General features: G+C 47.8%; 187 protein-coding genes across 187 annotated transcripts in view, besides 4 other annotated features; 92 read left to right on the top strand and 95 right to left on the bottom strand.

Moving 5' to 3' along the window:
• Positions 1–3,031: 3,031 nt before the first annotated feature.
• On the bottom strand, positions 3,032–5,142 carry N7518_003493 (uncharacterized protein; the record flags this gene model as incomplete). The annotated part of the gene is made up of 4 exons (XM_057184420.1): positions 3,032–3,177; positions 3,232–3,499; positions 3,556–5,053; positions 5,138–5,142. The coding sequence occupies 4 exons, from the start codon at positions 5,140–5,142 to the stop codon at positions 3,032–3,034; spliced, it is 1,917 nt and encodes a 638-aa protein (XP_057045870.1).
• Positions 5,143–5,852: 710 nt separating this feature from the next.
• Positions 5,853–6,961, bottom strand: N7518_003494 (uncharacterized protein; the record flags this gene model as incomplete). The annotated part of the gene is made up of 4 exons (XM_057184421.1): positions 5,853–6,047; positions 6,106–6,249; positions 6,324–6,530; positions 6,593–6,961. 4 exons carry the CDS (start codon positions 6,959–6,961, stop codon positions 5,853–5,855), a joined length of 915 nt encoding a protein of 304 aa, XP_057045871.1.
• A 396-nt stretch (positions 6,962–7,357) lies between these two features.
• On the top strand, positions 7,358–10,471 carry N7518_003495 (putative AP-3 complex subunit delta; the record flags this gene model as incomplete). Its single annotated transcript, XM_057184422.1, has 5 exons — positions 7,358–7,483; positions 7,535–7,731; positions 7,785–8,168; positions 8,235–8,463; positions 8,517–10,471. The coding sequence occupies exons 1-5, from the start codon at positions 7,480–7,482 to the stop codon at positions 10,469–10,471; spliced, it is 2,769 nt and encodes a 922-aa protein (XP_057045872.1). The 5' UTR covers positions 7,358–7,479.
• A 295-nt stretch (positions 10,472–10,766) lies between these two features.
• On the bottom strand, positions 10,767–11,110 carry N7518_003496 (RAMP4 family protein; the record flags this gene model as incomplete). The annotated part of the gene is made up of 3 exons (XM_057184423.1): positions 10,767–10,873; positions 10,926–11,055; positions 11,108–11,110. 3 exons carry the CDS (start codon positions 11,108–11,110, stop codon positions 10,767–10,769), a joined length of 240 nt encoding a protein of 79 aa, XP_057045873.1.
• Positions 11,111–12,187: 1,077 nt separating this feature from the next.
• On the bottom strand, positions 12,188–15,818 carry N7518_003497 (SacI domain and endonuclease/exonuclease/phosphatase family protein; the record flags this gene model as incomplete). The annotated part of the gene is made up of 7 exons (XM_057184424.1): positions 12,188–12,615; positions 12,664–12,995; positions 13,042–13,151; positions 13,200–13,499; positions 13,562–15,200; positions 15,261–15,456; positions 15,506–15,818. 7 exons carry the CDS (start codon positions 15,816–15,818, stop codon positions 12,188–12,190), a joined length of 3,318 nt encoding a protein of 1,105 aa, XP_057045874.1.
• Positions 15,819–16,205: 387 nt separating this feature from the next.
• Positions 16,206–17,148, top strand: pxr1 (telomerase inhibitor/ribosome biogenesis protein PXR1; the record flags this gene model as incomplete). Its single annotated transcript, XM_057184425.1, has 3 exons — positions 16,206–16,228; positions 16,281–17,076; positions 17,128–17,148. The coding sequence occupies 3 exons, from the start codon at positions 16,206–16,208 to the stop codon at positions 17,146–17,148; spliced, it is 840 nt and encodes a 279-aa protein (XP_057045875.1).
• A 518-nt stretch (positions 17,149–17,666) lies between these two features.
• N7518_003499 (uncharacterized protein) lies at positions 17,667–18,815 on the top strand (the record flags this gene model as incomplete). The annotated part of the gene is made up of 2 exons (XM_057184426.1): positions 17,667–17,737; positions 17,789–18,815. The coding sequence occupies 2 exons, from the start codon at positions 17,667–17,669 to the stop codon at positions 18,813–18,815; spliced, it is 1,098 nt and encodes a 365-aa protein (XP_057045876.1).
• A 273-nt stretch (positions 18,816–19,088) lies between these two features.
• Positions 19,089–21,977, bottom strand: N7518_003500 (putative kinesin family protein (KipA); the record flags this gene model as incomplete). Its single annotated transcript, XM_057184427.1, has 2 exons — positions 19,089–21,172; positions 21,230–21,977. 2 exons carry the CDS (start codon positions 21,975–21,977, stop codon positions 19,089–19,091), a joined length of 2,832 nt encoding a protein of 943 aa, XP_057045877.1.
• A 1,573-nt stretch (positions 21,978–23,550) lies between these two features.
• On the bottom strand, positions 23,551–24,822 carry kin28 (TFIIH complex serine/threonine-protein kinase subunit KIN28; the record flags this gene model as incomplete). The annotated part of the gene is made up of 2 exons (XM_057184428.1): positions 23,551–24,566; positions 24,624–24,822. 2 exons carry the CDS (start codon positions 24,820–24,822, stop codon positions 23,551–23,553), a joined length of 1,215 nt encoding a protein of 404 aa, XP_057045878.1.
• Positions 24,823–25,233: 411 nt separating this feature from the next.
• On the top strand, positions 25,234–25,977 carry N7518_003502 (mitochondrial 37S ribosomal protein mS41; the record flags this gene model as incomplete). Its single annotated transcript, XM_057184429.1, has 1 exon — positions 25,234–25,977. The coding sequence occupies one exon, from the start codon at positions 25,234–25,236 to the stop codon at positions 25,975–25,977; it is 744 nt and encodes a 247-aa protein (XP_057045879.1).
• A 421-nt stretch (positions 25,978–26,398) lies between these two features.
• On the bottom strand, positions 26,399–28,144 carry N7518_003503 (cytochrome P450; the record flags this gene model as incomplete). The annotated part of the gene is made up of 4 exons (XM_057184430.1): positions 26,399–26,464; positions 26,517–27,581; positions 27,633–27,830; positions 27,899–28,144. 4 exons carry the CDS (start codon positions 28,142–28,144, stop codon positions 26,399–26,401), a joined length of 1,575 nt encoding a protein of 524 aa, XP_057045880.1.
• A 680-nt stretch (positions 28,145–28,824) lies between these two features.
• N7518_003504 (uncharacterized protein) lies at positions 28,825–30,985 on the bottom strand (the record flags this gene model as incomplete). The annotated part of the gene is made up of 6 exons (XM_057184431.1): positions 28,825–29,435; positions 29,490–29,506; positions 29,561–29,691; positions 29,747–30,342; positions 30,392–30,893; positions 30,947–30,985. 6 exons carry the CDS (start codon positions 30,983–30,985, stop codon positions 28,825–28,827), a joined length of 1,896 nt encoding a protein of 631 aa, XP_057045881.1.
• Positions 30,986–31,435: 450 nt separating this feature from the next.
• stt4 (1-phosphatidylinositol 4-kinase STT4) lies at positions 31,436–37,494 on the top strand (the record flags this gene model as incomplete). Its single annotated transcript, XM_057184432.1, has 4 exons — positions 31,436–31,443; positions 31,495–31,672; positions 31,736–36,163; positions 36,217–37,494. 4 exons carry the CDS (start codon positions 31,436–31,438, stop codon positions 37,492–37,494), a joined length of 5,892 nt encoding a protein of 1,963 aa, XP_057045882.1.
• Positions 37,495–37,960: 466 nt separating this feature from the next.
• On the top strand, positions 37,961–39,869 carry N7518_003506 (sugar porter family MFS transporter; the record flags this gene model as incomplete). The annotated part of the gene is made up of 4 exons (XM_057184433.1): positions 37,961–38,284; positions 38,347–38,603; positions 38,665–39,088; positions 39,144–39,869. 4 exons carry the CDS (start codon positions 37,961–37,963, stop codon positions 39,867–39,869), a joined length of 1,731 nt encoding a protein of 576 aa, XP_057045883.1.
• Positions 39,870–40,368: 499 nt separating this feature from the next.
• On the bottom strand, positions 40,369–41,073 carry N7518_003507 (uncharacterized protein; the record flags this gene model as incomplete). The annotated part of the gene is made up of 1 exon (XM_057184434.1): positions 40,369–41,073. One exon carries the CDS (start codon positions 41,071–41,073, stop codon positions 40,369–40,371), a length of 705 nt encoding a protein of 234 aa, XP_057045884.1.
• Positions 41,074–41,900: 827 nt separating this feature from the next.
• Positions 41,901–43,856, bottom strand: N7518_003508 (putative YT521-B-like splicing factor; the record flags this gene model as incomplete). Its single annotated transcript, XM_057184435.1, has 4 exons — positions 41,901–42,389; positions 42,442–43,070; positions 43,130–43,741; positions 43,799–43,856. 4 exons carry the CDS (start codon positions 43,854–43,856, stop codon positions 41,901–41,903), a joined length of 1,788 nt encoding a protein of 595 aa, XP_057045885.1.
• Positions 43,857–47,581: 3,725 nt separating this feature from the next.
• On the bottom strand, positions 47,582–51,177 carry N7518_003509 (putative ARF GTPase activator (Csx2); the record flags this gene model as incomplete). Its single annotated transcript, XM_057184436.1, has 4 exons — positions 47,582–48,965; positions 49,012–50,861; positions 50,926–51,056; positions 51,114–51,177. The coding sequence occupies 4 exons, from the start codon at positions 51,175–51,177 to the stop codon at positions 47,582–47,584; spliced, it is 3,429 nt and encodes a 1,142-aa protein (XP_057045886.1).
• A 602-nt stretch (positions 51,178–51,779) lies between these two features.
• On the bottom strand, positions 51,780–53,719 carry N7518_003510 (C2 domain protein; the record flags this gene model as incomplete). The annotated part of the gene is made up of 2 exons (XM_057184437.1): positions 51,780–52,896; positions 52,950–53,719. The coding sequence occupies 2 exons, from the start codon at positions 53,717–53,719 to the stop codon at positions 51,780–51,782; spliced, it is 1,887 nt and encodes a 628-aa protein (XP_057045887.1).
• A 554-nt stretch (positions 53,720–54,273) lies between these two features.
• N7518_003511 (DNA repair protein RAD16) lies at positions 54,274–57,175 on the bottom strand (the record flags this gene model as incomplete). The annotated part of the gene is made up of 2 exons (XM_057184438.1): positions 54,274–56,229; positions 56,282–57,175. The coding sequence occupies 2 exons, from the start codon at positions 57,173–57,175 to the stop codon at positions 54,274–54,276; spliced, it is 2,850 nt and encodes a 949-aa protein (XP_057045888.1).
• Positions 57,176–57,474: 299 nt separating this feature from the next.
• rad7 (uncharacterized protein) lies at positions 57,475–59,880 on the top strand (the record flags this gene model as incomplete). The annotated part of the gene is made up of 6 exons (XM_057184439.1): positions 57,475–57,494; positions 57,829–57,891; positions 57,948–57,975; positions 58,030–58,572; positions 58,632–58,797; positions 58,853–59,880. The coding sequence occupies 6 exons, from the start codon at positions 57,475–57,477 to the stop codon at positions 59,878–59,880; spliced, it is 1,848 nt and encodes a 615-aa protein (XP_057045889.1).
• Positions 59,881–60,337: 457 nt separating this feature from the next.
• N7518_003513 (pirin family protein) lies at positions 60,338–61,465 on the bottom strand (the record flags this gene model as incomplete). The annotated part of the gene is made up of 1 exon (XM_057184440.1): positions 60,338–61,465. One exon carries the CDS (start codon positions 61,463–61,465, stop codon positions 60,338–60,340), a length of 1,128 nt encoding a protein of 375 aa, XP_057045890.1.
• A 799-nt stretch (positions 61,466–62,264) lies between these two features.
• N7518_003514 (PRKCSH domain-containing protein) lies at positions 62,265–63,837 on the top strand (the record flags this gene model as incomplete). Its single annotated transcript, XM_057184441.1, has 2 exons — positions 62,265–62,378; positions 62,443–63,837. The coding sequence occupies 2 exons, from the start codon at positions 62,265–62,267 to the stop codon at positions 63,835–63,837; spliced, it is 1,509 nt and encodes a 502-aa protein (XP_057045891.1).
• Positions 63,838–64,771: 934 nt separating this feature from the next.
• On the top strand, positions 64,772–68,231 carry N7518_003515 (cytoskeletal protein-binding protein SLA1; the record flags this gene model as incomplete). The annotated part of the gene is made up of 4 exons (XM_057184442.1): positions 64,772–64,969; positions 65,039–65,346; positions 65,388–68,146; positions 68,206–68,231. 4 exons carry the CDS (start codon positions 64,772–64,774, stop codon positions 68,229–68,231), a joined length of 3,291 nt encoding a protein of 1,096 aa, XP_057045892.1.
• Positions 68,232–69,099: 868 nt separating this feature from the next.
• On the bottom strand, positions 69,100–71,349 carry N7518_003516 (putative C6 transcription factor; the record flags this gene model as incomplete). The annotated part of the gene is made up of 1 exon (XM_057184443.1): positions 69,100–71,349. One exon carries the CDS (start codon positions 71,347–71,349, stop codon positions 69,100–69,102), a length of 2,250 nt encoding a protein of 749 aa, XP_057045893.1.
• A 338-nt stretch (positions 71,350–71,687) lies between these two features.
• Positions 71,688–72,922, bottom strand: N7518_003517 (phosphosulfolactate synthase; the record flags this gene model as incomplete). The annotated part of the gene is made up of 6 exons (XM_057184444.1): positions 71,688–72,180; positions 72,244–72,326; positions 72,376–72,455; positions 72,520–72,557; positions 72,617–72,654; positions 72,707–72,922. 6 exons carry the CDS (start codon positions 72,920–72,922, stop codon positions 71,688–71,690), a joined length of 948 nt encoding a protein of 315 aa, XP_057045894.1.
• Positions 72,923–73,742: 820 nt separating this feature from the next.
• Positions 73,743–75,171, top strand: N7518_003518 (phosphatase PAP2 family protein; the record flags this gene model as incomplete). Its single annotated transcript, XM_057184445.1, has 3 exons — positions 73,743–74,123; positions 74,188–74,710; positions 74,774–75,171. The coding sequence occupies 3 exons, from the start codon at positions 73,743–73,745 to the stop codon at positions 75,169–75,171; spliced, it is 1,302 nt and encodes a 433-aa protein (XP_057045895.1).
• Positions 75,172–76,871: 1,700 nt separating this feature from the next.
• N7518_003519 (uncharacterized protein) lies at positions 76,872–78,874 on the top strand (the record flags this gene model as incomplete). The annotated part of the gene is made up of 4 exons (XM_057184446.1): positions 76,872–76,992; positions 77,109–77,583; positions 77,652–78,018; positions 78,071–78,874. The coding sequence occupies 4 exons, from the start codon at positions 76,872–76,874 to the stop codon at positions 78,872–78,874; spliced, it is 1,767 nt and encodes a 588-aa protein (XP_057045896.1).
• A 747-nt stretch (positions 78,875–79,621) lies between these two features.
• ppmA (type 2C protein phosphatase PTC7) lies at positions 79,622–80,989 on the bottom strand (the record flags this gene model as incomplete). The annotated part of the gene is made up of 1 exon (XM_057184447.1): positions 79,622–80,989. The coding sequence occupies one exon, from the start codon at positions 80,987–80,989 to the stop codon at positions 79,622–79,624; it is 1,368 nt and encodes a 455-aa protein (XP_057045897.1).
• A 494-nt stretch (positions 80,990–81,483) lies between these two features.
• N7518_003521 (putative pre-mRNA splicing factor) lies at positions 81,484–83,099 on the top strand (the record flags this gene model as incomplete). The annotated part of the gene is made up of 2 exons (XM_057184448.1): positions 81,484–81,562; positions 81,613–83,099. 2 exons carry the CDS (start codon positions 81,484–81,486, stop codon positions 83,097–83,099), a joined length of 1,566 nt encoding a protein of 521 aa, XP_057045898.1.
• A 250-nt stretch (positions 83,100–83,349) lies between these two features.
• On the top strand, positions 83,350–84,183 carry N7518_003522 (J-type chaperone JAC1; the record flags this gene model as incomplete). Its single annotated transcript, XM_057184449.1, has 1 exon — positions 83,350–84,183. One exon carries the CDS (start codon positions 83,350–83,352, stop codon positions 84,181–84,183), a length of 834 nt encoding a protein of 277 aa, XP_057045899.1.
• A 983-nt stretch (positions 84,184–85,166) lies between these two features.
• N7518_003523 (uncharacterized protein) lies at positions 85,167–86,922 on the top strand (the record flags this gene model as incomplete). Its single annotated transcript, XM_057184450.1, has 2 exons — positions 85,167–85,192; positions 85,263–86,922. The coding sequence occupies 2 exons, from the start codon at positions 85,167–85,169 to the stop codon at positions 86,920–86,922; spliced, it is 1,686 nt and encodes a 561-aa protein (XP_057045900.1).
• Positions 86,923–88,678: 1,756 nt separating this feature from the next.
• N7518_003524 (tellurite-resistance/dicarboxylate transporter family protein) lies at positions 88,679–89,917 on the top strand (the record flags this gene model as incomplete). Its single annotated transcript, XM_057184451.1, has 1 exon — positions 88,679–89,917. One exon carries the CDS (start codon positions 88,679–88,681, stop codon positions 89,915–89,917), a length of 1,239 nt encoding a protein of 412 aa, XP_057045901.1.
• Positions 89,918–91,838: 1,921 nt separating this feature from the next.
• On the bottom strand, positions 91,839–93,047 carry N7518_003525 (RNA 3'-terminal phosphate cyclase-like protein; the record flags this gene model as incomplete). Its single annotated transcript, XM_057184452.1, has 1 exon — positions 91,839–93,047. The coding sequence occupies one exon, from the start codon at positions 93,045–93,047 to the stop codon at positions 91,839–91,841; it is 1,209 nt and encodes a 402-aa protein (XP_057045902.1).
• Positions 93,048–93,296: 249 nt separating this feature from the next.
• On the top strand, positions 93,297–94,000 carry N7518_003526 (3-hydroxyanthranilate 3,4-dioxygenase; the record flags this gene model as incomplete). The annotated part of the gene is made up of 2 exons (XM_057184453.1): positions 93,297–93,328; positions 93,460–94,000. 2 exons carry the CDS (start codon positions 93,297–93,299, stop codon positions 93,998–94,000), a joined length of 573 nt encoding a protein of 190 aa, XP_057045903.1.
• Positions 94,001–94,443: 443 nt separating this feature from the next.
• N7518_003527 (CAP-Gly domain containing linker protein BIK1) lies at positions 94,444–96,426 on the bottom strand (the record flags this gene model as incomplete). The annotated part of the gene is made up of 1 exon (XM_057184454.1): positions 94,444–96,426. The coding sequence occupies one exon, from the start codon at positions 96,424–96,426 to the stop codon at positions 94,444–94,446; it is 1,983 nt and encodes a 660-aa protein (XP_057045904.1).
• A 528-nt stretch (positions 96,427–96,954) lies between these two features.
• On the top strand, positions 96,955–98,349 carry N7518_003528 (putative serine/threonine protein kinase ENV7; the record flags this gene model as incomplete). The annotated part of the gene is made up of 3 exons (XM_057184455.1): positions 96,955–97,074; positions 97,130–97,745; positions 97,808–98,349. 3 exons carry the CDS (start codon positions 96,955–96,957, stop codon positions 98,347–98,349), a joined length of 1,278 nt encoding a protein of 425 aa, XP_057045905.1.
• A 343-nt stretch (positions 98,350–98,692) lies between these two features.
• N7518_003529 (putative oxidoreductase, short-chain dehydrogenase/reductase family) lies at positions 98,693–99,919 on the top strand (the record flags this gene model as incomplete). Its single annotated transcript, XM_057184456.1, has 6 exons — positions 98,693–98,771; positions 98,821–99,272; positions 99,340–99,463; positions 99,518–99,589; positions 99,653–99,777; positions 99,809–99,919. The coding sequence occupies 6 exons, from the start codon at positions 98,693–98,695 to the stop codon at positions 99,917–99,919; spliced, it is 963 nt and encodes a 320-aa protein (XP_057045906.1).
• Positions 99,920–100,416: 497 nt separating this feature from the next.
• On the top strand, positions 100,417–102,444 carry N7518_003530 (putative MFS transporter; the record flags this gene model as incomplete). Its single annotated transcript, XM_057184457.1, has 9 exons — positions 100,417–100,610; positions 100,659–100,866; positions 100,924–100,940; positions 100,989–101,091; positions 101,139–101,470; positions 101,639–101,725; positions 101,778–101,831; positions 101,882–102,211; positions 102,261–102,444. The coding sequence occupies 9 exons, from the start codon at positions 100,417–100,419 to the stop codon at positions 102,442–102,444; spliced, it is 1,509 nt and encodes a 502-aa protein (XP_057045907.1).
• Positions 102,445–102,495: 51 nt separating this feature from the next.
• N7518_003531 (glycoside hydrolase family 43 protein) lies at positions 102,496–103,554 on the bottom strand (the record flags this gene model as incomplete). Its single annotated transcript, XM_057184458.1, has 1 exon — positions 102,496–103,554. The coding sequence occupies one exon, from the start codon at positions 103,552–103,554 to the stop codon at positions 102,496–102,498; it is 1,059 nt and encodes a 352-aa protein (XP_057045908.1).
• A 304-nt stretch (positions 103,555–103,858) lies between these two features.
• N7518_003532 (uncharacterized protein) lies at positions 103,859–104,551 on the bottom strand (the record flags this gene model as incomplete). Its single annotated transcript, XM_057184459.1, has 1 exon — positions 103,859–104,551. The coding sequence occupies one exon, from the start codon at positions 104,549–104,551 to the stop codon at positions 103,859–103,861; it is 693 nt and encodes a 230-aa protein (XP_057045909.1).
• Positions 104,552–104,916: 365 nt separating this feature from the next.
• N7518_003533 (oligopeptidase family protein) lies at positions 104,917–107,158 on the bottom strand (the record flags this gene model as incomplete). Its single annotated transcript, XM_057184460.1, has 2 exons — positions 104,917–107,041; positions 107,127–107,158. 2 exons carry the CDS (start codon positions 107,156–107,158, stop codon positions 104,917–104,919), a joined length of 2,157 nt encoding a protein of 718 aa, XP_057045910.1.
• A 368-nt stretch (positions 107,159–107,526) lies between these two features.
• Positions 107,527–114,189, bottom strand: N7518_003534 (ATP-dependent RNA helicase BRR2; the record flags this gene model as incomplete). The annotated part of the gene is made up of 1 exon (XM_057184461.1): positions 107,527–114,189. The coding sequence occupies one exon, from the start codon at positions 114,187–114,189 to the stop codon at positions 107,527–107,529; it is 6,663 nt and encodes a 2,220-aa protein (XP_057045911.1).
• Positions 114,190–114,616: 427 nt separating this feature from the next.
• On the top strand, positions 114,617–117,637 carry N7518_003535 (mismatch repair ATPase MSH1; the record flags this gene model as incomplete). Its single annotated transcript, XM_057184462.1, has 4 exons — positions 114,617–114,647; positions 114,701–114,861; positions 114,919–115,849; positions 115,908–117,637. The coding sequence occupies 4 exons, from the start codon at positions 114,617–114,619 to the stop codon at positions 117,635–117,637; spliced, it is 2,853 nt and encodes a 950-aa protein (XP_057045912.1).
• Positions 117,638–118,038: 401 nt separating this feature from the next.
• Positions 118,039–118,827, bottom strand: N7518_003536 (ureidoglycolate hydrolase; the record flags this gene model as incomplete). Its single annotated transcript, XM_057184463.1, has 1 exon — positions 118,039–118,827. The coding sequence occupies one exon, from the start codon at positions 118,825–118,827 to the stop codon at positions 118,039–118,041; it is 789 nt and encodes a 262-aa protein (XP_057045913.1).
• Positions 118,828–121,787: 2,960 nt separating this feature from the next.
• N7518_003537 (uncharacterized protein) lies at positions 121,788–122,492 on the bottom strand (the record flags this gene model as incomplete). The annotated part of the gene is made up of 1 exon (XM_057184464.1): positions 121,788–122,492. One exon carries the CDS (start codon positions 122,490–122,492, stop codon positions 121,788–121,790), a length of 705 nt encoding a protein of 234 aa, XP_057045914.1.
• Positions 122,493–123,449: 957 nt separating this feature from the next.
• Positions 123,450–124,447, bottom strand: N7518_003538 (ribonuclease P subunit p30 family protein; the record flags this gene model as incomplete). Its single annotated transcript, XM_057184465.1, has 2 exons — positions 123,450–124,297; positions 124,372–124,447. The coding sequence occupies 2 exons, from the start codon at positions 124,445–124,447 to the stop codon at positions 123,450–123,452; spliced, it is 924 nt and encodes a 307-aa protein (XP_057045915.1).
• A 334-nt stretch (positions 124,448–124,781) lies between these two features.
• N7518_003539 (casein kinase II subunit alpha/alpha') lies at positions 124,782–126,087 on the top strand (the record flags this gene model as incomplete). Its single annotated transcript, XM_057184466.1, has 4 exons — positions 124,782–124,986; positions 125,090–125,463; positions 125,519–125,938; positions 125,989–126,087. Exons 1-4 carry the CDS (start codon positions 124,872–124,874, stop codon positions 126,085–126,087), a joined length of 1,008 nt encoding a protein of 335 aa, XP_057045916.1. The 5' UTR covers positions 124,782–124,871.
• Positions 126,088–127,037: 950 nt separating this feature from the next.
• N7518_003540 (valine--tRNA ligase) lies at positions 127,038–130,659 on the top strand (the record flags this gene model as incomplete). The annotated part of the gene is made up of 4 exons (XM_057184467.1): positions 127,038–127,295; positions 127,346–127,492; positions 127,583–129,598; positions 129,653–130,659. The coding sequence occupies exons 1-4, from the start codon at positions 127,265–127,267 to the stop codon at positions 130,657–130,659; spliced, it is 3,201 nt and encodes a 1,066-aa protein (XP_057045917.1). The 5' UTR covers positions 127,038–127,264.
• Positions 130,660–132,222: 1,563 nt separating this feature from the next.
• Positions 132,223–132,924, top strand: N7518_003541 (F-box protein; the record flags this gene model as incomplete). The annotated part of the gene is made up of 1 exon (XM_057184468.1): positions 132,223–132,924. One exon carries the CDS (start codon positions 132,223–132,225, stop codon positions 132,922–132,924), a length of 702 nt encoding a protein of 233 aa, XP_057045918.1.
• A 3,913-nt stretch (positions 132,925–136,837) lies between these two features.
• N7518_003542 (uncharacterized protein) lies at positions 136,838–137,333 on the top strand (the record flags this gene model as incomplete). Its single annotated transcript, XM_057184469.1, has 2 exons — positions 136,838–136,891; positions 136,947–137,333. 2 exons carry the CDS (start codon positions 136,838–136,840, stop codon positions 137,331–137,333), a joined length of 441 nt encoding a protein of 146 aa, XP_057045919.1.
• Positions 137,334–138,550: 1,217 nt separating this feature from the next.
• Positions 138,551–138,712: a sequence feature (Protein overlapping with rRNA (N7518_003543, KAJ5801475.1) was converted to a misc_feature.).
• A 105-nt stretch (positions 138,713–138,817) lies between these two features.
• Positions 138,818–138,862: a sequence feature (Protein overlapping with rRNA (N7518_003543, KAJ5801475.1) was converted to a misc_feature.).
• Positions 138,863–139,395: 533 nt separating this feature from the next.
• On the bottom strand, positions 139,396–140,622 carry N7518_003544 (esterase/lipase family protein; the record flags this gene model as incomplete). The annotated part of the gene is made up of 4 exons (XM_057184471.1): positions 139,396–140,064; positions 140,136–140,204; positions 140,255–140,489; positions 140,540–140,622. The coding sequence occupies 4 exons, from the start codon at positions 140,620–140,622 to the stop codon at positions 139,396–139,398; spliced, it is 1,056 nt and encodes a 351-aa protein (XP_057045921.1).
• Positions 140,623–141,694: 1,072 nt separating this feature from the next.
• N7518_003545 (uncharacterized protein) lies at positions 141,695–145,370 on the top strand (the record flags this gene model as incomplete). The annotated part of the gene is made up of 3 exons (XM_057184472.1): positions 141,695–141,774; positions 141,839–142,966; positions 143,024–145,370. 3 exons carry the CDS (start codon positions 141,695–141,697, stop codon positions 145,368–145,370), a joined length of 3,555 nt encoding a protein of 1,184 aa, XP_057045922.1.
• A 1,840-nt stretch (positions 145,371–147,210) lies between these two features.
• On the bottom strand, positions 147,211–148,909 carry N7518_003546 (uncharacterized protein; the record flags this gene model as incomplete). Its single annotated transcript, XM_057184473.1, has 4 exons — positions 147,211–147,393; positions 147,448–147,556; positions 147,616–148,724; positions 148,790–148,909. The coding sequence occupies 4 exons, from the start codon at positions 148,907–148,909 to the stop codon at positions 147,211–147,213; spliced, it is 1,521 nt and encodes a 506-aa protein (XP_057045923.1).
• Positions 148,910–149,397: 488 nt separating this feature from the next.
• N7518_003547 (transcriptional regulator family TF) lies at positions 149,398–150,207 on the bottom strand (the record flags this gene model as incomplete). The annotated part of the gene is made up of 1 exon (XM_057184474.1): positions 149,398–150,207. The coding sequence occupies one exon, from the start codon at positions 150,205–150,207 to the stop codon at positions 149,398–149,400; it is 810 nt and encodes a 269-aa protein (XP_057045924.1).
• A 1,454-nt stretch (positions 150,208–151,661) lies between these two features.
• Positions 151,662–164,319, bottom strand: N7518_003548 (uncharacterized protein; the record flags this gene model as incomplete). Its single annotated transcript, XM_057184475.1, has 2 exons — positions 151,662–158,369; positions 158,440–164,319. 2 exons carry the CDS (start codon positions 164,317–164,319, stop codon positions 151,662–151,664), a joined length of 12,588 nt encoding a protein of 4,195 aa, XP_057045925.1.
• A 1,018-nt stretch (positions 164,320–165,337) lies between these two features.
• N7518_003549 (ABC transporter ATP-binding protein) lies at positions 165,338–169,611 on the top strand (the record flags this gene model as incomplete). Its single annotated transcript, XM_057184476.1, has 9 exons — positions 165,338–165,403; positions 165,459–165,539; positions 165,590–165,705; positions 165,885–166,466; positions 166,523–167,117; positions 167,181–167,754; positions 167,814–167,986; positions 168,033–169,538; positions 169,585–169,611. 9 exons carry the CDS (start codon positions 165,338–165,340, stop codon positions 169,609–169,611), a joined length of 3,720 nt encoding a protein of 1,239 aa, XP_057045926.1.
• Positions 169,612–170,403: 792 nt separating this feature from the next.
• N7518_003550 (rRNA-binding ribosome biosynthesis protein RPF2) lies at positions 170,404–171,476 on the top strand (the record flags this gene model as incomplete). The annotated part of the gene is made up of 2 exons (XM_057184477.1): positions 170,404–170,417; positions 170,474–171,476. The coding sequence occupies 2 exons, from the start codon at positions 170,404–170,406 to the stop codon at positions 171,474–171,476; spliced, it is 1,017 nt and encodes a 338-aa protein (XP_057045927.1).
• A 426-nt stretch (positions 171,477–171,902) lies between these two features.
• Positions 171,903–172,925, top strand: N7518_003551 (Tim17/Tim22/Tim23/Pmp24 family protein; the record flags this gene model as incomplete). The annotated part of the gene is made up of 6 exons (XM_057184478.1): positions 171,903–171,917; positions 171,974–172,089; positions 172,159–172,185; positions 172,244–172,454; positions 172,549–172,772; positions 172,868–172,925. 6 exons carry the CDS (start codon positions 171,903–171,905, stop codon positions 172,923–172,925), a joined length of 651 nt encoding a protein of 216 aa, XP_057045928.1.
• A 1,308-nt stretch (positions 172,926–174,233) lies between these two features.
• Positions 174,234–176,343, bottom strand: N7518_003552 (uncharacterized protein; the record flags this gene model as incomplete). The annotated part of the gene is made up of 2 exons (XM_057184479.1): positions 174,234–174,750; positions 174,806–176,343. 2 exons carry the CDS (start codon positions 176,341–176,343, stop codon positions 174,234–174,236), a joined length of 2,055 nt encoding a protein of 684 aa, XP_057045929.1.
• Positions 176,344–177,203: 860 nt separating this feature from the next.
• Positions 177,204–178,403, bottom strand: N7518_003553 (DUF3431 domain-containing protein; the record flags this gene model as incomplete). Its single annotated transcript, XM_057184480.1, has 1 exon — positions 177,204–178,403. One exon carries the CDS (start codon positions 178,401–178,403, stop codon positions 177,204–177,206), a length of 1,200 nt encoding a protein of 399 aa, XP_057045930.1.
• An 816-nt stretch (positions 178,404–179,219) lies between these two features.
• Positions 179,220–181,677, bottom strand: hrdA (E3 ubiquitin-protein ligase HRD1; the record flags this gene model as incomplete). Its single annotated transcript, XM_057184481.1, has 3 exons — positions 179,220–181,427; positions 181,492–181,596; positions 181,654–181,677. The coding sequence occupies 3 exons, from the start codon at positions 181,675–181,677 to the stop codon at positions 179,220–179,222; spliced, it is 2,337 nt and encodes a 778-aa protein (XP_057045931.1).
• A 509-nt stretch (positions 181,678–182,186) lies between these two features.
• On the top strand, positions 182,187–183,924 carry N7518_003555 (putative MFS transporter; the record flags this gene model as incomplete). Its single annotated transcript, XM_057184482.1, has 2 exons — positions 182,187–182,438; positions 182,494–183,924. 2 exons carry the CDS (start codon positions 182,187–182,189, stop codon positions 183,922–183,924), a joined length of 1,683 nt encoding a protein of 560 aa, XP_057045932.1.
• Positions 183,925–184,988: 1,064 nt separating this feature from the next.
• On the top strand, positions 184,989–185,891 carry N7518_003556 (putative GPI anchored glycoprotein; the record flags this gene model as incomplete). Its single annotated transcript, XM_057184483.1, has 3 exons — positions 184,989–185,108; positions 185,176–185,306; positions 185,363–185,891. 3 exons carry the CDS (start codon positions 184,989–184,991, stop codon positions 185,889–185,891), a joined length of 780 nt encoding a protein of 259 aa, XP_057045933.1.
• A 572-nt stretch (positions 185,892–186,463) lies between these two features.
• On the bottom strand, positions 186,464–187,258 carry N7518_003557 (uncharacterized protein; the record flags this gene model as incomplete). Its single annotated transcript, XM_057184484.1, has 1 exon — positions 186,464–187,258. The coding sequence occupies one exon, from the start codon at positions 187,256–187,258 to the stop codon at positions 186,464–186,466; it is 795 nt and encodes a 264-aa protein (XP_057045934.1).
• Positions 187,259–187,716: 458 nt separating this feature from the next.
• N7518_003558 (glyoxalase family protein) lies at positions 187,717–188,172 on the bottom strand (the record flags this gene model as incomplete). The annotated part of the gene is made up of 1 exon (XM_057184485.1): positions 187,717–188,172. The coding sequence occupies one exon, from the start codon at positions 188,170–188,172 to the stop codon at positions 187,717–187,719; it is 456 nt and encodes a 151-aa protein (XP_057045935.1).
• An 868-nt stretch (positions 188,173–189,040) lies between these two features.
• On the bottom strand, positions 189,041–191,035 carry N7518_003559 (inorganic phosphate transporter; the record flags this gene model as incomplete). The annotated part of the gene is made up of 6 exons (XM_057184486.1): positions 189,041–189,246; positions 189,302–189,456; positions 189,512–189,598; positions 189,652–190,324; positions 190,378–190,805; positions 190,860–191,035. 6 exons carry the CDS (start codon positions 191,033–191,035, stop codon positions 189,041–189,043), a joined length of 1,725 nt encoding a protein of 574 aa, XP_057045936.1.
• A 563-nt stretch (positions 191,036–191,598) lies between these two features.
• Positions 191,599–192,153, bottom strand: N7518_003560 (uncharacterized protein; the record flags this gene model as incomplete). Its single annotated transcript, XM_057184487.1, has 3 exons — positions 191,599–191,733; positions 191,807–191,961; positions 192,045–192,153. The coding sequence occupies 3 exons, from the start codon at positions 192,151–192,153 to the stop codon at positions 191,599–191,601; spliced, it is 399 nt and encodes a 132-aa protein (XP_057045937.1).
• Positions 192,154–192,641: 488 nt separating this feature from the next.
• N7518_003561 (M20 family metallopeptidase) lies at positions 192,642–194,436 on the bottom strand (the record flags this gene model as incomplete). Its single annotated transcript, XM_057184488.1, has 3 exons — positions 192,642–192,796; positions 192,846–194,047; positions 194,099–194,436. 3 exons carry the CDS (start codon positions 194,434–194,436, stop codon positions 192,642–192,644), a joined length of 1,695 nt encoding a protein of 564 aa, XP_057045938.1.
• A 1,069-nt stretch (positions 194,437–195,505) lies between these two features.
• Positions 195,506–198,394, top strand: N7518_003562 (OPT family oligopeptide transporter; the record flags this gene model as incomplete). Its single annotated transcript, XM_057184489.1, has 13 exons — positions 195,506–195,774; positions 195,830–196,035; positions 196,086–196,159; positions 196,209–196,245; positions 196,295–196,419; positions 196,479–196,727; positions 196,776–196,893; positions 196,943–197,043; positions 197,090–197,205; positions 197,261–197,296; positions 197,346–197,542; positions 197,602–197,711; positions 197,768–198,394. 13 exons carry the CDS (start codon positions 195,506–195,508, stop codon positions 198,392–198,394), a joined length of 2,265 nt encoding a protein of 754 aa, XP_057045939.1.
• Positions 198,395–199,543: 1,149 nt separating this feature from the next.
• Positions 199,544–200,134: a sequence feature (Protein overlapping with rRNA (N7518_003563, KAJ5801495.1) was converted to a misc_feature.).
• Positions 200,135–200,545: 411 nt separating this feature from the next.
• Positions 200,546–200,629: a sequence feature (Protein overlapping with rRNA (N7518_003563, KAJ5801495.1) was converted to a misc_feature.).
• Positions 200,630–202,808: 2,179 nt separating this feature from the next.
• Positions 202,809–204,676, bottom strand: N7518_003564 (cytochrome P450; the record flags this gene model as incomplete). The annotated part of the gene is made up of 4 exons (XM_057184491.1): positions 202,809–203,013; positions 203,082–203,251; positions 203,311–203,587; positions 203,664–204,676. The coding sequence occupies 4 exons, from the start codon at positions 204,674–204,676 to the stop codon at positions 202,809–202,811; spliced, it is 1,665 nt and encodes a 554-aa protein (XP_057045941.1).
• A 704-nt stretch (positions 204,677–205,380) lies between these two features.
• On the bottom strand, positions 205,381–206,796 carry N7518_003565 (class I SAM-dependent methyltransferase; the record flags this gene model as incomplete). The annotated part of the gene is made up of 1 exon (XM_057184492.1): positions 205,381–206,796. One exon carries the CDS (start codon positions 206,794–206,796, stop codon positions 205,381–205,383), a length of 1,416 nt encoding a protein of 471 aa, XP_057045942.1.
• Positions 206,797–208,383: 1,587 nt separating this feature from the next.
• N7518_003566 (COP9 signalosome complex subunit 1) lies at positions 208,384–209,983 on the bottom strand (the record flags this gene model as incomplete). Its single annotated transcript, XM_057184493.1, has 4 exons — positions 208,384–209,364; positions 209,415–209,695; positions 209,746–209,790; positions 209,869–209,983. 4 exons carry the CDS (start codon positions 209,981–209,983, stop codon positions 208,384–208,386), a joined length of 1,422 nt encoding a protein of 473 aa, XP_057045943.1.
• Positions 209,984–210,806: 823 nt separating this feature from the next.
• N7518_003567 (uncharacterized protein) lies at positions 210,807–211,999 on the top strand (the record flags this gene model as incomplete). The annotated part of the gene is made up of 5 exons (XM_057184494.1): positions 210,807–210,900; positions 210,954–211,382; positions 211,452–211,549; positions 211,620–211,691; positions 211,754–211,999. 5 exons carry the CDS (start codon positions 210,807–210,809, stop codon positions 211,997–211,999), a joined length of 939 nt encoding a protein of 312 aa, XP_057045944.1.
• A 374-nt stretch (positions 212,000–212,373) lies between these two features.
• On the bottom strand, positions 212,374–213,086 carry N7518_003568 (uncharacterized protein; the record flags this gene model as incomplete). Its single annotated transcript, XM_057184495.1, has 3 exons — positions 212,374–212,766; positions 212,831–212,925; positions 212,996–213,086. The coding sequence occupies 3 exons, from the start codon at positions 213,084–213,086 to the stop codon at positions 212,374–212,376; spliced, it is 579 nt and encodes a 192-aa protein (XP_057045945.1).
• Positions 213,087–214,517: 1,431 nt separating this feature from the next.
• On the top strand, positions 214,518–215,437 carry N7518_003569 (PX domain-containing protein YPT35; the record flags this gene model as incomplete). Its single annotated transcript, XM_057184496.1, has 5 exons — positions 214,518–214,940; positions 215,005–215,030; positions 215,090–215,184; positions 215,246–215,303; positions 215,365–215,437. The coding sequence occupies 5 exons, from the start codon at positions 214,518–214,520 to the stop codon at positions 215,435–215,437; spliced, it is 675 nt and encodes a 224-aa protein (XP_057045946.1).
• Positions 215,438–215,838: 401 nt separating this feature from the next.
• ergS lies at positions 215,839–217,425 on the bottom strand (the record flags this gene model as incomplete). The annotated part of the gene is made up of 1 exon (XM_057184497.1): positions 215,839–217,425. One exon carries the CDS (start codon positions 217,423–217,425, stop codon positions 215,839–215,841), a length of 1,587 nt encoding a protein of 528 aa, XP_057045947.1.
• A 792-nt stretch (positions 217,426–218,217) lies between these two features.
• On the bottom strand, positions 218,218–218,938 carry N7518_003571 (uncharacterized protein; the record flags this gene model as incomplete). The annotated part of the gene is made up of 2 exons (XM_057184498.1): positions 218,218–218,517; positions 218,579–218,938. The coding sequence occupies 2 exons, from the start codon at positions 218,936–218,938 to the stop codon at positions 218,218–218,220; spliced, it is 660 nt and encodes a 219-aa protein (XP_057045948.1).
• A 417-nt stretch (positions 218,939–219,355) lies between these two features.
• N7518_003572 (GNAT family N-acetyltransferase) lies at positions 219,356–219,946 on the top strand (the record flags this gene model as incomplete). Its single annotated transcript, XM_057184499.1, has 1 exon — positions 219,356–219,946. One exon carries the CDS (start codon positions 219,356–219,358, stop codon positions 219,944–219,946), a length of 591 nt encoding a protein of 196 aa, XP_057045949.1.
• A 1,114-nt stretch (positions 219,947–221,060) lies between these two features.
• Positions 221,061–221,706, bottom strand: N7518_003573 (uncharacterized protein; the record flags this gene model as incomplete). Its single annotated transcript, XM_057184500.1, is given in 3 exon segments — positions 221,061–221,420; positions 221,472–221,569; positions 221,589–221,706. The coding sequence occupies 3 exon segments, from the start codon at positions 221,704–221,706 to the stop codon at positions 221,061–221,063; spliced, it is 576 nt and encodes a 191-aa protein (XP_057045950.1).
• A 186-nt stretch (positions 221,707–221,892) lies between these two features.
• On the bottom strand, positions 221,893–224,081 carry N7518_003574 (uncharacterized protein; the record flags this gene model as incomplete). Its single annotated transcript, XM_057184501.1, has 12 exons — positions 221,893–222,053; positions 222,120–222,304; positions 222,362–222,551; positions 222,599–222,811; positions 222,869–222,896; positions 222,956–222,979; positions 223,035–223,222; positions 223,270–223,458; positions 223,507–223,683; positions 223,738–223,788; positions 223,837–223,917; positions 223,967–224,081. The coding sequence occupies 12 exons, from the start codon at positions 224,079–224,081 to the stop codon at positions 221,893–221,895; spliced, it is 1,602 nt and encodes a 533-aa protein (XP_057045951.1).
• Positions 224,082–226,636: 2,555 nt separating this feature from the next.
• N7518_003575 (uncharacterized protein) lies at positions 226,637–228,884 on the top strand (the record flags this gene model as incomplete). Its single annotated transcript, XM_057184502.1, has 5 exons — positions 226,637–227,082; positions 227,129–227,814; positions 227,868–228,018; positions 228,065–228,491; positions 228,552–228,884. 5 exons carry the CDS (start codon positions 226,637–226,639, stop codon positions 228,882–228,884), a joined length of 2,043 nt encoding a protein of 680 aa, XP_057045952.1.
• Positions 228,885–229,421: 537 nt separating this feature from the next.
• Positions 229,422–230,368, bottom strand: N7518_003576 (SDR family NAD(P)-dependent oxidoreductase; the record flags this gene model as incomplete). Its single annotated transcript, XM_057184503.1, has 2 exons — positions 229,422–230,245; positions 230,305–230,368. 2 exons carry the CDS (start codon positions 230,366–230,368, stop codon positions 229,422–229,424), a joined length of 888 nt encoding a protein of 295 aa, XP_057045953.1.
• Positions 230,369–230,938: 570 nt separating this feature from the next.
• On the top strand, positions 230,939–232,623 carry N7518_003577 (trehalose-6-phosphate synthase; the record flags this gene model as incomplete). The annotated part of the gene is made up of 5 exons (XM_057184504.1): positions 230,939–231,224; positions 231,280–231,649; positions 231,702–232,072; positions 232,141–232,483; positions 232,572–232,623. 5 exons carry the CDS (start codon positions 230,939–230,941, stop codon positions 232,621–232,623), a joined length of 1,422 nt encoding a protein of 473 aa, XP_057045954.1.
• A 593-nt stretch (positions 232,624–233,216) lies between these two features.
• N7518_003578 (uncharacterized protein) lies at positions 233,217–233,915 on the top strand (the record flags this gene model as incomplete). Its single annotated transcript, XM_057184505.1, has 2 exons — positions 233,217–233,285; positions 233,340–233,915. The coding sequence occupies 2 exons, from the start codon at positions 233,217–233,219 to the stop codon at positions 233,913–233,915; spliced, it is 645 nt and encodes a 214-aa protein (XP_057045955.1).
• Positions 233,916–234,736: 821 nt separating this feature from the next.
• Positions 234,737–237,566, top strand: N7518_003579 (uncharacterized protein; the record flags this gene model as incomplete). Its single annotated transcript, XM_057184506.1, has 11 exons — positions 234,737–235,285; positions 235,339–235,569; positions 236,090–236,142; positions 236,197–236,253; positions 236,302–236,331; positions 236,384–236,425; positions 236,483–236,558; positions 236,609–236,630; positions 236,778–236,964; positions 237,016–237,444; positions 237,494–237,566. The coding sequence occupies 11 exons, from the start codon at positions 234,737–234,739 to the stop codon at positions 237,564–237,566; spliced, it is 1,749 nt and encodes a 582-aa protein (XP_057045956.1).
• A 166-nt stretch (positions 237,567–237,732) lies between these two features.
• Positions 237,733–239,276, bottom strand: N7518_003580 (succinate--CoA ligase subunit beta; the record flags this gene model as incomplete). The annotated part of the gene is made up of 7 exons (XM_057184507.1): positions 237,733–237,828; positions 237,875–237,996; positions 238,041–238,795; positions 238,844–238,940; positions 238,993–239,065; positions 239,116–239,190; positions 239,238–239,276. 7 exons carry the CDS (start codon positions 239,274–239,276, stop codon positions 237,733–237,735), a joined length of 1,257 nt encoding a protein of 418 aa, XP_057045957.1.
• Positions 239,277–241,526: 2,250 nt separating this feature from the next.
• On the top strand, positions 241,527–242,613 carry N7518_003581 (SGNH/GDSL hydrolase family protein; the record flags this gene model as incomplete). Its single annotated transcript, XM_057184508.1, has 4 exons — positions 241,527–241,817; positions 241,865–241,956; positions 242,008–242,540; positions 242,588–242,613. The coding sequence occupies 4 exons, from the start codon at positions 241,527–241,529 to the stop codon at positions 242,611–242,613; spliced, it is 942 nt and encodes a 313-aa protein (XP_057045958.1).
• A 929-nt stretch (positions 242,614–243,542) lies between these two features.
• On the top strand, positions 243,543–244,196 carry N7518_003582 (uncharacterized protein; the record flags this gene model as incomplete). Its single annotated transcript, XM_057184509.1, has 3 exons — positions 243,543–243,819; positions 243,879–243,983; positions 244,039–244,196. 3 exons carry the CDS (start codon positions 243,543–243,545, stop codon positions 244,194–244,196), a joined length of 540 nt encoding a protein of 179 aa, XP_057045959.1.
• Positions 244,197–244,291: 95 nt separating this feature from the next.
• Positions 244,292–245,464, bottom strand: N7518_003583 (gelsolin family protein; the record flags this gene model as incomplete). Its single annotated transcript, XM_057184510.1, has 1 exon — positions 244,292–245,464. One exon carries the CDS (start codon positions 245,462–245,464, stop codon positions 244,292–244,294), a length of 1,173 nt encoding a protein of 390 aa, XP_057045960.1.
• An 878-nt stretch (positions 245,465–246,342) lies between these two features.
• On the bottom strand, positions 246,343–246,948 carry N7518_003584 (RNA recognition motif domain-containing protein; the record flags this gene model as incomplete). Its single annotated transcript, XM_057184511.1, has 4 exons — positions 246,796–246,948; positions 246,665–246,737; positions 246,492–246,598; positions 246,343–246,445 (listed from the first exon to the last, which is right to left on the bottom strand). Coding segments are annotated over exons 1-4 (303 nt in total), but the record flags the coding sequence as incomplete, so codon positions are not given.
• Positions 246,949–252,075: 5,127 nt separating this feature from the next.
• N7518_003585 (beta-glucosidase) lies at positions 252,076–254,457 on the top strand (the record flags this gene model as incomplete). The annotated part of the gene is made up of 4 exons (XM_057184512.1): positions 252,076–252,597; positions 252,650–253,366; positions 253,428–253,582; positions 253,641–254,457. The coding sequence occupies 4 exons, from the start codon at positions 252,076–252,078 to the stop codon at positions 254,455–254,457; spliced, it is 2,211 nt and encodes a 736-aa protein (XP_057045962.1).
• Positions 254,458–254,878: 421 nt separating this feature from the next.
• Positions 254,879–255,268, top strand: N7518_003586 (uncharacterized protein; the record flags this gene model as incomplete). Its single annotated transcript, XM_057184513.1, has 1 exon — positions 254,879–255,268. One exon carries the CDS (start codon positions 254,879–254,881, stop codon positions 255,266–255,268), a length of 390 nt encoding a protein of 129 aa, XP_057045963.1.
• Positions 255,269–255,938: 670 nt separating this feature from the next.
• N7518_003587 (uncharacterized protein) lies at positions 255,939–256,907 on the top strand (the record flags this gene model as incomplete). The annotated part of the gene is made up of 2 exons (XM_057184514.1): positions 255,939–256,151; positions 256,200–256,907. The coding sequence occupies 2 exons, from the start codon at positions 255,939–255,941 to the stop codon at positions 256,905–256,907; spliced, it is 921 nt and encodes a 306-aa protein (XP_057045964.1).
• Positions 256,908–257,855: 948 nt separating this feature from the next.
• Positions 257,856–259,291, top strand: N7518_003588 (uncharacterized protein; the record flags this gene model as incomplete). Its single annotated transcript, XM_057184515.1, has 3 exons — positions 257,856–258,039; positions 258,093–258,190; positions 258,239–259,291. The coding sequence occupies 3 exons, from the start codon at positions 257,856–257,858 to the stop codon at positions 259,289–259,291; spliced, it is 1,335 nt and encodes a 444-aa protein (XP_057045965.1).
• Positions 259,292–260,185: 894 nt separating this feature from the next.
• On the top strand, positions 260,186–260,923 carry N7518_003589 (uncharacterized protein; the record flags this gene model as incomplete). The annotated part of the gene is made up of 1 exon (XM_057184516.1): positions 260,186–260,923. The coding sequence occupies one exon, from the start codon at positions 260,186–260,188 to the stop codon at positions 260,921–260,923; it is 738 nt and encodes a 245-aa protein (XP_057045966.1).
• Positions 260,924–261,256: 333 nt separating this feature from the next.
• On the bottom strand, positions 261,257–262,967 carry cpdS (uncharacterized protein; the record flags this gene model as incomplete). The annotated part of the gene is made up of 4 exons (XM_057184517.1): positions 261,257–262,080; positions 262,131–262,551; positions 262,599–262,744; positions 262,805–262,967. 4 exons carry the CDS (start codon positions 262,965–262,967, stop codon positions 261,257–261,259), a joined length of 1,554 nt encoding a protein of 517 aa, XP_057045967.1.
• Positions 262,968–264,581: 1,614 nt separating this feature from the next.
• Positions 264,582–265,364, bottom strand: N7518_003591 (uncharacterized protein; the record flags this gene model as incomplete). The annotated part of the gene is made up of 2 exons (XM_057184518.1): positions 264,582–264,701; positions 264,753–265,364. 2 exons carry the CDS (start codon positions 265,362–265,364, stop codon positions 264,582–264,584), a joined length of 732 nt encoding a protein of 243 aa, XP_057045968.1.
• A 2,716-nt stretch (positions 265,365–268,080) lies between these two features.
• N7518_003592 (uncharacterized protein) lies at positions 268,081–268,881 on the top strand (the record flags this gene model as incomplete). The annotated part of the gene is made up of 1 exon (XM_057184519.1): positions 268,081–268,881. The coding sequence occupies one exon, from the start codon at positions 268,081–268,083 to the stop codon at positions 268,879–268,881; it is 801 nt and encodes a 266-aa protein (XP_057045969.1).
• A 579-nt stretch (positions 268,882–269,460) lies between these two features.
• Positions 269,461–272,879, top strand: N7518_003593 (uncharacterized protein; the record flags this gene model as incomplete). Its single annotated transcript, XM_057184520.1, has 2 exons — positions 269,461–269,764; positions 269,815–272,879. 2 exons carry the CDS (start codon positions 269,461–269,463, stop codon positions 272,877–272,879), a joined length of 3,369 nt encoding a protein of 1,122 aa, XP_057045970.1.
• Positions 272,880–272,962: 83 nt separating this feature from the next.
• Positions 272,963–278,886, top strand: N7518_003594 (DUF3638 and DUF3645 domain-containing protein; the record flags this gene model as incomplete). Its single annotated transcript, XM_057184521.1, has 2 exons — positions 272,963–272,992; positions 273,049–278,886. The coding sequence occupies 2 exons, from the start codon at positions 272,963–272,965 to the stop codon at positions 278,884–278,886; spliced, it is 5,868 nt and encodes a 1,955-aa protein (XP_057045971.1).
• A 2,094-nt stretch (positions 278,887–280,980) lies between these two features.
• Positions 280,981–282,773, top strand: N7518_003595 (uncharacterized protein; the record flags this gene model as incomplete). Its single annotated transcript, XM_057184522.1, has 4 exons — positions 280,981–281,227; positions 281,282–281,507; positions 281,557–281,938; positions 282,294–282,773. 4 exons carry the CDS (start codon positions 280,981–280,983, stop codon positions 282,771–282,773), a joined length of 1,335 nt encoding a protein of 444 aa, XP_057045972.1.
• Positions 282,774–284,458: 1,685 nt separating this feature from the next.
• Positions 284,459–286,029, bottom strand: N7518_003596 (neutral amino acid permease; the record flags this gene model as incomplete). Its single annotated transcript, XM_057184523.1, has 5 exons — positions 284,459–285,240; positions 285,286–285,617; positions 285,669–285,741; positions 285,793–285,806; positions 285,860–286,029. 5 exons carry the CDS (start codon positions 286,027–286,029, stop codon positions 284,459–284,461), a joined length of 1,371 nt encoding a protein of 456 aa, XP_057045973.1.
• Positions 286,030–288,780: 2,751 nt separating this feature from the next.
• On the bottom strand, positions 288,781–290,664 carry N7518_003597 (acetyltransferase SAS4-like domain-containing protein; the record flags this gene model as incomplete). Its single annotated transcript, XM_057184524.1, has 2 exons — positions 288,781–289,907; positions 289,962–290,664. 2 exons carry the CDS (start codon positions 290,662–290,664, stop codon positions 288,781–288,783), a joined length of 1,830 nt encoding a protein of 609 aa, XP_057045974.1.
• Positions 290,665–291,527: 863 nt separating this feature from the next.
• Positions 291,528–292,463, top strand: N7518_003598 (dihydrodipicolinate synthase family protein; the record flags this gene model as incomplete). Its single annotated transcript, XM_057184525.1, has 1 exon — positions 291,528–292,463. The coding sequence occupies one exon, from the start codon at positions 291,528–291,530 to the stop codon at positions 292,461–292,463; it is 936 nt and encodes a 311-aa protein (XP_057045975.1).
• A 343-nt stretch (positions 292,464–292,806) lies between these two features.
• N7518_003599 (beta-N-acetylhexosaminidase) lies at positions 292,807–294,576 on the top strand (the record flags this gene model as incomplete). The annotated part of the gene is made up of 1 exon (XM_057184526.1): positions 292,807–294,576. One exon carries the CDS (start codon positions 292,807–292,809, stop codon positions 294,574–294,576), a length of 1,770 nt encoding a protein of 589 aa, XP_057045976.1.
• Positions 294,577–304,683: 10,107 nt separating this feature from the next.
• Positions 304,684–306,718, top strand: zfpA (uncharacterized protein; the record flags this gene model as incomplete). Its single annotated transcript, XM_057184527.1, has 2 exons — positions 304,684–305,221; positions 305,274–306,718. The coding sequence occupies 2 exons, from the start codon at positions 304,684–304,686 to the stop codon at positions 306,716–306,718; spliced, it is 1,983 nt and encodes a 660-aa protein (XP_057045977.1).
• A 448-nt stretch (positions 306,719–307,166) lies between these two features.
• N7518_003601 (uncharacterized protein) lies at positions 307,167–308,290 on the top strand (the record flags this gene model as incomplete). The annotated part of the gene is made up of 2 exons (XM_057184528.1): positions 307,167–307,292; positions 307,340–308,290. 2 exons carry the CDS (start codon positions 307,167–307,169, stop codon positions 308,288–308,290), a joined length of 1,077 nt encoding a protein of 358 aa, XP_057045978.1.
• Positions 308,291–309,764: 1,474 nt separating this feature from the next.
• On the top strand, positions 309,765–310,485 carry N7518_003602 (LITAF-like zinc ribbon domain-containing protein; the record flags this gene model as incomplete). Its single annotated transcript, XM_057184529.1, has 3 exons — positions 309,765–309,934; positions 309,981–310,190; positions 310,254–310,485. 3 exons carry the CDS (start codon positions 309,765–309,767, stop codon positions 310,483–310,485), a joined length of 612 nt encoding a protein of 203 aa, XP_057045979.1.
• A 342-nt stretch (positions 310,486–310,827) lies between these two features.
• Positions 310,828–311,121, bottom strand: N7518_003603 (uncharacterized protein; the record flags this gene model as incomplete). The annotated part of the gene is made up of 1 exon (XM_057184530.1): positions 310,828–311,121. One exon carries the CDS (start codon positions 311,119–311,121, stop codon positions 310,828–310,830), a length of 294 nt encoding a protein of 97 aa, XP_057045980.1.
• Positions 311,122–311,542: 421 nt separating this feature from the next.
• N7518_003604 (D-mandelate dehydrogenase-like dehydrogenase) lies at positions 311,543–312,657 on the bottom strand (the record flags this gene model as incomplete). The annotated part of the gene is made up of 2 exons (XM_057184531.1): positions 311,543–312,282; positions 312,351–312,657. 2 exons carry the CDS (start codon positions 312,655–312,657, stop codon positions 311,543–311,545), a joined length of 1,047 nt encoding a protein of 348 aa, XP_057045981.1.
• A 2,024-nt stretch (positions 312,658–314,681) lies between these two features.
• N7518_003605 (uncharacterized protein) lies at positions 314,682–315,068 on the top strand (the record flags this gene model as incomplete). The annotated part of the gene is made up of 1 exon (XM_057184532.1): positions 314,682–315,068. One exon carries the CDS (start codon positions 314,682–314,684, stop codon positions 315,066–315,068), a length of 387 nt encoding a protein of 128 aa, XP_057045982.1.
• A 909-nt stretch (positions 315,069–315,977) lies between these two features.
• Positions 315,978–317,632, bottom strand: N7518_003606 (uncharacterized protein; the record flags this gene model as incomplete). Its single annotated transcript, XM_057184533.1, has 2 exons — positions 315,978–316,187; positions 316,253–317,632. 2 exons carry the CDS (start codon positions 317,630–317,632, stop codon positions 315,978–315,980), a joined length of 1,590 nt encoding a protein of 529 aa, XP_057045983.1.
• A 6,154-nt stretch (positions 317,633–323,786) lies between these two features.
• Positions 323,787–325,095, bottom strand: N7518_003607 (uncharacterized protein; the record flags this gene model as incomplete). Its single annotated transcript, XM_057184534.1, has 2 exons — positions 323,787–324,979; positions 325,014–325,095. The coding sequence occupies 2 exons, from the start codon at positions 325,093–325,095 to the stop codon at positions 323,787–323,789; spliced, it is 1,275 nt and encodes a 424-aa protein (XP_057045984.1).
• Positions 325,096–325,298: 203 nt separating this feature from the next.
• N7518_003608 (putative small nuclear ribonucleoprotein SmG) lies at positions 325,299–325,780 on the top strand (the record flags this gene model as incomplete). Its single annotated transcript, XM_057184535.1, has 4 exons — positions 325,299–325,328; positions 325,400–325,471; positions 325,589–325,663; positions 325,721–325,780. The coding sequence occupies 4 exons, from the start codon at positions 325,299–325,301 to the stop codon at positions 325,778–325,780; spliced, it is 237 nt and encodes a 78-aa protein (XP_057045985.1).
• Positions 325,781–326,213: 433 nt separating this feature from the next.
• On the bottom strand, positions 326,214–329,997 carry N7518_003609 (transcription initiation factor TFIID subunit TAF2; the record flags this gene model as incomplete). The annotated part of the gene is made up of 2 exons (XM_057184536.1): positions 326,214–327,641; positions 327,694–329,997. 2 exons carry the CDS (start codon positions 329,995–329,997, stop codon positions 326,214–326,216), a joined length of 3,732 nt encoding a protein of 1,243 aa, XP_057045986.1.
• Positions 329,998–330,648: 651 nt separating this feature from the next.
• Positions 330,649–332,232, top strand: N7518_003610 (uncharacterized protein; the record flags this gene model as incomplete). The annotated part of the gene is made up of 6 exons (XM_057184537.1): positions 330,649–330,676; positions 330,751–330,854; positions 330,916–331,041; positions 331,105–331,148; positions 331,201–331,278; positions 331,329–332,232. The coding sequence occupies 6 exons, from the start codon at positions 330,649–330,651 to the stop codon at positions 332,230–332,232; spliced, it is 1,284 nt and encodes a 427-aa protein (XP_057045987.1).
• Positions 332,233–332,684: 452 nt separating this feature from the next.
• N7518_003611 (LEA domain protein) lies at positions 332,685–337,417 on the bottom strand (the record flags this gene model as incomplete). The annotated part of the gene is made up of 3 exons (XM_057184538.1): positions 332,685–333,209; positions 333,266–336,386; positions 337,365–337,417. The coding sequence occupies 3 exons, from the start codon at positions 337,415–337,417 to the stop codon at positions 332,685–332,687; spliced, it is 3,699 nt and encodes a 1,232-aa protein (XP_057045988.1).
• A 2,110-nt stretch (positions 337,418–339,527) lies between these two features.
• On the top strand, positions 339,528–340,974 carry N7518_003612 (uncharacterized protein; the record flags this gene model as incomplete). The annotated part of the gene is made up of 2 exons (XM_057184539.1): positions 339,528–339,704; positions 339,757–340,974. 2 exons carry the CDS (start codon positions 339,528–339,530, stop codon positions 340,972–340,974), a joined length of 1,395 nt encoding a protein of 464 aa, XP_057045989.1.
• A 654-nt stretch (positions 340,975–341,628) lies between these two features.
• N7518_003613 (uncharacterized protein) lies at positions 341,629–342,299 on the bottom strand (the record flags this gene model as incomplete). Its single annotated transcript, XM_057184540.1, has 2 exons — positions 341,629–341,979; positions 342,033–342,299. 2 exons carry the CDS (start codon positions 342,297–342,299, stop codon positions 341,629–341,631), a joined length of 618 nt encoding a protein of 205 aa, XP_057045990.1.
• A 4,369-nt stretch (positions 342,300–346,668) lies between these two features.
• Positions 346,669–347,130, bottom strand: N7518_003614 (uncharacterized protein; the record flags this gene model as incomplete). Its single annotated transcript, XM_057184541.1, has 1 exon — positions 346,669–347,130. One exon carries the CDS (start codon positions 347,128–347,130, stop codon positions 346,669–346,671), a length of 462 nt encoding a protein of 153 aa, XP_057045991.1.
• An 839-nt stretch (positions 347,131–347,969) lies between these two features.
• On the bottom strand, positions 347,970–349,805 carry N7518_003615 (uncharacterized protein; the record flags this gene model as incomplete). The annotated part of the gene is made up of 1 exon (XM_057184542.1): positions 347,970–349,805. One exon carries the CDS (start codon positions 349,803–349,805, stop codon positions 347,970–347,972), a length of 1,836 nt encoding a protein of 611 aa, XP_057045992.1.
• A 472-nt stretch (positions 349,806–350,277) lies between these two features.
• N7518_003616 (uncharacterized protein) lies at positions 350,278–351,157 on the bottom strand (the record flags this gene model as incomplete). Its single annotated transcript, XM_057184543.1, has 4 exons — positions 350,278–350,496; positions 350,538–350,619; positions 350,693–350,859; positions 350,954–351,157. Coding segments are annotated over 4 exons (672 nt in total), but the record flags the coding sequence as incomplete, so codon positions are not given.
• A 36,188-nt stretch (positions 351,158–387,345) lies between these two features.
• Positions 387,346–388,596, bottom strand: N7518_003617 (terpene synthase family protein; the record flags this gene model as incomplete). Its single annotated transcript, XM_057184544.1, has 3 exons — positions 387,346–387,974; positions 388,035–388,356; positions 388,411–388,596. 3 exons carry the CDS (start codon positions 388,594–388,596, stop codon positions 387,346–387,348), a joined length of 1,137 nt encoding a protein of 378 aa, XP_057045994.1.
• Positions 388,597–391,515: 2,919 nt separating this feature from the next.
• On the top strand, positions 391,516–391,739 carry N7518_003618 (uncharacterized protein; the record flags this gene model as incomplete). The annotated part of the gene is given in 2 exon segments (XM_057184545.1): positions 391,516–391,535; positions 391,550–391,739. The coding sequence occupies 2 exon segments, from the start codon at positions 391,516–391,518 to the stop codon at positions 391,737–391,739; spliced, it is 210 nt and encodes a 69-aa protein (XP_057045995.1).
• Positions 391,740–392,951: 1,212 nt separating this feature from the next.
• N7518_003619 (nucleotidyl transferase AbiEii/AbiGii toxin family protein) lies at positions 392,952–393,611 on the top strand (the record flags this gene model as incomplete). Its single annotated transcript, XM_057184546.1, has 1 exon — positions 392,952–393,611. The coding sequence occupies one exon, from the start codon at positions 392,952–392,954 to the stop codon at positions 393,609–393,611; it is 660 nt and encodes a 219-aa protein (XP_057045996.1).
• A 364-nt stretch (positions 393,612–393,975) lies between these two features.
• N7518_003620 (uncharacterized protein) lies at positions 393,976–394,802 on the bottom strand (the record flags this gene model as incomplete). The annotated part of the gene is made up of 2 exons (XM_057184547.1): positions 393,976–394,614; positions 394,671–394,802. 2 exons carry the CDS (start codon positions 394,800–394,802, stop codon positions 393,976–393,978), a joined length of 771 nt encoding a protein of 256 aa, XP_057045997.1.
• Positions 394,803–396,593: 1,791 nt separating this feature from the next.
• Positions 396,594–397,763, bottom strand: N7518_003621 (DUF3632 domain-containing protein; the record flags this gene model as incomplete). Its single annotated transcript, XM_057184548.1, has 1 exon — positions 396,594–397,763. One exon carries the CDS (start codon positions 397,761–397,763, stop codon positions 396,594–396,596), a length of 1,170 nt encoding a protein of 389 aa, XP_057045998.1.
• A 906-nt stretch (positions 397,764–398,669) lies between these two features.
• N7518_003622 (uncharacterized protein) lies at positions 398,670–399,005 on the bottom strand (the record flags this gene model as incomplete). Its single annotated transcript, XM_057184549.1, has 3 exons — positions 398,670–398,684; positions 398,711–398,803; positions 398,880–399,005. 3 exons carry the CDS (start codon positions 399,003–399,005, stop codon positions 398,670–398,672), a joined length of 234 nt encoding a protein of 77 aa, XP_057045999.1.
• Positions 399,006–400,804: 1,799 nt separating this feature from the next.
• On the bottom strand, positions 400,805–401,404 carry N7518_003623 (uncharacterized protein; the record flags this gene model as incomplete). Its single annotated transcript, XM_057184550.1, has 2 exons — positions 400,805–400,860; positions 400,990–401,404. 2 exons carry the CDS (start codon positions 401,402–401,404, stop codon positions 400,805–400,807), a joined length of 471 nt encoding a protein of 156 aa, XP_057046000.1.
• Positions 401,405–402,465: 1,061 nt separating this feature from the next.
• On the top strand, positions 402,466–402,678 carry N7518_003624 (uncharacterized protein; the record flags this gene model as incomplete). Its single annotated transcript, XM_057184551.1, has 1 exon — positions 402,466–402,678. One exon carries the CDS (start codon positions 402,466–402,468, stop codon positions 402,676–402,678), a length of 213 nt encoding a protein of 70 aa, XP_057046001.1.
• A 679-nt stretch (positions 402,679–403,357) lies between these two features.
• N7518_003625 (uncharacterized protein) lies at positions 403,358–403,621 on the top strand (the record flags this gene model as incomplete). The annotated part of the gene is made up of 1 exon (XM_057184552.1): positions 403,358–403,621. One exon carries the CDS (start codon positions 403,358–403,360, stop codon positions 403,619–403,621), a length of 264 nt encoding a protein of 87 aa, XP_057046002.1.
• A 3,204-nt stretch (positions 403,622–406,825) lies between these two features.
• Positions 406,826–408,082, top strand: N7518_003626 (uncharacterized protein; the record flags this gene model as incomplete). Its single annotated transcript, XM_057184553.1, has 1 exon — positions 406,826–408,082. One exon carries the CDS (start codon positions 406,826–406,828, stop codon positions 408,080–408,082), a length of 1,257 nt encoding a protein of 418 aa, XP_057046003.1.
• A 260-nt stretch (positions 408,083–408,342) lies between these two features.
• N7518_003627 (uncharacterized protein) lies at positions 408,343–410,790 on the top strand (the record flags this gene model as incomplete). Its single annotated transcript, XM_057184554.1, has 1 exon — positions 408,343–410,790. The coding sequence occupies one exon, from the start codon at positions 408,343–408,345 to the stop codon at positions 410,788–410,790; it is 2,448 nt and encodes an 815-aa protein (XP_057046004.1).
• Positions 410,791–410,983: 193 nt separating this feature from the next.
• On the bottom strand, positions 410,984–412,464 carry N7518_003628 (uncharacterized protein; the record flags this gene model as incomplete). Its single annotated transcript, XM_057184555.1, has 8 exons — positions 410,984–411,300; positions 411,370–411,447; positions 411,501–411,691; positions 411,742–411,838; positions 411,904–411,994; positions 412,047–412,151; positions 412,214–412,279; positions 412,351–412,464. The coding sequence occupies 8 exons, from the start codon at positions 412,462–412,464 to the stop codon at positions 410,984–410,986; spliced, it is 1,059 nt and encodes a 352-aa protein (XP_057046005.1).
• Positions 412,465–413,587: 1,123 nt separating this feature from the next.
• On the top strand, positions 413,588–415,263 carry N7518_003629 (FAD-dependent oxidoreductase; the record flags this gene model as incomplete). The annotated part of the gene is made up of 3 exons (XM_057184556.1): positions 413,588–413,895; positions 413,990–414,258; positions 414,323–415,263. The coding sequence occupies 3 exons, from the start codon at positions 413,588–413,590 to the stop codon at positions 415,261–415,263; spliced, it is 1,518 nt and encodes a 505-aa protein (XP_057046006.1).
• A 1,558-nt stretch (positions 415,264–416,821) lies between these two features.
• Positions 416,822–417,552, top strand: N7518_003630 (uncharacterized protein; the record flags this gene model as incomplete). Its single annotated transcript, XM_057184557.1, has 2 exons — positions 416,822–417,445; positions 417,505–417,552. The coding sequence occupies 2 exons, from the start codon at positions 416,822–416,824 to the stop codon at positions 417,550–417,552; spliced, it is 672 nt and encodes a 223-aa protein (XP_057046007.1).
• Positions 417,553–420,439: 2,887 nt separating this feature from the next.
• N7518_003631 (uncharacterized protein) lies at positions 420,440–421,347 on the top strand (the record flags this gene model as incomplete). The annotated part of the gene is made up of 3 exons (XM_057184558.1): positions 420,440–420,448; positions 420,498–421,281; positions 421,340–421,347. 3 exons carry the CDS (start codon positions 420,440–420,442, stop codon positions 421,345–421,347), a joined length of 801 nt encoding a protein of 266 aa, XP_057046008.1.
• Positions 421,348–423,165: 1,818 nt separating this feature from the next.
• On the bottom strand, positions 423,166–427,109 carry N7518_003632 (uncharacterized protein; the record flags this gene model as incomplete). The annotated part of the gene is made up of 5 exons (XM_057184559.1): positions 423,166–423,182; positions 424,143–424,408; positions 424,466–426,354; positions 426,424–426,727; positions 426,781–427,109. The coding sequence occupies 5 exons, from the start codon at positions 427,107–427,109 to the stop codon at positions 423,166–423,168; spliced, it is 2,805 nt and encodes a 934-aa protein (XP_057046009.1).
• A 1,460-nt stretch (positions 427,110–428,569) lies between these two features.
• On the top strand, positions 428,570–429,426 carry N7518_003633 (ankyrin repeat domain-containing protein; the record flags this gene model as incomplete). The annotated part of the gene is made up of 2 exons (XM_057184560.1): positions 428,570–428,880; positions 428,949–429,426. 2 exons carry the CDS (start codon positions 428,570–428,572, stop codon positions 429,424–429,426), a joined length of 789 nt encoding a protein of 262 aa, XP_057046010.1.
• A 743-nt stretch (positions 429,427–430,169) lies between these two features.
• On the top strand, positions 430,170–430,991 carry N7518_003634 (alpha/beta hydrolase; the record flags this gene model as incomplete). The annotated part of the gene is made up of 2 exons (XM_057184561.1): positions 430,170–430,580; positions 430,641–430,991. 2 exons carry the CDS (start codon positions 430,170–430,172, stop codon positions 430,989–430,991), a joined length of 762 nt encoding a protein of 253 aa, XP_057046011.1.
• A 317-nt stretch (positions 430,992–431,308) lies between these two features.
• Positions 431,309–434,080, bottom strand: N7518_003635 (bifunctional terpene synthase/polyprenyl synthetase family protein; the record flags this gene model as incomplete). Its single annotated transcript, XM_057184562.1, has 10 exons — positions 431,309–431,770; positions 431,833–431,917; positions 431,971–432,031; positions 432,084–432,185; positions 432,239–432,399; positions 432,454–432,618; positions 432,674–433,342; positions 433,391–433,656; positions 433,709–433,740; positions 433,789–434,080. Coding segments are annotated over 10 exons (2,295 nt in total), but the record flags the coding sequence as incomplete, so codon positions are not given.
• Positions 434,081–435,202: 1,122 nt separating this feature from the next.
• Positions 435,203–437,164, bottom strand: N7518_003636 (uncharacterized protein; the record flags this gene model as incomplete). The annotated part of the gene is made up of 1 exon (XM_057184563.1): positions 435,203–437,164. One exon carries the CDS (start codon positions 437,162–437,164, stop codon positions 435,203–435,205), a length of 1,962 nt encoding a protein of 653 aa, XP_057046013.1.
• Positions 437,165–437,499: 335 nt separating this feature from the next.
• On the top strand, positions 437,500–439,331 carry N7518_003637 (uncharacterized protein; the record flags this gene model as incomplete). Its single annotated transcript, XM_057184564.1, has 4 exons — positions 437,500–437,575; positions 437,624–438,178; positions 438,226–438,947; positions 439,005–439,331. The coding sequence occupies 4 exons, from the start codon at positions 437,500–437,502 to the stop codon at positions 439,329–439,331; spliced, it is 1,680 nt and encodes a 559-aa protein (XP_057046014.1).
• Positions 439,332–439,532: 201 nt separating this feature from the next.
• On the top strand, positions 439,533–441,749 carry N7518_003638 (Zn(II)2Cys6 transcription factor; the record flags this gene model as incomplete). Its single annotated transcript, XM_057184565.1, has 4 exons — positions 439,533–439,756; positions 439,803–439,992; positions 440,043–440,674; positions 440,726–441,749. The coding sequence occupies 4 exons, from the start codon at positions 439,533–439,535 to the stop codon at positions 441,747–441,749; spliced, it is 2,070 nt and encodes a 689-aa protein (XP_057046015.1).
• Positions 441,750–442,706: 957 nt separating this feature from the next.
• On the top strand, positions 442,707–444,162 carry N7518_003639 (cytochrome P450; the record flags this gene model as incomplete). The annotated part of the gene is made up of 3 exons (XM_057184566.1): positions 442,707–443,780; positions 443,836–443,943; positions 443,992–444,162. The coding sequence occupies 3 exons, from the start codon at positions 442,707–442,709 to the stop codon at positions 444,160–444,162; spliced, it is 1,353 nt and encodes a 450-aa protein (XP_057046016.1).
• A 590-nt stretch (positions 444,163–444,752) lies between these two features.
• N7518_003640 (uncharacterized protein) lies at positions 444,753–445,697 on the top strand (the record flags this gene model as incomplete). Its single annotated transcript, XM_057184567.1, has 1 exon — positions 444,753–445,697. One exon carries the CDS (start codon positions 444,753–444,755, stop codon positions 445,695–445,697), a length of 945 nt encoding a protein of 314 aa, XP_057046017.1.
• A 1,197-nt stretch (positions 445,698–446,894) lies between these two features.
• Positions 446,895–448,849, top strand: N7518_003641 (ER oxidoreductin; the record flags this gene model as incomplete). Its single annotated transcript, XM_057184568.1, has 3 exons — positions 446,895–446,996; positions 447,053–448,644; positions 448,705–448,849. The coding sequence occupies 3 exons, from the start codon at positions 446,895–446,897 to the stop codon at positions 448,847–448,849; spliced, it is 1,839 nt and encodes a 612-aa protein (XP_057046018.1).
• Positions 448,850–449,530: 681 nt separating this feature from the next.
• On the top strand, positions 449,531–451,004 carry pex13 (peroxin PEX13; the record flags this gene model as incomplete). Its single annotated transcript, XM_057184569.1, has 3 exons — positions 449,531–449,579; positions 449,663–450,190; positions 450,238–451,004. 3 exons carry the CDS (start codon positions 449,531–449,533, stop codon positions 451,002–451,004), a joined length of 1,344 nt encoding a protein of 447 aa, XP_057046019.1.
• A 2,401-nt stretch (positions 451,005–453,405) lies between these two features.
• N7518_003643 (Clr5 domain-containing protein) lies at positions 453,406–454,634 on the bottom strand (the record flags this gene model as incomplete). The annotated part of the gene is made up of 3 exons (XM_057184570.1): positions 453,406–454,112; positions 454,164–454,405; positions 454,459–454,634. The coding sequence occupies 3 exons, from the start codon at positions 454,632–454,634 to the stop codon at positions 453,406–453,408; spliced, it is 1,125 nt and encodes a 374-aa protein (XP_057046020.1).
• Positions 454,635–457,024: 2,390 nt separating this feature from the next.
• N7518_003644 (beclin 1) lies at positions 457,025–458,618 on the bottom strand (the record flags this gene model as incomplete). Its single annotated transcript, XM_057184571.1, has 2 exons — positions 457,025–458,487; positions 458,534–458,618. 2 exons carry the CDS (start codon positions 458,616–458,618, stop codon positions 457,025–457,027), a joined length of 1,548 nt encoding a protein of 515 aa, XP_057046021.1.
• Positions 458,619–458,835: 217 nt separating this feature from the next.
• On the top strand, positions 458,836–459,873 carry N7518_003645 (uncharacterized protein; the record flags this gene model as incomplete). Its single annotated transcript, XM_057184572.1, has 1 exon — positions 458,836–459,873. One exon carries the CDS (start codon positions 458,836–458,838, stop codon positions 459,871–459,873), a length of 1,038 nt encoding a protein of 345 aa, XP_057046022.1.
• Positions 459,874–460,202: 329 nt separating this feature from the next.
• On the top strand, positions 460,203–461,201 carry N7518_003646 (uncharacterized protein; the record flags this gene model as incomplete). Its single annotated transcript, XM_057184573.1, has 1 exon — positions 460,203–461,201. The coding sequence occupies one exon, from the start codon at positions 460,203–460,205 to the stop codon at positions 461,199–461,201; it is 999 nt and encodes a 332-aa protein (XP_057046023.1).
• Positions 461,202–461,260: 59 nt separating this feature from the next.
• Positions 461,261–462,811, bottom strand: N7518_003647 (putative cysteine synthase; the record flags this gene model as incomplete). The annotated part of the gene is made up of 5 exons (XM_057184574.1): positions 461,261–461,439; positions 461,497–462,182; positions 462,246–462,388; positions 462,431–462,490; positions 462,560–462,811. The coding sequence occupies 5 exons, from the start codon at positions 462,809–462,811 to the stop codon at positions 461,261–461,263; spliced, it is 1,320 nt and encodes a 439-aa protein (XP_057046024.1).
• A 296-nt stretch (positions 462,812–463,107) lies between these two features.
• N7518_003648 (class I SAM-dependent methyltransferase) lies at positions 463,108–464,689 on the top strand (the record flags this gene model as incomplete). Its single annotated transcript, XM_057184575.1, has 3 exons — positions 463,108–463,411; positions 463,461–464,431; positions 464,480–464,689. The coding sequence occupies 3 exons, from the start codon at positions 463,108–463,110 to the stop codon at positions 464,687–464,689; spliced, it is 1,485 nt and encodes a 494-aa protein (XP_057046025.1).
• A 428-nt stretch (positions 464,690–465,117) lies between these two features.
• N7518_003649 (uncharacterized protein) lies at positions 465,118–465,663 on the bottom strand (the record flags this gene model as incomplete). The annotated part of the gene is made up of 1 exon (XM_057184576.1): positions 465,118–465,663. The coding sequence occupies one exon, from the start codon at positions 465,661–465,663 to the stop codon at positions 465,118–465,120; it is 546 nt and encodes a 181-aa protein (XP_057046026.1).
• A 426-nt stretch (positions 465,664–466,089) lies between these two features.
• On the bottom strand, positions 466,090–466,810 carry N7518_003650 (uncharacterized protein; the record flags this gene model as incomplete). The annotated part of the gene is made up of 2 exons (XM_057184577.1): positions 466,090–466,741; positions 466,800–466,810. 2 exons carry the CDS (start codon positions 466,808–466,810, stop codon positions 466,090–466,092), a joined length of 663 nt encoding a protein of 220 aa, XP_057046027.1.
• Positions 466,811–467,191: 381 nt separating this feature from the next.
• On the bottom strand, positions 467,192–468,490 carry N7518_003651 (zinc finger protein; the record flags this gene model as incomplete). Its single annotated transcript, XM_057184578.1, has 1 exon — positions 467,192–468,490. The coding sequence occupies one exon, from the start codon at positions 468,488–468,490 to the stop codon at positions 467,192–467,194; it is 1,299 nt and encodes a 432-aa protein (XP_057046028.1).
• Positions 468,491–469,333: 843 nt separating this feature from the next.
• Positions 469,334–471,384, bottom strand: N7518_003652 (tetratricopeptide repeat protein; the record flags this gene model as incomplete). The annotated part of the gene is made up of 2 exons (XM_057184579.1): positions 469,334–471,136; positions 471,217–471,384. 2 exons carry the CDS (start codon positions 471,382–471,384, stop codon positions 469,334–469,336), a joined length of 1,971 nt encoding a protein of 656 aa, XP_057046029.1.
• Positions 471,385–472,219: 835 nt separating this feature from the next.
• Positions 472,220–472,764, top strand: N7518_003653 (uncharacterized protein; the record flags this gene model as incomplete). Its single annotated transcript, XM_057184580.1, has 2 exons — positions 472,220–472,409; positions 472,700–472,764. 2 exons carry the CDS (start codon positions 472,220–472,222, stop codon positions 472,762–472,764), a joined length of 255 nt encoding a protein of 84 aa, XP_057046030.1.
• A 221-nt stretch (positions 472,765–472,985) lies between these two features.
• N7518_003654 (transcriptional regulator family TF) lies at positions 472,986–477,577 on the bottom strand (the record flags this gene model as incomplete). Its single annotated transcript, XM_057184581.1, has 10 exons — positions 472,986–473,631; positions 473,694–474,107; positions 474,163–474,244; positions 474,732–475,008; positions 475,063–475,773; positions 475,827–476,600; positions 476,651–476,682; positions 476,735–476,957; positions 477,009–477,408; positions 477,462–477,577. The coding sequence occupies 10 exons, from the start codon at positions 477,575–477,577 to the stop codon at positions 472,986–472,988; spliced, it is 3,675 nt and encodes a 1,224-aa protein (XP_057046031.1).
• A 2,078-nt stretch (positions 477,578–479,655) lies between these two features.
• Positions 479,656–481,233, top strand: N7518_003655 (cytochrome P450; the record flags this gene model as incomplete). The annotated part of the gene is made up of 2 exons (XM_057184582.1): positions 479,656–479,967; positions 480,025–481,233. 2 exons carry the CDS (start codon positions 479,656–479,658, stop codon positions 481,231–481,233), a joined length of 1,521 nt encoding a protein of 506 aa, XP_057046032.1.
• Positions 481,234–482,371: 1,138 nt separating this feature from the next.
• N7518_003656 (putative RNA interference and gene silencing protein (Qde2)) lies at positions 482,372–485,730 on the top strand (the record flags this gene model as incomplete). Its single annotated transcript, XM_057184583.1, has 4 exons — positions 482,372–482,688; positions 482,745–483,874; positions 483,948–484,198; positions 484,255–485,730. The coding sequence occupies 4 exons, from the start codon at positions 482,372–482,374 to the stop codon at positions 485,728–485,730; spliced, it is 3,174 nt and encodes a 1,057-aa protein (XP_057046033.1).
• A 766-nt stretch (positions 485,731–486,496) lies between these two features.
• On the bottom strand, positions 486,497–488,302 carry N7518_003657 (uncharacterized protein; the record flags this gene model as incomplete). The annotated part of the gene is made up of 2 exons (XM_057184584.1): positions 486,497–487,939; positions 487,991–488,302. The coding sequence occupies 2 exons, from the start codon at positions 488,300–488,302 to the stop codon at positions 486,497–486,499; spliced, it is 1,755 nt and encodes a 584-aa protein (XP_057046034.1).
• Positions 488,303–489,144: 842 nt separating this feature from the next.
• Positions 489,145–489,827, bottom strand: N7518_003658 (DNA-directed RNA polymerase II subunit RPB7; the record flags this gene model as incomplete). The annotated part of the gene is made up of 4 exons (XM_057184585.1): positions 489,145–489,154; positions 489,215–489,384; positions 489,443–489,523; positions 489,579–489,827. The coding sequence occupies 4 exons, from the start codon at positions 489,825–489,827 to the stop codon at positions 489,145–489,147; spliced, it is 510 nt and encodes a 169-aa protein (XP_057046035.1).
• A 1,181-nt stretch (positions 489,828–491,008) lies between these two features.
• N7518_003659 (2-hydroxy-palmitic acid dioxygenase MPO1) lies at positions 491,009–491,766 on the top strand (the record flags this gene model as incomplete). The annotated part of the gene is made up of 4 exons (XM_057184586.1): positions 491,009–491,041; positions 491,093–491,116; positions 491,171–491,230; positions 491,305–491,766. 4 exons carry the CDS (start codon positions 491,009–491,011, stop codon positions 491,764–491,766), a joined length of 579 nt encoding a protein of 192 aa, XP_057046036.1.
• Positions 491,767–492,397: 631 nt separating this feature from the next.
• N7518_003660 (F1F0 ATP synthase subunit alpha) lies at positions 492,398–494,709 on the top strand (the record flags this gene model as incomplete). The annotated part of the gene is made up of 5 exons (XM_057184587.1): positions 492,398–492,659; positions 492,837–492,994; positions 493,128–493,184; positions 493,243–493,363; positions 493,453–494,709. Exons 1-5 carry the CDS (start codon positions 492,588–492,590, stop codon positions 494,707–494,709), a joined length of 1,665 nt encoding a protein of 554 aa, XP_057046037.1. The 5' UTR covers positions 492,398–492,587.
• Positions 494,710–495,443: 734 nt separating this feature from the next.
• Positions 495,444–496,793, top strand: N7518_003661 (methylenetetrahydrofolate dehydrogenase (NAD(+)); the record flags this gene model as incomplete). Its single annotated transcript, XM_057184588.1, has 4 exons — positions 495,444–495,640; positions 495,858–496,491; positions 496,548–496,637; positions 496,710–496,793. The coding sequence occupies 4 exons, from the start codon at positions 495,444–495,446 to the stop codon at positions 496,791–496,793; spliced, it is 1,005 nt and encodes a 334-aa protein (XP_057046038.1).
• Positions 496,794–497,199: 406 nt separating this feature from the next.
• N7518_003662 (uncharacterized protein) lies at positions 497,200–497,921 on the bottom strand (the record flags this gene model as incomplete). The annotated part of the gene is made up of 2 exons (XM_057184589.1): positions 497,200–497,816; positions 497,885–497,921. The coding sequence occupies 2 exons, from the start codon at positions 497,919–497,921 to the stop codon at positions 497,200–497,202; spliced, it is 654 nt and encodes a 217-aa protein (XP_057046039.1).
• A 565-nt stretch (positions 497,922–498,486) lies between these two features.
• Positions 498,487–499,172, bottom strand: N7518_003663 (signal peptidase complex subunit 2; the record flags this gene model as incomplete). Its single annotated transcript, XM_057184590.1, has 3 exons — positions 498,487–498,714; positions 498,782–499,080; positions 499,136–499,172. 3 exons carry the CDS (start codon positions 499,170–499,172, stop codon positions 498,487–498,489), a joined length of 564 nt encoding a protein of 187 aa, XP_057046040.1.
• A 260-nt stretch (positions 499,173–499,432) lies between these two features.
• Positions 499,433–500,469, top strand: N7518_003664 (ER membrane complex subunit EMC3; the record flags this gene model as incomplete). The annotated part of the gene is made up of 5 exons (XM_057184591.1): positions 499,433–499,482; positions 499,536–499,569; positions 499,648–500,014; positions 500,067–500,228; positions 500,279–500,469. 5 exons carry the CDS (start codon positions 499,433–499,435, stop codon positions 500,467–500,469), a joined length of 804 nt encoding a protein of 267 aa, XP_057046041.1.
• A 204-nt stretch (positions 500,470–500,673) lies between these two features.
• N7518_003665 (uncharacterized protein) lies at positions 500,674–501,422 on the bottom strand (the record flags this gene model as incomplete). Its single annotated transcript, XM_057184592.1, has 2 exons — positions 500,674–500,772; positions 500,823–501,422. The coding sequence occupies 2 exons, from the start codon at positions 501,420–501,422 to the stop codon at positions 500,674–500,676; spliced, it is 699 nt and encodes a 232-aa protein (XP_057046042.1).
• A 197-nt stretch (positions 501,423–501,619) lies between these two features.
• Positions 501,620–505,043, top strand: N7518_003666 (MET18/MMS19 family protein; the record flags this gene model as incomplete). Its single annotated transcript, XM_057184593.1, has 5 exons — positions 501,620–501,701; positions 501,766–502,039; positions 502,123–502,360; positions 502,407–502,595; positions 502,647–505,043. 5 exons carry the CDS (start codon positions 501,620–501,622, stop codon positions 505,041–505,043), a joined length of 3,180 nt encoding a protein of 1,059 aa, XP_057046043.1.
• Positions 505,044–506,800: 1,757 nt separating this feature from the next.
• Positions 506,801–507,316, top strand: N7518_003667 (uncharacterized protein; the record flags this gene model as incomplete). The annotated part of the gene is made up of 2 exons (XM_057184594.1): positions 506,801–506,876; positions 506,937–507,316. The coding sequence occupies 2 exons, from the start codon at positions 506,801–506,803 to the stop codon at positions 507,314–507,316; spliced, it is 456 nt and encodes a 151-aa protein (XP_057046044.1).
• A 1,144-nt stretch (positions 507,317–508,460) lies between these two features.
• On the bottom strand, positions 508,461–512,884 carry N7518_003668 (uncharacterized protein; the record flags this gene model as incomplete). The annotated part of the gene is made up of 6 exons (XM_057184595.1): positions 508,461–512,018; positions 512,069–512,404; positions 512,466–512,567; positions 512,624–512,675; positions 512,727–512,752; positions 512,828–512,884. The coding sequence occupies 6 exons, from the start codon at positions 512,882–512,884 to the stop codon at positions 508,461–508,463; spliced, it is 4,131 nt and encodes a 1,376-aa protein (XP_057046045.1).
• A 1,097-nt stretch (positions 512,885–513,981) lies between these two features.
• On the bottom strand, positions 513,982–515,089 carry N7518_003669 (uncharacterized protein; the record flags this gene model as incomplete). The annotated part of the gene is made up of 2 exons (XM_057184596.1): positions 513,982–514,847; positions 514,906–515,089. 2 exons carry the CDS (start codon positions 515,087–515,089, stop codon positions 513,982–513,984), a joined length of 1,050 nt encoding a protein of 349 aa, XP_057046046.1.
• Positions 515,090–515,676: 587 nt separating this feature from the next.
• N7518_003670 (GPI anchored serine-threonine rich family protein) lies at positions 515,677–516,541 on the bottom strand (the record flags this gene model as incomplete). Its single annotated transcript, XM_057184597.1, has 2 exons — positions 515,677–516,339; positions 516,389–516,541. The coding sequence occupies 2 exons, from the start codon at positions 516,539–516,541 to the stop codon at positions 515,677–515,679; spliced, it is 816 nt and encodes a 271-aa protein (XP_057046047.1).
• Positions 516,542–517,818: 1,277 nt separating this feature from the next.
• Positions 517,819–519,560, bottom strand: noc4 (ribosome biosynthesis protein NOC4; the record flags this gene model as incomplete). The annotated part of the gene is made up of 3 exons (XM_057184598.1): positions 517,819–518,851; positions 518,899–519,110; positions 519,156–519,560. The coding sequence occupies 3 exons, from the start codon at positions 519,558–519,560 to the stop codon at positions 517,819–517,821; spliced, it is 1,650 nt and encodes a 549-aa protein (XP_057046048.1).
• Positions 519,561–519,763: 203 nt separating this feature from the next.
• atp4 (F1F0 ATP synthase subunit 4) lies at positions 519,764–520,671 on the top strand (the record flags this gene model as incomplete). The annotated part of the gene is made up of 4 exons (XM_057184599.1): positions 519,764–519,794; positions 519,860–520,314; positions 520,374–520,596; positions 520,646–520,671. The coding sequence occupies 4 exons, from the start codon at positions 519,764–519,766 to the stop codon at positions 520,669–520,671; spliced, it is 735 nt and encodes a 244-aa protein (XP_057046049.1).
• A 704-nt stretch (positions 520,672–521,375) lies between these two features.
• Positions 521,376–522,784, top strand: N7518_003673 (tetratricopeptide repeat protein; the record flags this gene model as incomplete). The annotated part of the gene is made up of 6 exons (XM_057184600.1): positions 521,376–521,966; positions 522,039–522,078; positions 522,131–522,224; positions 522,272–522,578; positions 522,639–522,703; positions 522,754–522,784. 6 exons carry the CDS (start codon positions 521,376–521,378, stop codon positions 522,782–522,784), a joined length of 1,128 nt encoding a protein of 375 aa, XP_057046050.1.
• A 1,724-nt stretch (positions 522,785–524,508) lies between these two features.
• On the top strand, positions 524,509–524,745 carry N7518_003674 (uncharacterized protein; the record flags this gene model as incomplete). Its single annotated transcript, XM_057184601.1, has 1 exon — positions 524,509–524,745. One exon carries the CDS (start codon positions 524,509–524,511, stop codon positions 524,743–524,745), a length of 237 nt encoding a protein of 78 aa, XP_057046051.1.
• Positions 524,746–527,572: 2,827 nt separating this feature from the next.
• On the top strand, positions 527,573–527,869 carry N7518_003675 (uncharacterized protein; the record flags this gene model as incomplete). Its single annotated transcript, XM_057184602.1, has 3 exons — positions 527,573–527,665; positions 527,717–527,794; positions 527,852–527,869. 3 exons carry the CDS (start codon positions 527,573–527,575, stop codon positions 527,867–527,869), a joined length of 189 nt encoding a protein of 62 aa, XP_057046052.1.
• Positions 527,870–528,258: 389 nt separating this feature from the next.
• N7518_003676 (uncharacterized protein) lies at positions 528,259–528,564 on the bottom strand (the record flags this gene model as incomplete). Its single annotated transcript, XM_057184603.1, has 1 exon — positions 528,259–528,564. One exon carries the CDS (start codon positions 528,562–528,564, stop codon positions 528,259–528,261), a length of 306 nt encoding a protein of 101 aa, XP_057046053.1.
• Positions 528,565–528,810: 246 nt separating this feature from the next.
• On the bottom strand, positions 528,811–529,287 carry N7518_003677 (uncharacterized protein; the record flags this gene model as incomplete). Its single annotated transcript, XM_057184604.1, has 1 exon — positions 528,811–529,287. One exon carries the CDS (start codon positions 529,285–529,287, stop codon positions 528,811–528,813), a length of 477 nt encoding a protein of 158 aa, XP_057046054.1.
• A 578-nt stretch (positions 529,288–529,865) lies between these two features.
• Positions 529,866–531,779, bottom strand: btgE (putative cell wall glucanase (Scw11); the record flags this gene model as incomplete). The annotated part of the gene is made up of 1 exon (XM_057184605.1): positions 529,866–531,779. The coding sequence occupies one exon, from the start codon at positions 531,777–531,779 to the stop codon at positions 529,866–529,868; it is 1,914 nt and encodes a 637-aa protein (XP_057046055.1).
• A 3,680-nt stretch (positions 531,780–535,459) lies between these two features.
• N7518_003679 (uncharacterized protein) lies at positions 535,460–535,864 on the top strand (the record flags this gene model as incomplete). Its single annotated transcript, XM_057184606.1, has 3 exons — positions 535,460–535,594; positions 535,653–535,780; positions 535,849–535,864. 3 exons carry the CDS (start codon positions 535,460–535,462, stop codon positions 535,862–535,864), a joined length of 279 nt encoding a protein of 92 aa, XP_057046056.1.
• Positions 535,865–536,401: 537 nt separating this feature from the next.
• coaT (acetyl-CoA hydrolase ACH1) lies at positions 536,402–538,081 on the bottom strand (the record flags this gene model as incomplete). The annotated part of the gene is made up of 3 exons (XM_057184607.1): positions 536,402–537,595; positions 537,645–537,885; positions 537,939–538,081. 3 exons carry the CDS (start codon positions 538,079–538,081, stop codon positions 536,402–536,404), a joined length of 1,578 nt encoding a protein of 525 aa, XP_057046057.1.
• A 1,357-nt stretch (positions 538,082–539,438) lies between these two features.
• N7518_003681 (transcriptional regulator SIN3) overlaps positions 539,439–542,341 on the bottom strand; it is a gene marked incomplete at both ends in the record, with an annotated part of 4,917 nt that continues 2,014 nt past the window's right edge. The window contains 2 exons of the mRNA XM_057184608.1: positions 539,439–540,095; positions 540,143–542,341. The exon at positions 540,143–542,341 is cut by the window's right edge and continues 1,709 nt beyond it. Of these exons, the coding sequence (XP_057046058.1) occupies positions 539,439–540,095; positions 540,143–542,341 (2,856 nt within the window). The remainder of the gene's footprint in view (positions 540,096–540,142) is intronic.

Below are 542,341 nucleotides of genomic sequence, written 5' to 3' on the forward strand. Positions count from 1 at the left end.
ATACTTATAGTCTAGCTTATAGGTATATAATCTAAATTTCTTATTAAATAGTATAACTAGTTCTATATTAATAAATATTAAGCTATCTACTCTAGTATCTACTAGTACTAAGATTATAAAGGAATATCTATTATAAGTTAATCTTATATTAAATACTAAACTATCTTATAGACCTCCTAAAAGCTTATATAGATCTAGTATATATAATAATACTTATTTCCTACTTAGGATTAAGACTTCTTTTAGGTTATTACTTTTCCTAGGTCTATATTATCCTTTAATTCTTTAAGTTTAGTTATATATAATTAGCTATAAGTCTAGTTAGTTATAGTAATAGTACTTATAGCTATATTTACCTTTTTCTTTAGGTATTTAAATATTATATATCCTTTCTCCTTATAGTAGAAGTATCGATCTTCCTTTATAAGAGTCTCTTACTCTATAGCTAATAAGCTAGATAATAAGGTAGCCCCTTTATACTTTATATATAGGATAAAACTAGACTAATTAGTAGTAGTCCTAGCTCTACTTCTAAATATAATTATTATATAAGTATATATAGTACCCTTTATTTCTTATTAGAGACTAATCTTATAAGATATACTCTAATAACTCTAGGTAAAGGTATTAAAAGGAACTATTTCCTAATTAATAGCTTATATAACTTAGCTTTATAATAGATATAAAAGTTTCGAATATAGGTTATACTTATAGTTTTCTTTAATAACTATAGCTTCCTTTATAAGTTATATAAATTTAGCTAAGAAGTTAGTAAAATCTTCCTTAGGTTTTATCTTAAGTTTATAGTAGGCTATATATACTTTTTATTAGAATATATATATTCCTGTTTTAATGATATAATTGATGATATCATTGATTACTTACTTTATTATATCTGAAGAAAGTCATGATTTATCTAAAGAAAAGTCATGAATCATCTAATCTTTAATTTACCGAGTTATCCACAATATTTGATTACTATAAGAAAGCCCTAAATTATACTAAATGTTAGTTAGATAAATTGACTATTTCATCCCATGATATATACTTTGATCTTATCTTTGACCTGACACTTGACTGCCTAGCTATTTATCTGTTTAAATACTATACATTTGACCCCTTAAGAGTATATTATAAAGCATTGTGCCTAGTTCTGCCATACTCTAACACTTTTATATAATAATTTAGGTTTATAAAGATAGTATAAAGGTAGATAATAATATCCTCTATATTAATATATAGGTTATTTAAGGTTATATTTATTTATAAGGTAATATATAGCTATACTTTACCTTTATATTAGCTTTATATATATAGTTTCTAGTAAACTAGTAGTAGGTAGTAGTTAGTATTTACTTTAAGTTTCTATCTAATAACTATTTCCTATATTTTAAAATAGACTTCTTTTCTATCCTTTAGTTAATATATATTAGGTATTTTTATAGATTTCTAACTAATAACTCTTATAATTAGTATATTACTTTAGGCCTAGTTTATTTTATTCTAAGTAAGAATAAGGTAGTAAGTAAGGTTATTATACTTATATATAGTAATATCTTTATAAGTAGTAGCCTTATTATATTCTTTTATAGCTTAGTTATATTCTATTATAAGATAATCTCTTTCTATATAGAATTAATTATATTCCTCTATAATTTATTTAATAGCTTCCTTAGACTTTCTATTCTTTATAATTAAGATTTAGATTTTATCTTATATTATCTAGTTATTATCTTTAATTATTTAGAACTAATTAGCTAGCTTAATAAATTATTCCTTATTAGGAATTATATATATAATCTCTTAAATAGAAGGAGTTAAAGGACCTTCCTTAGGGCTATTATATTTAATACTTTTAATTAGATCCTATATTCTAGTAGAAATTAGGGTTTTAAGGTTTATAGCTTCTTTTATAAGGTAATCTAGTACTATAGGTTATTTTCCCTTACTAATTATAGTAATCTATTATAGTAGAACTATAGCTAGTCCTATTCTAATTAGTTTTAGGATAGGTAGGATAAAACTAGACTAAGACTAATTATAATAATTATCTATATAGTTATATAGCTTCAAAAGTTTAGGTTTAGGGTAATACTTAATATTATATTATATACTAGGTTCTCTTTAATAGAAGAAGTATATTACTAAACGAATATTAAGTATAGAGAAAGAAAAGAAAATAAAATAAAATGTAAAATAATAAATAGGTCTTTATACCCCTTCGGGGGTAAAGCCCTATCCTTACTTAACCTAGGAGGAAGGTACAATTGCCTATATAAATAAGAAGGAACAACCAACGGTACAATCCTAAATAGGAAGGTACGAGTTCTTTAAGTGCCAATCGTGACAACTACTAATATACTACCAGATGTAAGGAATATACGGAAGTGCGTCATTTCTGGTCGACATTATATTAACTAAGCCGTTTACTATATTATCTAAAGGCTTAAGGAAAGGAAATAAAGTTTATAGGAAGAAATAGGAATAAAAAGGGGTAAGCAAAGGTCATATACTTATTATATGATCCTATATAGGCCCTAGCCTATTATATATATATATCATTTCTAGTCGACAATAATACAGTAAAATATCATCGGCTAACTTTGGCAGAATAATCCAACCGACAGAAAAAGATTGACTAGGCCTAACGGGCATGTCCCGACGGTCCCTAGAGAATGAACCATCATTTTCTTCCCCAGAGCTTCTATAGTCATACTTTACGTAGCATTAGAAGATTAGTCATTTTGCTCTGCAACTGCGGCCGCCCAGATCCCTCGTACTATTCGATCTATAAAGAACTAGCATACAACACAAAGTAGTTTTAATAGGGGTGCGTAAATAGTATTTCTCTTGATGTATTATAACATATTAGGTACCGGCACTGATCATATTCGTCATCATGTTCCAATGTTCATGCCTCTCATTGCCCAGAAAGTCTATCGGGTATTATGGCCAAAAGCGACCTGAAACCTATCCAATTATCGCCTCAGACTAAGCAGGGTGAGCGACGAAAACAAGTTCTCATTCGCAGTCATGGTGCGGGTGCCGGGGGAGGGACTTCTGGCTTTTTTTCCACTTTAGGACCCCCTTTGCCCCCTCGGCGATTGGTGCCACCTAACATCCACATCGCGAAACTCCCGGGGACATCTGGTCCTCTGGCCTTGGCTTTTTTAGGAGCTAGAGAAAAGGTAAGCGCGTGTCTTTGGGAGTGCTTGAAAGTGACATTCTTACCATCTGCTTTCTTCTTCGGCTCCGCAGGTGGATCAGGGGGTTTTACAGGGGCCGGTTCCGGTGCAGGGGGAGGAGGGTCTTCCTTTGGCTTTTCGGGAATTGGCCACATGTGCATAGTGATAGCCCAGTCAGGCTCGACCACAGTTTCCCAAACCTGTGGGAGGATAATGTCGCCATTCGGGCCGATAAGATCATAATGACCCTCGGCGACATGAGGTCCAATGACTTCAATATGGAGGAAAGCCTGCCGGATGAGCTCTTCCATCCCCTATAACTAAAATTAGGACGAGAGAACTATATGACCGGAGTGAGGGGTTGACGTACCTGCCAGGTAGCACATAGTTCAAATGGAAAACTGAATTTTCTCCCAACAGCATCCTTGAATTTGATAGGCTGCTTCTTCTCTGGGGGTGGTGGTGGCGGCGGTGGTGGGGGCGGTTCGGCAGCCTTAGCAGCTGCCTCAGCAGCTTCTGCGGCCGCTTTGGCAGCTGCTTCATTAGCTGCGGCCGTTGCTGCTGCTGCTGCCTCGGCAGCGGCCGCGGCGGTGGCTTTCTCTGCTGCCTCCTTGGCCTTTGCGGCATCCTCCGCTGCCTTTTTTTCGGCATCCGCTCGAGCAAGCGCCGCAGCTTCCTGGGTAATCTTCCGATCATGCGCAGTCTGCGCATCCTGGGCTGCTTTCTCGGCGGCCGCGCGTTCAATAGCCTGCTGTTTGGCAAGCTCTTTCGCTTCGCGATCTAGACGGTCGTCCAAAATCAACTTCTCTAGCCTCGCAATTTGCTCATCCTTGGCAGTGTCAACCGGTGGAGGCGGTGGTGGAGGGGGAGCAGGTTCAGGGGCTGGAGCCGGAGCCGGAGCAGGAGCTGGGGCTGGGGCTGGAGCCGGAGCAGGTTCGGGAGCAGGCGTTGCAGGGGGCGGAGATTTAGGTTTGGGTTGCACTGGAGGAGAAGGCACTGGGGGATAGGGTGGCCAATAATGAGAAGGCATCATGCCCGGGATCGGTCCCCCGAAATAGCTGGGTTGATCTCGATAGAAACCAGTCTGACCGTAGGCCATTAACTCGTGGGGATATCCAGGGTAAGGGGAATGGATACCATGGGGACCCATCGCGTGCGGCATTGGCGGCATTGGCGGCATTGACTGCATTGGATTGTGCAATTGAGGCGGCTGGCGAGGCGCATGTCGTGGATGAAGTTGCGGTTGATCGGGAAGAAAATGAGGCCCAGGTTGAAAGTGAGGTGGGTATCCATAAGGCGGAGGAGCACCATAGGGGTTAGGTTGGCCCGGGTGAGGAATTCTCATGAGTTCCGATGTGATCGGAGGAGGATTGTGGTGGGCATACGGGCCATGGCCCGGGGGTGGGGGAGGAGGGTAGGGAGTATAAGATGGACCAGAGGACTGGCTAGGGGCATATCCAGGGGCGGGTGGCATAGGTTGCTGCCACCCCCTCCGATCATTTCGACCAAAATTGAGAGGGTACTCATCGGCGGAATCGGCACTATCGGGAGAATCTGGTGATTGTTGTCTTCGGCCTCGAGGGGCGAACGACTGGTGTTCCTGAACCATACGTCGCGATGTTGGGCGACGGCCCGAAGCGGAGCGTGAACCGTGGGGCGGACGACTGCGGTGCGAAGTTCTTGGTCGGGAGGCTGAATCAGATGGTTTCAATTCATCCGGATATGGCAAATGCGCCCACTCATCATAATCCTGGTACTCATGACTTTCTAACTCGGAAGATGTAGGGACATGGACACCAGACGAGCCCTCGTCGTCGGAATAAGAGCGATCCGAGCCGTGGGGATCTGGATCAATCGAGATACTGAGCCTGTAGAGAAAAGAATTAAGGGTGAGAAAGTGCGTTTCTTAAAGAAGGGGGAGGGGGATATAGGAAAACAAAACCCAAACATACGTCATAGAGACAATGAGAAGCCTTTCAGAGGTTTAAAAAATGTATATATCAAGGACAAGGACTTGTCCTCCCACTTTCTCGCATGCGCGAAGTGAGGAGGGAATACCCAAGTAGGGTTTGACCAGACGTGTAAAGTTGAGGGAGAAAGGAAGAAAAAAAAAAGTCAGGTGAAAATGATCGCGGGGGATTTGCGCATGGACGAATTATCTCTCTTTGCTTTTTCTGTCTTTGTCCCTTTTTTCTCTTCTTTTGATCGGATCTCTTTGGATAGAGTAGAATAGAAAGAACAGAAGAAATATAAAACAAAAACAAACACCCTTTTTAAATGGGATAGGGGGTATAAGAAGGACAGCGTAGGAGTATATGGAGTACAAAGTATGTAGGACAACAAGTTCAGGGGTATATAGATGTCCATCAAAGAAAAGAAACAGAACAGAACGAAGAAGCCCTTTTTTAGTTCTCGAATCTGATATTTCATCAGGCCCATTGGGCATTTTCCTTTGTGTGTTTCTTAAACCATCTTTTTCTCGTTTCAATCTGCTGCCCAAACGAAAATGCCCAATATCTCTATACTCCGATCCACTCCCCGTACAATGCCCCATACCCTACTCCATACATATGTACAACAATCGAACACTCTAGATTTCAACAGATCTGTTTTATTAGGGTATGCTCGAATCAGAAGGCTTAGTTTTAAGCCGCCTGAATAATTACTTCACTGGCGATTCAGTAGTTCTTTGGCTGCAATCAGCTCGCTTCGACTCGATGCCCAATGTTGGTCATCGATCGACCGTGACTCAACAATCTCGCCTAACTTTAGGAGCGCAAAGGCCTTCAATCGTTCTAGGGTCTTCTTGGGAAATTGACCTGATACGCCAGCGTAATCATTGTCAAGCATCCGAGTTGAGGCCTACGGGGGAAACCCAGGTTAGAATGGAATGAGTCAATACCATTATTTGCCGACTTACCAAAGTTAACCCATAGAATCCTCGCAGGTAGTCGTCACAAAGCTCAATGCTTCGACTGAAATGTTGCACCGACCTCCCAAGGAGCCGGGATGCGTCCCCATCGGAGGCGCATATGTATAGCAGTTCACCGAGGCGGGAATGAATCTTACATTTTAATGTTAGCGACCATTTGATTTGAAAAAGAAAAGAAAAGAAAAAAAAGGTGCCTGCATGCATACATTCCAAGAGTTAGGAGCAATGAGTAAAGCCTCCTCGAGGCTAAAAATGGCTTGGGAACCCAACCCTTGTGACTGATACAAGTCGGCCAGTTCACACCAAGCTTCAGCATCAGTAGGGATGGCATCGAGGAGTTGAATAAGACCGGAGATTGCATCAGATGGTCGGTTGAGCGAGCGTAATAACGCCACCCGGCGCTTCAGGATGGGCTGTGTGTATGGTTAGTCTTGCATAGCCCGTAACTACCCCAGGACCTGTAACCAATACTGACCACATTCACCGGACTCTGTGACAGGGTATTGTCGTATTCCTGCAGGCATTTCTCTAGCGCTGACTGATCCTTGGCGGTTGCCTCCTCGTACAGGCCTCGAAGCCCCATGATCCTTTCATTAGACGGTCCAAACCGGAGACTGAGGCGATTCAGGCAGGTATGTGCTGACTGATCATCTCCCGTCCGAAGACAGGCTAATAGAAGCTGTTCTAATCGTGCATAGTAATCTGCAGTTTCTGAAGATTTAGATGAGGTAACCCCAGACCCGGATACCTGGCCAAGGATCGCTGGTGCTTGTTGAGCAAGATGAAGAGCAGAGATCAGATCCGATCCGTTCATCTCACGGATATCAGCGACGGGCCCAGCCATAATAGACTGTCAAAAAAGACAACACAGCTTCAAATGACCTTGAGAAAAATGGTGCTAAGCCGAGAGCAGGGGTGATCCTATTAGGACAGATGTTAAGAGAACAGAGTGCACCAGAGCTTAACTGGCCAGAGTCCCGTGATCCGGTCTCTTATCGGGGATCCCCCCAAACGCCAACTTCTCCACCCCGCGGAGCTTGGGTTGCTTTACACTCAACATCTTTCATTTTTGTTTTGAACTATGGCTGATCTGACAGCCCAATTTACAATGCACCTCCAGTCTTACTAGGGGAATTCGTTATTATTCTTCTCTTGACTCGACCTTGTGACCATTGATAGCTCTGACACGATGTGGGCCCCTCCATGTTTCTGCCCTAGATTGGCCACCACTAATTCCAGTACCCTAGGTTCGAAAAATCACTTTATGACCTTATCAAAGGTCTCCGGGGTCACAAGGGAGGCGAAAATGAATACATCCAGAGTTCATTGCGTGAATGCAAGGCCGAGATCAAAACACAAGACATGGGTACTAACTACCTATTTACCCGGCAATGGATTTGATGCTGATGTCGAGTAGACAAAAAAGCTACAGCCCTCTTGAAGCTTATCTATCTTGAAATGTTTGGGTATGACATGTCATGGGCATCTTTTCACGTCCTCGAAGTCATGTCATCCGCCAAATACCTCCAGAAAAGAGTCGGGTATCTCGGAGCAGTACAGAGCTTCCGACCAGATACTGAAGTTCTGATGCTGGCAACCAACTTGCTGAAGAAGGTTTGTACCCTGCATAGCTTCAAATTCCCCTTAGTCGCTAATGCTCTTGACAGGATATTGTCACCTCCAGTATTCCCAACATGTCACTCCCTTTGGTCACTTTGCCGCACATTATCACACCTTCCCTAGCAATGTCCTTGCTTTCTGATTTACTCTCCCGGCTTTCACACTCAAGCCCTGTGGTGCGTAAGAAGACGATTGTCTGTCTCTATAGGCTTGCTTTGGTGTATCCTGAAGCTCTGAAGTTGGCATGGCCTAAGATAAAAGATCATTTGATGGACGACCAAGAGGATGGAAGTGTTACTACTGCAGCGATCAACGTCGTTTGTGAGCTTGGTTGGCGACGACCTCATGACTTCCTCCCTCTGGCACCTCGATTCTTTGAGCTTCTGGTTGATAGCGGCAATAATTGGATGGCTATCAAAATCATCAAACTTGTTAGTCCCCTATGCCCCCAACCCTATGGAATGACTTTCTTCTGAGCACCATCTGACTTCTGCTAGTTTGCAACATTAACCCCGCTAGAGCCAAGGCTGACTCGCAAACTCCTGCGTCCATTGACGAATATCATTCAAACCACATCTGCAATGTCTTTGCTCTATGAATGTATAAATGGTATCATTCAAGGGGGAATTCTGGACGGAGAAGAGAATCTCCAGGAAAGGGACGAAGTTGCCACTCTTTGTGTTGGTAAATTGCGGGGTATGATAGTTATGGATAGTGACCCTAATCGTGAGTATCCTTTTATCGCATTTCAAATATATGATCGCTGACCATCGAGGCAGTCAAATATGTCGCACTTCTTGCGCTGAACCGCATTGTTGCTACGCATCCAACGTTGGTTTCCATGCAGCAGGATGTCATTATGGATTGTCTGGATGATGCGGACGTCTCTATTCGATTGCAGGCTTTGGAGCTTGCCGTTGGAATGGTCAACAGTGATTCTCTCCAGCAAGTCGTGAACCGTCTACTAGATCAGCTGCAACAAACCTCTGTGCCTGCAGTTGAATTGGTTGATACGCCCGAAAGCCCGAAAACCCCGACCTTATGGCCCAACGACTACCAGACTGAGGTTGTTCACCGGATCTTGGATCTTTGTTCTCAAAAGAACTACTCTGACATTGTTGATTTTGAGTGGTATGTCGCTGTGTTAGTACAGCTAGTCGGACTTCTCCCACCGTCGGAGAGTGAAGACGATTGGAGTCATCCGAAAGAGCAAGAGGCTATACCAAATTCGAGGATGAACGCTGCGCTTCGAATAGGGACAGAGCTTCGCAATGTTGCCGTAAGGGTAAAGGGTGTCCGTATGGAGGCCACAAGGGCAGCTGAGTCTCTCATGTTTATCGACAACAGATCAACTTTTTTCCCCTCCGGTTCAACTATCGGCGATGGTGTCTTAGGCCCCGTCGCCTGGGTTGTCGGTGAATATGCTGAATATCTACTGTCGCCTAATCGGACACTACTGTCGTTGATCGACGTCTCTAATGCATCCCTCCCCCCCAGAACTCTTTCCCTCTTTTTGCAAGCCATTCCAAAGGTGTTTGTTCAGGTTAGCCAGACCAGTGAACCAGGAGATCTTTGGAGAAGTGAGATGTCGCTTTTACTTACTCGAGTCGTTGACTTCCTCGAGGGTTTGGCAGCCCATCCTGATCTGGATGTGCAAGAGCGAGCCATCGAGTTCCTAGAAGTCCTCCGCCTAGCAGCTGAGGCATTGACTTCCGATACACAAAAAATACCATTTCTTCTCGCTTCCGTCATACCAAACCTATTCACAGGGCTCGAACTCAACCCTGTTGCGACCACTGCGCAGAGGAAGGTTGTCTTACCAGATAGCCTTCGCCTAGAGGAGCCATTCAGTCACGATCTGCCAGGACTTTTTCGCAACCTGGACAGCCCATCATCGCACGGGTCAAAGTCTTGGGAAATAACAGACTTCTATCATCTTCCTGAACTCTCGTATACGAACAAGCAGACTCGTGACCTCGCACCGGTTGATTTGCAGCCCCATGCGTCATATCAAAACTTTACCGGTCCTCCGGTGGAATCCTCTACTACAGTACAAAGAAGAATGCTTGAGCGTAGAGAACGCTTCAAGGATGACCCCTTCTATATTGCTCCTTCCGGAGAATTGTCTGGCACATCTACGCCATTCCACGAAGCTCTGAGCACATCCAATGGCGAGGTCTTGGACATTGATTCCATCCCCATAGTTAACTTGAAGTTGGGAGATGAACAGCTCAGCCATGCTGATCTCGATCGCCAAAGAAGTCGTCGACCACCTGTGAACAAATTGGTAGTTGCTGGCGATGAGACCTTTGAAACTCCGAACTCTTTGACAGAAACCCCCAGGACTAAGGGTGCGAGTGATGACCATCCTATGTATAAGCGCTCTCTGCTCCAAGTTGACTCGAGCAGCCTAGGGAATTTGTCCTTGGCAAAAGGCCCATCCCCCCAAGTTTCCGCAGATGAAGGGGACACAGAAATGGCCCGAGCATTGCGACAAGTGGAGGAAGTACGATTGCAGATGCAGCGAGCATCGGAGCGAATCCAATTAGAGGGCACTCCGGCAGAAGGAACCCTAGTCAAGAAGAAGAAGAAGAAGAAGAAGAAGACGAAAAAGCACGTTGCTTCAGACCGAGATATCGGCACGGTGGTTGAAGACCCTACGGAGCCTGCGACAGGGAAGAAGAAGAGAAAGAAGAAGACCAAGGAATCCGAAAAGCTACCAGGCGAAAATTGAATATCTTCCAGGCCGGCGGAGTGAATCTTGCAACACGTGTGGTATTTGGCTCAAGCAGCAACAGTGAGATACAATCAAATAATACATATTTTAAAAAAAAAAGGCTCTCTGACATGCAAACCATCTTGATTTTGACATTCATTTGTCCCCAAATTCATCCCTTGTTCGTGGTCCATTGACCCCTCGACGTGAGTGTAGAGTATGAGGGATGGTCGGTCATGCTGACTCGAGACATATCGGAAGGATATAAGCTAGGGTATTGGCACAGTAGGTAAATCGTCACTTGAAGTCCATTTTATCCTGTGATCCGTGTGAACCATGAAACCACAGTGGACCAGAGGTCAGGGACAATCCGTAGGAGCTCTAGAAGAAGACCGCCGCAAACAACAAAAGCGAGTAGCACTAGAGACTCTTCAGCACGGCTTCAATTTAACAGTGGAGTTCAGACACATACCAACCCAGCTTGCTGAAAGGGGCGACTTTGTGTTCTTCTTCGGTTTAATTGTGGTTGGCGCCTTTCCTCTCTTTGCGGCTTCGGTCTTCGCGAAGCGGTCATTTGCTCTACGTTGCTGTGGTGTTTGTGCCTGGTGTGTGTTAATCATCATACACAACAAATTTATAGCCTCTGGACCTTACCATGATGGTTTGCGTATGAGAGAGATTTGAGGGAGACAGATGGATGGGGAAGGGATAATTCAAGACGTGAATGTGCCGGCAAAAAAAAGGCCACGTTGTTTTTTGAGGAGACACGTTACTATATACACTTTGACCCCCTGAAATTAAGTGGTTTCAATCTCTAGACTAATTGCGCTATGGACGAGTAGAGTATGTTTGGACGTAGTTTTCAAAATAGATTCAACATTATGCCTTCGTTGTCCTAATATTCTTATAAAAAGAACAAGAGGCTATAGACAAAGATAGGTATAGGGAAAAAGCTTGGTTTGAGATGGTGTAGTCTCTGCCACAAATTACGTACATTACTGTAATCTGTCAAATGGAGAATCCTGTTCTTTCACTGTCTAGAGAGAATAAATATACGTCGATGTCCAATACATACTATTATACTAGTATGGATATACGACATGGAGTATACGGGGAATCAGACATTCTAAAGGCGGTGTAAACCATCGGAGAACAAGGCGGTCAGGGATGACATCAGTGGACTTAGTCATCTTAGTCAAGCTCAGACATCGACCTCGGTACAACCTAGACGTACCGACCGACAGCTGGTCGAATGTTAGAATGGGACCGTAAATTTAGCGTGAAGGAAAATATATTAATCCGTGTTAATCCGCGTTTCGACCATCTATCTGCTCAGAGGGGTCTTAGCGAATGTCGAGATCTCTCTTTACACTAGGATGTCTTCATAGCTTATAATAGACGTTCATAAAGACCCCGTGGTCATTATTTACAGTATTATCTTTACCACTAAATCCTATCTTCTTCTGTACTAGGGTATTATAACCCCTAAAAAAATCCCGACATTCGCTGATGTCTAACGTTCACTGAGCTCTCGGAACTCGGATTAATACATGTTCCTCTGGGCTAAGAGGCGCTAAAAATTAGCGGTCCAGACATACCCTAGTTAGGTAGTTAAAACCAGCCCGGGCACAAAGTAATCTTATTATCCACTTGAAAGTCTGGCATTGTAATATCGCTACACTAAATATTCAGAATCTAAGATTGATTATTGTCTATACATCAATGGGCCGTTTATCATTGAAGAAGCGGCTTCCACCCGATCTGCTCACTGGCCGAGTCACTGAGAAGATCGGTAGAGCCCGTATCAGCAGTCACACCACTCCCTGGACTATCCTGCGATGATGTGTGTTGACCAGAAGGTGATACTGTCCCGGCCTTCGTCTGAGAACTTAGTGATAGCGGTTTACGAGGAACAGCCGGTCGAACTTTCGCCTTTTCAACTGCATGGGGCGATAAAGACCCCGTGGGGGACTCGAAAGTATCGCGTCGCGGAGGGAGCATGGGCTTCTCCCTCGTATCTTGAACCGGGTCGGTGTTTCTGTTCTTTAGGGAGCCTGGACTTGGTACCCAATCGACATCTGCAGAAAATGGATTGGATTTTCGTTGAGGATTTGGAATATACCCTTGCTTCGGTGGTTGTACTGTTGCTTTTACGGATGCGCCTGTCATGCGTTAGAAAACCCGCCATATCCGCAGACCAAGACACTCACCATTGTCTAGCCACCACCGGCTTCTGTCAGAGCTTGCCGGTGGCAGCCCCGGTGCGATAGAAACATGTGTTGTCATTTCGTCGTCGTCCAAGTCCAGAAGAGAGACAGAGTCTGCGAAAGAATTGTGACCGTGGCCCTGTTTCTCCTCGTATATCGATTGTCTGAGGCTTTCTTTCAGTGCATGGTCGACGATATCAATGACACAATCAAAAGTTGCCCAGACGGGACGATGGTCAGACACTTTCAAATCCGCAGTTTGGTAGTTCGTTTGCCGCAGATTGCTTCCTCTCCATAAAATTCGGTCACACCATGCAGGGATTCGTGATTTTTCACTGCCATATGTTAGTTGCCTCTTGGTTAGATTCACAGTGTACTTACGACGTATCATAGATGTCTCCCCCAACGTCGTACTTATAAGTCGGCGGAAACTCGATTGGGCCTTCTGAATAGAATTGAAACACCCTGCCCGCTACCATCTGTAAATTCAACTATTGTTGTTAGCCCAACGTCGGGTGCCAAAAGGTTATTTACCTTACTTGATCATTGTCGTATAGCCTTTGGTAGTCTCGCTGTAAGATGAGCTCTCTTACGCTTGGGTTGCCCAACCCAATTCGATAGTTGAAATCACCTAACCAGATCACTGCGTCATGATCAGCGATTGACCGGTTCTTTTGAAACCTCAGCGCTCGGTCGATGATCTCATAGTCTCTATTTCTTTCATCGTAGTTTGCAAACCCGGCAGCAAGATGAGCGGTAACGAAGCAAATACTCGTGTTGGAGAAGTCGAAGCGAACAGCACAACCGCCCTTGTTACCAGCAATCCCAGAAAGGCCGGTCTGTGAATACCAGTTAGTTGAAACAGTACCTTGGAAAATGTAGAATGACTTGCCTTCTTCACACTGCCTTCAACATTCTTGATATACTTCAGCGAACTCTCTTTTACGTAAAGCAGAACAGCAGCGCCGACTAGCTGGCCACTTCTCAGGTGCACGTATTTTCCAGTCCCTTTCATCTTCGAATGGGTATTTAAACAATCGTGGACCGCTCTTTCCCAGACCTTGCGGGTGCTGGGATCGGTGGACATAATTTGCTGAGGGCTCAGGGCGACGATTTCCTGGAATCCGACAACAAATATTGTTGGATCTTCGTCGGACTCATCCGACTCTGGGAAAAGCCACGGAGTGAGATCAGTACCTGGGCCTTCATTACGTCCATTCACATTGAAAGTGCCAACCCAGAACCGAACTTGTTTTCGCGAAGAATATTCTGGAGTTCGGTGGTTCAACTCCTCTATAACCAAATCATTGATTGGATCGTAGAGGTATACAGGGAGTTGATTTGTGAGCCTCCCTAAGAGAAGATCAATCGTCCTCTGTCTAGCCTTGTCCGTGAAATTGTTGACATAAAGTCGAGTAGCACTCTTCCGCGCATCTGCAAGTGCCCCCGCAAGTGACATCTTTCCGTGTCGGGTGAAAGAGGATTTGAGGGCGCCGGTCCCGGCATATATCTTCGAAAGAGCATCACCATTGTCCGCCCAGATGGTGGAATGCCGAACCTGCATGTCCGAACTGAGCCTGCCGCCTTGCTGCGATAAAAAGTACTCCAATGCCATCAAACTGATGATGGTCTGGACGAGGTTTGTTCTATCCAGGCAGTCCAGGCAATTGGTCCGAAACACACCCTCTTGCTGTAAAATGACCGAAGAGTTGTTCACTGCATCATCTCTGTCGTAGGGAGTTTTGTTGGGACGATGTGAATCTTCCGACAAAAAATAGGAAAACTCATCTAATGAGTTGACAAGCTCATGTTTGATCTGGGAGCTAGCCTCATATCCCGAAGGACCTCGGGTCTCAGCAAGAAAATCATATTCGGTAAGTCGCAAGAGACTCCGATGTGGGGACGTCCCGTCACCTTCTTTCTGTCGGGTTGAGCTCTTGCTGATGTGCTTTCGAAACTTCGACGACAACTCTGCTTCTCCAGGCTTCAGCTCACTTAGCAGATTTACCACATGTACTGCGCCATATTCCAACTCCAGAGCTTCAAAGTGTTTGTTAAATGCGTGCTGCGTTGCGTCGCTCGACCGCGTGACCTCAATCTTTTGCTGGCCCGGAATGAGCCCTGGGGCTTGTTCCCAGAAAATAGGTACCGAGCCTCGGACTTGGGCATATGAAAATGCAATGCCCGGTGAAACCCATAGAATGGTTTCGGTTTGCACGAAATTGGCGACATTCCCATCATCGTCAATGCCTCTCGAGTTAAACCTCGTACCAGCACGGCGAGAAGCTTGCCGGGATATGATTGTCAACATCGAAGGGAAGTTTGTCCGCACATGAGGAAGGATTGAAACCGTCGCTGGCACTTTGAGTGTACTGGCAAATCCACGGATAACACAGGTTAACATCTGCGATGCATCTAATTTGGCCTTATCGGATGGTGGCAAGTGGCTCCGAAACAAGAGAAGCGGACTGATCATGTAAGAGTTCCACAGCATATCTTCATCTAGAGTATCGATGTCGAATGCCACGGGTTTGTTGGCCCTTGCAATATTGTTAGTTGAAAAAGATCGGCTAGTGAAGAACAAGGAGCGGATAGCTTACCGGTCTTGTAGGCGATCCGTAAGGTTAAAATCGAGACTGTAATAGAAACTCCCATCTCCAAGGAGCTTCTTCAACGCCAGGAACGGATGGTCAGTTACCACATCTTTCCCGTCCGTGCCGAGTCCCTCCTCGGCGGCGAATTGAGACCCGGTCTCATGGTCTAAACCGTACTCGTATTCTGAACGATTGAGACAATCTTATATTGTTAGCAATGAGTCGGCCAGAAAGGTGCATAGGAAACATACAGAAGCCTACATTGTCAATTCTTGACACGGTTTCTCCGGGTCTCACGGTGGCAGCTTGCGAGGAGCCGGTGACGACGCAGACAAACACATCTTCGTTGAGAGTAACAAGGCCGAGAGTACCATATCCATATCCCAACGGCCTGTAGCCTTCCAGGTCCACTTCCTCTAAGTCCGAGAACTCGACTTGACAGCGTGGGCTGTCCTTCGCACTGGTATCGGTTGATGTGTAGTGGAACACTAGGGCATGTTCGGAAGAGACCAGCGCAATTGTACGTTGAGGTTGATCTCGACAGAGAACCCGGAGATTCGACATGACGCGAGAGAAATCAGAGTGTGGGGAGAAGCAGTGGCATTGCTTACTTCCACACCAATAAGTCTTATCCTATTTCGGCGATTTCTATATCCTAGAAAAGGACCACTTCACCACAAGAGCCCGAACAAAGCGAAGAAATAGCTTCGATCCTCAATATTATTAAAGAAGTCCTCAATAATAATAATATAAGAATTATTGTCGAGCTGAGGTGGAGTTGTCAAGAGCTCTCTCGGTCTATTCTCCCCGCGACGTCGGGAGCCCTGGAACACCGGCCTTATCGGTTGCTTACTCATCCCGCGTCTCTCCACTTTTTTTTCTTTTTCTTTTTTTCGATTCTTCGTCGATCTCCAACAAACACATTTCTCTGATTGATTCGATATCGTCGTCATGGGCTTAGCAGGGCCGAGGAAGTATGCGACCCAACCTCATCCTTTCACGCATGATTTTCTAACGCCCGAGTAGGAGTACCAAGATCGGCAATGATCCCAATAACACCAACTGGACCCGGTCCACAACCGGATTCGGACATCGGATCATGAGCTCTCAAGGCTGGACTCCTGGAAGTCTTTTGGGAGCAAAGGACGCCACGCACGCCGATTTGTTGACCGCCGCCAGTGCTTCCCATATCAAAGTCACCCTCAAGGACGATAATCTCGGATTGGGTGCTCGTATTGGACGAGAGAGTGAGCCGACTGGACTTGATGCCTTCAAAGGATTGCTTGGTCGTCTCAATGGCAAGAGCGAAGTGGAACTAAAGAAAGATGAACAAAAGCGTGATGACGTTCGATTGGCTCGATATGCCGCCCTGAAATTTCCGGAAGTCAGGTTCGTCCGCGGTGGACTGTTAGCACAGGAGAAGGAAACCGAGATTCCTCGGCCGACCCCTAAGGATGAAACAGCCAAGAGATCGAAATCGGACAAGAAAGAACACACAAAGACCAAGGACGACGGAACCTCTTCAAGCGAATCTGATGCCCCAGCCCGCAAATCCAAGTCCAAATCCAAATCCAAGAAATCGCGCTCTCGAGATGAAACAGATGGCAACGAATCAAGCTCGGAATCAAAGAAGAAAAAGAAGTCGAAGAAGAGGAAGGCAGATTCCGAGCAGAGTGAATCTACAGACAAGGCATCTGAAGCGGAAGTCAAGGTAGCTGCACCAATATCTAGGGAGCGGCGGCCTATGGGACGGAATGTCACTCGTTCACGCCATATCGCACAGAAGAAGAGAGCTATTATGGACGAGAAGTCTCTGAACGAGGTAAGCTGTGCAGTAACTATTTTCCATTATATCTTTGCTGACCTGAACCAGATCTTCATGATCAAAGCATAGAGTTTATGCAAGTCTGCATCTGAAGCGCATTGGATATAAAACTTGGAGTTATTTGGTGTTCTCACTTTTTAAGATTTCCCGTCTTGAACTAGATATATCCTGTTATGAATCAAAAGAATTCCAATATCAACTATTGTTGCATCATGTACTCCGAATATATTATTGTACTGATAGTTATAGTTTTGCCGAGATATAGATTACCTAAGCTAAACCGTTCCCGGGTGCCTTGCGGTATCCACAATCAACGTCATATCAAAACTTAGCGTGTTTGTCCCTAATCGCGGATTGCTCGGCATTGAGGGTGCACAGTCCCGACTCACGCCTTAGGAGAATTTGTACAGGTCACTTGCATCGAATCCCCGACGGAGAACTCGTTTCGGGATCCACCACAACTCCTATAATCTCTGGCAATCTACATGAACTTTTAGCACCTCTCGCCCTGCCACGACCCGAGCGGAGACTGGGAGCTGTGCAGAAATTGTGCCACCACAGAGGGTTGTCCCTCCTCCCATCCAACAATGAACGGGGAGACGTTGTCAGCTGGACAGGCCTCGGCGTCCACATCTCAGTCGAGTCGCGGAAGAAGACAGTAAGACAGGTCCAACACCTCTTGAATATATCCGTAACTGACTCCATATAGCATCCACTGGGCACCTTTGAATATTGGTCTTGAGAGACGCCTACAAACATTCGTCGTGCTATGCCACACTTTGACTATCGCTATCTTCCTGACTATCTTCTTTTTTACATGCGCCATCCCGTTGTTCTGGCCACTTTTGGTCCCATATCTCGTTTACATATCTCTTTTCTCTACCGCTGCTACATCGGGCAATCTCAAGGGACGTAGCCCATTCATGCGCTCACTTCCTATCTGGAAACTGTATGCATCTTACTTCCCTGCTCGTCTTCACCGCGAGGAGTCACTTCCGTCTACAAAGAAGTATATCTTTGGATACCATCCACATGGTATTATCTCCCATGGTGCGTTCGCCGCATTTGGGACGGAAGCTTTGGGCTTCTCCAAACTTTTCCCAGGAATCACCAACACTCTGCTGACGCTGGATGCGAACTTCCGCATTCCTTTCTACCGAGAATACGCACTTGCCATGGGACTTGCCAGTGTTTCCCGGGAATCCTGTGAGAATATTCTCACTAAAGGAGGTGCAGACGGAGAAGGCATGGGACGAGCAATCACGATTGTCGTGGGAGGTGCCCGGGAATCTCTCAATGCCCAGCCTAATTCCTTACGTCTTGTGTTGAAGCGACGAAAAGGGTTCGTCAAGCTCGCTATTCGAACGGGAGCTGATCTGGTGCCTGTCTTGGCCTTTGGTGAAAACAACCTCTATGATCAAGTAGACTCGGATCAGCACCCGATAATTCACAAGCTTCAGATGCTTGTAAAACAGACTTTAGGATTCACCATTCCCCTGTTTCATGCACGTGGGGTTTTCAATTACGACGTCGGACTGATGCCCTATCGAACTCCTCTAAATATCGTCGTCGGACGACCAATTCCGGTCATGCAGCAGCAGAACCGCGACAAGATCAACGATCTATACATCGATGAACTTCATTCTCGATATGTGAAGGAGCTGGAGCGCTTGTGGGATCAATGGAAGGATGTCTATGCCAAAGACAGAGAAGGCGAATTAGAGATTATCTCATGATACTACATCTTTATGTACGGGTTGACCGGTCTACTATGACAACATGTGGACCTTATGGGGCATATTACACAGCAATACTTATAGAGAAATAAGCCAGAAATGAATCCGTACACTCGATCTCCAATGTAGTTCGGATTAAATAACACGCGCGAAAAAGTAAACCTATGAATTGGGTATCAGATCAGACAAAATCAAAGAGCTTGCGCAAAAGCATAAAAAAATAGATAAAAAAGAAGAGAGAAAAAAAAAAAAAAGAAAAACACATCAAGGATTTCATCCTCGGAATGGCGAGCTGAGGTTCGGATCGCATGAGGTAGCAGTTGGGTTTAGACCTGGCACTTCCGCTGATGAGGATACTCGTCGGCTTTCACTAGCAATGCTCCTATTCTTAGCATTGTGCCCACTTTCTGCTCGAACCTGAATCATTTCCTCCAGCATGCGTGAGACCTCGTCCATATTCTTTCCCGGGTCCTCTTTTTCACTCCTATCAGACAAGGGACGCTTGCCTGGACTCGCAGACAGTGCACCGAAGCCATTGGTCCCTGCAAAATTGTCTACATCTCCAGTAGTAGAGCCATTCTTGCTCTTCAACTCTGGTGACTGCGAGTCATTGGTCACAGCAGCCAAGTCTCGATGCCTAGCTGCGGACCGAAGCGCAGCAAGCATACGATCCTTATCATCGAGCTGCAACCGAAGCTCATTGATCTCCATATCTTTCTCACGAACCACAGCGGAGACATCTGGATGCTCGGCAATTGTAGCATTTACGGGCTTAATGCCCCCTGACATTCGGGAATGACTGGACCGTCTTGCCTGAAGCAGCCGGCGCTCTAGGGTAGAGATGTAACGGTTCTTATCACCGAGATCAGCCTGCAGCGCAGTGATCTGTCGTTGCAAGCTGGCTTTGCCATCACCAAATTCACCAAGGTCGTACTCGTCCTCGTTGCCAAACGAACCTCCCGTGTATATCATAGCCGACGACGGATCGTTGCTACTGACAGACATGAATGAGATGGGCCGAATCGATGAATGACCGGCACCCAGTGTAGATTGGCTGGCGGACGAACGTAGTGAACGTGAACCCGAATCCGTTGCAGACATGCGGGAAAAACGCCCAAACGCAGAGAGGCTATTATGGTTGTTGACACCGGTGGACTTGGAGCTCAAAATCAGGCGATTGAGATGTTCGATCCGCTCTTTGAGCGCAGTCCGAGCCAACTGCATTTCCAACACCTGTTCCTCGTGTCGGACCTGTGCTTCCTTTTCATATTGTTGTTCGTCCCATTTGAGTTCCTTCTCCGCTTGGGATTTGGCCTGAGTATCAAGCTGACCACGAAGAGCCTGGATCTCCATACGGTACCGTTCAAGCAGTACCCGACTTCCGGAATCACCGCCACCGCCGCCGTATGCCTCCTCGGCCTTTTTAGCATGACTGACAATATTATTCTTCGCTCGCGCAGCGAATTTCATGGTATTCAGAGTTTCACCGGTATGCGAATTGATCGCACTCGAAAACTGAATGGTGCAGAGAATACTCACAAGCGAACCACCGGACAAGGCTGGTTGTAGGAGTCTGGTCAACTTGCTATCCCGGTAAGGCAAATGCCTCCCGTCACGGTCCATGGGGTTGCCTTGCTTATCCTTATTTTCCGAGAGCCGAGAGATGATGGTTCCCAGAGTGAGCAGACTTTTGTTAATATGAGAACCTTCTGTGCGACGTTCCTTATCATCGGCCGCACGCTCAGAGCCAGCCAGATCAATCAGACTCAAGGTCGACACTCGCACACCACCCGGGGGAATCCCGGCGCGCTTATCTTGAGAGCTGCCGGATGGCACTCGCTCTCGACTCTCGACCACGATCTGAACCACCGCGTGACTTCGAGAACTGCGCGCATTGAACTGTGTGCTGCTCGTTCGTCGTGCATGGTCACCCCGGGCGATAACACGGAGGAGTTGTGTCGGGCTCTGGACAATCTCTTCCTTAAGCGGCGTTGCATATACTCCTCGTTTGCTGTCCTCTCTCAATTTGATTTCCTCCTGCTGGGCTCCTGCGGGGGCGTTGGCAGCGGAAGCGGAAAGGAGGTCGTTAATCTTCTCGTTGTAGATTTCTAGATAGCTGACCCGCAGCAAGAATTCCCGATGTGGGGTCTCTCTGATGAAGGAAAAGATGTCGGTGATTGCGAGCGGGATTACACCGGGGGAAGTGGCTGTTCCCTGCATAGAGAAGGTCTTTCCGGTTCCCGTCATACCATATGCAAACACCGTTCCGTGATAGCCCTCCATAACACGCCGGACCAGACGTTTGGCAGCCGAATCATAAACCTTGGCGTTGTTTTCTTGTGGATTAAAGACATTATCTGTTCAACGGTTAGTTACGAGGGGTGGGCAAGTGAGTTAAGGAGTATCATTCTCACCATAAAAGTAATCGCCTCCTTCTTTCCCACGGTATGAGATGAGGCTTTGCCGGCTATCGACGGACCATTCGCCATGATTGCGGGGAGTTTCCCCTCCGCTGTTGTTGTCCGGACGAACGCGCACGCTGACCAGCACATTGCCCTTGAACTCCTTTGGCTTAGAGCTTGATTTTCCCATCGCATCATCTGCATCTTCAAAGGTTGTCGCACTCGTTGAGCAAGATCCTTGGGCAGAAGAACTTCTGCTGTGGGTTGGAGACGCCTCTTGATCTCGCGCGTCCCCACTTGATATGTATTTCCCCTCGCCACTGCCGTTGAGTAATGATAGGGTTTTGGAGCTCCGATAACTGCTCGTAGTGCCTGTGCTCAGTCGCGAGCTTCTTTGGGGTCGCCCGTTGGAAGTAGCACCTTGGATTCCAGAGATCGATGATGCAGTGGATGGACGACTGCTGGCCTTTGGTGGTTGCGGGAACGAGGCGATACTAATTGTTCGTCGCAAAGATTTGTCGGGGCTACCAGGAGTGCGCCCACCGGAAGCTGACCGAGCCGCGTTTAGGTTGGAGGTTGAGTTTGAACTTGATAGAGGTGACTTGAGCGATGGTTTGGGGCTCGATGGGGTCCGCAATTTGGAGGTCTGGTAGGGGGATGCAGCCTGTAGCGCGTCGGAACCCGTCGACCTTCTGGGTTTCGAGTTGGGGAGGGGCTGCGACAGCTGCGAGGGCTGTGGCAATGTTGACATTGAGGCCATGGCGAATTTGTATCTCCTAATGCGAAATGGGGATGTATTTAATGGGAATCAGTGAACGCGATGGCCATGCGGGCAGATTGACGAGGTCGAGGTTGAGCCTATGCCATTTTTCAGAGTTAGCCAAATGAATAAGACATGAGGATTGGGCCCAGTCAAGGCCCATGAGATAAACGGGGATTCTACTGCAGTTTTTTCGCCAAATGCAGTCTTGGGGGGATCGTCAAAAAATACATCGCACACGGATGTTATGATGTTATGATTTTGGTCTCGGGTACTCACGGATTCAAAACGTGTGATGTTGCAATCGCGACGGGGTAAGAAAGAAGTGGAGATGGAGATCAAAGAAAGTAACGAAAGGTAATAAAAGTAATGAAAAGTAAAGATGAAGAGAGACGCGAAGACGCGAAGACGCAAAAACGCAAAGACGCAGAGAGATCAGAGAGAAATGCAAATCGAGTCCCCGCAGAAGGTCGGGGCCAGACTGCGTGTAAGACTATATTTATGGATGTCTGGGTGTTTTATATTACATCGTCTTCTCTAAATCCTTATTTCAATCCTTATATCTATCTATCATTCTCTGCTCTGCTCCTCTCTCCTTCTCTCCTTCTATCAGTCCCCCTAGACTCACTATCATAGCTGAGAAAGCACTCCCCTTCTCTTATATCTCCCATAAGAGTCAAGTATATGAAAAAGGGGGCCGCTAAACCATCACACCTTTTTCGACGTTAAACCGAAGGGGGAATTCCCTGCGAAGCTCGGGGCATCTCATGTCCAATGATAGACAGTGGAGGTTTCAGGTTCGGGTCAGGGAAAAAGGGGGCGAATGAGATGTCTAAGTCTGCAGTTCTTTTTTTTTGGTGGGACCAATCTCATTATTTCGACTTCAAGGTAGGATTGGGAGATCGGGAGCTGGTCCTGTTGTCCTGTTGTCCTGTTGTCCTGTTGTCCTGTTGTCCTGCCACATTGCCGCTTGCCCTTAAGGGTTGAAGGAGTAGACTCCAGGTACTCTCCCTCTAAAGGTGAAGCTTGGGATGAACTCCTGTTCGAGACAGAACCAAAAAGATAACGGCTATTCGAATCAAGCAAAGATTGACGTCTAAGCCAAAATTAAAATTAATCTGACGTTGATCCTCATTTGCGTCCCGTTGTCCCGTGATCTGTATATCTGTATAACTATGTACATCTGCATCTACTGTATACACATATATGACTGCAACATACAAAGTACAGAGTAGGTAACTAACTAGCTAGTTATATATTGGATCTATTTGTCATTCGGATAACCTCTTTTTCTTTCAAACTCAATCTGGAAGCGAGGAATACATCTATGCAAGGGAGCCTATACTCATAGATCGCAGCCCTAACTTGAACAGTGCGAACAGTGCAACGTGATAGATTGGTGATCGTGGGGAAAATCCATAAAATCCCTGACTAGAGGACAATCCAATAGTTGCCGCACATGTCAATGTCATGCATATCTAGTGTCTCGTAATACACAATGCTGTTATTAGCGTGCTTTTGCTTTTCTTTGTCTATACTGTACATCGAATATTGTATTTTGTCTATGGTGTCATTATTTCATACCGAAATCCAGTTGCCGGGCAGCACTCTTGAACATGCCCTCATCCAGCTCGCCGACACGTCGGGTCAAATCATCGCCCATCTTTTTAGTCCCACCCGATTTCCGCGGGAGATCTTCATTCTTGGTCGGACGGGGTTCAATGGTCCACCAGTTGTGTCGCAGGCACTGGACAGCCGTACTGCGCTTGCGGGGATCAAGCGCACACATCGACATCAGCAAATCGGCACCCACCGGGCCTGCAGTGGGGAACTGTCGCATGAAGAAATCGCGCCCTTGCAACGGCACCAAATGGGCCTTGTCGGTGGGAATGTAGTAGGGCAACTTGCTGACCCCTGGCCAGTTCTCCTCTGTTGGTGTGCCGAACGCTTCGCAGATTTTGGAGGTTTGGTCCAGGTCGGTGTTACCTGCTACGAAGGGAACCCGTAGCAGGAGCTCGGCAAAGACCATCCCCATGGACCAAACATCGACTGCGCCGGAGTACTGTCGCGCACCGTAAAGAAGCTCGGGTGGCCGATACCACCGAGTGATGACCTGATGGGTCATGTTGAACAAGGGATCGGCGAAGGATCGGGCGAGACCGAAATCGGCCAATTTGACCTCCCCATCTGACGCGATCAACAAGTTGTTGGGCTTGATATCCCGGTGGAGAACAAAGTTCTCGTGACACCACCATACACCCCGGGCAAGCATCCCCATCCAAGCTTTGATATCAGCCACACCGTAGTGAATGTCACTATCTTTGATGAGCATCTCAAGGTCTCCACCGGGAAGAAACTCAAGAACCAGGCTTAGATTTTGATCCTTGGAAGAGAAAACATCGTGGAGGGCAATGACATTGGGATGTTTCAGCTCTTGAAGGTACTTCACTTCACGAACCGCATCCATAGCAAGTCCATCCTTGTATTCGGCATTAACTTTGATCTTCTTGATCGCGACGAGGGATGACGGATCGTGTCGGAGGTGGCCAACATATACCACGGCATATGTACCTTCTCCTACTTTTTTGTCTAGTTTTAAGTTAGCAAATTGATCCTTAGAAAGTAATACAGCACATATTCAGCTACCTTTGACGTATCGTTCCCGAATATCAATATTTAATTGTTCGGTAAGTTCGCGATCCCCATTCTGCACAGGCTTTGCCACAGCTGCAGCTGCAGGCCCAGTAATTGAGTTCTGTGCAGCAGTGGCTCTGAGTCTGATTGCTGTATTTGGGGAATGCACAGTCATGGATGGCGAACGAGAGCCGAAGGGTGAGAGTGCCATGATTAGAATGATTTGAAGCAAAAGGTCAAACTCCTGGGATAGACAGTATTAAAAAAAACAGCCACAGATACTTAGTGGCTATTCTTAATATTAAGAGATCATCTTTAGCAAATATCTTCTGAAGTCAAGGCAGTAGTGTCAAGACATGAGGGCCGATGTCATTCCCAAGATAGGCTGGTTCGGAGTATTGTTGATCCTGGACTTTGTTGGCGACTCCCGAAATTTCTCCAAGTCCGTCAACAGCGACCCCAGCCAATTCCTCGGCAACTGCTGGAAACCAGTCAATCTCAAAGGCCTCGCTCAGCAGTTCTCCTCATCCACACCACTACGAATCCAATCTTCCGGAGAAGAAAAAAGTACAGTTACGAGCAAAGTCGGGGCTTGCGGCATCCTTCCCGCAACACCTTCACTATGAGCGTCATGGCAATGCGCAATTCGCCGCTAGGCAGCTTGACAGCGCGCCTATTCAAGCCGGTGTCGATTTCCAACCAATACATTCGATCACTCCACAAAAACGCGCCGCCGCCTGTGCCATCTCCGACCCCTTTCGTTCCCGACGTCCAGACCTTCCTCACGCTGATTGGCCGCGAAATGTCTAAGCAAGCGAGCAAGATCCCCTCATGGGAAGAGCTTTTTACCTTAAACTCGAACCAGCTCCGCCAAGCCGGCATTGAGCCAGCCCGCCAGAGACGGTACCTGATCCGAAAGCGCGAGAAGTTCAGGAACGGACTGTACGGCCCTGGAGGCGATCTGGAGACTGTGGTTGATGGTGTTGCCCAATTGCGGGTTGTTGAAGTGCCTATTAATGCCAGAGGCCTGACACATGAAGGCGCACAAATGGCCGTTCAAACTTCTTCTGCTACACTGTCACCCGGCATGGTGAAAGCCATTGTTAACCTAGCGCCTGATGTCACTACGTATTACTATGGCAAAAAAAACCTGATCAAGAAATTTGCGCATATGAAGATTCACCGTGGCTGTCAGCCGATGGGCCCGTTCCTTCAGCCTTTGAAGGGTTCTAATGGTACTGCTGCTACCATTTCGGTCCAGGAGGGTATGTGGGAGGACAAGCGGGGACATAAGGTTGATGGTGGTGAGCGACGGCGCCGGGAGGTCCGGAACAAGAAGAGGTTGGATGAGAGAAAGAAGGCGTGAATGTGAACGGTGAAATACCACTTTGTGTATCTTGCATATTTCCTGTTGAGCCTGGATGTTCAAATTCGAACTGTACAATACTATTGCTATACTATTGCAATCATGATTCTTTTTCCATATTCTTTATATCCTTTAGGGGTTTTCTAGGGAAAGAAGCGAGATGTTGTTATGTGCCTGATTAAAATAATATGACTGAGCTATGTAAACGTTTAGAGAAACATGCGATTCAAAGTCGCGAAAGGTGGATGGATATTCATACAGCAAAATCGTTTCGGAGTGAAGAAAGAAAACCATGATGCGAGAGCTGTCAATTCCAGGCGGACTTGGCTCAAGGTCAGTCTGAACCTTTGATGCATCAATGCAGGGCATTAAAAATGTGATCAAAATTTGAATGAGAATCTTTTCTAAACCGTAACTCCGATCATGCTTTGACTCCACGTCTCTCATACTGAACAAATGATGTACCCAGAGGCTTGGAGAAGAGGGACTAGAATATGGTTAGTCAAATTCCAGGTCGATCGCAATAGAGCATCACTTACCGAATAGTCCGTCTCGGGGAAGGGTGTACCGGCGATAGGCGTGGAGAACTTGAAGTGTCTCACCAGCGCAGCCAGGATTGTGCCCAGTTGCACATAGGCGAACTGTTCACCAATACAGCGATGGCGACCAGCACCGAAAGGCAGATAAGGACTGTTGGTGCCCTTGGTTACCAATCCATAACCATAGTCGATCTGCTCCTCATCTTCATCCTTGGTATTCTCAGTTGAAGCCTCATCCCAGCGGTGGGGGTTCCACTTCAGAGGCTCGGGGAAGAACTCTGGAGAGCGAGCAGTAACACCGGGAGAAGAGAGGACATTGTGAGTGGTGGGAATGACATAAGAAGTGCCCTCCACGGGCATGGGGTTCTTGACGGCGCGAATGATCGAGTGGATAGGAGCGTGTATACGGAGGGTTTCCTTGATCACCTTAGCGTGCAAGTCGAGCTTCTGGAGTGCTTCGTGGGTAAGAGGAGGCAGGTCAGAGCCCAGAACCTGGAGTTGTTCTTGGTAAAGCTCCTCAACAATCTCAGGGCAGCTGGCCAGGCGCAAAACAATCCAGGCAGCAGTAGAGGACGAAGAGTGCTGGCCCGCCATAAGCAGCGCAATCATCATGTGGGCAATTTCCTCATCAGGAATCGGATTTCCATTCTTGTAGGTGCACGACATCAAGTTCCAGACCATATCCTCGGAGTCCTTCTTATCACCAGCTGCGCGGCGCGCCTTGATGATGTCCATGTATGTCTCGGTCATCTTCTTCTGCGCAGCATCGCGCTTGCGGTTGTGAGGGAGCGGGGCCCATGGCAGCATGAAGTTGATAGGAGCGAAACCCTTATCGAGGTCGTGGTACATTTCAGCAAAAGTCGAGTCGAATCGATCGCGGACTTCCTGTCCTTGCAACGAGCGGGAGGCTGTGTAAATTGTGATTTCCGCAATGACCTTGGAAACATTGAAAGTACCCTTAGGGTCCTTGAACGCGGAGGAATTCTTCACAAAGTCATCGACCTCATTGGTGATCAAGTGAACATAAGACCGAAGTGCCTCGGAGGTAAGCCCGAATTTGACAAACTAGGCAACAATCAGCAGCCGGACTTTTTGGTGTAATCCATTCCTGCATACCTTCTTCTGCTCCATGAGCTTAGCATTGGGGCAATCGTAGACGACGTGACGACCGAAGACGGGGGTGGTGAGGGGGGAGTAAACCTCTTCGGCGTTCACATCACGAAGCTTGCCATTGAGGATAAACTCATTTCCCTTGGTGCCTAGGTAGACGGTGGTTTTCTTGCCCAGGAGGACAAAGGTGAAGATGTCGCCATACTGCGTTTGACCTCAGATTAGCAATTAAATTGATCCATGGGCCAGCCAGACATCTGCGATCGACATACCTTTGCGCGAGCTTGGTCGAAGAAGTTGTATGGGTTCATGCCATAGCTGATGGTGCTTCCAATAAAGGGGACCCAGTGGAAGACCACGGGGGGCTCATGGGATTTCTTGAAGAAGAGCTGGCGCAGCACATTGATCACAATCGATAGCGCAACGAATGACAGTGCCCCGACACTGGCCAAAGTGTAGATTGACTGGGTCGAGCAGTGCTCGCAGAAAGTGGCGAGGAAAGTTGCGAAGAGGCCCATGTTGTCAGGAGATCAAAGGAGAGAGAGAAGAAAAACAGCGGGAAAGGGAAAGAAAACGGGCTCACAATGACCCTACGACCCTGTTTGTTCGTCCAATTGAATAATAGAGAAAGAGAGAAGAAGTTGAGTGAAGGTTAAACAGGAGGCGAAGGGGAAAATAATTAAGTTCGATATCATTCGGCGAGAGAGACCCGCCCCTTTAGGGAGTACGAAGTACGGAGTATGGAGTATGTGTCTAGAGGAGACGCCAAGCGATATAATTTGCATCGTAAGTTATATTTTATTTCTTAGTTGGTGTTAGTGAGCCTATTTTGTGTCTATTTTGTGTCTGCTTGTGTCTATTTTATGAATTATCTTCCTTTTATGTGATAGCATTGGCTATATAGCCACATCATGCCACTCCGGTCAAGGGGTTCCCGCTAGATGGGACGTATATTGACTATTGGGAGTATTTAAACACACAGGACGGAGTACATATCGAATTATTAGCGTATGGAGTACCTAGGGAGTACATAGCATACTATTACCTCTTGTAAATGTATCATTTCACCGGATTTTGACCTAATAATACATGAACCCTTTCCTTTTGACACGCCCCTAGCCCTGATAATGATATCCCCAAGTACACGCAAAAGTCAATAAGAATAAATCAAAAGTTGTACAAAGCCACACAGTACCCCTTAATTGTCGTACAAGGTGGGATCGCCACGCTCTCCAATGTTGATGAAATCTTTCGGGGCCCGGTTGCCACTTGGTGAGACTTCACGTTGGGACGCCTTGGCTGGTCGGTTATGGACACGCTTCCTGGCTTCATTTCGGAATACTTTGACCGGTTCCTCGCTGCCTTCGGCGTGCTCGCTGAAGTTGGCATTGTTGATGCTGCTCAACAAGGTCCGCTCCCGTTGCAATTTGCGCTTCGAGAAGTCCAGTTTACCAAGAGCCCCCGTCAGGCCATCTGTGCTGTCAGTGAGACTCGGGTACTTTCCGGTCATCCAAGGATGCTCAAGACACTCATCCACCGTGATTCTCTTGTCGACGTCCACGGTAAGCATTCTGTCGATTAGGTCCAGAGCGGGATCGCCAACGGAGTCCCAGTACGGTGACGGATAGTCAAACTTGCCCATCTTGATCTGCTGGGCGAGAGTGAATGGGTTCTCTGGAGTGTTCAGTTCATCCGAGAACGGCGGGAAGCCACAGAGACAGATGTAGAGAACAACGCCAAGGGACCATACATCCACAGCCTTGGTGTATTTCCGGTGGCGGGTATCTTGCAAAATCTCCGGCGCAACGTCTGCGAAATTAGTATTAAGACTGCGGTTCCAAGGTCATATGCTTTGTGACTTACAGCTTGGTGTACCGCAGCTGGAAGCGAATTGTTAGCCATCATTCACATTGACACGGACAGACATCACCTACAGGGTTGTCGTGAAAGATTCCTCCCCAATAATTTTAGCCAGCCCGAAGTCACCCAATTTAACGTTCAAATTCCTGTCTGCAACCAGGATATTTTCTGGCTTGATGTCTCGATGCACAATACCTCGTTCGTGCTGATGACACGTTAGCTGACCCAGTACTGTATATGTGGACTTTTGGTATGCATACCAGATATTTCAATCCGTCAAACAGCTGGCGGAACACACCACGAGTTTCATCTTCGGCCATTTTATTATTGTTCACAATCCAGTTGAACAGTTCTCCCTCGGGTGCCAATTCAAGTACCAGATAAGCGCCGCCACTTTCATCGAAGGATTCCTTGAGACATAGTAGATTCGGGTGATGAACGCCCATCAACAACGCAATCTCTTGCTGCAGAGCATTGTCGTTCTGTGACTTTTGCGGGTCACTGAGGCGTCTTTCAAAGACTTTGACTGCATACTTGTCTCCAGTAGATCGTTCAGCACACAGATAGACGGTTGCAAAGTGACCTTTGCCGAGCTGGCTGAGAATCCGGTATTGCTGACGGAAACCATTCGTTTCCCGAGTACGGGGGTAGCGGAAGACAAAACGGGCTTCATTCAGAATTGAAACTTCATCGCCGTCCTCCAGTTCCCGGTGCTTGTTACGCCCAACAATGGCATCATTAACAAATGTGCCATTGCTAGAGAGATCCTCCAGCACAGCAACCACATCGCCTTTCTTCTTTTCGGCAAAAATAAGGAAGTGCCGGTTTGAAATTGTGGGAATCTCAAGGACGCGATCTGACTATAGTTAGAACAGACACTCGACAACCATCAAGCTATTACTTACCGCACTCAGGATGACGGCCTACCAAAAATCCACCTGGCGACTTAGCGCTCTTGGAGGGTTGGGACTTTTTCTCCTTGGCTTTGGTAGTACCATCATCATTACCGCAACCATCGCGCGTCCTCAGCACAAGTGGGCCATTCCCCTTCTCATCCAGTGGTAGCAGGTAGCCCCAGACCCCTTCAGCGTCCTCATCCTTCACATCGTCCGCGAATGCTCTGGGTGGATACACGAACTGTGAAAGCGCCTGAGTATCCTCTAATCCTGGCGGCGAGGAAGTCGCGTGTTCGGGTTGGGATGAGATTTGTTGATGGCTGTTGCGCGGACTTTCGGGGGGTGTAACAGTCACCTCATTATGAGTTTCTGTGGTGACAGATTGGGGACCGGTGACTGGGGTTGGCAAGTAGTTCAAGTCGACTGGCGTGTCTCGCGGTTGGACCTGACTCGAGATTCTTTGAGAGCGTCGAGGTTTCTTTTGGTCTTGTGAATCTGCATCGACAGTAGCCTATAGTAACCCCTGTAAGAAAATGAGTTGCGCCAATAGGAAAAAGAACGTACCCTTCCTCGCTTGAGCGAGCTTTTCTCGCGGGGGGGCATAATACAGGCTATTATCACCCTGACTGGAGAGGGCTCCAGACCAATTAGCGATAGTTGTCAATTCAACGGTAGGAACGTCAATAAAGACCTTTTTCGATGCCGTAAAGAAAATACACAATTGTAGAGGGAGAAAAGAAGAAGTAACGAAGAAAGATATGATAGTCTATAGCATGTTTGGGGGAAAGAGACCCCCTGGTGACTCTCCGCCCCAAAATTGACGAGCGCGAATATGAGAAGAAGTAAAGATATGTTTATATATGGTATTGAAGCTCTAAAACCATTGAATCTGTAAACAATACTGTATATAATATAATACAGTATAGTATACTATAGTCCAACTAGTATACTTCATGTCAATAAATAATTATGTTGTTCGGACCTAACACGTGCTGTCCCCTGACCTCATTCTTCGGCTTTCCACCCAACCTTTAGGCCCTTAAGTCCTTCACAATGGACGGGTATGTGAGATTCTTCAATGCTGAGAGGATCATGCTAATGGACAATCAAAGCCTTTCAGGTGGAATTAGACGTTTCGCTTTTGAAAAGCTCGCTGCCTTGGCAGTTGAGGCGCCTGCCAATGGATCGGAGCTTGCTCGCCTCGCGGAGCAGTCTCAGGCGACCTCCGAGTCTGATGGCGCTCTGAATGAAGTCTTGAGACAACAGGCCCCGACATCGCAGGTTCCAATGGTTTGTCCCTCTATTGCTGCCGACCCCCGGTAGTGCAGTGGGTGCAGGCTAACGTTCGGACAGGGAATCCGTGAACTAGATGTCCTCCTGGCCCTATGCAAGGCGGCCTCCTCCGTGAACGATCCAGAAAATGCTGCTCAATTGGCATTCCAACTCTCCCGGTACCTGCCAGAATCTCACAGCCAGCTATTCCGGTCCTCGCCCTTCCTCCATGGCGTAAAGCCGTCGCCTTGGGAGACTCTCACGAATAACCTGGCTCTTGCGCTTTTGTCGTTGGGAACTAAATATCCAGACCTGCGACAGACAGCTCTCGAAGCTGTGCACGGATATTTGAACAACTGCGCCGAGGCTATCGCTGCGGTCACGCCTTTTCAATATTCTAGATCTGACGCGGGGCGACAGGGTGTTATACATGAATCTGTTACCGTTTTGTCAATCGCCGTTTCCCTTGTTGGATTTATGGAAGCATCCGCGGAATACACTTCTATCTGGCATGCGAGCGAAAAGTTACAGGTGGTCGATCATCTGCGAGCGATGCTGTCCGAGCCTTTCCTAATCGCGGTTGAGACGGCTTCGTCCACTCTCCGCAATGCAAACGTCGCGGAGCATGCTTTCAGAGACTGGAGAAAATATACCCGTCGATATGCTGCTCATGCTCGCCCATTAGGTGCTATGCTTGTACAAGAAGGCTATATGCGCTTTGTGAAATCATGCGCATCCTCTCTGATCGGGTTCCAGCACCTGACTGATGAGCAACTCTTGGATGACTACATGACTGGCGTTGGAATTGCCAAGAGTTATGACGAGGCGGATATCTCTCTAGTCGAGCGCGTCACGGATATCATTAGTGAGGAAATTCACTTGCTAGAGGATGGCTCCGACTACCTGCAAGTCGGGTCTCCTTGGCAGCAGCACCTTGCCTTCTCTGTTAAGGGGCATGCCCTAGTAGGCTTCCTTAACTGCGTGATTCTTGGAGAAGATGCAAACAACAACGAAATACTGCTATCCTGGCTCGAAGATACATTGCTTGACCCCCAGCAAATGTCGAACGAGGAACTATCTGTGACGGTTCTGAAGTGTACCGCTATCCTTGCAAGAATGTCTCCAAATGGTGCGTCTATTGGAAGACGCTGCCTTTTGAGGTTTCTGGCCCAGGGGGGTGTGTCGGCTCGCTCCACCGTTGCCGTCGCTTCTCGGTGCCTTGCTCAGATATTGACTATTCTTTCCGAGGATGCTGTAATCACTACACTTTATTCACTTGGTAATGCGATAAGCCCGAGCACGAACGTGGACCAATCTAGCCAAGACCAACTCGTTGGGGATCATACCGGGCCCGGGATGAACCTCGAGGCATACCCAAAAAATGCAAGCCAGACTTCGCTCTCGGCAAATGGCGAAGATGACACTATCACCTACAGGAATGTCATTCATGCCATTGTGACAGTTGCGACTAATTGCAACGATGACAAAATCAGTGCATTAGCCCAGTCTATGCTGCTCCAAAAGATTGGCAAGCTCAATGTCGCAGTTGATGCCTTTATCATCCAGGAAACTGCTGTTCTTGCTTTGAGTGGCGGACAAGCCGAGTTCCAGCTTCTGTTGAAGTTCTATGCACGTATCTACCTAGATGGTGTCAACAAAGGACTGAGCACCATCTCTGATGCTGTTCAATGTGCCATGGTTTACCTGTCGATCACTTTGGATCAAAAGTCACCACTCCACAGGATTTATCTGGTCCATTTATTGGAAAGCATTATCAACAAGGGTGATGTGCCAGACTTTGAGTATGAGCGGCACAAGGAAATTGTTTTTGCCGCGGATGATATCACCCCCCTCTTGAAACCACTGGCTCTGCTCGTGTCTTCCAATGGCAGTTCTACCGGGTCTGCCCGGTCAGCCTTTGAGTACGATGAAGCCATTCTAACTCTGTTCCGAGATGCTTGGTTCAATATCGCCATCCATGGAATATCTCTCAGCTCTAGTGTTGCCCAGCGGCATCACAAGGAACTCCGCCTTCTCGCACATCATTCTCCACCTTTGGTGGCTGAAAACCACATGGACTCTCTGGAGAGCGATGTGGAATTGAACACGGTGCTTAGACGCGGGATGGGACCGCAGCGAGGCACGGAACAGAAGAGAGCTTTGATTTCTGAACTCCCTGGCCGAGAATCTGATATCAAGAAATTGGACTATTCAGGAGCAGTGTTTCTTAACGCTGTCGTCTTGATCGAGAGCCTCCGCGCCTCCTCAGGGGACTCTACCAAGACGCTTAGTTATTTCCTTGACCCAGCCTTGGCCACCCCGGAGATAGTTGTGTGCATGAATGCGGTTGCAGACAAAGCGGTTACTTGTTATCTGTCTCTTACACTTTCCGGGGAGCACGATGACTTTTCGACCCCTTATCTGTCTAAGCAGCTTGCCGGATTCCTGGTGGCTTGCTGTCATCGTATTGAGAGGGTTCAGAGTATTGCAACGCAATGTGCCGACAGAATCATTCGTGAATGCCCTTCTGCATTGTGCGAAAAGCATTCGCTCTTTGCTTTGCTTGAGATTTTGACCGTCATGTGGTCTTCCTGTCTTCAAGGAGAACTCGATGAGTTTGACTGGAAGCCGTCCTTGGTATCTCCCATGGGCATTGTCAAGGTCGAATTGCCCGACAACTATGCGTTGAGAAGGGCGACTCTGAATCGGTTTCATGAACGAGCCAGAACCTGGGTGACAACCGTCCTAAACATTGCCCCATTAGATGTCAAAGGGTTACTCCAGACCTATCTTTCCGAATATGACGACGACGGCGGCTATGGACACATTTCGATGGGACGTTCATTCGCTCTCGAGATGGGTTCCCTTATCCCACAAAGTGACCCACGGCTTGGGTCGATCGATGGCTACGGAAGCAGCGACTTCAATGTCGCATCTGACTTCATGGCACTATATACGACACGCCAGAAGTACCGACGTGCGGACATGCCTTCTCTCGGCGGCCTAGGAGGGAATCTTGATAGCGGCTATGTTGAACAGCCCCGCGTTAATGTTTTGTCTGAGTCTGCCGATTCTTTGGAAGAAACCCTCTCTCGTCTATATGGACGGAGCATTGCTGGTGAGGATATTCCCCTTGTGGAAGTTAGAGATGTCCTTCGGCAGGCTGCGGGACTTATTTGCAGCAGCAGCAAGCCACGCCTCTCTGTGGTTCACTACTTGGTTGCTTTGCCTTTCCAGATTTTCACCAAGGAGATAGTCAAGCTTGGTGTGTCTCTCTGGCTTGGGGTCATTCACGAGAACCCAAGCACCGAGCCACGGATCCTTTGTGAGGTGATAGAGGCTTGGGAGAGAAGCATGAAGCGCCGTAAAGGATTGTTCGATCCTACCTTTGAATACATTGACCCAATGTATACTAAGATTGAACTTTTGCCAACTGACAAGGATGTTATGCTTCGTACGCAGAACAAAGCTCAAGACACTCTCTCGCCGCACCTGCGAGTTCTACATTTCTTCGAGAGCCATTTCAACGCCATCCGCCTAGGAAACCTGCAAGATCAACAGCTATTGTGTCGCTTGATTGGTAGTACGGCTGTTGGACTTTCAAAGACCGGGGCCCATCCATTGGCAAGAGAAATTCATTTCCGCATTGTGCTCCTTGGTCTCACGGTCCTGAGGCATTTCAGCCCCCGAAATAGTGGCGCATCTTGGAAACTAAAGGATCGGATTCTGTCTGCTGCTTTGAGTTGGTTTAGGCACCCTCCAAGGTGGTCATTCGGAGGCAATCGGCTGCAGATTAAGGCAGAGGACAAAATTCTCAGCGAGGTGACCGCAGCTTTACGAGCCGTGGCAGGTATCGCTGCCAATGCGCAAGGGTCATGCAAATCTTTGCAAGCCAAACAAGACCTGCTTCAAATCCTCGTGGAGAATGAACGATCACGCCTTCGAGTTTGGCTCTTCCCCCTGGAACCGGAACGAAAGCACCATATGCCTTCGATTGGTGGCAAGAATCTCGATGACGGCCCCGTATCTTTACTTCGGCTTGCCTGGGCGGAAAATGCAGGGTTGGCTATTCAGATGGCTGCCCGGTTCCCGTCACCCAAAATGCAGGCTGATGTTAGGTCACTGATACTCAATTTCCCCGAGAAGGTCATTGAGGAGCCAAGCGCTCTGGAGCTTATGTTTGACAACTGTCTGCCTGCTGACGTCGGTTCTCAGTTGAAATACATGCTATACTGGGCTCCTGTTACTCCTACGGAGGCGATCACATACTTCATGCCCGCTTACGGCAACCATCCTTATATCTTGCAGTATGCCATGCGGGCGCTGGAAAGCTATTCGATGGATGTTCGGTTCTACTTTGTGCCACAACTTATTCAGGCCCTGCGCTACGATGCTCTGGGTTATGTGGACCGCTATATCCTCGAAACAGCCAAGTTGTCTCAGCTGTTTGCCCACCAAGTTATTTGGAACATGAAGGCCAACTCCTACAAGGACGAGGATTCTCAGATTGTAAGTATTGATATTGTCAACTTGGTCACCGTTAGCTAACATCCTGTTTCAAGCCGGACCCTATCAAAGGAACACTCGACCGTTTCCTAGATAACTTGATCTCAAGCTTCTCGGGCGAGGAGCGTGCGTTCTATGAGAGAGAATTTTCGTTCTTCAACGAAGTTACGGACGTCTCCGGCAAACTTCGCCCTTACATCAAGAGGAGTAAGCCTGAGAAGAAGGAAAAGATCGAGGAAGAGTTGCGTAAGATCAAGGTGGAAGTTGGAGTGTACCTTCCTAGCAACCCTGACGGTGTAGTCATTGGCATTGACCGCAAGTCTGGCAAACCCTTGCAAAGTCACGCAAAAGCACCTTATATGGCGACGTTCCGCATCCAGAAGACGAGACCACGATTGATTCAAAAGGCCGAGGCCAACGCTGGTGACCATCACCACCAGCGCCAATTGACGAATCATTCCGAGCCTGAGCAGGAGACATATGAAGTGTGGCAGTCAGCCATCTTCAAAGTCGGTGACGATTGTCGCCAGGACATGCTTGCCTTGCAAATGATTGCGGCCTTCAGGAGCATCTTCACCAGTGTCGGTCTAGACGTTTGGGTCTACCCTTACCGGGTGACTTCGACAGCGCCTGGCTGTGGTGTGATTGATGTGCTTCCCAACTCCATTTCTCGCGACATGCTCGGCCGCGAGGCCGTCAACGGGCTCTATGACTACTTCGTGTCGAAATACGGAGGCGAGGACTCTATCCGATTCCAAGAAGCGCGCACCAACTTCGTCAAGAGTATGGCCGCCTACTCAGTCATCTCTTACCTGCTGCAATTCAAGGACCGACACAACGGAAACATTATGATTGATGACGCCGGCCATATCATCCACATTGACTTTGGATTCTGCTTCGATATCGCGCCTGGTGGCGTGCGATTCGAGCGCGCGCCGTTCAAGTTGACCTCGGAGATGGTCGCCGTCATGAGTGGAACCCATGACCCAGCTCACCACCAGGGTGGTAACTCGGGCATTAACCTGCCAGGCAGCTCCCACAACCCAACCAACACGCAGCCATACCGATGGTTCGAGTCGTTGGTGGTGAAGGCATACCTTGCATCTCGCCCTTATAGCACCAAACTGGGCAACATTGTCTCCCTCATGCTTGACAGTGGACTTCCGTGCTTCAAGCCCGAGACTCTGAAGAATTTCCGTGACCGGTTCGTGTTGGAGAAGAGCGAGCGCGATGCAGCCGAGTACATGCGAGAACTTGTGCGCAAGTCGTACATGAGCGTGTCGACTAAGGGTTATGATCAGTTCCAACTGATGACCAACGGTATTCCTTACTAAGACTATATAGATGTTGTGTTACACTTACACAAGACATTTTCTCCATAAATATATAATGCATTTATCATGTTCTGTCACTTTGCCCGAAGTGTATGGTTGACGTCACGACTTCGCCGGCGCCACGGCGTACTGATCGGGCCATCCATAACACCCCTGATATTAGAGATAATCCGCAGGAAATAGGATAGAAGATAGACTGATGAAAATGCATGTAAATTCGGCATATACAGTTACCTCAGCAATGATAGAGATACTCATATATAACAGACTTCAGGGTGGCACATTCAAGGCACGAGGATCTACACATCGTAGTGCCGGAAGTGGCAAGATGACGATGCGAAGGCACTGGACTTAGATCAGACCTTTATAATGTGCAAGAATCCTTGGGTGCAGTCCCAACATCGAACCTGGATACATGGAAACTACATATTCTTACTGTATATAACCCCCATCTCCCATCTCAAGGATGAGAATCTCATTCCTCAATAAGCTCAGCGGTGGAGGGACAGGGACCAAGTCCCCGCCATTGACGGACCTGTCGGGAGAGTCAGCGATAGCGGATCGTGAAAAGAGAGGCAGCAACATGGACGAGTCGCGTGTGCCATGGGTGACATGGAGATCTGTGTTGCTAGGCGCATTTGTCTCCATTGGTGGTGTCATCTTCGGATATGATACTGGCCAAATCTCAGGCTTTTTGGAGATGAATAACTTCAAGCAGAGATTTGCGCAGCTGAAGCCCGACGGGACGTATAAGTTTAACAATGTTCGGTCTGGGTTGATTGTTTCCCTGGTGAGTCTTTGAAAGGCGAAGTCGGAAGATGCGTGAATGTGGCAAAAGCTAACGCTTTCCAGCTCTCCATCGGTACATTGATAGGAGCTCTCCTCGCCGGACCACTGACCGATCGAATTGGTCGAAAATGGTCCATCTTCTTCTGGTGCATCATCCTCCATGTCGGGCTGATAATCCAGATCTCCTCGCCAACAGGAAAATGGTACCAGTTCATGATGGGACGATTCATAACTGGGTTCGGTGTAGGAGCCTGTTCACTGCTGGTTCCTATGTACCAGGGTGAGATTGCACCACGACACATCCGAGGAGCGATGGTGTGGTAAGTAACAATCCAATACTCAACATTGCAAGATACTGACCATAACCCTAACACAACCCAGCTCCTACCAATTATTTGTAACATTGGGCATCTTCGTCGCATATTGCATCAACTTTGGCACAGAAACTATGGACAGCACCGCATCGTGGCGAATCCCACTTGGTATCACATTCCTGTGGGCTCTCGTCCTTGGAATAGGTATCCTCCTCTTCCCGGAGAGTCCTCGCTTCGACTACCGGAATGGCCGTATAGACCGCGCCCGACGCACCATGTCGAAGCTGTACGGTATACCCGAGAATCACCGGGTGATCGTGCATGAGATTACCGAGATCCAGGAACAGCTGGATGCCGAGGAGGGGGCGCAAGACGGGATCCGCGGTTGGCTTGAGATGTTCCAGGCGCCGCGCATGACGTACCGCATCGTACTTGGTGTAGTGCTTCAAGCTCTGCAGCAGCTGACCGGTGCTAACTACTTCTTCTATTATGTGAGTGTTTTATTTCGACATAGACACCGCACTTTGCTAATATATATATATATAGGGAACGGTGATCTTCAACGGGGCAGGGATAGACAACACATTCGTGACGCAGATGATCCTAGGCGGGGTGAACTTCGGCACCACATTCGGCGGACTATACGTGATCGAGCACTTCGGACGACGCAAGTCTCTGATCGCAGGCGGGATCTGGATGTTCATCTGCTTTATGGTGTTTGCGTCTGTAGGCCACTTCTCGCTTGACGTTCAGACACCGCGGAACACGCCCGGAGCGGGCAAAGCAATGGTTGTATTTGCGTGTCTGTTCATCACCGGGTTTGCCATGACATGGGGCCCGATGGTATGGGCGATTGTGGCCGAGCTGTATCCATCGCGGTATCGGGCGCGGGCTATGGCGTTGGCAACTGCGTCGAACTGGTTATGGAATTTCCTGATTGGATTCTTCACGCCGTTTATCACTGGCGATATTGACTTTGCATATGGGTATGTGTTTGCTGGGTGCTTGTTCTTCGCGGTGATTATTGTTTACTTCTTTGTTATCGAGGGCAAGGATAAGACGCTTGAGGAGATGGACATGATGTATGTTATGCGCGTGCCGCCGTGGAAGAGCAGCAAGTGGAAGCCCCCGGAACCGGAGAATCAGCTCACGACCGATCAGCTTATGGATCGGAAGGTTGCGAAGAAATATAACAAGGAAGAGGAGGTGCCTGGACATTCACATGCTGAGACTGCGAATGATGCTGGGGCTGGACCTTCGAATTTCTCTTGAGAGTTGGCCTTGGGTGACCTTGGGGTGACACGAAGAGTTGAAGTGGTGGGCTGTGGTGGGCTGTATATGGACCGAAGGGGTAATGAACATACTTTCAGTGTATATACTGAAAATAGGAGATGTAGAGTACTTCAAAATGTAGTCCAATAATGAGTGACCAATGGATGTCAATTTGGTAGTCATAAGAATAAAGTCATCCGCATCACCAGGATGGGATGGGTATGAAATAGGCTCAAAAATATGAAAACGCCGATCCCAGAGCTGAAAAAAAAAAGACTCAAAAGTCGATGACGCTCCATGAATCATTTTTTTTATACATATCCACCTATTTTCAAAGGAAAGGGTTGGGAAGACACATCGAGAGGATGGAGACCCTAGAATTGATACAAGTCTGTTGAGACTTTCGGCGTCAAATGCAGAAAAAGTAAAAAGAAGCCAGAGGAGGCCCAGCAGCACCGATCGAGATATACTTCCCTTGAAAAGTGACGAGAACCAATCTCTAATCCATAAAGTCACCCCTCAAGATCTTCTCCTGGAAGAAATCCGGCTTATTCTGCTTAGGCTGACGGGGAATTTCCCGGCTAGGCTGCTCCATAGATGCGATGGAAGCGGCACGCTGGTGGTTACCATTGGAACGATGTGGGGAGACGGGGCCGCCGAAGGAAGGGGCACGCCCAGCACGAGAGCGGAGGGCCTCTGACCAGTTAAAGCCTTCGCCTAAGGGTCGGCGTGATACGTTAGATCTCTCATCCGGAGGCGAGGTTGAAGTACTTGCGGAAGATCGGGTGGTAACGATGGCCGAGCCGGCCGGAGGGGGGCAGTTTCTACCATTTCCTATGCTCCCTGCACGAGAATCACGCAGAGCTTGTGCACCAAAGGAGACGCGTCTCCCGAACTGCGAGTTGGGCGAGGTTCCTGTTATTTGCTTGTCGTCGACAGCATCTTCGACTGGACCGTTGGAGCCCATTGAGCTAGATAGGCTGCCTCGACGGAAGTTGCTATTGCCACCGAAGGCGGATGCCTGGGTGGGAGAACCAGAGAGGCCCAGCGTGTTGATTGACAGCCGACGCTGGTTGGATTGCTGGCTTGGAACCTGGGTTTTGGATGGGTTGCTCGGCTTGGAGAATATGTCGGCGATGGACCCACGACGTCGACGGTTCTCCGCATGTGGGACCGAGATGGGGGAGGTTGGATCGTTGGACATTGTCAAATGAAGCGGGGTTGAACTGAGAGCAGGAATGTAGACGGACTAGCCGCCCTTCTCATAGAATAGAGGGTTCGACAATAGAGATCAAAGTGACGAGAATGATCTCAGCACTTGGAAGGGTGGGGAGGGTGGAACGATGTGGAACGATGGTGGGGGATGTTGATTTGAGGACAAGACAAGATTGAAAGATTGATACCAGAACTCGAACAAATAAAATAAAAGAAGGGAGAAGTGTCTGGAGAATAAGTTGAGAAAAAAAAGAAGACGAGAAAGAGAGAAGGGGGAAATATCGAGGTTCACCGAGTAGAGAGAGCTGAGCATCACATTATCTGGGGAAAGTGGCGCTAAGTGGAGTGGTGATGTCGATGGCTGACTCAGCAGTTTATTGACATGAGGTTATTTTATCAGTTAGAGTATTAGTTAGGGTATTAGTTAGTCGATTGGTTTGGATTGATTGTTCAACTGCTTCAATTGCTATGGCCATCTGAAGATTAGTACACTAGAATGTCATATAAGACTATATATTGGTACTTCATGTACCTATTACCTATATAACGTCTACAATGGGGTTATCGTGCAGAATAACAAATGCTAATCCCTGCAGAAAAAAGGGAGAGCATTCGTATTCGTAGCTCAAGAAAATAAATATGGCCGTACATCGTGTATTGCTCGTTTCCCATAAAGTGGCGTCTCTGATTCCTATTCCAGAATGAATCCCCTCTGTCGACATCTGCTATCATAAATCATAGACCATCAAAGAAGCTCTTGATAACCGCAGGAACTAAAGACAGAGGAGATCATCCACATGGAAAGAAATCAGGAACTCAAGGCAAATGAAACAACTGAATCAGCTTACGCCCGATCGTTGGCTCAATTTCGGTACCGTCACGAGCGATTTTGATTTCCCGATTCGCATTCCAAGGGTTACGAAGGCCTCGAGTGCGCTGGAAAGGTACTCGCTCTGTCGAAATCCATTGAATGCGGAACGGTTTGCCAAAGGTTTGACCCTCTTCTGGATCCTCGGGCTCGACGCTTTTCTCGCTAGCATTGTCGTTCTCATCTTCCGATGACTCGACCTCCCAGAAGATAGTACCCCGCACTGAATCATCGATGATTCGTCCTTGGGGCGCTGTCGAAGTTGCCGCTGTCAGGGTCACGTCAAGTTCGTCGGGCCCGCCGGGCGGGGGATCGGGCCGAGATGGCATCTCCAAGGCCAGTTCTTCGTCATCGCTGATCGGCGACATCATACGGGCGTATCCAAAATATTCGCCAGATTTGTTGGCGGAGAAAATTAAATAAACGTAATCTGTGTTCTGGGTAAAGGTCAGTTTCGGTCATTGCTGGGCTACATAGGTTTGGACTCACCTCGAAAGCCTGATTCATTGCCGCCTCGTTGTGCGACTGTGTAGCCCAAATGCCACTTTGCTTGCTCAACTCGAGATCCTCCACTGTCAAGCTCTTAACAATAAAGTACCGATCTACCAGCCGGGCCGGGGGAGGATGGTTCCCCGTAGCAGGCGCTGCGGAACCGGGCTCCGGTGTGATTGAATGGTCCTCGCCCGGGTCCGTAGCAGTAGTCGTAGCAGTAGTCGTAGCTGTCGTAGTCGTAGTCGTAGCCGTAGCAATATCCTCCGAACGTGGTCGGAGAGCATTATTCGGAGCTGCAGACCCGGAGCCCGGAGCAGTGAGCCCCTTTCGCAGTCGGCAGACAACGCGGACGCCCTGAAATCGGGAGTCGTGAAATCTCGCCAAAGCTGCGACGCAGGCGGCAGCCGACTTGTAATTCACAAACGCACAATTACTCTTGGAGATCAGGAACACGCTCTCAATGTCGTTTTTTGCATCTTGCGAGAAGTGATCTTTGAGATCAATGACACTGGCTCCGGGAGGAAGATTTCCAACCCACAGCGCGTGGCCAGATTGCTTGGGCTTTCGGGGTGGTCCTCGTGGGGTACTCGGAGCGGTCGGGAGTGGTTGCGAAGGGGGAGTATTGTCTTTAGATGAATGCAGGTTAGTAACGGTTGCAAAGCGAGGGGATTCGACAAGAGCTCACTGGAGAACGGCGGTTGTGGTTGGGACTGCGCTAATTTTTTGGGGTTCGATCCATCCACGATGGTCTTTGAAACGTCGTATTCCAGATCCGTCATTCGTTTATCGGCTTCTTTGCGCAAGGAGACCGGTTTCGAGGGTGAACTGGTGTTAGTACGTACTGGAGATATAGCCTGAGGCATTTGGCCGGCAGGCACTCCATGTCCATAAGGGCTGTATGATGAATGAGGGTAATAGCCCGAGCTATACGGAGATACTTGCCCGGGACTGAGGTTTGGCATGTTTTGCATTTGGGTTCCATGAGGCGGGTAATGATGTTGAGGTTGAGGGCCAGGGTGTTGAGGGATGGCATACGGCGGATAAGCAGGGTAAGACATGCCGTACGGCATGCCTCCGGAGTTGTGTCCATACGGAGTCATTGGCATGGGGTACATCATGCCTTGCCCGTGGGCTGTGTACTGATGCATTGACTGCGGATTATAGCCTTGTGAATGATGGCCTGGGAAGTTGTATCCCATGACCATATTTAAGGGAGAGGGGGCGGTTCCATATCGAGCTTCTGCGAAGCTGGAATGATGTGTGACACTGGGACGTGGCGCTGAAGTAGGAGATGCACCTGAGAAGAGATTTAGTCAGGCAAAGCTTGGACGGCATTTGAAAAGGAAGGGCTAACCCTGTTCTGATATCGGGGCTGTCTCGTCAGCTGTCTTGTCTGAAGGAACATTGCCCATGGGGCCGTTGATGAGACTTTCAATTGCAACCTTTTGAAAACTACTGGGTCTTTAGTGTCTGTAGGGAATGGACACATCTTACTCGAGACCTTTGCCTTACCTAAGTCACGTAGCCCGGATGTCACCGCGGTGTAGGAATTCTTATAGAAATCCCACCGACGCAAGTAAGACTTCCCTAAGAGTCCGGTAGAATAGAATAGAATAGAACAGAACAGAACACCGTAGAAGAGGGGAAGTGCAAAGATCTAATCCGGGAAGGAAAAGGCCCAAGCCATGCAAGTTAGTTCTCCGGATTTTGTGAAGAAAATATCAAGGATAGAATGTGTGTGTGATGGTAAGAAATTGAAAGGGGAAGAAAACCGGTCAACAGGACTGACCCCCCTCCTGCTAGGCCATAAGCCGAAGCTCACAAAACAAAGTAGGACAAACACATATAAAGGGATTCTAGATAAGCCACGGTGGACAGTGGGCTAGGTACCAGAGACAGGGGAAGCTTAAGGCTAACTGACAGCCAATACATGCCAGAGGAGGGGGAAGAAGTGCTAGACATGCCAGGGAAGAGTACCGAATTCAGGTACATTGCGAGAACAGGGGACCATCCCCGTTAAAAAAAGGGTCACATACCGAGTAATTTGGCTAGTGTTTTGTTTCAAGAGGCGTTGTGTTACTCGACGATGGTCTAGACAGAACCTGTTTTTGGGCCAAATGGGATTGAGAACAAAAGAGCCGAGGGAGGCTGGTGGAAGGAGCTAAAATAGTGTAGAATCGAGGGCCCGAGAATAAAAAAAGCACCCGGGAGTCAGATATAGGGCAGAAAAATAAAGATGCCCAAGGGAAGCTAAGGGTAAATAAGAGAAAGTTAACGTTGCAGAGGGATCTTGTTGATGGGGGTGGTCCTGATCCTGGCCCTGGGGGGATTGAAGCCAATCAACTCTTCTTGGCAGGCTGTGGCTCAATGGCTTAGTACATATTCCAAGGCATAAAAAAAAAGAAAAGATATAAAAAAGAAAAGAAAATAAGAAAAGAAAATAAGAAAAGAAAAGCGGGATGTGCTCGGGAAGTGTATACTGTATATAGCATTTAGAGTCGCTAATATAGAACTGGGCTATATGGTCGAATAGGAGATTGGGCATTATTCTGAAAATAATTTCAGAACGAGGATCGTGTCATTCGAGCAGCTGTTGCCGTATCCCTGAGCTGCAGGTTGCCGTCTTTTTTTTTTTTCTATTTTTTTGTGTCTTCCTTTTTTCTTTTCTTTTTGCATCCTGTGATGGGTATCTGGGCGGGGCCAGCACAATGGTCGCGATTGGGGCATATTATGTTGGGCGTGAAAAAAAAATTGGAATGACTTACACACCCGAGGAGCCTCTTCGACTGGAACCAATCGAAGTGAAAGACACAATTGCCACTCTCAGGGGTGTGGCAAAAGACTCAAGAGTCGAGAAAACCGCCCAGGGCGAATGGTATGTATGAGTGTGTTCCGTGCAACCTGTACAACGGTACAACGGTACAACAGGTACCTATGGTACCTATGTATCATATACCTCGGAAGGGCCGAATGAGCCCTGGATCCAACGGCCTTTGGAACCGTAAGAGGAAGGCAATAGGAGGAGCTCTGGATACACACTCCTACTATCATGATTCGTAGATGTTCCAATGGGATGTTTCACTTCTTTGAAACGTGGATATTGGGGGTACAATGTTGTACAATGTTGTACAATGTTGTATATTGCAGTATTTCGAGTTCCAGCCCAGTCCAGAGGTAAGAGCGACATCGTGTTGCTGTACAAGGTAGTACTGACTGCCGTTTCAGAGTATGTATATGCCATGGAAACATACGTACCGTTGGGTGGGGGTCAAATGGAGCTTGATGATCCTGTAAAAAAAGGAAGGACATGAATCTGGACATCCAGCACGAGGGAAACTTCTTCCATGGGAATTGAGCCAATTGGAAAATGAAAAATGACGACAGAAGAAGAAGCTAAAGGGACAAAAAGGAAGTGAAGTCGGATCCACTCGGTTTGACCACCGGGATCGCATCCCAGCCAATCAGAGCGGGCTATTCGAGACTACATATCCCCTAAACAAGAGATAGCAGAGAATGGTACTTTGTAGAATAACGGAATACGGGGATAAGAGCATAGTATACAATGTACTATATACATTGTACTATATATCGTACTATATACACTCAGGGTATGTTATAACTTGGCTCATTGGACCTATACCCCCGGACTCTTTCTCCAAATCAACTGACCAGTCACTTGAGCTGTTCTTAACTGGGTCATGTGACTCACCAGCTCTAGTGGAGTACTCCAATTGGGTTGTATAACCCGGAGATTTCCCGAAAACGGGCATTGACAGTCTCTAATCTACAGAATAAAAGTACAATTCAACCCGAAGGATGATACTGACGACAGTGGAGGGTCACTGACGCAGCTTTGATGTAATGACACCCATCTTTCAAAAAGGTACTCCGGCGTCTTCCACTATACCATGTTTTGATGAAGAAACAAGCCACGTCCGGACGATTAGGGAATTGGCGATCAGCTCAAAGACTGGACGCCACATTGACACCTGAGGCGTCACTATGGATTTCTGACGTCATGGGCGTTCTCCCCACATCTCCATGCTTTCTACAACATATACTGATCTATGAGAATCATAAGCCCTTCTGTCCATGGACGCCATACTGGGGCTTTCAACTGGGAATCAATCATCGTACGTATACACCAACACCTGCCAGTCGGACTTGACCGTCAAGGCCGTGTCAAGAGAGCGAGTTGATCCATTCTATAATATCCATAACGCGTTATCTATTATTAGTGGCTTTGTGGCTGTGCTCCTCCCACTACAACATACAAAAAAACACGAAGAGCCCAATCACGGCAGGGATCAGCAGGGATCTGAGTAGGGCGTCTCCATTCCCCATCCTTCGTACATATTGTGATTGACCGAGAGCGAATTGTTGCAATGTATCGACTCTTCACAGCCACCACATCTCCACCTCCATATATCCATATATCCGTCTCTATCTTGGATGTAGTGAAAAGTAGGTGCTTATACTTCCGTGTAGAAAATTGCAGGTCTTACCTTCCTCGGGCACTTCTAGTCGCCACAGCCCCACGGATGTGCAGTTTCAACTCTATGATCGAGATTTCGTCAGCTGCTGGCGGTCAAAGTGTGGCGGCGATGGTTGGTGTTGCCACTGTTAGGTAACTGGTTTCTGCATGGCCAGGATTGATCACTGTGATATGTAGTAGATCCGACCGAGGTTTCCAAAGCTCGAAAAGTACAAGTCTCCCAGAATGGAGAGACACAACTACACGCGATAAAATATAATGATCAGAACGCAGGGCAAAGGCAACAGACCACAGACCCGACCCATATTTGAATTTGTCTTAGAAGACAATAATGTGTGAAAGTGGTACGCATCCATCCAAAAGAAGGATTGAGCTGCTAGTATCAAGAACTAATACGAAGAAGTGAAAAAGAAGAGAAAGAAACCACCGCCTGGCCCTCATAGAACCAAAGGGCGAAAAAGAAATATCCTGACCATCAGAAACGGAAAACAAAGAGCGGCAGGAAAATCAAAAAAAGTCATCAGAGGGGAATTTTCATGCGGAATCTCATTAAACACTGATATAATTACGATTACGGGCGGCGCGGCTGATGTGCTAGACGGGGGGGTATAGACAAGATGAAGCGCGGGGAGGAGGAGCCCTTTATCGATCAATTCCAAGTGAAGCCACTTTTCCCGCAAAGCGAGCGCCAGCGCTTCCTCTTTTGGAGAGCTTCTCTCTGTCTTTGTCTCTGCTGTCTGTGACAGTTGAAGCGTTTGACGAAGAGGAAGACTCCTTGCTGCGAATAGTTGGGAGAGAGCCCAGGGTATCGTTTGCGTAGGACTTTCCACCTAGCGGCGGTGGAGGCACGCTGAAGGCAGATGTGCGGGCGGTCCGTTGGCTGAGATACAGCTTGGCTGCGGGGGAGAGAGGGATGGAAGGAGGTTGTGGCGGGATCTCAGCGCCGTTTTGGACTAACAGCTCGGCGATAGGGAATGGGATGGCTTTTGCGCTAGATCTCGCGGCAAGAGTGGTTGGTGGGGCGCCTGGGGACGCAGGATCGGCTGCGGCAAGGGCTAGGAAGGTTGCGTGAGTGTTGCGGGAGCGATCAGTTATATTTACGTTGCCCCCCAGGGCGAGGCCGTAGAGGACGCCTTGGATGTCGTTCTGTTTGATTGACGCGAGGAGCGTTTCATCGGCCGTCGCGAAGCGAGAACGTGGTGAAGGCAGATTCTCAACGTAGGCTCGATCAACATATTTGGCGGTGATGAATTTCAACCGTTGCTCTCGTGTAGAACTGGCGCTCGGCTTGAGAGTTTGATCCAAGGTCGCCTCCCAAATCATGTTGCTAACGCGGTTGCCAATCTGCAGGAGAATCTCGACGATATCATTCGAGAAGGAATGTACATCCAATGTGAGAGAGCGAATCTTGGATATATGCGTGCCCAGAGAGCGGTGGATCCCACTACATTCAATGCAGAGAATGATTCCAAGGTTGATGGACACCCATTCAACTTTAGATGATGATCCGCAATCAGCACACCAGTTGTTGCCTTGATCCGCATCCCGTACAACCTGCAGAAGCTTTGCAGGATTCTCTTCAAAGTTGCTATCAGGACGGACATAGCTTGGGCGCGCACCGACGGTTGTTCGGCGGATGACGCCAGCGTTGCTGGCTGAGCTAGAGGAGGAATGGGAGTGGTGACCAGACACAGACGAGCTTTTCCCTGTTAGAGCGGAACCAATATCCCGACTGGTCGGTCTATCATTCCTAGATGCGGAGGGAGGCGGAGTCTCCTGGCCTTCAACCGCACTCTGCAGCGCGTTGTTGATAGCCCTGATCCAATTGGACATGTCGTCCTCGGATGTCGCTTGGTAAATACGTTTGAATTGGGGTGTGATCACTTCGAAACAGAACCGTCGTTCCGCGTTTCGAGCTTCACGGACTGATGCCATGCGCAGATCGATGGGGTCCATGTGTAGATCCAGCTTTTGTTTCCAGTTGCTATACTCGGATAATTTCCCTTGATCCAAAACAATCCAAAATCTGACAAAATTAGAACTTGTACAACCATTCCTGCGCTTGTACTTACTTGTGCCATGCTTGCTTGTTGATCCCCTTCGGATCGATGTGAGATCCTGGACGTGACAGTGCCCACAAAAGGCCTTCTTTGCGCTGTTGACTACTTGTCCGATCAGATCCGCTGTTGTGCTCCTCGAGATCCCGGATACCCTTGAAGCGATTCTGGCCCACATTAGCAGCCACCGTCGAGTTTGACGCGGGTGCACTGATTCCTGTGGCTGGTGCGGCCGGTCCTGCATTTGCTTGAGACGAAATCGATGAGGTGTTGCTAATGACTCCTCGAAGCTGAGAGCCTGTGCTATCAGCCCTACCAAGCTCCACCTCGGTAGAAGGACCGCTATTGGCGGTCCCAGGAGGGATAGGAGGCACACTAGTTGTACCGACCACTACGTCGGGCTCAAGATATGGGTTACTGCCATTCTCCAGAGCCCGGCGCTTCTCTTCGCGCTCTGTACGCTGGAATTGGAACTCCTTGTCGGCCTGGTCCACCTCGTGAATAAGAGCTTCCAGCTGAGGGGTCATTCCTTCAACCTTTTTGGCGGCTGACAGGAAATTCTTGGCCTGGCAACTCGCATATTTGGTGAGATGTGAGAGAACCTCTTGCTCTTTGCGACCTCCGTGGAGATCTTGCATAAAAGAGGAGTAATCAAATCGCCTCAGTTCGAAATTTCGCCGCTTGGCTTGATACTTCGAATCGCTCTCGGCACGCTTCTTCTCTTTCAGCGAATCCTGTCGCTGGCCCAAATACCGACTGACATATGCGTAATAGTCGCGGCTCTCTTCATCCCAGTCCTTCTTTTTGGCTTCTGCTTGCTTAATATCGTTATTATATAGTTTGACCAGAGGATCAATCACCAGTTTCTGAAGTTGCACCGTGTTGAGCTGCTCGTAGCTCAGAATTTGCCGAGCAATTTTCTCGAAGTAATGATCTAACGCGGGTTGAATAGCATTTGCATTAGACGTAGACGCATCATTCAATGACGTTAGGAACTGCTCCATGGCCTCATTGCAATTGGCTTGCGCTAGCTGCGCGCTCTCGGCTTTCTTGAGCACCTTCTTGATTTTGGTTCGCATGTTGCTTGTCTTCGACTCTAGCGCTTTCATAGTCGCCCGGAACAATGGTCCATCCTCCACTCCGCTCATCTCATCACCTGCCCGCGAATGTGGGAGATCTACCTTGGCTGGTGGTGGGGGAGGAGGCGCGGACGGCGGAGGAGGAGGAGGTGGGAGAGACTTCTCCACTGGCTCAGGTGGGGTGATGGATGGATTAACGGTTGATTCAGCATCGCTATAGTGAGATATAACGGATTGAGTCGATGAAATCCGAGAGCGCGGAAAGACGGGTAACTCCAGGTGTGGCAATGAGATCTGAGGGCTCGGCGGAGGACGCAAGGAGTTGTGCACCCAGAAGGAAAAATGGGCGAGAGTGTTAAGGCGATTTGTTCTTTGATCGTAATCCAAGAAGCTGCAGCTGTTGCGCCAACCGCCACCTTTGTCCTCTGTTACCTTCGGAGGCTTCCATCGCCATGACCATTCGAACGACACGGACGGGGTACCCCCAGTGGAGTAATCTCCAATCAGCTGAACATTAGAGTTATTCTGAAGGTTAGGGTTCGCATGGAACTCTCTTGTGATCAGATTATCCAGTTCCTTCGAGTTGGATGCGTGAGCGAACGTGAGTCCCGTGAGACTAGTGTCTGCCACCTCGGGCATAGTCGTTGAAACACCGTTGACAGAGTTTGGAGCATTGCCAGTCTTCATCTGACGAATGATAAAGGTAAACTTGAAGATCAGCTCCTCGTCGTTCGACAGGCGTAGCATGAAGGTCGGGATCGGAGCGGTGGAGGGGGTGTCGGGGTCCTGTTCGGTTTGAGGGGACTTGTTAGCTAGAAGACCCGATACATCCATATTAGGTACCGCGTACCTGAATATATTCGATCGGAGTATCGTCGCCAGCATCGCGCTTGGCTACGAACCTCGCCGCCGGGAACGCGTTGGGGGATAGAGTCAAAAGACGACGTCGTGAGTTGCTTATCGTGACCGATGCGATCGCGACTATTGAAATTTCATCAGCATATCGACAAGAGGTTCAGATCCGGTATTTTAACCCACAACGATTCTGATCCTTGAAAAACAAGTTCCCCGCATCGTCAAGGCGGGTGGCAACATTCCCCATGATGGCAAAGGGATCAGGTCACGGCGCGAGAAAGGGACCGAAGTAGCGGGACCAATCGTTGGCCATCGACGGTCTGCGAACCTGCAGTCGGATGGCCTTTGTATTGAAGTGTGCGAAGAAACCGAGTAATCATTCAGTGAAGGTGTCTAGGGGATGGGGGAGAGAGAGCGAGCTCAAAGATCTGAAGGAGGGGCGAAAGTTGATCGGATAAATGCGCAGGCACCCGACCCCATATAGTGCCATTTAGTGTGAAGCTTCTTTTTATTTAAATATTCTTATTTGGTTTCAGTTATATAGTTCGATTTGTATCTGTTATATATCATTTAATCATCTGTTGGTTTGGACTTGTTCAAGGGCATTATTTAACAAGAACATCTAACGCGACTACATCCATATAACTAGATATAACACGACCATAGCCTCACTTCTGACTCAAAATGCTATAAATATATGCCAAACTTGTATTAATAGGATCAACTGTACAAAACAAGAAAAACAACCTGGTATGAAAAATTAATCGTGAACGTCGTGAGACTCGGTTCCAAACCCGAGACCCGGGAATAGAAAAGAAGAGAAGAACAGAAAACAAAAAAATCAGGGCATCAACTCGCGACTTGGCTTGTCCCATGATTGGGTTCAGTGGGAATCGCACCAGTCGAAGCAGGGCGGCGCTCACGGCCAGAGAAGTACCGATGCTTGTGCTTATGGCCATCGGGCTTTTCATCCGCTTCTACCCACCGCATTACCTGTCCTCGTAGATCGCGCATCTCGTGAACTCGTCTGGAAAGATCTCCTCGTTTCTTAGATTGACCACTGCGCTCATTGAGCTCATCCTCTTCCGAGCTGGAGATTGACAGTGAAGACGCGCTGCTCTGCTGCAGGAACGTGATGACATTGCCTGCGGTCTTCTTGAATTCGCGCTGCTCGTTCTTCAGATTTTCCATTCGTTCCGCATCCGCCTGGCAATCCAGAGTGGTAACGTGGAGTCCGGGGAAGTTGGAGGACATAAATTCCTGTAAGAGTGGTAGTTTCTCTCCGTTGGGACGGTAAGTTCCACTGTCGTTATCAATAAAGAGTTCATAATCCTCTGGATTGGTTGAGATAGTGATCCCTTCTTCGGTTTGGCCCAGGTCCTCGCCCTCATTGTGGTGCTCATCTTCCTCCACAGGAAACTCGTCTGTAGGCACCGTGCTCGATTCTGCGTTCTCTGCATTACCTGCATTCCCTGCACGTTCTCCATTCTCTGCATGTTCTGCATTCTCTGCACGCTCGGCACGCCCTTCTGGGGAGTTACGGCGATGGCGATGCTTGCGCCGCCGAACGAAGAATTCACCCGAATACGCGATGTAGATAGACACGTCACTGTGCATGGTGTGCTTACTCAGCATATCAATGCCAAATTCTTTACCGGTCTCGGTGAATCGGATTTGTCCGTCCAAGGTGAGCACGTAGGTGAAGATCCGTCCACCCTGGCCATAGTGCGCAAACTCCAAAAATTTCTGAGAGAGTTCACGGCAAGGCCTTTGAAAGGACCCATACAAGGTAGTACGATCGAAATTGTAGATGCGCTGATGCTGATGATGGAGTGTTTTATGCAGGATACGCCCTCGTAGACTTTGCGCCTGGAACATTCCCGCCACGAAGGGCCTGAACTCTACATAGCGATGGTATAGCTCTGCAGGTACAGGGCCTGTGAGCTGCATCTCAATAGCCTGGAAACTATTCGGAGTCAGTATATAGATGGCCCAGGGGGGAAGGGAAGGAAGACACACTTGTAACGGGTAATCGACTTGCCACTGCCATCTGTGCTTTGAACATGGTCTTTGATGCCAGCCAGTCGTCCAATCAGAGGAGAAAAATGTTTAAACCAAAAGTTAGGACCGATGGTGTACATATGACCCCCCTCTGTGCCGGGGGTTTTTCCGAGACATTCGATGCTGACCACCAACCAGGACTCCTTACGGTGACCAGTCGCAAACGCGGAGACATTAGTAAATACGTAGACGCGCTTGCTCCCAAAGCGCTTTTTAACCTTGAAGGACTTCTCCTTGAAACCTGCCCAGTCGTCTGTAAGTGCAGGAACGTCGATAAAAGCAATCCCCAGCTTATCGTCGTGATCCGTGGGATCCTCGTCCATGAGATGACATTTCAACTGAAATCCCGAAGCGGGAACATTTGCGATGATCCAGTCGCATTCCCACTTGGGGTTCATGTCCCTGCGTACGGTCGGAGTGCGGAAATGCACGTCGGGGTCTTGTTTGTGGCGCGTCGGTAGGTCGACTACCATATGCGCGTCGACATAGGGATCGGAGGAGAAACTGCCAAAATCCGCGACGGGGAGGTCTTCTGCGCGATGGAAAGTAATCTTGAGGGTGTAGCCTGGCGGGGCGTGGGGAAACGGAGTGGGATCATAGCCTCCGGCAGGCTTTGACTCTTCATTTGTAGTGAGCCGGCGATGTATTTTGTCAGCCTTCTCGACTAGTTTGGGGCCAAATTTGTCGACCGGATGGACAGGCAATGGCTGGGGTTGGGAGTCATCCATGGTGAGTATAGGGGGAAAAACAAACGTGGGATCTCTTCCCAGAGATAAAGATAAGTAAACCCGAATAATAATACTAGTCATGGAAGAGGGAAGGGAAGAAGAGAGTGGAGAGTCCAAGCTTTTTCAGCCTTACAAAATGAAGAACCGTGTGAGTTCCCTCAAGTCCCCCCTAAGGGCCCCCAATAAGGAAAGATGAGCGCAAGGCAACAGAGATTATATCGCCAAGCCCTTGCCAAGACCTGTCTAGCGGCACCGGATGACGTCATTGGGCTTTGTCTGGTTCCCGCGCCTTCTTTTCAGGGGGTCCCGAGGTCAGCCCTATATTATGTTGATGTGGTGCATGTTTACATATTTATCTTCTCTATCAAGTAATTTGAAATACATTAAAGGCCAAAAAAAGAAAGATACCCAGAATAAGATAGAACACATCATAATCGTACACATAGCGAAATAAGAGTAAAATAATAGGCATTAGGTCATGAGGATCATGGGGGGAAAAAGACAACTCCTTGCGCGAGGACTGACGAATGTGGCGTATAAAGAACATGGCTTCTCTAGGTTCCTCGGAAGAGGAATTGCATGTCCTCCGGGGTCAGTTTTTCCAATGCCGCCGCTTGATCTTTATTCAGGGTACCCCGGATGAGGTTGGCCTTCTTCTCTTGAAGTTGAATGATTCGGGACTCGACCGAGTCCTCGATACAGAGACGAGTGACCACACAAGGCCGCTGCTGGCCAATTCGGTGACTGCGATCGGCGCTTTGCCATTCTGCCGCGGGATTCCACCATGGGTCGATAATAAAAACTCGGGAGGCTTCCGTGAGGTTAAGTGCCACGCCACCGGCCTTGAGAGAGACTAAGAAAACCTCAACCTCGGGTTTAGTCATGAAATGTTCAATGGACTTTTGCCGCTGTGCTGGGGTCATCGATCCATCCAGCATCACGGTGTTGAACCCGGCATGGCGTAGCCGCCACTCCACCAGTTGTAGCATGGATGTGAACTGGGAGAAGATGATAGATTTAGGGGTGTGACTTTTGCTTCGCTCCTTGAAAAGTTCATAAAGGAGCATCTCAATTTTGGTGGAAGAGGTCCAGCTCTCCATGGAGATGCGGTTGATGATGGAATTCTTCTTGACAGACTCTTCGTATTCGGCAAGGGTAGGTTGTTCCAAATCGATGGAAAGGGCAATATGGCACCGTGGGCAGTCAACATGCTTGCTATCGTCCTGGAAAGACTGAATGTAGTCCTTGGCACATTGACGACAGAATTCATGACGGCACTGAGACCGAATGCCATCTTCTGCGGGCTCGTCACAGATACAGCATACAGCAACGTTGAACCCTAATTGCGCTTTTTTCTTCAGAATGAGATCGGGATGGTTTGCAACTTGGCGCATCTGCATGATCAATCCGAAGATGTTGGCATAGTTATTCAACATGACACCCTCGCTGACATAGGTGTCGAATTTTCTTGTCGAGTTCGTCATAATGCTGCGTGAGAAATCTTGTTCGATCTCACCGAAAAATTCATTGTGTAACATGATACGTTTAGGTGGGAGTTCCATCGACGTTGTATGCTGTTGCTTCATCCGGCGGAGCATGATATGATCGGTGATGAGACGGAGCTTGTCGAGACCCTCTTTACGTTGCCGCTGAGTTTTCCCTTCAATAATTGGGTTGAGAATCTCCTTGTTGAAGATCGAAATATGCATAAACCCAGTGTGAGAGCACTCAGTACAACGCCCCTCTTTAGTCGAGGTCCACTGGAGTTGTTCGCAATCGCACTGCTTACAAAAGTAGCATGCAAATGGCTTGACTTGTAGAAATCGCAGAAGGGAGAAGAATTCTCCAATCCGGTTCTGTACGGGTGTGCCCGATAGGCACCACTTGTAATTGGCCTCCAAGGCAAAACATGCCCTAGCAACACCCGTGGTACGTGATTTGATACTATGCGCCTCGTCAAGGATGAGGCGGTGATAGTGGACTGCGTGGATGACACTGTCTGCTTTGACCATCGTTGCACCGCGAGAGAAGCCTTTCTCCTGCTTGCGGTAAATGGATTCGAGACTTGCGTAGGAAATCATGATGACATCGTACTTACGGATCTCAGCCGGCGTCAACTTTTTGATTTTCGCGTCCGAGTTGTGGTAGACCAAGACCTTCAGCTTGCCATCCGTGTATTCCTTGATCTCGGATACCCACTGCATCAAAGCGACCGGTGGGACGAGAACGAGGGTCGGGTCAGACTGGGGGAAATCGGACATGATGAGTGAAACTGCTTGAATAGTCTTTCCCATGCCCATCTCATCGCCCAACAAACCACCCCTGTATTCAGTCTTTTCCTGAGCTATCATCCAGTTCAAGCCCTCCAGTTGGAATGGCTTGAGTTTGCGAGTTATAGAGACAGGTTGCTTGGCTTCCTTTGGCTGGATAATAGGCTGTGCTTTGAGCACATCCCACATGGTACCAACTGTGGGATGCCTGTACACAAGGTTCTTTCGGTCTCTTTCTACCTAGGGGATGGTTAGTCATGGAAGGCACGTGGGAAAAGAACCCTCGGCTTACACGGCGAGCTTTCCGCTGCTCTTCCCAGCTCGGGGGCAGATCTGCTTCAGAGTCGTGCAGACCGTCATCGAGACCGTCCTCAAGAGGATCTTCTGATGTATCCGAAGAAGCAACGCCAGAATGAAATAACCCAGGTGGCTCAGGGCTCAACGGAGAGAAGGACACTGGTCTAGAATCTGGGTCGGAGTCGTATTCCAAGTGTTCATCAACGAATTTGTCTACGAGCGAACCTTGTTCTGTTGTCGGGCGTGGGTAGTCGTATTCCTCCATTTGAAGAGCATGAGCCAGAGCCGCATCAGAAGTCTCAAGATCGTTTTGGACAGACAGAGTACCCATAGGCCGTTTTGCCGCCCTTTTTTTGGAGGCATGAGCTAGTGAAATATCGGAGGCACCAGCATCCTCCGCCAGTGCCGCTGCGGATCGTTTTCTTCCTCTTTGGGAAGCTCCAAGGGATAGTGCGCTCGACTGTAGTTTCTTTACGCGATCAGCGGCATTGATACGCGCCGAAGTCTTTGTCGCAACCTTGATGTCAGGTTCAGTAACTGCAGCACCAACGCTAGTAGCCGGGGTACTGTAGCCCGTGGTCAGATTCCCCAGCGAACTCCGAGAATTGGAGTCACTGGGCGATTCATTTTTCATGGGTACCACCACCTCAATCCTGCCCGAAGCAGAATTACCCGGTGTCACCGAATCCACGACATAGTCGTCCTCATCTGCCTCGGAATCTTGGATGACGCGAGGGCGAGAACGAGAAAGGGATGACCCACCAGCTCGCAGAGGTGCCGATCGACTTGATCGACGGAGGGGGGATAAATTCCTTGGTGACGTCTCGCTGAACTGTGAATCATCGTCTGAATCAGGGATTGTGGTTCTGGGTCTCAGATTGTGCCTCATATTGGAACCAAGCGAATATAAAGAGGGCGGTGATGAGACGAGAGGCTGGAACTGGGGATGGGATCTCAGCTATAACGACAGATCTTATTAGCCGCGTTCAAAATATATAGGGAAGTGACATGGATGTACCTAGAAAAGCGCGACTTTGCTTGTTTGTGGTACGAATATGTGATCAGTCGCTAGACGACAGGAGATGGGATAAAAGCCGGGATAAGCCGCGAATTAGAGAGGTAAATAAATAAATGAGAAATCAAAGGAAACAAAGGAGGATGAGAAGATGAAAAGAAAATGAGAGGAGGATGCAGTCGGGAGGCAGCAGGTGCCTGAACCAGAGAAATATTTTCCTCGGAATCTTCCGATTTCCCTTTCAGTTCCTTTTCTTCTTTTCTGTCTTGGTGGCAAATCATCATCTTCAAACTCATCAAGTATCAAAGGTCTCTAACATCTCTCTTCTTCCGCATAATTCCCTCCTATTCCCCTGTATTCCCCATCGCCCATTTCTTATCTCAGATAAGACCGCGTTAAGTGAAACGCGAAATTGCCACGGGTCCAGTGACTCGGGCCCAGACCGACTTGGAGCCTCACTTTACAACCTCCAAATATGTGAGTAGTGCTATCCTTTGTGATATTATCCAAACTGACAGGTTAAAAAGGACGGGAAGGAGACAGGCAAGGCGGACAAGAGAGCCAAACCAGCCTCAGGGCATTCGGGGCCCGTATGTTTTGCTTCCCATAACCTTATCGCCCCCCAGAGACTCACTGCACACACTAGACGCTCTGCCTTGACCGACTATCTTGCTGTATGTTGATGTTCTTGTTCTTCTACATATTATGGCTTGGCTGACTGGTTGTAGTCAAATAATATCTCAGCCCAACAAATTCGTGATGATTGGGACCGCCGGCAAGCCGAGGCGCAGCGCCAGCCTGATCAAGCTGAACAAGAATCATCCAATGCAGCTGAAGAATCTAGGTCCCCATCGGTCTTGGAGTCACTAGATGACCCTATAAAAAAGCGCAAGCGCCAGCAAGCCATTGCAAGGATCAAAAATAGTAAGGAGTTTGCTAAGCGCAAGGCTCGCTTCAGTGGCGATTACGATGATGAGGAAGACGATGACTTCCTTGCGCTACAGATCCACGAAGAAAAGAACCGGCCGCAACCGGGTCAGCTTGCAAACTGTGAAATCTGCGACAAGCGTTTCACCGTGACTCCCTATAGCAAGGCCGGTCCGAACGGAGGCCTGCTTTGCGTTGATTGCTCTAAGAAGCAAAAGGCCGACGAGAAAAAACCCCCGGCAAAGAAGCGTGCCCCTGGTATTGGACGGCGTCAGAATCAAGCTAATCTACTTGATGGGTTGACACCTCATGGAACTCAGAGTCTACTGGAAACCTGCATCAAGGTATGTACACAGCATTCAAATTCCAGGGAATTGAGCAAGGAGTGCTAATTGTTCCATAGAAAGTGGCAGATTATATCCATGATATTGAGGACTTCGGTGATTTGCCTCCGTCTTTGCTGTTACGTCTCGGTCAGATCTTGTCTAGAAGGCGGGCCGTGACCTCACGAACCTTAGATCTATTCTTACGACCCCAGTACACATCCATCGACTTGTTCGATTGTGCTAGTAAGTCAGAGTTATTTCCTCTTGTTTGAACAAAGAAAGTCTAACCAATGGCTAGAACTCGGCACGGATGATTACCACAAGATCCTAGCTTCCATGCCTCGTCTAACAAGGGTCAACCTTCGGTTTACCACACCAATGAAGGACCCGATTTTTCACTATATGATGGAGCGTGATATGGAGATCAAAGATCTCCACCTAGATGGGCCAAACCTTGTGACCGATGCCTGTTGGCGCCAAATTTTCATGAAACTTGGTCATCGTTTCATAAGCCTCAAACTGTGGAACCTGGATGATGCATTTGATAATGAAACCGCTCGAGTGATGTGTCTTCATTGCCCAAACCTTCAAAGACTGAAATTGAAGTTTTTACACAAAATCGACAATGAGATGCTTGAGGGAATTTCGACGCTCAAGTCCCTTCAGCATTTGTCGCTGCGCTTTCTGGCTGAGACCGACGTTAAGACCGAGCCTCTCCTAAAAGTCATCAGTAGCATTGGCCCTCAGCTGGAAACCCTATCTCTGGAGGAATTCAACCTTGTCGATGATCGACTCCTACAGCATATCCATGAACATTGCCGTCATATGACCAAGCTTCGTCTTGCTCTCAACTCAACCTTCACCGATAAAGGTTTAGCCGCGTTATTCACAGACTGGTCTAATCCGGCCCTTACCTATGTAGACTTGAACTCCCTCCGAGACGTGGACATGACGAACCCGGCCGGCCCGGAAGAGCCTATTGGGCTTGCTTCCAACGGCTTCGTCGCGCTCATGGAACATTCAGGGTTGAAGATCCAACACTTGAACATCGCCTCGTGCCGTCATATCTCATACAAAGCGTTCGAACAGGTTTTTGCGGAAGACAAAATGTATTCCAACCTCAAATATCTTGATATTTCCTTTAGCACTGCCGTGGACGACTACCTTGCGCAGTGTATCTTCCGGTGCTGTCCCGCCCTTCAGAGACTGGTTGTTTTTGCTTGCTTCAAGATTCGCGACGTCCACATCCCCAGGGGACTTGCTCTGATCGGTACCGTGGGAGCGACTATCAAAATCGACGGAATCACCCAGAGCGAGACAATTTGAGCGGCGCTACGGTGGTTCGACAGTACTATTTTTCCTTTTTTCTCTCGTGTAGTTTGGCGATATTGCGATCTGAATCAAAAGTCTTTGAAAAATTTCAGGCAAACTTGGTTTTCTCCCTAGAATCTTTGACAACTTATAAAATACTCCGATTAATTTATCTCGGAATAATATTAGGGACGTTATATTCAAGATAGCACTGCAATAGCTTTCTACATGTCTTTTTCGTTCCTGGGGCTGTAGCCAAGAAGAATACGCGCGGTGAGAAAGAACTCTTTCATGTGTAATATGTGATATGATGTATTTATCAATGCTCCCGAGGTCGGGACTTGCTGAATCATTCATATAAAGGACTTCATTCGTTCACTATCATGTACACCTACGCCAAACACCACGATGTATGTAATCATAACCCATATATCTCAAGGAAATGCAAACCAATTGACAGAGCCCATGGTCTTTATCCCATTCGCTTGCCAATCTCACTCTGCCAGTTTCGAGACCTCTCAAATCCATTGGAGGCGGTCTGGTAGTCGAGCATCGCCTGGTAAACCTCATCCTGAGTGTTCAGTACAAAAGGACCATACTGAACAACCTTCTGGTCCAGTGGCTGACCAGCCACAAGGAAAATGCGGGCACCCTTCTCGGCATTATCCGGGACGGAGAGTTCAACAAAGTCACCCGTCTGCTCGAATTGAACGTTTGTGAATTCCTTCACGATGCGAGTGGAATCATTCGAGCCAAAGACAGTCTCACCAGCCAAGGTGTAAGCAAATGAGTTCCATCCCTGTGGCAGAGGCTGCGATATACGACCACCGGGCTTGATGGTGATATCCAAGATCCAGACAGGGGTGTAGGCCAAGTCACGCACGGAGTCAACACCGTGCGACTGGCCCGAGATGACCTTGATCTTGACGCGGCCCTCATCGACTGTGGCGAGGGGAATCTCCTCGGCGCGAAGATCACGATAACGAGGCTCACAGAATTTCAGCTTCTGGGGCAGATCGACCCACAACTGCATACCGACATTCGGGCTACCGTCTTCGTTCTCGTGGGGCATCTCAGCGTGCATGATACCGCGGCCTGCGGTCATGAATTGCAGATCGCCGGGTCCGATAGTGCCCTTGTTACCGGCAAAGTCTTCATGGTCAACGCCGCCGGACAGCAAATATGTGATGGTCTCTTGACCGCGGTGAGGGTGGTCTGGGAAGCCGGCGCCCTTGCCGATGGTGAAGTGGTCAAGCATGAGGAAGGGACTGAAGTTGCGGAGCTTGGCAGTTCCAATGGAGCGGCGCACACGGGCACCTGCGCCTTCTGCTTGCTCAATGGCAAGGAATGCCTGTCGGATAGAGCGAGGGACGGACATGTCTGTGATGGGGAAGACTATGGGCGTCGGGGTTTCCAGGTTCAGGTTGTGGTTGTAGTTTGTCTGATTGACAATGTTTTTGGTCTGAAGGTACTCTGACAGGCTAGGAGCTTGTTGCTGGATAAATGAGAGCAAAGAGTCTTTGAGAGAGTCTTTGATAGAAGGGTTATAGGCAAGGAAGATTGCTGTGATACAAATTAAAAGTGGCAGAAGTAGTTTCATGGATGAGATGTGGACTATTTATATGCCAAAGAAGCGATTGAAAAGAGTAGAATGTTCTGCTGGGAAGGAAAATGCTGTCAGCGTTAGTCAATCTCATAAATACTCTTTGTAGTATCCATCCTGGGCATCGCAATGCTTTGCAAGACATCAGTCAGCCTGGTCCGGCCAATGAGATGGCGTGGCTTTATTACCAACTTTCCCGTCAGCAGCCGCTAAGCAAAGAGCTAGCCAGATGTGGTTAGTGTTAGTACCTGATAAATGAGGTACTAATGCTGAGTTCAGCATTTCAAATCAGGTGACCTTGGAAATTGGGATCTATAAGCCATCAGTAATTCTGTGGATATAAGGATCGATATATGCGTGCTAGAGACTTCCATGCAGAGTGATTCTATGAGAAATATTAAAATACCCATTTCCATGCATTCTACAATATGTACATCTGCTTCCAAGTGGTACAAGTGTTCCGTCGGAAGTACGGAGTACATAGATTGGTCGTTATCAGATAAGGCCACGAAGCAGCTGCCGCTCTCCAACTGCCAAACCTGACATGCGAGGACCGCCTTGTGGGTAGGCATTTGATTCATTCCAGCCTTGGAAAATTACTTACTCCTGTCTTTATATAAATACACTGATACCTATATGCGATTGATTTACATGAAAAACCCTTACCATTGCCGAATTGAAGCTTCTTGCGACAAGCGCCTTTCGCGGGGAAGCTTCGGGATACCTGACTTCCACAACGCCTAGACTCCACTGTCATCCTTGGTCCACTGTGTTCTAATCTGATCTGTTCTAAGAGATGGGTCACTCAGCAAGCCTGGCGCCGTGGCTGGTATTGGCATGTGCTGTGTCTAGCACATGGGCAAACAAAAAACCGTTCAACATTAATGACGATATTCTGGCTTATCCCCAGGTAGGTTGGTTGGATCTGTCTTGCACCGATTTAAAGCAAACCTAACGTTGGATATTGCTTAAAGTATCAAGTGACATTCCCCGAGGAGTATGTGCTTGAATCCCACGCCGAAGCATTGCTCCGATCCGAGGCCAGCCCCGGCGCCAATGACCAGAACAATCCCCAGGTTTACAAGGGAAAGGATAGAACGGACTCCACCGCCCAACCCGAGGATGCGAATGTATCTCTGTTCACCTACGAAGAGATGATACTAGAGAACCGGCGACTCCTCTGCCAGATCCCACGTGTCACGAACGACGACCATAATACAACGAGAGACAAGGAGGATAGCAAAGCCGAGGAGCAGAGGGAACTAGCTCGGGCGACAGATCGCGGCCTGGAACTCCTACGTGAAATGGAGGGGAAATGCATGTACTATTTCTCTGGCTGGTGGTCCTACTCCTTCTGTTATCAGAAGCAGATCAAGCAGTTCCATGCGCTCCCCGCTGGCCGTGGTATCCCCAACTACCCACCAATCGAAGACACTCAAACGCATTCCTTCGTCTTGGGAAAGTTTATTGGCGACAAGGGCGAGGGAGAGAAACAATCCGCCCAGACAGATGTGGCAGAGCTTCACACGCAGGGCGGCTCACGGTACTTGGTCCAGCATCTGCGTGGCGGGACCAAGTGCGATCTTACGGGACGCGAGCGCAAAGTTGAAGTGCAGTTTCATTGCCACCCACAATCGACAGATCACATCGGCTGGATTAAGGAGCTCACCACGTGCTCTTACCTAATGGTAATCTATACCCCTCGTCTATGTGATGACGTCGCTTTCCTGCCACCACGGCAGGATGAGGTACACACTATCGAGTGTCGTGAAATCCTGATGCCTGACGAAGTCACCGAATGGGAAGCAATCACAGAGTGGTACATGGCCAACCAACTAGCCGATGCTGCTGCGGATGCGGATGCAGATGCCGACCAAGCCAGCCTCCCGATTGTCGGAGGAATCGAAGTTGGCGGTCGTAAGCTTGTTGGCATGGAGGGCAAGGTAATTGAAAAAGGACGGGTGGTATCCACAAGCGAGGAGCGAGTGGAGGTGGTGGTGGTTGCGAAACGCGAGAATGGCGAGGTCCGGAAAACGTCCAAGCAGGTACTGAAAAAGTACGATATCGACCCGGAGAAACTGGAGGAGATGAAGAATCTACTGGAAGAAAGAGCAGAAGGCAAAGACTGGACGCTGGAAGTTGTTGAAAGCAACGGCGTGATCAAGTTCCAAGGCAGCTTTGAAGACGACGAGGAAGACACTTTGAACGACAAGCCTTCTTCAGAGAAACTGGATGAAAACAAGGTATCTGAAAGTTTCTCTGGCCAAAAGCCAAAGCAGGAAACAGAGTCGGTCGAAAAGAAGAAGCAGTCCTCAACCAAGCCTGAAAACAGCGAGGGTAGCGAAGAGACCTTTAAAGATGAACTATGACATTGTATAGTAGATCTTGTACATTTTGATGTCTTATTTTTTACAAGCCTCATATGAATGATATTGTGTTTATTTTCTGCGATTAGCTGAGCTAGGAACATTACTAGCCTACCTCGGTTTACTATAAATACTCATTCTGAACTTCATGCGAAGGTGCAAATTTTGTCTAAGAGCTAATTCGTATCTTACGTGATATCTATTACATGTAACTAATCCATTTACTTTAGAGGTACTATTCAAGTGTTTTATGCTTCCAGATGTCGTGTATGGGTACATTTATATATTTAATAGATGTTTATACGCGTCCTAATTCTCGAGATTTCTACTGTAGGAAGCATTCTAATGTTAGATTCAGGCAATTGGATTGCAACCCACATACCTCCAAGGCTAGTATATTAACCCTATATTAATCAAATATATAGCCGCAGGCGTACGTCAGTTGCCCTGCGGAGCCGAGGGGCGCTTTGGATAGACAAGTAGTCCGGAGAATTAAAGAAGTACAAGACAGATAATGGCAAGAAAAGAAAAGAAGAAGAGAAAAGAAAGGAAAAGGCAAAAGAATTCCACCGAAGAGAATGAAACAACCACATAGTTCACTATAGCTCGAGGCAACGTGACTGTAAACTCCCTATCGCCTATGGCCCACCTTCCCGCCCTCTCCCTCTCTCCTAATCCAACCTCACCCTCTTCTTACCTTTCCCCCTCTCTCAATCCCTTGCGCCTAACCTTTTTCTCTACCTCCGCGCGCCCCGACATCTGACCCGTACCCGCACTAAGGAGCGCCAAGGCTGACCGAGCAACGGACAGCGTCACTAATTCTACCGGTTCTTCCCCTACATCACTGCGAAACCTAGAGCTGGCACGTTGAGACGCTGCCATCTGCAGCGGACTGCCGTCATAATTGATCGCCGTAGGACCACGAGTTGTTTCCAATATGGGTTTCATCGGTGTATACTCGGCTGTGTACGACTACCAGCCACAGGGAGCGGGCGAACTCGAGATTCACGAGGGCGACCTCCTCTACATTTTGGAAAAGAATGCGGATGATGCCTGGTGGAGGGCTAAAAAGAAGGCTAGTCGGGAGGATGAGGACGAACCTGAAGGCCTAGTTCCCAACAACTATGTCGAAGAGGTGAGTCTCCGCCGATGGCATCCGCGCAGGCCTCGCTGCATGGACAATTGCTGATATTATATGAAACAGGTGCAACCAGCGCACAGAGCTACAGCCCTCTTCGACTATACGCGACAGACCGACGAGGAGATTTCCTTCTCAGAAGATGCTGAGCTGATGGTGTATGACACCTCGGATCCAGACTGGACGTTGGTTGGAGCCAACTCGGAGTATGGGTTTGCGCCGTCGAATTACATCGAAATCATCGAGGATACCTCCGCTGAAACGACTCCCCCCCTCAACCTTCTGTTCGAGCCGAGCCTGCCGCGCCGACGCTTCCGCAGCGGCCGACGCAGACTGCATCGGAAGAAACCGAGGCATCCCCCGCCGCCTCTCCGGTTGATATGTCTCACAACCCCGCTGCTGCTGCGATCGCCAGCATCATCCATAAGCAGCATGCCCCTACGAGGGTATCTGCCGAGACGACCAGAGATGAACCCCCGCCACCCAGTCTTCCCGTCCGACCATCGTACGATCAAGAAGAGGACCACGAGGAGTCTCCGCCGCCTAGTCTGCCACGTCGACCACCTTCGGAACATGCGTCCCCCACTATGAACCGTTACTCGCCTGACCCAACTCCGCCACGTCCCCAGCAGGCGGCGCCTGCCATGGGTCGTGATCGGACACATGTCAAAGCATCACCCCCTTACAACCGGGCAGGTGAGATGACGCCTCGGTCACCTTCCGGCTATCATATCTACAATATCAATGAGATGGTTGAAGTGATGGGCAAGAGAAAGAAGATGCCGACGACATTGGGAATCAACATGGCTACTGGAATCATCTTCATCTCTCCTGAAGGCGATGATCGGCAGAAAGAATGGAGTGCAGAGAAGCTCACTCATTACTCGATCGAAGGCAAGCATGTCTTTGTTGACCTTGTCAGGCCTAGCAAAAGCATCGATTTCCATGCAGGTGCCAAAGACACTGCCCACGAGATTGCAGCGGCACTCGGCGAGATCGCCGGTGCCTACCGGGCAGAAGGACTGCGTGAGGTGATCGAGGCAGGAGAAGGGGGCGGTCCCAAGAAGGGCCAGATCCTGTATGACTTTATGGCGCAAGGTGATGATGAAGTTACAGTAGCTGTGGGGGACGAGGTCATCATCCTTGATGATACCAAGTCTGAAGAGTGGTGGATGGTGCGGCGATTGAAGAACAACAAGGAGGGTGTTGTCCCTAGCAGCTATGTTGAAGTCATAGGATTGATACCGAAGGCGCCTTTGATGCCTCATGAACCAGGTTTGTCGAGTGTGGAAAAGAACCGGATGGAGGAGATGCGGCTGTCCAAACTTGCGATGGGCAAGTCACGGACGGAATCCATGGATTCATCGGACCGTCACAGCAAGCGCGACAGCAAAATCAAATCGAAACCCGATATGACTAAGGTGCGAAGGTGGACGGATCGGACCAAGGATTTCACAGTGGAAGCCCAGTTTATAGGTCTCCAGGATGGTAAAATCCAGCTTCACAAGGTGAACGGTATCAAGATTGCCGTCCCTGTCTCGAAGATGTCAGTTGAAGATCTCGAGCATGTGGAGAAAGTTGCCGGCGTCTCGCTAGATGAGGACAAACCTCTTTCAAGCATCCGACCTCGCGTTACCATTGGCAATGATTCCAAAGCTGGGGCTTCTGTGCAACGTTCCGATTACGATTGGTTTGACTTCTTCCTTAAGGCTGGCGTTGGGCCACATCGCTGTGAGCGATATGCACAGTCATTTAACAAGGACGCGATGGACGAATCTGTGCTGCCGGACATTACATCTGAAATCCTTCAGACTCTGGGTCTAAACCAGGGTGATACCTTGCGAGTAATGAAGGTCTTGGATGCCAAATATGGCCGTGCCCCGGACAAGACCAAGCTTCGAAATGTCAGTTTCGGTGGTGAGGAAGTCATTGGCAATGGCGAGGACGGAGGGCAAGGTGGTCTGTTTTCCGGGCCCGGTGGTGTGCTGCGCAACAACACTCGCAGGGCCAGACCAACACCAAACGTTCCAGCCGGAGAGGTCGATCCCAAGGCGTTCGGGCAGGGAGAGGAACCTAAATCATCAGACAGCTCGGCGAGCCCACCACCTGCGGCAGCTGAAAAGCCTGCAGCTGGATTTGAAGATGATGCTTGGGAGGTGAAGCAGCCGAAGCAACCTGCTGGGCCACCTGCAGCCACCCCGACGCCACCGCCTGCGGCAGCTCAGGTTCCTCAGCCAACAGGGGCAATGGCGGATCTGACTTTGCTTCAAGCTCCTTTGCAGCCGACACCGGCTCAGCCTACTGCACCGGCTGCCCCGCCTATACCCGCCCTGCAGCCGCAGGCCACTGCCGTGCAATCCCCAGCTATACAGGCTCAACAAACAGGTGCCACTCCTAGCTTGTTTGCGCAAGTGGCACAGATAGGACAGTATCAACGATCTTTCAGCCCTCAACAGACCGGGTTCCAAGCACAGGCCAGACAACGCCCACAGGCCCCTCCGACAGTTGGGCATAATTCACTTCTGCCTCCGCCCCCGCAGCGCCCACTGTCCGCGCCTCAGAACTTCTCGCAACTGCAAAACTCCTTTGGCCCTCCTCCATTGCAAGCTCAACTGACGGGCCTTCCCCAGGCGGGTCCTCCGGTTGCTCCTCCTGGCCAGAGTCTGAGCGAAATAAACCAGCTACGTTACCAAGCCGCGATGCAGCCGCAAGCGACAGGATTTATGGGTCAACCTCAATATCAGAATGGCTTGATGCCGCAGCCCACCGGGTTTACTCCCCAGTCACAATTCGGTATCCAGCAGCAACAGCAACAGCAACAGCAACTGCCGTTTGGTAGCCAGATGGCCCCTCAACAAACTGGATTCCAGGGACTTGGGCCACAGCCCACAGGCTTTGGTGGATATGGGCAATTCCAACAACCAATGCAGACTGGTATCAACTCTGTCCTTCCCCCTGCACTGCAACCGCAACCCACTGGTGTCAATGGCTACGGCAACCAGTCCTACACATCTCCGCCTCCTGTGCCGCCAATTCCCCAGCAACCAACAGCGACCGCCCTGTCACCACAGAAGACCGGACCGGCTCCCCCTATCAGATTTGGTGTCAAGCCAGATGGTCCCAAGAAGCTTGAGCCACAACCGACTGGACTCAGAGCTAACCTTTCGCAAGCTAGTAAGTTTTTCTTACCATTAAAGGTGGTAAAATTTAACAGAAACTAACTCGATTCACAGCCCCCAATAATCCGTTCGGCTTCTAAACTGCTTCTGTGTTTGCCCATACTAGACTGGCGTATATAATTCTGGTTTCCTGGCAATTTCCCCTATATTGCCTCAAGTTTTGCTCATTCTGAGGCTAGGATGTTCTTTTCACATATCGCAGTGTCCTTTTGAACCAGTGCCCTTGGAATCAACACATGTACATATCATGACCCTGGTCCCCGTTTTGACGCAGCGCGTATCGAAGCTCATGCCACGAATCCTCTTCGTCCTTTTCCCTTGCAAAACCCCCGCACTTAGCGAGCTATCCATATTCCTTTCCTGTGCTCTGACAGGTCTGATTAGGCCTCTCATATCCTGCATTTTTCTTTGTCTCTAGCTTATTGTCATATAAATCTGTCTATGGTGATGCTTATTGTGTGGATGCCCTCTCTTTCTCCCTTTTCTTTGTCTGGATGGTTACCCTTTTCGCTCTTGTTCTCTCCCTTTCTACCGGCTCATACATAATCCAAGGAGTCGTTGGAATTTGCCTAGTCTACGTACTCCATGAGTAAACTTTCTATGCACCGCGACCCAGATCGAACTGGTACCTGTAATATGAACATATATCATCACTCAAAATACATAGTGCAATTCCTTTCTCTTGCCTCTCAGCCTCAGAAACGTATGGCGTTGACATCAAATTTGGTCATTCGATGCACTCTGGCCTGACCAATACCACATAAATTCTGTACGGATCCACGTAAAAATAAATCGATTCGCCCTCGGGGGTATATATATCAACACATCCGACCATACAAAAAAAATTACAAGAGAGCATCATAATCCCCGAAACAATAGGAAGATCTGTACCAGTACACCCGCTTTTCATCGCATCTTCTAATTCGTTTTCCGACATGCACTGGGTAATCATGGCTCATCTCCCCAGATGCCAAAGACTGGAAGATCCTCAGCCATATACAGCAGACCGTTATCCGGGAACATCACGTCAGAAAGCGGAGATGGGCCAGACGCTGGGATCGGGCCGGAAGGAATAGTCCCGCCAGGAGAGCAGCCGACCGGGATGCCCGAGGTAGTTAACGCAGAAATGGCTGCATCATAAGACAAAGCTGCGGTGGGGTCTGCGCCATTGCACAGGGCTTCCCAAACATCGTTGTCGGTTAAGAGTTGGGGTTGAGAGAGTGGTTGGGGGAGTGGTTGGGAGGGTATGTAGGAGGATGGACTTCCAACGGGCATTTTGTCAGGGGATTTAGGGGATAGTGCAGTTGCAGATGCAGATGAGTGAGCAGCACTTGGCTCAGTGAAAGGTGGAGCTCCTGGGGTCGGGGAGTTGCGATCCTCATCACCGCCTACTTGGCCGAAGAGCTGGTCGACCTGTTTGCTGCGCCTATTCATCCATTGTCGATTTCGGCGGGAAACGTATTCGGTTACAGCAGCGCGGAGGTATTTGATAATCTGGAAGAAACGGCATGCATGTGGATCGTGCGGAACAAATAGCCCTAGAAACCGTTCGGCTTTGTTCATTCCTTCTTCCAAGGGGAGAAGATTATCGTAGTCGGCGAAGAATGCAGCGCCGAGAACGATGACAGAGTTAAAAACGGAGTTGATCAAGAAGGGTAGTCGACGTGGAAGGGATGCATAATGGCAGAGATCATCGACCACGTCTAGACCTCGGAGTGCGGAATAGACACATGCATCGGCAAACAATGATATTCGAGAGCTACCGTTTCGAGTTTCGGGGGCCGAATCGAGTTTGCCCTTGACATACTGGGCAACACGGTATATTAGGAATGGCCGTGTCAACAGGATAATCGACCAATAATAGGACCCGAATACATGAGCTGCGGCTAAGCTGTTTTCCATGGATTTGTGTTCGAGCCGCTCAGTCTGCATTTTGAGGATTGCTGGCAGAGTGCGAACCCAAGCCCGATGCTGGTTCGATATCGTCTCTGCAACATTGATCGAGATGACTTGCTTCATGTATACATCGGTCAAGATCCGTTCGAATATTCGACAAAGCGAGATCACCGCAGCTGAAAGCTGTTGGTCTACAGTCAAATGGTGCTGTGATTCGCCTGATATAAGAGCATCTTCCCGTATGTCATAGTCGTAGTCTGAAGTTGCGGGAGGGCGTCCCAGGGAGGCGCTGAGAAATAGATCCATCATACGAAGACTCTTCCAAACGCGCTCCCTTGCTCGGCGCTCACGCCCACAAAAGAGCGCATTTGCATCCTTGCGGTGAATTCCTACCGCGTATGCAGCACGCAGAGCAATCCCCAGATTCATGAATGCACCATTGCGCCTGCATGCGCCGAGCATATACATGGAAACCAAAACGTATGATTGAATGGTGGATATGCTTGGGGTTTCCTGAAAGGCCGAGAACGCCAACTGACGGCCGCTGCCAAAATATTGCTCAGCTACTGTCTGATCAATATCGGAAACCTGAGCTCCAATGGCAAGGACAAGATAGAAAATCGAGCTAACGGTATCTTCGTCACCCGATGGGTTTGCAACCCAATTAGCTAGCCGTGGATGAAATTCCTCCAGATCAAATAAGTCAAGCAACGGGCTTGTAGCAAGCACAAACTGACGAGCTAGTCGTTGGGCTTCGTGATTGCTTGGTGGCGCAACTAGAGCTCCGGACTGAGTGCTTGGGTTGCCCTGAAATGCCTCGAGCATTGAGTGTCGCGAGTTGTCCTCGGTAAACTCACATCGGCCAATGGAAGACGTAACAACACGGCGCAGACTCTGTAAAAACGACAAACTCGCCGAATCACCAATATACATAAACTTTCCCTGCCCATCGCGCAGAAGTCGCGCCACCTTTGGCACGGGAGCCGTCCCTTCCTTCTCATCTTTTTCCTGGCGTTCCATATTCATTCCTTGGTCCTCGAGAGAGTTCAAAAGGCGGTCCATTGCCGTTTCCCTCTGCGGGGATGCTACCATGCGCTCACTGAGCAACATTGTCGAGTCCTTGGCGTCCGGCTTGAGTAGGCGGGCAGGCCGGTCCGAGAAATGGCATTCCGACTCCTTGTGCCTTTGAACACAGATTGTACATGGTTGTTCCCCGTTGCATTTTTGCTTTCGCCTTTTACAGCTGTCGCAGGCTCGTCGGCATCGGAGGCGTGCTCCCGGGGTAGTGCTGGCCCGAGGCATCCCGATCGCCGCGCTCGCGTTTGGTGAATAGGTCGGGTCACTCGTCCGGGGTTTCAGTGGTAATCATCGAGGCGTGAGAGATATATGAACCGATTGAGTCGGGAACGATCTATATTGATTCAAGTCATTGTTGAGGCTTAATGAAGTGCTAAGCCTGTTAAGTGCGGCCGTCTGCTTTCCCCGGACTCCAGCATCTGACTAAGCAGATTCATCCCACCTGGGCAAGATGCCCCAGGTCTGTACATACGGAGTAGATGAACTTGGAATCAGAATCTCACATGATGTATTGGTGCATTGATATGACAATACATTTACTTCAAGCTTACTTCTCCAGAAGATCACGGCCGGAACGATACTATCTTGCCCCAGGTGTCGGCAGTGCCCCAAATGCCAGTCCGCAGGCATTCTAACTGCACAATCTGGCTGTGATCCACAAACAGGTTGACATCAATACCAAACTCACGAACGTACCAATTAAAGACCTTGGGATCTGCAGCTTCAAACATGATATGCTCAGGAGGAAGCTCCTTCATGATCTTCGACACCACATCAGTCCGCCAGGAGGTGACGTTTTCAGTGATACCTTCTGACTCAATCATCAACCGCTTCACACCAGCGTTGAGGAATCTACGACCCAAGTTCACTAATTTGCCGGGGTCAGAGGTCCCAATCGATTCAAGTCCTGAGGCAGGTGTGTCTCCGCCGGCTCCGAATTGAATCCCCAATTCAGGCTTCGGTTCCAACTTGTATGAGTGGACTTTATCAATAAGTCGGAGCCAGTCATCCTCTGGGAATGACAGAAAACCGGAAGACAATTCGATGACATCGAATCTATGTTGACTAGTCAGATTTTATATTCCAGGCTCCTGGGCCTCGAGCTGAGGATGCACGTACCCGAGATCCTTGCATTTTTTCAGATAGCGGTCAAACACCGTATTTGGATCGGGATGTGTGAGGAGATGCTCAGCCCATCCACCCTAAAACCGGTGTCAAATACGCTAATTTGCTGGTCTAAGACAGTCTTACCGTTGAGACGTACACGCCGTGCTCATGGGCAAGATCGACCAATTCCCGCAGTGGCGTCTCGTGAAAAAGAGTAAAAGCACCTGGGTTGGTGTTTATCTCAGCGCTCTCGTTTCTGGCGACAGCCGAAGCCCTGCTGGGACTCACCTCCGGCAAACTTCAGACCATCTACGTGATCGCCCATCCTATCAGTTGTTGTCAGATGCCATTTGGTTACGTAGGTGGGGACATTTCGAAATATTACGTTTCGAGAATATCCGCGAGATATCTTTTACCCATGACCTAGTTTAGGTTAGCTCCACAGAAAACGATGATAGGGCTATATGGTACTCACTGAGTAGTATGGGCCTCGGATCTCCGTGACTCCCTTCGTTCTAGGCTTGGCAGGTCTAGGGTTTGACCGCACGAAGCCAAAGCCATTTTGCTTGTCTTGCAGAAGAGTGATACCTTGATATATTTTCGGGGTGACAGAAAAGTGTCTAGATGGGGTCGACAGAGCAATTGAAGTGCGGCTCATTACACGCCCGGTTACAAATGGATTAACAAACATATTTAGGCAGTTACTGGACGAGTCGAGCTATCCGCAGAAGAAATCATGTATATTGGGAAGTGTCGACGTCAAACATACTTCATCGAATCAATGCCAATGAGTTTACGTAGTATATTACATCAATTTGGAAATACCATTACAATCTACAATAATATTGTATTCCTTCTACATACGGAGTACTCTGTACAACATATGTAGTTCTATACAACCCCGGCTCGGATACCGGAGACTCTGTAACGCGAAGTGTTTCGGCGTTCGGCAAGAGCAGACCCGATCTTGCACATTTTATCCATCCATGATGCCACCGTTGTAGAAGGTCTTTCTCGGATGACATAGGTACCGAGGTATATGCCTTGAAGTACTACTTTATGAATAACTTTATATACATGAGGTCGTTGTGTATCTCCTTGTGCACATATCTATGCACATCTCTACTCCGTACAACCCTAGCTATATCCAATCAATGTCAGGGAATCCCCAAACTACAGTCTCTGTATCCAGCCACGCTCCTCGCCAAGAACAAAAGCCAGCCTTGTGGACTCAGCTTTCACACACCGATTCGATATAGAGAGTTATACCCAAGGAAAAGCCAAAAGAATATGCAATTGATTCCGGTGGCTCCCGCCCTGGCCCTGGCACCTGCCTTGGACATTCGCCGATTTTCGAACACAACTAGATGGCCCTGAAGCCAACTCTCCTCCTCTATTACCTACATAATTCAAATCCCCTCATTCTTAAAGTACTTCTTTATAGGCTGCTAGGACCCCTTCTTCTTCTTTCAAGTCGAGAGAACGACTGGTCCCTTGGTCTGATACCCATCATGGGAGCTGGAATGGTCATAGAGCCTTTGGTGGTTATTGTTCTCTTATTTGGAGGCACCTGGATTAACCGCTCTGTCGGATCATCCTCGACTAAAAGCTACAACCGACGGAACTCGAACGACCTTCGACGAGCTGCTTCATTTGATTCTTTGGAGTCGGGTTACTCAAGCCAATCGACAAAGGATGGTCTGCTGAGCCCTCGCTCCCACTCACCACAAGCCCCGGAAGATGGATGGCACAAGCGACAAGTTGGACTTTTAGGGTTGAATTTCGAGGTATCCTCGCCGAATACGATTGTGTTCCAAGACCGTTTGCTCAGTCGATTGCTTCGGAAGTTTCCTTTCTTGGTGGAATGTTGGTATTGGGCTTTGGTTTACTGGGTAGGTTGATTTGCTCCTTAACTTATCATCGGTCTTGGCTAAACCAAACTCACAATTTGTATAGACGTACCAGCTCGGTCGTGCCTTTACCGCCGTGACTCTCAAGGATGACACCGTCGATGTCGCGAGGAGGCATGCATTGCAACTAATCGTGATCGAGGAGAATCTGGGAATATTCTGGGAGACCTTGATACAGAGACGCTTCCTTCGCCATCCTCTTGTCATGCCTTGGATCAATTGGATGTACTCGTTCATACACATTCCTGGGACAATCGCGTTTCTCGTTTGGCTCTATTACTATACTACCGTGCGGAATCGGATCGACGAAGCTCAGCCCGGAAAGCCCAAGGGAGCTATGAGCGGGTCGCCTGCAGGTCCTCTTCTATACCAGGCGCGTCGGCGGACTTTGGCCGTGTGCAATCTCCTCGCATTCGTGGTGTTCACTCTTTGGCCTTGCATGCCACCTCGGTTACTGAGTGATACAGCCGTGGATGGTGACGAGGGAGATCTAGCCCGCAGTTATAGGTTCGTGGACACGGTGCATGGTATCAAGGGATCGGGCAGTGTGTGGACCGAAAACCGCTTCTGTAACCAATATGGCAAGTGTTGTCTGGAATCCTCTCTATGAATCCTTGGCTAACTGTTACCAGCGGCGATGCCTTCCTTGCATTTCGGCTACTCTTTATTGATCGGCCTCACACTGATCACAATCCCTTTGCCGCAGCACCACCGGCACACAATCCTGCGTACTCGGCTGACCCGTGCCTTGAGACTGGAGCTCCCGTCGTGGCGCCGCCTCGTTTGCGTCATACTCGGCTTCCTATATCCGTTTACCATCCTTGTGGCTATTGTTGCCACTGCCAACCATTTTATTCTGGATGCTGTCGCAGGAGCGCTTGTATGTGCCTTGGGGTGGTATTTTAATGGGGTGCTGCTCAACCTGTTGCCACTGGAAGACTACTTCCTTTGCCTTGTCCGGATCCATAAGCCTGAGCCGTCACTTCTCGATGTCCATGAAGAGGAGTGTCCCACGACCGAAAGTGTTTGAGAACATGGCATCCGAGGACACCCATAGTTGATTCGACTTTGGATTCAGCGTCTTTGTTTTAGAACTTGATACCCTGTATGAAACCCCACCAGACCGCCTGGTCTGGTTTATAATCTGTCTACATGAACCTCCCTAGTTATTGTTACCCAGTTCTCTCTGTGAGATTGATGTCTCTCCCGTACCTAACCTTCGCCAATTAATATGTTTATGCAAGAAACATTCTTTGCTTACTAGAAGAGAAAGATGATTATTATCTAAATAGCTTTGTAGACAGTAGAGCATAATTATCACCGTACATACAAAGACAGTCCGGATATTACAAAAACTTCATATAATCTCTCTCTCAAATCCAAAATATAAATACTCCCTGGAAAAAACATCAGACCAGGAAAGGAGGAATCGCATCATCTTGGTGGGGTTTACTTCCATAGAACTTCAGATGCGTTTAAATCAACTCATTTGATTCCATTTGTCCCTCGTATTCGCTCACCTCGTTCAAATCAACAACCCATCCAATACTTATTACAGTGTGCTGGATCACATATTACATGGTTGTCACGGTCGACACAATAACATGAGGAGGTACAGAGTCGCAAGCTCCCTGGATGACCCTTGAGTTCTGATCTGCTCGTGATTACACACCTCTCGAGAGCATTGAATACACACTTGATACGGTGGCCTACCTCGATATGTATTGCGACTCTATCGCTTTAGCGATTTGCGATTGCTTGCAAACAATAATTGAGCACAGCACCGAGGCTGTTATAGTGTTGTGGCTATAACAAAAGGAACACGTCACATTCCCTTACATTGCGGCCAGGCTGGTTTGAATCGATGAATTTGCAGTTAATTTGAAAAGAATCTAACCCGAAGAACAGATTCATCCACGTGCCTATGCCCCGAATATCGCGGTGATAGCTCGAAGTATACATGTCTCTTGGCACTTGACAGTGTGTGGTATTATATGCCAGTGAATGAATGCGAGACCAGAAGATAACGAAGACAAAAGAGCAAATTGACTCTCGTATGTCACCAATCGTTGCTATTGCGCCGTGTTGTTCAGATATACGGTGATTGTGAAGGCATACAGCAAAGACGTCCATCGACTGCTACAATTTATCAATCTTCTAGCGAGACATCAGAGGAGACCAGAAAGAATAACGGTCGTTCCTTTGGTTTATGTCGAAAACTTGGAATATCAGTCTGCCCACGATCCGTGATATGCAATCCCACCAAGCGTCATTACTTCCCCTTGATACCTATTAGGAGCTGACATCGATACTCCATTGGCATCTTGGATGCATATTCCCATCGTGAAGTGCCTGTCTATTGAAAAACTTCAGAGAGGTAACTATTCAGAGACATTTCTACGGAGTACCCCTATGCGCGCTGTGCAACGCTCTTCCATTGACCATCCAAATACCTTGAAACATTTAAAATCCAAAAAGCGAATCAATCAATCACCCTCATCTTCTAATTCACCGTCTAAGCCTTGTTGTGTGGTGACTTGAAACTTGTGGCGTCATTGGGGTCTTCCGTTCTCAGACGCGTCTTGAAGTTCCCGCGCCTTTCGCGACTCTCTTTCTTCTCCACATCTCTCCTACCCTCCCTCCCCTGGAAGCTCCTCCCACCACCTATCCCAGTTCCAATCTACCCAATCGCCCTGTGAATTTTCACTCATCTCATCCCAGCTTGCCATTATGGCTGACGATACCCCTGTCTCTGCGCCCCAAGGCGAGCAGCCCGAGCGCGCCACTGAGCAACCCACTGACTCTGAGAACAAGTCTGAGGATGTCACCTTGTCGGAAGACAAGCCTGCCGGTAAGCATAGACTGATTGATATCAATTCATCGTTTTGCGACTCCATTTTTCAACGCTGTCCCCCGGTCGGGACATCCTGTTTCTGTGCGACGCCACTAACCCGCTGTTTCTTCCAGAGACTGAAGCTGCGCCCGACAAGAAGACGGACGCTGAAGCTGAGGCTGATAAGCCTGCTTTCTCTGACGAGGCTCCTGAGGCCAAGGCCGATGGCGAAGCCGCCGAGGCTGCACCTGCCGATGCGGAGGCCGTTGCGCCCGCGGAGGCCAACGGAACCCCTGCTTCAGCGAAGAAATCCTCCAAGAATCGCCGGACCTCCACTGGTGCCACCCAGAAGCTGAGCCGCAAAAAGTCTCAGAGTCGCATCACCCACCTGGACGCTAAGCCAGGCCAAACTTATCTTGCCCGCCTTCGCAGTTATGCGCCCTGGCCCGCTATCATCTGTGACGAGGGTATTCTGCCACCCAGCCTTCTCGAAACTCGTCCAGTTACTGCCATGCAAAAGGATGGATCCTACAAGGGCGAGTATGGTGACAATGGCAGGCGCGCCCATGAGCGTACCTTCCCCGTCATGTTCTTCGATACCAATGAATTGTGAGTCGACCATCCGCGCAGCCTCTACGCCAGACGCGAACTTCTACTGACTAATTTTTTTTGTACAGCGCCTGGGTTCCCAACACTAACCTGACTCCTCTCGACCCTGCCGAGTGCAAAAATATTTCCGAGAAGAATAAGACCAAATCACTCATCAATGCCTACAAGGTTGCATCCGAGGGCCACAACCTTCAATACTTCAAGAAGCTGCTGAACGACCACCAGGCAGCTATTGACCAGGAAGAAGCTGAGTTGGAAGCCCAAGAAGCGGAGAAAGAGGCTGCCAAGGCCGCAAAGGAGGCCAAGAAGGGCAAGCGTAAGAGCAAGGGCGCTGAGACCGATGTTGAAATGGAGGACGCGGATGACTCGAAGAAATCCAAGGCTCCTTCCAAGAAGCGCAAGAAGGATGCTGAGACCGATGCTGAGACGGAAAAGGTATGTGTTACAATTTCATTGTGTTGTGATCTCTCATCTCACGAAATTATAGCCTGCTAAGACTCCCAAGTCTAACACAAAGCTGAAGTTGACCACCCCCAAGGCTCCTACCGAGGATACTGGCAAGAAGACTCCCGCCAGCAAGACCAAGAAAGCACCTGCCAAGAAGGCCAAGGCAGCTCCCGTTGCCAGCGATGAAGGAGACAGTGCCGATGCTAAGGAATCCGAGAAGCCGATTGACCCAGAGGAACTGAGAAAGAAGAAGGAAAAAGAGAGTATGAGATCCCCCATCTCCCCCGACGAGTCCGATCAGGCCAGCTTATACCTTACAGTTTTGTTCCTCCGCCACAAACTCCAAAAGGGGTTCATCTCCCGCGACCAACCCCCCAAGGAAGATGAAATGGCTAGCATGGCCGGCTACTTTGACAAATTGGAAAAGCATTCAGACTTGGAGGTGTCGATCATCCGTTCGACTAAGATTAACAAGGTCCTTAAGATGATTGTCAAGCTCAACTCGATTCCCCGGGATGAGGAGTTCAACTTCCGTCACCGTGCCATGGGCATCTTGTCTAGCTGGAAGAACATCTTGGACGCGGACACCCCCGGCCCGGCGGACAAGGATGAGAAGTCCGCCGTTAACGGATCCAAGGAGGAGGATGGTGCTGAAACCCCCAAACTGGAGACAGAAGAGGAAAAGGAGCTCGAGTCCAAGTCGACTAAGAACGTTGACTCCCCAATGCCTGACGCGGATGAGAAAGCCCCTGAGCCCGAGAAGGAAGAAAAGCCTGAGGAGAAGGCAGCTGAGGAGCCCACCGAGGAGAAATCTGAGGAAAAGCCCGCGGAGGCTGCTGCTTAAGTGGTAGGATCACGACTCTGCGATATCTATTTTCTTACTCCTATCCATTTGCGCTCTCATTCAAGTTCTCTTCTCTGTTTCTGTTTCTGTTTCAATCTACGCGGTTCCGCCGGTTTTGTTTTCTTTTTCATCTTTTTTGTCACCTGCCAATGCAATACTGGGATACGGGGCTGGACCAACCAGCAAGGCTTCTTTGAATCAATTGAAAATGTGATTATTGTTTTTTTTTTTAATCGGCTTCTGCACATTGACCTGTGTTCTGGCCATGGAGCATAGGAGTTACCCGGCTCTGGATCTCCCCAGAGGTTGCACGCCAATGATTTCTTCTATGTCGGGCTGGTTATGCACCAATTCGGGCCCAGAGTATCGGAGCGAATGCTGTTTTATGTGCAAATGCACAGAAAGATCCCCAAGGGTACGTAATGGAGAGACTATGTCTTATTCACTGCATGTATTGAGCTCTTGAATACAAGGATCCATAATGGCTGTTCAGTAAATAGTAGAATGTATGTTGGTAAGCCTCTTTCGAAGGTCAAAGGGCGTGGGCAATTGGGATTATTATGTCTATAGAATCTCTATTTGAATGGAGTCAAGGTATCGACGTATATGCCCGGCTCTCTGCAAAATCAAAAATCCCCGCGCCTTCTATATATGTATGCAATTATACATCACGCTGCTAGAAAACAAACGGAAAAACACAATATGATGCCGGTTCGACGAAATCTCCAGATTTCCTGTCCAAATCACTCATGCATCGACAGCGATGACAACCACGACGCAGATATCATCAACTTTCCCGCCGCGGTAATATTCACCGGGGTAGTAGCGCTGAGCCTCCTTGGCAAAGGGCCCATCACGACGATAGTCGATACTAGCAATCTTCGCCTCGCCAGCAATGGTCGCCGCGAGAACAGACTGCAAGGTGATTCCATCCTCAGGTCCGGACTCGGTGTGAGCCGGGTTCTTGGAAAGCGGCGAGCCTGACGGAGTCGGAAGAGCACTAGCCAATCCACCCGGCGCAGCAAGTGCACGCAGATTCTCCGAGACTCCGACGCCAGACTCCGTAGCCGTCCACGCGCCCGTCAGAACCATACGGCTCGTGACGAGCTTGAGAATGTCCTGATTATTGATATTATCAAAAACACCATCGGTAGCAATAATGAGCACATCCCCATTCTGCATCTGCACATTCGTAACGGACGCATCACTGGGGAAATCCTCCAAAAACGCCCCGCCAAAGACAGACGCCTGGGCGCGCATACGCGGCGGGATCATGCTAAGTTGGTATGGGGTGTTGAAACCATGCGTCTGCGGAATCGAGTAATGATGCACCGCGGCCCTCCTCAACAACACCGAGCCAGAATCACCCAAATTGGCCAACTCGACCCGTCCATCCGGCAACGCGACGCCAATAGAGGCCGTACTCCCGCCTGCGCGGATTGTCGAATCCGCCACGACCTGGTCGTACCCGGCCTGCAGGAGGTACTTAGAGCGCAAGCGCTCGGCGGGTTCGTGCCAGGTCTGTGCGGTGTGCGCCATGTAGTTGCACAAGCCGTGGGAGAAGTCGGCCGGGTCGACGCGAGATTCCGTCCAGCCGCCTACGCCGTCTGCGACGCCGAAAGCGACTGCTTCGGCGTTTGTTTCTTGGTAGTCTGAGATGCGATTTCCGATACGGCTTACGAAGAAGGCGTCTTCGCCGGAGTCTGGGCGGTTGCGGCGGCGACTGACGGAGTTCTTGTCACTTGAAACGCCTATGGCGTCTGCGGCGGGGTCGAAGTTATATGCATTTTTGATGGGGTGGAAGCGGCGGCCTTTGCCGGAGGAGGAGACGGCGACGCGGTAGGAAAATTTCGAGGGAGAGGGTTTCTCTAGGTGTGTTGCTGGCGTTGCGTGGAAGGCTCGACGCGAGGGTTGGCGGGTTAAATTCAGGCTTAGATGGGAATCTGGTCTGACTCCTGCGGCGTGAGACGAGAAACGGACATGTTGGGTTTTGAACAGCGAGGAATTGTATGCGTTCGGATTGGTGGAGATTGAATATACGCCATCGCGGACGATGGCTTGGAGGCTACTGCAGGCGGAACTGCAGGCTCGACACGAGACACTTGGCGGAATCATCGCTGGTCGGGGGGCTTATATACAGTTCCCTCGTGAAGGATAGGGCTCCAATTTGGGAGCGAGCGTATAAGACAGAATCCAAAAAACTAAAAAATCAAGGAGCTGCATGAATCTCAATGGATAAGACAGTACCCGCCCTTATCGTCTGACCGCCTCGCGTCATTGGTTTTTCGTTGGTACCTGATTTCTCAGGCAGAAATTGTCATTGTATGGGATCAGACTTGGTATTGGAAGAAAACAAGAGAATCTGTTCAATATTATTCTCATATTTTGTTGCATTCAAATATTTCCACTTCCACGCGACGTTCGTCAAGTTGCATGCTCTTCAACGCTATACCGCCAACCAAAGTTTATCAATGATTCTGCCGCCCGCAACATCTTGTCTCCCGCCAACCTTTTCCTCTACCCCAATTCTTTTCTTTTACTCAAGCGCGAGTCTTTATTAATCTGCCTTTTGAGCCACTGGAGAAGCACAGGCTTCTGAGTTGCCCAAGATGATGCACCCATCGCGACAAGCTTATGTTGAGGAGACAGAGGATACAGACATGGGGGGCATCAGCTATGCCGATCTTCGTGAGTAGTTCTCGAAAGCTTCGATTTGAAGCTTCCTAATAAAATCATAGCCATGGACCAAGATTACGATATGCCCTCTACCCCAGGGGGTATCCCAACTGAGCGCGCCTCCGCCATTCTATCGCAATTCGAACGGAAACGCAGAGCGGCAGCGATGGTGGTTCCCACAGATGACACACGAGTGCGTGCGCGACTACGAGAACTCGGGGAGCCAATTACCTTATTTGGCGAAGGACCATCAGAGCGACGCGATCGTCTACGTGAATTTTTGACCGACATGGCAGAGAAACAAGGCGGAGGCGAGATAGAAATGGAAGAGGCCGAGGAGGAAGGGGAACAACAAGAAGAATTCTTCACAGATGGTGGGCAAGATTTACTCGAGGCGCGGAAAAATATTGCGCTCTATTCTTTGCCGCGCGCAAAGGCTCGAGTGGCTCGGCTCAAGGACGAATCAACAATCACACTTCGAACACATGTCAAGCATCGCAAAGCTGTCAAGGAAAAGCTACAAGGATTCGATCTTTACGGGTCGCAGATTGCTGGCGATCGTCCGGTTAGCATTTGTCGATTCGCGCCGGATGGGCAGACCATCGCTGCTGGAAACTGGAGCGGGGAGATCAAATTGCTCGGCGTGCCCAATCTGGAAGAAAAAGCGACCTTCAAGGCGCATACGGATCGAGTGGGCGGTTTGTCGTGGTTCCCCGGTGCCACTCTACCCGGCTCGAATGTCTCACCCTCAACTGTCAATTTGATTTCCGGAGGCGGCGAAGGAAATCTCCACCTCTGGGCTCTTGATCAAGAAAAGCCGCTGGCTACGTTATCTGGCCATTCGGCGCGTGTATGCCGTACCGAGTTCCACCCTTCGGGCCGATACGCAGCATCGGCATCCTTCGACAGCTCATGGCGGCTGTGGGATATAGAAACGGCAACTGAGCTGCTCCTGCAAGAAGGCCATTCGCGCGAGGTATATACAGTGGCGTTCAACAGTGATGGCTCCCTCGTAGCTAGTGGTGGATTCGACAGCATCGGGCGTATCTGGGATCTGCGGACAGGGCGCAACGTGATGATCCTCGACGGTCACATTCGGGAGATCTACGGTATGGACTGGGGAGTTGATGGTTACCGGGTGCTGTCTGGTTCCGGTGACGGCTTGGTCAAATGCTGGGACTTGCGACAGATGAAGGAGACGGGCGGGATTGGTGCGCATAAGAGCGTGGTGTCAGATCTCCGCTGGTACAAGGGTGCAGAGGCTGCTTCATTCTTGCCTTCTACCGATGGCGGGATGGACATTGATGGCGCTGCACCGGCTGCAGCAGATAAAGCAGCGGAAGCCCCCTCGCCCAAGAAATCCGGCACATTCTTTGTGAGCAGTGGATTTGATAAAAGTGTCAACATTTTTAGTGCGGATGATTGGTCCCTAGTGAAGTCGCTGAGCGGCCACTCGGGCAATGTTCTTAGCACGGATATCAGTGACGATGCGAAGTGGATTGCTAGCAGCGGCCACGATCGTACGGTGAAGCTTTGGGGGATTGAATGATTCGGGTTTATAGCTTGACTATTCCCCTGTCTGATGCCTCCTAATTGGAAATCGTACACAACTCAAAGAACAGGCTGTATGTTACCTATTGAAGAAGATCTATCATTATCTACATCGCTTTCCTGTGTAATTCGTAGTCACGTGCCAAATGCGGGGATGACGTAAAGCGGTATGCCGAGAGCTTTTTATCAACTTTGAAGTTATAGCACTTCCTTTGACCTTCCCTTGGCTGTAAAAATACTATATAGTCATGGCTTTCCGTCCACAGAGGATTGCACAGCATTTCTGTCGCACAACAACCCCACGGCCTTTATCACGACCAACCTCGTTATCAAACACAAGTCAAGATGCATGCCTCTTCTGCCGATATCGCCAGCCAGCGCGAGGACTAACAACCCTCCCAACACGTGGACCTCTCATAGCCCGGACATCCAAGATACAGCACCGCTCTGCCTCAACAGAGACCTCCACCCCAGCAGAGCCAAGCAAAAACACCCTTGCCGGCGCGCCAGACATAACCAACCACTACACGATCTTCCCTCAAACGCTACCAGCAGGCCCGCCACCAGCCTCGGCGTTCGCAATTCCAACCAGCGAACTCCGCCGCGAATTCCTCCAACTACAAGGCCTCGTTCACCCGGACAAGTACCCCAACGGAGCGGAGAAGCAGCTTGCCGAGGGCCTCTCGGCACGGATCAATGAAGCATACCGGACACTCCTGGACCCGCTGCAGCGGGCACAGTACATTCTACGGGAATGGCACGGGATCGACGTGACGGCGGAAGATGCATCGACTAAGCATGCGCTTGATGCGGAGACGCTGATGGAGGTTATGGAGGTGCAGGAGACTATTGAGGAGGTCGGGGGGTCTCCTGAGGCGGAGGCGCAGATCAATACGCTTAAGAAGGAGAATGAGGCGAGGGTTCTTGAGTGTGTGGGGAGACTTGGGGAGGCGTTCGAGAAAGGGGATTTGGAGGCTGCGAGGAAGGAATGTATTCGATTGCGATTTTGGTATAGTGTTGGGGAAGGGTTGAGGGAGTGGGAACCGGGGAACACGGAGATTCGGTTGATGCATACTAGTTGATCTGTGGTTTATTTTGTAAATTATTAGATTTGTTTTGATATATTTGGATAGACTACGCTACTCTTTTTACATGTGATGTTTGGAGAATTGAATGTACAACAGGTGTTGTTCGTTGTATACTCCTAAGGGTGCCAATTATATTTGTGGATTCGCGATGGGATGGTAGAATACGCTTGTTCCTGGGATAGAGGGGGCAAGGGATATATTTAACCTGTAACAGCGGAGCCAGAGGTTTCAAAATGTCTATTTTTATAGACATCTGTAAAAAATTTGTGAATCTCGTCGTTTTTTCCAACCTCCGTATATAAGATTAGGTAGCGTTTCAGGGCACCGTTGTACAACCGTTGACCGCTACATCCAACATATCCAGAATCCCGAGGACAAAGAAAAAAATTCAAACCAAGTGAAGCTTCAAATTTAAAACGATGGAGCTTGCAGGAGCAAATCAACCAGTGAGGCCCGAGATTGGGTTCTCTGAAGGCTGGGGATTGGGCACAAACCTGCTGATGCCAATGTCGCCCAACAATTGGACAATGCATGATCCAGTTAACATCGGCTGTTCTGTATGGCTGCTCTGTGTGGCTGCTTTGCGTTGTTTTTTGTGTCGGTGATAGCGGCATCGCATTCAAATGGTTCAAACGGACGGGTGGGTGGTGGCCATTGGCATTGGGGGGGGACCAAATCATAGTATATCGAGAGAACAGTGTAGGGCGAACACACACAACGGCAACATCAAACCTCTTTTGGCCCCATTTGCATATCGCATATCGCGAGTTAGTCATTTGGTCTAGCGTTAGTACAATGGGTCTTGGAAAGGGTTACATGCCCCCATCACAGCTGCACACGTAGCATACCACTCTCCTCGCCCGAGATCGCTTCCAGCGCCTTGGAAATTGGAGCGTAAAATATTTAATGGAGCTATCCCGCATGTTAGAACGTAGTTTTCTTCATCTCATCCCTTCTGAAGCGGAAGGTCAACTGTCATGGAGTCTGTTCCTAACTTCAATAGGTATGGAGAGCGCATCTCAGCTATGACATAGGCATAGACTGTTAGCAGACCGCTAATTCAACATCTTCAGAATCATCCATTCAGCATCATTCACCTTCCTCGTCGGCCCACAACATACAAAGCTGACGATCCAGTCGGGGCTCGCCTACCATGTCTCTAAAACACTGGATCATCTCATGAACGGTCCGACGAGGGAATCGAAACACCGAATCGCCGTTCTGGAAGAAGACGATGTTGAAACCTTCGTCGCTTTCTGCGAGTATGCATACACTGGCAATTATAGCGTGCCTCGTCCCGAGGTCCAGGAAGATCACAGACTTGGAGTAGTCGAGAGCTCGCCAATTACCAACTGGAGAGGGAATTATCGGTCTGATTCAATGTCGTCGATTGTGCCACCCCCGGCTCCATCGCCGCCTCCGCAATTTCGCCATCAGAGACAAGAATCGTACCACCAGTCTGAGCCTTCGCCCGCCTATGTAAAGGAACTGGTTACTCCGACACTTGCGCGAGAGCCCGAGGCCGAGTCGGCTCCAGATCCCAAGACTCCAGTCAGTGTAGCGGAGCCGGAGTTAGAGACATACCACGAAGCGGAGACTGCACCCGAGCCACCGGCCGAAGAAGTGCCTCCTGCCGACGATGAATGGGCGGTTCCGACCGAAGAACCTGTGTCATGGGAACCAGAGGAGCCTAAGGCAGGCAAAAAGAAGGGAAAGAAAGGAAAGAAGGGTAAAAAGCAAGCGGAGATCGTCGAAGAAGAACCTCCCGCACCGACTGAGCCTGTCAGCCTTACGCCGCCATCAACACCGCCGCCAGAAGTTGCTGCCGAGCCAGAGGCAGAGCCAGAAACAGAGCCCGCTGAAGAATGGTCTCCAGTAAACCCTGTCCCAGAAGCAGAATCAGAACCGGCTGAGTACTGGGCACAGCCAGCTGAAGAGCCTGCACCTGAACCTGAGCCTGAACCTGCAACCGAAGAGCCCGCGCCTGTAGAAGAACAGCCCACACCCGCTGCGGAAGGACCGATGGAAGATTCATGGACTCAAGACAGAAGCCCAGGCACCAGCGTTACCAAAGCACAGCCGCAAAGACCAATGCTCGACATGTCTTTTGCCCAACAGAAAGCCTCCTCATCCAGCGAGCCTGGTCTCAACCTATGGGACGAGTTCATCTCCCTGCAATACAACGACGAGCCCACAGCCTCCAAGCCCACCCCGGTCGAGTCGCCAAGCACTGAGCTCCCCTACATTACCTTCCACGCGAAATTATACGTCTTCGCCACACGGTACCTAATCCCCGCTCTCGCCCAGCTTTGTCTCCGAAAGCTGCATCACGACTTAGTCCTCCTCTCACCGACGGAATTCGAAACCCCCCACCTAGACGACTCGGAAATTCTAGACGGCTTGGCAGCAACCAAGGCGCAGATGGTGCTAGAGCTGGTGCAATACGCATACACGAAGACGGCCCGACTAGAGCCGATCTCGCCGACATCCGCCACACAGCTTCGGGAGAATGAGCTGCGTCGACTGGTAGTGCACTATTTGGCGTGCAACGTGAAAGAATTGTCACGATATCATTCGGCGGAGGATTCGGTCTCGGCGACGCCTAATTTGCGGCCGGTAGATGCCAAGACGGAGCGGGCTGAGACCTCCACTTCTACGTCCCCTAAAAGCCTTCGTGCTTTGTTAGATTTGACGACAGAGCTGGCCTCAGATCTGGTCTATCGCATGATGTGAGTGGATGCCGGGATGTGATTGGGTCATAGGTCAGGGATATGCCCAGACTTTTGGTGTTCTATTTTCTGCGTTAACTTGATATGATTTTATGCATTGATGCCCTTGAGATGTTTCGAAGGATCGCGCTGGCGTTCTGTTGCACAATTTGAATGTGTCATTTTCTGTTTTCGAGGTGCATTGCATTATCTTGCATTTGTCCTGCATGATGTTAATCTTTTTCTTCTTTTCTTTCCTTTTATTTGAATGAATTTGCAATTTAGTTTGTGTCCATGGCTGTCGTATAGTTGTAGCCTTCCGGGTGATCGGTGGGGTCCCGTCGACTTGATAGGAGAGAGTGGACTCCATGAACTCCATAACCGCCAGACCCTGATTGTATCAAGTGAATTCCTGATGACATCGACATGGGTTTCATCGTATAGGTCACTCTCAAACAAGGTGGCATCTTGGCAAAACGGCGAAAGATAAGCCAACCAACTCACCAATGACGATCCAAACATCCCCCCTTGAAAGAAGATCGACCGATCGACAAAGATCCATGTCCGAATAGTCTCTTGGCAAGAATCCCAGCGTCAATAGTGCTGTTTGACGGGGGCTGTGAAGGTTGTGAAGGCTGTGAGGGTCGAGAGGTTCAGGGGAAAAGAAGCGCCAAGAGATTCCGAGGTACGTCAACCTTCCAACTCCACCTGACTTTGTGTCAAATTCTCATCTCAACTTCTCTCCTTGATCTTCAGCTGCGTGTCTTCTATTGAATTTGTTCTACACGTGCATACTCCGTACACGCAATGGTGTGACCTATTATTTCCTCTCCTCCAATCCTGTCTCTGTCTTCATAATCAAAGCTTGGCAGCGGTCCGTCAATGTACTGGAGATCGCTCTTGGCATTTGGCGTTCAGGCACGTTGGAGGCGCATTTGAATATCCCTGTTTAGGCTTTTTCTATACATCTGATGCCCTATCGGAAGGGCTCGGCGTCAAAGACAATCAAAATCGGCCCGTAACTCGGCTTTGAGATTCATCATCTGAGTAACCTGTCTCTGATTCAAAGTGAGTGTTGAACTGACACAAATGTACAGATTGTCAATCAGCCTACTCTGTACTCTCCCAACGACTGGGTCTCCATTCTGGGAATATCACTACGCAATGGTTTCTACATGTTCTTGGCAGAGCTGGACTTTCCACCCCCCTAGGCATCAAAGTTCTATATGCCTAATGCTCAGATCCGCAGTGGATCTCTGTGCTTTCGGAACTGCCCCTAGAGGCACAAACCCCCTGACGCATATGGAGTATGAATCGTCCGAGCCCAACATCCTGGCCGATCTATTCTTATAGATTTCTCCATGAATTATGGGTCCGAAATGCTCGTTGAGGCCGCTGGTAGGTCCATTGCAAATGATTCCTTTGCCTTGCCTACCTTGTATATAATCCCCTTTCGGTTTTTGATCTTTTTCACTATCAAAATGTAGAGTCTTGGAATTCCTTGGCTGATCTTCAGTGATTTCTGAAAAATATGAAATCGATATGCCTGGACGTTCTGCCCATGGTATATTAACATCACCCTTTCGCTCCTTCTCCCAGATCACTTCTATTCATCACTCATTTACTTCAATTCTTCCAGACTTGACTTGAATTTGCTTTTTCATTCATTCTATGATCCACTGGTCTATAGTCCTATCTTGAATACATTCCATCTATACTCCTTTTTCATGTTTCAACTTTAGGGCTGAATCTATACCTCGTTGCATACACACACACACACAATGTCCAACCCAGTTCTACTAGGGGCCTACCCTAACCACAGCCAAGAGCTTCAGCCTCCATCTGCACCGCCGTCTGCACCGCCGTCTGCTCACTCCGAAACACCCTTCATGGAATCAGAGAAGTACCAGAAGCAGTACCCACTGAGCTTCCGCGATCGTCTCCGCCATTTCACATGGGCATGGTACACCCTCACCATGAGCGCAGGAGGCCTCGCACTTCTCATAGCGAACCAGCCGAACAAGTTCACAGGCTACCACGAGATCGGCCTAGCCATCTATCTGATCAACCTCGTCCTCTTCTCCCTCGTCTGCTCTCTCATGGCAGCGCGATTCATAATCCACGGCGGCGCCCTCAACTCCCTCCGCCACGAACGCGAGGGCCTCTTCTTCCCAACCTTCTGGCTCTCCGTCGCAACACTGATCACCGGCCTGGAGAAGTACTTCGGCGAGAACCCCGCCCCATCCTTCACAGCCACACTCGAAGTCCTCTTCTGGATATACTGCTTCTGCACATTCACTCTCGCCGTCGTACAATACTCCTTCGTCTTCACCTCGCACACCTACCGCCTGCAAACAATGATGCCCTCGTGGATCCTCCCCGCGTTCCCAATCATGCTAAGCGGGACGATCGCGTCTGTAATCGCCAAAAGCCAGCCCGCGCGCGCAGCAATCCCAATCGTCACCGCTGGAATGACCTTCCAAGGTCTGGGCTTCTGCATCTCCTTCATGATGTACTCGCACTACATCGGCCGGCTGATGGAGAGCGGACTTCCGTGTCGGGAACACAGACCGGCGATGTTCATCTGCGTTGGACCACCGGCGTTCACAGCCCTTGCTCTCGTGGGTATGGCGCAGGGACTGCCTGCGACGTTCAACGTGATGGGCAGTGAGGACACTGCTGCTGACGGGCGGATGCTGGAGATTCTGGCGTTGGCGGCGGGCGCGTTCTTGTGGGCGCTGAGCTTTTGGTTCTTCTGCGTCGCTGCTATTGCGGTTATTCGGGCGCCGCCGACGAGCTTCCATCTCAGCTGGTGGGCGATGGTTTTCCCGAATACTGGGTTTACGATTGCGACCATTACGCTTGGAAATGCGTTTGACAGCTCCGCGATTAAGGGCGTTGGCTCTGCGATGACTGTCTGCATTGTCTGCATGTTCCTCTTCGTCTTTGTCAACCATGGTCTTGCAGTCTATCGCCAGGATATTATGTATCCTGGTAAAGATGAGGATACCTCGGATTGAGATGCCCTTCCGACCGAGGGATTATTGTCTCTCGTTCTGTTTTTGATTTCTTTCTTGTCACTTTTGGTATTTTCTCGGCTTCTTGCACAGTCCTTGTTCGCGTTGGTCTTCTTTCACTGCACACACTACTGTCATCTCATTGCGGTCTTTTTCATTTTGATTCCCAATTCTTGTTGATTCTCCCTTTTGCTCTTTCGATTCAAAAAAGCGTTCAAGCATTTTGTTTTCTTTGTTTTGGTTCTATGAGAACTCTGCATCTCCGGCGTCTCATGTCCTGTCTGATCTTCCATCTCCTTAGCGACTACTACATTTCAATAGAATTAGAACAAGAACATTTCATTTCATTGCAATCATTTCATACCTGCCTAGTAATAATAAAGCAAAACAAAAACAAAAGACCAATCCGTTGTGTACAAGTACGCGGTCCAAGAACCAGAACAAAGAAAACAAGTCACGCGACCGTAAGAGCCCTACTTGGAAGCCATCATTGCAAAACAAACACAACACTGCAGAGCGGAAAAAAAAAAATTCGCAAAGCGCAATCAGGAAACAAAACATTGAAGAGGCTCGTCTTGGCTTCATCCCGAAGGATTACTGGACCCCAGCACCACGTTGAGGTGCGAGCCATCGCTGGGGTAAATGGCAGAATAAATGGCAAGATACATGGCAAGATAAATGGCAGAGGACATTGTAAAGCAGACATGATAACGAAGTCCCTCTCTTCACTTCCCAGCCGGCACCAGGTTGCCCCAGGACCGGTGAGCAGAAGGCGGGGGATAAATGAGGAAGATGTATGAGTGACATGATATGTAAATGGTAAACAAAGATGTAAACAAATGTCAGAAACATGTCATAGATGGCAGGCTCGTCTTGGCTTCACCCCGGAGGGTTACTGGACCCCAGCACCACGTTGAGGTGCGAGCCGTCGCTGGGGTAAATGGCAAAATAAATGGCAAGATAAATGGCAGAGAACGTTATAAGCAGACATGATGACGAAGTCCCTCTCTTCACTTCCCAGCCGGCACCAGGTTGCCCCAGGACCGGTGGGCAGAAGGCGGGGGATAAATGGAAAGATAGATGGCAAGACATGGTGACGAGTCCCTCTCTTCACTTCCCAGCCGGCACCAGGTTTCCCCAGGACCGGTGAGCAGAAGGCGGGGGAGAAATGATAAACAAGAAACCCGAAATGTGAAATGTAAACAAAGGGAAGGGGCTCACCGTTGCTTCACCCCCCCCCCCCAGCACCCGGTGGTGCGCGAGCCGTCGATGGAGGAGGTGTAAACAAAGGACGGTGACAAGAAAATGGGGAAGAGGAAGAAAACAAATAAGTGATGATGATGGATGGATGGGTGGAAGTGGGAGATGGAGGACGATGAAGATGATATGAAGAATGGGAAATGAGAGATGAGAAAAAAAGGAGGGATGGGGAGATGAAGAAGAGAAGAGGAAGATGGGGGAGACAGGGGTATTTATGGGAGAAATAGTCGATGGCCTCAGGATACACCTGGTCGCCCTGGCAATAACTATGTATGTCACCATTATGTCAATATGTATAGAAGTAGAAGAGAAGACAATGATATTGAATCCTATGTAAGAGATTGTCACCTTGCTCAAGCAAGTTTTGTGTGGGTATCATGATGACAGGAAAAAGCAGTCTTTTGCCGCACATGGCTTCGTCGCTGTGAAGCGACAGGTCGAGTTCATGCTCGACAGTCAGGCCTTGAGACGTCTAAGCTTCATGGAGCACACTGGCGCGCACTGGGAAAACGGCCAGAAACACGTGACGCCGACGGCATCTGATGGACTACCACGCGGCCCCATCTGCTGGGAAGGAGTGAACTGCTGAGACGAGACTTCCGGGTTGGTGAAGGCCCTCAGAGTGGTAGACTTGGGATGAAGTGCGAAAGCCGTTCACAGCAGCTTAAGCAATCTTTCTGCCGACGTTACCGATTCCACGGCCGACAATGCTGACAATCACATCTCCATCTCCATTGTCAGGTGCGTCTCGGATACCCCAGCCGGGGGCACCAAACTTGGACAGGTCTCGAGCGAGCTGGACCACGTTGGGATCAGCAATCACATCTCGGCCAACCTGCAGCCGCCCGACATCCTCCGATCCCATGGTCATGAGAGTGAACATGGTGGTCGCAGCCGCAGGAGCCACACAACCACCCTTGGCAACTGTCTCCAGAAGCTGGAATGCGCACTGCTTTCCAACTTCCTCGGGAGCTTGACCACCAGACGGTGGAGAGGCCACATCAGCTGAGAAGAGGCAGCCCGTGGAGGACTCTGCCACCAAGGACAAACCAAACCCAAGGCCAATCTTTTTCTTTGCCTGGGGGTTGGTCTTATCCGGAGCTGGTAGTAAAGGCGCAGACGCAACGTCGGAGAAAATATAAGTATCAGGGCTGAGTGGGTTGAGGATACCACGGGCAGTCTCAATCATGCGAGCGTTGTTCGAGCCAGACACACCAACCGAGTATACCACACCACGGATGCGCTTGATGCGGCCTGCGTTCATCAAGTGCAGAGTCTTCGGCAGACGGACCTGGTGGCCAAACACAAGTTGCACTTCACCACCGCCACCCCTACCAGTGGGGCCAGTGTTTGATCGCCTCAGGATACGGAGCTCGATGTTGTTGAAGATGCCAAATTGTTTGTACAGAGGGAGGATCGCTGTGCGAACACTGTCGACGGACATATCTCCAGTCTGTGTCGACGATGTGATCACACCGGGTCCTGTGAAGAGCACCTTCATGGGTGCTTTGGCAAATGGGGCCAGCAGACACAGAGGGATTAGGAAGTAACTGAGACCGCGGTTACAGTTTGAAGGAAGCTCGTAGGTGATCATGCCGCCGCTGGCTCCAGTACCGGCCGTGCTGCCGGTGATCAGACCCGGCTTATAAACAAGCACAGTACCTGTGTATGAGATCTCCATTTGAGAGCCATTGGTGATTGCATCTAAAAGGCGGAGGAAAGAAATTTCATGAGGCGCAAGACCAGGGTTCGTGGGCGACGAGGAACGAATTTGGGAGATGTGGACTGTGCGGCCGGTGAGGGTGGACAAAACCAGGCGATATACCAAATTATGATGGGATGTGAACCGAAGGGGGGGTTGAGAGGTGGCCATTTTGTGTGGTTGGTCAAGACTCTCGCCGTTAAACACTGTAGGCCGACTGTTGGATTCGAGATGGGAAAAAGAAAAATTGGCGGAGGGAAGTTGATCCGGGCCGATTGTTTAAGTCCGGGGTGGAGCTGATATCTCCGGGGATCAGATCATCGTTTTCGCTTTCTGACGGTTCCGACCTCATGCGACATTTGCGAAAAGCTACCAAAGTAGAACAGAACACTGACAAGATCATATGTTGATATATTCACGATGCTTCCACCAGCACTAAACATTCCCAAATGGCAAGTCCAAGACTTAACATATCTTTCTTACAATGCTTCCGAGGTTCCCCCACTATATGATACCATGATTCATCACGCGACCCATAAGCAAGCTATCCCAACAAAAGCCACTGCTAATGAAATCTATTCAGGCTCGAAGAGAACTCCCATCTCCTCCAACCACCGGTCAACAACTATTGCGTCTATCACCCCTCCGCCACAGCCGGCTACACGGTGATGATAGTGGGCGGGCCCAACGCCCGAACCGACTTCCACATCAACACAACCCCAGAGTTCTTCTACCAATACCGGGGATCAATGCTCCTCAAAACAGTCAACAATTCAACCACACCTGCTAGTTTCCAAGATATTCCCATCCACGAAGGCTCGATCTTCCTACTGCCCGCAAACACCCCGCACTGCCCCGTGCGATTCAAGGACACTGTCGGTGTCGTGATGGAGCTGCCGCGGGCTAAGGATGCAGTGGATGCTATGAGATGGTATTGCAGGAAGTGCAAGGAGATTGTCTGGGAGAAGAAGTTCGTGTGTGTTGACCTTGGAACGCAGGTTAAGGCCGTGGTTGAGGAGTTTGCGGCCGACGAGGAAAAGCGCAAGTGTAAGGCGTGTGGAGAGATTGCGGCGTCGAAGTACCAGGATGGGGAAATTGTGCAACCCCCGACTCATCCTGAGTAGTATACTGATCAGGTCCATGAGGTGAGGTTGTAATTCTATCAGTTATGAGTGGTTATGAGTGGTTATGAGTGACCAATTCAATATTCCTTGATGATAAGAATAGAATAGAGATAGAGTAGAATGAGACGGATACGTTCCTCGACATATCAACAGGCGATCCGAGTCGAGGATATACAACGGAACATGGGAAGCAGATATACACCAACGAACATCTTATTATGACCAAAGGTATGGTATTTATTACAAGTACAAAGCCCTCACCGTGTTGCCATTCCTCTGCTTTCCTCCAGCTCCCGAAAAAGCAAACACCATTTATTAACCGGGTAACCGACCCAACAATCATGTACTAGAAAAAACACCCCATAGATGCATGCAACAGAGCTGTGACAGAGAGCTGTGATCTTGTGGGATACACTGAACCCATGTCTCTAATATCCAGAACCTTATTCATCAAACGGGCAGTCGATGCTTTCATGCCCATCTTGCTCACAGAGAGCACACCACTTGGACTCATCGACGACTCCGGATGACTTACCGGCAACGGCAGCCATAGATGAACCCAGCCCGCCGATACCTTTTAGTCCTTCCATGACCACATCCCGTCCTGTCTTTAGTGCGGGAGGAGTATTGGTACGGATGGACGAGGCTTTGGTCTGGAGGGGTTCTGTCTTCTCAATTGGGTGTTCCTCGGCAAGTTCATCGGCAGCCTCATGTTTGGGATTCTTCTCTTCGGTGTTGTTCTGGCCAGAGCCAAACATGCTAGTGCAGTTCAGGATGTCGTGGCCGCCTGTTTCGCAGATCTCGCACCACATGGTATCCTCATCGGAAGAGCGCTCGGATTCATGCATGGTCTCCAGTCGCGATTGAGAAGAGTTTGACATATTACGGTGATGATGGAGGTCCGAAGGAGCATCCTGCCAGTCGGTCGGGACCACTGTACGGTCAGAGAGACGGTTGCTGTTGGGGTTGTCTAAAGGATTGGGGATATTGCCCGCAGAGTGCGATGACCTGTGTTGCTTTGGCGAAAGAGTGACAGTAGAGCTGCGGCGACGACCACCAGACTGCAGGTGCATTTCTTGAAGTTCACGCTCGAGCTCTTGGATGCGATTGTTTTTGCGGTTTGTAGTTTCTTCCACCTCCTGCAGTCGAATCTCCAGCTGAGTAACGTGCTCTGGATCATGGTCATGATCTGCCGAGTTGTTCTGTCCTTCGCCGCTGGGGTTTCCTCGACTCAGAGAATGAATAATGGCCTTGAGCCCTCGGATCTCATCATCCTTCTGATCCAACTCACTACTGCTTCGGGGTCCGTCTGCGGCGGCATGTGCATCTTTCAATGCAGCGGCGGAGTGATCACGCTCCTTCTTCAGCTCCAGCTTGGTGCGTTCAACTTCACCGCGGAGGAACTCGACTTCGGCCCTAGCCTCGGCCTCTCCACGCCGGGCGTCCTCGAGGCCTTCCTCTAACTCCGAGACTAGCTCTTCCAGCTGCTTGAGCTGCTGCGCAACAACCTCAACATCTTCGCCGCGGTCTTGCAGTTCTTTGTTCTGCTGTATAAGCTCGTCGAGACGCTGCTCGTAGACGCGTTCTGTTTCGGAGGCTGCGATCTCCAATGTGTCGAGGGTACTTCTGAAGTCTGCGCGGTGAACGTCGAATTCGGCCGTTAATTGGATAATCCGCTCGTTACGTTCACGCAGTTGTGTACGGAATGAATGACCTTCCGATCCCTCCATCTCCTCCAAGGTCTTCTGGAACTCGCCCAAAGTCCCAGACTGCTCGTCGAGCTGCTTATCTCGGTCTAGCAGCTGCTTCTCTAGACTCTTGATCTGATCCTTCAAGTCTTGGATCTCCGACGAGGGCGGTCGACGGAAGTCCGACGGCCGTCCATACGACGAAGCATCATCATCCACACTAAGTCGCGACGATGGTCTATCAGACAGCCGAGATGGAGCCTTGACGGGGCTACGCATGCCACCGTTCAGCCCCGCTCTTGATGCAGTCGACGGTGTACGCAAGCCGGCCAGGCTTAGTTTCGGAGGAGGCGGCACGCGCGGAGATTCGGGTCGAGGGAGAGAGGGTCGTCGGACTCGGGGGCGGGGAGTAGCAAGAGCTGCACCGACAGATTTGCTGAAGTTGACGGGCCCCCCACGTGCAGGAGTAATCGGTGTAGAGATATTTGAGGATCGCCTTGTGACATACTTGTTGTTGTTCATGGGCACGAATATACCAGAACCCGGAATCGAGGTTGTGAAGTACTTCCGGCCCTCAACATCGCCGCTGTTTTTGCCTCTTTGCGCGTGCTCGGCGCTCAGTTCGACACCTGCGAATCGTCCGGCCTTCCCCGCTACCGATCCCAAGTATTTGATCGTCCCATGCATGCCACCGGGGACATTCACCACGTCACCGACCTGTACATCATCGTGCGCCATTGGGGAGAAATATGGGGTGATATGAATATGAGGAGAATAGGGTGGGATGCGGCTTTTAAATAATAGCTCCGGGCGAATATCAATAGCCCCTGGAAGGGTTTAGAAGTCAGGGTGCAGAGGGAGTGTTTAGGAGAATGCAAGGATATTTGACGGCCCAACTTCCACCATGACGATTGGGAAGGGGAAAAAAGGAAATAAGTGGAAAACGACAGGCCCGATTAGTCCCGATTTAATTAGTTAGAATAAGAGAAATGAAGGTGATCGAGAAATCCAACGAACGCAACGACAAGAGAAAGGGGGAAGACAACAAATGAACGGGACTCCACTCCACGTAATGCCAACTGACATCCTCAACTTCCACCATCTCCTCCTCGGCATATACAAACCTTGCCTCTGAGTCTCTGCATCTCCAAGACATCTTTCCGACGATCTTGTCCGTTCCGTACGAACTCCTGCGCAACTACCACCTACCGTGCCGGACGTCACCGGGGCCCGACATCTCCACCTCTTGCCCTCGCATCATACACCATGGCGCAATACTTCTTCGACCTTCTATACAACTTCACGGATTGCATGTGCTGCTTTCCCAGCTCTCCACAGCTAAAGATCAACAACCGAAGTTTCAAGCTCCTACGTTTGTTGGGCGAGGTATGGATACCCGATAACGATAGCTGCAAGCTGGTCTGAACTGACAACGCAACAGGGTGGATTTTCCTACGTCTACCTAGTCCAAGATAAAGCGAGCTCCGATTTATTTGCGCTGAAGAAGATCCGCTGTCCCTTCGGTCAAGAGTCCGTATCGCAAGCGCTGAAAGAAGTCGAAGCCTACAACCTCTTCAACTCCCAATCCAACATCATCCACTCGATCGACCACTGCGTGTCCACAGAATCCGGCTCGAAATTCAGATCCGATGGCGGAGATCCAGGCTCGAAAACGGTCTATATCCTACTCCCATACTACCAGCGCGGTAATCTCCAGGATGCTATTAATGCCAATCTGGTCAACCATACCAAGTTCCCCGAGAAGCGGCTGATGGTCCTCATACTCGGTGTTGCTGATGCGCTGCGCTCGATGCATCAGTATCGGGTGAAGAACGGAGCGGCGTCTACGCGAAAGGCGAAGGCTGTTCGGAGAGAAGGCGAGGAGGCAGACGACGAACGGACCATGCAGATGAAACCGAAACGAAGGGCTAGCCATCGCATTCCTGAGAATGAGGATGAGGAGAATGAGCCCCTGATGGATGACGAGGTCACCCGGAGTCAGGAGGGTGTCGAGGATGGGGACCTGCGCCCCTATGCGCACCGAGATGTCAAGCCTGGTGAGTGGCTGCTGCACATGCGGAAATTTCGAATCGACTCGATGAGCTAACTGTCATTACAGGAAACATCATGATCGACGACAACGGCCAATCTCCCATCCTGATGGATCTAGGCTCTTTGGCGCCCAGCCCCATCGCCATTACATCGCGCTCACTCGCCTTGGCGGTGCAGGATACCGCAGCAGAACACAGCACGATGCCGTATCGCGCACCGGAGCTCTTCGATGTAAAGACAGGGTCGATTATTGATACCAAGGTTGATATCTGGTCGCTAGGCTGCACACTCTATGCCTGTCTCGTGGGCAAGAGTCCCTTCGAGGCGCGCAGTGAAGAGACCGGTGGCAGTTTGAGCATGTGCGTTCTTGGTGGTGACTGGCGATTCCCCGATGAGAAGTCTGGCGCTTCTAAGGGTAAAGCCAAGTCCGGCGAAAGCGAGGATGCGTCTAAGAACGAGGTCCCTGCGATCAGCGCACCCGTCAAGGATATTGTTCGCAGGTGTCTCACTGTTGAACCCTCGGAACGGCCCGACATTGACGAGCTTATCGAGCTCATGAAGAGTGTCATTGATCAGATGCCTGAAGATGATGCGGGCCCATCTCACTGAGATCTACTTGGATCTTGCTTGTTTTCTGTTTTATCTGCGTTCTTCTTTTTGACCGGCAGGCTCCGTATGGGCGGTTTCTTTAGCTGTACATTATGAATGCGAATTGATTTTTGTGATATCAGGGCTGTTCACCGTCTACTTTTTGCTGTTCGAATTACCAGTGTGTCTATAAGTTGCAACCCATAATTCTACTCGATGTTTATCGCCATATTTTTTTGTTGCTTCAGTCGTGACTCTATCATACTCCGATATGGCTTCATGATGACGACATGCCGAGTTTGTCCACGATTCACACCAAGCAGAGATATCTCAACCCAACCCAAACCAAACAGAATCGAGCACAATGAGCAGTACCTTCGATGACCATACACAGGGGACGGACGTGTTGAATTTGTTCCCAGACCGGGTGAAGCACAAAACATGTACCGCCACAGTCCCAACTCACGCGGTATAAAACTAATCACCGCATAGTCCTAATATCCGGCCTTAGACGAGGCGATCTCGCCGCAATGACCGCAGACGTCCTCGCGCACGGCGGCGCAGGGACCATAATATACACGGGCCGCTCCAAGCACGAACTCCAGCCTGTGATCGACCATATCAACCGGAAATACAAACCGGTCAAGATGATTTTTGTAACGGCAGACTCCGGCAGCCTGGCTTCATTCCGCGAGGCAGCGCATACTATCAAGAAGCTGGACGTGTCGATTGATGGCTTCGTTGGGTTTCCCGAGGTCATGGCTGTACCGTGGTCGCTCACGGAGGACGGACTCGAGTCGCATTTCCAAAGGAATTACCTGTGTTATTTCCTGCTGCTGAATCTGCTGCGTGATGTTATGGGGCCCAGGTCGAGGGTTGTTCTGGTGACGTCTAGTTTGCGGAATGAGGCGCCTGCGCCTACGTGGGATGATTTGGGGTTCGAGGTGAGTGTGATTCTTTTGTTTGGGATATATGTATACTTGCTGGTGTAGTAGATGCTGATTTGGGTAGAATGGAGAAAATTACCATTGTCTCGATGGATATTCGCAGTCGATGCTCGCGATCATCTTGTTTATCAAGTCTTTTGCAAAGAAGCATAGTGGATCTATCGCTGCCTTTTCTGCAAATCCAGGAAGTGAGTTATTAATGTCGTGAATGTGTTTTTGATTCTCATTCTCATTCCATCTAGATACCAAAACCAATGTCCAAACATATGTTGGATGGGAGGAGGTCAAATCCTGGCTGCAGCGGAAGAAAGAAGGTACGTCCAGATAACTAGCAGATAGCGAAGACCATTTCATTTGACAGGATTTCCTTTATCCAGCCGGCGAAGACCTACCGGTTCTTTTGCAACAAGCGCCGAAGTCCCTTTGTCAGGGTAGTGGCGCTGTCTTGCGCGGGTTGCTCGATCCGGAGCTTGAAGGTAAGATAACCATCCGACGACAATGTGTATGTACTGATTGGTGGATATGAGTATCAGCCCAATCTGGAGCCTTTCTCGATCATTGCCAGACCCCAAAACTACCCCATCTCGACTTCCCAGCAGGCGAAGAGAGTGCAGAGGCGTTATGGAAACGAAGTCAAAAATTAGTTGAACCGTTTCTTTCCTGAAAGGGGAGAGAGACTTAGGCCGAAATAGGAAGGTAATCTATGCTATCAAAGTATCAAAGGAGTATAGGATTCCGAGATTACTCTGATATCGGACTCGACGATGTTCTTTGTATTCGGATATTTGCAGTGAAAGTGATGGCTAAAGAGACTATATGCCAGTCTATGCCAGTCTATAAATCCATACAAGCCCATAGAATCCCTATAAATTCAAGATATAAAAACAGAAAATATAAGAATCCTCGCCAAGACCTTCTTTGCGGGGAAAAGTTCTTATCTTTTCTCCTCGCCTCCTCTTCATCTTCTAGGAATCTCAACATGTCGATCTTCGATCATATCTGTGTTATCTTTATCCCTTCGATTCGGCTGCCTTGATTTAAACTGGCTTTCCTCCGGGAAATAATATCTCATACTTGAGCGGGCTTTTTTTTTTCTTGAATTCACCCCATTCATATATATAGGAAGGAACTGTACTTCACCATGGCGCCAGTCATCGACAGCACAGTCATCCCTGGCACCGTGACTCTGGTAGACGTGGATCATGTCGTGGAGACCCGGCACTTGGACCACGGAGACCGTGACATTGTATTGATCCCGACCCCGTCAAATGACCCAGATGATCCCCTCAATTGGAGTCCGAGACGGAAGATTCTGTCGACTGCTTGCGTGAGCATGTAAGTGCAGGCTATGACCTGACCCGAGGATCAATGTTGACTTTCTAGCTATACGATGTTCTCAGGAATTGCCTGCTCGGTCGTTTACTCGGTGATTACGCCGCTGCACGAACAAACAGGATTACCCATTAGTACTCTGAACGAGGGAAGCGGGTATATGTTTTTGTTGGCTGGCTGGGGTTTGCTGTTCTGGCAGCCTTTCGCTATGCAATATGGCAAGCGGCCGACATACATGTTGTCGTTGATCGGAATTTTGGTATGTCATACTTAATTATTTTGGATATCACTTTAACAGTATAGCTAACAACCCTAGGGTATGACGATGTGGGGGTAAGAGCACCATAATGCCCGTGATGAGACAAGACTAACACCAATCAGACCATACGCAAGCACCAAGGGCCAATGGCTCGCAAGAAACATCGTCTTGGGTTTCTTCACAGCACCTGTAGAAGCGCTTCCTCAGATCTCCGTCACGGACGTGGTAAGTAAAACCCCATGAGGAAATGACTCACGCTTACACAATATCAGTACTTTACCCACGAGCGAGGAACATACATGGGTCTTTATGCATTCTTCCTAGCAGGAAGTAACTACCTAGCGCCGGTCATTTGCGGCTTTATCGCTCAGTACCAGGGCTGGCGGTGGGTATTCTACTACCCTAGTATCTTCGTCGGCGGTGCCCTTATCTTCCTCTTCTTTTTCTGCGAGGAAACAAACTATGTTCGAGCACAGCCCGACGAGCCTAGCACTATCGCGGAAACCCCAAAACTCAGCTCGGAAGACCACGAAAAAGAGAAATCTGTGGATGTTGACATGGAAGCTGCCACTAGGGCTAGTATAAGTTCGGGCTACACCAAGAAGTCATATGTGAAGAAATTGGCGCTCTGGGGACCGAGTCAGGAGCAGAATACTTTTTTTCCGGCGACTCTGGCAGTGTCTTTACTACCTGTCCTGGCCGACAATCTTCTATGCCGGGTATGGATACAACGTTTCTAGTTTTATATACGTTTTGACTAACATGCACACAGCTTCTCTTACGGATCCTACCTGGTTTACTTCAACATCATGAATGGAACAGCCTCTATCATTCTTGGTGGAGAGCCATATAACTTCGGGTTGGTCTAATTATTACCCGAACAATGAACGGAGCAAGCTAACAAATCCCAGATCTTCCATGGTCGGTCTGAGCTATCTAGCACCCATCACCGGTGTGGTCCTGGGGTAAGATCTTCACCTTGGCCCGATACTCTAACGCAAGCTGACAGTAATAGATCCTTTTTCACTGGCCGATTTAGCGACTGGCTTACTGTGGAACTCGCCCGCCGGAACAATGGCGTCATGGAGGCAGAGCACCGTCTCTGGCCCTTCCTCGCTTGTGTGGTGCTTGTGCCTGCTTCCCTTATTCTATGGGGGGTTGGTGCTGCCCATGAGGTCCATTGGTTTGGACTAATTGCTGGAATGTGCATGCTGGCCTTCACGAATACATGTGGCATCACGCTCAGCGTTAATTACTTTATTGACAGCTACCGAGAGTTGAGCGGCATTGCCATGGCTAGTGTGATTTTGATTCGGAACACCATGGGCTTTGCAATTGGTTATGGGTAGGTTTTACTCTTCCAATTCTAGCAGACAAACACTAATTTCGTTTAGTATCACGCCTTGGATTGAGAACATGGGGTACCAGAACTGTTTCATCTCCGCTGCTTTCATTGGCATGGCATGCGCCTCAGTCTTCCTCTTCATGATTAAATTCGGAAAGACCTTCCGTGAACGTTCTCGCGAGAAGTACTGGAAGCTGGTTCAAGAGAACTGGGAGAAGGGCATGGGCAATTAGAATAGATGCACCGTTATAATTCACGTATACAGCTCAATAGACCAACATTTATTACACAGGAGTCTGTTCCTCAGCAAGATGAATAGTCCCTTCATCATCATAAACAATCTCCCTCACCTTAACCGACCTCAAATGATCGATCCCCTCAGAAAGCTCACAGTCATGATAAAACAAGTACCATTTCCCCTGGAACTCAACAATCGAATGATGCGTCGTCCATCCAAGCACGGGATCCAGAATGCGTCCCCGATACGTAAAAGGCCCCCAAGGCGAGTCTCCCGTGGCATAAGCCAAGAAATGTGTATCACCAGTCGAGTAGGAGAAGTAATACGTCCCTTGATACCGATGCACCCAAGCGGCCTCAAAGAATCTCCTCTCATGATCATCTGCCAGCAAGGGCTCCCCGGTCTCCGGCGCAAGGATAACAACCTCCTTCATCGACGACGCAAGCGAAAGCATATCATCCTTCAACAGCGCAACACGCGGACAAAGCGCCCTAACACCCTCGCCAGTAGGTTCCTGAGGTCCAGACCTACTCTCATCGAAAACAAGTCTCTTCTTCCGTCCAGCACCCTCCCCATCAACACATTCCCCCTCCTCGCCCCCATCCTCATCCTTCCCCTCAACCCAACATTGCAACTGTCCACCCCAAATCCCGCCAACATAGAGATACGCCTCGCCGCCCGCTTCTTCATCAACGAAGACAGCAGGATCAATGCTGTATGTACCCTGGATATAATTATCCTGCGGGACGAACGGTCCTTCCGGGGATTGAGAGACAGCTACGCCAATACGGAATATCCCTTTGTGGTCTCGGGCCGGGAAGAATAGGTAGAACTTGTTATTCTTCGTTGCGGCATCCGGGGCCCAGAGTTGCTTTGAGACCCAAGGGATGTCTTTGTCTCGGAGGACGACGCCGTGGTCGGTTACGGGGCTGGTGATTGTGTCCATGGAAAGGACGTGGTAGTCGGCCATGTCGTATTGGTCGCCATTGTCGTTGAAGGCGATTGTTGTTTCGCGGTCGTGGCTGGGGTAAATGTAGAGTTTGTTGTTGAAGACGTGGGCGGAGGGGTCGGCTGTGTAGATGTGGGAGACGAGAGGTTTGGGCATGGTGGTGCTGATGGTGGTGAGGTTATATAGGGTTAAATGTATAGATGGAAGAGCTGGGTATATTCAGGGGAATGAAGGCTATTAATATTTGATTCTCTACTACTATACCATGTTACTATGCTATATTATCCCCTCATTATCCTACTATCATCCCCTTATTAGCCTATAGCTTGTCTCTATACCTCTTTTAACCGACGGCTAAATCACCACGGCGCAAAGTCCGTCTCAGAAAGGAAACCCATGCATAGCCCGGATGTTTCATGTTCTACATTTTGTCTATATTCCATTTCATCAGAAATCAAACTCACTTCAAGTTCCACCGATGCCCCTCCTCAGCATACGCCCTTTGCAACGCCTGCTGCCACTCCCACTCCATCTGGCGTAGCACCTCATCTTCACCTCCATTCATACCTTCCCCATTATCACTACCACTCCCATGTTCATCATGATCCTCCATTTCCGCATCCTCATCCTCCTTCGCATCCTCCTCACACCCCATCAACCCAAAAAACCGCCCTAACCTCCGCACCCTCGTAGGGAGATCAATGTTCTTCTCCTCCGCCGTGCCAATCCACGGGGTAATATGAACAGGATAATTATATGTGGCAGGGACAGGCGGGTAGACCTGATGGAAATGACGGGCGAGGTTATCGACCTGCTCCGAGGTCAGAAGGTTGTAGGCTAGCATGGTTGGTGGGAAGTCCGGGTGTTGGAGGCCTGTTTCGCAGTTGACGAGGGGCCAGAGGTGGGAGGAGAGGTGGCGGAGGAGGGGTAGGAAATGAGGGTGGAAGTTAGGGCTTTCGTGAAAGGTGATGTTGGGATATTCAATTGGGAAGGGGGATTCGGTGAGGTCTAGAGGCGTTATGCTTGCGGAGGACATGCTCATTGGGCTTAGAGTGTCTGCTATGGTTGTGGTTGATGTGCAGATTGAGAGGGTTCGGTCGGAGAGCCAGCTGATGCTGTGAGGGGAGTTGGGGGTTGTCGGGTCGTTTTCCATTTTGGTGTTGGTAGTTGTAACGGTGGTGGTAGTGTTGAAAAGACAAGACAAGGTACACTATGCAAAGTATGAAGAATGTAAATTAAGAGAAATAAGGACACTTATATAGATGAGATGTATGCGATTGTCGAAAACTTCAAAGAACCAACGACAATGAGATGAGACGTCTCGAAACAGCCTCTTCTTTATAACACAAAGACATCGTGAGCTCTCCAATCAAGCCGAGTTTCACGCACAACCCCCTTCTCCGCTTTGTTTCCAAGAAAAGAACAATAACCATGTTCATAAATATCTGTCATATACGTTTCATATTCAAGTTGAGTCTCCCATTGGCCCAAACGGCCAAATCAAAGAGACCATTGTCATCACAGCGACAAATTACCCACTCCGCGTGACAGATCGGGTTCCTCTGACACAGCTGGCAGACCCACGTACTTGTTAATCCAGTTCAAAACGGTCCGGTGCCACATGAGCGAGTTTTCAGGGTTCAGAACCCAATGATTCTCATCAGGGAATGTCAGGAACGCACTATCGATGCCGCGCATCTGGAGCACATTAAACGCAGCCAAGCCCTCAGCGATAGTCAGACGGTAATCCAACTCGTTGTGAATGATCAGATGAGGCGTGTTCCAGTGTTCCGTGAGCCGCGACGGATCCCACTTCGCCCAGTTCTCGGGCACCTTCCAGATTGGCCCTTTCAGGTCGTGTAGAGGGAAGTATTGCTCTTCACTAGCCATCTGTGACGTCATGCTAAACACTCCGTCGTGAGTGACTAACGCTTTGAACTTGCGACCGAGCAGGTTTCCCTGCATCCAGTTCATCATGTAGCCGCCATACGAGGCACCCAGTGCAACCGCGCGTGTGACGTCGACGTACTCTAGGTGTTGCTCGATATAGTCGAATCCTTTGACTAGGTCCTCGTAGGGCCGACCGCCCCATTGTCCCTGGATTCCGTCGGTGAAGGGCTGGCCGTAGCCTGTACTGCCTGTTGGATTGGGGGTTATCACAACATAACCTTGTTCAGCGAAAACAGCGGGGTTCCAACGCGTGCTCCACTGATCGTTCCATGCGCCCTGGGGTCCACCGTGGATCAAATACGCAAGCGGGTATTTGCTCCCGGGCCTGAAGTCCGACGGCTTCACGACCCACGCATGGACAGGGTGGTCTTCGGCTCCCTTGAACCAGATTTCATCGACCTGAGACGGAGACAAGCCGAATGCTCTGCCGCCCCGCCCGTTTGAGGATACCAGTTGAACATCATCTGGGCGGGCCGGGTCGATGATGGTCCACAGGCTGTTATCGACCAAGCTGCTGCTGGACACGAACAACTTGGGTGATTTAGCAGCTGCGGGAACGGCATCGTTCACGTATCCCGATCTGGTTAGTCTCTTTAAAGAGTCGGGCTTGATTGTGTGCGCATTCTCCAGTGGCAGCTGGTAAAGAACTCCGCGACCGGCCTCCTCGACATGAATAAGCAGTGACTTGTCATCATGAACGAACGATATAGCTGATGGACTGAGATCCCAGAGTCCTTCGCCGTCGTCCGACTGGAAAATTTCGATCATATCTCCATTCCACGGGTTGGGAACATACAAGATACGGTTCTTATCAGACTCATAGCCATCCTCGCGCATCGTCAGAACGGCAATAGAGCTACCGTCCGAGCTAAGGACAGGAGACGACATCGCTCCCTGAAGACCAGCAACCTTGCAGATTTTCGGTCCGGGGTCACTCATGCTAGTCCACGAGAACATGGGAGAATAGTAGCACGAGCAAGAGGTATGAGTCGCGGGGTTTAAGTTAGGATCTTTCGCAATAAAGACAATGGCCGACGCACTAATATCAAAGTCTGCAGTACCACCAAAAGGTGGAATCGGCGACTCGACGCCTGTCAGCCCCGAGACCGCGATCAAGTTTGTGAGGCCCGAGATGGAATATTTCCCAGCGCATCTACGGGCCGGTGACAGAGGAGCCTGTTCTAGCAAGCCATAGAAGATCGCGTTCTTCTGGGGCTCGACATACGAGTCCCAGTGCCTAACAAAGAGAGACGTGTACAGTTTTCCGGTTGTATGGGGCTTCTTCGCATCGTGGGGATTGTACAGCGACCCGTCTGTATTGGCCTTGCCTGTCACGGCGAAGCCGACCTTTCCTGGCTCCAGAACGACCACCTTCAAGTCCGATACCGGGCCTGGGACAGTGCCTGCGGTGTATGTTTCATTGGCCTGGCGGGCATCGCCGACAACGAAGCTTGTATTGCCGTTGCCTTTTGTCTTTAGCCAGACAAGTTTGTCGCTGTCGTCCACCCACTGTGGGTTACTGGCGCCGGGGTCGTTGGTGATAAGGGCAGAGCGGCCAGAGCTAATATCGATAACGCGGATTTCATTTGTCTTGGCATGAGACTCGAAGGAGTAGGATGTCTGCGTGTAGACTGCTAGTGTGCCGGCCGCATTGGGGATGGCAGAGGACCGCCTGGGTGCTCCGAGCAGGACCCTGGAGGAATCGGTGTCAGCTCAGTGCCCCCAAGAGGTTCAATGGATATTGATGTCAAACTGTCAAGTATCTCAAGTCTACTTACTCGGGAGTGAACTTCATGTTCCGAATGGTCATATCAGATCGTATGGGAGATAAGATAGGAAGCTCGGGGGAGCTTCCAGGATCGGATTGAGCTTAAATCGAGGTATCAACAGGGTCTTAGTATAAATGAAAAACGAAAAACACAAGTTAAGTATGCTATTGATGATATCAAGACAAATAGGGTATGAGAAGAGGAGAGTTGGAGAAGAGAAGAGGAGGTTGGGGAGCAACGTGATCATGCGGGGGGTTACGGTCTGGATCGGGTTAAGCGCCATGTACCTTGCAGGCATGGCATATACAGTGTTACATCGAGGAAGAGCAAAGTAATATAGAACCGATTTTGTACTCTTAGACTTCGGAAACTTAACTATTATTACAAATTGTAAACCAGATCATGACATTTACTCTTCCTCTTCCTCGCTTTCATCTTCGTCCATTCCCTCCGCCGCATTGACACTGAACGTAGGAGCCTGATCCACACCAACATAGCTGTCGCTCATAAGATAGAGCGTCAACTCATGGTTTCCAGGTGTAGGGACTACATATTCCAGGCGCAGCTCGAGCTTGCGACCGATGGTGACACGTTTGATAGCCAGCAGGCTCTTGGTCTTTTCATCGCCGACAACCAACCACCAGTTCTCCATCTTCTGGTTGGGGTAGAATGGTGCATGGACAGTAGCGTCGGGCTCCTCGTCTTCTTCGATGTCCCGCTCGATTTTGACCTTGAGGTATGCGGGTTCGCCCGAAGTGATACCCTCGGCATCCTCAACTTCGAAGTCAAGCTCGATGTTGGGATACTTCTCATTGGTGAAAGCCGCAGCTTGCGCCAATTGTTTGTTGTCAAGGCCGAGGCGCTTGACCAAAGTAGCGTAATCCTTGTTCTCTGATGGATCCATGGCCTCCATGAATTCGAAGATATCATTGATTCTGTACAAAGAGTCAGCAAATGTGTCTAGAGATATTTCGGATGATACATACTTGTACTCATTAGCCACCTTGATCACCTCATTAGAGAAGTGGGGAATCTGCTTCAGAGGGCTGTCACGATCCCACATGGCCTGAACCACCATCTGGGACAGTTCCATCGCGTTCATCGCGTTGAGATGACCCTCGGATGAGAGGACATCCACACAAGCGCTGAGCAGGTTGAGGACCTTGCGAACGATGTCTTCCTGGTCCTTGGCAAGATCAAGAGGGAGCTGCATGCGCGAGAAGTGGGCCTGGAGGAGGACGAAGGCCTTGAAATGAGGAGAGTCGAAGGAAACCTCTGACATCTTGACCGGTACACGATCATACACGCGACGGAGAATGTGATTCTCATGGCGACGCATCTGGATAGACTCGAACTCGGTCGCCGATGTCACAATCTCCAGGATACCCTTGAGCTTCGTTCGAGACGAGAGAGACAACAAGAATGTTTGCATTGTGATGAAAGAGATGTTGTAGTAAGCACAAATCATAGCAGCGTTCAAAGGCGAAACGCTGTCATCTTCTTCATCAACGTCGATGATCTTTGCCTCTGACAACTCCTTCAATGTATTCTCCACCAGTTCCGAGAGGAATGTGCTGAGTCCCTCGTGGCTCACATCGCTAAGGCCGTAGAAACTGGGGTTTGCAAGGAGACGGCGATAGAAATAGGTGTATGTCATCCAATCAACCGCATCCTGGGTGGAGGAGATGGTCCTTGTGCTGACTTCGGTCACAAAGGCATCGTGGAGGTAAACCTGCAGGTGACTCTCGACAGGCAAGGCCTCATTCAAGAACTTCTTGTAGTAGTCGCGCTTCACTGCTGGCACCATAAGAACACCACGGCCAAGCTTGTCCTGACCGGGACGGGAGGCTTTGCCGAACATCTGTAGGATATCGCTGATGGGGTAGTCGATGTAGCGATGCTCACGACCATCGAAGAATTGGGTGTTCATAACGATGACCAAGTGAGCCGTGATATCCAGTTCCCAGCACACATCTCTCGAAGCTAACAGCACCTGAATCGCACCAATGTTAAACAGGTGTAAGACAATGCGCTTGTCAGTGGCATTGAGAGCTTCATGGTAGTAGCCAATACCGTGAGAAAGCGATGTGGCAAGAGTTTGCTCATGGACACGTTCAAGCAAAGGCGTAAGCTCACTGGCAACGGCGTTCAGGAAACGATCTTCATCGTTGTCGATGGCACACGCCGAGAGAAGATCCGCAGCGGTCGCACGGACCTGCTTGCGGCTTGGCACAAAGACCAGAGCAGGCTTATCGGGAGAGAGTTGCAAAATCGATTGGTAGGCCGGGCGAGCCATTGCAAGCATGGCGGATGGGAAGTGAGGGATGGTGAAAGATTGAAGGTGGAGCTCAAGAGGAACAGGACGGGCATGAGGGCTGAAGTTGTAGATGGTGTGCTTGTTGGCACCGATCCACTCTCCGATATCCCGAGCATTAGAGAGAGGCACGCTAAGACCAACAATGCGCATTTCATTTTCAGTCTGGAGAGCGATGTAGTGCATGCGAGACACGATCACTTCGTACACGTATCCAGCATAGCCACCGAGCAAGTGTAGCTCGTCGGGGATGAACAGTTGCACTGTCTGGATGTTCTTACGGCGCTGCCACTGGCGCGACAACACATCCCACTGAGTAGGAGTGGCGAGCACGAGATCAGCCTGTTCGAGAAGTTTCAAATCGGCTGTGGTTTCGCCCGTGAGCTTGACAATGGTTTTACCTCCATCCAGTCCACCAAGACGCTTCTGCCAGTCAGCTAGCCGGTGATCAACAAGCTCCTGGAAAGGCGCAATGTAAACTGCGCGGCCGCTATCCTGTTTTGACCAGTGACGAAGCAAGGCCAACTCAGCGCAAACAGTCTTTCCACTTCCTGTGGGAGCACCGATGAAGATATTGTCATTGGTGTCGAATACTGACTTGAAGACCTGAGACTGAATCTTGTTGAAATGCTGCCAGTTGGGGTACAGTGCTTCGTAGTCCTCACGCTTCAGTGCTTTGACGGGTGCGCGCTGCATGTCGAGTAGAGGCGTATGGGGAGGGAAACGCTCGGGAAGAACCAGCTTCTGGAAGGACACGGCAATCTTCGTCTCAGAATGCATCCATCGGTCAGACACAAGCGATATGAAGTAGTTGGGAGGCATCGGGTCAGTGACAGGAACAGTGAATTCGACGAGATGCTCATTCATCTCGGACTTGGCAAATTCAGCACGAAGCAAGAATCGATCATGGAACAAGATCTCCTCTCCGTCACAGTCCTCTACCAAAATCCAGAAATCTTGAGCGTTGCCATGTATTTCGTCATCCCAGACAAAATTGGGGGTAATGGTCAACTCTACCCGCAGCATGGATCGCGTGATGGGCTGCACTTGAGCTTGAACATCGAGTCGAGGGAACTTGGATACCAAGTCGCACACCACACGTCCAGCCTTGGGCATGCTCAGAAGCTCACCCATACGGGGAGGATCCAAATCGAAATAACTGCTCCAAGGCACGTCAATGCGCTCCGCCTTCTGCAAGACGTCCCTTGGGCAGTGAGGGAATTGACGAAGGGGGGACATAGTTGGCCACATGCGCTTCTCGGCCATTTTGCACAGATCGAGCGCGGTCTTGGCCACTGAGGCCCAGCCCTTCTTCAGGCAAATCTCGAAAATCGCGCGGATGATACGTCCAGCAGATTGAGTGACATAGACCATGTCTGCCATCAGGGCCAGCCCCTCAAGCTTGAGCCTGGAGATATAAGCCTGCAAAAGAACATTGATTTTGGCATGAGGTTCATCAATCGTCTCCTTGACAGGGATGGGCACCCGGCCGAGCAGTTTTCCTAACTCAAGCTTCTCATCCTGACGGACCGGAATGTATTTAAACTCATCACTCAAGGCAAAGATTCGGAACAATTCAATGTTTGTAATAGAGGGCTGGAGGTGTTGGGAGTAGGTCAGCATTGAGTTGTGACCAATGTAGTAGTGCGAAGAGATACGTCCAAGCTCAGTCGACTGCAGGCGCCCAGTCTTCTTATCATACTTCACGAGACCGGCCTTCTCAAGTACCACAGCAGCGGAGTGAATAAGATCAACTCGCTTTTGCTCTAGTGCATCATCGTTCTGATAATCGGCGCCAACACTGTACAGGCCAGGTGATCGGAGCATCCGAACGTAAAGGTATGTGTAGCCTAGCCAATCCACACCTTCATCGCGGGTACGGACATTGCCAAGTACAATCTCAGCATTGAGATTGTCCGCCAGTTTGCTCATCAGCTGCGACTCAATTGGAAGCTGTTGGTTCAAGAGCGAGAGGTAGTATTGAAGCTCAGCTTGCGATGTGATGATAATACCCTCACCGAAGGTATCATATTGCGGTCGACCAGCTCGTCCCAACATCTGCAGAACGTCTTGCGGGCTCAACTCGACCCAGGCACCCTTCTCGGGGGAGTAGACCTGGGTCCCCTTGATGATGACGGTGTGGGCGGGAAGGTTGACACCCCAGGCTAGTGTTGCAGTACAAACGAGGACTTGGATGCTTCCATCGGCGAAAAGAGCTTGGACGGAATCACGATCGGCAAGACTCAGACCAGCATGGTGAATACCGAGACCGTACGGCATGAGATCCTTCAGGTTAGCATCGTCCACAGAGTCTGCTTCTTCGGAGAGAATGGCACGACTAGCAGCGTCACTGCGCAGAATCTGACCAATGGTTTCATTCTCAAGAGCCTTGTCTCTGATGTACTTGGCGGTCTTGGCAGTCTCCTTTCGAGAGTGGACGAAGATAAGCATTTGGTTTCGTTGTTGCCCGACCTGCTCCATAACCTTGGTATAACAAATGTCGTTCATCGTCTTCAACTGTTTGATGGCCTTCTTTTCGGTGACACCGATGAATTCCTGCTTGAGGGGGCAAGGACGGTAGCTGCCGTCGAAATGGAACGTGCCCTTGACAGGATCTGCGCGCAGGAAACTTCCCACATCACGGTAGTTGGGAAGCGTAGCACTGAGACCCACAATTCGTACAGGTTCTCCAGTCTGCTCGGTTTTGCGAATCGTTCGGCTAACGATGCTCTCGAGGACGGGGCCACGTTCATCGTGGAGGAGATGAATCTCGTCGATGACAATAAGGCGGACAAGGTTGGTGTAGCTAGTTTCGGTTGCCTTTCTGGTGATGACGTCGTACTTCTCAGGGGTGGTGACAATGATCTGGGTATCGGCGATTTGCTGCTTGGTGAGCTGACGATCACCTGTGAGCTCGGACACTCGGATACCATAAGGTTCCAAGCGCTTGCCAAGGTTGCCGACTTGTTCCTGAACCAAAGCCTTCAAGGGAGAGATGTATACAATTTTAAAGTCATCCAGCATGATCTCTCCTGTTTCAGGGTTGCGATTCTTCCCGATTTCTCGAAGGATCGCGAGCATAGCAACGTTGGTCTTTCCGGAACCCGTGGGAGCACAAACAAGCAGGTTTCCATCGTCAAGGAAAGCTGAGGGATAGCACCTTGTCTGCACACGGTTGAGTTCTTTTGAGGTTCCAAATCCAACACGGGCCCATTCCGGCAGCTCGGTGGTCGGGATATTCTTCTCTCCAGCCTCCTTCTTAGCCTTAGGTGGTGGCACATGGATCTCTTCGTACCCCTTGAATGCTCGCTTGGTTGAGCCCTGGGGAAGCTTAACATTGGCATTGGTCATAAGATGATTGCCTTGATGGAAGACCAAATTTTCCAAATTGATTGTTCTCTTGGGCTGAAGAATGCCAGCCTCGCCACCTTCGGCTGTTTTGTGATCGGTAGTTGGACCTGAAGGAACATCGACATCCATCAAGTCGAACTTCATCTTCTTACCTGGTGGTGCTCCAAGTTCGTCACCGGTTTCTTTGCCACGGATTTCATCGAGGATGGCACGTTGACCGGCTTCGACCATCTCAATCTCCACGAGATTGCGCGCAGAAGGATCTTCTGCGACTCTTCTCCAGCGAGTGACCCAGACGGCCTTGTCACGGTTGGTAACTAGTTTGGCGACAAGATCGGGATGGTCATAGTCGAAGAGTTCCATGAGGTCGTTCTCAACATCGCGCAGGGGTTTCAATGTTCCATCCTCGTCCTTTCCACCGAGGATTTCAAGTGCTTCATCTGTTTTCTCATGTTGAATGTGAGCATCTGTGTATATCGCACCGATTTCACGTTGCAGCCAGTAAGCGTCAATTTCGCGAGCGGAGACGTTCAATCCGGTCTTTTCTGTGGCTTTATCACTTCGGCCAAGACCTCCATCGATGACCATTTCATCTCCGTCTTCGTCTTGGGCTGCTGCAGCATCGTCGATTGCGAGTCGTTCCTGTTCATCCTCCTCTTCTTCGTCACTGAGCTCGTCCTCGTCTCGAACCTCGTCTACGGTTCCCATGCGCTCATCGTCTTCATCTTCATCGAAAACGACAGCAACACCTTGGCGTTCATCAAGTTCGCCACCTTCTTCCTCGAGGCCACCTTCCACCTCTTCCTCTTCGTCTTGGGCATCGTAATCTGTAATTTTTTTGCCGAGGTTCACCAGCTCGTTGAACTCCTTGGGGTTCATTGAGGTACCCAGAAGATCATCAATCTCCTTCTTTTTATCGAAATCCTTCATATCTTCGTCCTTCAGTAGTTCCAAAACTGCATCGGCAGCACTTCGAACGACTTCATGCGGAACATCGCCCAGCTGGCTTCCGGTGATTGTGAGAATAAGGTCATACGTGGCTCGTGTGGCGGGTGTGCGGGGACGATATTTCAATCCTTCGACGAAGGCATCGGCGGCTGAAAGGATGCCCTGGCCTCGAAGTTGTGCTGGTTGGCCGCGGTGGCGCTTTTTCTGTTCGCGTAGAAGCACATCTTCACCCTCGCCGATTGCACCCCGCTCAAGACCTGTCGGGGCTGCCTTTTTGGATTTGGGCGCGTCTTCACGCGCGACTCGTCCACCCATCTCCCGAATCCCAATGCGACCCGCTAGAGACTCCGGGTCTCCAGTGGGTTCGTCATGGGTGCGAGTGATAAAACGACGATCCGCCTGGAGAACCAGGTTGGACATCGCCGAGTACTTATACTGTGAGATATCTTGGTCCGCCATCTTGTTGGTTATATGGCTGAATCAAGGGAAAAAGGATGAAAGAAAGAGTGAGTTGCGACAAGAACCTGCCTGCGGAGGGTCAAGATTCAGGCCGCGCCAAGACACGAGATGTCGGCGATTGATCAATTTTAAATGGTCTCACAAACCTGGCTCATCCTCCTGCCGCAAGTAATGTCACTTGTAAGGGAGAAATATCAGCCAAGGTTGTAGCTAGTAGATCTCAAGGAGAGTGCAGCTCGGGAAGATTTCGGTGGCGAAGGCGGAAGAGGGGGAGCTTGAATGGTTCTGCCACTCCAAACGGTCCGGGGGCGCGTCGCAACAATGCGCGCTGGTCTCTCTCGTCATTTAATGCCAGTTTATATGAGGCCTCTGGCGACTTTGATACGTTCATCTGATCGTTGTAACATCCACCGGACCATATGTCACCATGCACGTCGAACCTCCATACACCAACGCGTGTACACCGCCGCACCGAAAGTCCACATACAAGGCGCAAAAACTAAAGCGACAGTAAAGTTGAAAGACCTTCCTCAAGGAGTTTTGAAACTCGAGGCATACGATGATCAGGTGGATGAGGCTCCTCGTTACCCGACTGTGGTGCAGGGGCACCGAAACAATATGCAAACGTTCAAGAATTGTGTTATCTTGACCCGGGTCGGGGGCTTCTATGAGGTACGATAATAGGCACCACATGGCTAGAGAGCTCCATGCTGAGAGTGTGTTCTGTAGCTCTATTTTGAACAAGCAGAGGAGCTGGCACCATTGCTCAATCTCAAGCTCGCGACCAAAAAGACCAACGGCGGGCCAGTTCCGATGGCTGGCTTTCCCTTTTTCCAGCTTGATCGTTTTCTTAAAACCCTCGTCGGAGATCTCAACAAGTATGTGGCTATTAGCGAAGAGTTTGCCATTAATGCAGAAGACAAGGCACGCACGAGCGGCCTCCTCTTTGATCGGAAAGTTGCTAGGATCATCACACCTGGCACGCTGATTGACGAGAAGTTCATTGACCCTACCGAGCATAATTTCTTATTGGCCATATACTTGGATGTGCCGTCTTTGAAAATCCAATTGAAGCAGCACGCTGACAAGGATCTCCAATCATCGCATCAGCATATCTTAGCCTCTGTGCCCCAACAAGTAGGATTGTCATGGCTTGACCTCTCAACTGGTGATTTCTTCACTCAGCTCACAACGAGTCAAATGCTTCCGTCTGCGATTGCACGGATTGGAGCTCGTGAGATTTTGGTAGATCAGAATGTGCAAGATCTTATTGGACATGAATTGCAAATGCTCGTTGGACACGATCATCGCCTTGTCACCTTCTTCCAATACCCTGGAGAATCCAAACCGGTATCTGAATGGGGGACAATGTTAGAGTCTCCCGTTCCTGAAGAAACTCAGGCCTCCTTCACACCAGAGGAAGTAGCAGCTGGGTACAGCCTGCTTGAGTACATTCGCGTGCAGTTGCAAGGATCGAATCTCAAGCTTCAGCCTCCAATTCGAAGACATTTGAATGAATCAATGGGCATTGATCGTAACAGTCTGAGTGGTCTCGAGATTTTAGAAACAGCCAGAGACGGTTTTGGGAAAGGAAGTCTCCTTCACGCTGTGCGAAGGACTTCTACAAAAAGTGGTGCACGGCTTCTACGAGACCGACTGAGTATGCCCAACTAAGAGTCAAAAGCTTTTGTATGGCTTTGCTAATGCATTACACACAGCCTCCCCATCTACATCCTTACAGGTCATCAATGAGCGTTTGGACCTTGTCTCGGTCTTCATAGAAAATGTCGAGCTCCGTGACAGCGTCATCCAACTTTTGAAACGCAGCCATGATTCTCAACGCCTAGTTCAGAAATTCGCATTTGGAAAAGGAGACCCAGATGACTTGATTTGTCTTTCTCGTGCCATTGAGGCTTCTAAGGAAGTCAGACAAGTCCTTCTAGATCACAATAGACTTTCGGTCTCGTCCAATACTTCGGATTTGAATCACAGTCTTACTATCATGATTTCACGGCTTTTTCTCGATGGTCCCATCGCGCTAGCGGATCAAATTCTTGCAGCCATTGACGAAGAAGGCATGTTACAAAAACAACGCATCGAGGATAGTACTGCCGCAGAGGCAGCCAGTCTGGCACAAAAGGTTACTCTAGATGAAGCCACATCCAGCGAGCTCGAAGCGCTGCCGAAAAAGGTCAGAGCAAAGAAGGGCGAGCGAACATTTATGGCTGATACGGACTCCGGTCCTATCGATACCTGGATTATGAGACGTGACGCTAGTAAGACTTTGAATACACTCCACGGGGACTTGGAACGGTTGGGCGATGAAAAGACTTCATTGACTCAACGTCTCCGTGATTCAGTTGAGTCGTCAGCCCTGAGCCTTAAATGGACCCCAGGGTTGGGCCACATTTGCCACGTTAAAGGGGCAAAGATATCCCAGAAATCCCTGGAAGGCTTGGGGGTCACTCGAAATGTCTCATCAACCAAATCTACCCGGTCATTCTATTTACCAGCCTGGACAGAGCTAGGAGTCAAAATGGACCACGTCAAGGTCCGGATCCGTCAAGAGGAGCAAACGATCTTTGAACGTCTGCGCCGCGAGGTGATCCTGAACCTTGTCAAAATCCGCCGAAACGCAGCAGTCATGGATGAGCTGGACGTGGCGTGTTCATTTGCAACTCTCGCCCAGGAACAGCAAATGGTACGGCCGATTCTCAATGACGGTACCTGTCACAATATTGTGGGTGGACGACATCCCACGGTCAAACTGGGTTTGGAGGAACAAGGGCGATCGTTCGTGAGCAATGATTGCTTCTTGGGTGATTCTGAGCGGATCTGGCTCATTACTGGCCCCAATATGGCAGGTAAAAGTACCTTCTTGCGACAAAACGCTCTAATTACAATCCTCGCCCAAATCGGATCTTTTGTACCCGCAGCTTATGCCGAGATCGGTATCGTGGATCAGATCTTCAGCCGAATTGGTGCAGCGGATGACCTCTTCCGTGACCAGTCGACCTTCATGGTGGAGATGTTGGAAACGGCTACTATTCTCAAACAAGCCACGCCCAAGTCATTTGTGATCATGGATGAGGTGGGCCGAGGCACAACGCCCGAAGACGGTACAGCTGTTAGCTTTGCATGCCTACACCATTTACACTATCATAACCAGTCTCGGGTGCTTTTTGCTACTCATTTCCATGCCCTTGCGGATATGACGGAGGACTTTGACAAATTGGCGAGATACTGCACGGATGTGAAAACTACGGCTTCGGGTGCCTTCTCTTTCGTCCACCGACTGCGGAAAGGCGTCAATCGCCAGTCTCATGCTCTGAAGGTTGCCCAACTGGCTGGTTTGCCCAAAGAGACCCTCGAGCTTGCTATGCGGGTCCGCCAGGAAATGAAGGATGGAATTCCACCATCTCGAGTTGCTGATGGGGATGAACCCTAGCATCAGCGTGCTGGAGGCGAAATGTTGTGGCTAACGTGTATCACTTGAAGGTACCCGGTTCTCGCCAAGTAACCCAATCATACCCGAATGGGGATTGGGTTACTTGGCGAGAACCGGGTACTATGTGTCAAGAATGGGATATGGCCCCTCTAGGCCCTAAACAAGAACCTTGGTTTTTGTTATGGTCTAGTGGTAAATTACGCTGTACGAAATTCAACACCATGTAAGATATTTATGTACAATTTTCGGCTTCTCCTGTTAAAGATACCACTAAATCAGAGAGCAAGGTTGGCAAATGCCTTACTCGCATCTTTTTTTTTTTTCAATCCAACTGTCGGAGTCTTCGCTTTCACCCTAGGAACCCAACTTTTGCGATTGTTTCGTAGACATTCATTTACACATCAAAGCTTAGGTGACCACAACCTCGGACCCTTCTCAATCCGACCGTGTTGACCTTCGCGACCAAGATCAACAACAAGACCCTCCTTAAACGCAACCTCCTGGCAATCCTCACTCCCAACCCCATTAACAAACTGCACAACAACAAAATCAATCCTCCTATGACCCAAAACTACCATGGGGGCATGCCACGTGCCAACACCATAAGTCACAGCCTGACCAGCACGCGCCACAAACGCCTTAATATTATTCAGATCCGGCGGGTCACGAATGGTGACCGTCTCGCCGGCCTCATTCTCCGCGGTAGCAGTCCTCCACTTTAAAGTGGGGGCAACCACTATCAAAAACAACGGCTCTTCCTCATCATTCCCGACCTTGGAATGGGCGGACAAATCGACCGGGATGAAAGTTTGATTAGTAAACGGGTGGCGCTCAAGGATCCGCACGTCAAAGACCTCCCGGTCTGGCATCTGGGGGCCGCCGCTGACAGTGCGCAAAACGCGCGGGAAGCAGCAAAACATGGTCATGCGTGCCTCGGAGGGCTGCCCGCTTGGACATAAATTGGTGTATCGGTCGATGAGCGGGGAGATGGGACTGTATTTGAGAGCGGAGTTTTGGTTCGCCAGTACCGGGGTTGGGTTATGTGGCGGTAGACATGATGATTCAGGGGCGATATTTAGTTCTCTCGGTAATGGGGAGACCACTGCTGTACCGAACGGTGCGAAATTCTCCGCTGTCAGAGGCTCCGGAGTGAGTGTGACTGTCGGGTTGGATGTGAGGACCGACAACATAGTGAGCTTTTAGGTGTAGGTGTGTGTGGATGTGTGTGTTGGTCAATCGCTTCGTGTTCGCCACTTGCTAGCGTGCAGGTCTACAGCTTTATGGGAGAGAAAAAGAAAGAAAAGGAAATTGGATTGGATGTGGTTTATGAAGCTAATGCCGGCGGCGTCCTCCGGCGATAAGATAAGCGGCCGAGACCCTTTTTTGGATATATTTTGGATTCATTTTTATACAACTTGGAGAATACTACTCGGGGAACTATATAAATAGGCTGTTTGCAACCATTCTCTTTTGATTATTTTGCCGTTGATGTCAGCTCAAGTGGCAAGTTTCATGGTGTGTTGCCGCTTAGCTCGTCCATCTCCATCTCGTCCAACTCGTTCAAGCGTGATAAAATACACCAATTTCTTTTGCAAAATTATACAAGGTCTCTACACATAAAAGGAGCTAATTCAAAGATATCGTGGCATTGAAGTCCGTGCAGAGGACCCTTGGGATTTTATGACAATTTTCTCGTACCCAGATAGACATACATAGATAATACACAGTACATGGGAGTCACCTTATGATATGCATGCATAGATTAGATCTATCAATGTCGGTGTAAGAGCCATATATGCATTTTGATGTACAATCATGTACTCTGCAACCCTGGAGTACTTGACCGGTTATTACAGGTAGATCTAAAAGACAACAGGATCTTTCGGGATATACGCGGAATGACGACGATAATAGCTATTGGCTTACTATAGGTCCGTTGCTCCGGGACTGATATGCAATATAGAACTGCATGAAGTTCACACAGCGGTGACTCAATTCTCGTTGTCTTGCTCTTGGTCAATGCTATAGGAAATACTTAGGTATAAAGCATTCCTCCTGAGAGCTCGGCTCATTCTATCCTCCTTCTGATATTCAAAGGAACCTACTCGTGCTTCGACCCTACTTAGGATATAGTATTCTAAGTGGCAAAGAAATATTTCCAGTGCAATATATAACAAACGCAACAATGAATTCTTCCAATCAATCTTCTCCCCAGCAACCATCTACCGCCAATACAGGCAGTTCAACTGCTGCCGCTGCAAGCTCATCCACTCCTCTAACAAGTTCTACCTATACTTATACAGAGAAACCATTAAGGTAAGACAAATATCTATTATCTCGACTATTCGAAAGTGCTGATACGGACTCGACAACTCAAATAGTGACGACGAAAACTTCCAACGAAACACAGACCACATGGGTGGTTGGATCAAAGACCTCAACCACCCGAATCAATTGTCATTGTCTAACTGAGTAGGCAACCAATTCCACTCAGCTTTAACTCCACGGACATGTCAACAATGCGGCTATTTGATGGGTCTGAAAATGATACATGCAAGAAACGGCGAGCTGGTTCGTGCCTGAAGGATTGTCGATAAATTCACTCATGCATTCAAATTCCGAACACGCCCGAAATTGACAGTCTTATTCTTCTTATGACGCCTATTCGGAGAAATGGCGCACTGATGCATGTATATTTGGAGTGGGAGACCCCTGGGACTGATACGAACATATGACGTGGTTTTCTATTCTCTATCCTCTATTTTCTATTTTCTTTTATCTCTGTCTTTGTCCTTTCTTTGGACGACAAACATGTGATAGGACAAAAATTGAGGGGGAGAGTGACTAGGGTATGCAGCCACTAATCGTCTTGCATGGTATGCCAGCGAATTGATAGATGGCAACATTTCCGAGATATTCGACGCCATGAGAACGGAGGTCAACACCGAATAAGGAATATGATTTTTAGCCGAGGATGGACATGCTATGTGTTGTCTTTGATGTGTTTCCCCTCTTTTTTTTCCTATCTCGGGCAATTAGCCTCCGTATTCGTTATTAAAATGTTAATATTATGCGTGGTGCTAGTGGTGCTAGTGATGCGGGTCACCAACTTATTTGATTTGGGGTGGAATCATTTGAAACGTGCATATAGATGTAACATCAAGTCATATGCTTGATGCAGTCGTGCCCAAAGTAAGCTTGTGGGATTTTAGCGTCATAATGGAGTCAGATACAGCAAGGATGGCATAGCCAAGCTGCTAGTTTGCCGCTCACTCTGGTAGGACTGGAAAAAGCCCTTAGCACGTATGAAGCTCTATCCCCGAGCCACTTTATGCGTAAAGTATAATCAATTCCACACTCTGCCAAGCTCATACCTACATGCAGTTAGTTATAGTTAACCAGTAGCAGCCTGAGGGAAAAGGCATGCTCGGAGTAAACAACTGAGAACTTCACCTTCCGGGGACATAGAATCCTTCTACAAGAGTGATCTATGAGCTAACGACTTGAAATCGACACATCTCTCTCCGATAGAACAAGGAAATACGTCTTTGGATAGAAACCCGATGACGGATATTGATTGATCAAATCGGGCAGACTATGGAATGAAAGGCCTGGATAATCCCTAGTTAGACGGTCATATATTCGCTCCTGGCTTTCCATCTCCCGGCAGGGAATCAAGTCTTCGCTTTCGCATCCCATGTAAGTCCATTCAGCGAGCAATAAATTCGATTTGCTCGCCTTTTACTGTCATCGCCGAAAGGATTCATCTTATTGTAACATAAACCCGAGCGATGGCAATTGCCATTCGTTTCCCATTGCTTGATCATAGCATAGATGATGGCAGGACTGGACTCCCCAATATCGACGGTGACTGATAGAGCCGGACCAGACTCATATAAGTGGGCCGTATCGATCAAGCAAGATATCTTCCTTCTGATCAATTTACCGAGTGTGAGGCCTAGGTGTGCTGCATCGCAACTCTCAGAACACCGAGCTGGACCTTTCAACAGCCTTGAAATGTGTTCTTTGATCATTAATTCGAATTTTTCGATGCATTCCTGTCTACGTTGATCGATTACGTCTAGAAGTGCACGATTAGTGATTTTTCACATGAATCTCATCTCAAAATAAATGCAACGTTCTATTTTGTTCACATACCTTTGACGGAATTTGGAATCGGGAGATTGCTTGTGTCAAATGGCCCTGTTGCTTGCTGTATGGCAATTTTTGTTGTTTTTTGGAAGATCATGGAGTGGGACCGGAAGACACAGGAGATCATCATCCATATTTTCATGTCTTGTGAAAATGAAGACGGAACAAGCGACTCCAGGGCTTGTATCCAGATACCAGCAAACACTTCGACCACCTCGTTGCATTGAAAAAAATCGGTGGCCACGGCGATATCACTCAATTGCGGTAGGGTCAGCTTCAGGGGAACTTGTCGTGAACGTCCATGGATGAGGTTCAAAAGGACCAGAAGGATATCTGGTTTGCAGTCGTTGACGGGAATCTCAACAGATCCCTTCTTTGAAAGAGCACCCCCTTCAGCCCAACAATCTTTCAGCATTCGCTTGAAATAAGCCGATGCTAGTGCTAGGTGCTTCGATGAGACTTGGAAGCGAGCGTAATTTCCCGGCACATTGCCTTTGCTGAAGTCAATCAGGGGGGTTTCTGGTGTGAAGAGAATAATATCTCCATCCGAATCAACCTGATAGGGCGGATGCAAGTCAGGTGCCACTACAGCAGTCAATATGGGTCTAGTGCCCTCCTGTTCCTGAGTCGAAGCCGTGGTTGTAGCCGATGATGACTTTCCCAAATCAAAGCCACGCAGTGATTCTTTTTTGCGCGGTGGCATTACGGCTGTAGGTATGTTGAGGGATATTCAACTTGGCCAACTTCAACAGAGAGAAGAGAATGGGGAGCAAGACAGAGAAAATAAACTCGTATTTATGTTGTCGGAAATGAGGCGTAAGCAAAATTAAAAGGATCATTTGCATATCTACAGTGAAGTACAGCGACACGTTGGACACATTCTATTACTGTACGATATAATGAAGGATGACCAAAAATACCTGGCTTTAGGCATACAGAGATATGTTGACTTTCCTGGGAGGGGGGTCTTTACTCTTTGTATAGCAGGATACCCAAGAACTAGTCTCTATGTACAGCGTTCCGCCTATAAATATGTTTATTAAAGGGCAGTTCAGGGTCAATAATAGATCTCAGGTACAATTTTTACATGCTAGCGTGAGTTGATCATGACAGTAATTCCAAAGCCTAAGCTTCGTATCATCAGTAGCGCTTAGCACCGGTGTTTTTGTAAGAGTCGACTAGCAAAATTCAAAAGGATGTGTCTTGATGGCTTGGTAAGGGATACTCAAATGATAAATCCATTCATATATGCCCATTCCAACTATGCTATAATTGGAAAATGTAAATGAATTCCGAGAGCTACCGTAGTAACGGCACCATTGTGATAATGACTAGGCTTCACATTTGAGAGTGAAGGGTAACAGTAATGAAGACACCACATCAGAAATACTCTTCAGGCAAGAGAATATCTCTGGGTAACATATTGTTCGGCTCTGCAGCGGCGCGTACATCATCGTGGTGTATTGGGTAGCGATTGAGTCACAGCGGTTGCTCAAAAAAGTCTCAATTAAAACACCAGGGGGTGTTTCGAGCAGTTTGGCTCACAACTTATGATACTCGCTAATGGTAAGCCAGAGTATATCAATATTCCTGCCTTCTGGTGACAGAGAAACGGACTCCCATGGCAGGGAAGGTTTAAAGACGCCGTAGCAAGTTTAAATCAAGTAGCATTCTCTCCTTTTGCGTCAAATTTTGCTTTCTTGGCTCGTCGTTTGATTTCTCTCTTGGACAAAGGCTTGTCAGCATCCTCGCCGACAGGCTCAGAACTGATAGAAGCCTTCCTCTTGAGATTGTCCACTCCATTTTCTGGCTGCACAGGTTCTTTGGCTTTGGGGTTATTCTTTTGCTTTGGCGTAGATCCTTCGGGTTTGACTTTCTCCCCACCATTGACGATATCCACGATGCCTCGCCAACTGGTTCGCTTCAACTTAGCCAACGCGGTCACCTTTCGCGACTCTTCGCAGACTGCTTCCTTTCCACGCTCTTGTGATAGACCCCAAACACAGGCAAGATTGATCACGTCCCACGGGGCTCGTAGACCTAAAGCTCGTCTTGCTTCGCTAGACACAATGATGCCTCGACCGCGTGTCGCGCGGATCAAGGATGTTGCATTCCCAATGAGGTTCCTTCGAGCGTCAAGTCCACTCCCCGTGATCCCTGGCCCATAGCAGATCTCGATGCGAACTCCACGTGAGATTGCCGCAGACAGCATCTTGAATTTGAAGTGGTATGGGAGTCGCACCGAGAGATCCACGGAGATCACGTCGCATTCCAAGTTGGTGCATGCATTTAGAAGTGACTTTTCATTCGTGGGACGGAGAGCAACGATGTCGTACGCTTGACTCAGCGCGTTTAGGCGCTGATTCTGCGCGGGATCGGCCAGAGTCAGGTTCAACCGGGTCAGCAGTTGGAGAGATTTCGGCGCGTTTGTTGGAAGCGGAGGTGGAGCGAGGCTTGGGGGGAGCTTCCCGTTGATTGTTTGAGACAGGGCTACGGTAGTGTAACCAACTAAAAAGTCAGGTCAGTCCCTCATGTGCTCCAACCTGCGGATCTTGTGCCGCAGAGCGGAATGAATGACTTACGCTCGGCAAGGAAATTCAGAGTATGGGGCACCTCCGGGTCATCGGGGCTGTAAGGTACATTCAGGTCGTAAAACATGGTGAATTTAAAGGAAGGTCAGCCCTGCCCGTGGAAGTTATTGCTTTACTTCTCAGCGCTCTTGGTCACATCGAACTGTCCCAAAAAGGCAATCAGAAAATCTATCGGATTAACAGAGGATCCGTCAGTACGCTAACTGCTTTAGGTCGGGTCCCCACAAACCTCTCTGATCCCGTGACCTCAGGCGGAACCGATCTCGTTCTACTGATCATATCACGACAATATCTCACTTCGTCCATCCCATTGCTCAAGGCTTCTTGTGAGCACTGTGTTTGGGCTGAATAGTCGCTGGGCCTGTTGCTACCTGTCTCCTACGTCTACCTAATCCCCGACCCCTTCCTCCGTCGCACGGCCGAGCCCCTCGTGACCCCGCCGCACATCTTTCAATTGTGGCCGCACTCGGAAACCGCCTGTCATCGTCAAGATGGCGCGTGTCTATGCCGATGTCAACGAGCATATGCCTCGGTCCTACTGGGATTATGATAGTGTCAACATCTCTTGGGGTGTCCTTGAAAATTATGAAATCGTTCGCAAGATAGGTGAGAGATGATGAAACCTGTCCTTCTGCAGCATGTCGGAGATGGTTGCCGCTGTGAACTGCGGGTGAAATTTGAGAACAAGCTTTCTGACTTTCTACTTTAGGTCGGGGAAAGTACTCCGAGGTTTTCGAGGGTATCAACGTCGTCAACTACCAAAAATGCGTTATCAAAGTCCTCAAGCCCGTCAAGAAGAAGAAGATCAAGCGTGAGATCAAGATTTTGCAGAATCTCGCGGGTGGGCCCAATGTCGTGGCATTGCTGGACGTTGTTCGCGATAACCAGAGCAAGACTCCTAGTCTAGTGTTCGAAGCTATCAACAACACCGACTTCCGCACACTGTACCCTCGCTTTTCCGATTACGATGTTCGCTTCTATGTTTTCGAGCTGCTTAAGGCGTTAGACTTCTGCCACAGCAAGGGTATTATGCATCGGGATGTGAAGCCCCACAATGTCATGATTGATCATGAAAAGCGCAAGGTTAGTGGGCTTATCAATTAGTTGTGGCGGAAATCATGAATCTAACATGTTATAGCTTCGTCTGATTGATTGGGGTCTGGCTGAGTTCTACCACAAGGGCACGGAATATAACGTCCGTGTTGCATCTCGGTATTTCAAGGGCCCCGAGCTGCTGGTTGATTTCCAGGAATACGACTATTCTTTGGATATGTGGTCCCTAGGGGCTATGTTCGCATCCATGATCTTCCGTAAGGAGCCTTTCTTCCACGGAGGCAGCAATACGGACCAGTTGGTCAAGATTGCCAAGGTCCTTGGTACTGAAGAGCTGTTTGAGTACTTGGACAAGTACGACATTGAACTGGACCCGCAATACGACGACATCCTCTCCCGTTTCCCTCGGAAGCCATGGCACTCATTTGTCAACGCAGAGAACCAGCGTTTCATCAGTGACGAGGCCATTGACTTCCTTGACAAGCTTCTGCGCTACGATCATGCCGTACGTTGTGATTAACATCTCTATTAATGTTCTATGCTGACTTCTCAAAGGACCGCTTGACTGCTCAAGAGGCAATGGCACACGCATACTTTGATCCTGTGCGTGCTGATGCAGCTGCCCTTAGCCACAACAATGTGACACTCCCCTGAATTCCTCTCGCATGAACTGTTGATGATCATGGTTCTGATCCTTTTACTGCGATGCCCGGCTTCCAAGTTCTCCGCATGCTGCCATCAAGATTTTGTCGGGCATCACAATAATTACGTACCTCTTACATTTGAAATTTGCTGATATGAACGGCACAACGATGATCGAAAACATGAAATGGCTTGATCTTCGTACTTCCTGTTCCTCTTCTCACTGGCCGTTCGATGATGGGCTGCGGCAAACGATCAAATCCTGAATGAAGACGACTTCGATGACAAGACATCATGACATTTAATTTGCTGGTTCCCTCCAAGCCTCTTATCGCCTAGGTCGTTTGGCGTGTCAATGAGCGTGATAAACCAACGTCTTAGATGGGGCAATCGCTCTTCTTTTTCATCTTTTCCTATTTGTATAGCGCTCGTGGGTCTCCCTAATTGATTTCTCCCTTGTTAGTTAAATTGGTGTTTTGGCCTTTCTGTTGGGTGCTTCGTGTTTCAAGGGATGCTTTTTCCTAAGACAACCCATTGCATTTTCTTAATGTTTCTCTTTTTATGAATGAAACATTGGACGAGATACAAAAAAGAAGTTTCAAGAGACCCTAGAATTGCAATTTGTATGGATTGAACATTGTAGGTAGGGTTCTATGTATGACGCGTATAATATGACTCGACCCATGGATAGAATGACATGGTATAACTATATAGACTCAGACCATAAAACAGATATCAAGTATGAATAACCTCCAATTCAGTAAATACAATTCAGTAAATAATCCCAATCTTCCTCTTCCAATCCGGTTCTTATAGATGTAGCCTCAGATCACCCGTTGGCTCCAGCGTATCACGTGAGGGTTATCGCGATGTCGTCCTGGCCGAACAAATACAAGAAAAGACGAATTGCAACAAAGAACACGCGAAGAAAGGAACATAAGATACCCAATAATACCCAATGAGTGTTGACTCATATAAACGCGCTTCATTGACCTGCCCGCCGACTCCACCGAACCTCCCACCAAGCCCCGCGCTCTCATTCGTTCATTCAGCGTTGGAAATTTAATTGCCCGCATTTCGCACAACCACCCCTCCTTATACCTCTCCATCTCTCAAGATACTTATCCGGCGATTCGTGGCGCGATCGGCGCCTTGGAGATTTACTCCTCACTATCGTGCATTCTCCAGGATGGCTCAAAACTCTGCCTCCCAAACCCCCAGTGAGTTTCATGACTCATTCTCAAATGTCGCAGAAGCTTATAGTGAATAGCGGGTGAGCCTACGGCTCCCGTGACTAGTGCAACCCCCCAGGTCGACGAACAGACTCGCGCCGAGTTCGCCGATGTTGCCGCAAAGGCCCCCCAGAATCCGCAGGGCGGACCGGCCGGCGCTCCCAAGGTGAAGACCGAGAAAGAGTGTATGTTACCACCAAGATCTATATTCGGACCTTTCCTCGGAAGTCGTTTTTATATAATGAGCATTTGCTGATACTGTGGGTGATTACTAGTGGAAAAGGAACGCAAGAAGGCCGAAAAGAACAAGAAGTTCGAAGAGAGGCAAGCGGCCAAGGCCAAGGCTGCCGCCAGCAAGGCCGCGGCTCCCAAAGTCGAGAAGAAGGTGAAACCCGAGAAGGACAAGACCGCCGATGCCTACGATCCCATTTCCATCGAAGCCGGTCGTCTCGAATGGTGGGAGGAGCGTGATCTCTTCAAGCCCGAATTCGGACCTGATGGCAAGGTTAAGCCGGAAGGCTCCTTCGTCATCCCCATTCCCCCTCCCAATGTTACCGGTTCTCTTCACATGGGCCATGCCCTTACCAACGCCCTCCAGGACACCATGATCCGGTGGCAAAGAATGAAGGGCAAGACTACCCTGTGGCTTCCCGGAATGGACCACGCCGGTATCTCGACTCAGAGCGTCGTCGAGAAGATGTTGTGGAAGAAGGAAAAGAAGACCCGTCACGATATTGGCCGAGAGGCCATGGTCAACTTGATCTGGGATTGGAAAGATGAATACCACAAGAACATCAAGAACGCCCTGCGCAGACTTGGTGGTTCGTTCGACTGGAGCCGTGAGGCCTTCACCATGGACCCCAACCTGTCAGCTGCTGTGACCGAGACCTTCGTTCGCCTCCACGAGGAGGGTATTATCTACCGTGCCAACCGCCTGGTCAACTGGTGTGTGGCTCTGAACACCTCTTTGTCTAACCTTGAGGTCGAGAACAAGGAAATCGAGGGCCGCACACTTCTCGATGTGCCTGGCTACGACAAGAAGGTCGAGTTCGGTGTTCTGACTCACTTCTGCTACGAGGTTGATGGAACTACCGAGCGTATCGAGATTGCTACTACTCGTCCTGAGACCATGGTTGGTGATACCGGTATTGCCGTCCACCCCGACGACAAGCGCTACCAGCATTTGATCGGCAAGAACGCTCGCCATCCTTTCTTGGACCGTCTGATCCCTATCTTTGCTGACACCGATGTCGACCCCGAATTCGGTACTGGTGCCGTCAAGATCACCCCCGCCCACGACTTTAACGATTTCAACCGTGGTAAGGCCCACAACCTGGAGTTCATCTCTGTCATGAACGACGATGGTACCTTCAACAAGAATGCTGGTCCCTTTGCCGGCATGAAGCGCTTTGATGCCCGTTACAAGGTCATCGAGGACCTTAAGGAGAAAGGTCTGTACGTCAAGTGGGAGCACAACCCCATGAAAGTGCCTCGTTGCGCCAAGTCCAACGATGTCATTGAGCCTATAATGAAGCCGCAATGGTGGATGAAGATGGAAAGCCTGGTTCAGCCTGCCATTGATGCCGTTGAGAATGGCGATATCGTTATCCGCCCCGAGTCCGCTGAGAAGAGCTACTTCCGCTGGATGCGAAACCTCAACGATTGGTGTCTGTCCCGTCAGCTCTGGTGGGGACACCAGGCTCCTGCTTACTTCGTCAAGATCGAAGGCGAGGAGGGCGATGACAGTGACGGTAACCTCTGGGTCACTGGCCGTACCGAGGAGGATGCTCGCAAGAAGGCCGAGGAGAAGTTCCCCGGCAAGAAGTTCTCTCTGGTCCGTGATCCCGATGTTCTCGACACTTGGTTCTCTTCTGGCCTGTGGCCCTTCTCTACTCTGGGCTGGCCCCGCCAGACTCACGACTTCGAGAACCTGTACCCCACCTCTGTTCTGGAGACTGGTTGGGATATTCTCTTCTTCTGGGTTGCCCGTATGATCATGCTGGGTATTAAGATGACTGGTCAGGTTCCTTTCCGTGAGGTCTACTGCCACTCTCTCATCAGAGATTCCGATGGCCGCAAGATGTCCAAGTCTCTGGGCAACGTTATCGATCCTCTGGATGTTATGGAGGGTATTCAGCTGCAGACTCTTCACGACAAGCTGCAGTTGGGCAACATTGCCGATAAGGAGATTGCTGCTGCTACCAGATACCAGAAGAAGGCCTTCCCCAAGGGTATCCCCGAGTGTGGCGCCGATGCTCTCCGCTTCGCCCTTGTCTCTTACACCACCGGTGGTAGGTTTCATCTCATGTCCTTGTTTGATTCCATTTACTAATCGTATTTTGCAGGAGGTGATATTGCTTTCGATATCCAGGTCATTCACGGCTACCGTAAGTTCTGTAACAAGATCTACCAGGCTACCAAGTTCGTCCTCGGCAAGCTTGGCGATGACTTCAAGCCCCAGGCTGGTGTTAAGAAGACTGGCCATGAATCCCTTTCCGAGCGCTGGATTCTGCACAAGTTCAACATTGCCGCCAAGGAGATGAACGAGGTCCTTGAGCAGCGTGATTTCTCCAACTCCGCTCAGATCTCCTATCAGTACTGGTACTCCCAGCTGTGTGATGTGTTCATCGAGAACTCTAAGTACCTGCTGGCGGATGATGCCTCGGCTGAAACCAAGGAGTCTGCCAAGCAGACCCTCTACACAGCCCTCGAGGGTGGCCTAACCTTGATACACCCCATCATGCCGTTCGTCACCGAGCACCTGTGGCAGCGTCTACCCCGCCGCGAAGGTGATAAGACCATCTCGATCATGAAGGCCAAGTACCCTGAGTACATCGCCGAATTCGACGATCCCGCCGCCGCCGACGCCTACGAGCTTATTCTCAACACCTCCAAGGCCATCCGCTCGATCCTGTCTCAGTACGACGTCAAGACCCAGGGTGATATTATCATCCAGACCTACAACACTACCAGCGAAAAGACCGTGTCTGGGGAGATGACCACCATCAAGTCTCTGGGTGGTAAGACCCTCGGCGAGCTGTCTCACCTCGGCCCGGAGAACAAGAACCCTCCCTCTGGCTGCGTGGTGGCTGCTGTCGGCTCTGATGCCGCTGTCTACCTCCGTGTCTCCAAGGAGGTTGCGCTAGAGCAGGAAGAGAAGGCTAAGGCTAGCCTGGCCAAGGCCCGTGAGACTGTTCGCAGGTCTCAGGGTATTATCAACGGCGCTGGCTGGAAGGAGAAGGTCAAGGCCGAGGTCCGTGAGCAGGAGGAGAAGCGTCTGCGTGATGCTGAGGGCGAGGCTGCCCGTCTCGAGGAGCAGGTTAAGGAGTTTGAGAAGTTGCGTCTGGAGTAAATTGTCCATCATTGGATAGAGTTAAACAAAATACATCAATTTATCCCCCTCTTTCAACCGTGCATTCACTGTAGAGTCGTATCCCAGTTAATCAGTAATTACCCATGTAAGAGTGTTCCAATAGTAACCTGCACTCCGGCTCGCCCAGAACCGGTGCAGCCGATGCGATGTGCATCGGATTAATGTATGATATACGAGTCATTAATCACTTTCATTCAACAGCATCCGATGTTGTCATTGATATTCCTATTGTGTATTCGGCATGTTTTCTGCAGTCCGTATATATGCGCTGTGCGAAGAGATTATCGAACTTAAATTCTCTGGTATTACAATAATATTAACATCTTTGCAAGATCTCATTTCATTGCAATCCATTAATTTAGTATAGCTGTTTCATCTGTACTTTTTCCAACACATCCATGTGGCGATATATATCATCGGATGGCATAGCAAAGTTATACAGCGCGGACAATATATAGCAAATATACGCGATTATTTAGGGCAGAAAGGTTGTAGTTCTGCATACTAAAAACAAAAGCACTTTCTATATTCGATATAAGATTCAATAAAAAGAATTACCTCTGCTCTATTCAAAAGGACAAAAAACATAGTTTCCCTGGGAATCGAACCCAGAACCTTTCCGGAACATCAGCGAATCGCATTTGTTAACGGAAAATCATAACCGCTAGACCAGGAAACTGCTCGACCACTTGGGCCAATTGATGAATGGAAAGGCCATTATTGGCATCATGACTCTATAACTTTGTTCTCAATTATTTAGGTCCGGAGTAACAGAACGAATTTGTTTCGCCAACCTTCCAACATTCGAAAGTGGGCAATATTCAAACCACAGCGGCGAGACTCCCAATGGCTCTTAATAACGGAGTATTCTGCTCTGCATAGGAACCATCTAGACCCAATATGAATCGAGGATACATTTTCACTTATGGATACCATATGCTGCCGAGCACATATTCGAAGCTCAAAACTACAGAATAACCTGAAGCTTAGGAGTATTTACCAGGTCTTGAAATTACAGTCTACCCCTTGTGGCTTAGATATATGTGGCTGAACCCGGGTAACCCTATGTCAATACCTAGTCGGCCATTGCCTATTTAGGTAACGAAAAAAGGACTACGGAGTATGCCATTCGCTATATTCCGCGTATCTATGGCTTATCAAGGAGAAACCAACAGATAGTGTTCGAGGTCACATGACCTCTCCGCTCTCCCAACAACCATTTAGTCCCAGCAGATAGCTTCCTTTTCCTCCCCACGCAACTCAAGAGATTTTCCAGACCACCTACGTTTTCATCCGTAGTATTCTAGATTCCATCTCCCACACTTAGGGTGTCGTAAAGCAAACAGCCGATGGAAGCCTGAAAAGCAAGGTACAAGTGCCAAACACTTTCTTCATCGTGCGTTCTTATTTCCCCTCCCTTTGCTCTTCTATTCTCTTCTATTCTCTTAGTATTTCTTGCATTATTACATACATAAGTATATAAATTCGGCGACCAAAACGGTGTCCATCTACTCAACCTCACCAAACCACCTCGCTAGGAGAATGGCAACGAACCTCCCCCCAGAACTGTTGATTCAGATCGCAAAGCTTCTGAAAGATGATGACGCCTCCCTGGCCCCATGTACTTCTGTATGCCGATCTTGGCAGATGGCTTTTGAGCCCCTCCTGTACTCCGAGCTGCTTGTTTACAGCGACGAAGACCACAAAGAAGAGGAACCATTAGGAATGTCTCTCACAAAGTTTCAGAAACTCACATCCGGCTCTCATGCCATAAGGCGATCCTGGATCCGAAAGTTGCAGTATGATATCTTCGTCCCATTCAAGATTTCTGACTGGATCACACAAAACTGGAACACACGCAAAAAGAAAGACGAAGAAGACTACAGTACCTCAAATCCTACCAAGGAGCCGAACGTTCTAGCTTTCCAAACGGCGATGGCTAGCCTTTTCCAAACGCTTTCCTCATGGGGCCAGACTGGCTGCCTCACCTTACAACTAAGACTTGAGGGATATCGCCTAGGTGAATACTATGAAGAGTGTGCAGGGATTTATGCTTACAGCTACACAGATGGATCCCAAAAGGAGGTTCCCCCATACTTGGTGCGATTTGCTGATGTGGGAAGTTTATCGCATGTTCCCTGCATTGATAAACTTTTTCTCTCAACGACGATGGTCAGAATCATCAAATCTGGACCAAAGCAGCGAAAACAATCATCGAACACTGTCCAAATGTCACAAACGTAACGCTGAGCTTCTACGAGTGGATTCCATCTGACTCGATATATATGGAAAAAGATAGGACAGGTAAACTGTGTCCCCTTTCCTCCCTATAACCGACATGTTTCTAATACTAGCAATATAGCGATGTCTTCTCTAATCAGTGTGATTCCCAGGAGCCTACATACATTTACCTTCATAATTAGGTGTCAAAGGCGAGGGCGAAACAAGCCGCCTACCCTGAGTGCCATCCCTTCAGGCGTTGACAGATTGGCAATCAACTTGAGAGATTTCAGCACCTGCCTTCGGGTACTCTTGTTGGAAAATCCTACCCTCCCACTTGACCTTATGTGGCCTTTGAATAAAGAAGGCGAGCCAATACCGGAGAGAGGCTCGTTGTGGTGGCCATATCTGGAAACATGGCAGGCTGATTTCATAGACCCTTGGCGTCCTTCAGGTGATTACTCCACACAACTTAGCACGTAGATGGCCACTGACAGTGGCTAATTGAACAGGAGAATACGTTGTCCTCCCAGACGCCGATGAGCAGGCCAAAATTGACGGCTGGGATGACGACCCCGAGCAAATGCTACTGGAAGTAGATCAATTCCACCGACTTTTCATCTCACTAGGCTACGCCGCCCAACACATGCCTCGTTTAAAGCGTATGCAATGTCCTATGCAATTCAGGTGGGAGTTGTCTAATTGGTTTCAATTTTGCTTTGTCAACAACGCCGATGGGATTACCTTGACATGGGAATGTAATTTTGGCTATCTGCCGGATAGCCGGGTTGAAAGAGCCTGGGGATTTTGCTCGGATGATCTGATGACTGGACAAGGGACGTGTTCTGGGATGAAGATGTGTTGTGTGACGCTGCCGAGGTGGCCTCCTGATGAGACTGTCTAAGTTCAGGACCTGGGTCGTGTCTACAAGTTGATGGATTCCTGAATGGGAGAGGAAAGAAGGCTGTGTGGGAGATTTCAATATGCACTTCCCACGATTACGAGAATGGAAATGAAGACATTACACTTATGCGTTAGATGTGATTGAGAAAGCAATATCAACAGTTTTTACTATTGCAGTGCCTAGGCCAGGCCGTGCAAGCATTAAGATTAGACAACTAATTTATGTTTCTGATCTCTTCGAACTCGGTGACTTCATTCTAGCTTTGGTAAGAACTATAAAATAAGAAATTCAGTTGCAAATAGGAGAAAGTAAGGGTTAGTCAGGTATATCAACTCACATCCCACCTTTCTATTCCTTTCCTCGTTGCTGAGCAGAAGACATACGGTTGACAAAATGAATAGCAGATGTACTTAGGGATTAGATCTAGGAGATGCGGCTCAAAGATTTCTCTGTAGCCTCCGGCCAAGAACTCTTCCAAGTCCGTCCGGGCCCCCATCCCCCCAAAAGTGAAGTAAGACCGGAAAGTAAATAGATCAACGACCGCGGTGAAGTTCTGAGAGAACAAAGAACAAAAACAAAAAACATACAACAGTGAGGATTCGCTGGTGGTCACCCACCCAACTACTAACTCACCGGCGTGTGGCTTAAGTACGGCTGAGCGGACGGGAAGCCCTGTTTTCCACACCCTATGGTCGTATGTATGAGGTCTCATGGAATAGAGACTCATAGACTAACGTAGTATAACTTAGTAGGTGGTGAGGGGTGAGGATGGACGAGAAGGTTGAGTGCACAATGACGGGTTGAGAAGAGGATCGATCACCCTCGGGCGACCGCCCTACTGCCCCTTCCAGCAAAATTGCCGCGCCTCAATCAAGTCGAGAATTTTAGAAAACTCCTATGTGCTTCGCTTGGTCTTGGTCCTTGAACTCTGGAGGTGCTTAAATGTGAGGACGTAGTCGATTGCATCGCAGCAACTGCAAAAAGCGGTTGTAGGTTCTGCGGCTGATCTTTTGCCCGCACAGCCGCGAATGTCCGGTCCCATTCAGCGCATTGCTTGTCCTCGATGGTTTGCGCAGCTGTCCCCTTGGCTCCTGGAAGTGTAGAGATACGGTCTGCCTCTTCGCCGCGGCAAACAAGTTCTAGATACCGTAAATCGGCTAGAGAGAAGGAGGTTACATTCACTAGGAGAGAATAGTCAGATAGGAAAATCTGTTATTGTGGACAGTGGACATCGTACCTTGCGTTCGGTTCTTTCTCTTATCAATATCAATGGCAAAAAAATAGATCAGCACATCTTCATCTTCGCAGTCGTCATCATCGCAGGTGCATTCTTCAGAATATGAAAGTCAAGAGGGTAAGGTGAGGTAAATTCATCATCATGGCCAAAACGCCATTTAACATCATAGGCCATACCGGCCGTGTCAGTGACCGAATTCAGCAAATTTCAATCTTGTCTGATACTCATGTCCAGTTTGAATGTGCACCCCAATACTTCGTGCGTAAGCCTCATCCATAATCAATACCTTTGAGCCAGAATCAGCCAGAGCACTCTGTACCTGACCATTGATAGACCCCTCAAACATTGGGGTAGATGCCCCAAGGTATATCAGATGGAACTGCGAGATACCTTTGGCGACTCTTTCTTTCACACGACGATAGAAATTGGCAACGTTTGAGAACGTCCGAGTGAGCTTCAAAAATGGCTTCCCAATGATCACATCGTGGATGCAGTTGGGGAGAAGCTGGAATTCAAGGTTGTGCACCTCTTTTTTCGCCGCTGAACCGGAATGGTACAGTTGCAGTTCCCGTAGTCGTCACTTGGTTCCCATGCCGATGGTGATTTCGCAAGTAGCATTCCGGCTTATTGGTAATCCTAAGCTAAGGGCATATCTTTCTTTCATGAAGTTTCTTTTTGCCCCGTAATCCCCAACCGCGTCGGTGGAATGCTCTGCCAGTTGACAAGGTATTTCGAAGATGCGCACCCCGCGATTAGTGGAAAGAGAACTTTTTGAGTCCGATTCTTGTAACATATATGGCCCACCTGGAGGATGTTGCGAACCCAAGAAAGAATAGTCATGCTCATATAAGAGTGTGCGATGTAAGGAGATCAGTGCTTGCCATTGCGACTGTGAGAGTTCAGCTTTCGATTCCGTTTGTTGCCTGTCGATCTTGATGCACTTCTTTTCCACCCTCACCAGCCCGGTATAGATTCCTTGTACTTCATCGATCAATTGCTCTTCTGTGAGATGGTTGGATTCTTGGTGTACGAGGAAACCGGCATCGCCATCCTGAATTTCCCTTATCGAGGGAGCTGTCGTGTCTGAATGAGCGGAACAGGCCGACGGAGGGCTTGAATCCAATGTGGGTAGTTCCGACTCTTTTGTTTTATCAGGAATAAATATTCCAGAAGTTCTCCTATGGGACGTAAGAATATGACTAAAATTAGACTCGACTAGTCACGAATAACACACCGTGGAGGATCGTCCTCGTTGACCTCCATGCTGATGGAGCTCTCCCTTGATTTGGACGCTTTGTTTTAAATTTGTGATTTGAACCCGGAATGGCAGGACTGTATAATATAAGTCAGGAATACGTGAGCTAAATCCATTGAAGTCCGTAGAACCGATCAGGCAGCCTAGCACAGCCACGTTAGGCGTGCTGACGAGGAAGAAAGTCACATGTGGCCGCTGGCTTCCCGCGGGGCGTTTCCCAGGGCTGACGGTCACATTAGCATGGATTCCAAACAGCAAATATTTACTTGCGACTGCAGTGTCGATGATCAAAGCTGCAGAGATCAATCAATATTGAGACGGAAATGAATATAGATCTGTGATTGGAGAAAATAGATAGCACAGTCTAACCTTTTGGAGATAGGCTGTGAATCAGAACTCTTCCATATTAGTCGATCTTGAATTTATAAGCAGTCTTTGGGGGCCAAGTGTATAACTAGATATTTAGCGGGGTTTCAAAGCTCATTTTGCTTTGTATTCTCAAAGTCCTCATACCCTAAATCTTCCTTATTTCACTTTCACAATGTCGGTTGGTCCTGATCTTGATGATGACGCTGTATTGAAATGGCTCGAAGCGGTAAGGCTATTTCTTCTAGCAAATCGCAGCACAATTAACTTGCAGCGACATTTAGTTCCACCGAGCGAGCGCTACTCTCAACACCGATCAGTGGCTTGATGAATTCATGACCGACGATGTGGAAATGCAATATGCAAATAACCCTGTGATCAAGGGCAGCGAAGTGCGGCAGATGTTCAAAGCCGTCCTCGGCCAACTGGACATGATGACCCACGAGATCCGCTACTTTGACTACGTCGCCCCTCGTATCTATCAAGCCGCAACCATCCGATATCTCGTCAAAGGAGACAGCCTAGACACCGACCAAATCACTATTCCAGGCTTTGCCGTCTTCTCCGTTCGGAAGGACGATGACGGGCGTGTAAAGTGCTACCGGGCAGAGACATTCCTGGAACCATCGGCATTGTTTCAACGAATGGCTGAAAAATCAAGCCAACCTTAGAATATTCGTGGTAGGCATATTGGTGGTTGAGGTGATAGACTTGATATCTAGACCATTACTGCATGTATCCATGTTTGCTTGGTTTGTTGTTCTGATATATTTCTACCATACACCAATGATCTATCCACAAATATGCCAATTCGTCTGATCTGCCTATAATCAATTCCTCTGATTTGTCCACAATTGTTAAAAATGATGCTATTCCCAGATCACCCCACCAATTCGTCTGATCTCTGTACAAATATAAATTCATCTGATCTCTGTACATATCCTCAAGGAAGTTTTATTTGATATAGTCCTCGGCATGTCAGATTTTAATGTCCTTACTTAGTTATGTGGTTTAGCGTAGTAATTTTTAATGCCAAAGACTTTCGTCTTTGTAGAATTTACCCGCTGGCCTTGAATATGCATATGCCGTGATGATATGGAACCCAAAGCTTTGCTATTTTGTTGAGATGCTATATCTTCAACTCACCAAGAATCACTTTACAAGTACGGGCGAATATGGTGACCCAGAGCTCTGTCAGCCAGAATATGGGCCCCCTAGATCCTAGTCAATTACCTTGGTTGTTGATGTGATATAGTGGTCAAAGTGTCCAATTTTGCTCCACAAGCTCCTTTTAGAACTACACTGACTTCTACTTGCTGCTGAATGCTGCTGAATGCTGCTCAAACAGGTGACGGATTCAAGTCATAAGCTACTTTAATTCCAATATAGTAAAAAGATAGATGAAGTGTTAGAGCTGTAAAAATGCGAATCATCTTTAAGTATGACAATGCAGAGGGTTCTACCTACTGCTCTCTAACCACCCTGTGACTCTACAATCCTCTTCTACTGGTAAGCTCATACATACGACCATAGGGTGTGGAAAACAGGGCTTCCCGTCCGCTCAGCCGTACTTAAGCCACACGCCGGTGAGTTAGTAGTTGGGTGGGTGACCACCAGCGAATCCTCACTGTTGTATGTTTTTGCTTTTTATTTGTTCACTATATATAGTAATAGTAGCATGTTCATCTTAGGCCCCGTTGTGGAACTCCATATAGAGTACGGAGTACAACAGAACATTTTAGGAATTAAGCTTAACGAGACATAAGAACACTTGATATATTGATCTATCTGACGCTATGACCATCTAAGGGCAGAGGTCACCTGACCCAATGGTAACGATGAGACATAAGCCGTGTTACTATCCCACATAGTCTATAGTTCTCAGCTATTATATGTTCCCCTCCAGTGCTATACCAAATACATACGACCATAGGGTGTGGAAAACAGGGCTTCCCGTCCGCTCAGCCGTACTCAAGCCACACGCCGGTGAGTTAGTAGTTGGGTGGGTGACCACCAGCGAATCCTCACTGTTGTATGTTTTTCCTTGTTGCTATTTTTGTGCTATTGGTCTATAATCCCCCTCCGATCCGAAACCCAGGAATTTCCATTGATACCCAAGTGTAATAATAATAATAATAATGTACACTATACATACGTACAAATAACCCTGCAACCCTTCCGTCACGGCCCGGGCCGTAGATACTTTAGCGTAGGTTTATTTAAAGTCTGAAAGTTTCAATTGCGTACCTAGTGTCTGGACTCTGTACCCTATGTGGTCTGGGTCTAGTACTATGTACTAAAGAGAGGTATGTTTTAAAAATTAAACGCCATATCCCGCAACAGGTACTCTAGCAGTCCCCGAGGTTGGGGTTTCACCTGGTTAAATCCATTGAGTATAACAGCTGTCAAGAATGGGATATGGCCCTCTAGGCCCTAAACAAGAACCTTCGTTCTTTTTAAGGTCTAGTGTAAATTACGCTGCACGAATTTCGTCAACAGCATCTACAGATGTATGGGTATCTCTCAGGATTCGGTAATGTGAGAACGGGGAAAGAAGCAAGAACATATGAGACTAGGAAATATTCAATACCACTCAACCATTATAACAGTAGTACACAACTTGAAGACAAACGGCAACAACTTGCCTGCGTACACACATATCATAGACCAGACGTATTGTGTAAAGGTTCGCAAAGGATGGGTCTTATTCCAACCCTTTGAGGACCCTTCAATTCAGAACGAGTGCTTAGAGAGAGAATCACGAGAATGCCCCTGAAAAACACCGTATACAGGCTCAAGATAACGCGGCGGGCTTTGGTAGGGACCCAAAGTATGAGGTTGAATTGTTTCCAGCAACTCCGCAGCCTCGATCATTCTGTCATCCCGTCGCACGCTCACGGCCCTCTGATACCTCCTCTGGATCATGCTAGGTGCCTCTCGTGCATAGCGCCGTAGTGCTGCTACTGCAGTTCTAAAGCCTTGATCGGATGGGCTGTCGAACTTGGCCATTCTTTGATGATCCGCAGCAATGCCACACCTTTCAGTGTTGTCAATTATTGGAGCTGCACTCGCCTCAGTGACGATGTAATCTCTTTTGTATTTGAGATCAGTCTTCTCTTGCTCCCAGAAGAAAAAGACGCGGAAGTTGGACATGAGCGGTGTAAATTGGTCGGTGATGTTTTGCAGGACTTCAGATTCCTTCTCGAGTGCATTGACCAATCCTGATTCAAGGTCTATAGCGGCTCTGGGGGTTGCAATTGATATAATCTTTTGAAGACTACTAAGGATATTCGCTTTGCTGGATCCTTGATGCGGGGTGCCGAAGAAGAGGATAGCAAATGTACAAACGTAGATTGAATGGATGTGAGCGAGTCCAACGCGACTCTCTGCATACGCCAAGGCCTATTCATGGTTAGCCAAGGGAACAATATTGGTCTTTACAACTTCCTTGTATGCAATCCTAAACAACTTACTCTTTTCACGATTATGCCGCCTAGGGAATGGCATATAAAAATGATGGGCCTTTCCGCTGCATTTTCGAGCTAAAACTGTCAGCAGGGCTTCATTCATATAGACTCAGACAGTTCCCTACATCCCTATCAGCCTCTAGTTGAGAGACTAATGTCTGCGCATGTTGTAAAACCCTGTCTGTGCTGGGTGCCTTTCCGTTCTGTGAAAAGATGCTCGCATTATAGCCCCATACTAAAACTCGGGCACGAGGAATGTATCTCGGGAGGAAAGATGCGTTGCTCAGCCAACAAATTCCTTGCGGCTTGGATGTCCATGACCCTGTCGCATGGCCATTGAGCCCATGGACGGCAACAATGCTAGTTATTGTCAACGAGATCCAACATTCCAATGATAACTAAACACTCACTCAACCTCAACTGGCTCCCCACACGGTCGATATAACTCTTGGATCCCGTAAATTTGCTTCGGAAATTCTTTGTTTCGACTCATTGTCATGGATTTTGAAGTTGAGTGTCGAATGTGGAGTAATAGTGTTGTTGAGAGTTGGTCAAGGTAGGTTGAAGTGCAATTTTGGTATTATTCTGACCCCTCATGAGGGACCTTACCAATGGCCTTTTATTGGGTATCTCGCCAGTGTGGCCCAATTTGTACTGCATTAGTGTACACACTAGTGGAATGAAAAATAATTGGTGAGACACTTCGCTTTGTACGGGGTGCATATCGCGATACCTGATTCTTGAGGTGTGTGGCTGTCTACCATCCCAATGACTATCTTTTAAGGACTTCCACTCTGCAGCCTTCAGCACGCGAGAGAACTAATGTTAGTCGCTGTCTTTCGGTTCCGACAGGCTGATTTGGCTCTCCCGCCGCCAACATAATCTGCGGAAATGTCTGTAGCATCCTCACGATTGTGTAAGAGATTTATTTCCATTCGAGCAAATTCCTCCCCCAAGCATCGACGGGGCCCGCGGCTGGAAGGAAAGTAGGCCCAGCCAATATTGTCAAGTTCGCCGGTTTCCCATCGCTCAGAACGAAATTCATATGCATTAGGGCCGTATATATTATTTTTCCTTGAATTCACGTACTGTGAATAAACAACAAGTTCACCCTTTCTCACTAGGATAAACACGACGACAGCCCAGATCATATACTTCTCAATCATATTTTCTTAATTCTTGTGTTATGATTTCGAAGGCTTTGGGGGCTGGGAAGAAGCTTTGTATATTGTACCCCCAATATAGGTGGCTGTTAGCGCCCAATTCATAGGCGAGATGCACTGTGTAAGCACTAATGCAGCTATATCACACGAGAATAAGACAAGGGTGGAGAAAGCGGTAAATCTCCCTTCCTGTCATGTGATAGGCTCGTAATCACGCAGATCACAACCTTTATGGGTCGATCGTGCATGTGCCTCAGAATACATTCTATGTATGCATGTGCCCGGGTGTTTTCAATTCCCTCATCATTGAACTCCGCACGCGGTTAGAAGTCTAGTTCCTTATCATCACTATGTCAATACATGTCTCTCTGTAAAGAACGATCAGAAATCTAACCTTACGCGATGCCACTAGGCCTTCATGTGCTTCATTCGCACAACATCAGCCATTGTGCGGCAGATTTGGATCAGAATGGTGGTGTCGAGTGAGAAATCCTAATTTTCTCCCTGGAGTTGGGCGTATTACATCGCTAACAAAGGATTTGATAGTATCGTCGCGGTCCATGGCTTGGGGAAAAACTCGTTAGAGACATGGACACATCATGAAACGGGTACTTTGTGGCTGAGAGACCTTCTGCCACGGAGTATCCATAATGCCCGAGTTCTCACATTTGATTATGACGCAAGTCCTTCCCTTTATACCGGAAAAGACTTCATGGACAGAGTTCAAAGTCAAGCAACTACCCTAGTGGCAGACTTGGAGGGCGAGAGGAGCCTAGAAAATGCTTCTAGGCGACCTGTCATCTTTATCTGTCACGGACTCGGAGGCATCATCGTGAAGAGTGCGCTCGTTCATTCAGCGAGTCGAACATCCCATTTCACATCACACCTCAATGCTATATATATCTCGACTTTTGCCATTCTGTTCTTCAGCACCCCCCATGATCAGATCGATGTTGGGAAATGGATTGCTTCAAGTACATCGACATCGACATCAAACTTCTTAACCCGCCGAGCGAAGGAGAGAATTAGCATGCCTGAAATGCCAATCACTGTGCATACTTTAGACGTCATCACAAATCAGTTCGCTCCACTCATGAAGAAGGTTCACATGTACCTTTTTTGGGAGGGGTTGAGAACACAGCTTACGAGCGGCGCGGAGTTTATGGTAGACCCGTCCTCTGCCGCTCCACATTTGTATGATACAGAAAGATGTGGAATTCCGAACTCCAACCACTCAGATATGACGAAGTTTCACCAATCTGACTCTGCTTATCGGACAGTTATATCTGCCCTGATGAAGTACTGCTACTCGGCGCCGGCAATTGTCACATACCGATGGAAAGAGGCAATGGAATCAATGATGCGGATGCGAAGAAATGAAGCCCGTGAATTAACGGGCCTATTTCTTGAAATTCCGGACAAAGTCCCGATCCCCACGGAGAGCAATACCGAAGCTATCGAAGCCTCTTTGCAAAATGAATATTTCCACCCACCATGCACTGTTTCCATGGACTTTATAGGTCAGGAGGACATCATGAACACACTCCAGGGTGCCTTTGAACCAGAAGACCAGACATTGGTGGATAAACAGCAAAAGCGATTTGTCGTCTATGGAATTGGGGGATCTGGGAAGACACAAATATCCGCAAAATATGCCCAAAGTAACCGACAACAGTAAGTATTTGAACACCTAAATATCGATTCTCACTTACTGACATATGCTTTGTTCAGTTATTGGGCAATCTTTACTATCGATGCAACTTCGGCCCAGACCGCGAAAGAATCATTCTGTAAAATCGGACGTATGGGGGGTCTCGAAGCCACCGAAGACTCTGGTAAACATTTTCTTTCCCAAGCTCGAAAGAATTGGTTGCTCATAATCGATAACGCGGACAAGCCTGGCCTCAAGTTCGAAAACCTCATTGTGCCTGGAGAAAGAGGTCATATCCTCGTAACTACAAGAAATCCCAGCCTTCGAAGGCAAGGTAACGTTGGGAGTATGGAGGTCAAAGGTCTTAAGCAAAGAGATGCTCTCCACCTTCTCATGAAAGTTGCAGATATTCTCCCGCCGTGGGATTTGTCCTCTGAAACGGCAGCAAATGAGATTACCAAGACACTGGGATATTTGGCCCTTGCAGTCATTCAGGCGGGCAACTCAATTTACAACAAAATATGCAACTTAGAAGAGTACCTCGGGTTCTACAGACGCTTTTTGGAAAATCGCCAGAGAAGAAAATCCGTTTCAAACACTGAAGATGTTGTCGGTGGGGAAGTCGAGAATGATGATATCTATTCGGCATTTGATTTTTCATTCCAACACATCGTGTCCAACAATACGATCCCAAGTCAGGATGCAGTGGAGATCCTCAACATTGTGAGCTTCTATCACTTTGATAATATACGAGTTGACATCTTCGAAAGAGGCATGAGCCTTGAGCGAAGCCAGTTGCGTCAATATCCAACCAGATCCCTTCAGGAAGGATTTGTACAAGCTATTGTCAGTCGCTTCAGACCACCTCGGGCACTTCCCCGAATACTCAAGCAAAGTGCGGATGATATGCATCCATTGTGCATCAGAGAGGCTCTTCGCGAGTTGTATTCGTCCTCATTGATAACATATGAAAATGACGAACAGAGTTTCTCATTACATCCTTTGGTCCATGCTTGGGCAAGAGACCGCATACCTCCCAAGGAGAGGAGCCTCTGGGCAATAATTTCCTTTCATACACTCATGGCCTCCATACCACTCCCTCCGATGGAAACGGGGGAGTCCCACACTAGTTTTCGGAGGAGTCTAATTCCTCACCTTAACGAATGTCTGGAGGCCTGTCCGATAGAGTTTAGAGAATTCTCTGGGCTACACATTGGAAAATACCGTCGATTTACGTTACTGTTCCAGCCCACTTTACTGTTCTCAATTCGAGAGATGATTCAAAACGCTGCAAAGTGTGGGATTCTGCACGCCGAGAAAGGTGATTTTTCGAAGTCCGTATATTACCTTTTTCTGGCAAAGGAGTCGCTGGTTACGCTTTTCGGCCCGAACGACGCAAAGACAACAACCACGATGTTAGGATTGGCCAGTATACTTTGGGGTCTAGGGCGCTTAAAAGAAGCCATAGCCTTGCAAGAACAGGTTGTCGAGTCGCGGCAGAGATTCTTAGGACCAGATCATCGTGAAACTCTACTGGCTATGGACTCCCTTGGTCACTCTTTCTGGCTCAGTGGACAATATTGTGAAGCTCTTCAACTTCAGCAACAAACTGCCGAGAAAATGCAGGCACACCTCGGCGAAGGAGATGACGACACGCTCAAAGCGCTTGATCACTTGGGTGTCACATTAGGCTCTTGGCACCGGTTTAGAGAGAGTAGAGACATACATCAGAAGGTTCTGGAAATTCGAATACAAAGTCTGGAGGAGAGTGACTTGAGGGTCCTCGAAACGAAGAACAATCTGGCGATGGCCCTATATGATCTAAAAGAGCTTGATGACGCAATATCCTTGATGGAGGAAGTCTATAACGGCCGCAGGGCCCAGATGGGCAAAGAGCACCCCTACACTCTCTGGGCGCTATGCTACCTAGCGAAGATATACACTGAAATGGGAGAGTTGCAAAAATCCGAGGATATTCTCATTGAGGGCATCGCCGCTGGTAAACGAAGCCTTGGTGAAGATCACCTTGGGGTTTTGATAGGCTGCGGGGAACTTGCTCGAACTTATTCTCGTCAGGGTCGCCTAGACGAAGCTGTGAAACTGATTATCACGACCATCGAGAAGATCAAGCTTTTTCGAGGTAGCGAGCACCCCGACTACGCTACCGGAATGTGGAGTTTGGGCAAGGTATGGGAGAAAAAGCAGGAGCAAGCCAAGGCAATCAATGCCTACCAAGTCGCGTTGGAAGCGACAGAAAAGAGGTTAACAACAGAGCATCCGCTCTACAAGATTATCTCGGATCGCATCATTCTCCTAACAGAGGGAGCTCACAGCAATGACTACAAAGAGGCTACAGAAAATGGCTCGGTCACAAATGGCGTTGAGGATCTGCGAATCAAACGTTTGCATAATACGCAGACATGGTAGAAATAGCATGCTTAACTAGTCCCTTTGATGTGTTACTATTGATGAAGTTGATGTTCTACTAATTAATATTTTCCCATGTATTACGACATCTTTGTCGTCACCTCGTATATCAACCGGAGATAAATATACTTGGAAGGCCGAGAGTCTAGCTATCAACATGATGAATTTCAAAGAAAATCTTCGACTCGGGCCCTATATATAACTCTCTCGGTCGGCAGCATTCACTGATTTACCTAGTCAAGTACGCTGACATACCTGTATCCCAAACTCACAGGACATGAAGCGTAGCGTCGTCATGATTGACACTGCTTAGATTCACGTAGCAAAAACAAAAACATACAACAGTGAGGATTCGCTGGTGGTCACCCACCCAACTACTAACTCACCGGCGTGTGGCTTGAGTACGGCTGAGCGGACGGGAAGCCCTATTTTCCACACCCTATGGTCGTATGTACTTGGCGTAGCACTGGAGGGGAACATATAATAGCTGAAAACTATAGACTATAGCCGTGGGTAGGATGGTAAGACGACTTATATCTCATCGTGACCATTGTGTCAGGTGATCTCTGCCCCTAGATGGTCATAGCGTCAGATAGATACGTTAAGTGCTCGTATGTCTCGTTAAGCTTAATCTCTAAAAAGTTAGGGTAGTGATATGACCACCCCCCTGCCTGAATTTTCAGTCACCGCCTTCTTAATCAGGTACCACCCATAATTCTGTCATGTTTCCACACTTTGTTTTTTTTTTCTGCCATATATTCTGCCCATTTCTGGTTTATATAGTAAAAATAAAAAAGACATACATTTTGATCAGAAAAAATCGTACATTTCATTGACTCTATATTGATCTACCCTACAAATTGATCCTGCAAACTGATTACCATACTTAGTTGTACTTTCGCTCCTTCCCCGAGCTACCATTTGTATAGTTTACAAGAAGGATAGGTATAAAATTGGAGGTGACAAAAGTGACTTAATTTTGCTAGGGGCTTATACAAATTACAGGTATCTCCCGTCTTATACTATTGTATGACTTTTCGGCCGGAAAGTGCAGAGCTTATTTTTCTGCAGAAAAGATTACAAAGCGGTAACTTTCTGCAGTCTAATATTATTTATAAAAGCGGTATCCAAATTAAGAAGGCGGTGACTGAAAATTCAGGCAGGGGGGTGGTCAGATCTAAGGGGGGGGTGGTCATATCACTACCTAAAAGTTATTATAGACTTCCACAACGGAACCCAAGACAAATACATATGATATTGCTATATTTCATTCACACCGATAAAACAAAACAAAAAACATACAACAGTGAGGATTCGCTGGTGGTCACCCACCCAACTACTAACTCACCGGCGTGTGGCTTGAGTACGGCTGAGCGGACGGGAAGCCCTGTTTTCCACACCCTATGGTCGTATGTGCTTGACATACAACTAGAGAGAAATATATAATGCATGTAGTTGATGAGAGGGTCCTGCAAATTGTTGGCATACAACATTGTATGTTGTAGTCGAAAATCACTACTGGCACAGTCGTCTAACCTAATTAGGATAGGTCGCTCTTGGCAATGTTATTTCATTACTCCGTACACCTCCGAATAACATCAGCCACATAACGAGTACTCCCTTAATGATCTCGACAGTCTAAGGTCTCCAGATAGTCATTGCATAGCGAAGCGACTGATTTCACTTCTAATGCTACGCAAAGCCCCCCTCTTAGTGGCTTATTGGCTTTTTACATTTGATAATCACTTTTCACAACAAACCTCTGGCATCATCCATCGCGCAACCTATGAAGTTTGCGTCTGGAAGTTCATCACGTCGGCAGCCCATGACGGCAAGCCGCCTAATGCAGCTGAGACTTGCCCGCTTTCTTACTCGTGGCGAGAGCACCGGCCAGGCCGAATTGAGAAGAGACACCGTTAATACGATGAGTTGAGTTCAGGTTCTTGACTACAACCATCTGGTAACAGGTGGCCATGTCTTCGCGAGAGGCGATAACGGACCAGGCGAGGAACAGCTCCCAGATCTAGGGCATGTTAGGTTTCATGGAAAGTACTATGGTAGACGGGGGAAAACTTACTCTATACCATCTGGGGCCATATTTGGCCTTGATCGGTTCCACATTTCCAATCCAGTTCCGGTACCATCGCCAGAGGGTACCGGAGTAATGCACACCGACAGTATCAATGCTGGTCATTATCAGTAAATGCACTTGCGAGAACAGTCCTAGAACCTGAGTAAAACTCACCCCTTAAGTTCGAATCCAGCTTGTTCCAGACACTTGACATAGTACCACAGAGGAGTTGAAGCATCCGCGCCACGGAAGATGTACTTATTCAAATACAGACCCCAAATGAAATCTTCGTACTGCCACGCCTGACGCAGACCTGAAAGCTGAACATACATAGCACCATCGTCATTGAGCATATCATAACACTGGCGGAAGAACGTGGTAAGCTTCCGGATACCAACGTGCTCGCCCATTTCCAACTGCGTGATCTTGTCATATTTTGTCCGTGGGATATCGCGGTAGTCGAGGCAGAGAATACGACTCTGTTGTTCAGGAATCCCGGCCTTGCGGAGAGCGTCATTGCCCCAAGCGGTTTGATTCTCCGCGATAGTAAGCCCGGTGACTTTAGCGCCGTAGTTGAGACTGGCAAATTTGGCGAAGGTTCCCCAGCCGCAGCCAATATCTAGCATGGTCTCGCCTTCCTTGAGGCCAATCTTCTCGCAGACGACGGCCATCTTGTTATCTTGCATTTCTTCGAGGGTCTCTTCCTTCTCCGGGTCTGAGATGATGCCAGAGGTATAGATCATGCGAGGGCCAAGGAACCAAGCATAGTGGTCGTTACCGCGATCATAGTTGGGACGGATCTGTTCCTCATCTTGGGCTTTGGTGTGGAAGATGATGTCCTTGAAAAAGGTGAAAAAGATGAACTTGAAGAGGCCCAAGGTAAAAGAGAAGTTTGCCCAGTCGTGACGGTATTCCATCACCTCGAGTGCGTCGCCGTTGAAATCCACCAAGCCGTCCAGGTACATTTCCGCAAATCGCTGGATGGGAACTTTGTTGTTTCCGTGCCATTTCGCTTTATCCGCTTCGCGCTTGAAGGTCAAGTAATATTCAATGGGTCGTCCGGGTAGCTTGACTTTTTCGTTGGTGCGGGGGCTGCAGCTGGATTTCCAGGACCAGAATACAACCAAAAGAGGAAGGAAGAGAAGGATTAAAAGGAAGAAAAATGTCTTCTTTCCTCCATTGAGCAGGTAGGTAAGAATTGTAGGAATTCCGGCGAGGACGCCGCCTAGGAGGAGGTTCGAGAAGCTTTCATTTCCGGGGCCATCCGCGGGCATTGTGAATGGCTGGGAACTATTTGGAGGGATTAGCCAGGTTGAAGGCAGGAGGGAGGTCAATGGCATGAACTCACGTTTGTCAGAGCAATTCCACAGTCCTCTCCGGTCTGGAGCTTCGCAGGTTTGGCTGCAGGAGTCTTGATGAAGTCGATGTCGCCAGACAGCTCGACTTCCTTGACTCCTTTAGCACTCATTGTCGATTGTTCTCCTATATGCACAATCGAGGATGGGGAACGAGAAATCACGTAATAATGAATGGGAAGACGGGAGGGGATATGGACATCGTGTTCGAGGATATTATAGACCTGATAAACGCGGTAATCGATAAGGTATAGGGTTCCACCATGTGGGTCATCGGTCCCCGCGGGCCCCGTTAGTGTACACGTTGCAGGCACTCTCAGGTTCAAGTTTCACATTCCAAATGGGCTTGCTTTGTCAACAAGCGGACTGCTCTCAAAGACTTATTGGACCAACTTGTGAATTTCAATAAAGGCATCGAGGCCGAAGAGGAAGCCCAGTCTGATGGGGTTTTGGATCTCCACTACTTTTGTCCAGGTGCTTCGCCCGCCCATCTACTCCAGATCGCAAGTCTCTTATCCCTTGCCCCGAATCGTGACAAGTCTTTTGCGCTTGAGTGTCTTCGTAGCTTTTGCTTTTCGCGGAAAGAATTCTTGCATCCTATTCATGCAATGCCTAGGTTGATCCCACGACGGCGCATGGTAATTGCTAATCCATATGGCCCGAATACACGTCCACTCAGGTCATTCCAAAGCTGCTCAAGAAGCAAAGCAGCCTGCAAGCAGTGCTGCATGTGGAATCTGTTAGACCGCAGGCCATCTAGGAGTGACTGTCGTTGTTCAGTTCGCAACATGCAGGAGCCTGCAATAACCAGAGGACCCAGGAATATAGTCTCATAAGGTGATCCAGCGGCCTGCTCTGCGTATAGCATGATGTTGTCGATATGCTTCTGTACTTTCGCCAACGTTACAGTGTCATTTGATGCATCTGGGACCATTGCGGTCCTGAGGTAGAGGAGGGTAGCCTCCCGGCAGAGACTGAGTGCTGTATCTCGTTGCGGCTGCGATTTCTGGCCAGTGACTGCAGAATCTGGAGGTTTATATTCTGTTATTCGGGCGTAGAGTGCTAGGTGCATCTCTAAGCTCGCCTGTGAAGGGGTTCGCTCTGTGAGACGTCGGGCGGCAAGAACTGCTATGTCAGGCAGAATTTCGAATAAGCCATGGGTGTCGCCGAAGACGACTCCCCATGTGTCGAAATGGTTCATTGTGCCGAGGATGCCGTCGAGGAATGTGTCTTGAGGCACGGTTCGGCGATTGATAGAGCCGTAGGGGACGATATTGTTACTGAGAATGAAAAAGCGATATATCTCCAACACAAATGCAAACAGGCGTCCGTTGTCATTGATGCTTGACGGTAACGAGCTATTGGCTAATTGGATAATGATTTGGCGGCTTGCGCGGAGGTGGCTAAACATTGCCCCTGGTCATCCCCAGATAGTGTCTAGACATTGCATTAGTGAGCCTTTTATGGACACGAGGCCTAAAACCCATGTAAATACCTCGAAGAACGATAGTATCATCAGGGTCAACAACATTCGTAGTGCTTGAGGTACATCGAATGCTGTCTGGTCTGATATACAATCCCGAATTGTCCTTATCACGACCGAGTAATGTCTGTATGTCGCGAGAGATACTTCGAGCCCAGGGTTTCGGGACTTCATGTGGGCCCCACTAAGCGCCAGCAAAGAATGCATGAGCAGGTCGTCATTGCAGCACAGAGGCACAAGTAGAGTCACAAACGGGTTATTGCCATGTGGAGAAAAGGAAGACAGAACGTTGGCCGTTTCAGTTATGTAATGTGTAAAGAGAAGGTTTGATGTCTGTGTAAGCGTTGAAGCTTTCGTTGGAGACACGAACGAGCCTGTGAGACTCGACCATTGAGCCGATGGGTCGAGCTGATCTGGACTATTTTTATAATCTTGTGACGCAGCTCGGACTATCGATTTCTGAGACTTTGAGCGCGGACCAACAACCGGCCAGGAACATTGTAAGCTGTTACGTGTGCATCCAACGCATTTTGGTTTCCTCTCATCGCATTTTTTTCTTGCGCTGGCGACATGTGAGGCACCCTGTCAAGGAGCGGAACCGGTGTTGTTTCGTAGGGGCTTGGCTCGTCCGGGGTGTCGTGGGCTCCGCGCCGGTCGAAAATGGCGCCAGCATGCCCTTGCAAAGCGGGAATTTGGGCGACGAGCTAGCTGATACAAGCTAGTCTAGAACACAAGGTTTGAGAGAGGCGAGACGTCGGCTGAACCGAGGTCTGTGTCGATCTGGGCGTGCAGCTTGAGGCCCCAACTCAATCCAGCTCCTCTTTTGTGGGCCTTCTTATCTGTAGGGGCTCATGTGGATAACTCAATATCAATTCACGCTCCAGCTCGGCGTCAGCGGAGCGGGGAACTCAAGTATAGACCGCTTTCGACACCGCTCTATACCGTGTACTGTAAATTGAAGCTATTCCTACAGACCATACTCCGTACTAATCACTAGCTGGGCGTTGAGACCCGTATCCGACCGTACAAACGGTTGAATTGAAGCTATCTCGACCCCATAAATCATCAGTTTCTTTGAATCCTGGGCGTTAAGAACCGCCTCCGACCGCACAAAACGGGAAAGATGTATGGTGGGAATAGCTTCGTTTTTTGAACTGAGTTCCAAGGTTCCAAGGTTAGATACTTTGCTTTTTAAGCCCGCTGTCATGGTAATTCGGGTTTACAATTCAGACATGTTCAGACATTAGGCCTGAAAAATCAGGCATTTGATCCTTCGCACACTGCCAACACAATTTTCCCCGAGACAGTAGCCGCCCCCCCTTTTCATATTCCTCCACTTATATACAAATTTACAGAATGCCGCTCGAGGCAAGACAAGATCATCATGTGTGGATGCTAGCCACTCTTGCCAACTGGTACTGGGAATGCTTCGAGAACAACTGAACGATAGTAACCAGCTTGTCCAACAGGAACCCAACGCTGCGTTGATCCATGGTCTCCTCAGTAGCTGTGACCATGAGCTCAAGCCGAGATCCGTGTTCTACAGAAATGATACCCAGCTGACCGTGCGCCAACTTGGAGCTGGCCCAGTCGCAACCAGACGACGAGCGAACACCGCCCATCTCGAAGGGCTCCGCAGATTCTTCGCTCTGGTGGTGCACAAGACAAGCCATTTTTGAGCCAGGTTGCCACTCTGTGCAAAATTCTGCGATCGCGTCAAACGATGCCTCATCATGGGCAGTGATCGCTAGCTGCTGCACCTGGACATGATGCAAGAAATCCTCCACCGTCCAGTCAGGTTCAATTCTGATTCGAACGGGCAGATGATTCAAGCAGGGTCCAATGGCCGTATTCGGGCCCAAGGGACTTCCACGCCCGTGCATAACCTGACCTAAAATGATATCAGATCGCGCAGTTTCCTCAAAGAGAACCCATGAGAGAGCTGCTTTCACGAGCGTTGACACGGTCATGTCCGGTGCGAGAGAGGGCATTGCCACTTGGCGCCACTCGACTATGTCATTGTCTGAGATTCGTGCCTTCCCAGTTTGATCAAGGGGGTCAAGGGCAGCGCACGGAGCACCTTGAAGATATCGTCGCCAGAATGAAATCTCGGCTTTGTTCAGATCGCCCATTCGCCTATAAGCGACATCCTTGAATTGTGCAGCCGGTGTGAGAGGCTCATTCTGATAGGCTTTTTTGATTGTCTCCCACAGCAACGGTATGGAGGCCCCATCATACTGCGCATGTGATATGCGAAGAATCAATGCAGAGCACTGTTTGATGCCGCTAGTCACGAGAGTGAAGCTGACTGGCATTATACCTTGGGCTGTAGAGGGTGGATCCTTTTGCTCAGACTCTCGAGCAACATATGCCTCTGGATCATCACATTGAACAACATTTAGCACAGGCTCAACTTCCCGGAGGATCACCTGGAAGAACCGGCCATTGGCCTCCATGAATACCGTGCGGAGGATGCTGTGGTGAGCCACAACCTGCCTGCACGTGCCCTCCAGTCTATCGATATCCAGGGCTGCTGGGAATACTTGTGCCATCGAGACTGGCGATGAATGGGTTATGTAAAAGACTTGGAATGGAAGCGCTGGGATGATATCTTCCACATTATCTTTGACCAACGAATGTCCCGTTGCGGAGTGCCAAGCAAAAAGTTCTGCGTGCTCGTCATCTGTAATCAGGGAGTAGGGTATATTGTGCTGCGAGGAAGAAGCTGCAGTCTGTATCCCATCTATGATATCGCCGGGGTTCAAGGTGGTAGCATGTTCGGCAACGCGCATTATTGTTTTCCACTGGAACAAACTCTCCACTGAATGCTCAATCCCGGCTGCCCGAGCCCTTGATGCGGCTTTTAGAGCCGAGATCGAATCACCTCCCAATTGGAAGAAGCTTTCCTCAGCACCGATCTCGTCGGGTGCAATACCGAGTACTTTCGCCCAGATGTGCTGCAATTCCCGCTCCGTTCCCATGGCGGGCATTCGCTTATCTGAAGGAGCTTCAGCGAACAATGACTCCAGCTGAACACGCGTTGCGCTCGCCGCTGAGTCTCTCAATCGCTTTCGGTCTACTTTGCCACTGGCGGTGTGAGGTATCCGTCGAAGCGGCACGAAGGCAGACGGTACCATATAGTCTGGAAGGATGTCGCCTAGTTGGCGTCTGACACTTGATATCTGGGCCGTAAAGTTGGTCGGGGCAACAATTTCCAAGGAAGCGATAGACGAGATCGATACCGGTGGCGCCATCTCAGCCGATTTCGAAGCGACAAAGACAACCAAACATTTGGAATTCATCGAAGCCATCGGAGTCACAATCTCCGCCACGATGTCCGTCAGATCTTCGGGCCAAATCTCCTGCAGTCGCTTCTCAACTTCTGCAAGCTCAAAGCGTTGACCTCGTAGCTTGACCTGGAGGTCCTTTCGTCCTACAAACGAGAGAGATCCGTCCTTCTCATAACGGACAAGGTCTCCTGTTCGATACACCCGGCCACCACTAGTGAGGCCAACACGGCGCATCCATGTTGGACATGAGATAAAGTTTGTAGCTGTTTGGTCCGGACTGTTCAGATATCCGCGACCCACCAGAGGCCCTTGAAGAAGAAGCTCGCCCACAGCACCAATAGGAGCGACTCGGTGGGGATTCCGTGGGTCGGTCACCCAGCAGGCCCCTGCAATCGGGAAACCGATATTCCCGCCTTGCGAGTTAGAGTCAATCGGGGACTGCACAGTAAACACGACCGTGCATTCTGCTGGACCGTAAACGGGTACGAGGCGTGCATGTGGCACCCACTGCTGGATGTCACTCGACCGAAGGGGCTCTCCACCAAGCATGATCGTTCGGAGTGATCCCAACTCATTTGGTGTCATTGCGCGCAATACACTGGGGGTTAAATGAGCATGAGATGGTTGTAGCCCTTTCAATGCCTCGGTCAGTCGGCCTCTCCGCTCAGCCTCCGTCAAGACGCAGATGCAAGCACCCGCAAGCAATGGACCGAGTATCTCCAAAATACTCACGTCGAAAGCATAGGAGGAGAAGTTCAGCACGCGGGAACCTGGGCCAATATCCATAAGACGAGAAACTTCTCTGGTCATTGTCATAAAAGAACCATCCTCAATCACAACCCCTTTGGGTTTACCGGTTGAGCCAGATGTAAATACCGCATAAAGAGCACGATCGGTACCAAACCGGGTCGTCTCACGATCTGGCATCGATGTGCACTCTGAGTCGATGCTCTGAGGCATGATGAGGACATTGTGGAACAGCGCCTCAGCTTTCTGAAGATGCTCTGGCGATGTAAGTATGAAAGGAGGCTTTACCTCCTCGCAAATATTCCGAAGCCGCTCTTGTGGATGCGAGGTGTCAAGAAGGACGAAGGCTGCCCCTGCCTTGAGCACGGCCAACACCGCTACCACAGTCCAGCAGGACCGATCCAAGTATATTGGAACAAAGACCTCTGATGTGGCTCCCTGCAAACGCAGAAGGCCAGCGATGTTGCTCGAAAGAAGGTCTAGTTCCTTATAAGATAGGCTGAGGTTGGAAGACGAGACGGCTATACGCAATGGTTGCTTCTCACAATGCTGGGAAATCACATCAGTGACCGATAACGGACATCGTGACGGGAATCCAATGTTCCAGGCTTGCAGCTGCTGGATATCTTTGTCATTTAGTGTAGCAATTTCGTGCACCAGTCTTCCTGGATGATGGTGCACCTGCTGCAAAATGTGGCTGAATTGATCTAGCATATGTTCCACTTGCCATGGTGGAGTGACACGCTCATCAGTGGACATGGCAACAGTCACCACATTTGGCTTGAGCATAACGGCTAACTGGATGGCATATGTATTTGACGCAGCATCCCCGGACGATGTTCCCATGGGTTCCATAGGATCATTGGCGGTTCCCAAGTTCTCAACCTCTCCTCTCCCCTCTACAAGAAGGGTTTGGAACGAACAGGCCTGCTTGGCCTCCGGCCCTATGGCAGCAATTTCAGACAGCCCAACTTGTTCGAATGGAATGAGCTGTACTGTGCGCTCCTGCAGATTTCTGAGGGCATGTGAGACGGTCGCATTATCATCGATTTGCACGCGCAAAGGAAGCGTGGCAATTGTCGGACCGGCCATGCCCTCAATGCCATTGACAGATGCTGCTCGTCCAGGAGACACAATACCAAATACCACATCGTCATTACTCTGGTAATGAGACTGAACAAGAGCCCATGCGAAACGAATGGCGGTGGTTCGACTGACACATTCATCCATCACTGGGCCGGTCTCAATCGTTCGAACCGTCTGTTTCGAAGCTTGAGGCCGGTATGATGTGGACGGAAGTGCGGGAAATGGCTCGGCGGTAAGTTCATGGAATTCCCGACGCCAGTGTTCGAGCGCGTCTTTCTGTTGGGACATGGAATATTTGATGAATTCTTTGAATGGAGTCATGTCGGAGGGCGTTAACGCCTGGCCCTGGTAGGCCTGTTGTGCACGATGTACAAGCAGAGGCAGTGACCAAGAGTCATACAGAGCATGATGAATGGTGATAACCAGGTCCAGTCGCTGAGCCATATTGGAATCATCGCTCATGACTGGGACGACTTCAAACTGCACCAGTGGCTGACCTAGAAGAACGTTCCAGTTCAACTTTTTGTGCTCCTCCATGCCCCCCGAGATCCAGTGAAGCTCGCTGTTCTGTATCAGGACCTGCATGAAGCCAAACTCCGACTGAATGAATCGTGTGCGCAGAATTCCATTATGTTCTGCTACGGTCTGCCACGCAGTCTTCAATAAAGACAGATCAATACCTGGCTCTAAACGGAAGCGATGGTATGCGATATATGACCCGGGACGCTCCGCTGTCAAAGCTACCATACCGGCCTGCAATGCGGTACAGGGGTATATGTCCGCGATTTGCTCAATCGGAAGTCTGCATTGTTCCATTGCCTGCGATTTCAATTCTTCCCGGTGATTTGCCGGGAGTATTGAGAATGGAGGCACAGAATCATCCAATTCCTTTGGTTTGAAGTTTGGCCGTTCCTTTGGTCCCGGAAGCGAGCAATTCAGTGCAAGGTCGCTAAGCTTGGGGTGCAGGAAGATATCCGAGACACCTAGTTGAATGCCTTGATCGCTAGCTGTAGCAGCCAGCCTCATTGCTGCGATCGAGTCTCCACCCAAGCGGAAGAAGTTGTCGTCAGGTCCGATTGTCTCCGCAGGGCGAGCCAGCACTTCAGCCCAGCAAGTTTGCAATGCAAGTTCGCCCTTTGTCATTTCTCTCAACTGTCGCAGGTGGTGACTGGTCGCCTCTTGGCCAATATGGGCTCGTAGCGCTTGAGATGCTGCGTGTCGCAGTTCCTTCCGGTCAATCTTTCCATTCACCAATCGTGGTACCTGATAAACAGGAATGAATGCCGATGGAATAAGAGAAGCTGGAACATCTGCCCGAAGACGTGACTGCATCTGCTCCACGGCCGCCTCGAAGGCTTGAACATCGCCGCTGTCTTCTGGTTGAACAATAGAAGCTACCAAGTGTGCATCTTTGGGACCATTTAGTGCGATCAAATCTGCAAAGACTTCGGGGTCGTTGATAGGGAAGCACTGCTGAACATGGTGCTCAACTTCAGCAAGTTCAATACGTTGTCCACGCAACTTGACTTGGCGGTCTTTCCGTCCCATGTATTGTATAGAGCCATCCACAAGACGCCGCACGAGGTCACCCGTTCGATACAAGACACCCTTTCCGGAGGCACGGATCTTGGATAACCAAATGGGATATGGGACGAATGCCGCTGCCATAGCCTCCGGACGATTAACGTAACCGCGACCGACAATAGGACCATCGATGAGCAATTCTCCGACAGCACCCACAGGCACGAGCTTCTCTGGTTTGTTTGGATGGGCCACCCATGCGACACAACCAGCAGGGTATCCAATGTTTGATTCGTCCTGTGAGAGGTATTGCGGTGAAGGCTGGGCCGCGGCAATGACAGAGCATTCCGAAGGACCGTAGGCATTCATCAAGCGTAAATGTGGTGACCAGCGACGAACATCGTCCTTCGTCATGCCCTCTCCACCGAGCACGAGTGTTTCCAAGGTCGAAACATGCTGCGGATTTAGGATGCGTGCCACAGAAGGGGTCAGCAGCGCCCAATTCACTTGCATCTCGCGGATTGTATGGCCCAGTCTCTGATTTCGGTCTGTATCGGAGGGAATGCAGATACAGCCGCCGACCAAAAGCGTATCGATCATTTCTACAATGCTAGCATCAAAAGCGTAGGAGGCAAATTGGATGACCCGGGCGTTTCTATCAAGACGAAGCACCTGGGCATGTGCGGCTGATGCTGACAGGAATGACTGGTGCTCGATGACGCTTGCCTTTGGCCTACCCGTCGATCCAGACGTGAAAACAGCATATGCGGCGGACTTTGGACTGGTCGCCAATGGGATAATGTCTTTTCGAACCCCTGAATGCGGCTTTTGGCTGAGGTCCTCAACGATGATAGGATTTGGCGCCAGATTGGCTGCAAGTTCAAGGTACCTCGATGAGGTGATGATTACTGGACACTGGAAGTCCACTTGCACCATCTCTTGCAGTCTCTCTGCTGGATGCGATGGGTCAAGCAAGATGAATGCTCCACCTGCCTTCATAATGGCGATTATGGCGACAACTGTCCATCGGGATCTCTCACGGCATACTGGCACAAATACCTCGGGACCGACACCAAGCAGTACCAGGTCCGTAGCCAATAGTGATGAGAGGAAGTCGAGGGTCTCATATGTAAACTGACCATCCCAGGCATCGACTGCAGGGGATGTGGGTTGCGCCGTCGTCATTCGTTGTATGTCAGTGTGAATACAAGATCGCACAGTTTGCGGTAGGTTGTAATTGAAACGAAGCATTTGACTCTGATTCTTCCCCATTGACAGGTTGATGTCGCTTAGGTTTATGATCGTGGGATCAATAAGCTGCTGAACGATGTGACAAAAGGTGTCGGCCACCAATTCAGCCTGAGCTTCAGCCACAGCGTGCGTCCAGTATGTCAAATCACAATCGATGGTCTTTTGACGCGAAGTGATATTGATCGTCAGGTCATACTGTGTTTTGGTAAGTTAGTGCTTTTTCGTTCTGAATGACTATTTTGGGTATTAGACTATCCACACATACCTCAGTTGAATCAATTCCATCTTCCGGTTGCAATTTAATCTTTTCAGACTTATCAGAAAATAGATTTCCGGCGTCCTTTTGTAATGACATCGCGGTATTGAACAAAGGTTGACCGGAGCGCCTCAAAGAGTGCATGACCTCTGCCAAAGAGCAATGTTGGTGATCGAGACTTTGGGCATAGGCTGCATGATTTTCGGCAAGCGTTGAGAGAACTGGTGAATCATCAGCCAAAGATAGGCGGCAAATCAACAAATTGATCAAAGGTCCAGAGATGTCGTGCGCATCTTGGACTGGGATATCACGACAAGCATTCAGATACCCGAAGCATACAGACTCGCTTCCTGTGTATGCACGAAGAGCAACACCCCAAGCGACCTGAAGCAAACTGGAAATGGTGATACCGTGATGCCGGCAGAATGAGGAGAGATCTTGTCCAATACTCATGGAGAATGGCAACGATTTCAGAGAGCTTGGGGCGGTTGCATGCTCTTTCAATCCAAGAGATGGAAAAACACACGGGTGAACATCAGTCAGGTATTCCTTCCAATATGATTCCGAGGCCCTATGGTCCTGAGTCTTCAGATAACTCAGGTACCTGCTATAGCTGCCCGCAGACTCGGCGTCTAGTGTCCCATTGCATGCTTGGTGGAATTCAGACAGTAGTCTTTGCTCAGTGATACCGTCAACAAGAATGTGGTGAATAGCCAGCTGGCAGTAAGCCCCACCATTAGGCTCAATTGCGACCGTAAGCTGATGTGGTGGGCGACCCTTCGTGTTTGATGACTTTGGATTCAACAAGAACTCATCCGAAAGGGACGGAACTTGGCCCTCCGCGCGCAATTCCGATCCCGACAACACCTTGATATTTGCCTCGCAAGTCCTCAGAACTATCTGGACAGGATGACCGTGCCCTTTAACGCCATCGACGAAGACAGTGCGCAAGATAGGTTGACGATCAACAACCTGCTGCCATGCTTGCTTCACTTGATTGATATCGAGTGAGGAGTTGGCGGATGTTGGGCACAGAGACCACCGGATATGCGACCAGTATACTTGAGGGTTTCTTAATTGGCTCAACCACATGCCGAGTTGAATGGGCGAGCAAGGGAACATATCCTCGATTCCAGACGGAGATACATCAAATCGGCCTGAGACTTGATGGAGTAGGCTGTGAAGGTGCTCCTCGCTTGCAAGTGATAGCAACGGAAAATCGACAGCGGCGAGTTGCTGTTCCTGCTGCAGCTCCATGGGGAGTTCCTCAAGGGTTTGTTGGCAATTGCTGATCCATTGATCTAGTCGGTCCTGGTGTTGTAATTGTTGGTTATAAATGAAGGACAAGTTGAGGGAGCCGTTCATGACGGTTGCGTTCACATCAATGAGAGCCATGCGCGGCAAATCGGCTGCCATGGGGAGAAGGGAGTCATCTTGGACTGATGTCATCTGAAGAAGGGCACCTGGTCGTTCAAATTGTTGGAAAAGACCGGTGTAGTTGAAAAGAATCTCCATTGGGGAATGACTCTTGAATTTTTCCGGTCCTTCAGGGTGGAGGAATCGCGACGCAAAGTATGCCCATCCGTTCGTGGATATGCTGCGGCGGCCGTCTTTTGTCATCTGCAAGATCCTCCTTACGTTGTCCTCTTTCTTAACATCCAAAAACAAAGGTGCAATAGTGGTGAACCATCCAACTGTGCGGGATATATCAATTTCCGGATCCCATGGCTCTCTTCCATGCCCCTCGCTGAACATGGTGGGTGCAGGTCGATTTTCAAAGGCCTGAACAAAGGCGTAAAGTACGGCTGCCTGGATGATTTCCACTGGCTGGGTATGAAATGCGCCATTTGCAGCACCAATTATTGCCTCTGTTGTTTCCCGCGATACCGTGATGGTTCGTCGCGTTGCATCCGCCCAGGTATTCGAACCCAGGATAGCCTCTGGGCCCCAATAGTCCATTGAAGGACGTGGAATTTCTGTCTTCAGCGTTTCGCTCGGATCAAGAGACTGCTGAGCATAGCTTTGTTGAAGCCGGGACCATTGTTGGAATGATATAGAGAGGGGTTGTATTGTACGGCCCGTGTTGAGGATGTCTTCCAGGTCTTGCAGAAGGACACGCCATGACACGAGGTCAACCACAAGATGATGGGCCATCAATCCCAAGAACTGCTCCCCGGCATCCGTAGTGATAACGTCAACAACAATCATCACTCCCTGAACGATATCAAGCGTGTTCTGGCTGATTGACAAAATCTTCTGCAAGGCTTCACGGTCATTCATAGAGGGCACCCGATGCTCTCTAAACCGAAGGCTTCTAGACACATCAGGGCCAATAATCTGTCCCCATTGGCCATCCGCTCGTTTTTCAAAACGGGCGCGGAGCATTGAATGAGTTGCAACAATCTTCTCAATCGCCCGTTTAATCTCAGGAGGTGGAAGTGGTGTGCCGAGCCGGAGAATGAACTCAAGAGTAAACTTGTTGTGACCATCGGGCACTCGCTCAAAGAAGAGCTTCTGGATCGGAGAAAGTTCAAACCACACCTCGGTTTGGTCATCCTCCGCGGCTGAGGCAAAAGAGACAGATCCAGAATCTTGGATTCTTTCCGCCAGTTGTCTGATGCTTGGGAACCGGAAGATATCAGCAACAGCTACTTTGAGTCCGACGGTGCGACAGCCTGCAGCAACTTGCATCGCGCTGACTGAATCCCCTCCCAGACGAAAGAAGCTTTCCGTAGTTCCAATTTCTTCAACAGTCCGATTTAGTGTATCGGCCCAGATCTGTTGAAGTTTTTCCTCGCGAGAAGTTGACGGCGCCTCCGGTTGCATTTTCGCAGCTCGATATGCCTTCATCTGCTCCAAAGACAGCTTATTGGCCTGCTCCTGGATGGAACGTCTATTGGTCTTCCCAGAGGGCGTCAGAGGTACATGCGATAAAGGTAGGTAAAACCGTGGAATCATGAAAGATGGTAGAACATCCGACATGCTAGCCTCTGCTTCAGCACAAGCTTCACGAAATTCGTCGGATGGAGGAAGGAACTCGACTTGATGACTGCCGTCGTCATCTGGAAGCGACGCTGGAAGACATATAAATGCTATCAGCAAAGCCTCCGGTCGATGTCCATTGGTATTGTTATGAGGAAATGACCGGCGAACGTCTGCAAGGGTCTGGCTGGCTTTGGGAAATGCTTTGTGAAGATGGTACTCAATGTCCGCCAGTTCCAAGCGCTGTCCGTGAAGCTTGACTTGGGTATCCTTCCGTCCAAGGTATCGGAAACTACCATCCCCGGTAGCTTGGACCAAATCTCCGCTTTTGTACAATTTTCCGGATGGAGGGGAGCCAAATTGCAGGCGCCAGGGGGGTGCTTCAACGAAGACCCGGACCGTCTGCTCGGGATTCGATAGATAACCCTTGCCAACAATCGGTCCTTCTATTAACAGTTCTCCAGTGCAGCCCAGTGGCATGAGCACCCGATGATCCTCCGGGTGAACAACCCATCCAGATCCACCTGTGCTAAATCCTATGTTTGCTGGATCGTTGCTCTTGAGATTTGGTTGTACACTGAACACTGCTGAACACTCCGCTGGGCCGTACGCATTTCCAACGTGTACAAAAGGCTCCCAGCGGAGAACATCGCTAGCCAGAACTGCTTCTCCGACAAACATCAAAATCTTCAAGGATTTAAGACTGTCAGGACTAATAATGCGAGTGACACTGGGCGTCAGGCACGCAACGTCCACTTCAAAGCGGTTCATAGATTCCACAAGATGACCGTGACAGTCGTCCGTTGACGGAATGCAAACACAGCCTCCTTGGATCAGCGTACTGAGATGTTCGATAATGCAAGAATCGAACGCTGGAGAGGCAAATTGCAGCACACGCGACTCTGGTTTGAAGTGGTATGGCTTGCCATGTGCCACAGAACTTGATGCAAAGCCTTCATGGTGAACAATTACACCTTTGGGTGTGCCTGTGGATCCAGAGGTAAATGTCAGATAGACGGGGTCCTGTGGGCTGATCGCCGACCTCTGAGATGAGCTATTGCACTGAACCTGCTCCGGGTCAAAAGTATCCACGTTGAGCAACGCTTGAACGCCAAGCTTGGCCGCCAGAGCGATATGCCAGCCGCAAGTCAATACCAGGGGAGCTGCAACAGCTTCACACATATTCCGTAACCGGGACAGTGGGTGTGATGGCTCTAGCAGCACAAAGGCAGCACCGGATTTCATCACAGCAAGCATGGCGACGGCCATCCACTTGGTTTTTCCCAAGAGAAGAGGCACAAATGACCCAGGGCCAACACGATGCCAGGAAAGATGGTCAGCCAATGCCGAAGACAAGTCGTCGAGGGCTTGATATGAGTAGCTGCCATCCCAGCTACTGATGGCCGGGGCAAAGGGCCGTTGTCGCGTGCGGCTTTCAATTAGAGAATGGACACACGGGATGACATCAGGGCGCTTTGTCAAGATGTTCTGTCGACGCAGATCGCTCAAATCTTCGGGGCTCACGGCACTGATGTTGGAAAGCGTGAGGCCTGGCTTAGTGTCGATCTGCTCGTAAATATGAATGAATTGGGAGAGAATCCGCTCCATTTGACAGACCTCGGTTGCTGCCGGATCAAAAGAAGCCTCAATCCACATTGTCACGGCTGAGGGGCGACACCGTAGGACCAGAGGATACATATCGTACGCCACTTGAGTCGATCGACTCTGGGAGAATATATCGGGAAGTTGATGGCCATCTCGAGGCTCGACTGAGAGCAGCGTCTGGAAATGACATGCTGCCGCTGGCCCAGGTCCAAGGCGAAGCAGATTTTGCAATCCGACATGTTCGAACTCCATCGATGCTGCCCATTCGTCCTGTACTTTAATCAAAGCATCTGCAACGGTATTCTGCCCGCACAGCTTGATGCGCACCGGTACGCTAGCGAGTGCAGGTCCACTCAAGTCCTGTACACCGGCAACAGATACTGCACGACCCGCGTTGACTGCTCCAAATAATGTATCGTCAGAGCCAGTGTAGACAGATTGCAGGATAGCCCACGCCAACCGAATCTTGGTGCCGACGGTGCTTGAGGAACCACTGCCAGATTGAATGTTAAAGGACCTTTCCAGCCGCTCGGTTGGTCTGGCAGAATGACCCACAGTGGGTAGTTGAGGAAATGCCACCATCGTGGCCTCGTGTGCATCACGGAACATAGATCTCCAGAAATCATTGGCTTTGTCTTGAGTCCGCTGTACATGGTCCACTAGTGGCCGAAAGGGGTGGAAAGACAGTTCCTCGTCTCTGTAAGCGGCGTCGGCTTGGCGCAACAGCAATGCCATCGACCAGTGGTCGCAGATGGAATGGTGAATGATCACTTTCAGCTTATGTTCGGTGACATTGAAGAAGAAATATGCCAGCGGAGCCCCTGCTCTCCAGGAAGGGCTGGTGAGCTCACCGTTGATGCCGTCGTCGGTCTCCTGCACCTGCCATGGAATTGATCCTCGCACCACTGCCTGCATACAGCCGCGCTGACTAGTGGGAATCATGCGAGTCCTCAATATCGGGTTGGCTTGGGCTGTCGTTATCCAGGCCTCCTGCAGCTTATGGTGGTCGATCTCTCGTGGCAGATGGTATTCGTGTTCGATGGTGTATGCTCTTGGATCCTTGAAAGTGAGGGCTATCATTGCTTCCTGGAGAGCGGTGCAGGGGTATACATCTTCAATCTCTTCCAGGGAGCAGTGACATTGATCGGCAACTTGTCGCCAAATTTCATCTACCTCATTCTCCTCTTCAGTCGACGGGGACGGAGTAAAGGTGCCTTTGTTGAACGAGATCAATGTTTCCTCCAATGAATCTCCCGGTGGAGTGATAACACCTGTGACAGGCATATCTGTTGATGGCCTCATACTGTGTTCGAGGTGCTGAATGCCCATAATTTCAAGTCTCTTTGCTTCCCATTCGATTAGGAAATATCGCTCTCTTTTTGGGGTCTATATTCACATACCTGTTCCACTCAATTGTCTCTTGTGTTATTCCAGTGTTTTTCCACGCACGATGGATACTATCGGTATTGTTACTTCCTATGGGAATAAGGGTTTGTAATTGGCAACCAAGAGGCGAGTTCGAATGAGACTTATAGAATATCGACATCCACGGTACCTAGTGCTACCTACACCTCAGAATAATCACGTTATGGGCTCCATACAGGCACAGGATAAACATCATGCGCCCTGATCCAAGGAATTTCACATAAACCATGGCATATACGATTTGTAAATGTAACATGATAGCTTCCTTGACGTACGTAGTAAAAGAAACCAGCATCTTTTAACAACGGCTTCTTCTTTTCCGGCGATGTCTACCTTGTTTTCGTTCTGCCAAGGACTTGACATGTAAAATTCATCATCGATTGCGCTGATTCCAAGATGTCTCACAATATGCTTCCGAAAATGGTAATATGAAAGAACTGCGCGAACTGCGTGAACTGCCTAAATAGGAATTGGGTTACATCCGGAACTCCACGACCTAACCCACACACCTTGACGTCCTGACATCACCGCTCACTCCACTGATTCTACCATTTGGCCAATATGAGAAATCAAAAGGTTGTGATGACCTGGAGACTTTGGTGCCTGGCTTTTTGATTGTTGGCTAGAATGGTTCGCGTGGTATCAGAGTGCCAAGTGGTTCCCCCTGATTCTTACCATCTGACAAATGACTCACGAGCTCCTTTACAAGTTTATTCAGTTCCCCAGTTACACACGAAATTAGAACCCCGAAGATGGTGCCAAAAGTCCCTGTTTAACAAAGGATTTTCTTTCATCAAAACGCTGTGCTGATGGGGTGAAAATGCATTCTCCGTCAACTTCCCCGCAGCGTGTCGACACACCAACATCGCCAGAGAATATCTCCATCAGTTCCGATATGGTCGCAAATTCGGCGAATTCAAAAGACGAGATAGCCAAACCAGCAAGTCTCGGTAGCTATGCGGTGGGTTATGTTTTATTGATGGACCCGGCTTTGTCTGTCGCTTACACCCCTCTAGAGAATTCTATCATATGGTACCTCTAATGGGGGTATCTATATTATGATTTTGGGCCTGGTTTGTGCTATGGCTTCAGGAGTCGTGAGTTAGAGCAACTGTCGAGTACTCAATATCAACTAATGAAACTCCAGGCTCTTCCATTGATGAATATTGTCTTTGGCCAGCTGGTCGGCAAATTCAATCAGTACTTTATTCCAGGATCAGGTATCACAGAGCAATCATTCAAGTCCTCGGTCAATCAAGACAGGTAGATACCTCGCCCTCTATTTCTCATGGCAGCAAACTTACCGTCTCCTTCTAGCTTATATATTGTGTATTTGTTTATCGGAAAGTTCTGTTTGACTTACATATCTATGGTACTATGACTTTCCACCTCCATAACCCTATTGTTACTCACACAATATAGATTTGTTTCCGATTGACCAGCCTCCGCGCCTCAGGGGCCTTGCGCCTGGAGTACACCCAGGCTCTCTTTTCACTTCCTATGAGCAAGCTGGATGAGATGTCAGTCGGAACTGTGACACATGCGATTACAGCGCTGTCAAATACGATCCAGCAAAGTGTTTCCGATCGACTCGCCATTCTGTTCCAGTCATTCGCCTTACTCGTTGCGGCTTACGCGATCGCATTCCGTTATTCATGGGCACTGACGCTTGTTGTCAGTGCGGCCATTGTATTTGTGGTCCTTGGGTTTAGCCTGACAATGCCGTTTTTGGTGAAGGCGCAGCAGAGTGTGGACAAAGCGGATGAGAAACATGCAGCCCTCGCCGCAGAAGTATTCGGCTCTATTCGGACAGTGTTCGCCCTGGGTGCTGAGCAACCACTCTTCAAAAAGTATACACTATGGGTCGAGGAAGCACGGAAACGTGGCCTACGTATGTCTTTGGTCAGTGGGGTTCACCTTGCCATGCTCTTCTTTGCCATGTATGTCAGCTTCTCCCTGGCCTTCTGGTTTGGGTTGAAGCTGTATCGCGAAGGTCATATTGCTAATATTAACACCGTGATCACGTATGATCATCCCAACTTTTGAATCTTTGTGATGCCGTTTTCTAACAATCAATCAGGGTATTCTTTTCTGTGCTCCTCGTGGTCACTATTTTGGGAGGTATTGCGGGGCCATTGATGGCTATTTCAAAAGCCATAAGTGCATCCGGTGCCTTTTTTGGTGTTATTGACTCCAAGCCAGATAATATAGCTGGCATTCGCGATCCGGAGTCCAACCATGCTGATATCGTGTTTCAGAACGTGACGTTTTCCTATCCCACACGAGCAGAAATCACTGTGCTTAAGGGATTCCATGCTCGATTTGAGCGAAATAAGACCACGGCTCTGGTCGGACCCTCCGGTTCGGGGAAAAGCACCATCGTCGCTTTAATCGAGCGATGGTATCAACTTCAGTCTGAGGAAGCAGAAGCCACGTCGGGCCATATCCATGTGGGAGCTCACAACATTAATGACCTGGATGTGAAGTGGTGGCGATCCCAAATTGGACTTGTTCAGCAAGAACCATTTCTGTTCAATGACTCAATATACAACAACGTTGCTTTTGGTCTGATCGGATCGCAGTGGGAGAACGATACAGAACCCGTGAAGATGGAACTGGTCACCACAGCTTGCAAGCAAGCCTTTGCAGACGAATTTATCGACCGCCTTCCCATGGTATCATCACACCTCTTGCACTGCATTTCTTTATGACGGAAAATCTGATTCTTTTATTTCTAGGGTTACTCAACCACTGTTGGGGAAGGTGGAATCACATTGAGTGGCGGACAGCGCCAAAGAATTGCCATCGCGCGAAGCATCGTCAACCAACCCCAAATTCTCATACTTGATGAAGCGACCAGCTCGATCGATATTCAAGGAGAAAAGATTGTGCAAGCTGCCCTTGATCGTGTGTCCAAAGATCGCACTACAATCATGATCGCCCATCGATTGGCCACCGTCCGCCGTGCGGACAAGATCATCGTCATGAAAGATGGCCAGAATGTTGAAGAAGGTTCTCACAAAGAGTTGATACTCAAGGAAGGGATATACCATAGCTTGGTCCATGCGCAACAGCTAGAGCCATTGACAGATTTGATGGATACTGACATGCCAGTTTCGATTTCTTCGCAGAAAGAAGAAGTCAGGGCTTGGGCTTACACCACCAAAGAAAGCAGCGATCAAAATTGCCAGGATACTCCCGAGCCTGAAAGAGCCTTTGGCTTTTTCCACAGCTTTGGGGTGCTCATTTATGAAAATCGTAGCCATTGGATCTTCTATGCACTGACGCTAATCGGGGCTATAGGGGCAGGTTGTAAGTATTCGCCTTGCTCTTTTGCATATTTCCAAATATATGCTTACAGATTCCAATAGCGGGATTCTCCCTACAAAGTTGGCTTTTCGCCAGACTTGTGCAGGTTTTCCAGTTCACTGGCGAGAAGCTCGTGCACGCTGCGAACTTCTGGGCATTGATGTTTTTCGTCCTCGCTCTTGCCATGGCGACCTTCTATTTCATGCTGGGATTTTCATCGAATTCGATCTCGATGGTGAGTCTCACAAATACACGGACTTCAAGCAAAGCTAACTGTTCAGTTTGTCGTGTCCAATGCTCGGATGGATTATTTCTACAACCTATTGTCCAAACCCGTGTCGTACTATGATCGCGAGGAAAATTCCTCGGGTACTCTGATATCCAGACTCTCCACTGACTCAAAACAGTTGCAGGAGATGTTTGGTCCCACTGGTGTTTTCCCTCTCATCTCGATCTTCAACATCATTGGATGTGTTGCAATCTCCTTCGCTTTTGGATGGAAGCTGGCAGCTGTCACCTTTTTTGCCGCCATGCCATTCTTATTTTTCTCTGCCTTCATGCGCATTCGATATGAAATCAAATTCGAAAGCCTGAATGCCGAGGTTTATGCCGATAGCTCCAAGTTCGCAACAGAGGCGGTCCGGGCCTTCAGAACGGTCACTGCTTTGACCATGGAAGATACAATTTTGAAAAGATATTCAACCCTGCTGAAAGATCAGCGTCAAAAGGCCACTCGGAAGGCGTGGTACGCAACGTTGGTATTTGCGTTTTCCGACAGTGTTGAGCTATGTGCCATGGCGCTCGCATTTTGGTACGGCGGCCAGCTCCTCGCGTCTCACGAATATGACCCAGTTGCATTTTTCGTGGTCTATATCGCTATCATTCAAGGCGGCCAATCGGCAGGACAGTTCTTCAGCTTTGGTCCAAACATTGCTCAGGCTAAAGCTTCTGCCAATCGCATATTGGCTGCACGGCTACCTACCTCAGAACAGCTTCAGCATGTTCCAGTGGGGCCGCTCTCTTCTTCGGACTACACCCCCAGACCCTCTGTTGAACTAAAAAACGTCTCTTTCCAATATTCTTCTCGCGAGATACCAACCTTTGTTAATTTGGATCTCGCCATTGAGAGCGGTCAGTTCGTAGCATTTGTCGGACCTTCAGGCTGTGGAAAGTCCACGCTTGTCTCGCTACTCGAGCGCTTCTATGACTGCACTCAGGGATGCATCCTATTCGGTGGCCGGGACATTCGTTCTATTGAACTATCCTCTTACAGAAGTGCTTTGTCACTCGTCGCCCAGGAGCCCAAACTCTTCGAAGGAACCATCCGCGAGAATCTCCTTCTCGGTTTCGAAGCCCCCAATAACATGAACACCGAGGACCAAATGATTCAAGCATGCAAAGACGCCGAAATTTACGACTTCATCGTATCCCTGCCAGATGGCTTCTTGACGGAACTTGGCGTCAACGCTCAAGCCTCGCTGAGTGGTGGGCAAAAACAGCGTATTTGCATTGCGCGAGCGCTGATCCGAAAACCGCTACTTCTCCTTCTTGATGAGGCTACATCTAGTTTGGACTCTCAGTCGGAAAGCCTTGTACAAGGTGCTATGGAGAGATTAGCAAGCAAGCGAAACATGACTATTATTGCGGTCGCGCACAGACTAGCCACTATTCAGAAAGCCGATGCAATTTTTGTCTTTGCAGAAGGGGCGTCGGGACAGGGATCGAGTGTTATTGAGTCCGGAACACATCACGAATTGTTGCGCAGAAAGGGGGTTTATTGGCAGATGGTATGTTTCCCGAGCCACATCTTTCTTATAACTAACGTGATTATAGTGCCAAGCGCAAGCTCTAGACCGATGAAAGGATGAAACTTTCAAGCAGTACACTTTCATTATTTCTCTTCTCCTATCTCATACTTATATATCTCCAAGACTAGCGCAAAACACGGCATTATTCTTCAAGAACTTACTGAGCGATTATCTAATCTCCTTCATCAAGTTCTGAGTCTACTAAAACTGGCTGCAATGCTGTACCCTTATGAAATATATATCACACTCTCCTCCTCATTTACCTCCTCCAACCACTTACATCATATAAACCTCTCTCCCACAAAACCTGATACATACGACCATAGGGTGTGGAAAATAGGGCTTCCCGTCCGCTCAGCCGTACTCAAGCCACACGCCGGTGAGTTAGTAGTTGGGTGGGTGACCACCAGCGAATCCTCACTGTTGTATGTTTTTGTCTTTTGTTGCTTCAAATAGGAATGGAATGGTCTATGTGGCTACAGTATAAACCTCAAAGCTCAAGTGTGTATCGTGTTAGCATATACTTCGTAGAACTTCGTGCAACAAATATGTAGGAGGGAAGGTGATATATATACACTGTAAAATATGTTTTTTAGCAAACCCATATCAAATTTCTGAGGATAGACATCTCAGCATTTGAATCTGACTTCTAAAGGAGATATTTACTTCATGTGCTGTGGTTTGCGAGTGGCCAATCAGACGAAATTTGAGATTTAGATCGATACCACGTGACCAGCGCTGTACCTGGCTTATCGATAAGAGTGCCAAGCCATCAGCAACCCAAAACTTTTCCGCTCATTCGATATTTTTACCGCAAGCCATTCTGCCAATCATTCACTACAAAATGTTGAGAGAAGTGTAAGTTATGACGAATTATCTATATTGTGATCCTAGTCTAATTCTCTGCCCTACAGGAAAGCCAAGAACCCGCGCACTGCGCGTATCCTGAAAGCGCGGGAGCCGCAACTCATCGAACCTCCCAAGAAGACCCTGATTTTCCACGGCGCAAAATGTCCCCAAACGCTGGACACCGTGCTGAAGACCTTCCACGCTTTGACGAAGCCCTACAACGTTCTTTTCCACAAGAAGAACGAAAACTTGCACCCATATGAGAACTCGGAAAGCCTGGAATTCTTGGCGAACAAGAACGAGTGTGGACTCGTAGCATTCGGAAGCCACAACAAGAAGCGACCCAACTGTGTTACATTGGCTCGGATTTTTAACTCAGAGTTGCTCGATCTCGTCGAACTATTGCTGCTACCCCCGAGAGATGGCGAGGTCATCCCGCCCATCAACGAACTTGTCATGGACGTCGGTCTTGGCCTGCGACCTATGATGCTGTTCTCTGGTAGTCCCTGGGACGATCCTACATCGACTGCGCACACAATTCTCAAGAGCACTCTTCTTGACATGTTCAGGGGCGAAGAGACGACCCAAGTCGATGTCGAGGGCCTGCAGTACGTGATGATGGTTGGTGCGGAGGAGCCCCAAGATGGCCTCTCGCCGGTTATCCACATTCGTTGGTACAGAGTCATCACCAAGCGCAGCGGTCACAAGCTGCCCCGCGTTGAGTTGCAGGAGGTCGGTCCCAAGTTCGACTTCAAGGTCGGTCGCACACGCCAAGCCGCTCCTGAGGTGCAGAAGGAGTCCATGAAGCAGGGCAAGCGTCCCAATGATGAAGCCCGAACTAAGAAGAACATCATCATGGACTCTATGGGTGACAAGATTGGTCGTGTCCACCTCGGCAAGCAGGATCTGTCTGACCTGCAGACTCGTAAGATGAAGGGCCTCAAGCGTCGGGCTGGTATGGAATCGTCCGACGAGGAGGAGGAGCCATCCGCGGACATGATGGAGGTGGATGTGGTTTCTTCTGATGAGGAGGAGGAGGAGACTCACAAGAAGGCACGGAAAAACTAAGATCGATTTGCATGATTTCTTTAAGGAGTTTGGGCCGGACGGGATTTCGTTTTCTGCGCCTGTATGAGCAGTCTTACGGCATATGAAAAGTTATTTTAAAACCTCTACATCTAATAGAGATATTTCCTCCAACCATTAGTTTACACTAGACTTAAAATTCGCTCGTGTGCCCGTACTGAAGATCTTATATACATCCACGTGACCATGACGTCGGCTGTATTCTCACATGCCGAGGCCCTTCTCAATGCGGGAACCGATTAAAGTGCCGTCCCCTCTCTCAACATTTCCCGCCACAGGAAAACCTTTATATTTTTGCTCTATTCCCTCCTAATGGTCCGTGACAGTCTCCTGGTCTTTACTCGTTGTCCATCGCCCCGATAATCACCCCGAAACGAGTCCGACCTTTTACCGAGGCCCAGAGACGCCATGGATGTATTGCTCGTGAGTTCCGGAGTGTGTCCGACTATATACAGCAGTATTGACACTTTTCTACGCAGTCCCAACTGAATGCGCTCGTTCTCAAGCCCGAACTCGCGCCGCTACTGTCATTAGTGAAGGGTGCACGCAATGGAATCGTCTACGGATCGAAAGTTCGCTTTCCGCATGCGCTGGTGTATGTTGGACCTCGGACAGCCGAAAACCCCGGTATGTGGCATAGCTGACTGACTGCGACTGCTTCTAGAATGATATTTCTGTTCAGATCTGGAACGTATGTTCGCACGCCCGACCTCACCCCCCAGAACGAAACTGATAGCTTTGTTACTCAGGATACGTGAAAAGACGAAGCTTGTTTTGAAAGCAACTCGCCTGCACGCGCGTAACCTCGCTACATTTGCCGTCATATACAAGGCCTCCATGATCGTGCTCCGGAATATACCAGCTGGCGCCGGGAAAGAGGGCCGATATGATAGCTTCTTCGCAGGCCTGCTGGGCGGGTATGCGGTTTTCGGACGACAGCCGGGCAGTATTAGCAAGCAGGTATGTGATTTGGACATGCGCCTCATTGTGGAAACAACTCGAACTTCGACTCCCGAATACACTCCCGCTTTCTGCAGAGCTAACCCGAATCCAGATCGTTATTTATGTCTTCGCGCGTGTGATGCTTGCTCTCGCTAAGCTCTCCGTCCAACCAAAAATGCACCCTCTTTCCTCCCTCATCACGTCTGATGCACGCACTCAGATCATGAATAATGCTTACCCCGTTTTCGCCGGTATGACCTGGGCGATGGTCATGTACATTTTCCGGTGGCACCCGGAGACGCTGGCGTCGAGCCTGCGGAGTAGCATGGTGTATATGTATGTTTTTCTTCCCCTATATATGATTTGCCTCAGTTTCGGTACTCCGGAAATTCGAAGTTATTTCCCAATGCTAACATTCATGTCAACCACAGTTACGGCGACTCAGACCATTGGGATTCCCTCCGCACTCTGCTTCTACACAACAAATGAGCTCTCAGCGGGCCGGCTCTCTTAGCTTTTTGGTGTGTTACGGCGTATAGACCGGATATCATTTTGTTGGTGTTTTTTCTAAGATGCATTCGAGATAGGCATCCTTCAGGACATGCTTATCATCACTTTTTTTATCCTGTATTATGAGGCATGGAACTATTTTTTTCACATATTTTTGACTTGGAATATAAGCTTTTACAACTTTATTTTGTGGGGATTTTCGTAATTGGATAGACTCAATTGATGAATGGAGGATTGAGCATATAAATTTGAGTGTTCACGCTTTCCTTCTTGAAATACACATTTTACATTTGATGGACTGTTCAATATTGTGTTGTAATGTGACGTAGTAGGGTAAATATATTTTGATCTTCGAGATAATTATGGGGGAAGCTGGAGAATATATACCAACCCAATATTCCTACGAGGGAGTTTCTCATGAGTAAGGTAGTGTATACTGGAAGCTTGGTATTTCTATGGTCATCGTGGTGACAGTTGAAGATTAGTCCAGGGAAGGAGGCAGAAATGTGGGAGGTGAATAGCATCGTGTTAGAAATAAGAAGAGCTTCACCATATCCCAAAAGAGACATAGGAGAGGAAGGTCCCAGAAGAATAAACAAGATCAACATAACAAACAAAGAAGGTATGAACATAGATGGTGCATGTGACTACACACCAAACCACCACTCCTCCATCAACAAGTGAAGATAGACCAAACAGAGCCCCAAGAAAAACCTCAAAAAGACCAAAAAAGACCCCAAAGGGGCGCCTCTACAACCTGGGTCACTCAGCTGCCGACGGGGTATGGATGGCGGTCACATTCCGGCCAATGACTTACATGCAACCCTGACCATGGGAAGAAGCCATGAAGTCTCAGTCTCACAATTAAGTTGATCAAGTTCAAAGGTGAGGGTTGAACCACAGGCATCTGATCATCTCTGCACTGTAATTGCCCCGCCGAAACGGGACAATTACGGGCACAGTGGCTTATGCGGTTCCCGCAAGGCTACCTGGGCGAGGCTTTGGAATATCTGCCTTGATGTTAATGGTAAGGGAACATATGGTTCCCGATTAGGACTAGTACGGGACTAGCACGTCCCGGCCCCACTTTAAATGTTTGCTCCACCTTTTACGCTTCTTCCATGCAACCCGGGAACGTTGAAGGTTATGTGCAAGGATACATTATAATCGTACATGTTCATTGGGCTTTTCGAATATTGGGGGTATAATGATACATCTTATCCAACAAGAAAACAACAGGGATATCAGAACAAAAAAGAAAAGAAAAAGAAACGTCACAAAACCGAACTACTGCCCATCCCCTTCACCAACCTCAACAAGAACCTTCAGCTCCCCGTCCATCCAGTCAACAGCATCAGTAGTGAGGACCGCAATGGCCCAATCCTTCTGGCTCTGCACAGGTAGCACGCCATCCGGCAACCAAACCTTGACCTTCCACCCATCCACAATAGTAGACTCGCGAGCTTCTTGCGTAGCAGCGTTCACGGCCTGGAATTCCGCCAAACCGGGGATTTGGCTGGGGTACCGACGGAGAATTGCCTGCTTGACCGTGTCGATGTTGGAGCACTGGCTTGCGGGCAGTTCAAATCCGGGGAGGATGCGCTTTCCGTTTTGCAGGATATTGACGCGAATAGAGGTTTGGCTTTGGCCGTGAGAGGAGTTGGATGTGTTAGCCGGAGTTGACTCGGGCAGAGGGGTGAAGGGTTGGTGGAAGTGTGGGTCGGGTGCTTCGGCCGGGAGGCCGTGTCGGGCGGCGATGTTCTCGCGGATAATGCGAGACACGTCGCGGGTGATGCTGCTTGCGCTATGGGTTTGTTAGTGGGGATTGCAAATGTGTTTGGAAAGGTTGGATCGATTACAATTCGACTCGGGCTGGAAGGTTGCGGCCTCCGCCAATGCGCCATTGGAGATCTGAGGTGGTGTCCGCGTGGACAATGCGGTTGATGTTCGCATCTTCGCAAATCGATGGGCAGTCGTAGTTCCCGTTGTGGACGACGTGGTAATGGCTGTCAACTGCGGCGACGAGCCCACGCCAATCGGGTTGCTGGAGACCGGAGAGAGACCACAGGTTATCAAGCTCAAAGTTCTCGTTGTACGTATCGTAGCAGCGGGCGATCTCTTCCCAGTCACCTGTGTATCCGTCTAGGAGGAGGTCGGTCAGACCGAGGTCCACAGGCTGGGACGAATCCATTGCGGATTGCTGCATCGGCGGTGGGGGAGCCATTGACTGCGACAGATCATCGCGATGGGATGGCTGATTCTGCATTTGCAGATGCTGCTGCTCGGGAGAAAATTCCGGACTATTCGCCGACAACTCTTCCGTTTTACGGCGACGGCGTGCTTCAGCACCACCTCCCTTGCGCGTCTCAATCGCGTATCGGCGTTGCCTTTCGTTGGTGACCATCCGTCTGAGCAAAGGAGTGATCAATGAGATGATCTTGTTTTGGTCACGCGGCCAAGTGTGAATTCTCGTCCCCACGCCATCATTAACGGCATCCTCTCCAAAAAATCGTGCACCATATCCCTCGGCATCGAGGAACTGGCGAACACAGTTCCAAAGGCGTAGCTTGACCATTTCCGAATCTCCCCTTCCTCGCTGACCAACACAATCCTGTCTTTCAGGGTGTTCCTCGTCCAGCATGTAATGTTTAGCAGCTGACTGGAGATGTATAAAGTTCTCCGGTGAAATCCCAAGGGAGGCGTACAGCTTTGAGATGGGAGGCCGTGTGTACTTCTTATTGCTAGAGGGCTGGCGGAACAGCGCCGCCGCAGAATGAATACCTACCGCACGAGCATCCGATAGAGACTGCTGCTGCTCAGGCCGAATGTCTATCTCTTCTCCGGTATAGTCATTGGGCGCTTGCTGTGCGGGATGCGACTGATGCTCTTCTCCGGTATAGTCATTGGGCGCTTGCTGCGCGGGATGCGACTGATGCTGCGTGTCAGAGAGACCCTCGCCAGCCAAGGCGGGGTCGAGGTTATCATGATCCTCATTTCGCTTGCGCTTTTTGGTCGCGGTTCGTGTGAGGCCCGAGGATTGGGGATGGTCGGTGTGGCTAGGTGCTCGCATGTGTCTTCCGCTGCTCATGCCAGTCCCGAAGTTCGCGTCACCGAACCCGTTCCCGGAGAGATCCATGTCTGTGTATGAATCCAGCTGGTGGTGGTGGCCAGCTGCGCCGGCTGCGGCGGCGACTGCAGCAGCGGCAGCCCATTGCGAAACATCTTGGTCTGCGGCAGCTGTTGCTGCCTCGACTAGTCCCGCGAGCTGGTTGTCATTGGGCGCATATCCGTTGTTGGTCAATTGCGCGTTCGGGTCGAGGTGGGGGGCGGTTGTTGTGTGTTGGGGTGGAAGGTCGGAGGAGGTAGTGGGGATATGTTGATTGGTGGAGGAGCTCATAGTGTCGATTGAGACACTCGGTTCGATAAGCTGATAATGTCGGAAAGCGGATATTGAGGTAAAAAGAGCGACAAGATACTTTTGCTTGAGAGGGAATTCGAGGGAAAAATCAAAGTGCGTTCGAGGTCCCCGAATTACCTCTAGAAGGGTACGTCTTCCGAGTCGAAGTTCTTATCCAGCTGTAGAGCCTAATAAAAAGCTTCACCCATTAGAGGTACTGCTTCCTAGAGCACAGTTGTCCCAGCGCGCCGCACCCAAGAGGGCGAGAAGCGCGTCACAGTAAAAAAAAGGTCAAAACAAAAGTATGGAGATGTGATGCGACAGCTTCATTTGGGTTGGCTGATAAGAGACGCGCGACGGTTGCTGTTTGTGCAGTTTGAGGGAACAACAGACAGTGCAAACTGGAAAAACGGCGAGGGTCACGTGATCTTGGGTTCCATTCCAAGTGACCCTAACAACATTTTATACAGAATCTATGACATGCCTGACTTGGATTTGATCATCGAATCTCATGAGCATGAATTTGAAGTGTTTAATAATCATTTCTATCCATTTAAATTTTAGATATAACCCTATCGTGAAGCGCAAGGCAAAAACTGAAACTCTCCATAAGTACACCCAAAACAAGAAATCAGTCCAAGACAATCAAAACAGTCCGACTATAGCAGACCATATGATCCTGTCAATTAGAAGTAATGATGTTGACAGATGATAGAACATGTTCCAAGAGCAGGCCTCCTGCGTCATGACGAGATGGTAAATAGATGGCATATAGATCATTGGCCCACATAAACTTTTGCAATCGCAGGATAAAAAGAAGAAGATTCAAAGAAAGCAGCACTTGATCCAGTCAAGACAGCTTAGAACCCATCCCCCTCTTTCCAAGGACGACCAGCCTCCTGGGCACGGTACTGGGGGTTCTGGCCACGCTCCATAGCAGCAGTTAGAATGCCAATAATCTCCTGCTGCTTCTCCTGAAGTTGGCTGACGAGGACATTGCCCTTCTCGCCGTCAGAGTCATCCGATTCATCAGCAAACCCAATGTCGGACAACCACATCCAATTATCCAATTCCTGCTGGATCTCATTCCTCTTCGCTTCGGCTTCTCGGTAATTATTCCATTCCTCGTTTCCGCCGAAACAAAACCCATACCCGTCACACAGACACACATTCTCCTCAACGCAGAGAACAGGCTGTCCGGTGAAGATAAACTGCCACAGATACTCCCAGATTCGACCAGCGATATAATCACTCAGATCCGTCGACAGCAGCCAATCGCGATAGAACACAAACCGGGCCCGCGGAATGGAGCGGATGCGATCGCGGGACACGGCGAATTGCGCACAGCACGGCTGCGCCAGCACAGACGGGATCTCCTGGTCGGGGAATAGCTCCCCCCACGCACGGGCCAGCATGATCTCCTCCTGCTTCGACTCGTCTTCCTCGAGAGCACCGGGGTGCATCCAGGCCGGACAGCCCGGGCCGAACCCGCAGCGAGTATTCATGTAGCCCTCGCGGATGACACGGTTCAGATTGAGGCGGCGGAGGAGCTGCGCCGCGTCTCCGGCAAAGAGGTTATCATTGTGCCAGGCGAATTGGTGTGAGTGCATGAACACCGCCACGTCTGGGAGCTGGTCGTAGTGGTCGACGATGTAGGTGAGGTAGATCATGACCTCGTGGCCTTTGTTCTTGGGCGGGTGGAGTGGTGCTTTGGGGTCATCTGCGACATAGATGGCGTGGTCCCAATCTGGCAGTTCCTCGGCAATCCAGCTGGTGTCTTCCCCTTTGGTTCGGGTCACAACCATCACCTTGGAGTAATTGTAGCCCGAGGGCTTTGGGATGCCGGAGATGAAGTCCGGGAGAGGGGCATAGAGATTCTTGCTTGTGTGGCTGCGGGTCGTGTTCCAGGCTCCTGTTGTATTGGATGATGAGACCAGGTCGCCCAGGCCGATGACTTGGGGTACGTCACGCCATGGTCGTGAGAGGCTTCGGGTTGTGAAGAAGAAGGCGAGGAAAAAGCAGACGCCGAGAAAGAAGACCGCTCGCCGTGGGAGAAGCATGGACGGAGGGTTGACGAAGCGTACACGGGATTATTATCTGTTGCACGAGATGATGGTTAGCTGTAATGTCACTGTATGCCACTGTGTCGCGTGCACAGGGTGAGAGGATGGATATCGCAAGGTACGGAATGCAGAAAGCTTGGAATGGAGCAGACGGGAAACAATGCCTTACATAGCTTAGTGTAACATTGCCCCGAGATTGTAAGGAGGTGAAGGAAAAGTGACCCGATCTAGATTCAAGGGACTGGGGTCACCCTGGCCGGGGAGGCTGCTGGGCTCTGGGCAAATCAGACGCAAGTGGAGTCGCCGTCATGACGAAGCTTCTTTCGCTGCGATTTATAGCATAGGGAACTTCATATAGAATAGTTAGTTATATAAGAGAAGACCATTGACTAATTAATACGGTGAATATCAGTCATAATGAAGCAATGCAAATGTCATAAAATATTAATCGTCATATGAATTCATCTAACACGGGAAGCAGCATGACGATCTCTCCAAGAATTCAGCTACGCGGCTTGAATCGGCTATGCCGTGGAAACCATAGGTAGATCTACCTCTCTACGCTATACTCTCCTAATCCAATTTTCACTTGCATATGCACATCTTCATTTGACCAAAGTAATCATTGAGAGCAAATACCATGAGATTAAACCGTGGTATAAAAATCGTGAAAAGAAATCCGGGTATGATCTTTTGCTCGCGAACAACGCCATGCAGAAACGCTGGTGTAAAGAACCGGGGAATGGAGAGGGCCGGGCAGAACCCGAAGAGAGAAAAATACACAAGGAGGAGATTATCAAAAGGAGTCCGGGATCAAGCTTCTTCATCGGGAGTTTCCTCAACTGATGCGGTCCGGCGCTTGCCGTTGGATGTGGATTCGGGTTGAGTCTCGGCTTGACCAGAAGCACTACTTGCAGATTCCTCATTGGTACCCCATGTAGTAGGAATAGAGGAAGCTGGCCTGGCGTCAAAGGACCCTCTAGGAGCAACGTCGGTCCATTCTTGAGACGGGGATTCTGCACGATGTTCCACCGAGGGCACGGTGGGTCTTGGTTGCAATACCGGTGGACTAGGGGCCCCATTTACGGGATGGGTTTCAGCATTGACGGTGCCGTGCGCATTTAACCCGACGCTCCTACTCGTTTGGTCCTGAGCAGGAACGGGGAATGTAGAGACTTGAGAGGTTACAGCGGTAGCCACGGCTGGAGCAGCTGGGGATGTCACTGTAGTGGTAGGAGTAGGTTGTACTGTTTGTTCCACACCGCCGGCACTATTATCCATACGCTGGAGAGGAAGGAGGGTCCAACCAGGGGGAAGAGTGAGCCCTTCCGGTAGACGAGGGTCTCCAGAGTTTAGAACATCAGTGCCCGGGTTTGCGCCATACTGGTGGCTCGTTGTGAATAAAGAAGATGCTGGGGGTATGTTTGGAGGTGGAGCCGGTTGGCCGGCTCCAGGTTGACCGGCAGCTGGTCGGTTAACAGCCCTTGCTTGAGCAAGCAACCGCTCTAGTTCCCCCCGAAGCTGGCGCACGTGATTTAGATGCTCTGTAGCAGCTCGAAGGGTGGCAATCTCTTGGTTCAGCCGGTGCTCGATGTGCAGCAACTGATCATTGATTTCAGCAGCGATAGATGCCCCAGCCGCAGCTTGTGGGGCGGGGGTGGGGGCTTGGGGACGGCGCCCGAATCCAAATCCAAACCCAATTTGTCCTCCGGGGGCATTCGCAGGGGGGTTTGCCCGCGGCGCGTTACCTTGGTGAAGATTGTTGAATAAATCTCCACGCACAGCTCCAAAGCCGATGCGGAAGGGTCCAAACTGATAGACCCGAGCACGTGGTTGTGCATCCGCACCTTGTTGGCCTGGCCGAATACCACCATTCTGACCTCCGCGCGCGTTGTTGTCTGCAACCCCGGCAGCTCCCTGAGTTCGCTGTGGCATTATAACAGGACGTCGGCATGTCGGGCAGTTTTGTTGCCTCTCAAGCCAGCTTCGGAGGCACGAAAAGTGCAGGATATGGCCACATGGGAGCTTCTTTGGACGTAGACGGTCAGGAACACGTTGTGGTGCAGGCTCTCCAGCCGCATCAGCCGCCGGTTGCGCCGGAATCATTTCCTCACGGCAGATGATACAGACATCTTCCCGGGAGATTTCCTCTGCTGTTGCATCCGGATACCTCTGATGCATATCCCTTGTCGCGTTTCTGTAACACATGAAGTCCATAATGCGACGCGCAAATGAGCGGATGGTCACAACAACGTCCCGCAGAATGTGGATGGGGAGGCCGTAGAAAGTGAGCAGGATACCAAAGAAGCTCAAATAAATCAGGAGTTTCAACAAATCGGTCAAAAGATCTAGGTAGAAGATCCAACGACCCTTCTCCTCCCACCCGGGCACGTCGATCTCCAACTCATTGACATCGTTTTCGTCGGGCAGATTGTCAGGAGGGGAGGTAGCTCCCGCGCGAGCATGTTCTCGAATCGCTTCGACACGCGCAACACGGATCTCATCCCGACGTTCCTGGATCTTGGCCTTTATTTGCTGGCGGGTTATGGAGATTTCGGTCAACGCGATAACGTATCGCAGGAGGGTGGAGGTCGAGAGGATCAGCAAGATGGCGAATTCGAATCCAAACATCACCATCATATCCGGCCGTGCCTGCGTAATTACAGTGTGCACACAGTACCGTAACATGAAGAAGTTGAACGACACCGTCAGCACGAGAGATAGCGCCAGTCGAGTGTGGAACAACCGGGGATTAGCCGGCGGCTGTTGCTCTAGGAACTCAACGCGGCCTTCGCCAATCCATCCCCAGACCTTGCCGACCAGCAGCGAAATGAACATGACCAGAAACCAGCCTCCAAGTTCGCCTCGGAAGATGGTCATAGCCAGACATGTCTCTGTGACGGCGAACCAGGCCCGCTCGTATAGTTGTTCGGTCTCGATTGGTCGCAAGCGTCCGTAAAGAAGTCGCTGAAGCCAGAATAGGATAAAGCCGGTGACGAGAAGGCATAAATTCGTGAGGATCTGGAGATAGTATAATGAGTTAGGGACTATGGCCAAGCGCGATAAGCCAAACTGGACAACTCACCATAAGATTCGCACTACTCTGAGAGAGATAGACGCATGCCGAATAGAAATTGGACCTCTGATGAAGAGCTTTTAGAAACACACCAGCGGCTAGGACCACTGAGGCCTGTAAACGGGGTTCCAAGGTTAGCGGGTTGTCTTCCCCATCAGCTGCGGTACTTACCCCAGCATAAGCGGCCAGTCTCATGGCTATCGACTGGATCGGACAAGCCGAAGGTCGTGGACCAAAGGAAGGATAAAAAAGGTGGGCGTCTCAAGGTAGCATTTGGCGGAGAAACGAAGTGAATGCCGTTTACTTGGGAGGAGTAGTAGTAGCTTGATCTGGACAGCTTTCCAGAATAACCCGTGGACGCCTCTCCGCATCTTACGTCAGCTACCAGCACGTGCTGCCACTCAGATCTATACATACCTTTACTTAACACATGAGTAGATTCAATTTCACTATAGTGGAGTATATATTTGGGAATCATGTATAGTTTAATATGTTTTGTTGAATTCAAACTATTAGACTCACTTTAAACGTCAGGACATGTCCGTCGATCTTCGATGTTTATCTGATCATATCCGTCATGTGACGTCCCACATTGCCCGCCCTTGGAAGAAGCAACCATTGTGACACCGTTGTCCTCGTCATTTGCATCGAACAGAGAGATATCGTCATCTCTGAATCCTATAATAAATGAATTATCTGGGGTGATGGCCTCATCACCGGCATTGTTCACTGCCTCGCGCAGCCAAACACTAACTTACCTCTTGGCGGTGTGCCCCTTCTCCATCGCCTTCCTAGTTTACATCAATTCATCCATCTCCTTCGTCGTAACGGATCTGATAGGGCTCCAGAATGGAGTCGGAGATGCTGTCGGAACTCTAGGATTCGCAGACGAACTTCTTGCGCTGGTTGCCTGCCCACTTTGGGGTGTCCTCTCGGATCGAATCGGAGTCCGCCATGTAAGCTTGCTACTGGCCCATATTAGGATAATTCAATGATATTGACGCTAGATAGGTATGTACGGCAGGCTATGCTATTGTAGCAGTTGCGCTAGTCGTTTTTGTGCAAGCCACGAATGTCTACCCTCAGCTTCTCTTGGGAAGGTTGCTCTTTAGTATCGGTGGCTCAGCGGTATCGACCATGGTCACTGCAGTTTTGCCAACTGTCACTGGTTCAGCCTTTAATGCCCAGAAATATCGCGCATCTATGTCTTCAGAGTTGACCATCACACCGGAGTGTGCCAGGAATGGTCATTCCGTAGATGTTGATGCTTTCAGGGCATCGCCGTCTGCGCGACTCTCCGGGTTTGTTGGTATGTGTGCTGGCTGTGGTGCGCTCGTGGCACTGGTTGTTTTCCTGCCACTTGCAGCTCGGTTTGAGAAGATGGGATTATCGCCATCGCAGGCCATCCAACGCAGCTATTATCTGGTTGCTGCCATATCCCTGATTATCTGTCTAGTATGCTTCATTGGCCTTCGCGATCTTCCAGGAGAACAGGGCAAAAGTTGGAGTGCACTGTGGAAAACCTCTCACGAGTCGGACGATGACGAAGATGATGACGATGACCTGTATATCCATGGCCCAAGATTGTCATGCTGGAAGCAGTTGACAACTGCCCTCACATTGGGATTCCGAAACCGTAGCATTGGACTGGGCTACGTCGGAGGCTTCGTGGCTCGAGCCTCTTCTGTGGGGATATCATTGTTCATTCCCCTGGCCGTCAATCACTATTACCGCGCATCGGGCCTCTGCGACGAGGAACGTGAACCGGTTCCTGGGTCGGGCTTAGGGGATATCAAGAAAGCTTGCCCACGTGCATACATCGTCGCATCCATACTGACCGGGGTGTCCCAATTGGTGGCATTGATTGCAGCCCCAGCATTTGGGTACCTGACAGACAAATCACGACGATACAATTTCCCCCTTCTTTTCGCAGCATTAGTGGGAATAATCGGCTATATAATCTTTGCCATGCTCCCAAACCCTCTGTTCGAAAGACCCGACGGCAATCCGGGTGTGTTCGTTGTGATGGCTCTGCTTGGAATCAGCCAGATCGGAGCAATTGTCTGCAGCTTGGCTGTGTTGAGTAACGGTATCTTGCGGGTTAGCATCGACAATGAAACATTGAGAAAAATACATGAGGAGCGTCGTGTCCGCGGGGACGAGAATGACACAGAGCCTGATGAAGGCCAGGCTCTTCTTCCCGGGTCGGCCAACCGCAGATTTGAGCATCTGTCCCTCCTCAAAGGCTCCATCGCAGGAGTCTATTCGCTATATGGTGGAGCAGGCATCTTGCTCTTGACCAAAGTGGGTGGACTGTTATTTGACATCCTGTCAGCGGGAACACCATTCTATATTATGGCGGGCTTCAATGGCGTGCTGCTTGTCATAGGAATCGTGTGTGGGGCCATCAATCACTTCGGCTCCTGGCCCGGAAGGACTTGATCAATTTCGCTTTCATTTGTTTTTAATTTTATAAAATTGTCATGGTGGTGCAGGATCTTGTTGAACTGGCTGTGAATATAATTTCATTCTCAGCAGGGAAACGGCCCAAGGTTGAATTATCGGCATTGCCCGGCTGGAAGAGAGCGTACACGTGGTTTGCAGTGTCAGCGGAGAAAAGCAAATTAAACTATTTGACTGAAAAAACGGTTCAGAAGATTAATTAACTCGGCATTCATGGCGTTGCGCGTTCATGAAATCAGGCACGGGCTTTTTCATCGGGCGTAAGTACACGCTAGTTAGTGGCTGACGGGGAAATTACAAAGATAATGGCGACAAGTATGTAAGCATTTTGAACAGTAAACATGTACTTTGTATACCATTCACTTCAAAGGAGTCGAGTTTTCTTATGTACAACCTACTCCTCCGTGTAGACCTTGAAGTTTCCCAGCTCATGTTGATCTCATCCCGCTAGTCTCGAATTAATATGAAGAGCATCAAACAACCTTCCCAAAGAGGCAACCTGAACCAGGGGTCAATTCGGACGCTAGTCCTGAATGAGACTAGTCCTACAGTAAACTTTCCGCTAAAAACGCCTCTAATTTTAAACCGCAAACCTTCGGAGGCACTTGGACGTCTAAGGTTGGATCTTCCCAAGGTTGCAAGGTCGAATATGGAAATGCCCCCCCTTTTTCTAAACACCACCGGCCTCGGGAACCCCTGGGGTTCGTGTTGGCGTCCGCTTGGACTGCACTGTCGGCCAATCCCGCCATGCCAAACTCGTCGCGACGGCGCTATGTTACATGGCCAAAGTCAATTAATTATGCGCCTAACCCCCAATGTCTCTCTCTCTAACACTTCTTCCTCTTTCACACCTTCAGACTCAAACAGTCCGTCATTCACTCTTTCGTCGTCCGACAGTCTTTCGTTAAAATCCAGTCCTTCGTTTTGAGCAATTGTTGATCTACTTCAAGTACCTCGTACTCTCATTCTTTGTGCGATTTCAACATCTTGATTATCACCAATTTTCAATATAAACACCGGTTAACCACCAATCCATTTCCAACATGCGTTTCTACACCGTCGCTTTGTTGGCTGGCGCTACCGCCACTGCCGCGGGTAACACCGCAACCCTCCTGCTGCCCGGCTTTAAGGGCCAGGATCTCGAGGCTAGCATTATTGAATCCGTACGTACCGATTCAGTTGCGCGATCAACGTGCTCTTTGTCCGAGCACCTTGACTAACCATCCACAGAATGGAGATGCGACTACCTACAAGATCACCTGCCCTAAGACCGCTGCGGCCTGTGGTATTGCCGGCGAGGGCATGACCGCAATTGCTGCCCCGACCTCCATGCAGCTGCAGAACATCGACCTCCAGGGAACGTAAGTACCGGCACAGACTTTCCTCGTAAGAAACGGATTCTGATATCAAACACCAGCCTTGGAACTGTTTCCTGCAACATTGCGGGCACCACTTATGCCTCCTGCCAGGCTTCCGCCGGCACCGTGACCCCGTCGGGAACTCTGGCCCAAGAAGATCTGAACTGGATGCCAGTCACTATCTCCGCCACTCCGACCCCGACGTCGACCTCCACCCCAACCCAGACCCCCACTAGCACCAGCACTAGCACTAGCACTAGCACTAGCACTAGCACTTCCACCCCTACCCCCACCAGCACCAGCTCGGAAATCAGCACCAGCACGACCGAGGTGAGCTCCACCTCCACTCCGACGATCACATCCTCGCCGACCCTGGTCATCTCGACCACCAAGAAGCCCTCCTCGGCACTCATTTCGTCTGCCCCTGTGGCCTCCTCCACCCCTCTTGTGGTCGCGTCCACCAGCGCCGCTGCCAGCGGAAGTGCTCCCGCCGCTTCCTCTACTGCCTTCAACGCCGCTGGCCAACTGGCAGGCAGCGTCTGGACTGTTGGTGGTGCCTTCTTGGCTCTGGCCTGCGCTTTCGCGTAAGCTCGACACGGAATCTATCTAAGTTTCCGTCTTGTGTGGGCTTTTGGTTGTGGAAGACAAGTTTTGCGCTTGTCGATTTATTAATTCCGGGGTTTCCGATGTTACTTCTTACGGATGTATTCCTGTATACTCCACCTATATGTGTCCATCTCTTATTCTTTAATGTTTTATACCTTTCTCCACGACAGACTACGATCTAGCGTCTCTTTTTTACACTTGTATCTTCAGCTGTTGAATATACCTTTCCTTTGATTTCCGAGACTTTTCTTTGTTGCCTCTTTCACGCCCCGGACTGGTAGCCCCTGTGGATATAATCCACTCCTGGAAGATATCCACATACGCCTCAATGTATCTCATTTTTGGGAATGCATTAGGTACTCCACCGAGCACGGTCCCTGGTAAGTACGCCACCGGATGCAATAAACAAACGAGCAAGATCACTTCATTTTACGTAGGACTTCGAAGCAAAAAGGCAAAGACACACAATAGTGAGTTTTCACCCAGTCATATTGATATAAGAGAAAAGAGATTAAAATTAAGAACAGTAAAAATACGAAAAAGACAAAACAAACTCAAAGTTCTTGCCAACGCCATGCGGCACTCGCAATACTCTCGAGGGAGGGAATAGGAATCACCGGGTCGGTCTCCGGCACCTCTTGCAAGGTAATGATGAGTGGTGAGATATCAGGCACCGCGGTAATCGGTCCACCGGGTGGCCGGAAGACCACAATTGACTGACGGACCTCTGTCACGTATCGACGCTGACCCATGATATATGTAGGCGGCTGCTCAAGCACAACGGTCTCAAACGTGACCTCAGGCACAGTCCGACTGACCGCTATAGTGATCACCACATGCACTTGTCCCTCAGAGTTCGCCAGCCACCAGTCGGCATCCGCTCGCAGTTTCTTTTTCGCCTCAGAGACTCCGACTTCCAGAATAACCGTGGGCCACTTTTCGCTTCGACCCGGAGGAAGTTCTCGGGGGATCCATGATCCATCTGGTTCTTTGGCGCAAATGTCTCCTTCCACCCGTGCAGTTGTGAGCGACCATTCCGTTCTTCGCATGTTCGCAAGAGAGACAGCCATTACTAAATGGAGCTCACCCACGAGGGCATCGTGGGGTCGGCCCGGTATGGTAACGATCAGGCACCGGGTGTGTCGGTCGTAAAGCTGGCGGTATTCATTGGAGAGAACCAGCTCTGCTATGTCTGGTGGCACGTTGGTGAACTTTGCATATTCCGTTACCAGATCCGGGGCACTCTGGAGACGGGCCAGAATAGACAGGATGGCGTAGGCTGAGGATCCGATCGTTTCCACCGCACATTCCACATCGAAGCAGGCAAGGTCAAGATCAGTTAGGTCCATAATCCTTTCGACAACAGGCGAAGAGAAACTGATGTGTGGTTCCGAGGAAAAGACCAGTTCTGTCTCATCGAAGCTTCTTGGTGATCAGTCACCGAGTCATTCTTACCTCACCGACCTCTTGTTTCTGAGCTGCATCTTTACTCGGTGGGTTTGAATAGCTCTTCCATAAATGGTGAAAATGCCCTCTCCTGCGATTCAAATGGTCTAGTGAAGCCTTCAAGGGTAGAAAGTTAACCGTGAAGCTCCGCGAGCTCTTTGATCACTCGGATAATTTCTCGTGGGCAAGGCTTCCTTGGTGAATAATATCTTCAATTTCTATCATAAGAGAAATGTCAGAGATCAGAGGTTTCATTATTCAGAGAAAATATATACTCACCTTCTGGTGGATATTCGACTGGCGGACCCCGGACTTTGCGGTATTTAGAATCCGGCACGATTGCGATCTTTCCGAAGTTAGGTCACGTCCAAAAGACCAATGAGACGGGACTGACCATGTTGTCTTCAAGGTCTGTATATAATTGATCTGCTGCCTTCTTGATCTCCCGCAGATGGTTTTTTAAACGGGACGTTTGCGACGAGACTAGTAAGGGCAGGCGGTATTTCCCGAGGATCTTCTTCCAACTGTACCATTTAACGGACGTCGACGAGATAGTGTAGTTGTTATCTGCCAGCCAGCATATCAACTCCATATGGGCCTGAGCTAGAAACAGGGCACGGTTGGCGCATCGAAAGTTTTGCCTCGCGGCGTGGATGAGTTCGCCATCAAGCGCAGCGCGATCAGCGTAGTCCCAAAGGTATTTTTGGAAGCTTATCCTGTCGAGTCTATTGGCTTCAAGGTTGTTTGCGATCGTACTGATAGGGGTTGCAATACTGTCCAGTAATCCAACTGCGGTGGTGATTACTTCTTGATACATGGTGAATGTTAGATTCAAAACTATTGAAAGATATTTCACATTCAGGTGCAGTGGCGTCTTTTTATAACCACAAAATGTACTTCGGATGAGACAAATATCTAGGACATGTATTGTTATCCTCACCTAAGCGCGCGGCGGCGAAGTGTACCAAAACCTGTTTTTCTCAAACTATTCCATGGATTGATTATCATTAGACAGGAAGAACTTGCGCTAGAAACCCTTCCACAACACTTGTCAGAAGATATGAACGACTAGAGAGGTTGCAAAGTTGGATGAGATATCTGGCTTCCAACAAATCATCATAATTCTCTTGCCACTCTCTTCTTTGTCACATCTAGAACCCATAAGACGGATCTGTAGCAGAAGATCCAGTGAGAAGAACCTCATTTAGTAGGTCATGTTACGGCATCTCGTATTTCATGTCCATATAAGTGGACGCCACAAGTAATAAAGTTTAGCCGCAAGCTCAGCTGGGCATTTCCTGCATAGACAGACAGGTACAGATATCAGTTAGAAGTCCCGATCAGAAATATTGGATTGCGAAATTTGGGTTCGACGAGACAGAATGGTCGGTATTGTTGTGGGAGGATATAATATCCGATTTGTAGCTGATACAGAGTTGTAGGGGATGAGGTTCATGGCACTGCTAGATATGTTCCGGGGTTCAACTTTGTCTGTATATACCGCGACGTCATAACACTTACACTCGCCACATCATGCGTTGACACCCAAACAAGTGAATGTGCTGTCTTAAATAATTAAATATTCTAGCTAATGGATTAACACCAACAACAGAGAGAGGCGAAATCGAAAAACCCAGCAGGGAGCGAAGACGACCAAACAAGGAAAGCTTCTAAAGCCAGCCAAATCAGACGCCGGACATACCCCAACGAGGCGCGTTCACGATAATCCCGGTCAAACAGCCAGCGATGATACCGGCGCAGGGAAGTGTAATAATCCAACCCATGTAGATCCAGGCAACCATCCGCCAGTTGATCGTTCGCCAAGTGCCGTTGCAAAGCCCAACACCGACGGTAGCGCCCGTAATACACTGGGTGGTAGAGACGGGGAGCTCTGCAAGTGTCATGTTAGCGTGGTGATGATTTGGGAATAGATAAAAGGGACATACTCAGCCTGGTGGCAATAATGACAGCAATGGCAGCACCGAGCTCCATAGCGAACCCACGAGAGGGAGAGTGCAGGGTAAGACGGTTACCCAAGTTGCGCATGATGTGATAACCGTATGTCCAGATACCGATGGAGATAGCGGCACCACCAAAGACACTGGAGAATGTGAGTTAGCACGGGAGCTTCCTTAAATTGGAGGAATGAAACTTACAGGATCCAGATGGGGACTTCGGTCTTAGCGCCTTCAAGGGCACCAGTTCTCCATATAGCGTAGATGGTTGCGTAGGGACCGACAGCACTGGGAACAGTTAGTGCATGAGTCGATAGTAGGTATGAAATGGGAAAACTAACTTTGCCACGTCGTTCGCACCGTGGGTGAAAGAAGCAGTACAGGCTGTCAGGATCTGAAGGAAAGAGAACATGTACTCCGCTTCGTTATCATAGTGATCAGCATGGGCATGGGTCTTCTCGAGATCGCCAGCGAGTTTGCTATCGCTTTTCTGGGCGCTAACAATGTCTTGCTCGACACCGTTGAGGAAGGCCTTCTTCATCAGCCAGAAAAGGACAGGACCACTATACCATGCTCCCTCGGGACGAGGACCACAAATGTTAATGACATCGGGATCCACGGATTGTGTCCCGTTATCCGAGTTGGCAGTGACCTGGGGCTCTGCCTTGAGATCGGGGGACCCAGGCTCACTGTTGTTGCTGTGGCTTTTTTCCACATCAGTGGAACGCTCAGCTTGCAGTTCCTCTAGGGTCTTGTGGCCGCGATAGTAGTTACGGACGGTCTCAACATGGTCAGGAGGTGCAGGAACTTCCCCACGGCGGAAGAGAAGAGGGCCGTAGATCAGATCCCAGGGCTTGAGCTGCCAGTCACCCATAATGACCCTGCGGTAGATCCAGGGGCAAAGGAAGAGGGCCGAGAGAAGAGCCATGCCGACACCAACACCAATAACAGTTCCGGCTATCTCACGGCCTTCGAGGTTAATTCTGCTGCTGCCACCCTTCCAGACAATGAGCACTGTGTTTTCTTAGTAGCCGATACATAGAGACCAGAGTTTTGAGGGAACATACTGGTAAGGAGGCCGGTCGTCAAGAGGAAGTAGAATGGAATGGTGTATAACGCCCTGAGGGCGGGATTCTTCCGCAGTAGGATACCATACTTGGTGATCAAAAAGATAAGCGCACCAGCAACACCAGATAAGATAGGTGCAATCACCCAGGCAAGGAACACCTGGACAACACCGGAGTTGATATCACCTCCCCACCAGATAATATCATCAGCACCGATAAGCGCGATACCCATCCCAAGGATACCACCGAGAATAGAGTGGGTTGTCGAAACAGGAAGACCGATCTTAGTACAGAAGGTAAGATATAGAGAGGAGGCAACCACAGCGCAGCACATTCCAAGCATGAGGAGGGGGGCGTTGTCGGCGAAGGCATCGATCTTGACGATCTTGGTACGGATAGTATCAGAAACACTGTTTCCTACACCAACACTGGAAGAAAGGTGAGTACGAAGCCAGGAAGTGGAAAGCAGGTCATAAACTTACGCTCCAGCAAACTCCATGATAGATCCGAGGATCATGGCTTGCCAGTGCTTTAGCGAACGCGACGAAACAGACGTCGACCAGGAGTTGGCGCAATCATTGGCGCCGATGTTCCATGCATCGAGGAACGCGAATATTGTGCCAATGGCAAAGATGTAATCGTACTGCTGAAGAACCATCTTGACGGTTGACAGAGAGCAGCAGCTGTCCTTTCTGAAGGGTTCTAGAAGGACTCTGGGGGCTGACGAGATAAAAAGGAAATTAGCAGGATGATCCGGATTGGATCTTTATATGTACCAGTTCCAATCCAGGCCAGGACATAACAGCCCTTGCGCTGTAGGTGCAGTGGTGCAACCATCCAGGATGCCAAGCTGCCCAGGCCCGCCGCGCCGCCAAGAAACTCCTCCAGTGTCCGTGCACTTGCCAAGACGGGCCTCCGCCGACGAATCCTACCATGACATACGAGAACGTGTCCACCCCATGTGTAAAGCTTCAGACTACCTTGCCCATGACCTCGCTAAATATCGGGCTAAATCCTCGGGACGGTGCAGAAACACGAGGTGCTCTTTGCGAATGTCCTTCTTCCGACTGGCACTATAATCTGCCTTGGCCCTTGGCAGGACAGAGCCCACGCCATGTAGGCACCTTACATAAGCCTCGCAGCCTGATATTAACCACATCGTGCTTGAATTCAACGTTCTTATTGGCCGACTGATCAAATTATTGACATTGAGCTCTGAATCTAATCCTGACATCTGGCGCACCTCTGGACATCGACCTCGGTTGTCGCGTGGCCACCGTAACCCAGCTCTCTCAGTTCCTCGACCTGTTTCTGGAGGTATTGGATGTACTCCACCGCCGTCTCAAGCAGTTCTGCCTGGCCAAGCAAGTTCGAGTGAGCACATTGGTCTGTCATGTCAGGAGATTGGCTGTGTCAGTTGCCTCCATACCTTGGTGCCTTTCGTTCCCGCGCCTCCCATCCTCATTATCCGCTCTATTTGACCCAGCGCTACTTTCATCCGATCCCGTTGAGACTTTTGTGCGTCAGCGTGCTGCCTCCTCCGAGTCTCCGTTGCATTTGGACCTGTCATGATGACGAGCGATCCTGCTCCAATGAATTTCTGTTAGCCCATCCATCTCCCCTGAGTATAGTGTTGACATCACACGGGAATTCAAAGTGCCAATTACCTTTCGGCCGGATCTCGACCAACTGTCCCTTTCGGTTTAGGAGATAAGGCAGTCTCATTTGTTCCGCGTCCGCCCCAGTGGGCTGCGCATTTGCATGCACGTGCGCCATTGTTAATATATAGGTTCAGCACCGAATTTGCCTTCTTGATTGCTTGATGGCTTTTCAACAGCTTCAGGCTATCAGGCTACCCGAGTGGCTATATATATTGGCCACGCAAATGACTCGGACTCGGACTTTAGCCTATGCATGAATCCATGCCGTGCGTCGCATAGATAGCAACGTCCTACTATTAATAACCTTGATTAAAGAATGCACGCACAGACTCCAATATTAACTCTCCCGAGGATGCAGCAAACAGTATTCCACTCGAGGAAGGAATATCCTATTGGCCATGTTGTGGCACAGATAAAGGGCTCTAGAAGAAACTAAATCTAACCTTGAAAGTCCCCTCCCTTTTCACCTCGCCCAGTTGGGTGCTATAAGATGAGTCGTCTTCCCAATTCCAGTGTCATTGCGACCTTCCGTTATCGCCGAGCACCTTGAATTTCACGTTGATGAACTCGCTTCCTTCTACTTATAGCAACGTTGCCATATCCTTATACATCTGCAATGTCGAAGTTGCGAATGAAGTCATAGTAGAACTTAACGGCGCTCAAGTGGTCAAAGATACTCACATGCTCATCGACAGTGTGAATATTGTCCAGTCCCCGGCTGATCGATGGGGTCCACCTAAATACACTGCGGGAAAGGCCTGATAATACCGTCAGTATGTATACGTGACTACCCAGAGGGAGACTTACTGAGATAATGTCTAGTATCGGTATTACCGGTCATGACGTCTCCGACTGGTACGACTGTCTTATCTTCTGTTGCAAAGACGTGTCGGATTGTCCCCGAGAAAACATCCCAAACAGGACCACTAACCGGAGACACCGGTGCGGCTTCGGCTTTTGTGGCTCTGATGATAAGAGTGCCGTTGTAGTCAACTTCATCATGACGTTTTAGATCGCTGTGATGTAGCATATCACCGGGATAAAGCTCTGCGACATAATCCTGATATTCTTTGTCGCCTTTGAATGCATCCACCTGAAGACCATACTTCTCAACTACATCCGCAATCACTTGAATAGCCTTGTGTTGCACCTGTACCGGCTTTTCATGGTGTGCAACGCGATAGTTGACAGCCAGGGTAACGACCTCCGGCATGGCATTGATTTTCACCCCGCCCTTGATTAGATCAATAGCCTGTGAGGTTTGAACAACGAACCGGTTCAACGGGCTAGTGCTGGCGAATTGAACGGCAAGTCCATCAAAGTCATTGTTTCGCAGTAGCTCTTCGATCTTGGGCTGGGTGTTGGGAGAATATCGCGCTTGACAGATCAGACGTTTGTGAATGGGGCTGTCCTTGATGATTTGAGGCTGGTACGGATTAGCCTCGAGCGCAACAACAATCTCAGAAATGATGCCGATTCCCGTATGTGGTAAGGGGACCGAACTATGGCCACCCTTGGCATGAAGCTCGAAGAAGAGATTGGAATGGCCCTTTTCGGTGATTGCAGGGTGGACATATATGGTATTGTCATCAAGAGGTGTCGAGCCTAAACCGCCCTCGTCAAGAATAACAGCAAAACTGTCGTCACCATATCTCTCCTTGAGTACCTCACTGATCCGTGCAGCACCTTGGTTGAGACCAACTTCCTCATCAAATCCGAATGCGAGGATGAGAGTTCGTCTAGGTTTCCAATCAGACTCGGACAGAAGGCCTTCTAGGGCCGAGAAGATGGCTGTGAGACTGTTCTTATCATCGGATGAACCCCGACCCCAGATATATTCACCGTCAAAATGAGCTTCAAAAGGTGGATAAGTCCATGTGGATGGATCGGCCACGGGAACCACATCCTGATGGGCGGTAAGGAGGGTTGGCTTCAGAGTTGGATCCGAGCCTTCAAATGTGTAAAGCAACCCGAAGGTATTGATTTTCTCTAGCTTTCCACGCTTATGACTTGAAGTGATCAGCTGTGAGGACAGTTTCCATGATGGACTTCTAGCTTACACTGTGGGATACGACTTTTGAAGAACAGGGAAAAGCTTGTGAAACGGAAGCCATCGCTCATCCTCGCCGATTTCGCCTAGATCGTCGTAGGAAACCGACGGAACCTGCACAATGGCCTGATGACGTTGTACCTGTCTTTTCAACGCCTCATCTGACGAGAACAAGCTCACTGCCGACGGCAACCCATCATTGGCAGGATCAAGAATAGGGGGTAGATCGCATATGAAATCAGAACCCGGATTCCCAGCTGCCATAGAAGTCTGGCCAATAAAGGGCAGCACGAAAGCCGAAGCACCAGTAAGGGCATTTGCCAGGACCATCAAGCGGAGGCACCCCATGTTTTTAGGTGAATTTCCGGGATCAACCCACTTTCACGATGTCAATTGATAGATAGATAATGAAAATGAAGAGCGAAATCACAAGACTTTGACTAAACGGGGCCTTTTAAAGAAGGGAAACGCTGCGAAGTAAAAATGAGCAACTTTTACAATGTACTCGATGATGACATATCACCAACAGCTTACGACATGCATGGATTTCATGCTAAGCCCGGTTTCGATGTCGAGGCAGCTTTCTCCTCTCTCGAAGTAGATAGGAAGCAGCTAATATCCTCCAGCCATGGCGTTATCATATCATATATGGTCTCAACTATTTTCCGCTTTAACATCCTTGGCGCTTTTCTCTCGTTTGAACCGAATATTATATTTTTGTGTATTTAAAGAAGATACCTTTTCTTATGAATAGAGTGGGTAAAGTTTGGCACATTAGCAACTCATAAATCCTATATCATTATGATGAAGGATGAAGCCTAAGATAAAGTGCGGAGTGAAGTAGGTACCTTTGATCAGCTCTTGCGAGGCCGAACTCGGCTTCCCCTCATTGCAACTTTGACCCCATTCTTATGCCATATCCACCATCTACAATCAGAACGACAGTAATAGGTAAAGCCTGATAGATAGAGATGGCCAAGACGAGCCAAGCATAAAACTCTCCAAACTTAGATTGAAAGGATCTGCTATCTTCCGCCCTACATGTCCATTTGTCATTGTGAAATCCCCCAGCCCTGTCTAGCAGTCAAAATATTGGCTGTATTTGTCCCTAGGTTACAACATGCTCGTAAATTATCGCGAACGGCTTATAAATGTCCGCTATGGCACATCTTTCCTGTTCGGGTAAACCCCCGGAAAAGGTGGATGTGCTTCACCTAGCTAGAAGACCATCTTATGTACAGAGCGGATGGTTTCCTATCTACGACCCTCTCTAATGTTGTTCTAATCTGGGCCAAGCATTGCACAATTTCCATTTATTACCGCAAAAGTCTTGGAAATACTCGGACGAGTAAGACTTAAGTAGGAAACGATTGACCTCAGCAGCTGCATCCTTTCAGAGAGCAATTCTCAAGCCAACATGACAGGAAAAGAACCACAGGAGCTCCCTACTGAAAGTGTTCAGCCCATAGAGATCAAAAATCTCGCCTCAATTGATAAAGAAGAAGTTGACTCTTTCGACGAGTCGCAATATGACTTTGATTCCGCTGAATTCAAGAACATACCCGAGCTGGTGCGGACGGTCGTTGGTTTCGAGGACGACCCAGAACTTCCAGTCTTGACCTTCCGCTCGATTATTCTATCAGGACTATTTTGCGCAATCGGCAGCATTGTTTCTCAATTATCCTAGTGAGTTTCGCTGGCGCAGAATTGACAGCAAACGCTTTAGCTTACAACCTACTAGCTTTCGAACGACATACGCTCCGTTTCCAGTATTCTTTGTCATTCTAGCGTCTAACCCCCTCGGTCAGTTCATGGCACGTGTACTACCTGCCTATAGGGTGCCGCTGGGAAGATTTTCGTTCTCTTTAAACCCGGGCCCTTGGTCGAACAAGGAGCACGCAATTGTTGGCATTGCCGCCAATGCTGGAAGTCAGGGTCAATGGGCTAGTAAGTAATCCAAATATCGCTTGATATGCCAGCATTACTGATCTCAAAAGCCTTTCTGCCTACAAATGCTGCCTTATACTACAATATCACTATGAACCCGGCAGTTGCCTTATTCTTTGGATGGGTAGGCTCAAACCTCGACAGACAAAAATAACTTGCTAATTTAAGATCAGGGTTGTTCCTTGCTTGGTTTTGCATTTGCTGCAATGGGTAGGTACTTTCATGGTATCTGTTACTGAATTAAAACTGACCTATCTAGTTCGCGGAGTCCTGATCGATGATCCCGAATTCATATTTCCTCTGTCCTTGCAACAAGTGACTCTATACCGAAGCATGGATGCCAAAAACAGACCTGACCAGAAAAGAGCGCGGGAGCAGGTTAAGGTATGTATCCTCTCAGTCATGATTACATTCCTTTGAAACAGCTAATTGAATATTGTCAGGTATTTTGGATATTACTCTTGGCTACATTTGTTTGGCAATTCCTACCGGAATACCTCTTTCCCTTTGTAGCATCTCTGGCTCCCCTATGCTGGTTTGCTAGTCGCAATCACACTGTCAACTTTATCGGAGCTGGGCGCGGTGGCATGGGATTGCTAAACATAACCCTTGATTGGTCCAACATCACTTCGGTGGTTATCACGTATCCCTACAGCGTACAAGTGATTATCTTCTTGGCATTTGTCTTGACAGTAAGTTAAAAAGTCTGTGTCGAAAGGTTATCCTCTGATCTGTTCTAGTGTTGGATTCTGATTCCTATTGCGTATTTCGGGAACCTTTGGGGGTCACCGACTTTTAACATCATGTCCAACGGGGTATTCATGAAGAATGGGACAACCTATCCGTTCAATGATCTAAGTGGGTATCTCGCTATGGCATTTCGGGACGTATGCTGATGCTCTTCAAGTCTACCTTGATTCCAACGGCATGCAACACTTTAACGAGACAAAATACGATGAAGTAGGCCTTGCCTACTCTGGAGCTCAGTATACGTGGCAGATGTTCATGGTAAGAATTCCGCATTGTTACATCCCTTCTTTTACTGACATCGCAGTGGGTGGCCTCGTATATGTCGTCTTTCGCTTGGTGCGGTCTGTTTCTAGGCCCAAAGATATACCGAATGTGGAAAGCCAGAAAGCAGTCCGGAGCTTATCACCAGGATAGATTGAGGTATTTACGCCTGGTGCTTATTCCATATAGCAATACTGTTATTGACCATTTTTAGTCGCATCATCCAACGGTATCCCGGTATGACGAAGTGGTAAGATCCTCTCGTTCTTGTTTACGATTATAACTAAAAAGAATGACAGGGAATGGGTTGCGCTTACTCTGATACCATTCCTAATGCTTCTGGGTGTCGTTGTTTCCAAGACAGTCTACATGCCTATCTGGACGTACTTTGTGGCATTGGGTTTCGGTGCAGTATCAATGTTACCGATGAGCTTCGTATATGCCATGTCGGGCTTCTCAATAAAGGTTGGCTACTTCAACGAGCTTGTTTATGGATGTAAGTTGACGTGAGCTTATGTCCCAACCCTACTTCCAACTAACTGGGTTACTCTACAGATATGATCGATGCGAAGGGTTCATCACGGCATCCTTTGGGCCAACTTGCTTATCGAATTATCTCCGGAAATGTGTGGTACGATGCTCGTACAGTTCTAGAGGATCAAAAGGTTAGATTATCTACGCAGCCATTCACGAGTGATAGAAGACTGATTATTGATTCCAGATTGGGCATTACCTTCACCTACCTCCACGCCAAGTCATTGGAATCCAAATTATTGCCAACATGCTTGCACTGCCCGTGAACTATGGCGTTATGCGCTGGGTCATCGCCACCAAATTCGACTATGTCAGCGGCAAGGAGAAAGACCCCCTCGGTCAGTGGACCGGTCAAGATTTCCAATCGTACAACACAGCCGGCATCCAGTATGCTCTCGTTGGGCCCCGTAAGCTCTTCGCTTCGGCCTTCTTCAGACCCATCCTCTGGGGCTTCCTTGCAGGCGCACTTGCCCCCGGTGTAATGTGGTTATTGCACAAGAAATTCCCTCGCGCTCGTTTCGATCTGTGGAATACGACTATATTCTTCGCATCGGCAGCAGTTTTCTATGGTAATCTCAGTACCGGGCCTTTTACAACCTTTCTCGTCGGCACTTTTACCAACTTCTTTCTCTATCGTTATAGGAGGGTTTTCTGGAATAAGTGGGCTTATATCAGTGGTGCGGCATTGGACACTGGGTTTAACGCGAATCTATTGTTTATCTTTATCTTCTTCGGGACAACCGGGACCAAGATGGTTCATTGGTGGGGTAACAACGCTGATAGTATTGAGAGATGCTTTGCCTTGAAGGGATAGGGAGTATTATGGTGACTTGTATAGAGAAAAGAAGTCAGGCAGCTCACTACTTGAAAGTTTGCTCCCTAAAAAAGCCCCCTGAGCCTGTGAATGCTGAGCTGCATCTATCAGATCATGCCCTGAGTCAAAATATGAAGCCATTCAGAGATCGAGCACTATGAAGTAATTCAAATTAATTACCACCAATAATGGAGATAATTCAATTCTGAAAACGCCATTTTGATGCTAGCTCGCAGATAGTATCTGATTAATTAAATGCGACCGATATTTATAATTCTTTATGGTTCAGTTGTACGAAGGAGTTAGGGTGAAATCTAGAGATTAGCGAGATACCGCACAAACCTACGATTTAATTTTGATCATAAATCAATTGAGAAAGGTTCTCTTAACAGATCAGCTGATCTCAAAATAGCTTCATCTTGACGGATAAGGTGGTCTCTGAATAGCATCATGGTAGTAGTTCATGATTCATGATCTCTGAATAGTGGCAGATCGGGTGACTCGGGACTTGGTGAGGGATTAGGTAATATGGGGCTGATTAACTAGTTATAAAGCAGATCATAGAGTGGCTGATACGGTTTGAAGGCTGGGGGTTTACGGTGGCGATACCGTAATAAATGACACTCGTATTTAAAATGGTGTGCCAAGAGATATCTATCCTAATTGGGTTAGACGACTGTGCCAGTAGTGTTGTATGCCAACAATTTGCAAGACCCTGACTCACCCTCTCTCATCACCCTACGATATTTTATATTTCCCTCTCGTCTTCTATCTTGTACATACGACCATAGGGTGTGGAAAACAGGGCTTCCCGTCCGCTCAGCCGTACTTAAGCCACACGCCGGTGAGTTAGTAGTTGGGTGGGTGACCACCAGCGAATCCTCACTGTTGTATGTTTTTGTTTTTGTTTGCTCAGTATAGCAATAGCATGTTCATCTTAGGCCCCGTTGTGGACCAGAAGGCAGGTAGGCTCAGTTGTGGACCGCTATTAATAACTTTTTAGAAATGAAGCTTAACGAGACATGAGAGTACTTGATGTATCTATCTGACACTATGACCATCTAGGGGCAGAGGTTACCTGACCCAATGGCGACAATGAGATATAAGCCGTCTTACCATACCACGGCTATAGTCTATAGTTCTCAGCTATTATATGTTCCCCTCCAGTGCTACGCCAAGTACATACGACCATAGGGTGTGGAAAATAGGGCTTCCCGTCCGCTCAGCCGTACTCAAGCCACACGCCGGTGAGTTAGTAGTTGGGTGGGTGACCACCAGCGAATCCTCACTGTTGTATGTTTTTGTCTTTTTTTGCTTCAAATTTGGACTGTAGTAGCCGGTTGTAAGGAATGTGTACGTTGTTCCATCTTCAAGACCTGCCTTGACCAGGACCTCTCCGTGTCCCTGTGTCATAACTCTGTTGCCGGAGTAGTCTCGGTAGGCGTACGCTACGTCTGGGCTGTCTTCTTGGTACGTGTAGAAGTCCTCAAAACTGTGAGTAGGTGTTTTATCAGACCCAGTTTCGAGTAACCAGCTGTTTAATCTATCCGAGGGGTGAGCTGCCGCTGTGATGGCCATACTCTCTCCCTCGCGCAGTGCGATGGAGTAATTCCAGATGTGTGGGCTGCTGGTCCAATGGGTGGGTGGCACCTCTGCCAGGTAGGAACAGGCTTTGGCTTTATGAGGCCCGAAACCGCAGTAGGCGCATATTCCACTCTCGTCCTTTTGTGGCCCGTCCTTCTTTTCTTTCACATATTCATGAATGTCATTGCCGGGAGGAGGTTGGTTCCGTAGGGTTCTCTTTTTCCTAGGCTCGTTGGATGTGTTCTGTTACGTGCCAGGTTCTCTTTAACAGAAGAAGTGCATTGCTAAACGAATATCAAGTATGGAGAAAGAAAAGAAAAGAAAACAAAACGTAAAACAACAAATGGGTCTTTATACCCCTTCGGGGGCAAAGCCCTATCCTCGCTTAACCCAGAAGGAAGGTACGATTGCCTGTGCAAACGAGAAGGAACGACCAACGGTACGATCCCAAACGGGAAGGTACGAGTTCTTCAAGTGCCAATCGTGACATGTTCGACTCGTCCTTCGAAGATTTGCTATCTTGAGTCAAGGAGGTATCGCTGTTGCCTCCTTTTCCACCTCTCTTACCTCCTCGTCTTCCACGTCCTCCTCCGCGATTGTTACCTCGTCCTTGTGAGGATTGGGCTGCGTTGGTAGTTCCTTCTCTGTCATAGAATGCCCTATGTGTCGGGTAGAAATTGCCGCAAGATCAGAGATTGTACGAATGTGGGCAGCATGAACCTCATTCATAGAGTACGGAGTAGTCTCATTCTGGAGCTATTCATATGATGTGAGGATCCAACATTGTCTGTCGCTTCTCCTTTGGAATCAGAAACCAGCATTGGCATCCTAACGCTCGGAGATTTGACAAGTCGGGTTTCTTGCCATGTAAAGCTTCATATGGCGACATTCCAATCTTTGAGGCGTAGAGGCGATTCATTGCGTAATTAACACCCCCCAGAAGATAGCCCCAGAGATCTTTTGGGAGCTGATGCTCTGTCATAATGGCTACCAAGGGCTCAACCAAGTGACGGTTCTTGATCTCGGCAACGCCATTCAACTGCCTAGTGTAGGGAGGGGTAGGATCCCACACAACTCCTTTCGACTTCAGGTAAGTTGTGTATGGGATATCGTCGGCATCGAACCCGACACCATCAACCCCCTTGAGTGTATCGCTAAGTCATGCTTTGATTTATCATATTGCAGCGGTGTCTCTAGACTTTCCAATTGAATCATTTGTAGTCAACAACTTCCTAATCAACGGCCGCGGAAGAGTTGAAGACGGTATCTCTGTTGAGGGCATGTAGTTCGACATGTACCTTGCGAGTCCTTGGCATCCTTTCCAGGTGGGTAATTCTTCGAGTCTCTTCCCCACACCATCGCCCGCACAGCTTGGGCTCTTTGTAAAACCGGATCTCCCTAATACCCTCAAGAATATCATCTGCAGCAAGATGAGCCTGCTAGAGCAGTCCATCACCGCTAAATACAAGTTCCAGTCAGCCCTGTGTACCTCGACGTAAGTAATTCTCATTTGGGAACTCACGATCTCGCTTCCCGGTCATGGAAAACATCCCTTCAAGCCAACATAGGCTCTGTTGAGCATATGTCCATACAAATGGGCAACTTTGAAGCGCAAGTTGCCCCACAGGTGATGTTCAGCAGTCGTTCGGTCGTTTGCATTGACTAAGTTGACAGTCGTTACGGAAACTGTGTTTGAGTGCACTGTGCCTTCCCAATGAAAAACTCGCGGGTAGAATGGATAATCGGGACCGCTGGGGATATTCCTGCGTTCTAGCGTACGAGGTGGCTTTCCTAGTATGTGATTCTTTTTCTGGGTCTATGAGCTGGTAGGACTTCACCTGGCTTCTTGGGTGAAACCTGTGATATTTGACAGGTGCGTAGGGTTGATGCAGTCCTTCGAGAATGTTATCGGCATGTCTGTTGATCCGTAATGTAACCTCGTATCCGCGTGAGTTTTGGTCATCATGTACCAGGTGCAACGCGTTGTCGTTGATGGTCACAGCATGGTCGATTAGAACTGCCAGACAGAGCCGTTAAGCTATATCCCCACGAAGCCTACCAAAGCCAAATTCAGCTGCAGGTTGGGTTGGGAGTTTAGGATTCTGTGCCTAATGATGGTGTTGTGGCAGAGCCGAAGGAGGGGACTAAAAACACCCTGAGGACCGACTGGGTGTGACATATTTGAAGGACGCAGTGTTATCAAAAAGGCCTTGGTCTGGCGGTTAGTTTTCATGGTGAAGACAGTTCGTATTTCAAGGTGTTTCATCAACTCACTTCTGAGATTCTACCAGTGGAAGAATTTTCGTCTCTATAATATATAGAAATATAGAAATATGTCACATATTCCGATCTCCTATGAGAACCTAACAAGAAAGTAAAGAGGAGGGAAGGACGACTGCTTCTCTGCAATCAAACAGAAGCTACTTAAATAGCTAGTGGAAGCCGGACAAATCAGGCATCAAGCAGATGCGCTCTCAAACACAAACAATTGTCTATGAAGTCACTAGGTAGACACCTGATATAACGCTTTTCAGATAACTTTGGCTCTAATGAAACCAGTATATCGATAATCCGACTAAAGACACTTAACTCAATACTTGGAAGTAACACAATTCAAAAGACTAGAGGTTTATTTTCAATTATCAAGCAACGGAGCCCACCTCTAATCAGAAGTAATGTCTTACGCGAATGAGAAAGGTAACCTCCACTAAACACAAACTCCAGCGCAAAAGAAGCGAGCAAATAGACAAGTGATGCTAAATAAACACCCCGAAAGAAAACAAAAAAGGCATCACGAAGTCGTTGAAACTCCAACCCCGAACCATCTTTATCATTCCGAGAACAAAATAATGGGCTCCTGGGAGCCCGACACACCCGCGTCAGGGAATCGGTCCTTCAGCGTGACCATCAGCGCCGGCTTATCCCACAGGAAGTAGGCTCTCTGGTCGGCCCAGTTGGCACTCTCTGGGCGTAGGGCGATGTCGAAGTGGTAGAGGAGTTTGCAGAGGATGAGTCGAATTTCGCAGTTAGCTAGACTTTTAAGGGTGAGAATATGTTAGCATTGAGTGAGATGGTCCAATGTGTATACAGGGAAGAAACGTACTGTTTTCCAAGACAGACGCGTGGACCGAGACTAAATGGCTGCAAGACATCTTTCTTATCGTTCGCAAAGATTGGATCGGATCCCAGCCAGCGCTCTGGCATGAACTTATCCGGGAAGGCGAAGTTGGACTCGGAGTGGTAGGAAGCGTAGTGGTGGCATGCCACAGCTGTCTGGTCGGGATTAGTACAAGGCTACAACTGTGAAAGACTGAAGTGAGGCGTATACATACATCTTCAGGGAGGAAATGTCCGTTCACGACTGCTCCGCCTTGCGGTACAATGCGCGACAGACTTGTCACAAAGGGCGGGTAGATACGCAGCGACTCCTCGATAACAGCAGTCATGTACTTCAATTCTTCGACGGCGCGGAAGGTCATATCACTGTCCTGTTTGAAAGTCGAGCGGATCTCGGCGACGAGTTGGCTCATGACGTGTGGAGCTGTACACAGGTAGAAGATACAACCGGATAGTAGGGTTGCGGATGTCTCGCTGCCTGCCACGATGAGACTGGTATTGATTAGCGTTAGCACAATATAAACAGAAGAGAAGAAAGGTAAAAGCATTTGACAATGAAAACACTCACATAAAACCATTAGAATGAATCTCAGCGCGAGTCATAATACGCTCGCTGTCACGATACTGGCCCTTCTCCTCGCTCAGTCCATGCTGGAGAATAGCAGACATAAAGTCCGGACGGGCCATATTCGACTCCAAGCGCCGGTCGACCTTGCGCGCACTCAGATCAAAGTGTTCCTGGCCGACGCGCTTGACTTCCCGCGGAATGAATAAATCCAGGAAGCCCTTGAGCATGGGGAACTGATTGGCAGCTCCAATAAAAGCAATAGCCTTCATGGAGCTGAAGATCAACTTAATCCACGGGTGAAGCTGGTTATCCTTCAGGCAGTCGAAGGACTCGCCGAACATCAGGTCACCGGTGATATCAAAAGTGGTAAAGTTCATCCAACTTTTGATATCGACAATGGAGGTCCCCTGCCGAATATGTGACCGCAGCTTGGTGATCAAGGTATCGACATAGCCTGTGATAAGACCTTCTTGATCTCTCAAAGCCTTCTCAGAGAAGGCGTGAGCTAGCAGCCGTTTCTGTCTTGCGTGGGTCGCATTATCGACCGCACAGACCAAATGATCGACCCCATTCGCCGGGGCTACATATTGGCTCCGATTCTTGGGGAAGCAACCGCCAGGTCTGGCGCCATAGATATCACGAAAGGCCTGTGCTGTGTTGAAGGCCAATTCATTGGGTCCAATGCGCAGGATGGGACCGTACTGCTTGTGCAGCGCCAGAATGTCCAGGTGATTACGGCCACGGAGAATGGAGACATTCGACGGGATGCGAGATATCGCCCATAGCTTTGGACCGGGGAAGTGGCGCAGGGGCGACCAGCAAAACGTGTAGATGATGCTGTAGGTGACCCAGAGCAGGAGCTGTTCAATGCTGATTAGCGTTGGTTTCTCTGAAAACGCCTGTAGAGGGCATTTCTCAAAGCTGTTGTGTTTCCCCGGGGAGATGTAGGGATTCTTTTCTTGCGTGAAACAAACGAGGGTTGGGAGTACGAGTTGATGCAACTTACCAGGCATCCTGCAGCCGTGCCCCAAAAGCCAGGACCTGAGGTTGCCCAAGACATAAGATTTGAGGTAAAAGAGGTGATAGAGGTCCACAGGGTCATGCACTGCCTTGAAACCATATTCAGTTCAGGGTCATTTGGTTTGTTTTCTGGATAGAAGTGGGATTTGGTAAATGTTTCTCCTTTTTTTCATGATTTCAAATAGTCATTGGGCACTGAACCGAGGCAAAAAAAAAAGAGAAACGAACAAAGAAAGGCAGAGTTGCACCAGTCGAATGCGGTTAGTGGAAAATGCAAAGGTGAGGGATCACATCGGGAGTTCGTGAGAGGAGAACCCGCATCCCCAGCCATATCAAATCTATCTACACTCTTTTTTGGACTCCGAAAATCATCGGGATCCCTAGTCAAATTGCAGATTCGACTGGGACTAACACGGCTTCCGACCGTAAACGACATGCAACTTGCAGTACGTATGCACCGCGGGATTCTTGAGATCTTTGCGCACCCCCGCTAGGAAAACCTGAGTATCATTATTCGACCATCCCAGTACACGAGTGAAAAGAGCCAGCGAGTAGGATTCCACCGCCATGAGAAGGGAACATTGGTTGTACCGACCAATCTCCTTTTGCACGGGGTCCCTAGCCCAAACACTCGATGGAACCTAGAAAAAAAGACAGTCAGTCACGATAAAACAGGCAAACAAAAACCGAAAGCCAATCAGGCAGATGGCTGGGTTGATGGTCGCACCTTGTACACCTCATCTCGAACATCTTCAAAACCAGCCTCAACCAGCCGCTGTCGGTGACCTTCGGCGATATTCATAGGTCGGTGAAATGCCTCACTGGCCTGAGTTAGTCGTTCAAGAAACTCACACAACGCCGGCGCAAGACGGATGGAATCATCGTCTGACTTGAGCATAACTTCAAACTCCTGCAACTCGACCCATCCACCGGGACGCAGATGCTCGTAGCTCTGGCGCATCAGCCGCGGCCAGTCGGCAATAGCACCGCCTAAATCCCGGGCATGGATGAAGTCAAATGGCCGACTTGGGCTGTACAGCCATTGCGACTCGGCGTCGTCCACCACAAACCGGAGGTTTGGTGGGACCCATGACGGCTGGATAGGACTTAGGTCGGTGCCTGTTACCTCGGCACTGGGGAAGCTGTCTGCGAAGTCGATGGCCCAGATTCCGGTGCCGGTGCCAATGTCCAGAGCGCGTTGGATGTTACTATCCAGTGGCGCTCGGAAGAGCCGGCCGTTTAGCACGAGGTTCCGTACGTGGTGGAGGAGATCTTGTCGATCTTGTTCTGGTTCGTCGTTTGGAAGGACGTAGTGGCCTTCGCGGTATGAGTGATACCGTCTTCCATTTTCGTAGGCGTAGTTTTTCACATCGGATAGCAATGACGCTGTGTAGCTGGATGTGTTGTCTGATTCTCCATCATCAAATACTGAGTCTGAATCACCGTTTGTTGATGCTGCGGATGATGTGTCTCCATTATCATCATTATCGTCTGGTGATAAGGAGTTTATGGGTAGAGATGCGGAACCACCGTAATCCACTTCAGGATTGGACACGGTTGTTGCGCTCATTGGAGCCGGCGGCAAAGAATGCGGTGTTGACAGATCCCACGTTGAACTCAACGAATCAATTTCAGTGACTGAGGTAGTTGATCCGGGTATCAATGGAGTCAGGTACTCGTCGTCACTGTCCTCGGAACTTTCCTCCGGAATTGGTGCCAGTCCAGGAGACGGGAGAAGCCCAGGGTCGTCCAGTAATGGGAGCTCACGTATATCCGGCAAGCCAGATGCACGAATTATCGGCGCTCGAATTGAAGGAGCAGGCGACAATCGCCTTAAATCTGAAGCTTCCTCCATTGCAGACTCCATTTGATCGAAAGTCCGTTTTAACGGAATGCAAGGGACAGGTACTAGCCCAGCCTCCGGAGCTGGAATTCCTGATATCACTTTCGTGGAATTCGGCACGGCGTCAGACGACACGATTGGCGAGGAATCACGATCCCCTGTCAAGGCTGGGTACGTGTGAGAGGACAATAGATCGGTACCCTGATCAATTCTCGTGTTGCGTCGCCGGTCGTCCAAGCACATGGGGTAAATACCGAGGAAATCAATCATGTCGAGAGGAGGTAGCCCTGGGCCAATCTATACAGTAACGATATTTGACTACAGTGAGCAATGGAATACTTGGAAGATCATTGGGGAGAAGGGATCAGATAAAGAGCAAGTTGATTTAAGCAAAGAGCTTCGCTTTTCATAAAATTGTCTCTTTTCCCAGGGTATCACAAGGAATATCAAAAGGGAAAAGTGCCGGAGTATATGGCCAATTCTAATATCGACAGGGGTTTACATAGTACGACAATCACACTACGGCAATCGGGCTTATTACCTGCAGAAAACTATGGCCAAGGTGTAGATGCTGAAGAAACCCGGGATTTTGTATTGATATACCTAGACTCATCTCGCCCCAGTCTCGAGTATAACGGGTTGTTCACCACGGTTCATGCGTGAGTTTCTTCGGTGGAATCATCCTGATGCCCTAACACAGAGCAGAAGCACATGTTCGGGAAATTCGTATTTCGATATGCAAAAATCATGACATAGAAGACGTATGCTAACATTCAATACCAGTTCACGTTTGCTGATTCAGCTTGGGGGAGCCATGTAACAGTCATGGCTCGAACTCTTGGAAATTGACAAGATTCAATGTGGTATACATTTAACCAACAACCAAGCTAGACCGCGATGCGTGTGGGATATTGCTGGCATCTTTGAGAGGTGGATTCATCCACAGAGTTTCGAGGTGGCACCCACGTCCCACACATCGCTGGTCAACCTCTATCTTTCAGCAGGATTGGAGCTCATGTTTCTGGGTCCCATCGATGAAAGCATCGCATGGCGATAAGGACAACAGGTTGTCAACATGCGTGATAGTTTATAAGACAATGCCATGGCTTTAGATGAGCGACTCGCTTGGAAGGAGCTTTTGTTCAAGCCGAAATGCCTGCCTCATCTGGGGTTGGCAATCTCATTGGACAACTTCGCTTGTTGATGATGAGTAAATATATATGGCATCTTGATGATACGAATGAGGATGATGGAGAGAAGAAGGTTGATGTCATATGAAAAATGACTATTTGTAGGCCAAAGAGACAATCAGAGACAAACAACGAGCCCTTCTTTATTATAAGGCGGTAGAAAAGGCGGCAATATATCCATGCAGCAGGCCGAACCCTAGTCGATTTTTAAATATTTTTCCGAATGTGTTTACCTCTGTGGACATTCTATACATTTTGAGATGCGTTCCTAGTATAAATGCTCTGTCTATTTCTCATCGAAGCGTAGCACTGCCCAGGTCATTGCGTTGCACGGGTCGGCGGAATTGATATCCTGTCGAGGGTTGGACAAGGTGAGAATAAGATGTTTCAGCTACGGTGCCCCATTAAAAGAGCGGGTTGGTGCGAAATTTCATGTTGTGTATGGGGTTTACTATTATTGGTTGTGTAAAAGTAGACAACCACGTACGCGGAGGATACCTCACTGAGTGTTGAATTGATTTCTGTAAGCCACTGTATGATACAGTATCTGCATTGCAGTTGCAATTGCAGCTGGAGTATCGGGGTATTATCTCATTCGTCATCATTCATGCGCCCGGATCGCCTGGAGTGAGGGCCGGTCCTCTCTCCATCTATTAGTCCCTGGGCCTCACGGAAACCGTCCTCCATTTCCTTGTTCAGATCCTTCTGCTTCGTCAGGCTTGACCTCTAGTCCTGCTCGAATAAAAGCGGCATGCAGAATCCGCCAATGGGCCTCCTGGTTGAATTCGCGTAGGCTCTCCAGAGTGTTACGCTGCACCTCTGCCCGCAGGTCGATCTGGTTCGACACTAACAACCCCTTCTCAAGGTCGATGCGAGCGTTCAGCACGCCACCTTGAATGAGGCCGATTAGTTCTTGGACAAACGGCGACGAAATATCCGTGGGACGCGCTTCGCCGCCAACGACCGTAGGGGCAAAGATCTTCGCCATGGAGTCGAGTGTGACACGACTGAAAGGAATCATGTACTGCTCGATGGATTTGGTGCGAATTCGTTTGTACAATTGAGGGATGTGACGCTGAAGGTGAATGTCGAGTAAGTAGTCAGGGCGATAAGCTTCGAGAATGTCAAGGCATTGGCGGAACTTGAAGTTGCAGAAGAAAACGATGGCGCGGCGGATATGAGGCTCGGGCTCGAGGAAGGTGCGGAAAGTCTGGTTGTCAAGCACATTCTTCTGCAGATCGTCCCGGTTCATAGAGGCGAGAGCACATAGACCACCGTAGACGGCGACATCGTTGGGGGTGATGACTTCATTGTAGGTGTCGCCCAGGTCCGGCGGGATGGACAGGAAAGAGTTTGCTGCATCGAGGTACAAGGTTTGGTGCATCTGTGACAGAGCCGAGGCGGCTGTGATTTTCGAAATGTTTTTGGCTGCGTCATCTGGCTTTGACTGAGAGTTGCGTAATCGGTGCACGTTTGACTGTACAGACATCCAGTCACCGCGTTCAGTAGCGACGTTGACCATCTTGAAGAGCATAGAAGTAATGTGGTTCGGAGTAGTGCAGTAGTCTCTCATGCGAGAGTAAGCTTTGGAGGCAGCAGCTAGATCACCAGTCTTGTAATGATGGTTGCCCAAATCCTCATGGCCCATCTGCAGAGGTCAGTGTCACGCATCTCCCAGGGATATTTGTCATTACTTACCCGGATGCTCTCTTTAATCAAATTGTTTTTGTATCCCCGTAGCTCATGTTCCAGTCGCTCGGTCTGAGTCTGTACGTATCGATTGGTTTCCTGGACCCAGGAAGCGTCAAGAGAAGCGTCAGGGTCGCTCGAAGCTACTTCCGCCAGTGCGCGGACCGCCTTCTCGTATCTCGAAACGTCTTTGTTGGTTCTAGCTTCGTCGATGGCCCCCTTGAGGGCGTCGATCGAGAGCAATGGGGAGCAAATGCCGATGAGGTACAGACGGTCGTAGCGGGTACGCCCTGGTCGTGCATTAGAATCAGAAGTCGCCTAGAGACATAGTGTCACTCACCAGTGTAGTTTGCAATGTAAGTATCAAGGTCGAATTTCGGGGGCTCTAGCGAATCAAGTAAGTGTGTGTTCTCGGCGTAGCAACATCATCGCGCGGAGATAGCCCCGCGTGGGGTTAACATACCTTCTACCTTCACTAGTACCTTTGGTCGGGGTACAGTGATAGTCGTAGCCTCCAGAGCTGCAGCATCCATATCTGCCCGAGACGGACCAGATGCGTCTGGAAGCGTGGTGTCCATCTTTGCCGAGCTGTTTAGACGATGCGTTGCGGGCAGAAGTGACACTGGCAAATCGAAGAAATGGAGCTTGATTAGCAAGCTAGGGTTTCAGTGGAAGAAGATAGCGACCAATTTGAACGCTAAGAACAATATGCTGTTAAGGGAAGTGAATGAGAGGTGGGTGACAGCCAGTCGGTCGATCATTGTGATGGGTGATTGATTGTCTGGCAAAACCCGACCGCCTACAACACCGCCATACAGAAGGGCCGCGAAGATCTCCAGAAATAGAGCTAAGGCAAAAGAAACTGTGATTCTCTAAAAGGATCCCCGACTTTAGGCCGATATATCTTCTTGCATGGCCTAAAGAGAGCTAAAAGGCCAAAAGACGAGCTAGAATGCTAGAATGTCACTCAAATCGTAGCAATATAGGGCAGCTTGGTCGCATCGACATGCGACCGGAAGACTCTCTTTGATCACCCCGGAGCATATAATGGAAGCACTGAACCATTGAAGACTATATATGAATCCCTAGGCTTGTATGAAGATATCTGAGGCACTAGAGATCCTCGAAAGCCGTGGAGTGGAGCGGCACTATGAACCTCGGAACGTGAGTAATCACGAAATTAAACATCAAGTAACCTATCGGCTATATAAAAGCGGCCCGGGACCCCAATATCTTGATTATAATCCTTCTTGCCGACAGCATAAACAGATATATAATCGACAAAGCTCGGCATCTAGTAATCACAAACCACAAACCAAAGTATATAACAAGCCCAACCCAAGACGTCAATCGACCCCGACTCGACTTCCAGCAACAGAACGAAACTCCCAAAGCCTCAAAATGTCCCAAACACAGCAAGTCGCCCTAATAATAGGAGCATCACGCGGGATCGGCCGTCAAATCGCCATCGACCTAGCAAAGAACGGCTACGCCGGTACAGCCACATGCAATCCCACATAGACCATCGAGACTAACCCCAAACCCTAGTAATGCTATCCGCAAAAACAACATCGGACGCATCGACAGTGTCTCCGTTCCCACCAGACTCAAACTCATCGCAGTCTACCATCAACACAGTAGAGCGCGAGATCCACGAAGCGGGCGGGCACGCGGCAACAGTCGCCGTTGACGTGCGCGACGCCGCGCAGATCCAGCATGCTGTCGAGGAGACGGTGCGCGTCTTTGGGAAGCTCGACGTGCTTGTATACAACTCCGGCGCGATCTGGTGGTCTTCCGTGGAGCAGACGCCTCTCAAGCGGTTTAAGCTTATGCAGCAGGTCAACCCCGAGGGACTGTATGCGACTGTTCAAGCTGCTTTGCCTTTTTTTGAGAAGGGGGGCTGGAGAGGACGCATTATTGTTGTATCGCCGCCTATTTATTCGAGGTTCTTTAGGGGGAAGACCGCTTATGCGATGGGTGAGTTATCCTTGATGTGTGGGGTAGGGGATCCACATAGAGTGTGTGCTGATGATGCGTTGTATGTAGGCAAAGTCGCAATGAGTGTCTTGGTCAAAGGCCTGGCCATGGACTTTGTGCGCCAAGGCCGAAACGAAATGGCGGTGACGAGTATCTGGCCTGCATCGGTATGTGTCTTGGTCTTGATTCCATCCGGACCTGGAGTGCGTGAGGGGATTGCTGACTGCATCTTCCCAGTCGATTGAATCAGCAGCTACGGAGTATAATAAGGGATCCGACACATCCTACAGAAAGGATTTGAGAAAACCGGTATGTCCATTTCGATACTGTCGACTCTTCCTGGTCAATTCAATACTGACACGATGCAATAGACAATATTCTCGGACGCTGTTCTGGCTATGCTTCGTGCCCCACATCAAACAGTGAATGGGCTCCTGGATACAGATGAGGACTTTCTTAGGGAGAAGTGTGGAGTCTCCGACTTTTCCAAATACTCTGTAATTCCAGGATCGACGCCACGGCGGATCATGCCGGCCAAGTTCCCAGTCCTGGAGGTGGCAGAGCAAGATGATGAAGGGCAGCGAATGGATAGCACGAAGTTGCGGGCCAAGATATAGGTTTGGGGAGGGGTGAATTGAACCTCTCATTCAAACTAGACGTGCATTTGATATAGTATCTGGAAACTCGAGATGTAAATAACCCATGTATGCATTAATAGGGTTGAATGATATTCTATGGCAAGATACATACCAATGTAGGAAATGTTAAAACAGGATGTAATGAGTGAACGGCCAGCAATAGAGTACTCCATAAACCCAGACAAGAAAGAAAAAAGAAAAAGAAATACAAACGCCCATTGCTAATGCAGCCAGAAAATGCAAGCCAGAAAGAAACAAAAGATTAGCCAATATCATGGAAGTATCGAGCACGAGTAACGGCAACTCTAGGGTTCAATACCCTTGACGAGCCAACCAGACACAGACCCTTAACTCTACAAGAGAGCAGCAAAGCCGGCAACAAACCCACCAACCAAAACACAAAGCCCGTAGACATGGCTGATATCAACAGAGACCATGCGCGGAGCAGCGCCAGTAGCGCCGGTATCTCCATTGCCATTGACAAGGGTATTGAGAGGGGTCTCGGATGCAGTAGCGGTAGCAGTGTTGGCGGTAGTAGTAGTAGTAGTCACATTGATACGCTTGGGATTCTGGGCTCCACAAGGGTTATCTACTCTGCAGTTATTCTGGCAAGTGGTGTTACCGTCGCAGTTGAGAACGCATTGGCTGTTGGTTTCCGTGCAGATGTAGTAGGGGATTGTCAGGGAATATTCAGTGGCGTTAGGGCTGACGCCGTTGCTGCATGTGCAGTCGTAGGCTAGTGTTTCCTGATGATTGGAGTTAGTTGGGACTTTTCTTTCCGTTAAGATGCTTGCTAAGCGAAGGGCTTACGGCGGAGCAGTTATTTGTTGTTGGTGAACCCGAGGCTCCTCGTAGTTGTAGACAGAGGAGGGGACATGTGGATGTCTGGGAGTTACACCAGGCCTCTAAGGGAAGGAAGACGTGTTAGTATGATGGTCATTTGTATATTGGAGAGAATATATGATATCAACTTACGTCTTGTAGCAAGGGTAACCGATGTCGGGTCAAATTGGCTGTTGACCAGAGTGACAGCCGAAGCGAGGATGAACAGGGTCTTGGACAGCATGGTGTCGGTTGAGCTTGAGAACTGAGGAGATCAGAAATTGGCAGCAGGCAGCTACTTCATGCTCGTGTTAGTCTTTTTTTCCTTCAAGAATGCCAGTGATAGTCTGACACATGCCCTAGAGCCGAAATAGAGCCGGCGATAGCTATCTCGGGCAGATGGAATGAAGGGGGAAAGTTGTAATGGGTCTAGAAAATGCCATGGAACCTACTGAGTATGAATTTCTTGAATCTTTCAAGAACAAGGCGAGGAATGAAGAGGATGAAGATGTTGATCTAAAGCCAATAGCAAGAGGCTGCTCCTTGAAGTTGTAAAGATTTAGGGGTGCAAGTAGCTCAAGGAGGAAAAAAAAGTAGCCAGCAAGGGAGGAGTGGGGAGGTCATAAATGAAAAGAGCAATCACAGGACTATAACAGCCTATGTATAGAATTGTACTAGCTGGTCTGCATGGTGGCATGCACTAGTGCACTCTCGCGGTTCTACGGCATCGAATGGTAATTTTTTCCTTTTTTTTTTCTCGGCAAGCCCAAGATACTTTCTGTCAAGTGAGTTCAGTAGTAGACCCGTTGCTTCGGAAGTGAGGTGTGGATTTGGACGAAGGGTCCGCTATAGGGGTTTACCCTTGCGATGTGTCGATCCGGGGATATCTCCATGAAGCTCGGGTAGAGACGTTTGTCCTGGCCGGGTGGGAGCTCACTGTGTGTCACATCTGTCATCCTGGCGATAGTCTCCACTAAAAACACATCATTGTAGGTTCTCAAAGATAGGAAAGTGACATGTCTCAGTTGGAGTTGAGAAACTGGAAAGATTAGAGGACGCCGATCAAGCAACGCTTACCGCATTGGGATTGGCGTGGTTTGTGGCTTGAAGTAGTCGGACGAGATTGTGAAAGTGTCAAGTTGAAGTCGAAAAGCAGGCAAGTTTGAAATTGTTGTCATATATGAGATTGATCTTAAAGAAATACAATCAAAACTGTCTATTATAAACGTCATCAAAGGGAATTGGGTACAAACAAGAACATGTCCATATCTGCCCAGCCTTAGCTAATCCACCCGAACCAGCCCCCGTGACCGCCAATGTCTCAAATCGACTCCAATTGAATTTCGCTGTCGACACACTTGACACTCTCACTCTCTCGCCACCATCGACAGTTCCAAGGTTAGTTTGTCTCACCTCTGATCGCTTGTGCCACCCCGAGTCTGGCCCATCCCTGCATCAACTCCAATGTCTAAAATAGCCCGATTCATACCACCTTATACTTGCCACCCCGCATGATGGGGGGAAGACCGCCGGTCCATCCCCGAACCGAGCCACATCCACCCAAACGCATTGAACCTACCCAACGGCATTGAACCTCAACACTCAACAGAAAAGCTAACAAACACCCTCGCACCAAACAGGCCAATACCTACATATTCCTTACAGCATCTAATGGATGGAGCCAGCACCCGAGGAGGCCAATTCGGCATCTAAGCCGCCCTCCCCACACCCAGATACCCAGCCCGACCCCGCACTCCGACCTGAGACCGAGACCGATACCGATAATGCCAATGATGATCCCACAAACACCCAAAGTCACGATGATCAATCCCAGAGCTCCCCATCCTCCACCTCCCGCCCCCTCTCCGCCGTAGTGCCCCCCTATTGGCGCCGACACGAGCGCGATGCCTCACATGTCTCGCAGGCGTCGCTGCATGGCGCTACCATCACATTAGAAGACCATACCACCGACCCGAACTCGGAGACGAGTCGGGGGCTATGGGCGAGTAGCGTTACTATTGATGACCATGTTGTGGTGCGCGGTATGACTGGGGTGGGGTCGTATGTGGTGTGGAATTGCACGATTCAGACGCTTGATGTGAGTTTGGGATCGGATAAGGAACGTGGTTAGCATGGCTTTCTAATCGGTTGTTTCTGTATAGGGTGGTCCAATTGTTGTTCGGATGAGGTGTGTTACTTCTCTGTCCGGGTTTGAAAGGATGTTCAGCTGACACTTGGATTCTATAGATACTCCGAGTTCGATGACCTGCGCCAGCGACTGGTGGCTTCTTTCCCGCATGCAAGGAGTGCATTACCTGCATTGCCGCCGAAGAGTATTATCTGTACGTTCCTTGCTCTTCTTCCCTTAATATTGCCATTCAATCCGCTAACATTATCATAAAGTTAAATTCCGACCCTCGTTCCTGGAATCAAGACGTGTGGGCTTGGAGTATTTCCTCAAGTCAGTATCTCATCCTACCCCCGTGATTCATTCTCTGGGCCTGTTTCTCACACCATTCCAGCTGCGTCCTTTTAAACCCGGAGTTCTCGGGCTCCCCTATCGTCAAAGACTTCCTCTTCGGTCGTATATGTTAATAATCATCTCGTCTTCACTGAGTGGTGCTGGATAGGTTACATGGCTGGGCGTTTAGGAATTGCATTTCGCATTTTGCATTGTACATCATGACCTATAATTCGAGCTGATACTGGGAACCTAAGCTCACAATACTGAATATGTCTCGACTATTACCTTTGCTTACAGAAGGGAACAACCTACATACCATGGCAAATACTAGATAGGACGAAGCGGTCTAAGACATAGAAAGTAGAAAGGGCCATAGAAATCGACAAGGATTTTTCAAGAGAACCGAACAATGCCGCCGCTAAGGTACAAAGATCCCAGCAAGAACCCTAGGCGCAAGCAATTGGAATAGAACGCCTTGAGTATGATGTAGTGCCCAGCATCGCTGAAATAGCAACAAAGAAAAGAAAGATATTTAACGCACACAGGGCGAATAGAATAGAAGAACCTCCTCCTCAAAAGTCTTGCCCTTTGGGGCCTGTTGAGCAGACTCCTCCTTCTTACCATCACCCTTCAACTTGTGGCTCGCCACAAAAGCCTCGACATCCGCCCGGAAAATCTTGCGCACACTTATGTTAGCCATATGGATCATGGCGAGCCCGTGACGGGGACCGGGTACGCCGCGTGGGAAAGCAATATAAAGATCCGAGTCCTGGGTCGGGTCCGGGCGGAATTTGTCATGGTATGCCTTTTTGCCGCTGATGGGGAGACGGTGGAACGCATGATCGTACAAGCCGCGTGTGATCTTCTTACAGGCCCACGGCATGCCGCCGATATCCTCGGCGGTGATTGTTTGGAGCGGTTCGACGCCGAGACCGAGGTATGAGATGCCGGCGCGTCGGAGGAGCGCCATTGACATGATGAGAAGAAGGTCGCTGATTCCATTTACGCTGCCTGGGGCTGCGATGCACGGATCGACATGGTAGCCGCCCGAGGCCAGCCGTCGAAGAGCGGCGAAACCGTTGATTGTTCCGTCTGGGGTGCGGGTGTAGAGGAATGTCATCAGGGCGGGAACAGCAAAGGGGTCGTATACGGTTATGAAGGCTTGCGGGATAGCAGAGGCGTTGCGCTCGGCGCGCCAGGTGTCGTATATGGTGATTAGGTTGTTTTGTAGTTCCTGGTTTATGCCATGCACGGCGGGGGCGTACACGCCTATGGTGATGCCGCCTTTGTTTTTATTCGTGAGCTGACGGCTCTTGGTCAAGATGCGTTTCCCGCTCTTCTCGAGAATCACTTCGTTTGTCTGGGGATTGAGTACGCGCTCTGTGGCGAAGTGGATGGTTGTCCAGCCATTTGGTTTGGCGTGGTCTTTGAGAAAGGACTCGCTGACGCCCATGAATGCTATGCTCAAGTGATGTCGCCGTCTGTAGGCTGCGAATTCAGACAAGACCTCGGGTATTTCGTCTTTGTTGCATAAAGGATCTCCGCCGATGATTGCCACCCCATTCTGGACCTTAAATGACAATGCTGCTGTCCTTGTTTTGTTCACGAAGAATCGGTAGCTGTGGTCGAGGATTCCCATGTGTGCCACTCTGCCATGTATTGCAGCTATTTGTTGGATCGCCGTTGTTGTTTTGAAGTCGTCGAGTGTGAATACGGTATCTTGATCTCGGCATTGTGCTTTCGCGTGAAAGGAATCAGTATCGACCTTGGTTGGTTCTGGGCGAGTAGCTGGGATGCGTTCATTACTGTCCACACTTGTCGCCGGGGTGGAATCGGACGTCGTATGGCAACTCGCCGAACTGCAAGAGGAAGAGACCGCGGGACTTGCGACGATGTTCTTGCGCAAGTGATCCATAAGGGAAATTGACGAGGTACCACTGTCATCACTGCTGGGTTTGGGTGTCTCAAAGAGCTGGTCAATTAAGGAGTCTCCCATCTCATCCACGAACAAGGTCTTCGGTTTTCCTGCGACGGGGTTCGGAGTGTTTCCCTTTCGTGCGCGGCGTGATCGCATCTTCTTGGTTGTGGGTACCTCATGCGATGCCGCAGCTTCCGACATGGTGAGTGGGACGCGGAGGCGCTCGGAGAGAATAAAAGAGCAAAATGTATGAGAAATCAGAAAAGAGAACAGAAAGAAAAAATCAACATGGAGTCGGAGATTTGTCGGGAAGGCAAAAATGGCGAGTATGAAAGTGCACTTGCCCGAAGCTACGTCGGTATATTAGGCAGAGGCATTTTCATAGGCAGTTCCCTTCGTGCCCATCCAGTGTTACCGCACTGCGTACCCAGGGGTATAGATCGGTCTCACCAATCAGGAGACGGCAACGGGGCTAGATCGACCGCTACCAGCCTTATGAGCTCTTGGCTCGTCCTATGACGTTGGGAACAGCAGAATAAAGTGTGAAGCGAACTATATATAGTCTGGGTTCTACAGATCTCTTGGCTATTACAACATGACCATGATGAACCTTGGAATAGAGGTACTTATCTCTCACCTCTCATATACCTTTGTCTAATTTGTGTTGGAGTTCAATTGTGCCATGAGAACCGGCTACCTGTCAGTATCAGCATCTAACCTAAGTATGGTTAGCGATCAAATATGAAGCTAGCTAAACGTGCTTAGGTTCCAAAGCTTGCTGAATTATGGAGAATATGCAATAAAAACCCACATGGACAAACGCAAAAGACTAGATATCGTCAAGTTCAAATGGGAATACATAAAGACGCAATGCAACGCAACGCAACGTATGTCTTGATCGAAAGGAAACAAGCATTCAATGTCCCAAGCAGAAAAGATCATCTCAACATGAGAAAACTGGCCAGCGAAAGACAGAAGGGGGCAAAGAGACGACTACTCATCCGCAGTACCGTGTCCATTCATGTGTCCATTCACTGCACTGCATCCATTGGCAGGACTGTCATCACCATCACTCTCTTGTTCAATACTGGAATCACTGAATTCAAAAAGCCCACTGATCTCAGTGGAACAATCATCACTGTCACACTCCCTAGCCATCCGTCTCAGACATGCCAAAAGTTCCTTCTGCTGCTTCAAGATGCTATCGGCCAAACGGACGATCCTGTCAGTCTGCTCAATGCAATACCGCATTTCTTCGGTCTGACGCTCGGTGCGAACACCTAGCATCGAATCCTAAATCTCTTTATTAGGATAACGGTATCCAGAGGACCAGTTCGGTACGTTCGGTACTGACAATGTGGTCGATCCAGACTTGCCCAAGGATGGGGTCTGGAGTCTCCGGCAGGTAAGGCGAGTGGAGATTCACAGTACGGGACACAATGCAGTCGCGATGGTGGTAGGCAGAGGAGCTGCTTCCTTGTCCATTGCCTGATGCGGAGGCAGAGGCATGGGGACGGGCCGGTTGGATGATCTCACGGGTGGATCTACCAGACTCCATAGTGGGCCGCTCGGTGGAGGCGGTAACGGGATCGGCGGCAGCCGCGGCGGCAGCGAGGGTCTCCAGAGCAGTGAAGCGAGAGCGTCTAGGCTCAATTCCTTTGTCGCTCTTTCGACCACTGCCGTCAGGCTCAACAGTAGCAAGCTTAACAGTCATGATATGAATGGCTGGCGGAAATCACGGGTTGAAAAATGAGCGATGAGGGATAAGAATGGGTAAAAGAGCGAAAACCCAGTGACTAGATCAGATGAGACAAGCGTTGTGGGGTGAGGAAGACTGAAGGGACATGTTTTGATTGCACTACCCTTTCCCCGGTGTTGACAAGAGTAAATGAGTCTCCATCGCTGTCGCAAGACAATGGTCTCCCTCTTTAATTTTCTATACTCCTGATTGGTGGGCTGCCATGTACACTAGTCCCAGGACAGCTAGCGTATACATCCACGCGCTACTCCCATTTAGGAAATTGACATCCCGCGATCTGGACAACATGTCTGCCCACTCACGCTTGTCCAAGTCCTTCTTTCGAACATTCCCCTTGACTGTCTATATCTCTGTACTTCTACATATAACACAATGATCACAAATCGCCCGGCCACCCCAGCTGATATCCCCCAAGTCCGGGATATCAATCACTGGTACATCGTTAACAGCTGTTCCACTTTTGCAACTACCCCACCACCGATATCCCATTATGAGGACATCCTTCGGGACCTGTCGAGAAGAAACCTCCCATTTTATGTCGTCGTGTCTGACACGCGGAAGGGACCAGACGGGGCAGATTTAGTCCTTGGCTACGCTTACTTGTCTCCATTCCGTGGCCATTTGCTGTCCTATGCACCGACCGTGGAGCTGTCGATCTTCATGCGCTATGACCAGCGGCAATTTGGCTATGGGACTATTATTCTTAGAAAGCTCTTGCGCTTAGTGCAGCAGGGGGAAATTGAGCACCGCTGCGAGGAGAGAGTGGGTGATCTGCCGCGGATTGGGTTTGGTACCTCTTTGGGTGTCATGAAGACTTCCCTTGTGCAGAATATCATTGCAATCATAGCTTATGACACGGAGGCTCCGTTTGATGGGGAGATATTGCGGAGATGGTACATGAAATGGGGGTTTGTCGAGAAGGGGCAATTGGAGAATGTTGGGCGAAAGATGGGTCATTGGTGAGTTGCTTTTATATGCTTGGACTGATGGATTTTCCAGCTGATGGCTTTGACTAGGATTGATACTCTCTATCTTCAATGGTCAATGCCAGAAACAGATAGTTATTGATTTGGAATCAGCGAAGTATCCGAGTCAATGGATAAGCAAAACAGGTTGGACAGGGATGAGATTGTATATTCAAATTCAAGGCCTAGGTAGTCAATATGCTCAGATATCATAATTAGATGGCCTATGGTTGGCGTAGTTTCTGTATATCACCGCAAGGCAATACAACGATAGGGACTACGCTCAAATAAAAGAACTACGATGATGATTCTGAGAACGAATTGACGATGTAATTCTCCACGTACAGGATACCGGTTCTCTACTCGATGATAGTTAAGCATGCAAAGCTTGGGGAAGATAGATATGATGTATTTCTAGCTAGCTTGCAGCCACCTCGTAGACAGTGACATCAATGGGATCTGACTTCGGCCAAAGACAGGGAAACCACTCCCATACACACTCTTTTCCAGGCAATAGGCTGGTACCTACTGACACACCGAGAGCAACTGCCGAGATAATTGTTGAGGTATCTGGCATTGTGAAAAAAAAAAAGATTGAACTCGATCATCCACTCTGGATGCCCGGATATCTTATCCAGCGTTGCCATAACCTGAGCCAGATTTGGAGCATCCGCTTGAACCTGTTAGTTGGTGACTCTTTGCTTTCGGGATGCCGTAACCTTCATCCGTGTCCGACATCGTTTTGGATTCTCTATCCAACGCCAGGATTTTATATGGCTTGTATCGGGAAGATGTAGGTATTCTTGTTGTATAATGGAAAGGGACGTGTAGGTGTAGGTTTCCCGGCGCGCGCGGCAGCGTGAGCGTTGTCCGCATCCGCTTCCCTGTGCCGGCTATATCAAAGAACCAAAAGTAAGCATTTTGTTCCTACATATCCACACAACGACCAAGTGATATACCTCTCGGTGAAGCTTACAGTGGTCGGCCTTCTGAAAGCTGGAGCTAATCTGCAAGTTAAAGTAAGAAGTCAGTAAAAGCAAAGTGAGAGGAGAGTGAATACAAGGTGAGTGGACAGTAAATACCCAAAGATTGAAGAGGAAAGAACGAACCCTCTACAAGGAGGATTGGTTGTCCCTGTTCAAAGTATGCAGGATACCCCCCACGATTCTGTCAAACTCGCGGTACGTCATACGTTCAGGTTCATTAGGAGGTTGTTCACCAATCCCAAAGTTGATGTAATAGGCCAAGTCTGGCATCTCCCCCTTGAGCTCGTGAAGTATCAACTGGGTAGGAAGCCACCAGCAGCTGACACCGATCTTAACTTCCTTGCAGATACTAGCCTGAGCGCGGCAAGTGGAAACAAAGGCATGGAGCGAACAAAACTGGCACCGTCGCATCGTCCACAGCTTCATGAATTCCCTAACCTCGATGTCCTCTGCGTCGGGCAACAAGTTGATGATCGCAAGGTAGGTCTCGTCAGCTATTCAATCCTCTTCCACATTAAGTATCAGCCACTTGCTAACAAGCTGCGACCATTTCAGCCAGTTCTCATATTTGATGTGGTCGAGGATGGGTCGTGGAATATGCTGATGTTTGCTGATGATATCAAGGAGGTTGGGGTCTAAGGACGAGCTGGATACTGGTTTTCCAGGATTTGAGGTCCGATCTCTCGGACAATTTCTTGACATTTGTGATAGTAATTTCTTCGAATGGTGGCAGGTCATCTGCCTGGGCTCGGACTGAGCCAAGATATTCCATGGCGTTGGTAACTGGAGTTGAAGAAATAATAGAGAGATATGGTAGGACCTGAAATGATGGTTGATACGGGTGAAATAAAATATGCGCAAAATAGAAAGATTGTTTGAGTGGGAAATTCTGTTGTGAGAAACGTGATGCTTTAAAAGACCACCTTAAGACGCACTCGCTTACTACATCCAAACTTCATTAATCATATTTGCCATCAGCAATCACTACTGTCTCGCTGGTTCCTTCTTCCCTGGCTCGTTGTACAGTCGCAGAATACCTCTTTCCAGCAATGAGCCACCAAGCAAGCTCAATACTCAAGAATCCGCCTACAACAACACAGGTATAGTTCATGTTTGATACTGCGTGGCTGTTAGCACATAGCTTTGGCAAGATACTAAGGAATCATAGAAAACCACAGCACATACCAGTTACAGGCATTTGATACGGAAACGAGAAAAAGACAATGGCAAACACCAGCCACGCCAAAGAGACGATGTTCACGGTCATTCCTAGTGTCTGGCCCATGGAGAATGGGCCACGGCGCATGGTTCGGCGGAATAAGAGAACATTCGTCAGAATGGGCACAAGGTAGGCAAAGTTGTTGATCGTCCTGTATCCATGTCAGTGTCAAGTCGTTGCTAACTGCTTTGTAGTATGAAGAACCTACACCGCAGAGCTCATCATTGCATTGAACGCCGTACTCGACCCCAAGTATATACAGCCAAGAAGAGCGATGATCACGGTAACACAGAGCTGTGCATTGAACGGCGAACCCAGCTTAGGATTGACACGGGCCCATACCTTCGACAAAGGCAGGCCCTCGTCACGGGCAAAGGCCCAAAACACTCGTCCAGTACCTATGAAGTCAGAATTGTTGGTCTTCGATGACAAAATCACTACTTACTCAACTGCGAACCGATCACGCAGGGCCCAAGAGCAATCCAAACCATGAACACCAGCCCGAATGCTCCACCTCTTGTAGAGGTTGCCTGCCAAAAGAGCTCGGCAAGAGGAAGTCCGGTATGTGTGTTAGCCAAGCTGCCATAATCTTGAACTGAGAACATTAGGCTGAGCAGATATGATAGTCCGGTCACGAATGCGATTGATAGGGTGATGGCTGTTGACGTATACAGTTAGCCAAATTATCGACGAAAGCAACACGACCACTACTGACCTAGACCCAAAGGAGCATTCTTTCCGGGCTATAAATGCTCGTTAGTACAACACACAAGATTTGTGTATCCGAGCCATCTCAACTTACATTGGGCATCTCTTCAGTGATGTGCTATGATATGGTCAGCTGAGTTCAACTGGGCACCTTGACAATGTGTGCAACTCACCGAAATTCCATCCAGACCTCCAAGGGAGTACATTGGATTGACCAATCCGGTGATAAAGCAGATAACATTGTTGTCCCAGCCGGTGTTGTTGATCCAGGTGCGAAACACGAACTTGCTGTCATTATGAACTGGCGCTTTGGCGGCCACGACAACCATGGTAATAAACCAGGCCAATTGCAGGTAAACCACTGACACTCGTTAATTGCTGAACTACACAGGAAAAGAGCCCACATACATGAAAACTTGTTGATTGCCGGAATAAACCGATTTCCAAACATCACCACACCCGAAGTCACGATATTGAGGATCTGATATGCGACAAAAGTCATCCACGGTTGAACCACCAGGCCATCATGGTAAAGAGCAATCAGCGCCATAGCCGTCGTGGCGTAAATCAAATTCGTTGATGCGGACGTAAAGATCCCTAGGCTTCATCAGCTCATGCTGACACTTTTGATGTCGGACAACCCACATCCAAATACAGTGCACCAGCCAGTGGCAAAGCTGAGCAAGCTGTTATATCTCTTGGGAGCAATGGCGGCAATCCAATGATACATCCCTCCTTCGGTGGGGTACGCCGATACAAATTCTGCCAGCGAAGCGCCAACGAAAGATTGAAGGATGAAAACAAGGATGAAGCCGTATATCACTGCGCTTGGTCATTTATTGACTCCCTTGCGATCGGTACGGAATGAAAACTCACGGGCGCCAGGACCACCTGCATCGATCGCAGTCATTAAACCCAAGCCGAGGCCTATTACCTTGTGAGTCGGATGCTGAGTGATTGCATGAACCAACTAACCTGTCCATGAGATAGTACAATTCGCCGCGAGTCCAATCAAACTCCAAAGTGAGAAATGTCGCTCCAACTCCTGCTTATGCCCTGTTCGCCGTCAATACTATATCTCCCAACCGCCGGATTCGACACCTACCCATCTGGGCCAACCGCAGCTCATCCTCATTCTGCACCTTGATAAACTCGGTCTCTTTCCCATCTCCAATAGACCCGACCGGCGGAGAGGTAGATATAATTTCCGAGCCGCTCATAATGGACGTAAAATGGAATATTCACGGTAGGATGTGAGTATCAACGAACAGAAAAAGGGGGGTACACATGAATAATAAATAAACCCTGCGCAACGACTGACCTAAGTACCATCATGCTACTCCGCGCGATGATCTTTAGCTCTTATCAAAACCCGGCAAACCTGCAGAAATCACCGGGTTCGCCGACAAGATAGCCGGTCGGAGGCGACGTATCAGCGTGCGGCATTCCGCCAAGACGCATGCGTCTCGGCGATCGCGGAGCTTCGCCGGTGCAGAACGTGGGGAGGACTGGAACCCGGAAGCCGCTCGCGTGTCTGCTTCATGCACAGGCCGTTGTAACCCCATTTGTACTTGGCGAAGTATGAGCTTGCGTTGAACTTGATGTGCCATGCTTATCTCAATGGAATAATTCGGGGGAAGATTGCAGTGGATATGGAAGGTTGCGACGGCGTAATCGACGATGAGTCGTGTAGCTTACGAATGATAACACGCGACGAACGATGTAAGTTCATATGGTTCCACTTGTAGGTCCTGAGCGATATCATATTTTGTATCAACGACATTGTTCACGCTGACCGACGACATCCGAAGATAGTTTCTCCTACTCATATGCTATTCCATGGTACAGATAGGCTACGTAATGCCTACAGGTCTAAGTGCATATCGAGGTAGGTATTTCAATCTACAGCTTCTGTTCGCACAAGCAGTAGTGCCTTGACAATTTTCAAATTTAAATTAACATCGCTGGTCAAATTACCAGGTTTTCACAGTCCCTCCCTTTGTATACAGTATCAAGGATGCATTTTCATTCGAAAAATCCCAAGTTCTCCCCGAGAAAGATTGCTTCCTAGGAAGTGGTTTGGTTTGCCGAACTTGGACAAGTCTGGCATCTCTTCCTCGTGCTCGTGAAGCGGCCCTCTGAAGAAACATGGTCTTGAGTTCAGTTGGTGAGAACAAGTCTTCCGGAGCTCCTGCCGGACGGCTGGTTTATCCCAGGCTCTTTCTTGGTGAGAAACTGGATATGCGGAAGATTTCCGATATTAATGAGATGACATGTTTCATCCAGCAGCTCCACAAATTCTTAGTTGGATTCTTCGAGTACTTTTGTAAATACTCAAGCTTTCGAAGTATTTCGCACTGGTCGATCAAGAGAACACCATTCTGAAGAGGGGATGGTGAATATGACGGAGTATTCTGTTTGTTTCGTTGATAGGATCCAGCACAGCCGCATAGAACCAAGACGCTTGGTCGTCCGCTCGATGCTGAGTATAGTTGGTCTGGTCCAGTGTGAACCAGTATAGCCTGCCAACTAGAGAGATACTCTGCGCTGTCTTCATCATGGCAGAAAATCTCTGAGTCCTCGCTCTCATCATTCTATTGCCATGACTGGATCGGCCTATGTCGAAGAAGGAATTAGCGCTCCATATTTTGAAGTATAAATCACACAGCACATACATACAGGATCTGCTGCGATATTTCTTGACCTCCAGAGCCAACAGAGACCATCAAAGTGGAAGTGAAAATCGAGCTCTCATTCCTACCACTCACTGCTCGGAGTATATTGGGATCACGTCACAGGTCTGCTATATCTTCCTCTCTCTCATTCTTTTCCCCTGTACACTCGGTCAGCATACAGTCCATTGTACTGCTCGTTCTTCTTGTGGCCTCACATCGTATATTGAGAGTATATTGAGATCAAGATTGTGATAAATATAATGAAACACAAGTAAGACACATCTCCATCGATTTGTTTAGTCTGCGGATCACCTTCTTCCAGCGCTCTGTGTCTTTTGAGATATATATTATATATGACAGATTATTTACAGAAGAAGAAAGTAACTGACGAATTTTGTCCATGACCTGGTTATATATAGCAAACAGCAAACAGCAATGGGATGATGTGTGACGGATTTAGAACACAATGGCATCCCCTTAGCATCTTTCTCCTGTCGCAGTGGATATCACCGGAGACTGTCCTATTGGCTTAGGAGATTATATTTCCCCGTGGGCATTTCCTGATTTCTCGGAGATAAAAATCCTTTTGTGTGCTGATTGGCGAGTTCTACGACAGACACAAAAATCAATCATCCTTCCAAGCACGACAAGAATAGCCAAAGGATAAACTATTGTGTGAAAATTGAAGCTAACTCTCCAACTCAGGGGCTATTACATCATTGAGCTCTTTGGCTTTACGATCTTGCGCACGAACTCATCCCGGGAGACCTCAAGATCGACCGATCGATCCGATCGAGCTTGAAAATTGATTGTAAGGTTGTCGATCATTTCCCAACTGCTGGGGAATTCTGGCACTTTGCCCTCATACAATTGGGATCTATTCGCTCTCGTTTCACCAGAACCATGGGCTGCTGGTTAAAAAGACTGTCGATCACCCTCGTGGGCGATCATGGACGATATAGTCATGATCCTACAGATTTTTCTTTAAAAGACCTGGAAGGCCTTAGCACAGATCCGATCTCGATTTAGATCCCTTGAAATAGTACAGCATGGATCCGCCGTCCATCCCAGATAATCGCCCTAACAAGAGACATTCCGACATGTCTTCTACGCCTACTATTGTTGAGCCAGATAGCTTTGGCGCACATTTCAAACCCACGAGCTATAATTCCCCACGTTCAGGTTCTCGGGGACAAGGTTATGAACCGCCAGTGTTTGGCCAGCCGGCTATTGGAAGACCATCTGTTGGACCGCAAGAGCGATCAACTCCTAAACTCAATGCCAATGGTGTCTCGAATGCCATTTATAATGGCGACCAGTTTGGTCGCAAGCTCTCCATCGATCAACAATCAGTCGCGGATTCAGTCAACACCCTAGATTTGGGCTACCACAACATCGGCCAGCAACCACGACCACAGCACGAGATCTTAGGCCACCAACCCTTTGACCAGAGATCCCTCAGCACACTCTCTCTAGACCAACAGACTGTCGGAACCCAATCGCTAGGCCACCATTCTATAGGTCGGCCACCAGGCGGCTATGCTCCGTAAGGCCGAACAGTCCCAATTGCCAAAATTCCGCTAATTATGCAGATCATCTACTTCACCCGCCCGCCTCCACTCGTCTGCATCCAACAGGTCGCTACAACCCAACTTGCCGACCAACGAACTCCCAGTTCTTCAGCAGATAAATCCTAACGAGGGATCCGAGGAATTCGACCCTATCGCCGAAGAAAATGAGGAAACATGTTTTGATCTGGTCGCTCCATACGAGGGCGATGCAGCTCCGGTACATACTCTAGAGCGACAAGCAGACCTCATGTTCTGCTCGGACCATATGCTAGTGATTCTAAGCACTCCGCGCTACCTCGCACGTTTCCGCGAGTTCCTCGCACAGGAGCGTCCAGGGTCATTTTCGACCCTGAATTATTACCTGAATGCTTCCAAGGCTCTCAAAGCAATCGAGTATGCTAATTCGCTCGTACGTTCGGTTGTTGATGTTCCTACATCCGGTATTAAAACTGCAGAGCACCTCGTTGGCTCGACTGTAAATGCGGCGCTCGAAAGGCGCGTACAGGCAGCGCTGGATGCCTTGACTGCTGAGGAATTACCTGCCTTCATTACCTCTACATGTATCAACATTACCGGCAAGGTGGTTGAAGAGCATGTGCGCGGAACCTTGCCTGAGAAATTCCGGGGAACGGCAGATGCGCTGGGTGAGGTATTCTGTCTGACCGATCCATCGCGGCCAGATAACCCTATTATCTTTGCTTCTGAGGGTATGTCGTATTATTTCACGTTTTCTACACAAAATAGCTAACACACCGTTCAGAATTCCACCGCACCACACAATACGGCATGGACTACGTCCTAGGAAGAAACTGCCGATTCTTGCAAGGACCAAAGACGAATCCCAACAGTGTTCGGCGAATCGGAGAAGCGCTCAAAGCTGGGCAACACCACTCCGAGCTTTTCCTGAATTAGTATGTACCCAATTCATCCTACCCTGCAAAACTAATCCGAAAAAAGCCGCCGCGATGGCTCACCATTCATGAACCTCCTCCAAATGGCTCCGCTATGTGATAGCCGCGGTAAAATCCGCTACTTCATCGGCGCTCAGGTTGACGTCTCCGGGCTCGCCATGGAAGGAGCACAAATGGAATCCCTCCAAAACATGCGCGCGCAAAAAGAAACCCCCAGGACGGACGGCCAAATAACCAAAGAAACAAAGAGCCAGTTCCAAGAACTCGGTGAACTCTTCAGTCCGCGCGAGCTGCGGAACGTGCGCGAGCACGGCGGAACCCTCTTCCAACCGGTAGTCAACGAAGATCCCAACCATCGTCTATTCCTCCAAGACTCCGACACCGAGAACGACATCGACACCCAGTCCCAAGGTCTACCAAGACCCACATCGGGACCGACGCCCAGCCGGTCCTTGGCCGGTGTCTACAAAAACGTATGTCATTCATCCCTCCATACTCGGATATGGTATCGAAGACTAACAGAAGTAAACCAGTACCTCCTCGTCCGCCCATACCCATCCCTCCACATCCTCTTCACCTCCCCCTCCCTCCAAATCCCAGGCATGCTCCAATCCTCATTCCTAAATCGCATTGGCGAGACAGGCGCAAAACGCGATAATATCATCAGCGCTATGATGGCCGGGCGAGGCGTCACAGCGCGTATCAAGTGGGTGACCAAGTTCAACAACGACCAGGCTCGTCATCGCTGGATCCACTGTACTCCTTTGCTGGCGAGTAACGGCCAGGTCGGTGTGTGGATGGTGATTGTTATTGATGAAGAGGAAGAGGCAGTCAGATGGAAGGGTAATTGGCCGACTACTAATTAAATGGTCTCGCTATGTATATGTACAATATTTTGATCACAAAACTATCTCGTAAGTGTTGTAATACGCTAGACTTCATATATACGCATATAGATTTCCAGTAAACTGTCACGATATTCGGAAGCATGACTGTCTCGTCAGAATAGTCCATACAGCCATGATACGATGTAATTTCATGGCACTTTCTCTTACCGTGCTAGGATACTGCCAAGAATCAAAGAGCTGGATGATGCGATCAAGAATAACAATTCTACTAAATAGCTTGCAAGATGCTACTTGTCCTATATCTTACAACCTAGTCTGTATCTTACATATCCTAGCACTCGAGACCTTTACATTTCCGCTTTAGTGCTCACCCCTTGCCGCTTTAAAACTGAACACGTGAGCATCATCACGGGCCATTATATAACTAATCACCTGATCTGCTCACTAAGCATCATCATTTGCTCAGTGTACTCCGTAGGGATGGATGCGAATTCAATTTGCCCCTAGAAAAACATTTTGGACTCTGCTTTGTACATTGCAATTTGTTCCAGTGGATTAGATTGTGCCCGCTGCCAGCAAGTACCCGCCGTCGACGGCAATAGTTTGACCATTGAGGTATTGATTCGAGACGGTAAACAACACAGCACTTGCCATGTCTTCATCTTTCCCTGGCCGTCCGGCAGGGATTTTGCCTTCAAACTTTTCTTTGGGAATCGTGCTCTTTTGTTTATCGTCACTCTCCTTGGCCGTCATTTCGGTCGGAAAGACCCCGGGCGCGATATTGTTTACACGAATTTTGATTTGCGAGGAAACAATCTCGTAGGCCAACATCTTAGTGAGATGAACCGCAGCCGCCTTACTAGCGTTGTATGCGAAGTGATGCTGGGCTGTTTTGAGGAGACCTGAAATCGACGAGATATTGACAATTGTGCTAGACCAGCCATACTCATCCTCTGTTCCCTTATTCAGTAAGGGTAGAAAGGCAGTGGCGGTAAAGAAAAGGTGTGTGACATTGGTACGCATGACATCTTCCCACTCCTGGACTGTGCTCTGGTTTTTAAACAGCTCTTCCTGTAATGCTTTGGGGTTGTCCTGCTCTGTGTTCAGATGTGGAGAGCTAATACCGGCGGCGTTGATCAAAATGTGCAGTTTCGACTCCTTGGCGGATATCTCGTCGACTAGCTTCTGAATCGACTCCTTGGAGGTAATATCGGCAGCGATCGGGATAATCTGGCCAGGAATATCCTTGGAGTACAAATCTGCAACACGGTCTAACTTTTCCTCTGTGCGACCGGTGATGTAGACCTTAGCCCCATTCATGGCAAGAGCTTGAGTGGCCATCAAGCCGATGCCTGAACCTCCACCCGTAACAAGTGCGACTACCCAGTGTTAGCGACTCCAGCGCAACGGCAGGCCTGTTTCTATAATGGTAACTCACCTCTGTTTTTCAGCCCGAAAAGGTGTTCGAGCTTAAATTTCTGGTTACTTTCATGAGCGGACATGGTGTTTGTTCAAAAGTTCAATGGTATACATACTACTTGCCATACATCGCTCGTTATATGTTCTCCAACTTGCTAGTCTTACGTCATCCTAATGTCAGGCTTTACGATGATGGGTACTTGATGTAAAACAGGGAAAATGACGGTTTGGGGTAATTTATTCACTAAGAAGTCATTATGATGAGACATTGAAAGAATTACTCCGTATGATGATCAGAAGTAGGTACAGTTCCTTGCCAACATTGCACTTAACCTGTCTAAACCTGTCTAAACCTGTCTAAACCTGTCTGTATCTTGATCCTTACATTATGATCTAGAACTTCTAAGATCCATCGAGCATCAGCAGGTTTTCAGTCGGAGTGTCCTTGTATTGGTCGGATACATTTACTACGCCGCAATGATATGTTTGAACTACTTGATCTTTGTGCATGACATGTGCCAAGCCGCACAACTCGCTGGGTCTTAAAAACAGGCATCGAAGCTTTTTCTATTGCACTTAACGAATATAAATTCATGTACGCTTCGTGAAAAACGGAAAAATATTATATAATAATTTGGTTGAAAGTGAAAATAATGGCGCCCCATGAGCAAAACGAGCAGAGACTCATAATTACCTCAAATCGCCTTCCACTTTCCGTCAAACCCAAAGACGGCACTTACGAGGCGATTCCTTCCAGCGGGGGATTGGTGACCGCTCTAAAGGGATTGAGCTTTCATGCCTATCTATGGCTAGGCTGGCCCGGGGTCGATATCAATGAACGGGACAGAGAAAGCGTCGACAAAGCCCTGGCCAAAGAAAATGCCTCTGCAGTATACCTAGATGAGAACCTGGCTCAGAGTCATTATAATGGATTCTCTAGTGCGTGGCCTATATTCTCGGGTCTATTACTAAATCGCTGACTAGGCGTGTTTAGACGGTGTTTTATGGCCCACGTTACATTACCAGTCGGATGCATCCTTCGATAACGAGACATGGGACGCGTACCAGCGTGTAAATAAGATCTTCGCTGATCGAATCAGTGAAGAGGCGGCGGATGGTGATCTAATATGGGTGCACGATTATCACCTACTCCTACTGCCACGTCTATTGCGTGAGCGCCTGCATGCGCAAAACAAAAGATGCGCTATAGGATTTTCTTTGCACACCCCTTTCCCAGCAGATGATTTTTGGAGAGGCCTTCCTGTTCAGAAAGCGTTGCTCGATGGTGTCCTTGGTAGCGACCTCGTTGGCTTCCATACGGACGAGTATAAGACGAACTTCGCTGGCGCTTGCAGATCTCACATGTAAGGTCTGGGAAATAGCATTGAAATACCAAGTGACTAACTAATTTATTAGTGGTGCAGAAATTGAAGGCGACAATATCTACTACAACGACCGTACTATTAGCATTGATAAATATGTCGTTGGGATTGACTGCCAGAGATTTGCTGATGCACTCGATGATCCTGAGGTTCAGGCTGAAGTTCAGCAGATTGAAACCCAATATAAGGACAAAACGATCATAATCGGCGTGGACCGCATGGACTATACGAAAGGATTGCCCGAAAAATTGCAGGGCTTCCGAGTCTTCCTCGATCAATACCCTGAATGGAGTAAAAAGGTTGTGCTAATACAGATCGCCATTCCCAGTCGCGAAGATGTCAAGAAATACCAGGATTTGGAGGGGGAAGTGAGCAAGTTGGTGGGCCAAATCACTGGGCAATATGGTAAGTGGGTTCCCACTTCTGGTATAGGGTATGGCAGGTCTGTAGATTTCAAGCTAAATAACAATCAGCTACTCCCACATCGACACCATTGATCTATATTCACCGCTCAGTTTCTTTTGCGGAGCTTACAGCTCTATATTCGGTGTCTGATGTCTGTCTCCTCACTTCCCGCCGGGACGGAATGAACCTTGTTGCTTCCGAGTATGTTGCTTGCCAAGAGGCTCGACACGGTGTGTTGGTGCTCTCTGAGTTTACCGGTGCATCAGCCTTCATGAAACGCGGCAGTCTGTTGTTCAATCCTTCTAGTGCAGATAGCCTCTCAAATGCACTTTACGAGGCTGTTACAATGGAGAAGGAGGATAGGAAGAAGATGTACGAAGAGTTGCGGAGTTTTGTCACCACCAATACCAGGTTAGTTGTTTCCCTTCATCTTCTCAAATTTCCATCAGAGGTCCCTCAGGTCTCGTAATCAGCAAAACTAACACCCATTTCCCTTCAGTGCGAACTGGACGGAGACTTTCGTTGGGGATTTGACGAAATTGCAGAAATAGATAGCTTTTTAGAGTAGTTTTGACTCTTGAAATTGGTCAGAATCATTGGATTGCTTCACTGGTATATCTGACTGCCCCAGGAGGGCTGTTCTAGCGAGGACGTGGTACGACGTAAGCACTATCGGTTTCTAAAATCAAATTAAATAGTCCACGATATTATAGGCTAGTGGCCTCCGAGATCTTATGTAAAGTACTGTCAAGAATGGGATATGGCCCCTCTAGGCCATAAACAAGAACCTTGGTTATTGTTATGGTCTAGTGGTAAATTACGCTGCACCAATTCGTCAAGTGCAGCTTTATTTGATAAAGCCTGTCTATGATAGGCGCTTTTAGAGTGAAATTTATATTTACTTTGATACAGAATGGCCACTGAGATATTGAAAGTAAGATAGATTATCCAGATTCTGTTTTAATTTTGACTGTTCGATCTGAGGTTTGTCGCTCAACCGGCTGGTCCCGATTACATGACGTCGTCACTCCAGGTTAGTCGTGTGGCTAGGCATTCCACTTGGAATTTAAGATCTCAGTGACGGCCTTTCGCTAAGATACCCATCCACACTTTTTTCTCGATCCCTTAGGGTGCAACAACTTCTATGTCTGATAGCTTGGCCCTAGTGCTAGTTGGGGATGAAGGGGTTGGGAAAACAGCGCTTGCAGTGCGGGTTCGTCATGTATTTTCTCCTATTCTAACCGAGATAAACTAATTTCGAGTATAGTTCTGTTTAGAACAATACGCCGAGGGCTCAGAACCAACGCTGGATGATTCGTATCGCACGCGATTGGTGGTTGATGACCGGCCTTGTGTCCTCGAGATTATCGACACAGCGGGGCGAGATGAACATGCTGTGCTCCGTGAAGACCACATTCGCAATGGGGACGCATTTATCATCGCATACAGTATCACCTCGCGGAAATCCTTCTCTCACGTTCGAGCGTACTACAATAACATCAAAGATGTGAAAAGGGTCTTGGCGGAAAATACTCTACAGCTGCCGCTTTCTGAACGCCCCTGTCGCGTGCCTATCATCCTGGTGGGTATGAAGAATGATTTGGAAGCCCAGCGTGAAATCTCATTCGAGGAAGGACGGATATTTGGAGAATCCCTAGATTGCTGGTTTTATGAAACATCGGCTAAGACTGGCTCGGATGTAGAGAGGACGTTCCATGATGTTATTAGATGCTTTCGGCAACAGGATCTTCCCAGTCCTCCTACACAGCCAGCATCAAAGCAACCAAAGAAGGGCCAGAATGGGAGGAAAATCTATGACCCACGCAGGTGTATCACTTTGTAAATATTATAACCGTGCAGTATGAAGTCAGTTGTCATGCATAGTTTCGATGGATAATTGGTCTCTCGTAAACCGCATACCATTTAAAATCATCCCATGCAGAGCAGAGCAAGAAGCCGCGAATTCGGGCCTCATACACCATTTCGGCCAGTTGAAATTCAGCGCAAGGCATCCCCCTTTTGCTGGGGTGGTACTGTCACATCCTCGCATCGAGGTGCACTATCACTGAGGGTGAGGTTGCCGCAATTGCTCGACCGGTAAGTGCTAGTCTTAACAGCCGGTGTGAGAAAATGGGGGTCATGTCTGATGGGTCCTCGAAGGAATTTGGTATTGCGCAGTCGCAGGAGAGCCCTCGCGGTCTAAAGTGCCGACACCGTATTACTCACGGAGTCCGGTAGAGTCAGGATCGGTCAGTGGGGAAACCGAGCGTAGAGCATAGTTTACTAATGAAGAGGGGACCCTGCAACGGGGACAAAGGGGCACCGACAGCCCTGCCTGCGAAACAGGTGTGCGAGCAGAGTCGTCACTGGGAGTAGTACCCGCGACCTTGCTACATTATTTACCTAGGCACACAAATATCTACGGGTGGCTGTCCCAATCTCCCTTTCTTATATGAACTTGATTTATATCGTGATCTTCACTCAAATATGAACATTCCACAGTTAAATATGCACGAGAGCAATGCGCCTCCGCTCCTGGCCAATCACAGCCCACCTTTAACCGCCATACTTGTGCCGATCAGGGGACTGCGGGGCCAGGCGACTGAGGCGGCTCAGGATACTCTCTCCCATCACACTCATCAAACCAAACGACCAAGTTGAGAGATGGCACTGCTGAGAAGGTTGTCGCCTGCGGAGAGGGCGAGCGGCACGGACCGCAGCGACAACCCACTGCTGAAGGAACCACGGAGCCCCTTAGGGCCACGGCTGCTGAACCGCGACGAAGTTCCCTCGTGGTATGGCCATAATCCATACATACGAACGAATTATAGGCCAGTGACACCGTCAACGTCTCGGTGCCTTAGCAGCCTGCTGTACCTTCACAATGAGACTGTGAATGTTTACTCCCATCTCATCCCGGCTATCGTAACTTCGCTGGGCAATGGGCTTCTTTATTTTTATTTCACAGCATCTTTTCCGGATGCTACCGGAGTCGATCAGCTTGTTTTTCATATCTATTTGACAACTTCGGTCGTTTGTTTTGGTGTCTCGTCTGCATACCATACTTTTCTTTGCCATTCTGCCCCTTTCAGTGCTTTATGGGGTCGCTTGGATTATGTTGCTATTGTATTCCAGATTCTTGGTTCTTTTGTCTCCGGGATATATATGGGATTCTACTGTGAACCACATCTGCAAAAGCTTTATTGGTCAATGGTTCGTTGATGATCTCACCTTGTCGGTCATCTGACTAAATTTATGGTATACAGATTGGCACTCTTGGCTTCTTGACTGGGTTTGTCGTGGTGCATCCCCGACTTCAGAGCCAAAAGTGGAGACTATTGCGATTATCAACATTCGTCGCGACGGGACTTTCGGCATTTGCGCCTATCATCCACGCTGCTAGTATCTTCCCCTACGACCAGCTGGATCAACAGGCTGGATTGCGATATTACTACCTTGAAGGGCTAGTCATCGTGATCGGAGTCTTGTTTTACGCGGTGCGTTAATTTCCCATACTGATGCAGAATTGATCTGATTGGTGGCAGACACATTTCCCGGAGTCGTGGAAACCCGGAAGCTTTGACATTTGGGGATCGTCGCACCAGATATTCCACATCGCCGTAGTCATTGGTGCGACGATTCATTTGTATGGGATTTTGGTTGCTTTCCAGTGGAATTATGAAAATCAGCGATGCCACATTGGTTGAGGAGATGTATTCCAGTAGCTTACCTGTGGACTCCATCTCCCAGGTTGATAAGGGCTGGCCCATACCCACCTTCCCGGATTGGAAGAAGATCAGCTATACACACATGCAATGTACATTATGTCTAACCCTAACAACAACGTTGAAACTCTATACAGAACTAGCTTAGCTTGGCCGGATGCACCCGATACCCCCGCCCCTTGTCATTTCCACTTGCCACGTTTTTTCTCTTCTAGTCAAAACCCAAAATGGAGGGAAAAATCGCAGTCGTGAGTTGTCCCGTAGTTGCTAAGATCGTATCTAACACGGCTAGGATTCCGATTACTACACTCTGACCAAAGATTGGGAGCCTGAGGACTTTCAGTCGTGAGTTGCGGAAATCATTTCCACGGCGTTTTGGCCTTTAACCATATGTATCAGTGAAACCACATCTATCGCCTCGACAATCGCGAAGGGTCGGTTGGAAAATGGCAGACGGTGAGTAGCAGCCTGTGGAGATATGAGCTTTGCTAATAGTATGAGCAGATACCAGGCTATGAAGGAAGATGACTATTGGTCGGTCGCGATGCTTCAATGTAGGAGACTCGAGGCTAATCATAGCATACAGGAGTCCTTCCGATGACCAGCAATTCGAGGCTTTCGAAATTGGGTAAACACTCATTTTTTGCCTTTCGTTCGGTTCAAACAGCTTATCGGTGATACCCAGTCATATGGTTTTTCTCGTGCTAGACCATGACCGAGAGAACCCCCTCCACCACTCTCCCATCGGCAAATCTCCTAAGGTGAGAGAGCGATCTAGATTGATATCAACCTTTTACTAAGAGTACTCCAGCACATTCTGGACATTGGCACTGGTAAAGGAACATGGTCTATGTAATCACCCCACCTATTCTCTCCAATGAACCTCGCTAACATTCACCTAGTGATATGGCAGATATGTATCCATCTGGTACATACCACTTCCTTTCTTTTCTCCTTTGCGCCAGACTAACACACGTCAGCAACCGTCCGTGGCGTCGACATCTTCCCCCCTCCGGTGACATGGATGCCACCGAACTGCGTACTCGAAGTAGACGATGTCCTCCGCGAGTGGACCTGGAGAGAACCATTCGACTTCATCCACATGCGTCTACTGCTAGGAGCATTCACACCCGAGGGATGGGATCAAGTGTACAAACAGTGCTACGAGTGAGTCCCTCCATTTACACTTCCCTTGAAAAGTATCTAACCCCTATCCAGCGCTCTTACCCCCGGCGGCTGGATCGAACAAATGGAACTAGACGTGCGAGTGTACAGCGACGACGGCACCCTGAAAGAAGGCGGCGTTCTAGCCACATGGGGCGATAACTTCATCGGCTGCTCCGAGCGGGCTGGTCACTCCCTCCTAACGCAGGAGACAATGCGGGGCGCAATGGAGAAGGCCGGGTTTGTCGACGTGCAGGAAAGGTTATACAAGATTCCTTTGGGGCCGTGGCCGAAGGATAAGATTCTCAAGGAGGTTGGACAGCTCCAATATGCCCACTGGGTTGCTGCACTGGAGGGCTGGGCTATGTGGCTGCTCACTAAGTTTGGTGCGCCTTCGCCTTGGAGTAAAGAGGAGGTTCAGGTTTATCTGTCCAAGGTTCGGGCTGAGTTGAGGAATCCTCGTACTCATGCTTATGAATATGCGTGAGTCTGATATGTTACCCTGGGAGGTTATGTTGCTAATTGTGTTTAGTCGTCGAGTCTGGGGTAGGAAGCCTACAGCGGAAGAACTGGCCAACCCGGTCAAGACCGAGCCTAGTTCTTAAACTAGCATTGAACCAACTACTGTGTTTGCGTTTACCGAGTTCGTTTTGCGAAGCGAGTTTATATTTTGCATGGTTAAGTCCTGGGGCATGTTCGCCTCAGGCTACGACATGATTTTCTACGTATAGTACCAGAATGTGATTAGCTTGTCATTTATCAATCAATTTGTTAGGATTCAACCTTGGGCGTTTGCTCCACGATCAACTGAGCAGCCTTCTCAAACTCGGCTTCTACAATCAAGTTATCCAGCCCAGATCGTTCGACCTGCAATGGAATTAGCCAACCCTCAACAACTAACACGTCTACTGACCAGCTCCAATCCCTTTTCGGAATTAGTCCCCTGCAAGCGAACCACAACCGGACATTTGAAACCACCCATCTCAGCAGCAGCGGCAACAATCGCCTCGGCAATCATGTCACATCGCACGATTCCTGCCACTGATCAGCTCATCCCTATTGTCCACGTGTATACTCACCACCGTAGATATTAATCAAAATCCCCTTCACCCGTTCATCATTCTTCAAAACCTCAAAAGCCTTCGCCAAAGCCTCCTTCGTCGCCGCACCCCCAACATCCAAAAAGTCCGCACACTTCCCCCCATACAAACTAATCAGATCATTCGTCGCCATCGCCAGCCCAGCCCCATTAACAATATTCCCAATATTCCCCTCCAACCGAACATAATTCAGCCCCAATTCCGCAAGCCGATGCTCCTCCTCCTGCTCCGGCGCTCGTTCCTCCATTGCAAAAAGCCCAGGCTGTCTATAGCTCGCCGCATTATCAAACCCAAACTTCGCATCCAGACAAACGAATTCCCCGTCTTCAGTACGCACCAGCGGATTCAACTCCAGCAACGTCGCGTCTTTCTCCTTGAAAAGCTTGAACATCTGCACCAGTATCTGGTGGATATCCTCCATCTCGGAATCCGAGAATCCCAGCTCGGCTTGGAGATACTCGTCGATCTCGTCAGTGATACCAGTCGAAAGTCCGAATCGGAGTTTATGCAGCTTGTCGATATTCGACTCGATGTTTGTTCCGCCTGCCGCGGAGATGAGCAGCACGGGCGAGGCGTGCTGGCGGTCGAATGTCATAGCGAAGTAGAACTCCTGCGCGATGGAGATGGCTTTTACGATGTAGAGCTTGTCGACGCGGAGCCCGTCGGCTGGGGTTTGCGCTGTTGTTAGGTAGTACCCGAGCATGTTGGCGGCGTTTTTGAAGGCTTCGGTTGGGCTGGGTTTATTAGATGGTTCTGTGGTTATTTAGGATTAGGGGACTCACGACTCGACGCGTCGGACGCCGCTCTGCCCGTCGCTGCTGAATTTGCCTTTGCCGCGGCCGCCTGCTAGGATTTGGGCTTTCATCACTGATGGTCCGTCTGTGGGTGTTAGTTTTAGGATAGGGAATTGAGGAGGAGGGTGTGGACTTACTTATCACGGAGACGACATGCTTGGCTTGCTCGGGGGTTGTAACTAGGAATCCCGGTGGAACTGGCAGTTTGAACTAGGTTGTATAAGCATTGAGGTAGGCTGTGTTTGTGAAGGAATACTTACTTCTTGAAGCAGTTTGTGTGAGTGGTTTTCAAGCAGACTCAGCTGTCGTACTTGGGCTTTGAGAGGTGCATGGTGCTGCACGATGGTTAGTATCGTTTCAATCACTGCTAGATTGTACGAACCCGTTGGAAGGTGCGCGCGATCGAACGCCAGGTAATCATCGTGAGTTATATCTTTCATGCTAGGATGTGAACTCCGAGGCCAGTCTGAGGTTCGATTTATGTGTCTTGGGTTATTTAGGCGATGACATCAATGTATCGATTTTGGCTGGTTCCTGGGGTTGAGTTTCCGGAAGTTTATTTGATATGAGCGTCGCTTGACCGTGATGATTTCTAGTCTTTTTCGGTACAGGCAGGAGGAAGAAGGAAGCTTCAATATACAAATGCCAAATGATTATTATATGGTGGAGTCAATTAATGAGTTCTTCACACTATATTGCTCAATGTCAACTGCTAGCAAAATACGTCACTCATATCGAATCTTAATCCGTACACATCAGAGGAACAATATCGTTTAGGTGGTTTAACCTGCCATTCTCACATTTGTCCCCTTTTGCATCAATTTTATCGCAAATCTCATTGCCAATATGACATCCTTGCAATTAAAATATCTACTCTCCGACTCCAAGCCTGATATCTCTCCTAAGCAACGATACAAGATAACCTGCATGAGCCACATGAGAGCCATACTCTACGGCCAAAGTTGGTGCTAGTATATACACTATGGCCATACTGTAGATGCTTCTTGTAGTGCAACAGCCGTAATCCGAGCGGAGACTGGGTCCTTTAGGCTGTCGGTCCGTTCCGGGCCCATCGTTCGAAGAGGGTAATCTCCCGAATTCCTCTTGATAAAACGCCCATAGGAGTTCAAGGATAAACAATATCATTTAAGCGGGGTCCAGGGTGCCCTTGTGATTGCAGGGATTAGCCGTAGAACACATCACATTAGTGATAACTCGGCGCATCGCTTGTCAAAAGTGGGGGTGAGATATTTTAATCCAGTCGTCCCAAAGTAGTGTGTTGGCAAAACTAGCAGTTTCAGATTGCGCCGTTTGCTTGGCTTCTCGTATACAACATAGGTCCGATGGTAAATTCGCCAGAAGGTGGAAATTGGTGAATTGCTTTTTGCACATCGTCACGCGACCAAGTCGCACTGACCGCGGGGTTGATGCGATCGGCCGCATTGGGGCCATAGCGCTGTCATTGCAGGATTTAAGAGCCTCAATCTGTGCGCAAATTGTGGGAATGTTTCAGGGAAAATGTTGCTAGAACCTGTTATTGTTCTGAAATTCATTTTTTCTTGAAAGGTGGTATATTGCATCGTAGTGGCCCTAATAGGGATGTGCTTTTCGCAGGGTGACGAGAAGCCAGTAGATAAATCCACTAGTAACCTTTCTTTTCTTTGTTAGGCCCCAAATGCTGTATCAGTCTAAAGATAGTCTATGATGACTGTGTCCGTTGCCTCCGGGTGGCTGCAGGCTATCTCTCTGTACGAGTAAGACATGTAACCTCGACCACGGCATCTTACTGTCAAATTGATCAATTAGTCAAGTCTGTACTCATCTGATCGTTCCCAAAGTCTGACAGACACTAGGTACCAAGAATGTTTTAGCAGTGTTTCACGAGTACTCCGTATGTTGTATATCGTTATTATTCCTTCAAATGGAGAAATAAGGCCCCGCTTCTTTGGATGAACCCCGTGCTTTTAGACCCTTAACAGCCCTCACGTAAGCGACGGGGCGCATCTTGTCCCGAAATGAGACTTTCAATAGCCTCACGCTAAGAATTGTGCAATAATACCCGACCGGCCGAGTCGCGGAGAATCATACCCGGGTTCGCCTGGATGTATGCCATGGTCGATGCCTGTAGATAGCATTCCACGGGTGCCACGCGGGTAATCGGAATGCGCGCAGCGTTCATTCGCCGACACAAATGAAGTCTTGGCTTCGAGACAACGTATGGCCTGATAAGGTTAAACCACGTTGACTTGGGCGAAGGTGGAAATTGCAACGTGGGAGGCTATGCCTATTCGGGCTTAGTCAGGCGTGACCAGCCTCCAAGACACCATTTTCTCCCAATTCAGAGATTTCGATACAATTTCATATAATATCAGCGCTAGTGACGAGTTAGTGAATGCAAAATGAAATCATACAGAGATCGCCAGGGGTACGCACCACGGAGAATACACACAGCAGGTTTGGCTTATCACCGCGAGGCTTAGATAGGCGATCGCCCCTGAGAGCCCAGCCACCCAGTGGGCCTGACTTGGCCGACGCAGAGTTTCTGGCAAATCAAAAGGCAAAGAAAGCACATCTGATCGCTCGATTCTGACGTTGAAATTTGTTTAGAAATATAAGAAAATGGCCATTTCCTGCTGATGTTCCTGCAAATCTCCCTCAGTCATCCGTCACCATGAGGCAGTCGACACCCATTCTCTGGGTTGTCCAGGCTTGTCTAGTATGGCTGACATTGGTATCGGCATCGCCTGTCGGTTCTTCTGATCTGGTATCGGACGTCGCGCTTCAGGCCCGTGACACCAAGCCGTTTCCACTCCGGATTCTGCCCCTCGGTGCTTCTATCACCATGGGGTACAAATCGCCCGATGGAAATGGATATCGGAAATGGCTTCGACAGCAATTGCGCTATGCGGGGTGGGAGGTGGACATGATTGGTACTATGAAGAATGGTACGATGCATGATAATGTGAGTTACGGTTCTGTTCATCTTAAGAATATATACTGACTCTTCAGGACCACGATGGACACGTCGGCTGGAGAATCGATCGAATAGCTGATCATGCCAAGACGATCATCCCCCAACAACCTAATCTAATCCTCCTCAAGTGGGTCTCCGATTGCCGATGCCATCTCCTTGCATGCTAATATCCCCACAGCGCTGGCACAAACGATGCTCTACAAAACTACAAAGTAGAGACCGCCGGCGAGCGGATGGACTCTCTCCTCACCTACCTCTTCGACAACATCCCCAACACAACCATCATCCTATCAACCCTGACATACAACGGAAAGAAACCGAAACAAGGCGCATCCATCAGCTCGCAATACACGGAACTTGCAGCGAAACGCCGAGCGCAAAACGACAGCCTCGTCTTAGCCGATATGAGCACTTTCATTCGGTATAACCAATTAGTGGATAAGATCCACCCGACAGCCGCGGGCTACGAGGAAATGGCGTCCGTGTGGTGGGCGGCCATCCAACAAGCGGAGAAGGAGGGCTTTCTCAAAGCGCCAAAGACTACCTCTACATATAGTGGTACGATCAGCAAGGCCCGTGAGAAGGAACTCGATGATAGCACCGCAAACCCGAGTCTGCCTGCGTACACAGCCCCGGCTCAGCCTACCGTATCACTTGGTAGTGGTTCGCCTCGAGCCGAGTGGCATCTCTGGGCTGCGTTCCAGATTATGAGTATGTTCCCGTTCCTCCCTGTGTTTTGACAAGACTAACCTTATTAGTGGGCATTGGTTTCTATATGATATGATGGGATCTGGAACAAATATCAAAAATAGGCAAAACAATTTAAAACTTACTAAATCGTCCATCCCAGCGTCATGACAGTCATGCATAAGCCTAGGCAAATAAGCCATGCCATACCTCAACCTACGAAACCAACCCAACGCCATCACTAACCAAGTACCCAACCTCCCAAGAAATACACAAGCGGTCCCGGTCCCGGTCCCCACTATCCTCAGCCTCAAACTCCAAACCTCTCTCCCACGCTCCCTAACCCCATAATCTGGCCGAACTCTCCGCCCGTCTCCGCACTAGGCCGCGTAGTCCGGATGCTGTGCGTCAGGGTACATGTCTATCAAAGAAGAATGTAGCCGACATATCGTAGACCGCGGCGCATCCGGAGATTAGTGTGGAGTTGCTGTTACCGCGTGGCGCTGTCTTGGAGTCTGTGGCTGCGGTGGGAGCTGTTGTCGGGAGGTGTGTGGGATTGCACCATTTCTAGACAGGTCAGGTTAGTTGTTCTAGTGCTCGGAGGGAGGAGGTTGCTGTGCGGGGAAGGCCGGGAGTAGCTCTCGGGTGTCTCGTTCTGGATTCTTTGGGGGTGGGTTTGCCGCAAAAGGCCCGGGCGTGTAGCTATCCTTGCATGGATGTCAATGCGCGTTAATCGCATACAAACTTAATCATATTGATCGTATCAGTCAGAACTGTGTAGACAGACGATGGCATGTAGAAATCATACAACACACCCGGAATGTGAGCGACAGCAATGTCAACCCGAGAAATTCCCGGCCCCGCGGCCCGGCGACAAAGCTGAACTTCCGACCTGGGACGCCATGACATCACCACCTAAGCTCCGAGAATATTATTTCAAGCTCCTACACTTCCGCACCTACAACATCCTCCCTACAGACCTCTAAACCTCCTCTATCTATCCAATCCCCCTAAATAAAAACAAAAATGGCCGAATCATTCGCTATCCTCCGACAACGCCGCTCCAACGAGCTAACCAGCCTCGCCAACGAGCACCTCGAACACGACCTCAATGCCGAAGACCGCGACAAGCTCAACGCAGCCTCGAGGTCAATCTCCACGTGGACGGCCATTGGGTCCGGCGTCGGTATTACCCTCGGTCTTGTCGCCGCCATCCGCTTCCGCAACTCGCGCAAGGCGTTCTTCTCGGCCATTCGCGCGCAGGATCGACCTACCAAGGTTATGTTTGAGGATGGACGGACTGGTATGTTATTTTGATTGGAGTGAAATAAAGAATGGTATTAATTTGTGTCTTGTGTGTAGAGGCTATTCCGGACCTCACGCCGCTGTTGAAGCCTACTACTCTCGGTGATTTCGCGACTTATTTCCTTGCCGCGGCTGGTGGGTTGTTCTTGGGTGGAGAGCTTGGTAAGATTGTCGATCGTATGATGCTGAGTTGGATTGTGCTAATGGAATTCTGTAGGCTTTGCTGGTGGTGTGGCGAAAGGGACGTGGAGTCTCGACGCGGATCCCCAGAGCAAGGAGAGAATTGAGATTGCTTTCAGGAAATTCCGCGCTGATGTGCTGCGGAAACAGGCTGATGCTTTTGATAAGGGGGAGAATAATTCCTATCTGCTCTAGGGAATACATGTAGACATAGATTGGATCTTAGGTGAACACGATTTTGTAAGATGATGTCAGTTATTTTCATTCGCAATGTCACACTAATATACAAGTTATACCTCCAAAGCCTTCAAGAATGCCGGGCTCTCGTGGCCCTGCGCAACCTTTGAAATCGGCGTGAGATACGCATCGGAGGATTCCTGGCTTTCCTGGATCTTCCGAACATAGAATTGCGCAACCTTGAGCCACATCGCCTTCTCACTCGCACTGGCTTCAGACCCCTGCCAAACCCAGAGTCTGTTCCCAGCATCGTAAAGGAAGACATCTTTACCATCCAAGTCAGACCGGTCAACCCGCCCATCCTTAACAAGATCAAGCGACAAGCCCCCAGCAGCATCACTGAGTCTGAACAGCCTGCGCGAGCGAACAATCTCATCAACATCCTTCTTCGCAAAGCGCCCAGGTCTAGCCGCCTCCAACGTAGACGGCGCGACATCCCTCCCACCCAGCAAATCAACAAAGATCTTCGACCTCGACTCCAGCTGCGACAGCACCTCAACATCAACATGCTTCACCTGCGTCATATCATTAACCACCTGCGCCGCCTTTGCCTTCTCCATCGGACTACACTTCCTCCCCTGCCAAACCCAGATCTTATCCCCCTTATCCAAAACAAACACATCATTCTCATCCAGACTCTGCCATGTCGGCTCGACCTCATGCACAATCAACGAATCCATACGCGCAATGCCCGGGTGTTTAAAGATCCGCAGTAACGTCAGGACATCCTCCCGCGGCTCGTGTTCGACATGCGTGAATCCCGAGCGCACACCACCAGACCGGACCGCGTAATTCCGGAACAAAGCAAGGAACTCGTCAGAAGGGTGTTCCTGCACCTCCCGATGCTGCGTCGCCACGCCGTGCAGGAACTCGTCCAGCTCGGCGGTCTTGTAAGCCGCGACGCCGGCTTCATCTTGTGTGGTCTTGCTACCGAGCCAGAAGAAGATGTCGTAGGCGAGCTTGGTGTCGACCTTGTACGTGTGCAGCACGATGAAGCTGTCGCCGTCGTAGAACTGCCCGGTCTTGGATTTCGGCCACGGGATTACTTGGAAGTTCTCGATGCGCCAGATGCTCAGGCCGGGTTCTTGGGGGAGGTCTTGCCAGGCGGGTTCGGTGAGGGCGGAGTTGTACTTCACGCGGTGGTCGATGTCGCTGCCGATTAGCTCGACGTTGCTGTCTTTGATGTCGTATTCTTTTGGGTGGAGGAGGCCTTCGTGGGGTGCCATGTTTGCGATTGGTGTTTGGTAGCTGTGCTGTGTATGATACAATTAGAGCTGAGGTTGAGTGTTGATAAATGTCAAAGTGATGATAGCGGTGGGTCCATGGGGCTGAGCCGCGGGGCATCATTTTTTGGGAGCAATTGGCCGATGACGTCGGGAATGTTCAAGCTACTATTTTTAGTCAGTGCAACAGGCGTGATGCTATGTTTATACGAGGCTGAAAGATGTGGGAGAGGCTGGAGAGAGGGTGCAGTAGGCGTTTGAGCCATCATCGTGGCATGTCAGAAGAGATTTTTCATATTTTCGTCATCCGTTGGTCCATCTGAGTCTGATTTTGATTCAGAAAGTGCTGGCGACAGCTACAGCTGGATATTAGGAAGAGCTCATAGATCGAACAGCGAGGTTCATTTGAGTGGACAAAATGCAAGTCGACGATACCAACGTGTCATGCTATGCCCTGACGAAATTTTCAGCAGAAATTTCATGCGCGAGAGGACACGCAGCAATGTATCCCACCTTGGGGGCTAGGTCGAGGTGGTATCACTGATAGATGTACTCCGCACAAGATGCTACATTGATCAAGTTTAATCCAAGTCCTCATGGCATGCATAAAGTGAAGTCGGAAATTCTCAAATTACAATAAAAACCAATTGGTGTAAATCAGTGCACGAATCGATCGGCTCTGAACTGAAATTCCAAATGTCCTGAGGTATATGAAACACCGAGGGAAAATAGTATCTACTTCTCATAACTCTAGTAACTGCTCGTGCCTGATTTCCCAGACGCACAAAGCACCGTTACCAACGCTAAGCGTCAATATGTCACGTTTTTTCTCGCTCGCATAACCATCGCGCACTTTTCCATATCACTGATCACGTTTACCAACGGCCACCACCGGCACCGCCGGCACCACCGCCGCCACCGAAGCCACCACCACCGCTGGGGCGGGCGTTGGCGAGGTTGACGCGGATGCGACGACCATCGAGACTGGATTGTGTTAGCTGTGTTCGTAGTATGAAGGAAGGGAACATACTCCTGCTCGTTAAGAGCGTTGATGGCAGCCTCGGCCTCCTCAGCGGAAGAGAAGGTGACGAAGCCGAATCCACGGGAGCGACCAGTCTCACGGTCAACCATGACGATCTAGAGATGGAACATTAGTGTCTTGTTCCGAAGCGAAAATTGGAAATTTGTGGATTTTTCACGTACAGAGTCGACAATGTTGCCGTACTCACCGAAGGCCGCGCGCAGCGACTCGTCGCTGGTGTGCCATGAAAGGTTTCTAGTAGGACTGTCAGTATAACGCGTCCAGCATTGGAATTTGATGGTTTCGGACATACCCGACGTAGATCTTAGACATTTTGAAAGAAAGTGGGAGTCACGAGGTGTTGATGAAGAGAATTAAAAGATGCGGGGCATCTGAGGAGATATAGGGCCTTCGTGGCGGTGAGAGGCAAAATTAATTCGCCCCGCATAAAAAACTGAGCACGTATTTCCAGGAGGCGAAGGAACAAACTCTGCCGGATGGACCAGTTCATTCAATGCCATTTTGAGATTGCTCTAATTCTGAGCATTCTGCCAGATTACTATTCGCCAATGGAGTCTCCCACATAGGTAGCTACATATAATCTGGTCTTCCTGGACGCAATGGCAGAATTTCTAGCGAACAATGGCCTGACGGTACTGGAACCCGACAGAACTACCTTACTACTGTATGATCAACAGACCTGATCTTCTCACTAAGATCATGCATTCGAGTATGGAGCTACAGCGCCACCATCTAGACCGGTGGGATGAGGTACAGAAGTGGATATGGTCAAGTCAATCTTGCATACGCCTCCGTTGGAAGATATACCCGTATGCTAAAAAACAGCTTCCCTACAATTCTCCACCGTCTATCTACACCTACATCTAGAGCAAAAACAAAAACATACAACAGTGAGGATTCGCTGGTGGTCACCCACCCAACTACTAACTCACCGGCGTGTAGCTTGAGTACGGCTGAGCGGACGGGAAGCCCTATTTTCCACACCCTATGGTCGTATGTATTTGGTATAGCACTGGAAGGGAAGATATAATAGTCGATAACTATAGACTATAGCCGTAGGTGGGATAGTAACACGGCTTATGTCTCATCATTACCATTGGGTCAGGTGACCTCTACGCCTATATGGTCATAGCGTCGGATAGATACGTTAAGTGCTCTCATGTCTCGTGAAGCTTCATTTCCAAAAAGTTACTCCATACTCCGTATATTGTATAGAGCTCTATAACGGGGCCTAAGATGAACATGGTACTGCTATATTTCATTCACACTGATAAAACAAAAACAAAAACATACAACAGTGAGGATTCGCTGGTGGTCACCCACCCAACTACTAACTCACCGGCGTGTGGCTTAAGTACGGCTGAGCGGACGGGAAGCCCTGTTTTCCACACCCTATGGTCGTATGTATCAGATTATGTTGAGGAGGAGGATTATAGCAGATGGTTGGTGAGTGTTATGTAGGACGGGCATAGTGTAGGAGCCCTAATCTTTCGGGGATATTCACCTAGGACTCTGAATGGGAAGCCAAAGCTATGGAGCCACTGATGAGCACTGACACTGATGACAGTACGGATGTATTAGTCCTGCCCGAACTCTCAGATATCAGTGATGACATACCTATCGGCGAGACCGCTTTTTAATCATCTTTTTTGGGTGTAGTGCGAAGGTAATGAGATATAATCGTGGATTGCAAAGGCGTTGCAGCGGCTTCTAAAGTATGAAGGGCGCTATAGAGGGATAGAAGAAGCGGGTGAGATTTGTGATCCGCTTTTCGATGATTATTTCTCGACTATGCTTGGCTTAGCGGCACCCATTAGTAGTCTGAAAAGCTGAGCGTCGTACCTATCGATGGTTCACTTGAGGTGGGAACGACGATGGAAAATTGACCTTTTGATAGGTAGGGATGAGGTTTAGAGTTTTAGCCAGGCAAGGCCGGGGTAGATAATACCTCGGATATAGAATAGTAAAAAGAAGCTAGGAAGAATGACCGAAAATCGTTCTGGATATCCATGAGTCGGCGAGTGGGAGTGACCAAGGTCGAAGTGGTAAGAAGATGAGAAGAAGATGAAGGCAAAAATGGAGCTGTGTCGGGCTCATATCCAATTATAAGCTACCTCAATTTCACACTCGAGCAGTATGATTACTGCATTCCCCCTCGATTATATCTACCTAAATGAGCCCATGCTTGTATGCGATTTTCACTTTCTTTGCCATATTGTAATCAAATGTCGGTGTTGGCCCGTATACCTGTTGGGAAAATCGGTCTCCGTAGTATTTATCCTCCCATATATCATAAATAGTGCGCGTCCCACTTTGCGAGCTTTCCTTCCTAGAATAATGCCGTTAAGCCCATTCAGTCCAATATCTAACCATTATATCATGTCCATATGAAGGCCCAGTCAGACGACAGTTATGAAGCCAACGGTAATCTGGTACCCTACAGTTTCCTAAAATCCGCCACACTTCGAAAACAACTACATTCCTTCCTTTGGATTCTGGAAGACGATGTCTTATACTTATGGTCCGACACCCGGGACACACCTGGGTGGCATCCTTCCGACCCATCAAAGTAGTAAGGTCCCAGTGAGGACAGTGGAAGATGGGCACGGCTTTTAGAGCCTCAGGGAAAAAAAGAATATGCTATAATTAGCAGAAATCTCCAGCTGGTTACGTTCGTTGAGGGATATACGCATCGCGAATCGAGCCTTGTAGTCAGGTGTAGTAGGTAATGAGCAAGAGTGTCTCAAAAAAGGCCAAGATTCAATACGGTCAAAAGTGAAAGGACCGAACTTAGTCTGACTCGGCGTAGTGCCATTAAAAAGTTTCGCAATAGGCCCGATGTCTCGAATCGTCAAGCTGACACACGGACATAGGTCAACTATACCCGCATAGTCTGCGCAAGACCTCTCTAAAGCTGGGCGCGCGAGCGACTCCCGACTAAATTCCTTTCGGGGATGGAGCTTCAAACACCTTCCGCAATATGCCCAGTTGCGGCTCTCAAGCCGAAGGAGCAGCTGGTTTCGTGGGACTTTGCTACTATTCACACATAGTATAGGGATACCAATGCGTGAAAGTCGTGGGAATTCCAATTCCTTTTCTTTCAAAATTGCTCCATATAGATCGAAAAGTGTTTTGCAGGTAAGCGATAGACATGCTTTATCGACCAGGGGAAGATGCTTGTAGATATCATGTAGAACACTCTCTTGCAGGGAAAGTATTGTAGGGCGTTTTCTGATGAATCGGGAAAGGATAGATGGAATCAAGGAGATTTTGGTGCAGAAACTCCGGACGCCCTGTTTTACTCTGCTCATTTCTTGTTTCTCGATTTGGTCCCAGTTCTTCTTTTCACCTCCCAACAACAGACGAGACTCCTCATCTCCAGGAATGCTCTGACCTAGCGAGACGGTCTGCTAGGCAGTTTGTGGCGTGGCTGCATCTTTGAATCTCGGTGATGTTGGAAAATCTTGGGTTTCGGCTTGAGTTCAAAGATATATATATGGGCCTGGCGTAGATAAACTGGCTTCAGACTTAGATTGAGGAAGGAGTTTGCCGATCAAGATTCATGACCATGACGTTACATTTACAAGTGTTTCAGAGCCAACCAATCTTCAATTTTTAAATGCTAGTACCCATTCCAGGGTTCCCTCAAAGTCACAAGTTCGACGACTTGTCAATTCCACAGCCGCCAAAATGATCGCTTCTTATACCAGAATGGATTCTTAAATATATAAATGTTGGCAAAGGCATGGTTGTGGTATTATGAATGCATCCTCTTTTGTTTCTGTCGCTAGCCAATGGCTTTGTGACATGTTCTAACGGCGGCCAGAGCCAGGGGCAGTCGTGTAACCACTCATTGGTAGAGCATAGGCATATACCCACGTCCAGTCAGAATGTAAACGTAAAAATGATGTATATCATAGTTTCGGTCTGCGAAAAAGGACGGCCTGACGGGTTGGAAATATCGGATAGGGCGCAGATAGCTGAAGCCCCTGCTGGCAGGAGGTTGGTGATGCTATTCATTGAAGCTATCATAGATTCTAATCTCATTTGAATATCATTCAGCCTCGGTCCTTAGGCGGAGAAAAAAGAAATCGAGTGGAGGGGAAGATTCCAACCCCAATATGATTACATATCGTCTCTGTGTAGAATTGGAATGAGAGTTGTAACTATACGAGAGAAATGAGGCGTATATACTTCATGTTTGGCTTGTAATGCACAATTCCAAATATCGGGATACATGGGGATAGCTCATCTTCATCGTCACTCCTTGAATATATTTTGAATATATTCTCGAGTGGTCAGAATAGAAAGGACCTAATAGTACTATATACAAAGCCCTGTGATCGAACTAGTGCTTGGACAGCTCCTTCAACCAAACCCACAATACGGTGGTACACCACTGTGACTAGAGGTGGGAACAGCATCGGCTTTGTTTATTTCACCGCATCCAGCTAGCAACGTGATAAAGGAAATAAAATACTTCGCTTTTCAAGAGAAATAGGACAGTGGTACATGCTGGAGATTACCAATGCGATGATAAACTAGACAGAACAGTGCCGATACATCGTCAACTCATACAATCAGCCCTAATACTATCTCCATGCCGTTGTAGGTGAACCTACCGGGGAGAACAGTGAGGGATATGACGAAGCAGTAATCGTTCAAAGAGGCCAAGCTGAAAGAAAATAACAGCGTATATTCACGCCCTGACTCTGCTTCACGGGAGTGGAAGCAATGATCAGATCATTTCTGATGCTGTAGAAGAAAGTGTAGCTCAAAAAGAATATCGTCACGAGTTCTACTCCGGTTGATTATCTCATCTATTGCCCGGATGGTCTAGTGGTATGATTCTCCGTTTGGGTTTCCATCTCAAATTCGGAGAGGCCGCGTGTTCGAATCGCGCTTCGGGCCGTCATCTTTTTTTGTTTTTGTTTCATTAAGCAATATCTCTCTCTAATTTTTCACCCTCTGCAATCCCACTACATTACTGACCCTTTTAGCTCGAGTTCTAAGCTATTATGATCTAGCTCCAGAATACGGTGAGGTGTCTACGGGCTACTGCCTACTCCGTACACGGCGAAGCGTCCGGCAACCTGCAGCGAGTGAACGGAAATTTCCCCAGTCAGCACAGATCTGCGGGGAAAGCTTTCAAATTACGTACAAGTCTAGCTGTTGTCAAAAGCAAGTGGTTCAGGCTATATTCCAGAATACATAGCCAGCCAGTCTTTCCACATTCCGTGTCTCACTCGCCAATAAAAGGGAGTGGTCCGAGGCCATCGTGGACTAACCATACATAGTATTAACCTGCATGTTTCAATGTGATATATGACAATGCAACCAGTCGTGTGCCGCTGTACATGCGGAGCTCACCTTGCGCTTTCTTGGCCAAGGAAAAACCCCTTCATTCTGGTCATGGGTTCCAAATCTGGACCTTGGCCGGCGTTGGAGACCAGGGGGGAATTCCAAACCACGGGAATTTAAACCCAATTCTCCTGTGCGGGGATTATAAAGGGTGTGCCTGCCTGCCGACCTAGCAGTAAACATTGAGCGACCACCCACAGCAAACGGCGTGATGCAGACACTTTTTCTCTCTGCTCTGGCCTTCAGTGTCGCAGCCGATGCCTATGGCTCAGGAGCTGCCGGCTGGGACGCGGCTTATTCAAAGGCCCGGGCGGTCCTTCCCAAGCTGAATCAGACCGAAAAAGTCGGGATTGCCACTGGCGTCGGTTGGGAAGGAGGGCCCTGCGTGGGCAACACTTATCCCGCCAGCTCGATCAACTATCCCTCTTTATGTCTACAGGACTCACCCTTGGGAATTCGCTTTGCCAATCCGGTCACAGCTTTCCCCGCCGGGATCAACGCCGGAGCAACTTGGGACCGTAGTCTCCTGTACGCGCGCGGTGCTGCCATGGGCGAGGAAGCCAAAGGTTTGGGTGTGCACGTCCAGCTAGGACCAGTCGCTGGGCCTCTAGGAAAAAATCCCAATGGCGGTAGGAACTGGGAAGGGTTCTCGGTCGACCCGTATCTCAGCGGAGTTGCCATGGAAGAGACAATCCAGGGTATGCAAGATTCGGGCGTTCAGGCCTGCGCCAAGGTACGCTGGCTTCCACTCTGTTCATATTCTGTGCGTTCTGACCATGGTAAAGCACTGGCTTGGGAACGAGCAAGAGCACAACCGCGATACAATGAGCTCTAACATCGGCGACCGCGCGACGCATGAGTTGTATGTATGGCCGTTCATGAACGCAGTTCGGGCAAATGTCGCATCCGTCATGTGCTCCTATAACAAATTGAACGAGACTTGGGCATGTGAGAGTGATGCTATCCTGAACGATCTAATGAAGGACGAGCTAGGTTTTTCTGGCTACATTATGACCGACTGGAATGCGCAGCACACTGGTGTCAACAGTGCTTTGGCTGGACTCGACATGACCATGCCTGGCAGTGATTTTAATAGCCCGCCCGGCAGCATATTCTGGGGACCGAATCTCGTGCAGGCCGTTGCTAATGGTTCTGTGCCTCAGGCGCGTGTGGATGACATGGCAACGCGTATCCTGGCGGCTTGGTATCTTCTTGGTCAGGATCAAGGCTACCCCGAGGTGACTTTCAGCTCTTGGAATGGCGGAAAAGCCACTGTCGATGTAACAGGAGACCATGCCACTGTCGCCCGCACCGTGGCCCGTGATTCAATTGTTCTACTGAAGAATCAGGAACATGCTCTGCCTCTCCGGCAACTTAAAAGCCTGGCCATCATTGGGCAAGATGCCATCGTCAACTCCAATGGTCCCAATGCATGTGGAGACCGCGGCTGCAACAACGGCACGCTAGCTATGGGTTGGGGCAGTGGCACATCGGAGTTTCCTGTAAGCAAGCCAATGCCGGCAGATCAACCCCGAATCTGATAAACTGACAATACCGCTCTAGTACCTCGTTGGTCCTCTTGACGCAATGCAAGTTCAGGCCAGAAAGGACGGTACGAACATTATCGAGAGTACGACCGACAACACTACGGCTGCTGCCTCCGCTGCTGCAGCGGCGGAGACTGCTGTGGTTTTCATTAACGCAGACAGCGGTGAAGGGTGAGTCGGACTTGTCACCGCACCTATGATGTATTGCAACTAACACCGTGCATTGCAGTTACATTACAGTGGAGGGCAACGTTGGTGACAGGAACAATCTCGATCCCTGGCACAACGGAAACGAGCTTGTCAAGTCCGTCGCAGCAGTGAACAGCAACGTCATCGTAGTCGTGCATAGTGTGGGGCCCATTATCCTGGAGACCATCCTAGCGCAACCCTCAGTGAAAGCAGTTGTCTGGGCCGGACTACCGGGCCAGGAAAGCGGAAATGCCTTGGTTGACGTGCTCTATGGCAGCACCTCTCCAAGCGGCAAGCTTCCTTACACGATTGCCAAGCAGTTTTCAGACTACGGGGCCGGCTGGAACAGTGCGCTCGATGACAATTACGTTGAAGATTTGTTCATTGACTACCGCCACTTTGACAAGAACGGCATCGACCCGCGCTACGAGTTTGGCTATGGCTTATCGTATACTAATTATAGTTATACTGGACTTGTGGTTAGCATTGCTGCCACAGTCGGGGCATCAAATGGACGAATTGTCCCTGGCGGGGCGGAGGAACTTTTCGAGTCGGTCGGCACTATCTCTGTCGTTGTCGAAAACGCTGGTGAGGTAGCTGGTGCTGAGGTTGTTCAGCTCTATCTTGGCCTGCCGGACTCCGCCCCAAGTACTCCCCCCAAGCAGCTGCGAGGGTTCCATAAGTTGAATCTCCAGCCGGGAGAGCCGGGAACAGCTACTTTCGAGCTCACTCGGCGAGACTTGAGCTACTGGGAAGTGCAGACACAAAAGTGGGTTGTACCTAGTGGTACCTTCACTGTCTACGTTGGAAGCTCCAGTCGAGATATTCGTGAGGATGGAAAGTTCACTGTCACCTAGTGGTATTCTCATGCTTTGGCTTGTATATATCTCTTATTCGGAAACGACTTGTCTCATGATGAATCCTGCAACTAAACCCACGACTCAATGAATCGACAGTATGTAGATCCCGACTTGCTTCTTTGTTAAGGTTCGTAAGTCTTTATCCAATGAATGACCCTATCCCTAAGACACGTTGCTGCGGGGTACAAAGAATGAAGAAATGGGCTTTGTAACTACTCCCTTTTATTCTCAATGATCATAGTATTAAGCAATTTATTCAAATGTATATAGTGACGACAGGTATAAATAACATGCTAGTACTTCTCGAAGTAGCAAACCATCATCATCAACACCTCGATCCATCTCAGCGACTAACGTATACAGATCCACCTGTCCTACTCCATCTCAACTATTTACCCACCATCCATCTCCAAGAACAATGGCTTGGTGGAACAGCTCTACACCCGGCTGGGTCGAAAATCTCGTACCGACCTACACACAAGAAATCTACAAATTCCGACTCGAACTCGAAGGCGAGGTTCAAATTTTAGTCCACCACCCAGGCCATCAGCATATAGTAAGCCAGAGACTTACCATGACCGCTAGATCCCTGCTCAAGATCAAGACACTGGCGTCTGATATCTCGGTGTATTTCCCGGATCATCCATTCGTCACGCGCAAACGCCTTGGTTTCTTCCAGACTACTTTCCCCCGACTTTGCGATTTTATCGAGCGGACTTTGATTGAGTTGAGTAGAACCCTGATTCATGATCCGAAGAGTGAGATTTCTATTGCTTGGCAGATTCAGGATATACTGGATTCTGTATAGTTTGGGTGTTTAAGTTTGTTTCAGCAAATTTCTCCATGGTAGATTTGATTTTATTCGGTCAGTTTAGACTACTGGACTATTCAGCTTAGATGATCGTATATATGCTTGCTGTTAAGTCTTTTACTAGCCTCATACATCATGGTATATATTTTAAGCCTCGGCAAGAAGTTTTCATAACGATTGTCAATTCAATTCAATACTATCTCTAGATTTCGCCTGGAATAATCGCTAGCTAAGACTAACGGCGTGTTTGAACAATTTGATTCGTATTTTTTTCATTGATTTATAATCACCTTTCAAGCTTGGAATGAGAGTGCAAGGAGGCTGGGAGTTTGCGCTGTCAACCAGCCCAGTACAAGTATGCGACAGCGAAAAGCCTCAAGACTTGGATTAGACTTGAAATCTGTTTGAGCAATTTTAGTATACCAGAATATAGTGATTTTTAGTGTGTTGTTGTTATAAACTTACCTGGGGACTGAGGCTTCAGAAATGCCGTGGATGATTATTTCTACAAGTCTAACAACTATTCTCGATCATATACAATTAGAAATACCTCAAGTGGAATGTCAGTAGTAGGATTCCTCATAATAACGATGTCCTTCGCATACAAGGACAAGACCTCGTGTGAGTCCAAGCTATCTTAATCCCAAGCTACGCCGAAACGATTAGCATGCATTTCCACTCTGGTCAATTGGGATTCTTACTTCCAATTATATCTGCCTGTCTGTTTGCTTCTGTCGAATCTAAATCTTCGGAACATCCAAGACCAATCTTCACATTTGACCAGCTCTGGAAACTCGAGAAGGGCTTCTGGGATTCCTTTCTCTACCCTGCAAATCTCAAACAGACGCAAGGCAATGCATCGACTATTTTCGCATCAGACGTGAGTTTCTCCAGTTTCTCCCTCTGATAATAATCTGACACAATACAGGTGCAAGGTCGTGTCGACATCACCCGCACCTTCGACGGCGACGAGCTAAACCGCGAATACATCTTCGGCCTATTCGCCGATCCAGAGCACGTCAGTCTCATCGGTGTCCCGATCGCATATAACATCACTCAATTTACTGCCAATGATAACATCACATCTGCGACAACGGTCGTCACCTTCAACGCAACAAGTTTCGGCGTCCTTATCCCAGTGACGATCGACACATGGATCGAGTTCAACGCCGACGGCAAGATCGCGCAGTACGACGCAACATTTCGCTGGTTCGAGTACCTGCTGGACTTCTTAGTCGAAGGAGTCGCGGCAAAAATAAACGCGACTGAGCCCGACCAGGCTGTTGCCTATGTTGCTGATTTGCTAGCCACTGCGATCTGTGATACACATGAGCAGCATTGCACGGGTTCGAACCAGCAGTATACAGACACCGCAAGTTGTTATGACTTTTTGACCAAGACTGTGCGATTTGGAAAGGCCTACGAGCTGGGTCGTAATACATTGCTGTGCCGCGAGGTCCATGAGCATATGGTGCAGTACCGGCCCGACGTGCACTGTTCACATATCGGTCCTGGTGGCGGTGGATACTGTGTTGACGATATGGACTACATGCAGACTGTACTACAGAGATACTTCAATGACTCTTGGATTCCGTTTGGGTATGGGACAGATCAGAATATCTGGCTCGCCGACTGATGGGAGTGGCCTGCTGGTAAATGTGGGGGAAATGATATTCAAATCGCGTCTACAAACCCAATATGGTGAATCAACCGAGATGGACTGCGATAACAATTATGTCACCCTTCAGGTCTGCAGTAAGCCATGATCCCGTGTCACAAGCAAAATGAACTCAAGGTTTTCGGAAACATGTATCGCTTTTACAGCCCCTTGATGATAAGGCATAAAACTCCTAGCTCATCCTCAGTCTAACGTGGCACTGCACTACGCGGAGTTGTATCGAACAAGGGGCTGTTTACTGATCTGCAGATCTGCAGCTCGGAGCTTTATGTGTGATATCATAGGATATACATCGGCACAAGTCTCCGACGTCTCCATCCTCATTTGGCGGCGATCATGTACATTCCAATCCCTTCGCACGTCCGTTTCTAGCCGTGTTTGATGCTGCCCCAGCTTACAATCCTCCGAGGGAGCTCTCTATTCCCCACGCAAAGCACGTCAGCGTCGGCCTTTTAAAAACGTTGTTTTGTTTAAAGCTTCAAAGTAGGGGTTGGGTTCAATATCATACTCCAGCAAGTCACATTCACCAGTGCGTTATCATAAGTACATACACTACATCGGGATCATCTGCCCAGCCCGATTGCAAAATCAGCGATGTGGTTACTCATAAGCTACCACCCGTGTTTGAGGTAGATACACAAGTGTATAATTCCCGCTCGGCCGTTGAAGTTGCATGCCAGCCTTATTAGTCTACGTACGGAAATTCCTTCCGTCACCTGGCTGATCTTTACCAAGCGTTCTCGCCATCCCTTCGAACGCTAGACCTCCTTGACATGATCAAACAATGTGACCATAACTTATGGCTTAATTTAGATGCAGTTAAAATGGACACATTCACCGTTAGAACTTGCTTTTTTGTCTTTAACGTCCCTGTCTATCCAGACCACAGAATTCAACATCACCAATATGGAGAGAAGACGCCCTTCATGCAGCGACTCATTGCCTCGCAGTGAAGCACAGATACGCTTGTGCCCCGAGAAATTCGACGAATCGTCCACCGACGATGGACAAAAGTTACCACCTGTCGACGGAGGTTTCCACGCATGGATGTTCCTGATGGCTTGTGTAATGTTGGAGGCTTTGATATGGGGTAAGTCAGCTCGCACGACCCAACCAGATGACACTGTCAACTAACATGAGCAGGGTTTGCTTTTGCATTCGGAGTCTTCCAGAAATACTATCACGCCCATGAAGCCTTCCAGGACTCTAATATGGTAGCTGTTGTTGGCACATGTGCTACAGTGAGATCACCAACTGCTTACAACGGTCTACGCTAACACCATCGACAGGGAATATCCTATTTGAGCTGTCCACTAGTCATTGTTGCTATGATCCTTCTTCCTCAATGGGGACGCTGGTTCTCATCTATAGGAGTGATCATAATGTGTCTTTCCCTAGCACTGGGTTCATTTTCTTCCAATATCACTCACCTAGTCCTCTCCCAAGGAGTCGGCTTCGGCATCGGCGGGTGTATAGCATACAGTCCATCGATCCTGTACATGGACGAATGGTTCGTCCACCGACGAGGACTCGCGTTCGGCATAACCTGGGCTGGCTCAGGGGTATCCGGAATCATATTCCCCATTGGGTTAGAGAAGCTATTGAATCGCTACGGATTCGAAACGACTCTTAGGGTCATCTCCGTGGTGGTATTCGTTCTCGCTGCGCCTTTCATATACTTCCACAAACCCCGGCTTCCAGTCAGAAAAACAGTCGACTATCAACGTCTGAACTTCCGCTTCCTTACCAGCAGGATATTTTGCGTCTACCAACTAGGCAACATCATGGAGGCACTGGGGTTCTTCTTGCCTGGAATTTATCTGCCGACTTATGCCAGAAGCATCGGCGCCTCGGATTTTCTCTCCTCGCTGACCATCACGCTTTTGAATCTGGCGTCGGTTTTCGGAAGTGTTACTATGGGCCATCTGGCGGATCGATACCATGCTGTCACCTGCATTACCATCTCGACTGTCGGCAGTACATTGGCTGTATTTTTCCTCTGGGGATTTGCGACAACCCTGCCCACATTGTTCGTCTTTTCTATCGCATACGGCTTATTTGCAGGCTGTTACTCGGCGACGTGGTCGGGGATAACTCACGAGGTCCGACGGATCGACCCGTCCGCCGACGCAACCATCATCTTCTCGGTTATTGCCTTTGGACGAGGAATTGGAAATGTCGTCAGCGGCCCCTTGAGCGAGGCTATACTCGAGGTAGATCCGTGGAAGGGCTCCGCAGCAGCGGGCTATGGTAGTGGATATGGGCTGATCATCTTGTGCACGGGGATCAGCTGCTTGTTGAGCGGAGTATGTATAGTGGCGCATTATATGAGATGTATATAGGCGAGTCTCGTTGCACATTTATGCTGATGATTAACGTCTGCTTTTGGTGGGACAAAGGATGGTTAAGATCGCTACATATGCTACTGTTTCGAACTGATGGGCTGCCAGTCTACCAGTTATTTTCTTTTCCCTTCGAGCATGACCCCTCTATGTTCAATTCCAATTTATTTTATGCATAGCTCGATTTATACAAATCTCGGAAAGACTTGGGATTTCCCTGAAAAGTTAAATTGCGATATTTATAGCGGTCCGCCAGCATCCGGGTGCGAAGGAGTATATAATTCCACTCGCCACCATGATTGCTAGACATTTCCATGCAGATATTCAAAGATCCTAGTAGTGGTATGTCGTAGATTTAAGATCAAAACTAGTCATGTAAGCTTTAATTCTATGCAACGGTCAAAGTTTTATCGACGCCATCATCCAAGTCGCCGGGGTCGACCGGGTACCCTGATGATCTCACCCACTCCATTTTGGATCTTGAATCTTCAAGCGTCGATCTCTATACTCTTTTATATCAAATTCATGGCCCAAGCTTGGCCTGCTCAGTGGTCGACGTCATCCCACAAGGCTACCGCAATATGGATTCCACCACACCCTGCTCTCACAGGTTGATATTGTGGACCATGACGCCAATCCAGAGGAAACAACCGGTTCTTCAGGAAGTATACTTCAATTAACGTACTCGGAGCCTGCCGCATGCGTTGCGGGGGCGATCATGACTCTAGAAGACTCGGAGATTGCGCGGTTTTATGGGCTATAAGGGTATTTAACTACCCATGCACGTAGCTATTCTTCTGTTCTTCACAAAACCTTACCTAGTCACTCTATAAGCTATCTCTATAAGCTACCTCTATAAGCCTCATCTTCAGAGATCAGATAACTCCAAGCGCAATGCGTCTCAACATCGTCAGCCTCCTCCTGGCCGGAGTCACTGCCACCTCGGCCGCCACTACTACTGCTGCCGCAGGCGCAGCCTCAACCTGCGTGCCCTCATCTTCTGATACTACGGTCCTTCAATTCGCCCTGGGAGTCTCCAACTTCATCGGCGGCTGGTACAACTCCACCGTGAACAGCACCTTCGGCAACACCAACAACGCCACCCTCCTAGCGTACCAGAAGATCCTCTTCGGCCTGGAGAAGGACAACACGCTATCCAGCGCTGCCATTGAGAAAGTCGGCGCCAAAGCCCCCGGCTTCACCGCGCCCCAGTGCACCTACACGTTCCCCGAGGTGAACACCACCCAGACCTGGGCACAGTGGGCTTACCGCTTCGAGGACACCGTCACTGGTGCCTTCATCGGTCTTGCCGGCTATTCCGATTCCCCCGAGGTCTCCTTCCTCCTGGCTCGTCTGGCTGCCGAGCACAGCGCGCACTCTGCTTTGATTGGCAGCCGCGTGAACTCTACCTACTTTGCCCAGAATACTACTTCGCTGGTGGCGGCTTACGGCCCGGCTCAGATCTTGTCCACTCGCAACCAGACTGGTAGCCTTGGCCAGTATCTGGGTGGATGTCTTACTGCCCCGACTAGCCCTTGTGGCACGCTCAGAATCGGACCCTTGGATGCTACTCCCTCTCCCTCGTCTTCTGGTGTGGCGAGCACTAGCTTGGCTGCTGCCAAGAAGGCCTAGAGGTCAATGGTCGGATGAAATATCAAACTTTGGATTTGATGGAATGTTTCAACATATAAGATTTTGTATTAATTTGGTCAGTTTGAGTGGAGGAATATCGCAGGACAGGATGAATATATGACATGATTAATGGATTAATTGGGAACATGTCATGACACTTTGTTCTATACATCTGGTTTAAATTCATTAATAGACCTCGGGAAATCGCTCGTTGGGTCTCGAGTTAGACGGTGAATCATGATGTCAACGACCATAAAAGGACCAATTGGATATAAACCAAGTAATTTTTGTATTGCACTCATAAAAAAGATACCTGGTTTACACCTAGAATATTTACAAAGTCGTAAAAGACCCCCTCTGCTGAAGATTCTTAATCCTCCCAAGCAAGAACTCCAACTGCCTATAAGCCGCACCAGGAGTGTACTGCGGGATCTCATGACCAGCAGTATAGACCGAGCTGAAGGTCAGACCACGCTCGGTATGGGCCGTTCCGAGAATACCGCCACCGGAATCAGCAGTCCAAGGCGTACTCCCCGCCCCGTTAGCAATATCATCGAGAGCAGTCGTATACGGCACAAACAACGGCCCGTCAGGAGGTCTCTGGAATCCCTGCGCTCCATTCCAAGTCATATTCTGGATCGTAGCGAGGGTTCCGTTGGCGAAGAGCAGGTAATCGTACCAGCCATGGCCGATGAGGACGTTATTGGTGCGCTCGATCACGCTCGGGAGGGGACCGAGTGCGCTGGGGACGGAATGGTCGCCGTTGTTGAAGATTTGGGGGCCGCAGACTGCGTAGTTTGTTGGCGGGATGTTGAGGGCTGCTTGGACGGCGGAGCTGTTGAAGTAGTTGTTGGGTCCGCCGGCTAACGAGGGGAAGCCCATTTCGTCCCAGAGGAAGGGACAGAAGTCTGTTAGGTGGTACATGTTGAAGCAGGGGTTGACATAGATTGCTGCTTTTACGATTTCGTCCCAGACGTCGCAGCCGGGCTTGTTTGGATCTGGTGCGGTCGGGAAATGCTTCGGTGGAGGGTAGGTTAGCGCTGTGTCTAAGAAATTGGTGTAGCCGCATTTGTCGGCGCGGTGGTTGATTTCTGTCATGAAGGTGTCGTTCAGTGCGAAAACGGAGGAGTAGTGGTTCAGCGCTGCCACTGCCGGGGCTATTGGACTTGGTTAGTATGGGGATTTTTATGGTGGAGTAACAACTGACCATAGATCATAACATTATCATCATTAATGGACGGGTCGTTAATCTGAATGCCCTTGAGGTTGAAATGCGTGGTATCATTGCGGTTCAACATCCCGTCTGCCAGATACGGAATGTATTGGCCAGCATAGCTCTCTCCGGTGAGATAAATCTTGTAGCCCTCCATGCTGAAGGTCTTAATGAAGCGCTCCCAGAAGTCATTGAATTGATTCGAGATATCAATCTCATTTTCAACCGTGGACGGTCCGGGAGAAAAGCCCGTGCTGGCAGGCTGGTCGATGTAGACGATGTTTGTCAATTTGGTCCATGAGTACGGGTTGCGCACAGGCTCGTACACTCCAGATTGCCATAGGAAGGGGCCGTTCTCTTGTAACAGACCGTCAAGCGAGCTGCATCCTGGGCCTCCATTCAGCCAGATGGTAATCTTTCGAGAAATTAGACGAAACTCTGCGACGGATTGAAATCACGTACCTCCTTTTCCGCAGCTGGGTTGGTAGACGGGAAAAACCAGAAGAACAAGCTTGATTCTCCATGAGGCTTATTCGACAAAAGACCGGCATAGCTTTCGCCGATGTCAAAAGGAACTTGTGGGAAGTGGGTTCCATTTACTTGGAACTCTAGAAGAAGAGTTGTAAGTATATATCTCAGATCCCAGTAAGACAAAGGTCCGCACTTACTTTCCGTCTTGTTATTCAGATACTGATGCTCAGTCAGAGCAGCAGGAACCTCTCTTTTGCGCAGACCGTTCGCAGGCTTTCTGAAAGATGCAGCTCTGCCATGCGGATTCTGTACCGCCGTGGCCACGGCCACTAACGAAGTAAAAGCTGCCAAGATCAACATTATTCGATGCTGGAAAACCAGAATTGAACCCAGAAGCACGGAGGTCTACTTTTATAACCCCAATGTTCCAAGACGTTGCTACTCGGCGCGATTTGCGTTCCGTGCGGATATTCACGCACTATCAAGCTTTGCCAATAGAGATCGTGGCTAGTTGAGACAAGACCCGCTGTGAGGCAGACATTGGTCGCTAGCCAGCGGGATCTGCAGCGACTGCAACGTCGTCAGGAACAACCGGCATGGCGATTGATTGCGCTTCCTTTTACTCCGACGGAGTCCGTTATCCAGCGTATGATGCAGATGCACTCGTAGCTCGGCCCGCTGTCTAAGAAGATATCAGTGCATGTGAATGCCATGTTTACTGAGCTGGTACGGTCGCGGTGGGGCGAGATAATAGTATCTAGTATCTAGGTCCTTTAGTGAAGGCATTTCATAACGTCAAACCAGATGTCAATCCTGCTGCCTGTACTCTGTCCCCGCAGAAGGATCTCAATTCGGATCAAATCAATTTGATACCACCCGAAGGTTCATGACACATCCTGAGATCTACCAAGGTAGATACCATCAACGTATGTTCCCATCGCATGAATAATGGGCTCTATTGGATATCTGGTGAATTTAGATCTAGGTCAGGGGAGAGTCAAGAATGCGTACTCCGCACTCCGCATGTAATAACATCCGAGGCAGAAAAGATCAGGCGACAAGCAAACCTCAGGCATTCAGGCAGCAGTGCATTCAGGCAACAAGGCATCAAACACATTTTAACGATGACGTCAATTTGTGCGTTTTCTCGACAGCCAGATGAGCTGAATTATGACACCCTACATCGAGTAGCACACACATAAGCTGCACATATTTACCTGTGTATCCACAGCGATAACTTTGATATACCAGACCTCGGAATGTCCCTGTAGCAGATAAAATGAAAGCTTAGTCTAATAGGAGTGCGATCATAATTGTTTCTTAGTATTACAAAGTGAGCAGAGAGAGGTGATTACCTGTTTAGGAAGCGGATGTGCGGGGAATAAACCAAGGTTCAAATTAAGCTATTAAGCTCGTGATGATGATATTGTGAGGTAACTGTACATTCCGCAGCCCTCCGCTCTACGAATTGGGAAGGAACCCAAGCTGTCATTATTATCAGTGTCTGGGGATGGAATGGGGGACTGGTGACCTGCATCTGTGTCTGCGAGGGGCATACACCCGATCAGCACGGTGTAACAGGTGACATTCCTCGATCGGCGGGGTTGGGTATCTTTTCTATATAGATCTGTCATCCCAGAGCTAGATTGTATACATCCAGGGCAGGTGGGGTAATTATTCAGGGTCCAGGGGGTTTGAAGAAGTTGAAATGGGCCTTTGGCCTTTCATTTGTTGAATTACATACATGATTAATCAGTATAGCATTATCAATATCCATTAAACAAAGTTGTCTCCCAAATAATATAACCGTAAACTCCCGAAGACAAATGATTACACATGACCTTTTTTCCGTATCCCAAAATTGAAACCCAACCAAAGCCCGAACCCCGAATCCCAAGTCCATTCCGATATTACCCATCGTCAATCCGTAGTGATCATCAATTAGTCGTCAGGTCGTGAATTGTCGAGACCCGTTCAATGAGTGTTGCGTCTTTTCTTGAGTCGCAGACTGATTTTCTTTCGTAGTTCAGAGAACGGGTTCACCAAGGGACGATTGTAGAAGGGATCGTTCTTGAAGTCCTCATCGGTGAATTTCTGGAACAGAGTCAGTAATGGTGACACAATAAGATGAGAAGATAGACATACCGTGCCAGGCAGGCGCATAAAGTTACCAGAAAAGTCGTTCATCATGTTCGAGCCCTCTTCGTAAGAGTACTCCTGGCCATTGCGATCCATGGTTCCAGGAGGATAGAAAGCCACGCCATCCAGTGGGCGGTGACTGTTTAGGGCATCGGCAATCTTGTGGTGCGGAGTAGCCCGGAGGGCCTCGGCATTGGACTCCTTGACAGCCTCCAGCGGGCTGGACTGACTGAAGCGGTTGCGTTCAGGGCGGGTCGCGTCATACGGACCTTCGTGGTGATAGGAGAAATTGCTGACATTGTCCAGCCTGTCGATGATATCAGGTTGCACAATCATCGAGTGGCGGTTGGACTTGGTGGTGCGGCGACGATGGGGAGCAGAGGAGTCGCGTTTGCGTCTCGGCTCCACCGGATAATGTTCGGGTGCGCCGGAGTACCAGATAGAAGGCGTCGAGTTCAGAGACTCAGAACGCGACCGTTGGGAGTAGCCAGACGGTGCTGGTGACATGAAGCGGGCATATGGGTTGTTGCTACCCATACTTGCTCGCACGTTTGGTCGATCTTGATTAAGTTGGTTGAAGTGATGACTTGAGGCCATAGGAATGCAGTCAACTGCCATTTCGAAGTTGTTCGAAGTGTTTTTGTGAGATGAAGAGGTATCCAGGATGAAAGGCGCAAGGCGCAAATATTACCCGGTGTTATAAGTAAGAGTAAGATTACTGTATTTAGAACAGGTGAGGCTGAGCTGCAATGCAGGATAGCTTGTATAGTAGCTGAGGATGTAATAGAGGAAGAGTGTAAGAGAGGAAGAGTGTAAGAGAAGAAGAGTGAAATGTATGAAGATGGGTAGATGTAGGAGGGAGAAGAGCGAGCGGCGCAAGAAGGGCTTATATCAAAGGAAGCAGCGGACGTGACGTGACGACTCGCTATACCTATGCTTTAATGATCCTCGTGGCTAGACGCAGTCTAGGAGCCTCTGATGGGGCTTAGAACCTCATTTGAATTTTCCGCGACTGCATGTACCAATGATCACTGAGAATAGATCACCGGGTGGATCGAGATGTTAGGTTTACTACTTGGCCGCCGATTCCCGGGACGTCGACGGAGTATGGCGTTAGTGATATCATGGTATATTGTCCCACTCAATAGTTTCTACTTTTTCCCTAAATCAATTGGAGTGGATTACAATTATACTATTCGATTCGAAAATAAATCCCATGATTCACCATGCAGAAAGACTAAATATATGCAAGGCCCATGTTGCATTCCACATCCGAGACTTCCACGCAGTCAGTCCACTTCCCGACCCCTATGACGATATCCCTGGAGTACTACCTCCACATACATTTTCCCTTATTTTCCAACGTCATCCTGCCATCTGAAGAAGAAAAGTCAATTTACTTAAATACTATCCTAAGTAGTCGTCGGATATCTTATCCCGAAGTCTCCGATGACTCGTCCATGGATTAAGCTCATCACTAGGGAAAATAGCGTCTAACTGGTCTCACTTGGCATCCGAACTACCCCTGGCCTGGTCTAGATCTAGACTCTATTTCCTCCGTACCTTCGTTGGGAAAGTTCTTCAGCTATTTAGCTTTTCACCGCTTTTTGCTCCTTGCTACGATTCATGCGCATTTCCTCGTTCTACAGCATAACACATGCAATCTAGAACAGATGTCTTAGGATAGCTATGTACTCATGTGTAGGGACGATGCAACTAATTTTGAAACTGCTAGTGTGTTTGACATTTGTGTGGTGGGGCAATATCAGCTCCATTTCTATAAATATCCAGTCAACCGAATAATTACTTTTTTCATAGAAAATAATTTTCGCATGCATAAGGGATTAAGTGATATGAAATAATAATCATTCTATAAAGGGGCTATAGCCTCAAGCAGCGAGAACCTAATGAGAAGCTTAAGACCGAGTTCCATTTTCACGCATAAAGGATCCAGCAATGACAATTGCTAATGGTAGTCCATCTAGACAATTGGCAAGGGTAATGACTCTCCTAGCTCTGTCACCTTTTACAGCCGAGATGTAATGAGAATGGAGCCATGGTCGGCTACAGGGAAAAATTCAACGAGATCGTATGTATCACCAACAGCGTTATCAAAGGAAGAGTATTGATCGATGTTGTCAAAAACGATTAGCCAGCGTGAGTTGCCTCCTAAGGCTAGCCACCGCAATAACTCGTTGCTCTACCTCCTCGTTATTGACCGCCTCGGTATTCTATGAGTGTCCTGGTAGTAGGGGGAAAGTAGAACTCAATGATTGCAAGAGCGTGCCTCGATCCTTGCCATTCAGCCAAAATATGGCGGTGAAATAGTTTTTATGGTCTTGTACGAAGCGAATCGCTAGTTGTGTCTTTCCTACCCCCGAGCCCATGATGAATAGCCACTTTTCGTGACCAGGAAATTGTCGGCCGTAGACTGCCATAGCTGGTCTAGCTGATCTTGCCGCCCCAAGAAACTTCCAAACGCAGGCATTGCAGCAATGTCTAATGGGAGATAAAAGCGATGAACTATATATAATAGACCGTTAGCAATACTTCGAACTCGATAAAGAGTACCATGTTGAAATTCGTACCAGGGAGATATCTCGTAATGCCCGGTCCTTGCAAAAACGAATAAATCCAAAGTTTGATTCCGGTTGTTTGTAGTCCTATGGAAATGTACTCGAATGTTTAACAAATCTCAGTATGAGCGATATGTCTGACCGTACGCTCTTGACTTAGAGAGCTCTAAAGTAACTCACAGCTAAAAAACAGGCCATATTTTATATTCCACGGGTTTTCTAGATATGCCTGATATCGCTTACTCGAGACAGCGATCTGGTATTATGGCTCTGAAAAAGGAAGAGAGAATGGAACAACAGAATGTCGGCTGCCGTGGAAGATACGGCGGTTATTATAGTCAGTATACCCAGCAAATACCTCATATAGTCTTGTAGCACGTATCTAATGCTTGTATTATCTAGAAAGTATACAGGTCGCAATCCAATATTGTAGGTACAGGTCTACCCTTAATGCATGAGTACCCGGCCCTTCGCTTTCGCCCAACAACCCAAAACGGGTTGTTGGGACTCAAAAACATATGTGGCGGTCAGGTTTGGTGGTAAGTAGCCTCGCAACCTAAAAAGTCAACGGTCCTTAATCAAAATGGTCTAGATGCAAGGATTAGTCGATGATGCTTACATGATTTGCTCTAGCCATGTCTTGTCAAAGAATACGACACTACTATGAAAGCTCAGATTTGTGGGAACTCTTAAATCGAAGCCTTCGTTCTATGTATCTCTTTTTGGATTTACAAACTACAGACCCAGTCACAGTCAATATGCAGCAAGACGAGAGCTTTGAAAAGGTTGAAGTTCTGAAGGGAGCACAGCGCTCTGTTGAAGTCCTGGCACACGATACACCCCCGATTTCCCCCAATCATTGGACCCAAATCCTCCCCACTGATCCCATCTTCTTGAGCACGAAGCTTTTCTGGGAATCATTACATGCCGACAAACAATGTCTGAAAAATCATATCCGACTGATGGCGGGCTATCAGCAACTACCAGTGACATTATTGTTCAATCCATGCAATTCTCACTCGGGAGAATTCCACGATATGTTTGGCAAGATGTCCGCTTTGGGATGGCTCGCGCGAGTTTTTGATAAGATCGGCCTTGATATTGAGCATGATGTACCTATATGGGACATTTTGCCAATGATGTGCGACGAATGGCTTGAAAAAATGGCTCACAGTGGACGCCAAGAGGAGCTTGAAAAGACGATCGTACAAGGCTACGAGCTCATAGGTCAATACTTGGAAAGATTCAAGCCGCCTACCATAGTTGTCTTACAATGTTCCACCCAATCGTGCAAAGAAACAAAGTACTCCTTCCTGCAAAGAGTGTCCCATCCCTTGGCAAAGGTTCTTTGTTCGTCGATGGACAAGTCACTTGAAGGAAATTGCGAGACCATCAGATATCGGAACCATGAATTTTGCGTGGTGCCAGGGTTTCACCCAAGCGCAATCAATTACGAACCGGATGTTCTTAAGAGAGATGTGCTTAGTACATCTCTCAAGAGAACCTTGGTTTCGATTTATCAACCATACGCGGAAGCTTTGCTCGAGATAGAGCTATGAAAGTGTTCTAGAATGAAAATCTATTCACTTCATTCAACTGGCTGGTTCAACCTCTATGAAAGCACTCTTCCACACCATAATTATCTTCGACAGTAAGCCCGGGGGTACTTTGGTTTGTGTTGATGAGGCTGTACGGAGCCCGTGTGGGTTATGCAGACCAAGCCAGCTGGGACCGATATTAAATAACACGTTTGCATAATCGACAAAATCAAGTTACTCATAGATTATGTATCTAAAAGCACTACGTAAGAGAAGTATAGATGTCATAGACAGAATCTAGTCTTACAGCTTGGGTTGCATTCTCTCCCTCGATTTCGTCAAGACCCTATAGAACATATGTGATATATCTTAGTCGGAAATGTCAGCATGGTAGTGCAAAGCTATTTTGTTAGCCTTTCAACGAGAAACAAAAATATCAAGCCAATTGAGACAGAACCGAAAAAGAAACATTAAACAAAACAAAAACAAAACAAAAGCACCTAAAAGTGCAAAAAAAGAGATTAAAAAAAGGGAAAAGAAACACAATTCGGACTTTACACTATTTGATATATCTCACTGTTAATATCAGATTGTTACACGATGTTAATTTCGAAGCATTCATTCAACTTCATGTTTTACCATGTTGTTCTTCCCCCTTGTCTGCCACAGCATGATGATGAAGACATATTGGATGACATATTGGATGCCGACTGGCCTCTAGAGCGCACGCTCCACCGGTTCGTTCAGGAAGCTCTTGAGTCGTTCATACCAAAGAGCTCACCGGAAAATGAAGAGCCCTTGAATATCTTGATGACCATGTTGAGGAATTGGGAAGAAGTGGACGAGCAAGGTGCTGGGTGCCAAGAGACCCTTGCTCGGATTATATCAGGTCTCAAAAAGAACAGTATGCTCCCTTTTGTGGATGGTGAAGATCAAACCAACTAACGACAATAGGGGCGGCTGCTCTATACATTAAGGCCCAGAACTGTGGCTGGGTGGCATACTACGACAAAAGCAGCGACAAGGTCATCGTGGATGCATTCGAAGTATTACCTCGCGCAAAAGACGTGATTTCTGCTCCGGGGAGTCTAGTTCGCCAGTTCCCTGGCGGAAGCGTGGCCATCCCAGGTAGCATGCTGGGGGATGATAGGTTTTGCATGGAGCTTTCAAGAAACCTTGCGCGACTTTCGACTGAAGACGTGGAAGAAATGATGCCTAAGTCTTCCAAAGCTGGAAAACTAGTTCCTGAAGAGCGGGATGCTACCCACCCGGGCCTTGTCACTGAAGGGTTGATGACCCAGCTGTTGGCATTTGGTGAACACAATGCGGAGCTTTCCTTTACCAAGAACACGCGAGAAGAGGTCAACTGGAGAAGCAGCAAGCTCCCTTGGAGAAGATCCCCTCATTGGCTTGTGCTGCGAGTTGCCCTCCAGACAGTGCTTCAACGTGCTCTTCCTAATGGAGAAGGTTACAAGCAATACAAGAACTTTATGCTATATTTCGTAGCTGAACTGGGGTGCCTCTCTACACGTGTCAGGCCTGTTGTTCCTGCAGATTGTTTGGAGATAATTCGTGCCAAGATATGTCGACGCCTCTTGAAGTTGAAGGAAGGAGCCTGCGATTTTGTTCTGGAACACGCGAAGTCGGCGGAGACGATCATGCGCTCCTCCTTGCAGATTATTCAGCAGGATATCATCAGGTCAGGTGCGATGCCAGTACCGAAAGGAATTGCCTGCACACCAGAAGATTTGCAGATGTCACTCAAGAGTTCCCGAGAATATCTGAATTCTGCAATGTCTCGTGTTCCTGTCAATATCGAACAATCATGTTTCGATCGACGCCACGAACCGCGCAATCGAATCAATCGGGTTGGGCTACCTATTTTGGAAAGCGGCGATCTTCTGTCTTTAACAGACTTTGAGTGCTGGGTGAAAAATGCAATGGAGACCAATTGCTATTCTCGCGATAGAGAGCCTTCGGAGCATTCGTGTTGCTTGATTGGAGACTTGCTTCAAACCTATTCAGGGTTCGCAGTCGAAGCATACAGTGACAGCCCAGATGCCATGTCCATCGCAATTATCTGTATAATGGAGTTGTGGGTCATTTTTGATAAGATGTGCATTGCCATCTGTCCACTCCTGGCAACGTACTCCCCTGAAGTACCAAGCAACATCCTTGAATCGCTGCTCTTACCACAACTCTCCGGAATGCAACGAGCCAATAAGATCGAAGCCTATATCCATTCCAGACACCAAGAACGAGCAGTCGGTGCTCCAAGCATATTTTCTGATCCCAAGTCGCAAGGGTTTGCTGTTTCTTACTTTGACGGTTCTGAAAAACATCAAAGGCTACGCGAGCGTATAGAGCAAGATGCACATGATAGCGTTGAGAGCAAAAAGAGAGAGTGGACAAAGAAGTCTCAACAGCATGAAGAGCTTCTGCTCGAGGCTGCTCGAACCCCACACCAGTGGGACGTTGATTCGCGCGGCATAGAATATCACTCGGGATCCTGCCAGTGCTGTTCCATCGAAAGCCATGCTAGGAATATTAGCATTGACGTCTACGAATGGCCACTTCCGAAGAGGGAGGAGACCCTCAAAACCGTTATCTTCGAGTTGGACTGCCCACATTGGTTTCTGAAGTGGCGCGATGTCACTTGGCATTTGGTCCATGACCTTGGTCGGGTGCAAATTGAAAAAGGACACAAAATGGAGCAAAATCTGCTCTCTTACAAAGAGACTCAACAGTTCTGCGTAAGCTGGGGCCAACGTCTTACTTTAGGATCAACAGCAAAGTCGTGGAAGAGGACTCATTACAGTAGTCGTCAATTCCCTGTGGCTTTTGGTGACATAACATCCCTAAATGCGTTACGGTTCCGGCTTCTCGACACCAAAGACAACAGCTGGGTAGGAGACCAAAAAGATCATCCTTCGCTGAAGCGTTGGTGTATTTTTAACCTCCCTCCGGGGCCGTACACTTGCCTGCAATATACAGTGGATTCGTTCCTACACTCCGAGAATAAGGTCATTGCGGATCAGCAAAAGTGTCCTTCTGAGCTGAGTTTGCATGAATTCATCGCTTTTGGCTGCCTTCGAGCGGGGTCCAGAGTGCAGTGGTATAACATGGTTCGTGAATTAGCGTCGTCTTCTCTCGCAATGAACGAGGAAGCAATATGCATGTTGTATCGTCAAGCAGCCTGGGAACTCAGCGGCCCAACCCCTGGCTCGAAGCTAAGAGAGGCTCACGTAGCATTTGCACAGGGTGGCTTCGGTAGCCGGTTATTGGACTGCTTGGACCATAAGCTTGGCTGTATTGAAGCCAACTGGAATGAACATCATACTTTGCACACGCTGGTCGTTTTGGGTCTTCGCACCCTCAGTTTGTCAGATGAATTCTCAACTGTTGAACGAGCGAAAGAATTTTTGCGTCGAAGCCGAAAGATTGCTTTAAAGTGGTGCGAGAATCTCACCGCTAACCTGTCCACTCAAACAGACGCACAGAGTGAAGCACATCAGTTGCTTATTGTCAAGATAGGGGGATTATGTCAGCTTACGTACGCGGTAGAGCCACAGCACCTTCCACTTCTCCTTGACAACCGTGCAGACCTATTTCATCTAACCCGGTCCTCAATCCTGGTTTTCGAAAATTCGCCTCGATCGCATGTGAACATTTCTTCAGGAGTCAAAAACTCTCTCATCTGGACAGCCAAAATTCTTCATAATATCGAAGAGCATACCCGTCATTTGATTGAGACCGATGCATCAGGCTTCAATGAAGCAATTAACAAGAGTGTGCATGATCTGCAGATCGCGTCTGCCTGGAGATCATGTCCGGGGGACTCTTCACGATGGGTTATAAATGAAACGAGTGCAGACACCCATGGAAGCCCACAAAAGATTCACTACAATCTGCTTAGTGGAGAGCTTCTCTTGGCAAATTGTCCTCCTGGCCGCCTTCCTCGGGAGTACACTAGCCTGTCATTGTTTCAACGCATATTCGGCAATGTGAGAAGCCCTTGATACGTTTGATTCCCTGCATTAAGAACTAATCATTTTAGCGAACTCTGACGGTACTACCATCAAATTTGAATGGGTCAATCTTCATGTCAACAGCCCGGTATGAGGGATACTCTGTAAGCTCAATGCACCTGCGTGGTGTGAGTGAGATACTAACTTTTTCTTTTCGTAGCTCTACTTCTCGATGGATGCGGGTGAACTTATCATCAAGGCGCGAGCTGAGCGTCAAGTATTACAGCTCATTGCGCACGAGAAGCTAGCCGGAGACTTCCCGGAGACTTTAGTCTCTGGCTATGCGCATTGGCTTGATTTGGAGAGCGGGACGCTCGAGTTCCGTCCATTAGAGCATGCATGGGCCCCGCAATCGACAGAGTGGCATCTTTCAATTGATTCAATTTCAGGAAAAATATCGTCCATGACCTCAGGTCACCAAACAATGGTTGACATCAATAGCCAGCTTTTCAAACGGGTGGCAGGTGTTCTCGGTGTATTAGATGCTCCTAGTCACATCCATATCGTTCAGACGAGAAAAGGTGATGAAATAACAGTCGAGATTCACTTGGTCAGGCTTCGACTGAAGTTTTTTATAAACCAGGATGGCGATCTGGAGTCTCGGGAATTTAATGCAAAGGTCGATCAAAACCAGGACATAGGATGTCTATATGGTCTGAAGAACAAGCTTGTGCTTCTTGACTCCCGGAGAAGATGCCGCTCCGTTTTGATACCGTATGGTGATGTGCAGCTGTTCAAAGTCAAACGCCAAACTGTCGTGTCTGTCAACCCACCTGAAGAGCCTCGCCTGCGGTGTTTCCACTACTCTTTTGATCATCATCTTAAGGTGCTACAAGGATCATTCGATATGTTGGAGATACTGTATCTAGCATATGTGCATGCAGTCACAAGCTATATCCTTCCTGATCCTGCAACGGAGCGATCGGGAACAGCGGAGGCCATTCGCATTCTGCGACAGGCATGTCTGAGAACCTCTTTTCCACTCAACTGCGAGACGGTTGCGCTCTTGAAGAAGATTGCAGCTCTTACTCCTAGACGTCGCTACTATCCTGACCATTTGAAGTCTATGCAGACAGTCTCGTGGAACAGTGAGCTTGGCGAACTGGCCCAACACGACGATTTTAGAGCGCTTACACAAGAAATCGTGGAGCATGCTAGCAGATTGAGTACACTCCATGGGATGAGTGAGACTGAGTGCGATCAAATGGCCAACTGCTACAAGGATTGTGGAGATCTCCACCTTCTCGAAAGAGCCCGTTCTCGAAATTCGCAGTTCTTCTACTCTGAGCTTGGAGGGGGATCGGTGCATCGAATGCCTCGGCCATCTTTGTATCGCTCTCGGGATCGCGAGTTCCAGAGCGAGCGAAGTCACCGCGTCTACAAAGTCGCAACCCTTGTCAGAAGCTGGCAGCCGTGTCTATCGCACTGCGTTGATCTTCTCGGAAGTATTGGAAGTTGGGAAAGCGTCCGTCCATCAGGACCCCCTTTAAAGGAGGCTAGCTGTACAGAACTTCTACGACTGTCCTTTAGAGACGCATGGGGCTCTCTGTATGAGCTTTGCCGGTCTAGCGATCAGGCAAGAGACTCATACAGCCTCATGTCTCTCTTTTGCACGATTGCATTTTCTGGAAAAGAGGAACAGCATATTTATTCACTTTTGGCTGTCGCGTTTTCTACTCAGTTCGAGGACCTTCCTGTTCCTCCAAGCGAGCAACAAATTCTTAACCTGCAACTGGGCGAGTGTTTCGATGAAGAAATGATCAAAGAAGCGATAGAAAGGAATTACAGTCAATTCTTGCATCCCGGTGCGGGTACAAATTCCAAAGCACAAAAACGAGCGGCTAAGGAACGAAAAGCACAATATGATCTACAGAAAGACAATGATCTACAGACTTCCTCCGAGGCAGTGAAAAGGCAATGGCCCTGCGAAATGCCTCTGTTGCCAGAAATCGAAAGGGTCAATACAAGAGGGGCCTCGCAAGCATGTTCACTTTTGTGCACCCAATGGTACCAAAATCGCCAGTTCTTAAGCTTTCTTCGCTCGGTGCAAGAGAAACTCAGTACTATGGAAGTTGAAGGGCCTTTGACAGACTTAGCAGTCCCGTCCACACCACCACTAGATTCGTTTGTCCCTGGCCGTCCATTTCTGCCTCCCAGCCTTTTTGACATTCTGTCATCATCCAGTCCGACCAGCCTGCCGACAGAGAGTCCTCCTCTCATATTCCATCGGCACTGTATCCCGCAACGCTATAATAGCGACATGAATACAGAGCTTCGCTCTTTGATATCCGATTTCCGGAACAATGTAAATGCGTGTCAGCGCGAGCTTGGAGAAGGGCTTGAGGAAAGCTTAGACTCTCTGGAAAAAGCGGACCTACCTTGCTCTTCTCCGTCGCTGCCTGTGGGTCGAAATGTCATTGTCGGATATTGTGACTTCCAAAGGAAGCAAAGAGACGCAATCTGGAACGCGATTGAAGAGACCTTGCACTCGACCGAACACGGCTGGGAAGAGGTTTCTGGAACCGTTTTGATGACGCAGGTTACCAGTCACTCATTGTTGTCACTTCTCGCGACGGAACGCTGGCATTTGGTACCTGAAGCATGGAAAAACAACATTTTAACGTTTGCAAGAAGTATCAATTTCTTACGCCGAGCTGACCGTCTCCTGAGTTGTTATGATCGGAATGATATTGATGGCTTTTTCAAAGAAGCAGAGAGTGTCAGCGAGGAAGGGTGGGAGGCTCTGGAATACCCAGGCTGGCTGCTTTTTGAGATTGAAAATAATCTCACCATCCGAAAGTCACAGGCAGATGTAGCTCTCAATATCATCAGCCCCATGACCCAGTCGAATTCAGTCATGCAACTAAACATGGGCGAAGGGAAAACTTCGGTCATAACACCATTAGTGGCTTCGGTTCTCGCAGATGGTGAGAATCTGCTTCGAATTTTTGTCTTGAAGCCTCTGTTGCGGCAAAGCGTGAATCTCCTCTCTCAACGCCTCGGTGGAATGCTTGGTCGGCGCATTTACCATATACCGTTTGCAAGAGACACCGATCTGGACAAAAATACATTGGATCAACTGCACCAAACATATGTTGAATGTCAGAAACAAAATGGGATCTTGATAGTATTACCGGAGCAAGTCTTATCATTTCGCCTTGTCGGTCTGGATTTGATGAATAGAGATCCCGCTTTAGCTCCTCAAGCGATAGGACTTGAAAGATGGCTTCAATCCAACTGCCGGAACGTCCTCGACGAGAGCGATGAAGTCCTCGATCCTAAGTTTCAACTCGTGTATACTGTCGGCAGCCAGCAGACAGTGGATGGGCACAGCGATCGTTGGGATATAATTCAGTCATTGCTTGCATTGGTGGATAGTCAAGCCGAAAAGATACGCCTGGAAGACCCGAATTGCCTGGATATTGAACGCAGTGGTACTCGCTATCCAATCCTCCATTTTCTGAGACCGGAGACAGCCGATACAATTATTTCGAAAATCTTGAATGTCATAAATGAGGAAGGACTGCCAGGCCTTCCAATAAATCAGTGGGCTGGGCGAGTTCGCAGAAGTGCGTTAGATTTCATCCGCTTCATTGACACCACGAATGGGTGTAGGAACATCCTTCGTGAGACATTCCAGGATGGCGTTTTCCTGCGCAAGCTGCTTGTCTTGCGAGGTCTGCTAGCCCATAACATTTTGAAGTTTACGCTGGCTGGAAAGCGCTGGTTGGTCGATTATGGGCTTCATAGGTCCCGTTGTTTGATGGCTGTTCCATTCCGAGCCAAAGGTATCCCTTCCGAGAACGCTGAGTTTGGTCACCCTGATGTCGCCATCACATTGACTTGCCTGAGCTACTATTATCACGGGCTCACTGTCCAGCAAGTACGGCATTGCTTCACGCTGCTGAGCAAGGAGAATGACCCTTCGGCGCAATATCATGATTGGATTTCCAACGGCCTGACTAACCTTCCTCCAGCGCTGAGAGCGATTAGTGGAGTGAATCTTGAGGATACACAGGTCTTCTGCAGAACCCTCTACCCACATCTGAGGTATCAGAAGTGTATCATAGACTTCTATCTCTCGCAGGTCGTGTTCCCAAAGGAGGCCAAAGAATTTCCGCAGAAGCTCTGCGCTTCTGCGTGGGACATACCTTCGCAAAAAGACCAACCACTCACGACTGGGTTTAGTGGTACCAACGATAATCGGCTTCTTCTGCCGAGGTCGACACCTCAGTGTGATCTCCCTCATCTGCTGCATACAAACGCAATGGTCATTAGTTGTCTACTGAGGGAGGAAAACCGCTCATGCATTCTAGCGCAGGATCGGGGAGGCCGACAGCTTTCTACGACGCACCTCATTGCTTTGGTCAAGACTCAGTGTCCATCAGTACGTGTCATAATTGACGTCGGAGCGCAGATTCTGGAGTCTAGCAATCGATGGGTTGCCAATCATTGGCTTTCCATTGCTGATGATGCAGACGGGGCCATATTCTTCGACGAGAATGACGAACCAGCGGTAGTTGATCGTGAGGGTCACGTGGAAAGGCTGCTGTGTTCGCCGTTTCGGCAAAGGATGCACAGATGTCTGGTCTTTTTGGATCAACAGCACGCCCGCGGTGTTGATTTGAAACTTCCCTCCACATATCGAGCCGCTGTGACCATCGGGCCTCGTTTAACGAAAGACAGACTTGTTCAAGGTGAGTGCGTTTCTAGAATGGTGACACAATATTCTGACTTTGGTAAAGCATGTGGCAGACTGCGTGCCCTTGGAGTTGGCCAGTCTGTCGTATTTCTAATCCCACCCGAGGTCAGTCATAGCATGCGCCGAGAAAATGATCTTGTGACCTCGCTTGACGTGATTCGATGGGCACTCATGCAAACTTGCGATACTCTGCAAAGCTTGAAACCTCTTTGGGCCTCACAAGGCTTGCAGTATTATAAGAAGAGCAGATTGTGGGGTAGTCTCATTGAGGATAGTACACCTGCCCAAGATGTCGTTTCATGCATTCAGGAGCCCGAAGCGCAAACTTTATCTCAGCTTTATGATCCGTCGGACGTTCCTAGGGCCTCAAGTCTGAATGAGTATATAGATCCAAGTGATCTCGTCGTCCGTGAGCTTCTCATGGCGCGATCATCTGCTATAAACGGGAATGCGGGTGGCCCTACTCTACACGAAGAGCAGGAGCGTCAGATAACTCACGAAGTGCAGAGAGAACAGCAGGTCTGTCGCCCGCCGAAGCAAACACCACTTCTTCATCATGTGCATAAAGACATTCGTCACTTTGTGACGCATGGTAAATTTCAGGACGAGGGCACAGCTGCAGCCTATTTGGCATTTGACAGCCTCCGGAAGACCTCTGCTGGGCAATTCAATCTACCACAATCCTTGGGCTCTCGACTTTTTACATCGGATGACTTTGTCAAAACAGTCAAACGGGCCAAAAACACAGTGGATGACCAGTTTTTGAAGCCTGTTCACTGGATACTATCTAATATCCATAACCATGACTTGCTGCTCTTGAGCCAACATGAGGTCAACGAACTTCTGCCTGACATAAGAATGTCAAAACAAGCAAGTTTGCATGTCTACTCTCCGAAGAGAAGTAAGACTATGTGGTCTTTTAATGACCTCGCTTTCCTCGCTGTCGGCGAAAGACGCAATGCATGGCATTGGCCACCTGAGTTAATTCAAGACCTAGCATTGTTCTCAGGGAATCTTTACTTCGAGACCTTCTCAGCATATGAAAACTTTCGGCAATTTTTGGGTCTCGTGACGGGATCATGCAGCAATATTCCAGAAGGCCGAGTCACGAATGAAGGTTTTGTTGATGAGGTAACGCGGCGACTAGTTGGCTGGCCCACACAATCTCCCTTCATGTGCAGCCCTTTGCCATTCCTAAGAGCACTTTTCAACCTCAGAAGCAAAGGGCATGGATACTCCCAAACCCACATTGGTATGGTTCTAGATGTTAGGGTACTGTCGGCCAATCATTTCTAGTTTTGGATATGGTAGTCCGCTTCATATATCATTTTCAGACTAAAGCTCTTTCCTTTAATCTTACTTAGTTACTGTCTTTTGTTGAAGATCTCGCCACCGTTCTGAATCACATTGAATAAACTAGACCAGGAGTTTGTTATGCTTTATCTGCACATTAACTTAGGTATATCATAATCGACAGCCAGTCAAATAGTCCTGGGATAACAGTCCGGCACGGTTATTGATTTATCAACAAATTCGGAACCCTAAAATATTAGGAACAACCAATAACTAGAATGGCGACTTATTTGACTATATAATATAAAGCGATTGGATACAAAGGATATTTTACTCTATACAGTCAAAGCTCTTTTCTTCCGATGATATAGTACAGTTCGAAATCAGTTCCATCGTTTATATAAGGAGCCTTTATCTTACCTACTTCTGAAACACGCTATACCCATTACTACTACTATATCCTTACGTTAAGTGTTGGTCTAGGCACTAGCCGGGAAATAAAGTGTATATCTGGGGAGTACAGTAATCTGTTTTCGAATGCTCTTGATCAACAATTTGTTTAAAGGATTTACACGCAAGCCGCGCAGATATATAAGGAATAACAATATTCCACCTCCGCCAGGGAATCCAAGGCGACAGAATCTCTGTGGTTTAGTGGTGAAACTGGTTTCGTTCCATCCTGTGAAAGGAGTGAGAAACAAAATGTCTTCACACTACGTTCAGCGTATCTTAGAGCCAAAAGGACTTACGTGATAGCTTGAAAATTCAGGGGGTCGGTGCTAAAAGAACGCTGGCACAAGCCCCTTGACATGTCCCGAAAGCCGAATTGCAAGCAACGATGGAGGCAGGTGCGCTAACACCCATCGTAGCTCCCCAAGTGAAACCTGCTGCTGAATAGCAAGCCATGACAACCGCAGCACATCCTGCTTGGCATACCCCGTACGCGGCAGGTCCAGCAAATACAGCAGAGCTGAAGAGTAAGAGATTAAGGAATTTTCCTCGTGAGACTATCATTTGTTCAGGTTCAAATCAATCAGGTTAGAACGGTGGAATAGCGCCTGAATTTGGGGATGCTATACGAAAGGAAGCAGATGGATTGGAATATGTACCATACCAAGAGAATGACGTATAAGATTTTGCTGGCACAATGGCCACTGAATGACGCGTCGATTACTGGTGACTGGTCTCTAAGCCTATCATAAAATTTACCGTACCGCTCTTTCCAAGAAAAAAGATACATTGGTTACTCACAACGGAGATACTTATACTGTATCTGATACATCATATGGAAGGAAAATTAAAGACTCACATTCACTCGTTGCCCGACACGGACTACCTGCCTACGAATAACACACCCCTGCCCACATACGAGGATTTGATGGCCTAGAAGTCTCCTGGGATGATGATAGTAAGCCGCTTTGGTCCAAAGGTGGTGTGTTCCAAGTCCACTATTGGTGTCTTGATATTCACAGTGTATTCATATATCATTAAAGTTGCTTTAAAGTGGTAGCCCTTTCGAACACGGCTGTGCAGCGGCTTAAAGCTCTCGCTTTCATTTTGTGAAATCTGTTCATGAAGCGTACGTTGATGAATCTGCACAAAGATCAACTCTTAAGCCTTTTATTATCAGCCAAAGTAGGACCACAAAAGTATTAATCACTGTAGCCGAGCCTGTAGTGATTGTATAACGAAAGAGTAATGTTTTAATTGATGATTGTTTGCTTACATGGATAAGGGTGTACACCTACCCCTATTGTAGTAAGAACCAGCAACTACGTTAATGTGATACTTGGTGGCCTTCTCTTGTGCACCGTCACTCGAAGGGGTGAGGGAACAGGGGTATTTAGGTAATTGTAACAGAAGTACAGCCCAAATATTATGTGCCTGATATCTGATGGAACTTCTTAGCCCAAAATTGTGACACAATGTGAGAATAGAAAGAAAAAATCTATGACAAGTGAAAGAGAAGTGCCAATATCAAAACATAAATTTATAGATGAAATTGGAAACGGTGATTGGTCGCCGACTTGAAATTGCCCCACATCTGAGAAATCAGACCTCCATCAACACAACAACTCCCCTGTCACATCGGATGAGATGTCCCTAGTACAGTATTCTGATTCAGAATCCGACTCGGAATCTAGATCTTCTCTTCGCCCGGCCAAGAAACCTTGCCGCAACATCAATCAAGGTCCATCGCTGCCGCCCCTACCTGCATCATTCCATAGCCTCTATGCCTCGAGCACACGTGTGAGTGTGCAAGATGATCCCAGCCTTCATGGCGGCCGAAAACGCATAATCCCTCATGTGGAAGGAAACTGGCCAACACATCTTTACCTCGAATGTGCGTGCTGAGCGCTGGTGTAATGCCACTTGTACAAGGAGCTGACTTTGATAGGGTACCCGGGGAAAGACGAGCTATCGCTCCTTGCAGATGTCATCTCTCAGGCTGGATATGTGGCAAAGGAAAAGGCACCCGTAGTGCACAGTCTTCTCCACAGCGATCTCGGTGCTCAGCTACCCCTTCATATCAGCCTATCTCGGCCGGTGATTCTTCGCACCGAGCAACGTGCCTTGTTCACTGAGGCGCTAGAAAAGGCTATTCATGCCTCGCATGTTCTATCGTATGTGGCCAACTTACAATTCTTGATCATCCTCTAATAATTTGAATAGATTTCATGTCCAACCAGATACTTTATATTGGTCATCCAATTATGAAAAGACACGTTGGTTTCTCGTCTTGGGCGTGCGGAGACCGAGCTATGATGGTCTGAACCGCCTCCTGAAGCTGTCAAATGAGACTCTCGCTCGCTTCGGGCAGCCGCCACTTTATGCAACCTCTTCGACTCAAGGGCAACAGACCAGTGCATCCCTCCGTGATAGGAGCAGCAGTCAGGAGCGCGAGGATTTCTCGGGGTGCTTCCATATCTCACTTGCTTGGCGTCTGTCAGAGCCTAGTCCGAAGGAATGTGAACTGGTAGCCAAGATAGATTTGCAAACTTTGCGGGAGATCCAGGTTGGATTCGATTGTGTTAAAGCAAAGATTGGGAATATTGTCAGTAGCATACCATTAGGAAAAGGGATAAAATGAGGTTCTCTTCCAGTAAATTTGACGTTGTCTCTTCAAGAACATCCAAATTCGGAAATTATTACCTATGCATCTTGCTTCAGTGCTTCAGATCCTCTCTTAAATCATCGAAAGTGAGACAATGTCGTGGTGATAACTTCCCTGCCCATATTTACATACAACTTGGTATCTGTAATTACGGTAATATTACCCACATGATCGCGTCTTCCCGCGACAACTCCCTTCTTTCTCCATCAACACCACCATGCAGGTCCCAAGTGTAACTCTGGTAAGCTTCTGCATCATCTGTGATCAACTGTTTTCTAACCTCTCTTTCTTCTAGGATGACCTCCAAGCCTTCCAATCTAAGCACTTCCCTGGCCAACAGCTGGCTGTGTTTCCCCAAGAAAATGACCAGACCACAGACGACGATCTCGGATACTACCCAGACGGAGTGAAGCGTACGCTCACAGATGAGCAGATTCGGATCTTCAGACACAGTGAAGTTCATGCTCTTCTGCGAGCGAGGCAGCTCCAGAACGATGAGGCGCAATACCAATCTCGGATGCAGTCATCTCTAGATGATGGATCAAAGGGTAAACTAGAAACTGTACCTGAAAAGCGACCTCTAGACACAGAGTCTCAGATCCAAGGCGGTGATCAGAAGCGGCTGCAGTCACAGAAGGGGTCTAAGCAACATACTCCAGAAGACATGTCTTCTAAGCTGGACTACGGGGATGACTCGGATCAAACACAAATGTCAAAGCCACCAATGTCACAGACGCCATACCAAGGTCGCAGGATTATCTCCTACAATGACTGATCTCCAGGTTGAGTATCCGGAAGCCCCTATATTCAATCTAATGGACAAACCCGAATGCCTACGCTTCCCACTGCACTGACAAACCGGTAAGTTATCCACATTCTATTCCACTACACCCTTGCCCGTTCATGATGAATACATCGTATCATCCTTAGCCGGAAAGCCATACCATCTGCGGATGTGTGAGGCATTGACGACCTTAATCTTCTCTCTGAGGGCTTCTTCATACCTTTCAATCACATGCACATATGTTTATTTGCGATTCTAACGGCTTATCAGTTACGGTACTTTGGTGCTTTTGACAAAGAGTTTCACTTTTCGCATCCGTCCAAAGGACCGCCGGCCAACCACCCAGAACAATGCTCTCAACAGTCTCTTCCTATCATTGGATGTTCCGAGCGATATGACTACGAGACACATTTTTCTGGCCCTGGGGTTTAGATGGTTTGACACCCGCTTGGTCTCGACGATACCATCCAAAAAATGAGCGACTCGCCATCCTTGTCAGTCGATCAACTCACTGGTACACTGTACAGCTAACCTCGATCTGGAATTCGTGGTTGCCGACGGCGTAATCTTACCATCCTTTGAATGCGTGAAACCCTTGAATATCTGATCATCTGGCTTCGGGGGCTCTCTCTTTTGGTCTCTTTGATCGATTTCAGAACCGTCAGTGTCGTCACAAAATGAGCAAGCTTCATCATATGTGCTTACAGTGCCTTGAATTAGCAGACTGTTAGCAGTGAGCGTAACACGAGCCCCGATCTTCGGCTTATCTGATAATCAAGACCGACTTCAAAATGAAATTTTGACTGAGCTACCATCTTTCATGCAAATCCTACAACGTAATATTCTTAGCAGAGCGTGCTCGCAGCCATGGCCCCATCCCAGGGACAAACTATATTGTCACAGGCAGCCTCTCATCACTACTCGCTTCTCATCTCCACTCAGACGAACTTCGCAACTGAAAGGATCTGAAAATTCCATGCTGGATTCCCACATTCGATAATCGAACTGTTTAGAGACACCGAGGATCAAAACCAGGTGCCCCGATTGACCCCCAGCAGAGAAGACAAACCGAGCCTCGCTCTTTTCACTTCCCCAACCTTCTCAGGTGCCTGCAACACATACACCCTCCATATTTTACTCCTTCAGCAGTGCCACCTGGCTCCGTTCCACCTCGCAACAATAGAATCAACAAAGCGTTAACAGAAGATAAAATACGAATCACTATACCCATCAGCAGCAATCCTCTGCCCGCCAACAAGCACAGACTACCACGTCTGCGCAATTCCAACCCTGTTCCAAGCTTCAGCCCGGTCGGTATGCTCCCACGCAAGACTGCGGTTATATAACGCACATTTGGGAATCCATGCTTGGCTGAACTAAACCCGTAACCTATGTCTGCTTGATCGCCTGCGCGAGTTCAGCCTTATAACTGCTACAGGGTCAGAAACTAAAAACTATGTGTTATTATATTAGTTCACATCTATCTCCAAACACCATTGTAGTGTGTGGATGAAACAAGTATGCAAGGCAAAGCCAACTCAAGCAGCAACTCGAGATCGAAACAAGGTATCGAAAGTATCAAAACAGATGCCCCAGATGCAAAACCAGAACGCCCGAAACCCCTTCCCAGATACACTTTTATATAAACCAGGCTAACCCAACAGAAACGCATGCAGCTAAGCATTATTCCCACAAGAAAAGCTCTCACTGCTAGGGTTATCATGAAGAGCTTTGCCCGAGACCCAAAGACCAAGACCGCACAACGCAGCACCAACAGAAATAATAACGATATTCAACAAAGTGAGGGCAATCTTCCTCGGCGACGAGAACCACAGACCCTTGTTCATAAACAACCAAAAGATCCCACTCAAGCCATACGTAAACCAACTAGCAAAGAGCGCCGTGATCAAGCTGAGCAGGTTACTAAACACGGGAATCGCAGCGGAAATAATCCACGCCATGGTCCACAGCGCAAGCGCAATACCGACCCACGAGCCCGTAGCGACCCAGTCACGCTTGTGCATGCGGTCCGTACCCTGGAAAACACGCAAGTAGACATACTTGAACGCGACGTGGCCGTTGATGACACCGGCGATGATGATAGTCGGCAGCGAGATGCCGTACGCGATTTTCGCGACCATCGGCGAGGCGGAGCCCAGTGCTGGCGAAGTCACGTCGTCGCCGGCGTACCGGTAGATTACTAGCGCGGCGGTGATGTACAGGCCCATGTCGATGCCTTGCAGGAGACAGAGGGATTTTGTGAAGTCTTTTGGGTTCCTGAGCTCGGCCATTAGGCCGAAGAAGGCCGCGTGGCCGCAGAAGGCGAAGACGATGTTGCAGACAGCCGAGAAGCCGTGGTAGAGGTTTGTGTCGACGACTGCGACAACTCCCTGTCCGGGTGCTGTGATGCCGACGGCGATCATGACAATTATGACTGATGTCATGATGCTTACGAATGCTGGGGTTGTTAGTTGGGTTCTCAATGGGGTGTATGGAAACGTACAAACGATGGATAGCCATGACATCTTTTCCAGAGTGCGAGGTAACGAGCAGATGAATGAGATGACCATGCCAACGATGCCAAAGACGATGGAACAGGTGCCGTGGTTTGTGATGGTGTTCATGGCAACGGTGAAGGTCAACAGGTGGCTGGCCATGATAAAGATGAAGAACACGATCTGTGCAGCGCCGAGGAATTCCCGACCCCATTTCCCTGCTATAACCTCACCGGCGTCTGCAAACGTGCAGATGTGTGGATATCTCCATTTCATCTGACCGATCACATAGCCGGTGTATGTGGCCATTAAACCTAGGAAGACCAAGACGAGGATCGCGCTGGATATGATTAGCTTCAATTCCTGCACTTGAGGCAGAAGGTATGCTTACGGAAGTAGTCCCAGAGCTGCCACAGCGGCGGGCAGTGAGAGCACACCCAGTGATACCGTTTCAGCAACCATCACTAATAGAATGTTAGATTAGAGTTGGTTTGATATAGCATATTATCACATACGCAGACCACATTGCCTAACAAGATATACGTTAATAACAGAGCTAACACTTCGAGCTATGAAACATACCACCACCTGAGTACTTTGTACTTGACCTCCGCGAACTCCTCGTCGCCAAAGGCATCTTGTCTGACTTTCGGGACCTCAAACTTCTCCGGATCAGACATCAAGTCCGCGGGATTTATATAGGGACTCGTCTCATTGGAATCGAAATCCAATGCAGCATGCGAGGGGCTCATAGCGCAGATATCAAAACCAGCGAGTATACTCCGTGCCCGGGAAGTAGATATCAAGTCAGGAACCGAACAAAAAGCAGCGAACAAAAGCGAATCGCTTAATACAACAAATCCAACGAGAGAGAAAGGTCTAAAAGAGATGGAAATAGCATTAAAAACTCGAATTCACAGACAAAGCACCCGCCAAGTCAGTAAATCGAACAATAAAGAATCCGCCACGCGAAACTAATGTGGATCGCCGCCTGCGGACCGCGACGACGAATCACCTCGTCGAGACGTAATGGAAAACCCGAAAAGGACTTGGGCTGCTGGATTCGAATGAGAAATTACGCTGGTGAAAAATGGAGAAAATAAAATCTTCGCTCCGATGCCGGCCTCCTGTGCAGAGGTTGGACCTGGCTGTTCTACAAGAGTTCAGGTCTGGATGGTGAAAATTTCTATAGGAGGTCTAAATTAGAGGCGACTACTTTTGGCCGTGCAGATTTGGGGAACTCCATCTGATAAGCTTATTTCTGTCTGTCTACGGGGTAGCCTATAGGGATGAACTTGCACGATGTCGTGCTCACGTCTTTTGCCCTAAATTGCACGACGCGTTCGGATATAGATCGGGTCGGAGTTGGTCGCTAGTTCCGGTTTCTTTTGATGAACCCCACGATCTTATAAGGATATCTAGGTCAAATATTCTTGTTTTCATTGGATATAGCTATGCTTTCATGGGTTTCTCATATAAGCTCGCATCTAACTTCTTCATCAGTTCCAACTCTATCGACACATCCCATAACAAAAAGTTGATCTCAACGCATATCCCAAGGCCGCTTTGAAATTCCGATGCGAGGGCTTTGTATGAGCCAGAAGTAACAGTGACGTCGCAAGAGAGAACCCCCTAGCACGTAGTCCTGGCCGTAGACAGGCACAAAAGGTAAGCCGAGCGCCCAGGGTGCCTTCTTCATGGTTGCAATCTACCATGTAGTCAATTTTGTCTATGCCGTTCCAGTTCAACCAGTAGTGCTTCTCTTCAGATGGCATATATAGCAGCCTCACAAGACCCCAGCAGATGAATAAAGCCACTTTCAACGGCTTTATTTTCTCTTCGAGCTTCGGATGACACCGAGCCTCCACAGGGAGACGCTTGCGTGTTCCTTGTCGATGTCGTTGATTGCTACCTCTAAGGCACAGGAAACAACGAATAGTTGTATCTGTTCACCCTGTGAGATGTAGGTGGACCGACTCGCTAGCTGTGGGGTGTTTTCGCTTGCGACTGGGCTTGCTTTTGACCTGGACATGGTGCTGGGAGAGTCGTCTTTAGTCAAACTCCTGTGCGCGGGATTGAATAGGACTTGTCATGAACATTCTCCGGTGGTTGAATATCATATTCACCTCATTAGATTGCCTAGGTAAGAACAAGGGAAAGGGATGATGAGCTGTGATTCGGAAGTCATGACTTGGCTAGACTCACCATTGTTGTCTGCTGAGATTTCTGATATTGAGTCCTTTTCAGGTTGTTGGATTCGATCATATGTGCTCTGCGATTCACTTTGGTTGCTAGCGCAATGCTCGTATTCACTCTCTGAGTCTGGCGAGATGCGCACATCACAGCGTGGTATAGCGAGGAAGAAGTAAGATATAAGAAGTGTGATATATAAGGAAGACAGATATAGGGAAGACAGATATAGGGAAAGTTGAGAGATAGATGATCTAGGGAGAAAGTATCTGGCTATATAGCGAGAAGTTGTTTGTCAAAGACAACAAACTCATGTGACACTTGTTTAGGGAAGGTGCAATGGAGAGTGCCACGCTTTAGGAAGGCACATGGGTTGGGGTATAAAAGGAGCCCTCCCCCCATGTTTCCTCTTCTCTTTTTCTTCTCTCCTCCCCATCCCTCTGACCACCATCTCACCGTAGCCCCCCGAGACAGCGCAGGCAGAGGGTGCCGTAGCACATGCTGCTTCACCTACCACAGGGACCATGACATTACCATATGCATGAGGTCCATGTAGGTCTGCATCAAACAACAAACCGGTCTTTCTCGTGGACGTTCCTGAAGTCGTGGCTCTCATTGCCACTCGACGAGTCCTACGGAATACATGAGGGGTGTAAATCTTCGTAGCCGAGTTCCTCACATCTGAGGTTCTCTTTGTCAACTGCATCAATATCAGGCAACTCACTGCTCATTTGCTTTTCATTCAATCTTACTCATATTCATTTGAACAAGCTGCTTCTACGGCACTCGTTCGAGTCCAGCACTATGGCATCTGACGTGTCGAAACTCCTGCCTCGCTGAGCTTGTCGTCCAAATTCCCTAGAAGAGTCTACCAAACATGCTGAAGAGTCAGGATCACCTCCTGCCTGGGATCTCAAGGACTGGCTACAAGTGGCTACACCAAGTCATGTCTCCTCATCGGACTACACAATCAATTCTTCATCTCCTTCAACGCTGGACATGGAATGATCTCTACAAATTGTCATTAAACCCATGTACACACACTGGTAACACCGATTCCAGATATCACATCCATCCAATCGTCAAGATTGACCATGAATTAACTAATGCACCTGTACATAAATGAAATATGGACCATATGAAGTTAGCCAGACCTATCCAGGAATGAATCCCACCCATCCATCCACCACCACCAACGCCAGGACTTTCCAGTCCGAAAATAACAAGAAAGCAAAACGAAAAACACCATGCTAGTAAAAATGCTATACAACAAAAAATGTACAAAAAGAAAACCATATGTTTCATGCACCATATCATCCCAAACTCCGCCGTTTAAGTCTCCGCCTCTTCCGCTGCGACTGCTGGATAGAATCCTCGTTCAGGATATCCGGCGGCAGCTCGAAGTCCTGTTCGCCCAGGTCAGGGACTGGATATCCGAATGCGAGGGTTGAGCGGGACCCGCCGCGGCGGGTGCCTTTTGTTGCGGCGATGGCTGCTTCGCGCACGTGTCGTTGGCGGAAGAAGGATGTGAATGGGCTGTCTTGGGGAGCTGAGTTCCAGAAATGGGAGAGGGAGGGTTGTTGGAGTCGTGTGGGTTTTTGGGTTGGGGTTGGGGTTGGGGCTGGGGCTGGGTGAGGTTTGGTGGGTGTTGGGTTGGGTTTTTTGCGTTTGGGGCTGGGGTTTGGTTCGGAGTTGTTGATGTTGGTGTTGGTGTTGGGAGGAGGTTTGGTGATAGACTTGCGAGTAGCGGGTGCTGTCTTGCGCCGTTTGGCAGCGCTCGCTGAGCGAGCTTCTTGATGAAGCTGACGCGCAGCCAAGGCGTCGACGTCGCTCGGGTCTGGGTCTGGCTCTGCGTCTGCGTCCGGCGTGCTGGTCCCCGGGGCCGGTGAGCTGTCCACGGGACGAGATCGTTTGCGCAAGTGCTGTTGTGAGGCATTGGGTGTTGCCTCGGTACCTGGCGCCGGGAGTGCCTTTTCCCTTTCCAGTTTGCGACGGCGCTCTTCGTCTTTCCATGCTTGGAACTTGTTGACCAGAGTGACTAGCTCCTGGATTAGGATATCGCGCTTCGGCTCGTAGAGCTTCTTGTCGCTTTCGTGGACTCCCGTCAGGCCCATCATGCGTAGCCAGTCCTGGCCGCGTAGCTCGTCCAGGAGACGCTCTAGGACTTGCTGTTCGTGTTGGGCGCGGTTGCGCTCGATGTTGCGGAGTTGTTTCTCTTGTCGTTCGAACTTGCGGTGTGCACGGAAATAGGTCTCCTCGCTCAGCGGGTCGACTGCGGGTGTGTCTGATGCGGGTTTGGGATGTTTGAGGAGGATCTTTTCGCAGTCGTAGAGCTTGAGTAGCGGGTTGCCGAAGGGTGTAGGCTCCGGGTTGGAGCAGAAAGGTAGTGGTCGCGCGAGGTCGTCCACGAGAGTAATGGTTGTTTTAGCGGCGAGGAATTCTATAGTAACCAATATCAGCCATGCGCTCGATCCGTTCAGGTCGAGTAACTTACCAGGTTCAGGGACATCCAAGCTGATAATCTGTTCGTAGTTGTGGAAGTACTGCGCGAGCTCGCTCTTGCACCGTGACCCGGTATTGGTCGAACGCAACGACCGTCTCTCCGACCGTGTATCCGATGCAGGCTCGCCGTCGCTCCTGTCCCGCGTCGGGGGCACCCCTACGGCACCCTCTGCCTTGATCGCACTCTCGTCAACGTCATCCAGCGATTGATTATCATTCCGCTGAGTCGTGCGGGCAGGCGAAACCGTTGGCTTGCTATTCGCGTCCACAATCGCCGGGGTCAGGGTGCGCTGCTTCGCGACCGACGGGGCAGGCGAGATCGTGTCCAATGGGTCTGGCGACTCATGCACGCCGCGCAAAAAAACAGCGCCGGAGGGCGTTCCCTGATCGCGGCGGGCGCGTGGGGTCCTGTAAATGCCATTGCCATTCCCATTTGCACATGTCGGGGTCGCCAATTGCCCGGAGGCGACCGTGTCCACCGACAGAGAGGAGTTGCGACGAGTGCGATTGGAGGTGCGCGGGCGCGAGGGCTTCAAGGGGTTGGAACGGGGTCTTGCGATGGGATCTTTGATGTCGAGACAGTCGGGGGAGCTCTTACGGTCGGAGCCATTTGGGATGCGCGATTTCTTCAGACCGTCGGCAGGATCGGGGGCCCGTCGCACAGAGCGGAGGGAAGACCGCGACAGGAGGGCCATTTTGGATGAAGATCAGTTCATTTGCATTCAGGGGGAGTCCCCCGAGGGTTTACAGGGATTTAGGGATGAAATATGGGCATGCGAGAAGTTCTTGGCGAATGCCGATGGAGGTTGTCAAGGTGGTTTATATGGACTTCCTGGCGTCAACGATATATTGATTCTGATTCTATTCAGAGATAGACAATGCATTGTATTCGTTCTATTGTTCTATTCAGAATTAATTAATTCAGCTATTCGGAGATATATAAAATGGCACTTGCAATGGGTATCTACATAGGTAAACTTCACTCTTCCTACAGGTATTATCCTGAGATAGGTTCATTGTTAATTATCTCTATCTTCAATGTAAAATAGTCAACTATTCAACTATTCAACTACTCAACTCTCGCTATCCCAACTATCTCGGAAAAGGGCAAACCCCCACGGGCCCTCAGTGTGGGGGACGGCAATTCAACCATTGCCAGGTCGGAATTGTAATATTTCTATACATGAGGGTTGAGAGGGGGATATTGTGGTATTGGATATGAGGTTAGTAATAGACAGCAACATGGCAGTAGACAATTATAGGAGTAGATTCAGGGTATCAGATAGCCCAACCTGGATATCTCCGATTTACCCCTAAGAGGAGAGGGGATATCCTCCCCTATACAATCCAACGCATCATCGTCGGAAATCAACCCCGCAGGCGTGGGGGGAAATGTCCGAATGAAACCAAAAGCAGACGTGGGGGATAAGAATATCCAGCTAAATAGCTGTAGGTTCGCCGATATTGATCCCCATCCCTAAGTGACATTTGGTATGCAGAGAACGAGTCCATGAAACCTACACGTCCTGACAGACCAATAGATGACATCTTCTCCAAAATGACCGCCACCAAGCTAAATGCCCTCCCCCACGGTGTCTACGTCCCCACCGTAGCATTCTTCAAGCCTGACGAAGAAGTCGACCTCGCAACGGTCGAGAAACACGCCGTCTATCTCGCCCGCAGCGGGGTAACCGGCCTAGTAACCCAAGGCAGCAATGGCGAAGCCATCCATTTAGACCGTGAAGAGCGCAAGGCCATCACAGCCGCCACTCGCGGCGCCCTCAACGCAGCCGGCTACAGCAGCATGCCAGTGATCGCGGGCGCCGGCGCCGCCTCAACCCGCGAAACCATCCGACTATGCCAGGACTCCGGTGCAGCAGGCGCCGACGCGGTCCTGGTCCTCCCACCCAGCTACTACAAGACACTCGTGAGCACCGAGTCCATGCACGCGCACTTCCGCGCGGTGGCCGATGCCTCGCCGGTCCCTGTGCTCATCTACAACTTCCCCGCCGTGCAGTCCGGTCTCGATCTCAGCTCCGACGATATCCTGACGCTCGCAGAACACCCCAACATCATCGGGTGCAAGTTCACGTGCGGCAACACGGGCAAGCTGGCTCGTGTTGCGGCGGCGAAGCCTGATTTCTTGACTTTTGGTGGCTCGGCCGATTTCACGCTGCAGACGCTGATTGCCGGTGGGGCGGGGATTATTGGTGGCATTGCTAATCTGATTCCTCGCTCGTGTGTGCGTGTGATGGAGTTGTATTGTGCTGGGAAGGTTCAGGAGGCGCAGAAGGTGCAGGCGGTTGTTGCGCGCGCCGACTGGACTGCTATCCAAGGGGGCTTTATCGCAGTGAAGACTGGTCTGCAATGCTACCGTGGGTATGGTGGTCTTCCCCGGCGGCCTTGTGTTGTGCCTGATGCGAAGGCTGTGGCGGCCATTCAGGAGGAGTTCCGGGAAGCGATGGAGTTGGAGAAGTCGTTGGAGACAGTATAGATGAATTAAATCATGATACCAGATGCTATACGGATATTCTGTTCTTTCCAGTTAGTGTTTTCAAGATAATCGTAAATAAACACAGTGCGACTGTATCATCCATAGCTCTTCCCCCTCTTTTAATATCAGATGGAGTTGCATGTGAAGGTTGCACTGTCTCCTCTTCTTTGCTTCTAATCATCTCCGTTTGATGTAACAAGGAGATAACTGTTTGTTTTTCCGATCTCGATCTCCAGGTTGCATCAAGAATGTCAATGTGAGATCGGCAATGCAGCACATAAATAGGTCTGGCTACCTCATAGCCACGGTCTTTCTGTTTATCATCATCACTCGACTCCTCATCATGAAGTTCGCCTCTGTCCTGACTGTGCTCGGGGCCTTGTCGGTTTCCGCCGTCCAGGTGAATCCACTTCCCGCCCCCCGTAACATCACCTGGGGTTCCTCTGGTCCAATCCAAGTCAACCACTTGAATTTGAACGCCCATCACTCCTCCGTGGTCTCTCAAGCTTGGGAGCGAGCATGGGAGACTATCACCACCCTGCAATGGGTCCCCGCCGCTGTCGAGGCCCCGATTCCCTCCTACCCAGCCTTCCCCTCGACCCCTGTCTCCAAGGCCAAACGCGCGCCCTCCGCAGTCCACAACGTCAATGTCCATGTGGTGGACAGCGATGTCGATCTCCAACATGGCGTGGATGAATCCTATACACTGGTGGTGACCAAGGGCGGCATCCAGATCAAAGCGCAGACGGTCTGGGGTGTATTGCACGCTTTCACCACCCTGCAGCAAATTATCATCTCAGATGGCAAGGGCGGCTTGATCATTGAACAACCGGTCGAGATCAAGGATGCCCCGCTATACCCCTACCGCGGTATCATGGTAGACACCGGTCGCAACTTCATCACCGTTCGCAAGATCCTGGAGCAGATCGACGGTATGGCCCTGTCCAAGCTTAATGTCCTTCACTGGCACCTGGACGATGCGCAGTCATGGCCCATGCAGATGAGCTCCTACCCCGAGATGACCAAAGATGCCTACTCGACTCGCGAAATCTACACCGAGAAAGACATCCGCCGCGTGATTGCCTACGCCCGCGCCCGAGGTGTCCGCGTCATCCCCGAGGTCGACATGCCCGGCCACTCTGCTTCGGGCTGGCAGCAGGTCGACCCGGAGATCGTGGCTTGTGCCAACAGCTGGTGGTCGAATGATGTGTGGGCGGAGCACACCGCGGTCGAGCCGAACCCTGGCCAGCTCGATATCATCTATCCCAAGACCTACGAAGTTGTCAAGAATGTGTATCACGAATTGTCGCGTATCTTCGACGACAACTTCTTCCACGTTGGTGCTGACGAGATCCAGCCTAACTGCTACAACTTCAGCACACACATCACCAAGTGGTTTGCCGAGGATCCTTCGCGCACCTACAGGGACCTTACCCAGTACTGGGTCGACCACTCCATGCCTATCTTCCGTAGTGTCGGCGAGCACCGTCGCCTCATGATGTGGGAGGACATTTTCCTCGCGACCGAGAGCGCGCACAACGTGTCCAAAGACATCGTCATGCAGACTTGGAACAACGGCATTGACAATATCAAGAAGCTCACCTCGGCCGGCTACGACGTGGTCGTCTCGTCCTCCGATTTCCTCTACCTCGACTGCGGCCACGGCGGCGCTATCACCAACGACCCCCGTTACAACGAGCAGAGCAACACTGACGGCGGCGTGACCTTCAACTACGGCGGCGCCGGTGGCTCCTGGTGCGCCCCCTACAAGACCTGGCAGCGTATTTACGACTACGACTTCCTCACGAACCTCACTGCCACCGAAGCGAAGCACGTTATCGGCGCCGAGGCTCCTTTGTGGTCGGAGCAAATCGACGATGTGACCATCTCCAGCGGGTTCTGGCCTCGCGCCGCTGCTCTGGGCGAGCTCGTCTGGTCTGGTAACCGTGACGCTGCGGGCAAAAAGCGCACCACCAACCTTACCCAGCGTCTGCTGAACTTCCGTGAATACCTGGTTGCCAACGGTGTGATGGCTACTGCTCTTGTGCCTAAGTATTGTCTGCAGCACCCTCACGCTTGCGACTTTTATAAGAACCAGACTATAATCTCTTGATTGGTTTGAGTTGGACTTAGCGCACTTATACTGTCTGGTCTGTATATACTTAGTCTACCTTCTATACCCAATACCATTGGAATTCTTCATGTAGTCTACTATTTATTGTGTAATTAATCCAACGATCAACCCACAACACCAACATATTCTATACCTACTCCCTACCCAATCCCAACCCCAATCAGGCACCAAAGCCTCCTCCAGCCCAAATCAAAATCTAACCCCCACCCCAATTCTCCTCTCCATATTCACCTTAACCCAAACCAAACCAACCTAAAACAAAACAACGAAAACATCACAAGGCCATCCGCCCATCAGAACCCCACAGACCCTCCCCCCTTCCCAACCCACCCAGCCACCCTCCACAACAAACCAAACCAAAATCAAACCGCCGTGCAACCTCCGTCTTGGAACTTGGAACTAACCCTTCGCCCCCGTCCCGGACTAGGTGGCCTCGGGAGGGGCTTGCTGTTGCAGTATGCATGTAGGACGGAGTACTCCGTAGAGATGTAGGATAAGTATAAGTGCAAGCATGTCGCATGCAGTCGGATTGCATGATCTCATTAGCATTGCTATGTACGGAGTACATATATGACAATTCTACCTCCATATATTGTACATAAGCAGTATGAATCTACATGAATGTACACATAGGTACAACTTCAACGCCAACATATTATATACATCTGTATTCATATATCTTTCCCTATACCGCACCGGAAAAAACCAACCATCCAAGCATAACATACCATCCATGCTGAATCCACTCGAAACCCAGTGTACGGATTCGATTCAGACCGGGCTGGGTTGGGCGGGGGTTGCTCACGTGTGCACGTACATGCAGATGCAGAAAGGAACATATGTTGCACGGGGTTTAGCTGGGAATGACAAATTGACGGATTGGGGAGATATAGGCGAGCGGTTGGATGGTTATTGCTTGCTGGTTGGGGTTCGTCATACACGTGGAATTTGGGGTTATTTGTCATGTCAGGTTTGGGATGGATGAATGGGATAGATTTCTGATACCTTCCTATTTTGGAATGGGATCTGCCTTCTTTTTACCCTGTGTGTATCTATGCATGTGTGTATGACCCGGAGATATTCGGTACATGTACATCCCTGGCTTCTACGTTTGTGTCCGTACAAGTATGTACCGATGCTTCCATTTCCGGTTCGCTGTGCCCGAGTAGATCGGGAACTGATCTCGCATATTCTGGTTACGGAGGGAGTACAAGCACGCGGTCTTTCTGCGTAACCGGTGTTTATATCGGATTGGGTGTTGTTCGACTAATATGGACTGATAGGTTCGGGGAAGTGACTATCCTAGGAATAAGTGCTTAGTTTGTTTACCCTGCATTCATTTCTAGGTTACTTGATGTTTCGAAAATAAACAGTAATTGGTAAATATAACTCCTACTTGGCTTGGTTTACGGCTTACGTCTTACCTGGCGTGGATTGAGAGGTGAGATATGTTTCTGTATCACAGTCGTGTTTCAACGTGGGTCGGGGTCTTTTCCTGCTATATTCCCTTGGCTTATGTTTCATGCGGTTGTGCGGCTTCATATAATGCATGTCTAGCATATCGTATGGTGTTAATGACTGGGGTGTTGATGGGGCTAGGTTTGAGGTTACTCTTGCAACATACATCAAACCGAATGGCAAAAATATACATCGACATGGCAAAAAACAGGAATTCATTCGTTGGCCATCAAATTTCTAATACGTCTTAATCCTACTCTGACTCCTATCTCATCTCACCTCGTTACCGTTTCACGGCATAACCCCAAGAACCAGGTAGTCTGATCGCAGCGTGGACCACGACCAAATAAAAGGTCTCGTGTTAAGCGACAAACCTTGAACTGTCTTTCTGACAGGGCTGCGGAGAATTTGGCGCATTTTGCATCTACATGGTTGTTCCTGGTCTGCTGAGTGTGTTTCATGATATATCCCGGTCGGTTCTGACGTGCGTACGTATGTATTACTGGTAAGGCTTGCTGGGGCTGTGTCGATATTTGCATGGAAGTCCTTCTAGAAGTCGACTTTGTTGTTGGGTGTACATGTGTTCCGGCATGTCTATATGAGTTTCGGCGAATGATATCTTGCGATTCCGGTCGCGCGTGTTTGAGATCCAAATCGGGAGTATGAGCCGAAGAGAATGGAGACTATCCATACTGCGCATCAATGCCGTTAATCCTTAATATCCGACTTAGCATGAGTTCAAGAACATGGGTGATGCCTGTAAGCTGCGAGGTATACATCGCATAAAACCACATAAGCAGCGGACCGAGCTCAGACCGAAGATCCCCCACACCATCCCACACCATCCCACGCTTTACACTCGAGTATGTACTCCGTAGATGCCTGCGACGTACGCCACAGGTCAATCCCAGGGTTATCATAGGAGTACCTAACCGCGTCAATATATCTATCCAATCTCTCGGGCAAAGTAAAGCACCCCGCAGCACGCCATCACCCGATACATCTGCATCTGCCGGGCTATCTGATCACCGAACTATAGAACCTAATCCCAACCGAAAACCTGATCGACAGCACGCGATGCAGGATATACACCTGGGTAGTAGGTCCGACCTTACCAGATCGACCACTAAGGAGTTCGTCCTACACACCCACACCCTCGCGTGTTCTGTCCCGGGCTCTGATCAATTGAACCCGGGTTTCTGTCCATCGCGCCTTGTTTTTGTAATTCTTTTTGGCCGGTCATGCAGACGACCCACACGCGGGGATGCGAATAGGAAAAGACTGATTCCTTTTCCTGTCAGTTACGTCGGGGCGCGTGACTTCCGGATCGGATAAATTAATTGTGGATGCGGGTCGCATCTATATGCCGTGTTACTCAACGTCATTGTAGCACCGCCTCACTGAGTGGAGCTGGGGATCTTTGCGTCATTTTCGGGGAGAGGGAACGCGCTCCCCCATAGGCTGAAGAGTGTGGCTGGTGTGTGGATGGTGAGTGGCTGGTGATATGGGGTGTGGCTTGCGTTTCCCTTCTTTCGGCTTGTTTTTGTTTTTCTTTTCTGTGGCGCAGTTGCCAGTTCCTTGGTACGGTAAATACGCGTAAAGAGAGGTAAAGCCACAATAGGCAAAAGAAAAATACTGTGTAGTGGAGATCCGATCCACATAGTTGTCGCTAGTGAATTTTTAATCTAAATCGCAGGTCGCTTCGCTTTTTGCTCGGGATCGGCACGCCAAGTCAGATCCAAGGTGACAGAGCAAAATGGGTGGAGGTGTGATATCAATATCGTCAATCGGGATTTGGCACGGAATTGATCTCTAGTTCCCGAGATCCCGTGCAGGTCGATCATCAGTATAGGAATATGTATCAGGATGATTTCATGATGCATGCGCCGACCGTATACAGCACGAGCCTCTTTCCTATTCGGTCGTGTCAAATTTGACAGGACTTGATTAGCGTACTGTGGCTTGACTAGTCCTTTCGCGCCTCGCTTTCATCTACAATATATTGTCTATCACCCGCGATGCCCGAGCGGAAGAGTGGCTCCAGGCACAGGAATGAACAGCGCATGTCCGTCATGCAGGAAGATCACCGCGGGACCCCCCAGTAATTGAAGACACTATCAATCTATCTCGACTTGCTACACTTCCCAAATGTATCTGCCTCGGCTACAGTGGCACAGTGTAACTCCTTGCTCGAGTTTATCACGGGGTTGAGTCCACATTTCCCGCTTTGGTCGGCTGTAACACACTCAGATATCAGATCAGATGATGCGATCCAGCTCCAATCTAAAGAACCACCCATATTGAGTCCGTGGGCAGATTATCCAGTCCATGGAAATTCAAACCGAGGGGCGTGACAGATATCGTATGACCGAGAAGTGATTGGACTACCGCGTACGATGCACATACAACGCAACTGCAAGATAACGAAGGGCCAGACTATTTGATCTACGCTATCAAATACTAGAAACTAGTTCGCAGGCCCTGAATCAGGGCCGGTGAGTAACTGACTCTAGATTCTACTGGGATTAATAGCTTCCCCTCTCTGAAAGTTAATCTTGCATTGCTCGTGTCGGAGTGGCAAACGGGGTGATTGGGTGTGTTTTACCCCTCTCGGGTGAACACCCCCAGAACAGAACCCACGAACACGTAGATCAGAGCCCGGGTGAACTACTGAGCTGGCATTTGGAAACGAGCAATGAACCAGGATAAGGTGAGTAGGACGAATGACTTCAATGTAAGAGCTAGAGCCGCACTATTACGTATAGAACTGATAAATCAAGAACTCACGCGGAACTCACGCGAGCAGTTACTGAGATCAAGGGACATCCCTGTCCTACTCGCATTTAACCTTGTTTAGCAATATGCCAAGCATCATAATTAGTGACATATATACTTTAGGTAAACTACCGAAATACCCAAGTGTATTTGCATCTACCCTACACTTCCTAAATGAATGATGTAGTCCCACATGGACTGATCTGTCCCAACCACATGGAACCGTGGAGAGGATCGGACCGCGTTGATGGTACTGCAGCTTACCTTTCCTTGCCTGTGAATAAACCAATAGAATAGTTCGCCTATGGTGTCCCACGGTGGTGAGACAGGCAAGGATATCCCCGTCAAGAAATAAGATATGTGCATACTGTGTTACAGAGTAGTTTTATTCTTATGCAGGGGTTCGCTTATGAACCTTGTCGCCCTATTTTGCAGGTGCATAGGTAGATTATCAGATAGGAAAAGAGATCAGGACAAGTTATCATTTACATGCACTTACATGCACGAGGTTGGCATAATGATATATCATTTCTTCATTCCGAAAGCCTCGATAGAGATGATCTACTTACACCAACATGTATCCGTCCCAATGCGGAGCGTGGGCACGCCCCACCCACCTTCGATCCACGTCCAGCTGCATTACATAGGCGAGTCCAGTCAGATCGCAGGAAGTAGCTGCCGGGCAGTTCACTCGTGCATCCTAGTGCCTATACGAGGCTTGGAGGCTTGGAGCGGCCCCGCTTTCCTATTTGACGAGATGACCGGACAACGCACTACGCACAACGCAGGATAGTGTCAGGGGAAATGGGGCTCCTCGTGCGCTGGCCTCCACTCTGATATCTCCACTCAGCTTAAGGACAAGCTGAGGTGAGGTTATGCTAGCATGATAGTGATTCGGGCGCGGGGAAGTCGTTGTTGTTGATGAGGCTGCAATTCGGGCACGGGAAGACGAGCATGTGGATATGACAGATCTTAAGCAGTCGTTGGGTCGAAGGATTCTGAAGGAGCGTGTATAGGTCTAGATCTTGGGATCGTCGGCATCGCTGTTGGAATCTGCATTTACTATTACATTGTTGTGCTTGGAAGTACTAGATCTAGGCCCGACGAAGGATCGTGGGAGTAGAATTTGAAAATTGGGAAATCAATGGCATTGTGATGTATTGTTTTGATCGGATAGGGTGCAGTCGAAGGTATTATGTCGTGCAACCTAAAAAGGACTTCTGCTATTCTAGAAGGCCTTATTATGTAGACAGGGAATAACCCTGTCTGATAATTTCGTCGCGCGCGGTTGAGATACACAAATATCGCTTCTTGAAACGGCTAAGCCCCGGCCGAATGAGCTGGATCTGACCCGATTGATATTAAGTTAAAGCTGGTAATTGGAATTGGAAATGTCAAGCGTGCATTGGACGGTCGGTAGGAATTGCTGTCTTTAGCCGTATAACAGCGCTAAATGACAGACGGGGCTGGTTGTACGGGCGTCGGAAGAAGATACAGAAATAAGCTACCAAGCGCTTATTATAACCCCAAAGGAGTCAGTAATATTTGGGGTCTGAAATATCCACAATAAAACAGTCTAATCAATTGAGGAAGGAGGGTTAGGAATAAGCGTGGATATGGTATGGCAAGTTCAGAGTTCGTACGACTCGGCGGACTAAAGGAACCATGAACCATGAACCATGTCGACCAGTTTCCCAACTCTAGAGATAGATGTAACTATCTGGATCTAATTAGTCTAGTCTAGTCCTTATCCCTAGACCAGACTGGGTTGTCGATGCATACAATCTTGTCGACGTTGATCTTCTCCCCCTCCGGCTGTTTCACTTCTGTTTTTAGAAACACCACGCGCTTGACAGGGATTAAACGTTCCCCATGTGCTCGGCCCTCCTATAGGGTTTAGGGCCGTAGTTGGATATACAACTCCGAATAGCATAAGAGGCTCAATGTTGGGATCGGCGGTTGTTTACAGCGTACAGCGTAAAATATAGATGTGGATTTTCGGTTTTTGTTTTTACTATATGTGGGATGTCTCGCTTCAGAGTTGGTTTATTCTCGGACTTTATTTTTACTTCGGTAATAAACCGCAAAACTGGAGGAATACGAAGGTCTGGGGATGGAATTTGCCACTCTGGAGACCGTCGCTGGCCCCAGGGTGATCCGAGCACGAATGACATCAAAGTAAATATTGTCGTTCGAAGTATAATATAACGTTATAGACGAAAGTTGGCTGTTCCATGATTCTATCTGAGTCAACCATGGACAGACAGTACTCGGACTAGATAGCCTTATTTTGATATTTCCAAAGTTGGCACCGATTTCCCGTATGGGGTATCTCTTTCCGACAATTTGGGAGGATCGCGTTAAGGCTAGGTTAACTAAGAGCCTCTTGATCGTCGTATTTTTAATCTGGATATGCAAGTCCATAGGAAGTCTCGGGGTCGCCGGATCGGCCTCCCTTCGGCATATAAATTATCTCAGTAACTACGCAGTCGGATCTATGGCCCGACGCCGAGGTGACAGCTGAGTGGAGAATTATTGATATCCTCAAACGATAGAAGAGCCTAGAATGTCAGATTCAAAGGCTTGAGTTACGTTTCAGCGTTTCAGTGAAATGGAAATATCCACCATGTTGGGGGCCAAAAGTGTGAGAGCGAGAGCGAGTTCAGGGCCCTCCAGCATGAAGGAGCGATAATCTCAATCAACGGGCACTTCTCGGTGCTGACTGGCTAATGCGCCTGAGGACGTTTTAGGTATATGTTTGACATGGGCGTTGAAATCAGTCTAACAGTTATAGTTACATACTATGCATATGATATATCTTTGATTAACAATCAAAGAATTATGGCCAATAGTAAGCGCCCTAACTATATATATATATATCATTGCCCGGGTATGTACATGTGTCAAACTGGTGCAAGGCAAATGCACGTATGGTATGTTGTATGCCGACCGCAGTTAACTAGGCTAAGCAAGGCAAAGAATCGGTCAAATCAACACAGGCCAGATATGACTTCATTACTCCAGTCTCGCATCAGAATTTAGACTGTGCATATGACTAAGGGTGGATAGGATAGCCCCATTAAAAAAGGGGATGTTACCACCGGGATCGCCGATAAATACAACATACGAACTCCCCGTCAGCGCTGTAATTTATCCAGCTGCGCCTCAATTCAGGGATGTGGATCGACTGCCCCATGTTGTTTGGCTACGGACGAATCGCATGAACGCCTTCGCTCGCTTATGATTGGGACTCACTCACGCGGGTCTGTTGTGGCTTGGGCATATGTGGCGCTAGTTGGCTTTAGTCCCTAACACGGACGCTCCGAGTGACAGCTCGCACTGTTATCCCTTGGGCTAGCTAGGGCTATGGTGTAATTAATGTAGATGATCTGGATCTAGATGATCTAAGATGTCATCGGAAATGCGGAGGGTAGGGCCGAGATTGGGTTCCTTCGTCTCCTATATCACCATGGTGTTGTTCGGTATATAATAAACCCAGAGATCTTGAAGGATTGAGGGATTGGATCGTACAGATTAACCTGCATCCGAATCTCGGACTGAAAATTGGGAAATGTCAGTTTATCACCGTGCATCCGAGAAAAAATTAATTGACGTTCTTTCCATTTTGGGTAGACCCACCATTGGGTTCTTCGGATATGCAACCTGGTGATCAGATCATCAAGGGGTGTACAACATACAGATCATCTATACATATAAAACCCATGCCGTCGACAGATTGACACTACAGTACTCAAGGAGGTAACACCTAGTTAGTTACTTCCTCCAGTCAAATGACGTAAAAGGCAACCAGGGGACCTTGGAAGCAGGCCACATCGCGATCACTAAAGAATGCGGCTCTTGAACGGCAGCCTCGGAAATCAGAGGATCTACATCTGTCTATCCTTTACTCCATACTTCGTATCTCGGCAGTCAGAGGCAGACTCCGTACCCGTTCCACTCTTTTGCACCAAATTCTGACCCAGAGAAAGAGCGGACGGAATTGTTTTCAGATAAACTAAGATAAGGAGACAATGCAATAGACTCAGATCTGATAACTTTCCTTTTTCTATGAGAAGGAAAGGGAATATAAGGAATGTTAGAAGAACACATAGTTATGTTGTACACATACTCGTACAAATACAATCGGTTCCCATGAATTCGGTCGATCCGTGACGGGACCCCATCTCCTCCATAACTTGGCAGGCCGACCGCGTGCCCGGAAGGGTGATTGGTCCATGTGTGCCAACCCAACGAACAGGAAAATGAGGGCTTGCTAAATACTCTCCAATCAGATCTCTGAAAGGCTCTCCGAGGGCTCGGTGGGCTTCCTTAGCGTCGGGTGAGTTCGTATCGGTCCCGCCCACTAGTCCTTCTCGGTAATCATGAAAGGCGATCCTTACACTGTACAGTGTGTTCAACTGTGTTGTCCACTGATCCATTGCATAGAAGCTAGTTCAAAAGTAGTTTAGGCCTATATACAATGCCGAAGAGAGGTTAAAAATTTATTTTTGGGGGAAAAGGGGCCATAGCGCCAAGCCTCGGGGAAGCTCTACTTTGCAGAACGGAGATGCCGACGACAGGGTAAACAATTAATCATATAGGTAACATTTGATTATATAGGTGGCTCCTAGAACCCGAGGTGGCTCCTTGTGCGACGGTCGACTTTCTGACAGGAGCTTCTCCTATCGTCAAAAGTATAATTTGAAGAGGACTACCCTACTCCGTCGCAGCTGTGCACAATGCGCCATCGATCGGTTTCCACGAACCCGATGGACGATCTCTTCGGTTAAAGTACTTTTGAAAAACTAATATTCCCGGAGATAATTATGGAGATAATTCCGGGATAAATACTCCGTATTCGGGGTTATATTCGGGGATCATATGTACCCCGTAGGGCAGAGTGAGGCAAGAGTGGATAAAGCCAGACGAGCTGTCAGAACCCAGAAGGTACTAACCATGCGGAGATAGTGGGTTATATTGACTGTTGACAGCATAGACATGCCTGACGAAGGCTGAGCTTATGGCGTCGATATATGGGTACCGTGCAGCTGTACGGAGTAGAAAATAGAGTGTACACAAGCAGTAGGTAAGGGCACATGACTAGTTAGTTAATTAACAGTGATTACTCATCTGGTTAAGCCTAATAACCCGAAGGAGGGGCCCTAAGTTTCCCTGTCCATGTTCACAGCCACGTTCAACCGGTTCGTGCCAGAGATACAGTATGTAATGGTATGTAATGGTTACTGGATTATTATTTATTTATTCGATATTTGCTTTTTACTATGTGAAGTGTTTTTTTATGATTTTCATTTCATTTTCATTTCATTTATTTCAATTCCATTTTCCTTTTCCTATTTTCACTTTTTAAATAAAATATAATTATAGACAAGACTATAACTAACTACTGTAGGGCGGGCCCATCGTCACCATTTAACAATCTCCTCAACATCTATAATACCCTCTTCTCCCCTCTGGTACGGATTTAAATCATTGACTCAATCCAGCGCATCCCTCGACCACTTCCGGATACGCTTGTTTAACCTTCTTCGCCTCCTTTGTCGATCTTGCCTCGCTACCGCGTCTGTGGAGTTACAACTTGCTGTGACCTCCCTGCCTTGCGATATCATAATCTACCTCCTTACCTCCGTGCATAAGAATCCGATTCTCTCTGTCAATTGCGCACGTTGCCTCTTCGTGGCTGGCGTGTTTGGTTAGCCGAGCGGGCCGCGATCTCACCCAGGAACCTTATCACCGGTATGTCCATGCGTCGCAACGAAAAATCTCGAGACAGCATGTACTGACCAGCTGGCTTTGTTAGGATCGCCCTCGCGCATTGCATTCACAATCAAGGAGATGACCACTTTTGAATCCAACCCTGATTTCACCCTCTTTCCCTTCCACGCCCGGTCCAAGATGATGGCTGTCGAAGCTGCCCGGCCGAAACAGCTATACTTCGATCCCATGATGGATCCCTCCATGTTCTCCTTTTCCCTTGAGAGTCTCCCCAACTACGCACACGGCCACGATATGCCCACTGCTTCCAATTCCTACTACGATACCCACCCTTTGCTGGAGTCCGCAGATCTGCACAATCCTACCTATTTCTCTTCTATACCAGCCACACCGCCTTCGCTCTCCGCGTCTCACTCCGCAGAGCCATATATTTCCACCGGGTCTGCCTCCGGGCAGTCCATTGCGAGCGCATCTTCTTCGGCGATGGGATCGCCATACTCGGGAACGGCGCAGGCATTTCAGGAGAATTGGGTGAATACGAACCACGGATTGGGTCTACCAGCCGCAGTCATGGACGACCTTTTCTCGCAGGAATACATGGGAAGTATGTTGGACATGGATATGCCCTATCAAGAGAAATTCCCGGACCCTTTTGTCGGTACGTCTTGAGATCAATCGCAAACCGTCTGGTGTACTAACAATGCATTCAGATCCCTCATTGATTCAACCGACGCAACAAGGGCCTGGAATTACCCCGACTATCTCATACCCCGACCAACCCACCTCTTCCTACTCGAACGTGCCACCGAACTACATCTCCCACTCTCCCGCTCCTTCACCTCTCTCATATAATGATCTTACAGAGCACCACTCACCCGCAATGCAGCACAATGGGCTATCTCCCCTCATGGTCCCACACAGGTCGCATTCACGACCGCTCTCCATCTATGACCGACGGTCGTCCATTTCCTCAATTCATTCCCGACGCTCGCAACACAGCCCGGCGCTGAGCAGCATCGAACCGGACGAAGAAATTAAGGAGAAAGGGCGCTGCCCACACCCCGACTGTGGCCGCGTCTTCAAAGATCTGAAAGCCCACATGTTGACTCACCAGTCAGAGCGACCCGAGAAGTGCCCGATTCTGAACTGCGAGTACCACATCAAGGGCTTCGCGCGCAAGTACGACAAGAACCGCCACACCCTGACCCACTACAAAGGAACAATGGTATGCGGCTTCTGCCCGGGATCCGGCTCCCCCGCGGAAAAGAGCTTCAACCGCGCAGACGTTTTCAAGCGCCACCTGACCTCCGTCCACGGCGTGGAACAGACCCCGCCGAACTGCCGGAAGCGCAGCCCCGGATTAAAGAAGGGCACCAACTATAGCCCCGACGCGACAGGAAAGTGTTCGACCTGCTCAGCGACCTTCAGCAACGCACAGGACTTCTACGAGCATCTGGACGACTGCGTTCTCCGTGTCGTGCAACAAGAAGAGCCCTCCGAGGCAATCAACCAGCAGCGCCTGGCAGAGGTCGCGTCAGACGAGGAGGTGAAGAAGACCATGGAGAAGCACCAACTCCTCGACGTGCCCGGCCCGGTCGAGCAATTATTCGACGATTACGAAGACCAAGAAGACGACGATACCCAAGATCCCGCCAGCTGGCGCGGCCTGAAGACGAAACCCAGATCCTCGAAGAGCAACATTCCCGCCTCGCGTCCGATTATCGGCTCCGGAAATGCAGTCTCCAAGAATGTCTCCAAGCCCGCCCGCGCTGTCGTAACCCGCCGTCGCAATAACCGCGGCAACTACCCCCAGTCCTGGGGCTGTCCCAGCAGCACCATGAAGACGAAGAAGCGCGTGCTGTGTGTTTTTGATGGCCAGCGCCGTCTGTGGAAAGACGAGATGATGCTCAATAACGAGTTCGAGGTCCGTCTGAGACTGCTCGGTGGTGCGGGCGACGGTACCAACCGGGATGCCTACGTTACCGATCTGGACGTCGAGACTTTGAAGCGCGCTGAGGGCGTGCTGAGTGCCACAGAGGAGGAGCGTGGTCCTTGGTTGAACGGTCCTTCGCCTTACATTATGGGTCAGCCGGCGATGCTATTGCCGGAACTGTCTCATGATGACGAGCTTTCGCTCAATGAATTAATGGCTTAAACGACTTTCTTCTGTCTTTTCTCCTACTCCTTACTCTCACCTACCTTTGGGACCTTTCGTGTATTTCTTTCATGTTTCATGTTTCCGTACAGCAGTGGCGTCTTGACGAGCGATTTGTCTGATTACGGATTATGGATGATACCTTGGGACTGACACCTAATGACTTTCGTTCTTTGTTTTCTGTTTCTGTTTCTGTCCAGGCTGGTCTCGTGGCTTCATGCCTGATCCCGCTGGCGGGATTCGTACCAAGACACTATTAATTGGGGACTAGGAATGAGTGTCTGAATTGAAAACAAAAAACATTCTATCTTCAAATGTCTTGAATTCTTTAACAGCAAGTATAGGTCTGAAGTAGAAAAGATATAAGAGTGCCATAGACCCCCACCTACCGATCTTCACCCCCATGTTCTGCCATCTTCCCCGGTGTTTACCCCATCCAACCTCCACGATGCAATTGGGACTCTCAGAACATCTGTCCACTCTGGTCGCAAGACGTTTTACAGCTGCTCGAGATAGCGGCCATCTCGTCTTCTCCTCAACTCATCTCTCCATCATCAATGCCGCAGGAATATCGGTGAGTGACGCTGAGACCCGACCACGACGGTTCTAACCTGCATGCAGTACCAACTCCGCTACTGCCCGGCCCTCGCAAAGAAACCCTCCAATCTCAAGGACAATGGCCCGAAAACGCCAAAGTTCGATCCCTTCCAGAACCCATGTCCGGAGCTTCTGATCGCCCAGTTCCCGCCCGAGAACCCCGCCTACAACCTCATCATCAACAAATTCCCCGTCATCCCGAACCACTTCCTCCTCGTGACAAATGACTGGCAGGCGCAGACGGACATCCTCGACAAGGCTGATCTAGAAGCTACATACGAGGTTCTGAAAGCCTGGAACACGGACAGCGATGGATCCAACTCCAACAGCTCGAAGAGCCTCTTCGCCTTCTTCAACTCCGGCGACGACAGCGGCGCAAGCCAAGCCCACCGCCACCTCCAATTCCTCCCCGTCGAAGCAATGCGCCAGCCAGGCTCGGACTCCTGGTCCCCACTGATCGACCTCCTCACGCAACAAACCCCCCAACCAACCTCCCCCTCCCCAACACCAACACCAACACCCAAGTTCCAGCACCTCCCCGGCCTCCCCATCGCGCACTTCGCCCTCCCAATCCCGCCAAATCCCTCCGCCGAAACCCTGCACGACATATACATAACCCTCTACCGGGCCGCTGCGGCAGCGACGCGCGGACGAACACCGAGCCAGGACACCGAGCCGCTGCCCACACACGGACGAGCGTGCATAAGCTACAACCTGGCCATGACGCGCTCGACGATGATGATCTGTCCGCGCAGACAGGAGACGGCGACTGTCCCCGTTGACGCTGACAGTGTCGCCGCGCGCGAGATCGCGGACCACGGCGTGCTCTCGCTGAATGGCACGATCCTGGCTGCGACGCTGATGGTTAAGGCTGAGGGCGAGTGGGATGCTTTGCGGGAGAATCCGGAGCATTTGACGCAGGTGCTTGCTACGATTGGGTATCCGCGGACGGATTCTCGGGGTCCGTCGCTTTGAGGGCTTGCTGGGGGTGTATAGCTACGATGGGTAGACTACTTGCATGCTAGAATTGGATACCCAATGGAATTGCTTGATTTATAGCTTGATTTATAGCTTGAATTGATGCTTATTTTTCTCCTATCCATGAGAGATTGAAATAATCATGTCATGATTGCTTAATAGATATGCATCTATATGGAGAAAAGTTATGTGTAGCAGAACAAGTTAGAAAAAGGCCTATTGCTGGGAAGCAACAATGGTAGCCACAGGAATGACAGGCTGTCCGAAGGTGTTTCTTCCATCCGTTTATCAAGAAACTTGAAGACAGACCATGGCGCAACAACACAGGGAGCCAACACGGGGAAAAGCAAATAACGCTAATACCAAAGCCACCGTAATTCAGAGACATGTTTCCTTTATTCGGATGTATCCAGAAAGAGGGAAACGGACCATTAGACATGCAGTGCCGGGCCATGCGCCAGACTCATGTCGGAAAAAGCGAACGGTGAGATTCATTTTCTCAGTTCTGGCTTTATTAGTGGATGGCATGAACTGCACATGAGACTGTTTACAAGCCACGGAGCCATGATGTGAAACAAGGGCAGAAGCCGCAGAAGAAGCAAATAAGCCCTTGCCTGGAAAGGAAGGCTCTGGGAATGTCGTACGTAATAGCGGAAGCCACATTTACCTGTCAACTTGATCGTAGAAGGATTCGAGTTCAGAGAGCGGAGATTGCTACAAGTAAGGCTGATAGCCAAGCTTTCAGGCGATATAGCTTTCTCCACGGTATTTTGGTAGATCTGATTGAAAAGGTCATACCGATGTAAGTCATGAGGCATAGAATAACAGTCTGACTTATCGGGAAGCTCGGGATCTATTCACATTCTGCAGCCTAATGGCCACTGAGGCTCGAGTTATTAGGTAGCGTGCATCGTGCGAGAAGGCGTCGATTTCATTGGCCGTTAATCCTGGCCTTCGGGCGTAAGCGTGCTGGATGTGATACTGGGTTGATATTAGCGGCCATATTCCCAAGTTCACTTTAGTCAATATGTAGTTAACTACAGGTGAGTTATTCTGGTAGGAAAGCCCATTTCCAATCAGACTTCACAAAAAAACCAGTTGCCCAGACACAAAGTGAAACACTTGCCTGCCAAGTTGCATGGCACCAACAGACTGGATGACTCTAAGGAAGCTCACTACGAGCTAACCAGGGGGCTGTGACCGGGCGCAAAGCATGTGATCTGTATAAATCCGCCTTGATTGGCCAAACTTCGTTCTGATTTCCGTTGGCCTCCTTTATTGGCAGCCTGGACGCTTTTGCACGCTTTTGCTAGGCCGTTTATGGTGCTATAGCCTCACATTGCCCTTGATCCGCCCGTGTTCTCGTATAGAATTGGACCCCACAGTTGACTCTATCGACATTTAAAAAGACGCCTTGCGCTCATTGATCAGATTCTTTCTCACCTAACAAACCACAGGCGGACTATTTATCATGGAAAACAACGAAGAATCAACAGTGGCTATTACACCGGCTACGGCCGCTGAGCCAACGCCAACACCAGATACTACAGTTGAACCAACTACCACAACAAGATCATTGCCGGTAGCCGACCCAATGGCGATCATACCCGCGGAGAGTGGACCTCCCCCACAATACGATGAGTATGCATCCCGATCCAAAGAAAGCAGCCCAAGCCAACAAAACCAGACACCAGAAAGACGCAATCACAGCACCTGCACCGGCAGCGACATTACCACAAACCAACGAGAAAGCCGTCCCAACCGGCCTACAAGTCCCAGCCGCTCACAGGGTTATCCCACTAGCCCAACTTGGTGAAAAGCCCGGATGGATCTGCTGTCCTTTTTGCTTCCACGAGGTCCAGACCATAGTGAACAAGGAGAGCACTAGCGCCACATCGTGAGTTTGTCTATCCCCGCTTCACCTTGGTCTCACTTCTAACGATCCTATCTCTCACTTTAGTATGGCCGCAGTGTGCTGTTGTATCTTCGGCGGAATCTGCTGTGCATGCCTACCATTCTGCATGGAGCTGTGTCATGACTCGCATCACTTCTGTCCAAATTGCGGCGCGAAGGTTGCTATACATCCGCATGAAGATGAAGGAGAGGTACAAACGTTTGGACCGGACTCCCCTCAGGCAATTATTCAAGCACCGGGGTTCATTCAGCCTCCGCAGGCGGTTATGAAGAACTAGGGTGACGATGTATATGTTGAGGAGTGACGGATAAGGAATGGACTGCTTTGCTTGATACCTTTGTTTACTCTGAGATCCGCGTTACTTTACTATTATTAATGAAAGATAAGTCGTGACGAAGCATTTGAATTTCATCCATGCCCTGACGCATATAAGATGGGACTAGATATAAAGAAACTACTAGGTCGTTTAATACCTCTACTTACTCTTAAATTGACGTTACTTTACTCTTAATGAAAGAAATTGTGAACAAGAATCTGAATTTCATTCATACCTGACCCATGCAAGATGGACCAGCCACCTTACACAGGCCAGGGCCCGGAACCTAACACCACGACCCCCTCAGGGGATCACCCCATCGGCATTGGGCATGGTGCCAATCAGCCGCTGGAACAGGTCAGCCAGCATGGCAGCCCCGAGGGGGTCGTGGAAGTTGCGAATGACCCTCGCAAACTCAATCTTGGTCTCCCAGATGTGTGTGCTGAGAGCCTCGATTGCCTCGCAATCGAGCGGGATGGTGTTTGCCAGGACGGCACGACGGTCGATGCTGTCCTTGAGGTTGATGATGCCAACCTCGAAGGCGTGACGGTAGGGGTCCCAGGGGGCCCCCAAGGCCACACCGGAGTGCTGGCTCATGCTGTGTAGGAAGGAAGGTTAGCATGTTGTCAATTGGGGTAATATATATGATGAGACGGTCACGTGTCTCATGGGTTTGTTTGCATACCTTGCGGTGGGGAGATACCGGTGGGAGGAGTATGAAGGATGTGGGTGGGCGTGGTGTTATACTACACACGCTTGATGAGATGGAAGAAGGTTGGGATGGTTGGAGATGCAGTTGTGATGATGCAGTGTGATGGGATTGATGGAACACACGGACGTAAGAACGAAAGAAGTTTTTCACAAGATCGAGAAATAAATAGTCACGCCGTCGCCTTAAGCCAAACCGCGACATGGGTCGGCGTCGAGCAGAGGGCCCGGAACATACTACAGGCTCGGCGTTGAGTAGAACGTCGAGGAGGAAGATGACAACGAACAATGATGACATTCAGATCCAACACTATAGCTTTGAGCCCGTCGCTTTGGCGACTAGGTGCGCATTGACAGGCGTAACAGCCTTTCCAGTTTGATAGAAAGCAGTAATATTCTCCATACCCAACCTCTCAAATCCGATATGTGAGTCCACAGAAGCACCAGCATTGTGCGACATCATCTCAACATTCTTCATGCTTGCAAGCTCCGGGCTAACGCGCGGCTCATTGTAGTGCACATCCAAGCCCGCAGCAGCAAGCTTACCACTCTTCAGTGCGTCAACAAGGGCGTTCTCATCGAGCAACTTGCCACGGGCGATATTAATCAGTCGCGAGCCGTCCTTCATCTTTGCCAGCAGAGATGCATTGAGGAGTGTCTCCCCGCTAAACGGCGTTGCAACCATGACACAGTCTGAAACAGCAAGGAGACTGTCCATGGTCTTATGGTATGTTGCCTTCGAGACGGCTTCTAGCTGTGCGGGCATCTGCACGATGTCGTAATAGTGAATCTTCATGTTCAAGGCTAGGAAGGCCTTCTCGGCAGTACGCCTGCCGATCTGGCCGAAGCCAATGATTCCAAGTGTGTGTCCGTTGGGGTTGTGTGAGACCATTGCTAGATTGCGGTTTGCGTCGACAAATGCATCGACATCCAGTGTGCGTGCGGCAATGTGTGACCAAGAGAACAGGCGGAATGTGGAGATTATGAGCCAGATTGCGGCATCCGCGACGGATTCTGTGCATGCTGCTGCAGCGTTGCAGTAAACCACTCCTATACAATGGAATCATTAGCTATTTCTCCTTATATGCTGCTTTCCGATCGCTTTGTTGTATACATACCTTTCTTCGCCAAAGCTGCGGTATCAACCCAGTCAAATCCAGCCCCTGCACTGGCGTAGACCTTGCAGGAATCTGGTAGCAGTGAGATGAGCTCCTCATCCCAGTTCCCCATCTCGCCACCGGTATTCCAGAATGGGCGGTAGATGGCGAAGAAATCGCCGAATTGGCGCTCTTTCAGGGCTCGGATAAACTCCGGCCGAGACATGCTGTAGGACCGGCGGATCTCGAAGACATCTTGGAACTTGCTGTATTGGTCGTGATTCCAGCGGATGTCATCGCCGAGGTGAAGGACAATTGGTTTGGTCATTTTGGGTGGATTTTGGGTTGTATAGATCGGATCGGTGGTTGGAATAGGGTTTGGGGGTATTTGATGAGGTTAATGGACAACTAGTACATGGAAAATTGTAGAACTTTTATCAAAATCTCATTTTCTAAGCTGGCAATGTGGAATTAGTTAAATATCTCTTTTCCGATTCTCTTGTTGATGTTTGTTGCGGCTATTGCTATTCTACGCCACGGCTATTGAGCGGGTATCGATCTCCCGGCTAATGAAATCCGACACCAACCACCGAGGTAATTATTCAAGTCTAGATGAAAGGCCAAGGAGAGGTAAGATCGTTATTTTTCAATGGAGATGAATATGGAAGATTGTCCTGATTCTGAGCCCATTCTTCTTCGCTCTGCTGCGGGACCGTCCTTCTAATCGCTTTGGCTTCCATTACACTCTCCAGTATGTCCTTTGGTTCGCTTATATCTAGCTTGTCGTGGCTTTCTGTGTTAATAGTGACGGCTTGGCAAAGGAGTTGGATCTATGAGAAGGATTCTGTCAGTCTATATTTCATAGAAGAATGGAAGAACAGTTTCATAATTGCAGCAAACCATGAAAAACGAATAGAATTGGACAACAGGGGCTTTTTTGGAAGATTTTAAATCTTCCTGGTTGGTCCTTATCATAGGGACATGAGGATGCAAAGGGTATTCCACGTAAAGCAAGATGAACAGAAGACATGAGCAAGAAAGAAATGACATTGTCGACATGAGGCGTCTTGAAGGGAGATAAAACAGCAGGACATACCGGGTAGTATCATCCTTGACCTTTATTCGCAGGATCCAGGGGATTCATCGCTTAATCCAGGCAGAGACTGTCTCGTTGAGCATTGTGTGCCACACAATTGTAGACATACATCTCATCTCTGGGTAAACAGAAGCCTTGCGTGAGTCTGCAGTTTGGTTATTCCGTTTCCACTAGGGGCTTCACTGTTGTGGTCCAGCTTGTCTGTCAAACAGTTGAGGCAGACCATCCCTTGAGAGTAGATTAGGGAAGGGGCTAGGACAGCAAGGTAAGGCGAATAAGAATAGGACGAAATCCGTTCATCACTGCAGTGCGCCATAGCTTGTAAAGAGGTGGTAGAAGGAGGATAGGAGAAAGTGAAATCGAGTAGGCGAATTTTCTCAATAGTGGCTAGAGACTTGAGATTCTGCCTGAATGCTTCGATAAACTTATCATAAGCTTCGAGATGTTCGGTCGCACATCTCGACCTTCTGCCATTCTCGTGTTCGTATCGGGGCATCTGTCCATGGATTGAGAACTTTATGATTGGAGACATCGACAAAGTCATAAAGTTGCTCATGGGAATAATCGTTGTGGAAGAAGACCTTCCAAATTTCTGTGGGGAGATCGATCATGTCCTGATCCCTGATGACAGTAACATCTGATATGATCCCCATTCGCCCAGATGTGCTCAGCCGCCTTCCTCCATGATAGGTGGCTGGGATTTTGCTGGTTCGATCGAAACAAGCTACGGCACACTACAGTGATGAGAGGATCATCGACTGCAAGTGCCGTGGATGAGGATATTTTGACTAGTAGTGATATATAAATAAGAGCCTTAAGTAGTAATTTGGCATTTAATGCTTACAATTATATATTAACTCTTATTCTTATAAGGCAAATATAAGTTATTATATAGGGTATCTGATACTCTTTGACATTCATCTCACTTGTCTATCACTCAGAGTATCATCAATTTGCTCACTTTGACTCTTTTCCTATCATTTTCTATCATTTTCATGTTCTACTTTGGCACTCTCACCTTTTAACTATACTCATTTTCTATTTGACCTTACCAACTATCTCCTCTTCCGGTGCGATGGCTTTATAAAAACTACTCTTTATTTATACAACATATCCCTTGGATTTCTGCATCTTCCTACATTCCACGAATCCTGCTAAAGGCCGATAATTAAGACTCTTTTGACTGACTTCACTGCTCTGATGCTTCCAACCCTCCAACCCATCCAGCCTCAACTATGCAGTGACATTTAACTGAGATGGCGGAATCAACCTCACATACCACCACCACCTCCTCCTCCTACACCGACACCGAGTCCTCAATCTCGACCGGAAATTATGATCCCTCCGAATCCATCCTACTCTCATTTTACTGGTGGTCATGCTCGACCGCAAAGATATTCTGGACAAAAACCTCAAATAAAGACTCCAAGCTACTGCTCGGATTCCAGCTATGTCGTATCAAGGTCACAAGAGACGTTCTCCTCGAGACATTCCTGCTTCATCTTGGACTGACAGCTGGATTTGAAAGATTCCATGATTCAAAGATAACCGCCAAAACAATCAGCGCTAGAAAGGCGACAAGGTCCAATCTTGCATTGCTTCTCACTTTTGACCTCATGGTGATGGCTGTACATGACGCTTGATACTTATTTACAACCTAAAATCATGCCACACCCCCTCCTCAAACCGAGGTTGAGTGAGCGGATTCTGTGCAAGTAGATCCCAATGAAAATATGGATTTATCGCATCGGATATCAGCTAGTACATTGCAATGTACTTTTAATTACATATAGCAGTGACTTGGTCAACGAAGAAACAAACGATTACAGCCAAGTCAACAAAAATCGCAGAATAGTGTGCGCTTGACCAACCATCAAGAGACGCAATGTGGCTAAGCAAAGTTGCAGGTTCACTTGGTCTGCCGAGGCCAGATCCCACGGTCATATTCACGGATAACATCAACTCACAGCTACTGCTTACGAAGAAGGGTGGCAAGTCGGCCACAAGGTAGTTGGTGCTAAGATACCTCTTTGTTAAGAATGCAGTTGCCCAAGGGCACGTCAACATCCTCAGAGCCGATACCAAGCAGAATATCGCTGATGGATTCACCAAAGTGCTCGCGAAGTAGCAATTCCAAAACTTCGTGAGATTGCTAGGCATGGCTTGAGTAACCAAGGAAAGTTCGAGTCTTTTCAACCATTGCAGTACGGCGCGTCATCATCAACAATTCTACATCAATCAAGGGTGAATGTGAGATCTGTAAGGGGGATGTTGCGTATCCAGTAAGGCGGACACCAACTAGACTCGTCTAGTCTTCGTCATTAATAAAACATTGTACTCCAATATACAGAAAGGCAATCAAGCGGGAAATAATACAGAAGGAACGCTACAGCACAGAGACTCAGACCAGCTGAATACAAATATAACAAACAGTACACGCGCGCTCGCCAAGATACATTACATATCAGAAGAAAAAGAAATAAGATAAGAATAAATGGATTAAAGAATAGAAGAACAAAAGAACCCGCGTTTAACCTTAAACCAACATCGGGTCAAATGGTGATGTCGTGAATCTCGCACCACTTCTTCTTGCATGTGGCATTGCCAAAATGGTAGGATCCCCCATTCGCCCATATGTGATCGGAAACCTTCTTCCAAGATACCTTTGGCGGCTCGTTCACGTTCAACCCGGCATTGGGCAGCGAGTTATAAGTGTCGTGCCTCTCTGCGTAAATTGTGACAGCTTGGCAAAGGAGTTGGAGCTATGAGAATGGATCATGTCAGTCTATATTATCATAGAAGAATGGAAGAACAGTTCATAACTCACGTCCCGATCATGCCATGTGGGCTTTCGCACCCGCTGGTCTTTCGACTTAGTGAGAGTGCGGTATCGGCCTCGTAGCGTGGACTCCGCCTCCTTGAACCCGCCCAATCGCTTGATCTCCTTGTATGACAGCCCCCGGTGCTTGCAGTCTATGAGAAATGCGTTTCTCTCATAAATGTCCTGCACCGTAGCTTCGGTCCCGCCTTGTTCTTCTTCGCTCTGCTGGCGGGACCGTCCTTCGGTGGTTGAGACGGAGAAGGATGGACTGAAGCTGCTTGCTGGGTTCTGGTCCGGGGATTCGTATTCTGTGTCGGAGACAGGTGGCTGTGTTGGAGCGTTTCGATGCAGTCCAGGTTGATACTCGGGACCACCGGTGATTTGGTAGGGTCCAGAATCTTGCAAATGGGACATGTAGCCCATGGGACTATTCGGGCCCAAAGACAGAGGCGCAGGCCCAAAAGGCTCCATGGGCAGTCCATTCCTTGGCTCGGGTTCATTGTATTCGGCTGGGTAGTTGTATGCATTGGTGGCCGGCCAAGGTAAATTATAACCATCCTGTGTATGCCAGCTGTCTTCTGGTGGGCTAGTGAGGTCAGGCGTGGGATACCAAGCCTCATTTGTGTTGATTGGTTGAGAGATAAGCCATTGGATACTTCCACCATAGTTCAGCGGCTTTGTGTTCTGAGGAGTGATGGATGAGTGGGGATCGATCTGTCTTCCCGTGGGGAAGTTGGCGAGAGTCGGGTTCTGGAAGTTGAATTGGGTGGTGGAAAAAGGCTGCTCGTCCATTTTGACATCTGGGATTTCAAAGGATGAAAGAGAAGGTGTTTCCCCAGTGCCTAGAAGGAAGGAATTGCTAGCCATCGTGAACATTTTGCCCTGTGGTGCTGGGTGAGCAAGCCCAGTGTGTGTTTCAACAGTGCGCGTGGTGAATGGCTCGTCAAAGTGCTCAAGTGATTCAAGATCGGATTCACAATAAGTGCTTCCGTTGCTTGAGTTCGCACTGTTGAGGTCTAGCCGAGTCGTGAAAGGAGACGCGCCCTGCGAATACACAGCTGTGCGAGGATCCTCCACATGGTGAGGCATGTAGCGCCTGTTCTCCGCAAGAGGCATGGAGTTACCTGGCAAGCGATTGTGATTCATCATGGTTCTAGCAAGCTTTCGAGGACGATGTTGTATTGTTGGGGGAGGGTGATGTAGCAAATGAAAGTTCAGAGAGGAAGCTGATGTGGAGGGGTAGAAGATCGAATACCAGTCGGTAGGGGAGGAGGAAAGCTGTTTATCATAATCGCCAAATGCCGAAGAGCAAGTATACTCCTTCGGGTACGCCATCCATGGCTCTGGCACCCCAGGAATAGCCAGCACGTCTGCCATGTCGACCATAGATGGAGAAAATTGAAAATAAAAAGATTAAAAGGATTCAGAAGAGTATTGCCCAGTTTTAGACGGCTATTGTCTTCCACGCTTCACCGCAATTGCTGGCGAATGTTGTACACGGGTTGTCACTGGGTGTGGACGACCGCTATCCCGGAGATTTCCTCTTTGTCGGCCAGTACACACCGGATAATGTGGAGAAATCGAGGAGACCTGCAGGGTTGACCGTTATGGAGGTTAGTGCTTTGTTTATATGGAGAGGTTTCACCAGCACGGTAAGAACTGATTGGGCATCACTTACCGTATGCATATGATAGCACGCCGTAGACTACTAGAAGGCGATGTCACGAGTGAAGAGTAGGGCAAAATCTCTTCTTGTGACCTTGATGAGCAGACAAAAGCCTCTAGTGGCTCTCAAGAGTAGCTATACTTCGAAACGGCACGGCTGTTCGACTTGAGAGATCAATATGGGTAAGGATCAGGCTGTAAGTCGAGCCGTTGGATGCAATGCAGTCTCAGATATATCGGTAATAACCTTAAGAGAAAGGAGGTGAAGCTTCAGATTGCTGTAGGGTTATATCGCAGGTAGATTGCCAACACGGAGAGATTGTTTGAGAGACAGTATAGAAGTTGGAAGTCGAGGATAAGGGATGGAATTGATCAAGTTTATATCAATTTACGAGGAGATACAGCGAGACTAGGGAGCCATATTTTCCGGGTCTTTTAATAGACAGCATGAATGGATCTAACCAGTGTACATGAACCATGTCTATCATCCCAGCTCATTTCGACTTCTCGGCCCGTTTAATCTCAATTGAGGCCCGTGCAGTTACTAGATGAGCAAGAGGACTGTCGGCCTGTTCTAGGCATGTAGGAGACGGGGAGAAACAAAGAGAAGTATAGACATGGGTTGGTCTCAAGACTTCTGAACCCTAGCCAGGTCGGAAATCTCAGGTCTGTAAATCAGCTGGACCCCGGTCGTAACTATGATCCACTTGCCGAACGTTTCAGATCTTTCCTCTATTGTCTAGCGTCATGTCTTGATTTAGCCCTCGATACTGTCGGAGGTGAATGTATGTCTAGAAAATATGTGAAACGGGAGCGAATAGTGGACGGGTTGTATTCTCGACGGCTTCCTGAAGAAGATCTTCGTTCCCGGCCGTTAGGCCCAAGTTAATATATCTCCGTTCGATATTTTTTTTTTGCCCTCGATGTCTACATTTCATCCTATCCTGAGGGTTGGGTGAATTGGCCCCGGAACTGCATCCCCGTTGGCAACGGTCCTAGCATTGCTGATCTCCACCATGTACAACCTAATAGAGCTACGCCCGTCTGTGGGTCTACCTGATTGACAAACCGTCTAAAGCTCCATGATTTGGCGGTGGCTCGGGAATGTTCCATCCTGACCGGGTAGCCACAGAGAGCTTCTGGGGAAGCCTAAGTGGCATCCGGGCCAATCAGATCAAGGGGCCCAGTCCAACCTGCTTGAGAAAAAGCAATGTAAACACCATAGCGGTAGAAGCAATTTCCTGGTTGGAGCTGGTTGGACAGGAACTTGCCGACTGACGTGAGCTATCTAGTCTTTGAGGCTCTATCGCCCAATACTAATGCCAAGATGAGTTCATCGGGCCTTACGAAATGCAGTGTTAAAGATCGACAAGATCCTAGCCAGGATATTTTCTGTTGGGATTTGGAATATAGTAAAGCTATAATTAGGTACATTGAACGTTCAAAGCAAAATATGTCATTAGCTTCCACAACTGCCGAGAGCATACAACTAACACGGTGAACTCAACAGAAAAACTCCCGAGCCCCTTTTCCCCGGATCTCCACCGTCTAAAGACGGACCCATTCAAAAGAAGCTTCGTTAACGACCGCTGGGGTGGCCTAGGTGGCGTTGAAACCGAAGGGATCAAAAACGAGCCTGCAGCAGCACGAACGCGCAAAGATTCCGTCCGGTCCCCTGGCTAGGGGGAGGACCTCAGCTCCTGATTCTGTGGGAAAGCCCCGAGGAAATTTCCTTTCTTTGAGGCAATGTTTCTGTTAGTGTTACAGCTTCGCAGAGTTACCGCGGAGGTGGTTTGGGATTTATCTCGTTTCCAGGTTCCAGGTGCTCGATCGAACGCTATGCTTCGATTCCCGCATATGCGGATCATATTTACGGATCTTATTATTATTCCATAAATACCATTACCCGATGATTTATCCTATGAGACAGCATCAAGACCCGTAAAATCCGAAACAAATCTGGGGAAGGGGATGGAAAAGACAGGACGGTGAGTTGTGTTGACACGAACAGTGGAGGGATGATCGGCGGAGAACCAAATCAAGTCGGAAAGAACCTATCAAAAAAGCAAAAAGAGGTTGGTGTTGTCTAATTTAAAAGGGATCTCTCGGCAGCCTGTTGGTTGCCCGTTCGTTGTCTTTTGGGTATTGATTGGCTGAATTAGGGCTTCAGGGATCCCAGATACCGGGGTGGTGGGTAGGTACTTTAGCGTGCCTTAGTGTAGTTTATCTCTGATTTTTGGCACTAAAAATGCCAAGTAGATCAACAAGTTGAGGTGCATTAGCTGCTTTGCTAAAAACAGAAACAAAGCCTACAACTTATGATAATTTGGAAATGTGACATAGAAACTGGGAGATTCTTGTTCACAAATGAAGACTCGGCTTCCTTCCTAACAGGGAAATCCTTGCTTGTCGTAGGCCAGGAATCGGGGTTTCTGATTGAGACATAAGACTCAATTCCAAGTTGGAAGCAACATCCAGCCGACTGCATTTCAGGTGGCTTGCTGGCATGTAGCTATGCACTGTGGCGGTTACTGCGCTAACAACTCCCACTGGAAAAGATAATATGTGACACATTGTTAGATTTTGTTTCATAATATTTTACCTCCCACCAAAGGTTTCGGGAAGTAGGAGATTTTGAATTATAGCTCCTAGAGCTGGTGGTATTTCTTCATCTTCTATGGGGTGCCGGGGAGATGTTCTCATGGATCCGGACTTGAGCAGGGGACAAGATTATCAGTTCCCCTAGTTTCCTGCTCTCAATGGGGAAAGTGGTTGTTTACTATAGATCAGCCCAGCGCCATATAATGCAACGCAGGGGAAAATGCCATACAAAGACATCGAGGCAATCGCAATAGAAAACATGTTATCTATTTGATTAAGCACCCCTGTAGAGCTTATATTATAAGATTTGCCGGTATGAAATGCCATAAAGAAGGAATTGGTGACGGCCATCCCCGGCGCAGAGGCCAGACGTTTGAACTCCCCGTCGCATTCCCGCTTCCGTCGGCCGGCTGCGTCGTTCCGGGATATTAACCAGTCAAAGAGTCGGTCAATAGAGAGTAGCTTGAATGTAATTAGATTGTGGTATGAAATCACCGGTTCGCAGCCCCAGTCGAAGCGTACAGTATCTTCGGGGAGATCATGAACGTGCGGCGTGCAGAGTGCAGAGTGCGCAGATGGGAAATTATCGGGTAAGGCAATGAGATGTTGAGACAGCAAATAGTATATTGCGAACTGGGGAGCAAAACACATCGTTTCAGTTATCAATAGATCAGTAAAAACCGAAAGAAGGATATCAACAGTTGATCACATAAATGCAACCAGCTTGATATATATTCGGAAGTTTGTGGATGCTAAGCACAATGATCTCTTGTTTTTCAGCCAGAACTAGTGGGAAATCCGGATGAAATGAATTCTCGGAAATATGTCCTAACCAGTCCTGTAGCATCTTTAAAATGGCGTAAAGTTCGAAGTACCTGTGAGAATCTGCGACCTCTTTAAGCATAAGAGAGACGTGAGATTCATGAAGTCAACCCTTATCTCAGTTTCTAAAGAAGGCGCAACTTTAGGATATATAAATTCGCCATTGTCACAATGATTTCGGAAGATGATAACAACACTTACACTCTTCGGCTGCCTCCAGCAGTCGGAGTAGTAACCAACACCCCTGTATTTTGAAATTTATAAATAGAAACGAAGCTAGATATCCCATCCTACATTTTATATATCAACGAAATAAAAGCGGTACATGTTGGGCTGCTTATCGATTACATGTTCCTAAAACCAAGAGTTAAGTAATCCTGATGGCAATAGAGTCTCTGGGTCGATTTGCTCTTCCTCTTTTTGGAAAGGTAGAGGGAACTCGGCCGCAAACCACATAAGACAGCCTGTATAGTCTTCTAATACCTTTAAAGAATAAGAAGCCTAGCCAATCCATACATGGTCGGGGCACTGACGCGGTCCAAATACTCGGGTCAATAATTTAAGCATTGATATCGTGAAGTTCACCTGGGGTACATGCCAATTCAGGCCAGTTTGTGGCGACGTCTTTCGTATTCAGTGAACTTACTCATGAGTATTTCCAGACTTATGGCATCTGGGCTCTCATCGTACTGCACAATTACTATCTTCCCCTCAAAAAGCTGAAGCATTGCTCGTAGTCCTTGACCAATTCAGTGCCTATGCCGGATGCAATGAGTCTTCGGTCCCCGAATAGGATGGCGATCACTGTACACACAGGAGCACACTTCCTGCCGCTCCACAATGTTGGCCGAACTTTTCCCATAAAGGCAAGAATATAGGATTCAGATACTTCATTGATATCAAAATGCTCAGCATCATGACCTCCACTATCAATGCAGAAGATCAACGGCAAATAACTGGAAGTTCGAGATGTAGTTGGAAAATTCAAAACCATCCAGACATTGTATCTCCATTGGAGGAAACGGAGGTTAAAAATGTCCATGCTGCTCAATTGCCTATTTTGGATTTTGAAGTAAGGAGAGAAAACGACTTCCAGGGAAGTTAGTTGGACGCACCGAACTACTAGAAACTTCCATATGAAAGACTACATAGAATATAGTGCATGCAATAAGAGTACGGATTAACTAATGGCTTATCCAATATTTACGGTATGACACTTAGGACCTTCCCACTAGGACATGGTAGATGCAGGTAAACACCATTAAAAAGGGAGGTTGGGATGGCTGCGCGAGATGTGTGAAAAACATATAATGTGAGAATTGGTGAAGGAAATAATAGGAGAAAACATAGGCAAACGAACAGATAGTACAATCGGACGGCCGCACCGTCTTGTTGACAATTTAAGTGCTCGAATGAACCATTTCTCCAATGATGAGCAGCATAAGGCCCACGCGGAGGTGGTGCTGTGTAATCCGATTCCTAGGGAATGCAAGAACCCCCTTTGACCGTCCGCATCTCAACTTCAGAATGAACGCGCCAGACTGCTTGCGTTAACGGTTGGAGGATGGTGCGATGGCTGTTCAGAGTGAAGGGACTGGTGTTACAAGTTGGAAATCAAGTGCAAGTAGTCCACCAGGAGCAATGTGGGAAAGTCATCGTATTTTGAAGAGATTAAGTCATATGCAGAGCGGTAAGACACATAACGGTGACGTCGCATGAGTGCCCAACGAGCTTGATCTTGGCCAGACAATCCGAAACCAGACTAGAAGCTGGCTTTCTAGAGTTGCTTAGCTGCCAGGGTTGACTGATATATCGGGATCATGTATAGTGGGGTGTGAAACCCGCTAAGGTTGCTGCATTCTCGATAGGCTTGGCGTCCCTGGGGCCTTGATGGCCGCCAACGTTTCGACAAGGCAGAATAGCTGTATAGTATCACACCTGAATCTCAGCCGTTGATTGACAGACTGAGCTTATCCGTTGGAGTGTGGTGTACATGGTCCTGTACGGCAGCCTGAAACCGGGAAAAGTCTGGCATCACATCCCTCGCAATGTCATGGTCTGATGGGGGTTTTCGGTTAACTGTAGTCGGCTTTCCGGGGGTGAAGCAATACTGTCAGGCCACCTTTTACAACCACGTTGATTTGCAGTCGCGCGAGACACTGTGTCATCCAGTAAGGCGCCGCACCAGTTGTCAGATGGAGGTGGGCCGTCTTGCGATAGTGTAGGTTAACTAGCTTTTTGAGAGTGAAAAGGGGAGTCTAATGTAAAATCAGGTAATGAACCTAAGGGAATGGGAATGAAGTTAGAAATACAATACAGAACTTATTCATTGGGTATCGAAAGAAACAAGAAAGACTCCACGAAGACGATGCAAGGGAATCTAGTAAAGACCGAGGTAAAGTTGAGCCTCCAGGCCACCTGCGATGTAGGTACAAATGCAACCAGGAAAGCGTTATGAAGAATCCTCGAAGCTGGAATCTGAGGAATCCGACATTGAGGAGTCCCTTATCGGGACAGGGACAGGAGCGCCGATACTTTCCAATCCTCGGGATTTTTCCAGAGCTCCATTGGAAGCATCGAGCTTTGCATTTGGATCAACACCAGCCTCCTTTCTGAGTCGCTCATAGTTATCGCCAGCTTCTTTGATCATCGCCTGGATCTCCACCTCACGAACTGCGATATCTGCCTTCTCCTTCCTCAGTTCCTCCATCCGGCTGATCATCTGTGTTTTTGCGACTTCCATAGATGTCAGAGACATGCGCAACCTTTCGAAACTGCTAGCCAGTCGTGGAAGAGATGTCACTTTGGGAGGAGTCTTCGGACGATCAATACCACCTGACTTGCCACGACCCATGGCCGCATGAACCTGAGCGGCTTCATAGGCAGCCTTTTCCTCCAAGTCAGAGTCATCTTCGTCGGAGATACCCTCAGCATCCTCAATGAGGTCACGCATTACTTCACGATCCTTCTGCTTCTTCTCGCGTTCTGCCTTTCGGCCGAGCGCCATTTTGCCATCCTCCGTGAAGGCCTCGAACCCTTCCGCAAAGTCCTCGTCGTCCCGAACTAGTCTTGTATCTTGTTCGACTTCTTTATCTCCTCTCACAACCGCATCCCAGTCGTCAGTGTGGGCCGCATTGTTCACGTCCAATGAAATGAACTCGTCCTCCTCCGCACCGTGTTCCATAGCTAGGCGTGCGCGCCGGGCTTTTTTCTCTCGGATCTCGACTTCGCTTGGGATATGTGCCTGTGCCGGGAGAGTCATAATCTCCCCAACCTTAGCTGCAACATCGACAACCTTGCTGGTTTCATCGTCGGTAATTGTCTTCGGCGTTGAGGGCGTGGAATCGCGAAGTTCCTTCAAGTAGTCATGGCTATAGGTAGGCCGGTCTTGGTCCTGACCGACTCGTGCAGAGATTTTCTCAGATAACAGCGAAGGAAGTTGACCGGCACTTTGTTCTATTGCCTTGCGTCCAAGACCGTGGCGTTTTGGTGGGACTACTTCGCTGCCTTGGTCTCCATCGTTTGACGTCTCGGGGCCGAAGGATAACTGCAACTTGGATCTCAGCTTCGGCCTAGAGGAAGCTGGGCGCTTAACGACCGGCTCTAGAAATCTCCATGTCAGCTTCGATCGTGGTAGGCGAATATCTAGGGTAGAAAAAAGTAATCTTAGCCCACATACCTGGCGCAACGCCTCCCTCGTCCTCCTCGTCATCCCTGCCAACCTTGCGGGGCTTTCTGCGATTGGCAAATTTGCTGCTCATATTTGGAATAACCTAGCAATCAAAAGAGGTAACGAAGCGATGCAAGTTGGTGGCGTGAGAGTGTGAACATGAAGCTGCCAGCTCTTATCGCATATCTCATATCCGGAATATCGTTCCTCCGGCACAGCTTGCACCAAACTCCCAAAGTCATCGCGGTATCTTGAATCTTGACAAACCCCAAGATACCAAGCAACTCGCCCAACATGCCTCAAGCTCAGCCTGAATTGAAGAAGGTTAGTGCTCCTGCTAATATGTGGGCAGTTTTTGTCCTGAGATCTCAGCTGACGTCGTGTCTTTCGTACAGTACATGGAGAAGCGGGTCTTCTGCCAACTGAATGGCAACCGCAAAGTCATTGGTATCCTTCGTGGCTACGATGTATGTGCACACCCATGATCCAGGCTTCGCTATGTCGGAGTTACCGCGGCTCGCCGTTGAGGACAGGAGGATGACGGTCCGATCGCACGCGGAATAACTAACCATCCTTTCGCGCAGGTCTTCATGAACATTGTCTTAGATGAGGCATTCGAGGAGAAGGATGGCGCAGAGAAGGTTGCCATTGGCATGGTCGTATGTTCAATCCCTATGGACTAGCTAAGATCCCCGCTAATGGATACGCGTTATCAGGTCATTCGCGGTAACTCCGTCGTGATGCTCGAGGCTCTCGAGCGCATATCCGATAAATAAGCTACGCATCTACACGCACAATCTACGACGTTTCTTTGATTGAAGGGGCACGCACATAGGCACCACTCGATCACCGAGTGCTGGGAAAAGAGCTAATGCTACTGGGAGTTTCTGGGTCGGTTTCTCTTATGGGAACAATCAAAACCTTTTTTCTGTTCTATTTTTTTCTGCTCGTTTGCTACGGCGCATTTTAGACGACTATGGCTATCCCAATGACTTTCTGACTGGTACGTCTACACTAGACATTTACCAGGGGGGATGAACACAAGGCACAGCTAGTTGGTATTGGAATCGGAAGATAAAGCTGAATCAATATTACGCCTGGGAGCATGCTTTGGCTCCATCCTCCTGCCTGGGTCGATGAGATAGGGTAGAGATAATAAAGAGATAATGATAAAATACATGTGATATTCGAAGGAACAACGTTGGATATTCATGTGGGTCGACCACCAAACTTGAGCTTCAGCTTGGGTGTAGACGTGGTAGGGGCTTTGGGGGTTGCGCTTTGCGCAGGTGATGGTCTGGGGATGTGAATTTTGGGGAAATGATTGGGAGTAGGAGTTCCTGGAGCCAGGCCAGTTTTGGACTGCTTGAACGTGATGCGGGTTGATGATGGTGCGTGCATGCCCTGGTCCTCGCGCTTGCGTTTCGAAGCCAGACCCATGCGGGGTTTGGTAGATCGATAGAAACGTAACTTGCCATGGCCTTGGTTTTGCACACTCCAATATCGAGGAAGTTTCATCCGCACGAGCTTGGAAGTGATTGGGTCGTACAGTGTACGGCAAAGGTCGGTGAGCTCGGAAAGCTCCAAGAGGCCCATGGACGGTGAATTACATGCTGCCCACATACATTCCTTCATAGATGTATCGCCAGAAAGCTCTCGTTTGAGGGCTTCGATGGCGCCAGGAATAGTCTGGCGTCGTGCGATGTCATCTCGGCGGATTTGGGTAGATGATTCTTGTTCGATGATCAAACCACCATTTTGGGAGGCTTCGGTTTGTTGAGGACGACCGAAAGCAATCTGTGCTAGGGCCTGACCTAGCAAACGTAAAGATTGGTGCCGTATCCAGAGCGAGGAATCGGCCGATAATGTGAACATAAGCCACCGAAGAAGCTCCGGGCTGTGGGAAATATCCAGGTCGATCAAGCATTGGAAGGCTTGCATCCGAAGAAGGTCATAGGTTCCTGCTCGCGTGTATGGAATGAAACGCATCAAATCCAGGTCCATCATCTTGGTTTGCATTAATTGCGCCTGGCATTGAAGAGCGGCGCGGGAGTAGAGGTTCTGGAAAGAGCTAGACCATTCGTCCATGCGTCGATATCGGTCAAACTCGGCGATAGCATCCTTGTCCAGTTGTTCCTCGGCCTGAGCCTCGAGGACACGTTCCATATCGAAATGGTCTAATTCCTCGTCCGTCCGCACCTCGCTCTTACCAAGCATCGCATGACAGAGGGACTTCATCAAGGAGGCAACATAGAAGTTATCCGAGTACTCATTGTTCGAGTTGTCATTGAACTTGAGTTTATCGAAAAGGAATCGCTTCACCCTTAATGGAGTTTTGCCACTATTGTCCCGGACTTTAGAGATTGCGTCAGGGATGACTTGCTGGAGGATGTAGGCCGCTCGGTCAGAGAAGTCATTCGATCGAGTCATGGGCGATCCCGGGAGACAGAAAAGCTCCTGGAACGCCTTCTCAAGATGATACAGTCCAACCCAATCAATCTCTTCCTTGGCATGTTTTACCAAGGCACGCGCAGCCGTAGTACGTATGCCATGGAAGTATCGACTATCCATGAGCGTTCGAACAAAGATCGTGGAAATCAGAGGGTGCTCTCGTTGAGCAGTCATGTATTGTAATGACTGATAATGTTAGCATAGTGACTCGACTTTTCAAGACAGCAATATAAATTACCTCGAGTTGGGCCACAACATCTCGATCTTGTTGAAGCTGCGAGAGATACATGTACCCTGGCATACCGAGAGACAGTTTACAGATCCACTCGAAGTCTGCATCCATTCGTATCCACTCATAGGATTCCTGTCCCATTCGCTCCTCGTCCTCTTTCGTCCAATCAGCCAAACGCCAAGCCTGTGTTTCTTCTTCGGTTTGAAGCACATCCCCCAGGCAGTACAGCAGAACCTCTTCTTGAACTTCCGTATCGCCCGAGGCCACGGCTCTTTCTCTTTGTTTTTTGTTGCGTTTGAGCCTTTTGTACTTCGTGTTGTATGGAATGTCGAATTTCGTCACGCCCTCCTTGATCTCAACGATGTGCTCATAAGGAGTTCCGTCTGCTTCGTGAATCCGAAGGGTCATTGACCCTGTGAAGACCGGCTGCACTGCGCCCGCGTAGACGTGCCGGACCTCTTCCTTCACGTCGCGCAAGAATGAATCCTTGTCGAGATCTCGAGGGGGTTGGGGTTCAGATTGGACTTGTCTGATCATCATTTCAACTACGAGCTTCTTCTTGTTGAATCGCTGGGTTGCTTGGAATCGTGGACATCCCGCCCCGTATACCCATTGTTGGAAGAATACGTCTAATTTCGCATGTCCCAGTCGCTCACAGGTTTTTTGGAACAGGGAGGATGTGACGGCTCCATTGGGTATATCACCCATGCGAGAGTTAAGAAAAAGTCGAGAAATAATGCGAGACATCGTGGCCTTACCACTCGCCTTGGTCAGTCGGCGATCGAGAATGAACAAGACCAAAGGCGCTTTCAATGCAACAAAGCGATATTCGGAGGGGTCAACCTTGAGAATGTTACCCATGTCGTATATAGAGGGGCGCTCAAAGTCTAAGTCGCAGACTTGATCAGACATCTGCTTCAATCTGAAACGGTACTCGTTGTTTCCGCAAAGCTTTCTCATGAACGTGTCTGTAATGTACCATGCCACACCCACCGTAACCCACGTATCCGAGGGCTCCGCAGGAATGATGTTGATTCCAGTCCACTGACAGGCCAGACCGTGCACCTGAGCCCGAGTAGAGTCATACATGGGGTCGATCATCTCGGCTGGGAAGAGCAGGTGGCTGCTGCATATTGACATACATGCAGTGGGAAGGCTATCCGTTGGTAGATCGTCGACGAAACAAATCTTGTAACTGCCGAATGGATAAGACCCGTACGACAAAGAAAAGAAGTCAATCGCCTGGGCCATGGGAAAACTGCTGTTTTGGACTTCGTCGGCTCTACCCGGGAGGCAGAATGCGTGCAAAGGAATAGCATTTTGGCCAAGTTGCTCATCCTGGTCACTTTCACGGAAGTCGGCCAGGTTGACATACTCGAATGGACCAATGGCGAAGCCAATTTGCAAGGCTCCCAATGGTGAATATGACGCAAATGAAACTGTTTTGCGGGTGTGGTCTTTGGGATCGACAATGTCATCTGTCAGGTCGCCGGAGCACACCACTGACATATCAAGGCCCTCGTCGTCCGGAGAAAGTTGGCGGGTTGGCGCTTTTGGGCGGGATGGGGTCGCTGCACCGGCCGCATCTTGGGTCTTCCGGTCGAAAACATAACCAAGCGAGCTGGGACATGTGATAGAAACCTCCCAGGTACATCGCGAGGACATATCATCCACACATGGGAACAAGGGACAGCCGATACCAGACTCGAGTGAGTTAGTGGTGTAGGCATGAGGATACCGTCGATCACCATTTTCGACACCGACGAATTGTAATCCATCCCGAATATTGTCGATAACAAATTCGATGTTCACTGTCAAAGCCGTGAATCGTGGAAGGTTTGCCTCTGGCGCCCTGGTACTCGAAGGACCATCCACATTGTCAACAGTAGATTGTAGCGCGATTTGATCCTGTGCTTCGGCCGAAGATGGATCTAGTTCATCGATGCGGACACCCTTTGGAATTGCGATGGGCAGGGTAGGTCTTGGGGGAGTTTGTAACAGGCTGTGAATCCTCGGTGTCAGTCGCTCGTGATAGTGTACACCGTAGAGTTGTAACGACTCGTAGTGATCTGTGTATTTTGTTGTTGCAGGCTTGCCGTTAACGCTCAGCTGCTTAATCTCGCCTTGTCGAAAATTCAACCAGATTGTCCCGAGATCTCTGCGGCGAGGGTGAATTGTGATTTCCGTCCTTCCTTTAAGGCTTTTGGATGCTAGATCAATCTCAAGTTCGACTTTTTGATGTCCCACACTGAATCCCAGATCAAACTGGCGTGCCGCGGCACCAGCGGGCAGTTCGACAACACTCGGCATGATATTCTCGTCGAGGCCTGCGGAAATGATGTCCCAGAGCCTGTCGTCCAGTATCGTGAAGATTCCTCAGTGACGAGATGCGCGGGGAGCGCTTCGAAGACCATCCACCGTCATATCCAACCAGACTCAATATGTGATTGTAGTATTGAGGGCGGAAAAAAAAATCGAAGAGCACTTCGCGTGGCGCAGATCGAGCTCCAGATGACGATGAAATGCGAGATGGGCGATTACGCGATTATGGTGCACGGTGTATCGCACGGCGCTGAGGTGGATCGTAGGTTAAAGGAAGATTTAAGTGAGGCGCAATAGGAAGATCGAGGGCAGATTAGCTGCAACAATGCGACTCAAGTCCGAACAATGCACTAGCAAATCCCGTGTGGTCTCAGCCAAGTTGAGCTTCCCTTGTTCGCGTTCCCGATGCGGAGCAAGGCACGTGATTTCAACCTGAAAATCCATCTTGAAACGCTTCCCACCTCTCCTTTTCTCCACGTATTCTTGAGCGTCGAGATTTGTGTTTAAAGGCATGATTTGATTCGCTGTGCATTTATCCATTATACCCACTTGTTTGCCGACCGCGCTATGAACTGAGGTGCTGGTGTTTCCCCCGACTATACCACAACTTTGCGCGGTGACACGGCCTAATCTTCAAAAATGAGCGCGATATATCGCATGGTCCAAGGTTGGTAATATGAAGCCTTTGACTAGCATATTTGTTCCGACTCACTTGCTAATTCGAACGTTCAACTCATACAGAGACCCAAGATTCCCTCTCCGACGAAGCCCTGCTACCCCTTAAGTCCTACAAATATTCGAGTGTCGATAAGTCGTTCATTTCTCGGTATATCTTGAAGCACTACGTATGACAACCTTACCTTGCCCGAACATCAACTCGGAATAAACAATTGACTCTTCCCCTAGTGGAATGCCTTCGTCGAACTTGTGCCGATGTGGATGGCCCCGAACATGGTGACCCTTCTTGGGTTCATGTGGATCGTGGCCAATATCTTCATCGTTCAGATTTTCGTCCCAGATATGGTGGGACCTGTGAGTGTTCCTGTTCCTTATTCGGTGGTTTATCGGAAGTGGCGAGTTAATCGGAAATTTCAGGGTCCCTCTTGGATTTACTTCAGCTTTGCGCTTGGCTTGTGGATGTGAGTGACCGGCTATCCCTCCATCCACGTGATTCTAACTCATACGAAATAGGTATTCGACCCTCGACAATGTGGATGGTAAACAGGCACGCCGAACCGGCACGTCTAGCGGACTCGGTGAACTTTTTGAGTTTGTACCGCCCTCCGAGAAGCCATGGATGGATCACTAACCAGGTACAGTCACGGTATCGACTCGTTGAACTGCACCCTGGCCAGTCTGCTTTCTACAGCCGCAATGGGCTATGGATCGTCGCAGCTTGGTGCTTGGACCGCACTCGTGCCTTGTCTGGCCATGTATTTCTCGACATGGGAGACGTTCCACACCCACACGCTCTACCTCGGCTACTTCAATGGCCCGACTGAGGGCCTCCTTATCATCTGTGGAATTATTATTTCCTCCGGAATATGGGGCCCTGCGATGTGGTCTAAACCCATCATTGGATTCCTTAACTTCCCCCAAATCTTCGGCAACAACTCCGTCAAGGACCTCTGGGTCCCATTTCTCATGGCTAGTTTCTTCCTCGCACATCTCCCCGGGTGTATTATGAATGTAGCTGCGGCGCGTAAGAAGCAGGGTCTGCCGTTCGCCCCGTTGCTTAAGGAGTTGGTGCCTATCCTCGCCTTCACTTTCTGCAACATCGCATGGCTGTTCTCGCCTTATTCGACTGTTCTTTCTGGGAACCACCTCATTTTGTTCTGCTGGATTATCGCATTCGTCTTCGGACGAATGACCACCATGATCATTTTGGCCCATCTTCTGAGACAGCCCTTCCCCCTTTGGACAGTGATGCAGGCTCCCCTCATTGCTGGGGCGGTCCTCATCAACCTGCCCATGATCGGGTTCCCGGTCATTGCCCCATGGCTGGAACTCCTATATCTCTGGGTGTACCTGGTCTTCGCCCTGGTTATCTACATGCATTGGGCGGTCCTCGTCATCAACCGCATCACCACTTTCCTCGGCATCAACTGCCTTACTATCCGAAAGGATAAGGCCGCTGCGAGAGACAGAGCCTATCGCAACCTCGGTGAATCGTCCCACATCGATCAGTCTCGCGCTTCGACTGACACATCCAAGACACATTAACTTAGTATGCGCCACACTATCTTCTATGGACGAATTGACGATCGACACTAGTTCCCCGTTAGAGTGGCCAAAAGCGCCCTGGCCGGCGCATTGTTTAATTGTTCAACCTCATTGTAATTATGAACATGTCCATTCCTTCTACGTGTGTTATCATCTTGATATGATGAGAGATATAACAAATCCCAGAGGGGTGGATTTTGATGAAATCCAGCATGGAAATTGTACCCTGCTATTCTGCGCTTCTGTACTTACAAGATTATTAATATTTGTGATTAGATCCAAATGAATCAAATGAAACCCAGTTCAAGTTCATTAATCGAGAGAAATAATACAGGAAATTAGAAAAGGTACGCCCAAAGAAGAACAATCAACGCTGGCGAAAAGAGCAAAACAGAAAAAATCACAAAAACACCGCCAACAAAAAGTTCAAATGGGATTCTGCTCCCAACTTTTCATTTGTTTCCTCCAAGTCCAAGAGCGTCAGTCAGACCTCCCAGACCAAGTCCATTGATTATTTTATCCAATCCAAGACTGCCAAGCAGTCCATTCAACAATCCACCGAGACCAAGACCATCAAGCAGACGACCAACCAAGCCAAGCACACCAGTAAGCAACAAGCCAACGGCAGCGATGATCTGGAACAATGGCTCAGAGAGCAGACCCCAGAGGGGGTTCAGCGCTTTCTTGGCGTGAGGCATATCAGCAATGCGTTTCTTGCCGTTGTCAATGGTCTTGACAACCGTCTCAGTGAGCTCCTTGATCAGGTCGGCAAGCTGGTACTCCTCAGGAGTGGCATCGCGAGAAGCAGCGCGCGCCTTAGCGGTCGCGGCGATGCGTCCATCGGGGTCAAGTGCGCGGATGGCTCCGTTGCACTCTTGCAGAATGCGGCCGCCTTCTTCGAGGAGCGGCTTGACGGTTTGAACAAGCTTCTCCTCGTCAAGGTCCTCCTTCTTGGTGTGGTCGGCTTTATCGCAGGCCTGGAAGTTATGTCAGTATGTTACTTTGAAGTCTTCAATGTCGGGTTGGAACTTACCTCAGTGATCTGCTTGCACACAGGCTTGACTCGGTCAAGAGTCTGGCTAAGGATAGAGATCATCTTCTCGGCGAGCTGTCGGTCGGACTCGGCCTTCGCCGCAGCCTCCTGTTCTTCGGCCGTGGGCCCCTCCTCCTCGGGCTCGGGGATGTTCTCAAGCAAGGTACATTCGCCGATCTTATTGCCATCGTTATCAATAACATAGCCGTTATCATCGATACTCTTGCCGATCAGCGTGGCAAGGTTACCCGCAGTCAGCTTGCCAATAAGGTTGCCGTCCTTATCGCGGACTTCGCCCTCCTTATTAACCTTGCGACCAGACATAGGGTTGACATCTCGCTTCTTCTCCTCAGGCTCCCAGCGCTCGGCCTTACCGATAGAGTTGCCGTTCTTATCAAGGACATCACCCTCCTCGTCAACCTTGCGGCCAAGGAGACGCTTGGCGTCGCCTTCGATTAGACGTCCGATGATCTTGTCACCGTCTTGTACAACTCCATCCTTACCGACAATAGCGTTATCGAATCCAAAGAATGGACCTTCAGCCTTATCTTGCTCAGCGCCAGGGATAAGCCCGGCGCGCCCAACAACCTTACCATTGTCACCCCAGATCTGGCCCTTGCCATCGACCTTGCATCCAGCGAGGCGCTTATCACCTTCGAGGATACGTCCAACGACAGCACCAGTGGCGGGGTCAACAACGTTACCAGACTTATTAACGACCTTGCCATCGAGAATAGACAGGTCTTCTTCAGGAGCGGGCTCCTCCTCAGGGGGCTCGTAGGGCTCAGCACGGCCCTTGACATTACCGTACTTATCGGTGATCTCTCCATCCTCGTCGACAGCACGACCACGAAGCTTCTTAGCCTCGCCTTCGACAAGCTTACCAACAATGGATCCCTCATCATCCTCGACGAATCCATCCTTGGTCACAAAGAGGTTTTCCATGCCAGCGAAGATACCCTCGGGCTTGCTCTCGATCTCATCCTCGGGGATGAGCTCCACACGGCCAATGACCTTCTTTCCGTCGTAAATCTCACCCTCGTCAATCTTCTTACCAGCAAGCTCCTTGGGGTTACCCTCGACAACACGGGCAATCGGATAACCGTCGGGTCCGATGACATAGCCAGCCTTATTGCAGGTAAGGCCATTGACAGCAGAGAAGTCAGGACCAGCCTCTTCCTCCTCCTCGGGCTCTTCCTCAGGTTCAAGGCGCTCAGCCCGTCCAATGACGTTGCCCTTGCGGTCGAGAATCTCGCCATCCTCGTCAACGCCACGCCCGCTCAGTTTCTTCGCATCGCCTTCGATCAGACGGCCGACGCGGGTCGAGTTCTCGTCGACCACAAAGCCGTCTTCACCGACAACGAGGCCCTCTAGACCGGAGAAGGGGCCTTCGTCGCCATCGTGTTCCTCGATCGGGAGTGCCTTGGCTTTGCCGATCACATTGCCGCGGTTGTCCCAGAACTGGCCCTTGTCGTCGAGTGTTGAGCCGAGCTTGGCCAGTTTCTTGGGGTCGCCTTCGGTCACTTGGCCAACGGGCTTGCCGGTTTCTTGGTCAATGATGTAGCCGAGCTTGTTGCAGACCTTGCCTTCGAGGGTCTCCAGTCCGGGGATAATTTCCTCGGCGTCCTCGGCAGCATCCTCGGCGGTGTCCTGGGCATCTTCGGCGGTCTCTTCGGCTCCTTCGACCTTGTCGTCGAGGGCATCGGTGGCACCTTCGGCGGTCTCTTCGGCAGTGTCCTTGGCGTCTTCGGCGGTCTCTTCAGCGGTATCTTCGGCGCCTTCGACCTTGTCGTCGAGGGCATCGGTGGCATCTTCGGCGGTCTCTTCGGCAGTGTCCTTGGCGTCTTCGGCGGTCTCTTCAGCGGTATCTTCGGCGCCTTCGACCTTGTCGTCGAGGGCATCGGTGGCACCTTCGGCAGCATCTTTGGCGTCTTCGGCGGTATCTTCGGCACCTTCAACCTTATCTTCGGCGGTATCTTTGGCGTCGTCGACATTGTCCTCGAGGTTAATCTTCCCATCTTCGGCGGTGTCCGTAGCATTTTCTGCGTCGGGGGCGGCATCTTCGGCAGTAGACTTAGCCTTGTCGACATTCCCTTCGGCATCGGAAAGATCATTCTGAGCATCCTCGTACTGATCCTCAACATCTTCCTTCGCACCATGGACCTTGTCAGTGGCATCACCAGTGGCATCACCAGTGGCCTCTTCGATGGCCTTCTTCTGATCCTCAACAGGAATCAAATCAACACGGCCAATGGCATCGCCATCTTCATCGACAATCTCACCGTCGTCATTGAGGGTATACCCGATAAGATCTTCAGGGTCACCCTCCACAATGCGGCCGACAATCTGACCGGCAGCGTTCTTGATAACACCGCCATCAGAAACAGGAAGGCCTTCAAGCTGAGCGATATCCGTAACAACATTCTCGAGATCAACCTCTCCGACGTTCTCCTGAGCGTCATCGGCGGTTTGCTTAGCTTCGTCCGCGACCTCGTGCAGGATATCGACGCGACCAATCAAATCACCTTCCTCGTCAACAATCTCGCCGTCATCGCCAACAGTCTGTCCGACGAGATCCTCTGGATCCCCCTCGACAACCTTGCCAATGGGGTTCCCATCCTGTCCGAGGATATTGCCGTCCTCGGCGACATCAAGACCCTTCAAGGCAGACAGGTCAAACGGCACGGGTAGGTTATCGGTAGCAGTCTTGGTGGCATCTTTGGCCCCATTTGTGACACTTTCAGTACTCTTCTTGGCTGTCTCCTTCGTCTTGTTGGCGACATCCTTAGTCTTACCGGCCAAGCTGGAGCCGCCGCCGCTGAGTGGGGCTGCGGAGCCGGAGACAGAAGGCGCCTGGGATGCGGCGTCGTCGGGTGGGGAGACGGGGCGGCGCTGCTCGGTGCGTCTCTTTGACTTAGGGGAGGGTGTCTCTGGGATGGATTGCTCGTCGACGTCGTCTTCGAGTGGCTCGGGGGCTTTCTGGGAGAGCTTGCGGGGTGTGGCGGTCTTTTTTGTGACCTTGGGGCTTCCGGTGACAGTGCTGGGCTTGCTGGCTGTGCTGGAGCCGGAGGCTTTGCGGTCTTTGGCGGGGGTTCCGGCCTTGGAGCCCAGCTTGGGGGTGCTTTGTTCACGGCGGGGGAGGACATGGTTGTTTCGAGTTTGGATATTTTGGTTTCAGATGAATTGTTGTGTTATACAGAAATCAAAATCCAGTCGGATAATTGCAAATTGGAATGCAGTTGTGTCCGCTAAAGGCGTGAGTATACTTCGTAAAGGCGTATGTGTGAAATATAATGTACAATTCCCGGGAACAGGTATAGTTCGGGAGTATAGTAGTTATGTTGTTTTTTCTAGATGATAGAAATAGAATAGGAATGAATAACGAAGAGAATAAATCCTGGAACGATTACTGGTGTTTATAAGAAGAGGTCAGTGACTCTGATATCATCGCAGAAGTCCATCATAGCTGTCTACCTAGAAGCTGTAACCAGGCAGGACACATGCAGAGCTTACTACGTCATGGACCATTGATATCATAACGCCTTTTCCTATAATCATTTCTTGAAATCCCAGTTCGGTGGATCGGCATAGAGCTAATCTACACGATGCTCGGTTAGGGCGTGATAGGCGCCGTTAGAATACCATCATCGGCATCATTGAGCGGGGCAATTAGACGTGCCAAGCAGAGATGATTTGTCTGGGAATTGGTCGATCGATGCGATACTTCCAGGGTAGGCTCACGAATCAGAGGCCCGAGACTGGGATATTGAGGGGAATGTGGCTGAATCTGAGTTAGAATGAGGGTGGAGGTGGAGCTCTGTGCTACTCCAGCATGGAGGCATATATGTCTGATTCGTTGCATGAATAACTGCAATATCGAATCCATCCATGCCATGTTCCTGGCCAGGTACGTCAAGTCCCAAGGTTCTAAATTATCTGGACAATAAAATATGCCCAAAGCAACATGATTGGTCAAATGGTAGCATATCCATGGATATTCCCCGAAACCACGCTATGCCAAACGTGGGCGAACAAATCACAAAGAGCTATCAGAAAGACCACATGTGCATATGTGAAAGTCGCCTCCGCTACCTGTCACTGTCCTTGTTTCAGGAAAAAATCAAAGGTCACCAGCTGCACTTCGAATCGCATTACATCAGAAGTCATATGAGAACCCTTGAACAGTGCAACTATCCATAACTCGCTTCCCCACGTAAACAGTTAATATACAAGATAGGAATCATTTACCCAGATTGTTCAATGACGATGCTCAAATATATTCGCATTCGCATATTATTCGCAAGTCGTAGATTCAGCCCTAAACAAGAGAAACCCCAAGTAAAACCGGATAATGGTCGGGGTAGGTCCCTGTCAGAGGTATGAGGTATGATATCATTTCAATCTATTTGGGTGGAGAGTTCAGCCACACAAGTCATTGGCTGATATCATCGTGCAAATTCAAGAAATATTGTTTCAAAGTTCCATGGTATTCTCTAAATGGTAGACTTGATATCTTGTAGTTGCAATATACTATATTATATTGTAACTCGTGCAACTGCTACTCCGCATGTACGCGAATTCTCCGGTTATCAACTACCGAAATCAAAATTTGCCTCCACACCTCTTGGCGTCTGTGCATTTTTTTCTTTTTTGGATCGATCGACTCTACGAAGTATATTGAATGATATTGTGCTAAGATACTAAACGATAGCAGGGCCTTGAACATATATTGCAGGATATAAGATGTTCTCATCCAAATCTGACACCCTATTCTTGTTTTATATTCTAGAGTCTAGACCAACCCTCCATAATATAAACAATACTTGTATTTGCTCATCCAATCTCAAGATCACTCTATACTTGACTCCCGATCGAGATCGATCGGTGTCTCTTCTCGTTGGTACACCCTGAGCAAGACTTTAGTGTTCGCCACCGACTATTGCCCGAAATGGATAGGATGAACAGAATGCATGGTACTCTAGCCACAACAACGTATGTTCAGAAGTTAAAATAAATTGATAGTTGCTCATCATGGACGCTTTATTTTGTACAACCAAAAATAAATTCGTAGCATTACCTTGGAAGGTAACTATGGCTGTGCTATTGTGGCTGTGCTGATAAATTATGTAATCAGGGTCTGTGGCGGGCCATTTTATAACTAGTCCGTGATTCCTCCTGAGAATGCATTAGAAACACCAGGATCCCCGCCCCGGGGCTCAGAGCAGTCACTGAGGAAGAAGCGTCCAAGATTATCCCGTGGAAAGACCACTGTGCCCTCGCAGTCCGCAGTTTCATTAACTTCTTCGGGAAACTGTCCCGATCCAGCTCGATATTGCTACATACCCATTCTACACAGATGAATACAGTCGTCACTCAAGGCTAGAAGGCTTCACCACTACATCTCCGCGGAATGTACTCCGTATCCGCGAGGTATTCGTGTCTCTTGGCGGCTCCACTCCGGCCCCGAGCTCCGCTATCTTAACGGCGAATCTAAAGTCGAACGTCTCCTATGATGTACTCCAGACTCCATATGGATCGAAGAATTATGTGCGATATAGTTGACTATTTGCGTTGGTGATGACATACGAAGTTTGCTTTTTGATACTAGAGAAGGGAGCGGCAGAAGTATGTACGACAATATATATTAGGCTTATGAATTGTTGAAATGAAAGATGAGTAGAACTGAAATCTCCAACAAGAAATGCAAAGTCTTCTATGTTCCTTGTAAAGCTTAGCAACAAGAAAGAAATAACATGGCAGTTCATAGAAACATTCTTAAATCCTTCAGCTAACAGACGAGGAGCAACGTCAAGATATCTGAATCGCGCTAGATGTGGCAATTATTTCCGTAACCATTGTATACGAGCGTTATTTTTAGTTGGAGAAGCTGCTTTAATTTCAGCCACTAGGCCCTAATTGAGGCCGTTATCCAAGGCGCTTGAGACCCACTGCTTAATAGACGCGGTCAGCTTCGGTATATTAAACGCATTTGATTGTTCGAGCTAGTATAGCTTTCTCGTATAGAATTAGGCTAAGCATCGTTAGCGTCGCCTAATCTCCACCATTTTAGGTTCCACCAGGGACCGATGTCACCCTGCCCAGGTACTTGGCCATTTCAAGCTTAGCCCTTGTAGTGTCGAGATGTTTTGAAACTGCCACACTTACTCCTTTCATTTTTCGTTTTCTTTCTCATGTAAGGTCTTTGGTTGTCATCCAAATTACATATTCTCACCTTTCCTTATAATTTTGAAACGGCGAGGGCATGATTCACAAGTGGTTCCTCTGGCTCGCCTGCCTGGCAGGGGGTGGAGTCGAGGCATTGTCACTCCACCAGCGGGATAAACCGGCAATTGTCAAGATCCCAGTCCAACGCGCAGCTAACGTTGCCACTCGGCTTCAGAAACGAATCTCTACAGTCTCGGCACCATTTGAAGTTCAGGTATGGCTTCCTTGCTGTAGTCTCTACATAAAATGACTGACCCCCTTTATAGGAGGAACCAGAATTTCCAAGGTTCTTTTCCAATGTGACTATAGGCACGCCGCCTCAGGAGATCCAAGTTCGATTGGATACAAGTAGCGGGTATCTCGCGATAACCGCGTCCAACTCAAACTATTGTGAATCGACAAACGAAGAAGGATACTTCAACATCAGTAGCTCCTCAACGTATCAGGTCCTCGATCACGATTTCAATGCGACATATTATCAGGGCCATATTCTGACGGGAGACTTCGCAAACGAGAAAGTGGGGATCAATGGAGCCATTATACCCGCCATGGAACTAGGTGTCAACTTTGGAATTGATGGTGACAATGTTCTTGGCCTAGGATACCTTGTGGGCCCAGAATCAGATGCCCCTGCGAGGATCCTCCAGGCCTTGATAAAAACCGGTGACATCAAATCAGCCGCGTACAGTCTGTGGATGGATGACTCCATTGGAACCACAGGAAGCATTCTCTTTGGCGGTGTCAACACGGCAAAGTACGTCGGAGAACTGCATACCATGTCTATTCCAGCTATCAACGGCGTCCACCATCTCCCCGTAGCCCTGGTGACAGGGATTGCAGTTCAAGCCGGCGGTGCCTCCAAGAACACGACATCCGATTTACCTTTCTACGTGGCTCTGGACTCGGCGGTGTCATGGACATATCTCCCAGATGGAGTTGTCGAACAGATCTATAAAGACTTGGGTGCTTGGTATTATGGCGATGTCGGGAGACTCAACTGCACCGTGGGACAAAAAGGCTACAATGTGACATTTACATTCAGCGATTTCGATCTTAGTATCCCAGTGAGTGATTTCATCCTGGGGGGCGATGGCGAGGTATGCATTTTCAGCATTGTACCCAGTGGCGGACAAACCGCAGTGCTAGGTGCTACGTTTTTGCAGAGCATCTATGTGGTCTATGATTTGTCCAACAACGAGATATCCATAGCGCCGACAAACTTCAGCTCGGGTGAAGACAACATCTTGGAAATCGGCAGTGGGTCCAGTGCGATCTCTGGGGCGGCGTCTGTGTCGGTCACTACATCTGCCATAGTCCCAACCACTGTCATTGAACCAAATCCGATCAGATTTTTTCCTCCTACCTCCGTTTCAAGTGCCCAGAGTGCCACTTCGACTAGCAAGGGCGGGGCAATTGCTCCGACTGGAAGTCCCAACAAAGTTATGGCTGGTCTTATTGGTGCAGGGCTCCTAATCGTGCTATAATATTATCCGAGAAGGGTGAATCCATCCCAGTCAGTGATTCAATCCAGGGTGATTGCGAGTGGCCAGATATTCAGCCTTGTACCCGCAATGCTAGGTGATGTGGTTTTTGTAATATACATAAGACATTGAATGTGAGGGTAGGAGGTAAGATAGTAGGACCTTCTACATTGTCAGACTCTGTTATAAATGATTCAAATTCATCTCAGTCAGGGGGCGAGGTCTTATCAGCTTCCTCTGTCGCTTTCTTGGTCTCTAATGCCCCTCAAAATATAATGTTCTGGGGTTAGCTTGAGCCGCTTATCCAATATCAGTGCTCTACTTAACAAGAGAATAGAAAAGAACACATATCAAGGTCATGTGAGCGCACCGGGTCTAGACAGCGAGCCGGGTAATCACTGAGTAATCAACTAGCCCGATGGATAAGAGAGTCTCTAGTATCCTATAGAGAAGATCGCATGATTTGTATGAGTTAGGTAAACCAACGACCAAGTACTATAGTACAGGAGTTGGGAGTAATGAGTGCAGGATCGGTCCTCATAGGGCCGTACATGATCACATGACAGATTTCTGGGATCTCACTAGCATAGCCCGTGAATATATCAATTCGCAGGTAGAATGTATCAAGGTGAAATCTAGCAGCGAGGTGGGTCAAAATCAAACCCGCTCTTGTGGAAGAGCCCAATCTTCCGTATGGGGCTCACGCCGCCGAGCGTGAGCTTTCTTCCGCTGCCGTCTCTCTGGACTGAGTTTCGCCATTGGAATTGCAGAACATGGCCAGGAAGGTATCTCTATCAAGATCTCCATTGACAAGCCTACTTTTGTTTTTGACGGACCCACCGTGTAAATGATGCTCTCTGGTGGAAGACGAATCGTAAGCGCGGGCAACGTCTCCATTAAAGACCTGAGCAGAGTGATCGATGTCGGTGTTTGTATAACAGTGCTTGATATGGCTGGGAGATTGGATATTGTCGGTACCATCGAAAGAGGTGCTGTTACTTTGGCGATCTAGGGGTGGCGAGATATGATTAGCAAGGGATGAGATGGTTAAGTGAGCGGACAGAGACACCTTGATCATGACCCGGTGGATGACCTCTGACGAACCCCATGGAGCGAACTTGCTCATCCGAAAAGGAAAAGGAGCGCGTCTCAAGGGAACGGTCACGATCCTGAGTGTAGGTGGCGAGACCCCACTCACTATGACCTAGTGGAAGCTCTAGGGCCGAGTGAGAGGCTCCATGGGCATTCACCGAAGGATGAGGGGCCGATAGGTATGCTTCCATTTCCCGACTTGAGGGACCGGATGCTTGAGTTGGGCAGATCGGCATAGCTTATAGTAGCATGAGCGACTAAGGGTAGTAGAAGAGGAAGACCGTGGGAAAACTAAAGTGGGCGCGACAAGAGCCGGGGCAGACGGCTCTTAAAGAGCGTCCATGACAGGGGGTAACAATGCAGTACGCAGATATGCCGATAACGATCTAGTCGAATGCAGGATGATCAGATCACAAGTGGCGGCAGGTGCGGATGGTAATGAGGGTCTGATCGCCCAGGCGATTGGGCGAACCAAGCATAGGTATTAAACGACGGGGCGGTGAACTCAATCTGAGAGGCAATCGTTACGGTGGCTTGACATTAGTACCGGACTGTATAGATATCATAGCAGATGAGAAGATTGACAGGGGAAAGATTTACCCAGTAAAGCAGACAGGAAATTTACAAGGACAGATATATCTCGAGATTCTGCTGTCGGTCGCGACTTTCTTGGGGAGTACTGTACATACGAGACACTCTCCTCCCAGCAACCAAAGAATAAAGCGCCTGGGAAAAAGAATAGCGGACAGCCAAACACAGCAAGCCACTGCTGCAATTGAACAGCCTGGATGCATTAGCCCGCCGTATTCGCCTACGCGCCGAATCATTGATCGTAGGATTGTCTAGCCTCCAAATCACTTCGCATTAGCGGCTCTTCGATCCCATGGAACGCAGTGAACGCTAGTTCACTGCGCGCCCTCCGTTTTCCGGAGCTATACAGTAAGCCCGGAGCGATCAAGAGAGTGCCTGAGAACCATGTTGTGGATCCTGGGGTCGGATATGACTTCCGGAGGCGGGATCTGGAATGGGCGGACAATATTCGAAATCGGTCACTAATAATGCGTATATTTGACCAAGCCGTCTCCTGAGCGCTCAAATCCGAGAAACCCGCAAAGACGGCCAAATTCAGGGGCCACGTATTGGTCATATTTTAGTCAATTTAGTTATATTGTTATATTCCTTATATTAATAGCCCATTTTAGGGCCCACTTTTCATTTTGTAAATCAGACCCCACGTTCAGTTCCTAGCATCATACCCGGCCCTAGGATCAGATCCATGGCATGGTCCCAAGGCGCACTATTAGTCGCTAGTCGCTCTTAAACTACGACCGTGTATATTCATAAGGACGTAACAACGACAGCCCTTTCAAAAAGGGCATAGCCGGCACACCGAGGTTCGTTCTCCGGTTCGAGTTTGATAATTTCGGGTAGAGGCTGAGGAGCTATAGGTGAAGTTACGATACGAGAATATCGGTGAGGTATTAAAAATTTATGATATCCAGGGAATTTAGAGACAATCGATCGAAATATACTATTCGGTATAACAAATTTTATTCTATTACTTTATATCATCTAGAGCAGGACCAATTGCATTAATTACTTTAGGCTGCCCTATCACAATAGCATGGCGCAGAACCTAGATTAACGCTAAAAGATTGAGCGAGAAAGGCCTAAGGACTGATACTATGAGGCATAGTAGAGAGCTGTCTCGGGGCCGTCTTCGGGATGAAAAGAGGGGTTATCAGGTCTCTCTTGGTTCTCAGCGGCTTTTGATAGGCCCGAGAGACAGATACATAGGACTTTTGTCATGCGCAGTGACGCGAAGTTAGGTACTCTCTTTGTCATTGGCTACTAATATAGTTATAGTTTTGCGGCTGTCTACGGGAAGCACATAGGAACACGGGCCAGAGCGGACGGCGATTCCGCCTTCTCGCCCGGTCTATGGCGCACTTAACTTTTTTTTCATCTACTACCTATTTCAGCTTGGGCTCCATATAATTTTTCCAGGCTATTCCAGATACTTACAACCATAGTCGTCCGCTTAGACTTAAGCAACATGGGATTCGGTTCTAGTAGGGTGTGTGACCACCGACGCATTTATATTCAATCATAAGCTTGATTCTCCAACGCTTCGATGCATTCCCTCGGGTGCCTATTTGTATATGCTACGAGAACGAGTGTTCCAGGGGGCAGCAGTCCAATCATATTAAATTGTAGCTTAGCTGGAAGGATCAGTGCGGCAGTCGCGCGACTTGGGTGAGAATCCCAAGGTGAGAATATCTTTACTATGTAACTTTAGCTCTCGGGGTTCCATGGCCAATCATAAACTCGAATTAAACGCCTTCCATCCCAAATATGGAATTGTTACCACCATGCTGTACTCAGATTACATCAGGCCTTTTTGATTAGAGGTTTAGAATATCTCCTATTAGCACAAATATAGTTGTAGTTGAGTCCAGACATATGTGATGAGTATGAAACTGTAAGACGGTCTGGATAAACCAAAGCCAAATAAACCTAATCAATCAAGTGGTTCCCCGGCGGGCCGTGTCTTATGACCCACTTTCCAACGCATTTTCATTAGCTAATACAGCATGTCCATAACTAACTAACTAACTAACTAACTAACTAGTTAGTTAGACCTCGTTCTGACCGATCACAGCATTTTAGTAGGCTGTGAGTATTGAGCCTTGGCTAAGCCTTGCTTTGATAGGAAATTTTTGGACAAATAATAGTTGCTCTTCATGTCGGTCTTGATATTTCGAATATCTGGCAGCAGGGGCTATTTTATGAGCCATTCGTTTGCGCCGAGGTAATCAAGAGCAGTACTCGGATTTTTCCCACTAATATTTTCTATCTTGCATCGACTTCATTTTATTGCGAGATATTTTGATCATGATCCATTCTCTCTCCAGCCACAGAACCCCGAAAATCAGCCAATATGAGTACCGAGATGGACGAACTTAGCAAATCTTTCGGTGATCTTTCGCTAGTACAAACACTGGAAATGCTTGTGGAGAGGACAATCAAACCTGCCCTTGCGGTGCAAAAAGAAATCGAACGGATTCTTCCAACCGATCCTTATCTTGCCGGGCCGAGAAGCTTCGCGAAAAATATAACTTATCGAAAATGGGCTTACAAAATTTCCAAAAACTGCTCTGCGGGGTTCGCACATTCCCCTGGATCTTGCTTCAAAATCCAATACATGACCACTTGGAATACAAGGAGATGGTGGCAAAAACCAAAACTCTACTCTGGCTCGAAGTACAGTTGCAAAGGCTTGAAATAAAGCTTGAAGACATCATCATCGTGGACTTATTTCCAATGTTGACCGATAAATGGGTGAAAAGTCACCCCGATGAGCGCAAAAAAGCAATTGATGAAATGTTTGCGCTCACACTTGATTTTATTTACACGTTCAAGCCGCCGGTTATCCTTTCGTGCCAATCTGTCAATTTCCAGGGGGCAAATGTCTGGGCGTCACTGAAGCACGAGGCGGCTGAAAAGCTACGATCATCGATACGAGGTGCCGAAAACAAACGAGTATCAGATTTCTCACACAAAGAACATGTTACCCATATTGTACATGGCTTCCATCCTTCTGCAATGCACCGTATGCCCCGCACGATACCTGGCCGAGCGACAAGGCTCGAGCGAGAAGTCTTGCTGGGTCGGATAATCTCTTCTTTATTCCAACCGTACTCAGTATGGCGAAATAATTACATGCTCAGGAACCGCCAGAGTATTAAGAAACGGGCTATCAACGTACACCTGCGCCAAATGAAGAATGAACTTGACTAGATCCATGAAGAGGGACTTGCTATGGGCATATCCCAGGAGCCAGACATTTCCCCCACACTTGCTGAGTGGAAAGACATCGATAATGCGTTGGATGAGATGTCGAATCAACTGTCACTCACCAAAATCTAGGTATTTATGACTTCTGAGAGCGCTATCATCTAGCCAACCGGACTGATCCAGCACATAGTAATGAATGTGCTGCCTCTCAGATGAACGTGCGAAGAACATTGGCCATTTTCTTTATCACTGATTATCTCTAATGAGAATGACGAGCTTGTTCCTTCCTAGATTCAGCTCATATGATCGCAATAAGGCTTACGGATCTCATCGATGTTGATGTAGGTCTTTTTACACACCGCTCATGTGATGATTAGTTAGTTAATTGACTGTACATTTTGCTTATTAATTGTGTCTACCAGATTGTCAAAAGTTCGGACTGTTGAGATCTTCCTGCCCATTGCTCTTACCATGAATCTTTTAAACTGAGACTTAAAAATGTCGAAAAGTTTAGGCCTTCAATGGTCCAAACTGTGACGTGCTATTTCCTGCAATGGAAGCAGAGTTCATTCTATTCAAAATAACTAAGATAGAGAGGGAAAGAATAAGCAAGTTGCAAAGTGGGAAGCAGCCCATTGATATAGATGCCACTTTACAAACAATGCAAACTTCCATCATCTCGCTTAGCTATTGAGTAAACAATCTATCTAGCAAACAATAATAATGCAAACAGCAGATAGTCACCGATCCGTAGAGTCATAAAACAGATAATCATGCAGATGGGGACACAAACGAGTATCCTCGATCTTAGGCGTAGACCGTACTCTTTGTATAGCATTGCTGTGATAGCATAAGTAGACGGGCCACATTAGGTAGTTTTGAAATATGCTTCTCAACTTTCCGTTGGCGTAGCACTATCTTGACAGCTTGGTAGGACCTGCGCAACCTATTTGATGAGCCGACGTCTTGTAGACTATCCTCACAGAGCACGTTCAAGACATCCACAGCCTCTTTGCAGAATCGTAAGCTTTGTAAAGCATGTCGACAATTTGTCATGGCTAATGCGACAGGGTATCGTGTCAGGTCCGCGTCAACATCAGCCATTATGGACCCGAACACTTCGATCTCTCGTACTAGCCACTTGAGATGAGCAGGAGCGTCGCGTATTGCATCCCAGTAGTCTTTCAATGTCTGAACCAACTTCCCGACCTGGATTGCAAGGGTCGCGAATGTGATGGCGCTAGATAAAACTCGAACTACTTCAGCCATGGAGTCGACATGTGAAATTTGAATTGCTTCGTGTAATCGAGAACCTAGCAGCCTGCGATGGCTTCAAGAGAGCTTGCAGAATTATATGAGGTAGGTTATTGTTCGCGGTTAGGGGAAATGATTGCGATTTAAAAGCTTTGCTGCGCGTTGTCATTTATCTCTCATTCTACTAATTAAGCGCTGGCTCCAACAGGGGGGTACCCTCACCCTATTGAGCGGAATCTTTTAGCGTCAAGCCCCATTCGGTTTGTTTCATACGTCTTGGGTCAGGGAATCTCCCCATGAATGCTCTCCTTACACTACTTCATGCATCGCGATATGGGGCAAAGTTGTGGTAGCTCTCAATGCAGTGGTCGCGCGAGTCGGGTGATTCACCCCGATTCTCATCTTATCTATTCATTCTTCCATCCTGTCATCCGTCACGTAACACCGAATTAATTCTATCTATGATTCTTTCCCATATAAAACCTGGTGCATACGACCATAGGGTGTGGAAAACAGGGCTTCCCGTCCGCTCAGCCGTACTTAAGCCCATTATTCTATACAGTCAATAGCTAATACGCCTTTAGCACCTAAGCGGCACTCTAGGGTGAGTATAGGTGATATAGGTAAGAAGTCTCGATACTAGGGTGACAGAGGTAAGAATAAGTGACAATTGACTAAGCAAAAAGCTATGGATTTCAAAAGACGACAGAGGAAAGGCGATGGCAGAGCCATGATGATAAGAATACAGGCCAGCAATAGTCAAAATTCAAGGCACATGGCGAGAAGTCAGCAAATGCTGTCAAAGGAGTACAGCGGAGTTATCAGCATACTCTGACAGAAAAAGCAAAGAACCATCAAGGAAGATGCAGAGAAACGGAGTGATTCAGCCTGAGCTTCATCGACTCGACGACATCTGGCATATTCAAAGCTACTCCGATGCGGTTTCCCTCGTGGATCACATCAGCAAATAGTATTCCTGCAACATCTCTGTCGGCAGAGATCACGAAGCTGCCAGAATCGCCATCCTCCAGGAAATCGCCATCCACACCCGTGATAACATATTCTTCGGTGATATGGGTTGCCATTGATATTTCAGCGCCATCGATTTCATATCGTCGCCCTTTCCACAGACAGACGCTTTTCGCACCATTACAGATGCCCCCAGTCACCTCCGTGGTACGACCTTTCTTGAAGTAGTACTCATCAGTCTGTAGTTCACCAAACTGTGTGATAGAGCTGTTAGGCCGGGGAAGAAAGGTTGCAGATCCACCAGATAGGAGATTAGTCGACGTGGGCCTCTGCTTCCGCGGGATGTCAGGTACTATGTTCGGGCGGAAGTACCGTTGCTGGGCTTCGGTTGTAAGCTCGACGAATGCCCAATCAAGGAACCGTTTGCCATGGACCAATAGTCCTGATGCAAATCTGACTTTGCCGAGAACGTATGGCATAGACTTCACAACATTTTGTGTCTGGATCAGACTAGCGTCGGCGACGTCGAGGTCCTGGAGCCGCTGCCGAGAGGCTTCTCTGGGTTCTTCTCCGGCGAGAAGCCGCAGCTCAATGGTCTCTTCGACCCGAGCCTTCTGGGATGCGAGGCTTTCTCTGTAGTGCTGAATATCCGCGAGTGTACGGTCTCGGTCCACCTGGGCGATAGACTCGATGATAGTTGCATTTTGGTCGTCAGGGGGGAAATTGGCGGAAATTCCAGTGCGATCAACCTCATCGCGGAAGGGAGTGTGTGCTGTTGGTCTCACAACATGGTAGTTAGTTAGAAACCCAAAATGGGCCCGGTCGTCATATCTTAGTTCAACAAAACCGCCCAGAGTTCCAGCATTCTGATCACCGCTGATTCCAATTGAATCACCCATCGCCACCCAATCTCTGTCATCAAACCGATCTCTGAATGAGATGGAAGCATCATGTTTCAGGAGATTAAGGGTTCCCGGCAGAAACTCCACGTCAACAAGCAGAGCTGACACCTTCAATGAAAGTTGTCCGATGATCCGGGCCCGAATTTCGTACCAGTTGGCCATGAGTAGTGGCTGGACGAAAATCACAATTCCAGGTCGCGCCGAGCGAATGTCAGGGCCACCGACGTTGAACGGGCAAATCATTTGCCAGTTCTCCCCCACTGCAGAACTCATCGTTTCCACAATACTGTGCTTGAGCGTGTGAAAGGCGGAAACCACTGCACTTGTTGAGGCAATGGGATACAGATGAGGTGGAGAGAAGTGGTCTCCGTTGAGAACCTCGACGTGCACATTCGTAAGGAAATTCTTATGAAGCAGCTTGACAAGGCTGTCTTTGATAGGCCCTAAGCGGATGAAGGTTGACCCATCACCTGACACCGTAACGCGCAGCAAAAAGAAATAGCTGCCTGTAACTCGTGCTTTCAGGGTGTGGTGGAAAGATTCTGTGGGTATCCGGTGTTGACTGAGGATTGCGTCGATCTCAGGCCGAAGATGTCGTGTTGGATTTTCTTCTGCAGTGAGAAATTCGGTCTTCATTTCTGAGATGTCATGTCCGTGGAATGTGTTGCTCCGAAAGGGGTCTGTGCGATAAAGAAACTCCTCCAGCCTCATTTCACCTTCATTGTCCTCTGACTCCCTCAGAAGCCGACGCCTCTTCCGCGGGCTTGGCGGGCCTGAAGAGGCGGGACTTGGAAACTCACGGGGCTTGTAAGTGGACATTCTGATCTGAAAGAAAACAAATGGATGAACTGAATATTTCTGCTGATGAAGTTGGGAGAGGAAAAAAAGAGAAAAGAGAAAAGAGTTGAGTGGGCTTCCAAGGTGAATTCTAGCTTTTCGGACCGCTCCTCAGTAGGGCGTAGGCATGCGTCCACAATACTGCCAGATGACATGTAGACACGTGAGCTGTTTACCCGTTCAGATGTCGGCAACCTCCCGACATTGATTATCGTACCTTGCCGTCTCAAATTTCAATGACTTCTGAAATCCGCCGAGGACGACTTGCCAAGTGAGGCAAAAGTCAGCACGGACGATTGCATGCAGACCATAACACCAAACCAAAATAGAATCCACGCCTTAGGGTCCTTGATAGTCTCTTTTAATTAGACCACCGAGAAAGATTTTTGTCACCACCGTCTCGATCCTGCGCTATGCGTAGAGATAGCATCTGTCTCCCCCGAGCGTTGAGAAATCATGCATCCTTGGGCCCATTCGGCATCAGAAAAAAAAAAAATGCCACCCCGGCTGCAAGAGTTATCCCACCATGATTAATGAATGATACGTGCCAGAGGGCTATCGTGAGTGATGTGTTCTTGCTAATCCCGTATATCAGACAACAGCCTAGTACTCGAGCCAGTCCATTTATTGAAGCCTGTAACGCGGTTCGGGCATTATTTTCTTGCTTGCAGTACTATATACTCGTTATTGTCATAAATGCTAGGGAGATAGTACCTTCGCTGAATCCGAGAAGAAAACGTACAGCAGCGAATCCGCCAAAGGTTTGAGGTGCAGCCAGACATATGTAGATGATGCCCTAGACAATTCTGTGCAAGTAAACGCTGTCAGCATATGAAATGATATGACACGAAGGCCGGATGAAAACTCACACGGTGGTACCGACGAATTTGTTTGATAGAAGTCGACTCATTAGATAAATAAAGGGGTACTCAGAAATCAGTTGCCCAACGTAGAAAATGGAGCTTGACCATGAGTATTGCGAGCTGGTCATGTTGAGATCTTCGATCAAGCCGAAGATGCCAGTATAACTCAGACTCTACTTGTTAAGATATTGGAGGAAAAAGATGAAGCATATCTATGTTTGCCTATTAGCTAGTGTATGGCTGGAATGAAGGACGAGAACCACTTACCAAAGGCAGAATGACTGTGTTAATCTTGCGTAAAACGGCTTTCTCTTCCTCGGCAGTGTAGGAGCCCCGGAGCTCGACCAATTCACCGGTCATTCGATCGGACTCCTTATTTGCGATATCCTTGCTGAAGTTGTCTATTGGGATAAATACCTGGCAAAGGCGGTTCAGTGCAGTGATTTCAGGTCGATTGGAGACCAACCATTCACTAAATATATACAAAGGGATGTTTTATATCAGAGACAATCCCCAGATTTCCCCTTAGCTATAAAAGAGGATCCTTATCTCCAATCAATTCGGTAAAAGATCACCGTGTGGAGTTGGTCGTCAGTCCGATAAAGACGGCAATCTGCCTGTCAACTTGCCGATGTAGTTAGATCCGATGATCCCCGCAATGCTCAATCATGTCACCTCTTTTAGGAATATTTAACCTCTTGATCTCTTGAATGAACAGTATATCGCAATATCTCATATCGCATCAATTCATCATGGCACAGAACCTCCCCAGCTCCGATATCAAACCGTAGACCCGCCCGGCACCCAAGGGATACAAATTCACCAATGCCAATATTGTTGATGTCGCGTCAGGCACAATCATAGAAAACCAGACACTTATCGCCACGGATGTTAAGATTACCATCTAGGCCAAGAATCATCCGCACCCGCACCAACAGAACTCGAGACCGTGGATTACCAAGGCAAATATCTTAGTCTAGGCCTGTTCGATGTATATATCCATTTATGTGCAATCTTAGGTTTCAGTGGCTTATCTAAAGCCTTCGAAAATCTAAATAATATATATCTATTACGGCATCTATATACCGTATCTAGACCTGGCAGTGACCCTCCGGGTGGTCCATTACCTTGGACCCTCCACCCGCCCCTCCGAGGGTCAGGGTCGCTCTGACCCTGGTTCTATGGGGGTCGTATGCGGGTGACCCTCTATATATCTTAATATCTACAATTAAATACTTCGAATACTAGATAATACCTAAAAATACAAGGTCAAATTATATATATTATACAAGTCACGGGGTTAACGTAATTCCCAAGCGAGCTGCGCACCCCACCTAACCCATTGAATTTAAATGCATATATTTCAACCAGAACGCCATTAAATTAATTAAACTAAAAAGAATCATTTATCTGGACACCTATTGATCTTATGCCCTGTCTTATTACACCCACTATACCTTGGTACAGCCCGTGGACGTGGTTCTAACCCTGATTGAGTGCTTCCGCTCGGGGGGTCTAGGGGTGTTTCTGATGCTTCCACCAACCTAGCAATCATTTCAGAAGCTTCTTGGACCGAAAGACCCTCTGCGGCGGGTATCTGCCGTTTAGATCGGGTCCGCTTTTGCTTCTTCTTCTCATTTTCAGCGCGTAAATCGCTTACTTCTTTCTCAAGAAAAGCGGCAGATTGTATGGTAATCTGGCAGGCTTTTAAAACCTGGTTAATTGCCGAATTGAGCGGGCTTAGAGGGCTTCTTGATCTCATCCGAAGCAATGCTTTAATAGACAAAGCTTGCTTTTGTAATTGAATATAGTTTGATGGTGTTTTTGGGTCCTAATCGCTACCCCGGCTAGGGGGGGGGGTTGGTGTTCGAAGACAAATATTCAGTTTTAAAAGGACCCGATCGGGTGAAAAAGGTATTAAACCGGCTACTGAGAAGCTATTTTTAATCGTCTCCGATTTAAAAGCTTTAATTCGTGCAGAGGGGTATGCTTCGAGAAAGTCAAGTTTATCAATGTGGTTAATCCTTTACCGCATTTTCGTTTTAACCAACCGACTGTACAATCGTTTTAGGACCATAAAACAGCCGATATCAAGTAGTTGTAAAAGGTAAGAGGAATACAGTGGCATACAAATTAGTATAATATCGTTTTCCTCATAAATTTAGTCGAATTAAGGGGTTAAATAGCTTCTATGGCTGTTAAGTACCAAAAGTCGATACCTTCCTACTATACGCGATAAAGTCGATAGTGTCAGAATCTAGGATGAATACTGTTATTTTTCATTCCTGATACAGTTGGGTCACGTGACTGACCAGGCTGGTATTTCTGCAGAAAAACCAACTCAGATGGTTTTTCGCCCGAAAAACCAGTCCCGCAGTTTTTCGCCCGAAAAACATCCTTTCATTTTGTTTTGTTTATTTTGATTACTAAGTTATCCATAAGATTATCATATTTTAGGACTATTGTTATTTTTAGAGAGTTAGAGAATTTATTAAGATTTTTCTGCTACATATACAATCGCCTTACTACCGTTTTTCCGTTAGTTATAAGCCTAGAATCGCTTTAAACTTAACTCTTACAATTTTTCAACATTTTATCCTATTTTTAGATATACCATTTAGTCAATATTAAGATACCTAGCCATATACCGGGATACCCCTAAAAATAAGACTTAACCCCGAAAGTAATAATAACTAATCACAATCGGAATTTATTTAAGACTACGATTCAGATATTATAGTAGATTATTATCCTCTCTCCGCGATACCTTCTTATATAATTTTAAAGGATTCGACCAATTAGGTACTATAGCTTATAACCATTTAGGCTATTGCCTAAATATATAACATTTAGGATTATTATAACTCTAAACTAGAAAAGGAACTAGATCGACTAGTTATACTAATTATACTAAAATAGGAAGATATTAAGAAGGAGTATAGAAATAACTAGTATAATATCTTTAATATTCTAAATAGTAAATACTAAGAAAAGAAGACTACTTATAATAGGGGTCTCTAAGGATTTAATATAGTAGTAAACGCTATTAAATCAAACGTTCTCCTATCTTATTAGGTATTCCTAACTTAGGATTCTCCCTAGGCACTACTTCGAAATTTACGATAGTACTATACTCCTAAGTATAACCCTATATATAGATTAAATCTAAGAGTAGAATAGAATAATCTAGACTAAGGTCTAGACTAGAATATAAATATTAAAAAATAGTTACTAAAATAGGAAACTCTATATACTTATTATATTATAGCTAAAGTCAGTGAAGTAAAAGATATAGTAATATAGTTCCTATAAGTAATTATAATAATCTTACTAGAATTCTTCGCTATAAGACTTAGAGATATATAGTAAAGTCTATCCTAAGAAAAGATATAATAAGAAAGAACTATTAAGTTTAGTAAGCTATTATCTTACTATAAGACTTAATAGGATAGTACTATTAGTAGATAAGCTATATAAAAAGGTATATTAAAAGCTATTTTCTCAACCTAGTAAGGATATTAAGAAACCTAGCTAGTATCTACTAATAAGAATAGTAGAACTAGAAATAGTAAATAAGCTAAATCTATAAATAATATACTATTCTTTAGAAGAAAATATCTCTATAGATATAGTAGTAAATATAACTACCTAGTATAGAAATACTAAAGGGCCTACCTAGATCTTATTCTAGAAGGGTATACCTAAGACCTAGAATATAAGAAGGCCTAGGATAAAGTAATAAAAGAGGATCCTATATAGAAAGTATTTATTAATAAAAGATATAAAGAACTAGGAATAGTACCTAAAAAGAATAGAAGTTAGTAAGTAAATACTATAATATAAAGCGAAGAACTAGGATTTTTTATAATAGAAGAAGAAATACTAGATACTATCTTCTAAACCTACGAGACTATACTAATAAATAAAAGATAGCTAGTTAATATAGGTATATAAGTTTATATTTATAATAATTATAATCTCTTTATTACCTTTAAAGAAACTAAGAGTATAATTAAGGTTAGTAATATAGCCTTAATAGTTACTAGAATTAGAAAAGTCGAAATTAATAGTATTAATCTAGTTACTAATTAGATAAAGAAAATAACTTTATATAATACTAAGTACTCTCTAAATTTCTATATAAACCTTATTACTTATAACCTTATATTTAAGAAAATAGGTACTTTCCTAAATTTTAAAAAGAACTAGATTAAGAAGAATAGAATACTATTATATAAAATATATAAGGAATAGAATCTCTTATAGTTATCTTAACCTTAGGGTTTTTAGTTAGGGTTTAAAATCCCTAAAATATAAAATAGTTTATTAGTACTTACTATATTAAAAAGATTAGAAAAAGAACTAAAATCCAAAGCCTTACTTAAGATATAGTATAGATAATTAGGCTATATTAGAAAGAAGAGAATTAAAAAACTCTCTAAGATAATAGAGGGTATAATGATTACTAGAAGTAACCCTAAGAATTAGGTATATAAAGCTTACTAGCTAATAGATATACTAAAGTAGATATCTTAGAGAAGAATTAGTATAACCTATAGTATACTAGGATATATATATTTCGATCTAGTATAGAATTAGCTAGTATAGAATAGATATATTTAGTTAATATATTTTTACCTTAATAGAATTAAATACTACTTTATATTTATATATATTAAGAAAAACGACTATTAAATAGTAGTTAGGAAATTCATTACTCTAATTAAGAACTAGCTAAATATTAGGATCAGAGTTTTCTACTATAATAATAAACGGAGTATAGGTAATAAGATAGAAAATATAATTAAAGCTAAAGGGTATATTATTAAATACTTACTACTAGACCTACTAGAAATAAATAGCCCTATAGAGAGATTAGAAGGGGTAATTATTAAAATAGTAAGAACCTTTATTAATAATATTAATCTTCTAAAAACCATATAGATAGAAGTAGTATATATAGTAGTATATATTATAAATAGGGTACTAATAAAGATTAAAAACCAATAGGTTATACTATAGTTAGAACTAATAAAACTTACTATACCTAATAGGATTAAGTACTAAAGGATTAATCTATTAAACCTTAGGGTATATAGATACTTAGTATACTTATAAATTATTAATTCTAAATATATCTAATCTAAAAAAATGGTACCTTATATAGAAATTAGCTATCTAGTAGGATATATATTAAAGAACCTATATAGAATTTGGTTCCTATATAAAGGTAGTAAGAATAGAAGAGTCGATATTATAAGGGATACTATATTCAATAAATCTCGATAATATAAATTATTAGAGAAGCTAGAATTTAAAGATATAATTAGTATAATTACCGATAGTATAGAGAAAATATACTAGCCTATAGTACTAATAATAGACTAAGCTTAAGCTAAGCTAGGAAGTTAGATATAAATACTACTATTAGTTACTAGAATAGCTCTCTATAATAATACTAAGTATACCTAGTAAGGTATTAATCTATATAGGGATAACTAATAAGTTAATAATAAGGATAATCGTTAAGATAATTATAATAATAATCAATAGAGAGATAATAGAGAGAGAGAGTTATAATAAGAAGAAAATAGGAGATAGTAAATACCTATTACTATATAGAAGGAATCATCTAATCTACTACCGACCCTAATATCAAATAAACTAAGGGATTAGGTAAGAGAGTATATACTAGGATCCTTCCTAGTAGATATCCCTTTACTAATATCACTACCTTTATAAGCTTTATTACTAAATTCATTAAGATTATTAAACTAACCTTTATTTCTATTAATATCACTATTACCGAGACCAATTCTATTATTATTATTATTAGAAATACAGAGATAGGTAAGAAATACTATCTTAATAATACCAGATCCCATCTTAGTTATACTATCGATTAAATCTAGGGGGGAGGTATAAATAGGAGATAAGAATAATTATAATAATCCTATCTTAGAAAGTAAGCTTTAACTATAATATAAGCTTAAATAGACCCCGATACTATAGAATAAAGAGATATCATTATCTCGATCCTTATTAGCCCAGCTAGATTATAGGAGACTAAGATTAGATAGAATCGACCCAGCTAATATTATCACTAGGACTAGATCTAGAAGGAATAGGGATTATAGGATATATATAATACTAGAAGAAGAAGAGCCGCCTGAATTAATTTATATATTCTTAACTAGGATAAACGAGAGGTTTAAAAGAAAAGAAAGACCTTATAAAGATTAACTTCCCCTACTACCACAAAATTAGGTAGAATTGAAAAACCATGCTTATATAAAAGAATTCAAAGTAGTAGTAGAATTTAAGATTAAAACCCTATAAAGAAAAGAAACCTTCTCTTAGGTCCTAATACCGAATATAAAAGGTATATAGATACTATCCCTAAAGTGGGTTTTTATATATAAATTTGATACAGATGGTATACTTGAAAAGTTTAAAGCGTGGATCTATATATAAGGAGATCTTCAATAGATAATAATAGATAAGAAAAGAGCTACTATACTAGCAGTTAAAACCGCGAGAGCTATCTTTATACTTATGGCAGCATTTAACCTCGATATAAAACAAAGAGACGTAGTTAATGTATTTTTGAACTTAATCCTATAAAGTGAGGTATATATACGTTACCTGCCAGGATTTAAAATTTTAAATGAATACTAGTATTCGAAGTCATGTGACCTCTCTCCGCTCCTAACAACTAGTTTAGTCTCAGCAGATAGGTAGTTTCCTTTTCTCTCTTCACGCAATTCATAAGAACTTTCCAGAGTATCTACATTTCATCCGTAGACTCCTTAATTTATCTCTAATAGGTTATAAGCCCTTATTCTTAAAGCTACTGTATTACTATAAGCTTTAATCTCTTTTATCCTCCTATTAGTACTAGTATTATACTACCCTATACTAGAATTCCTTTTTTGCGAATTGGAATCCTACCTAGCTGAGACTAATATCCTGACTACAGTTATTATACTCTATAATAGTATACTTCTATTACTCTAATTAGTTAACTATTAACCTTACTAGCCGTTTAATACTCTAATTTATCGACTACTATATTCCTAACTATTCTTAAAAATCTAAAGTTAATCTACTACCTCGAGTAGTAGATTACTATCCTCTAGCCTAAAATTTTAGGAAATACTAAATTAATAATCCCTAAGGGCTCTCTACCTCTTAATCTTATTATTAGAGGGTTACCTCTCTCTAAAGCTTTATAGCTATCTCTTAGAGATTCGACTCTTAATTATAAACTATACTTTTCTCTTAATAATTAGGCTATCGATAGTAAGATACTAGTTTCCCTTAATATACCTTCGACTTTTAAATATAACTTTAAGTATTATAATAAATCTAATATTAATTGAATTATCCCTAAACTTAAGGGAGAAAGTAACTTTACTATATAGTAGTACTACCTATATATAGCCTTAAAGGAAAATAATAAAGTATATATTAAAATTATCTTAGAAGATAATATAAAGCCTTCCTATCCTAACTACCTTAACTATAGTAAAAATACCGTTTATTAGCTAGCTCTTATTAAAGTTAGTAGTAAGATAGAACTAGTTACTCTACTTATTATAAAGGAAATAGTTAAGGAATAATAAAATAAAAATAAAAAGCTATATAATACCTATTAGAAGGAACTTAATAAATAGGATTAGTATAATACTTAAGCCTATAATCTTATTTTTAATACCCTTAATCTAATCCTAGCTTCTTATATTAAGTAGACTAACGTTATATAAGAAATTATTTAGATCCTTATAAGAGAATATAGTATACTATTATAGTAGACTAACTTTAAATACTTCGAAACCCTCTATAATCTTTAGTATAAGGGAAATAATCCCTAGGAATTTATTTATTAGTTTAAGGAAGTATTCTTCGAGATTTACTAAAAGGGATCTTCCTTAGATCCTATAATAACCCTTAATTTTTTTATTTATACTATTTAGAGTAATCCTTACTATTAAGTATTTATTTAATCCTTAAAGCCTAATCTTAGTAATCACTATTTTATAGTAGATATCTATTATAAGTTTATCCTTATAGAAGGATCTATAAAAATCGCTAATAGAGGCCACTTAAGCTATAATCCTTCTATAAATATAATATCTATTTAAAAGGATAGTTTATCCTACTCTAATTCTAATAATAAGAAGAAGGAGAATAAGAAGGAATAGAATAATAATAAAAAGGGATCTTTAAATAATAATAATAATTCTAATAATAATTCTTCTAATAAGAAACTAAAGAAGAAATAATAGTATAAAAAAGAGAAGGATATTATTTTATATACTATTTATAATACTCTTAGAAATCACTACTTAAGAAACTACCCTTTAAGGAATAAGTAAGGAGTAGTAAATATAATTTATTATACCTAACTTTAGTAGTTTATCTAATAACTGATCTAGTAAGTCCCTATTCTATAACCTAGTTAGATTATTAGCTAAATAAATACTTAAGGATAGGTTATCTCTATTTAATAATACTAGTAATAGCCTTAACTAAGAGTAAATATAGTTTATACTCTATATATAGCTCTATCTAGTCTATAGTAAGGACCCCCTTCTAGTAACCTCCTTAATAGATATAATAACCTATTTACTAATATACTATTCTAAGTAAATACTACTTATAGTTCCTATTCTATTTCTAAGGAAGGATAGGCTATAAGTAATAATAATAACGTTTCTTACTAGATAATTAACTTAGATATAAGTACTTATATAACCCCTTATTAGTTAGTCTTTATTAATTTTAGGTAATATATACTCCCTATCTTAATAGTAATTGGTAAAGTTTTTTATATAGAAGGATATAGAGATATTATTCTCTAATTTCTTAATTATAATATAACTAATTATCTAGCCTCTCTTACTCTTTAAAAAGTTTAGCTTATACTAGAACTTAAGTCTAGCCTTATTTCTATATCTACTCTTAATAAAGTAGATATTAGTACCTAGGTAAAGAATAGTATTATAATATTTAAGTACTAAGATACTTATAGTTCTCCTAAGTTAATTATTAGCTATATACTCTATAAAGGAGAATATTACTAGCTAAATTATTATAGTATTAATAAAGTAGATTTTATACTTAACTATAATCTTATTACTAGGTCTCTAAACTTAGTTTTTATAGTTAAGAAAGATTCTCCTATACTAATTTCTATTAACCTTACTTATTACTATACCTATTATATAGGTAAGGATTAAGTTTAGAAAATAGAAATATATACTAAAGGTATTAAGTTAAAGAAAGGTACTAGAGTTACTTATCCCTATATACCTTATATTAAAGGAAAAGGATATATACTCCCTTTTAAGAAAGTTAGATCTATCTACTTAAATCCTAGAGAATTTATCTATCTAGATATCTAGGGTCCTATCTTAATTACTTTATATAGAGGTAAGAGATATTTTATTACCTTTATAAATAATACTATATATTTTACCTAGCTGTTTTTACTTAAGTCTAGATTATAGGTTACCGAATAATATATCTAGCTTAAGACCTACCTTAAGACTTAGTTTAGGTATATAGTTAAAAAAGTTTATAAGGATAATACTACTAAGTATAAACCTCTTATAATTTACCTAAAATCTAAAGGAATAATATAGGATCCTACTCCCTCTTATATAAAGTAGCTAAATAGTATTATAGAGATTAAAAATTATTACCTTATTAAGCCCTTAGTAGCTATTATAATAGAATATTAGCTCCTAAAGTACCTCTAGGATTATCTCCTAGGGGGTATTAACTATATAATAAACTATCTCTATACCTTAAAAATCGGGATATTACTATATAAAGTACTATATAGTAAAAAACCTAACTTATTAAATCTTTAGGCTCTAGGATACTAATACTAGTTCCTAATCCCTAAAGAAAAAAGATAAATAAAGTTAGACCCTTATATAGAGGAAGCTAGACTAATTACTTATAATAAAGGTAATAACTATATCCTATATAATATATAGATAAAGAAAATTAAATATTCTCGAAATATTATCTTTAATAAAGTACTAATACTAAAGGTACTTCCTAACCTAAAGTATAATTTAAATATTAAAGGTATGAATTTACTATAGTAAGAGGTTTCCCCTTCTAATTACTATATTCTAGTTAATTTTCTAAATTAATATAATTATTATAGAGTACCTATAGAGTAATTCGACTTCTTCTCTATTATAAATAATATACTATGAGTCCTAAGTTATCTACCCTTAGTACCTCTATATTTTAGTATTCCTCTACTTCCCTTAGTTAAGGATAATCTTAATAAGAGTCTTTTTAGCCTAGCGAGTCCTTCCCTTAAACCCTTAAACCCTATGATTCTTAAAGAATAACTTCTAGACCTAGAATCCTTTAACCTAGTAAATAATAATAATATTAATATAGTAGGTAGCTTTAGAAGGTTTATAGAAGAATAATAGGATAAGCTAAATACCTATATTAAAGTAGAGCTATAGCTACTAATAGACTTCTCTAAAGCCCGTTTTGACCCGACCCGACCCGGCCTGGCCTATAGCCGGGTTAGGCTATAGGCCTGACTTCTCGGCCTATAGTTAGGTCGCGGGCCCAGCCTATAGGCCCACGCGGGCTTTTAGGCCCCCGTTTAGGCCTAAATCTAAGGCAAATAAGATAAATAGGCCCCTACTATATAGATATATAAGTAATGTATCCTTGCCTATAATAATATGTATTATAATTATTATAGGACTTAGCAAAATTTTTAGTAAAATTTTTAGGAGAAAGTAAACTTAATATATTTTCCTAGTATAGCTGGAAATTATTATCTACCCTACTCTTATACTTTCTCTAAGAGACCTAGAATAGTGTATCTGTATCTAGTAATACTAGCTTATCTATCTCTATACTACTAATTCTATCTCTATCCTAGCCCCTATCCCCCTTACTACCGCTATCACCGTTACTACTACTACTATTACTATCACTATTACCACTACTACTACTATTACTACTATCACTATCACTATCACTACTACTATTATTACTATTACTATTACTACTATTACTATTACTATTACTACTACTATCACTATTACTATTACTATTACTACCATCCCTACGAATTTCACCCTCCTTATTATCGCTAATTAGATTAAGCTTAGTAGTATTATTAATAGAGCTATCAGCCTCCTCTCTCGCAGCCTTAATCTCTGTAGAATTAAAGTACTACTAGAGATCCTATATCTTAGCTTCCTAAATACTAAATCTAGTTATACAGTGATATAGTATAAGGTCCTTAATAGTTTTAGACTTTATATAACCGCGGCGATAATAGTAAATATCTTGTATAGTATTAAAGAGCCGCTTAATACTAGTACCAGTTACTAGAATTAAGAGAATATTATAGGTAAGTAATATAATCGTAGGGAAATGAGATTCGTTCTCCTACTAAAACTATAAAGGCTTAATATTAACTATATCTAATAGTAGGGGGTTAGTATAGTAATAGATATAACTAGGTTATATATATACCACTATTAAGGTACTAGGTCAGCTTATTACTAGCTGGCTTTACCGATTTCTAGCCTCCTTTTAGGAGATTAGTTAGCTGAGAGGTACCTAGCCTAGTAGCTAGTATTTTAGCTAATCTCCTATTTACTATTAGATATTCTTAGTAGGGGGCTAGTATTTCTTAGAAGGCCTTCCTATACTTATAGTACTAGTAGGCCTCCTATTATTATATCTAGAAGAATTGAGATTAACTATTAGGGGCTAGTATTATCCTAATTATATAAATATTTCCCTAAAGGCCGGTTATCTATATATAGTACTCTTTAAGCTTTTTATAACTAGCCTTAAGTACCTTAAGTATCTCTAACTTCTATAGAATATACTTCTACTAAAGTAGGGTAACTACCTAATCGAAGTGGTTAAAGAGGGTATTATAAAGCTTAAAGATAAGATAGGTAGTTATATCCTTTATCTTTAAGAGTTCTATTATAAAGTTATAGAAAGGCTAAGTGATTTATAGAAGGTAGTTAATTTAATACCACTCCTTATTACTAAGTTATATCTCGGTATAGTGAAACTTAGAATAGAACTTATAAAAGAAGTGGTATAATCTCTTTACCTACTAAAGTATTAAGAATATTAAGTTCTACTAGGTTAATATATCTTAAATTAGAATAAGTTTCTACCCCTCCTCCTAGTCCCTAAGAAAGGTATCCTAGTACTAAGGGCTAATATAGATATAAATAGCTAGGAAGTAGACCTTATTTAGTATATATAAGATCTTCTATATCCTATACCTACTATTTTTCCTTACTAGCTATGATTTCTCCTAGTCCTACTTTATTTTAAGGAACTGATTTTTAGGTATTACCTTTAAGCGACTAAGGAACTAGTCTAGAGAAAGTTAGATAATATAGGTAAGGTAGGGTACTTAGAATATCTATATACTACTAGGGAGTACTATTTAAGCGGCCTTAATTAGGGTTATATTATTAGATATATTATTAGTTATAATTCCGAATACCTAGTCTTTAATCTAGTACTTATCTAGTATTTTAAGAAGGATAGTACTTAGATATTTCCCTATATATAGCCTATAAAGTGGCTTAAACCTAAGCAAAACCTTCTAGTATACCTAGCTACTATTAATAAAGTAGCTAGTAATTACTATAAATACCTAGTTATATAGAGAAGTCTAGTAATCTAAGGTAACTAAGATTTTTATATCCTTTAGTAGTATATAGAGTACTATAGATAGGCCCTATCTAATAGCCTTTTATAAGTAGCGGTAAATAGTATTAGTAGAGGGTACCTTTAGGAGGGATAGTATAGAGTAGGTAACCTAGAAGAGCTTCTAAAATACTAGGCTTTCGACTATATAAAATAGAACTTAGTATCCTATAATAAATTAGAGAAGACTCTCCTACTAGAGGTCTTATAAAAAGGGAGTATCTTAGGCCTAGAAATCTAGGTCTAGGTATATAAGTAAGTTTTTAAGATAGGAATATAGGCCCTAGTAATATACTATACTTTAAAGAAATTAGGCTATTACTTCCCTTCCTCTCCTCCTTCCCTCCTAGGCCTTTTAGTAGGCCTATATTTTAGAGTATCTTATTATTATTAATATACTATTATAGCTACCCTTAGTAGAAGATAGGGAGTTTAGGTATTCTAAAAGGCTATAGTAGGCCTTATACTAGACCTTTAGTATCCTATCCCTAGAGTAGGCTACCTAGCTAAACTCGCGCTAGATAGGAGTATTATAAGTTAAATCCTAGTATATCTAGTCCTTAAACCTCTACCTATAGTCGGTTTATAGCTACTACTTAACCTACTCTATATATACTATCTTTTCGTAGAGGATAAAGGCCTTTCTCTAATTAGGCCTAATATAGGTAAGGTAGGGTAGGGGTTCTTAGTAGCTTAGGGGATATAGGAAGTTAGTATTAGAGGGTATAGCCTAGCTACTAGATAGTAGAAGAAAAGAGGATAGAATTTAAATAGACTCTACCTAGGAAGCCTAAGGGAAGGAGGGAACGTAGCCTAAGCTATAGGCTAGATCTATATCCCTATTAGAATAAGTACTTCTAGGCATTATACCTAGTACTATATATAATAGGGGTAGTAGTATAGAGTATAGAGATAGGGATAGGATATATATAAAGTAGGATATATATAAAGTAGGATATATATAAATAGGAAGTATAGTCTTCTATAATAGGAGCTTAGCCTATTCTCTACTAGGTAGGTAGGCGCTAAGGAGGGTTGAAGATTATCTAATTAGGTAATAGCCTAAATTAAATATAGCTATACGGCTATATAGCCTAAGAAAAAACCTTGCCTAGATAGATCCTATAGACAGCGGGTCTACTATACTATAAATATATAGTTAGTAGAAATTATAAGAATATATACTACTTTTAGGGCTAAGAGTTTTTTACCTGAAAAACTAGTAACTAGTTTTTTGGGTAAAAAAACTATAAGTAGTAGCAGTGAAGTAGAAGTATAAAAGTAAACTACTTCTTAGGCTAAGAGTTTTTTGCCTAAAAAACTAGTAACTAGTTTTTTGCCTAAAAAACTTTGAGTAGTAGTAGCGAAGTAGGAGTATAAAAGCAAACTACTTCTTAGACTAAGGGTTTTTCGCCCGAAAAACCAGTAACTAGTTTTTTGCCTAAAAAACTATAAGTAGTAGTAGCGAAGTAGAAGTATAAAAGTAAACTACTTCTTAGACTAAGGGTTTTTCGCCTAAAAAACCAGTAACTAGTTTTTTGCCTAAAAAACTTTAAGTGGTAGTAGCGAAGTACTTCTTAGACTAAGAGTTTTTTTCACCTAAAAAACTAGTAACTGGTTTTTTAGGCGAAAAAACTATAAGTAGTAGTAGTAAGGTAGAAGTATCATTATAAAAGAAATTATTATAGTTATATTTATCTATAAAAAAAAAGATATATCTAGTAATATATCTAGTACCTATTGAAATTTGCTAATATAGCCTTAATTATTAACCTCCTTAAATTCTCTATTAGCCTTACTGCCCTCCTCCTCTCCCTTACCTATCTTAATATTAATACCGACGTTATCGTTAGGCTAATTATCGCTACTATTATTATTATTATCGTTACTATTACTACTATCAGTATCACTGCCATTAGTATTACTACTATTAGTATTACCATTATTAGTATTACCGCCATTAGTATTACTACTATTAGTATTACTACTACCGGTATTACTATTATTAAGAAGGCCCCTCTTATATCTCTAAAAGAATGAGTTCTTCCTATAGGCATCCTTTTTAGCCTTAACAGTTAGCTTAAATAGGTAAGTATACTCTAGCTATATCTCTTACCTCTAATTCTAAATATATATTACTATAGTAGCCTTATTAGGCCTAAAGAGTATATTAAGGTCCTTTATAGCAGCTAGTATTATCTACTTAGACTACCCTACTAGGTATTCTAAAATAGTAGAGGTAGTATAGAAGTAGGTAGTAGCGGGGAAGGTATATAGGATATATATATATTACTAGCTTATTAGTCTAGAGGGTATCCTAGTGGTATTAAGGAGGTCTCTATATATAGCCGATACCTTTTCTTAGGAACTAGACTTAGGTATATTAAGTATTAAGTAGTTATCCCTAATACCTATAAACTATAGTAAGATAGTCTTCCTCTATCTAGTTACTAGTCTTATTAAGCTATAGGGAAGGGTAGAAAGGGATAGGTAGATATTACCTACCTTATAGACTTACTTTTTCTAGTTCGTTTAGTACTAAGCTATATCCTTTAGTTACTATATCTTTAGGGTAATCCTATAGATAAAGCTATTAGGGACCTTAAATAGCTTTTAGTTAGATAGGTTTTCTAGATCCTTTATATAAATTTATAGGTTACTCTACTAAGAAATAATATAATATTATATCCCTAGTAGAATAATAGTATAATTACTATTATCTTTATTATTAAGGGAGACTAATCCCTATAGGATATTACAACCCCTACTAGTAGCTATAAACTCCCTAATATTAATATCGATATATCGGAACGATATTCTCTTACTAGGTAGCGTACTCTTTATATAGTATAGAAATATAATTAATTTCTATTAGTAGTCCAGCTAAAAGAAGATATAATAGGTATAGTATACCGGGTCTTATTAGATCAGTTACTATACCAGGCTATACTATATACTCTACAGCTAGCCGAGGCAGTGCCTATAACGCTTACTAAAATAGTACTTATATATATCGAATTCTTAGTAGATTAGTGATAGAATTCTACTAGGGTAGGCACTATTAAAGTCCTCCTTTAGCTACCTAAGTAGCTGTAGTAGTACTATACTACTATCTATAGTCATTTAGGTATAGATAACATTAGGCCGAAATTGGTATCTAGGCACAATCCTTCTATAAATACTCTCAAATAAAAGCTAACCGGCCCCTTGAAATTTTTTTACCAAAAATACGGACCCTTGTAAGCGAGGGTCTGCCACCCATGTGGTAGGGCCTACCTAGTAGGCGGTTTTTTTTTAATTTTTGCACTTTTACCTTGATTACCAACTATACCACCAAAAATGCCTAAATCTAAAAAAATTTTAGAGGTTTAGATTCTTTAAGCTCTAGATTCTCTCTCTGAGTAATCTAAACCGAATATCGCGAAAACTATATAAGAATTCGCGGTAGCTGAAACCACCCTTTGTCGCTGGTAGAAAGGTAGAAAATCGTTATTTCAACGACCACCTAATGGTCGGAAGCTTAGTCTAGTATAAGAGAAAGCTTTATATAAATATATTGATTACTTTAATATAGTTAGATCTTTAATAAACCGTCGATAAATTGTGGTTACTACCGATTTAATTCTTAAGGATAACCATTCCGACCCGAATACTCCTCTACCCTATGTTAGTAACTATTAGCTAAAACGTTTTCTTAAATATAATCCTTAGTACTATATACGACGACGGCGAGCTCTTAATATTAAAAGAGCTAACGCACTCGATAAAACTATGGTAGAAAGGTGGTTTTAAGACTATTAACACGTGGTGCTTAAGTATGGTATATACTAATAAGATATCTATAATTTTAATAAGACTAGCTTCTAAATTAGTGTCGGTCGCGATTAATTTATTGTTACTAGGTATCTACGAAAGAAGCTCTTTAATAGATCAATTACTAATCGCGAATCTATTACTATTTTAGAAGTAGTTTCTACCGATGGTTTTACCTATCTACTACTTATTATCCTAAGTATAAAATAGGTTTTACTTCGTTGGTTTGATTCTATTAAAGAAGATAAGTATATAGCTATATCTGATACTAGCTATATCAATGATCTATTAGTATTTTAATAGATTCAGCTATTCTATAAGTAGACAATTGGTCGAATAATTAGTTTAAAGAGGCTTATTCTTTATAACCGTTTTAGATCCTATTTAATACGTTAATTTATTGAATTTTGTGAGAAGAATAATATTATTTTATTCTTCTTACTCTTATATACTAGTCATATACTTTAACCCCTCGATATCGGTATATTTAGTATTTATAAATATTGGTATAGTAAGGCGGTTGAGGTAGCTATAATAAGCGGATACCGCAGATTTTTAAAGGATGAATTCCTATTCTTAATTGCTAAAATTCGACGAAAAACCTTCTAGCCGCATATAATTAAGCTTAGGTTTAAATTAACTGGCCTCTGGCCTATTAATTCTAAGCTTATTACCGATGAATTAGATTTATACAATCTATATGATAATAATTTACCTTAGCCGGATATACCATTAACTATCTCACAATATACTGAGTTTAGTACTCCAAAAACCACTAAAAGAATTCGAAGAATCAGTGTTTATCTCAATTAAACCGATCCTACTACTCAGCGGTTCAAAGAAGGGCTTATAAAGCTTATAAAGGGAGCTAAGGCTTAGGCTACTTTAGCACTTTAGCTATAGCGGGAATTCGATTATATAGAAGCGATTATAGGGGCGCGCCACACCTAGTATGATACTTCTTACCGGAATATTCGAATTACTGGTATCATCAATTCATCCTAGGTTAAAGAAATAAAGCGGAAAGAATACAAATTGACCGAGAAAGCCAATCAAGAAAAAACGAAGCGGAAGTAGAAGAAGGTCTTAATCGAGGTTAGGAAGCATAGAAGGGCACAAAAACGGCTGGGGAAGTGATTTTTTTTTGTATTCTAGTAGTAAATTAGCCAATGCATATAGTTCTTTCATTAAATTATTAAATTTACTACATGGTAGTGGTATAAATGGTAATTGAAGTGAAAGTATAAAAAAAACCGCCTACTAGGTAGGCCCCACCACATAGGTGGCAGACCCTCGCTTGCGAGGGTCCGTATTTTTGGTAAAAAAATTTCAAGGGGCCGGTTAGTATATAGTATCAAATAATATGACCACCGGGAGTATAGGTTTTAGATCAAATTCATAGATACTACGTATTTCCTTTAGGTTTCTAGGATCTAGGCCTAGTATAAACCAGCTAGAGAACTTCCTCCAAAACTCATCCTATTAGCTAAGATAGTAGTAACTAAATTAGATTCGTTCTACTAACTCCTAAGGGCTCTTACTACCGCCTTATATACCTAGTATATTAATAATCCCTTTAGTATATTTAAAATAGATATAACCGGTACTAAACTCTCTATCGACCAGTTTCGCAATTTTCCTAAAGGTAACTAGGGCCTCCCTCTCCTTCTATATACTATCTTTTGTAATTATTATATATTTATCTATTATTATCTCTACTATATAGTAGCTATACATCCTATTAGTAGGCTGGCTTATCGTTACTACTATTATAGTATTATTACTTAGTAGGATAGCTATAGTATTATTACTTAGTAGAATGGCTACAGTATTATTACTTAGTAGAATAGCTAGGGGCCTATCCTACCTACCCCCTCCCCCTTCCTATTAAACCTTACTTATATCGAATCTTAGGGTACTTAGTAGTAGTATTAGCTACCTAGGCTACTAGCTACTATACCTACCAATTAATATATTACCGACCTCTTTAAGATCCCTTCTACTCCTAGCTGTATAATAGAACCTATTAGTATTAATCTAAAGACTATAATCTTAGAGATCCTTTATATAGAGTAGGGTTATCGACTTACTATATAGCCTAGAGTAGGCCTACTATATATTAATTGGCTCGATATACTTACAATTCTTCCGGACCCTACTCCTAGAGGAAGAAATGCGTTAGGTAACCTTATTATTAATAGTAAGCCTTATATCCTAGTAGTTTATTTTTACTATAATTAATTTACTAGCTAACTTAGCTATCGACTTTAATATAATGTATCTAAAGAAGGCCTTAGTATCTTATATACCCTATAGTACAGTTGCCTTTTAGTATACTTTATCGATATACTACTAATTCTTTTAAATATACTACTAGACCTTAATTATACTAATCTACTATTATTAAAAATCAGTATAGTCTTCCTATCCCTTCTATAGCTCCTACTTAGTAATATAATCTAGAAGTATACAAATCTAATACTTAGTTAACTCTTTCCTCTTAATTAGGCTCTTAAGAGCCTCGACTACTAGCCTATAGGCCTTAGCCCCTTCCCTCTACTATAGTACCTAGAGTACCTCTTCTATCGATAATAGAGTCTATATACTAGTCTTAGTATTAGTCTATATACTAGTCTCTATATTAGTCTATATACTGGTCTCTGTGTTACGATTGGCATGTTTATGTTTGTTTGTATGTTTGTTTGCTTGTTTGTTATAGCATTATTGTAAAGCGGTCAGCGGCTAGCTATATTAACTAGCTGCCTCCCACTTTGCAACTTGCTTCTTCTTTCTCCCTTATCTTAGTTATTTTGAATTGATGCACTCTTCATCTTTGCAAGACCTGGCTCGTCACATAATAACTAAGATCCTTGCTACGCAGTCCTGTGGCAAGTAGTGGCACGCTTTCGCACACCGTACAGAAGTCTCATTGCGAGTACATTCTCGGTCGAAGCATCTTTTCTCTTTTGGATAGTCCGGTGACGCGGCAGACCTCAGGTTGCGAGCTAGAGACTAGACTGCTCCGGGACGATTAAGTAAGCTGTGCGCGAGAGACTTTTTCGTACCCTCCTACCCAGAACCCTGAATTTTCTTGATCTTGAATCCACCTTTTTTTTCTTCTTCTTTCCACCACGCCCAGGCCACGGTTCCAGTGCAATTTTTTAACCTCGCTCCCTTCCCTCGATCCTCGTCAAAATGGATCCTCAACAACAACTTCGCGCCGAACTTCGTACAGAACTTGGCGCAGAATTCACTGCTACAATCGAGACCCTTCGCAGTGAAATTCGAAATCTTCAAGCGCAGGTTCAACAACCACCTACTCCCTAAGCAAGACGTCCAAAGTCTTCGCTTCTAGACCCAGAGAAGTTTACCGGTCAGTCAGTTAAATATGACACGTGGGACGCCGCTATTCGTGCAAAACTTACCATCGATAGATCAGCGATCGGAGATTCGACAGCCCAATTCTATTACGTCTATCTCAACCTCGTAAGCCAAGTTCAGGCAATGGTCCTACCCTAGCTCGCTATCGCACGTGATTCCGGTATACACAATTTCAATACAATTCTCGATTAACTCCGTTACGTTTACGATAATCCTAATAAGACTCAAGAAGCCGAAGATCGTCTCCTTTCGATTAAGCAGGATACCGATTCGATCCCTGCTTATATCGCTAAGTTCGAGAGAGTTCTCTACGAAGCTAAAGGCCAAGACTGGCCCGACGTTACAAAGATCTCTGCTTTCCGCAAAGGCCTTAATAATTCACTCCGCAGCCGCCTTTCTCAACAACTGAATCTTCCATATACTTACCCGGAATTCATTAAGATTATCCAACAACTGGCTGGTTATTCGTTCTCTGCTAATTCTAACGCAACAAATTCTACGTACAATAATTCCAGCAACCATAATAACGGCGACCGTATGGATCTCGCTGTCGGCTCGCTAGCTATTGACTCGATCAACTCAGATCTAGTTGCTCTCGAAGCTGATGACAAAGATGATTTTGATTACGACGCTGCTATTGCTAGTCTAGCATCTAGGGACTAGATGGAATTTTGCGCGGGGGATATGTTACGATTGGCATGTTTATGTTTGTTTGTATGTTTATTTGCTTGTTTGTTATAGCATTATTGTAAAGCGGTCAGCGGCTAGCTATATTAACTAGCTGCCTCCTACTTTGCAACTTGCTTCTTCTTTCTCCCTTATCTTAGTTATTTTGAATTGATGCACTCTTCATCTTTGCAAGACCTGGCTCGTCACACTCTGTATTAGTCTATATACTAGTCTCTATATTAGTTTATATTCTCTAGAATTAATTGTAAGTAGGCTATAGCCTAAAGAATTTTAAATATAATTTATAATCTCTATAGTAGCGCCTATATACCCTTTTATCCTAAGATAACTATATATAGTATATAGATTAGGCTATATACTATAGCTAACTATAGAATAGGATATATAAAGAAATATATATTAGCCCTTTATATAAGGAAATATATATTAGCCCTTTAAAATTAGTAGGTAGCTATATAGAGTAAAGAATATATTCCTAATCTAAAATATATACTGTTAAGAATAGAAAAAAATAAAAGAAGTTTAATTTTAAAAGGTATATACTTAATAGGATTAAGATACCTTCTTAGCCTTACTAGGCCTCCCTCTTCTTTTAGGTACTATTTTTAAATTATATTATAGGATTAGATATCTCTTAATTCCCCTAATAGTCTTTTATTAGTATCTAGGTCAAAGGATTCGGTTATATAGGTATTATAATTCACTATAATATACCTAGTATACCTATATTACTAGCTATACTATAATATAGAGTCCTAGTCCTAGATATATATAATTAAATACTAATTTTCCTTTAATTCTAGCCTCTTTATTAATAAAATATAGAGATCCTTAATAAATTATAATTAATCTTAATTATTTATAGTAGTTAGGGGTACTAAATATTATTTAAATATATATATACTAGTATAATTAAATATATATTTCTATATAGAGACTAGCCTATCTATAAAGTATTACTAAATCGGCCTAATTTTTTTTTTCTTTCTAGAAATAATAAGTGACCAGCTATATTAAAAATTATTTCATAAATAAAAACTAAAATTTTAAGGCTACTAGGATATAAAAGGCTATTATTCAATTAGGAAACTAAAATAACTATATACTATTCTACTTAGTAAGTAGACTTCTAGGCGCTAAGATATATACTCTAGATAAATTCGGGCTAAGGTAGGCTATTCTTAGGCTTTAGGCCTAGGAGCTATAAATATACGAATTTATCTATAAATATTAAAAATGAAGCTATTCTAAGGTTACCTTACTAATACGTCTAATTAATTTATTTGCTTAATTAGTCTGATCAATTAGTTTTATCTAAAATTTAATTATAGGTTTATATAGCATTTCGCTGGGCTACAGAGTTTTCACCCTAACAATCTGCAGGCTTTAGTCCTAACTCCTTTATACAATTATACTATAACTAGCAATAAATTACGGTCGCATTTAATTAATTAGATACTCTCTACTATCTAGTATTTAAATACTGTTTTTAGAATTAAATTATCTCAATTATTAGTGGTAGTTGAATTGATCAGACAAATTTGCATTTATATACAGCATTTGTATACAGATGGGATGAATTTGCATTTATATACAGATGGGATGAATTTACATTTATACATAGATGGGATGAATTTGCATTTATATATAGATGGGATGAATTGGTGAGGTGATCTGGGAATGGCTTCATTTTTGACATTTATGGACGAATCGGCATGTTATAGGAAGACCAGATGAATTGGTGAGGTGATCTGGGAATGGCTTCATTTTTAACGTTTATAGACGAATCGGCATATTATAGGAAGACTAGATGAATTAGTGAGGTAATCTGGGAATAGCTTTATTTTTAACGTTTGTGGACGAATCGGCATATTGTAGGAAGACCAGATGAATTGGTAAGGTGATCTGGGAATAGCTTCATTTTTAACGTTTGTAGACAAATTAGTATGTTTTTTATTAGAATATGACTAGACTAAAATAGCAATAAAAAACTATAATTTATTAATCTTATATAATCTGACTTATAAGCGCTAAGACCTCTATATTATACAAATTCGGGCTAAACAGGCTATTCACAGGCTTTTAGGCCCGACCCGCGCAGGCTTCGGGCCAGGCTGGGCCTAGGGAGGTTGGGCCCAAAGCCTATACGGGTTGGGCCACAGGCCCAAATTTCGGGCTCAGGTTAGGCTTTAGAGAAGTCTAGCTACTAATCTAGGAAGAGGTTAAATAGAATTTCTCCTAGGACTTATCTTAGGATTTATACTATAGTTACTCTTATTTTAAGTCGACCTTAGATAACTAAGCCTTTAACCTAACTTATATCTTATTATTAAGAACTTAAGAACTAGTTAAGAAACCTTATTATTCCTCTAGGTAGTATAAACTAACTTAAGCTTACCTTAAAAGCCTTTAAACTTATTCCTTTTTTAATATAAATATTTTACGTCTACTTACTAAGTCTCTAGAGATTCTACTTAATCTTTACTCTATAGTAATCTTAAAAGAACCTTAATATATACCTTCTAAGCTAAAACCTACTAATATTAGTTTTAAGCTAAAAGATTAGAAGGAAGCTATATCCTATATTAAAAAGGAGAAGTAGCTTACTACTACTTATAAAGAACTTTCTTAGTAAATAATTAATAGAATATAGAGGATAATCCCTTAAGGATAAGGAAGGAAGGGTTATAAATCCCTTACCTTATATTAGGTATTTAAAATTAAGTATAATAGTACCTATAAAGCGAGACTTATTACTTAAGGCTTTTAATAAATTAAGGATCTTAATTTCTTTAAAGTTTATATAGTTATTATAAAGCTAATATTATTTAAAATCTTTATAGCTATTATAGCTACTATAGGTTAGCTATTATACTATATTAATATTATAATAGTATTCTTATATACTAAGTTAAAAGAACCTATTAAAATTAAACTCCCTAAAGGGTAAAGAGAAGAATTTCCTAACTAGATTAATCTCCTAATAAAAACTATTTATAGCTTAAAACAGAGTCTTTATAAGTGGTATTAACTGCTATATAATATACTAATTACTATAGGATTTAGTAGGATATAATCTAATTACTCTATCTTTTTTAAGAAGGAATATAGGAAACCTCCTATCTTTATTATAATCTATATTAATAATCTCTTAGTCTTATATACCTCTAAGAGTAATATTTAAGAATTTAAGATTATAATCTTAAAGTATTTTAATATTTCTAATAAAGGATATCTCAAATAATATCTTATAATAAACGTTTTTTATAATAAAGGAAAAATTCTCCTATTATAATTTAACTATATAGAGAAGATCCTTATATACTTTAGACTTAAAAGCTATAAGTTAGTAGCCACTCCTATAGATAAAAAAATAGCCTTAATCCCCTATAAAGGTACTATAACTAAGTTATAGATTAAGGAATTTTAGATAAAGGTTAGAACTTTAATATAGCTTATAGTTTTAATAAGGCCTAATATTTCTTTTATAGTTATTAAACTTATATAATATATAAAGAACCTTAGTAAAGCCTACTTTTAAGTATTAAAGAGGGTATTTAGGTATCTTACTAGTATAAAAAATCTAGTCCTCTCCTATTCTATAGAAGGAGAAGCTTTACTCTCTAATTACTATAATATAGATTAGGTAGGTCTATATAGTAAAAAAGGTCTATTAACCTCTAGTTTTACTTTTAAAATAGGGGGTAGCCTTATTTTATAGATATTAAAGAAATAGCCTTATATAGTATTATCTACTATAGAGAGCGAGTATATTATAGAAGTACTAGTAGTATAGGAAGCGATCTAGTTATCCTAACTACTTTCTAAGATTAGTATTAAAGGCTTCTTAATAAAGCTAATTCCTATCTATACTAATAATAATAGGGCAATTATACTTACCTTAAATCCTAAATTTTATATAAATATAAAGTATATTATAATCTAGTTTTATAGACTTTGAGAGGAAGTCGCGAATAGCTTAGTAAAATTTGTTAAGATTCCTACTACTAAGATAGTAGCAGATAGACTTATAAAGCCACTTAGAAGAGTTATATTTAAGCGATAGATTTTATAGATCGGCCTCTTAGTCTATAATATAGGTTAAGTTCATATATATATATAAGTAGGTATCTGGTTTTATTTTTTTATAGAGAGATAGTATTTAAACTACGCTAGAAACTCGACTATTTGTTAGTTATAGGGGGTATTCGAAGTTATATAACCTCTCTCCGCTCCTAATAACTAGTTTAGTCTTAGCAGATAGGTAGTTTCCTTTTCTCTCTTCACACAATTCATGAGAACTTTCCAGAGTATCTATATTTCATCTGTAGACTCCTTGATTCATCTCTAACAACTAGATACTATATAAAGTATTATATAGTCTAAGAATAGTACTAAGGCTATGGCAGTAAGAAGTAACATATATTCTTATTAAGCTAGGATTGATTCTAGTACCAGAAGATCCCTACATTTTTATGATAATTGGTATCATTGTTTTCTTCTATATTAACGATATTATCATTATTAACCACCCGAAGTATACCAACCAAGCAATATATTTAGATTAATAGATAAAAAAGCACTAGGAACTATATAAGCTAGATACTAGCTGGTTTCTTAATATCTGTATTTTATAAGATAGAGACTAGAAGAAGCTTTAGCTATACTAAGACAGCTATATTAAAAGTATGGCGTTGAAATATAATCTAATTACCAGCTAGAAAGTTGATTCTCTAATAAGTATTAAGCTATTAGAACCATTTAATAGAGTTGCTATACTAAGCTAGATTCATAGATATTAAGCTAAAGTTGGATCTGCGTAGTATATAACCACTATCTTAAGACTAGACGCTATAAAAGCGACTAGAAAAGTAGCCGAATTCTTACTAAACCCTAGTCCTAAATACATTAATACCATTAACCGCGTCATCTAATACCTATATTAGACTAGGTTTTAGGCTATCGAATATAGGATTAGAAGAAATAACCTAATAAGCGAGATATTAATAATATAACTAGCAGCCAAATCAGTGGTTTTTACTAGCGATATATCGTTTAGCGATAATAAAGACTAGAAAAGTTTAGAAGGATATATCTATAAACTTTATAGCGGTCCAATCGACTAGAAAGTGTCTAAATAAAAGATGGTTACCACTTTAACTACTGAAGCTGAGCTTCTAGCACTTACTAAAGCTGGAAAAACAGTCTAATAGTAGCGCCGAGTCCTCTATATACTTAGATTTAAACCCTTATATATACTCTCGATTATATACGATAACTAATAGACCGTTAATCTATTAACAAAGGAAGGAGCGTCTGTTAAAGTATTATAGGTATGAGTTGGAATACTGCATGTAACCAGATAATATGAAGGAAGGTATCTAAAAGTGTAAAGTGTATAATTAGAATAAAAGTTGCTCTCAAAGTCTATAAGCTATGTATATTGTAGACTTTTATATATAAAAGGGGATAATCTCGCTTCTCTTAGATATGGTTCTAATAATATTAGAAATATATAATAATAATCAATCGGGGTAGGGTTAGTATTAGGGAACGGGCCGGAAAGATACTTTTCCGGCCGAGAATATAGCCTACCTAATAACGTTATTGAAACCTAAGCCTTAGCGGTTAGAAACCAAGTATAGATTTTAATATACCCCCTTAATAAAAGTTATTAGGTATTAGAGTATATTATAGCGCGCGGTATAAGTATAGTAATACTAAAGGGAAGGAGGATTATTAAAGTAGAAGAAAAGAAGGGTAGTCTAATACTTATTAATTTTTATATTAGTAGCGGTCCTACAGTCTATTAGATCAGGGTTATTTCGAATAAGTTGAATATTAAGATCTAGATATATATAAACGAAAGGAAGTATTAACTAGATATAAAAATATAAAATATAAATATAATAGGATTATAAGGGTTAGAAAATATAAGTTATATATATAGATTCTAAGATACTTACTTTCTTACTAATAAGTAGAAGTAGAAGTAGAAGGTATTATACCCCTATCTTATAGAGGGTATAAACCTAGTTATTTAATAAACTATCGAAATTGTAGTCCTATTAGTAGTTTAGTAAGGCTATTAGCGATATTATTAATACCTTTAATATAGGGGATATAGATCTTACTATATACTATCTATTCTCTTACCTAATACTAGTATATCTTAATATATTTAGACCTACTATTTTCCTTTAGTATAGTAGCTATTAAGATAGTAGATTAGCTATTACTATATAATAGTATAGGAGCTAAGGATATAGAGGAAGTAGAGAGAGCTTCTCTAGAGGAAGAATTAATACTTAGATTATTAAGTAAGCACTTTAGCTATAGAGCTTCTATAGCTACGAACGAGATTACTATATATTTAGCCTTAGTAGTAGACTTTATAGTACTAGTTTACTAGGTTAATTTCTATATAACTAGTATACCGGTAAAGAAGAAGATATAGCTAATATAGCTCTTACTTCTATCTTTACCCTTATATAAAGTATCTATATATCCCTAAAGTCCTATCCTATTATATATTCCTCCCTACCCTATAGTGCTATATATAAGTTTATATTATAAGGTAGCGCTAGTATATATAATAAGCCTAGCTATAAGAGCTTTATAGCTAGGATTAGGGTTTATAAGGAATTATATAAGGATAGAATAATAGTAGGTAATATCTAGTCAAGTTATAGTATTAGTATAGTTCTTAGAACTAATAGTTAACTAGTAGGACTTAATAGTCTTTATAGAAGCTTATAAAGTAGGTCTCTATAGGATTATTAAATTTAGTAGTAGTATAATCGGTTTATATCTACTATTTTTACCTATAAATAGTTTTAAAAACCTATTAATATAGGTTTTCTAGGAGATAGAGAGGGTACTGGCTTCTTAGTAGTATACTACTTTTATTAAAAGATAGTAGTAAAGTAGGCTGAAGTCTATAATTAACTATTTTATAGAAATAGCTTATTTTATTTAATTAATAAGATCTTATAGGGATATAGCGATTAGTATATTATCGATATATATAAAGATATAGATAACATTCGCCCCCTAATTATAAAAGATATAAAGGTAAGGATTAGAAGGGGATTGTTTAAATCTAAGGATAAGTAAGAAATTACCTAGTATATTAAACCAGTTATTAGTAGACTATTTTAAACTATATAGGCTACGCTTAAGCTAGTATACTTATCCCTTTATCTTATCTTTAAAACCAGGTAGTAGTTCTATATAAATAGTCTCTATAAGTAGTATATTAAGGTATATTAGGTTAATATTGATATATATAGTATATAAACGCTAAATTATAATAATACTAAGGAGGATATAGAATATAATATAGCTACTGGTACTAGTAAATATCTTATTATAGTTAAGATTCTTAACTTACTAGAAGCTATATACTACCTAGTAAGCTTTAAACTTTAGAGGATTACTATTAGTATTAATCTTTAGTTTAAAAACCTATTTACTAGTTAGGGTATATATTATATATAAAGCTAGGACTAACTCTTAGATACCTATTATAGTAAGCTAATCTATCTTAGCTTTTATAGCTCTATACTACTATAGCTAGAGTAGTGAGGCCTTTACCTAGCTTAGGCTCTTTAGATTAAGTAACTAATAGAGATCGATCGATTCTATAAATAGAAGTAGTAGAAGAGGTACTATACCTAGGGGTACTAGTATAATAGTAAATTAGCTTAATACTAATATATATAGTATATTTATATAGTATACTAGTTATTAGACTCTTATCCTTATATTATAAGTACTTAAATAGGATATAATTATTCTAATCTAATAAAGAGTGATATTAGGCGCTAGTATAGGATCTAGATTATAGCCTATATCTTTAGGAGTATAATCTTTATTATTAGAAGATTTACTTATAGATCTATCTAAGAATAATAATTAGTTAGATAGTTTATCTATAGTAGAAGCTTCCTTACCTAATATATAGGGAAGGAAGGGCTATATCTATATTACTAGTAGTTTAGTTATAGGGATTAGTAGATCTAGATTATTATATAAATCCTAAGGGTCCCCTTTATCGAAAATAATATCTTAGTAAATAATAATTATTCTATCTAGGCGCTAGATCTTATATTAGCTACTATAGTAGCTAGTATACCTAATTAATCTACCGAGTACTATATAAGGTTATAAATACTTATTTATAGGAGTAGATCTAATTTCTTCTAGTATTCTTATAGTATATACTTTATAACCTAGGATCTAGAGAAATAAGAGGTTAGGTTTCCTACTAAAATAGATCTTATATAGTAATATTACTAGGAAATTAGTGCGTTTATACCTATTATAGATAGTAAGGTTCCTTACTATTATAATTATCTATATAATATCTAGCTATAGTAAGGTAGGAAGTTTAGTATTATTAAGGATTACTCGAGTATATTCCTAGAGAAGGTATATAATTCGTTTAATCTTACTATTCTACTTATAGGTATATAAAGTAGAATAGTAGAGTTTAATCTTAGCTTCCTAGGCCTAGTAGGTAAGATAGTAGCTTCGAAATTTACCCCTATAGTCTAATTAGAATATAGTAAGGTTTATCCTATTCCTTAGTAGTAGGGTATTAACTATAGATATAGCAGCTTCCTATTCCTATTAGTATTAGTTAACTATATAGCTAAGGTATTATTCTACTTAGCTTTTATATTATAGGAACTATATATCGCCCTATCTATTCTAATTATCGATATCTAGTATCTAGTATTTATTCCTATTCCTACTATAGGGTAGTTTACCGCTACTACCTAGATCTATATATACTAGATTGCCTACCTTATCGGAGCGGTATAGTATTAGATCCTAGTATAGCTTTATTATCGCCTTTATAACTATATAGTTTATATAGGCTTATTTTAGGACTATAAGGCCTATTATATCTATCCTATCTACTACCCTTATTATTTATATAACTATCCCTATACCTATATAGTATAACCGATAATACTATATATTGATATTAATCTTCTTACTAAGTTAGAACTTAGCTTCTTCGTTATTTATAGTAGGAAGGATCTTAGAGGAAGGAAGGGTTTCGGAGGTATACTATATAGGGGCTATATAGGGGGAGGTCTTAGTAGTAGATTTTATAGATACTACTATTAATCTTCTAGTATATTCTATACTAGCCTTTCTATAGGAGGATTGAATAGTAGAATTTATATCTAAATCTAGTATCTTTTTAAATAGAATTTTAATAGTAAACCTTGCTTTTAGTCTAGTTAATAGTAGATTAGGTTAGATTAATAAATTTAGTATTAGAATTAATGACTAAGCGAGATCTAAGATTAGTAGGGGAGTAGTGATATAGGGTTTAGGATTAAGAGATATAGAAGGAAGAAGAAGCTAAGGGCTAGGGGAAGTAGCTGTTTTTATAGACCTAGCTATTTACTTACTAGTATCTTACTTTACTACTAACTATATAGCTAGTACCTACTTTACCTTTACTATTAGTATATAATCTTATATATAACGGTAGGTACTAGCTATATATATATCTAGCTTCCCCCTAGGGTATATATAGATCTTTCTTACCTTTAATAACCATACTATTCCTACCCTATATCCTTTAGTAAGTGTTATCCTATCTAGCTTTATTAGTAGTAAATTGTTCTTATTATATATTACTAAGATACCTTTATTAGTAAGCTTATATTAAGAGATTAAATTAATACTAAGACTAGGGAGATATATAGTATTCTTAAGGATTAGATTTCAACCCTATTTAGTTCTATTATCAACTTATAGTTTAATACTACCTCTTAGCCTATTAATCTACTCTATTTATAAGGCTATCTTAATAGTAAAGGTTTACTCTATTATAGTACTAGGAATAAAATACTAATCTAAGTATATTATATAGTTATCTGAACCTATATTATATATCTATATCTTTATATCTAGTAGTTAAGACTATATATAGAACGCTTAGATCAGTATATTAATTACTAGGTTAGATACTTAGTATTAGATAGCCTACTTAGTAGCCTTATAGGCAGCCTATTCGGCGGCCTTATAGGTAGCCGGCTTAGTAGCTATCTTAATAGTCTTACTATACTTAATACTAGTATACTTCTTTAAGTACTTACTTATTAGCTATATAGCTAGGCTGTTAGCTAGAACTATATATAAAACCTAGGTAGAAAATACCTCTATCACTCTAGTATTAGATAATAAAGCTTTCTTTAGTTTATCTCTTTCCTTCTTATAGTAGTCTACTTCTAGGTAATTAATTAATTTATAATAACTATATGGTTTATTACTTATATTATATTAGCTAGTTTTACCTTTCCTACTATACCCCCTACTTATAGAGTATTCCCTTAGGGCTAGCGCTAGTAACTAGCTGGTTATATATATTAATATTAACTATTAATTAACTAGTTAGAAAGCTTCTACCCTTTCTAACTAGCTATATAGATTATTAAAGTAGTAGTAGTCTATAGGATTAGTTATTTTTACTAATAAAGCTTTATAGCTTATTAGCTAAGGGTACTATTTAGGGCCCTTAATATAACTTAGTAGCTTAAGATACTTTTTAATCTTAGCTATATACTCTGTAGTAAGCTTAGGATCTTTCTATAGTAGTATTTTCTTATCTTAATTAGTTTTAAAATTAGTAATTAAGATACTTATAGACTAAGTCTTAGTATAGGATATCTTCTTAATAGTATATACTACTTCCTAAGCTATATATAGCTTATTAGTTTTATATTACTCTATTAATAAAGTCTATATCTTCTCTAGTTCTAGTTCTTTAGACTAGGGTATTATCTTATTGATTTTAGGGCTTATATTCTATATTAAGAGTAATTATATATTAACTTTTAGTACTTTAAGATTATACTATTGTTTATAATTAGCTAGTAGGGAGCCTATAGAGCTATTAATAATCTAGAGGAGGAGATTCTAGTCTAATATCTAGGTAATATTTACTACCTAGTTCTTAAAATTAGACTTACCTATAAGCGGTATAGCTAACTTATTAAAGGTCTTCTTTTATCTACTTTTTAATATTTAATTATAGAAAGAAAGGTATTTAAGTATACTTACTATTACTTACTTAGTACTTTATAGAATAGTTTATTAGTATATAAAATTTAATATACTCTACTCTCTTTACCCTCTTAGTTAGTTAGAGGGTAGCTTATTTAGAGGATTATAGAATATCGGTACTTAGTTAGGTACTATAGTCTATATTAGATCTAGGGTTCTTCCTAGGGCTTTATAGGCTAAAGATACTAGGGTATATATCCTTAAAAGGGGTATACTTTATATTACTCTTAGTAGAATAGTTAGGTCTCTCTTAATAGACTAGGAGATTTTACTAGTAGTATAGGTAGTAGTCCTATTTTTAATATAATCTAGGTAATCTATAATATATTAAAGAAATATATTAGTAGGATTATTACTAATCTAGGTTAACTCTAGATTAGTATTTAATTATACTATAGGATTATACTAATCTTAGCTATAGCTATAGCTTTAATTAATATCCTCGAATCTAGCGGTTGCTTTACTATCTAATTCTTTATTATTCTCCTAAGCCTAGGGCGGGGGAGGTATACCTACCTAGTAGCTAGGTAGTATAGAACTACTTTATATATTTACTATTTTATAAATTTAAAGTAAGGATAAAAAGAAAGGGTATTTAAGATAAGATCTCTCTGGTTACTTAAGGGGTAAGTAGTAGGATTAATTAATTATAATAAACTAAATTAATATACAGAATCCGGCTAGTTAAACTATACTAGGCTTATAACCTATTAAAGTATTATAGGTATAAGTTGGAATACTATATATAACTAGATAATATAAAGGAAGGTATCTAAAAGTATAAAGTATATAATTAGAATAAAAGTTACTCTTAAAGTCTATAAGCTATATATATTATAGACTTTTATATATAAAAGGGGATAATCTCGCTTCTCTTAGGTATGGTTCCAATAATATTAGAAATACATAATAATAATCAATCGGGGTAGGGTTGGTATTAGGGAACGGGCCAGAAAGATACTTTTCCGGCCGAGAATACAGCCTGCCTGATAACATCATTGAAACCCAAGCCTTGGCGGTTAGAAACCAAGTGTGGATTTCAACAGCGTCAATATATACAAAGCTTCGCTATATAGATATCAATAGATACTAGTTGAAACAGGAAGTCAACGCTAGACAGGTCAATGTAGATTAGATTCTAACCGCGGAAATGCCCGCTAATAGTCTAACGAAAGCTTTACCCCGCTAGAAATAAGAATGGTTTAGGGAATTACTTAGAATATCTGAGATTGGTCATCTGATCAGTCATGAAAACAGACGTTAATTGATTGAGACAGCTCTTAAAGCTCTAAATTGTGATCGCTTTAAAAGCTAGGGGGTATGTTAGAATCTAGGATAAATACTGTTATTTTTCATTCCTAATACAGTTGGGTCACGTGACTGACCAGGCTGGTATTTCTGCAGAAAAACCAACTCAGATGGTTTTTCGCCCGAAAAACCAGTCCCGCAGTTTTTCGCCCGAAAAACATCCTTTCATTTTGTTTTGTTTGTTTTGATTACTAAGTTGTCCACAAGATTGTCATGTTTTAGGACTATTGTCATTTTTAGAGAGTTAGAGAATTTATTGAGATTTTTCTGCCACATATACAATCGCCTTACCACCGTTTTTCCGTCAGATAGTATAAAGAGTTTCCGAAGCCAGCGAAGTCCAATTTCATCAGAAGTCCAACCGTTTAGACTAACTTTAAACCGCCAATCGCTAGGAAAGCCTTCAAACCATGATTTAAGGAAGACCTTGCCTTTGAAAATAATATACAGAGGGAGGGCCCACCCTATAGTATTTATACACTCAATTGCAGTCACCCACTCGCGATTTCTAGGTTATAAAAGTGATCTCCGACCGTAGTATTTACTTCTTATTATAACCTTTGCCGTTACGGTCAATCCCATAGTAAAACCAGTCTTATCGAAGTTATAAATATCGTCTAGGTCAATTCTAAACTAAACGATAGTTTTTTGAATAAGATTAAACCATTCTCCAATGATTTTTGGGTCTTTATACTTCGCGCGCTCGTAATTATAACGTCTTAAGAATCGGGATATAAGGATAGGGTGCCGTTTTATAAAGTTTATAACCCAATTTTTACCAACTGAAAGGATCGGGGTCATTCCGCGTTATTGAAGAAGAAGATCTGCCATTTCTCATACCATAGAGGGCCGGGGGGCTGATCCACGGGAATCCATAGAGAGTATCCATTTTTGAAGAGATTCCTCTTCAATTGCAGTCAATTTAGAAGAGTTGGCGCGTGAAGTCGCGCGTTGTTGAATACCACGTAGGCGTGTACGGAGTGTGGACTCGGGTACATTAAAGATACGCGCTATTCCACGAAGAGAAGTGCTCTCTTCTTTTTTAAAAGCATCAATAGCTAATAAGAGCCTACCCTCTTGTTCGACCAAGTTTGTAGACGATCGGGGGCGTTTTGGTGGCATGGTGGGTGGTTGAATTAACTAGGTGTTAAACCATGGACGCGTTTTGGGTGGGGTGCGCAGCTCGCTTGGGTGCGCAGCTCGCTTGGGAATTACGTTAGTTATCGAAAATTGCTGACTAAAAAGGCCTATAGGCACCCACGCTAAACAATGCCCATAGACCCAGGGCGGGTATGCCCGGCTTACGTAAGGCCCATGGGCACTGCCCACCGTACCGCCCGTGGGCGATGTCGCAGTCTAAATACTTCACTTCTCCTGTAGTTCTAGTTTGCTTGATAGAGCTTGGTTATACAAGTATATAATATTAATTATTAATAGTCGGAAGTAATAGGAGTTATATAAGGTATAAACCGAGTTTTAAGAAGCAATTGCAAATATTGCTAGTATATTAAAGCAAAGATAAATATGTAGCATATTATAGTAAACTAATGTAAAAGAACTAAAATAAAGGAGCTATTAATAGTACTAATTCTCCTTAATTATAGTATCTTCTTCTTTCTAAACTAATAATTACTAGGATAATACTTTTCAAGAGCTCTAAAAGGCAGTTAACTGTAATATTTAACTATTATAAGATATACTTTACCTTAAGAGGGAAGTGTATAAATATACCTAAAGGGCGCTTTCTTAGGAAAGGGAAAGGCCTAAACTAGAGTATAAGATCTGCTATATACAGCTAGATTATTAGGTGACTATTCTTTATAGATATATGGTGTGATACTTCGTACCATTCGGTGCCATAAGTATCGGTCCTGCATGCTGTTCATGAACAAATGTTTAAGCAGCAATATAGTAGATGTTTATGGCACGAATTTAGCCGACAGTGTAGCTAGTAGAGTCCAGCATGCTCACTTCTTGAGAACAAGGGACTAGGTTGAAAATGGTATAGCTTATGTTCAAATCAGCTCGCTAGTCATCGTTTTCTGCATTTGATCGAACAAAAAATCCAAGAGAGTAGGTGTTTCAGAACGAATGCTACGATCCAATAACAGTCAACTGCCGCTGAGCTGTGAAAGTCTGTGCGGTGGTCGAGCGACGGCGGGTGATCCCCACTCAGGTTATCACCCTGTCTATAGCGCACTCACCCTTGTCACCCCCGGTCGCGCGACTATAAAGCGGCAGTCACCTGTTTCTCACCCAGGCGGCACCCACCCGAATTTTGACCGCACATAAGCCACACGCCGGTGAGTTAGTAGTTGGGTGGGTGATTACCAGCGAATCCTCACTGTTGTATGTTTTTGTTTTTGTTTGTTTAGTATAGCAATAAATAGTATGTTCATCTTAGGCCCCATTGTGGAAGTCTATAATAACCTTCTGGAAATGAAGCTTAACGAGACATAGGATATATGACGCTATGACCATCTAGGGGCAGAGGTCACCTGACCTGATATTGACGATGAGATATAAGCCGTCTTACCATTCCACCAACGGTAGTCTATAGTTCTCAGCCATTATATGTTTCCCTCCAATGCAGTATCAGATACATACGACCATAGGGTGTGGAAAATAGGGCTTCCCGTCCGCTCAGCCGTACTCAAGCCACACGCCGGTGAGTTAGTAGTTGGGTGGGTGACCACCAGCGAATCCTCACTGTTGTATGTTTTTTTTTTTGCTTTTGATATGTCTACTATACTCTCAGTAGAAGAAAATCGGCCACAGATAAAGACGTAGACATCATGGTTTATACGGCAATATATTGAATGTTGACAAAGGTTAGTGCTAGGCCAAATATAAAATCTGCATAGGAATCTCCATGGATGCTCGGGCGTGATAATGGAAGGGAAGCAAAAGCCATGACCTGAACGAAGCTGGTGAGAGAGACAGATAGTGGCAAGATTGCCAAGGAGGGAGCGTGTTTTATTGGGCCGAGATAGGCGCTGAACTGGACGCATACATCAAGAGAAACAGGCTTCGAACCCAAGGAGAAAACATCCGTGTGAGTGTCCCAATTCCCAAGTTAACTTAAAATTTCTTTGCTATACAACGCCCAGAGCTTGGCAGTCTTCCCCGATTCGCCCTCGCTTCCTAGATAACTAAGATCTGAACCCAACCGATCTGGACCCAACCGATCATGTATTCAGACTGTGCCGATATGCTTGTATCTTGCCGATAGACCTGGGCCGAGTTCCACATTCACAGCTCTATCTGAACCAATGACGAGTCTTGGAAATACGTCTGCAGTAGCGTGAACCATACACCATTCTGCAGTCCTTCGAATATGCAATGCACGACCGGTTCTCGTCACAATCTTACATGCATAACTCACCGCTATCCAATCACAAGTTCATCGCATTCCTCACCGCCGCTTTTCGAAGTATATGGGGCTGAAATATGGCTTGCCACATCGCTCTAGCCTCTCGGCCTAAAATCGGCTTAGCCCTATCACGCTACACTGCACGTGCTTCCACCTATCACATTGTGGCGCCTGCAGGCTGACAAAGTGGAGACAAACTCAATCGTATACCTTAACGCCATCTTATTGAGCCCAGAAATTAACTACTAGTCTAATAAATCACCTATTCTACCTTTGCCTGATATCTTTTGGACGATGCGCACCATTTCAGATGGGTTTCTGCAAAGGCCAGGACTGCAGTCTCCAGAATCGGGTCATGGGAATCCCCATTCAATGAAACGTGGAGTCCTTCGTATATCTCCACCGCAGCCGAAAGACAACGATTGTGGATACTGCACACCTCATCGATCGTTCTCGGCAATATGTCATTCATGTGATCCACATCCGTCCCCGCTTGTTCCTTCAAGGATACCAAGACTGCATTCATGGTCTCGCCATTCCGACGATCTTTCTCCAGGCCAACAAGGTCGTTTTGCAGTCCGAGCACCAAACTAACTCGCTTCTGGAGATCTCGGAGGCTGGAGATATATTCGTCCTCGATTGGTCTGTGCAGTGTGCGGATCAGAGTTAAAAATGGATGGATACCCATTGTTTTACCGCGGAATTGCAGATAAGTTTCCAAGTTCCCAGGCAGAATGCCCTGTCGAAATCGGAGCTCGTCAAGTAAGCCCTCGCACATATCGCATATATCATTGCTGAGCTCGCGGGCGGTGCTTTTGCTGAGGTCAAGCTTCTGGATGCAATATTCTTGAAAGAAGCAAAGAATCGACGCGACTTTGTTTGTCGGGGAGACTATTATATGGATTAACCCAGTACTGGGAGATTATCCGCAGCTGATCCTGATTTACGTACCGTCTGCCTTCTTTCCCTGGAGCTTCGATATGGTCTCTTCCAAAGCAAGCGTGGCCGCAGCTGGTGGCATAGCCTCAAGTGTGTCATCCGCCGCGCAGTTTGCAGCCAGCCACGCAGTCATGCATATGCGGATGTTCTCCGATCGTACATCCGGGAAAAACAGGTTAATGGCAGCTGTTTCTGCAAAGCATCTCTCATAGAAGTCCTTAGTATCTCCGGCTTTCTCCGGCTGGATGGTCGCTTTGAAATCAGCGTGTGAATAAAGGACAGCCGATGTGGGGGGTGCATCGATAGAGACTATGTCGTAATGAGGGATCTTGAGCTAAATTCAACTTGCTTAGTCGGTGATTCACGAAAAGGGTGATGTTGAGCTAACCTGGAGGGATACACCGCGTATTCCTAGAGGGATTTCGCATGACTTGATCACAGGCTGGTCGTTGAGACGCTTATAATTGGGTATATGGCCGGCTGGATTGATTGGAAGGTCAATCCGACCAGTAGGAATCCGATCAGTAGGAACAATCCCATGCTGCTGTGTGAAGGTATAATCGCATGTAGCCATTTTGAATTTCGAAGATATTTGAATACTGTCTAACACCGGACTACGGACGCAGTTTATATATCCCACCCGGTCAAGCACGGACAACAGGAAAACACGGACCGTGTCTGAAACTTGCTAGCAGCCAAGATGCTTTCTTTGTCTAGGTATGACGTTAATCTGGTTTCGAGCATGCAGCTGAAAATTCCCTCATTGTTTTCCGCAGTCTGATAGGTCACATTATGGGCTAGTTCGCATGCGCAGAACCAACGGCTTCTCGGGAGAAGCCAAGCCATAGACGACGGATGAATCCTGGCTGAGAAAACTCAGCTCCCATCGGTCGAAAGCGACTCCGCTTGATCGAAATTCCCCACCAGATGGATCATCACGGTGTGGGGCACTCTTTGTATTCGTCCATGCACACACATCCGTACATGGAAAGGTGGATCGCGGGCTTAGTCGGATGCTTTTTCCCGCCCCGTGCAGATCAGTCCATAGGAAGCAGGAGATAAATTAGATCTCCATGCTAGTATCCAGTGGTAGGTCTTCCACCAGTCAGGGATTACCGCAAGGATCCGCAAGGATCGCTGAGACAACGCAATAATAAGGACTAGCCGGGTCATCACTATAAATACAGTCTTGAAGTTGGGCGAGAATCGAAGGATGTGGGTTCCCATTCCTCCGCGGAAGGACGTGCGTTTCAAGCCGGCTAGTGATAAAAAAACAAGCTGCTCATTACTCGTGCAAATAGATAGCTGTTGCTTATAGCCAATAGAAAGAACAGATATTATGCAATATACGACAACGCAGGTGGGAGGATATGAAACACGTGATAATTGTGGCAGAGAATACGGAGTACAGACAGCCATTTCTCCGCTGAGCCATAACAAAATCTTCAGCTGAATCTTCAAGGAGATGGGTCCAGTGACATGGAGCACAATAATTGCATACACCACTTCTCTTTTACTTCAATTTTGATACCGTGAATTATATATCTTTACGGCACTGACAAACTTCTTTCTATTGAGTGTACATAGCTGTTCTTTTCACAATAAAACGGGACATTTCCAAAACTAGATAAAATGTCCAACCTATTCTCCAGTCTGCGCTTCTTATGAAAACCTGCTTCGTATAAGTCGTATTACTAGGTAGAAAATAGTCAGGCGTAGGGACACGGTAAAGTTTATGTGAGCTGAGCTGGATCTGGACGCCTCTTTCTTTCAATTTTAACCTTATCACACCCTTGTACTAGAGCGAATTCTAATTGATTAGTTGACCAAGTATAGTTGGTGATTGGCCTGTGTGTTTGCCTTGACCCTCATGTCTTGATTCCTTTTTAGGACCGCGCCCCTTCCACGGCAATCCAATCGTCTTATCTTAAACTTTTAATTAACGCTGTCATTCAGGCATATTGTACTCATCTTCTGCTCAGATCCCCTCCAACCGCTTGTCCCCACCTTGACAGATGGAGTAGCGTCCAGATCGACATAGTTCTTCTAGGCGAACCGAAGTGGATCAGAAGAAAACCTTGATTGTTTGCCTTCATAGATGATTTACTTACTAGGTAGCTAAGTGAGAGGTTGCAAGCTTTGCCGGTTCTATAAGCAAGCCACTGCCTACTTCTTCACTTGCTTCTTCTTCTCTCTTGCTATCTTGGTTATTTTGAGTATATGCACTCTTTCTTCATTGAATAGACCTGGCATATCACAGACGCAGACTTCCTGGCTAAGGCGGATAGGGCTCCTGCTCCTCAGGCTTACTCCTCTCTCTTCCTTTCTTCATCTCCTCCTGTCTCCATATCTTCTCCAGAAAACCACCGCTATATCTTCAGAGGTACATATCAAGTGATCGGTTTTAGCATGAGCTAGCTCAACATCCTGTGATGATCACTGAGCATGGGGTGAGAATCTTCGCTATCATCCCATTCTTCCCCATGTACCTTCCATCACTTCAAATCCTGTGAGAGCCTACAGTCCGAAGAGATTATCACGTTCATTGACTAACAAACTCGACCTCAAAAAGAAATGCTTCGCATCATCCGTCTAGCAGCCCGAGAAATGCTGCTAGAACCTTTGCCACCTCTCCAAGTAACTTCAACCCACGAAATTGGCAGTACAACCCAGATGGTGGCTTTTATTGGCAGATTAATGCCATGGCCCGACTTTGAAAGTGATGTGGTTGCCGCATCCTGCTTTCTAAACCCCCCTTGGAGCCGGCTAACCCTTGATGTGAGCTTCAGGGGCCAGAGTGCAGATAACTTGAGGTATGTATTATATGTACTATGCTTGCAATTTATTAATGTACTAATAGTTCTACTACCCTATAGGTCAAGTTTCTCGTTACATACGAGATCTAAATATTAGAACTGCCTTCGATCAACGTCCACCCGGTTTTCAATCCAAGCAAGTTACGGAAGGCAGCAAGTACGGAGCCACTCACGGGACAGCATACAGACCCGCCACCACCGATAAGAGTCAGTGAGACCGATGAATGGGAGGTCGAGAAGATCCTAGACGCGAGAAAGCACTACCGGAAACTACAATATCGTGTGCAGTGGATCGGACACGATCTGGACCCTACGTGGTATCCAGCGAGTAAGTTCAAGAGTGCCCGGACATGACCAAAGAGTTCCATGATACCTACTCTTCGAAGGGAATGTATCGACGCGACACGGGATGACGAAAAACCGGCGTTCAGGGACTGAACGCACTTTTGCCCGGGGGTTATGTTACGATCGAGACTCGTTCTTTCCTTTCCGGGGGAAGTCGTTCCTTCCCAAGGCCGGCGAGGGTATAAAGGTCCCACCGCAGTCCTAAGTTCCCTTTCTTTTTCCTTTCCCCATGTTAAGGCACTCTTTTGTCTAAGGGAACTGGCGCGTAACATTTCTGTCAACATATCAGAAGGTTTGCCATCAAAGGAGTTTGGACTCTTCAATACTCTCCTATGGTCGTGTACAACGATGTGTATGAGCCCAAAGAAGGGACTATCAGCACGCGGCAAGGGCTCAAGGCGCCGCACCAGAAAACCCTCTACTGCTAGACGACGATGAAGATGAACATGTCAACCGCCGCCAAGCGACTCCGAGCGCTGAGGGTCTCCCGTACGACCCCGGGCGTGAAATCACGCCCTCGGATACCTACACTCCGCCCGAGCCCTACGACAACTGACAGGCCGTGCCTCGATACGTGTTTCCATTTCGTCTCGAAGCATTTTTCCTTCTCGTTATCTATCAAGGCATGCGGTCGTTCCTCTCCAAACCGTTCGTGACGGTGGTTTATGCATTTTTATTTTCCTTGTTTTTCTTTGCGTTGATTTTTCATTCGTTTTTCATTCAATCCTGAGCTTTGTGTGCCAGGCATGATTGTCACAGCTAGCTTAGTCATACTAGCTTAGTTAGTAGCCCCGCCAAGGTGGCTCACAATATCATCAACTTACTTCCCCCCAATGAGCTTACTGCTACATTTCTGGTAGCATGTCTCCTACCTAGCCTCTCGAAGAATTTGCACCCGTGTTTACTGCAAGAAGAAGTAATGGACCAACTCCGCGCAACCGGTAGTGGACTAATTGACCAGATAGCGCCGGTGTTACGTGCCAGGTTCTTTTAATGGAAGAAGTGCATTGCTAAACGAATATCAAGTATGAAGAAAGAAAAGAAAAGAAAACAAACGTAAAACAACAAATGGGTCTTTATACCCCTTCGGGGGCAAAGCCCTATCCTCGCTTAACCCAGAAGGAAGGTACGATTGCCTGCGCAAACGAGAAGGAACGACCAACGGTACGATCCCAAACGGGAAGGTACGAGTTCTACAAGTGCCAATCGTGACAGCCGGGACCTTAACGGGTCGAAGTGGATCGGAAGAAAACCTTCATTTTTCTTTGGGGGTCTTGGCTTAATCTAGATTAACTGATAGGGCCAAGAAGGGAATTAGACATTGAAAAGACATCCAAAGTGACAGATACAGCTGGGCATGCATGTTTCACGGTTAATTTGGTAACCCACGGATCGAGAGATTGATTGGTAATAGGGGAGATTACGAAATAAACCTTGGAAGGTCTTTGACTCCCATTATATAAGAATTACCGATACAGGAAGTCTCTATATAGGCCCTGTCACGCGAATACCTTAAGTACATGTGTCTAAAGTGCATATATCTACTCTACACCTGATGACCTGCCTAGACTAGGAGGCTCTAAGGTACTGATAGAGTGCGGGGCAGCCTTTCTGCCTGCTGTTCACCGGGTTTGCTCTCCTGCTCTTCCTCTCTGTTCGTATCTCATTAAATCAGTTTCTTTTCTCATACAACCTTTGTCCCGCAGTTACTCTGGACACAAAAGGGACAAGAAATCTGACCACTATAACATTAGAGAAAACTTTCGATATGCCCGTCCTTCTGCAGATACAGCTAGAGTATGTCGCCTCAACTGTTGCGCAACGGCTAGACTCGCTAGAGATTGACTATGCTATCATGGGTGGTGCTGGTGTATGCCTCATGGCACCGGATCCACAGAGAGCCACGGAGGATATCGATATGGTGATCCAGGTCGATCACCGATCTATTACCGCAGACCTCCTTACCGGCATACTCTTGAAATCTTTCCCCTCTGACTTTGGCCCGATCAATCAGTTCGGGCATACCATCCCAGGATTCAAACTCCAATTACCTGGAGATGTGGTACGTCTTATAGAGCTCGAGATATTCGATTATGCTAGCTGGCCCAACCGACCTCAGTACGACCTTCAGTCCGCGACCCGAGTGACACAGAACATCAATGGATACCCGGTTAAGATTTTCAGTGCTGAATGGATTATCCGGGAGAAGATCCTCTCACAATATCAACGCCAGGGTGCTAAACAGGCAGTTGATCTACAAGATGTGGAGAACCTCCTGAGCTACGCGATTCCTGGGAAACCTGAGCTCGACTTCGACCATGATCAGGAACTTCAAGATGCGTTGGCTACCTTTTTGCAGAGAAAGCCCAAACTGCGAAGTGACCTGGAAGAGGTTATCAAATGCCAGGCTATCTTGGGAAATTGGTAAGATTCTAGCATTTCGTTCTCCTCGGACAAGTTACTAATAAAACAAAATTCCTTTGTCTAGATGATGCTTCGTCTCCTTCGTTGTTTTCGCCCGCTCTAATTCTGACGGCACACTCCAGCGATATTGCTAGCCATAGGATTTTGAGGCTGCGCTTGGGGATTTCTTTTGCGGCGAATATCTGTGCTACTTGAATATCCGCCCTCCATGTAGTTTCATTAACCTGTATGCATCATGGGAGTAATTTAGTAGATCGACAAAATAAGGTCATTGGTCAATTTTTAAAAAGCTTTCAAAAGTGTATCGATATAAATGAATTATTTTTACCCACCGCGTATTATAAATAAGAAGTCTAATCGTGTATATCTCATTCAGCCAGCAGGTTGCCCCTCATATCCACGGGAATTTCTCTCCCAGAGCCCAGTCGCTTTGAGATACGTCTGTCCCAGGGGCCGAACTCTTCCTCGTGTATTCGACCATAGCGCCCACTGAACCATTGCACGGCTCGCTTATCGGGACAGCTATCAAGAATATCATTATTTATCTCAAGGTATGACACCATCATCGCAATCCAAGTACTTAATGTATCTCCCCAAATCGAAGTAGGAGCATTTTGGTCATCCTCATCAATGAGAACACCTTTAGCCATACTCTCAATCAACGCCTCTTCAAGCGGATGAAATATATTGCGATAGACTTCGTATTTTTTTGTAGGGACGTCGCTAGCCGCATCCTGTATGGGAAGATTTGCAAAAGAATTCGGGACCACAATCAACTTGAGACCCCCGGCTAGGTGGTGGTTGGCTGGATAGTCGAAGATAGTGGTTGATTTATCCAGACGTTCGTATTTTTTATTAACCTTTCTCATGACCTTATCTGGATCCGGGAGGCGAGCCAGTAGCTCGGGGGCAGGTCTGCGGTCAGGGACTGTTTTATGGAATTCGGACTGTTGTAGCTTCTGGCATGCTGTCTGATAGTCCTTATCGTGTACGGCAATCATAGCTGTCTGCAGGGGTTCATTAACGGGTGATTGAATCGCAGACCAGTGATAAGGCAACTTACTCCTAGTACAATCGGAACGCCAAGGTAGTTCATTGCAAGCGGTCCCCATGGAAAGATATCCAGGGGTGCAAGGATCGCTCCAATTTCGGAGGTTATGGCGTCAGGCTGGGCTTCACGTGGGCGTCGTAACATTTTCGTGTGTGTTGACAGGAAGGAATCGGGTTATAGTTGGCTATTGGGTGATGCGAGAGATGAGTGTAGTAGAAGAAAGTGTGTGGGTTCGATGATCTTCGGGCACGTGATCTGGATTGTGCCGCTCAAGTGGGTCTGGATGTGGGGACGAAGAGTCTATGAGAACGTAAATCTAGAAGAACAAGAGCAGTATAACTGTATTGATTATGACGAGACTAGGAGAAGAATAGTAGAGAGGAAAAGGCAGAGTTCTGCACAAACATGATCACATGACTAACAATTTCAGCCGCACCTAACTATCCACCGCCATCTTCTCTTTTCCTTCGAGCTATCGAAGCTCGCGGTCTATTTGCAGTTGGAAGAAAAATTAATATAACCACCTCCATACTGGACGAATTTCGAAAGCTCAGACACATCAACTCCTTTCTTACTCAATTCCCATAGACTTTGAGCATTTTCGCATTCCCGGAAGTGTTCTATGAATTCATCATAGGAGTACACCGCGTCTAGCAAAGTCGAATGATCCATTGGTGCAACTTTTGATGACCTTAACCAGTGAGAATTCTCTGCAGAAATCTGGCAACCACTGCAGCATCTTCCATTCTGGATGACACCGCTCTCAACATCGAGATAGGGTAATGAAGTAGTCACCATATAGCCTAGTATTGACACTTCATTTGACCGCGGCACTCCCGTCTTGTCCTTTCCTTTGCCTGACGACAATCTGCCAACAAAGTCTGTTGGCATAATTTGCATCTTCGCCTTTCGCAAAATCCCGAACATCGAATATATTCCAGGAAATGACGTCACTGTAGGCACCAAGCTGTATAGGCCTTTTTTCAACTTGAAGCGTTTTTTCATAACAGGAACCGTTGAGACAGAGGGAAGACGACCGAGACTAATGCAATTGAAACAGCACCTCATAAACGATGGGAGAAAAATAAAGCCACCAAAGGAGTCACAGACATAACAGTCCCTTGTACAAAGGACTTCGAACAAGTCCGAGATCGTGAACCAAGACGCAATTTTGGTTCTCAGTATAACGCAGAGGGAATCAAGAGCATATAAAATTGCCTCTTCGTAGCCAGGTATTGTCTTGACGATCTGCAGCGCACGGCGATTGACATGGCGAAAATTGAACAGAGACCGGATATCAAGTCGGGAGCATATATCATACAAAACCTCAAGTGGCAGGAGCTGAAGACTTCCCAGCGTTGAGGAAGTAGCATGGATGGTTCGAAGCAGCCACATGCGCATGTCTGCGAACGCCTTGCTTTGGCTACGGCACCTTGCCTTAAGAACCGTTAGATCGAATTCCCGTCGGTGATATGAAGCGATATGGATGATATCCATTTTTCGCGCTTCTTTGAACTCGTAGCATTTCGCTTCTTTGTGTCGTTTGGTTTCTGTAAAATGTTGATTGAGAAGTCCGGTGTTGATACGGCCCGCGGGTTGTGGTGGTCGAATTTGTCAGATCCGTGTGAATGGACTTGAAATAGTGACGACAGGGTTCGGTTTTCCCACTCGCCTACGATGCCAATCTCCTCGTAAGTCACGTTCATTGTACCACTCCAATTGTTCTGGAATTCATCTTAATCAATGCGCAGTTGTTGGCTGAACATCAAAGACCCGTCCTAATGATAGCTCGCTGCGCTCACAGATTACTAGGTCCCTTTCTATCGGCTGTTTAGTTTTAATACAAATGGCCGAGGAGGCTGATTCAATTTCACAAGGTCGGAAGTAAAAGCAGACTGAAGTCTATAAACACAAATAAAGAGGCAAGAGCATCATTTAATTGTCATTCTCGTTCTCCTTTTCCTTTTTACTCTCTTCCGGCTTTTTGCTCTCCTCGCCGTCTTCTCCCTGCTCGTGATCTTCGGTCTCTTCCCCGTCTTCGGTTTCCTCGCGCCAGGGGTCTTTCCCCTCCACAATCTTTTGCAGTGGCAGGAAATGTTCATCTTCATAAATGAGATCCCCGGCAGTTTGGTAAACTCTCAGAATGTCAGAGTTTTGTTCCTCCGCGACCCTGACCATAGCTTGGATGGCATCGGTAGCAGATTCCTCCAGAGTTTTCTCGTTGGCCTCTTTTGCCGCCTCCTGAATTTCGCGGAGTCGCTTGAGCCAGAACAACCATCTCCATGGCGTGAATCTAGTCGGTGACCGCTTCCCAAATTCTGACTCGATGAAACAGCGGCCACCCTGACCAATCGTGCTGGGACAATCATTCCACGAGACCTCCGAGAGTTGCAGGAGATTGCAATCTGCCTCCTTGAGCCACGCAGTGTCAGACGGCAACAAATGCCTAATCTCCAGTGAATCCATGCTCCGGTGCGGATCCTCATCACCAGGATCACTGGGATCACCAGAGCTGCGAAGCACCTGTCTCTCCTCAAACGTGCGCCGAAACAGGACAAGGGCAACCTGGCACATTCTATCCTTACAGACGCGAGTAGACGCCAGCTTGGCCAAGAAAGAAGAAAAATTGAGGCGATGGATGCCCGACATTGCTCCGCAGTCGTTGATCCAGAAGTCAGTCATATCACTGACTAAGAGCGGTAGGTCATTCCACAGCGTGCCTTCGGTCATCCGGGCGATATCGATTCCGTAGACCCCCTTCACAGGCCTGGTCAACGGTCCCTTTCCTTGAATCCGGAGGATATCGAGGACCAGACGGTCGTGTTTGGGGGTCTCATGCGATGTATATAGACTGAGCTGGTAGTACATATACCATATATGACGAACGTAGAGTTCGAGGGAATCCACCCCATCTCCAACTTGGCAGTATCTGGAGGTGACAAACCAGGTTCGATTGAAACGGGCTGTTCCGCGCATCTCTTGAATTTCGCCCCGAGCGAGGCTTTGCCGCACATTCAGCCGATCATAAGAGATGCTATCTAACTCGCCGATGTCGGGGAAGCCTTTTGGCGACGGGCTAAGCAGGGAGTCGCGGAGGCGATGCATCTTGAAACGGTAATTGTATTTTGATAGATCAGTCGGGTGTAGAAATGAAGAGTTAGATAAGGGAGCACCTGTGTGATAGAACTTACAGGGTTTTAAAGCTCTGTCCGGACTCCGGAGTATTCACTAGAAGGTTCAAGGGGCGGCACTAATTCATTTTCAAGTCATCTCTAGGCAGCAGGATAGTAATTACAAGCAATAACTGGATTTTCTTTCTATATTCCACATTTGTAAGGCTAACTGCCCAGGTGCTCCACATGCGTTGTAGGGCCATCGTATGTTGTCGATCACCCGAGTCCCTGCCTCCCTGGATCCACTCCGTAGCTTTGATACAGGTATAGTAAGCTCAATGGTATTTTTTTATTATATTGCTGAACTTCATAGGTATATGTAGAAACATACAAAAAGTATCCAACAGTCCTATAGGAGTCCATTGAAACGTAATGAATAGAGAAACCAGTGTATATCTGATTCAACTCAGGATTAGGAAACAGTACTTTCCAAAAAGGCACTAAGAATGCACGAAGGCGTATAACTCAAAAATGAGATCAGAAGTGGGCTGTAAAAGGTACTAACAGGGTCTATTGAATGGAAGGATTCATACGTCACTAAGCATGAAGCTAGTCGAAACGGCTGTCCAACTCTGGCTCATTTTTAACCCAAGGAATTCGGTGTTGTTGTCAGTATTTCTGTTTCCATTACGGAGTACAAATTCAACGATTAAGGTGGGAATGAAATTCAGTAATATCTGCTATTCCAAGTACGGAGAGATTGAGCAGCTTTACAATTCGTTCTTTCAGTACTACTTCAATACTGTTGCGCACTACAATGTAGAGTCCAGACGAGAAGAGGGAGTTAATTCCCATGGGAGTTCTAGTTACTGAGGTGTGGTCCCTGAGGCCACTACAACTACGGATTTCCCGGCTACTTAGGAATTAATGAGAACTTACCCTGTTATTCGCGATGGTCGAAGAGCACTTGACGTAGCTGGTCTTTTCGCGATCATTCTTGTATCTGCATTCGTTCTTGGCTCTGAAGCATACCTAGTTGGTTGTTCCGAGTGGTTAGTGGCAATTCAAACGTGAGTACCTAAGTTATGGAATGTTTATGTTTACTCACTCCGTTGTAGTCGCGCAGGGCGCTGGATTCAGCTCTAGCATCGAGGCCGTCTGATACAGAATCAATGGGGGTGGCTACTGTGCCCATTGCAGCGCAGAGGAATAGGGTAACTTTGATGATTTGCATGACGAGGGGCTTGTTATAGTGATCTTGCAAAGAAGCTCGAAATGGTAAAAAGTCTGGACTGAGTATCTGAGAAGGAAGGAGTCTTGTTGATGGGATTGATGCTTTGGGGACTGGAATGGCGGGAAGCCGTCTGTTATAGAAACGATCCTGGGTTCCGTATGAACTCGTCTTGGGCAACACCCAATGACATTAATGTCTCAAATACTTGAGGATACTCGACTTCTTCGCTGGCACAACATTGTTACCTAGTAGGATTTATCTACCTATAAAATAGCGCTGTAGGGATCTTTATAATTCAACAATAATTGAATTTAGTCCTATGTATTCAATCGACTATGGAACCGAACAATCCGAAACCTGGGCGCATCCCGAGCCCTTCCCCAAAGCGATCCCGATGAGCCACCTAATAGCTTTCCGACAGTTGATTTTAGCCGAAAATTGAATACCAAGAGCTGGATTGATCGAGATTATGCCCTCCGTGTGCAACTTGATTGGGATTGGATAACGGAGGGTTGCGGAGTATCTTGGAGTTACCCTGAACAAAGTACATAGACGATCTTACGAGGTGGTCCTAAAACTCATAAACCACTAGGCCAGCCACCGGAATTAATCATGGATGGAGTGGACGATGTCATCACTTTTATCACTACTATCACTACAGATGAAATTGATCGCCGGCTTTCGTACGAAATGCTAATAGAGGCTCTGTCTCTTGACGTATCGGTTGATATATATTGGATAAAGCATCAATAGAGTCATGATTTTACTAGGCAAGGCACGACGACACGGTCCGAGGGATCTGATCAGCACTTGATATACTGACTCGTTCAGTCGTGTCTACAATGGAAGCTGGCTGCATTGCATCGTTAAAGGCGTTTCAATTGGAGATCCAAAGTGTTTGTATATTAGAAGGTGGAGAATATGACATTGTGACGATTGCTGGGTTGTTCCAGATAGTTTGAGACCTCGTGGAACATGTGAGAGGATAGAAGTCGATGCTTAACTAGTAACGATATAGCTATTCTTATACCGCAATTCTGTAGTTCGGGATCTCCGTCTCGGCAAATTGGAATTCTCCAAACAGCCTTCGAGACGAAACATGGTATGGCGTTTCTCGATTGGTAAATTATGCATATTATATAGCAACACAGCCCCCACAAGTACTCTATTGACAAGCATCAATTTTGCACCATGTCCGGGAAGACTGGTGGGCTCACTGCGTGGATAGCGGTACATAATTGCGGACATACCGAGCCAATCACTCGACCCTCATAGCAGCCGAAGTAGTCACTATAATAACTATCCCTGACAATGTCTATTTTTCAGCTCAATATGTCAAGTCTTGCGGAAAGGCTCATAACAATTTGAATTGCCATTAGAAACTTCAAGCCTAACCTATGAAGTTTCCGATGTGTTTCCCTGTAATGATGGCTCCCTCAAAAGAGAACTAACATGAAGTCCATGAGCGGACCTACTCATGTCACGAGGACCGCAAAAATGCTGATTTGGTGCTAGTGCTTATCCCAGGATCCTGCGACTGGCTCCCAAGGTCTCGGACTCTTTGCCGCTGGGCACAATGTAATATTGCGCACCATCTCCTTTTTAGTTATTTGCACCCCTATTGCTGATATTTCTTCTCTATGAATCGAATATACAGGTTTATCGTTCAGCGAAGGTTTCGATATATGCTAGGGATTACATTCAGTTCAAAATCGTACATAAACAATAAGTGGTGTCTGGCCTTCTTCGGAACCCGAAAACAAAATGGGGGCCAAAATCACAGAAAAAATCACATTTAATCACAGCATGAAAAGGGCAGCAGCGAATGCCGCACCACCGAGCACAACCCCTTCACCTGTAACAAGTGGCATAGCCGCGTTCGAAGTCGTAGTCGAAGTGGAAGTCGGAGTTGAAGTAGAAGCCGAACTTGAAGTTGCAGTCGAAGTCGCAGTCGGAGTCGAAGTCGAAGTCTGCGATCCTGCACCAGAGCTGGCACCAGAAGCCATAGTGCTTGTAGAGGCTACCTCGCTCGTTGAATCATTGGTAGGAGTAGCCTCAGCCTTGCTCGCCGCCGACGAGACCTGGGCCGAGTAATCGGTAGCCGTGAAGCGGACCTCCGCCACGCAAGAATTTTCTACCGTAGACCAGTTGGTGTCGCTGGTCGTGGTGGCCGTCTCGTAGAGCAAGGCTGTGTTGGTGAGTGCTTCTTTGTAGGCTCTCATGTCGATGACGCAGCAGTATGCGCCTTGCTCGTCGACGACCATGGTGCCGGAGCAGCATCTTGTGACGGTCCAGGTGTTTGAGAGCCAGCCTGCTGGGCAGGTGGTTTCCGCGGTTGAAGCGGCGGTCGAAGCGACTGACAGGGTCGCCGCCAGAAGAAGGGTCTTGAGGAATGTCATCTTGATACTGAGTATGAAGTAATGGTTTTGCAATTGTTGTGGAGAAGAGTGTGGAGGTGTGGAGAATGAGGGAATGACTAGGTTTTAATTGAAAGTAGGAAGAATTAAGATTACTCTGACACTAGCTCATATGATCTTTAGCGCCCGGTCCCCATGTCAGCCCCCTGAGGATGTACTTGATGTCTCAGCCCTGAAAGTGTTTTATAGGTTGACATGTCGAGCTAAGCCACAACTGGAGAAAAGGGGAAGCTCCTTCGACCAATCACATATAGCCAGGGCTATTTATTAGTAATTTCGGATCCACTTTGAGAAATCCCGACATCAAACCCGAAGGTTCGTTTCGACCACGTGCGCATCTCAGTCGCGATCAAGCATTGCTAGTGGAATCACTGCAGAACTCTTTCCCTATGGGGAATTTACGACTCATTTTAAATTTATGCTTATCTAAGGTGCACAAAGTACTTATTATTTCTAGTTCCACCTTTCCAGGTAGGGGAAAAGAGGGAGAGAAAGGAAGATACGGGTCCTGATAGTCAGGGTCAGGTGACGTGATCCGGGTATTCAACCTTAAAGAACAAAACAGCCGCTGTCATCGGCCCGAACGCAAGTTTTCAGCATATCTCGGCAGTGGTTCCGCAAAGTAAAGAAACACCGGACCGATACGTTCACCATCAAGATTCCGGCGAGATATGCAACCAGCTTTTGAAATGAGCACAGGAACATACTCATTATTACATCTTGATAATAGTGAAAACAACGGAAACTGAAAACTTCGATAAGGAATCGAAGGCTCTTTCCACAGTCTCTCGGTCTCCCTCCTCCTCACATCTGCCTAGCTCAATCATGGTTCTTCCTCTTTTCCTTCGCCGTTATAGCTCCAAGCTACTTGAGTCTCGAGATCCGATGCTGGTCATTTCAGGTCATCAGCAGGCGGATTGCTCTTAAGTCTCCCTTTCACTTCTCATTCACTTCTCATTCACTTTTTTTATTTCTCTTTCACAGTTACCTGGTCTCTCACTTTTCAATCCTATATCTCATCATTATACCCTCCCTAACTTCGAATGTTGCCTCATTATCACCTTCTACTGGATGATGGTAAACGGTCGAGGGGTCTGAGTATCATTACTCTGAAAGGCGTCCTTGAGCCAGGTGCCCGTGTCACCCTGGTTACTACTGCTTGCTACTCTGGAGGATGGGCCATTATTCCTGAGCTGAACAGTACTGCCATTACGGCTGCTGGTGCCGAAGAAGAATTCAACCTAGGGCACTTCTAATGCCTAGGGTATATCACAGAGTACCGACCGGACCTGTGGCTCGGTATTCGCGAGCACAATGTTCCAAGCGCTATCTAGCGCTACAAGTTCATCCCTAGACTCTCATCAGTCTAGCCAATCGAGCCACAAAGAGACCCTCCAGCTAGATGAGCCAACGGATCAACAAACTCTGACATATAATGCATTCTGCCAATCAGTGTTGGATACCTGCCAAAACAAGCTCACACGATTTAGCAATGACCAGCACTTCACCTCTAGTGCTCGGAATGGAATGGGAGTACTCGTGGACTGGAAGGACTGGAATACCACTATCTCACTTTGAAGACCGATGGAACGCATTGAAAGCCCATCCTTATACAGGACCAGAGAGTCAGCGTGCACTTCGAAACACCCGAATCAGAGAGAATATGTGTTTTTTTTCCTTATCAAATTGAATATTTATTCACTATGTAAGCCAGAAGTGGGCAGAATATATGACAGAAATTACTCTACAGCGGCAGAAATCATGGCAAAATCCATGGTCGCACCCAATCTGGAAGGCGGTACCAAAATTTCGGATCAGTGGGTCTAGATGCGCATTCTCCTTCCCGTCGGCCCGGGCCGAACCTGCTATGTCACGTGCCACCCCTTTGGCTTGAGGTATAAGCTACACCTTGCGAATGGTCCGTCATCCCATCATATGGAAGAATCTGGAAAACAAGCGATTCGAGATGAATCTCTCCGCCGTGAAGATACTTTGGAAGGTTTTGAGATAGATCGTCCCGAACCGACTTCCGAGATCCAGAAGACACAAGAGACGGACCAATTAATCGCGCAGATGACTACTCGATGGCTTCAAATTCATCAAGAATACATAACCGAGGGTTTAGGAGCTTACAATCCATACCAGGAAGAGGCCGTCCAGCGAGAACTAAGCAACCGTCCTACCGCTGAAAAGTGGTAGTCATAGGCTCGGATTCCGAAGGAGACGAATGAGGGGGGGGTCGTGTTCACGAGCGAAGGTGTATAGCTTGCACAAAATTGAAGATATTCATAATACAAATCTCCGTTTCCCTCCAATTTGACCTTGACGCTCTTCTTCCAACCGTACAAAGCTCCATCTCTCTCTAGTTCCGGGCGTTGAAGCTATTCATACCGTGCGTTAATGTATGCCTCTACGACTTGATCTCGACCCTTTCAAATGCGAGATACTAAAGCCCTAAGCTAAATTTGTACGATCGGAACATCTTCAAACCACCCTAGACCTGGGCACAGGAGAGTTATTTTGCAACGAGAGGGAAGATCTGATGTCTCGTTGATTTGAAGCTGGGGACAAAAGACAAAGATTCAGATGAGAAGGAAGAGAGGAAGAGGAAGAGGGAGGGAGGAGAAGGGGAAAGAGGAAGAGGAAGAGGAAAGAGAGAGCACAATTCACGTGGGCCAGGTGCTCTCTACAGCGTTCCTTCCCAAATCGATCTGCCTTGGGTATGTATACTCATTTCAACAATATAATAAATACACAATCAACAAAGGAGATGTTGGTTATCCAGAACAAATCAAGGAATATTTTCTATTAACCTGGCTTTTAACTGGTACTTTTTTAAAAAAGGTAATTCGGACAAAGAAGCAAGTACATTTTGTATGCAAGGTCCGTATAAAAGATACCTAAAGTCAGAGCCACTCTTGTCCTCGGTTGTGGTGCCGGAGGGGACTTGGTTGTCATTGGGAATGAAGAGAAAGATATACATACTGGCTTCTGGCTACAGACAAAGGCAATGTCGTAGTCGGCAACGAGGGCATTGAGGCTCTTGTTAAGCATAATAATTCGGGAACTTTGTGCAGTGGGGGGAATTTAAATCCGGGGAAGCGGGTCTGTGCGTTCACGATAGAATCAATACAACTTCATTTTCTTCTCTAAAAAAGAAAAAAAAATGGTGGCCTTCCCCAATTTTGTGTCACAAGTGATAGGCAGATCTACTCGTCTAAACCAACCGCTTAACGGGATATATACACGTGCGTTGTTAGCGAATCTCGACTCGGTCCTACCCCAAACGAAGGGACCAGGCGGGCCGACGCCTGTTAGGATTCCTTTTTTCTTTGAGAACTCGCCCTGGCTCGAACGCACGCTCTCACAGGTTCTGGCGGTCAACGGAAGGTACAGCCTTGGGCCCAGAGACTGTACCAACGGTCATATTCCACTGAGCTACGTGGGGCTTGGGGTGAAATAACTGCCCGGTCTGTTCATTATAACAGAGCCTTTTTGAATATTTCTAGTGATTTGATTGGCTGGATCTTGTTCTTCTCAGTTAGGTAATCATGAAGCTATTCAGAGTTCCGATGTAATTGCGTCTATTTCCCGTTCTTGAGGCTATCCCCATCTGCCTTTCTGAGGTAACTCCCACACCAATTCCCAATCCCCGTGGCTCACGGTTGAAGCTATTTCCAAGTATCTTGCGCTTTCCCCGTGACCTTCCTTTTCATTCCCTAACAGGATTTTGAAGTTGTTCCCACCTCTTTCCCCCCAAATCCAATTCTCATGATCTTTGAGGCTATTGCCTTCTTCCGTTTCCTTCCTTTCCACCCCAATACCATTCCCATTAATAATTTTCCGCGTTAACTGTCATTTTTTTGATTTTCTCCTTTCCCAACACATCGTGGCTTTACCTCTTCATTTCTTTTCCTCATACATCTTCTCCACACTCTTCCCCCCCCCCCCCCAATCAACGATGAGTAGATTATTTTCATGTACACACTCATCTCCCCTCCTATTTCTCTCACAAAATACATGGAAACCAAAATATCACATTGGCGGTCGTTATACTTCGAACGGCCGCTACCCGAAAACGGAAGGTAGGTGCCTGAGGATTGAGGCAATAGCCCCACTTGCGACTAGAAATGGACCAATTAATTCGTGCCTTTCAAGGGAATATATGGCCACGATGTAACAATGCTTGTTGCTTTTAAAGACAGCATTAATTACTTCGTAAATGAGATCTATCATTCAGACAGACATCGGATCTTCATTTCTTGCCTACACCCATATTACAATAGCTCGGCTTTTAGTCATTGATACTCCGCGGTGGTAAAACGTGATTTCTTAAAGATAACTCCGTACAACAGAGGGCCCAAGATGAGCATGCTATTGCTGTACTTCACACATATGCCAACAAAAGGAAAACAAAAAAAAACATACAACAGTGAGGATTCGCTGGTGGTCACCCACCCAACTACTAACTCACCGGCGTGTGGCTTAAGTACGGCTGAGCGGACGGGAAGCCCTGTTTTCCACACCCTATGGTCGTATGTACTTGATACAACAACAGATGGGAACATAAAGCAGCTGAGGATTACGAACTCTAGCCGTGGTGGAATGATAAAACGGCTTATTTCTCATTGTCACCATTGGGTCAGGTGACCTCTGGCCCTAGTAGTATAGTGAAGAGGGGACCCTGCCACGGGGACAGGGGCACCGACAGCCCTGCCTGCAAAACAGGTGTGAGAGCAGAGTCGTCACTGGGAGTAGTAGGGTGCTAGAGAGAAGAACACCGTAGGGTACTGAGAATGGAAAGGTGGAAAGGTGTCTGCGTTACTATCTATGCCTCGGAGTGCTTTTATAGTTATCACATGACTGCTTGGTCATCCTGCTCTGGAAACCCACCCCCACTGCAATATTAGGATTAGTTGATAATCTGGTTCCAAGGCATAGGATTCTGATATGTGTCAATTCGCCCAACTCGCTTGGGACTTAAGTAATTAGGTGGCATTCCTACTAGGTAGAGTTAGTCCCGTCTTGGAAAGCTTTTGGACCTGAACCAAACCGGCACCCATGGATGATGTTGACCGTCATTCCCCGTTTCAAGGGGCATGATAAATCGGAAGACGGATTCTACATGAACACTTCCAAAACATGATAGCCATCATGGAATAACCCTTGGCCAACTGGATTTTTTGACAACCCAATCTTGCGGCTGAATCCCATGTAAGCCTAGATCAGCCTAACAACGCTGACCCGCTCAACTAGCCAGCTCAGCAGGTCTCCGACCAACTCAAAACTCGGCCATGTCATCAGATCTGATCATTACCATGATAGATCCGGCCATCTGGGCAAAAGGAGTAAGTTCGATCTGACCACAACCCTTTGCTACCAGAAATCATCTCGCTTGGCGATATGTCCGACCAAGGCGGGGTTCTTGGCGCCTTTGGTGCGGTGCTTGGTTATATCGGAGCAGAGGCAGCCACTGACATCTGGTTTTCGTCGTTATTATGGCCCCAGCGATCATTGTCCCACTTCACACTTCGATCCATCCCAACCCTGGCTCTCCTGATGCCCATGGGGGGTCCTTTGCACAAAGCCGCTCTGAGCACCTTCGATATCGCCAACGCCCGAGGTCTCTTGAAGGGCGCCCACGAAGGCCACATGCTGGGCACTTCGTTCTTTGAGCAAACGGACTGGACCTACACCATTCGCGGTACTGCTACTTCCGAGCCCCGCGCAGCCCGTAACTGCATGTGGGCGCGAGCTCTTCATTACATGCCTATACCCGCCGAAAGATCTGGATCACTGGCAGGACTATCCCCTCCAGCCACGGACGCTGCCATCGAGAAGGGCATCCTCCCGCCCGCCGACAATGGCCGCATCCCCTTACGAGCGAAAGTCGCCGTCTACCACCTCATCTTCACCCCAGCAACGGCAGAAGATAAAGCCTCGCAGATGGCGTTTGTGCGCGAGAACTGCGGCCGACCAGGCTGGCACATTTACCTTAGCATCTTCATCGCCGAGCTCTCCGGCATCATTCTCTTTGCCGTCATCTACGCCATCGGCCGATCACTCTGGTGTCTTATTTGGCTAGCCCCGCTGCTCCTCCGCCTCCTGAGCGCCTTCTTCGCCCTCGACCACGAGCCCCTCACCCCTATCTCCTCCTCCATCTCATCGCCATCAACCACGCCGACAACCGAAGCCGAAGCACCTCGTGATTTCGTCCTGCACTTCCCCCAATCCCAAGGCGGCGACCTCATGCTGTTCACAGGTCTCCCAGCCCTCGTGCAGCAGTTCTTCCGACACTACGGCCACCCAGTCCGGAACCGACCCCGGGAGATTCTCCAGCTGAGCATTATAGCGCTTTTCGCCGCTCTATTTCCGCTAGGGTTGCTGGCCTCGACTCTCTGGATGCCGCCGCTGGTTCAGTACGCGTGGACCTGCTACCAGATATACATTGTCCTGACGATGCATATCGTCCGCTACACATCGTTTGGACGGGGCACGAGCACGGAATCTAAGATCGCTGATTATCTGGCGGATCGGCCGGCGATTCTTTTTGGGGAGAAGAGGAATGGGGCTGAGACGGTGAAAGTTAGTCTTATTGCGACGTATCACGCGCGGCATCAGGAGGGGAGGGATTGTTTGGAGCGGTTGGTGAGACGGTAGTCGTTGGTTTGGCTGCAGTGATGTCTCGAATGCAACTGAGAATTAGCCTTTTTTTTCTTTCTTATATTCGTTCCATCTGCATCAATAAATTTGATCTCGTACTAGCAGAAGCACAGCCAATAGCAGAACAGTGGGTTCGCTTAGTTTTCTAATATATAACCCCGCTTCTGACCTCGTCGCTCGTCTCTACGAATAAACACTACTACCAGCGTCTTGCTATTATTTACACTTATATTAGACAGAAAAGTCAGCATATCAGCATGAGCCCCGATGACTGGGTGCCCGTGCGCAGCCCCGAGAGGGACAAGGGATACCCCCTCGCCACGTTGATGCAGGTGGTCTACGGCGAGGACATGGGCATGGGAGACGGGTACAGCAGATGTTTCTCGATCATGTATCGACTGGCTCTGGAGCAGGGCGCGGTCGACAGTGTAAAAAGCCCTGACGGTACGGTCATCACGGGGTTTAATGATGATCGTGCTGAAAAACTGCGACAACATCTTACCCGGGGGCAGGAACGATCGTTTTACATTCTCTGGAAATGGTGGGCAACGTGTTCCCGAGTATGTATTGTGGACGAAGCAGAAGAAGAATACGATGATAATTACGACGACCTCTTTGGCGACGACGAGTCTCACTTCTACTCACAAAACCACGTAGAGCGCGAGACGATCCACCAGGCCAGTGGGATCCGGTACAAACTCCACTTCAACTGCGTCTACAACAAGTGCATGGCAACGTTGTTCAACGCTGAATTCGAGAACTTCGTAATACACCGAAGCGGCAACGAGCTGGTGAGCCTCCGACGGGACATGGCGCAGGAAGCTGCTTGTCTAACCATTGCGATCGAAGCTTGCTCCCCGCGAAGCCACACCCAACAGCCAGCTCAAGTACCATACTCCCCAGATGGCGAGAGTTATCTCGCTCACCGGTCAGAGAGTTCCCCGGTCTGGCGCGCAGGGAGACGGGTCCTAGGGAGCAGCGACCTACCCGGGAAGGATCCTAGCTGCAGCGCCGGCTCCAGTATCGACTCCTGCCCCTGGCTGGGAGAGATCAGCGGGTTCCCGCTTTACTTGTGGGATGTGAAAGAGCGGAGGACCGTGGAGGTCTTTTCGCTGTGGGACGACGACGATTTCGACATCTCGTACACAGCCATCAGTCACACCTGGGGCCGGTGGCGGCAGCGCGATCAGCCTGGGGTTAACATGAAACCGCGCGTGCCGTGGCTGATCCCGCGGAACTCACTGTTCGATGTCGAGCGACTACCAGATATCCTGGCGCAGATTCCCACGGATACACCCTATATCTGGTTTGATCTGGTTTGCATTCCGCAGGAGGGCTGCGGGGAGGAGCTTGACGAGCAGCTGCGGGAGGCCATGCGTATGGAGGTTGCGAGCCAGGCATCCATCTTCAAGAGCGCTAAACACGCAATCGCTTGGTGGAATACCGACTCCGCCCCGGAGTCCTGGGACGGCATGCGCAGCGCCATCCAGTGGATCTCCTCCATATATCTGGACCTCCAGTTCTCGAATGGGGACGAGTCTTCCATACGTATCCCGCCGTGGAAAGCGCACGACCAGATCCGGGCCACGGGGCTGTTCTCACCGGACATGGCCACCCTGCCCTGGTTCAGCTCCTTGTGGACGCTACAGGAAGTGTGCCTGCGCCCTGACATCTGGATCTGCAACAAGAACCTCGACCTCCTCACGATAGGCGACAACGGGGCCCTCGTCGCCTTCGACACGCTCGTCTCCCTCGCCGAACGAGTCAAAGACACACTCATTAGGGTACTTAACGATCTAACTACCCCAGCAGACCACCTTCTCGAACGCTGGAAGCCCCTCGTTCACCCAGGATACCACGAATTACTCGACCTCCTTCATCGCACAGGAATGAACAACCTCCACGAGCTCAAGCGCGAGCAGATCCTCTTCCTAGCGACCAGCCGTTACTGCAGCCACAGCCGTGCGCAGGCGATCATGTCCGTCCTCGGCATGACAGAATGGTACACCTCCGCCACTGCCATGCCGGAGCAGCGCCAGCCCAACAAACCGGGCTTCGTCTTCGACCAGTACCCGCTCGCCTTCGTGCAGGAGGTCGCGCGCAATCTGGGCTCTAGCTTCTTCATCACCGCCGTTCTGGCAGATTACCCGCCCGTCGACGATGTGAAAACTCAGGACATAGTCCGGGGCACTATGCTCCCCTTCCGGGCCCGGATCTCGGAGGCGCGACGCCTGTATGTGCCGCGCTTAGAGATGGCGGACCATCCGTCCGTATCGACGTGGGAGGTCCGCGGCGACGGGGCGGTGTTTCTACCGCAGGTAGAGATCCTCTTCTCATCCGATAGCGACTATGGCGATATCAAGTATATGACATGCTTTGTCGATTTGAGTCTGCCGGTGCCTGAACATATTGTTGAACGGGAGCACTTCCAACCCCAAGGGAGCATGTATCATGGGGATCTCCGGTACTGGATTAAACAGCTCATCCCGGAGATCTACGGAGTGCGTGGGACGTACTATGCTATTCATCTCCGGTACCGACCCGGACAATGGCATGGTTTGTTGTTGATGGCCGCCCGTAGTGGGGACTCTTCGCAGCCGGAGAAGATGATCAAAATCGGGAATCTCCATGTGCTGACCTTGGTGGGAGATGGGGAATATCTGCCCAGGCGTAAATCAGTGGACGTTAACTGGATTGTTTTATAGATTCGGATCTATCATATTGCACAATCTGTCTCCGTATACGCTCTAGAACAGCCATACGGGTATAAGGTGATACGCAAACCGTCCCTGGCACGGTCGAGAAAAGAGGAAGGTCATCTGTCACGAAATATTAACAAGCCCCAAAGATCCAAAATAGTATATTAATTTTGAAATGGGTTGAATTTTTGAATAACAATCAAAACCTTGCCTCTCGCTGCCCATAGTCTTTTTTCGGCTCATGAATAATGTGCTCCTGGCTCTCGTTGACACTATCCTGCAGTATTGTTGTCCCCATCCCCAACCCTCTCTTCCTTTCCCTGGTATTTCTGGGCTCACTACCATTCATATTGAGAAGCTCGTGAGATTTATTGCCGGTCGATCCCTTGTCTCGCGAGTTTGCGCTCGACCCGAATCTGCGAAAAACAGACAATGCCCGTAGAGAAGAGAGAGAGCCTGCGACAAGGCCCAAATTGAACTCGATGGCCATCCAGTATAGTGATGATGCCGAGTCGTCTGTGGGAAATAGTCAGTATGAGGCATGTAGCGAGTAAAGAACCAGATGCCGAAGTAGCGTGTGCTCACAGGTAAGATCCGTAGTGCCATGGCGCAGATAATCCAATGTGCTGAAGCGAACAACGGGGGAAATACAGGCGATTATACCTGCAGTCAAAATTAGCATTTACCGGCCCAGGTATAACGGGGTGTGTGCGAACCTGATCCGAAGATCGCCATCAAAGCGATGATTTTCCGTGTGGGCATCTGCAGTCCGCATAGAATTACCAGTGGCGCAATCAAGATGATGACATCACAAACGAAGATAAGAACAGCCTGGTATAATGTGATCTGAAACAGTTTGTACTGCGAGTAACATTTCGGATTCGCGACTGTCAAGTCATAGGCACCCCTACTCCTGTTAATATATGTTTCAGACATCCTGGGAGCGAATTCTTTTACCTTACAGGGTCACATTGGAAGGCTAGAACGAATGAACCCGAGACCGAGAACAAGACTTGAAAGACAATCATGCCTATAGTGAGCGCATTCATCCAGCCTGAACGTTGGGGTCAGCGCCAGGTCATCCTAGCTTGGATTTTGTGTAGTCGGTGAAAGACTTACGTTTGATGAAGATCCGTCGTAGAAATAACAGCAAGCTGACTTTCACAGACAAGGAGGCGTAGAGGTACAGGCACATTGCCACATAATAAAGCTATTACCCAGGTCAACGATGTGTTTGAGCGAAGGATCTGTTTGAATCATACCTTGAGCCAGATTGCTCGATTTTCAGCAGACACCTTGTTAAAATGTATCCCTTCTCCGTAATATACTATAGCAACTCCCAGCCCATTAAAGGTCTGCGTGATAACCTAATAATAACTCTGTTAATCTTCACTGATGTTGTATGACTGCAATGGAAAGTTGGACATACCAATGCCACGCAGACAGCGATATCATCCATCCCAAAAATTTTGATGACGACTGCTCTTGTGTAAAGCTGGAGGCAAAATCAGCTCATGCGCCGTACTCTACCGGTTCTCGTATTTGACGAGCCAGTCAGGTCCTTACTCGTAAACTGCAGACTATCATAGACAGGATTCCCGTGCTAATGATTAGACCGTAGATGAGCGACTGCAGGTGCCGCTCTTCTGCTGTCAAGATTGGCTCCACTGAGGCAGACATGGTAGCTATTAGAAAAGTCGAAGGCCTCTTTGCGTATGGGTTCGGTCAACATTTCAAGGGCCAGAAGACGCGAATCTGGGTCAAAACCGGGCAAGGCCTGTTTTGTGAGCTGGAAAAAAGAGAGAGCCCATATGTGACTGGTTTCTTCCAAACTTCTGGTACTTTTGAGCACTACGGAGCTGTCAGGCCGCATATGCAGATCAATAAATTCTAATTCTATTGTTAACTCATTCTAGACAACTACTTCACTAGTTAACTAGCTGACAATTAACTTTACCGGTCTAATTTCCGATGAACCTTGTCAAGCCTCATTATTCCAAGTTGAGTATAGCCGTTAGACCGGTGGGATGGAATGTGGGGCCGTGTCTGGATACATCCTAGCGGTGGGAATGACGTATCTCAATAGCTGTGTCATAAGTGATTTTCGGGCTGAGCCATAGAGTGCAGAGTAACCGTTAGTTAAGGTAGTAACAAGCGACTAAGAATCAAAAATTCCAGATCATCTACAACAGTGCACGGAGTACGGAGTACTACTCCGTAGAGTCCCCACAATCGAACGCGCATGTCCATTTTGAAATTTGTACGGAGTATCGGCCCCCCTTTAATGGAGCGGGTCACTCTATGATACGTGAGTAATGGAGCTAGTCGTTAGCGCTGCTTGTCAGTTTCGGAAATTTCCGGAAAAATCAAGAGGACAACTGCCTACCAAGAAACAGAATCTATGACAAAATATGTACCGGACTAGCGGCGTATTCCCTGACCTTGCATCGGCATATGTATATCCGGAAACCCGGGCTGTGAATATTCATCGCCTTTGCAACCCCACCCGCCCACGTTTACGGGATCAATCTGTTTCACCAAGCACACAATTCGCCTTGAGAAAATCTAGAATTCGTAGTTACCGAGTACTACTTTGAGTATAGACGATCGCACGGACCTCTTAAGTGAGCCCATTGAATCTTGTTCTCCACTTTTTGCACAATAGCCCTTCGGAATGGGAAATATAAAGGGGCTGTTTACTCCGTACAGCTTACATATTATTTTATAACTAGTTATGCGACTCAAATGCACGAAATATTCCGCCGTAATTAATTGTCATTCCTGCATCTAAGCATCTCTACCCATGGCGTCATTCGATCAAGACACAAATCAGTTCAAGGTCCTCATAGCTGGTGGGAGTCTCGTGGGTCTCGGCCTAGCCCTAGCTTTTGAGCGCGTCGGAATCGAATACGAACTTTTTGAAAAGGGAGACTTCGCAACACAACTGGGCGCCTCTATCGGAATCCATCCGCATACCATAAGAATTCTAGAGCAGCTAGGAGTATGGGAGGATATTAAGAAACAGGTTGTACCTCTGCAACTTCGAAAACATTATGACGGAAACGGCCATTGCTTTGAGAAGTCGCATGTTCTAGTCGACATCAATGAAATGTAAGTCTATATATAATTTACTACTTGCCGTATCGATTGATGGAAGTGTCCGATGAACGGGATGTGCTAATACCATGACTTTGTGGGAGAATAGCCTTCAACGTCCAATTATTTTCATGGAGCGATGCAAAGCCTTGGAAGTGCTATACAACCATGTTCAAGACAAATCAAAGCTCCATGCCCGAACTGCCGTCGTTGGGTATGAAGAAACCCAACAGTCGGTTATCGTCACCACCGAAGATGGCACGCAGCACCACGGTCACATCCTGATCGGCGCGGACGGAATCCACAGCAAAGTGAGAAAGCTGATGGCCGACAAAATCAGCGTGACTGATCAGGCTCTCGCTAATGAAATCAACGAGGGTCAGTCTAGCCGTTCTGTTTTGCTACCCCAAAACCCTTCTAACTAGCTGTCTCTGGAATATAGCCTTTACAAGCGAGTACGACTGCATCTTTGCTGTCTCCCGGAATGATACCGAGAAGCAGTTCTTACCTGATGCGATGGTTCACAACGTGTACTACGATAACTACTCTGCAATTGCAGCTGCTGGTGTGCATGGGCTTGTTTTTTGGTTTCTTTTTGTCAAGGACTCCAAATGCACGAGAACCCCCAACTGCCCGCGATTCACGGATGAAGACGCAGAGGCAACAATCCAGAGGTACGGCAGTTCTCTGGTGGGCCCTGGTTATACCGTGAAGGATCTTTGGGATGCTAGAGTCAAAGGCACAATGGTACCATTGGAGGAAGGTGTCATCAAACAGTGGAGCCATAACCGGGTCGTTCTGATGGGTGATTCAGTTCACAAGGTTTGGGATCTCCCGCTGAACTTCAAGGATTTAACTAATTTCTTAATTCGGCAGGCTACAATCAATCCTGGCCTAGGTGGTAACCTGGCCTATGAAGGTATTGCTCGTTTGACCAACGGTCTCGTGCCGTTACTCAAGGACAACCCCATGCCATCCCTTCAGCAGTTGACCGACGTTTTCAATCAGTATATCGCTGGTCAGGAGCCTCGAGCAAAAACAGTAGTTGATCTATCTGGTCAGATTACGCGCTATGAAGCCCAAGATACCTGGGTCCTCAAATTTGCGGCCCGTCACATTGTCCCCTGGGTTAGTGACAGGCTCAAGGCTAAGCTGTATGCTAGTTTCTCGAGAGGCGGTCCTTATTTGGAATATCTCCCACTACCTGTGATGGATGCAGACCTGGCGAAGCCTGCTAAGAAGCACAGTCGTGGCATTTCCCCAAAGCAGATTACAATAGTCATGGTCATTGGCGGCACTGCGGCTGTTTTCTGGAATGTACGTAACCAGAACAGCTTGCTGTCGACGTTCTCTGCATTTATGAGACAGTGGAATAAGTCATGATTGTGGTTTTGTAAATTAGTGAAAGCGACGGGGACCATGCGGGCCATTTGATACCTCTGTCTACGCTATCCTATGACAGGCAACGTCAATTTGTATTCCAGGGCTTAACCGCTCTGTTCGACGGGTGTTGTGATTCCATACTTCTCTTAGCATCTTTAGCAACTGGCCATTCTCATGGGTGAATTTGGTGGGTGCCGTATTTTTCAGTTCTCTTTTGATGGAAAGCTTCATATTCAATTTACACAGGTCTTCGATATAGGACATATGGAAAATTTTAACATGCTTCTAAAATTGGCCTGGCCTATTCCACAAGGAAACACCGTTATAGAGGTTCCAATAAATGCCCAAAAAGCAGTTTGGACCCAGTTCGACTCGGTTTTTGCATAAATTGGGGTCTTGGCGCTCATAAACCTGCAAAGTCAGCAGGATTATGTACATAATTAGAGTGTTTGCATTGTTTGTAACCAAATTTGGGGCTCATTCCCTACTTAGGCTCGAGGGTTGAGGCACGTTCGGCCCGGGCCGACGGGAAGGAGCGGATCAAGATCCACTAATCGTCGCAAGGGCATGAGAATCCCTTTACGAAATCAATATGATGAGAGGCCCCAGGCCAAAGGAAATTGATGAGCATAGTTGGTTTGTGGAAGAATATTGTTTAAGTGAGCAGCACCCTTTACGAATATCCTAGAGACCGCTTTCCGTATCCGCCAGAACCCCCGTTTATGCATCAGGCGCACATCAAGTGCCTGAGGTGCGTTCGAAGCTCGACTAGGACATGTAATTCAACTGGCTTGCACCTTACACAACGCCATGTAAGCCCACGCGCAACAAAATTGGAGTGTCTGGAAGCATAACTCTCGCTATAGGAATCCATCGAAATACTCACCACGCATTATACACGATCTCCAGTTTATAGATTGAGTGAAGAGTTCCGCAGGGCCCCAGCACACACCATTACCATCGCCGAGATCACAGAGGAAGAGAGATCCTGTACAGTTACATCATGGCACCGGCGCCACTGCGCTGGGATAGTCGACAGCGTGCGCCGATTTCTAACATATATATTAGAGAACTGTGTGGCATAGACATGCTTAAGGAACACAACATCGCGTATTGGGATCTTTGCCACGATTAAAGCGCTATGTGGTCATCTCCAGGTCTTCGAGAGCATTGCTAAAATTAAACAAATGGTATTTAGCTTGTAATGAATAGCAGCTTGGAAGCTAAGAAAAATCTCTCTTTCTTGATTCACTATAAAGATGATTCCGTGAACGCAGATAAAAAGCAGTAACTAGTTGGACATAGGCGGAACTGTTAATGTGATCATTATTTACAGTATTATCTTTATGGGATAATTAGTCATTAGGTCAGAAGCTGTTATGCTAGATTAAAAAGAATCCCGACATTCGCTGATGTCTGACGTTCGCTGAGCTCTCGGAACTCGCATTAATACATGTTCTTCTGTGCCAAGAGGCGCTAAAAATTGGCGGTCCCATTTCAACATTCGATCAGCTGTCGGCCGTCCCCTTGTTGGAATATTACATCTAATAGGGTCACAATGCATCCAACAAGCGCTCCCTTGACCGACATGGATCTCTCCAGAATCAATATCATTAGGGAGATTTCGAAGTCTGATGCCTCTTCAATATTTGAGGTAGATCTAGATGGACAGCAGTATGCATTGAAGCTTTTCCACGACAACGGCGACCCTGGATATACCGAGGATGGCCGCGATCTGAACCGATTTCGCTGCGAACTTAATGCATACCAGAAGCTCCTCACTTCTAATGCCTGCGAGCACAACTTCGTTCCAAAATTCTACGGCTACATCGATCGAGTGGATCCGGCTGCATTCCATCCTTTTTTCCAAGATTTCGCCCACGACAAGTTAAACCCGAGCGCAATATTGCTAGAATACCTCCCAAACGCGGAGAAGTTGAACTGCGTGAACTACTCAGACGCGCTCTATCCTCAGGCAATTGAGGGTCTGAAGGAGATACATAGGGCGGGCGTTCAGCACCGAGACATCTACCCCAGAAACATGCTCCTTGTTCGTGGAAACCCAGATAGGATGGTCTGGATCGACTTCGACGTTGCAACGACCTTCACCGACTTTGGACCTGAACAGCTGGCCAATTGTGAGCATGAAGTTAAGCTCGTAGAGGGACTTGGGGAATTACTGGTAAGGGCTCCGTTGCTGCCCATGTTGGAAGCATTCGGCGTGCTAACTGACGAATATAGAGAGATGACCAAGCTGAGGGACTCCCCCCGAATACAAAATTCTATTGAGGGTTTTGTAGGCATTCAATGATCCTAGCAATTCTTCATGGCGTTTATACGGTTCTTGTAACAGAGATGGATCGGCCGTTGGGGGTTGTCTGATGTCATGATGGGTGGTGCAGGTCATGTAACACGCCGGGTACTCCTAGTGACTGCCTGCAGATAGATAACGTTTCCGCTTCTGAAAGCTGACTAGAAGCAATGGAAGCTGTCACCCAGCAGCATACTTCATCATGAAACAAATGTAATCCAATACTGGAATAAACCATCCTTTGATCTCAACAAAAGAGCTTTTACTTCACGTCCTGTATCGTAGTCGCAAGGGGATCAAACTGTACTCTGGCATAAAAGCTTGGGACTGAACCGACAACCATATTCGGTCTTGACCCAGATAGTCTTGACTTCATCCCGTTTCTAGTGTCCAGCCACCCTATCTCATGATTACATCTTGATAGACTACGGCACAGGAGGACCGGAGCAACGACATAGAGTCGGAAAACTTGAGATATTGGAGACCACGGCAGGCGTTTTGAAATCTGTATATGGGTACTTGCCCACTGGAATGGGCTCTGGAACGAAAGCTGAGATGGATCCACGACAAAATGCAAAGTACCAAGTGGGAATCTGATACGAATGATGCTCTTGCACTTATTATTGGTAGTGGTAGAATTAATTTAAATTGCTTCATGTTCATACATGGCGGAGAGAGCAAGTAAACCACCTGGAAAAGATGAGATAACTAAATTTGTATGGTGCCAAAAGCTTCATGTTTAACTAGTTATGGGTAAGGCTGGTAGATTACTAAGCTCTCTGTAATGGTAATTCATTACTTTTCTGCCAGTAAAATTCCAGGCATCAAGGCCTCAATCAGGCGAAAACGACCCTGCGCGCTATGCCCCCTCGATCTCTCTCTTCCCAATACACATCTCTTGAACAATTATCCATCATATTTGGACCGCCTCAACTTGACGAAGCGACCGTAAGGTCTATCGACTTTAACCTCACCTCCCGTCGTATACTCCAGGACATACGCGAAGAGACCTAGGGCTGGGTCGTCTATCGCATAACCTACCGCTCCGACCCCGCATTCCATAAAGCAATCGAAATCCTCACTTCCTAGATTAAGGCAGGAGTCTATAAAGATCTCCACAAGTACGGCTTAGAAAACCCGGATCCCACGCCTAACGATAAGCTCTAGGTACGCTACCAGCTAACCATTATCGAGGAACCAGCCGCGCTAGACAGGGCTTCGTTAGATATAGTACAGGGGCATTTTAAAGGCTAGGTAGAAGCCTAAGATAAGTAAGATAAATAGAATAAGTACCGCGCGTACTTAGTAATAGATAAGGCGGCTGTCTAACGGCTGGGTAAGGTAATAACGCCAGAGGAGTACTAGGAGAAGTATAGGGAGCGCTATTATATAGAGCTGCGGCAGTGGTTTCTTCCAGCTGTAGAGGCGTTTCCAGAACTTGAAGAGGGAGAGACCGATATTAAAGGGTGGATGAAGTGTTCGGTCTTTAATCTAATACGGCGGTAGACGTCTTTGGGCGATGGGATGTATATGGAAGATGCCTCGAATGAGGACTAAGACGGGGTGTATTGAGGGCGAGACTGGTAGGGTTGCTCGGCGCTGCTACTTCTGGCTCCCATCTCGGTTATAGATCCTCCATTCCCTGTTCTGACGTACGCTTGCTTTTCTTAATCGTGTCTGTGACATTTAAACTCCAGAACCCCCGACGGCATCGACCCCGAGGATTGCTTGCAGGACTCGGTTCGGCCCGGCATGTCTATAAGGTCAAACTATAATAATGGGTAAAAAAACAAAAACATACAACAGTGAGGATTCGCTGGTGGTCACCCACCCAACTACTAACTCACCGGCGTGTGGCTTGAGTACGGCTGAGCGGACGGGAAGCCCTATTTTCCACACCCTATGGTCGTATGTATCAGTTTAAATATTGGAGGGGAACATAAAGTAGCTGAGAACTATAGACTATAGCCGTGGGTGGGATAGTAACACGGCTTATGTCTCATCGTTACCATTGGGTCAGGTGACCTCTGCGTCTAGACGGTCATAGCGTTAGATAGATACATCAAGTGCTCTCATGTCTCGTTAAGCTTAATTTCTAAAAAGTTATCGTCACCCACCCAACTACTAACTCACCGGCGTTTGGCTTATACGCGATCAATAGTTCGGTGGGTGTCGTCCGGGTGAGCAGGAGGGTGACGCCAGAGGGTGTGCTGATAGGATTTCATGCGGCGGGACGGATACGAATGAATCTAAATCCGAATCTGAATCCATAATAACCTCGGGAGTTTACTCAAAAATTAACTGGGGCCAGAACTATCATAGTAGAGGACTACCAATCATAAGCGATCAGTCCAGATAACCCCTTAGATATCCACCAATTTGCCGGCCCGTGCCTCGCAGATGATTCCCCAAGTCATGCTCTGTAGAAGCGCAGACCTAGAAAGTCTAGGCAAATAAAATCCACAAGACGTAAAACTAATGTGTAAGACAAAATTAATTTGTGACTATAAATCCTACTTGAAGCTCGCGAATAATAGGGCTGAATGCTATGATCAGAACACCATCCAGACGCCACTCAAAACGTCGACAACAGGCTTCACCAGCAGAAATCTGGCGGTGAGTTTAGCGGTGAATACTAAAACCCCTAACTATATCTCGCCTCCTTCGTTTTCAGGTAGCCATCCATACGACCACAGAGGAAAAAATCACTTTCTGTTACTTGTTCATGACCTTAACTTTCTCCTAAAGTGTGGTGATACTGGGCTAGTGGATTCCCGAATTTTCTTTACGGACATGAGAGAGGAAGTCTATCTAGGCCGACCGTCCTCCTAGTTGACCTAAAGGACAACTAGCCTTCTAGGCACGATGATTTTGGTACGCCAGGGGAAACTGATGTCTGACAATCACTGACTAGTTCAAAAAGTGTAGGTTCCGCAGTGAACTTGAGGAACCCTGCCGACAAAACATTATCAGCGTCGGTCAATTCACTATCGTCCACAAGCTGAACAACAGGACCGTCCGGAAAGTTCCGTTGGATAAAACCTATATCTACAGCACAAATGCTGTGGATATTGAAGGCCGCATATACGATCACCTGGGTAAATATAAGCGGATTGCCCAGTGTATTCGCTGGGGCGATGATTTCGTCGATTTGCGGTATGAATGTAACGGCGACCTCGAATCCTACTTGAAGAAGACCCCTTTAACGAGCAATACTAAACATCGCATCGCTCGACAAGCCATCGAGGCAGTGGCCTTCATCCACGAAAAGGATGTAATTCATTCCGATCTTAGCGCTCGTCAGTTTCTAGTGGACAAAAGTTGCAATATCAGATTATCCGACTTCGGTGGCTCGTCATTACAAGGCTCAGAGGCTATTGTGATGGAGAATGCTACGCACTTCCTACCCCGAGATGAAAACGCTCCAAATACTATCCAGAGCGATTTATTCGCTCTAGGGTCTACTATCTACGAGATTCTACTCGGCGAAAAACCTTACGAAGGAATGGAAGATGAAGAAATCCAGCGACTTTTTTCCGACAAAGTATTCCCAACGCTCGACGGAATAAGAGATCAGCAGTGGGGGAATATCATTCAAAAATGCTGGACGTGCCAGTACAGCCGTGCATCGGATATCCTCGAGGACATTCCATCTATTCCATGCTTCAGACGCATCCTCGCCAGAATCAAGTCCACCTTTCGCAATAGTAAGTCGCGGCCTACTAACAACCGTTTTCGGGGTTGACGGTGATAACAGATGGTTAGACATCTGATAGTGCTGATCGCCAAAATATAGCATTTCCTTCGCCATCCTAGCATCAATCAAATTGCACATAAGGTGACAGGCGGATATTTTTACCTAGCGATGTGTAGGGCACTTGCCCTTGACTCTCTTCGACGCCGCATATCGTATCTCATAGTTAGGACAAGCAGTCCTAGGGCCGTTCGCCGGTCTGTCTAGACAGTCGGGTCCAGGGATCAGTTCAGATTTGTTGCAGTCCGGATTTATGCATCCCTGGGTGAAGATCGTGGTTGTTTGGTAATCGACACACATTATGTTCGTTTATTGTAAAGTAACGGGATTCGAATATTTTTAAAATTTGATTTTGACCGAGATGTGATGGAAATAGTCACTCTTTATAGTTCTTATGATTTCGGGCAACTAAGTGAGCATGGTTTCTTGGTAAGAGCAACGGGCCAAACCCATACATATGCGGCATGACTAGCTCCCTCTCGCCGACCAAGTATTGGAGGACACCCTGCTCGATAGCCGCTTACTGACGTGGCCTGCTGCAAGTGCCCTAGGATCATATAATGGGTGAAGGGAGGACCGAGCTTACTTGCAGCAACTATACGATAGGGAATAGCCAATAGAAAACCTAGTGGGCCCCGATCTGACCCGTGACATAGAGCCACTAGCGCTGCAGCTGCAGGGTTGTCTTGCACCACTACGCCTCTCGAAGAACACAGGCCTCGACCATTGCGACGAATATATAAGTAAACATAGACCACAAGTGGCCTAGTCCGATACACCAACTCTGAACGTATCCCTTCTTAATGCTATTACTAGCTTCGAAAGCTATGAATGTGCAATTTGGGATCTATGAACGGTCCGTACCAAATCATATGTGAAATATAATGACGGCTTGGAAGGCTATTGAGGCAGCGAGGGGCAGAGAGGCGTGTATTGGCAAAGAGCTCAGCTCTCGAGCTATTCTACCTAGCATATAGATCATCAGGCCGACTGCCCACACGTTACTAGCCCTATTTCTCAATGGTAGTGGATATCAAGAACCTTGGGTCTTTAGAAATAGTTCCTCCGAAGCTGATCCATATCCCCTTGATGCTTCCTCGGTGCTATCAAATTGTTAGAAAGTTTGATGGCGACAATAGTTGAGTTTTCCATATTATATCAAGACTCTAGTCCGCGACTCCGACGATTGGAGACACGAACCTTGTAGTAAAGACACTCGTTGGTGTGGCGATAAACACTCGACTCCACGATCGCACCGGTCCGGGCCCCGGAACCCGCGAATAAAGAAAGTGATGATCCGGTTTGTACCCCAGCCTTCTCGTGGATGTAATCGTGGGAATCGCTGGTAAATAAACGGCGTAGAAGGTAGTCAATGTCTTTCGCTTTGACTAAAAAAGGCTCGCGTGGCTTTGTGCGGAGCTTATACTTCTTTGTCATATCCACCTGGATATACTATTTAAAAAGTTGTTAGTTCTGCTCGAGCGGCGGTCGATAGACATACATTAATAACATCTTCTTTAACGGTATCGGCGAGCTTCCGAAATGTGGTGCGTTCCCAAAACGAAATAAAGTTGATGAACTGATTATACACTGATTTTTGGGAGGGTAATTTTATCCGTGTGGTAATGTAGTCTTCTACAAATGACTTTTAAGACTTCAGGAGATGGTACTGGTTCATCTTTCATCCTACCAAGATCACCTGGTTCTCCTCGAGAAAGTCTCCACCTTCCAGATATATCAGCGAGTAATTCAGCTCAGATTTGATTAAGAACCCGCAGGACCCAGTTCTGCGCTGCACGATCGTACCTCCAGCTTATGTCTCATCGTTACCATTGGGTCAGGTGACCTCTGCGCCTAGATGGTCATGGCGTCAGATAGATACATTAACAGTTGCTAGTAATAGCTACCCTAGGGCAAACTAATATTCTCCTCCTAGATAATTATATTTTCCTATAATTATAGTAACCCCCAGGGTAACCTTTCTATATAGGGAAGGCGTGGTTGCCCATTGCTCCTTCCTGTAATTAGTACAATTATCTCCATGGGCAGGAACTACCCAGATGTTCCTTCCTGATTTCACATAGAATACATGAGGAAACCCTGTCGTGGGTAACTGATCCACCTCGCTTGAGTGGTACACAAGATATGATACCTTGTATGATAGAGGCTAACTCCTCCAATGGAATGAGCATGCCTATAGTCTATTATCAAGACTAATTTAATACCCTAAGTCTCTAACAACGACCCCGGAGTCCGGAGACTGCAGCTGGTAGGGCTTCTTCCTATTTAGAGTTGGCGCCGCAACCGGGCCCACTTTGGCGGGGTCCGCTGCAGCCGAACCATCCACTGGTTCCGGTGGGATCCACATTCATTGATCTCGATTCCCAGCAGAGCGAAAGCTGAGGGCTGGATACCATTGAGATTCAGGATGTCAAACTTTTGGAGGCATTCGGGGCTAACTTAGTCGGCGGCTTTCTCAGAGACAGAGGACCTATCTCGTTCTTTGTTGCCCATATTTGGATTATATATATCCACTACTCACACTACAACGATGTGTGTCAGCTCTGTTATTTAGATGACGGGGGGTAGAATCATAAAAAAATACATAAGTGATGGTCTCATGTGCTTCAGAGAGCTGAGTCAATGAGTAATATCATCGTGGTCGAACAAGGTTAGAACAGTTTCACAGTGAGATCTATTCGTCTAAGGTTCAGTCTATGAACCATATTACTTTTCATCTAAATACAATCTTGAAAAAACTCTCAAACTAGCTCCCATACACCAGCCCAGGCCCAAGCTGATCGATAGACACACTCCGAGTAGCGTTCTGCGCCTCCACGAGATTCATAACCGCCATTTTAGCAGCATGGTTATCACACCCATAAACATAGTCAATCTTAAGCGTACACCCGTCACTCCTCTCAAACGAGCCGCACTTCTTGCAGCCCCCGATATCGCGAATATTCTGATACGCGTCCCACAAATCATTTCCGCTGACCGTGCAGGTTGAGTCACCTTCAATGAAGACGCCGCAGCCACGGGTCTGATCACCCCAGCAGTTTCCGCTCAGGGCGCCGGATCTGTTAATGAGTTAGCAAGCGGTCTTAAAACGATACGGAGCAAAAGAAGGAGCTTACCCGGCTTTATAAAACTGCGAATCATCCCGATGTAGATAATTCACGGCATGGTCGCACCAGCTTAACAAATCCGGCGTCGTACACATGGATGACCCCTTACAGCTGTAGGGGTCGGGGTCTGGCTGGATGACGTTGATCAGGGGGTTATATCCCTGCGCTTGGATGACGAATTTCTTTGTGTCGATGGTGTCTGTTCCGATAGGCAGGGTCCACGTGTTTGTGTAATCAGTTGTCTCAAGGGTAATGGATCCCATGGAAGTCCAAGCCCAGGGTGGCGCCGTGGACCCCTCGGGGACAGTGCCGCTGTATTTGTACAGCGTTGTGCCTTCGACCATGTACTTGGTGCAGACGTACTGGTCAACCTTGAAGTTGACGCTCCACCCGGGGTCCGTGTCGAAGTCACAGCCGACGGAGTCCCAGAGGTATAGGCGGATGAAGGCGTAGGGGACCAGGATGTCTGCGGTGAATGTGCTTGAGGTGGCGCTAGGGGAGGACTTGTAGTTGGTGATTGTTTCGCCGCCGGGTAGGGCCTTTGTCTTGACTGTGACGGAGTTCGAGGCGGTGCCTAGCTTCCCCGCACCCCCAATGGCGGTTACGTGGAGGGTGTAGCTTGTGCCGGATTGCAGGCCGCCGATAGTGATGGCTGTCATTGAGCTGGGGACGCTTACGAGGATGCTGTCTCCTGAGTAGACGTGGTATCCGACCGCATTGCTAGCCGCTGTCCAAGATAGCTTCGCAGAGCTGTAGTCCGGGTTTTCCACTGTAAGTGTATCCACGGCGCCGGCACTAGAGCTAGTCGGCCATGATGAGGGGTCCTCGTTGAGCAGTGACCCGCCGTCAACTGCGTCAAGCATTTTCTGAATGTAGGAGTCGGCAGATAGGGTATCGTACGGGTTAGGCATCACGTCGTCTGTGATTTCGATGAACGAGACTCCACGTTCTTTGGCCAAGTTAGCGACCTCGATCACTGCGGACTCGGGAACGTTATAGACGATATGCCAGAGCTTACGCGGGTCCTTGGGCGTCCAGTCGTTAGGCGTGTATGAGTTCTTGTACGCATCATAGGACAGCTCAAATGTAAGCAGGGTGTCCATGGTATCCTCGAAGCAAGCCGCCATCGGTGATCCAGGGTTGAGGACTGTATAGGCGCCAGGGTGTGTGCGTTTGGTATAGTCGTTGATATACTTGTAGAGATCCGCGTATTTGTTGTCGGCGCCACATTCAGGCCATCCTTCGTCGAAGAAGATACCGCCGATGTTTTCACCGTAGAGCGTGTACCACATGTCAACGTCCTCCTCGATATGTGCAGTCCAGTCGGCTAGATCTCCGGAGCCCAATCGTATCTTGAATGCCTGAGTGCTCACACCAAGATAACCGGTGCGCACGTAACCGAGCACGATCTTACCAGAGCCTGCACCTCGAGTGATGACGTCTTGCCAGTCTGAGTCGACAGCCGAGTCGGGCCCATTGACCACGTTGGCGACCAGGATAGGCATCTTGTCTGAGTCATACCCGATTAAGTGATTCCAGGCCGCCGGATCAGCGAGCGGGTTGATATACGAGGCCATTGCGATCTGCTGCCCTTGGCCTCCGGAAGGGGAACTCGTTGGTACAGAGCCGGCGGCGAAAATGCGCGTAGCTGTTGTCGTGATCGTCGATTGTGCGTCGCAGCTAGTGACGGTAGAGCAGGTCGTGGTACAGTCGAATTGGGGCGCCCATAAATGCACACCACAGTTAGCGCCGCATTGTACAGCCGTTTGTAGGGGACACTCAGTAGCGGTAGCCCCACCCTGTAGCGAAGCGCCAGGGATAATATTGCTGGTCGCAATCTTGCCGTTACTATAGTAGATGTACGAGAAGGCAAAAGCACCAATAGCCAAACCTCGGAGCTCGTTGGGGACAATGGCCCTGTTCAGTCTCGTTGCAGAGTTCAAAGCCCAGGTGATAACCGTCTATACCCCGGCAACGACCTCAGCGTTTGTCCATAGGAGTTGTGTCGGAGCCATAAGAAGCCAGTCAGGAAATCCATCGCCATTGATTCCGTCAGCGAGGATACTCTGCGCGCCACATGTAACACTGCTCATGGCTAAATCGCGTGTGTGGATGTTGAAGAAGTCATCGCCCACGTCGCAGTTATTGTTGTCTGAGCCGGAGAGTAGCGACTGTAGGTGCTTTGCGACATCTGAGTCGAGCTGGATTTCCACGTCTCCTGCGCTTCCGCCATATACGGCACTTGCAAGGGTCGTAACCACAGCTGAAGGACTAGGATATTGTTAATTGAGGGTTCTAGTCTAGGTAAAGGTAGGGACCCTTACCCGTAAGCTTTATCCTGGTCCGGCGGGGCAGTGACCGTCACCCCAGATCCCCCTTCAGTGACAACAACAATAGCAGTGGCTGTTTCCAAATTGAAGGCATCTTCTATGTGAGCCGCAGGAATCACTAGGGGTACTGGAATATCATGGTTCGAATCTAAGCGGTAGAACATTGGGAATAGTATCCCTGCAACGGCAACAGCCGCGGCTGCTAGCACGCCCACTTGGCGCTTTTCAAGGCTGCGAGTTATAAGTACCCTATCCGAGTCTTCGAGGACGTCTATAACGGCTTGGTAACACGCCGAGTCAAGTTCTGCACACTTACTATCCATGCTGTCCTCCAGGTCTGGAGACAGAAACAGTATGATCCCGTTTTCGGCTGGGTCGCCCACTGCAGTGGCATCGAGCACATCTCCTGAGAGAGTAGGAGTTGGGACCTAAAACGTGTTAGACAGTTTCCCTGCTTTAAACCGGGATAAATTGCAAGGGGGACAAACTCCATTGGTAGTATATTAGGCGAGATCGCCAACGAAGAAGTAATCATCGGCACCATTGCAATAAGAGAGTAAAGAGAATAAGAGCACGAGAGATGAAGCGGGCGCCATTACTTCCAATAGACGGTACAATGAGTATGGCTATTACTTGAATTGATGAGACATTACGCATTATATAGCCATACCTTTCAAGAAAATCTGCGTATACCTCTCATCCCTCCAATTTACTTCAAATAAGGGTTTCGTACAAAAACGTACAATCCTCCGACGGATTAATGACTAGACTACGCTTTGACACAACCAGGACCCATCTTAGACCCATTTTCAACCCAACTTTTTGCATAAAATTCCTAATCAGGAAGGAAACTTGTCTTTTCAGGACTCTTTATGATTTGTTTATGATTTTGTGCAAAAAGTTGGGTCGAAAAATAGAAAAATAACCCATTTTGTCAAAGACTATTAATGACTAGAATACTAGCGTTGGATATCGTACAATCGTATAATGGGAGAACCCTTCGGCCCCCAAGCTAGCAGTAAGGGACTGCCTTCGTAAATTGGGCTCCATAGGTAATCTCAGTAACACTAGTTCTCTACTAGTGCAGCAAGTGACTTAGTAGGCGGGGTACGCATAGGGGCCAGGGTTACTTTCGGATTTAATGCATACATTGGTGCCTTAATGCCTTAATTTGGTATGGCAGAAAAATCAAGATACCTGAATTACAATTACGGAGACCTAGCCATATGAATATGAAGCTATTTCTGCCATACAAATCCATACATCGCATAATTCTTGGGCGGTTTGGACCTGAATTCAGAGGTAATAGCGATCCAATCAATTATATATATCTCTTGAGAGAAAAAAAAATATATAGATTCCTAAATGAAGGTAGATCAGGAGGAGAGTCAAGGAAAAAGGAAGAGAGGAAAAGGAAGAGAGAAAAAGGAAAGGAAGAGGGGGATCGGTCCCGGTAGACAGCGCGCGGGAGTAGGTATTACCTTGGCAACGGATGTTTACCTTAACGAGTTGGTAAGGGTTTGTCCGGCGTACTAGTTATTCCGTGCCGAAAGCCTTACAATACACTGTGTCCTAGGGCCTGAAAGCGGTCAGGTTGAAGGCCAACATCAGGCCGAATCCAGGCCAAATACAAGCACCAAGGCCGCAATGCATTGCATTAAATCCGAAAGTAACCCTGGCCCCTATGCCCCTGCGTAGGTGGGGGGCACTGGAAGGCACAAATACAACCTCATCCAACCATCTCCATCTATCATTTGATCCGGATATCCAGCAACCTGCTACAATGGAGCCTAACGCCTTTCAGCGAGAATTTCACGATGCGTGCTCCGATGGCGACATGCCAAAAATCCATGAAGCAATCGCCACTGGCCGCTTAACTGTTGAAGACCTTGACGCCGGACTCAGACACGCAACACTAATGTCACACGCTGATGCTGTGGCTACCCTTTTTGACGCCGGTGCTCGCGTCTCAGCAGAGGCAACGGGCTCTCTCCACGGAATAAACTTCCACCAGGACCCTCGGATTGTCCGCCTCTTCCTAGACAACGGCTTGGACCCCAATGCAAGGATTTCTAACGGCGAACCTATACTCCCGTATGTTACGCCCTAATAAAGAAGAGATAAGATATCTTAGATAACTAACTCCGCCCCTGTTGGTATAGCCAGTTTTTTAATCTATCGGCTGCTACTGTATTGCTCTCTGCCGGCGCGGACCCTAACCTCCGCGGACCAAGAGGAGTCTCTCCCCTCGGCCGTGTTATTGTGAGCACCCGGGAACCAGATACCTCTATGATCGAGCTATATCTCGAATACGGCGCGAAATTGGAATCAAATCTGCTCTTCTACTCTCTCGGACCGCATGTACAGCATCGCGAACTGAAGACCCGCTTTCTGCTTGACAGGGGCGTAGACCCGAATGGGACTTCCGACGATTGGGGTACACCTCTACACCTCGCTGCGAGGCTCAGCAACGTGGAAATCGTTAAGATGCTGTTAGAGGCTGGCGCGGACCCCACTGTCCAGTCTGTTGGCAGGAGGATCGGTAAAAAAAGACACCACCGCAGGTGGCTGAGTACATGCGACATACCGAGGCCCGCGAGGCGATGCTCAGTCTCTTCCAGGGTTACTCTCGCTAAGTAGTAAGAACCCAGATAGCCAAGTTAGCGTGGCATTGCTTAGGAATCGCAGATAGTATTACCCTCTTTTTCCTTCTCGATTTGATATTCACGTGTAAAGCCACGTGATATCGCACGTGCGAGACGCTCCTGGAGTGCTTTCGGGATATTCTTTTCGGAGAACATATTTTGGATAGTCAAGAAATTGAAAGAAAATCATGGTAGGATCAAGAGAAGGGTCTCGGGGTTTGGATTTATATTTGTTCTTAGGATGGGCATAAGTTCGGAGTTGGCCTATATCACCCCAAGGGTGAGAATTGTCACCCCGTTCTCACCTCTCTCACCCCAGTCTCAAGACTTCTCACCCATATCACCAGTGCTCACCCTGGAGTGCCGCTCAAGTGCTGAGGGCGAATTGAGCATTGGCTGTAGCCTGTGTATAACATGTGGCTTAAGTACGGCTGAGCGGACGGGAAGCCCTGTTTTCCACACCCTATGTATGTATCAGATTATGTTTCGAAGAGGATTATAAAGTACGATTGCAAGGGTTGGGGGTGAGGATGCTAACAATACCACAATGCTTGTCGCTAATTGGAGATCCAATCAGAGTGGTCGAGGTCTTGGGCAATATGGTATTGGTCGATTAAACCGGAAAATTCATGCACGTTGGGCGATCCCCTGCAGTTGAAAATGAGGAGATACTCGCTAGTTGGTACAACATAGTTGTCTGCACGTCGGCATATAACAGTTACATATCTCATTCACACGATGACCACCATCCTCTTTGTTCCTGGTGCTTGGACCACTCGGACGTTCTACGAACCATTTCTCCAAGCTCTCACGGTCGCTGGCTACGATGTCCACTACGCGGGGTACCCCTCTGTAGACTCCTCGGACCCGTTGGTCACTGATTGCCAAGCCGACGCCGATGCTATCACGACCATTCTCCAGTCTCTCGTGGAGGATCAGGGCAAAGATGTTGTGCTCTTTTTGTATTCCTATGGCGGCATGCCTGGCTCCGCCGCGGCTACCGGGCTAGCCAAAGCGCAGCGGGCTCAAGAGGGCAAAGCAGGTGGTGTTATTGGACTGCTGTACCTGGGCGCTTTCATCGTACCCGAGGGTATTAGTTGTGCCGGTGCCCAGGGTAGAATCCTGCCCCCCTGGGTCTTACACGATCAGGTATGAGGACCTCTTCGTCTCCACTATAGTTATATAATGCAACTTGCTGACATGTTGCAGCCCTCGGCGAATCTTGCTGTCGTGGATGACCCCATTAAAATCTTTGCTGCCGATGTTGATGCGGTCTTGGCCCAGTCCCTGATCGCAGGACTCAGACCGCATGCGACCTTGGCTTTCAATTCGCCTCAGCCCCATCCGGCCTGGGCGGACGAAGCGTTCCGAGGGCGTTTGGCGTTCATTGTCACCACTGAGGATCGTCCGGTACCAAAGGAGGCGCAATTCGGCATGATGGCCTCCACGCAGCAGGCGTGGATCGTCAGGGAACTGGTGTCCAGTCACTGCGCGCCATTCCTGAATCGGATCGATGAGACGGTGGAACTTACTAGGGAGATCATTGGCCAATTCCTATAAAGGGAACTAGACTTTCACTTGGGGTTAGGGTTGCTATGGGCTTTTCATGCAGGTCACCAGGATCCGACAGCAAATCCAACAAACATGCAAACCTTGTTGGATTGCCCGTATATACAGACCAAGAAATAATCGCTTCACGATGAACATATTCCTATAGAAAAGGACATTAAGAATGTATTGAGTAGACAATACTGTCTTCAGTTATCCCAAGTTACGACTACAGTACGAAGAGAGAAATAATTCGAAAACGTCTGTACAATTTATTTCGTATCTTCGTGCACCTCTAGGTAAGATTTATCCGCGACCGAGACTCACTTCTGAGACGCCTCTTCCATAGCTCTCAAAAAGCAAGCCTTATCAATAGGCCGCCCATTCTTCTGACTTCCTTTCCACGCTCGTCGCTGGTTGACCTTCCAAGCAGAGTCACTCTTGTGCGCCTCCTTTTTCTTTTCATCCCCGAGGTCCAGCTTCATAATCAACAGGCGCAGCGCCCAATTCTCTATGCCACCAGCTTTCTTTTCGGTCTCCATAAGCAGGCGTAGCAGTTCGATGTGCAATTTTCTCAACACGGCCTTCGTTTCAGAGAATGCCCCCCGAGCAGTGATCTCCTCCAGTATGTACTGCTTCATCTCAGGTGACAGGGTATCTCCTTTTTGGGAACCCTTAAACACGCTTGACAACGCTGTGTTGGAGAATCCTGGCGATTGCATTGATAAGATGATTGGGAAAGATAGCTTCCCTTCATCGAGATCATCACAGAAGCCCTTGTTTTTTGTGTACTAAAGTAAAGCAACATGTTAGCTCAGATCCGTCTTTAGAAACATAGTAGGGGATTTGGTACATCTTCGCTTTGAAGGTTCTGGTAGTCATCTCGGATCTGGAAATGTCTTCCAAGCAACGTCGCAAACTGACTTATATCAAGGTCCCTAGGATATATTAGCCTGGAACTCATTTTCTTGTATGATGAGCGTTAAAATACCTATTCACCGTCGCCTCGGATCTCATCAGACGGCTAATAAGACGGAATAAACCGCCAGTCTCTGTGTAATGGTCAGTAAATTGGTGTATAAAGATGGATGCGCCAATACGTACTGCCGTCAACCATGCTTATATACTGCGCAGGGGTCGGTACATGCGTATGGTAGCTCCAGTGGAGATCGCGTCCCTGTCCAAGCTGCAGGTTACGCATTTCATCTGGTACTGTCAGTCCGAAAATTCTCGCAAGCAAATATGTAGAGATAACCTACCTGTGTAAACTGAAACCGCAGACGGGGAAAGCATCTGTACGAGATACAAGGCTTCGTTCATCAGGTATGTCGCAGTATTGATGGTTTGGCCAACGCCAAATATCTGATGCGCCACTGGCCTTCCGCGTCTGAGGACACTTCCGTCCTGGATGTCATCGAGCCTATTTAGAGGTCAGTGAGGAGAAACAATTTCAGGTTGAAATGGGCCCAGTTACAATAATGATGAGTTGTGTAGGAAGTTGACTGCACCCTCTATGATCAGGAGGGACTTCACGGGCACCTTGTACCATGAGTTCAGAGCCGCTATCAATGTCTGTCTCACGTTCTTAGAAGGCAGAGAGTTGATGTATGTGTAGGGATTTAACACGGGCTGTGGATTTCTAGTTAGCACTTAGGTCTCCTTGTCTCCAGCGACTCTTGCGGATAGAAACTTACCTCATCGACTGTGGGATACCCAGATGTGTACTTCGCCAGGACATCACTCTCTGCTGTGTTGTCTGGAATATTGTTAGTCTCGTTTGCCGGATTGAAACCAACTGAGATAGCGTGTTATACTCACTTGACTTAGGTTCTTGCAGTTCAATCTCTTTAGTGCCATTGGTCTCTTGTTTTGAGTCACGAAGGTGCTCTTCAGGCGTGAGAACTCGCACAGCCTCACTGCCAAACTTCTCAAGGTGGTCTTTATACGGGTTCCGTTCAACCTTGAAGTAACGAGGAACACACAGACTCCAAACCCAGTTTCCAGCCATTGAATGCTCGAGCAGTTTCAGCCAGTTGAGAACTGAATCTGATGGGCTAGCCGTCGCCTTGTACTGTTCTTTCAAGTAACAAAATCGCTCTTCGTGGGCTCGGATCTCCGCCTGGACAACCGCCTTTGCTGCGCAGTGTGTCAGACCCTGTGTAACTGCGACAATATGTACCGCATTGACTAACGGCACCTCGCCATTGCTTTTGACATGAGCGTCGTACTCCTTGTCCCAAGAGAACAAGTCATTTACCAGGCATAATTCCGCATATGCGACGTAGCTCATAGGATCAGCGATTTTTTCTTCCTCGGGGGTGAGCGTGATGCCTGATCCCCATCGGAAATTATAAAGTGTCCAGCTTGGAATAATCAGATTGAGTTCTCAAATTCGGAATGGGGTGACATACTCTGCTGCTGCATCAACAATTCTGAACTCCAGGTAGTCATCCAGACTGGGAAATTCAAGACTTCTCACGTCCTGTACCGAGGCAGTGAATGTTTGCCACGCTTTAAGGAAAAATTCGCCGAACACGGGATCCAGACGCAGGTACTCGGCCGCGATCTTGGCCTGGACCTCGGATTTGCGTTGTGCTTTAGCTGAAACCCTGTTCGATACAGAAGTCATACTGCTCTGATTAATAGCCTGGTGAAGCATTTTGTTTTCGAGCAACAACTAAATCGCGCGTCAGTTTCTTGATCCGCATACATAGAATGATTTATCATACAGCTTCTTGATCAGCGGCATTATCGGTTTCATCTGACTCGATGTTAGTTGCGGAATATAGAGTAACTTATTCCCACGTACCATCGTGAAGGAATGCATATTCCACGGTGTAAGCGACAAGCGCAAGTCTTTCGGGTAGGCAGTTAGGCGCACACAGTGAAGTAAAATTACCCGCGTGTGCATTGAGATTGCCGAACTTCGACCCAACGGCATCAATTCCATTTAGGTCTATGTGGCATTGTACTGAAACGTGATCGGCAATTATCGTTTGCTTGTGAATATATGGGGTAAAGAGAGAGGAGTATGCCGGATTATTGGCGTAGATCTCGGGATCAATGCTCTCCGCATACACGTCGGCTATTGTTTCTCCCATGTTCGATGATGCTTTGTGATTCGAGAAAATACCGAGCTGCACGATGCACATGCAACAGCCGAGGGGGCCCGGGTGGTATAAATAATCGAATTAGAAAAGTAAACCACCCTTGCTAAGACAGCTGCGCTAGTTTAGCCCGGCACTATAAATGTCCTCTTCCGATGCCGGTTCTTTCGTTTCTACCGTACGATATACGAAGTACGCGCAAGGGAGGCTACCACTTTGCACCGGACAAGTCCCACAATAATCAACGTGTCTAGCAACCAATGACACCAATTGGCTCCGCCTTGACACATACAACATGAGTGAGACAAGAACCAACTATGTTCTCCACTAGAAGTAAATCTAAAGCACGTTTTCATCCGAGGCTCCTATCTCGATAGATACCGAGCAGTTGACTCGCGCACAAATTCGAGTGACGATCATCTACCTTTTACGTTTACTCTTGCCTATTTGAGTGCGAATCTAACTTGTTGCTATCAAGGACAGCACGCCATGCCATTAAATGAGAGCTATGCCAAGCGAGATATCCACAGCGAAAGGAGCATTGAAAATCATAATCTCGGTTGGGGGCCGTTACTTTTAGTGCACTTCGTGCAAACGGGTCGCACCAATAAGAAACCAGCACGTTAGTACATCGTGGAGTCTTTTGCTCGTTATCTGGGCTATTTACAACCGGCAGGATCGGAGGGACCTTTGCGAAACGGCCGACGCCACGAGCCACGCCTTGGTCGGCGCTTGTACGCTCTAATTTGGCGAGTTACAGGGCGAGAAATGTGGAGATGGTGGAGATGAGAGCCGGGAAGATTGAAAGATTCCCGTAATAGCCCAGATGGAGTATGGAGTAGTAAAAAGTACATCTGCATCTAGACAGGATCTTCCTTGAGGTTTCCTATCTGAGCTGCCGCTGCTTTTACGAGTTCCCGAGGTGGAGGAGATGTCAGCACGAGGGGTCAGTCACGTGTGGGATGCTTAGTGATTTCAGACTATACCCAGAATGGATTAGCGTCTCGATATCGATTTACGGAGGACGGAGTACTCCGTACAAGGGCCATCATTCTGTTTGATATAGACAAGCCAAAAGGCCGGTTCATGATTCCATCAATTATCAATACATAGTAATCAAATCTTCGCCGAGCGGGAGACCGACGTGGATTCGCCCAAAAAGATCAATCGATCAATGGCAGACTCATGCTGCCAAGAGGACTTCAAGGCACCTTTAGTACCTGCAAGTGCTTGTGAGCGCACCCACCTGGATGCTATCTGTGTCGCACGCTCATCGTCATCGGAGGATGCATCGTAAATGACCAAACATGAGGACACTATAGTGGCAATATGTTGCAGGATCTCCCTGTCGCGCCACAGGAGTTCGTCCCTGTTGGTACTCTGTGTAATTTCGAGCAGAGCGTTTAGTCTTCCTTCCACACTAGCGCGTTCCTCGGCGAACCTCGATTGGCAGCCTTTCAAAATATCCTTTGTCCATTCAACCAAAACTGAGCCTGCCGACTTCTTACCCTGCAACCGTTTGTCGGTAAGGACTCGAATAACATCCTCCGCCATAACACTGACTGTGCCCTCCCAGATGGCATTGACAGTGGTGTCTCGGAATATCTTGGCGATGTTCAGAATACCGCCATCTTCATTATTTTCGCAGTATCCAACCCCACCCAGGCATTCCATGCAGGCCCGAAGTCCATGAACCGCGTTCACACTAACAGTGGCCTTCAAGGCGGGTGTTATCAGACGCAGGAGAGTGGCAGCCTTGGCAGGATCATGCGGGATAAGTCCAGCAGCTTTGGTACTGCGGACCATGGAGTCCCAACTCTGCTCCATGGTACCCTGCAGTGCGACCCCGAAGAATGCCAAGTGCATTGCCGCAGAGTAATTGACCGTCTCGTCCGCCATCCACCGCACATGCTGCACATTATCCTGCAGAAGCGCTCCGCGCGTCTTGCGGACGCGAGTGTACGCCCGGCAAATGGATAGTCCACGGCCCCAACCTGCTGCTGATACACCTGCACAGTAGAGTCGGGTGATATTGAGAACGGTCGAGATGGCATTGACTCCCTTGCCTTCCTCTCCCACCAGCCAACCACGAACCCCCTTCAACTCCAACTCCGCTGTGGGTAGGGACTTGGTGCCCAACTTGCTCTTCAAACGCTGGATCCGAATGCCGTTCAGCTCGCTCGCGTCACTGTTCTTTCCGGAGCGGCGCCGCATGGGTGCAAGGAAGAGACTGAGACCTTTCTCGGTCTGCGCAAGAAGCATGGCCATGTCGGAGTCGGTGGCACTGCTGAACCACTTGAATCCGTCGATGCGCCACGGGCCCAGTTGCAATCCATGAGCATCCACATCTCGTCCCTGTTCGACATCTCGCGAGATTTCTTCTGTCGTCAACCGCCACGCCAGTGTTTCCGTTTCCCGGACATCACTGCCGCCCGTTCTCTCCGTCATCCATTGTCCTGTTGTCCAGGCCTCACCGGGAATATCTGATACAAGACGTCTGTATGCTTCTTGCAACACCGCGCGGCGGCCGGGCTGATCACCGTCCACGTCGTCCAGCCGTGCCGCCAACAATTTGGCCGCTCCATCCGTCATCGAGCCAGGACACCCCGTCATCGCAGCACTGGGTGACCAGACATGATTCATTGCGAATTGTTGCACGCGTCGATTCCATTGTTCATTGCTCTTCTTGTAGGCGACTGCAACCAAGCCCTCCTCTTGTGCGATGGCTGTCAGCTTTCTCCACCCTTCTCCGGTGATTAACGGGTCGACACTATTCTGGATGCCGAAGGTACTAAGTGGTCGGATGATGGGCTGGTTCACCTCGGCATCGGTGGCCAAGTTCAGGATAACCGGATGCAGTGCACGACGCGATAGGTTGTGAACTGAGACACCAACGGGGGAGTCCCGTGGCAGGTAGAGATTGAGAATCCTCGCGAGAGCTATATCATCCGAAGCAGCCAGGGAGCTTGAGTTTGCGGACCCATCGTTGACAAAGGTATATGCTGGGGGAACAGTGGGGATGGATTGGAAGAAGCCATCCGTAGACGATGAGGGTTTTCTGCCGGTCGAGTGTACCATTTTGCTTGTTCAATTCGTATTTGCGGGGAAATAAAGTTGGGGGTGCACACTATATAAGCACCGGATAGTGTCCATCAGTACCGAGGTTCCCCATGTGGGACTTGTTTTTGATATTGCAGTTCCACCGGATATCTGGCTTCCACTGGATGTATCTTGAATCCCATTGGTTAGAGAGGAGCTCTGTCTCCACAATTTGGGTATACCATATCTATTCCACCGGATATAATCCAGCTGGTAATTCCAGAGTCAGTTCCACGTAGAACATAAAGTAAATCATTGTCTTCATATGCATGTGCTAGATAACTGTTTTACTTCCACTTCTTCGATCCGCAACAATGTCTTCTTGCACTATCTACAATCCTGTGAAGGACTATACTATACCCAATACAGACCTCCTATCCCTTGTCTTTAGTGAGAAGTCTACATTTATCGAGACATACAGTTTCTAACTATGAATAGACCACCCCGACGTGCTAGCAAAAGATGATACTGTCCTCCACGTGGAAGGTGCAGACAGCAGCAACAGTATCACCAAATCACAATGCCGCGAATACACCATGCGAATTGCCCACATTCTACGCGAGAAGTTTGCGATTGGCGCCCAGGGCCCAGGGATCGATACTGTTTGTTGTATCTCGACCGGACAAGTTCTTCTCCCCTCGCTTTTCTACGGCGTGATTGCCGCGGGCGGGGTGTACAGTGCGGCTAGTTCGAGTTTCACGGTTGGAGAGCTGGCACGACAGGTGAAACACGGAGAATCTCGACTCATTGTTACTAGCAAGGACTGCATCAAAGTTTCCCTCAAGGCTGCCGCTGAATGTGGAATCCTACTGGATAGGGTGTTGGTTCTGGAGAGTTCACGTGGACAGAGAAGTCTTCGAGATGGACACGGGAAGGAACTGCTCCACGGGTCCACCGGACAGCTGGCTTGGGAGGTGATTTCTGATCAACAAATCCTGCATGACAGGGCCGCCTGCCTGATTTACAGCAGCGGAACAACTGGCGAGCCTAAAGGTTAGTTGCGCCGCTCCTTTTGTGCTTCATAACTAATCAAGACTCAGGCGTTGAAATTACACATGAGAATCTGGTGTCTGCTGCCGTCGTCAACCTCTACGCCTACCGCGACTACATATCCAGACAAAAAGCTCAAACCCCAGGCTTCACACCAGAATACCGGACAGTCGCACACCTGCCGGCAGCGCACATCGCCGGCTGCCAGGGCTATTTCCTGCAACCGGTGCTATGCGGCGGAACAGTGTACTGGATGTCCAAGTTCGAGCCGAAAAGCTTTCTCTGGAACTGTGCGACATATCGTCCCACGTTCCTCTTTACCGTCCCACCAATCTACCAGTTACTGGTACAGAGCCCATTGGTGAATGATCAGTTTAAGCATATGATCCATGCGGTATCTGGTGCGGCGCCCATGGGGCCGGATTTGGTCGTGCGAGCATCCAGGACACTGGGATGTCCCGTTTCACAAACTTGGGGTCTTAGTGAGACTACTGGTAGTGTCACCATCTCTCCCTGGGACGAGTTCGAGTCTGATGGAAGTCTTTCGCCTCTGCTTCCGAATATTCGGCTGCGCATTGTCGACGAAGCCGAGAATGATGTCGAAGACGGACAGGAGGGAGAGTTTATCGTCCAAGGTCCAATGGTTACGAAGGGGTACTGGAAAAACGAAGAAGCCACGCGATCGAGCTTCACAGCTGACGGAGCATGGTTCAAAACTGGCGACTTGGGATTGCGACGAAATGGGAGGATCTTCATCATCGACCGGAGGAAGGTGAGTGACTATACCTCAAGCATAAAGTAATTTCTGACAGTTTCGGTTGCGCTTCAGGAGATGATCAAGTATAAGGGTCTTCAAGTCGCACCAGCAGAGTTGGAAGGTCTTTTGCTATCGCATTCATTAATTCAGGATGTCGCTGTCATTGGAGTTCCGGATGTCAACATGGCGGGAAATGAGCTTCCCCGTGCGTATGTGGTCGCTGATCAGGGCAAAATCACAGAAGATGCCATTAAAAGCTTCATTAAATATAACCTCGCCTCACATAAGCAATTGAGGGGTGGTGTTATCTTCGTGCCTGAGATTCCCAAAAGCCCGACTGGCAAAATCCTTCGAAAGGAATTGCGAGCGGCTGCGATGGGAGCCAAGGCGAAGCTGTGAAGTGGAGCCGAGGTTATATATCACGTGACCTCAAATCGATTGACAATTCCTGTCCACCTTCAGACAACCGTCAGTAAATATTGAACTCAATAGCAAATAGAGATGAATAGATCACCGTCAATCATACATACCTTTTACCAGTACGAGGAGTAGATCTTTGGCATCCTATGACATAAATATTTGACTTCCGAGCTCCACCGGATGTCAGATCCCTCCCAATATCCCAACCCTTGTATTCCGCCACTATGGCGCCCTCCAGGGTCCGATCCGCCTGTGCAAGGTGCCGACGACAAAAGCTCAAGGTCTTCCTCTCTTGTCGTCATCTTGGATTCTACTTACTATTTCCAGTGTGATGATACCCGACCCTGCCAGTTGTGCATTCGCTCCGAGGCAGAATGTACGGATGTTATAAACAAGCGACGAAGGTGGGTAGGACGCATCATAGCATAATATATATTCTAAGAATTATAGAAAAAATACCGGAGCTCAGTCACCAAGCAGCAAACCGCCTGAGAATCGTCCACTGCTCTCGGAAACGGCCCCTTCGCACGATCCCAGCCCCGGTCTACAAACACAGGTTGTGCCCGGTGGCAACCATGCTACGGATCTGGTCACCAGCCAGCGAGAGCGAGCCCACTCAACCTTTCGTCATGCCCAGGAGGTAAGATTGTCTACTGTCAACCCTTTCTTTTGCGGTTCTCACCCCGTCAGCTTTTTCGCAATCATATGACCACCTTGCGGGACTCCGATGCCATTCCTGACGGAACCCCAGCAAACAAGCTGCCTCAGGTTCAAGGATCGAGAATACCAATTGTGGCCATAATTGGGATGCAGCTCCCATCGACAGCAGTTACTCTAGCCTTATTGGACTCATATCTCCAAGCGAATCACTGGTACCTTTCCATGTTTCATGAGCCCAGCTTTCGGGCGCGTCTGGTCACCATTCTTCAGACAGAGGGTATTCTCCCCTCTGAGAAGTCATTCTTATTGTTATTGCTGGCTGTCTTAATTCTTGGAGCCCGTTTTTCTAATCACGATACTCTACATTCCCTGGGCCCACAGTTTAATCTTCAGCAGTGCAAAGCAACGTGGATCGAGGCTGTGGAGAATCATATATTCTGGATTCTAAAAGAAGCCACTCTAGAATCAATCGCCTGTGCCGTTCTCATGTCCATTGAGTACCTTCTAGAACGCAAGACGCAGCTTTCCTTTACCATGTCCGGACTGGGATCGCGAGCGGCGCAGGCGATGAGCCTTCATGACGAGGCCACGTGGGGACCACTAGATTTCATTGAAATACAGGTGCGCAGACGAGTTTGGTGGTCCATCTACATGGTCGATGTGTGAGTTGAGCAACTATCCATACACATATGAAGAAATTTAACACGCTCCAGGTATATCGCACAAGCGTACGGGAAACCATCAGTCCTCCCAACCGTACAGTTCATCGTTTCCGAGCCAGAAGATCTAGATGATACGATGGCCACCTGCCCGGGGATCGGATCATACGAGGTACGAGAAGACGGCACGTTCAAGCCTGTGACGATATTCTCGTACAACCGCTACAAAGCACAGCTGTACTCGATTGCCGATCCAACGGCGCATAGTATACGCCTGCCTCATATCAAGCGCACCTATGCCCGTCTCCTGGATTGGGAAAAGACCGTCCCACGAGAGCTCAAGCTTGGCAGCTTTTCGGAGGATCAGAGCATGATTGACGACCCTGCTCGGCGTCTTTTTTCCCTGCAGGCACTAACACTACAGGTGTCTTATGACTACAAACACCTGATATTGTTTCGTCCATTCCTTCTCAGTAGGAAATACCTCAGTGTCCGATTACATGATGGCCCGATCGAATCGCAAGATGGATCCGGTACCACGATCCGTGACCAATTATTCACTTCTGCCTTACGCATGTCGAGCATCTGTCGATGGCAAAATATTTTATCTATTCTTGGGAACACCACCTCTGCCGTTCAACTCTGTTTCCAGTGCTTCACAGCGGGTGTGGTGCTGGCGATGCTGGCCTTATCCGAACTGTCCTCCCCGCGGCTGTCTGAATGCAAGCAAGGACTGGCCCGTCTCATTAAATCTCTGGAAGTGGCAGGTTCGGGCAGTCCTTTATCCCGACAAAGTGTTGATATCCTGATGGAAGCCATGCATCTTATCTCGGCCGAGGAAGTCAAGGAGCTAGTCTCCAGGGCGGGCAAACCAGCGGAAGATTTACGCGATGTTGTATCAGACTCAGTCACATGGTCGGCGGACAGCTGCGGGACGGGTGATGCGCAGCATTCAATGCAGCCAGATGCAGTGCATGGGCAAGGCATATGGGCGGAGTTGGACTTGACGCCGGATGAAAGCGAGCCGGAAATACTTAACTCCATCTCTCTATACCAATCGCTTGCGTCTTTGTTCTAGCCAATACCTGTCATATAACGGTAATAGCATGGAATGCAGGCTTGTGTACAACACTCTCATCACGAACAGCGGACTTTAACGATCTATATATTTTTAGTACCGCGAATCTCACCGCGAGGCTACACCTGGGCAATCACATATTGATGTGTCCCTTGTTAATTTATGCTATCTACATAACGGGCAACGTTCAACTGTTTCCGAGGTTCAAAGGCCTACCAATTCCAAGACGATCTAGCCCTGCTGCCCTGAGCCCGTGCGTGATTACGTCAGCAGGTGCGTGCTCAGTTCTACCCGCTGACAAAAAGCGGCAAGAGATGAGCCTAAAATGGAAAACGGAAGGTTCTCTTAGGAGGGCCCAAAACATGCACAACCTGCCTTAGTGTATATGCATCTCGACGAGTTCGTGTAGAACAAAACTTGTCGGGTTATTATCGTCGGCCCGATGCCAATCCGATACGATTGTGTAGTGTCCCATTGGTCTACGTGGTCACTCCGATACTAACTAAACATGCCCAGGAGCCTCACACAAGCATCTCGAAGTTGAATTGAAGCGCCTACAACAGTTGTACGCTGCAATATGCAATGTTCCGGCTGTTTCAGAAATATTTTGTTAATTTTCACATGGAATCCTCACGGCAGACCCCTGTCGCCACGGATACCCACATCGCGGTCGCGCAAGCCGTTCTAATCCTTGCACAAAAGTAGCGCCGGGGCACGTTGACTTGGGATCCGAACAAAATTACAATTCTGTGGCTAAACTACCAGTGGGGATTCGGAAGTATGCCACGTAGCAATCGTTAGCTCTTCGACGGAGTACTCCGTACTCGGCATCCAATCCCAGCTAGAGCAATTGGTCAACATTCTCAATTCGGATTTATACATCATAATCCCTTGTGGTAGGTAAATTGTCTCTCAAACTTTAGCCGCTCAATTTTCAGCATCGAGCACATCACTGCCATGCTATTACTGTGGTTTGGCTTCTTTTCCTTCGTTTTTGGGGTGGTGATCTATCGACTATATTTCCATCCTCTCAGCAAGTTCCCGGGGCCGAAACTAGCTGCCCTAACAAGTCTTTATGAATTTTATTACAATGTGGTCCTGGGTGGCCGGTATCTGTGGGAGATAGAGCGGATGCATGAGAAATATGGTAAGAACATTATTCGACACTCATATCTCAATACTAAACATTTTCGAGGTCCTATCGTGCGCATTACACCCCACGAGCTTCATGTGGCAGATCCAAACTTCTATACGGAAATCTATGCAGGCCCTACCAGGAGGCGCGACAAAGACCCAAGACTTGTGCGACTGGCAGGCCAACCGACTTCCATGTTCGCGACTGTTGATCATGGCCTGCACAGTTCGCGTCGAGCTATCCTGAACAGCTACTTCTCCAAAAAGTCAATCGCAGGCTTAGAAGACATGATCCAGGGCAAGGTGCAAAAGCTTGTCAAGCGGCTAAGCATAGCCTGTGATCAAGGCACAGTTGTAAAGCTGGATGCTGCGTCTTCGGCTCTGACTGCGGACATCATCTCGGAGTATGCGCATGGTGTGAGTCTTGACTACTTGGACGATGTCAATTTCAATAATGAAGTTGCAGACTCCATATTAAGTCTTGCATCTGTAGTTCATGTGTTGAAATTCTTCCCTTTCCTTTTGGATCTTTCAAAGTTCATACCTGATAAGGTGCTTGAAAAGCTTTGGTTCCATGCAGCCAACATTTTGCGACTACAGAAACTGGTTCGTGCTCAAGCCGACGTCGCACTGCAAAATGGAGGTAAAGTGGACGGTCAAGCAACAATGTTTGGTGCTCTCTGTGACCCCTCCTTGCCTGCGCAGGAAAGAACATTGGATCGGTTGCAGGACGAAGGCTTTTCGTTGATTGGTGGAGGCACAGAGACTACAACGGGAACATTGAAGATCGTTATGTTCCACTTGCTCAATGAGAAGGCATTACTTCTCAAGCTCCGCGAGGAGCTCGAGCAATACCCATCTAGCACATGGGCCGAACTTGAAAAACTGCCCTACATGGTGAGAAATGCAATATGGTATGCAAAGACGAGACTAATTAATGGACTTTGTTCAGAGAGGAACGATAAATGAGGGCCTTCGGCTCTCCGGCGTCATAACTCGTCTTCCCCGACGTGCACCCGATGAAGCACTGGTATACAAGCAATGGACAATTCCCCCAAACGTAAGCTCATATGCCCTCCGATATGAACAACGCTAACGCGTCTCAAAGTCCCTGATGAGCACATCATCTCATTTTGTTCATACAAACTCGGACCTGTTCCCTAATCCGCTTGCCTTTGACCCTGAGCGCTGGATCCGGGCTGAAGCGGCCGGCCAACGCCTGGAGCATATGATTGTCACCTTCAGCAAAGGCTCTAGACAATGCATGGGTAACCAGTAAGATAAATTCAACTTCCTCTCCTGTGTTCTCAGACTTACCCGTATTCTAGTTTGGCTTTGGCAGAGTTGTACCTGGTCATTTCCACGCTGGTGCGGAGATTCGATATGGATCTATATGGGGTGACGGCAGATAACATCGTCACGCATAGGGAGTATGGCTTTGGCGTTCCAAAGGAAAGAGGTAAAGGATTAAGGGTCAGTATTACACGGGTTCGTGACCCGTAGTTTTATCGTTTGACATATACTCTTTCACATGTATATATTGGGGGGTGGACTTCTACGCGATCATGTTAACACTGGGAATCAGCTCAAAAAATGATATTTTATACAAATTTCACGACCCTGCACAAAAGAGAAACCAAAGCAACAACCAAGCTATAATTGCACATGGTCAGCACAATCTATAAATCTCAAGGTCACCGAACACATCCACCAAGCCACATTCTACTCGTTTTCTACCAATTAGGACCATCTTCAGACTATTTATACATTGATTGCATTCGCTTAAAGCAAACACACTCACACTCGAACCCACGAGGCTAGCATCAATATTCACTACCATACCACTAATCTATCTATCAAACCGCAGCCATGGGAGGATGCAGGGCGTCTGACGAGTTCCGCGAGGAGCATGCTAATTTCTGGACCCTCATGCAGCAAATTATCCATGGCCTTAGAAACAACTATCCAACAAACCAAGACGAAGTCATTGGCCGGATGGGCCAACTCAATCTCCAACTCTCGACCCTTCGACGAGCCGGGGAGATGATGGGGTTGAGTTATCCACCTAGCGACATCGTCCTCGATGCTCCACCTCAGTACTTCACTGCCCGCGCTCAGCGCCATCCAAATTACTTCGGTACCAACTTTGGGTACTCCTGCTGGTATACCCAAGCCCAGCTGGGCTACGCCATTGCAGACCTTCTCCACCAGCGAGACCACACCCGTGTAGCCGACCAGTTGGAGCAATTGCTAGCGAGTTGGCAATTGACCGAGATGAGAGCTTTCCCTCGCCAGCTCTCTACTCGCAATCCTGTCGAGCACCCGGCCAATATCGTGCATATTGATGGCCCACCATACTATACACCAGGCGCTGGGTGCAGCAAGACAGAGACTGGGCCAGTCCGTGTCCATATTACTATGCCTGCTCCAACCGATACTATTTACGGCGTGGCACGGCAGACTCGCCATCGCCCTGCACAACGAGGTGCTCGCCCGAGACGTCGTGGGAAGGCTAGGCTAACCCCGCCGATGCCTAAGATGGACGTTCAACTCCCGAATATCATGCATAACGGCGATACTCACCATGTTCCACTACCGACTCTTCCTGCTGTTCGTTCCTTTTTCACTCCATACAGCCTCCCCGGACATGCTCTGCCCGGTATATCGAATATGTCTGTGCCACCCCAACGTGGTATGCAGTTGCCGTCTAATGTGCCAGCCCCTGATACTGGTGATTCATTATCTGTTTTGAATGCCCATGCCGGGGAGACTTTGAATAAACACCTGTTCTGTCGGGATGGGGTTCGCCGTTGAGATAGTGGGCAATCTAGCCCGTTTGAGCTTTTTAGTTGGACCCTGGATCATCACAATGCTTTGGTATTGACTACCACTGAGTCTAAGAACTCTGGTTGATTTTGTGGTTATTGATCATGCTGACTTTCATTGGTAGGTTCTTATACTCCCTTGTGTTTTGATCGACTATGGATTGCATCCTCTCGTTTGGAAACAAAAAATGGCGATTGCCTAGTATGGAATCAGAATGCTTTATACACACACAAGACATTGATACCTGGAAGTTAGTCGCCATAGTCCTCTGGGAATATTCCTGAATAAATTTTGTGTTATGTACTTCCAAATTTTGGAGCCTTGAGCTTAATAGAATTCATAGCAGGTATTCACTAAATAATGGAACGTTGTATCTTAGTCGGTTAAAATAAAATAACTGGAGACATGTTTGCAACTACTACCAATACGAGGATGTTTTCGGTGAGAAGTGCAAGATCGATGAGCAATAAACAGGGGTTATTAGGCTATTCAACGAATACGGCTTTGTTCCTGCTCGTATTCAATATCTGTCTAGTATCGATCTACCAATAGTAAGTGACTTCGTTAGTACAAAGACAAAGAACCTTGTGCGCCGTTTCGGTTATGGTTAGATCGGTGGATTCTTCAACAGGGATCTGAATGGCCTGTATATTCTTATTGTGAATCTCTCAATAGCAACCTTGGTGGTATACTTGTCTACTCAGAAGTAAACAGTTGGTTAATATATGTTTGTAAAGTGGCATGTTGGCCAAGAAGGATTGCACCTATACGGTACATGTATATAACCTTGCAACCTACTATATAACGTACTATACATGGCACCACATTAGTCCATCGACTTCCATCTTGCCACTTTCCAAATGTGTTGAACCTCAACAAGCCAGCCAATCAGAGGCCAGAATCAGTCAGGCCATTATCATTTCTTGGCGGCCGATCTCCGCGGATATTATTTGGAGGCCAGCTTGTCCACTTCAGACAGCAGACACTGACATTCTTGATTCTTCTGTTCTTTTCTAATATTATTGAGATTGTTTTTTTTTGACTTTCCAAGCTATCACTGCGTAGACCTCACGGCTTACCTCCAACGACAGACCCTCCCGTTGATTCTCTGGCCTTTGCGCCACCTTGCATATACAACAACCGGACGACTACGTGCTCGATCATATACCACAGTCGGAGACCAAGATGCGGTCTGCAGCGAGGCTGCTCTATGCAGCAGTGTTCGCACTTGCTAGCTTGAGCCATGCCGCGGTTCATAATCCTGCATTGGACCCAACCAAGTGTGCTGTAAGTCTTATTAGGACCGAGGATACCAATACAGATGACTGACGTTTATTTCCTAGCTCGAACCTTCGGCCATGGTATCGGATGCGTGTGTCACATACGGCGAGATCAACGGCATGAACGACCTGATTTTCACGACGCTCAACTCCCTCACACAAGAAACGGACTTTTTCTCCTACTACCGCCTCAACCTGTTCAATAGACAATGTCCCTTCTGGAACGACGCCAATAGCATGTGTGGAAACATTGCCTGTGCCGTGAACACTATCGACTCAGAGGAGGATATTCCGCTGACGTGGCGCGCGGAAGAACTCAGCAAACTAGAGGGCCCCAAGGCGAACCACCCACCTCGCAATATTCAAGCCGAGCGGCCGAAAGAACGCCCGCTCCAGGGAGAGCTGGGTGAAGATGTCGGCGAGAGTTGTGTGGTGGAATACGACGACGAATGTGAGGAACGAGACTACTGTGTCCCCGAGGACGAGGGTTCCGCCGGGAAAGGAGACTATGTGAGCTTGGTGGATAATCCGGAGCGGTTCACGGGATACTCTGGAGAGGGTGCAAACCAAGTGTGGGATGCCATCTACCGCGAAAACTGCTTCTTGAAGCCCGTGGCTGAGGAGCTGGAGGAGCAGTCGGTCAACGTGCCAATAGGCGGCCTCCAGGCAGCCTCTGACTTCCGCGACGTTCTCCAAAAGGAATCACAGCGAGTAGAAAGCCTGTCGCTGGATAACGAGTGCTTGGAGAAGCGAGTCTTCCACCGGCTGCTGAGCGGCATGCACGCTTCTATCTCGACACATCTGTGCTGGGACTACCTCAACCAAACCACAGGCCTGTGGCACCCCAACGTGCAATGCTTCAAGGATCGACTCCTCGACCACCCGGAGCGCATCTCAAACATGTACTTCAACTACGCACTAGTCTCGCGCGCCGTGGCAAAACTCCGCAAGCACCTAGACGGGTACACATACTGCGCCAGCGACCCAGTGCAAGACCGCGAGACCAAGAAGCGCGTCAACAAGCTAACAGCGACCTTGACGGAGCTTCCTCAAATCTTCGACGAGAAGATCATGTTCCAGGACGCCAACGCCCTCGGCCTGAAAGAGGACTTCCGCAACCGCTTCCGCAACGTCAGTCGCCTGATGGACTGCGTCGGCTGCGACAAGTGCCGCCTCTGGGGCAAGCTCCAGGTAAACGGGTACGGAACCGCGCTCAAGGTGTTGTTCGATTACGACGAAACCAAGAACGGCGAGAACCCGCCCCTACGCCGCACCGAGCTGGTCGCGCTCATCAACACCCTCGGCCGCATTTCGCACAGTATCGCTGCTTCGCGCAGTATGCAGCGCGCCCTGCTGACCGGCACCACCCACATGTTCCCTGTCCACGGTGCCGTACCCTCCTCCCACCACGCCAACGCCCTCGGCGACAATAGACGCGTGTTCAGCGACGGCAATAACAACTTCTATTTCGAAGGTGAAGATAATGAAGACGATTATGTCTACGGCCGAGGCGCCGCGCCCGAGCGGTACCCCTGGGAGCGCAAACCGCCTGGCCCAGACGATGGCTGGGTCGAGGATTTCATGTCCGAGTGGAATATGATCTGGGGTACGGTTGGGTATATCTGGCAGTCTTGGTTGGACATCCCATTTACAATGTAAGTTGCTCTTGATTTGGTTATTGGATAGTCTATGGATAGACTGACTGACTCGCGCAGTTACCAAATCGGCACGTCGGAGTTCATCCGGCTGTACAATTACTGGCTCGGATTGCCGGTGCCTCCTCGCATGTGGAAGCTGAAGACACCGCAGCCGCGTGCGCATACTCAACCTGCTGCCTATGCTAATCGTGACGAGTTATGAGTTCTGTATTTCATCTTTGCATTGGCATTTGTACATATGGCTCTGTGCTATGGCGTTGATAGACTTTGTCTGAATGGTTTTGTTTCAGAGTACTCGAATATATACTCCTTAATGTTCAGGCTATTTTGCTGAGCGAAGAGAGCAAACTATTAGTCGTTATATGTTCAGTGAGAGGCCATGTAGTCAAATTACAGGTTGAAGCTAAGATATAGATATGGGTGAATAAGTCTGCTGGTGTCTAGATATGTATAAGTATGACTCGACTACTTATCTACTTCAATCTACTTCGCTCATCTCCATCTCAAACTTCGGTCGCCCCCCAGGTACATGCGTTTGCCACCGAAGAGATTTCTTCCGTATAGGCGGAAGAACGAACCGGGTAGGGGACAGACTGAACAGAACAGGATGGACAAGAAAATCTGCTAGTTAATTAGACATCGCTGCTTATTACAGACCCAGGCATTAGAGGATCGTGCTTATGAAAATTATGAAGAAGATCTACCTGGATATTGTCTAGTTGTAGGTAATACCCCGTGTTCTCGGCAAACCCCGACCTCGGCTTCTCCACCACATGCGTCTTTTCTTCCATCTTCTCTCTTCGCTCACCCCCCAGCCTCGCGGCGAATCCATCTGAACAGACGTATATCGTATCTCGATGCTATTCCGCTAATATCCAACTCCATGGCGACGCCTTCGCCACCAAAACCGTGGGAGCGAGCAGGTGCAGCTGGTAAGTGTCTTCTCGATTGCCGATATCCTAGCGCCACAGAGTCAGCGCAATCCACAGTGTCCACAACTAACTTCCTTCCTCAGGAAACGCACTATCAACAGCACCTATCGCCGGTAGCCCTGCTGCCTCGACCGCGATGACTTCTACAGCCAACCCCGCATCGTCCACCGCCCCCGAACTTCCCTCCCGTCCGAGCGCTCTCAACTCCGTAGTTAACAACTCGCCATATGGAGCTTCACGCCTTGGAACAGGCGCGTACGGATCCAGCTACGGAGGCATGGGCGGCATGGGCGGGATGGGTGGCATGGCTTCACCTTACTCCCGCTTCGGCTCCATGGGCACTATGGGCTCCATGTACGGCGGCGGCGGCTACGGAGGGTACGGAGGTGGCATGTACGGGGGCATGGGCGGTATGGGGGGAATGGGAGGGATGGGAGGCATGTACGGTGGCATGCCGGGACAAGATCCTAATGATCCGAACAGCCTGACGAACTCGTTCGGGCAGAGCACCCAGGCGACTTTCGTCATGATTGAGAGTATCGTCGGTGCGTTTGGTGGCTTTGCCCAGATGCTCGAGAGCACGTACATGGCTACGCACAGTTCATTCTTTGGTTAGTCTCCTGGAAGAAATATATGGACACTGTTGACTCTTTTTTAGCAATGGTCTCGGTCGCGGAACAATTTGGAAACCTGCGAAACACACTCGGCTCGGCCCTGGGCATCTTCACCCTGATTCGGTGGTTCCGCACATTGATCGCTAAGCTCACAGGACGTCCTCCGCCAGCTGATGCGACTTCCTTGACCCCGGCTGCCTTTGCGGCTTTCCTCGGCGGTCACGCCGCTGCTACACTCCCGGATGGCTCACCGGTTCCCGCCAAGCCATCCAAGAAGCCTTTCTTCATGTTTTTGATTGCCCTCTTTGGCCTCCCTTACCTCATGGGCAAGCTCATCAAGACCATGGCCCGATCTCAGGAGGAAGAGGCGAAGCGGCGCCAGCTCGTGGGCGTTGGAGCCGAAGGCCCAGCATCGCTCGACCCGGCCAAGCTGGACTTCTGCCGTCTCCTCTACGACTACACCCCCGAGACCCAGGAGAGCAACGGCATCGACCTGGCCGTGAAGAAGGGTGACATTGTCGCCGTGCTCAGCAAGTCGGATCCTATGGGCAATGCCTCCGAGTGGTGGCGCTGCCGTGCCCGCGACGGCCGCGTCGGATATCTCCCCGGCCCGTACCTGGAGACTATCCAACGCCGGCCTACTCAGCAGGCTATCACAACAGGCAGCGAGCCTGCTACTCGCACTACTACAATGAAGGGCGACCCCGCAGGCCGCACACAGAGCCTGTCGTCACTGGGCAAGCCCGAGCTCAACACCAAGATGGGCGATATCACGCCTGAGAGCTTCCAGAAGAGCACGTTCTACTCATGAGCTATGCTAGACTTGCTTGGCTTTCTCCTTGGTCCTTGTCTTTGCCTTGTCTTGGAATGGACAAGTTGGAACAGGATATGATTTCTTATAGTGACGTGAACCGGCCAAAAACTCCCCCTTCGAGCTTTGCTCATCCTTATATATCCCGAGCGTGCCTTGATCTTCTCGATCTTTTATGACCAGCCGTGCAGGTAGCAGCCTAGCTCGCTATACCTGGGCTCAGTATTGCCTGGGTAGTCTCCTCCCAGCACTTCCCCTCTTTGTTCACTTGCTCCCCCTCCTTCTGTCGGCTTGAATTCGTTTAGCGATCTCTCATTGGCTTTGTATTTAGTACTTATTAGTGCATGCACACACATCCACGCAACCTCTCCCACTAGTTCTAGTTCGAAACAAAAGCCCTCTCCCTCTCCACCTTCCTAATCACAAAAGTACCTACTCCGTATCCCATCCAACACTCCCATGATCCTCCTCGTGGACTATCGTCTGGCCCACAGTGGGCCATGCCATTCCCGTCCCGTCCCGGCACATATCCGTATCCGTCCCCACCGACATTTGGGATTGACATTGACATTTGACATTTGACAGTCGATACATCGAATATCATCCTCAGCTACCCAATATGTATATAGCCGTTGAATACGGAGTAGATACATCGTATATCATCTGCATAGACCTTGTACATACATCCAATCCACAAAACCCAACCTCCCGCTATCGACATATATGTCTTCGTATACCATGCATGCACACACCCGTCTACCTATGTCGTACGCACCGCTCGTCTACAAATCCAATCCAAGTCCAAATATTTTTCCAAATCTTCCTTCTATGCAGGTGCACATACCCGCGCACGTCATGTCATCTGCGTTACCCTTACCCCTGTCCCCTGCCCTATCTGTCCATCCCCGCTCGAATTTCAGTCTTCGAGCTCGTGCCAGTTCCCGTTTCCACGCCTCCATCCGGATACCTGCATTTTTGCCTCGTCAGTCCGAGTTGCATTTTGATTTTGATTTGGATTTGATTTTGGACCGGTGAGGCGAATTGCGTGTGCTTGGCTTTTGAGACGGGTACTTACTTACCTAGGCTAGGTAGGAGCTGCCGTTTTGCCTTTTTGGCGGGATTGTCGGAGGACGTTGACGTTGACATTGGCATTTGATCTACGGTGGATTGGATGTGTACATATGTCCAACGTACAATGTACAATGTATGTAGTATGTACTTCTGGAGTAAGGTAAGGTAAGGGGCTGAAAGTCGTGTCCCTTTACCCTGCGCTGATGATTGTGGGACATTCGTACTCTGTCTAAATAGTGGGTTTTACCATCTCCTTGGAATATTGATGTGCCGTGTCGTCATTATGGTACTTTATTTCGTAGTTGGTCTACGGAGTACGGAGTATAATGAGGTTAAACGCTTAGATGGTTCTCGTTCATCAAGTTTCGTTTCATTGCTGCGCTATACTTTCTACGATTCCTTCTGTCCGGTTGTGTCACGTCGCGAAGTATGTACGTTTACGTGGATATGTATATGATCGGCGTGTGTGTGTCAGGGCTATGTACTTAGCCACTATGTATAATCGAATAGAAGTGTAGGATGAGTCAAACGTAGTGTAGTGTCGATCGATATGTTATGCATGGGAATCCCAGAAAATATATGCGGCGTGGAGTACGGAGTACAGAGTACACAGATGCCATTTCCGGATGGAGCGAGTATGATGGAGTGAATTTGCCGGGGTTGGTCGGGGTAATAAGCGATAGGGCGGGGTTGTGTCGTAAAATGAAAATGAAAATGAAATGTCGAGCAAATTCAGATTCGGGTTGCAGTATCTCCCAGGGTTGTGTCTGAGAAAAGAAATGTCGTGTCGGGTGAGACATAGCTGAGACTGACTGGGACAGGGACAGGGACAGGGACTGAGCCGGGGTGTTCAGTGTCAGTCAATAAGGATAGGGGACAGGGACGGACGTAATATCGGCCGAGCGGATGGAGTATCGTTGTGGAGCTGATGCCCCTTTCGTGCTACCCATACTTGAGAAGCAAGATAGATATGCGAGATATGTTGTATACAGAAATTCAGATGCCATGCATAGAATAGATCATCAATCTAGAACGCGAATACCCATATCCATATCCATAATAAGAACGCCCGTGCTATGAGTCTTCCTCCGTTGGCTAAGTTTGGAAGGGAGATGAGGGTCGGGACGGAGCATGGGAACCATATACATAGAGAAAGGCCAAAGAGACAAGAAAACGGGCTCACACGCTGATGGGAATGGGGGAAATCAAGAAAACAAGAAGACAAGAAAACAAGAAGACAAGAAAACAAGGAGATAATGACGCAATGGAAAGAAAAGAAATGAAAAAGAATCTCAATCAACCAAAACCGAACCAAAACGAAATCAACCAATCACATCCCCAATCCCTCATGGTGAGGAGGCTCGTGGTTAGGATCATGATCCCTAGCCCACTTCGACATCGACTGCGTAAGCGTAAAGTCCAAATCCTGCAACCGCGTCTGGAACGACTCGACCGTATTCCAGTCAGGCGGATGGGTATCAGCTTCACCAGGCGCATCCTCGAGATCCCGAGGCGCAGGACCAGGACGAGAATGCGGGTGCGAGGTGTGCGTGTGCGCATTGTGCACGCTATGGGATCTGTGGCCGCTGTGCGCGCTCTGCCCATGCGAGCTGTGTACAGCATGAGCGGGGAGCGGGCTGTGCCCATGGGGGCTATGCACATGCGCCGGGTGCGGGCTGTGAGCGCCGTGCGAGTGAGACCCCGCCCCGTGCGCGAGGTGGTTGCCTATTGACTGGTGGTAGGACTGGATCTGGCGGGGCTGGTTTGGGTGCATGGACAGCGGCATGGTCGGGCTTTCTTCCAGTTCCAGATCGGGGAGGCTTTCAAGGTGGTTTGGGTCTAGAGCGAGATATCTGCCATCAATATCATGCGGTACACTCACACTCACCGGAACGGCTGTGGATTTACCGTATGAGCCGAGTGGGTAGGAGGGCATTTCTCGGGTTGGGGATTGCATGTCGGGGGGTGAGATGGGGGTTGTGGCGCTGTGTTCGTCTGTTGGCTCTGGGGTGTAGCAGGTCATGTCGGAGGGGGTTTCTATTGGTATTAGGTGTGTATATATATATCAATTTGGATTGATTCACTCACGAGGCTCAGGGCTTGACTCGGCCTTTTGGTCCTTGCCTCGGTTGGTATCCCACGTTGTTCCATAGCGACGCACGAAGCGGGCGATGCGCTTTGGATCGACGTTCTGGCCGTTGACGCGGAAGGCCGTCTGTTTGCCTTGGGCGGCGCGCTTCTGTTGCTTGCGGAGCATAAGATGGACTTCTTTGGCTTTGATGTTCTTTCGAACGTGCCATGCGGCCAGACGATCTTTGTATTGTTTTTCTCTAGAGCGAGTTAGATCTATTCAATATGAAGATAGAAGAGAAGGGTGTATTACGATGCAAAGAACTTATAATCTCTCTCCATAATCCGTTTCACATCGCGCAGTTTCAACTGGTCGTTCCGGTAGAGTTGCTCGATGATTTCACGATATTCATGCCAGTCATCGGAACGGCGGGGCCGAAAGACGTTTGGCGATTGAGGGGAGATGGGGGTTGCGTAATTATTGTCCATGGTGAAGGTTAGAAATTAGGGCATATGTTTAGGCATATGTTTAGGCATAGGTATCGATGAAGATGCGAGGTCGGGTTATAATATAACTGGAATGCAAATCATGTAATAAATGCAAAACAAAATAACCGTCCCCCTAGAAATCCGTAAAATCCGTAAAATCCCAATCCGCAAATCGCCAAACCCCCCAAAGCCCCAAAAGAGCAAAGAGGAAAGAGATCCAAGCCAACGAGTTCTCTTTGGGGCGACGTGCACGCGGACGCACGATCCCCTGGTTCCCCGGGCCAATCACATTACAGGAGCCAAGACCCACACCCAGCTATGACCCAGCTATGACCAGCCATGTCCCCCGGCAGCAACTTGGGGGTGAATATCTCCGGGTTTTGGTCTTTAAGTGGTAGGAGTCTTCTTTGTTTTGTTTATGGAATTAATGGAATAAAGATGTATTTCAATGTATTTATTCCATGTATTTCGAATTAATATAGCTGGAGACCTCGAGTGGAGCTGTACTTTGGCCTTTACGCCTAAGCGAACTATTACATGCAGTGCACTGGCCGCAAATGGATGCATTTTCCGTTGCCTTTTTCGTTTTTTCATTTCTTTTACGGAGCCCTCGGTATGGAGTACGCAGGTAATACGCCGATAGTCCCCATCTACCCCTATTACTACGGTATAATACCTAATACAAAGATTACCTGCAGATCCAAAACACCGCCGGGAGCGGGCCGAATCTTCCCTGACAGGTCTTTGTCTTCCCCCGAGTCTAAAATCCTAAAATCCCAGGGCCGTGGATCAATCAGCCACATAATGGGAGTAATATAGTGTATAGTTAGTATAGTATAGTATACTATAATATAATACAATAATATATCTCAATATGACCATACCTACGGAGTATAACGTGCCAATCTCAAAGGAGGAAACCGTTAAACCCGTTTACATCCACCACGAGAGGGGAACTCACTGCGCTTTGGGCTCTGGACAAGGTTACCCTGTCCGACCAATCTCCCCAAGTGCTGTATATGTATGTTGTATGTATTTATAGGCTAAATTGTTAATTATAAACCTTCGCGGCCGAGACTGTTATTAAAAACGTACGATGCAAGGTCCGTGCTACTTAGTTACCCTTTTTATTTTAGTTATTATAATATTATCTTATAATATAATATATTATTTACTACGGAATACTCCGTACTCCGTACTTCCTCCCGACAGAAGTACAGAACTCTGATCTATAGAATATAGTTTATATGCTGTATCCCTCCGTTGAACACGTAGTACGAGCTTAGGTAGAAGTCACACCCTACCTAGCAGGGGTAAATTGGTAATTCAATCCTACGCTCATCTACAACGGTGCACTGCACTTGCCCCGCTATCACCTGCACGCGTGGCCCATATCCCAAGGGCTAGAATCAGCATCTCCCAGGGACTAGTGTCAGCTGGAATCACTCAGGTCGATGGATGCTGCACTGATCTACAGGGTTTCGTTTCTGGGCTTTCGGGGAGCTGGAATACTAGTCCCCGAGAGGGATAGGGGATGAAAGGGATCTTTGCTTTGAGCTTGGATTCTTGAATAAAACGTGGCTAGTTGGGTACCTCCTGACAAATTAGATTTCATAGGGGATAGGGGAGAACAATGAATTGAAGATACGCCGACTCTCCGTACTTGAAGCAAAAAGAAAAGAAAAGAAATGGAACTCCTCCTGCATTGGGCCTCCAAGCTATTCGCTAACCCCTAAATGGACATGATCGTTATTAAAGTGCGGGGTGTACTTTGGTCTCTCCTATAAACAAGATAAACAATATAACTAACTAAATGCATACAACATACACTCAGCACAGATTAAAAACAACCGCGCTTTCCTGAGGGGAACACAACGGCCATCCCGCGTGGAGCCCCTCCACTCCGAGCCGCCTGTATCCGGAGATATCTGCCGCGGCCACGCTCATAGGTCCACGGACCACCGTTCACCGGCTCGGATCGCATGCAGGTACTACATAGGATGGACGGCGCAGACCGGAAGGGCACTGCATGTCGGACGCAGCTCTCTCATCCGCAGACGAGACGGGGAAGGGATTGAGAGGAGTGGGGGGTTGTTGGCCCACGCGCTGGTAACATCTGTCAGGGGGGTTTTGGTTGGGCCGAGTCCAGTAGTTTGTGACAGGCCAATGAAACGGTGGGGACAGGCGTTGGTTGAAACACCCAGTGGCACGTCATGGCCATCCCCTATCATGTACATGCATACACAAAGTACGAGAGTGATGCGCTGGGCAGTCTTTAATTTCATGCTCTGCGCGATTTTCGATTTCGATTTTGATTTTCGATTTTCGATTTTCGATTTTCGATTTCCCGCATTGACATTTGATCCTTGCTTTTAGAAAGTTTCATGTGTTCATGGTTTATTCTTGGTCTGTCGGGCTTGATCCGCGGCTGCAACGGCTGCAGCCGCGACGGCTGCTGAGTTGGACCCCGTGCTAGCCAGATTGCTGGCATGCGCAAGGAGGAACTTGCAGCAAGTCAGCGTATACTTGCAGGCCCGAGTCCACGTCTCGTCATTCTGGTTGAAGCCCAACTTGATGCTGGCATCCCCAATCCGATCCCGCTTGATCTCATAGGGCAGTTTTAATCCCGGTGCGGTGGCGCCGGTCTGGCCGCGCCGGGGAGATACAACCGGTGCAGGGGTCTTTTCCACAAACTTCCCCAGCTGTCGCAGACACTCAAGGAACGCCACCATGCCCGAGTCAAAGCGACGGTGAAGCCAAGGAAGGTTGAGCGGGAGATCGCCCGACGAGAACAGGTCTAATTGGGTCACCTTGGGTGCAGCGCCCTCGACCGGCTGGCCGGATGGCTGCGTGGGATATTCGATCTTGTCAATCCGTGAGTTAGACCCCAGCGGCTTGAGCCGATACCCCTGGAATTGGAACCCCAGCTTATCGGCCATCGTGGCCAGAAGGAGAGCCGTTTGACCCCATGCAGCGTTAATCTCAGGCCAGTCAACCGAAGGATTGGCCAGCCGGCCCAGACGTAGTCCATTGATAGTACCGAAATATCCATCATGACCAATGCAGAACGCGTCATTGTAGACATTCGTCCGTTGCAGTCGCTCCAGCTGCTGGGAGTCATGATCATACCGCATATTGAGCGCATCCCGTTCGTTTTGAAACTCGGTTAGCGTCAACGCAAATGCATTGCGCGACCGCCAGAAGCTCTCCTCGTCCGCATCGAGGCGGCGCGATTCGATTTCCAAGCTGGCAATCTCCGCATCTAGAGCAGCCTTTTCTTTCTCAAAGGCCTGCAGCTCAGCGAAGGCGGCTCGTTCCGCGTCGAGGCTTTCATTCAACGATTTCTGTGCCGCCTGCAGCTCCTCCTCGGTCGGGATCGACGCGTTCAGGTTCCTGAGAAATGAGATGTAGGCGTCTCGCTCCTTCGTAGACCCCGCCAAGCGTTTTTGTAATCCTTCCACAAGCAGCTCGGTGCATTCCACGCAAATAGGATGGTCGATATCGGAGCGCGCCGAGACGATCTCAAACAGCCGTGTCGTTTTCTCCACTTGATCAACGAGCGGTCCATCCTGGTCATGCAGCTGGGCCTGTGTATTTCGCTTGCTTCCACTCTCACTGACCGGTGGTGGCGCAACTTGGGACTCCGTGAGCATCACGAATGACATATTGCCGCTATCCGCCCGGGGTACTGGGTTGGGCTGGCCTGCCCGCGGCGCAGGGATAGACCGTCTGTAGACCGGCGACGTAGCATGTTTAGAGGACTGGTCGTACTTATCGCGGCGTTCGTGCGGATACGACGATCGCGCTGACGAGGAGACAGCTCCGGTATCCGACAACGTCTTGCCTGTAGAGTCTAGACCGATTAGCGGGATCAACGATCGCCTGGGGGATTAACTTACTAGATAACAAGTCAAAGGCAGCTGGGTTGAGTGACTCTACCGAGCCATCCAGCTTCAGCGGCGTGCGACACTTCTGGCAATACATGGTGGTTGTTGTTCATTTCGGTGTGGGGAGTGAAGTCGGGGGAGCTCAAGGAGCTTCGGCGAACGTCATTTGTTCCTTTGCATATTTGCTCGCGCTTGCGCTTGCACACCACATTCTACTCTACTATCAACGGATGCCAATTTTAATTATGTGTTATTTTACTACGCGTTCAATGTTCGATCACTTCTAATGCATCTATCGATCCTTCTCCGCGACCATGAACCCGGACAGCATGGACCACTCCATGCAGGACGATATGGAACGACCAGCGAAGCGACCATGTTTATCATATACCCCAACCGAGGACGACGAGGTTCCTGCAGAATTCGATCTCCCGGCTGCACGCGCACAGAATGACTCGCGACTGAAGTCTCTCTTCGAACACATTTTCGCGAAATATAGCAAGGACTTCACGGACGTCGGTGATGAGATTGACCTGCAGACCGGGGATATAGTGGTAGACAATGGACATCTCCTAGGTATGCGGAGCGAGCACGACGCCGGCCAGCCGCGATCGTGGCTCTCCCAGGGTGACCTAGAGGACCCTGATGCAGACGATGACACCGCAAAGGGAGAGGAAGATGAATTCTTTTCTATGGCATCTTCTCCTGGTCGTTCTTCGGCTCCACGCGAAGAGTCGCCATCGAAACAGCTACAGACAGACATGGATACCTCTCTAGATTTCGTGTTTACGTTTAAATCATCTGGGACTGCAGGGCACAGTCCTACAACCAAGGAAGAACAAGCCTCCCATCCGACCAACCCTATCCTACCTTCCAAACCACAAGATCCAATCTGGGCAGTCCCAGATCTACCTGCATCCTTCTCAACACCCACCACCGAAACCCGCAAAACAAACGCGGGCTTCTTTTCACCTGCCACTGCCACTGCCACAGCCAGATCCCCATCCCCGCCAGGGAGCGGCTCGATCTGGGCTGTGCGTAAACCCCGCAAGCCACGCACAGAAACGAAACCCAAGGCCACGCCCAGCAAGCGTCGGCCAGCCGCGAAGCGCAAGTACCATTCCAGCCCTGTCACGCGCGACTGGTCTTTCGCGGAAGTGCCAGATGGGAATGAGTCCGATGACCCGTTGCAGGACTATGAGCCATCGCCGACGCCATCGAAGGTTAAAATCATTCGTGGGAAGCGTCGCGTTCCGACTAAGGTTAATGATGGTCCTTCTACTCCTTCGAAGCGGCCGACTGTTGTTATTGAAGTTGAGCGAGGTGATCGCCAAGAAGGGGGTGTGGATTAAGTGGCCTTGACGATGAGGTGTCTGACGCACATCTTGAAGAAGGGGGCTGCGAACCAAGTGATCATGGCGATGAAGTTCCTGATGCACATCTCGAAGAAGGGGGCTGTGAGTCGAGCAATCAGGTAGATGAAGTGCGGCAATCGATCAATGTATCCGAAGCACGGAAAATGCCGCGAAGGTCCGATCACATGTCCGACCATCAAGAGAGATCGGTGGCTGCTACGTGGATGAAAGCTCATTTACACGAAAAATGGAACCAATCGAGATTCGTCAGAGAATATCGCGCTAATTTTGGTCGAAGCCGAACTTATATAACCCTGAAGAGATGGATGGATGAGAAAGAGAACTCTCAAGCGAAGAGATGTACTGTGATACCGAAAGTTCCGGATACATGTCTGCGTGAGACATTATCGAATGACAATTCTTCGTCGCCAACCCCGGGTCTTTCGAATGGTAAGCTCTGTGTGCCATCAACCTTTCAGAATGGGCCCCCTGAGAAGTCAATACGTCGCTGGGACGTAACCCCTATTAAGATAGAAAGTGGTCTTCCGAACTTGCCTGAAGCATGCCCTGAAGAAGAGGAACCGAGCATTCAGGTAGACGAGGTGCCTGAAGTATGCCCTGAAGAAGAGGGCTGCGAACCGAGCCACCAAGAAGACGGAGTGCCCGAAGAACAGCTACGAGGCTACGAACCAAATGATGAAGAAAACGACGTCACCGAAGAACAGCTGCAAGGAGGATGTGAACCAAATGACCAAAACGAAACATCTGGATCAGAATATAACGAACTGCCATTTAATCCTATGGTACACAATTCAACCCCCAAGACCACAGCTAGCATCCAGGCCTCATCCCCGCAGCCCGAAAACACCCCAAGCAAAAGGCAGCCCATCACACCGGACGAAGCAAAGTTGATCGTGTGCATGATGCACAAACAAGAAAAGAAAGCCAGCGACGTAATGCATATGTTGCCAGGTCGCGAATACCCGACAGTCTGGCACTGGTTCTACAATCACTGGACCCGGCGTCTTGCCAATCCGCCTCCCCTTTCCGCTGCCTGGTCGCAGCCTGAGCTGGTATCCCTGTCCCGACTCAGCACCCAATCGGGTCTTACCTGGGGTCAGATACAAAGTCGCTTCAAGGGGCGATCCCGACATGAGGTCGAGTTTGAGCTGCTACGTGCTTTTGTTGGTGAGGGATTTACCTCTGCCATGGTAGGGAACATGGAGGAACAGGCGGAGCCGGAAGAGCAGCCGGCAGAGCTGCAGCCGGAAGAAATGCAAGACGAGATAAATAATGAGCCGGGATCTGAAGCGGCCAGTGATTGACAATCGATAATCTATCCACACGTATTCATAACATGACTACCATACCATTCAATCTATATCTAATGAAAGTCTTCGTCCTGTGCATTCATAACATCCTCAAGCTTCGTATCAACCGCCCCACCAACATCACCAGCCTTGGCCCAGAATTTAGACAGATGCCGTGAACCAGAGTCCGAAAGGACCGTCACAATCCGATGACCAGGGCCAAGCCTCCTCGCTGTCTTGACAGCGGCAACACCTATAAAGCACCATAAGTAAAACACATGTGCGCTAGGCAAAGAGGGATTCAACCCACAATTCACTGCACTGCTGCTCCCAATAAAGATCCCATCCTTCTCCACAAGCCACCGCGCCATGGCCAAAGCCTGTGCATCAGTAACCCGCACCGCATCATCAATCATCTCCTTCCCCGCCTCGAAGTTCGCCGTGACCCGGTTAATGCCAATACCTTCAACGATAGTATCAACCTGCGGACGCCGCCGCGTCCCCTCCCGCTCCTTAACATCAAACATAACGCCGTAGACCACTCGGTTGAAAAGCCCACTTCCCTGCGGGTCAGCCAGCACGACATTAAGGTTAGGCAGCAAGGGCTTTAGGAACCTGGCCACGCCAGAAATGGTGCCGCCTGTTCCGGCGCCCGCTACAAACGCATCGAGCCGGCCACCGCACTGAGCGTACAGCTCTGGGCCGGTCCCTTCGTAGTGGGCGCGCCAGTTAGCCTCGTTCTCGAATTGATCGGCGAAAAATCCACGGCCACGGGTCATGGGCTCGTGTCCCGCGGGGGGATCGGATTGCCCTTCCGCTGATGCAGATGATGCAGAGGGGGTTCCCGATGAGGCCGTGTGCGTCTTTGCTAGTGCTCGTGCGCGATTGACAAAGTTGTCTTTCTCCACTATTGGCGCTGGCGGAACCCGGTCCACGATTGCCCCGAGTTTCAGCAGGAGGTTGGATTTTTCAATTGCCTGGTCGGACGGCAGGCAGCTGGGTTGCATTGGCGTTAGTGTTTTTTGCTATTGGTGTGATGCCAGGGTGGCGCATACGTACATGTGTGCTAGGTAGCCTTTTGCCCGGGCTAGTGTTGCTAGGGAAATGCCGGTCGATCCCGATGTGCCTTCGTAGATTGTGTCGCCTGAATGGGGTGTCAGAAGACCTTGTTCTTCGGCCTGGTTGAGGTCAGCGATGCTGGTCTAGTACAGGAAACTTTTTGGTTTTTGCGTATTTTAGCATACAATCTCGATCATGCTTAGTGCCACTCGGTCTTTTGAGCTCTGGCCAGCGCCATTCAGGAACTGCGGCATTGTTAGCGTATTCTTAGCTCTTCTTTGGGGTGGTTGGTATACTAAGTACTAGTCACATACCTCTGCCTTGCCCAGAATCTCACATCCCGTCTCATCTGATAGGGACTTGATCCGGAATAGGGGGGTGTTTCCGATACAACCTTCAATGCCTTCCACAATAGAGGGCGGGCCAGCTCGGGTGCCATTTTTGGGGGATGTTAGTTCTGGCTCATTATCCTCATGTCTGGGACGTGACAGTTCTTGATATGCGAGTGCCAAGCAGACACCGGTCAAGAAGGCCGTGCCTATATACGCCGTTGAATGATCTGGCATCTTCCCATGCCGTTATGTCTTGATAGAGGTTATGTGCATAGGATATGAAGCTCGGACCGTCAGGCTTTTTGGTGGACGACAGGAGTCAGCCTATACTCCGTACTTCGATGAAAGAAATATTGAAAGCTAATTCAAAGAGTTCTTTGTATTCAAATTGCATTCAGTTCGAATATTTTAATGTCCAAAGTCTCGAAAATTGAAGGTGATGGGTTTCGCCTGAGGCACGTGGCTCCGGTCATCCAGAAGCCGTTCTTTCCGTTCCCCGGAACAACCGTGAGCTTAGCTCTGCAGTCACAATGGATTCGCCAGTCCTTACCCAGCTGTTCCGACAGCTCTTCCGTCATCCAGCATGTCGATCTATAAGGCGGTCACCTTCTGTACTTGCTCGACCACAGTCTCGATCATTTCTTACGCGACGCACCCCTGTCAACGTGAAGCGCAAACCGCACGAAGAAATCCAGCTCTGGACAAAGCGAGGAGACTACCCCAAGAACATCGATGAGGAGTACAGGAAGTACCCGACAGTTACGGCGAAGGAGCTACGCAACCGCCGCGAACGGCCGCGGCAGGTCAAAATGCTGACACGCGAGTTCATCGACGGTGAGTTCGACAGCTCGGTGAAGCGTGACTAGTTCTGATACAGCCGTAGACAGCCTCTACAACCCACATTATGGATACTTTTCCAAACACGCCACCATTTTCAGCCCCGGAGAGCCATTCGACTTCAACAACATCGAAGACGGGCCCGCGTTCCACAAACTCCTCGGCCAACGGTACACGGAGTTTGAAGACAAGCTTGATGCAACGAACCCAGATATCGCGCGGCAGCTGTGGCACACACCTACCGAGCTCTTCCGACCATACTACGGCGAGACGATTGCGCGGTATTTGGTGTCAAACTACAAGCTGACCCTATACCCGTACCACGACCTGATCATCTACGAAATGGGCGCGGGAAACGGCACAATGATGTTGAACATTTTGGATTTCATCCGCGACACCGACTACGAGGTGTATCAGCGCACCAAGTTCAAGATTATTGAAATCTCGCCCGCGCTGGCAGATCTACAGTACAAGAATTTGACCGACAAGCTCACTGCCAAAGGACACCGGGACAAGGTCCAGATTATAAACCGGTCAATCTTCGACTGGGACACATACGTCCATTCCCCGTGTTTCTTCCTCGCCCTGGAGGTATTCGATAACTTCGCCCACGACACCATCCGCTACAAGCTCGGCACGGAAATGCCACAACAGGGCGGTGTGCTGATCGATGCCGACGGCGAGTTCCACGAATATTACAACAACCAGCTCGACCCAGTCGCAGCTCGTTTCCTGCGCGTGCGCCAAGCCGCCGCCCGTCGTCCTTTCCCAAGTCCCTTGGGCCCACCACTTCTCCGCGGACTCCGCTCCGCCGCGCCCTTCCACAAGGAATACTCCCTGCCGGAGTACATTCCCACCCGACTGATGCAGTTCTTCGATGTCCTGAACCAGTACTTCCCAGCCCACCGTCTCGTCTCTAGTGACTTCAATTCCTTGCCAGATGCCGTGCCCGGGGTCAACGCGCCGGTCGTGCAGACTCGATATCAGCGGCAGACAGTGCCGGTGTCGACTCCTTTTGTATGTGGATAGTTCTAATATAACTTTGAATTTGGCTAATTTGCGCAGGTCCACCAAGGCTACTTTGATATCTTCTTCCCGACGGACTTTAATGTCGTCGAGGATATGTACCGTGCTATTACGGGAAAGCTGACGCAGGTCACGAGTCATGAGGAGTTCGTGCACCGTTGGGCTTACATTGAGGATACGGAGACGCGGAATGGGGAGAATCCGCTGCTGAGCTGGTATAAGAATGCTAGCATGTTGATGACTGTGTAGATATGGACGATGTCAATATCATTCAAACATGCCTTGGCCTTGGTAGCTCCTTCTCCGTGGGAGTGTAATTTGCCTCAACAGCGGTTTAACCCTCAACTCAAACGCCTCAGTAGAAGTCATTGCACATCCTCACTATAAAGGATAATCCCGATGACGCTTGGGGCCATCACACACGCAGATTGTGATATATGGGAGTCTCCGCTAGGCTCTAGACGTTGTGGCAAAGGCCGCCCACGGGAGTTGTCACCATCATATGTTTCTCTGCCAGGTAATCGGGAGAGATTGTGAGACGGCTAAAGGCGACGATGAAGATAGATCCAGGCACTAGAGACACCAATTTCCAGTTTGATCTCCGAAGTTGCAGCGCTGTACTTCCCAACAAACCCCAAAAACACAAAAACAAACACCAGCCTTAACCAGCTTACCTCCTAATTCTGCGGAATCCGAAAGACACTATTAGCAAGCTCCGTAAGACCCCCAACCTCAAACCCCTTAAGCGCATCAAGTATCTGCTCAACAGTAATCTGCGACAACCCCCCCTTATCCCTCGAGTAAATATCAACGCCCGCAGGCGTGAAGAGCGTCTTAGCAAAATACGTAACAACCCACTCGTTCCCATCATCGCCATGACCGAAGCCGAGAACCTCCCAGTGCGAGCTCGCGATCACCAGCCAGCCCTTGCCGCGCCAGTCCCAGGCGCCGGGAAAACCTGGCGTCGGGGTGTCGACGCCATGGACGGATTTTATTTTCTCCGAGTCGATGGATTGGTATTGGACTAGGTCGTTGATCTTTTGGACTCCGGTTGAGGAGGTGGGGAGGAGTGTGTAGGTGATGTTCACGTTGCGCTTGTTTTTCCATAGCGGGAGGCTGGAGTGGGTTACGTGCCATGTTCCGATTAGGAAGTCGGTTGGTGGGGGGCTCTTGGTTCCTGAGCTGGAATAAGTTGTTGGGAGGCTGAGGGAGATTGGAGACATGTTTTTTTGGGCGCGAGTTGGGTCTATGGAGGTGTCTGGGGTGAGAGCTCTGGTGGCGTATATTGGCCGATCGCTACCTGAAGGGGTGTTATCGTCGATCTACGTAACCCTAACTGGTGATGAAAGCGATATTGTCGCATTGAAGTAGCTGGGATCACTGTGCAGACTTTGAAAATAGCGCAAGTTACCAAGTTGAGGGATATTAAATCCAACTAGATGATGCTGATGGATGCTGCGACAGTATACTTTCGTTTGCTTCAAACAAATCTATTTTTACATAACTCAAGTGAGGATAGTAATCAAACATTAATTCATTCAAGCCGGCTCAGAGCAGGAGAGTGGCGATACAAAAGGATACACATACATATCATTTCTCCCTGGCACAAGCAGCATTTCACATAAGGCCAGGTAGTCTCCTAAGTTATTCTACATGAAGGTCTGAGCAAATGCGGTCTGACCAAAGACAGGCTGAGAAAAAGCCAAACCACCGAAGACTGGCTGGGCAAAGGAGGGCTTCTCAGTAGGACGAATATTAGGAATATTCGGTTTTTGTCCTGTCGGAATTCGTTGAACCCTCTCCATCAATGAGGTATCTGGAAGAAGAGGAGGATCTTTTCGTTCCGGTGCGAGAATATTCGTTGTGATGTTCACGTTGTTGATTGAAATTCGCGAGTGCGTAGAAATGCCTGCCTTTCGATTGAGCCCACTGAGGGCTTTATCTAGCTGGTAGAGAATAGCAGCGTTCAGGGAGGTTGGTGTGCAAACTGGTGCAGGGTTTATCACAGGCACGGTGATGTTGAAGTTCTCGAGTGTTGTACGTGAGCCACGATACCGTCTTCGCCAGATGTGCTCAGGGACGAATAGTCGGCAGTGGCGCCAGGAGTGGCCGATCTCTGCACACTTCCTGCAGAACGCGGTGCATGCCCCGATATGGCTTCTATCGCAACGGTCGCAGCGAGAGCGATAGGTCTCCTGGTAGGATCTCTCTCTGCCGTCCTGACAGAAGTGCGGGCGCTTGTACCGTGGGTAGTCGTCTTGGTCTTCAGCTTCATCAACTCTGGCACGCTTATTCGTAGTCCTGAATATTTCCTTATTAGCGGAGACCTTGGGTGAGACTCTGGATGCACTCTACACACGTATATTCCATTTTGACGCGCGTGGAGAGAGAAACAGAAAAAGAAAACAAAAGAGGAGGAGAAGGTCGGGGTTTTGTTTACTTGAACGAACGAGGAAGGAACGACTCTGTCACATGCTGAGGGCAAGGCAGGCTCTGATTCTTCGTGGGAAAGAGCGAGTGACGAGACTGATATGAAAGAACTCATCGGGCAACTGCGATCCCAGTCTATAATGTCTGCAATATAATGAGCAAACTCTTCTATAAGTGATACTCTAAGCTTATTTATCTGACTATCAAGAATCAAGAAACTTCTATGTCTAAAGTTGAATTGCAGGTGTGAGAGGCTTAATTCATTCAGCTATGGCATGTTTGGATCATTGAATTGTTCATAGAGGAACAAACCCCCCGGCATCAATTGCGCTGCGCTAAAATCTCCGATTGCCCTGACACACAAGCATCAATGAACTTTCCGGGAAGCGACAAGAGCCGTGGATCCTTCCCTGCAACTGACAGTAGCCTTGCTGCTACATCTAGGTATGAAGAGCTGAACGTGAACCAGAGAGACTTCTCGGGTTCGGAATCTTCCGATGGGCGAGGGTAGTACGGGTCGTTTTCAAAAAACGCAGCCGCAAGATGAGTTATCAAGTCATCTGGCTTTTCCAGTGCCAGTCTTTCTTCCCATAGATTGCACAAATTGAAGTCGAGAACCCAGACACGGGTTGTTCGGCGGCGAAAGTTGACACGCATCATTCCGTCAATGTCTGAGTGAGGAGGCATCGTTGCAACCTGTTTTGCGCTAAGTCCTAACGAACGACAAATGTTCTGGGTGTATGTCGTCTCTGCTTCGCTGCCTAGGACAAATTCAATGTCGTAACAATCCACATTTGCCGACCAATGCATAATTGCCAAAGCCTCCCCGATAGCTTTAGCGTAGTTCTGGATTGGGAGATTTAGCTCGATCATCTGATCCAAACACAAGTTGAAGTTCCTCAAGGTAAAATTGCGCGAGGGCGGGTCATTCGCACCTCGGCGACGGCCAAGATAGATACGCGCCAAGCAATCACGGTTGGTTTCGTGAGAGCTTACAGCGAGTCGCGACGATGCGGGACAATAGGCATCTATCAGAGCCTGTCGAGCAAGTTTGGGTAGTGGCAGTATTCGTTCTGTGATTAATGCCATTGCCGGTAGAGGGAAAGAGAGATGTGATCTGTGAAAAAGATCAATATGCGAGTCCCACCATTGCTTGTTCGTTTTTGGGACATATGAGAATATTTCGGGAACCCGTACTTCAACGGACTGCTGGTCTGTGAAGGCCTGGTACACTGCCAAGTGGGCTTGAAAATCTACCCAAAGGGCATTTTCGAACGACGGACGGGCGATTTTTATGACATAAGCACGACCGGGCCGCTCGAAGACAATTCCACATTGGCCAAAGCCAATACTGCGAAGCCCAACAGAAGATGTCTGCTGTACAGTGTTGAAAAATGCGAATGAGGAGGCTGTAGAGATAACGGAACTCAGCGACAGAACCCGGCTCAACACCTCACGAGGTTCTGCTGTTGGAAGTATTTGCAACTCGGACGTGAGATCTTCATTGCGAGCAGCATCGAGTAAGGCGGATAATCGGTTCGTAAGGTTGATATCTTTACGCAAGGTCGGTGAGATGGTGGAGCTACCGGAGTCGCCGCTGTCTTGATTGCGTGGGTCCATGGTGGATATCGAGATCTGAGCGAAGTGGAGTGAAAGTGAGGAAACAACGAATAGGCGACGAGTTTTTGGGGGGGCCACTTATATGGCGCTGTCATGTCTTGTATCTGACGTATGTTGTATGTATTTTCTATGCCTTTCCTGTATAGGCTTAGTACCTCGAACCCTAAACGATGTTGTAGATTGTAGTATCTAGTAAATAAGCTATATAGTTCAAAGCAGCAAAGATCACCCCAAGCCGCGTTTCATCGGGAATAGACGCTCTCCTCATGTCTGTTCTCCCGTGGGTAGGCTACAAGCCCGAGACATAGGTGAAAAGCAAGCCGTGGTTGGGCTACACGTCCATGTGGAATCTGCTGGACTACGCGGCTGTAACTGTGCCTGTTGCGAGGACAGATCGGGGTCTTATTCTATTGGAAGTGAGGATAATGATGAGTGGGAGGGACATTCTGTTAGGAATGAGTCGGATGCTTTGAATTACTTGCAGTGTGGGTCGTCTTTTAGAGACATGATGCGGATTCTGCTTCTTATTGGATGTTATCGACCTTGTGCATCGAGGTCCATTTGGAGAGGAAAAGGCCGTAGCGGTTGGGAAGGTCGATGAATTCGACTCTCTTTCATCCATACGGAGACAAACTATACTAGGGCAAATTCAAAATAGGAAACAATGCGTTCATGAAACATATATATGAGGAAATGCTTTTTCCTCCATGGCTTGGAGATTCCATCTAAGCAGCCATCAATGATAAAAAGTAGATACAATGCAGCCAGGCCTTGTCAGCCAGAAATAAAAACATATCCCATACCCTTCATATACGCAACGACCATATCACAATCAACAAGAACCTAGAACTCAAACTCCTTGCGGAAGATGTTAACGTCCATGCCGGCGACGACCTGGTCAGCCAAGTCACGGCGGCCCATCTGGCTGAACACACGACGCAGCGTGTCGTATAGATTCGTGCTCTGATTCTGGCTGATGTGCAACATGCGCTCGAGGCGCTCGTCGTCCAGGCCATCCGGATGTACACCGTCGCTGATGATCTCGCGTGCTCGCTCGCGGCCCTCCTGCTCCACAACGCGGTGCATGGATAGTGCACCTAGCAGGTGCTGTGCGGCTTCTGGGTAGCAGCCGATGTTGATGCAGGATACGCCTAGGTTGTAGCGGGCGCGCACGAAATTGGGATTAATGTTGAGGGCTTGCTCGTAGGCTTCGATGGCTTCTTCCGAGCGCCCGGAGTTGGCGAGGGTCGCACCGAGTCGGTTCCAGAGGAGGTGAAGCTGCTCTTGTTGGTTGGTGCTTCCGGACTCGGTGGAGGCTAGGGCGGCGGAGAAACAGTCGACGGCCTTTTCGTATTCCTCGGCGCAGTAGAAAAGAACGCCCAGTCCGACTTGTACGTCGGGGTCCATCTGGGCTCCTGACGGGGAGAGCTGGGCCGCTTGGATGAATAGTTCTGTTACGCGGTCGTGGAGGAGTTGACGGTCTGTGAAGCCGAGGTCTGAATCGCCGGATACCTCCTTCGGGTCGATGATTGTGGGGTACTTGTGGGACAGCCAACGCTCGAGTGTGCGGTAGGCGGTTGAGTCGTAGCCCTCATTTGTATACGAGACAGCCAAGCCCATCAAGGCATCTAAATTCCCGGGGTCGACCTTTAGGGCTTGTTCCAATGCACGGATAGCGGGCAACTCCTTTTCATTCTGCGCCTGCGCAGAGCCCAGCATCGTCCACGCTTGCACGTGCTGTGGGTCCTTCTGAACCGCTGCCTCAAAAGCCAGCGCTGCTAGCGACAGATTACCGCCGTCACGCATAATTTTCATTCCCTCCTCGAACGGATTGCCGACAGCCTGGTAGACATTATCCTCCTCGAACATATAGTCGCCGAGCTGGGGATCTCGGAAACGAGAGTTGAGACTATCAAAGCCATCCCAGTCACCGAGATCACCAACATGCACGTTATCGGTGACTTCAAAATTATCTTCCTCGGCAAGTTTTCTGCTCGTGGTCTCAGCCTGGACCCGTTGCCATACAGACTCAAAAACGTCATTGAAGGGCACTGACCTGTCCAAATCATTCAGTTCCGCCTCCATCGCCGCATTAGCCTCTTCGTCTGTCCGGGTCTCATTTCCCACCGTCGCAGTCTCCATTTCAGCAAACTGAGCCTCCCAGTTCTCATCGTCGAGCTCCACCATCCGCCCCTTCCCCTTATCCTGTGTCTGCCCCTCCATAGGCCCCTGCTGCATGCCCATCTGCCCACCCATCATAGGCTGCATCATCCCCATACCGCCCATACCCATACCACCCATATAACCACCGCCCATCGCCATCGGCCGCTGATACCCCGCCATCATAGGCGATGCGTTCGCGGCAGCAGGGCTGGAGGTCTGTGGCATGCCCATACGGCTCTGCTGTTGGAATCGTGTAAACTCGGCAGGACTAAACCCCGATCCGTTCTTCATCTGGCCCGGGAAGGCGGCTTCCATGCGCGCTTGCTCGCCCGAGTCAAACTCCCCTGCCCACCCTGGCGACCCTGTGCGGGCCGGGCCTGTTTGGAACTTATCCAGCTCGCGGCGCATGTGCTCCATTGCGAACGGCTGCGGTGAGGGTCCGTTTAGTTGTTGTCCTGGTTGTTGCATGAAATCGTCCATCATCTGATAAGGAGGTTCCCAACTCCGAGATTAATTTTCCGTTGCTGTTTCCTTTGCGGGGGGCTGTGGGCTGGGTGGCTCACCTGATCCTGTCCGCCCATCATGCTGTGTGAGCGCATGCCTTCTTGCATGCCTGGTCCCCGGCCTACCAGTCGGTCGCGCTGTAGTGATTTATCATCCTGGACGTGCTTCGTGAATTGTGAGAGCGGGTTACCCGCAGTAGAGCACTCTGCGCCACCGAGGAACGACATGATGGGTATGTGGCGGTTTAAGAACGAGGTAGTATTAATGGAAATTAGGAAGAGAAGCGAGGACAATGTAAAGGTCGAGGTGCATTCCCCCGGATATCGTTCGACGTGGGGCTCAAGGGCTTTCCGCCTCCTCAGCCGAGGTTCCCCGACGGCAGTTTGAGAGTCACGAGATTCACGAGGTACCAGGTACATACAACAGTTGTATATGAAAATTTGCAGAATATACCAGAATGCGACTTTGGGCTTATTCGATACCATTCATCGTTGTCGACAGAGGTTAACTGGTGCGCCAAGGCGTCAGATATGCAAGTTTGCAGATACAGCTCTCGTCTCCGGATCTTTCCCACCTGTCACTTGTCCTAAATATTGAACATCATGGTGTTTTCAAACGATAAGATCTAATTTGCAAGTTATATACACGAATCCATCACATGGTAAAACCTTAAAAAAAAAAAAAAGGCTAGCTAGGGCGTCTTCATTGATGCATTTGGCCGTAGGATCCAAAATACAGCCCTTATAAACCCCTAAGCCTAAACTAAAACATTATTCAAACAGACCAGAATATTGTACGAAGTATATTACTATAGGTGATATTAAGGCTTTGCAGAAAGATTTAGTACTGAAAACTAGATCCTAGATCTATACATTGAAGAGGGCAGCAGAGGCACCGACAGCCCTGCCTGATAGGCGATCCTCTAAGCTTTAGGGCGAATACAGAGGGCATTTACCTAGAAATTATGCAAAATTCTAGGCAGCACTTGGAATTTTCACGCTAAGATATGAACCTCATTTCCCTGAGGTTCTTCCCGCTGACATCCATCTTTCAACACTGACCATGTCGAGCGGCACACAATCAGACAACCCCGGCGATACCATGCGTCTGGCCGTGGAGCGCTTTCGCATCAAAATGGAGTCCGCGAATCGGCAATTCATTCAAGACCGCGTCGATGAGATCGAAGCTATGCATGAAGCTTGTTGCACATATCTGCCGTCGACATTAGCATCTACATTTTACGCTATCGATGGTAAGTCTAGACAAGTCAATGAGATAGTCGAGTGTGAGCCATCGGAGCTGATATATATTCTAGATGTCCAAAACAAGATGATAATCTAGCTATTTCCATAAGCTCTTCTAATAGTTTCATGTCGACAAAGACATAAAGATCTTCTCCTCTGGAAACCAGGAGAAGCATCTTCTGCAAGATGAGCAAATAGAGAGAGTGCCAAACTGAGCCTCTGCAGGTCAGATAAAGAAGCTGCCAACACAACATGAAGCCTACAAGAGGTGCAAGGATACTGCCAAGGAGATTTCTAGTTCCTGCCCAGCTGGCGGTGATGTGTTGTGCCGAGTTCAGCGAATGTCTCATCAGTCGAAGTTGATCGTCGGCTGAAAACCAGGCAATCAAAAGATCCTCTCGTGAACTGCGACAGCAATCGTCAAGTGTATTCCATGGGATTGGATATGACACTTAGTTACGGCAATAGTACGTGTAGATATGATCATTCTACGGAGTACTTAATAAATATCGCGAGTTAAGAATGCTTCCGATTGCCATTTTGGGACACTATTGTACATTTGTATAATTCACATATAACCCTCTCTATTGCTTCTTCTCGGTCTCGGTCTGCTCGGTTACCTGCTCAGTTACCTGTTCAGTCACCTGTTCAGTTACCTGCTCGGTTACCGGCTCAGTCTCCTTGATCTCAGTAACTTCCGCAACCTCCTTCACTCCGCGCACTTTCCGATTTCTCATACCCGAGACTGACTCGATATTGGTCTGAGCATCCAAGTGTTGCTTGAGGGAGTTCTTCTTATTCTGCAGCCTCTTCTCCTGGTTACGCTGGTGCTCCTCAGGACTCAAGACCTTGCGCTTAGCAAAGCTGACAGTCAGCTTGCGGCCGTAAGGCGCCTTGCGGGAGAGAACCTCCTTAGCGTGAGAAGCGCTGGCCTGATCGGCAAAGTCAATGTGTCCGAATCCACGGGGCAAGCCAGTGCGACGGTCGATGGGGATACGGACATCAGTGACACCGGGAATATCCTCGAACATATCCTGCAGATCCTGGTCGGTCAATTCGTAGGGAACGTTGCCGATGTAGAGGGTCCTGGTAGGCTTGGATTCGGCCATGGATCTGTACGTCGTGTTGGAGAACTGCACCACCACCTCGCGGCCTTCCAGGATACCTCCGTGCTGTTGCGTGATTGCTTGCGTGGCTTCCTCGATGGTGCTGAAGGTAACGTAGCCGAAACTGTAAGGGAGAATGGGTCAGTCTCTAGTAGGCTTTCGGCTGCATCGGTCTTGGGAACTCACCCTTTGCTCAGCCCGCGGACATCGTGCACGATCAGTGCATTCTCCACGGCACCGAATTTCTCGAAATGCTTGCGCAAGTCCTCCGCGGTCACGTCGAAGAAGAGGTTGCCGACGTACACGGTGGTCTTCGGTACAGGGCCCTCGCTCAAATACTCACGTCGGCGTTCTTCTTTGGGCACACGGACTTGGCCCGGCGTGGATGGCTCCGGTTTGACAGTCGAGATATACCTAATCGGAATCCGTGAACGGCCTTCATCGGTCGAGTTTAACCGTGTCTGTGTGAGGGTTGGGTAGGCGAACCGAGCGGCGAGAATCGGAGTGGAGCATGTTGAACGCAACACTGCGCTGCTGATTGATGAGCGTGAAGCAGCTGGGGACAATTGAAGCCGAGAAACGGCCCGGCGGAAGCAATGCCTAGAAATTAGTTGTTTTAGCAATTGTCCTCAATGTTGCATGCATCAGCGAGTACATAATGTGTACATTCTCGGACTCGGACTCTGTATTCAGTAATAGCTCACATTTTGAATTAAAATAACACAGGATGCGTTGATCTTGTATTAGAGATAATATGTTGACAAGAGAAGAATTGCGCGAAGCCAGATAACTTTTTTCCCGGCAGATAACCCCCGGCACGTGACTGATATAGCCAATGATAAGGAGGTAGATCAAAGCAATAGAAAGCAGTGGATTGGAGATTTTATATAGACAATACTCAGGGTTTGGGTGATAAAACACGAATTAAACGTGAGATTTGATAACTCAAGAGTGGAAATATGGCAGTAGCCTCATAGTATGATACATTGTCCAACCCCAACACCGACAGAATCCATAAACGCAACATATTTTCTCAGATCGGCTGAATCTCGCCAGCACGCATACATATCCATGGGAAAGAAGAAGTAGAAATTGCTTCGTTACTTCAAGTCATCCGATGAAGAAACAAAACATTTCCAGGTATCACAAATGGCCAACATTTTCTGGCAAAAAGGGGAGAGAAAAAATCATGCAGAATACCAATACAACTCGTTCATTGGGAACCTTGGCCCCGACTATCGTTTTGTTGAGGCATGGGCGCCATGCCGTATCCTGTTACTGGCACAACTCCACTATCGGGACTGTTGGAGGATACTGAGTATAACGTCGGCCGAGGAATACCACTAACTGATGGTACCCGCCCTGAGGCTAGAGGACTAGACACTGAAGGCTGTGACATGCCTCCAGACTGTGGGGTTGCTTGGCGCTGTGCATCAATCATAGGCCAGAATTGATTTGTTGTGTCGAGGGCTGGGTTTTGAATGTATGTGTCCCAAGCATCCTGATATCAACATGTCAACATTGAACACCGGATCCCGAAAAGGAAAAGACTTACCCAATCCAGATTAACTTGCGTGTCCGGCATTTGCCCGAACATGCTACTAAAGGGCGAAAGTACACCCGGCATTTCGGCCGAAGCGCCCACGCCACCTATTCCTGTTCCCATTGGTGTATCTCCCATCTTGAACATAGGGTCAGCAAAGGGCGGAGGGCCCGGGTTCATCGGGCTCATTCCGCTGCTCAACAGGCCGAGGGTCATGGCCGCGTTCTGCTTCTCGTCTTGTGGCTCAAATGAAGCTCCGGCGCTATTTTCAAGGCCTGGGACCGACATGTGCAGCTTGCTGAGCATCACACCGAGAAGGCTAGACGCCTTCCATGCTTCCATGCTCTCATCACGCGACTCATCCCAAATATCTTTCGAGAGTTGGATCGCGGCGATCATTTCATCGCGCCGCTCTCGGCCCCATGTGTATGTGTCTCCCGATGGCCGGCCGGTCACCTGCAATGATAGGCCGTGGTATAGGTCGAGACTAACAATGGTGGCTGCCAGTAAGAAGTCGGCTGAACTGAGGGAACTTATTCGGCTCTGACGACCACGGAGGCGCCCGCTGTGAGTTTCCGCGTGCAGGAGCGCCTGGACTTGCAATAACTCCATTGCTGAGTCGATACATGTCCTTCGAGAATAGGTGAAACGAGGATTTTCTCGGGCGCGAACCAGATATGGGCGATGAAGCACACACTGAGCTTTGTTGTATAAGGCCATTACCTGCACAAACGGTTAGTGTTGATGCGAATTGTGGCCGCTGTCAGACAACTTACGAAAAATCGCGACATGATAACACTAATAGGATCCAACTGGCACTCCTCCATAGGCCGAATATGCAAGTGCTCGGGGATCATGTCCCTTGCCTGTCGGAGTTCCGCGTCGGCTTCCATCACTTTTTCGTATGGGGCCGCCGATACAGCAGAGCTTTGTTCAACCACACGTCCGAATGCATATGACAGGCGCGCCTTAGCAATCATATATGAGATTGGGGTTGGCTCATTCAATTGACGTGGCGGCGGGAGCTCCTTGCAGTCTTCATCGAAATCATCATCGTACAAATTCCGTGGTAGCTCAGTATCGCTATCTGTACTCCGGATCATCCCCGGCAACCCGACCTGGTACGAGAACAGAAGGTCGGCTTGGCGCACAAAGGTCCACACTCGCCGTCGCATCTCACCCTGGAAAGGTGTGATATTTGGGAACATTTTGGAGTCACGGTGATATCCTGATCGCATTGCTAGGCGAACAACAACGCCGGTCATGACCCAGATCGAAATATCCGCCTCTCGGGTCTGGGAGAAATCGCCATGCAAATGAAACACGAGCGCTTCAATCAAGAACGGGTGGGGTTTCGTGTAGTCAGCCAATGTCAAGCACTGTGCTACAGAATTCCGGAATCCCCCAGCCATGTCCATGGACTTGCCCCGGAATTCAGGTGGCTCATCGCCTTCGCGGTGGTAAGATAGCATTGCCAGCCTCATCATTGCAAAGAGCATGGCAATCCAGACTAGTTCGGTCGCGGCAGGATCATCCCAATGTTTGTTATACTAGCAGAGTCAGATTCTGGAATCAACGAAATTGTTCTCGAGGAGCTTACCTGTGCTTGGAATGTGGGTCCATGGAGAACATCTAGGTAAAGTCAGGATCAAGACCACAGGCTACGGAGATAGCAAATACTCACGGGTTGCAGGGTCATAGCAATTGAAATAGCGAGCAATAAGAATGTCAGTTGTATACTTAGACGGCAAGCCAGTCATGATCTCGCTACGGCTCATCGGCTTATTGATACCAAACAACAAAGTCGAGCCTGATGAATCAGTAGATGGTCGGGCCGCTTTGACTTTTTCAAATTGCTCATCAAGTTGCTTCTTGTGCGTTGTGAAGAAACTTCGCACCTCGGAGATCTATTCGATGAGTTAGAAAGACTCGAGTTTGGTCAAACCTCCCAGACTTACATCGTTTAATACAGACGCCCAATGAGCATCACTGATGTAATAAGACTTGTTATTATCCATCTTCATAATACCAAACGACTTCGTCACCTGGTCCGTGTCGCTCTCTTCGGCGCCCTCCTCTTCGATATCGAGATCATGGGAGAACCGAGTCGAGCCCACACTATTTTCCCCGGAGATCGCCGCCATGGCAGCAGATGGACCCGCAGACTGAGAGCCATTTGTCATCAACGAAAGAACTAAGCCTTCTAACCGATCGATGCGGTTTTGCATATCATCCGGTGTAGTGGATGACTGCTGGGACGAGTTCTTCTTGCGCGAGTTGGGTTGCGCGTAGTTACATGAAGCAGCATCTCCTCGTTTGACACAGTTTTCGCAAGGATTCGTACGATTGCATTTCAGCCTAGAACCGTTAGTAAAAAAAAAAGGTATTTCAGCCATGTCTTGAATACTTACTTTCTGTGTCGACAAGGCCCACATGACAAAGGTACTCGGTTTCGTTTCCGGACAACTCTGTAATCTGGAGAGTGGCCAGCACTCGAGGAATTTGTAGAAGGGGGTGTTGGGGTCATTTTGAATGGCATGATCATGTATGGGTAACCGAATCGTTGCAATATCGACGGTAAACCGCGGATGATGCAGTGCACGTCAATCCAACGTTCCAGCCGGGCGGGGCTCTCAAGCACGTTGTGGCAGTCCGCACAGCTCTAGGATCGAATCAAATATGCTACTCGGTTGTTCTGCATCCAAACAACTTTCTCAGTCTGATTGCAAGCCCACTTCTGAATATCTGCGCGGGGTTCCGAACGCGATTTTGTTTCCTTCCCTAGTCGTAGAAACGTATGTACAGTTAGGCGCAACGTCAATGCCAGATTTGGCTCGTGTTGTAGGCAGCCGTGCCAGACCCAGAACTTGAGATGTGGTAGATGTTGTACGCGACTATTTCGGGCGGTCAGGGGTTAACTAAGCCGCACAGTATCACTAGACAGATAGCGGGGCAATGCGACGAACGGATGTGCGTTGTCGAAGCTTGCGATGTGCGATGGCCGAAGGAGGGGGTGTTCGGTGCCGCGTGGATAAGTGTGGTCGGGAGGCCAAAGGCAGATTCGGAAGACTATAGAGAAATTTTGATTCAAGTGCGATCAAGGATCCTTCTCGAGTCAACGATAGCAACAAAGAGGTGATCATAAGGAAATGAAGCTAGGTAGACACCCGTGGACGAGGCCCCGACGAAATGATGATTAATCCGTTATCTCCGGGCGATTTTTCTTATCACCAGATGATCTCACCTCCTGCAAGTACATAGAGAGGACGGAGTATCCGCACTCCGTATATATTGTGAAATAGTCTATTATCTTCGGTTCGATACATGAATACCTTCTTCCCTCTTGTGAAGGCTGATCCAGTCGATACTTAACCCCGATATCATATTCATTCCTTCTCTATTTTCCTAGACTTGATGCCGATTGGCTAGCAATACGACGATCAGTGACTCATAGGCAGAATTCAACCAGACATGCATGTCTCGAATTCTAGCAAGCTGGTCTATTCAAGACCTTGTGAGTCGGATCTAGACTGATGTCTAGGTTGGAGGTTCGACTCACACTATGTAGACTGACTTCGACATTATGGTACTTGTTCGTATATTCCGAGTTTAAGCTTAAAAAGAGGTGTTAGTTTAGTTTATTTAGGTTTACTCCTCGTTTTATCGCTGTGTATTCTTTACGTAGTGCATGTACAACTCTGATTAAGTAACCCTGAATTATGTCAAATACACATTTCTCGTGCACAATTCATATACTTTGTATAGACAAACTCGGTGTCATTTCCCTCCGCAACCATATATAGTATTCATCCAGGAAGATGTCGGTATTATATCCATCCCTTTTTCATCCTTTATGTCTAAAGGAACAGGTGGGTTGGAAAACGAACCATTATCTTGATCGATCGTATCTGCTCCCATGGACATCTTACTGGCTTTCTTCCACTTTCAGCGACTTGGTGAGCTTTTAAATTGTTGAGCTTGGACATTTGGCTTTGTTGTATGGAGCCTATGGATATTAATAACTTCGGGGCTTGTTTAGCAAATGACTAGAAAGGCCCACTTCTATATTCTTTGGTAGGGCAAGTTGGTCGATTCCGGACGATGTATGTCTGGTGACTTATGTGACTTATGTATAAGAGCTTAAGCTAACTATGGTATGACTCTATATTTTTAGTATCGAGAGACAAGTTTAACCTTGTTACGCTGCGAAGGGTCCTCGGTTGTTGAACGTCGTCTCAGATGCCGACGCACGGGCTGCACTCAAAGAAGGGGTATACTAGGCATGCACTAATATGGGGAATGGCCTGGGTACGGTCTAACGGACCCATATTGCGGGGTTTAACGAATGAATAGCTTGCACTTTGTATAGGGTACTGCTTGTTGGTCGAGATACCTCTCATTCCTACCAACCACCATCGTTCATCGGATCCTAACATGCACAACTGCCGATCGCAGCGTCTTTGTGTACGCCAAAGCATCTTCAGATGCTGACTTCTTTTCTTTCTAGCGGGGAAGATTACGTATATCGTGTGATGTGATTCTGTATATAACGTGCCCTCCTCGTGGCTTCTATTTTGAACTAGATCTAAACAATCGGACACAACTATGGCTATCATTACAGCGGTTTTCCCTGATGCTGCATTTCACTATATTTTCTATGCAGTTCCTCTTCTACCCCTACTTTACCTTGCCCATAATTATTTCTACAATTCGCTAAACCTCTTTCCTGGCCCTTTCTGGGCGCACCTGACTGATATTTGGCGGTATATCGATGTGAAGGGTCGACGTCCTGAGCTTACGCATATAACCTTGCATCGCAAGTATGGCGATATTGTGCGCCTTGGGCCACGCACTTTGTCTTTCGCAGATCCAAAGGCAGCGAAGGTGATCTACGGTCTAAACAAAGGATTCACCAAGGTAGAGTAGTGTCATGCCGAACCCAGAAACATCTACAGCTTCTAATCAAGAGAACAGTCCGAGTTTTACCCAGTACAAATGACTGTTTCTAAAGGCGAGCCATTGCCATCGCTGTTCTCTACTCTGGATGAGAGCTTCCATGCGAATCTCCGCCGGTCTGTCAATCATGCGTTCTCAATGAGCTCTTTAGTACAGTATGAACCAATGGTCGATGAGACTATGGAAATTTTCCTCGACCAAACGGACCGACTCTTTGCTGGAGCCACAGTGTGCGATTTCGCACGATGGCTGCAATTCTTCGCCTTTGACGTTATTGGAAGCATCACGTATAGCAAACGGCACGGGTTCGTTGAGAAAAACGAAGACATCGATGGCATCATTAATTCTCTGGCAAATATCTTCGATTATTCTGCCCCTGTTGGTCAGATGCCGTGGCTAGATAAGCTATTTTGGAAGAATCCGATATTTGACTTCCTTCAAAAATTGGGCTTATCAGATAATTCGCACCCTGTGGCCATCTTCGCAAAACACCGCATGGAAGAACGTATGTCAGCAAAAGCTGGCGTAACAGACCCGGGATCAAAGGATGATCTTCTCACCATGTTCCTCAAGGCGGGTGAACTTCGTCCAGATTTCATGACGAACAAACGGATCCTTACCATGGCTGTCTCTATGGCCTTTGCTGGGTCTGAAACAACCGCCATCAGCATTGCGGCCGTGTTCTATTATTTACTTAAGAACCCAGAATGCATGACACGGGTTAGGCAAGAGCTGGACGACGCTGTTGACAACGGTATCATCGTGAATCGTCCAACAGGACTTGTCTCATGGACAGAGTCGCGGCAGCTGCCCTATCTCGATGCCTGTATAAAGGAAGCTTTCCGTATGCATCCTGCTGCGGGACTTCCTTTAGAACGCATTGTTCCTGCGTCGGGGGTAGAGATCTCCGGGCATTTCATTCGCGGCGGAACAATCGTTGGCTGCAGCGCCTGGGTTATTCATCGCCGGACAGACATCTTTGGTCCAGATTGCGATATATACAACCCTGATCGATGGCTTACTACTCCACCGGATCAATTGAAGGTTATGGATGGAATGATGCTCCAGTTTGGTGCCGGTTCGAGGACCTGCATTGGGAAGAATATCTCTCTAATGGAGATCTATAAGATTATACCTAGCTTTTTGCGGCGATTTGAGGTATGTTCTTTTTCTGAGGCAGAGACCAGTGATGCTGAGTTCTTGATAGGTACAGCTAGCACACCCTAACCAAGAATGGAAGCTGTGGAATGCATGGTTTGTACGTCAACACAACTTCAAGACGATCTTTACTCCGAAAGAGATTATAGTATGATTTGCCATCCGTCATCGTTTAGCTCCGGTATTGAAACTTGGGGTCGCTATACTTTGTAGAATGGAATTTCTCATGCAGTTCAACAACAGAGAATTCTTCTTTCTGGACTATTGTCAGGTTTAAAAAGGAAGTAAGCTTTTATGAAATGCTGACGTGATACTTCTTTTGGGATATATAATTTTGTTTCTGACTAGCTTTGCAGGCGGCGCCTATCATTTAGTTAAAGATGCGGCGGTGTCTTTCTTGTATCGTAGCCCTAAATAGAGTATTATGCTTCTGATATAACAACAGGTGTGGCACTAGTTATTATCCTATAGATTCAATATCAGGGATCCAAGAATAAAGAGCAGAGAAAATACACGCTCAACACCAACCACACCATCTGCGCATATTTAGGCTGCAACATGCAACTGACCTATCCAGGCCCGCCTTTCCCTTTAGGGCAAGGCGCAGCTGAACTGGGCTGAAATCATTGGATATGCCGAATCCCCGAATTCATAATGTCTTTACATAGCCCATATACAACATACTACTTGAACCCGTGTACACGCAGAGCTACAGCAGCCAACGGAAGTATACATATAACTGAAACATAGACTAGAAGTACACCGCTATATCCCTATATCTACCAGTTGACCGCATGGACTACGGACAGTCACAGTAATAGATATATGTGCTTTTTTTTCTTTTTCTGAGTAGTAGGAAAGCTGTGAAGAGTCACAATAACTATATACTATATAGCAATCCTGTATATACTAAACCGATGATGATAGAGAATCGTGAAGTGAGGAAGTGTCATAGCCACATCATTCTACAGCTGCCTCTGGGTACTTGCATCGATGTATCCAATTGTCACCTATCTTCACACTATACCCCTGCTACTTGGGGCCAGCGCAGCAAACAAAGAACTGGTAGATGTACAAACGATAAGTACGTCCACTCCAAATACTTAATAAGCCGTCAATCCCCATTCCCGCCAATCCCCACCGTCTTTCCTTTTTATTTTGACATCCTCAAACCCGTAAAGTCATCTTCATCCAAGTTTATCTTATTATGAGTGACAATCGGGGTCGTGGACGTGGTGATCGTGGGGGTGACCGTGGCCGTGGCCGTGGTGATCGAGGTCGCGGTTCCGATCGAGGCCGTGGTCGCGGGGACAGTCGTGGTGATTTAGCCTTCCGCCCAGCCGGTAGAGGCGATGGAAATCGTGGAGATTTCCGAGGCCGAGGCGGTGATAGAGGTCGTGGAGGCGATCGTGGCAGAGGTGACTTCCGTGGCCGTGGTGATTTTCGTGGTAGGGGTGATTTCCGCGGTGGCCGTGGTGGAGGAGGGCGTGGTGGTGCTACAAACTTTGGCCCGCCTATCTTCAGGTTTGCCTTCCTCTCTCTTCGCTGCTCATCAAACAAATCTAATCCTTTGGCTATAGACAGGGCGAACCTATTCCACCACCTAACCCCACCGTCTTCAAGACCGAGAACGACCTTGCCAAAGCTCTGGTTGTGAGCGGCCAGAAGACCGTCAGAGAGGCGAAATATCCCGAACGTCCTGGTTACGGCACAGCTGGCAGGCCCGTGACTTTGTATGCGAACTACCTGCCGTTGACCCTGCCTAACAAGCAGCTGTTCCGTTACCATATTTCCATTGCAGCCGACTCTGCAGGCCGATCTGCCCCTGTGGGCAAGAAGGCCCAACACATCGTGCGTCTGCTGTTGGAGGAGCACTTCCCACAGCAAAAGAACAGTATTGCCTCGGACTTCCGCTCTACCCTGGTCTCGTGCGTCAAATTGACCGAGGGTAAATTCGATGTGCGATACAAGGAACACCTGGATGATGACTACATCGATCCTCCCCGGGTGCACCAGGTTACTTGCCAGTATACTGGTGAGGTCAATCCTGCCGACTTGGTCAACTACCTGACCTCCACCAATGCTGGTGCCATGCTAGAATCCAAGTCGGAGATTGTAGCTGCCCTCAACATGATCATGGGGAACCACCCCAAGACGGACGATCAGGTCGTCTCTGTCGGAGCCAACAGACACTACAGTCTGCGTCAGGATACCATGGAATCGTTCAACCTTGGCGGTGGCCTATCCGTCCTGCGCGGATTCTTTGTCAGTGTGCGTGCCGCGACTGCTCGTGTGCTCTTGAACGTCCAGGTCAAATATCTGGCATGTTACAATGAAGGACCTCTGGTCGATGTGATCCAAGGCTACGGCAACAGGAACTCTTACCGCTTGGAAAAGTTCCTCAAGAGCCTCCGCGTTCGCATCACTCATATCTCCCGCAAGAACAGCCGCGGTCAGCCCCGGCCTCGCATCAGACCTATCTATGGCCTGGCCAACCGCGGTGATGGTGGCTCGGCGCCCAACCCACCCAAGGTTCCCCGCCACGGTGCTGGTCCCCAGGATGTGCAATTCTTCCTAGCCGAATCCAGCCCTCAGCCCGTCGCCGTGCCTGGTGCGCCCGAGCCCAAGGGAAAGAAGGGAAAGAAAGCTCCCAGGGCCGGTCCTGCGGAAGCCGGTCGCTACATTACCGTTGCGGACTTCTTCAAAAAGGGTCCGTCGATATTTTTTCCTTCAATTTTCCTTCGGCTCCCTTCCTCCTCGTGTTGTGCTGACTTTCCTCTTAGAGTATAACATGACTTTGAATGCGAACCTTCCAGTGGTGAATGTCGGGTCTCGTGAGAGACCTGTGTATCTTCCCGTTGAGGTCTGCGAAGTCGAGCCTGGTCAGCCAGCTAAGTCCAAGCTTTCTGGTGATCAGACAGCCAGTATGCTCCGCTTCGCCGTTATGGGTCGAAAGCCGGGTCAGAACGCTCAGTCGATTGTCACCAAGGGTGTGGGTGTGCTGGGACTAGGCGAGCCATTGAATCCCACACTGGTAAACATTCCCTCGCTCCCAAAATCTTGTCAAGCTTTCTAACTTTCCATTTACAGTCTGCTTTCGGTATTAACTCTTCCACCCAACTGATCACGGTTCCTGGGCGCGTTCTCTCCGCCCCAAATGTCTACTACAAAGACGGAAACAGGACCAAGGAGATCAGGACTCAATTTGGCAGCTGGAACATGCGCCAAATCCAGTTCTCCAAGGCTGCATCCATGAAATCTTGGACTTACCTCTACGTTGATCAGGAGGGCTCCCGGCCAGTTTTCCAAAACCCAGCTCAGCTCAACGCGTCTCTGGAAGGCTTCAGAAAGACACTCAGGGATATGGGAATGGCCGTGGACCCCCACAAGGCTGGCAAACGTGTTGTCCTGACCGGCAAGAACGACGCCCACGATATCCAGCAAGCCGTCGTCGATCTGCAGAAACAGCACAACCCCATCTTCATTCTGGGTATACTCTACACTAAAGACACTGGTGTCTACAACTGTGTCAAGCAAGTCTGCGACGTCCGCTGCGGAATTCGCAACGTGAACGTCCTCGCAGAGAAGCTCATCAACTCCAACGACCAGTACAATGCCAATGTGGGCCTGAAAATCAACCTCAAACTAGGCGGTGCCAACCAGGCTCTTCGCACCCAGGATCTCGGCATAATCTCCGAAGGCAAAACAATGCTCGTCGGCATCGATGTCACCCACCCTTCGCCAGGCTCCGCCAGCACAGCCCCCAGTGTCGCCGGCATCGTCGCCTCCGTCGACGCAACCCTCGCCCAGTGGCCGGCCGAGATCCGTGTCCAAGGCGCCCGCCAGGAAATGGTCGCCGACCTCGAAACCCTGCTCGCCTCGCGTCTCCTGCACTGGCGCAAACTGAACAGATCCCTCCCAGAGAACATCATCGTCTACCGCGACGGCGTCTCAGAAGGCCAGTACAACAAAGTCATCGAGGAGGAACTCCCCCTCCTCCAGGAAGCATGTAAGAAGACGTACCCAGCAGACCAGACCAAGAAAGGCCTCCCACGCCTGGCCATCGTCGTCGTCGGAAAGCGCCACAACACCCGCTTCTACCCAACAACCGAGCAAGACTCGAACCGCGAGAACCCCATCCCCGGAACCGTCGTCGACCGCGGCGTCTCCGAGGCCCGCGACTGGGACTTCTTCCTGCAGGCCCACTCCGCACTCCAGGGCACAGCCCGTCCAGCCCACTACTTCACCGTCTGGGATGAGATCTTCTACCCCCGCCACCCCGCTAACAGCACCGGGCCCGGCGCAGCTGATGTCCTCCAGGACCTCACTCACAAGATGTGCTACCTGTTCGGCCGTGCCACGAAGGCGGTTAGCGTCTGCCCGCCGGCGTACTATGCCGATCTGGTGTGCACCCGTGCTCGCTGCTTCTTGAGTGACCTGTTCGACCCTATGCCCGTTGATGCTTCTGGTGGTAGCACCAGTGGCACGGACGGCGCGTTGGAAATGGCTCGCACGCGGGATGTCGTGATCCACCCTAACATTGCGGAGACTATGTTCTACATCTAGGCTGCTTTTGAGAATCTGCGTTCCGTCATCTATCTGCTATCTACTATGCGTTTTGCGTATCTTTTGAAATCTACTTGACTCGACTTGGATGAATTTGGTGGTGGAAAGAATTGGAACTGGAATTGAAATAATTTGCTGGAGGAATGAATTATGGATATCGTTTGGACCTGGAAGACCTACTTACATTCGCTCGCTCATCTTTGGTCTTTGGAAAATACCGTTTGGGATCTTCTGTCTCGCTTGGCTTTGATACTGGACACTGGAGACTGTTTCCTATCTTAGACAGTACCTTAGCTGTGAGACTCAATTGAATCTTAAACGATGACATCTTTTATGGTCCCTTAGTAGGTGTACTATGCTGTTCTACGCTATCCAAAGTAGGCTGGAGGAATCGGAAGTATAACACCATAAATTAAGAGATAAACGAATCCCGCTCTCATGGAAATAAACTTGTACACTAATAACATTTTGAGGGCAAGGTACAGAAATAAACAAGAAGGCAAAAGCTTGAATAGTACACGCCGACCAGGCATTCCACACTCGACTCCAACTAACATTGAATTTCCAAGCGCGAAATAAAAGGAAAGCCTTCAGCCTCGATTGTCTTTTTTTTTGTGATTTTGCAGTTTCGCGGACAAATGTCCAAATTAATGCGGGTATCGATACATATTATTCGGAACAAGTCGGCCGTTGCCCGTCAGAAGATGCCGCTGACAAGGATACACACGTAGTATCAAGCTAAGCCCTAGACCGGCGACTGGCTCACTTAGTTGTTGTCTCCATGGTTCCAGCTGGGCTGGTTGTGGCCGAGGGGGTTGCGCTGCGCAGTGGCATTCCTCCTAACCGGCTCGGGGGATGCGTCGTCAAAGTTACCCCAGTGTGGCTCCATCATCTTATTGTGCTTGTCGTGGTTTTGGGTAGGCTTAGGAGGGGTCGGCTCGTCGTAGTTATCCCAGTGGGACTCCATCATCTTGTTGTGCGCGTGATGCTGCTGGGTAGGATGAGGGGGGGACGGTTCGTCATAGTTACCCCAGTGGGACTCCATCGCCTTGTTGTGTCTGTCGTGGTTTTGGGTAGGCTTAGGAGGGGTCTGCTCGTCGTAGTTATCCCAGTGGGACTCCATCATCTTATTGTGCGCATCATGTCTTTGGGTAGGCTTGTTCTCCTTGACGGGCGATTCGTCCGTCAGGTCGAATTGCGAAGCGAAGTTCTTCTTGCGGTTGGCGACGTTTCCGCCTGTTGGCAGGGGCTCGTCCTTCTGCTCGCGCTCGGAGAGCTGGGGCTGGCCGTTGTCGTCGAAGAGGCGGTTCTCGTAGAGGCGCTTGCCGCGACCCCCGAATGAGCTGATGATCCGCCCCTCGTCCGCGGATTCTGAATCGGTCATGTCAAAATGGCGATCTGCGTCGCGACGGGGCTTGGCCACGTCCTGCTTGGTTTGGGGGGATCCGGTGCCTTCTTCGTCATCGCCAAAGCCAAAGTGGCGTACTTCTTGCCCGCGTAGGACGCGCTGGCCCTTCACAGGGGTCTCAACGTCGTTGAAGTCCCAGTGGGTTTCGTGTTTGGTGTTGGCCTGCCTCACTTCTGCTTTGGCCTCGCGCTCCGAGTTGTCGCCGCCGATCTCGAAGTGGTCGTACTTTCCGGGGACGGCTTTGTAGTAATGGCGGTGTTCATCGACAGGTCCGGTGCGCGAGTCGGGCACGTGATCATCCTTCACGAAAATATCGCTGAAGTTGCGCTCGGCAGGTCGCCCAGCCGAGGGCGCAAAGGGAGCCACAGGGGCGCGAGCCTTCTTGGTAGGGGACAGAAGCTCGGTCAAAGAACCCGCTCCGTAGGGGTCTGGGGTATATTTCTTGGCTGTGGATGGTCTGCTGGGGGTCTTCGCGCCGCTTTCGGGCTCAGCGACCTCCTTGACTGGCGAGATGAGCTCGGTCAGGGAGTCGGCTGCGTAGGGGTCCTTGATGCGGCGCTTGCCAGAGGATGAGGGGCGGTGGGGGAGATCGGTATCCAAATTCTGGGAAGAAGGCTGCGAGGGGGTCGCACGCGCCGTCTCGGCATCTCTGAGGAGACGGAGTTGGTCTTTTCCATCACGAATGGGCCATTGGCGTCCGCGCGCTCCAATAACCTCGATTTGCTTCAGCAATGAGGCCTGATCCCAGTAAATTCGGATCTGCTTGATCTGTTGATTGGTGTCGAAGTGGACGATGTGAATCTGCGGGATGATGCATTAGCTTTGATAAGCGACGCGCGTCGGGGAATTTACCGTGGGAAAGGTCGCGACACGGTCGGCCAGGAAATTATCGTCGAGTGAGGGGAGATAAACCCCACCACCCTCGGTGAATTCGAGGGTTGTCTCCATATCGAGACATAGCGAGTCTGATCCTTCAATGGCGCTGATGACCTTGTTCGATTTCGTCTTGACCACCTTCGCGTTCTTCAACACATGAGTGATCACGTTGTCGGACTTCTCGAACTTCGTCGTGGTAGGAACATAGATCAAGGACACATCGTCGGCCAACTTAGCAGCCTTGGGGTTATCCAGGAACCGCTGGTATTCGGTCTTGAAGTAGGACATTGTCAACCGTATAGGGACAGGGGGTTTGAAAGGGGGAAGATATTCCAGAGAAGATAGCTACTCTAGGATACTCCAGAAGTAAGCTAGAAGATATTGAAGTTACAAAGAAACTATTTTCCAATTAAGAAGGGGAAAGAGAGAAGGGGAGAAGGGAAAGGAAGCGATGTCCTACGATGCCCAAGCGCGGGAGTCCCAACGTACATTACTCGGCATAAATAATATACAGGGGAAACGCCAGAACCAGTTAGTCATCGGTACCTTGCATATTTAGTTAATGCAGATATAAAATGAAGTGAAAATGCAATAGAAAACACGCTGAAGTCCCTGAAATCTTCTGGAACCGTCTGAAAACACGCCAGTGTTTCACCATACGGGCTAGGCTTGGGGCTTGGCCTCGCGTCTCTCCGGTAACTGGAGAATCTGGAGAATACACTTTAAAGGCTTCAACCTCTACAGGGGGATGGATTGCACAGGGGGCATGCAGCATAATGTACATTGTACATTTCAGAAGTACTGGATTGAAATGCCCCTCCAGTGGATGGCACGATCTCTGGCGAGTCGGGGGTCATTTCAACTGTCTGCAATGCCGAGTATTCAAATCAGACACTCTCGTGTAGAAGACATGATTGGTCTTTCATTGAAGTATAGCCAAAGTCGAAGTATGGCATATGTACCGAGTAGGGACTTGTCAAAACTCCAGCTCCTGACCGGCCAATTCATTTTTTTTTCTGTAAGGCAGTAAAGCCCTTCTAAGCACTTGTCGTATCTTTGAGGAACGATAGATAGCATGGTAAATTATCGTATGGGCGAAAAAGGTGGGTATGTGTTGCAATCGTGTCTCATTACAAAGGTCTGTTGACGGAAACCACGTTAGAAAAGATCACATGTACTGGGAGTGGTCGAACGACTTACCCAAGATAATCCTCCTTGATGGTGCCAATGGCATTGATAGCAGCCACGTCGGGCTTGACACCGAGGATCTTCAACCGCAAACTGGTTCCTTTCTCAATCACTTGATCGGCATGATCAGTGTATTGCGGCGGCACGGTGTTAGGCTCCCATTTGATATCGGAGGGAATGTTCTTATTGGCTGTCAGCAGCGAAACTCAGAGATCCATGGTCAGATGAAACAAAACATACCTTTCGCGCAATGAAGACAGACAATGGGCCCGCCAGGGTGAAGATACCCGTGGGCTTAACGGAGGTAACAATGGCATCGACCTAAGCTCAGTCAGCAGGAAGCCAAAGGCAAAAACCTTGTATTCCAAGCGCATACCGTCTCGCCACGGAACGGCTTCCAGATGATCGCACGATATCTGATTGTGTATTCCGCCTGTCCGATTCCAGGCATCACCCGCCCCTCGCCAATATCAACCATGTCCATTACACAGATCACAAAGTGATCACCTGTGCACCGTCCCTCTTCCTCTTCGTTGAGTCGACCGATGAGGTACTCTCGCATGTTGGGTCCGAAATAGGACGGGTGCATAGAGATCACCTTGGTCTCTTCTTTGAGGAAGAACATCGTCGCGGTTATGGTTGAATGAAAATGCGCTAATGCCGAATTGCGGAGTGGAAATATTCAAGTCGCTTTCAGGACAGTGATGCTGTCAATCGAGGTCGAGGGACGGCGTTTTCGACCACGCGCGCATGACCTGCAACGGTGAAGCACAAACAAGATGTGGGACGTGGCTGCTAGAAATGAGCGAAATGAGATCCGAGTACCCGTGGGAGTGGCAGAGATTGTATCTGCCTTGGATCTTGAACGAGGAGGCAGATACGTTGCTGCAGGCGCAAGCTTTCCTTTCGTCAAGAGCCATCTCGTGGGCCAAGTTTGGGTGGGTGGAGTCACGTGGTACGATTCTTTAACGGTGAGAAGTTGACTTGAGATTTGCACGTTTAAAGACATTGCAACTTCATTTGTGTCTAGTATATTAGTTAATAGAATATGTAGTCAATATTGCGCTTGATGATGATTTAGCCATGACCTGATGAGGATTAGTTCTTATGTGAGGAATGATTGGATGATCTATAGCAGACCAAACAACATGTACAGAAGTAAATAGCGAACTCTCCTGACTTTTCGCTCTCGATTCAGCTCATAATATCATTTTTATGCTGTATATAGCCTTGACCGGCTAACGTTGACTAGTTATTGGGTTTCAAAAATCGGCTTGAATGTATACCGCTAGCTATATATATATCACTCTACTCCAAACTGTTGTCGTCAATTTCAAGATTTACATTACAACCGAGTGCTAAACTGGCAACTGGAAGGCATACTAGATCTTCATCCTATAGCTCTACGGACAATGTAAGAAAAATACCTAAACTTGTAGGAAAATAGTCTAAAGCCTCACTGGAGTATTATATACTCCGTAGTTAACGACCAATTTAATGAGATACGAAAGAGAATCCCAATTAAAACTACTATGTATATAATCAATTACCTGTCCCTAGGTAATGTAGGATCTCGTGGTAAAACTATAAATGTAGATGATCTGATAGGCTTGTGCATGGCGGGTTGGTGTATACCGTTACGATGCCAAGACCAACGTCTTCTAAGCACATGACGCCAGGGCCAGGACGAAGATCAATTGCACCACTCAACGCTTTCCGATAATGAGAATGCCACTTGCCTGATCCCATCACCCCGCAAAACTCTTCCTCTAGAATTCCCCATCTTTTTGTTCCCAAACCGGCAAGATGGCGCTTAATCTTGAGAAACAGTTACTCTTCGTAAGTATCCGCATCCAATTCCCAGAACGACTAGAGCTGACTGTGATCTAGTATGGAGCCTACCATAGCAATCCCGTACATCCGCCCTACCCTCATCTCGAATAATATAAACGCTCACTAACAGCGTAGGTCAACGTCGCAATCCACATCACCTGCGTCCCAATCCTACTGTTTACCGGCATCGTCCTCGTACGTGCATCTCGGCATCTTACAACCGAACAAGATATCCCCAATGTACAAAAGTACTAATAGTGACTTCCAAGGCCTGCAACTGCCCACCACTGTTCACCCTCCCGGACATTATCCGAATCGAATACCTGCCCGCGAATGCCGGCACAATCGGCGCTCTTATTTACGCTACTTTCTATATCCTCCTAGAGCCCATTGCCGGCGGTCTACTCGCACCCGCCCTGATCTCGGCTGCATACTACGGAAACTACTTCCTCGGCACTTACGGAAGCACCGCGAACTACTGGGCCGGGGGCATCCACGTCGTGTCCTGGCTGGCGCAGTTTGTCGGACACGGCGTGTTTGAGAAGCGTGCGCCTGCCTTGCTGGATAACCTTGTTCAGGCTCTCCTGCTTGCGCCGCTATTTGTCTGGATGGAGGTTCTGTTCTTCTTCGGATATCGCCCACAGCTCAAGGAGCGGTTCGAAAAGGGCGTGGAGCTGGAGATTCTGAAGTTCCGGAAGCAGGGGAAGGGCAAGGGCAAGGCGGAGCAGTAAATGCTGGTGTGGGTGCAGCACGCAGCAAGGGGAGGTATTGCTCGCCAAGATCGAGGGCCGTATGTTCTCGGGTTGTCGCGGTTGATGTTGGAAGCTTCAGTGGTTCCATGGGCGCGTTGATTCATATGTCCTGTTATTAGCAAGCGATTTCCAGTGCATTTTTATCCTTTTGCGAGTGTCATTTCGCATTGTCTTTGGCCAATTGGGATATGCTTCCCTTTCCCGTGGAGTGGTCGTTGCTGTTTGGGGCCAATGTGTGATTCTATTGTATGGTAGTATGGCAATGCCAAGTCAATCGACTTGGAAACAAGCAAATAATACTGCGTACTCCGTAGATAAAAATATCAGCATACAAAGTATACAAACCGCCCGTCTTCGGTTGCCGTGACGAAAGCCATGACATAAGCGATTCACCTGACCAGGAATTCCGCCGATCCGAGAAGAGAAAAAAACGGAAGGACACCCGTGGCACACTCTTCCGGTCGGCAATGCAAATGGAAGCAACTCATTCTGGGCTTGTATAATATTTTGAAAAATTGGGAGAATTTGTAGAAATCGAAATATAGGAAAGGGAAAAAAATACATATAACATTGTAGGACTAAGAAAAGTCGTAGGAGATACACCGTGGCTACACTAGGGCCACCTCGGAGGGCCCAGGGTCCGAAACGGTTTAGCGCGAGTCCTGAGAATCCAATCCTCCCCCCGACGACAAAGCTCTCCCTCCCGTCCACAATCCCTCTCTCCTCTCCCGTTCTCCTCTCCCCAATTACATCTCTCCCTCAGAGAATTCATCCTCTCATCCTCTGAACCCCCTTTCACAATGTTCAGAAACGCTCTGCGGTCGTCCAGCCGCTCCGTTGCGGCTGTTTCGGCCACTGGCCGCATCGCCTCGGTGAGTCTATCCCATCCCAGCCGCCTTCGTCCATCGCCAGTTCGACATCCTTCATCTCAATCCTGAGCTCGATTGATCCTCATACCTCCTCACACCTCGACAATAATACTTCAACAATAGCTAGGACGCATTGTCCTTCTCTGGGATGGTCATTAACAGGTTTTTCGTCAATTACAGGTCCGCGCGGCTGCTGCCGGTCCTCTCAACGGCGTTCGCTCGTACGCTTCCGAGGCCAAGGCTACCCCTACTGAGGTCTCCTCCATCCTTGAGCAGCGCATCCGTGGTGTCTCTGAGGAGGCTGGTCTCGCTGAGACTGGTCGTGTCCTGTCGGTCGGGTACGTCAATTCTCCCTAGGCGGCTGGGGGCGCGAAGAAAAATTCGGTCCCCGGTTACAATGCCATTGAATCCGCCATTATTTCTCAACATTCGAAAAAATACCGATACAGAAACTAATTGAACTTCAAACAGTGATGGTATCGCCCGTGTCCACGGCATGACCAACGTCCAGGCTGAGGAGCTGGTTGAGTACGTGAACCCCCAAAGTCTTGGCATTATGCCTATTCAAAAACTAACTTATCTTCAGGTTCGCCTCCGGCGTTAAGGGTATGTGCATGAACCTCGAGGCTGGCCAGGTCGGTGTCGTGCTTTTCGGTTCCGACCGTCTCGTCAAGGAGGGTGAGACTGTCAAGCGTACCGGCGAGATTGTAAGCACTTCAATCCAACCCCTAGGTTCATTCTTATACTTGGACATTGAATCTATCCACGTATGGAAAATCTCTAACACGATCCCCAGGTCGATGTCCCCGTCGGTCCCGAGCTTCTCGGCCGTGTCGTCGATGGTCTCGGTAACCCCATTGATGGCAAGGGTCCCCTTGGCACCAAGGAGACTCGCCGTGCCCAGCTTAAGGCTCCCGGTATTCTGCCCCGTCAGTCCGTCAGCCAGCCAGTGCAAACTGGTTTGAAGTGTGTCGACTCCATGGTGCCCATTGGTCGTGGTCAGCGTGAGTTGATCATTGGTGATCGTCAGACCGGTAAGACCGCTGTCGCTCTCGACACCATGCTCAACCAGAAGCGTTGGAACAACAAGTCCGGCTCTACCGAGGAGGAGAAGCTCTACTGTATCTACGTTGCCGTTGGTCAGAAGCGTTCGACTGTCGCTCAGCTCGTCAAGACCCTTGAGGAGCAGGATGCCATGAAGTACTCGATTATCGTCGCTGCCACCGCCTCCGAGGCCGCCCCCCTGCAGTACATTGCTCCCTTCACTGGCTGCGCCATGGGTGAGTGGTTCCGTGACAACGGCCGTCACGCCGTCATCGTCTACGATGATCTGTCCAAGCAGGCCGTTGCCTACCGTCAGATGTCTCTGCTGCTCCGTCGTCCCCCCGGACGTGAGGCCTACCCCGGTGACGTTTTCTACCTGCACTCTCGTCTCCTCGAGCGTGCCGCCAAGATGAACAAGACTCACGGTGCTGGTTCCTTGACTGCCCTGCCCATCATTGAGACCCAGGGTGGTGATGTGTCCGCTTACATTCCCACCAACGTCATTTCCATCACTGACGGTCAGATCTTCTTGGAGTCCGAGCTGTTCTACAAGGGTATCCGTCCCGCCATTAACGTCGGTCTGTCCGTGTCCCGTGTCGGTTCCGCCGCCCAGGTCAAGGCCATGAAGCAGGTCGCCGGTTCCCTCAAGCTTTTCTTGGCTCAGTACCGTGAGGTCGCTGCCTTCGCTCAGTTCGGTTCCGATCTTGATGCCTCCACCAAGCAGACCCTTGCCCGTGGTGAGCGTCTGACTGAGCTCCTCAAGCAGAAGCAGTACTCCCCCATGTCCGTTACCGACATGGTTCCTCTCATCTTCGCCGGTGTTAACGGTCTCCTCGACACCATCCCCGTCGACAAGATCCTCACCTGGGAGTCTGACCTCCTTGCTCACCTCAAGAGCACCCACCCCGAGATCCAGGCTACCATTGAGAAGGAGGGCCAGGTCTCCAAGGAGAGTGAGGCCACCCTCAAGAAGACCATCGCTGCCTTCAACGCCACCTTCAACGCATAAGTGAAGAAACAACTCGGATGATCCTTCGTGGTCGGCTTTGTTTTCTTGACTCTATGTGTATAGACAAGATAGCCTGTACAATTTTGAGCCCATTGTTTTTCTGTTCTTCTTGGTGCCGGTGCCTGGCAGGAGATCTCAGTCTGCCCCTGGATGTAGCGATGTAATTATCTGCATGATCCTGGGGGGCGGACCAAGGATTTCTCGTAGTGCTGTTCGAGCGAGAACTCAAATGACTTTGGTCTGCCAAAATGTGATTATATCCTGTACGTTTAGATTTTATCCGCGCATCGGGGGCGCGTGATGGGTGGACGACCGTTCTAATTCCGTCTGGTCTCCTTATGCTCTCCATGTTGGACCTCAATTATTTTCATTTGTTCATTGTTATATCGTAATTCTAGACTGTAGCTTTGTTTTGCACGACTGCTAGACGTAGTATCATATCGGATGTACCGGGCTGGAGATATGCGAAACATGGCAACTTCAGTCTAGATACACGCCAATCGACCGACGGAAATGACTATAAGCCTAGTTCCATGCCCATTTTTATGACATTCTATACCCCGGCATATCATTGAAAAGACACGACGACCCGGTAGTAGAGGCCGAAACCGGCATCCGATCTGTTATCGATAAGCGATCAAGATTTTCCCGGAGATCACCAAGTCCCCGCGTGCAAGCAACTTCGCTTTTCTCTCTGTTACTGATTATATTGTCATTATCGTTCTATCGCCGTCATGTCTGCCCCTACCGATAAGCCTCCCTCCTCCTGCAAGGTGATGTTGAGCAAGAATGTTGCCAACCATCTCCTCACCGAAGTCCACGAGGGCCTTAAGACTCTCGAGAAGCCGCCTCACTTGGTCGGCCTCCTGGCCAACAATGACCCTGCTGCGCTGATGTACGCGCAGATGACGCAGAAGACCTGCGAGGAGAAGTGAGTCTCTATAATATTCTGATTATCCGGTTTCAATGGATCCAATGGATCCAATGGCTTCTTTGGTGGGGGTAGCTAGTATGATTCATTCATACCCCTCCGCCAACAAAAAAAAACCCCCAAAAAAGCCTAGAACGACCTTAAAAGCACAGCCAACACCTCAAAACACAACCAACAATCCAATTGAAACAACCGACTAACGCAATGCCTTTCCCAGCGGCTTCAAGTACACCATGCGCGAGGTGTCCCGCGACGATATCGAACAGGCCATCCTGAACGCAAACACCGACAACGACGTCGACGGCATAATTATCTACTACCCGATCTTCGGCACCCGTCAAGACCAGTACCTGCAGCAGATCGTCGACGTGACCAAAGACGTCGAGGGCCTGAGCCACCGCTACATCTTCAACATGTACCAGAACATCCGCTTCCTGGACGGCGAGGCCAAGCGCCAGAAATCCATCCTGCCCTGCACTCCGCTGGCGAACATCAAGATCCTCGAGTACCTCAACATCTACAACACAATCCTGCCCTACGGCAACCGTCTCTTCGGACACACGATCTGTGTTGTGAACCGCTCTGAGGTCGTGGGTCGTCCGCTTGCTGCTCTGCTGGCTAACGACGGCGCTTGTGTTTACTCGGTTGATATTACTGGTGTGCAGAAGTTCACTCGTGGCGAGGGATTGCAGAAGAACACGCATGAGGTTGTTGATCTTGAGGGAAAGACTTTGAAGGATGTTGTGCCGCTTTGTGATGTGGTTATCACTGGTGTTCCCAGTGAAAAGTACAAGTTCGATACGAGCCTTCTGCGTGAGGGTGCTGTTTGTGTCAACTTCTCTAGCGAGAAGGTATGTCTGCGTTCTTGAGTCTGGTTAAGAGGTTCTTGCTGACTGGTCTGATATAGAACTTCCCCTATGAGGTCCGAGACAAGGCCTCGCTTTTCGTTCCCTCTATTGGAAAGGTTACCATTGTTGTTCTGTTGCGGAACTTGCTAGTATGTTTCATCTCTATACTTCATTCACATGCTCAGTGGTACTTGGCAATATCTAACATGACAAATTTACAGAGACTCATCCAGAACAAGCGAATGGACGATGTCAAGCCCGCCGAGGCTACGGAACGACCTGGCACCCTCGAGGCATCATCGTAGGTCGGTCACCACCGGTTGAAATTCAATCTCAATGGCCATGCATTGAGCTGGCCATTTCGTAAAAAATTATAGATATTCTGTTTGTTATTAGCCATTTCGATTATACTCTGAAACTTATGTTTCTTCTTTTGTTTCCTGTGCTTAGATATCCAGTCGCATTCCATGGTTGGAACTTATAGAGATTGGCTCGGTTGCCTTTGTCTATTCTTCTAACAAGGACTGTTTCTTGTTTAATACCATAGCTTGTTGTTTACACTCTGACTTTGCATAATACCTCAATAGAAAACTCCTGGCGGGCTCGAAGGATGATATTAATATACTAACAAATTGCCCCGAGAATAATTGGGACTGATAACACTCAAACCTGCAACGCGCAAAGAGCCATTCAGTTCACCTTGACACAAGCTTAACGAACAAAGACAAGAACGATGACAAGGACTAACAGGGGAAAAAATACAAGAGAAAACGCAACCAGGAACCAATAGGGCTTCAACAGAAGAAGCCACCAAATGATCAGATCGCCCCAGTCACTCTCCCAATCTGCGAACTCATCAGCCCCAGTCAGAATATACCTCAGCGACTCAATCGCTGACAGTTGACTATTATCACTGATAGTGATCTTCTGGAGGAGTTCTACAGGAAACACAGGCGTCTTCGGCACGAGAATGACTTGAACGTAAGGGCTTATAGCGCTAGGACCCACGATTCCGATCATGCGCCGTGGGACCTGAAGCCCGGGTGCCAGGACGACGAGGCGGATACAGCAGGTGTAATTCACACGCCGGTCGAGTCTCTTTGTCTGGATACAGTAGAAATAGCCATGTGAATATTGTTCGGCGGTGCGCTCTGTTTCTTTTCCTCCAGACTCATCCACGAACGGCGTAGTTGTTGCATTGGTCATCTGTTCTATAGTGACTGAACAGGCTTCCAGTCCCTTGATTTCAAGGGTCTCGGTGGCATCCACAAGCGAGACAATGTCTTCGGGGGAAACCCAGGCAATGACTACTGGGAACTCCGGGAGAGCTGAAATGATCGGATTGTTAGTTCAGTTTCTCACTCAAACACCGGGATTCGGCGGTGTGAGAGCTTACCACGAGGTCGACGCAGAGTAGATACAATGTATCCCATGTTGGTGGTCTTCACGACTGTGGAAGATAGTTGTGAAGGAGTTTTGATGGTTCGAACTTGATTGAGAGTCAAACCATACAGTCTAAGAGCGGTTGAGCAGTGAGGTGCAAAGTTGTCCGAAGTCTAACGTCATTAAGCCCCAGGCTCTGACTTGGAAGGTTCGAGTCAACCCGAGGTCTCTTCAAGTTGGGAAAGTGCAGTACAGCTCCAGGAAGAGATCCACGTGAGCTCAATAGCCCTAGCCAGGACATCACATTCTAACAGATCAGGCTAAGACACCCACCATAGAATAGTTTTTCTCTCATGTCGAGTGAGGTGCAGGTGTTGCATACGAGATTGCTTGGACTGCCGGTCGATAGTGATCAAGTCACGTACACTGTTGGGATGCTTCTGATTAACTATGCCTAATGAAAAGAAAAACACAGAAGACCGACCTCTTCCTTGGTTTGAACATATAATACCAATGCACTCTCCTCGATCTCTCTTAGAGAATGAACTAGCTTTGCGGTTTGCAATAGCCCTGAAAACATAATATCTGATAGTAATTGATAGGTAACCTTCCATTTTAGCCAGACTTCTTCTCATTTTCCTTCGCCGCCAATCTCAAAACATCAATTTCGCTGGCCACCCAGCGACGGAAAGGCTCTGGATGGAATACACCGTCTACCGAGAACCAAGTTGTGAAGGGCGCCTCGCACCGCTTGTCCTGGAGAACCTTGCCAGAGGCGGACTTATAAATGACATGCAACTTGTAGAGCTTGGAGAACTTTTTGGTTGACGATGACACAGATATCTATAAACAAGTCCTGTTAGTTACCTGGCCAAAAAAAGAATATCAGAACGAAGACTAATTGACATACCGTCTCCCCAGTCTTCCTCTTCCCGGAATATACCTCGCCAGCCTCGACGGCCCAAATCCAGTATGTGAGAATGGCGTTCAAGAAGAAGTATGTCCCTACTGCCGCGATAATCCAGGGCGAGGTAGTTGCTTCCCAGCCAAGCCTGCGGTCTGCATAGAAAGTAAACCCTGCAATTGCGACAGCACTATATCCAAGCAAGAAGCGAATGTTCGTCTTCGAGTAGTCCGGTGTAAAAGCGTATGGCGCGGGAAGGTTGGTGAGATAAGGAAGCAGAGCATCGTCGCTCGTAGATTTGAGATCTGTTGCTCACGCCGTTAGTGTTGTTGCTGTATAGAGTATAGCGGGATTACGGACCATTGGTCGAGTAGACCGGCACCTTGCTGGAAGCCATAATATATTCGAGATGCGAGTAAAGAGCTTTTTAAAAACCAAAAGACCGAGTGTGGTTCAGCAGACTGTTGTTTACCGCAGGACAAAGATGCGGCGTGGCCCTTTGGAGAAAGCTGGAGCTAACGCGGGCCAATGACATCCCTCTCCGCCTGGCAACCTCTCCTTCGCGGCCCCTTCAACTTTCCATCCCCCACCTGCAGCCACCACTGATTTATTGTTGGTTCGAAGGAGGCACTTCTTCGATTCTTATTCTGCCTCAACATGGCAATTCAAGGGGCTGATCAGACCATCCTTAGGGATCCGGCATTATTGTGAGAGAACATGATTCGATCAAGCGGAAGTTGGACTGACCATTTGCTTATAGCTATTGGATTCTATTTCCCATTTCAATTGTTATGGTATGATCTGCACTCGGTGCTTGAAGCTAAATATTCGCGATGCCTCTGAGACTGGAACTAACCTCTCTTATTGGATAGATACTGACTGGAATCCTTCGCCACTATGCTACGGTCCTCATGAACACGACCCCCAAGGCGCCATCCACTCTTGCCGAGTCTCGCGAGCGCCTTGCTCTTCTCCGCGGTGTGAATCTCCGCAACAATGCCTGCTCCGTGCTCGACCGCGAGTCCTTTGAGATGCGCAAGAACTACATGGTTACTGGATTCCGCAATGGCGCATTTCTCAAGGATCCCAACAATCGCGGCCAACCGCCCGCGAACCCCATGACCGATCCTGCGGGCATGGAAGCTATGATGGGAATGCTTAAGGGAAACATGATGATGATGATCCCGCAAACCCTGATCATGAGTTGGATCAATGCCTTCTTTTCTGGCTTTGTCATCTGTATGTTGCAATTTGGTATAAAACATGAGCAACGAGCTTACAAATTCTGAAGTGAAATTGCCCTTCCCGCTTACTATCCGGTTCAAGTCGATGCTGCAGTCTGGTGTCATGACTCGCGACCTCGATGTGCAATGGGTCTCCAGTCTTTCGTGGTACTTCCTCAACTTGATGGGCCTTCAGTCCGTTTTTGGATTCATCCTCGGCAGTGATAACGGTATGCATCTATCTGACCTTCCCAATAAGAGTTCTCACTAATATTTGTAGCTGCCAATCAAATGGCCCAGCAGATGGGTATGGCTAACCCTGCCGCAATGGTCAACCCGCTCCAGCCCGGCCAGGATCCCGACAAGTTGTATCTGAACGAAGCGGAGAACCTGGAGGTGATGGAGCACTTCTGCATTCTCGATGGAGTGGAAGAGAGAATCTTGCAAAATTTTGCTCCCGTAGGGATCTAATTTCCGTTTTGATGTCCCATGTGATGTCTAGTGTTGGTGTATATACCTGCCTTGAGGTCATCACTGGTTTTGGATAGCATACAGAATAGAATGTGCCATCTTTGTAAACAAGTCGTACTCTCGTGACTACATGATTTACTCGTGTCTTCTCGAATGATTTATATTGCTCATTTTCCATGACTCGTACTTCATAACTCATATTAATCACTCTTGATGGTAATTAATAACATCGTTCAAAATCCAGACTTCCCCATTATTGACCTTCTCCGCAATTGAATCAACTTCAATATTGCCAGGTTGGATCTATAGACAGTCAGTTACCATACCAATGACTTGTAGAGGATAAAACCTACAAAGATCTTATCACCCTCCTTCGTCCATTTCAACTTCTCCCCTGCAAGAGTCTCAACCTCTTCTCCAACTCTCCAAGGACTAACCGGGATGAGATGGGCCTCTACAAATCGCTGTAGATTCCGCTTCGCCCGGTCTTGACCATCCTGGCCCTCATATGCATTTACCTCCCCGAACTTCTTGTAATCCTCTGGATTCTCCCAGGGCTTCCGTGGAAGAGCCTGGATTGCACTGTTGCGTGGTGCTAGAACTGTTATGTTCTTGGACGCATCGTTAAGGCGGCTGGCGATGGGATCAAAGTCACGGGTCAACCGCGCAAAGATATTGATGCCCTTGGTCTTGGGCAGGACATCTGAAATGACAGGGCTAGCGCTGTCTTTCGAGGTCAAATCCTCATTCGGAACCGTCTTCTGTGGCTGGACAACACCAGGGAGAATCTTATCCATTATGGATCGGTGCTCTTGGTGCTCGAGAGCTAGTGGCTGTTGACGCGAAGGGAAGGGAGATGATAGGCCCCAAAGTGCAGATGCAGATGTAGCGAGAAGAAAAGTAAATAAAATGGATGTTAGTCGATTCGATTTCATGCTGCGGGTTGGAGCCATCTTGCTGCCAATGATGCTGGGCAGCGAAGCAGGTCTACAACCATGACGCAACAGGCAGTGGCACGTGATGTGGAGAGATAACAGAATCACCTGATCTTTATCGATAAGGGCATCCGGCCACAAGAAATTGGCCGATGTGATCTTGATCTTTCCCCCCGCAATCTACACCTGGGTCTCCCAATTGATCAATTGGTATCATGTCGGCTTTGCAGACCTTTATGCTGGTCGTGGACCACGACAAAGAAGAAGCCAAGCGCATTGCCGAGGGAAGCGCGCATGGTATGCTAATTCGCCCCGCACTCGAGCCCACTTCAAATCGTTGCATTACTAACGGAAGCGATAGATATTGAGATTAAAAAAGTGACTTTGCTTGATACCGTCCAATCTCTCGGCGAATATATTAACGATGAAGACCCGATCTTACGTGGAAAAGCGATTTCCTTCCTTACGGCCATTATCCAAGCCCTCTCGCCGAAATACCTCTCGAGACAACAGATTCAAGTCCTGACTACATTCTTCTGTGATAGAATTGAGGATGGAGGTGCTGTTGATGGGCTGCAGGCCCTGCAGGGCTTGGACCGTTTTAACAAGTTTTTGGCTACCCAAGTAGCGCAAGCGTAGGTGCTATACTTTTAAATCCCTGTATTCGCCGGGGATAAAGCTTAACTCAAGATGACCCAGTGCTGATTTATTGATATAGACTTTTTTCCAACTTTCAAGATCTCCAGTCTCGGTCTCAAACACAACGATTCCATGTCTATGAATTGCTTAATGACTTGATGTCAAACCACCGCGGAGCTATGCGTGATATGGGAGATATCTCGCTTCTGGGTGTTGTTGATATTATGACGGGAGAGAAAGACCCGAGAAATTTGATGATTGTATTCTCGATCCTGAAAGTGGTCATGGTGGAATGGGACATCTCGAACCACGTTGAGGTATGTGTAATTTCCCAAGCTCGGTGATCCCGCTAACACTAGACAGACTCTCTTCGACTCGGTATATAACTACTTCCCAATCACATTCCGACCTCCGCCCAATGACCCTTATGGAATCACCGCACAGGATCTGAAGGGTCGTCTTCAAGAGTGTATCTCTTCGACAAGGCATTTTGCGCCCCACTCTATCCCCGCCTTATTGGACAAGCTTGATTCTACTTCTCCTAATGTAAAGGTAAAATTGCCCGACACTCCATGATTCGAAAGTCATCTAATAGATCTATAGAAAGATGCACTTAATGCATTGATCGCATGTATCCATTCATACGACCCCGACACAGTGTCCAGGTATTCCATTACCATATGGGGAGTCCTCAAGTTTGAGATTCTCAATGCCCAAGAGGAGTTCTTATCCGAAGCCTCCCTCGAGGCTCTGCAAGCAATTGCCCAACGGTTATCTGAAGGCGTTACCGAAGTGTCGCAAGAATTGCCTCTTGCAAAGTACCTTCAGCCAATCACCAAGGAGTGCAATGAGCAACTCCGGGAGCCCCAAAACAAGAAGGCCAAGCCGGCCCAATCGATTCTCAGCTGTGTGTCTGCTGCTTCGCCCGTTTCCTTTGTCCTTGTTGTACAAACAGTCGTACCTCCGATTTTCACACTTTACCAAGAAGCAGACGGAATCGTCAAACAAAGAGCGCTTCTGGAAACTTTGAATGTCTTGTTCGATTCTGCTACAACCGTGTTTGGACAGTGGACCACCCGAGGTGGTGAGGCGGCTATCGAAAACCCGCTACTCGAATTTAAAGACCAATTCTCAGACCTTTTTGGTCAGGCATTGATGGGTGCAGCAAAGGAAGAGGTTTCCTTCCGGGTGACTGCCTTGAAAGGCTTCTTGCGTCTGTCGACTTTGCGTGATTACTTCCAGGAGAATGAGATTGGGCTTTTCGTACAATACCTTGACGAAATCCTTCTCAAGGAGGAGTCCGTGGGCCGGGATGATCTCAAGAAAGAGGCAATTGCTGCTCTTGCTGAGATTTCCAAGCACAAGCCCCGCCTGATTGTGGATATCACTTTCCCTGCATTTGTGGCAACTCTGCCAGAGGAAGATGAAGGGTCGGATGCCCGGTATCTGCCGACGCTCGAGACCCTTGCCCAGATCAGCGTCGAGAGGGACATCTTCGAGACACTTTTCCGTCGTCTTTTCAGCAAACTGTCCGTTCTGCTGCAAAAGGAGGAACCCGGGTCAGTTGCTTACCCACGTGCGATCCTTGCCACCTTGCTTTATGTTATGCAACAAAGAAACATGGAACAAGACCAGAGTGTGGATTTGTACTTTGACAAGGTTGTGGTTGGACTTTGCCGCGATGTCGCAGCATCGGCTTCTGGCAAGGCCAAGAATCGGATTCTCAATGATCCTACCGTGCTTGACACGTTGGGTCGACTTTGTAATCTCCTTGTGCGGTCTGTTTCCATTCAGAAACAGGAACAAGTTGCCGAAAACGTCTACAGCCTCTTCTCTGCAGCTGAAGACTTCGTGCCTCTTCCGTTTACTCAGACTAGAGACGCCGATCGAGAACGTACGATCATTATCTCGACATACCTGCTCGCGGGATTATCCAAGGACTGTGGTAACAAAATCCCGCACACCGACCCAGACATGTCGGGGTTGCTATTGGATCTGATCTATCGTTGTGTCTTGAGCACCGAACCAGCAACACATCAAGCCTACCTGCGCCACCTGGCCTTGCTCGTCAACAAGTTCCTGTCGAAGCAGGATGTGCCAATCGCCGAGAGACTCATTGATTCTCTCCTCGAAGGCGAGAACACAGAATTACAGAGCCTCAGTCCTCCTATAATTCGCACCATCTTCTGGCTATCTAAAGCCTTGATCCTTCGCTTAGCCCCCGCAACCACTCACATCCTGACCTCCCTCCTCGCTCTCCTCTCCTCCCTAGACCAAGAAACCAGCGCGACGGCAGCACAAGGCTTCTCCATAATTCTAGGCGAAGACGACATCATCTCCGCAACCAATGGCGCTACAATCCGCCTCCTGTGCAGGCAGCGCCTCTTCACAACAGTCATCCCTTTGATCTCCACTCGCATTCGCGAGGTGAACATCGCCGGCACAGATGGCTCCCACCCCACCCCAAAAGCGCCCGACCATATTAAACCGGCGCACCTAACCGCCCTCGCGGGTATCCTCTCCACAATCCCCACGGCCCTAGTCATGCCTGAACTCCCCACCCTGCTCCCCCTCCTCCTGCAATCCCTCGACCTCCATACCGCCGACTCGGTCGCCGTGCGCACAGCAACGCTCGACACCCTCGCCGTCATTATCCGTGACAACGGTGTCACCGTCATCGACCGGTGCGGCCACGTCCAGAGCCTCGCCACAAGACTCCTCAAAACAACATCTACAAATATCGGCCCTGGCGCGGTTAACAGCCCCCGTCTCCGCGCCGATGCTTTGAAATGTCTCAATCTCCTCGCTACGCACCAGGTGCCCGGCGCTGCAGCTAATGCTCCGCCGGGTATCTCGCCTCTATTGCCTGTCAAGAATCAGGTTCTGAGGTCCTTGCGGGCCGTTCTTGACGACCCTAAGCGTAATGTACGGAAGGCGGCGGTTGATGCCCGAGCCGCTTGGCTGCGTTGTGTGGATGATGCACCGGACGAGGAAGAATGATTATTTTTGGGTTAATAGAAAAATATACTCGCATTAAATTTAGAGGTTGTTTATTATCATATATTGAGCATAGATGGACATCGGGCTTTCCAGTTCTCGTTGGTGTAATCGCAGAAGGAATTCGAGTGCAGTATAAAATTGTGACACCTCTGCTGTGACTGTAATGTGCCAGATCCGAAGAGTAAGAGTACATCTAATTCAAACCAACTAAGACTGAGAGAAGAAAGAGAGAGCAAGTTGAGAGTGAATATCAAACATCTCGCTTAGCTAGTAAACATTCTATGGACAAAGAAAATAGCAAACAGGGAGCAAGCAAGCAGAACAATGGCTGAGTCAGGACAGCTATAATAGTAATTGTAAACCCAAGGAGAATGATAATACTTTCTGAGAACGTTTATATATCAAATTCGGAAATGACTTGACTATATCTTCATAGAAAGAGCTCTATATATGATTGACCTGCACCCACAGCGTCTAGTCTCACTTAGAAATGCCTCGCGCGTTCCACGAGATGGAAATATATCAAGTGACCACAATCTCCGTTATATAAAGTCCTCGTCAACTACCTTCCAAGCTTCCATCACTTCCCAGTCTACAAAACAGTCTTGGGGAGCATATAAGAACTGCATCATTTCAATATATCAACAATCATGATCAAGATGTCCTGTTTTTCTCTGTGGGCTTCTCTGTCCTGTAAGTTTGGTTCCCTTTTATTTCAATCTCTTTTTTATTTATCTCTTTCTAACTTCTAGCCTTAGTGCCCCTCCAGCACTGCGACGGAGCAGAATCCCTCGGGCCTCTCTCTCTTGCAATCCCGAATGGGCGGCGTTCAATACGCGATGGGTCATCCAGCTCCCGGTATAGCAGCGAAAATACACCCACCCACAAAAACTTTAATGATCACTATACCTCCAACCAACCGCGATTCTGCGCCGAGCGAATTTATTCTTGAGGATGTGGCTGAGCTCGTCCGAATGAACTGCCGGCGCAGATAGATACCAGGCTCGCTGGGCATCAAGGTTGTCCCCTACGTCTATGGGTTTGATGTAGCCAAGTCATCGCTGGAATGGTTCAATGAGGCGCAGAAGAAATCCATCGAACTCTTCATCAACGCTGCACACGGGGATCGTTAAGCTGTACACGCGGGTCCGGGCTGTTGCTCTTCGCGAAAACTGGAACACGCTTAAGTCTATGCCGATGCTAACCTATCCGCCGTTTCCACTCTACGATTGCCGTTGGCACACCTAGGCGAAGAGATTCGAGAAAATGGAAGAAATCCCCGACATTGACGACCTCCGTGTCCAAATTCACCATCGAAGACGAGAGCGAGGCTGGTTTCACATTACCGCAAAGGGCCATTACTTCACCGATAAGTTTGAAATACCTGGCCTTACGCACGAGAACGACCTACAAATCTCCTGATATCACAAATACGAAAGAGGATAAGGACGTGAGAAGAGCAGAAAACGATCTGCAGGAAGACCAAACCGAATTCAAGGGTATTCCGTTTGCCTGGAAGTCGTCGGCATGGCGAATTTCGCCCTTAAGGGATAGGACTCCTATCATTGGGAGCGTTAACGGAAAACCGAAAAAAGACTTCAACCATTGCCCCCGAAATCGTGGGTTGGCGAGCTCTAAGAATACCTCCAGCATATTGAAAATCCTATTACTACAAAGAAGGTCTTCCGGAAAACAGGTGCATTCCTCCTCGTCAGAGGCGCACAAAGCAGAGGTTCCCCGAATCGGATTCTGTTAAAATGGAACCATCACAAACATTGCAAGAACCCCAAGCCGAAGCACGGGACCTCCAACAGACCCGACTTTTCATTGGCAGTGAATCAAAATTGAATTCCGATGTCCGATTTTGGTTGAACTGTTAGATCAGATCATCAGAGACCCGCTACGCTCCACCGCATTCTCCACCGCGATCGGAGAGTCTCAAGTCTTCACGCCAGCTGAGCGAAGAATGGGAGCCGGGAGCCACGGGCCCCGAAAACATCCCCGACGTTATAGGGCTCCAAGACACAAATGGCACAACCAAACTCAAGCTGATTGGAGAGTTGAAGATACCCTGGGTCGATGAGGATCCTCTAGTGTCCACTGCTAAGCAAAGTGAGCTTCGGCGTACGATCGCGCAACCTCTGCGGGATATGCAGATTGGAGTTGACCACCCCGAACAGCTTTACTCCCGCATCCTCAACGCCGTCTCTAGGATGCCAGCCAGGAACACCTACACCCCTTTTCTATCCACAGGGGGCCTGTTACCCACGTGACTACATAGCTATAGCCCCGCTACTATCATAGACAATACATCATCTATCTTCCCCTGAGCTACCAGCGTGACAGGGCCTCCAGGATCATGTTTCGTCCCCTGAGCTACTGGTGGAACATGAACCCTCATGATGGCAATGCGAAGATATGTTGGGTGGCCGGCAAGGCGGTCACCCAGTGGGGCCAGATCCCACTATTAGATAGACCAGATAGTTCCGTCCTTCCTCCCTTGTCCTCTCCTCCTTGTCCATTATCAGCAAGAGCTGCCAGAGCATGTCGCATGAGATCAATCTCCAGCAGGAGGCGACAGGCACCTGCACGTGCCCGTACAGCAACTTCATTCGGAAGCGGAGCTGGCACTACCACCAGCTAGTCCTACACCCCACGTGTGAAGCGTGAAGGAACTACGTCGTCGTCCGGACTGTCAGCCACAGAACGGGAGACCCTGATGAAGGAGGGCCGATGCTTGTACTGCAAGAGAAAGGACATATGACGTTTGAATGTCCTAAGAAGAAGGCGAACGCAGCCCAACAGACTCTACTCCTGTCTTTTCTCTCACGAGACCATCCATCTAGTAGATCTCTATTAACATATGCTTACCTCTCTGGACCAATCGATCTCGGCTAGAAATCAGGATTGAAAATTGGAGAGGCAAAACAACAGGGCCCATCGCTACTAGGTCAACACACGCATTGAGCCACTTCACCGGCGAGATCTATACCAAATAAGTTGCGAGATGGAGTCTTCCCTAGTAAAGTAGGAGAGAAATGTGTTGAATCTGTACATAATACCTACCTCACTACCTCACTGGCTACACCTGCGTGCTTTTTATAACAATTACATCTGCTCCGTCAATACACCTATGGTATAAACTTCACTACCTCAGCCCAGAGCATCTTCTATAAAACGGACTGGAATACTCAATAATACTGTAGATAGAGCTAAAACCATAGGGCCAAACTACAAAATTCCATGAAGTAATCAAACATTGTTTTTTAAATTTTTTTTTTGTCTTAAAATGCAGTCTCATGTCGTCTGGGTACACATAGGACCCAGGAAGATCCTAGGAACCAGACGACAATGGAAATGATACAATCTGTCCCGTTTCCACTCCAACCCCCGAGATCCATCTTCATCCCTGTCTCATCACCACTTGTGCTTTCCCTTCAATTCAGTTGGCTGATTCCAGGGAACCATTTGTTTGCCCAAGGTGGATGGCGCCTTGACCATACCTGTACCACCCTGGCTGCGACCGATCGACGTGTTAGCGCGCTTGTCAAGACTCGCAGGACCTCTGTTCCAATACCCGACAGCATCGATTTTCTGCACCACGGTTTTGGCAAGTTGCAACATTGCTCCAATTCCTGAATGGCCGACTTCGCCTCCGAGGGTGCTCAGCTTCTGGTTTGCATTAGAGGGAAGGACCCTCCTGACATCTGCACCGAGAAGATCTGTCGCACACCATGACTCGTTGCGATCACCGGGTTCAAGGAAGGAATTTGATTTCATGATGTCCTCCACTTTGCTGCTGACAATCGAGGCCTGCCACCACTGCTTTCCATCCTTGACCATCTTCTCAAGCGAGGCGTTCTGCAAAACCATGATACCAGGATCCAAGATGGATGGGGTGGCGAGGAGTTCTTGGCTTTCGCTTATTTGGAGAAACAAGTCTTTGCTCTTTTCCGAGCGATAAGGGTGACGGCTCCATCGTTCCATGAACACCTTCTCAATTCTGATTTTTGACGCCGGAGGAACACGGACCAACATACGGAGATGTTTATTGTTTGGCTCTACTCGGATGCTTCTCGCCATCATTCGTGCAGCTTCGTCAAGCTCCGGGTCAGCCCCCGTAATGTATTCGACGTAGCCATGTACCCTAGCAGCTGCATCCCAGACTTGTGAAGGGCAACTCAAGTGCACAGTGCCTAGGGAGACCTCAGGATAGCGGATCATAGCGTGTCCATATTCATTGACTGAAATAACAATGGTTCTGTTCGGACCAACGCGGCACCAGAATTCGTACTTTACGCCTCGGTGGCTGTACTTTCGGTCGAACAGACGAGATTGGTTGACCTCCAAATCGATGAGGTAGTCAATATCGGCAGGAGATGTAGTCAAGCGCTCGAAGAATGAGATTGGAGGCGGCGTCAAGTTATTCTTAGAGAAGAACAGCTGGTGAACCTCCCTGTAGCTCATCTCCCTCTCTTTGGTTGAAGCCGGCAGGCTGGGCATGAACATAAGCCCGAACTGGATTTCAAGGCTCATTGCTCCAGGGAAGCTGCGAACCGCATCAAGGATTGGTTGAAGGAAACGAAACAAATTCTCTGTTGATTCATGCATCTGCTTCTTTTCTCTTAATTTCGCAGCCATCTTCATGGACAAAGCAGTGCTTTTTTGTGGCTGTGCTTCTTTTGCTTTTGATCCTGTTCTTCGCTGCCAGTTATTAGCAATGGGGGCTTGAACGTTCTCTCCGTTCTCTGCATTGGTTGCGCTGTTTTCCTTTCCCTCCCCGGAATTAGCAGTGTGGACTTCAATCTTTGCCCTTCCCACTGCCTTAGTCACTTCATCCACCCATTGAAAGGATTTGTCGCAAGGCCGCTGATGATACATTGACCTCTGGAATTCTCTTGTCTCAGTTTCGTCCGAGACAGCCAGCTTTTCAATAACTTTTGCTTCCGTATATTGCTCACCATCTTCAGAGTTCGATTGCAAAAGATTAGGCAAGCGAGGATAAAGCATCTGAGGTGAGATATCAATGAGGTCCGGGCGAAGAGATGGCACATTCTCAACCCACTGACCAACGTGTTGACGTTGCTGGATACCACCGTGCGGAGCACTGCCACCAGAGCTAAAAGACAGAGCTCGAGGTGCAGGATCACAAAGGCTAGCATCAAGAGGTATCGCAATCTCCTCAATGCTGGGAATTCTTGGAGTAGAATTTTCCTTGATTTGCTGGAGCAAATATTCCAGTGCTACCTCATCGGCCTTGCTGCGGAATCCAGGGGCCTGTTCATGTTCCTTTTCGTCTTCCGATGCGGCGCTCTTATGATCGGAGCCAGAAACTTCCGAATCAGGCAATGGCGCACTTGTAGCGAGCCCTAGTTGGGCAGGCTCACTAGTAACAGAGGCTGGAGTCGTTGCACGGAGCAGCATCGGATCTTTAGTTAGGTCGGGATAAAGAGAGAAACTCTCAGTTAGCTGAGGCTGCATAGCTGTATCCTCGATATTGGGCATATCGAAAATATCACCAGTTTCAGTAAAATTGCGAGCCTTGGTATGCTGTAATTGACCATGCTGAGCATATGTAGATTGCTCCGGACCACTTGATCGGACTGTGGCTAGCGGATCGAACGCAACAATGTGTTGTAAGCCACTGTTGAGACTGCTCACTTCACAATCAAGATCGATGAGGGGGCTGGTGTTCTCCTTTTCTCTTTCGCTGCGATCCAGCCGAGTGGATGTGGCACTTGGCTGCTTTTGATCCCTTATCGTTGGCTTGTTGGACACTTCGTCTATTCCAGTTTCCCTCGTGATCTTGGTCTTCTCAAGAATTAGCTTTATCTCTCCCATCACTGAATCAACACTTCGCCCTTGAGCCTTTGTATTCACCTGTAAATTCACTGGCTCGAGTGTGCCGAAAAGCTGGCCCTTCTTGACTCTTGGAGAACGAATTGGTGGGCTCAGAGGGCTAGTTAGTTTCTCTTCTCGGTTAGCGGGAGAGATAGCCAAATCATGGGACGTTTCCCCCGGCTGTTTGGGTGCTGTGCCCGGATGAGTGGATAGGACTGGGCGACGAGGGGTGGCATTTGAAACTGATTCCCTAGTAGAGATAGAAGCCACAGGGACGATTGCCTCAGACATTGTTTCCGGTTGTTTGGAAGCTGCATTTGAAGCAGTAAAGTCAGCTGCGCTACGGACCATACTCGCCAGTCCTTTTTGTTGAGGAACTGAGATAGACGAACCGGCTACTTGTTGCTCCCTCATTCTCTCTCTGTAGCTGAGTCTGCCAAACAGAGAGATATTTGGGCTATGAGGAGTGTCTGGCTTTTCTTGTTGAGACTGGTTAATGGGTACAGTCCCATCTTGTAGCATAATCACGCGTCCTTTGACGCCAGCGGGATTGGGCTTGAATGAAACGGACTGTCTCTTCTCCCGTGGGGCGGAAACGCTGGGCGCAGGTTGGAGCTTGGATTTATCAAGCGTAGGGGAGGTGGTATCATCTTCCAGTGATGCTCTTGTATGGATGTTGCTTGCCATAGGCCGTTTGGCGACACCCCGAGAGATCCATTTGTCGACATCTTTTACCTTACCAGTCGAGAGATACGGGTGCTTAGTGTCATTCCTCTCGTAAGAGGTCTCACCTTTAGGCGCGATATGCTGATCAATATCCCCCAGAAGGGGATCGTTTCTCGGACCGATCTCTGGAAAATGATAATCTTCCCAGTCTCTAGTAATGCTCGCTTTCCGGGCCACTTGCGGTGGCTGACGAAGTTTGCGAAGTGGACAATATTGGTTAGCTGACTCGTCGAATTCGCAGACGACCAGAGTCATTATCTTTGGGAGACGAAGAGAGGCATTTCGGTCGATTAAAATACGCCACAAGGCAGTGGCGCTGATCTGTGCATATGTCATGATGCGAAAGGTAGCGTCCTCCCGTTGTGGAGTAAAGACGATCAGTCCTCGGTTTGCGTTCTCAATGAGATCCTAGAAAGTATTAACATACAGGACTTCGAAACAAGGACTCGGGACTGTACCAAACATTCTTCGAGGCAGTCGAGTATATCCATTGCCTCATCAATGTTGTTCATGTATTGTGCAGAGATACGGAGCCCTCGGGCTCCCTCCACTGTGATTTGTGTTTTTGTCATTTTGGAAATGCGAAGTAGAAGAGCGTCCGAGTCATGAGAGATGGGGCCCGTTCCCATCTGCGAGGGATACCAGAATTTGACAATGAGTCCATCGCTAGTGGGTTGTACCGGGGCAATGTCCTCTACTAGGGTTTCCGTCTCTGGGAGCGCATCGCTTCCGTGGCTAGGAAAGGGATTGGGGTCGGAGAAGGTAGAGATTGGAAGTTGACGAATTCTCGTCGTCTTGGGTGAAGCAGATATTAGGTCAATATAACTTAGAAATTGGGGAGGAATCAAGACATACCTCGAGCAGATCATCATTGCGATGCTCTTCAATGTAATCCGCAAGCAGCGATGTGATTTCGACATCAAATTCCTCATCGAATTGACCCGTAACAACCAAGATCTAGACACGATTAGCAAAGTCATTGCAAATAGTACGAATAGTACAGAAAAACCTACGTGTTTATCACGTTGATATTCGACCTTGATCGAAGCACCGGGATTCAATGCTCTATGAGAAGTCAGTTTTGATCAAGATAATATACATGAATAGTATGCGTACTTGAGTTTGTCTCGGATTTCTGGGATCTATATCGAGTCTGGTCAGCCCCAGTCATATAGAATGATGAACATGATGAACATGATGTTAAAGTGTAGACTTACTCCTTGGTCTTCCAGTGACCACATTGAAGTCAAATGAAGTGTCCGGCTATTAGCCATCTTGGACGGTGTTTGAGAGCTATGCGGACTTGAATGTATTGACGTGGGATGGATGTGAAGCGATTGGAGACCGACGTCAGGTGGACGGATCCACTAACCCGGAGACGGAAGGTTTTGGGCTTTCAATCTATTTGAAGACGTTAATTAGGTTGAAACGTGAATGGAAGAAGCAATCAAGCAAGCAGTGGGTTGATTGGACCCAGGAGGAGACAATCAACTAAGTAAGAGGTAGGTGAAGGCAAGTCGAGTAGAGAAGAACAAGATGAAGCTCACCTAGATAATCGATTTGATAGAACAGACTGTCGTGAACGGTGCACACGAGATGAAGATAACGGACGAAAGACGAGGAAGAGAGAAGAGAGAGGAAGATGATGAGAGTCAAATGAATATGATTTCTATTATTCAGCGACGATGGAAGGAACAACCGCGTATATCAAATTTGGAAGTCAGTAGCAAGTGACGGAATGTGAACGCGCGCAGTGCTATCTTGTATCCAGGACGATGAGATTGGAGTATAGCAATTCAGGAATATGCGGAGTGAATACATAGGGCAGGCAAGTCAAGTAAAGTTGAAAGAGTATAAATTTCTGAGTCAAGCGTAATAAAATGCCCATAACATCTAGGCAGAAAGGAAATATGCAGCCACTCTTTAGAAGCCCTTTGAACACAAGCAAGAAACAAGACTTGCCATGTTCACCACGGTGTAATCATGTCCAGGTAAAAATATGCAGGTCGTCAAACGCCATATCCAACAAGGGGGTAACAGTACAACAGGAAAAGGGTGAAAATGCAGGTGTAAGTAAGAATACAGGAATACAAAAATCGAAGGGCACATGACCGGAATTGAACTCTGCCACGGGTATCTGCTGCAAATTGAAATGAAACGCCATGCACCGGCCAAGAATGGTCTATGAGAAATGAACAAGAGTGGTAGGATGGTTGTCAAGACGGGAGTTGGGACGGGAAAAGTATTGTCCGGCATCAATTCGGTGGTAGATTTTGAGGAATCTGAGCAGAGAACAGAAAGAAGAGGGGGTGGAGAGAGATACTTCGCATGATTGAGGTCTGGGGTTGACACAAACAAGAGACAACACGAATTATTCGCCGTTTTGTTCGCTGCTTTGTCGACTTGCATTGAGCCGGATTGCCCATTTCATTTCTGTCTCGGTCTCCTTGAGCTGAGCAAGAACCCCAGCGACCATATCATTGCTGGCCTTGGCCGACTCAATTGTCTCGCGGAAGTCGTTATCCTTCATTTTCTTATATGCGGAGTGCTGGGCGAGCAGCTTGTCATAAGATTCCTTGAGGGAGTCGAATCCCCTGTTCTTCTGATCTGCAAGAACCTCCAGCCGCTCGGTGGAGAGTATATGTGTTTTCTGCGCGTTGGCGAGAGTCGTGAACTCGGCCCATATGGCATTGATGCGTTTTGCAAACTCCGCCTTGTCGCGTTTCAAAGTGCCGGACAATACATCGTACTGTGTCTCGTAGTGTTTGGCGATCTCTAGTGACCGGGCCTGTTCTCGATTGTGATTCTCGCGCTCCTCCTGCATAGTATGGTTGGTCTGGTTTGAGTTCATTTCCGCGTCCTGACGCTTGGTGCGCTCATGCTGAAGCTCTATTCTCATTTCCTCCAGCTTCCGGTCTTTCCGTGCAATTGAGTTGAGGTTGGTCTCGTTGACTTGCTCGAGGTTCCGTAGACGCTCGTTCATGTTTTGCTGCTGGATCTTGTAGGCCTCGTTGGTTCTCTGGTACTCCTCCGAGCGGGACTTGTAGAGTGTGCATTCACGCGTTAACCGTGCTATTTCTTCCTGGAGATTGTGGATCACACGTCCGGATTTCCCTGTCGCTGCATGGCCAACCGCTGACCATTCTGATGTGTGGGAATCGCCATTGCTCGTGTCGACGGAGGTAGCGGATGGGTTCGGAGGGTTTGAATGAGACGAGAGGGTTTGGTTATAGTCACCTGCAGGGTGGAGATTGTAAGCTTGGAAGGTAGAGGGAGTGGGATTGGAATCACCAACCATTCTGGCCTTCGGTGGCTGGTTCGTCGTCGAGGAGTCCGTTATGCTGGTGCATATTCAATTGCGTGTCCACATGCGGGAGATTGACTTGTGGCGCTTCTGCACGGATAGGGGGGTCAGCAGCAATCGGCATGAGATTTTTGCTAGGGCTGAGACGCTTCATGACCCGTTTGAAGCCCCCCATGGTGACCACCCGCGCCTGTCATGAGGAACCAGATGGGAAGAGCAAGATGGGAGCAAAAAGTAGTGAGCCTGTGAAGGGAAAGGCGCATACCAGTATTAGAAGTCAATTGAGCAAGATGTGAGGTCGTTGTCTTATGGTGTTGCTTATTCATCTAGACATCGCAAGGAGTGCCTCTGATCGATAAAGGCGCTGTCTCATGAGATCTTCAAAGATCATCAAAGATCACTAAAACAAATGACCTCAGCAGAATAATCCAAAACAATGAAGTAGCGGTAAAGGGTTGAAGAAGTGGGAGATCAGTCGATCATCGTTCTTTGTGTTCCAACTCCGCGTCCGTCAGGGAGCGCCACGGCGCTAGCGGCGAGCGACAGGTCTTGTTTTCTTTTCTTTGCTTTTTCTTTATTTGCTTTTTTTTTGTGATGCATTGAATATGCTAAATGTGAATTGATTACTTCCTCAATGCCTCTGGCGACCTATATATCAATGATATTCAGGGGTATTTTATGTACAGGAAGTTATACCATTTTGTTTTCGAACTCCACCAAACCCCGAAGATAAGACCGACAACGCCAAAACAGATGATGGACCTAGACAAGGCAGGCCAACAGACTGGCAATACCCATTACCAATTGTACGGAGTATTGCGGGATAGAAGCAGCACCAGTCTGCACGCTTCCGGTGGAGGGTGCTTTTTTACCATCGACAACCTCGGTGCTGGTAGCCATCGACTTATCGGTTGAGCTGACGTGAGAAGAGCTAGAAGGGCTGCCTGATGAGTTGACAGCAGAGTTGATGAGGGCCTTGCTGGCAGTGCTAGTCATTGTGGTGTGGGTTCCATGCGTTGTCTCGGTAGTACCAGTGGTCTGGGTGTTAGGGGCATCAGTGGTCTGGGCAGTCGTACCAGTACTGGTGCCAGTAGTGTTTTCGGTGCCAGTGGTGGTGCCAGAAGTACCAGTGGAGGTATCAGTAGCACCAGTAGAGGTACCAGTGGTTGCAGCAGTAGAAGTAGCAGTGCCAGTTTCGGTGGTATCCTTAGCTTCGGGAATATCAGCCGCGGGCTTGCCGGCCGACTTCAGCAGAGCGGTATAGTTAGTCTGGTCTTTCTGCAAGATCTGGAAGGCATAGGTATCGCCCGATTTGACATCGTTGTCAGGAGTCCAGGTGAAGGTGCCGCCCTTTCCATCCGTAGTAATTGGCTTGACATCCTGCAGATCGCCCGAGGAACCTTGGCGGAGGAGGATGGTCACAGGCTAAACGGGGTCAGATTTGTTATGAGACATTGGAAAAGATGCGTATTACCTGACCAGGAGCCGCACCAGTCCATGTGAGGGTGACCGGCTTGCCAGGTTGGAGAGGTTCCTTGGGCCAGGAAGTGAAGGACAGAGGGTCGGCAGCGAGACCAAGGGACACGAAGGAAGCCGTCACGGCAATAACACCCTTGGAAAAATACATTGTGATAATAAAAGAAGGTGAATAGTTGGTTGGACTTTAAGGAAAGTAAGGTAATATTAGAAAGATTGTGTTGTATTCGTGACCTGGGTGAGCCGGTGACGGAGAACGCGATACAACTTCAAGAACTGGCGCATCGCGATTCTTAACTGGCGGCAAGAATTGTCTAGATCACTCCCAGCCCCGTATAAGTGAACTCGAAAGTCGCCTGTTGGTATTCCGCTGAGACCCCAGGGGCGTTTTGGAGAATGTTGCATTCCGATAGCCCTAACAGCGAAGCATCAATACTTTGCCTAAGGAAGCATGTCTCTACCTTGGCTGGGGAATGCCTACTAGTAAGCATTGGAAATTCTCGAGACAAATAGTTCAAAACTTGCCTAGGGGAGAGCTTTATCAGTCTTTATGGCAAGGTGGGAGGGCTATCCTGTCATTCAGTATCGTTGATCGTGCTAACTAGGTGGCTGCGAGATGGCTTCATTTTTCTAATAGTTGCCGAAAGTCCACAAGAATGGTTCGACCGTACAATGAAAAACTTATAACTCATCGATGAGAAGACCCAGTATGGTAGCCCAATAGCACGACTCCTCGCGACATGCTGGAATGCCATCCCTTTCCGGTTTGTTTTGGTGGGGATCGGTCTATAGGGCTGTGGCGAACATCAAGATCATTTCTGGTGCCTATAAAGCATTTCTTACGCCTTGTTATACTAAGGATCTCATACCAAGGGGTGCCATATGGTGTGGTGCAATCTAAGGCTGGGGTAGCTTGATCGCCATCTATACAGCACGAGAAATACCAAGTATTTCCCCAGCCTTCCAGTTCTAGATATATTGAAAGGCCTAAACTTATATGGGGATAGGAAAGAAGATTAACAATAACAATAATGGTACGGGGTTGAATCGAGTTGATAGAGTAATGTATACAACCGTGCTGCGGAACTCAAGGATATATCTCTAGTTCATACGTACAACATATGCTAGGTCTCAGTGCCACTCTAGCTTAGCCTATACTAGTGGTTACAGAGCAATAATGGGCCCAAAATATGTCAAGTACGTTGGCTTTCTTCGAACTGCCAGTTGAAGTTCCAGTCTTGTGACCATTACCGAAGCATATCTCTTTAAGCGTTGGTCCGTCTAGGGTTAGACTTGCAGCAAGGGATCTGTTGGTAGACGATCATTTCTCTTCCAGGCAGGGAACTACAACTATACCCCGCAATCTAAGCCCTTGAGCAGAGTTCATTGTCAAACAAATTGAATTGGTATACGCTGATATATGAACCCTCAGAACTCCCACAAATCCCGCATGAAACACCCTGGACCAGAGTCCACACCACCATCTTCCTCTAGTAGACGATCTGTGAAGATACGCTTGGGAATCATGTACTCGACGACAGGAATCTTCTTGAGATTTCTCTCTTCCACTCCAAGGTCTGCAGTTACCATGCCCGCGTACGTGTGATCAAGGAAATCCTCCAGACTGTATGATTGCTTTGTGAACTGCTCGGAGATGATCCGTGCAATGGCCGCAACGTTGGGGTGGAAGTGAGATTGGAGGGTCTCGATCTCCCAAAGACTGCTCTCAATGGCGTTGGTCATGTTGGGGTCGGGCTCGTTTGGATCGAACGGATCGTCCATGCCTTCTTTTTCCACTTCCGCAAGGAGATCCTTATCCTGAATAGATCGGTGCATCATGAATGTGGTCGTGGGGTGTTCCTTGAAAAAGTTGTACATGAACGGAACGATTACCACAATGGCGGAGGGAGGGGCATTCAGTGCAAGACGAGCGAGACGCTTGATGAAGCTGGCGACTAATGTGGACGGAAGATGAGTTGAGGACAAGAAGGTGTTCAGCAGTCGGAAGAATCGTGATCTGTGCTTTGAGTGCAGCAGCTCGGAATCGAGGAGAGAGTACAGCTTGGCGTAGAATTGAGGGTAGTCCAGGTTCTTTTCCTGGATCAAGTAGAAGAGACCGGACAGTGCGAGGAGAGATGTCGCACCACCGACATTGTATGAGTCGGTCAAGAAGTCCATCAGCAGTTCCGGTCGGTTGAACCAAGGTTCGATGTTATGCACCATCATACGCAGGAGGTTTTTGCGCTGCGATTGCGAAAGGTTGTTTCGTAGGATGGCCAGCCATGCCTCCTGCGCCTGCTTCCTGTGGGAGTTTGCCGAAACTAAGCGCTTATTCTTGGTATCTCGTTTCGCGTAGAAGTTTTCGAACTTGTGTTCCGGTCCAGGAACCTCGTCGCAGGCCTGAAGGATCTTAATCAGGATTTCAAGGACTTCGGGGGATCGTTTCGTAGAGGCATAATCACTGATACAGGTTAGCCCAAGATTCGACTGCGAAGAAGATATACATACGCCATCTGTGTGAAAGTGTGATATCTCACATCCTCGTACTCCTTCACAAACTTGGTGACGGCCTCGGACTGCAGATCCTGGCTGTTGTGGGCCTCAATGATGGCCGCAAAGATATCTTTGAAGAAACCGGTCGACCAAACATTATTCTCAGCACCTGGGATATGGGCGAGACGTTCCTTGACAATGCGCATGCTCAGCGTCAGAGCAGCAATCTAAATCGTCAGTAATAGTAACCCCGCCAGATCAGACACACATACCTGGGAGGAAGCATCTGCCTCGCGCATGATAGCCACAAGAGCATTCTGATAATCAAGGCAACGCTCCTTCAACCATGCCACAACTATTTTCTCGTTCTCAGCGGCACGGCTTGACTCGGTCAAATTTCCTCCGGCGATCAATCGGCTGAACACACGGCAAAGAGAGACAGCCACAGCCATCTCTGGTTTCTCGGCGTTGTTCTCGACATTGAGCATGGAGAGCAGGGTCGCAATATTGTTGTAGCCCTTTCGCGACTCCGCAATTTGATTCTCTAGCTCTTGAATAGTAGACAGTTTCTCGGCGAAATTGTCCTCGGCGACAGCGCGGCGCTTGGAGGATGGGCCGCTGGCATTTTTGCCGCTCTTGCGCTTCTTAGAGCTCGAATCCGTAACAAGTGCAGGCATTTTGGGCAGGCGTCTTGTAATACCGTGAATAGTTTATCTGCAACTTTTTTTTATCGTTCAGACCATCTCGGATGCTGGTTTTTCCGAGGAACGGAACTATCGCCCGAAACGGCTAGCGTCTTCACCTCCTAGCCATCCCGAACCTCAAGTCTCCTCAATTCCGTTCACCCACCCCATAGACCAAGATTCTTCCATCTGCAACAATGGCTTCGCGTCTTGCTAAGAGCGCCATTGGTACGCTTTTTACGAACCTCGACCGTCTGATCGACTCAATGCCTTCAGTTACTAACGCACCCTAGGCGCATCCCGACTTCGGCCGGCTCTTTCCGTCCGTGGTGTCCCTGCCGTCACTGCCAACCTGACCTCCTCTCGTCAGGCCTCCAACGTTCCCGCCGAGGAGCCCGCGAAGAAGGCGCAGTCTATTCTGAATGCCATCCCCGGCAACTCCCTGATCAGCAAGACCGCTACCTTGTCTGCCGTCGCCGGTTTGTCCATCGCCGCCATCAGCAACGAGCTGTACGTCATGAACGAGGAGACCGTCGCTGCTTTCTGTTTGCTTTCTGTCTTCACCGCAGTCGGCAAGTACGGTGGTCCCGCTTACCGCGAGTGGGCCGAGGGTCAGGTCCAGAAGCATAAGGACATCCTGAACGCTGCCCGTGCCGACCACACCAACGCTGTTCAGCAGCGTATTGACAACGTCGCCCAGATGTCTGGCGTTGTCGAGGTTACCAAGCAGCTGTTCGCTGTTTCCAAGGTAGGGATACTCGGTCACGTACGTTGATACTTGGGTCGGTTGTTGACAATCCGTTTCAGGAAACCGCCCAGTTCGAGGCCAAGGCCTACGAGCTCGAGCAGCGCACTGCCCTCGCTGACGAGGCCAAGTCGGTCCTCGAGTCGTGGGTGCGTTATGAGAACCAGGTCAAGCAGCGCCAGCAGCAGGAGCTTGCCCAGTCCGTTATTGCCAAGATCCACAAGGAGCTTGAGAACCCCAAGGTTCTCCAGCAGATCCTTCAGCAGAGCGTTGCTGATGTTGAGCGTGAGTAATCCATTACCGACTTTTAAAGAAGAGTGCTAACTATTCTCAGGCATCATGGCGTCCAAGGCCCTGTAAATGGGCTCACTGCATTCGGCATTGTGTACAAAACTATAAGGGCTATTTGCATGCCGAGTTAGACCTTGCAATACCATTTTGATTCTTTCTATATTCGGACACATGCTTTCAAGACATGTTATGAAGCGAGTGGGGCTTGAAATGCCCGGCTGATGTCTGGCATATGAATCTGTTTGGCCAGTTTCATCGTAGAACACCTTGACCAGAATATGATACAAAGAGATCAGTGCCCTTTTAGTGTATGTGACCGGTACCACTTTAGAGTCCACGTAGTATATACTTGCAAGTAAACACTGGCCATTTATTTACCGAGGCAAGGCTGAGTCCATGCACCCAAGGTGGCTCTATATGCAGGTCTAATGCAGCGCCACCACCGGGGCGGAGAATGCGATAAGAGATCTATACTACGATTTCATATATTTGGAAATATCGCAAATATCGCTAGGACATCTAAGTGTTTCAAGTATCTAATATTCCATAATTCCATTGTGTGCACACGGGATATTAGCCGCTGGCCAAGACCCCGGCCCCCGTCACCAGCCCGTGTAAGCCGGCATACACAGCCACTGTTCATTCATTGTGGTTATTTTTCATATCATTCATCCTCAGTCCTAAAAGTATTCCTGTAAATACTTCTCTCCCACCTGCCCACACACAAGAAGACCCAAGTCCACTCCCGGCGCCATCCGACAAGTAGATGCGCCATGCCCTCACTACGTAACATCCTCCACAAACACGACGATCTCAGCACCACCCAAACACCTCGAAATGCACCAGCAAACCCAGCCCCTGAGTTGAAGCTCATCCGTACAGATACCCACACCCAAGAGATAATCGTACCTCCATCGTACCCAGATGACCCAACCCCATACCCATCATCACCGTCTCAAGAGGAGCCCACATCTCCACGCCGGAGCTTCCAGTTCTTCAACCGCTCCCCCAGACGGCCCTCTGTTTCCTCGCAGTCTCCGCCCCATCGCGAGCGCCACCTCTCAAGCTTCCTACATCACCATCGCAGTCGCAGTAACTCGCGTGACTCGTCCGCTAATATCCCCGCGGACCTGCCGCAGATCGAGGAGGATCGCGGCGCGAGTAAACAGGAGCGCGAGGCGTTGTGGGAGAAGAGGGCTACTGTGCTTGTGCAGCAGAACCCGCAGTTTGCGCACTCCGGTTCGTCTTTGCCGGTGCGGCAGGGCGAGGGAGATGCTTCGCTGGGTTTAGGGTTGGGGCAAGGGGGGCAGGTTGGGTCGAGGAGCTCGAGTCAGAGTCGGGTTGGTGTGGATCCAAATCAAGATGTAGGTGGTGTTGCTTATATATTTCCGTGATGGTTGTCGTTGTCGTTGGAATATGGGGCTGACGAATTATAGATTAATATTCAAGAGGCGATTCGACTGCACGAATCCGGTGGTGAGTTTTGCTTTGATGCCCAGCTGGGGATATACATTAACATTGAATATAGATCTCGAGCGATCAACTCACATGTTTGAACAACTTGCTGATCCAAGTGGCGCAAATAATCCTCTGAGTCAGGTTCTTTATGGCCTCGCGCTACGGTAATCACGCCCGCTATTTCTCAATTCATAGATGCTAATGTGTCTAGACACGGATGGGGCTGTCCTGTAGATGCAACACGCGCCGTGACCTATCTCTCCGCCGCAGCATCCAATTCCGCCGCGGTTGAGGCGGAGGCTCTGCGTGCTGGGGTTAAAAAAGGAGGAGTTGCAAAAGGTGAGCTCGTTTTGGCTATCTTCGAATTGGCCAATTGCTTCCGCCAGGGATGGGGTACAGCGAAGGATCCTGCTGCTGCTAGACAGTACTACGAGACCGCTGCGAACTTGGGTGACACTGACGCAATGAACGAAGCGGGATGGTGTTATCTCGAGGGATTCGGGGGGAAGAAAGACAAGGTACGTGTGATTTCCACTTAGATGTGTATTCTGTGCCTATTCTGACTCATGTGGCTATAGTTCAAAGCGGCCAAGTATTACCGACTTGCCGAGGAGAATGGGTGCCCTACTCTTGGGAATTCATGGTATGTGCAACTGACTGCGATATGGAGTTTGAACCTAATGTATATTATAGGATTTGGAAAGACAAGTACAACCCGAAGTAATCTGCTTCAACAAAGGTAGCTGTCATTACCTCTCTACCACGACGGAGGTGATTATCATCACCTCTATCTACGATTCATGTGTTTTACGGTCTTATTGCTTGATGTATCTTTAACTTTTCCTACGTGTAATGTCAAACACTCATGATCGATGTCCAAATTGAACATAATCCATATCACGATGTCCATAGTCTCAAAGAAGGACTTAACGGGTGGGTCGGGAAGCGGGAACTAAGCCTAATTTGGGCTAGTCTGCTCCATAGAAGGGGACCTCTGCTCCTTTCTTTGACTTATACATATTCCATCTACTTCTTGATTCTCTATATGGAATTTGAAGCATCTATTAGCGTGTTCCTCGACGCATGCATCGATAGGGATATTTTAAGCACCTACAACATAAGAAGCCACCTGAGTAGTGACCTAGCCAAATCAGAACGTATCTCCTAAGGTGCAGAATCTTTGAACCGAGTTCAGAATGTTTCGGCACGAAGAGTGCAACAATTCCTCTTCTGTCTTAGAATGACTACCGGACAACCGATGAAGGGAGTCATCTCCAAAGATACGCACACTTCCAGTATGTTCCATCCTGCTCGTTCTTTACCGGAAGTACTGATTATCTCTTAGACAGATTGCTGCACTGAGGCATTGCTTGCTTAGGCAGTTTGTCATGCCTCTCTTTGCCCCCTCTGCAGCCTTTGTTCTTCTGTCCCATGAAGCTATATAGTTGGCTTCATGGCCGGGATAGCACTCATCACGAACGATGAGCGGTCTCGTATATTGAGCAACCTTTTATTATATATTGATATACTATATATACCTAGGCAACAGGTAAATATCATATACCCTTGGAGTCATTGAAGAATGCTCCAGGAAATCGTCTAGAAGAGGGAGTACCCTATCGGGTGTGATGATCTGAAGGTTTGTTAGATCGTCTCTTCCTAGTTTCTAGAACAGCTAAGCGAGCTGGTCACGGGTTTGCAGGGTTTGCAGGGAAACACATAAAACCCTGCAAACAGTTCCTCCTTCTCTTTCCTTTCCTTCTCTCTTCATATACTTACTGTTCTGATTGAACTGCCATGTAACATCAACCCACTTGACGGCAGAGCATACCACTGCACTTGCTGGGTATATTACAGATTATCGTGGACGTCCTCGGATAGGACATGATTCCGAGGCCAAGATGGCCTATCCTGGTCCTGGATTATTCTTTCCATCGATATCACATATCAAGCTCCGTCAAATCTCGGTTTACAATCCTCTGACCAACGTCGAACAACCTTTGCACGTTGATCATTCCAGTTTCACTTTGCTCTCACCAACCAGTTAAGTCAGGCTCTGGTACGCGCTATTTTTGGCTGTATACTGACTATCCGATGTCATCTAGGACCTCTATATAGCCAACCAAATCGACATCGCGAGCTCGTCTATGTGGGTGATGAGCAGTGACTTCGGGGCCTCTTCCAACAATCGATGGGGCAGCGTGCTTACAAGTCAAGTCACAACATGAACCTGAGCTCTGAGCTAGTTTACATTATACCCGAGCCTGGAAGCGTGGTGCTTCGACCTGTCTTATCTAAGACAATGGCTGCAGCAAGAAGGTTTTACCGATGCCCGGAATTGAGAATGTCTGCTTGCTCCTTCAAGAGTTCCGTACCAACGTGAGAAGGTGATTGGTAAGGGTGGATCAGAAACAAAAGTTGACGCACACAGCCCCGAATGTGCCAGAAATGAGTGTGCCAGCTGTTTCACAGCCAACTCAGACCACCTTGGAGTCCACCGAGTCTGTTGAGACCGAGCAGGTGTCTACACAGGCAGTCATGAGTGGTCCAGCTGTTTCTCAGCCAACTCAGACTGTTCTGGAGTACACCCAGACTGTCTCAACCGAGCAGGTGCCTACCGAGACAGCTATGAGTGTGCCAGCTGTTCCCGAGGAGTTTTATCACGATACGGACGAACATCAATAAACCAATATCCTCATCGAAACGAAGAGGTCCAAAGCGCATGAGCCCGGGCCATGCAAGAATTCGCAGAGGTGGTTGCATGGCTGAAGAGTGATATCGCCATTCACACTAGTATGAGTGCCATTTTCTTAATTAGAGGCTGGCTGTTAGGAAGTGCTAACATTATAATATATAGGTGCCGTTTTGTTATTTCATGCGGCCTCCAGCCATCTTCCATCTCCTATTTGAACCACAAATGCTATCATTTTGGCATCGTTACAACCTGCTTCACATCAGTGCTGCTATTGTTATTCTATCAGCGCGGCTTTGACGTATCTGGTGTGGAAAAGTAACTAGAAGAACCTAAATATTCCAATGAGCCAACTAGGCTCTGAGCTGAGCAGTTATTTCTGATCACGATCAGGGGCCCCAAATTACTACCTGTGGTAGTTCGTTGCTCCAAACCGTGCGATACCTTCTCCATTCACTATTTATCTCTCACCATGGGAGGCTTCATGATACCTGCCTACACTTGCTGTTCGTATTCAGAATCGAACTATCAGTGCTTGGCATGTATAGGATAGGGTATATTGGTTGGGCTGCATCGGTATTCGCACGTTCGTCTCTGGCATGGTGAGTTCTTCAATATTCATCCTCTGGCACTATTATCTCACATGCTCATAGGGTAAATCGCCGGCGTATCTCTTCGTGTCCCAGGATATGGCGTTTCCTCACCTACTGGTGCTATAAGGGCGGATTTCTACGCGCAAGGCGATACGGCACCCAACATGCATCCTGGGACCGCTCAGTGTCTCCAAGGGACATATGGAGACCTTTGGCTTTCTTGTTGTAGCTTTATGTCTAAAACCAGGATTGGGGCAAGAAAGGAGGTGTTCGCGAAACACTATCATTTTGGGGGAAGGATTAAGCCCTACTATTGATTCGTTCTTTGGAGGGAAAGTTGAGAGAAGTGATGTTATTCAAATAAATCGGCGTGAAAGAAAAGACTTTCTGGAGGCACAAGAAATTCCGAATCTAAAGTAGATAACACTGTCGAAGGCATAGTTTCGAATTTAGAATAAATCAACCATATAGAACCAGCCTGCTTGATCTCCGAGCATAGTCACGTACAAGATGCAATCTAAGAAGCCAACTTTGCTTCACGCTAGCTCATGTCTTTACTACCGGCATTCTTCTCATTGGAGAAGTAATCGAGCCGGGCCAGAACCTATCCGACTTTCGGGAATCTGCTTCTCTGCTCTGCCTGTGCATGCATACGGTCGGCATTTCATCCAATTACCGGACAGACTCGGCAGCCTACTGACAGTGGCGGCGAATTGCAGGCCCGCATCTCCCAAGGTTGGCCATGCATGAAGCATATTCAGACTATGTATATCCTAATCCCAAGCCAGTAATAGACCCGCTAGTCTCGTTCCCGCTACCCGCTTTCCGGGGCCAAATTGCTCTGACGGACGTTTTAAGCTTGGAACGAACCAGAACAATGATTGTTTGAAACAAACGTTGAGTTTAACTACAGCTAGAGATTCAACTGACCCGAGGATTAGGATGTGCGGAATACTTAATGGAGATGAGAATAGTCTGTTATACTAGGATCTCTGTGCGTCAAGCTGTCCATGCAGGATCGATTAAAACCAAGTTTCTATCCTCGAGCAAGCCATCGAGGAGATAATATGCCGATGCAGCTGTGATATAATATCTAATATTACCAACCACTTTAGACAATCCGGTATAGAGCGGTATATATTTCCTATCTTGGACGCCCAGACCGGGGCCACGATGTTCCGCTCCCATTTGACCAAACAAGTGAAGTCGACCATATCAATGTCTGTTGCTTACGGAGTACACGCTGTCTTATTTTGTCATGCAAATGTTGTCCATCTCCTCAATTCAAAAGCCTCCGCGGTAATAATAACATCAATATCACGACCCCAGCCCCAGCCCCAGCCCCTTAGACCCACCACAGTATATCCCTTCCCATCTCGGCCGCCCACGCAAGCTCAATGTGTCACCGCCAAGCCTACAAACAACACAAACCTCAGCGGCTGCACCACCCCTTACAAGTGCAATGCGAAATATAATGCGAAGCGGCTGGTGACATTGCCAACCGCTTACTAGCAGCCCTATTCAAGTCACACCGGGGCCCAGATTCTTGTGTCTGTCCTAACGAGTCAAGTTGCACAGGTCTGCTTGATCTCACTATCAATGACCTCATACTCAATGGAGTCAGTTTAGCCTTGTGGATATTTGTTCTACACTATAATATAACAGGAGGCAAAAACAGCCCTCCAAATCATATTAAATCTTAAGTAGTAGAACAGCATCGGAGTATGGAGTAACTACTAGGAGGTTACGTCGCGAGCAATCCGAATGACAAGACTCTCCAGCCCTCATCCATCCAATCAGTGCAGATCAATCCCACAGCTACCCCTGTAGATCCCCCAATGGCCCTGTTTCAGGCGAGAACATGATAGATCTTCGCGCTGGTGCGTGGCTTGTGTCATTGGTACTCCGCGCCCGCGAGCCAACTAGGTATAAGACTTTGACAGCGCCTGATTGATATGCATTCGACTTTAATTTTGCTTTCGTTTCGATATTAAATACCTATTCAACCTTCACTTCCACTTTTGACTTTTGGCTTGATTACTTACTTACTGCTATTTCTCAACGTATGCTTGTTTGTCTTATCTTACACCGTTTCTTGCCCTTGCGTCCGTCTAAAGCATATTCCAGTTTCTATTATTATACTTGACTTTGACTCGGTCGCTAATTTGATTTGGTCTTGTCTCATTCTAGATATCCATTTCCAAATCTTCTCAGTCCTCAATCCAAAATGCGCGCTTCGGTTATCATCCTCGGCTTCCTCGCTACTCTTACCGTCGCGCTGCCGGAAGCATACCCCAAGGCCGCGATCGCGTGTCAATCTGTGAGTTTATGGCGAGAATCGGAGAATACGGACAATTCCTAATGTTATTAGGATACCATGGTCTGCATAGCTGCGAACTGCGCTGCTGAAGGATGTTGCTGTGAGGGACTTACGTGCGGATCTAATGGCGTAAGTAGCTAGCGAGCTTCGTGGATTTGTCCGATCAAATGCTAATGAATATGATAGACTTGCACGCCACTATAAAATGTTTTGGGAGTTACAATCTGATAAAGGAGGGATGGGCGCAACCACGCCTTTTTGAGTTGGCATGAGAATGCGACTGTACTCAATGCTCTCGCTTGTACTTATCTATTTGTTAATAGTATATAATTCGAATCAAAGATCCTCAATCCTCATTGCTAGTCCCATATAACATAAAACGAGTGGTAGCTTTAGTCGATGCATATACCGTCCGCCTTAGAAGACGGCGTATCACTCGCGAAGATAGCCCAGAATGCAACACAGGATTCCTCAAACGAAACCAACAAACCCTCGACAAAATTCCACAGACGAGAGCCCCCAAGAAAAAAAAAAAAGCCCATCTTCGGCCATATTTCAAACCCAATCCCCACAGCAAGCAATCCAAGCCACACTCATCTCAGCTCCCCAGCCTCAAGCCGATGCTGCACACTGCGCCGAGTCTCATTATCATCTCTTTTCCGCTTCGTCTCATCTTCATTGGAACCCAGCTGCCTGCCTCTAACAAGAAACCCAACCGAAGCGCCCACTATCACAACAGCCAAGAGTAGAATGATAATAGCGGCGGCGGCTGGTAACAGAAAATAGTAGAATAGCTTGATACCACCGATGATGAAGATCATGGTTGCCCATACTGGACGCAGGAGGATGGGCCATTCGGTGAAGGTTGAGCCGAAGAGGTCTTCGCCTATTTGTTCCATTTTTGGTATATGAATGATGGATGAAAGCGATTTGATTGGTTTGGTTTGGATTTGGTTGTCTCGTTCGAGATAGTGAGAGGAGAGGAGTATGGTATGTTGGTAACAGCTCAGCATGGAGAAGAATGAAGTCAAGTCAGCGCTCTGAACTTGTCGTTGTCGTCGATTCAAGGTTGGAAAGAACCCGGTCCAGGAAAGTCAGGACCCAGATGGCCGCTTTCCTATTCGGGAAGTATAGCTTTTCACTACCTAACCAGAACCAGAACCAGGTATGTAGGTGTTACTCTGCACCGCATCCGCAGATTTATCTCCCAAATGCATCTTCTTCAAAGCATCCAACCTCCTCCTCCTAGCAAGAACCATCTCAGCAAGGAGTTCAATCTCGATCTCGAGACGCTTTTCTAGGTCGATGGTATCACCGGGGATACTCCCAGCTACCGGAGGAGCGGTAAGTTGTTCCGCATCTGACTCCCTCTGTTCCCTCTCCCGCTCCTTCTTCTCCCTTTCTCTCTTCGCTTTAATCTCCTCGGAGTTCATATCCCAACCAAACAGCGCGGCGAGTATAGCGAAGAGGAGGAAGGCGAGAACGAAGATTATGGCTATTGCGACGGTTACCGGGATGAGGAAGTAGATTAATGTTTTGAAGAATCCGCTGATGATGGATGTTGTTATTAGGAGCGGGCGCATGTAGAAGGGTTCGCATTCGAATGGGAATTGGCATGGCATGGTGGGTTTTGGTTGGATTTGGTTTTGTTCGTTTTTTGTTCGGCGGGGAAGGAAGAGCGGTAGTATGTTTGTTTTGAGGGTTTGTGGTAAATGGATGATTGATCTCATATCCTGTTCTGGCCTGGGTTTGGGCTGTATGATATGCACTGCCCCAATTTGTCGGGCGCGGTTGCATGATGTCAGTGCACGACTTGTTGCATGACAAGCCGAGGTCTGAATGGAGTAAAGGGTGGCAGGGCAGATGAAGACAAGGATATCAAGTGCTGAGAACGACAGAAATACACTACATATTTCCTACACTACAGAATTACCAGATCGAAACTCGTAAGAAGGCATAAATGCAATATACACAGGACTAATAACAATAAACAGCAAAGAGATCAGGTGCAAGGTCAGTAGACAACGTCAAATAAAAGATGTATCTACCAGAGTCAAGTTTAAAATAAAATCCAAGAAAGGAAGAAAGGGCCGATCGTCGTCCGTAGACACACCAAGCCGAGAAAGGGAAAACTCCTAGTCCTCCTGTACAAGTTCGTTTGAACTAAACAAAATTCAAAAATCCATCAGAGACATGGCGCTTAGAAGACGGAAGAGCAACCCCAGTGCTGCTCGACGTCGAACTCGCCGGGGCTCTTCCAGGTGTCGTCAGAGAAGGAGAAGAAGATGGACTTGGAGCCGACGGTGGCGGCAATGGACTTGATGGCGGTGGCCTGCTCAGAGACACCGGGGACGGCGGCGCCGTTGGCGTCACCGGCGTTGGGCCAGCCGGTCTCGAGGTTGATGACGTCCTTTCCACCGCAGATCTGCTCGAGCTCCTCGAACTCGCTCTTGGTGAACTCACCGGCCTGCTCGGCGGTGACATCGGCGTTGAAGAAGGGGTGGATGTTGGCACCGACGATGTCGACGGCGCTGCAGAGAGTGGCAGAGCCGTACTGCTGCCAGACGTTGATGGGCTCGGTGGTGGTGACCAGACCGGTGTAGCCGGCGGCCTTGAAGCTAGCGGCGGAGGACTCGATGAAGGAGGCCAGGGTGGCAGCGTCGACGTATCCGGACTGGATGGCCTCGTTACCGACGACGATCAGCTCGACCATGGACCACTCGGCCCAGGCGATGATCTCGGTGACCTGCTCCTGGGCGGCGGAGACACCGGAGCCGTCAATGTAGACACCCATGATGATGTTGATGCCGAGGGACTTGCAGGCGTCACCGATGTACTCCAGACCGCTGCAGTCAGTGGAGTAGACACGGACCAGGTTGAAGCCCTTGCTCTTGATGGTGGTGAGGTCGGAGAGAACGGCGGCCTTGGTCTTGCAGTCACCAGCGGCGGTGTAGGGGGAGTAAGTCATACCGTACTGGCCCTCACCAAGGACGGTGGGGACACCGGTGGCCTTGGCGGTGGAGGAGGAGGCAGAGCTGGAGCTGGAGGAGCTGACAACGGAAGCGGCAGTGCTGGTGCTGACAACGGGGGCAGCGGTGCTGATGGTAACGGGAACAACGGGAACGACGGTGCTGGTGCTGACGACGGGGACGGCAGTGGTAGCGGCAGCGGCAGTAGTAGGCACAACAGCGGCGGTGGTCGAGGCCAGGGTGTTGGTGGCAGCAGGGCAGATGTAAGTGTAATCAGTGCGGGTCACGGTGACGGTGGTCTCATCCTGAGTGTAGGTACCGGGGACAATGGTCTGGGGGGTAGGGTAGACCAGAACGGTGCTGGTAGGCACAGAGGTGGTGGTAGGGGGCACAATGGTGTAGGTACCAGCCGAGGGGCAGATGTAGGTGGTGGTCTCAATCACGCTGGTCACGGTGCTGCCGGAGGGCTTGACGGTGGCATAGGGGCAGGTGACTGTAGTGGCAGTCTCGACGATGGTAGTAACACCACCGTAGGTGACGGTACCGCTGGGGACCTCAGTGGAGGTGGCACCGCAGACGGTGGTGGTGTCCCAGACGGTGATGGTGGTGGCCGGGATGGTGTAGACACCGGTGGTGGAGAAGGTGCTCACACCGGGAGTGGGCAGCACAACGGCGGGGGTGCTAGCGACGCTGGAGGTAGCGAAAGTGCTAGCAGCAGGGACCGAGGACGAAGCAGACTCTGCGCCAACACCAGAGACGGTGACGGTCAAAGTGCTGGTGCTGGTGGATTGCACAGTGCTGGTGAGAGTGCTGGTCTCGGGGATAGCGATGGGAGTAGAGGAGGAGGAGGAGGAGGAAGAGGGAATAGCAACAGTCTCAGCAGGGACCGAGGAAGTAGCGGGAACAGCCTCGACGGGAACAGAGGTAGACGTAGCGGGAACAACAGACTCGTCGACCAGGGTAGCGGAGCCGTAGACGGTGATAACCTTGGTGGTGCAACCACAGGTCTGCTCGGCCTCAGCAGGGGCAGAAGACCAGGCGCTGACAGCAGCCTCGCGACGCTGGTGGAAAGCATCATGACGACGGTGAACGCCATCGGCCATGGCAGAGCCGACCAAGGCGGCGGCGAAAATAGCTCCCTTCATTATGGATGAATAATACAGCCACGCAAAAAGAATGAATGCCCGCTGAACGAGTGAAGCGGTGGTCAATAGAATCGAAACGTAGATGAGAAGGTGAAAAGAGAGTGATGGGGGGGCAAGCAAGGCCTTTTGATGGAGAAATGGTTACCGGGGGAGAGTTAGGGGGAAGGGAAAAGGAGAAAGAATACAGAGGTATACACGCAGATACACGCACATACACACGTACAGCTCCACCGATCGTGAATTGGCAATTTAATTTCCTCAAATTACCCCTGGCCGAGTCTAGATGTGATTAGATTGAGGTGATTGGTTTATTTAGGTATTGGTACGGAGCATATAGTTACGTAGTTACATATGCAGGTACTATAAACAGTCAGATCGGAATTATATTCTCGCCCAACGGTCAGTTACAACATATCCAGTGTCTATGTTTATGTCTATGTCTATTCTATGTCTATTCTATGTCTATAACTATTCTATATTCTACGTCCCGTATTCGTATTACTATTATTATCCAGCACGGATCATACATCGCCCTCCCCCTTTTCATCTAAGCCTTCGGCCCCAGCGTCGAAAATAGTGTCTCACACCCAGAATAGTCTTCTCCTTACCGCTGTTAGGGTCCAACTTCCCTCGGCCACATTATACCTCGGAGGTTTCATATATCTGCCCGATCATGCAAGGCATTGTACCCTGTGGCTTTATCTTGATCCAAGAATTAGGGCATCTGGAATTCTCAATTGGCAGATTAAAACCCCAAACCCAAAGAAAACAGAAAAGTCTCTTCCCGCGCCATGTGGGGCAAACTGTCATAGCGTCCCCGGCCAGTCCCAGAATGGAAAGGTGGCAGCTAAATTGGGGTCAATGCTGGTTCCTGATTGGCTGTGATACTACATCTAATTTCCGCCCTGCCGATCTTTACCACCAAAACCACTCGTACCGGTATTATTAATCTTACGATTACCTGCCAGATACAGTGTATATTATTGCTTTTTCCTAATTCGGACTCCGTTGTCTCGGATTACACGGAGTCGACGAAGATTCTCGAATGTCTTATACTCTCTATACCTATACTAATACAACTACTCATCCTCATCCTCTTAGAAAACACATGCGCTGTATTTGCGCTATCCCCCCTGTCGATCTCCAACGATATACACACTCATGAACAGGCCGATCACCCGGCCTAACCAAAGTCAAAAACAGATGATAAACGGGGCAGGAAGCTTGAATTGCTCTATTAATTAGTCGCGCCGAATAGGAAGGACCGGTCGACGGGCCACCTTCTATTCAGAGCATAGCCCTTGTCTAGTGGGATCGTGGAATCAAGAAATAACACTGTAGCCTGATCCGAGGCAACCGATATCTTAGGATATACGCGTACAATCAAGCAGTAAGCATGTTGTAACTATATGTTGTATAGCGACAATCCTACCATTCATGTACTGAGTGTTGACCACAATGAGGACGATGTTGGATCCTCGATCTCCTCGACTGGCGATCACGACTCGGGGTAGATCACACGGATGGGGACAAAGGGTGTCGGAGTTTACCGTATTGTTCTATAGATACATAGCGTGACTGACTTAATTGCACTCACTAAATAGTCTGGTCTAGATATCTATGTTGTAAATTTATGTTATTGACCAAGGTTAACGAGTTGGGTACAGATATAATTGTTAATCGTGTATCGTATCGCCTCTGCCACGTTTAGTCCATACATACACAAAACAACACAAGGAAACAACAAAGCCAACTCAACGATCCAGACCGCCAGAATCTTGGCCACTTGACAATTCCAATGATAAATGAAGGCCAAGATAATAGCGGATCTAGGCGTGGGCAATTTACATTAGGTCAAGGCTTGGCAATACCCTGGTTGAGGTTATTCAGGGGGGCTTCCAGGGGTCGGCGTGCGGCCGAGGACTGCGATTCGTGCAGAGACTGTGGTGGCGGTTCTCGACTCCGTTCAGCCTTGTTATTGGTTTTCTGTTTCTGTTTCATATAGAACGTTCCAAGGTCTAGAGTAACGGTGTGGATTTATGTTCCGGGGAAGTTTCTGCTTTTTGGTTTTCCCTGCATATGACTTGTTTCTTTTTGGACGTGTCGGATTAGGGCTATTTATTTTACGCTGGCATTCCGGATGTGTTCTGGAGAGTTCTATACAGGCCACATGGATGGCGTTTGTGGAATGTGTCGCTTTATTTTAATTTCTACATCATTTCATTATCTGGTTTCTATTTTCAACGGATTGATCTCCCGAGTCAAAATATATTTGCTTGCACTTTGAAGTAATTGTAACGTACTGCCTCGCAAGATATATATATCACAATCAAGAAATGACACCATGATCAGGGTCCAATACCCTTGCCAGAATAAACCATAGGCAACCTGAATGTATTTGACTCAAACTCCAGGCTCTTTCGGGCCTTCCAGTCACTTTTGTCCGCTGTCTCTCGTACGAGAAGCTAAGGAGGAGGGGGAGGATAATAATCGTGTTTCTCGTTCTACATTCTGATTCTCAGATAAGTGTCGCTTGCGTCTAGATTGCCTATGACCTACCTCATCTTTGAGATGTACGTCGATTTTGTTATTGGACAATTTGCATGGAATGATATAGACGTCGAGATACAAGGGGCGATAGAAGAATGACACATTAGAAAGTGGTTAGATTTGCGAGATGAGTTTGGACAGAATATAATAAACTGACGTCTTCATGGGTTAACCTGCTAAGATGTTCTCAACCATTGTACTTGTGGGCAGTGGTGTGTCTGGGCGATGTGCTACATATTGATTCGTAGCGTGGAGGTTGTCTCGGTCGGAGAGAAGCCCGAAGGCGTAGGATGCATGGATGCACAGAGGAATCAAGGGCGATAGCAAAGAATATAGAACATTGTGTTGCATAGCATTGTCATATGCTAGGAATGTACGGAGTAGAGTGAGTGCTCTAAATATGTATCTGGTGTACTCGGTAGGTCTCGAAGTGAACCTGGATGTACATCCAAAATAAAGAGATAAGACTGTCACACAAAATGAAAAGTAACACAATGCAAGATGCAAGATATCTGAGCCTCGTTAAATCAAAGCAAAGATAGAAAAGACAGAACTTCCCTCGTCCCTGCCGAATCTGACCATCACCGTGCCACCCGATCATGCCACACACCGTACCACCTCACCACCACCATCATCACCACCACCACTACCATCACCAGTATCTTCCAATCATCCGACCTCGAATAATAATCGGCAGTTCACTCTCCACAAATCCTAATTTTAACCCCAGAAACAGGAACGGAGAAACCCGCCTAATACATCGCACCACATCCGACGTCACGACTCCCAACCAACCACAGCCAGGGTTATCCCGGATAAACCCACTCCCAGGGAAAGGTCACGCTATACAAAACATGCCCCAGGAACGGCGAACGGCCAGTCCCGCCATCCAGCCTCTCGGAACCGTGACGGTTTGATCCTGTCAGGCCACTTGCTGTGGCTTTGCATGATGATATGGGATGGGAGGTGGCAGGATGTATATAAGGCTGGATGTTACACGAGTTTATTGTTCTTCATCACACAAGACATTCCATTCATACAATACCTACTTCGGTTACTCACTGATACTTGATACTTGACTTCTATACATCTATCTACATTCACCTACATCTACATCTACAACAGCAACCATGCAACCAACAGACCAAACCAAGACCAAGGCCAAGACAGCCGCCGCCAAAGCCAAAGCCGCTGAGAGCGAGCACGCCCGTCTGCAGAATGACTACGGCGCAGACTACTGGGTCCGCAATGGCCAAGAGCATCGAGTATGTACACCACCACTACCACCACATTCAAATCTATTAGTTACTAACAATCCTAAAGCGTGCTACTGGTGGACGAGGTCTCTTCGCCGGTCTACAAGACGTGAAGCACTACAACGTCGACCACGGCTGGGCTCGTCGCAAGTCTGAGACTGAGCAGCCTGGGATTCTGGGGTCTATTTGGAGTCGGTATGTTTTAATATCTTGTCTACCTACATTTGGGTTTGGTTTGGGATTAGTGCTGACTTTATTGATAGGATCACTGGACTTTGATATGAACTCGCTTTATTGGGTTCGGTTCGATTCGATTCTAGACTTTGTCTTTTCTGACATAGACTAAAAGGGGATTGGGATAAGATTGAGATGATTGATGTTTGCTTTTGGAGTTGGATTTTTTGATTCTGTTTGTTTGAGCATTGTTTGGTATTATACTATATCTTTCTTGATATAGGAGTTCTGGTGGAAGAGCTGGTTTCTTTAATTCATTTTTGATGGATATGTTGATGCTTTTATACATATCTTGTTTGGATACATTTAATCTATCCTATAGACAATGACATGCAATAAGCTTATTTGACATAATGGTTCCTTCTAGTCTATGTATGCGAGTAAGCAGAAATGCAATGAATGAACATTGATACAGTCTATATCAATAGTCAATACTCTAGAAATACCTGCATAACGGTCTACATCCATGATCACAGGAAAACGTAATATTCCAAGTACTATATATATACATAACCGCTAATAGATATACCAAACGCCCTCCTAGCGTCTCAATTTTAGAAATGAGGTATCAACACAACCAATCTACTCCCAAGAGTCAATCTTCATGGTACCCTTCTCCTGCAGATTCTTGTGCATGTTGAAAGCCTGGAAGAGCATATGAGGCTCATGACCCATACCCTTACGCAGACACTCGAACTCCGCACGGTCAAGGTAATCCGTCAGAATAGGAGTGTAGTCAGGGTGCGAGCAGTGCTTGATGATAACACGGGCACGCTCACGAGGAGACAAACCACGAACATCAGCAAGACCCTGCTCGGTCACAATAACATCAAGATCGTGCTCGGTCTGGTCGATGTGCGTGGCGAACGGAACGATACAGCTGACACCGGTGGGATCGGTCTTGGTGGGACGCGCGGACGGGGTGTGCATGATACTGTACTTGGAGTTGCGCAGGAAATCGGCGGAGCCGCCGAGGCCGTTCAGCATGCGCGAGCCCATGACGCAGGTGCTGTTGGCGTGCGCGTAGATGTCGACTTCGACGGGCGTGTTCATGCCGATGCAGCCGAGACGACGGATGATCTCGGGGGAGTTGGAGACTTGCTGCGAGCGCAGGAGGATCTTGGGCGCGTAGCGGTCCCAGTTGGCGTAGAAGCGCTTGAAGCCGTCGGGGGACAGGCGGATGGAGGTCGCGGTGGCAAAGTCGAGGTTGCCGCTGTCGAAGAGGTCGAGGAAGGCATCTTGCAGGACTTCGGTCCACACGGTTAGGTTCTTGAAGTCGGCGCCGCCCTTGCTGAGACCGCCTACGACGGCGTTGGCGATGTTGCCGATGCCGGACTGGATGGGGAGCAGGTTGGTTGGGAGACGGCCGTGCTTGACCTCATGCTGGAGGAACTCGATCAGGTTCGAGGCGATGGCTTGCGAGCCTTCGTCTTCGGGGGAGTTGTGCGTGGTCTTATCGGCGTAGTCGGACTCGACGATGGCCACAACCTTCTCCGGGTCGACGGGGATGTAAGTTGTTCCGATGCGGTCGTCGGGACGGGTGACGAGGTAGGGCTTGCGGAAGGGGGGGAGGTCGGTGCCGGTGATATCGTGCAGACCCTCGAAGGAGGGCATGGCGGTGTTGACCTCGATGATGACCTTCTCGGCCATCTGGATCAGCTCGGGAGAAGCACCGACGGAAGCACCGGGGATGATGCCACCGTCCTCGGTGATGGCAGTAGCCTCAATGATAGCCACGTCGATAGTGGGCTTGGGCTTGTTCAAAGTGTACCAACCCTGGGAAATTGTTAGCGGTGAATATTTTTCTCCGGTAACGCAAACTCACATAAACCAAATCCGAAGGGAACATGCTCAGATGCTTATCAAAGAACTTGATGTGGCCGGTGTTGATTCCCTTGGCGATTTCCTTTCCAACCTGGTGAGGGCTGCGGCGCTCAATCATGTTCAAGTGGGCCCAACGGCTCTCGGTGTCTGCGCCGGCGGAGGCACCGACAAACAGGTTGTACTTCAGCTTTCCCTCGAGGCTGTTCGTCTGGACGTGATCGGCCAGCGCATTGGGGACCATCCTGGATCGGGTTAGCGTTGCCCTCGCTTACTATAGTATAGTCGCGGTACATACTTGGGATAACCGACACCGGTGAATCCGGACCAACCAATGTACGTGCCATTGGGGAAGTGGTGAATCAGATCCTCGGCTTTGGCGAGCTTCTTCAGATACGATGGGCGCCGTACACGGCTCTTCAATAAGGCCGAAGCAGACATGATGTAGGAGGGGAGAGTGTCAAAAATGTTGGAAGGAAGAGGAAGAAAGGGGATCTCGGTGTATAAGTAATTTCGTTAACCCCACGGGCAGAGGTCTCCACACAGGAATGCAAGGCCGATAGCTCCGGGAGAATGGATGTTTTAAAATTTAGTCTTGGACTGGCTATATGTATGGACTCGGGATATTGGATATAGGATACTGGACATTGAATACTGTATAGCTTATTTGCATTTAAGCAATGGCATCCAATCGTTATATATCCTTCTTCTTCTATTAAATTTGCCTTTTGAATCATTTAATTTGCAATTCTTCGCTTTCGACTAAATCAGAGTGACGTCACGTCCCTAATTCGGCTTTGGTTCGGCCGGTCATCGTTCGGCTTTTACTAAGCGGCTTCTCTGCTGTTCCCCTGCATATGGAGTATGGAGATCTGTAATTGAAGAGAGAGCTCTTTTCGACTACGTACATACTATCCTTTCAACATATTCACAATAAACACACACACATGCATACACAACATGAAAAAACATACCACGGAGTAGTTACCCCGAACTTCCCCCGATCGACCCTCGGGACAGAATCGGTTATGCGGGCTCGGCCACACGGAGATTTCAGATTGCATAACCTCCGTAATGGCTAATGCATTTCACACCATTCGGCATATATAGCCGCTAGTGATGCCGATTATTCCGATTTAGTAACAGAAGCCGATGATCTGGAGGGATGGCCCTTTTTTCATACCCCCGGAAGTTCGACGGAATCCCGCATTAGGGCATGGCTCACATTGGGGAATGTGCGATATCGTATGACTTGATTCTTATTTTGTTCGAGCTTTGGCGTTGTTTGAGGCTACGGCTCGGAGTACGGGGACTCCGTAACTATAAGCTCGGCTAGCTGTTAGCCTAATGCGGAATAGTTCGACGTTATTAACCACCACACGGTTAACTAACTATTACAATATAGAATTGATTAAGGGGAAAGACTTTCCCTTTATTGTTTGATGCCTAATTACGTCGCCGACGGTTCTTATATCGGCATCTGTTGGATTACCCTTTATTGGTGAAACCGAGTTATAAAATAGTTGATTATGAATCCTCATTAATACATATCAGAATAAAGCCAATCTCTCCATGGCCATTATTTCATTTGTGAGAATAAAGTAAGAGATACTTGAAGAGAAAATAGAGATACAAATACAAACTACGGAAACCCGTGAAAAAAGGAAAAAAAAACATTCGTCGCAATTTCCTCATCGTGTACGCCGTCCTCCCCTCCCACAATCAACAATAATGCATGTCAGTCCCCCCGCCAAGCGGGGGGACTGACCCGTCGTAAAAGTTACCAACGCAACACCGCCTACGCCTCTGTAGGCTCGGCATCCGTCATCTCAACATCCGCCTCCTTCTCCTCCGCATTAGCGGGGGCCGCGGAGCCGGCGCCAGACCCAGACGCAGATCCCTCACGGGCCGCGGGACTACCAGAGAGGGTCCCGTCGACCCAAGAGCGGAACCGCTGGTTGCTCTCGTCTACCTGGTCCTTGCTGAGGCCGCGGGCCCAGGCCGGGTTGTTGACAAACTTCTCCACGAAGCGGTCATGGCGCTTTTCGTGAAGCGCGGCCTTCTCCTTGGCGAGTTCGTCGGCCTGGGCCTTGATGGCCTCAGCGTCGGCATCCTTCTCCGGGATGGGCGCGTTGGAGCGCCAGAACCAGTCGTAGGTGGGCGGCTGGTACAGCATCGTGTAGTTGTTGGCACAGATGCGGATGGTCAAGCCGTCGTGGTGCTGCAGGCTGCGGTAGTACCGCTCGTACTCCTCATCTTCCTCGAGCTTCGGAGGAAGGTTGCGCTTCAACAGGGGCATACGCATCTTCGAGAACTGCACGCCTTCGGTGGGGTCGCGCATCGAGTAGGCGGTCACGTAGTAGGACCAGCGCTCTTCTGGAGTGAGCTCCTCGTTGTCAAGGGTTGCGTCTTCGCTGGTCATCACTTGGACGGTGACACGGCGGTCGGCGGGGTACTGGGGTTGGTTAGTTGTGTCAGGGCATTTTTGAAATTAGAACTCACGAAAGTAATGCGATAGATATCTCCATCCTTGACCAGTCGCTCCACTTGTTTGCGGTATTGGATCTCCTGGTGGTGGGTAGTCTCCTCCTTCTCCCGTTCCTTGAAGAAAAGATTGACAATATCGGAGCTGCGATCGCGAGAGTCGCCGGTGAAGATAGACGCCACAAACTTGGAAATAGAGGAGAAGATACGTTCTAGGTTGTAGAGCAGGTATCCGCTCTGGATGTAGAAGCGTCTTAGGGTCTCTTCAAGGTGAACCTGGTCGATATCGCCCTTAATAACCTCCTCGCACATGCGCACGATCTGCTTGTAGAGGTTGGCTTTGGGATCGACATCATAGAAGAAATCACCAGGGTATCGGTCGATCAAGCACAAGTCATGGGCAGCCTTGGGCAGAACACCGCGTCGGACTTGTTCGCGGGCCGTGTCCTCCTGCTCCTTGATGCGCAGGAGACGCGAGTAAAGGATCTCAAAAGTACGCAAAAAGCAGAAGATGTTCAGGTTGCAGTACATCTGATGCTCCTTCTTCTTGTACTTCTCGTTCAGTGTGTATTCATGCTCAAGGTTGAAGTTGCCCTTTCCGGGATGCTCCATCCACCGCAGTTCAGCCACGTCAAAGGAATCCTCGGAATCGGAGACGGTGGAAGAAACCTGGGCAGCAGGTTCGTCATGGTTGTTCACACCATTATCTTTAGGCTTCTCGGTCTGGCGTCCGCGTTCAAGGGCATCGCGCAGAAGATCCAGCTTCTGCAGGTCCACCCCCTTGCGGCTCCCATTGGACGCATCATCATTGGCATAAGTGTCATCCTCCTCATTGATGGCGTGGTAGACTTCGTCCATGTACAAGTTGAAAGTGTAACGGTCAAGGCCGAAGAAAGTAGGAATGAAATCCCGAATAAAGTTCATGAGCCGCTGAGGATCAGCACCGAAGCCATTGGTGTTGCGGTCAAAGTACAAGAAAAGCAAGTAGACAGAATCCAGAAGGACCTGAGTATCACTGAACTTGTACTCAGCCTGGAACTTGGGTGGGATCCGGCCACTCTTGCGACTAGCCTGTCCATCCTCAAACTTAGTCTGTATGTCTTGCTGGATGTTCTTGGCGACAAAGAGCTTCTTGTCGGTTTGCTTGGTGGCGATGGCTTGGTGGTCAAGACTGCGCCAGTATGCTCGCTGCATCTGTTCGCGCCAGACCTTGTCCCACTCGCGCTGGCATGCCTTCCATTCCTCGAGCTTCTGCTTCAAGCGGTAAAGAACAATAGGAAGGACGTGGCATGGACGAAGGAACATGTCTCGGATGACTTTCTCGCCGCGTTGACGGTCGTAAATCTTCTTGATGACACGCTGGTAAATTGCCTCGCTTTGGCCACCGAGACCTTGTGGCAATTTGAAGGACATGCGTTCCGCATCATTCATGTAAAGGAATTGCTGGCAAATCGGCTCAATCAGCTGGATGGTGCGGGTACAAGCCTCGATGTGGTGATCGTAGTCGTGGCGATCTTCCTCAATGCGATGCAAAGCATCTTCATACTGGTTCTTGCGGTGCGCAACAAAGCCAGAATCTTCCGAAGCCCAGGTGGGATGTGAGGCCCAGTCGTCATTCAGAACACCGTTGCAAAGTGGATCACGTCCACTGCAGGGCTTTTGGCGTTCACGCTTAGGAAGAAGTCGGTAACTCGGTCCCAGAGACCGGCAGTGAGCCAGGTTGACGATACCTGTTTCCGGGTTCGCCTTGGGGTCGATGATTTTATCCTCAGCCTCTTCGGCACTCATGAAACGTCTGAACCAGTTCATGAGCTCAGCATTGGACCCGATGTATCCCTCGGCTCTCTTGACCAGGATGTGACGATCGAGGAGATCCGTGGTGTACAGGTTGCAAAGCTTGAGGAAGTCGCTGAACACTTGCTTGTTGGCGATGAACTTCTTCACGCGGTCAAAGAACGCGATTTCTTCCTGGCTAGGAGTCATGGAGACCGAAGGAGGAAGAGGCTCCGGGAGAGCAGGAATCAAAGTAGGAGAGACATTTGCCATGTCGACAGAGGGCTTTCCATGGTGATACTTTGGTCTCTTGCTGGCGTTGCCGAACTGCGAATTCTGACCTCGGTTGGCCTCAGACAAGCGAGCAGCTTCAGCACCGGCAGGCCCCGAGATAGAGCCAACACCACCTGGGCCACCACGACGCTTCTTGCTTTCCTTGGGGTC

Source organism: Penicillium psychrosexuale (genome assembly GCF_028828465.1).
Source record: "Penicillium psychrosexuale strain IBT 29551 chromosome Unknown utg000002l, whole genome shotgun sequence".
In the NCBI taxonomy this organism is placed as follows: domain Eukaryota; kingdom Fungi; phylum Ascomycota; class Eurotiomycetes; order Eurotiales; family Aspergillaceae; genus Penicillium; species Penicillium psychrosexuale.